We start from the raw sequence: 573,073 nt of genomic DNA on the forward strand, positions 1-573,073 counted from the left end.
GGGGAGGATCCAGGTAGGAGGAAGGTGAGGAGGGTGAGGATCCAGGAGGGGAGGAAGGTAAGGAAGCAGAGGATCCAGGTGGGAGGAAGATGAGGAGGGAGAGGATTCAGGAGGGGAGGAAGGTGAGGAGGGGAGGATCCAGGTGGGAGGAAGGTGAGGAGGCAGAGGACTGTGGAACCCTCGTGCATAATGATGCTCGTGAGGGCTGGGGTAAAGCAGGTGAGGATACTGGTACCCACACAGTGGATGAGAGAAGGATGTAGGGGAAGATACTGGTGAGGACCCAGAGGAGGAGGCAGAGGACACACAGGTCACTACGCAGGTGGAAAGAAAGCAAGTAGGTGAGCACTTGGCGCAAACGCAGGCTCACTTCAGACTACGTGCAGGTGCAGTGCAGGTGCATGTGGGCACGGGCTCCCCGGGGGAGGAAGCAAACGTGCAGGTGATCCACAGGGAGGAAGGAGTTGCAGGGGAGGAAGCAGGGGATCACAGCTGCCTCTTCCTCCCTCTCCGAGACCTTCTGACTTTGGGAGACACATGAACTCTCAGTGAAGCTTTATTGTGGGGACTGTGGGCAGGGGTCAGTTGGGACAGCCAAAGACAACCATGTTCTCAGTGAAGTTGGCCAGGTCTTGACACAGCTTCTCATTCTCCTCATCCTGGCATTCATCAGCCTCTGGCCACTGTTCCAGCCAGGTGTCCTTCCCGATGACATACTTGATGCTGGGGGATGGCAACAGGTCAGGATCAGGGCAGGGAAAGCATGGGAAGGGGCGACCCACTGTGGGGGGTGGGGCATGCACAGGGCTGACACTCACTTGGGTTTCTCTCCCCACAGGTCGGCGGACATGCCCCACATGAGGTAGTGTTTCCCCTCCTGCAGCTTCAGGGCTTCTCTGCACTTGATGTGGCTGATGAACCTGCGCTCCTGTCCAACCTGCACCTCATCAGAGCCTGGAAGGGACGGACAGGGACGCTGAGTGGGGGAGGGCAGGGAACCAGCAAGAAGGAAGTGGAAAGACAGAACACAGACTGCAGGGCTGACCTGATTTGATGATCTGCTCGACGACCATTACGTAATCATCAAAGTCTGACGACAGCTCCTTCTTGAGAAGCCTGGTCTTGTACACTGATGGGGGAGGAGGGGAAGGACGGTGGGGTCACGGGCAAGGGGGGCTGCGGGGACCCTCAGCTGCAGGCGCACCTGGGCATATGGCGTCCCCAAGCAGACACGTGCAGGGTCACAGCCACACGTGCAACAGTCCCTGCCCCCTAGTAACACACCTGCCACATGTCTTCCCACAACCACCACGTCACACAGCCACACACGGCCATGTGCACAATTACACTCACCACAGTGGAGTCCTATGCATAACACCCATCCACTATCCCCCACAAGCACTGTCTCTCATCTCCATGGCTTGGCACGACTACAATGTCACACACAAAACGGGCAGACGACCATATCCGCTCTCACACTGGCTGCACACCCGGCCGACACATTAGCATGGCTCCCCGTGCACTCATGGCCCCTCATAACACATTTACACACACACACACATCGGCTGCAACCACAGGCTGACGTATAGCCATATGCAGCCAGGGGCACTCACAGCCGGTCACACGCACAGCCATGGCCACACAGTGTCGCTCACCCAGGCACCCACGTGCACGTGCCCACTCACCATAGTCTACTCCTGGTTCACAGGCCTTGTCCAGACGGTCGTCCAGGGTGATCTTTTCATCCGTCGGGTGCATGAAGCAGTTCTCTGTGTGGTGGATGAGTGGGGGACATGGTTACATCACACATGTTGTCCAGGGCCCCCCACCCCTGGGTCCGTGTGGGTGTCCACTGGGTGTGGGCTTTCAGAGCCCCCTTGGGCCACCCCCATGGAAGGAGGATCCGGGGGTGTGTGTCCACCCTTCCGGGCTTCTCTGCACCCACCCTCGGCACAGCGGCACATGTCTTTGTGACAGAGCTTGCTCAACAACCCGTCTTCTTTGTCTGGGTGGTAGAACCGGATGCAATTCTCATCTGTGGGCAGAGTGGCAGGGAGGTGTCAGAGGGCTAGGGCCTCCAGCCCAGAGACCCAGGGGCTGGGATTCCCAACTCCAGTCCCTCAGACCTGGAGAGGCCAACTCCAGTCCCTCAGACCTGGAGAGGCCAGGTCCTCAACCCTGGGACCCTCCGGCGCCCGCCTTGCATGGATCCCTTGGACCCCCAGGCACCCCAGACCCTAGGTGGGCTGCTCACCCAGGTTGTAATAGGAGTACACCTTGACCGACCCGGGCTGGATAAGCCCCACGTTGAAGTACTGGTGCACTTTGAAGGTCAGACAGTCCTCCTGGTCATGTGAGATCTGGGGGGAAGGAGAAGGCTGGTTAGTGGGGCGACAGGTCGTGTGAGATCTGGGTGGGGAGGAGGAGGGTGGTCAGTGGGGCGACAGGTCATGTGAGATCTGGGGGGAAGGAGGAGGCTGGTTAGTGGGGCGACAGGTCGTGTGAGATCTGGGTGGGGAGGAGGAGGGTGGTCAGTGGGGCGACAGGTCGTGTGAGATCTGGGTGGGGAGGAGGAGGCTGGTCAGTGGGGCCACACGGAACGGAGCCCAGCATAGGGTCCTGGGGGTTGAGACAGTGGTGGAGAAAGTGAGGGAGCAGGAGTCTCCACCAAAAGACTGATGAGCACTTCAACACAGCCATTTCCACTTCGCCAAGGCTTGAAGCTACATTATCCCTGCCAGCTTCCTTTCCTAGTTCAGTGTGGCCATGTGATTGAGTTCTGGCCACCAGGCTGCTGTCTCTGCCCATGAAAACATCAACGGTTAATGGTACTGAATGCTATATTTAAAAGTTGTTATGGGATGGCACCAGGAGGGCATAGTCGGTTAAATAAATGACTCTTTATCTCAGGTCAGGTCATGATCTCATGGGTTTGACTTTGAGCCCCACATTGGGCTCTGCTCTGACAGCACAGAGCCTTCTTGGGATTCTGTCTTTACTTCTCTCTGCCCCTCCCCTGCTTGTGTTCTCTGTCTCTCTCAAAATAAATAAACATTAGAAAACTGAAAAGAAAAACTTATTGAGAGGGTAGATCTTAAAAGTTCTCATCACACACACACACACACACACACGCACACGCGCACGCATGCATTAAAGCTATGTGAAGTAATAAATGTGTTAAGTAAACTTATGGTGGTGATCATTTCCCAATATACACATACATCAAATCATTATGTTATGCACCTTAAACTTACACAATTTTATATGTCAATGATGCCCCATTCAAGCTGAAAAAATAAAGACAAAGAAAGGGAGAGAGAGAGAAACAGAAATAGATATGCATAGACAGGTGTACTTGGAGGAACAGGCTAGCACTTAATGAAGTTGGGTAGAGAGTATATGGAACTGTGTTTTACTGCTCTGCAATTTCCCTGTAAGGTTGGAATCCTATAAAAATTTAAGTGCACAAAAACTCCAGTACAAGAAAACGTCAACCACTAGCTCATGCACAATCCTCTTTTCTTCCAGGGAGGAGGGGTCCAGCAGAGAACTGTAAGATCCTAGGGATTGCAGAGCCCCAAGAAGGAATGTGAGCAGATCCCTGACTTAATGTGTGGAGCAGAAAACCCTTCCCTTAGCCTCACAACTGGACTTTACCTGAGTGAGAGGCACAAGACTCTTGTGTGGGACCCTCATATTCTTGAGAGGCTTATTACAGCAGCTAGTGTTACTTATGCTGACAAGTATGGGGTGAGGGGACTTTGGGAATTTTGGAAGTTAGCAGGGGGCATGTGAAGATAGGGAAACGGGAAGATGTAAGTAGGGGAGAGGAGGAAGCTCAAGTCAATGTTAGAGAGGAAGGCAGTGGCAGAAAGTCCGATGGAGAGCAAACACGGAGAGAGAAAACCCAGGGGGTGCGGAGCAAGGGGAATGCTTTTTAGCACTGAGCACTTTATTTTTTAAACCCAAGTGGCTCCTTTCAAAAGTTGTTTAGGACTACGATGAGAAGTTGGAGGAAGCAAGTATAAAATGAGGTTGAAATGAGACTGGTCAGAAGGTAAGCTGCTTAGAAAAGATGAGATGACCTGGGTTGTCCACCTTCTTTTTATGCCCCTTCCCTCCATCACCCAGCAGCACAGACCCCTCACTTCCTATACTGAGCCTGGTGTGGCCCAGAAGGAGGCCTGCCTGGTAGACGTCAGATCCCCATTGGAAGCCTTACCTTGTCCAGGTAGATGGTGACGGTGTTCTTATTTGAGAAGGCCTTGTTCAGCTCGTACATAGAGATGTATCTGTCAATGCCGTTGCTCAACTGGGGAAGGGTAAGACTTATGAATATCCTCCTGAGGCCTCTGCCCTCTGACCCAGCCCCCAAGCCCAAGCCCTTCATACCAGGTCAAGGTCACCAGTGTCAGGAGAAAAGCCAGTCATCATGGATATATCCAGGATCGACATGGTAGCATCCTGGTCTCCCAGGTACCTGAATAGGGCAGGGAGAGGGCACTTGGGTCCCAGGGTAGGGTCAGCCCTGGGGCACAGTGTCTGCACAAGGGGGTCTGGTCAGAGACTGGGGTTACTGGTTCCCACACAGCAGCACAGAAGGATATTAGATTGTGGGAAACACTCCCCAAATGGAATAAAGGAAAGGCAGTGTCATGGTCAAGGTGACTAAAAGCTCAGGCTCTGGAGCCCCTTTGCACGGGTTCAAATCCCAGCTCCATATGACATTTGATGAGTCACTTGACCTCTCCATGCCTCAATTCGTCCAGAAAATGCAGACGAGAAAATGTTACCATGGTCTAGCCCAATAACGCCAGGCCCCCAGCACCAGGGTACATTAGTCGTAATTGCATAAAGTACGAGTACAAATCTTGTCTCTGGATCTCGAGTCCACCAATCATTGTGGAAATCACAGACACGCATCACGGTCAGTGACCAATCACGTCATTCCTTTCAAAGTCTGTCTGTGATGGGTCACTGAGCAGTTCATGCCCAGACAGCAAGGCCTGTGGTTGTGGTACTTCCTTATCTCCCAGGGATAAACCGCATGACGTTTCACAAAACTGGTCAACTGGCAGAGGGATCTGCCAGCCAAGATGAAAGGCAGCAGAGAAATGAAGACACTGGAGGGAAAATTTGAAAGCACAGAAACGGAGTTAGAGAAGGAACAGCAGACTGTGCGAATGTCACCCTTGCTGCCATTGGAGGGACCGACCGGCTGTCTTGTGACATCGGCCGCTCAAAAGATAGGATGTTGGAAGCTGACCTAACTTAGCAGGGAGCGTGACAGCTCACTATGTCATAGGAAAGATGCCTGCTCAATCCCTACCCCAAGTGACACCACAGAAGGAAGACCCACAGCACTTTTGGTAAGTGTTTTACAAAGGAGAACAAGAATTGCTTGTTATCTCCGTGTTCTAATGTTGTAGTTTACAGCATGCTAAACAAATTCTCATGTTACTGTAATTTCCATTTCTCTGTACCTTCCTAACTGGCAGTTTGAGAGTTCTGAAGCTGTGATAAAACGCTTTAAAGGTCATGCAACAATGGCAACTTCCCCCACTGATTTGTTGACACTGCTTGAATAATTTCAGGTTATGGGGCCATCGCTCGTGTTGGACTGCCAATGCAAAGTGAGGACTGCCTGGGGTACCCACCTCCTGGCAGGTACTTCAGACAATACCAGATGCACAATATGCTCTTAGAAAGGATTAGGTCATGGAAAGGAGAAGTCTTGCTATAGACAGAGGAATGGCCAAGATGACCCCCAGTGACCCATCACTTACCTGGTACAGATGTCAAGGATCATGGTGTCCAGGGATTCCTGAGGCCTCCTGACTAGAAACACAGAAAAATGGGAGGGAGGTGTCCCTGGGTCCCAACTCAGGAAGGAGGCAGACATTAGAATGAGGGCGGGGGAAGGGTAACAGGTAGGGTCTTAACTCTTTTACCATCTTCAGGAGCTCGTCGTATATCAACCCTGAGGTCAAACTTCTTGCAGGTGTGGTTGCTTTTGAGCTTGGCATGGTACATTGTCACCACCTGGTGAGATCACAGGGCAATGCAGTGTCAGCCCACTTGAGTTGAGAAGAGCGTCCCTCGGGGCCAGAGGGGCTGAGAGAAGGCGGGCCAAGCTGGTGTGTGTTCCTGTTCCTTACCGACAAGGTGCCTTGTCCTTTCCCTTTAGCTGTTACTACAAAATCCTCATTTTTCTTGGTCTGCAGGGAGCAGAGAGAGAAGAGAGAGGATTTGGGATCCAAGCCTTCCCCTGGTTGCTACAGTCATATGCCCTATTTCTTGCCTGTGGCAAACACTGGTTGTTGTGGAGGGGGACGGCAAGCGTTTGGCTAGGCAGTTGTACCTCTGCTGACCGCTGGAGGCTAGCAGATTCCCAGAGGATGGTGTGCCTGATCGCAGAGCTGCGGCTGGGCAGTTCAATGGATACTTCCAGGTTCAGGTCCTTGTGGTCAGGGACATCCTTCTGGAATTGGGCCAAGGCTTGGAACACCATGAAGGTGGCCTAGAGCCCATGAGAAAGAATGAAGGTGAGCCAGGAGACTGAGAAAGTGGTTAGAATCCACTGGGGAGGGAAGAGACTCAGATCAGAGGGAAGGATGTACTGGGACTATAGCTTAGGACCCCTGCCCAGAGAAGGTGAGGATAAGATTAGGGGTTGTTAGACACTGAGGACTTGTTCTTGATTCTCCAAGGGACAGTGGCTTAGACAAGAGCTTGGACACACTGAGAACAGGTCGAGAATCCAGCAGAAATTGTAGGTATAGGACTGAAACTCTAGCACCATTGAAAATACGGCACAACCCATCCAGGGCAGAGTCTAGGACAAAGGCTCGGAGCCACTGAGAATGTGTTTAGAACCCATTTGTGTAAAAGGAATGAAGTTGGAGGGGCGCCTGGGTCGCTCAGTCGGTGAAGCGTCCGACTCCAGCTCAGGTCATGATCTCGTGGTCCATGGGTTTGAGCCCCGCGTTGGGCTCTGTGCTGGCAGCTCAGAGCCTGGAGCCTGTTTCGGATTCTGTGTCGCCCTCTCTCTCTGCCCCTCCCCTGCTCATGCTCTGTCTCCCTCTGTCTCAAAAGTAAATAAACGTTAAAATAAAAAAATTAAAAAAAAAAAGGAATGAATTTGGATCTTGGGGATACTGATCATATGCTCTAGATTTCAAATGGACAGAGAATGGCAGCTTTCCAGGAAGAAAGGGGTCAACTGGAGACTGAGGCTATTGAAACCGTGTCCTAGAACCCACTCTCCTGGGTCAGAGAGGCTTATATGATGTCCTAGATGATGTCCAAGAACATGATCTAGAACCCACAGTAAGATGAACTAACACTGGGAGCTGGTGGAACTGAGATCCTGGTCTAGATATCAGGAGGCTCAGAACACAGCTTGGGCATCCAGAATGTAGTCTGGACTCCACCACTGGGTTCACAACTAAAAAATCCTGACCTCTCAATTCCATTACAGCCACTGTGGCTTGTGGGACAGAAGGACTGCCCCTCTTGGTTAACATGTTCTCTGGGAGACCAGTGGGAAGCCAGAGGAGGTAGGCATGCAGGTGCCTGGGGGATATGGGGTCACTTGCCTGGGTGGAGCCATAGCCACCTTCGTAGTATCTCTGCTCATTGAGCCAGCTGGCGATGGGACGTACAGAGTCAAAGTCTTTGAGCACCAGCAGGGCCAAGAGGGCATAGGATGTGGCCTCCACGTTGTAGAGGTGCTTGCCAGGCTCCTCCCAACTTGTCTTCTCTGCAAAGAGATGCACCCCCCCCATCCCGTTCCCCATGCTCACTGCACAGTCCAGCCTGAGATGGCTCAAGAAAACTCAGAAAAAGACTCACAATAGACTCCTTGGTGTTCAGGTGTCCTGACTGACATCCAAGGCCCTCAATCTGCTGGCTCCTGCCTCACTCTCTTCTTTCATTAACCTTTACTCTTCCATTTCAATTCTCAACTGCAGCCCCACTGATCTACAGGAGATTCCCTAAACTTTCCATGGTCATTCTTACTTCCTGGGCCTTTTCACATTCTGTACCCTCTATGTATTCCTGGTTAAACCCATCCTGCACAATTCAGCTTCAATGGCACCCGAAGAGTTTGTGAGGCCCTCCCTCTGTCTCTTAAAACATCATGTGCTGTCCTGTCCTAACACTGTGATGCTCTATAGCAATCTATTTACTCATTTGTTTCCTCAACTGGAGTGTGAACCATGTTGGCAGGGGCTGTGCTGTATTCACTGCGATGTCCCAAGTGCCCACGAAAGCACTTGTGGCAGAGATCGTCATTAAAAAGCATTCCCTCCTCAGGGACACCTGGGTGGCTCAGTCGGTGGAGCTTCCAACTTTGGTTCAGATCATGATCTCACAGTTCAGGAGTTCCAGGCCCACATCAGGATGTCTGCTGTCAGCACGGAGCCAGCTTTGCACTCTCTGTCTCCCACTGTCTCTGCCTTTCCCCTGCTCATGCCCTCTCTTTCAAAATAAATGAACATTAAAAAAAAAAAAAACACTGCTCCCTCCTCCTGGGCACACAGTTGCAATGCATCTCCCATATGTCTTTGCAGGCAGGTGCAGCCACATGACTGAACTCTGGATGATGGAATGGACACTGGCAATGTTAGGGGCCCCTTCCATGCCTGTTCTACCTCCCTTGAATGATCCACCTGACCGTTTCCCCTTCTGCTTAGATGGAGTGGATCCCAAGCACCCCGTGGTGGCATAGTCATGAAAAGATAGAGGCCCAGATCTCCACATGACTGTCTGGAAGAGAGCTGTCCACCAACAACAAGCTTCCATTGTGCTAAACCACCTCAGTATATGTACTGACATATGTTACATCAGTGAGTGCAAACCTGATGCAGTATATTACCTGAGCCAATGATTAAGTGCTCACTGTGTGCTGGGCACTGTGCTAAATTCCCTATGGCATCATCTTATCTAATCCTAATTACCCTTGAGATAATGATGACAACACATCGGAATAGAGCTCTCACTGTATGCTAGACCTTCTACCTACATTACTCCTTCAATCTTGTCAACCACCTATGATGTAAGTATCTTCTTCAGATGAGGTCCAGGGAGGGTCAGTGACTTTTACAAAGTCGCACAGTGAGAATGTGGCAGAGGGGGATTTGAATTTGGGTCTGTCTGATGTCGGAGCCCACGTCCTTGTTCCTGTGTCATAGCAAGTGCTCAAAACATAGCTGTTGAGTGAATGATGCTACCTTCTTGTGTAGCTTACAGTGAGGATTCTGACACCTCAGACCCATTCAGCCAGCAGGGCTTAGCACCATCCACTCCAGCTCAACCTGAAGCTGCCCATTGTAGGATAGCTTAGAGCCACACATGCCAGCTCAAGATGACCACCCCCAAACCATGGCCATGCATTCCTCTGTTCTTCACCAGGCTGCCACTCACCTTTGGCTGTGCTCAGAAATTTTTCGAGGAGATCTTCCTTCAGCCTGCCTAATCGGGCCAGGGCGTAGCCTGCAATGGCCACAGAATATGGTCTCCGCAGGTTCCTATAGTGGAATTCAATATAATCTCCTGCCTTATTGATGTTCTTTTCCAGGCTCTGTGAGAAAAAGGATTGGTTCTCTGGTAAGTTGGACATTGCAACCACAGAGAGGTGGTAAGCATCACACAAATGCCAATTCTTGGGTATGAGGAAGGATTCTGTCCTTGGGACATATTTGTTTAGAATCTTTTTTTTTTTCTTTTTTGGGTTTTCCAGACATTTTAGTATCCGTGAACTGCCTCGTTGCTGAGTAACTCTGATGTGCCTGGGACAGTTTATATACCCAGTGGTGTTTTGGTAACAGTTTAAGCACCAGCTCTCCGGAGTGTGTATGGGGGCCAGGGGTCTGTTTTATCGCCTGCCAATTACTGTGGTGTAAATGCTCCCACTGTGGGCAATTTCAAGCTATCAACGTAATGGCCCTGAACATAAAGGGGAGAATATGTGTCGTAGACAGACACTCATGACCTAGTATGACCCAGCTTCAGCACCCCACTGGGAAACCTCTTCTCTAATCATCAGCTTCACAGCTAACACTTACTATATGGCAGTCACACAGGCAATCGCTGAACTTCAGGATCCTATGGGGTTGCCATTATTTTCATCATCATCTCTACTGCACGAATGACAAGATTGAGACCCAGAGAGATGATCGAAGGAGGAAGACATGATGTGCAGCGTTCGCCAACTTTCTTGGTGTAAATATTACTGTGGCCAATTTCAAACTATGTGGAGTCAGTGAATGCAGAGTTGGGGGGAAGGGGGCAGTAGCACAGAAGTAGATAGCATTTCCACCTTATAGGTACATAACCTCGAGATGGATAGATTTGTCATAGATAATGAGGGAAAGTAATAAAACAATCAGGAAGTGATGAGTTTTGAGTGTTTCTTACCTTTGCTTTTAATGCTTAGTGTTTAGTCTAAAGTCAGTTTACATAATTTGCTTGAAAAGAATGATTGTGTTTAACAACTAGCTTGTGAAAGTGCTGGAAGTTTAACGGTTGGCTTTCACAGACTGATCCCAGCACACTCTTCATCTGCATCCCAGTAATCTGGGTCTACAGCCTATGCTATACTCAGGCATAGTGTTGCCATTTTGTAGAAGAAAATGTTGGTGCCTTGCAGAAGAAACTAATCCTTTCTCTGCCAGCTGCCTGTCCTCCATCTACTCTTGACTTTTGCAGAAACTTCGGTCTTTCATTCACTCGGCCACAGTGGAAGCAGCCATATTTGCCCAGTAAGACCTACTTCCTGGCCTCAGCTGATTGGCCCAGGTATGACCACCTGACCCCGGGTGGGCCAATCAGAATTTCCCCTATGGGTATCTGAAAGCTCTAGGTTTGGTCTGGCTATTTTCCCAAGGAAGGCAGCCAAGTTCTGCTGGGCAGGCTGGGTGGCAGGGAGAGAGGAATTATTGGGCCCAGAACGGCCTGGGTCCCTCTGAGGCCCTCAAGTCAACAGCCCTGTCCCCTCTAGCTTGAGTCCGATGAAGGGAGGGGCAGCTGCCTGAGGTAAAATCCTGGGCTCTCCACCTTGGCAAGCTAAGGTCAAACAAACCACTCTCAAACCCCAGGACAAAGCAGAGGGAGTAATTGCAGAGACTCTCGGGAGTCCATCTTTCTAAGCTTCTCTGCTTCAGAACCAAAACCAGAGGAAAAAGAGACAGCCATGAGCCAATACTTGTAATCATTTCCTTTTTGGGGTCATGGGCCCCTTGGAAAATTTCCTAAAAGATCTCCTGAACTAAGAGAGTAGCCTTGATGTGTTCTTGGGTCTGGGTTGTGCCTTTTCTTCAGGGAAGCAGCAAGGTATGCTGCACTGATCATGTAGCAGTGATGGGGAAAGCAGGCTGAGGGGGCTTTTGTTGAAATTGGCTGACACTCTCTGGACAGGGTAAAGCAGGCAGAAAGGACCCATTCTTTGATCTCTTTCTGTCTTAGTTTTCTCCTCTGTAACCTGGGGATAAGAAGAGTAGCCTATGTCTCGGACTCTTAGAAGGATTACAGGACTTAGCATGTGCAGCACTTAGATGAGCATCTTAGTTAAATGCTCAAAAAATGCTGGAATTATTATGGTTTTATGGGCATTATGGCTGCTGTGGTGGCTGCTATTGCACTGGGAGGACCAGGAATCACCCTAAGGCAACACCTCACCCTCCAAGGTGGATGTGCCGTGGGTAGGGAGGCGAGAAAGACAGTGGCAGACACTTACATTGACCCTTTGCGTGCAAATATCTTTAGCCTCTTCCAATGCAATGAGAACAAAGGCTGTGAGGGACACATCCTTCTCTTCATTCTCCTGGTAGCCACCCTAGAATGGGAAGCAAGAAACAAGGATAGTATGGCCACTGTGTCCCCACATGCTGACCAAACCTCTTGTAGGGTCAGCAGGTCAAGGCAGGGGTGAGTCTCTCAGCAGTATCTCCCTAGGTGGGCCACACTTTTCAGTATTCATTGATTCAGCAATTGTTGCTGGTGCTGTGGATAAGATGGTGGGCAAGAACTAGACACCAGCCCCAACCCCCACAGCGCTCCCCATCTAGTAGGGGAGACAGACATGAACCAATTGGCTCACCAGTAGACATATCATTACAAACTGATGAGTGCTGTGCAGGAGGAGAAGTGGATGTGACATTGAGATTGGAAAGTGGCAGTGTGACTCAGTTGTGGAGATCAGGAAAGATTTCCCTGTGGGATGACCAGGGTTGGCATGCCAGACAGGGAGAACAGCATGTGCAAAGGCCCCGTGGCTGGATAGAGCAAAGCTCCTTGCAGTACAGATGGCATGTGATGGGGGTAGGGGGGTGGTGTGAGATTGGAAATCTGAAAAGTCAGGCTAAGGCAGTTTCTCCCCCTTATGCATGCATCAGCACCTCATGGCAGGGGGAGGGGGGGTTGTAGTAACTGTGATTCCTAGGCCCTACTCCTGAAGTTTCTGATTCCTGCATCTCAAGTCTATATTGAGATCATACTTTTGTAACAAGTTTGAAGGTGATTATGCAGCTACTGGCCTGGGGACCACATTTGGAGAACCACAGCTGGGAGGGGTTCTATATTTTCAGAGTGAAGGGGGAGGGACTTCGGTGTTGCAGTAGCCTCTGAAGGTCTCTGGTCTTTGCATTGGGAAAGTGACACTCTCAGCTGAAGGGGTAGCCTTTCTCCTCTCTATCCTGTGACTCCAGTCGTCCCTCCCCCAGCTTGCCCGAAACCCATGCATCTTACAGTCATTGCTTGGGACATTACGGGCGCATCTTCCCGGAAGACCCCGTCGGGATTCTGCCTGTGAAGAATCAGCCATTTGACCGCCCCGCAGATGACATCGGCCTGAATGGCAATGAGGTTGGAAGCCAGAGAGAAGACCTTGACCACGTAGGCTGTCAGCCTGTGGGCGGCACAAAGCGTCAGCCAATCGCCTCCGGGATCCAGAGACTGCCATTCCAGGAAACCAATGAGCAGAGAGGGGCGGGGCCTACAGGCTGGCCCAGCTTCCCCACCCAAGTTAGGCGTCAGCCTAGCCACAGGGGGCGCTTGATGTCCACAGGCCACGTGGCAGCTCAAGGTGGGCGGCTCATCTCTGTGGGCTGAGGGTCCATAGCACAGGATGTTCGGGCGACACCTGGCTGGAACACCCCAGACAGGCCTGCTCAGTGGGGTGCCAGAACCGCTCACCAGGTGCTGGGCTTCCTGTCCAGGTAGGCCGCATAGGCCGAATTGTCCTGTCTGTAGGCCAGCTGCTGGGAGTACCCTGCAGGGAAGCCAGAAGTGTCTCCAGAGGAGCAGGGGCTGAGTGGAGGGGCTCAGGGGACAAGGATTCTCTGAGGGGCGAGACAGGGGTCCAGGGAGGAATGAGGGGGCTCAGGGCTGAGCAGGGAAGTCTGCTGGGAGAGCAGAAGGGACTTCTAAAAGGGGAAGGAGTTCTCAGAGGAGAGGGGTAGAGAGGCGAAGGATCTCAAGGGGGTTCAGGGCAAGGGGGCCTCAGGGAGAGAGGGAGTTCTAGAGGGTTCAGAGGGGCCCAGGGTCTCAGAGAGGGCAATGGTCAGGGAGGTCTTTGAAAAGAAGGGATCCTGAAAGGGGAGGAGCTTAGAGGAAGGGCGTGGCCTGGAAAGGGGCCTGGGTCTCAGGGAGGACCCTGCTCTGGAGGTGGCGGGAACAGAGAAGGTCTCCCAGGCAGACCCACCCTTTTCGATGAGCTGCAAGGCTTCCTTTCGCTTTGTGGGTCCCAACTTGTCCCACTGCTCCGTTTGGTCCAGGTAATGGACGGCAATGACCGTGGGCGTCATGCTTTTCATGTTCTGCTCCCCACAGCCCGAGGGGATCACGATGAGGTTTTTCAGTCGCTCCGCATCAATGGCATCCTCAGTCAACTGAGCCACCGGGGTCCCTGCAACCGGGCGGGAGGACAGGGCTCAAGCAACTCACCCACCATGGGGTGGGGTGAGAAGGGGCAGGGCTCTCCCCAGGGATCCCAGGCTCCAGGCAGCCAGTGCCAAAGAGGTCAGGGGCTGTTGTGGGCTGAGGGGACGTGATGGTAGGAGGTACGAGGCGGGGGTAGGGGAGTGGGGAGGGTGTCTACATTTGTAGGGAAGGGAGTCTTATGCTTCACAGAAATCTGTTCCCTGGGCCTCTTGGTACAAGTGGCAAATTAATTCCAGAACAATCGTCATCAATACTTAGATCATACTTCATGCTGTTGCCAGGCGCTGTTCTAGAGAAACATCATACAGTATCTCATTTAATCCTCTCAACAAGCCTTTGATATAGGTACTATTATTCACCCCATCACAGATGAGAAAACCAAGGGTCTCTCCCCAAAACCTTACAGCTTACAGGTTACAAGGTGCTTTTCCAGGAACTTCTTTTCCCTTCTGGCTCCAGTCGTCCAACTCAGGCAATTAGTTCCAGAATTTCCTGCTCTTGAACTATACTGTTTCTCATTTAAGCTTCTCTATCAGCAAAGGCTATTTGCTGAACTAAATACTGCCTGGAACCCTCTATAAAACAGATCAGGGAGGTGGCCTGCTGTTCTAGCTGTAGTGGAGGCAGGGGACGCACGGTAGTATACATGCCCAGAATTAGGAGAAATTAGGTCCCCTTCTCCAGAGCTGTGCCTTCCTGGGCGAGGGTCAGTGGCAGCTCACCTTGCAGGAGGATCCTGGTCTCTGAATCTGTGTCTGGTACCTGGTCACTGAGGTCTATGGCATGGACCTCCTCTCGCTGCACTCCGTCTGCCAGTGGAATGGGAGGGACCCGTGGCGTCACCCTCTCCCACAAGGCCCTGCCTCACCCCCTACCCCCGACCCCCCAGGTCTCAACCCTTCTGCTGTGGCTGACTCACTTTGGCCCCGGTTTTCTGGATCCAGTGTGTGAACGGCCACAGTTTTGTTGACTCTGATCCCTTCAGGCTGAACAGTGTTGGGATGGGATGGGGAAGGGGGAAGTCAGGTGAATGAAAGAACAGACACAGCTGATCAGCAGGGCATGGGCACGATGGCATCACCCATCCTAGTTCTGTGACTGGGAGTCAGTTTACCCCCACTGCCTCTCAAATGTCCTTAAAATAAAAGAATGTGCATAAAGTGCTGAGTACAATGCCTGGCACTTAGTAAGCGCTCAGTTAAACTAGGGGCTATCTTATTATCAATGTCCCAAGTGAAGCTCTCCTTCCATGCTGGACTGCTGCTGTTTGTGCCCTTCCATCACACATTCTCCTTGAAGCTGGTACTAATGCACACATTTTCCTTTGGAGACCCAGTCTCCTCCATGGCATGCTGGTAAACATTTGATAGCCATCTCTCCAGGAAGAAAAGATCCTGATTTGTGGCACTGGCAGTTTCCATCCTGCGAACATCCCTGCCACGGTAGATTTCAAGCTACCGGCATCAGAGGGTGCAGAATTGGGAGTTGTGGACACACTGGCTCTGGGGAGCGCCGTGCAGGCTCCAGCGCCCTCTTGGGTTTCTTCCCATGTTGCCACACTGAGCCACACTGGGACCCCTGATAAAAGGGATAATTAAGATTGTGCTCCTGGGGGCTCCTGTCTGCCTGGATGGAAGAGCATGGGATTCTTGACCTTGGGTTGTAAGTTCGAGTCCCACATCGGGCGTGGGGATTACTTAAAAATAAAATCTAAAAGAAAAAAAAAAGAGTTTGGTTCCATTAAGGAAAGAAATATTATAATAAAATCTAGTTTGGGTATAAATAAGATATTTCACTGTAAAATAACACTGTCAATTTTAAATCATTTTCTTTCTTTTTTTTGAGTTAGGTTCTGTTATCCTTTATTTTTGTTTTTTTTTTGTTTCAATATATGAAATTTATTGTCAAATTGGTTTCCATACAACAGCCAGTGCTCATCCCAAAAGGTGCCCTCCTCAATACCCATCATTCACCCTCCCCTCCCTCCCACCCCCCATCTACCATCAGTTTGTTCTCAGTTTTTAAGAGTCTCTTATGCTTTGGCTCTCTCCCACTCTAACCTCTTTTTTTTTTTCCTACCCCTCCCCCATGGGTTTCTGTTAAGTTTCTCAGGATCCACATAAGAGTGAAAACGTATGGTATCTGTCTTTCTCTGTCTGACTTCTTTCACTTAGCATCACACTCTCCAGTTCCATCCACGTTGCTACAAAGGGCCATATTTCATTCTTTCTTATTGCCACGTAGTACTCCATTGTATATATAAACCACAATTTCTTTATCCATTCATCAGTTGATGGACATTTAGGCTCTTTCCATAATTTGGCTATTGTTGAGAGTGCTGCTATAAACATTGGGGTACAAGGGCCCCTATGCATCAGCACTCCTGTATCCCTTGGGTAAATTCCTAGCAGTGCTATTGCTGGGTCATAGGGTAGGTCTATTTTTAATTTTCTGAGGAACCTCCACACTAAATCACTTGCTTTTTAATGTTTCATTGTTATTTCAATGACTTTAACATTATGGGGGGAAAATTAACCACTAAACAATTTCAACCATTAAAAAAGACACGTAGATGGGGGCCTTCATTTGTCCTTTAGCTTCAGGCTCCTATTGTGGTTTGACTTGGCACTGTCTCTATTTAAAATTTTGATCTTTTGTGTATCATGGATTTTTTGGCATTAATTTGGTTTCCTTACAATATTGCATTAAAACACTGTTGCTCTTATGATCTCACATTTTGCTTGAAAATATTAAGGAAAGATGATATGAGGCTTTTATTTTTATTGAAGACTTGATCTCCTATTATATTTGAGAATGTTCATCACTAGGAAAGAGTGAAAATGTAAGTGTTTCGCACTTACCCTAATCCTGGCCTTGCTTCCGAACTTGTAGGACTCCCAAGCATCCTAAGCTGGACACTGGACACTCTTGGTGTCTCAGAGTCAGTGTCTCCAACCTGGGTTGACAGCATGGGGAGACAGGAGCCTCTCCCAAAGGACAAGGGACTGCAGGTGCCCCAAGGACTCACCACGACCTTCAAGGGTTTCTTGACACCATCCATGAGGAAACGATTGTAGACCGCAGCCTTGACCTCCACCTCATGTAGACCGACCTTCAGAGGCACGAGGAGAAAGGGCACGGCTATTGAGGACTTGGCTGGGATTTCCAGAATCTGCTGATAGGGTTTCCTTGCGGTGGCCTGGCTGCAGAAGGCTGGGTTGTAGAGCAGGGTCACCCGCACCTGCCAGGGAGAGAGTATCAGTCAGGGGGGCAGGTGCCACGGCCACCTCCCCCAACCATCCAAGCTCTCCACCATACCTCTGCCCCCACCCCCCCGGGAACCCACCTTGAGCTCCCCAACATCCTGGTAATTGTAGAGCACGGCTCGGATCTCCACTTGCTCATTGCGCACGACAGAGTAGGGTAGCCGCAGGTCGATGAAGAAGTCTTGCATCACCGTGACCTCATAGGGGTCAGCCACGCAGATCCCTGCCCAGGAGTGGAGTGTCAAGGGAAGGAGGTGGACAGGCTCTCAGTGCTTACCCCTCACTGCGGGAGCTGTGTCAAGCTCAGCCTGTGTTTGTGCAAGCCCAGGGGCTAAACAATTGCACAGGTGACACATTACCGATCGTGGTGGCAGCTGGGAGTCACTGTCATGTACGGTTTCCATTTTCTTCTTGTAGTTTTACTCATAGGTAGGTGTGCAGGGGGAAGGGCTCGAGCACACCCGAAGGGTCCATACCTGGGCTCTCCAAAATGGTAGCCTGAGCTCTCTCTGGTCCCTGGGCACTTGGAATGTGGCTAGCTCAGAAAACTTTTTAACACATGTTTGGAACAATTTGCATATGCCAACCTACCTTTTCAGCTGTACATTTTGCAAATCCTACAATACAGATCAAAGTATTTCCAATGAAAGGCTAGGGGCGCCTTTCCACTGACTGGCTCAGTCAGTGGTGGGTGTGATTCTTGATCTGGGGCCATGAGTTCAAGCTCACATGGGATGTGGAGATGACTTACAAATAAAATTAAAATCTTAAAAAAAAAAAGATGAGCACGCTCCTTGAGATGCTCTGCAGACATAAAATATGTACTAGATTTCAAAGGCTTAGTACAAACAAAAGCAAAATGCATCTTTCACAATTTCGAGATATTAATAGGTTACTCTTAAATATCAATAGATGATTATTATAACATTATCATTAGCATGATGGTGGGTTTTTTTAAACATATTTTTCAGCATATTTTTTCAACGTATTTACCACAAGTTGCAAGAATAACATTGTGGAGATATTTGGTTACAGAAAATGTATGATAAAATGGATGTCACCTCCTCTTTTTATATGGGGCTACCAGAAGATTTAAAATGACATGCACCGTATTTCTGGTGGACAGTGCTGATCTACAGGCAGTGAAAATGACTGCAAAACCGATGGTTAATTTGTGATCCAACAGCTACTAGGTTATATTCAAGCACTGGGTTGATGCAAGCAAAGTGTGCAAAAGCTTTATCATATTGAAATGTTACACTAAAAAAATAAATAAAAGTAATGTTGCACCAAAGGTGTATTAAAATTTGGGGCGCCTGGGTGGCTCAGTCGGTTAAGCGTCCGACTTCAGCCAGGTCACGATCTCGCGGTCCGTGAGTTCGAGCCCCGCGTCAGGCTCTGGGCTGATGGCTTGGAGCCTTGGAGCCTGGAGCCTGTTTCAGATTCTGTGTCTCCCTCTCTCTCTGCCCTTCCCCCGTTCATGCTCTGTCTCTCTCTGTCTCAAACATAAATAAACGTTAAAAAAAATGTTACACTAAAAAAATAAATAAAAATAATGTTGCACCAAAGGTGTATTAAAATTTGGGGCACCTGGGCGGCTCAGTCGGTTAAGCATCTGACTCTTGATTTTCTCTTGGGTCATGATTTCTGGGTGCCTGAGTTAGAGTCTGGTGTAAGGTTCTGAGCTGATGGCGTGGAGACTGCTAGGGATTCTCTTTCTCTCTGCCCGCGTGCTCTTCCTCTCTCCCACTCTCTCAAAATAAACATTTTAAAAAGACAGTTAAGGAAAAGAAATACATAAAAATTTAGTATATATATATATATATACCTTATTTTTCAGCAATGGAAAAAAATAGAGGCTTGAACCTTGAGCCTTGCAAATCCTTATTTCCTAACCTACGGTCATTATTTCTCATTCTCGCAGGGGTCTGTTATAGTCATGGGAGGTAGTTACCATTTCTTATCTACCATTCATTTTTACATTTTTAAAAAAGTTTATTTATCTTTGGCCATCTCTACACCCAATGTGGGGCTTGAACTCACAATCCCAAGATCAGGAGTCACAGGCTTTTCCAACTGAGCCAGCCAGCAGCCCCTGTTTTCACATTCTTAAAGCCAGATTTAATTTACTCTGGTGGGTGAAAAACCAGCTTTTGCACCACAAACAGGAGGCTACCTCCAGGGAAACAAAACGGTTTTGTTTTGTTAAATACTGGCCAGCTCCGTTGTGCCTGCAGAAAGCAGACCTGCTCTCTCCTTGCTAATCCAACTCAGTCAAGACCTACAGAGGAGATGAGGACATCCTTGCACCAGACTTCGCTTTTCCCTTGAACGAGCTGGAAGGAGGGAGGGAGAACAACACACAGAGTGACTTCTGACACACCATCCGTGTTATGTTTGAGGCAGAGAAACGCCTACTCTCCGTGACCCTGGAAGGACAGCTACATGTCACCGCATGTTGGTCCAAACCCATGGAAGGTACATCACTGAAAAGGAACCCTAGCTTTTGACTGCAGTTGATGATAATGTATCAGTGTTGTCCCAGAGATTTTGGCAAAGGTACCGCCTAATGCAAAAAAGGGTTACAGATGGGAATTGGGGGGAATTGAGGAGTGAGTGGTAACTCTCAGTTGTTTCTGTAAACCTAAATTGTTTAAGAAAACCCATAAATTAGGGGCCCCTGGGTGGCTCAGTCGGTTGGGCGTCCGACTTCGGCTCAGGTCATGATCTCACAGTTTGTGGGTTTGAGCCCCACGTCGGGCTCTGTGCTGACAGCTCAGAGCCTGGAGCCTGCTTCAGGTTTTGTGTCTCCTTCTCTCTGCCCCTCGCCACCCCCGCTTGCACTCTGTCTCTGTCTCAAAAACAAATAAATATTAAATAAAATTAAGAAAACCCATTAATTAAAAAAATATCAACCAGGGCACCTGAGTGGTTCAGTCAGTTACACATCTGACTCTTGTTCTCAGCTCAAGGTCATGATCTCATGGTTCATGAGTTCGAGCCCTGCATTGGGCCCTGTACAGCCGACAATGCACAGCCTGCTTGGGATTCTCTCTCTCTGCCTCTATCTTCCCCTCCCTCAAACATACTGCCTCTCTCTCTCTCTCAAAATAAATAAATAAGCTTAAAAATATAATCGTACCTGGTAAGACAACAGTATTGAGAAGATGTCACAAGGGTACAGAGAGCAGAATAGAAAAACCATAGGGCCCTTTAAGATGCTGCCCCCATCACTCCCAGGGGGCATTGGGCAACTTCTGGGGATATTTTGGGGACATGTTACAACTGGGGGTGGGGGTGCTCCTGGAGTCTTTAGGTAGAGGCCACGAATGCTGCTCAACATCCGATATTGCACAGAGAACCTTCCACAGAGAACCACCCAGCCCTGAACAACATCAGTGATGAGGTACAGAGACCCTGGTGCAGGACAGGCCTTCCCCAACCTCCAGACACACACAACCCCCCACTCCCCGCCCCGTGGGTCATGTTAAATGCAGGTTCTGATTCAGCAGGTCAGGAGTGGGGTCCAAGATTCTGAATTTCTACAACCCCCAGGGAAAGCACCTTTGCCAGATTGCTAGTGGTTCAGGGAGCAGGCTTTCAGAAGCAGGGATCTAAACTGTGCCTTTCAACTTTCTCTTTTCAAGCTGCAAGAACCTTTCTTATTTCAAGGAAACCTCACGCAGGCCCTCCGTATGGAAACAGGGACAACGAGGAGATAGGAAGATGCTCTGATCTGAAACGCGGGCGGGGGCCACCAACCAGAAGTGTGCTGAGCTGTTACTGGAGCTCCAGACGAAAGGAAAAGTATGTGCCCCATGAATGCATGCACCACCCTCCCTCGGTCAGGAGAAACTGCCAGTTTCAGTTCCCTCAGTTAAAACAAGACAAGCAAAGATGCAGGTTTTGAACATCTTGAAGCCAGGAAAGGGAAGTGATAATAATGTGTAATGTATTATAAATGGTAACAAAACAAAATTATTAAACACGTTGGTTTCGCATGAAAGAGATATTCATGCCTCCCGTCCTGAGTCTTCACATGTCCTTTTTAATGTTTCAATATTTTTTTCAACTACTTTAATGCTCAGGGAAAAAATTAAACTTTACAATGTACCTAAATCATGGGGCACCTCATTGGCCCAGTCACTTAAGCCTCTGACTTTGGCTCAGGTCGTGACCTCACAGGTTTGTGGGTTCGAGCCCTGCATTGGGCTCTGTGCTGACAGCTTAGCGCCTGGAGCCTGCTTTGGATTCTGTGTCTCCCTCTCTCTGCCCCTCCTCCACTCGTGCTCTCTCTGTCTCTCAAAAATAAATAAATAAATAAATAAATATTAAAACCCTCCACAAAATGTGCCTAAATCAAGTACAGGGGGCAGGGGGCACACATTTTCCCTCTTGCCTCAAACTCCAATATGGTTCGGAGTGGTGCTGGCTTCTATTTACAATGGAGATATTTTGTTCATCATTGATTTTTTTTTGATTCACATTGATTTTTTCAAAATCATCACATGAAAATATTACTCATCTGGTCTTAAAGTCATTGCCTCTCTCTCCTCATCCTGCTCTCAGGCCTGCCTGAGATCATCACATTAGACCAGGGCTTGCCAGCTCCCTGTGGTGGATCCCCCACCCCCTGGGATACCTTTTACCCAAGATTCACAATCTGACTGTCTATGTTCCAATCATGCATTTCATCCTGCTTCCTCTTTTATATTTTCTTAATCACTTTACCCATTATCCTGTCAACATGTCAACATCACCCCTTAAGGGTGTTTTTTGTTGCAAATTATTCTAGAGACTGTGCATGTCAACATGGGGGAGATTGTATGTCAGGGGTGGGTGGAATGGAGGTATGTGGGAACTCTTTGTATCTTCCCCTCAATTTTGCTGTGAACCTAAAACTTTTCTCAAAAGAAAATTTATTTACAAAAAGCACTGTGTTCCCACAGAATAGGATCTGACACTCCTCTAGTCACCTGGGAGCAGAGTGTCAGACACCAAGAAACAGGGGATCCCTCTGGATGGGATGAGAAAATGCCCAGTGTCCCTGGGGTCTCTGCCTGCTGAGCATGGGGGCACCAACTTCACTCACCTTTCTTGTCTGACAAGCTCACGGCCAGAATCTCCCAGGTGGTGATGGAGTCTTTCAAAAATATATTTATGGTTTTTGTGGAGATTCTGGATGGAGGAGAAGTGGGGGTATTAAAAAGAGGCAGGTGTCAGGGGTACAGGGGAAGCTGGTGTGGATGGGTCCCAAGGGGCAATTTGGAGGGATGGGTGGAGGCTGGGCACATGGAGGGGGCCTGACTCTTGATTTTCTTTCTAGGCTGGGTTGTGGAGTTGCACAGTGATTCCAGAAAAGAGGTGCATAGAGTACATACAAATGAAGTGGTCCAGTCTGGGGTGCCATAGGAGCTGGCCTGGGGCTGGGTTAAGGTGGGGGGTGTCTCAGCCTTACCCATCTTTCGCAGGTTCATTGAGATCCTCCATGCGCCATAGCCAGCTCTCAGGGAACTGGCTTCGGGAAATGATGTCTTCTTCCGGGATTATATCCTCATCCAAGTCACCTGGGAGGCACGGGTGAGGAGAGGGCATTATGGGTTTAGAACACACCCATTCTCCACTGTCCCCAGAGATACTTATCTCTACACATCTCTGGATTAACTTTATAGTTAATAAACTTTATAGTTTATTTGATTTTCTTCCTTATCTTTTTTTTATGCCCCTTTCATTTTTCTTTTTGTATGGGAATCAGGCTCCTGTCACCTTTCCTTTTTCCAGGGTTCCTTCAACGAACAAATGAAAACACACCTGGTGGAAGGTCCAAACCATCACCACCATGAGCAGTGTGATAGAATAGACAAATATGCAACAGAGTGCATGATCACACTCCACAAGCACTCTGGAAGTCCCAGGACCTGGGCAGTGTATGACCTATTCTTAATAGAGTAGGACTCACAGGTGCAAGACACATAACAACCTATTAAAATATGTAAAAATCAGAAACCTAGCCAAAATGATGAAATGGAAGAATTCTCCTTAAAAGAAATTCCAGGATGAAATGACAGCCAGAGAACTTCTCAAAACAGATCTAAACAATATATCTGGACAATAATTTAGAAAAACCATCATAAGACTGATAGCTGGGCTTGAAAAAAGTATAGAAGACAGCGAAGAATCTATTGCTGAAGAGATCAAAGACCTATGAAATAATCAAGAAGAATTAAGAAATGTTGTAAATGAGATGCAAAATAACCCAGCTGCAGTGACAGCAAGGATGGAAGAAGTCGAAGAGAGAATAAGTGAAATAGAAGATAAAATTATGGAAAATGATGAAACTAAAAACAGGAGGGCAAGGATATTATTAGACCATGAGGGGAGAATTAGAGACCTAAGTGATTCCTTGAAATGAAATAAATCTGTATCATAGGTGTTCCAGAAGAAGAAGAGAGAGAAAGGGTCAGAAGGTTTATTTGAACAAATTATAGCTGAGAACTTCCCTCATCTGGGGAAGGAAACAGGCATCCAAGTGCAAGAGGTACAGAGAACTCCCTTCAAAATCAAGATAAACAGGCCAATACCATGACATATCGTAGTGAAAGTGGAAAAATACAAAGATAAAGAGAGAATTCTGAAAGCAGCTAGGGAAAAAATAGGTCTTAACCTACAAGGATAGACACAGAAAGGTAGTAGCAGACCTGTCCACTGAAACTTGGCAGGCCAGAAGGGAGTGGCAGGAAATATCCAATGTGCTGAATAGGAAAAATATGCAGCCAAGAATCCTTTATCTGGCAAGGCTGTCATTAAGAATAAAAGGAGAGATAAAGGCTTTCCCAAACAAAAACTGAAGGAGTTTGTGACATCTAAGCCAGCCCTGCAGGAGAGCCTAAGTGGGACTCTGTGAGTGGAAAGCAGCAAAGACTACAAGGGACTAAGACATCACCATAAGTGCGAAACCTGTAGATAACACAATGACACTAAATCCATCTCCTTCAATAATCACTCTGAATGTAAATGGACTAAACACCTCAATCAAAAGACATAGGGTATCAGAATGGATAAAGAAACAAGATCCATCTATATGTTGCCTACAAGAGATTCATTTTAGACCTGAGGACACCTGTAGATTGAAAGTGAGGTGATGGAGAACCATCTGTCATGCTATGGGACATCAAAAGAAAGCTGGAGTAGCCATACTTGTATCAGACAAACTATATTTTAAAACAAACACTGTAGCAAGAGATGAAGTAGGCCATTATATCATAAACGAGGGGTCCATTATCAAGAAGAGCTAACCATTGTAAATATTTATGTCCCCAACATGGTACACCCAGGTCAATTAATCACAAACATAAATAAACATGTAGATAATACTGTTGTTCTGGAGGGGACTTTAATACTCCACTTGCAGCAATGGAAAGATCATCTAGGCAGAAAATCAATAAGGAAACAATGGCTCTGAACAACACATTGGACCAGATGGACTTAACATATATTCAGAACTTTTCATTCAAAAGCAGAATACACATTCTTCTTGAAGGCACATGGAACATTCTTGAAAATAGATTACATACTGGGTCACAAAACAGCTCTCAACAAGTACAAAAGGATTGTAATCATACCATGCACATTTTCAGATCACAACACTGTGAAACTTGAAATCAACCACAATAAAAAATTTGGAAAGCCCCCAAATGCATCGACGTTAAAGAACATCCTACTAGGGGCGCCTGGGTGGCTCGGTCGGTTGAGCGTCCGACTTCGGCTCAGGTCATGATCTCACGGTCCGTGAGTTCAAGCCCCACGTCGGGCTCTGTGCTGACAGCTCGGAGCCTGGAGTCTGTTTCAGATTCTGTGTCTCCCTCTCTCTCTGCCCCTCCCCGGTTCATGCTCTGTCTCTCTCTGTCTCAAAAATAAATAAGCGTTAAAAAAAAAAAAAAGAACATCCTACTAAAACATAAAGGGGTAAACTGGGATATTAAAGAAGAAATTAAAAAATGTATGGAAGCAGATGAAAATGAAAACATGACAGTCCAAACCCTTTGGGATGCAGCAAAGGCAGTTCTAAGAGGACAACACATTGCAATTCACACCAATCTCAAGAAGCAAGAAAGGTCCCACATACATAACCTAACATCACATCTAAAGGAACTAGAAAGACAGCAGCAAAGAAAGCCCAAGGCCAGCAGCAGGAGAGAAATAATAAAGATAAGAGCAGAAGTAAACAATATAGAATCCAAAAAAACAAAAACAAAACAGAACAGATCAATGAATCTAAGAGTTGGTTTTGTGAAAGAATAAATAAAATTGATAACCTCTTAGCCAGGGTTCTTAAAAATAAAAGCGACAGGACCCCAACAGATAAAATCATGAATGAAAGAGGAGAGATCACAACCAGCGCCACAGAAATACAAACAATTATTCAAGAATACAATGAAAAATGATATGCCAACAAACTGGAAAATTTTGAAGAAATGGACAAATTCCTAGACACCCACACACTACCAAACTGAAAATGGAATAAATAGAAAATTTGAATGGACCCATAACCAGTGAAGGAATTGAATTGTTTTTGAAAAATCTACCAACAAATAGGAGTCCTGGGCCAGATAGTTTTCCAGGGTAATTCTACAAGACATTTAAAGCAAGAGTTCATACCTATTCTTCTGAGGCTGTTCCAAAAACGGAAATGGAAGGAAAGCTTCCAGACTCATTCTATGAAGCCAACATTACCTTGATTGCCAAACCAAACAAAGACCCCACTATAAAGGAGAATTACAGGGCAATATCCCTGATGAACATGGATGCAAATATTCTCAACAAACTGAGATACTAGCAAATCGAATTCAACAGTATATTAAAGGAATCCTTCGCCATGATCAATTGGGATTCATTCCTGGGCTACAGTGCTGGGTCAATATTGGTAAATCAATCAATGTGATACACCACATTAATAGAAGAAAAGATAAGAACCATATGATCCTGTCAATAAATGTAGAAAAAAGCATTTAACAAAGTACAGCATCCATTCTTAATAAAAACAATCAAGATCATTGGGGTAGAAGGAACATACCTTATCATCAAAGCCATATGAAAGGCCCACAGATAATATCATCCTCAATGGGGAAAAACAGAGCTTTCCCCCTGAGATCATGAACATGACAGGGGTGTGCACTCTTACCACTGTTGTTAAATGTGGTGTTGGGTGTCGTAGACTCAGCAATCAGACAACAAAATGAAATAGAACTCATCCAAATTGGCAAAGAAGAAGTCAGACTTTCACTCTTCACAGATGACACGATACTCTACTTGGAAAACCCGAAAGACTCCACCAAAAATTGCTAGAACTGATCCATGAATTCAGTAAGGTCGCAGGATACAAAATAAATGTACCAAAATAGGTTACATTTCTCTACACCAATAAGGGAGCAACAGAAAGAGATATTAAGGAATAAATACCATTTACAATAAAATACCTAGAAATAAACCCAACCAAATAGGTAAAAGATCTGTATGCTGAAACCTACACAAAGCTTATGAATGAAATTGAAGACACAAAGAAATGGAAAAACATTCCATGCTCAAGGATTTGAAGAACAAATATTGTTAAAAGGTTGATACTACCTAAAGCAATGTACACATTCAATGCAATCCCAATGAAAATAGCACCAGCATTCTTCACAGAGCTAGAACAAACAATCCTAAATTTTTTATGAAACCACAAAAGACTCTGAATAGCCAAAGTAACGTTGAAAAAGAAAACCAGGGGCACCTGGGTGTCTCAGTTCAGTTAAGCTTTTGACTTCGGCTCAGGTCATGATCTCGCGGTCCGTGAGTTTGAGCCCCACGTTGGTCTCTGTGCTGACACCTCAGAGCCTGGAGCCTGTTTCAGATTCTGTGTCTCCCTCTCTCTCTGACCCTCCCCCGTTCATGCTCTGTCTCTCTCTGTCTCAAAAATAAATAAACGTTAAAAAAAAAAAAAAGAAAACCAATGGCAGAGGCATCACCATCCTGGATTTTAGCCTATATTACAAAGCTGTAATCATCAAGACAGTATGGTATTGACACAAAAGCAGACACATAGACCAGTGGAATAGAACAGAGAATCCAGAAATTGACCCACAAATGTATGGCCAACTAATCTTCAACAAAGCAGGAAAGAGTATCCAATGGAAAAAAGACAGTCTCTTTAGCAAATGGTGCTGGGAGAACTGGACAGCAACATGCAGAAGAATGAACCTGGACCACTTTCTTACACCATACACAAAAATAAATTGAAAATGGATGAAAGACCTAAGTGTGAGACAGGAAACCATAAAGATCCTACAGGAGAAAACAGGCAACAACCTCTTTGTCTTCACCCGCAGGAACTTCTTACTTAACATGTCTCCGAAGGCAAGGGAAATAAAGGAAAAATGAACTGTTTGGGACCTCATCAGGATAAAAAGCTCCTGCATAGCATAAGAAACAATCGACAAAACTAAAAGGCAACTGACGGACTGGGAGAAGATATTTGCAAATGACACATCAGATAATGGGTTAGTATCTGAAATCTATAAAGAACTTACCAAACTCAACACCCAAAAAACAAGTAATCCAGTGAAGAAATGGGCAGAAGACATAAATAGACACTTTTCCAAAGAAGACATACAGATGGCAAACAGACACATGGAAAGGTGCTCAACATCGCTCATCATCAGGGAAATACAAATCAAAACCACATTGAGATACCACCTCACATGGGTCAGAATGGTTAACAGTAACAACTTAGGAAACAACAGATGTTGTTGAGGATGTGAAGAAAGGGGAACCCTCTTGCAGTGTTGGTGGGGATGCAAACTCTGGAAAACAGTGTGGAGATTCCTCAAAAAATTAGAAATAGAATTACCCTACGACTGAGCAATAGCACTACTAGGAATTTATCTAAAGGATAAAGAGTGCTGATTCATAGGGGCACTTGTACCCCAATGTTTATAGCAGCGCCTTCAACAATAGCCAAATTATGGAAAGAGCCCAAACACACACACACATACATACACTCGAATACTACTCGTCAATGAAAAAGAATGAAATCTTGCCATTTGCAACAATGTGGATGGAACTGGAAGGTATTATGCTAAGCGAAATAAGTCAGTCAGAGAAAGACATATATCATATGACTTCATTCATATGTGGAATTTGAGAAACTTAACACCAAAGGGGAAAGGAAGGAAATTAAGATAGAAACAGAGAGGGAGGCAAACCATAATAGACTCTTAAATACAGAGAACAGACTGGGGATTTGTGGGGGCAGGGCTAGGAGGGGGGAGGAAATGGGTGATGGGCATTGAGGAAGGCACTTTGGGGATGACAACGAGGGGTTGTAAGTGATGAATCATGGGAATCTATTCATGAAGCCAAGATTACACTGTATATTAGCTAATTTGACAATAGGAAAAAAAAAAGAAGTTACATAAGGCTGGGGGAGAAAACATCTGAGCATGTGTAAGCCACATCCCATTGGATACTTTTGTCTAGTTTTCCTCTTTGAGAAAGAAAGTCTGTAGGTCGCTGGAGCAGAAGGCAGCAAGCCTAGATTAGAATAATTTGCACAGACTGAAGATACAGCTCTTTGCTCATGTGTGTAGGGAATCTTTTTGTCTTTTTTTGGGGGGTGGTGGTGGAGGGAGTGCTAGCCTTCCAGCTAAAATAATACAAAAATATGTGTCCCCTTTGGCAATGTCTGCCTTTAAGAGGTGACTGCATATTTCTAAGCCAAAAAGTAAAAAACTAAAAAATAAAAATATAGGTGTGCATGAAAGGTATGTGTTACCATATAAGGATCCATACCTACTGTCATACAGGCTACATAAAAATTGATTTGGGGGAAATTTTCCCTTGGCTTTAATTTTGCCCTGATCTGATAGCAGAAAGAGGTTTAGAAATGGACTATCCAGGACTAAGGAGGAACTTTACAGTGGAGAGACCCAGCAGACAGCGCCTTAATCACGTGATCAAGACTCACAGCACCAACAATGGGACAAATCAATGTCTTTGGGCTCCCGACATGATGCACTGAGCATCCATAGTGTCTCTCCTGTGACAGTGCTGCCCCCAAATGCAAAACCTGGATGTCATTGCGAGGAAGCATGGAGCCAACCCAAACCGTGGGACAGGCCCCCAAATAGCCGGACGTGAAAGTCACTCAAGACGGCTGTGCTACCAGGGGTTGAGCAGATCCAAGGACACTAAGGAGACCCCACCAGTAAATACGACGTCTGTTCCTGCACAGATCCTTTTCCTATAAAGGATCCAGACCAAACCAAAGGGAAACCACTGGCCAGTCTGAACGGGGTTGGAGGTTTTGGTGGTGGTAACAAGTCAACATTAATGTCCTCATTCTGATGCCTGTGCTGTGGTTTTGTGGGAGAATATCTTTGCTTCTAGAAATTCCACACGGAGCTAATTAGGGGCCTCAATGGTGCGGCCTCAAATGATTCAGAGGGATAAAAGGTTTTTATGCCCATTTCTCCTTTTTCTGCTTGAGAATCTAAAGATTAAAAAAAAAATGATTATGTTTGCTTGGACAGGGCAGCCTGCCGCTTATGGCATTTCCCCATCTTCCTTAGTTTTTAAGCAAAGGGGTTCTGTTTTGTGACTTTTCATCCTGTGGTTGATAAGGTAACTTCCCTCGGTTTCAAGAGCCGCTCACACTGGCCCTTGTTCTCAGAGCCCAATTTGGATGACACAGTTTCTGGTCCCCCATGAAAACGATGGGATGTGCAAAAGATTGCTCTTTTTAGAGCAATCTGGACAGGGTGGGCCGAGAGGGAATCTGCCAGGGGGACCCTCACGACAGGGGCCATGCTGCCCATGGTGCGGGGGGCTCTCTGTGGGCTTGGTTTCCACTGCACCCATCCTAGCAGAAAGGCCTTTCTCTACCTAAGACACATCAAAAAGCATTTTTAAAAAGCAGACGTCAGGCCTCACTGGGCTCAAAGGCTCTGAGCAAATGGCAGGTAGGATTCCCACCAGTTCTGTCAGGGCCGCCTTGTGGTGGGGACCACTCTGGTTCTGCTTTCAATGGGCTTCTTGGAAGAGAAATTTCTCTTGGCTTAACATTTATTTGGCCTGAGATGTAAAGTTTCAAGTGTGCACATGTTTTGTCTCATCTAGAACTGAATGAATGAATGAGTGAATGAATGAATGAGTGAGTGAATGAATGAGGGAGGGAATGAATGAATGAAAACAAATCAACAGATGTTGTTAGGCGTTGAGTTAGGCACCTCTTTGGAAAGCAACATAAATGAGTTTTCTTTGGTAAAGGCCGGCTAAAAACTCATCTCAGACAGAAACAACTTCCCCCCTCAGACAGTCCCTCCTTCCTCCACAGAAGGGTACACATGCCCCTCTCAGACAGGTGGACCCTCTCCCCTCAGATAGGCCCTCCCCTTCAGACAGGCCCTCCTCCCCCCTCAGACACAAGCATCCTTCCACCCAAACAGGCCCCTTCCCTTCTCACATAGGTCCTCCTTCCCCAGACAGGTCCTGCCCCCTCAGACCAAGCCCTCCCCCATCAGACTGGTCCTCCCTCCTCTAGCAAGCCCCCTCCCCCCCACTCTGGCTGGGTCTCCTCCCTCTGACAGGGCCTCCCCACCCAGACAGGTCCTATCCTCTCCCACCAGGCCCTCCTCCATCAGACCAGGCCTCCCCTCCTTAACAGAGCATCCCCACTCTAGCTAGGCCTCCTCCCTCAGACCACAACCTTCCCCATCAGACCAGGTCTCCCCTCTCTCACTGAGCCTCCCAACTCTGGCTGAATGTATTCCCCACTACTGGGCCTTCCCGCTCAGACAGGTCCTACCCCCTCACACCAGGCCCTCCCCCTTCTGATCCAGCCACACCACTCTAGCTGGCCTCCTCCCTCAAACCAGGCCCTCCCCCCTCTCACAGAGCCTGCCCCTTAGACCAGCCCCTCCACCCTCAGAACAGGCCCCCCCCCTCTGACCCAGCCTCCCCACTCTGGCCAGCCCACAGGCAAGTGGACTCACTCCGGGCCAATCCCAGGTGGGCACTACGGGTGTGGTTGAGCCTCAGCTGGGTGATGTAGTTGCAACAGTCCAGGAAGGCCTTCACGCACGAGGCCTCATGCTGGATGAACCGGGCCCTGCGCTCGCACGAGAACTTCATGGGGTTCTCCCGCATGCCATGTTCACAGCACTTCCGCAGCTCCTTCGGGTACTGACCCGCTGCGTGGACACGACACCGGTCAGGGCCTCAGCCGGGACCTCAAAGCAGGAGGAGCTCGGGCGGACCAGGGGTAGGACGTCCCCAGGGCCCAGCCCTGTCCTCCTCCCTCCTGGGCTGGATCCCAGATGGGCAGGGTTTGGGGGGAGGGCGGGGCCCCCACCTTTGTCCATCCTCTTCTCTGTGAGCATCACCGAGCGGCGGCGCCGGGTAGCTGGTTTGGGGCACTCGGGATCTGAGGGGAGGGCACACGCGAACAAGATGGGTTAAGCGTCAACTGAGGGTCCCCGATGTACTGTTAGTAGCCGTGAGGGAGCCATGAGTTGTTGTTCCCATTTGACAGATGAGGAAACTGAGGCTCAGTAGGCAGTGATTCACTAGGTGGGGGCTGGGGCAGGACTTGAACCCAGGGCCCCCACCTGCTCTCAGCATCTGAGGACCTCAGAACAGTGCCCTCCACCTGCTCTCAGTATCTGGGGTGGAGGCCCCGGCCCTCACCTGTCCTATCCGGGGTCTGCAGGTTTGTGTTGGTCTGGAAGGCCAGCCCTGCGTCCGTGAAGACGCCGGCATAGTCCTTCCCGCTGCCTGGAGTGCAACCGATGTCAGCCTTCTCCACCACGTTCCAGATCTGCAGGAGGGCAGGGGTCGCGGGCAGGCCTCCACCACCAGACTGACATGTCCGACCGCCCCTGTGTTCTGGTCCCAGGCCCCTCTCAGAGGTGTGTGCACAGCCCCGCCAACCACCCCCAGCGCAGACTCCTCCAGCTACGCTCCCACCCGCGGCCTTCAGTTCCGCGCCACGTCTGTGTCCATCCCAGCCTCCGTCCCGCCCACGCCTAACCCCACTTCCGGTTCCCTTCTGAGCGCCACCCGCGCCTCAGCCCCACACCACCCCTTTGCTTCCGCCACACCCCAGCGGTACGGGGCGCACCTTGCTTTGAGTTAACTTATTCTTCTTGTTCAGCACGAACACGCCCTTGTCCACCGCCACAAGCCCTACTCGGGCTCCTCTGTTACCCTCAATCTTGAGGGTCATCTGCTGGCCAGGTATGTACACCCTCTCTTCCTTCCTGCCACCTTTCACCACCAGCTGTTGGGGGGGGGGTGTGCACAGAGGTAGGAGTGAGGGGTCAGCCCTGCCAGGCTGGGTCTCCATCAGCAGTCAGCCCAGGGCAGTGTCCGTGCTGTGCTGGTCAGGAAGGGGCAACGGTGGAGACAGACAGACTGAAGGCGGAAAGGCCAGCAGGGAGGGAGATACTGAGGCTGAAACAGAGGTGGGGAGAGAAGGAGCTGGAAAAGGAGAAGATGGGCCTCGGTTGGGGACCCCACCCAGAAGGCTGGAGAGAGGCAGAGACGGAGCGAGCACTGGCCACGCGGGGAGTGCCAAGATGGGTGCAGAGGAAGGCTCCCGAAGCTTACCTTGCCCACACAGGAGTCCTTGACATCCACCCACACGGAATCGGCCACCACCTCCCTCTGGCCCTTGTTGTTAATGAAGGTGTAATAAGCCACCAGGCGGAAGGAAGGAATGAAGTCCTCAGTGATGGTCAGGGGCAGCGCGTACATGTCCTGGCCAGGCTCCCGCGTCTGACGCTCCACCTTCAACAGCTTCCCTTTGTTCATGATCTGGGGGAGACAGGTTGGCGTAAGGAAGAATCAGCAAGGTGGAGGGGGGTGGCCCTGGACTGGGGGTGCTGCAGAAGTAAGGAGGAGGGGTCTGGGGATCCTAGGAGGGCACGGACCAGGTAGGTGAAGTAGCGGATGTTGTTCTCCTGGGTGGTGGTGGGGTCAATTCGCAGGTGGAAGTTGACGTTGAGATCTTCCCCTGGCTTGAGCTCCACGCGAGGCACAGAGATGTGCAGGTAGTTATTACTCATGGTGCTGTAGGGTTGGGCGTTCATAGTCCTGTTGGTCTGTCGTGACTCTGGGATACCATCCTTCCTAGTGCTTACCTGGGTGAGGAAAGGGGGATGAATTCTGGCCCCCCAAAGATGTCCACATCCTAATCCCTGGGGCCTGGGAATACGGTACCTTCCCTGGCCAGAGGGACTGTGCAAATGGGATTAAGGGTCTGAGGATGGGGAGTCTGTTTTGGATTATCCAGGTGGGTCAAATGTAATCACAGGGTCCTTATAACATACCTATGCAGATGGCCAGACTGCTGGTGCAGATAAGATCCCCTCTATGCAGATGAAAACCCTCTATGTGAATGGCAGGATGCCCTGATACAATAAAAGGACCCCACTCCTCACGTGGCAGGATGACTGTGGCAGAGGACAGATTCCCTCCATGCAAATACAGTCCCCTATCTCCCAGAAGTGGGGCTAGAGGTGGGCGAGAACTCACGGTGATGGGCAGGGACCTAAAGGTTTTGTGTGTGTTGATGATCAGCTTGGCCACGCCGTCTTCCTGGGTGAAGGAGCGTGATTTGGAGTACTGGGTCACCACGGGGACGTTGCGTGCTGGGGAGCCATCAGGGTTCGTCACAAACACCTGCGGGTGCAGTGCAGGGGCAGGTGGAGGGCGTTCAGGTCGACCCAGAGGCGTGGCTGATGCTCAGGGGAAGGGTGGGGGAGGCAGCCCCACCCCGGGTCTCACCATGAGGTCAAAGGGCATGCCTGGTTTGAAGAACTTGGACGTCTTGGTGAAGTGGATCTGGTAGGGGGAGGTCACGATGGGGATCCCGCTGCGCTCCGCCTCCACCATGTCGCTGCCTGAGGGGGCCAGCCGTGAGGGCAGGTTCCTGGGCCACTCCTCCAGGTTGGACCACACCTTACACTGGGCCTCCCTCAGACTGGGCCTCCTCCATCAGACTGTCTGGAACCTTCATTCTGTTACTCCCCCATCAGCCTGGGTCTCCTCTGTCAGACAGCTTCCCACCTTCATACTGGGCCTCCCCTGTCAGACTGGGCCTCCTCTACAGACTGGATCTCACTTTCATTCTGGACCTCCCCACCTCAGAATGGGCCACCTCTATCAGAATGGATCCCACCTTTATTCTTGGCTCCCCCCTCACTGGGCCTCCTTTGACTGACTGGATCTCACCTTCATACTGGCCTCCCTCATCAGACTGGGCTTCACTATCAGACTGGATCCCACCTTCATTCTGGCCTCAACCCATCAGATTGGGCCTCCGCTATTAGACTGGGTCCCACATTCATACTGGGCCTCCCCTGTCAGACTGGGCCTCCTCTACAGACGGGATCTCACTTTCATTCTGGACCTCCCCCACTCAGAATGGGCCACCTCTATCAGACTGGATCCCACATTTATTCTGGGGCTCCTTCCCCCCTCAGACTGGGCCTCCTCTATCAGACTGGATCCCACCTTCATTCTGGGCTCCCCCACACTGGGCCTCCTCTGTCAGACTGGATCCCACCTTCATACTGGCCTCCCCCATCAGACTGGGATTCTCTATCAGACTGGATCCCACCTTCATTCTGGCCTCACCCCATCAGATTGGGCCTCCACTATCAGACTGGATCCCATATCCATACTGGGCCTCCCCCCTCAGACTGGGCCTCCTCTACAGGCTGGATCTCTCTTTCATTCTGGACCTCCCTTCCTCGAAATAGGCCACCTCTATCAGAATGGATCCCACATTCATTCTGGACTCCCCCCCCTCAGACTGGGCCTCCTCTATCAGACTGGATCCCACATTCATACTGGGCCTCCCCCTCAGACTGGGTCTTCCCTGTTAGACTGGATCCCACTTTCATACTGGGCCTCCCCCGCACACTAGGCCTCCCCCCCTCAGACTGGATCCCACCTTCATAGTGGGCTTACCCCTCAGATTGGCCCTCCTCTATCAGACTGGATCCCACATTCATTCTGGGGCTCCCTCCCCCCCTCAGATTGGCCCTCCTCTATCAGACTGGATCCCACTGTCATTCTGGGGCTCCCCCCACCCTCAGAATGGGCCTCCTTTGTCTCACTGGGTATCACTTTCCTCTGGATATCCTCTCTGACACTTGGCCTCTGCCTTCAGACTGGTTCTCCCCTGTCACACTGCATTCCACATCCATTCTGGGCCTCTGCCCGCACACTGGGCCTCCCCCCTCATTTGGGTCCCTTTCCTCAGACCAGGCCTCACCTGAGTGCAGGATAACGGTGACAGACACGTACAACGACTTCCCCACCAGGGCACCTGCTCCGGAGGGTTCCACCCCGCTCAGCAGGACCTTTCGTTCCAGCCTGGCCTCCCCACTGCCATCATCGATCTGGGGGAGGAAGGAAGGCTCAGAGAGGGGGAGGGGCACAGGTGAGGGAGGGGGAAGTCCAAAGTGGAGGAGGCTCAGAGGGGCAGAGCACCTGAACACGGGTGAGGGACTGGGGCAGCGAAATCCTCTGGTCACCATCCTGGACCCCAAAGATGACGAAGGCTATTCCATCCACATTCTTCCCATACAAGAACCTGAGAGGCAAGAGGGTCTCAGATGCTCCTCTGCTGAAGGGCGAGGCTGCCTGCAAACTTCCACGGACCCCTGGTCCCTCGCCTGGTGCTTACCTGGCCAGTATCTGGTTCTTCACTCAGCGCCCACCTGGTCCCACACCTGGCCACACCGCACCCGGGTTCCCTTACCCGGCCCCTACCTGGCTCCACCCCTAGCTGCCAACCTGGCCCGTCATCTAGCCCTCACCTGGCCCCCTCCCCTCCCCTCCCACCTGGCCCCATTCCTAGCCCCTCACCTGGCCGTGATGGTGACCTCCAGGCCCTGTGGGTCATCAATGTAGTAGAATTTCTCTGTAGGCTCCACTTGGACCTCAAAACTGGGCAGCACTGGGGGCGAGACGGCACCAGTAGGCTGTCAGCACTGGGCCTGGCACTTGGGGCCCCCACCCTGACTCCTTCCTCCTCTTACCGTACTCCTTCACCTCGAACTCAGCAGAGAATACCTGCTGTGGGGCATCTTCATAGTGGGCTTCTATCTTCCACTGCCCTGTACTGTGGGGAAGGCAGGTGAGTGAGCCAGCCAGACGCCCTCCCTTGGCATAGGGAACCCCCTCTAGGAGGGCCTGACATACTTGACCAGCTCCGGGATGTTCCAAGACAGGGACAAGATGCCAACCTGGTTCTGAGAAGATAGGGAGTCCTTCTTGATGAGAACATTGTCGGGGGTCTGTGGAGACAGGGAGGGCGTGTCTCTTCAGAGACCTGGCTTAGCCCCTAGGCTCTCTTCCTCCTCTCTGTGTCTGGACACTCTCTGTGTCATGACTACTGGGGCAGTGCTTATGAACATGGACTTGAGTCAGTCAGCCTGGGTTCAAATGCCCACCTCCCATTTACGCGCTGTGTCACCTTGGGCAAATTACTTGATGTCTCTGTGCTCAATGTGCCCAGCTAGAAGAAGGAGAGGAACATAGCCCCTACCTCACTGGCTTGGCACATGATTCATGTAAGCTGGAGCTCACTCTCGTCGGCGGCTGTCTGAATACCGATAGTAACTAGCATTTATCACCTACTTTGTGTGGGACCCTGTGGTAAGCATCCTATGGGCGCTAAGTCACACAGCATTGCCTACCTCGACTCTTTGACCTACAAGAATACAAAGTCGTGTGGTTCAACCTAACACACAGTATGTCATTCGTAGCAAATAACTAAACATCAGGAGACATCATGTAAAAATCTGGCTTTCTGGCTCCTCTTGGAAATTGGGATAACCGTGGATACGGGTTCCTGTTGGCACATAGCGACATTTGACTGGAACTGGGCAGAGGCTCTACCGTTAGAGGTGTGTGTTCTCCGTTCCCCACAAATCCCACTGATCCCCACAGTCGGCTTGTGGCTGTCAGGACCTGGTCCCTGTTACCTTTGCATGATTGCAAGAAATACTCATGATGATCCTCTGAGAACGACCTGCCTCTTCCCTCTTTCCTTCACTTCTTCCTTCCATTCCCCCACCCCTTTCCTGCCTTAGCCCAGTAAATTGTAATGAAATTACTGTATGCCAAGCACCCATCCTGTCTGGAATTTAGGTTCTGTGGAGGTCTAGGGAGCGGGCAATTAGCAAATGAATACATTCAATTTATAGGGTGCCTAAAGGAGATGACAGGAAGGGAGACCAGTGGAGTGTGTGTGTGTGTGTGTGCGTGGGTGTGTGAGTTGGGAGAGGGTGTCTGCAATTTTACAGGTCCTCAGAGAGGCTCCCCTGTAAAATTGTGCCATCGGTGACATTTGAACAGAGACTTGAATGACGTGATGGGGCAAGCTATGTGGGTATTTGGAGAAAGAGCATTTTGTGAGTAGTGGGGGAACAGCCTGTGCAGAGGTCCTAGGGCTGGCTCTTTATGGCAGTTGGAGGGACAGCAATAAGGCCCATGTGGCTGGAGCAGAGTGAGTGAGGGGAGGAGGGGGAGGAGAGGAGGAGAGGAGGACAGGTAGGGGACTGGGCAAGTCTTGCAGGGCCTTGGGGAGTGCTGGGAGGCCTTAGGCTTTTACCCCAAGGAGGTGGGAGCTCCTGGAGGGCTCTGGGTGGAGGAGGGTGGGACAGGAGTTGGGTGCTCGAGGCTGCCCCCTGGCAGCAGGAGGCGGATTGGGCTACAGAGAGTGTTTATCTGTCATCTCAATCTTCAGCTGAGAAAACCAAGGCCCAGGAGGGTGAAGTGACCTGTCCAGAGTGACACGGTCCCCAGAGGTTTGTCTGGAGCCGGAATCCACGGGCAGAAGCATCACTGTGCCTGGTATCCCCGGATCTCTGCCCTGTGTCCAGGGCTCTTTCTGTGTTCAAGGCTCTACACATTTCTTTGCCTTTCGGCCTCTGCAGTCTTGCCCTTTCCAGAGTCTCTTTCTCTGTCTCAATCTCTTTGTCTCTCCCTGAGTCTTGCCTGGGGTGTGTCTGGGTCCCCAGCTGGCTGGTACCTGGATGCTGATGACAACGGCCCGGCCCACAGGCAGTAGGTCATTGTTGACCGTGAAGATCCGATAGAGGACTGGAAGATGGTGGGAAAGAAAGGAGGTGGTGAGTGAGGCCACGCCCCTCCCCACAATCTGGCCCCTGGGTCCTGAGCTGCTGCCCAGCCCCTTACCCGTGGAGCCTGGGGTGTAGATGGGCTTGTCCGTCTGGATGAAGATGTACCCACTCTGAGAGCTGACCAGCACCACCTTCTCCACCACGGTGCCCCCAAAGTCCGCCTGGATAGTCACGAATTTTTTCTCCTTCCCTGATGTTAATTCCTGGTTGGCTGGGATCTAGGCATAGCCAGAGAATAATTGAGATGTTGCCTCCCGGCCCCTTGCCCGCATTCAGCCCCAGACTTTCACCTGCCTGCCCTTTCTGCCAATAGCACCTGTCCACCACTCCGGGTCTCCCTGGTGTGCCCAGGTTGGGAGCGGAGGGGTAGGAGGGGAGGGAGCAAGGGTCCAAGATGGGTAGGGATCAGAAAGGGGGATGAGTAGGGGGAATTAGACACGGGGCTCAGAGGAAGTCACTTAGGAGAGGGGATCAAAGCTAGGGGCTCAGGATAGAAGAAGCTAATTGAAGGAGAATTCTCAGAGAGGGGAGGGGCTCCAAAGTGGGAACTGCTCAAAACAGGGAGGAGACTCAGACAGGTGGGAGGGGCTCCAGCAGGTGCACACACATTGATGTTGACTGTGCCCATGTGGTCGGTCTCCCTGATCAGAGCAATGGTCTCGCTGAACATCCTTTGCTTCTTGGCAGGGAAATCGTAGACGTTGACTGTGACTGCAAGGTTCCCTCCATAGTCATGGGCCTCAAGCAGCACCTTCTCCTCGTTTCCCAGCCGCAGGATGTTGGGGGTGATCATGGAGAACCTGCAGGCCGGGTTGGAACACGGGATGGAGCTGCCGTTCTAGGGACCACGGTTCCAACCCTCACCCACATATCACGAAGCCCCCAAATCCTGTGAGGTCAGATCTCGAGGCCTCCAAGTGATTCCGCAGCCACGGAATCAGTGAACACACCGCAGGCACCCAAACCTGCAGACCCCTGTTCTAGAAACATCCGCCTCCCATTGTAACCCGAGTGCCATGAACCCCCAGCTCATGAAATCATGAGCTCGCAGGCAGCCCAAGTCCATTCACATCCCAACCCGCTGACCCCTGCCTCCACAGACACCCACGTGCGCCCTGGATTCTACTAGGACCTGAACCCCACCCCCACCTCACAAGTAGCCCGGTTTGGAGAAGGGTCATGACCACTCACATGGGGTCCCCTGGTGCCAGGGGCAGGATGGTAAGCAGCAGCAGCAGCAGCAGGCTGGGGCCTGAGGCAGGCCCCATGGTGCAGGGACGGTGGAGGGACAGAGGGACGGAGGAAGCGGACTGGGAGGGAATGAGCAGAGGCTGCTGGAGGCTGCCTTTTATCTGGCTCCCGCCTCCCCCATGCAACCTCAGCCCAGCCCGCAGCTCCCGTGGCTTCCCCCTTCCTGGAGCTGCCCCAGATTTCTCAATACCATTTCCTAAGTTTTTCAATCCCTGGGGCCAGTGTGTCCTGGGGTAACTAACCCAAGGGCATGTCCTCCAGCAAGATGGACACACCTTCCCCCTGCCAAGGTCTCCCTCAGGGTCAAGGTCAGTTGGTAAACAGGGACCTTTCCCTGTTGCACCTACTTAGCGGTGGAGGAACACTGAGGGCCAGAGAGCTCCCCACCCCAGATATTTGGGCCTGGCGCCCAGTCTTCTTTTGGCCATGCGTTTGTTAACCAATGCCTTCCTATGGGTCTATCTCTATGCTGGGGGCTGGAGTCCCTCTTCTATGCTGGGGTCAGACTGAGGGATGAGGTCCAGCACAGACACTCCCGGCCCCACGGTGTGTCTTCTCAGTGGAGAAGAACCCTGCTTTGTAGAGGGTCAGGTAAAAATTCTCAGAGGAGGGGACATTTCAGCTGGGCTTTGCAGTGAGCATATATTTTAATATAAGTGGAACCTGGAGCTCCCTTCATGTACCCTTGTCAGGATTCCTGAGAGACTATAATGGTTAAAAAGAAAAACTTTCCTCATCAGTGAGGCAATTTCCTATTGCTACCTTTTTTTTTCTGTCTTAATGTTAGAATAGTATCATTAATATTATTAAAATTATTATTATTCCATCTGTATTTAATTTTTTATGAATAGCTAATATCTTCATATGGTTCAACACCTAAAGGGTCCACGTAGATGTACAGGGAAAAGGCAATTTGCCTCCTGTTCCCGTTCCCAACCATTCAGGTCTCAGATGCCACAGTGAAACCAAATCCCTGGTTTCCTTCCAGAGATATGCACTTTGAATGCTCGCAAGTTTTAAAAACAAATGACCAGTCTTCTCTGCCTGCTATTCTTCCTGGTCTCCCTGGGTTACGCCTTGCCTTTTTCACAAACAGTATCCCTCAGAGATCGTTTAATATCAGTGCCCAGAGAGCTTCCTTGTTGTTAGAGGCAACTGCCTCCTTTGACATTGTGTGAACGCGACCAGCCTCTTCCGCGTGGACAGACTTCCCTGGATACAGTGAGTGGTCTTGACCTGCGTCACTTTCCAGCTCTGACACTTAGAGGTATACTTTGGCGCTTCATTAATAGCCACGCTGAGCCTCAGTTTCCCCCATCAGATGAGGTTGTAATGGCACTCACGTCACAGTTGTCATTGCCATGAAAGGACATGACCCTGGACCAAGAGCTACTTGCATTAATAATCCCGCAAGAAATGGCTGTATTTCCCTCCGTGATTGTATTGATTTACATACTTGCTGGCCTTGCAGGAAATTGCTGGATTTCCCCACTGTCTCACCACGACAGCATGTTGGCAAAGCTTTGCGTTTTTGCCTCAGTGTCATTTGATGTGTGCCTGTTGGATTCCCAGCAAGGTTGTGCATCTGGGGGAAGGGGTGTGTGAAGTCCAGGGCACAGGAGGCAACAGGTATGTGGGTGGGGGATCCTGATCTCTGAAGGCCTGGTTTCCAAAGTCCCAAGGAAGGGGTTAATGGGGAACCCAGCTCTGATTTCCTGGAATCCATGTGCCTTTCCTGGCCTAGGCTGCATGCCTGGAGTTGGGGGAGGTGTGCAGACCCAGAACAAACCTGGACCCTGTCTGCTTGATTGCGTCACCCCTTCTTTGGGAGAGGGAGGGTGCAAGCACCTGCTTACTACCCAGAACTGAGATTCAACTTCTGAAACAGGGGTTGGGGTACCTCCTAGGACCCCCCAAATCTCAATTACTCCCATTTTCCTCCCCCACCCCATTTCCTGGTTGCATTACAGCCCTAAACATTCAGGGTTTCTGCTTTGACGGTCTTGGGAAGGTATTCCTGCTGGCCTGTACCTCCCAGCAAGGCTTGGTTCTGGCTTTCTCAGAGCCTCAGTTAATCCATCTGAACAATGGGATTGATGATAGTTGCTGCTGTTTCGACAAAGGTGCTGAGATGCTTCAGATTAAGAGGTCTGCGGAGGGTCCTGGCCCCGACCTCCAGGAAGTGACCAGAGGGGTGAAGGCAGAAGCAGAGGTGGGCCTGGGAGAAGGAAGGGATTCTTGGAAGCTTCATCCTGGGGAATGTGCATTTGTGCCCAGAAGTGTGGGAGAGGGATGGCAGGCAAGATAAGCCAGCAGGGGAGAGAGAGGAGGAGGCCTGGAGGATGGGATTCCCGTTAGCTGGCGTGCCCTGCCCAACATTCCAGCTATGGACAGCCGGAGAGCCAGGCTGCCTGGGTTGAGGCTAAGTGGGGTCTCTGGAAGGCACTTAACCCTAACACAGTATTGGCTATGTGTCCCCGATTCCAGTTGAACTGGGGTCCTGAGTTTCGTCTGGCACCCCAGCTGGAGGAAGGAGAAGGGGAAGGAAGGGGGAGGCTTTCTGGGTGGGGGGAGCCCAGGCACCCCTCTCCCCCCACCCCCTTGAGTGCAGTGATTTCCCTGCTGCACCCCCCACCCTCACCCTTGAGTCGGTGCCAGGCCTGGGAACAGCAGGGACTGCCCCTCCCCTCCTGGCCCCCCACTTCCAGGATGGGGTCCTTGCTACACTGCTTTCTGAGATTTTCCCTCCAGGACCCACGGCCTGGGCACCTCCCCCACCATGCAGCCCAGGCCTCCCCTTCTCCCCCTATTCGTTACTCATTAACTAGAAGGTAAACTTGGCCCGGCTGGATCTGATCTGCCCCACGGCTGCTTCCCCCGCTCCCCTGCACCCCTGACTCAAGCTCAGGAGAGGCCTGAGCATCAGGGACCCCCACCCTGGAGGGTGCAGGGGCAGGCTGGACATTCACAGCCATGAATGTCCCTCTGAGCATTGGGTGACAAGCCAGTGGCATGGGGCAGGCAGAGGCTCATCCTGGTGCCTCGCACGTGGTGAGGCCCCACTGCACATGGACTGTATGTTTATTGTTTCCAACACCTGCTTCTCTTCCTCACCTTGTTTCGCTGACAGCCCTGCCCGTCCTCCAAGCCGTCCCCCATCGTCCTCCCTCTCCCCTGCACTCACTGTCCCAGTCCATCTGTCTGTTGTCTGCACCCCTGTGGTCTGTGGCCTCCCTGCTGCAGAATCACTCCTTTCAGCTCATCTACTCTACAGCAACTGGGGACTTTGTGTAATAACACAGCTTTGTGACCCTGCAAAATTATGGTGTAGAATACGTGAATGCACGCTAGTGGGTTGGTCTCCATGAGACTCAGACGCAGCACTTTATTTCATGAAACTTGTTTCTTCTGCATCCCTGGTTTACAGACCAAGAGACTGAGGGCTTTGAACACTTGCCCAAGATCCTCTAGGTGGGAGGAGCTGGGATTTGAACCCAGGCAGCCGGGGTCCAGACTTCAGGCTCCTAAGCTGTAGGAATCTCTGACTGCTGTTGTAACAAATGACCACACACTTGGTGGCTTAAAATAATACCTATGTATTATCTTACAGGGCTGGAGGGCTGAAGTCTGAAATCAAGGTGTGGGCAGGGCTGTGTTCCTTAGGGAGGCTTCAACGGGGGGAACTGGAAATCCACTTCCTGCCCTTTTGGGCTTCTAGAGCCCATTGCACCCCTTGGCTCAGGGGGCCAGCTACACCTCACAGCACATCCCTTATACGTGTTTCCTTGTGGCTCTCCTTGTCTGACTGGGACCCTGATGCCTCCCTCTCATAAGGACCCTGGTGATGACATTGGGTCATCCAGGATCACCTCCCCTCTCAGGGCCTTTAGCTCAATCACATCTGCAAAGTGCCCTTTGCCGCTTCATGTGACATCCTCGCAGGTTCTGGGGATCAGGACGGGGACTTCTTTGGGAGCCTGGATTCTGCGCAGCCCTGCACGCACATGGAGTAAAGCACCGACTTCGATGGTCACGTCCTTCCCTGCTGTAACCTTCTTGGCTCCCACAGGCATTAGCACGAAGTCCAACTGTTGTCTTGAGGCTTCTGCCAGCTGCTCCCCCACCCTCCCTGCCCCCCTCTCGGCCTCAGCCAGCCCTGCAGGGGGACTGGCAGGCTATTCTGGGCTTGTCCGCTTGCTCACATAACTTGCTCAGTCTCCAATGCCTCCTAAGTTCTTATTCTGGCTGGGCTATTTATTCATCTGGGCCCCGTTATACTTGTTTCTGTTTGCAGGAAGCCTTGACCCCTGCCCGATTCTCTACCTGTCATCCCATGCCTGTGGGGTGGGGTGTGGCCCCCACTGAGAACTGTCTGCTAAGCTCCAAAAGGGGCTGTAGGCACTCTGGCTGAAAGTGGTTTGGGACAAGGGAGACAATGACATCTCTGGAGCTGCCCACGTGTGTGCAAAGGTGCAGTGCCCTCTTCAAGGTTCAGGGCAGCCCATGAAAGGTTAGGCTGTGCTGAGCCACTCACACCGTTATCACATGTGTGATACTCAGTGGCCTCATGGGAACCTCATTTGACATGTTAGGATACAGAGGTGAAACTGCATACCCAACATCCAGAGTGGGGGGAAGTTGGAAGCTGGTCACAGGGAGCCCAGGTGCAGAGGGGCAGTGGACATGATGAGGGAGCATAAGGCTAGTGGAGGGCAAAGTACAAGCTAGAACACCTACATCCATCCCAGGTGGGATATGTGTGACATTCCTCGGACACTCCTGGCTGCCCATGAACCAATGAATGAAAACTAAAGGCTGACTGATAGAGATCACAGTCATGCAGTAAAGGAGTCTTCTTCAGTTTACAGATAATTTAGTAAACTGCAAGAAAAAAGCAATCTCATCCATAGCCTAATCTCTAGAAACCTATAGACTCCATTTCCTGGAGCCCTAATATCACCCTCATCAAGATGTAAGGGCATTTAAGTGCTTGCCGTGGTGATGTGGGAAACAAAGAGAAATGAAAAATTAAATTCCCTTACTGCCTACAGTCCATTGGTAAGTCCTTGAAACCGGCAGAGTGACCTCCCTCTAGGAGCTCAGCTGCCTTGATGGTGACACTTTGCTAAGGGCAAAAGGGTATCTTGGCTTAACCTTATCCTGAACCCCCAGGTTCCTGTAAGTCTTCTTAAACACATAAAAATTAATTTGCAAACCTCCTTTATCTTGAACCCCTAAGTATATATAGGCAATTTTACTCCAAGCATTTGGCCCTCAATATACATCTGAAGGGTCTCTTGACTGATGTTTTACTAAATGGTAATAAGTGAATTTTCCTAACAGCAGCTAGCCCCTCAATTTTGGCTTCCAAAATTCCTTAGAGACTTATGCTGTCCCTAACCCCCTCCCAATCTGAAGGTATATAATTCTGTCACTCTTCACAATCCCAGTGCAGCTCTTTCTGTCCACGGTTCCTGTCCCTGTGTTTTAGTAAAATCACATTTTCTTTTTGCACCGAAGACGTCTTCAAGAATTCTTTCTTGGCCATTGGCTCCAAATCCCCACCACAACTCCAACATACCATCATTTGGTGCCCATTGTGGGGCTTCGAGTCTTTTCATCTGGACTTTGAGCTGGTGTAACCTTGATGAGTACTTTCTCTCTTCTTCTTTTCTCTCATTTCAGGGGCTTTTCGAGAAGTATGGTCTTACTGGAACAATTTGAAGTCGATTGATCAGGTTGCAATCCTCTAGCCTGTGGCTACTCTATGGAGAAGAGAAACCTCCTTCTGGCTAATAAGACTCAGAAACTTGATGTCCTCTCTTTATTCCTGTCCTTATACAAAGTTGTCTATCTGGGCACAGGACAGCCACCTAAGTCCCCAGGATGGGTGCAAAACTTAAGATTACATGTGAGGTTTCCTCCTCATTGGTCTAATGTGATCCACTCCACATATCTGGTCTAGCCGCTTCTAGCCATGAGACCTCCACTGGAAGCTGACTGAAACCACTACGATGGAATTAAAAGCCAGTTGGGGATGGTTTCCTAGGAAATTGGCTGTAAAGACTATAAATGTTGGAATGTCCCTTAGGTCATGAAGAATTTACTGTTTTCAGTCAATGTCCTCTACGAACTAAATTACAAAATTGGGTAATGCCCCTTGTAAAAATTTTCCAGTATTTTCCATGGACTAAAAATGGTGGTTTCTCTGCAGCCTTCTCAGCAAGGCAAACTTGGTCCATATGCCAGCACCCATTTGTAGACTAGGATATAATGGGGAATTGGGGGGACTTTAGCATCCCTCCTACAGTGGCTCTTAGCAGCTTGCCCATAACAATTTCATTGGAGGGACACCTCAGGTCACTTTGACACCTCTGGAACCTCTGACATATCTTGGGCGTGGGATGCCAAGCTGGAATTGGTGGGGATTTTCGTGGTAATGGACCTTGTATCTCTCTCTAGGAGGAACCTGGGAGCTTCTCTTCAGTCTCCAAGGACCCTCCCTTGGGATGCCTTTTTAACCAACTGGAAACAATTTGGATTGCAAAATTTAGAAATGGACTGATCTGCTGTGACACTGCATGGCCTTGGTAAACAGGACAATTGGACAGAGGTATCCTAGGTCCAGGCCTTCATGGCTCTAAATCAGGACCTGGACCAAAAGACCTCTTTCAGAACGTGTTTGCCCAAATGTGTTTTCCCCAATAAACTCCCTCCTAACATACTAGATGCCTAAATAGGCCTCCTCTGAATAAATCCAGGACACTGGAGGAAACCCAGGCCATCCCTGACAAAGGGGACGACGACTCTTTCTCTCTGTTCCTCCTCCTAATAGATGTGAAGGCTTCTCCCTCATTTATTTTTCAGGTTAATGGCTATGATAGTTGAAACCAACTGTGGTTAGTCTACCTCAGGACAGAGACTTTAAGGAGTATTCCCAAGCAGCAGCTGATACTCTCTTTGTTTCAGGGAAATTCCATGTCTTCTCTGGCCTGACATAGACTCCATATTTCCACTTTGGTGGAAAACAAACAAACAAATACACATGGCGTCTGTTCCTCTGTCCAAATTGACAAGGTTCAGGTTCCTTCTCTGCCTTCTGGCACCTCACCTCTTCTGCCTTCCCCTCTCCCCCCCCCACCCTGTTTCTGCACCACCTTGAGTGAGACCTACCTAACTGGGGTGTCTACCCCGTCTTGGGTGCTCCCAGGCGCTGTTGGCTCCTCCTGTCACCCTGAACAACAAGGAGTGAAGAGCACCCACTTGCGCCCCCCCCCCCCCCCCACTTCAGATTTCCCCACTGGTGTCCCAGGTAAAAACTGAAAATGGGGAACAGATTGTCTTTTAAGTGGACCCAAGTGGAACATATTTGCTTAAACTAATTTAAGTTTTTTGGTTTAATTAAGATAGACATGTCTTTAGAGTTAGCATTAAATGTAAAATTTTTTCTACTTAGGTTTACTAAAGGTCAAATAAGCTCATGTTAGCTCTGTTGCAATTTTTCAGCAAAAAGGTGAGTTGAAGCGATAGTTCATTTTGTCTGGCTCAAAGTTTTCATGGGTATTTGTTAAGGTAGCTTTAAGGGTAACATACAGCTTTAAGGTTTTGCTTGGATGATAAGCTGGATTAAATTCATGGGACATTTAGGCCTTTTCCAAATAGGTTGCAATGTTGAAGCATTAGTTTCTAAACATAGGTTCGTGCTTTTGACTTACTGCAGAAAAACTAAGGATATTTGGGTCTGTTAGAAAACATGTTTTGTGCTTAACTGATTCATAAGTTTGCCATCTAAGGAATTCTGATGTAATAGACAGTTCACAGTTGGTTACTACTTAGTTTTCACTGGTTTCTAAGAGTTAAAATTCTATAAGTGTAGTTAAAACTGTTGGAAATAAGGAAAGCAGTTTTGTAAGCAGAAAAGTAGGAGATATGTGAGAAAGATATAGGGAATGGAAATACATTTTTGTTGGAGGTAAAAGAAAGTAATTTTGTCCTAAATGAGACTGGTTGTTTGGAGAGAGATGGCTTGGGACAAAATCTGAATGAAAAGGAAATATGTAGAAAGTTTGTGAAGGGAAACCTTTGGAAAGGAATTTTATGTGTGTTCAGGGTAGACTAGGTTTGAAATGAATGGATTTTAAAAGTATGCTAGTATAAGATTAAAATTCTGCTTTTCTCTCTGTTCAAAAGGCAAAGTTTTCTTGGATTGTTGGTCTGCTCTTGATAAGAAAATGTAAACAAAGGTTATTTTCTCTTTTGTCTACCAGGAAAACCAATATCCATATCAATCCATATTTGTCCATATCAAATCTTTGATGACATAAAGTTAAATCTTCTCCATGTTAAAGGAGCTAAGTTTTGCTAACAACTAGAGAACGCTACATAAGTGCCTTTGGAATCTCTTATTGCCACCTTGGTTAAATAAATAATTTAAAGTTTTAAGATTTATAATGACCTGTAATCCTATTTAGGATGTGCTTTACAACTTTCTAAGGTTTTTACAAACTTTCCAAAATTTAAATTGTAAATGAAGTCTTTTTGACCATTTAGGCCTTTTCATTTGGTATAGTAAGTTACTTGGAAAGAACTGTCAAATAATGGTAAACCTTAGGTTGTATTGGGTAAATCCTATAACTGGTCAAATACATATATAATTCCTAAAGTTTTAATATGTTTTGGTAATAAGGTCATGACTTAATATTCTGATTGTTGAAGTGTTATGTGTCACAGAAATAACACAATTTCTTTGTCAAGTGCATCGTAATGAACTCTCAACATATCTTTAACAATGTCCATTTCTGAGATTTTGTCATTTATAGTTATTGTTCTGATGCTTTTACAAAATGTGTTTCTTCTTCAATGAGAGTTATAAAAAGGAGTTTTAGGGAAAATACAGGTATTTGACATCTTTAAGATTAATACTAAAATAGGTAAGAATTTCCAGAACTAAAAAGCTAATTCAAGCTGACCAAGAATTAGTAATATGGGATTAAATGAACTGAAGAAGATGGTTATAGGTTTGTAACTGTTGTTTTGAAGTATTGCTGGTTTTGTAATGTTGGCTTTTCCAGATTAAGGGAACTTTCTTTTTTTTTTTTTTAATTTTTTTTTCAACGTTTATTTATTTTTGGGACAGAGAGAGACAGAGCATGAACGGGAGAGGGGCAGAGAGAGGGAGACACAGAATCTGAAACAGGCTCCAGGCTCTGAGCCATCAGCCCAGAGCCCGACGCGGGGCTCGAACTCACAGACCGCGAGATCGCGACCTGGCTGAAGTCAGACACTTAACCGACTGCGCCACCCAGGCGCCCCGGGAACTTTCTTTTTTAAAAAATATTATTTATTGTCAAATTGGTTTCCATACAACACCCAGTGCTCATCCCAAGTGCCCTACTCAATGCCTATCACCCATTTTCCCCTCTCCCCCGCCCCCCCAACCCTCAGTTTGTTCTCTGTATTTAAGACTCTATCATGGTTTGCCTCCCTTCCTCTCTGTTTGTAACTATTTTTCCCCTCCCCCTCCCTCATGGATTTCTGTTAAGTTTCTCAAGATCCACATATGAGTGAAAACATGATATCTGTCCTTCTCTGACTGACTTATTTCAGTCAGCATAATACCTTCCAGTTCTGTCCACATTGCTGCAAATGGCATGATTTCATTCTTTCTTATTGCCAAGTAGTATTTCATTGTATATATAAACCACATCTTCTTTATCCATTCATCAGTCGATGGACATTTAGGCTGTTTCCATCATTTGGCTATTGTTGAAAGCGCTGCTATAAACATTGGGGTACATGTGCCCCTATGCATTACACTCCAGTATCCCTTGGGTAAATTCCTAGCAGTGCTATTGCTGGGTTGTGGGGTAGTTCTATTTTTAATTTTCTGAGGAACCTCCACACTGTTTTCCAGAGTGGCTGTGAGGGAACTTTCTTTTAAGATATCTATGACATACAGAAATGTGATAAAGTATTCATTTGTAAACAAACTGGGGCATTTCACTTTTCTATTTACTGATACCCTCTGAAATTAAAAACTCTCAATGAGTATTCTTTCTTTCATGGCAATTTCGGTTATTTGCATAAGTTCAATAAGAATCTGCTCTCTTTGTGACAGGACACCATTGGAAATACTGGTCATTTTACCAAGGCTTTGACTAAAATGTCATATTTGAGACTGACATACATAGACTCTGATATGACTGTATACAGCTTTAAGGAACTAAATTGACCTTATGAAACATGGAGTCATAAAGCCCCCTAGAAATATTGGCCCGATACCTTGCTTACTAAGTTCCCAGCAGCCTTACCAGGCAAGTAAAGACTGTCACTTCTTGGCAGGTACAGGAACCTCAGGATATCTTGGGGACCTTGTGAATAGGAATTCAACCACTTCTACAGGCATTGCAGGTATGTCTGATGGCAAGTATTTGGCTTGACTTCTGGCCTGGAGAAGCTACTAAAAGTTCAATCTAGAGATTCCTCATAAAAAGTTCCAGCAAAGCAAATTTAAAAGATATATATATATATATATATATATAACCAATCGCTGTTCTTGCTGAACTTATGTAAATAGTCCAGGTTTATTAAAATTAGACTTGTTTTACAAGGGAGCTAGTCTTCATTTGGCTATCTCTGAAAATAAGGGTTTTTAGAGAGAAAAACTATGTTTCAATAATGCACCTTTATGGATGTTAAATTCTGATTGTTGTTAAATGTTGTTTGGCTAAAGTAGACAACTTGAGGTAAACGGCAGAAAAATTGTCACAATAGCACAGGTATGAACAATCTTTTTGCTTCTTATTCTGTTGGGAATAATAATAAGACCCCATGGCATATGATTATTTAAACAGTTGGAAAATGGGATGGATTCCCCCAACAATGGTATATAAAAAAGCCTTTTCTCACTCTAGACCTATCAATAGATAAAGACTATAGTACTTTATTAAATTATTCCCTTGAGTCCAGGTTAATTCATAAATCTCTAAATATGCAAACCATATCCTTCCTAAACCTGATCTGACAGTTACTAGAAACCCACCCCATATAAATCCAGGTGACCTGGTTTATTTAAAGGATGAAAAGTCAAAAACAACAGGGGATTTAACTCTAAAATGGAAGGGGTCCATATCGGGTCATATGACATACTACCCTGCAGTAAAATTAGAGGGGCACTCTTCATGGGCTCATATCTAGAATCAATCCTTTTCGTTGTTCACAGGAAACCAATGAGCAAACTAATGTACCTTCTTATTCCTATAAACCTGTAGAAGACCTCAAACTTCTCTTCAAATGAAAATAATAGTTGTGTCTTTCTTTTTCATTCTCCTTTTTCCAATTTATACTAACAATTTCTTCTTAGAATGGGGCATTCAAAAAGATAACCACAGGGGCGCCTGGGTGGCGCAGTCGGTTAAGCGTCCGACTTCGGCCAGGTCATGATCTCGCGGTCCGTGAGTTCGAGCCCCGCGTCAGGCTCTGTGCTGACAGCTCAGAGCCTGGAGCCTGCTTCAGATTCTGTGTCTCCCTCTCTCTCTGCCCCTCCCCCGTTCATGCTCTGTCTCTCTCTGTCCCAAAAAATAAATTAAAAAAAAAAGGTTGGAAAAAAAAAACTTTAAAAAAAAAAAAAGATAACCACAGACATTTGAATTATAAACCAGAAAAAATCCGTGTGATTCCTGCCTGTTCCTACTCTATCGGAGGATGGCTCAAGCCTGACATCTAAGAATCTTCTCAACGGTAGACACTGCGTTTATAATTTGCTGTAACCATTAACCTATCTTTTTCTTGTTTCTATAAGAGTACCTCTTGGGGCACCGGAGTGGCTCAGCCAGTTAAGTGTTTGACTTTGGTTCAGGTCATGATCTCGTGTTTGATGGGTTCCATCCCTGCGTTGGGCTCTGTGCTGACAGCTCAGAGCCTGGAGCCTGCTTTGGATTCAGTGTGTGTCTCTCTTTTTGCCCCTCCCCCACTCACACTCTGTCTCTGTCTCTCTCAAAAAATAAACATTAAAAACCTTTTTAAGGGTCACCTGGGTGGCTCAGTCGGTTAAGCGTGCGACTTTAGCTCAGGAAGTGATCTCACTGTTTGTGAGTTCGAGCCTCATATCAGGCTCTGTGCTGACAGCTCAGAGCCTGGAGCCTGCTTCAGATTCTGTGTGTCTCTCTCTGCCCCTCCCCTGCTCGCACTGCGTCTCTCTCAAAAATAAATAAATAAATAAAATTTTTTTTAAGTTTTAAAAAGTACCTCTTATTAATTATCTGATTGTTTACTAAATAAAAGAGTCTATATGATGGCTAAACGCCACGTGTTACCCAGTTACGGCCTTAAATGACTCTCATAAAAATAAAATCCGGAGTGTACATTCCAGGTTACCCCCAAAACATTTCTGGGTTTCTAACTGACATGAATACTCCAATTGTTGCCTTAAATAATCTCTGTCTTTCCTTAATGGTGGTTGAATATCTAGACTGGAGGATTTTTGTCAGTTACCAAAGACATTCATTTGGACTTTGCTTTCTTATTATTCTAATTGCGTTTTGCTGTTTTCTCCTCTGTCTCTGCCTGGTGCCAAGACTCCATTACTACAGTAACTTCATGCCAACAGATGATCCTTTCTACTCAAGAAGGTTCATATACGTTGTCCACCTTAGATTCAGCTGCCTCCACCTTAACTCTCTTATATGTTCCCTAACCAATATTGACCTATAGGTAGGGAAGTCTCTACACCCTACTCAGCAGGAAGAAGCTATAGAAGATGAGACCATCCACTTTCAACAACCTTAAAGGTTTAAGGGTCAAAATTGTTCGGCAGGGCGGGGGGGGGGGGGGGGGCGCCTGTGTGGCTCAGTTGGTTGGGCGTCTGACTTCAGCTCAGGTCATGATCTTGTGGTTCGTGACTTCGAGCCCCGCGTCGGGTTCTGTGCTGACAGCTCAGAGCCTGGAGCCTGCTTTGGATTCTGTGTCTCCCTCTCTCTCTGCCCCTTCCCTGCTCACACTTTGTCTCTTTCTCTCTCTCAAAAATAAAAATAAAAACATTAAAAAAATTGTCCAAGGGGCATATGATGAGGGAGCATAAAGCAAGCTGAGGGCAAAGGACAAGCTAACTCCACTCCCTCCCCCCAGGTGGGATATGTGTGATATACCTTGGACACTCCTGGCTGCCCAAGAACAAAGGAAAGGAAAAAATCAAATGGTTGATTGGTAGACCTCATAGTCATGCAGGACAGGAGTCCCCTTCAGTTTATGGATGACTTAGTAAACTGCAAGGAAAAAGCAATCTTATCCATAGCCTCATCTCCAGAAGACTATAGACTCCGTTTTCCTAGAGCTCTAATATCACCCTCTTCAAGATGTAAAGGCATTTAGGTGTTTGTCATGGTGATGTGAGAAACAAAGGGAAATGAAAAATGAAATTTCCTTATTGCTTACATTGACAAGTCCTTGAAACAGGCAGAGTGACCTCCCTCTAGGAGCTCAGCTGTCTCCATTATGACACTTTGCTAGGGGCAAAAGAGAATCTTGGCTTAACCTTATCTTGACCCCCCCACCTGCACCCCAGGATCCTGTGAGTCTCCTTAAACACCTAAACATTCCTTTGCAAACCTTCTTTATCTTTAACTCTGAAGTATATGCTGGAAATTATACTCCAAACATATGGCCCTTGACATACATCTGAAGGGTCTCATGACTGAGGTTTGACGAAACGGTAATAAATGACGTTTCCTAACAGCAGCTAGCCCTTCAAGGTCCTGGAAACCTTGCATCCAAAATTCTTTAGAGACTTACACTGTCCCTAACCCTTTCCAACCTGAAGGTATATAATCAGTCACTCTTTACAACCTCAGTGCAGCCCTTTCTGCCCATGGTTTCTGACTCCATGCTTTAATATAATCATCTCTTTTGTACCAAAGACGTCTTCAAGAATAGTTTCTTGGCCATCAGTTCCAAACCCCCACCACCAATCCACAACATCATCAAACTCAGTGGTAAAGTGCAGCTCTGAAGCCAGACTCCTGGCATTTTGAGTCCTGAGTCTCCCATCAGCTGTGTAACATTGGGAAAGTTACTTAGCCTCTCTGTGTCTCACAGTCTTCTTAATAGGAGTCAGGGTCAATGGAAGCCTTCGAAGAGGGTGTGGCATTCAGCGTTAGCCACAGTTAGACACTTCAGTGCCCACTACTTGTGGGCCTACCAACCAGCAAGTTTTCCTGACCTCCAGCCTCTGTACATGCTGTCCCTCCCCTGGGTCTGCCGTCCTTCCCTTGCTTCTCTGATCACCTTCCCCCAGCTTCCCAGGCTGGGTCAGGGCCCTGTGATGGAAGTGTCTTGTGACTCATCCTTGTCCCTGCCTGCCCTCCACACCCAACTGATCCCCTTGAGGGTTGAGCCTGGGTAGTTCTTGGTCACTGCTCTGTCCTCAGCACCGGGTTCAGGGCCTGACATGTAGCAGTTGCTCGAATGACATTTACTGAATGTGGGGGGCAACAGATACTGAAACTTCCCCCACCCCCCATGAATACAGGTTTCTCAACTGTAAGCACAACCTCTGTGTTAGATCTCAACACCCAGAAAGGCAAGAAACCAGGCTAGCAAAACAGATCGGTCATTATTGTGCAGCTGCAAGTGGCAAATGGCTCCAGGGCGGGGACAGGATTGCCCAATACTTGGGGGGAAGAGGGGGGCTCAAGGCTCAGGGAGCTGGGTGTGGCATGCACCCCAGGCACCCTCCTCCTCCCCCTACTGGCGCTTTGGGAGCCTGCCAGAGTGAAGAATGTGTGTGTGGAGGGGGTGGGAGCAGGCGGGAATGGAGGACATCCCAGATGCTGGGATGATCACAATAGTTCCCACCCACTGGCTGTTTTGTTGATTTTGGACAGGCCTTTTGGGAACCCAGAATTGGTCATTCTAGAGGCAGATAACAAGGAGCTGACTCAGGAGTTGAGGGGGACTAGGCTCCGGCCCCCCTGGTGCCTATCAAATACATCCCTAGAACTGCCTGACCCCGCCCCAGAGCCCTGGTCCTGCCCACCCTACCTCCAGACCTCCCGCACTTAACACTAACAAAATATTTGCCATTTATCTGCAATTCAAATTGAACTGGGTGTCCGGTGTTTTGTCTGGTTACCCTGGCTGGAGGGAAAGATGAGAAGGGGAAGGAAGTGGGGATGATTTCTGGGTGGGGGGAGCCGAGGCACCCCCTCTCCCACCACACACCCTCTTGAGTGTGAGAAGTAAGGGAGATGATTCATTTTCAAAAGTACCAAATAAAAGCTGTGCTGTGTAGTTAACAATAGCTTTACAACACATTGGAAATATGTTCGAACCCTCCTCCCCCCCACCACATACACAATGGAGTCCCAAACCCTTAGACGCTTCACTTCCTGGTTCTTCTCTCCCTCTCCATTTTGTGGGCTTATTTTGGTGGGCGTTACAATGAGCATGCACCAAAGAACTGATGTTTCTGTGGCACCTCAAAGAATGTTTATTTGTTCCAGTCAGACTACTTTTTGCCTTACGTGGGCATAGGCGACATCTGGATAAGACTGTAACATCTGTAGTACTTAGCCAATGAGGAACCAGGGGAGGGACTTGCATGCTAGGAGATAAATTGCCTGCTGTAACTGCCCCGAGTGTGCCTGTCTATCAGACACCTGCTCTTGCAAGAACGTTGATTAAAACCTCGCTTCACTGTGCTCCAAGTCTCTGCATCCCTCCTTTGATTGGATCAGTGAACTTATTGGTCACATTTGGGGGCTCGTCCGGGATTGATCTTGACCTGTGGGGTCCAGATCCTATGAGATGGGAGACACATCCCACTCCAGTTTGTGTGGCCTTTCCATGGGAGGGCCCCTGCGGGATCTGTGGAGTTCCAGACTTTTTCCTTTGAAGACAGAAGAAGTGACGCTGGGGAAAGAGTAAAAGAGAGGCACCATGGAGACCTGATAACTTTGTGCAAGGACCAAGGTAGGAAAATTGGACTCTAAGTACTGCCTTGGGGATTGGGAAATCCTCAGAACCTGAGTATGTGTGACTAAGACGTATCCTAGACATGAAGCGAATGGGGAGACTTGATCCGTTGTCCTGTTCTCCTGCAAGGAAATAGCTAGAGACAGATGAAGTGGGTTCTGGAGAGTGCAAGAAACCTCCATTAAGGGAGGTTGAGCGCCCCAGGGAAACTCAGGAGCAGAAAGTAGCCTGGTCAAGGATGGGAAACAAAAATTCTAGCCCTAGGGGTAAGGGAAGAGACACCTAGAAAGAGGTGGGGTCTCTGCAGATTCCCCCAGATAGTCCGTTGGGGCAAATGTTAGGGCACTGGGAGGATGCTCCTTGTACAAGGAATAAGGACAAACATAAAATTATCAAATTCTGTTGTTTTGTTTGTACTAATGACTCGATTAGAAGGCCATCTGTTTTCTGTCTAAGAGGAAGACTGGGTCTATCAGGCCCTAATTTTTTATGTGGATGACAAAAGTTCTAGTGCACTGGAGGAAAGGGATTATACTCTTTAAGACTGAGGAAACATGAGATCTTCTTCAGTCGCCAAGGACTCCCCCTTGGGATGCCTTTTAACCACTGGAATCAAGTCAGATTGCAAGATCTAAAAACAAAACAAAACCTGATCTGTTTTGTAATACTGGGCTCAATGCTCCTTAGGAGATGAGGAAAATGGCTCATTAATGGGACACTAAAGTTTAATACAGAACTCTTCTGTAAGAAACAGGGCAAATGGACTGAAGTACCCTGTGTCCGGGCTTTTCCAGGCTTTCATGGGCCTAAACCAGGCTCCAGAACTGAAGGTCCCTTGCAGAATGTGTTTGCCCAACTGAATTTTGGCTAGTAACCTCCCTCTTGATATATTGGATATGTAAACAGGCCTCTTCAAGATAAACCCAGGTTTCTGGAAAAGCTGTATGTGGGGGCTTCTCCATCATTCATTTCCTGGATTAATAACTATGATAATTGGTGCCAATTGTCTGTGGTTAGTCTACCTCAGGAGGGAGACTTTAAGGAATATTCCCAAGCAGCTGCCAAAATGTCTTTCTTTTGTTTCAGGGAAATTCCCTGTGTTCTCTGGCCTGACACAGACTTCATATTTCCACTTTGGTGGTGGTGGGAGGGAACAAAGATCAAAACCATGGCGTCTGCTCCTCTCTCTGAGCTGACAAGGTTTAGAACCATGAATCTTCTTTCTCTGCCTTCTGAGAGCACCTTACCTCTTCTGCCTTCTTCTCTCCCTCCTGTTTCTGCACCACGTAGGGCGTGGCCTGCATGACTGATTCCATACCCTCCTCAGTGCCTCCAGCACCATTGGCTCCTCCCCACCACCTTTGATGTCAAGAAGCAAAGAGCACCCACTTGGACACCCACTTCAGATTCCCCCACTGGTGTCCCAGGTGAAAACTGACAACTGGGAACAAGTGATTCACTTTTAAGTGGACACAGGCGGAACACATTCAATGTTTAAACTGATTTAAGTTTGTTGTTTTAATTAAGATAGGTATGTATTTAGACTTATCAGCATTAAATATGAAAATTATTCTCATGGCCAAGGTGTTCAGCCAGTTGAACAAAATTTTCCCAATGTAGACCCTGATTAGGACAATAATGATCCTGGTAACAGGGTTAAGATGCAGGATTTAAGAGAGCTAATGATCAAAGCAATCAGGGAATCAGCTCCAAGATATCAGAATGCCAGGAAGGCTTTTGGGATGCAAGAAGAGAAGGAGGAAAACCCCAAGTGCTTTCTTAAGAGACTTAGGGATCAAATGAGGAAATATTCAGGCCTAGATCCAGAAGACCCAATGTGGCAGGGTCTCCTGAAGGTTAATTTTTCACTAGCAGTTGGCCTGGTATTGACAGAAATTTATAGAAGGTGGATGGAGGGAATGAGAAGTAGATAGAAGAACTGCACAGGGAGGCACAAAAGATATTTATCTGTAAAGAGGAATGCAGAGAGACAAAAACAGAAAGCAAAGATTATGGTAACTACTGTGGAGAAGATGTTTGAAAGGAAAGGGGGAAACAGAGGACCCCTGGGATGGAAATGATGAGGAATCAAAGGCAAGAGGAATATAGCTTAAATAAATCTCCTTACAGCTTTCAGCCCACTGACAGACACCTGAAACATGCAGGACATGACGTTCCTCCAACTCATGGCTGCCTTAATGCCTTAATGTTTTTGTTTTATTACGTAGGTTTACTGAAGGTCAAATAAGCTTGTGTTATCCCTGTTGCAATTGGTTAGCAAAAATAACACTTAAAATGATGGCTAATTCTGTCTCAAAAGTTTCGTGGGTAGATAATTGTTAAGACAGCTTTCAAAGTCTTTGATAGCCTGAAACCTTAAAGTTTTGCTTGCACAATAAATGGGATTAAATTCATTGGATATCTAATGAGATAAAATGCTAAAGCATTGATTACTAAACATAGGTTTGTTTTTAATTTCTTATTGTAGAGAAACGAAGGCTATTTGGGTTTGTTGGTAACATGCTTTGTACTTAATAAACTCATAAATTTGCCATCTAAAGAATTCTAATGTAACAGTTCACAACTGGTAACTACTTAGTTTTCACTGAAGACAAAGGTTTCTAAGAGATAAAATTCTTCTAAGAGTTAAAATTCTGCTGAATGTCATTAAGATTGATGGAAATAAGGAAAGCAACTCTGTATGTAAAAGTAGATGTGTAAAAAGTATTTTCAAAAATGGAAATGGGAGTGCCTGGGTGGCTCAGTTGGTTGAGAGTTTGACTCTTGATTTGGGCTCAGGTAATGATCTCACGGTTCGTGAGTTCGAGCCCCGCATTGGGCAATGCACTGACAGTGTGGAGCCTTCTTGAGATTCTCTCTCCCCACCCCCCTGCCTCCTCCCTCCTTCGTGTGTTCTCACTCTCTGAAAATAAATAATAAATAAAATTTTATAAATAAATTAAAATTAAAATTAAAAACTTCAAATACATTTTTTTTGGAGGTAAAAGAAAATAATTTGTCCTAAATGAGACTGGTAGTTTGGAGAGGAATGGCTTGGGACAAAGTCTAAATGCAAAGGAATGTTTTAGAACGTTTGTGAAGGGAAATCTTTGGAAAGGAATTTTATGTGTGGTCAGGATGGACTAAGGCTAAAATGAATGGATTTTAAAAGTACACTGGTGAGTCATTTTGCTACACTTAGCCCAGTGGATGCTGACTTGTACGAATCTAGTGACCTTAAAATGGACACCCCACACGGCTGGAACATACTTGTGTTTGCATTGCTGGAAAAAAAAAAAGGCAAGGGAATAGACCTCAGCTTTGACCCTTTTGCCCCCTTAAAGGCTGATTTTATCCTTGGTGGGGGTGGGAAATGTTTTTCACTGGCCTTTTAAGGTTTATTTGTAGGGGCACCTGGGTGGCTCAGTTCGTTCAGCCTCCGGCTCTTGGTTTTGGTTCAGGTCATGATCTCATGGTCTGTGAGCTCGAGCCCCACATTGGGCTTGGGATTCTCTCTCCCCATCCTTTCTGCCCCTTCCCCTCTTTCTTTCCCTTTCTCCCTCTCTCAAAATAAATAAACTTTTAAAAAATGATAAAATATATTTGTAAAGAGGAACAGTTTTATTATATTCAATACATAAATTACTGTTGGGCCAACATAAAATTAATGCATCCCTTGACAAAAAGAAAAGCAGTCTTGGTTGGTGACAGTCAATAACTCCAAAGTCCAGCAGGCAGGAAACAGAGGGGTAGGAGAAACCGGGGAAGACAGGTCAGCTCTCAGCCTGGGTGAGAGCAACTACACCCAGCACCTCGCAAGACTGACAGGGCTTTTGGCTGCTGGTCTCATAGCCAGCCAAAACACGGGGCCAAGAGATGTGGCTTCTGCTGGCCAACAATCAGCACCCAGAGATAAGGTTTCTCCTGGCCAGCTATAGGAAATTGAGAAGGATGCCTTTCCCTCCTTTTTCCTATAGATGGCCAATTCCCCACGCAAGGCTAATATTTCTTTGGGATGCATTCTGAAAAACTGGGATGATTCTGATCCACAAACCATAAAGAAAAAGCGACTCATTTTCTTTTGCACCAAGGCCTGGCCCCAATAGGAATTGGAGGAGGAAACCTGACCGCCAGAGGGAAATACCAATTATAATGCTATCCTACAGTTTGACTTGTTTTGTAAACGTGAGGGGAAACGGGGAGAAATCCCCTGTATTCACTGTTTTGGAGCCTTAAGAGAAAATCAAGATATGTGTAAGGTTGATCCTGGCCTATTGGCAACCCTTTCCAAGTGTTCACAATGATGAAGGGAGGGAACTAAGAGCCCCTTGCTGTACCCAAAGCAGACCTAGAGAAGGAGGAAGGGGTCTTTAACCTCAACAGCCTCCTCCTTGGGTCCTGGATCTAAATATCCAGACTTAAAAACGTGCAGTTCTGCTCCCCACTGCCCACCTTATCCAGACCCTCCCCGTAATGCAGCAGGCGTGTTTCCCCTACAAGAAGCTAGAGTGCTGGAAAGAGAAACGCAGGGAGGAACCACCATGATAAGACTTCAAGTACCCTTTTCATTGCAAGATTTAAGACAGGTAAAAGAATTAGGTAAATTTAAGACAGGTAAAAGCATAGGTAAATTATCTGGATCATCAGAAAATTTAGAGGCTTTTCAGAATTTTAGGTATGTTTTTGATACAATGCTTTTGTTGAATCAGACTCTTAATGAGACAGAAACCTGGTGTTCTGGCAGTGGCTGAAAGATAGGGGAATGAACAGCTCCTTAATTATCATGGGACTGGAGGTCCTATAAGGATCTCCCAGTTCCCTACTGGGATTTGGGCAGTCCCGCCCCAAGATCCTAGTTGGGACTATGATAATCCCATTGGGGAATGGTGTCGCTGCCACTTTCAAGCTTGTGTTTTGGAGAAATGAAGGAGGTATAAGGTTAAGCCCTTAAATTATGCTAAATTAGTCACTATTTGACAGACACAGGATGAGAGCCTGGTGGCCTTCCTGGAAAGGTTAAGGTTAAATACACGGCTATCTCCCCGGATACTCCCTGAACTTAAGGTGATTCTAAAGGACAAGCTTGTCACTCAATTGGTCCCAGATATTCAAAGGAAGCTGCAAAGATTGGCTGTCAGCCTGGAGGGACCCTAGAGGAGCTCTTATGAGCTGCCAGTTGGGTATATTATGACTGAGATCAAGAGGAAAGTAGGGAACAGGAAAGGAGTCTTTAAAAAAAAATCTAAGGCCTTAGTCACAGCCTTACAATGTCATAACAGACTTCTGCAGGTCCTGGCACCAAGTGCCATTTATGCGGCCGTTCAGGGCACAGAAGATGAGAATGTCCTCAGAGGGGACAACAGAAGTCAAAACCCCATAAGCCATGCCCCTTGTGTGGAGACAGTCACTGGAAAGTCTGAACGCTCTTGGGGACCTCAAAGACTAGTGTCCCTGAAAGGAATGGATGGGACCTGTGGCTCTTCATGTTGTCTCCCCTGAACCAACTGAAAATTGGAAACCCAGAGCCTCAGGTAACTGGAAACAGAAGGAAAATGAGTTGAGTTCCTTCTTGACGCTGGAGCCACCTTTTCTGCCCTCTTCCCACTCCCGGCCAACCATCCAAATGCAGCGTGACAATTAGAGACGTCTCCAGAAAACTTAGGATGAAATTTTTCTCTGAGCCAATGGGGTGCATATGGGGAGATTTTTTTTTTCACGTTCTTTTCTGATGATGCCAGAGAGCCCCACTCCCTTGCGAGAAGGAGACATTATGACTGAATTAGGTATTATAGTGCTACAAGCTCCAGGACAGATTAACAATGACCTAAATTTATAGTAATCTGGATATCCAAGATCAGTTTTTCCTTGAGGTAAAATTAAGAACACCTCATGAAGTTGTTCCTAAGGAAATTGGATGGCCAAAGGAAGATTTGAGGATTGAGAACCACAAGCTAGTTCAAATGCTTAATTCTTCTAACTGACAATAACACAAGATCGAAATAAATTTGGAAGTAGGAGGAAAAACTATAAATTTTAAAAAATGAGTAGACATGTCAGGGATTTTGGATGGGTACAATGCCTCTTTACTTCCCATGGTGTGACCTCCTTCCTAGGAAGCATTGCATTTGGAATGTGAATGCCTGTTGGTCTAATATTCTTTCTATAGGTCATTTGTAGAAGCTGTCGCATATGCCAGAAAAATAAGGCATCCAAGAAAATTTTGCTAGCCCAGATGTTCCAAATACCCTCCCATTGTTTCAGACCTCTGGATCGACCTCTGAACTGCCCTCACTGCCATACCCCATCATCACCCCCTTTCAGCAGGAAGCAGTTAAGATCAGTCATTATCCCAATTCCAAATGGCAGGAGTCACGTGTTCAAAGAGGGGTGTGTGATAGGAAAAGACAGGATTCAATAGGCAGAGAAGGAAATGTTAGGACCTGAGCTCCCTGGGTGGAAAAAAAAATCCCACACGTAGTTTGGAACAATGCTGGGAGTGTCTGACCACAGCAAACCTCCTAGGGTGTAAGGTTCCTCTTAAGAAACAAATGTCTGTGTCTTAGGCCAAAAATAACCTATTATTATTGAAAGATAAATCTGACTGTGAAGATGAGGGCCAACATTTGCTGAATATGTTTGCGAGACCTCAAAAATTAAGGACATATAAATGAAAATGGAATCAGCTTAGAAGAGAAGGGATTGTGAGAAGTAAGGGAGATGATTCATGTTCAGAAATACTAATAAAAGCTGTGCTATCTAACTAACAACAGGTTTGCAACCTATTAGAAATATGTACGCACCTCTCCCCCTCCCCAGTGGAGTCCCAAACCATTAAACACTTCACTTCCTGGATCTTCCCCTCCGTTTTGCGGGCTTATTTTCACAGTCTTTGCAAACAGCATGTGCCAAAGAACAAAGGAGGGGACTGGAAGTTTCTGCGTCACCACAGGAAATGTACGTTTGTTCCAACAGACTACTTTTTGCCTTAGGTGGACATAGGTGACTTCTGGGTAAGAGTGTAACCTCTGCGGTATTCAGCCAATGAGGAATCAGGGGAGGGACCAGCACGCTGGGAGATAAATTGTCTGCTGCACACCTGCTCTTGCAAGAACGTTGGTTAAAACCTTGCCTCACTGTGCTCTGAGTCTCTGTGTGCCTCCTTTGATTGGCTCAGTGGGCTTAGTTCTCACACTGACTGCAGTGATTTCCCTGCTGCACCCCCCACCCTCACCCTTCAGAGTCAGTGTCAGGCCTGGGAACAGCAGGGACTGCCCCTCCCCTCCTGGCCCCCACTTCCAGGATGGGGTCCTTGCTACACTGCTTTCTGAGATTTTCCCTCCAGGACCCACGGCCAGGGCACCTCCCCCACCATGCAGCCCAGGCCTCCCCTTCTCCCCCTACTCATTACTCATTAACTGGAAGGAAAACTTGGCCCTGTTGGGTCTGATCTGCCCCATGGCTCCTTCCCCCGCTCCCCTGCACCCCTGACTCAAGCTCAGGAGAGGCCTGAGCATCAGGGACCCCCACCCTGGAGGATGCAGGGGCAGACTGGACATTCACAGCCATGAATGTCCCTCTGAGCATTGGGTGACAAGCCAGTGGCATGGGGCAGGCAGAAGGCTCAGGCTGGTGCCCTGCACGTGGTGAGGCTTCACTGCACATGGACTGTATGTTTATTGTTTCCAACACCTACTCCTCCTCCTCCTTACCTTGTTTTGGTGACTGTCCCACTAGGCCTCCAAGCCAGGGTCCCCCATTTTCTACCTCTCCTGTGCACTCACCATCCCAGTCTGTCTGTCTGTTGTCTGAACCCCTGTGGTCTGTGGCCTCCCTGCTGCAGAATCACTTCTTCCAGCCCATGTACACACACAATATTGTATTTCATTCCCTGTGAGGTAGGTACTTGTATTATCACACCCATTTTACAGATGAGGAAACTGAGGTTCAGAGAAGTGAATTGACTTGCACTGGGCTACACTTAATCTGTCTCCTGTCCTGCACACACGTGCACAGAGACATGCACAGTGACACAGGAGACCCACCTGCCACAAGCCATGAGCCCCTACTCACCAGCAGGGGTGTGGCCATCTCCCCCAGCAGCCAGCAGCAGCAGCAGGAGGCCCAGGCCCAGCTGGCACGCACTGCAGGGCTATCTTCATCTGTGGCTGCGCCCCAGCCTCATGAATGGGATGTCTGTCCATCCTCCATGAACACAGAGGACCGCAAACCATCTCCTCCAGGCCTGAGCAGACAAGGTCCTGAGACACTTCAGGGCTGGGTTGCACGCTTGGGTCCCTGAGGGCAGGGAGGAAATCACAATTGCCCAATAGTCCTGGACTTCACATGCTGCAGACAGGCACCCATGGGTCCCGGGGTTCGCCCCTCTCCTTTCCCCACTGGCCCTCCTCTTCTTCCTGTCCTCTCACCCCCAGGCTGGCTCTATCTCAGTCTCAGTCACACAGACTCTCACTCTTTCCAGGGGCATCTAAAGATGTGACTCAGGTAGGGATGGAGGAGAGAGGCCACAGCTTTTCCCTGTGGCTGCTTCATTCCCTCGTGACCAAATATTTATAGAGCATCTCCTGTGTGCCGGGTATTGTTCGAAGTTTGAGGGCACAACATGAAAAAGAGAGACAAAAGTTCCTGGTGTTAAGGAGCTCCCATTGTTGGGGTGAGAGACAATGAGCCTCGTAAAGAAGAAAATACTATAGAGTGAGATGGTGGTTAGGGAAGTGCAAAATACAAGAGTGGTTTGTGTGTGTGTGTGTGCGCGTGTGTGTGTGTGTGTGCATGGAAATGAGTGCAGGTGCAGGCATGCATGTTGGTGCATCTATGCACACATGCGGGCGTGTGTAGGTGTGTGCATGTAGGTGCATGTGTGTGTCCGATGTGCATGAGTGTTCACGTGCACGGGTGTGTGCAGGAGCAGACACACATACGCCTGCATGTGTGGATGTGTGTACATGTGCATGAGTGTGCCTGTGAGTGTGTGTGTGTGCATGCGTGCATGCATGGATGCAAGTTCAAATTGGAACTCACGGACAGGTGGTGTAACCACCAGCCGCTAGGTTAACTAGGCTGAATCCAAGGCCTGGAAGTCGTCCCGGGGGCACCTCGAACTGGCCTGAGTAGCCCTCTTTCTCTTCTCCCCCACATCCCACCTTTTCGCAAGCCCTGGCCAGTCTCAACGTCTGATCTGAACCCAGCCGCCCGTTTCCAGACCCACTGCTACTGCCTTTGCTAAGTGCTGTGGGCTGAGTGTCTGTGCCCCTCCCCCGTTCATTTGGTGATGTCCTGATCACCTACCTGATGGCCTCTGTAGGTGGGGCCCTGGGGAGGCGGTTAGGTCAGGAGGGTGGAGTCTTCCTGAATGGGATGAGTGCCCCTGGCGGGAGACTCTCTCCCTCCCTCTCTCCCTCTTCCTCTCCGTCTCTGCCATTTGAAGACATTTGAGGACCCGGTGAGAGGGCCACCGTCTACAAGCCAGGAACAGAGCCCTCACCAGAGCCCGGCCAAGCTGGCACCTGTGTCTCAGACTTCCAGCCTCCGGAACCCTGAGAGATGCATGTCTGCCATTTGAGGCGCCCGGTGTAGGGCATCTTGTTACAGCCGCCAGACTGCACTAACACACTAGGGCATCTGTCATTTCTGGCCTGATTCTTGCAGTGGTTTCCAGCTGGACGTTCTCTCTGCCTCTTGCCACCTCATAATTCATTCTCTGCCCTCTACAAGTGTGAACTTGTGTATTTGTTTCCTTTAATTTATATGGTTTCATTTAATTTACTATTTTCTTTTATTTTAGAGGTGAAATTCACATAACATAAAAGCAACCATTTTAAAGTGAGCAGTTCAGCGGTATTTAGGGCATTTCCACAGTTGGACAACTCTGGTCCCCAGATGTTTTCAGCACCTCGAAAGGTAAGCCCATACCCATAAAGCAGTCCCCATTCCCCAGGCCTCTCAGCCCCTGCGAACCACTAGTCAGCTTTCCTGCTCTATGGAGTTACCTGTCCTGAATAGTTCAGGTATTTCATAAAAGTGGAAATACACAACTTGTGGTCTTTTGTGTCTGCCTTCCTTCACTGAGTATAATGTTTTCAAGTCTCAGCCAGGTCCTTCCTTGTTAGGGCTGAGGAGTGTTCTAGTGTATGGACACATCCCAGTTTGCTTGCCCATTCACGCGCTGAGGGATGCTTCAGTCGTTTCCACCTTTGGGCTACTGGGCAAAGTGCTGCTATGAGCATGCTCGCACGTGTATTTGTCTGGGTACCAGCTTCCAAGTCTTTGGGCAGATAGCTAGGATTGGAATTGCTACCATCAGCTTTCCAAACACATAAGTCAGCCTTCATGTCTTCCCTGCTTAAAATATTGCAGTGGCTTCCCACGGAGCCCTCAAGGGCTAGCACATTACGCCTCGTGGCCCAAATCCGGCCATCCCCCTCTGTGTGTACGGGAGCGGCTCACTTTAGTGAGCTGCAGATACCCACCAGGGGCTTCCCTCTCTGCCTGTTCCCCACTCTGCTCCCAGTGCCCACCTCCCTGACTCACAGCCAGCATCTCACCACGTCCATGCCCTGTGCTGGTCATACTGGCCGCCACCTACATGTTGGAGAATCCTGTGTTGGTAACTACAGAGCACTGAGTGAATGAATCTCATCCTGGGGGTTGATGGCTCAGCGAGTTGCCTTGCCTTTGACAAGCTCATCCAGGAGAGAAAGTAGACCTTGGGATGGAAAGGTTGGCTGGGATCTGGGTATCACTGGATCAGAGAGAAACAGACCTTGGGGTCACCTCCTACTGCTTCCACCTTTCTGGATCTCCAAACTGCTCCTCCTTGGGTGAATCACTTATCATGGAGAGAACAGCTCTGGCTGCTGGGCATAGAGGATGCCCCCCATCTGGGATGGCCCATCTCATGTGAAGACAGCATGGCGGGACACAAGTTTCCTCTCTTGTTTTACAAGTACCTTCATGATCTCCTTGATTTTATCTTGGCCCTCAAACCTTAAGATATTTACTATCTGGCCCTTTATAGAAAAAGCTTGGCCTTCCCCTGAGCTTAGAGTAGACACAAAGTGATCTTCACTATCTTGAAGTCCATACCCTGTGCTCACTTGGCCTCAGGCATCTTGAGGACTTTGTACATACTGTTTCCTTCATCTGGAATGTTCTTTTCCAGATCCTCCATGCCTGGCTCCTCCTTGTCATCTCTGTCTTGACTCAAGAATTCTCTCCTCACAGGAGATATCCCTGTCTTCCCTGACCATCTGCATTAGTCAGGGCTCTCCAGAGAAAGAACCAGTAATATCTCTATCTGTCCATCCATCCATCCACCCATCCATCCATTCATCCATCCATCCATCCATCCATCTGACCATCTATCCATAAATCCACCCATCCATCCATCCATTCATCTGTCCATCCGTCCATTTATCCATCCATCCATGCAACCACCCATTTTGCAATCCACCCACCCATCCATCCATCCATTCATCCATCCATTTGTCTGATCATCCATGCATCCATCCATCTACCTGCCCAACCATAAATCCATCCATCTGTTCATCCTTCCATCCATCCATCCATCCATCCATCCACCTATTCATCCATTTATATATTTATTCATCCCTTCACCAACTAACCATACATCCATTCATCTATTGCCTACTATCTATCATCTATCTATCTCTATCTCTATCATTTAACTATTTATATGTATTATCTATGTATGTATGTATGTATGTATGCATGTATCTATCTATCTATCAATGATCTGTGTGCACACGTGCATACACACACACACACACACACACAATTTATTTTGAAGAATTGGCTCATGTGACTATCAGGTTCAGCAAGTCCAATACTGATGGGACACATCAACTCCACGCTATCTTTAGAATGTGAGTTTCAAAGATCATGTCAGTGTTGTCACAGTCTGGAACCACAGGTGCTCAAACAAAAAAATATCAATGTATTAAAAACAAAAGGAAGGAAATTAATCCCAGGGCAGAAGAAAGGGAGAAATTGGCATGAAAAACATGACAAGAAGGACATAAAGGCGGGTGGGCAGGCGTCTGGTCAGAGGTCACCTAGTGAGGCTGGGACACCTAGTGAGTGGTGGGAATTTTTGAGTCTCCCATTGACAGAGGTGCCTGAGATGCTGGAAGGAGCAGGGGTGCTGTGAATCTATTTCCCCTATATTCAGGGAATGGGGAGGTGGGGATCACAGGACCTGGGGTCTTAGGGGAAATGGGCTGAGAAGGGGTGACTGCCAGGCTCAGGGATTTTCCCATGATGACCTCATCTAGAGTCAGGAACTGGATCCCACCCTCTATAGACCAAGACTTACTAGTGGTGTTATTAATCAGAAGAGGCATCCAGGGGCCCAGTTCCGATCAGCAGACAGTGAAACCATTTGCCTCTGGCTGCTGCCTCCCATGCAGCTCAGGTGATGCTGCGACCACAATACCCCCTGAACCAACCCCCCCTTCAGCCTTTGATTGCTGACTCATGCCTTCCCCTCCCTGGCTCACTGATCGACAGTGGAAACTCGCCTGTTCTGCCTTGTATCATCACCTCCTGGGCAAAGCCATGTAGAATGCACACAAAGTAGTGAATGGAGTTGTAAGCGAGCTGCAGATGAGGGGCAAGTGGGGAGAAGGTGAGTACAGGTGGGGAGAAAGGTGAGGAGGCAGAGGATCCAGGTGGGAGGAAAGTGAGGAGGCGGAGGGTCCATGTGGGGAGGCAGGTGAGGAGACAGGATCCAGGTGGGGATGAAGGTGAGGAGGTGGAGGACGAGGTGGGAAGAAGGTGAGGAGGGGGAAGATCCAGGTGGGAGGACGGTGAGGAGGCAGAGGATCCAGGTGGAAGGAAGGTGAGGAGGCAGAGGGTCCAGGTGGGAGGAAGGTGAGGAGGCAGAGAATCCAGGTGGGAGGAAAGTGAGGAAGGGAAGGATCCAGGTGGGGATGAAGATGAGGAGGGGGAGGATCCAGGTGGGGATGAAGGTGAGGAGGCAGAGGACTGTGGAGCCCTTATGTGTAATGATGCTGATGAGGGCTGGGGTAAAGCAGGTGAGGATACTGGTACCCACACAGTGGATGAGAGAAGGATGTAGGGGAAGATACTGGTGAGGACCCTGAAAAACAGGCAGAGGACACACAGGTCACGACGCAGGTGGAAAGAAAGCAAGTAGGTGAGCACTTGGCGCAAACGCAGGCTCACTTCAGACTACGTGCAGGTGCAGTGCAGGTGCATGTGGGCACGGGCTCCCCGGGGGAGGAAGCAAACGTGCAGGTGATCCACAGGGAGGAAGGAGTTGCAGGGGAGGAAGCAGGGGATCACAGCTGCCTCTTCCTCCCTCTCCGAGACCTTCTGACTTTGGGAGACACATGAACTCTCAGTGAAGCTTTATTGTGGGGACTGGGGGCAGGGGTCAGTTGGGACAGCCAAAGACAACCATGTTCTCAGCGAAGTTGGCCAGGTCTTGACACAGCTTCTCATTCTCCTCATCCTGGCATTCATCAGACTCTGGCCACAGCTCCACCCAGGTGTCCTTCCTGATGATGTAGCTGATGCTGGGGGGAGGATGGCAGGTCAGGATCAGGGCAGGGAAAGCATGGGAAGGGGCGACCCACTGTGGGGGGTGGGGCATGCACAGGGCTGACACTCACTTGGGTTTCTCTCCCCACAGGTCGGCGGACATGCCCCACATGAGGTAGTGTTTCCCCTCCTGCAGCTTCAGGGCTTCTCTGCACTTGATGTGGCTGATGAACCTGCGCTCCTGTCCAACCTGCACCTTATCAGAGCCTGGAAGGGACGGACAGGGACGCTGAGTCGGGGAGGGCAGGGAACCAGCAAGAAGGAAGTGGAAAGACAGAACACAGACTCCAGGGCTGACCTGATTTGATGATCTGCTCGACGACCATTACGTAATCATCAAAGTCTTCTGACAGCTCCTTCTTGAGAAGCCTGGTCTTGTACACTGATGGGGGAGGAGGGGAAGAACGGTGGGGTCACGGGCAGGGGGGGCTGCGGGGACCCTCAGCTGCAGGCGCACCTGGGCATATGGCGTCCCCAAGCAGACACGTGCAGGGTCACAGCCACACGTGCAACAGTCCCTGCCCCCCAGTAACACACCTGCCACATGTCTTCCCACAACCACCACGTCACACAGCCACACACGGCCATGTGCACAATTACACTCACCACAGTGGAGTCCTATGCATAACACCCATCCACTATCCCCCACAAGCACTGTCTCTCATCTCCATGGCTTGGCACGACTACAATGTCACACACACAACGGGCAGACGACCATATCCGCTCTCACACTGGCTGCACACCCGGCCGACACATTAGCATGGCTCCCCGTGCACTCATGGCCCCTCATAACACATTTACACACACACACACATCGGCTGCAACCACAGGCTGACGTATAGCCATATGCAGCCAGGGGCACTCACAGCCGGTCACACACACAGCCATGGCCACACAGTGTCGCTCACCCAGGCACCCACGTGCACGTGCCCACTCACCGTAGTCTACTCCTGGTTCACAGGCCTTGTCCAGACGGTCGTCCAGGGTGATCTTTTCATCCGCCGGGTGCATGAAGCAGTTCTCTGTGTGGTGGATGAGTGGGGGACATGGTTACATCACACGTGTTGTCCAGGGCCCCCCGCCCCTGGTCCGTGTGGGTGTCCACTGGGTGTGGGGCCAACACTTCCTGGCAATTTTGTGTCCACCCTCACCACATCGGCACACGTCTGTGTGACAGTGCTTGCTCTGCAATCCATCTTTTTTGTCTGGGTGGTAGAACCGGATGCAATTCTCATCTGTGGGCAGAGTGGCAGGGAGGTGTCAGAGGGCCTCCAGCCCAGAGACCCAGGGGCTGGGATTCCCAACTCCAGTCCCTCAGACCTGGAGAGGCCAACTCCAGTCCCTCAGACCTGGAGAGGCCAGGTCCCCAACCCTGGGACCGTCAGGCCCCTGCCTTGCACGGATCCCTTGGACCCTCAGGCTCCCCAGGCCCCCAGGCTGTAGGTGGGCTGCTCACCCAGGTTGTAATAGGAGTACACCTTGACCGACCCGGGCTGGATAAGCCCCACGTTGAAGTACTGGTGCACTTTGAAGGTCAGACAGTCCTCCTGGTCATGTGAGATCTGGAGGGAAGGAGGAGGCTGGTCAGTGGGGTGACAGGTCGTGTGAGATCTGGGTGGGGAGGAGGAGGCTGGTCAGTGGGGCCACACGGAACGGAGCCCAGCATAGGGTCCTGGGGGTTGAGACAGTGGTGGAGAAAGTGAGGGAGCAGGAGTCTCCACCAAAAGACTGATGAGCACTTCAACACAGCCATTTCTACTTCTCCAAGGCTTGAAGCTACATTATCCCTGCCAGCTTCCTTTCCTAGTTCAGTGTGGCCATGTGATTGAGTTCTGGCCACCAGACTGCTGTCTCTGCCCATGAAAACATCCACGGTTAATGGTACTGAATGTGATATTTAAAAGTAGTTGTTGGGGCGTCTGGGTGGCGCAGTCAGTTAAGCGTCCGACTTCAGCCAGGTCACGATCTCGCGGTCCGTGGGTTCGAGCCCCGCGTCGGGCTCTGGGCTGACAGCTCGGAGCCTGGAACCTGCTTCCGATTCTGTGTCTCCCTCTCTCTCTGCCCCTCCCCCGTTCATGCTCTGTCTCTCTCTGTCTCAAAAATAAATAAACGTTTAAAAAATATTTAACTCGAAGCGTCTGGGTGGTGCAATCGGTTAAGCGTCCGACATCAGCCAGGTCACGATCTCGCGGTCCGTGGGTTCGAGCCCCGCGTCGGGCTCTGGGCTGATGGCTCAGAGCCTGGAGCCTGTTTCTGATTCTGTGTCTCCCTCTCTCTCTGCCCCTCCCCCATTCATGCTCTCTCTCTGTCCCAAAAATAAATAAAAAACGTTGAAAAAATAAATAAATAAATAAAAGTTGTTATGGGATGGCACCAGGAGGGCATAGTCGGTTAAATATCTGACTCTTTATCTCAGGTCAGGTCATGATCTCATGGGTTTGTGACTTTGAGCCCCACATTGGGCTCTGCTCTGACAGCACAGAGCCTTCTTGGGATTCTGTCTTTACTTCTCTCTGCCCCTCCCCTGCTTGTGTTCTCTGTCTCTCTCAAAATAAATAAACATTAGAAAACTGAAAAGAAAAACTTATTGAGAGGGTAGATCTTAAAAGTTCTCATCACACACACACACACAAACACACATGCGCATGCATTAAAACTATGTGAAGTAATAAATGTGTTAAGTAAACTTATGGTGGTGATCATTTCCCAATATACACATGCATCAAATCATTATGTTATGCACCTTAAACTTACACAATTTTATATGTCAATGATACCCCATTCAAGCTGAAAAAATAAAGACAAAGAAAGGGAGAGAGAGAGAAACAGAAATAGATATGCATAGACAGGTGTACTTGGAGGAACAGGCTAGCACTTAATGAAGTTGGGTAGAGAGTATATGGAACTGTGTTTTACTGCTCTGCAATTTCCCTGTAAGGTTGGAATCCTATAAAAATTTAAGTGCACAAAAACTCCAGTACAAGAAAACGTCAACCACTAGCTCATGCACAATCCTCTTTTCTTCCAGGGAGGAGGGGTCCAGCAGAGAACTGTAAGATCCTAGGGATTGCAGAGCCCCAAGAAGGAATGTGAGCAGATCCCTGACTTAATGTGTGGAGCAGAAAACCCTTCCCTTAGCCTCACAACTGGACTTTACCTGAGTGGGAGGCACAAGACTCTTGTGTTCGGACTCTCATATTCTTGAGAGGCTTATTACAGCAGCTAGTGTTACTTATGCTGACTAGTATGGGGTGAGGGGACTTTGGGAATTTTGGAAGTTAGCAGGGGGCATGTGAAGATAGGGAAACGGGAAGATGTAAGTAGGGGAGAGGAGGAAGCTCAAGTCAATGTTAGAGAGGAAGGCAGTGGCAGAAAGTCCGATGGAGAGCAAACACGGAGAGAGAAAACCCAGGGGGTGCGGAGCAAGGGGAATGCTTTTTAGCACTGAGCACTTTATTTTTTAAACCCAAGTGGCTCCTTTCAAAAGTTGTTTAGGACTACGATGAGAAGTTGGAGGAAGCAAGTATAAAATGAGGTTGAAATGAGACTGGTCAGAAGGTAAGCTGCTTAGAAAAGATGAGATGACCTGGGTTGTCCACCTTCTTTTTATGCCCCTTCCCTCCATCACCCAGCAGCACAGACCCCTCACTTCCTATACTGAGCCTGGTGTGGCCCAGAAGGAGGCCTGCCTGGTAGATGTCAGATCCTCATTGGAAGCCTTACCTTGTCCAGGTAGATGGTGAGGGTGTTCTTATTGTTCATGTCACACAAAGAGAGGTATCTTCCAATGACGTTGCTCAACTGGGGAAAGGTAAGATTTGTGAAATCGTCCTCAAACCCCTGCCCACTGATGCCAGCCCCCAAGCCCAAGCCCTTCACACCTGGTGGAGATCACCAGTGTCAGGAGAAAAGCCAGTCATCATGGATATATCCAGGATCGACATGGTAGCATCCTGGTCTCCCAGGTACCTGAATAGGGCAGGGAGAGGGCACTTGGGTCCCAGGGTAGGGTCAGCCCTGGGGCACAGTGTCTGCACAAGGGGGTCTGGTCAGAGACTGGGGTTACTGGTTCCCACACAGCAGCACAGAAGGATATTAGATTGTGGGAAACACTCCCCAAATGGAATAAAGGAAAGGCAGTGTCATGGTCAAGGTGACTAAAAGCTCAGGCTCTGGAGCCCCTTTGCACGGGTTCAAATCCCAGCTCCATATGACATTTGATGAGTCACTTGACCTCTCCATGCCTCAATTCGTCCAGAAAATGCAGACGAGAAAATGTTACCATGGTCTAGCCCAATAACGCCAGGCCCCCAGCACCAGGGTACAGCAGTCGTAATTGCATAAAGTACGAGTACAAATCTTGTCTCTGGATCTCGAGTCCACCAATCATTGTGGAAATCACAGACACGCATCACGGTCAGTGACCAATCACGTCATTTCTTTCAAAGTCTGTCTGTGATGGGTCACTGAGCAGTTCATGCCCAGACAGCAAGGCCTGTGGTTGTGGTACTTCCTTATCTCCCAGGGATAAACCGCATGACGTTTCACAAAACTGGTCAACTGGCAGAGGGATCTGCCAGCCAAGATGAAAGGCAGCAGAGAAATGAAGACACTGGAGGGAAAATTTGAAAGCACAGAAACGGAGTTAGAGAAGGAACAGCAGACTGTGCGAATGTCACCCTTGCTGCCATTGGAGGGACCGACCGGCTGTCTTGTGACATCGGCCGCTCAAAAGATAGGATGTTGGAAGCTGACCTAACTTAGCAGGGAGCGTGACAGCTCACTATGTCATAGGAAAGATGCCTGCTCAATCCCTACCCCAAGTGACACCACAGAAGGAAGACCCACAGCACTTTTGGTAAGTGTTTTACAAAGGAGAACAAGAATTGCTTGTTATCTCCATGTTCTAATGTTGTAGTTTACAGCATGCTAAACAAATTCTCATGTTACTGTAATTTCCATTTCTCTGTACCTTCCTAACTGGCAGTTTGAGAGTTCTGAAGCTGTGATAAAACGCTTTAAAGGTCATGCAACAATGGCAACTTCCCCCACTGATTTGTTGACACTGCTTGAATAATTTCAGGTTATGGGGCCATCGCTCGTGTTGGACTGCCAATGCAAAGTGAGGACTGCCTGGGGTACCCACCTCCTGGCAGGTACTTCAGACAATACCAGATGCGCAATATGCTCTTAGAAAGGATTAGGTCATGGAAAGGAGAAATCTTGCTATAGACAGAGGAATGGCCAAGATGACCCCCAGTGACCCATCACTTACCTGGTACAGATGTCAAGGATCATGGTGTCCAGGGATTCCTGAGGCCTCTTGACTAGAAACACAGACAGAAAAATGGGAGGGAGGTTTCCCTGGGTCCCAACTCAGGAAGTAGGCAGACATTAGAATGAGGGCGGGGGAAGGGTAACAGGTAGGGTCTTAACTCTTTTACCATCTTCAGGAGCTCGTCGTATATCAACCCTGAGGTCAAACTTCTTGCAGGTGTGGTTGCTTTTGAGCTTGGCATGGTACGTTGTCACCACCTGGTGAGATCACAGGGCAATGCAGTGTCAGCCCACTTGAGTTGAGAAGAGCGTCCCTCGGGGCCAGAGGGGCTGAGAGAAGGCGGGCCAAGCTGGTGTGTGTTCCTGTTCCTTACCGACAAGGTGCCTTGTCCTTTCCCTTTAGCTGTTACTACAAAATCCTCATTTTTCTTGGTCTGCAGGGAGAAAGGAGAGAGGAGAGAGGGTGTTGGTACCAAGCCTTCCCCTGGTTGCTACAGTCATATGCTCTATTTCTTGCCTGTGGCAAATACTGGTTGTTGTGGAGGAGGACGGCAAGCGTTTGGCTAGGCAGTTGTACCTCTGCTGACCGCTGGAGGCTAGCAGATTCCCACAAGATTCTGTACTTGATGACAGAGCTGTGGCTGGGCAGTTGGATGGACACATCCAGATTCAGATCCTTGTGGTCAGGTACATCCTTCTGGAATTGGGCCAAGGCTTGGAACACCATGTAGGTGGCCTAGAACCCATGAGAAAGAAAGAGGGTGAGCCAGGAGACTGAGAAAGTGGTTAGAACCCACTGGGGAAGAAAGAGACTCAGATCAGAGGGAGGGGGCTACTGGGACTATAGCTTAGGACCCCTGCCCCAGAGAAGGTGAGGATAAGATTAGGGGTTGTTAGACACTGAGGACATGTTCTTGATTCTCCAAGGGACAGGGGTTTAGACAAGAGCCTGGAAACACTGAGAACAAGTCTAGAATCCACCATAAATTGCAGGCATAAGACTGAAGTTGAAACTGAGAGTGTGTCCAGGCCCATCCAGAGGAGAGTCTAACACAAGGGTTTGGAGTCACTGAGAATGTATATAGAATCTGTTTGTGACAGAAGAATCAAGTTGGAGCCTGGGGACACTGAACATATGATCTAGAATCCAAAAGGGATACTGAGAATGTGACTGATAGCCTTCCAGAAAGAAAGAGGTTCAAACTGGAGCTGGAAGCCCATGTCCTAGAACCCACCTTCCAAATGGAGAGATTGGATGATGTGCTAGAATAGCCAAGAACATGGGCTAGAATCCAGAATAAGACGAATTAACACTGGGAGCTAGGTACAACTGAGATCCTTGTCTAGAAGCCACAGGAAGATATGGGCTAACCCTAGGAGCCTGTTGGAACTGAGAACCTGGTCTAGAACCCACAGGAAGATATGGGCTAACACTGGAACATCCTGGATCTGACAACATGATCTTGAACACATAGGAAGATATGAGCTAACACTTGGAGCCAGTTGGAACTGAGAACCTGGTCTAGAACCCATGAGCTAATACTGGGAGACTGGTAGACTGGAGAAGCTGGTCTACAACCCACAGGAAGATGTGCACTAACACTGAGAGCCTGGTAGGACTGAGAAACTGGTCTAGAACACACAGGAAGATATGGGCTAACACTTGGAGCCTTGTCGAACTGAGAACATAGTCTAGAACACACAGGAAGTTAGGAGGTAACACTGGGAGCCTGGTGAAACTGAGAACATGGTCAGGATATGAGGAGCCTCAGATCACAGCTTGGACCTTCAGAGTGTAGTCTAGAATATGCCAGTGGGATCACAATGAAAAAAGCCTGATCTCTCAAATCCATTCCAGCCACTATGGTTTCGGGACAGAAGGACGGCCCCTCTTGGTCTTAACATCTTCTCTGAGAGGCCATTGGAAATCAGAGGAAGTAGGCATTCAGGTGCATGGGGGATATGAGGTCACTTGCCTGGGTGGAGCCATATCTGTGGAGAATACCTCCGTATTCTCTCTGCTCTTTGAGCCAGTTTGCGACGGGAAGCACAGAGTCAAATTCTTTGAGCACCAGCAGGGCCAAGAGGGCATAGGATGTGGCCTCCATGCTGTAGAGCTTCTTGTCAGGCTCCTCCCACTGTGTCTTGTCTGCAGAGAAACCCCCCCAGTCCCCCATGCTCACTGCGCTGTCCAGTCTTGGGATGGCTCAAAGAAAACTCAGAAAAAGACTCACAATAGACTCCTTGGTGTTCAGGTGTCCTGACTGACATCCAAGGCCCTCAATCTGCTGGCTCCTGCCTCACTCTCTTCTTTCATTAACCTTCACTCTTCCATTTCAATTCTCAACTGCAGCCCCACTGATCTACAGGAGATTCCCTAAACTTTCCATGGTCATTCTTACTTCCTGGGCCTTTTCACATGCTGTACCCTCTATGTATTCCCGGTTAATCCCATCCTGCACAATTCAGCTTCAATGGCACCCCAAGAGTTTGTGAGGCCCTCCCTCTGTCTCTTAAAACATCATGTGCTGTCCTGTCCTAACACTGTGATGCTCTATAGCAATCTATTTACTCATTTGTTTCCTCAACTGGAGTGTGAACCATGTTGGCAGGGGCTGTGCTGTATTCACTGCGATGTCCCAAGTGCCCACGAAAGCACTTGTGGCAGAGATCGTCATTAAAAAGCATTCCCTCGGGGCGCCTGGGTGGCGCAGTTGGTTAAGCGTCCGACTTCAGCCAGGTCACGATCTCGCGGTCCGTGAGTTCGAGCCCCGCGTCGGGCTCTGGGCTGATGGCTCAGAGCCTGGAGCCTGTTTCCAATTCTGTGTCTCCCTCTCTCTCTGCCCCTCCCCCGTTCATGCTCTGTCTCTCTCTGTCCCCAAAATAAATAAAAAACGTTGAAAAAAAAAATAAAAAATAAAAAGCATTCCCTCCTCAGGGACACCTGGGTGGCTCAGTCGGTGGAGCTTCCAACTTTGGTTCAGGTCATGATCTCAAGGTTCATGAGTTTGAGCGCCTCATCAGGCTGTCTGCTGTCAGCACAGAGCCAGCTTTGCACTCTCTGTCTCCTTCTCTCTCTGCCCCTCCCATGCTTGCACTCTCTTGTTCAAAAATAAATGAACATTAAAAAAAAAACCTGTTCCCTCATTTCCTGGGCAGAGAGTTGGACTACATCTCCCAAAAGTCTTTGTAGGCAGGTATGGACACACGACCGAGCTCTGTATGATGGAATGGACACTGGCAATGTTAGGGGCCCCTTCCATGCCTGGTCTACCTCCCTTGAATGATCCACCTGACCGTTTCCCCTTCTGCTTAGATGGAGTGGATCCCAAGCACCCCGTGGTGGCATAGTCATGAAAAGATAGAGGCCCAGATCTCCACATGACTGTCTGGAAGAGAGCTGTCCACCAACAACAAGCTTCCATTGTGCTAAACCACCTCAGTATATGTACTGACATATGTTACATCAGTGAGTGCAAACCTGATGCAGTATATTACCTGAGCCAATGATTAAGTGCTCACTGTGTGCTGGGCACTGTGCTAAATTCCCTATGGCATTATCTTATCTAATCCTAATTACCCTTGAGATAATGACGACAACAACATCGGAATAGAGCTCTCACTGTATGCTAGACCTTCTACCTACATTACTCCTTCAATCTTGTCAACCGCCTATGATGTAAGTATCTTCTTCAGATGAGGTCCAGGGAGGTTCAGTGACTTTTACAAAGTCACACAGTGAGAATGTGGCAGAGGGGGATTTGAATTTGCGTCTGTCTGACGTCGGAGCCCACGTCCTTGTTCCTGTGTCATAGCAAGTGCTCAAAACATAGCTGTTGAATGAATGATGCTACCTTCTTGTGTAGCTTACAGTGAGGATTCTGACACCTCAGACCCATTCAGCCAGCAGGGCTTAGCACCATCTGCTCCAGCTCAACCTGAAGCTGCCCATTGTAGGATAGCTTAGAGCCACACATGCCAGCTCAAGATGACCACCCCCAAACCATGGCCACGCATTCCTCTGTTCTTCACCAGGCTGCCACTCACCTTTGGCTGTGCTCAGAAATTTTTTGAGGAGGTCTTTCTCCAGTCTTCCCAATTGGGCCAAGGCATAGCCTGCAATGGCCACAGAATATGGTCTCCGCAGGCTCCTGTAGTGGGCTTCAAGATAATCTCCTGCTTTATCCATGCTGCGCTCCAGGCTCTATAAGAAACAGGATTGGTTTCTCTGGTAAGGTGGATATTGCTGCCACAAAGAGCTGGTAAGGATCACACAAATGTCAATTTCTGGGTGCGAAGATGGTTTCTGTCCCTGGTACATATTTGTTTAGGATGTTTTTTTTCCTTTTTTTGGGGGGGGGGCAGGTTTCCAGACATTTTAGTATGCATGAACTGCCTTGTTTCTGAGTAACTCTGATGTGCCTGGGACAGTTTATATATCCAGTGGTGTTTTGGTAACAGTTAAGCACCAGCTCTCCGGAGAGTGTATGGGGGTCAGGGGTCTGTTTTATCGCCTGCCAATTACTGTGGTGTAAATGCTCCCACTGTGGGCAATTTCAAGCTACCAACGTAATGGCCCTGAACACAAAGGGGAGAATATGTGTGCAGATAGACACTCATGACCTAGCATGACCCAGCTTCAGCACCCCACTGGGAAACCTCTTCTCTAATCATCAGCTTCACAGCTAACACTTACTATATGGCAGTCACACAGGCAATCGCTGAACTTCAGGATCCTATGGGGTTGGCATTATTTTCATCATCATCTCTACTGCACGAATGACAAGATTGAGACCCAGAGAGATGATCGAAGGAGGAAGACATGATGTGCAGCGTTCGCCAACTTTCTTGGCGTAAATATTACCGTGGCCAATTTCAAACTATGTGGAGTCAGTGAATGCAGAGTTGGGGGGAGGGGGGCAGTAGCACAGAAGTAGATAGCATTTCCACCTTATAGGTACATAACCTCGAGATGGATACATTTGTCATAGATAATGAGGGAAAGTAATAAAACAATCAGGAAGTGATGAGTTTTGAGTGTTTCTTACCTTTGCTTTTAATGCTTAGTGTTTAGTCTAAAGTCAGTTTACATAATTTGCTTGAAAAGAATGATTGTGTTTAACAACTAGCTTGTGAAAGTGCTGGAAGTTTAACGGTTGGCTTTCACAGACTGATCCCAGCACCCTTTTTTTTTTTTAATGTTTATTGGTATTTGAGAGAGAGAGAGAGGACAGCGGCAGATAGACAGAGACAGAATAGAAGCAGTCTCCAGGCTCCAAGCTGCAAGATGTCAGCGCAGAGCCCATACCAGGCTGGAACTCTCTAACAGGGAGATCATGACCTGAGCTGACATCAGAGGCTCAACCGACCAAGCCACCCAGGCACCCTAGTTCCAGCACACTCCTGATCTGCACCCCAGCAATCTGCTTCTATAGCCTATGCTATGCTCAGTTATACTGTTGTGGTAGGGCCCCTCCCTAAGGAAAAAAAACAAAATCTCAGGCAACCTGGCTATAAGAGTACTTGTCATCCCTCATGACCCTGTAACATGAGATCGCTTGATCAGACTGCATGTTTGTGTGTTACCATATATGGGAGACAAAGGGGTAAAAGATATGTAAAACACTATGCCACCTGGAGTTAGGGGCTCAGTTCTTAGGGTATAAACCCAACTGAGCCTGCTGGCACGAATAAAGTTGCTTCCTGGAAAATAAGCCTCTATGTCACGACTCTCTCTGCAAGAATCTTGCTACAGTGTTGCCATTTTGTAGAAGAAAATGTTGGTGCCTTGCAGCAGAAACTAATCCTTTCCCAGCTGCCCAGCTTCCCTGCCCAGCTGCCTGTTCTCCAACTACTCTTGACTTTTGCAGAAACTTCGGTCTTTCATTCACTCGGCCACAGTGGAAGCAGCCATATTTGCTCAGTAAGACCTACTTCCTGGCCTGAGCTGATTGGTCCAGGTATGACCACCTGACCCCGGGTGGGCCAATCAGAATTTCCCCTATGGGTATCTGAAAGCTCTAGGTTTGGTCTGGCTATTTCCCCAAGGAAGGCAGCCAAGTTCTTCTGGGCAGGCTGGGTGGCAGGGAGAGAGGAATTATTGGGCCCAGAACGGCCTGGGTCCCTCTGAAGCCCTCAAGTCAACAGCCCTGTCCCCTCTATCTTGAGTCCGATGAAGGGAGGGGCAGCTGCCTGAGGTAAAATCCTGGGCTCTCCACCTTGGCAAGTTAAGGTCAAACAAACCACTCTCAAACCCCAGGACAAAGCAGAGGGAGTAATTGCAGAGACTCTCGGGAGTCCATCTTTCTAAGCTTCTCTGCTTCAGAACCAAAACCAGAGGAAAAAGAGACAGCCATGAGCCAATACTTGTAATCATTTCCTTTTTGGGGTCATGGGCCCCTTGGAAAATTTCCTAAAAGATCTCCTGAACTAAGAGAGTAGCCTTGATGTGTTCTTGGGTCTGGGTTGTGCCTTTTCTTCAGGGAAGCAGCAAGGTATGCTGCACTGATCATGTAGCAGTGATGGGGAAAGCAGGCTGAGGGGGCTTTTGTTGAAATTGGCTGACACTCTCTGGACAGGGTAAAGCAGGCAGAAAGGACCCATTCTTTGATCTCTTTCTGTCTTAGTTTTCTCCTCTGTAACCTGGGGATAAGAAGAGTAGCCTATGTCTCGGACTCTTAGAAGGATTACAGGACTTAGCATGTGCAGCACTTAGATGAGCATCTTAGTTAAATGCTCAAAAAATGCTGGGAATTATTATGGTTTTATGGGCATTATGGCTGCTGTGGTAGCTGATATTGCACTGGGAGGACTGGGAATCACCTGAATGTAACACCTCACCCACCAAGGTGATGTGCCCTGGGTAGGGAGGTGAGAAGGAGAGGGTGGGTGGACACTTACGTTGAACTGATCATTGCAAATATATTTAGCCTCTTCCAATGCAATGAGAACAAAGGCTGTGAGGGCCACATCCTTCTCCTCGTTCTCCCGGAAGCCACCCTAGAATGGGAAGCGGGAAATAAGGATAGGGTCACCACTATGTCCCCACATGCTGACCAAACCTCTTGTAGGGTCAGCAGGTCAAGGCAGGGGTGAGAATCTCTTCAGTGTCTCTCCCTAGGTGGGCCACACTCTTCAATATTCACTCATTCAGCAATTGTTGCTCATGCTGTGGAAAAGATGGTGGGTAAGAACCCAACACCAGTCCCACCCCCATAGTGCTCCCCATCTAGTAGGGGAGACAGACATGAACCAATTGGCTCACCAGTAGACATATCGTAACAAATTGGTGAGTGCAGTGCAGGAGACGTGGATGTGGCAGTGAGATTGGAAAGTGGGAGTGTGACTCAGTTAGGGAGATCAGGAAAGATTTCCCTGTGGGATGACCAGGGTTGGCATGCCAGACAGGGAGAACAGCATGTGCAAAGGCCCCGTGGCTGGATAGAGCAAAGCTCCTTGCAGTACAGATGGCATGTGGATGGGGGTAGGGGGACGGTGTGAGACTGGAAGTCTGAAAAGTCAGGCTAAGGCAGTGATTCTCCACCTTATGCATGCATCAGCATCATATGGTGGGGGGTGGGGAGCTTGTAGCAAGGGCCTGATTCCTAGGCCCTCCTCCTGAAGTGTCTGATTCCTGAATCTCGAGTCCAGCTTTGAGAAAATACATTTCTAACTAGTTTGAAGGTGATGCTGATACTGCTGCCCTGGAGACCACATTTAGAGAACCACAGCTGTGAGTTGTTCTATATTTTCTGAATGAAGGAGGAGGGACTTCTGTATTGCACTAGATTCTGAAGGCCTCTAGTCTTTCAGATGGAATAGTGACACTCTCAGCCAAAGGGCTAGCCTTTCTCCTGTCTATCCTGTGACTACAGCCACCCCTCCCCCCAGCCTGCCCTAAACCCTTGCCTCTTACAGTCATTTCCTGGTGAATTACGGGCGAATCTTCCTGGAAGACCCCGTCGGGTTTCTGCCTCTGCAGGATCAGCCATCTGACAGCTCCGCAGATGACATCGGCCTGAATGACAATGAGATTGGCTGCCAGAGAGAAGACCTTGACCACGTAGGCTGTCAGCCTGTGGGCGGCACAAAGCGTCAGCCAATCGCCTTCGGGATCCAGAGACTGCCATTCCAGGAAACCAATGAGCAGAGAGGGGCGGGGCCTACAGGCTGGCACAGCTTCCCCACCCAAGTTAGGCGTCAGCCTAGCCACAGGGGGCACTTGATGTTCGCAGGCGACGTGGCAGCTCAAGGTGGGCGGCTCATCGGTGTGGGCTGAGGGTCCATAGCATAGGGCCCTTCGAGCGAGACCTGCGGGGCCCACCCAAGGCCGCCTTGCTCAGTGGGGTGCCAGACCACTCACCAGGTGCTGGCTTTCCGGTTCTGGAAGGCCGCAAAAGCCGAGTTGTCTTGTCTGAAGGCCAGCTGCTGGGAGTACCCTGCAGGGAAGCCAGAAGTGTCTCCAGAGGAGCAGGGGCTGAGTGGAGGGGCTCAGGGGACAAGGATTCTCTGAGGGGCGAGACAGGGGTTCAGGGAGGAATGAGGGGGCTCAGGGCTGAGCAGGGAAGTCTGCTGGGAGAGCAGAAGGGACTTCTAAAAGGGGAAGGAGTTCTCAGAGGAGAGGGGTTCAGAGAGGCAAGGGGCCTCAGGGAGAGAGGGAGTTCTAGAGGGCTCAGAGGGGCCCAGGGTCTCAGAGAGGGCAAAGGTCAAGGGAGGTCTTTGAAAAGAAGGGATCCTGAAAGGGGAGGAGCTTAGAGGAAGGGCGTGGCCTGGAAAGGGGCCTGGGTCTCAGGGAGGACCCTGCTCTGGAGGTGGCGGGAGCAGAGAGGGTCTCCCAGGCAGACCCACCCTTTCTGATGAGCTGTAAGGCTTCCTTTCGCTTTGTGGGTCCCAACTTGTCCCACTGCTCCGTTTGGTCCAGGTAATGGACGGCAATGACCGTGGGCGTCATGCTTTTCATGTTCTGCTCCCCAGAGCCCGAGGGGGTCACGATGAGGTGATTCAGTCGCTCCGCGTTGATGGCATCCTCAGTCAACTGAGCCACCGGGGTCCCTGCAACCGGGCGGGAGGACAGGGCTCAAGCAACTCACCCACCATGAGGTGGGGTGAGAAGGGTCAGGGCTCCAGGCAGCCAGTGCCAAAGAGGTCAGGGGCTGTTGTGGGCTGAGGGGACGTGATGGTAGGAGGTACGAGGCGGGGGTAGGGGAGTGGGGAGGGTGTCTACATTTGTAGGGAAGGGAGTCTTATGCTTCACAGAAATCTGCTCCCTGAGCCTCTTGGTACAAGTGGCAAATTAATTCCAGAACAATTGTCACCAATACTTAGATCATGCTTCATGCTGTTGCCAGGGGCTGTTCTAGAGAAACATCATACAGTATCTCATTTAATCCTCTCAACAAGCCTTTGATATAGGTACTATTATTCACCCCATCACAGATGAGAAAACCAAGGGTCTCTCCCCAAAACCTTACAGCTTACAGGTTACAAGGTGCTTTTCCAGGAACTTCTTTTCCCTTCTGGCTCCAGTCGTCCAACTCAGGCAATTAGTTCCAGAATTTCCTGCTCTTGAACTATACTGTTTCTCATTTAAGCTTCTCTATCAGCAAAGGCTATTTGCTGAACTAAATACTGCCTGGAACCCTCTATAAAACAGATCAGGGAGGTGGCCTGCTGTTCTAGCTGTAGTGGAGGCAGGGGACGCACGGTAGTATACATGCCCAGAATTAGGAGAAATTAGGTCCCCTTCTCCAGAGCTGTGCCTTCCTGGGCGAGGGTCAGTGGCAGCTCACCTTGCAGGAGGATCCTGGTCTCTGAATCTGTGTCTGGTACCTGGTCACGGAGGTTTGTGGCGTGGATCTCTGCTCGCTGCACTCCGTCTGCCAGTGGAATGGGAGGGACCAATGGCGTCACCCTCTCCCACAAGGCCCTGCCTCACCCCCTACCCCCGACCCCCCAGGTCTCAACCCTTCTGCTGTGGCTGACTCACTTCTGCCCCGGTTTTCTGGATCCAGTGTGTGAACGGCCACAATTTTTTTGACTTTGACTCCTTCAGGCTGAACAGTGTTGGGATGGGATGGGGAAGGGGGAAGTCAGGTGAATGAAAGAACAGACACAGCTGATCAGCAGGGCATGGGCACGATGGCATCACCCATCCTAGTTCTGTGACTGGGAGTCAGTTTACCCCCACTGCCTCTCAAATGTCCTTAAAATAAAAGAATGTGCATAAAGTGCTGAGTACAATGCCTGGCACTTAGTAAGCGCTCAGTTAAACTAGGGGCTATCTTATTATCAATGTCCCAAGTGAAGCTCTCCTTCCATGCTGGACTGCTGCTGTTTGTGCCCTTCCATCACACATTCTCCTTGAAGCTGGTACTAATGCACACATTTTCCTTTGGAGACCCAGTCTCCTCCATGGCATGCTGGTAAACATTTGATAGCCATCTCTCCAGGAAGAAAAGATCCTGATTTGTGGCACTGGCAGTTTCCATCCTGTGAACATCCCTGCCATGGTAGATTTCAAGCTACCGGCATCAGAGGGTGCAGAATTGGGAGTTGTGGACACACTGGCTCTGGGGAGCGCCGTGCAGGCTCCAGCGCCCTCTTGGGTTTCTTCCCATGTTGCCACACTGAGCCACACTGGGACCCCTGATAAAAGGGATAATTAAGATTGTGCTCCTGGGGGTGCCTGTGCGGCTTGGTGGAAAAGTTGGGACTCTTGATCTTGGGGCTGTAAGTTCAAGTCCCACATCGGGTGTGGGGATTACTTAAAAATAAAATCTTGGGTCGCCTGGGTGGCTTAGTTAAGCGTCTGATTTCAGCTCAGGTTATGATCTCACAGTTCATCAGTTTGAGCCTCATGTCGGGCTCTGTGATGACAGCTCAGAGCTTAGAGCCTGGAGCCTGCTTCAGATTCTCTGTCTCCTTCTCTCTTAGCCCCTTCCCTGCTTGCACTCTGTTGTCTGTTTCAAAATATATAAATATTTTTTAAAATAGAAAAAAATAGGGGCGCCTGTGTGGGTCAGTCGGTTGAGCATCCGACTTTGGTTCAGGTCATGATCTTGCAGTTTGTGGGTTCAAGCCCCGCATCAGGTTCTGTGCTGACAGCTTGGAGCCTGGTGCCTGCTTCCGATTCTGTGTCCCTCTCTCTGCCCCTTCCCCACTCATGCTCTGTGTGTCTCTCTGTCTTTCAAAGATGAATAATCGTTAAAAAATAAATAAATAAATAAAATCTTTTTAAAAAATTCGAGTTTGGTTCTATTAAAGTCAGGAAGGAAATATTATGGTAAATTCTGGTTTGAGTATAAATAAGACATTTCACTGTAAAATAACACTGTGAGTTTTAAGGCATTTGCTTTTCCGTGTTTCAATATTTTTTCAATTACTTTAAGTTTCGGGGGGAAATTAACCACCAAACAATTTCAACCATTAAAAAAAAGACACGTGGATGGGAGCCTTCATTTTTCCATTAGCTTCAGGCTCCAATTATGGTTTGACTTGGCACTGTCTCTATTTAAAATTTGATCTTTTGTTCATCACAGGTTTTTTGGCATTAATTTTGATTCCTTACAATATTGCGTTAAAAGATTGTTGCCCTCATGACCTCACGTTTTGCTTGAAAATGTTAATAAAGATGATAGGAGGCTTTTATTTTTTATTTTTTTAAAAAAATTTTCATGTTTATTTTTGAGAGAGAAAGAGACAGAGTGTGAGTGGGGGCAGGGGACGGGCACAGAGGGAGGGAGACACAGAACCCAAAGCAGGCTCTGCGCTCCCCACCCAGTGCAGAGCCCAACACAGGGCTCAAACTCATGAGCTGTGAGACCATGACCTGAAGTCAGACGCTTAACTGACTGAGCCACCCAGGCACCCCAGTCACCCGCAGGCTTTATTTTTATTTATGACTTGATCTAGTATTATTTTTGAGAATGTTCATCACTAAGAAAGTGTAGAAATGTAACTGTTCCTCACTTACTCACCCTAATCCTGGCCTTGCTTCCAATCTTGCAGGACTCCCAAACATCCTAAGCTGGACACTGGACACTCTTGGTGTCTCAGAGTCAGTGTCTCCAACCTGGGTTGACAGCATGGGGAGACAGGAGCCTCTCCCAAAGGACAAGGCACTGCAGATGCCCCAAGGACTCACCACGACCTTCAAGAGTTTCTTGACACCATCCATGAGGAAACGATTGTCATCAGCAGCCTTGACCTCCACGTTATGTAGGCCAACTTTCAGAGGCACGATGAGAAAAGGCACGGCTATTGAGGACTTGGCTGGGATGTTCAGAATCTGCTGGTAGCGCTTCTTGGCGGTGGCCTGGCTGCAGAAGGCTGGGTTGTAGAGCAATTCCACCCGCACCTGCCAGGGAGAGAGTATCAGTCAGGGGGGCAGGTGCCACGGCCACCTCCCCCAACCATCCAAGCTCTCCATCATACCTCTGCCCCCACCCCCCCGGGAACCCACCTTGAGCTCCCCAACATCCTGGTAATTGTAGAGCACGGCTCGGATCTCCACTTGCTCATTGCGCACGACAGAGTAGGGTAGCCACAGGTCGATGAAGAAGTCTTGCATCACCGTGACCTCATAGGGGTCAGCCACGCAGATCCCTGCCCAGGAGTGGAGTGTCAAGGGAAGGAGGTGGACAGGCTCTCAGTGCTTACCCCTCACTGCGGGAGCTGTGTGAGGCTCAGCCTGTGTTTGTGCAAGCCCAGGGGCTAAACAATTGCACAGGTGACACATTACCGATAGTGGTGGCAGCTGGGAGTCACTGTCATGTACGGTTTCCATTTTCTTCTTGTAGTTTTACTCATAGTAGGTGTGCAGGAGGAAGGGCTCGAGCACACCCGAAGGGTCCATACCTGGGCTCTCCAAAATGGTAGCCTGAGCTCTCTCTGGTCCCTGGGCACTTGGAATGTGGCTAGCTCAGAAAACTTTTTAACACATGTTTGGAACAATTTGCATATGCCAACCTACCTTTTCAGCTGTACATTTTGCAAATCCTACAATACAGATCAAAGTATTTCCAATGAAAGGCTAGGGGCGCCTTTCCACTGACTGGCTCAGTCAGTGGTGGGTGTGATTCTTGATCTGGGGCCATGAGTTCAAGCTCACATGGGATGTGGAGATGACTTACAAATAAAATTAAAATCTTAAAAAAGAAAAATGGTAGCCCCCTCATTGAAACGTTCTGCAAGTATAAAATATATGATACATCAAAGGCTTAGATGATCAAGTAAATGTATCTTTCATAATTTTGAGGTATTAACAGGTTATTCTCAAATATGAACAGATGGTTATAACATTATTATGAGTCTGATGATGCTTTTTTCAACATATTTTTTAACATATTTATCACATGTTGAAAGAATAATGTTTTGGAGACATCTGGTTAAAAAAATGTACAATAAAATTGATGTCACCTCCTCTTTTTATATGGGGCTACCAGAAGATTTAAAATGACATGCACCGTATTTCTGGTGGACAGTGCTGATCTACAGGCAGTGAAAATGACTGCAAAAGCGATGGTTAATTTGTGATCCAACAGCTACTAGGCTATATTCAAGCACTGGGTTGATGCAAGCAAAGTGTGCAAAAGCTTTATCATATTGAAATGTTACACTAAAAAAATAAATAAAAATAATGTTGCACCAAAGGTGTATTAAAATTCGGGGCGCCTGGGTGGCTCAGTCGGTTAAGTGTCCGACTTCAGCTCAGGTCACGATCTCGCGGTCCGTGAGTTCGAGCTCCACGTCGGGCTCTGGGCTGACAGCTCAGAGCCTGGAGCCCGTTTCAGATTCTGTGTCTCCCTCTCTCTCTGCCCCTCCCCCGTTCATGCTCTGTCTCTCTCTGTCTCAAACATAAATAAACGTTAAAAAAAAATGTTACACTAAAAAAATAAATAAAAATAGTGTTGCGCCAAGAAGCGTATTAAAATTTGGAGCACCCGGTTGGCTCAGGTGGTTAAGCATCTGACTCCTGATTTCAGCTCAGGTCATGATCTCCAGGTTCCTGAGTCGGAGCCTGGCCTCAGGCTCTGAGGTGATGGTGTGGAGACTGCTTTGGATTCTCTTTCTCCCTCTCTCTCTGCGCCCCCCACTCTCTCCCAGTCTCTCAAAAATAAGTAAATATTTTTAAAATGCAGTTAAAAAAGAAATATATTATAATTTAATAATTTTTGTGTGTCTATTCTTCAGTGTTGAAAAAAATAGACTTGAACAAAATCCTTATTTGCTAACCTACAGTCATTATTCATCATTCTCGGGGGGTCTGTTATAGTCACGGGAGGTAGTTATCATTTCTGATCTACTATTCATTTTTACATTTTTTTAATGTTTATTTATTTTTGAGAGGTGGAGCTGGAACGGGGGAGGGGCAGAGAGAGGGGGACACAGAATCTGAAGCAGGCTCCAGGGTCTAAGCTGTCAGCACAGAGCCCGACGCAGGGCTCGAACCCATGGACCATGAGATCATGACCTGAGCCAAAGTCAGACACTTAACCAACTGAGCCACCCAGACGCCCTCCGCTCCCTGTTTTCACATTATATATATATATATATATATATATATATATATATATATATATGTTTATATATATATATATAATGTTTATTTATTTTTGAGACAGAGAGAAACAGAGCATGAATGGGGGAAGGTCAGAGAGAGAGGGAGACACGGAATCTGAAGCGAATCCAGGGTCCGAGCTGTCAGCACAGAGCCCGACACGGGGCTCGAACTCACAAACCATGAGATCATGACCTGAGCTGAAGTTGGATGCTCAACTGACTGAGCCACCCAGGCGCCCCTCTGTTTTCACATTCTTTTTTTTTTTTTTAATTTTTTTTAATGTTTATTTATTTTTGAGACAGAGCCAGAGCATGAACGGGGGAGGGGCAGAGAGAGAGGGAGACACAGAATCGGAAGCAGGCTCCAGGCTCTGAGCCATCAGCCCAGAGCCCGATGCGGGGCTCGAACTCACGGACCGCGAGATCGTGACCTGAGCTGAAGTCCGAGGCTTAACTGACTGAGCCACCCAGGCGCCCCTGTTTTCACATTCTTAAAGCCAGATTTAATTTACTCTGGTGGGTGAAAAACCAGCTTTTGCACCACAAACAGGAGGCTACCTCCAGGGAAACAAAACGGTTTTGTTTTGTTAAATACTGGCCAGCTCACGTTGTGCCTGCAGAAAGCAGACCTGCTCTCTCCTTGCTAATCCAACTCAGTCAAGACCTACAGAGGAGATGAGGACATCCTTGCACCAGACTTCGCTTTTCCCTTGAACGAGCTGGAAGGAGGGAGGGAGAACAACACACAGAGTGACTTCTGACACACCATCCGTGTTATGTTTGAGGCAGAGAAACGCCTACTCTCCGTGACCCTGGAAGGACAGCTACATGTCACCGCATGTTGGTCCAAACCCATGGAAGGTACATCACTGAAAGGGAACCCTAGCTTTTGACTGCAGTTGATGATAATGTATCAGTGTTGTCCCAGAGATTTTGGCAAAGGTACCGCCTAATGCAAAAAAGGGTTACAGATGGGAATTGGGGGGAATTGAGGAGTGAGTGGTAACTCTCAGTTGTTTCTGTAAACCTAAATTGTTTAAGAAAACCCATAAATTAGGGGCCCCTGGGTGGCTCAGTCGGTTGGGCGTCCAACTTCGGCTCAGGTCATGATCTCACAGTTCCTGAGTTTGAGTCCCGCGTCAGGCTCTGTGCTGACAGCTTGGAGCCTGGAGCCTGCTTCAGATTCTGTGTCTCCCTCTCCCTGCCTCTCCCTGCTCATGCTCTGTCTCTGTCTCCCTCAAAAATAAACATTAAAAAATTTTTTAAGAAAACCCATTAATTAAAAAAAAAAAATCAACCAGGGCGCCTGGGTGGTTCAGTCGGTTAAGCATCCAACTTCAGCTCATGTCTGATCTTATGTTTTGTGAGTTCGAGCCCCACATCTGGCTCTGTGCTGACAGCTCAGAGCCTGGAGCCTGCTTCAGGTTCTGTGTTTCCCTCTCTCTTTCCCTCACCTGCTCGAGATCTCTCTCTCTCTCTCTCTCTCAAAAAAAAAAAAAACATTTACAAAAATAAAATATGTTTGGCTTCAATAATGACTCACACTCATCGAACATCTGTAATGTGCCAGGCACCATTTTAAGGGCTCCCCACGTATTAACTCAAAAAACTCTCTGCACAACACTTTGAGTGGCTACTATTTGCATTATACCTGTTTTATGGATGCACACAGAGAGGGTGAGTAACTTGACTCAGGCCACACAGCTGCCTAGCGGACGACCTGGGATTTGAATCCAGACATTTAAGCTTGAGGAGCTCCCTGCTTGTAACTCTGCTGACTCTTTGCATTCATGGTATCTCAGGAGTCTAAACTTTCCAAGTTCCACTGGCAACCATCCTAAAATATAAATTCTGAACCTCTAAGATGGCGTTCCGGAAAGGTTCATCCCTTGGTGATCTTGGGCAAGTGACCTGCCTTCCCTAGCTTCAGTATCCTCATTTGTCGGAGAATAAATGTACCAACCTCAGAGGGTTCTTGTGAGCACCGAATGAGATAATGTGTTGGGAGTTAAAAATGGTAGCAGGTAAAGGGCGTCTGGGTGGCTCAGTCAATAAGCATCTGACTCTTAGTTTTGGCTCAGGTCATGATCTCGGGGTCTCATGAGTTCAAGCCCTGCATTGGCCAGTAGCTCAGAGCCTACTTGGGATTCTCTCTCTCTCCCCGTCTCTCTGCCCCTTCCCTATTCACCCTGTAGCTCTCTCTTTCTCTCTCTCAAAATAAATACATAAACTTTAAAAAAAAATTGTACCTGGTAACACACAGTGTCCAACATGAGGCTCAAACTCATGAACCGTGAGATCATGATTGGAGCCTAGTTCAGACACTTAACAGACAGAGCAACTCCAGTCCCCTAACATACCTCCCTTTTAATGTTCCAATATTTTTTCACCTACTTTAATGCTCAGCGAAAAAGTTAACCTTTAAAATGTACCTAAATCAGGCATGGGGGTGGGGGGCGGCGGGGCACACTCGTTTTCCCTCTTGCCTCAAACTCCGTGATGGTTCAGTTCAGTGCTGGCTTCTATTGACGATGGAGATATTTTGTTCATCATGGGTTTTTTGTTTTTTTTTGTTTTTTTGCATTCACGTTGATTTTTTCAAAATGATCACATGAAAGTATCACACATCTGCCTTAAAATTAGTGCCTCCCTCTCCTCACCCTGCTCCGAGGCCTGCCTGAGACCACCCCCATTAGACCAGGTCTCCTCAGCTCCCTGTGGTGGGCCCCCTACCCCCTGGTTACCTTTTTTTTTTTTTTCTGCCAAGTTTCACAATCTGGCCGCCAATGTGCCAATCATACATTTCATCCTGCTACCTCCTTCATATTTTCTTAAATTTTTTTTTCAACGTTTATTTATTTTTGGGACAGAGAGAGACAGAGCATGAACGGGGGAAGGGCAGAGAGAGAGGGAGACACAGAATCGGAAACGGGCTCCAGGCTCTGAGCCATCAGCCCAGAGCCTGACGCGGGGCTCGAACTCCTGGACCGCGAGATCGTGACCTGAGCTGAAGTCGGACGCTTAACCAACTGCGCCACCCAGGCGCCCCACCTCCTTCATATTTTCTTAATGGATTTACCCATCACCCTGTCAACACCACCCCTTAAGCGTGTTTGTTGTTGCAAATTATTCTGTATGATAGTACAATGGTAGACATATGTCCTTATATCTGTGTCCAAATCTGTAGATCGCACAACACTGAGAGTGAACGCTCATGTCAATGATGAACTTGGGGTGACGATAGGCGTGTCAGTGTCACGAATACGCCATGCTGGTGAGGGATGCTGATAGTGCATGTCTGCGCGGGGCAGAGTGTGTGCATCGGGGGTGGATAGACTGGGTGTATGTGGGAACTCTCTGTACCTTCCCCTCAATTTTGCTGTCAACCTAAAACTGCTCTCGAAAGAAAATCTATTTACAAAAGGCGCTGACTCGTCACCCACAGAGCAGGATCTGACACCCCCACTTGTCACCTGGGAGCAGTGTGTCAGCCACCAAGAAACAGGGGATCTCTCTGGATGGGATGAGAAAACGCCCAATGGCCCTGGGATCCCTGACTCGTGAGCATGGGGCCACCACCTTCTCTCACCTTTCTTGTTCGACAAGCTCACCGCCAGAATCTCCCAGGTGGTGATGGAGTCTTTCAAAAATATATTCATGGTCTTTGTGGAGATTCTGGATGGAGGAGAAGTGGGGGTATTAAAAAGAGGCAGGTGTCAGGGGCCTGGGGGGAGAGCTGGTGTGGAGGGGCCCCGAGGGGCAGGTTGGAGGGAGGAGTGGGGGCTGGGCACACGGAGGGAGCCTGACTCTTGATTTTTTTTCTAGGCTGGGTTGTGGGGTTGCCCAGTGATTCCAGAAAAGAGAGGCATGGGTGCATGCAAACGAAGTGGTCCAGATGGGGCCGCTATAGCAGCTGGCCTGGGGGTGGGGGGGTTAAGGTGGGGGGGGTGTCTCAGCCTTACCCATCTTTCTCAGGTTCACTGAGTTCCTCTATGCGCCACAGCCAGCTCTCAGGGAACTGGCTTCGGGAAATGATTTCCTCTTCCGGGATTATATCCTCATCCAAGTCACCTGGGAGGCACGGGTGAGGAGGAGACAAATCTGGGTTGAGGACAGACCCATTTCTCCACTGTCCCCAGAGATACTTATCTCTAAATGGCTGAAGAGGTTCCTACCAGAAAAACACACCCATAGTTCCATGATGGCCTGGGGAGGGGGGCAGTCATGTTTGTCTTTATTGCTCCTTTCTCCCCAAAAATACCATTAAAAATGACATTTTACAACTGTGTCGGTATAGGGGCAGAAATAGTCCAGGCTAGGACTATTTCCCCCTGCTCTGATTTTCATAGAAATGAAGCATTTGTGTGAGCATCTAAGCATAGTGGCTCCCAGGCTCCATGCCTGCTACATCTGATGGTTATGGCCCCCAAGCAAACAGGTGGCTCGAGAGACTCCCCAGACCTGTTGGTGACCCCGGGCGATGGGGTGGCCTTTTGAGCAAGCCTGACGCCATCAACAAGTAGACCAAATGGGGCCAGAATATGGTTCAACCCTGTCTGGGCTTTGCTCAAAACATGTGGGGCAGGTTGTAACGTGGCTTTGGGTCTGCTTAATAACAAAGTAGGTGAAATCGACTGATGCCTAAATCCACCCATATTCTGGAATAATCCAACAAAGTACATGTCAGATACAAACATGCAAGCAGCTCTCTGTCTCACCCCCAATCGGCTAAAGAAATTACACAATTTGGGGCACCTGGGTGGCTCAGTCAGTTGAGTGTGCGACTTCTGCTCTGGTCATGATCTCATGGTTGGTGAGTTTGAGACTTTCACCAGGCTTGCTGCTGTCACTATGAGCCTGCTTGGGATCCTCTGTCCCCCTCTCTCTGCCCCTTCCCTGCTTGCGTGCACACACACTCTCTCTCGAAAAAAAAAACAAAACACATTAAAACAGAAAAGACTGGGGTCAAGATGGCAGAGAAGTAGTGGGACAAGGATTTTCCTGGTCCGTCAAACACAGCTGTATTGAGGTCAGAACACTTGGAACACCCAGGAAATAGGTCTGGGGAGTGATAGAAACATCTCCACAGGTGGAAAGAGACAGCTTGGCGGGACTGAGGTGCATGTATGTGGATTGGGAGAGATAAAACGGGCAGCATAGGCATGGAGGGGAGGGGCCCCCTTCTGTGGAGACACAAAAGGGAGAGAAAGAGGCTGTCGGAGTATGGCATTGTGTTCGGACGAGAGAAAAACATCTTTGGACCATGGAGGGGGAATGAGAAATATGGAGAGTGCCAGTTTGTACTTTGCAAAGTCTCAGGAGTTGAAGATTAGAGTTTTCAGGGATGCAAGACTTTCTCTTGCAGCTTGCAGTGTGCACATGCCTCGTGGAGAGGGAGCCAGCCCTGGGGCCCAGTAGCGATCTCAGGGGTGACTGGGAGAGAGCAGTCCCCACCCTGGAGTACTGTGGGAAGAGGGTTTAGTGCCACCCCAAGGAAAAAAGACCCTGCAGGCATCAGCCGTGTAGGCTGGGCAGAATGGTGCTACCCCAGAACCAAGTCGGTGAGGTGTGGGATTTTTTTTTTAATTTTTTTTTCAACGTTTATTTATTTTTGGGACAGAGAGAGACAGAGCATGAACGGGGGAGGGGCAGAGAGAGAAGGAGACACAGAATCGGAAACAGGCTCCAGGCTCTGAGCCATCACCCCAGAGCCCGATGCGGGGCTCGAACTCACGGACCACGAGATCGTGACCTGGCTGAAGTCGGACGCTTAACCGACTGCGCCACCCAGGCGCCCCAGGTGTGGGATTTTTTAAGGCATCTTGTTTTCAATCCCATCTGAGCATCTAGGAGGTGCAGGAGACTGTGGAACAGGACAAGCTGGCCCCCACTCTCCCTGCACTCCTCTATGAGGACAGTCTGAACAGCATGGTTTGAGACACTTTTCTCCCCATCACCAACATGGTGGGGCTTCAGGGAACAGGACAGCAGCCCCCAGTGGAGGCAGGACCGGTTTACAACAAACCCCGCCCCTCCATGCCTCGTAACAGCTTAAATACTGGAGCAGGACTGACCCTGACCAGGCCAGACAGCCTCTCTTCCAGACCAGCACAGCCAGCGGTCCTGAGCACCAACAGGTAGCTGTCCTGCAGTTTTCTATGTTAGTCCATTTTGTTTTGTTTTGTTTTTTTCTCTTTTCTTTTCTTTCATTTTTTCTCTTTTCCCTTCTTTTTACCTTCCTCTTTTTATTTCCTTTGGAATCACGATCACAGTTTCTGATTTGACTTTTGGTCAAGTCTCTCTCCCTCTCTCTCTCTCTCTCTCTATATATATATATATATACACCCCACCTGGTTTCATTCTCCATTCTGTTTGTTTGTTTGTTTGTTTGTTTAGTCAGGCATTTTTCTCTATTGTTTTTACACCTTTTCTGTATCTCCTTATTAATTTCCCCCCTCTCTCTCTGGGTTAAGCCTTATAGTTTCTTTATTCTCTGCCTGGTCTTTTTTTTTTCTGACCCTTTCATTTTTTATTTGTATGGGAATTAGGCTTCCCTCACCTTTCCTTTTTCCAGGGCTCCTTCAGTGAACAAATGAAAACACACCTGGTGGAAGGCCCAAACCATCACCACTATGAGCAGTGTGACAGAACAGCCAAATATGTAACATGATCACACTCCACAAACACTTCCTGAAGTCCCAGGACCTATTATTAATATGGTAGGACTTGCAGGTGCAGGACACATAACAAGCTATTAAAACGTGTAAAAACCAGAAACCTAGCCAAAATGATGAAATGGAAGACCTCTCCTCATGAGAAATTCCAGGAATAAATGACAGGCAGATAACTGCTCAAAAAAGATATAAACAATATATCTGAACAAGAATTTAGAATAACACTCATGAGACTGAGAGCTGGGCTTGAAAAAAGCATAGGAGACACCAGGGAATCTATTGTTGCAGAGATCAAAGACCTATGAAATAATCAAGAAGAATTAAGAAATGTTGTAAATGAGATGCAAAATAACCCAGCTGCAGTGACAGCAAGGATGGAAGAAGTCGAAGAGAGAATAAGTGAAATAGAAGACAAAATTATGGAAAATGATGAAGCTGAAAAAAAGGAGGGCAAGGAAATTACTAGATCATAAGGGGAGATTTAGAGACCTAAGTGATTCTGTGAAATGAAATAATAACCGTATCATAGGAGTTCTGGAAGAAGAAGAGAGAAGGAAAGGGGCAGAAGGTTTATGTGAACAAATTATAGCTGAGAACTACCCTCATCTGGGGAAGGAAACAGGCATCCAAGTGCTAGAGGCACAGAGAACTCCCTTCAAAATCAACAAAAAATGACATATCATAGTGAAACTGCAAAATACAAAGATAAAGAGAGAATTATGAAAGCAGCTAGGGAAAAACGGGCCTTAACCTACAAGGGTAGACACATAAGGGTAGTAGCAGACCTGTCCACTGAAACTTGGCAGGCCAGAAGCGAGTGGCAGGAAACATTCAATGTGCTGAAGAGCAAAACTAGGCAGCCAAGAATCCTTCATCCAGGAAGGCTGCCATTCAGAATAGAAGGAGAGATAAAGGCTTTCCCAGACAAACAAAAACTGAAGGAGTTTGTGACCACTAAACCAGCCCTGCAGGAGAGCGTAAGGGGGACTCTGTGAGTGGAAAGCAGCAATGACTACAAGGGACCAGAGACATCACCATAAGCACAAAACCTGCAGATAACACAATGGCAGTAAATCCACACCTTTCAATAATCACTCTGAATGTAAATGGACTAAATGCCCCAATCAAAAGACACAGGGTATCAGAATGGATAAAAAAAAAATAAGATCCATCTATATGTTGCCTACAAGAAACTCATTTTAGACCTGAGAACACCTGCAGATTGAGAGTGAGGGGATGGAGAACCATCTATCATGCTATTGGACATCAAAAGATAGCTGGAGTAGCCATATTTATACCAGACGAACTAGATTTTAACACAAAGACTGTAACAAGAGATGAAGAAGGCCATTATATCATAACTGAGGGGTCCATCATCAAGAAGAGCTAACAATTGTAAATATTTATGCCCCCAACATGAGAGCACCCAAATATGTAAATCAATTAATCACAAATATAAATAAATGTATAGATAATAATACTGTGATTGTAGGGGACTTTAATACTCCACTTGCTGCAATGGACAGACCATCTAGTCAGAAAATCAATTAGGACACAATGGCTCTGAATGACACATAGGACCAGATGGACTTAACGTATATTCAGAAGTTTTCATCCAAAACAGCAGAATATACATTCTTCTCGAGGGCATATGGAACATTCTTGAAAATAGATCACTACTGGGTCACAAAACAGCCCTAAACAAGTATAAAAGGATTGAGATCATACCATGCCTATTTTCAGATCACAACACTATGAAACTTGGTATCAACCACAATAAAAAATTTGGAAATCCCCTTAATACATGCATATTAAAGAACATCCAACTAAAGTATGAATGGGTCAACCATGAAATTAAAGAAGAAATCAAAACATGTATGGAAGCAAATGAAAATGAACACACAGCAGTCCAAACCTTTGGGATTCAGGAAAGGCAGTTCTAAAAGGACAATACATTGCAATTCAGGCCTGTCTCAAGAAGCAAGAAAGGTCCCCAATACATAACCTAACCTCACATCTAAAGGAACTAGAAGGGCAGCATCAAAGAAAGCCCAAGGTCAGGGGCACCTGGGTGGCACAGTTGGTTGAGCGTCCGACTTCAGCCAGGTCATGATCTCGCGGTCCAGGAGTTCAAGCCCCGCGTCAGGCTCTGGGCTGATGGCTCAGAGCCTGGAGCCTGTTTCCGATTCTGTGTCTCCCTCTCTCTCTGCCCCTCCCCCGTTCATGCTCTGTCTCTCTCTGTCCCAAAAATAAACGTTGAAAAAAAATTAAAAAAACAAAAAACAAAAGGGAAGAAATAGAAAATTTGAATGGACCCATAACCAATGAAGAAATGGAATCAGTTATCAAAAATCTCCCAACAAGTAAGAGTCCTGGGCCAGATGCCTTCCCAGGGGAATTCTACCAGACATTTAAAGTAGCATTCATACCTATTATTCTCAGGATGTTCCAAAAAATATAAACGGAAGGAAAGTTTCCAGACTCGTTCTATGAAGCCAAAATTACCTTGATTACAAAACCAGACAAAGACCCCACTAAAAAAGAGAATTACAGGCAACCATCCTTGATGAACATGGATGCAAAAATGCTCAACCAGATACTAACAAATCGAATTCAATAGTATATTAATACTATTAATATAGTGATCAAGTGGAATTCATTCCTGGGCTGCAGGGCTGGCTCAATATTTGCAAATCAATCAATGTGATATATCACATTAATAGAAGAAAGGATAAGAACCATAGGATCCTGTCAGTAGGTGCAGAAAAAAACATTTGACAAAATACAACATCCTTTCTTTTTTTAAAAATTTTTTTTCAACGTTTATTTATTTTTGGGACAGAGAGAGACAGAGCATGAACAGGGGAGGGGCAGAGAGAGAGGGAGACACAGAATCGGAAACAGGCTCCAGGCTCTGAGCCATTAGCCCAGAGCCCGATGTGGGGCTCGAACTCACGGACTGCGAGATCGTGACCTGGCTGAAGTCGGACGCTTAGCCGAGTGCGCCACCCAGGCGCCCCTTACAACATCCTTTCTTAATAAAAACCCTCAAGAAAGTCGGGATATTAGGAATATACCTTAACATCATAAAAGCCATAAATGAAAAGCCCACAGCTAATATCATTCTCAATGGGGAAAAACAGAACTTTCCCTCTGAGATAAGGAACATGACAGGGCTGTCCACTCTCACACTGTTATTTAACATAGTGTTGGAAGTCCGAGCCTCAGCAATCAGGCAACAAAACGAAATAAAAGGCATCCAAACTGACAAGAAGAAGTCAAACTTTCACTCTTCACAAATGACAGGAAACTCTACCGAAGAGTCCACCTAAAACTGCTGGAACTGATACATGAATTCAGGAAAGTCACAGGATACAAAATCAACTTATAGAAATCGGTTGCATTTCTAGACACAAATAATGAAGTAACAGAAAGAAGTATCAAGGAATATATTCCATTTACAATTGCACCAAGAATTATAAAATACATAGAAACAAACCTAACCAAAGATGTAAAAGATCTGCACACTGAAAACCATAGAAATCTTATGAAAGAACTAGAAAAAGACACAAAGAAATGGAAAAACATTCCATGCTCATGGATTGGAAGAGTAAGTATTGTTAAAACGTCGATACTACCCAAAGTAATCTACACATTCACTGCAATCCCAATGAAAATAGCACCAGCATTCTTCACAGAGCTAGAACAAACAATCCTAAAATTTAAAAAAAAAATATTTTTTTAACGTTTATTTATGAGACAGAGAGAGACAGAGCATGAACAGGGGAGGGGCAGAGAGAGAGGGAGACACAGAATCTGAAACAGGCTCCAGGCTCTGAGCTGTCAGCACAGAGCCCGATGCGGGGCTCGAACTCATGGACTGTGAGATCATGACCTGAGCCGAAGTCGGACGCTTAACCGACCAAGCCACCCAGGCGCCCCTAAAATTTTTGTGAAACCACAAAAGACCCCCGATAGCCAAAGTAATGTTGAAAAGAAAACCAAAGCTGGAGGCATCACAATCCCGGACTTTAGTCTGTATTACAAAGCTGTAATCATCAAGACAGTATGGTATTGGCACAAAAACAGACACATAGACCAATGGAACAGAATAAAGAACCCAAAAATGGACCCACAAATGTATGGCCAATTAATCTTCAACAAAGCAGGAAAGAGTATCCAATGGAAAAAAAGACAGTGTCTTTAGCAAATGGTGCTGGGAGAACTGGACAGCAACATGCAGAAGAATGAACCTGGACCACTTTCTTACACCATACACAAAAATAAATTGAAAATGGATGAAAGACCTAAGTGTGAGACAGGAAACCATCAAGATCCTACAGGAGAAAACTGGCAGCAACCTCTTTGACCTCGGCCGCAGCAACTTCTTACTTGATGTGTCTCTGAAGGCAAGGGAAATAAAAGCAAAAGCGGACTATTTGGGACCTCATCAAGGTAAAAAGTTTCTGCACAGCACAGGAAACAATCAACAAAACTAAAAGGTAACCGATGGAATGAGAAGATATTTGCAAATGGCATAACGGATAAAGGGTTAGTTATTATACAAAATCTATAAACAACTTACCAAACTCAACACCCAGAAAACAAATAATCCAGTGAAGAAATGGGCAGAAAACATGAATAGACACTTTTCCAAAGAAGACATCCAGATGGTAAACAGGCACATGACAAGATGCTCGACATCACTCATCATCAGGGAAATACAAACCAAAAACACATTGAGATACCCCCTCACAGTGGTCAGAGTGGCTAAAAGTAACAACTCAGGAAACAACAGATGTTGGTGAGGATGTGGAGAAAGGGGAACCCTCTTGCACTGTTGGTGGGAATACAAACTGGTGTAGCCACTCTGGAAAACAGTGTGGAGGTCCCTCAAAAAATCAAAATTAGATTTACCCTATGGCCCAGCAATAGCACTACTAGAAATTTATCCTAAAGGGCACACGGGTGCTGATTCGTAGGGGCACATGTACTCCAGTGGTTATAGTAGCATTTCAACAATAGCCAAATTATGGAAAGAGCTCAAATGTCCATCAACTGATGAATGGCTATATATACAGAGAATGGAGTACTACTTGGTGATGGAAAAGAAGGAAAGCTGACCATTTGCAACAACGTGGATGGATCTGGAGGGTATTATGCTAAGTGAAATAAGTCAGTCAGAGAAAAGCAGATATATGATGTCACTCATATGTGGAATTTGAGAAACTTAACAGAAGACCATAGTGGGAGGAAAGGAAAAATTAGATACAAAGAGAGAGGGAGACAAACCGTAAGAGACTCTTAAACATAGAGAACAGACTGAGGGTTGATGGGAATAGGATATGGGGGAGTGGGGAAAATGAGTGATGGGCATTGAGGAGGACACTTGGGATGAGCACTGGGGTTGTATGTAAGTGATGAATCATAGGAATGTGCTCCAGAAGCCAAGACTACACTGCATTGGCAATAAATTTTAAAAAAAATAAAGAAAGAAATTACACAAGGCTGGGGGAGAAAACACCTGAGTGTGTGTAAGCCATATCCCAGTAGATCGGATATTTTGTCTAATTTTCCTCTTTGAGAAAGAAAGTCTGTAGGTCATTGGAGCAGAAGGCAGCAAGCCTAGGTTAGAATAATTTGCATAGACTGAAGATTCAGCCCTTGGCTCATGTGTGTTGGGAATCTTTGTTGTTTTTTGGGGGGTGGTGGTGGAGGGCGTGCTAGCCTTCCAGCTAAAAGAATTTAGAAATATATGTTCCCTTTGGCGATGTCTGCCTTTAATAGGTGACTGCACATTTCTAAGCAAAAAATAAATTAAATTAAATTAAATTAAATTAAATAAATAAAATAAAAAATAAAAAATAAAAATATGAGTGTACATGAAAAGTATGTGTTACCATATAAGGATCCATACCTGCTGTCATACAGGCTACATGAAAATTGATTTGGAGGAAATTTTCCCTTGGCTTAAATTTTGCACTGATCTGATAGCAGAAAGAGGTTTAGAAATGGAGTATCCAGGAATAAGGAGGAACTTTACAGTAGAGAGACCCAGCAGACAGTGCCTTAATCACGTGATCAAGACTCACAGCACCAACAATGGGACAAATCAATGTCTTTGGGCTCCCGACATGATGCACTGAGCATCCATAGTGTCTCTCTCTCCTGTGACAGTGCTGCCCCCAAATGCAAAACCTGGATGTCATTACGAGGAAGCATGGAGCCAACCCAAACCGTGGGACAGGCCCCCAAATAGCCGGACGTGAAAGTCACTCAAGACGGCTGTGCTGCCAGGGGTTGAGCAGATCCAAGGACACTAAGGAGACCCCACCAGTAAATACAACGTCTGTTCCTCCACAGATCCTTTTCCTATAAAGGATCCAAGCCAAACCAGACCAGACCAAACCAAAGGGAAACCACTGGCCAGCCTGAACGGGGCTGGAGGTTTTGGTGGTGGTAACAAGTCAACATTAATGTCCTCATTCTGATGCCTGTGCTGTGGTTTTGTGGCAGAATATCTTTGCTTCTAGAAATTCCACACGGAGCTAATTAGGAGCCTCAATGGTGCGGTCTCAAATGATTCAGAGGGATAAAAGGTTATTATGCCCATTTCTCCTTTTTCTGCTTGAGTCTAAAGATTTAAAAAAAAATGATTATGTTTGCTTGGATCGGGCAGCCTGCCGCTTATGGCGTTTCCCCATCTTCCTTAGTTTTTAAGCAAAGGGGTTCTGTTTTGTGACTTTTCATCCTGTGATTGATAAGATAACTTCCCTCGGTTTCAAGAGCCACTCACACTGGCCTTTGTTCTCAGAACCCAATTTGGACGACACAGTTTCTGGTCCCCCATGAAAACGATGGGATGTGCAAAAGAAGTGTTCAAAGGGCCAGTGAGAAGGGTCAGTGCAGCAACCACCACTCTGCACACAGTGGTTAAAAAGAGCAATGGAGTGACAGAAAGAGAAATCAAGGAATCAATCCCATTTACAGTTGCACCAAAAACCAGAAAATACCTAGGAATAAATCCAACCAAAGAGGTGAAAAATCTATACACTGAAAACTATAGAAAGCTTATGAAAGAAATTGAAGAAGGCACAAAAAAATGGAAAAAGATTTCATGCTCCTGGATAGAAAGAATAAATATTGTTAAAATGTCAATACTACCCAAAGCAATCTTCATATTCAATGCAGTCCCTATCAAAATAACACCAGCATTTTTCACAGAGCTAGAACAAATAATCCTAAAATTTGTATGGAACCAGAAAAGACCCCGAATAGCCAAAGCGATCTTGAAAAAGAAAACCAAAGCAGGAGGCATCACAATCCCAGACTTCAAGCTATACTACAAAGCTGTAATCATTAAGACAGTATGGTACTGGCACAAGAACAGACACTCAGATCAATGGAACAGAATAGAGAAGCCAGAAATGGACCCATAAACATATGGTCAACTAATCTTTGACAAAGCAGGAAAGAATATCCAATGGAATAAAGATAATCTCTTCAGCAAGTGGTGCTGGGAAAAGTGGACAGCAACATGCAGAAGAATGAACCTGGACCACTTTCTTACACCACACACAAAAATAAACTCAAAATGGGTGAAAGACCTAAATAAGACAGGAAGGCATCAAATCCTAGAGGAGAAAGCAGGCAAAAACCTCTTTGACCTCAGCTGCAGCAACTTCTTACTCAACACGTCTCTAGAGGCAAGGGAAACAAAAGCAAAAATGAACTACTATTATAAAAAGCTTCTGCACAGTGAAGGAAACAATCAGCAAAACTAAAAGGCAACCAACAGAATGGGAGAAGATATTTGCACATGACATATCAGATAAAGGGTTAGTATCCAAAATCTACAAAGAACTTCTCAAACTCAATATCCAAAAAACAAATAATCCAGTGAAGAAATGGGCAAAAGACATGAATAGACACTTCTCCAAAGAAGACAGATGACCAACCCACCCATGAAAAGATGCTCAACATCACTCATCATCAGGGAAATACAAATCAAAAACCACAATGAGATACCACCTTACACCTGTCAGAACGGCTAACATTAACAACTCTGGCAACAACAGATGTTGGCAAGGATGCGGAGAAAGAGGATCTCTTTTGCATTGTTGGTGGGATTGCAAGCTGGTGCAGCCACTCTGGAAAACAGTATGGAGGTTCCTCAAAAAACTAAAAACAGAACTACCCTATAACCCAGCAATTGCACTACTAGGCATTTATCCAAGGGATAGAGGTGTGCTGTTTCGAAGGGACACGTGCACCCCAATGTTTATAGCAGCACTGTCAACAATAGCCAAAATATGGAAACAGCCCAAATGTCCATCGATGGATGAATGGATAAAGAAAACCTGGTATACATGTATATACATATATATATGTATATATATATGTATATGTATATTTATGTATATATATGTGTATATATATGTATATGTATGTGTGTGTGTGTATATATATATATATATATATATATATATATATATATAATGGAGTATTACTCGGCAATCAAAAGTATGAAATCTTGCCATTTGCAACTATGTGGAGGGAACTAAAGGGTATTATGCTAAGCGAAGTTAGAGAAAAACAAATATAACTTCATGCACATGAAGACTTTAGACACAGAACAGATGAACATAAGGGAAGGGAAGAAAAATAATATAAAACCAGGGAGGGGGACAAACCATAGAGACTCTTAAATCTGGAGAACAAACTGAGAGTTACTGGAGGGGTTGTGGGAGGGGGGATGGGCTAAATGGGTAAGGGGCGTTAAGGAATCTACTCCTGAAATCATTGTTGCGCTATACGCTAATTTGGATGTAAATTTTAAAAAATAATAAAATAAGAAGAAAGAAAGAAAGAAAGAAAGAAAGAGAGCAATCTGGACAGGGCGGGCCGAGAGGGAATCTGCCAGGGGGACCCTCACGACAGGGGCCATGCTGCCCGTGGTGCGGGGGCTCTCTGTGCGCTTGGTTTCCACTGCACCCATCCTAGCAGAAAGGCCTTTCTCTACCTAAGACACATCAAAAAGCATTTTTAAAAAGCAGACGTCAGGCCTCACTGGGCTGAAAGGCTCTGAGCAAATGGCAGGTAGGATTCCCACCAGTTCTGTCAGGGCCGCCTTGTGGTGGGGACCACTCGGGTTCTGCTTTCAATGGGCTTCTTGGAAGAGAAATTTCTCTTGGCTTAACATTTATTTGGCCTGAGATGTAAAGTTTCAAGTGTGCACATGTTTTGTCTTATCCAGAACTGAATGAATGAATGAGTGAATGAATGAATGAGTGAATGAATGAATGAATGAATGAGGGAGGGAATGAATGAATGAAAACAAATCAACAGATGTTGTTAGGCGTTGAGTTAGGCACCTCTTTGGAAAGCAACATAAATGAGTTTTCTTTGGTAAAGGCCGGCTAAAAACTCATCTCAGACAGAAACAACTTCCCCCCTCAGACAGTCCCTCCTTCCTCCACAGAAGGGTACACATGCCCCTCTCAGACAGGTGGACCCTCTCCCCTCAGATAGGCCCTCCCCTTCAGACAGGCTCTCCTCTCCGCTCAGACAGAGGCATCCTTCCTCCCAGACTGGCCCCTTCCCCCCTCAGATAGGTTCTCCTCCCTCAAACAGGCCCTCCTCCTTCTCACTGAGCCTCAACACTCTGACCTGGGCCTCCTCCCTCAGACCAGGCCCTCTCCCCTTTAAGGGAGCCTCCCCACTCAGACCATCCCCTCACCCCTCAAGCCTGATCGAGGCTTGATTGAGCCTCCCCATTCTGGCCAGCCTCCCTGCTCAGACCATGCCCTCCTCCCTCGGAGCAAGCCCTCTCCCATCAGACCAGGCCCTCCTCGCTCTGACCAAGCTTCCCCCCTCTGGCTGGCCCACAGGCAGGTGGACTCACTCTGGGTCAGGCCCAGGGGGGCACTGTGGGTACTGCCGATGCGGTTGCAACAGTCCAGGAAGGCCTTCACGCACGAGGCCTCGTGCTGGATGAACCCGGCCCTGCGCTGGCACGAGAACTTCATGGGGTTCTCCCGCATGCCATGTTCACAGCACTTCCGCAGCTCCTTCGGGTACTGACCCGCTGCGTGGACACGACACCGGTCAGGGCCTCAGCCGGGACCTCAAAGCAGGAGGAGCTCGGGCGGACCAGGGGTAGGACGTCCTCAGGGCCGGGCCCTGCCCTGCTCCCTCCTGGGCTGGATCCCGGATGGGCAGGGTTTGGGGGGAGGGTGGGGGCCCCCACCTTTGTCCATCCTCTTCTCTGTGAGCATCACCGAGCGGCGGCGCCAGGCATCTGGTTTGGGGCACTCGGGATCTGAGGGGAGGGCACACGCGAACAAGATGGGTTAAGCGTCAACTGAGGGTCCCCGATGTACTCCTCTCAGTAGCCGTGAGGGAGGGGTGTTGCTGCTCCCATTTGACAGATGAGGAAACTGAGGCTCAGCAGGCAGTGATTCACTAGGTGGGGGCTGGGGCAGGACTTGAACCCAGGGCCCCCACCTGCTCTCAGCATCTGAGGACCTCAGAACAGTGCCCTCCACCTGCTCTCAGCATCTGGGGTGCAGGCCCCACCCCTCCCGGGCCCTCACCTGTCCTATCCGGGGTCTGCAGGTTTGTGTTGGTCTGGAAGGCCAGCCCTGCGTCCGTGAAGACGCCGGCATAGTCCTTCCCGCTGGCTGGAGTGCAACCGATGTCAGCCTTCTCCACCACGTTCCAGATCTGCAGGAGGGCAGGGTTCGCGGGCAGGCCTCCACCACCAGACTGACATGTCCGACCGCCCCTCCGTTCTGGTCCCAGGCCCCTCTCAGAGGTGTGTGCACAGCCCCGCCAACCACCCCCAGCGCAGACTCCTCCAGCTACGCTCCCACCCGCGGCCTTCAGTTCCGCGTCTGTGTCCATCCGAGCCTCCGTCCCGCCCACGCCTAACCCCACTTCCGGTTCCCTTCTGAGCGCCACCCGCGCCTCAGCCCCACACCACCCCTTTGCTTCCGCCACACCCCAGCGGTACGGGGCGCACCTTGCTCTGAATTAACCTATTCCTGTTTAACACGAACGCGCCCTTGTCCACTGCCACAAGCCCCACTCGGGACCCCGGGTCACCCTCGATCTTGATGGTCAAAAGCTGCCCAGGTGGGTACACCTTCTCTTCCTTCTTGCCACCTTTCACCACCAGCTGTTGGCAGGGATGGGGGATACACAGAGGTAGGAGTGAGGGGTCAGCCCTGCCAGGCTGGGTCTCCATCAGCAGTCAGCCCAGGGCAGTGTCCGTGCTGTGCTGGTCAGGAAGGGGCAACGGTGGAGACAGACAGACTGAAGGCGGAAAGGCCAGCGGGGGGGGGAGATACTGAGGCTGAAACAGAGGTGGGGAGAGAAGGAGCTGGAAAAGGAGAAGATGGGCCTCGGTTGGGGACCCCACCCAGAAGGCTGGAGAGAGGCAGAGACGGAGCGAGCACTGGCCACGCGGGGAGTGCCAAGATGGGTGCAGAGGAAGGCTCCGGAAGCTTACCTTGCCCACACAGGAGTCCTTGACATCCACCCACACGGAATCGGCCACCACCTCCCTCTGGCCCTTGTTGTTAATGAAGGTGTAATAAGCCACCAGGCGGAAGGAAGGAATGAAGTCCTCAGTGATGGTCAGGGGCAGCGCGTACATGTCCTGGCCAGGCTCCCGCGTCTGACGCTCCACCTTCAACAGCTTCCCTTTGTTCATGATCTGGGGGAGACGGGTTGGCGTAAGGAAGAATCAGCAAGGTGGAGGGGGGTGGCCCTGGACTGGGGGTGCTGCAGAAGTAAGGAGGAGGGGTCTGGGGATCCTAGGAGGGCACGGACCAGGTAGGTGAAGTAGCGGATGTTGTTCTCCTGGGTGGTGGTGGGGTCAATTCGCAGGTGGAAGTTGACGTTGAGATCTTCCCCTGGCTTGAGCTCCACGCGAGGCACAGAGATGTGCAGGTAGTTATTACTCATGGTGCTGTAGGGTTGGGCGTTCATAGTCCTGTTGGTCTGTCGTGACTCTGGGATACCATCCTTCCTAGTGCTTACCTGGGTGAGGAAAGGGGGATGAATTCTGGCCCCCCAAAGATGTCCACATCCTAATCCCTGGGGCCTGGGAATACGGTACCTTCCCTGGCCAGAGGGACTGTGCAAATGGGATTAAGGGTCTGAGGATGGGGAGTCTGTTTTGGATTATCCAGGTGGGTCAAATGTAATCACAGGACCCTTAGACGGTAGCTACGCAGATGGCTAGACCTGTCTGTGCAGATGAAAACCCTCTATGTGAATGGCAGGATGCCCTGATACAATAAAACCCCACTCCTCACATGGCAGGATGACTGTGGCAGAGGACAGATTCCCTCCATGCAAATACAGTCCCCTATCTCCCAGAAGTGGGGCTAGAGGTGGGCGAGAACTCACGGTGATGGGCAGGGACCTAAAGGTTTTGTGTGTGTTGATGATCAGCTTGGCCACGCCGTCTTCCTGGGTGAAGGAGGACCCTTTGGAGTACTGGGTCACCACGGGGACGTTGGGCGCTGGGGAGCCGTCGGGGTTCGTCACAAACACCTGCGGGTGCAGTGCAGGGGCAGGTGGAGGGCGTTCAGGTCGACCCAGAGGCGTGGCTGATGCTCAGGGGAAGGGTGGGGGAGGCAGCCCCACCCTGGGTCTCACCATGAGGTCAAAGGGCATGCCTGGTTTGAAGAACTTGGACGTCTTGGTGAAGTGGATCTGGTAGGGGGAGGTCACGATGGGGATCCTGCTGCGCTCCGCCTCCACCATGTCGCTGCCTGAGGGGGCCAGCCGTGAGGGCAGGTTCCTGGGCCACCCCTCCAGGTTGGACCACACCTTACACTGGGCCTCCCTCAGACTGGGCCTCCTCCATCAGACTGGCTGGAACCTTCATTCTGTTCCTCCCCCATCAGACTGGCTAGAACCTTCATTCTGTTCCTCCCCCATCACTGGGACTCCTCTGTCAGACTGGATCCCACCTTCATGCTGGGCCTCCCTCCTCAGACTGGACATCATCCATCAGACAGGATCCAACCTTCATACTAGCTCCTGTGCTCAGACTTCCTCTGTCAGACTGTTGCCCACCTTCATTCTGGCCTCCCCACTAGGATGGGACCTCCTCTGTCACACTGGCCCCCAATCTCAATGGGCCTATTTTCAGACTGGGCCCACTCTGTGAGACTGGATCCCAATTTCATTTTGGGCCGCCCTCCTGAGACTGGGCCTCCTCTATCAGACTGGATCCCACTTTTATTCTGGACCTCTCCCCTCAGGCCAGGCCTCCTCTGTCAGACAGCTTCCCATCTTCATAGTGGGCCTCCCTCAGACCAGGCCTCCTCTGACAAACTGGCAGGCACCTTCATTCCTCAGACTATGGCTACCCTGTCACTGGCTGCCACCCTCAGACTTGGCCTCTTTTGTCAGACTGGATCACGCATTCATACTGGGCCTCCCCCCTCAGACTGGGCCTCCTGTGTCAGACTGGATCCCACCTTCATTCTGGCCTCCCCCCATCAGACTTGGCCTCTTTTGTCAGACTGGATCACGCATTCATACTGGGCCTCCCCCCTCAGACTGGGCCTCCTATATCAGACTGGATCCCCCCTTCATTCTGGAGCTCCCCCGCTCAGAATGGGCCTCCTCTATCAGACTGGTTCCCATATTCATACTGGGCCTCCCCTCTCAGACTTGGCCTCACCTGACAGACTACATCCCAATTTCATTCTGGGCCTCCCCCTCAGATTCAGCCACCTCTATCAGACTGCATCCCACCTTCATTCTGGCCTCCCCCCTTCAGACTGGGCCTCCTCTATCAGACTGGATTTCACCTTCATTCTGAGCTCCCCCCTCACTGGGCCTCCTCTGTTGGACAGGATCACACCTTCATTCTGGCCTCCCCTCTCAGACTGGGCTTCTCTATCAGACTGGATCCCACTTTCATACTGGGCCTCCCCACTCAGACTGGCCCTTGTCTATCAGACTGGATCCCACCTTCATAGTGGGCATCCCCCCTCAGACTGGGCTTCCTCTATCAGACTGGATCCCACCTTCATACTGGGCCTCAGCCCTCAGTTGGGCCTCCTCTGTCAGACTGGATCCCACCTTCATTCTGGCCTGCACCCTCACTGGGCCTCCTGTATCAGACTGGATCTCACTTTCATTCTGGACCTCCCCCCCTCAGAATGGGCCTCCTGTATCAGACTGGATCCCACCTTTATTCTGGGCTCCCCCCTCACTGGGCCTCCTCTGTCTGACTGGATCCCACCTTCATACTGGCCTCCCCCATCAGACTGGGATTCTCTATCAGACTGGATCCCACCTTCATTCTGGCCTCACCCCATCAGATTGGGCCTCTGCTATCAGACTGGATCCCACAATCATACTGGGCCTCCCCCCTCAGACTGTGCCTCTTCTACAGACGGGATCTCACTTTCATTCTGGACCTCCCCCACTCAGAATGGGCCACCTCTATCAGACTGGATCCCACATTTATTCTGGGGCTCCCTCCCCCCTCAGATTGGCCCTCCTCTATCAGACTGGATCCCACTTTGATTCTGGACCTCCCCCACTCAGACTGGGCCTCCTCTATCAGACTGGATCCCACATTCATACTGGGCCTCCCCCGCACACTAGGCCTCCCCCCCTCAGACTGGATCCCACCTTCATAGTGGGCCTACCCCTCAGATTGGACCTCCTCTATGAGACTGGATCCCACTTTCATTCTGGACCTCCCCCCCTCAGAATGGGCCACATCTATCAGAATGGATCCCACATTCATTCTGGGCCTCCCCACCTCAGATGGGGCCTCTTGTATCAGACTGGATCCCACTTTTATTCTGGGCTCCCCCTCACTGGGCCTCCTCTGTCTGACTGGATCCCACCTTCATACTGGCCTCCCCCATCAGACTGGGATTCTCTATCAGACTGGATCCCACCTTCATTCTGGCCTCACCCCATCAGATTGGGCCTCTGCTATCAGACTGGATCCCACAATCATACTGGGCCTCCCCCCTCAGACTGTGCCTCCTCTACAGACGGGATCTCACTTTCATTCTGGACCTCCCCCACTCAGAATGGGCCACCTCTATCAGACTGGGTCCCACTTTCATTCTGGGGCTCCCCCCACCCTCAGAATGGGCCTCCTTTGTCTCACTGGGTATCACTTTCCTCTGGATATCCTCTCTGACACTTGGCCTCTGCCCTCAGACTGGTTCTCCCCTGTCACACTGCATTCCACATCCATTCTGGGCCTCTGCCCGCACACTGGGCCTCCCCCCTCATTTGGGTCCCTTTCCTCAGACCAGGCCTCACCTGAGTGCAGGATAACGGTGACAGACACGTACAACGACTTCCCCACCAGGGCATCTGCTCCGGAGGGTTCCACCCCGCTCAGCAGGACCTTTCGTTCCAGCCTGGCCTCCCCACTGCCATCATCGATCTGGGGGAGGAAGGAAGGCTCAGAGAGGGGGAGGGGCGCAGGTGAGGGAGGGGGAGGTCCAAAGTGGAGGAGGCTCAGAGGGGCAGAGCACCTGAACACGGGTGAGGGACTGGGGCAGCGAAATCCTCTGGTCACCATCCTGGACCCCAAAGATGACGAAGGCTATTCCATCCACATTCTTCCCATACAAGAACCTGAGAGGCAAGAGGGTCTCAGATGCTCCTCTGCTGAAGGGTGAGGCTGCCTGCAAACTTCCACGGACCCCTGGTCCCTCGCCTGGTGCTTACCTGGCCAGTATCTGGTTCTTCACTCAGCGCCCACCTGGTCCCACACCTGGCCACACCGCACCCGGGTTCCCTTACCCGGCCCCTACCTGGCTCCACCCCTAGCTGCCAACCTGGCCCGTCATCTAGCCCTCACCTGGCCCCCTCCCCTCCCCTCCCACCTGGCCCCATTCCTAGCCCCTCACCTGGCCGTGATGGTGACCTCCAGGCCCTGTGGGTCATCAATGTAGTAGAATTTCTCTGTAGGCTCCACTTGGACCTCAAAACTGGGCAGCACTGGGGGCGAGACGGCACCAGTAGGCTGTCGGCACTGGGCCTGGCACTTGGGGCCCCCACCCTGACTCCTTCCTCCTCTTACCGTACTCCTTCACCTCGAACTCAGCAGAGAATACCTGCTGTGGGGCATCTTCATAGTGGGCTTCTATCTTCCACTGCCCTGTACTGTGGGGAAGGCAGGTGAGTGAGCCAGCCAGACGCCCTCCCTTGGCATAGGGAACCCCCTCTAGGAGGGCCTGACATACTTGACCAGCTCCGGGATGTTCCAAGACAGGGACAAGATGCCAAACAGCCTCCGAGAAGACAAGGAGTCCCTCTTGATGGGAACACCGTCAGGGGTCTGAGACAGGGAGGGCATGTCTCTTCAGAGACCTGGCTTAGCCCCTAGGCTCTCTTCCTCCTCTCTGTGTCTGGACACTCTCTGTGTCATGACTACTGGGGCAGTGCTTATGAACATGGACTTGAGTCAGTCAGCCTGGGTTCAAATGCCCACTCTCCCATTTACGTGCTGTGTCACCTTGGGCAAATTACTTGATGTCTCTGTGCTCAATGTGCCCAGCTAGAAAAAGGAGAGGAGGGGCGCCTGGGTGGCATAGTCGGTTAAGCGTCCGACTTCAGCCAGGTCACAATCTCGCAGTCCGGGAGTTCGAGCCCCGCGTCAGGCTCTGGGCTGATGGCTCAGAGCCTGGAGCCTGTTTCCGATTCTGTGTCTCCCTCTCTCTCTGCCCCTCCCCCGTTCATGCTCTGTCTTTCTCTGTCCCAAAAATAAATAAACGTTGAAAAAAAAAAGAAAAACAAAAGTTTAAAAAAAAAAAAAAGAAAGAAAAAGGAGAGGAACATAGCCCCTACCTCACTGGCTTGGCACATGATTCATGTAAGCTGGAGCTCACTCTTGTCAGCGGCTGTCTGAATACCGATAGTAACTAGCATTTATCACCTACATTTGCGGGACCCTGTGGTAAGCATCCTATGGGCGCTAAGTCACACAGCATTGCCTACCTTCGACTCTTTGACCTACAAGAATACAAAGTCGTGTGGTTCAACCTAACACACAGTATGTCATTCGTTGCAAATAACTAAACATCAGGAGACATCATGTAAAAATCTGGCTTTCTGGCTCCTCTTGGAAATTGGGATAACCCTGGATACGGGTTCCTGTTGGCACATAGTGACATTTGACTGGAACTGGGCAGAGGCTCTACCGTTAGAGGTGTGTGTTCTCCGTTCCCCACAAATCCCACTGATCCCCACAGTCAGCTTGTGGCTGTCAGGACCTGGTCCCTGTTACCTTTGCATGATTGCAAGAAATACTCATGATGATCCTCTGAGAACGACCTGCCTCTTCCCTCTTTCCTTCACTTCTTCCTTCCATTCCCCCACCCCTTTCCTGCCTTAGCCCAGTAAATTGTAATGAAATTACTGTATGCCAAGCACCCATCCTGTCTGGAATTTAGGTTCTGTGGAGGTCTAGGGAGCGGGCAATTAGCAAATGAATACATTCAATTTATAGGGTGCCTAAAGGAGATGACAGGAAGGGAGACCAGTGGAGTGTGTGTGTGTGTGTGTGGGTGTGTGAGTTGGGAGAGGGTGTCTGCAATTTTACAGGTCCTCAGAGAGGCTCCCCTGTAAAATTGTGCCATCGGTGACATTTGAACAGAGACTTGAATGACGTGATGGGGCAAGCTATGTGGGTATTTGGAGAAAGAGCATTTTGTGAGTAGTGGGGGAACAGCCTGTGCAGAGGTCCTAGGGCTGGCTCTTTATGGCAGTTGGAGGGACAGCAATAAGGCCCATGTGGCTGGAGCAGAGTGAGTGAGGGGAGGAGGGGGAGGAGAGGAGGAGAGGAGGACAGGTAGGGGACTGGGCAAGTCTTGCAGGGCCTTGGGGAGTGCTGGGAGGCCTTAGGCTTTTACCCCAAGGAGGTGGGAGCTCCTGGAGGGCTCTGGGTGGAGGAGGGTGGGGCACGAGTTGGGTGCTCGAGGCTGCCCCCTGGCAGCAGGAGGCGGATTGGGCTACAGAGAGTGTTTATCTGTCATCTCAATCTTCAGCTGAGAAAACCAAGGCCCAGGAGGGTGAAGTGACCTGTCCAGAGTGACACGGTCCCCAGAGGTTTGTCTGGAGCCGGAATCCACGGGCAGAAGCATCACTGTGCCTGGTATCCCTGGATCTCTGCCCTGTGTCCAGGACTCTTTGTGTGTTCGTGGCTCTACAGGTCTCTTTGCCTTTAGGCCTCTGTAGTCCTGCCTTTTCCGGAGTCTCCTCTCTGTCTCTCTCTATCTCTTTGTCTCTCCCCGAGTCTCTGCCCAGGGGGAGTCATTGTCTGGGTTCCCCACTGCTGGTACCTGGATGCTGACAATAACGATCCGGCCCACGGGCAGTAGGTCGTTGTCCACGGTAAAGATCCGATAGAGGACTGGGAGATGATGTTAGAGAAAGGGGGCGGTGAGTGAGGCCCTGGCCCTCCCCACAGTCCCCCCCAGCCTTCTCTCCAGCCACCGCCCAGCCCCTTACCCGTGGATCCGGGGGTATAGATAGGCTTGTCCGTCTGGATGAAGAGGTACCCGCTCTGAAAGCTGACCAGCACCACCTTCTCCACCACGGTGCCCCCGAAGTCCGCCTGGACAGTCACGAATTTTTTCCCCTTCCCTGATGTTAATTCCTTGCTGGCTGGGATCTAGGCATAGCCAGAGAATCGTTGAGATGTTGCCTCCCGGCCCCTTGCCCGCATTCAGCCCCAGGCTTTCAGTGGGGTCCACACCTGCCTGCCCTTCCTGCCAATAGCACCTGTCCACCACTCCGGGTCTCCCTGGTGTGCCCAGGTTGGGAGCGGAGGGGTAGTAGGGGAGGGAGCAAGGGTCTAAGATGGGTAGGGATCAGAAAGGGGGATGAGTAGGGGAATCAGACACGGGCCTCAGAGGACCTCTCTTAGGAGAGGGGCTCAAAGCTAGGGGCTCAGGATAGGAGAAGCTAATTGAAGGAGGAGTCTCAGAGAGGGGAGGGGCTTCCAAGTGGCACCTGGTCATAATGGGGAGGGGCTTCCAAGTGGGATGGGTTCAAAACATGGAGGAGACTCAGAGCCGGGAGGGGCGCCAGCAGGTACACGCACCTTGATGTTGACTGTGCTCATGTGGTCATTATCCTTGGTCAGATCAGTGTTTCCACTGGACAAACTTAGCTTCCTGTCTGGAAAGTCGTAGACGCTGACTGTGACTGCAATGTTGCCTCCATAGTCATGGGCCTCCAGCAGCACCTTCTCCTCATTCTCCAGCCGCAGGATGTTGGGGGTGATCATGGAGAACCTGCAGGTCGGGTTGGAACACGGGATGGAGCTGCCATTCTAGGGACCAGGGTTCCAATCCTCACCCACATATCACGAAGCCCCCAAGTCCTGTGAAGTCAGATCTCGAGGCCTCCAAGTGATTCCGCAGCCACGGAATCACTGAACACACCGCAGGCACCCAAACCTGCAGACCCCTGTTCTAGAAACACCCGCCTCCCATTGTAACCCGAGTGCCATGAACCCCCAGCTCATGAAATCATGAGCTCTCAGGCAGCCCAAGTCCATTCACATCCCAACCCGCTGACCCCTGCCTCCACAGACACCCACGTGCACCCTGGATTCTACTAGGACCTGAACCCCACCCCCACCTCACAAGTAGCCCGGTTTGGAGAAGGGTCATGACCACTCACATGGGGTCCCCCGGTGCCAGGGGCAGGATGGTAAGCAGCAGCAGCAGCAGCAGCAGGCTGGGGCCTGAGGCAGGCCCCATGGTGCAGGGACGGTGGAGGGACAGAGGGACGGAGGAAGCGGACTGGGAGGGAATGAGCAGAGGCTGCTGGAGGCTGCCTTTTATCTGGCTCCCGCCTCCCCCCTGCAACCTCAGCCCAGCCCGCAGCTCCCGTGGCTTCCCCCTTCCTGGAGCTGCCCCAGATTTCTCAATACCATTTCCTAAGTTTTTCAATCCCTGGGGCCAGTGTGTCCTGGGGTAACTAACCCAAGGGCATGTCCTCCAGCAAGATGGACACACCTTCCCCCTGCCAAGGTCTCCCTCAGGGTCAAGGTCAGTTGGTAAACAGGGACCTTTCCCTGTTGCACCTGCTTAGCGGTGGAGGAACACTGAGGGCCAGAGAGCTCCCCACCCCAGGTATCTGGGCCTGGCGCCCAGTCTTCTTTTGGCCATGCATTTGTTAACCAGTGCCTTCCTATGGGTTCATCTCTATGCCCATTGTGCCCGGAAGTGTGGGAGAGGGAAGGCAGGCAAGATAAGCCAGCAGGGGAGAGAGAGGAGGAGGCCTGGAGGATGGGATTCCCGTTAGCTGGCGTGCCCTGCCCAACATTCCAGCTATGGACAGCCGGAGGGCCAGGCTGCCTGGGTTGAGGCTAAGTGGGGTCTCTGGAAGGCACTTAACCCTAACACAGTATTGGCTATGTGTCCCCGATTCCAGTTGAACTGGGGTCCTGAGTTTCGTCTGGCACCCCAGCTGGAGGAAGGAGAAGGGGAAGGAAGGGGGAGGCTTTCTGGGTGGGGGGAGCCCAGGCACCCCTCTCCCCCCCCACCCCCTTGAGTGCAGTGATTTCCCTGCTGCACCCCCCACCCTCACCCTTGAGTCGGTGCCAGGCCTGGGAACAGCAGGGACTGCCCCTCCCCTCCTGGCCCCCCACTTCCAGGGTGGGGTCCTTGCTACACTGCTTTCTGAGATTTTCCCTCCAGGACCCACGGCCAGGGCACCTCCCCCACCATGCAGCCCAGGCCTCCCTTTCTCCCCCTACTCGTTACTCATTAACTAGAAGGTAAACTTGGCCCGGCTGGATTTGATCTGCCCCACGGCTGCTTCCCCCGCTCCCCTGCACCCCTGACTCAAGCTCAGGAGAGGCCTGAGCATCAGGGACCCCCACCCTGGAGGGTGCAGGGGCAGGCTGGACATTCACAGCCATGAATGTCCCTCTGAGCATTGGGTGACAAGCCAGTGGCATGGGGCAGGCAGAGGCTCAGCCTGGTGCCCCGCACGTGGTGAGGCCCCACTGCACATGGACTGTATGTTTATTGTTTCCAACACCTGCTTCTCTTCCTCACCTTGTTTCGCTGACAGCCCTGCCTGTCCTCCAAGCCGTCCCCCATCGTCCTCCCTCTCCCCTGCACTCACTGTCCCAGTCCATCTGTCTGTTGTCTGCACCCCTGTGGTCTGTGGCCTCCCTGCTGCAGAATCACTTCTTCCAGCCCATGTACACACACAATATCGTATTTCATTCCCTGTTAAGTGGGCACGCTTATTATCACACCCATTTTACAGATGAGGGAACTGAGGTTCAGAGAAGTGAATTGACTTGCACTGGGCTACACTTAATCTGTCTCCTGTCCTGCACACACGTGCACAGAGACATGCACAGTGACACAGGAGACCCACCTGCCACAAGCCATGAGCCCCTACTCACCAGCAGGGGTGTGGCCATCTCCCCCAGTAGCCAGCAGCAGCAGCAGGAGGCCCAGGGCCAGCTGGCACGCACTGCAGGGCTATCTTCACCTGTGGCTGAAGCCCAGCCTCATGAATGGGATGTCTGTCTGTCCATCCACCATATACACTGAGGGCCATAGAACTGTCTCCCCATGCCTGAGCAGATGAGGTCCTGAGTCACCTCAGGGCAGGGCTAGCATGGCTGGGTCCCTGAGGGCAGGGAAGAAACCACAATTGCCCAATGGTCCTGGGCTTCACACGCTGCAGACAGGCGCCTATGGGTACCTGGGTTCAGCCTTTGGTCACTCCGCGATCAAATATTTATAGATACGTGTGTGCCAGGCACTGTTCTAGGTTTGAGGCCACAGCTGTGAACAAGACAGACAAAAGCCCCTGGTGTTAAGGAGCTCCCATTGTTGGGGTGAGAGACAATGAGCCTCGTAAAGAAGAAAATACTATAGAGTGTTTGAGATGGTGGTTAGGGAAGTGCAAAATACAAGAGTGGTTTGTGTGTGTGTGTGTGTGTGTGCATGGAGATGAGTGCAGGTGCAGGCATGCATGTTGGTGCATCTATGCACACATGCGGGTGTGTGTAGGTGTGTGCATGTAGGTGCATGTGTGTGTCCGATGTGCATGAGTGTTCACGTGCACGGGTGTGTGCAGGAGCAGACACACATACGCCTGCATGTGTGGATGTGTGTACATGTGCATGAGTGTGCCTGTGAGTGTGTGTGTGTGCATGCGTGCATGCATGGATGCAAGTTCAAATTGGAACTCACGGACAGGTGGTGTAACCACCAGCCGCTAGGTTAACTAGGCTGAATCCAAGGCCTGGGAGTCGTCCCGGGGCACCTCGAACTGGCCTGAGTAGCCCTCTTTCTCTTCTCCCCCACATCCCACCTTTTCGCAAGCCCTGGCCATTCAGTCTCAACGTCTGATCTGAACCCAGCCGCCCGTTTCCAGACCCACTGCTACTGCCTTTGCTAAGTGCTGTGGGCTGAGTGTCTGTGCCCCTCCCCCGTTCATTTGGTGATGTCCTGATCACCTACCTGATGGCCTCTGTAGGTGGGGCCCTGGGGAGGCGGTTAGGTCAGGAGGGTGGAGTCTTCCTGAATGGGATGAGTGCCCCTGATGGGAGACTCTCTCCCTCCCTCTCTCCCTCTTCCTCTCCGTCTCTGCCATTTGAAGACGTTTGAGGACCCGGTGAGAGGGCCACCGTCTACAAGCCAGGAACAGAGCCCTCACCAGAGCCCGGCCAAGCTGGCACCTGTGTCTCAGACTTCCAGCCTCCGGAACCCTGAGAGATGCATGTCTGCCGTTTGAGGCGCCCGGTGTAGGGCATCTTGTTACAGCCGCCAGACTGCACTAACACACTAGGGCATCTGTCATTTCTGGCCTGATTCTTGCAGTGGTTTCCAGCTGGACGTTCTCTCTGCCTCTTGCCACCTCATAATTCATTCTCTGCCCTCTACAAGTGTGAACTTGTGTATTTGTTTCCTTTAATTTATATGGTTTCATTTAATTTACTATTTTCTTTTATTTTAGAGGTGAAATTCACATAACGTAAAAGCAACCATTTTAAAGCGAGCAGTTCAGCAGTATTTAGGGCATTTCCACAGTCGGACAACTCTGTCTGGCCCCCAGATGTTTTCAGCGCCTCGAAAGGTAAGCCCATACCCATAAAGCAGTCCCCATCCCCCAGGCCTCCCAGCCCCTGCCAACCACTAGTCAGCTTTCCTGCTCTATGGAGTTACCTGTCCTGAATAGTTCAGGTATTTCATAAAAGTGGAAATACACAACCTGTGGTCTTTTGTGTCTGGCTTCCTTCACTGAGTATAATGTTTTCAAGTCTCAGCCAGGTCCTTCCTTGTTAGGGCTGAGGAATGTTCTAGTGTATGGACACATCCCAGTTTGCTTGCCCATTCACGCGCTGAGGGATGCTTCAGTCGTTTCCACCTTTGGGCTACTGGGCAAAGTGCTGCTATGAGCATGCTCACACGTGTGTTTGTCTGGGTACCAGCTTCCAAGTCTTTGGGCAGATAGCTAGGATTGGAATTGCTACCATCAGCTTTCCAAACACATAAGTCAGCCTTCATGTCTTCCCTGCTTAAAATATTGCAGTGGCTTCCCACGGAGCCCTCAGGGGCTAGCACATTACGCCTCGTGGCCCAAATCCGGCCATCCCCCTCTGTGTGTACGGGAGCGGCTCACTTTAGTGAGCTGCAGATACCCACCAGGGGCTTCCCTCTCTGCCTGTTCCCCACTCTGCTCCCAGTGCCCACCTCCCTGACTCACAGCCAGCATCTCACCACGTCCATGCCCTGTGCTGGTCATACTGGCCGCCACCTACATGTTGGAGAATCCTGTGTTGGTAACTACAGAGCACTGAGTGAATGAATCTCATCCTGGGGGTTGGTGGCTCAGCGAGTTGCCTTGCCTTTGACAAGCTCATCCAGGAGAGAAAGTAGACCTTGGGATGGAAAGGTTGGCTGGGATCTGGGTATCACTGGATCAGAGAGAAACGGACCTTGGGGTCACCTCCTACTGCTTCCACCTTTCTGGATCTCCAAACTGCTCCCCCTTGGGTGAATCCCTTATCATGGAGAGAACAGCTCTGGCTGCTGGGCATAGAGGATGCCCCCCATCTGGGATGGCCCATCTCATGTGAAGACAGCATGGCGGGACACAAGTTTCCTCTCTTGTTTTATAAGCACCTTCATGATCTCCTTGATTTTATCTTGGCCCTCAAACCTTAAGATATTTACTATCTGGCCCTTTATAGAAAAAGCTTGGCCTTCCCCTGAGCTTAGAGTAGACACAAAGTGATCTTCACTATCTTGAAGTCCATACCCTGTGCTCACTTGGCCTCAGGCATCTTGAGGACTTTGTACATACTGTTTCCTTCATCTGGAATGTTCTTTTCCAGATCCTCCATGCCTGGCTCCTCCTTGTCATCTGTGTGTTGGCTCAAGAATTCCCTCCTGACAGAAGCTATCCCTGTATTCCCTGACAATCTACATTAGTCAGGGCTCTCCAGAGAAAGAACCAGTAATATCTCTATCTGTCCATCCACCCACCCACCCATCCATCCATCCATCTGTCCTTCCATCCATCCATCCATCCATCCGTCTGACCATCCATCCCTAAATCCATCCATCCATCCATCCATCCATCCATCTGTCCCTCCGTCCATTTATCCATCCATCTATCCAACCACCCATTTTGCAATACACCCATCCATCCATCCATTCATCTATTCATCCATTTGTCTGATCATCCATGCATCCATCCATCTACCTGCCCAACCATAAATCCATCCATCTGTTCATCCTTCCATCCATCCATCCATCCATCCATCCAACCACCCATTTGTCCATCCATCCATCTGTCCATCCGCCCATTTATCCATCCATCCATCCATCCATCCATCCATTTGACCATGCATTCATCCATCCATCCATCCATCCATCCATTTATATATTCATTCATCTCTTCATCCACCCATCCATACATCCATTCATCTATTGCCTACTATCTATCATCTATCTATGTTTTCTACCCACCACTTAACGATTTATATGTATTATCTATGTATGTATGTATGCATGTATGTATCTATGTATCTATCGATGATCTGCATGCACACACGCATACACACACACACACAATTTATTTTGAGGAATTGGCTCATGTGACTACCGGGTTCATCAAGTGAGTATCGATGGAACACATCAACTCCACGCTGTCTTTAGAATGTGAGTTTCAAAGATCATATCTGTGTTGTCACAGTGTGGAACCACAGGTGCTCAAACAAAAAAATACCAATGTATTAAAAAAAAGGAAGAAAATTAATCCTAGGGCAGAAGAAAGGGAGAAATTGGCATGAAAAACATGACAAGAAGGACATAAAGGCGGGTGGGCAGACGTCTGGTCAGATGTCACCTAGTGAGGCTGGGACACCTAGTGAGTGGTGAGAATTTTTGAGTCTCCCCTTGACAGGGGTGCCTGACAACCAGGAATGGAAGTAGCAGGGTGAATGCGAATATATTTCTCCCATTTTCCTGGAATTGGGAGGTGGGGCTTACAGGCACTCGAGGTCTTAGGGGAAATGGGTGACTGCCAGTCTCAGGACTTTTCTCATGATGACCTCATCTACAGCCAGGAACTGGATCCCACCATCCAAAGCCAAGACTTACTAGTGGTGTTATTAATCAGAAGAGGCATCCAGGGGCCCAGGTTCCAACATCAGCCAGTGAAATGATTTGCCTGTGACTGCTGCCCCCCGCGCAGCTCAGGTGATGCTGTGACCACAATGCCCACCTCCCCCCCACCCCTGCAATCTGCTCTTGAAAATGGACTCATGCCTTCCCCTCCCTGGGTCACTCAAATATCCGGTGAAAACCTTGCCAGCCCTGCCCCTTATTGCCGCCGCCTGGGAACAGCCAGGAGGAATGCAGGCAAAGTAGTGAATGGAGTTGCACACACCCTAGAGATGATGGGCAAATGGAAAGAAGGTGAGAACAGGTGGGGAAGAAGGTGAGGAGGTGGAGGATCTGGGTGGGGAGGAAGGTGAGGAGGCAGAGGATCCAGGTAGGAGGAAGGAGAGGAGCAGGAGGATCCCGGTTGGGTGGAAGGTGAGGAGGCGGAGGGTCCAGGTTGGAGGAAGGTGAGGAGGGGAGGATCCAGGTGTGAGGAAGGTGAGGAGGTGGAGGATGCAGGTGGGAGGACGGTGAATAGGGGGAGGATCCAGGTGGGGAGGACACTGAGGAGGCGGAGGATCCAGGGGGGAGGAAGGTGAGGAGGCGGAGGATCCAGGTGGGAGGAAGGTGAGGAGGTGGAGGATGCAGGTGGGAGGATGGTGAATAGGGGGAGGATCCAGGTGGGGAGGACAGTGAGGACGCAGAGGATCCAGGGGGGAGGAAGGTGAGGAGGCGGAGGATCCAGGTGGGAGGAAGGTGAGGAGGGTGAGGATACAGGTGGGGAGGAAGGTGAGGAGGGTGAGGATAAGGGTGGGGAGGACGCTGAGGAGGCGGAGGATCCAAGTGAGAGGAAGGTGAGGAGGGGGAGGATCCAGGTGGGGAGGATGATGAGGAGGGGGAGGTTCCAGGTGGGAGGATGGTGAGGAGGCAGAGGATCCAGGTGGGAGGAAGGTGAGGAGGCGGATGATCCAGGTTGGGAGGATGGGAGGATGAGGAGGAGGGGGAGGACTCAGGTGGGAGGAAGGTGAGGAGGTAGAGGATCCAGGTGGGAAGGTGAGGAGGTGGAGGATCCAGGAGGGGAGGAAGGTGAGGAGAGGCAGAATCTAGTTGGGAGGAAGGTGAGGAGGGGGAGGATCCAGGTGGGAGGAAGATGAGGAGGCGGAGGATCCAGGTAGGGGGAAGGTGAGGAGGCGGAGGATCCAGGTGGGGATGATGGTGAGGAGGCGGAGGATCCAGGTGGGGAGGAAGGTGAGGAGGCAGAGGGTCCAGAAGGGAGGAAGGTGAGGAGACAGGATCCAGGTGGGGATGAAGGTGAGGAGGTGGAGGACGAGGTGGGAAGAAGGTGAGGAGGTGTTGGATCCAGGTGGGAGGAAGGTGAGACGGAGGATCCAGGTGGGAGGAAGATGAGGAGGCAGAGGGTCCAGGTGGGAGGAAGGTGAGGAGACAGGATCCAGGTGGGGATGAAGGTGAGGAGTCAGAGGATCCAGGTGGGAGGAAGGTGAGGAGGCGGAGAATCCAGGTGGGAGGAAAGTGAGGAAGGGAAGGATCCAGGTGGGGATGAAGGTGAGGAGGCAGAGGACTGTGGAGCCTTCGTTCATAATGATGCTCGTGAGGGCTGGGGTAAAGCAGGTGAGGATACTGGTACCCACACAGTGGATGAGAGAAGGATGTAGGGGAAGATACTGGTGAGGACCCAGAGGAGGAGGCAGAGGACACACAGGTCACTACGCAGGTGGAAAGAAAGCAAGTAGGTGAGCACTTGGCGCAAACGCAGGCTCACTTCAGACTACGTGCAGGTGCAGTGCAGGTGCATGTGGGCACGGGCTCCCCGGGGGAGGAAGCAAACGTGCAGGTGATCCACAGGGAGGAAGGAGTTGCAGGGGAGGAAGCAGGGGATCACAGCTGCCTCTTCCTCCCTCTCCGAGACCTTCCGACTTTGGGAGACACATGAACTCTCAGTGAAGCTTTATTGTGGGGACTGTGGGCAGGGGTCAGTTGGGACAGCCAAAGACAACCATGTTCTCAGTGAAGTTGGCCAGGTCTTGACACAGCTTCTCATTCTCCTCATCCTGGCATTCATCAGCCTCTGGCCACTGTTCCACCCAGGTGTCCTTCCCAATGATGTAGCTGATGCTGGGGGGAGGACGGCAGGTCAGGATCAGGGCAAGGAAAGCATGGGAAGGGGCGACCCACTGCGGGGGGTGGGGCATGCACAGGGCTGACACTCACTTGGGTTTCTCTCCCCACAGGTCGGCGGACATGCCCCACATGAGGTAGTGTTTCCCCTCCTGCAGCTTCAGGGCTTCTCTGCACTTGATGTGGCTGATGAACCTGCGCTCCTGTCCAACCTGCACCTCATCAGAGCCTGGAAGGGACGGACAGGGATGCTGAGTGGGGGAGGGCAGGGAACCAGCAAGAAGGAAGTGGAAAGACAGAACACAGACTCCAGGGCTGACCTGATTTGATGATCTGCTCGACGACCATTACGTAATCATCAAAGTCTTCTGACAGCTCCTTCTTGAGAAGCCTGGTCTTGTACACTGATGGGGGAGGAGGGGAAGGACGGTGGGGTCACGGGCAAGGGGGGCTGCGGGGACCCTCAGCTGCAGGCGCACCTGGGCATATGGCGTCCCCAAGCAGACATGTGCAGGGTCACAGCCACACGTGCAACAGTCCCTGCCCCCCAGTAACACACTTGCCACATGTCTTCCCACAACCACCACGTCACACAGCCACACACGGCCATGTGCACAATTACACTCACCACAGTGGAGTCCTATGCATAACACCCATCCACTATCCCCCACAAGCACTGTCTCTCATCTTCATGGCTTGGCACGACTACAATGTCACACACAAAACGGGCAGATGACCATATCCACTCTCACACTGGCTGCACACCCGGCCGACTCATTAGCATGGCTCCCCGTGCACTCATGGCCCCTCATAACACATTTACACCCACACACACATCGGCTGCAACCACAGGCTGACGTATAGCCATATGCAGCCAGGGGCACTCACAGCCAGTCACACGCACAGCCATGGCCACACAGTGTCGCTCACCCAGGCACCCACGTGCACGTGCCCACTCACCATAGTCTACTCCTGGTTCACAGGCCTTGTCCAGACGCTCGTCCAGGGTGATCTTTTCATCCATCGGGTGCATGAAGCAGTTCTCTGTGTGGTGGATGAGTGGGGGACATGGTTACATCACACATGTTGTCCAGGGCCCCCCACCCCTGGGTCCGTGTGGGTGTCCACTGGGTGTGGGCTTTCAGAGCCCCCTTGGGCCACCCCCATGGAAGGAGGATCCGGGGGTGTGTGTCCACCCTTCCAGGCTTCTCTGCACCCACCCTCGGCACAGCGGCACATGTCTTTGTGACAGAGCTTGCTCAACAACCCGTCTTCTTTGTCTGGGTGGTAGAACCGGATGCAATTCTCATCTGTGGGCAGAGTGGCAGGGAGGTGTCAGAGGGCCTCCAGCCCAGAGACCCAGGGGCTGGGATTCCCAACTCCAGTCCCTCAGACCTGGAGAGGCCAACTCCAGTCCCTCAGACCTGGAGAGGCCAGGTCCTCAACCCTGGGACCCTCCGGCGCCCGCCTTGCATGGATCCCTTGGACCCCCAGGCACCCCAGACCCTAGGTGGGCTGCTCACCCAGGTTGTAATAGGAGTACACCTTGACCGACCCGGGCTGGATAAGCCCCACGTTGAAGTACTGGTGCACTTTGAAGGTCAGACAGTCCTCCTGGTCATGTGAGATCTGGAGGGAAGGAGGAGGCTGGTCAGTGGGGTGACAGGTCGTGTGAGATCTGGGTGGGGAGGAGGAGGCTGGTCAGTGGGGCCACACGGAACGGAGCCCAGCATAGGGTCCTGGGGGTTGAGACAGTGGTGGAGAAAGTGAGGGAGCAGGAGTCTCCACCAAAAGACTGATGAGCACTTCAACACAGCCATTTCCACTTCGCCAAGGCTTGAAGCTACATTATCCCTGCCAGCTTCCTTTCCTAGTTCAGTGTGGCCATGTGATTGAGTTCTGGCCACCAGGCTGCTGTCTCTGCCCATGAAAACATCAACGGTTAATGGTACTGAATGCTATATTTAAAAGTTGTTATGGGATGGCACCAGGAGGGCATAGTCGGTTAAATAAATGACTCTTTATCTCAGGTCAGGTCATGATCTCATGGGTTTGACTTTGAGCCCCACATTGGGCTCTGCTCTGACAGCACAGAGCCTTCTTGGGATTCTGTCTTTACGTCTCTCTGCCCTTCCCCTTCTTGTGTTCTCTCTCTGTCTCTCTCAAAATAAATAAACATTAGAAAACTGAAAAGAAAAACTTATTGAGAGGGTAGATCTTAAAAGTTCTCATCACACACACACACACACACACACACGCATTAAAACTATGTGAAGTAATAGATGTGTTAAGTAAACTTATGGTGGTGATCATTTCCCAATATACACATACATCAAATCATTATGTTATGCACCTTAAACTTACACAATTTTATATGTCAGTGACCTCTCATTCAAGCTGAAAAAATAAAGACAGAGAGAGAGACAGAAACAGAAATAGATATGCATAGGTACGTATATGTGACAGGTGTATTTGGAGGAACAGGCTAACAGTTAGTGAATTTGCATAGAGTGTATATGGAACTGTATTTTACTGCTCTGCAATTTCCCTGTAAGGTTGGAATCCTATAAAAATTTAAGTGCACAAAAACTCCAGTACAAGAAAACGTCAACCACTAGCTCATGCACAATCCTCTTTTCTTCCAGGGAGGAGGGGTCCAGCAGAGGACTCTAAGATCCTAGGGATTGCAGAGCCCCAAGAAGGAATGTGAGCAGATCCCTGACTTAATGTGTGGAGCAGAAAACCCTTCCCTTAGCCTCACAACTGGACTTTACCTGAGTGGGAGGCACAAGACTCTTGTGTTGGGACCCTCATATTCTTGAGAGGCTTATTACAGCAGCTAGTGTTACTTATGCTGACTAATATGGGGTGAGGGGACTTTGGGAATTTTGGAAGTTAGCAGGGGGCATGTGAGGATAGGGAAATGGAAGATGTAAGTAGGGGAGAGGAGGAAGCTCAAGTCAATGTTAGAGAGGAAGGCAGTGACAGAAAGTCCGATGGAGAGCAAACACGGAGAGAGAAAACCCAGGGGGAGCGGAGCAAGGGGAATGCTTTTTAGCACTGAGCAATTTATTTTTTAAACCCAAGTGGCTCCTTTCAAAAGTTGTTTAGGACTACGATGAGAAATTGGAGGAAGCAAGTATAAAATGAGGTTGAAATGAGACTGGTCAGAAGGTAAGCTGCTTAGAAAAGATGAGATGACCTGGGTTGTCCACCTTACTTTATATGCCCCTTCCCTCCACCACCTAGCAGCAGCAGTCTGTGCTTGGGCCCCTGCTTGGGCCTCATGTGACCCAGATGCAGGCCAGTCTGTTGGAGGTCAGATCCCCATCGGAAGCCTTACCTTGTCCAGGTAGATGATGAGGGTGTTCTTATTGGAGAAGGCCTTGTTAAGCTCATACTTAGAGATGTATCTGTCAACGCCGTTGCTCAGCTGCGGAAGGGTAAGACTTGTGAAAATTGCCCTCAAGCCTTTGTCCACTGATGCCATCCCCCAAGCCCAAGCCCTTCATACCAGGTCAAGGTCACCAGTGTCAGGAGAAAAGCCAGTCATCATGGATATATCCAGGATCGACATGGTAGCATCCTGGTCTCCCAGGTACCTGAATAGGGCAGGGAGAGGGCACTTGGGTCCCAGGGTAGGGTCAGCCCTGGGGCACAGTGTCTGCACAAGGGGGTCTGGTCAGAGACTGGGGTTACTGGTTCCCACACAGCAGCACAGAAGGATATTAGATTGTGGGAAACACTCCCCAAATGGAATAAAGGAAAGGCAGTGTCATGGTCAAGGTGACTAAAAGCTCAGGCTCTGGAGCCCCTTTGCACGGGTTCAAATCCCAGCTCCATATGACATTTGATGAGTCACTTGACCTCTCCATGCCTCAATTCGTCCAGAAAATGCAGACGAGAAAATGTTACCATGGTCTAGCCCAATAACGCCAGGCCCCCAGCACCAGGGTACAGCAGTCGTAATTGCATAAAGTACGAGTACAAATCTTGTCTCTGGATCTCGAGTCCACCAATCATTGTGCAAATCACAGACACGCATCACGGTCAGTGACCAATCACGTCATTCCTTTCAAAGTCTGTCTGTGATGGGTCACTGAGCAGTTCATGCCCAGACAGCAAGGCCTGTGGTTGTGGTACTTCCTTATCTCCCAGGGATAAACCGCATGACGTTTCACAAAACTGGTCAACTGGCAGAGGGATCTGCCAGCCAAGATGAAAGGCAGCAGAGAAATGAAGACACTGGAGGGAAAATTTGAAAGCACAGAAACGGAGTTAGAGAAGGAACAGCAGACTGTGCGAATGTCACCCTTGCTGCCATTGGAGGGACCGACCGGCTGTCTTGTGACATCGGCTGCTCAAAAGATTAGAGTTGGAAGTTGACCTAACTTAGAAGGGAGCGTGACAGCTCACTATGTCATAGGAAAGATGCCTGCTCAATCCCTACCCACAGAAGGAAGACCCACAGCACTTTTGGTAAGTGTTTTACAAAGGAGAACAAGAATTGCTTGTTATCTCCGTGTTCTAATGTTGTAGTTTACAGCATGCTAAACAAATTCTCATGTTACTGTAATTTCCATTTCTCTGTACCTTCCTAACTGGCAGTTTGAGAGTTCTGAAGCTGTGATAAAACGCTTTAAAGGTCATGCAACAATGGCAACTTCCCCCACTGATTTGTTGACACTGCTTGAATAATTTCAGGTTATGGGGCCATCGCTCGTGTTGGACTGCCAATGCAAAGTGAGGACTGCCTGGGGTACCCACCTCCTGGCAGGTACTTCAGACAATACCAGATGCACAATATGCTCTTAGAAAGGATTAGGTCATGGAAAGGAGAAGTCTTGCTATAGACAGAGGAATGGCCAAGATGACCCCCAGTGACCCATCACTTACTTGGTACAGATGTCAAGGATCATGGTGTTCAGGGCTTCCTGAGGCCTCCTGACTAGAAACACAGACAGAAAAATGGGAGGGAGGTGTCCCTGGGTCCCAACTCAGGAAGGAGGCAGACATTAGAATGAGGGCGGGGGAAGGGTAACAGGTAGGGTCTTAACTCTTTTACCATCTTCAGGAGCTCGTCGTATATCAACCCTGAGGTCAAACTTCTTGCAGGTGTGTTTGCTTTTGAGCTTGGCATGGTACATTGTCACCACCTGGTGAGATCACAGGGCAATGCAGTGTCAGCCCACTTGAGTTGAGAAGAGCGTCCCTCGGGGCCAGAGGGGCTGAGAGAAGGTGGGCCAAGCTGGTGTGTGTTCCTGTTCCTTACCGACAAGGTGCCTTGTCCTTTCCCTTTAGCTGTTACTACGAAATCCTCATTTTTCTTGGTCTGCAGGGAGAAAGGAGAGAGGAGAGAGGAGAGAGGGTGTTGGTACCAAGCCTTCCCCTAGCTGCAACTGCCCTATCTCTTGCCTCTGTCAAACCCTGGCTGGTATGGAGGGGGACAGCAAGGGTTTGGCTAAGCAGCTGTACCTCTTCTGACCGCAGGAGGCTAGCAGATTCCCAGAGGATGGTGTGCTTGATGAGAGAGTTGCGGCTGGGCAGTTCAATGGATACTTCCAGGTTCAGGTCCTTGTGGTCAGGGACATCCTTCTGGTATTGGGCCAAGGCTTGGAACACCATGAAGGTGGCCTAGAGCCCATGAGAAAGAACGAGGGTGAGCCAGGAGACTGATAAAGGGGTTAAAACCCACTGGAGAAGGAAGAGAGTCATGTCAGAGGGTGGGGGATACTGACACTTTAGCCTAGGAACCCCTGCCCTAGAGAAAGTGAGGATAAGATTAGGGGTTATTATACACTGAAGACATGTCCTAGATTCTCCAAGAGACAGAGATTTAGACAAGAACTTGGCAGACTGAGAAGGGGTCTAGAATTCACCAGAAATTGCAGGCATCAAAGTGAAACTCTAGCAACACTGAGAATACGGCCTAGCCCCATCCACAGGAGAGTCTAAGACAAGGGTTTGGAGTCACTGAGAATGTGTTTAGAACTTAGTTGTAAAAAAAAAAAAATGAAGTTGAGTCTGGAGATACTGACCATATGACCTAGAATCCAAAAGGGACACTGAGAATGTGACTTACAGCTCACCAGAAAGAAAGGGGGTCAAACTGGAGCCCGAAGTTATTAAAAACCATGTTCTAGATCCCACCAACCAGGGTCAGAGAGGCTTGGATGATGTCCTAGAATAGCCGAGAACATAGTCTGGAACCCACAGTAAGATGAACTAACACTGGGAGCCTAGTAGAACTGAAACATGGTCTAGAGCCCACAGGAAGATATGAGCTAACACTGGGAACCTGGCGGAACTGAGAACACGGTCTAGATCTTAGGAGGTTTGGAACAGAGTTTGGGCATTCAGCATGTAGTGTAGACTCCACCAGTGCATTCACAGCTAAAAATCCACTCCAGCCACTCTGGCTTGTGGACAGAAGGGCTGCCCCTCTGAGTCTTAACATCTTCTCTGGGAGGCCAGTGGGAAGCCAGAGGAGGTAGGCATGTAGGTGCCTGGGGGATATGGGGTCACTTGCCTGGGTGGAGCCGTAGCCCCCTCCGTAGTATCTCTGCTCATTGAGCCAGGTTGCGACGGGGCGTACAAAGTCAAAGTCTTTGAGCACCAGCAGGGCCAAGAGGGCATAGGATGTGGCCTCCACGCTGTAGAGCTTCTTGCCAGGCTCCTCCCACCTTGTCCTCTCTGTAGAGAGAACCCCCACCCCCATGCTGATTGCACTGTCCAGCGAGGAGATGGCTCAGACAAAAGTCGGAAAAGACTCACGCTAGACTCACACTAGAACTTCTTGTTCACATGTCCTGACTGACACCCAAGGCACTCACTAGCTGGCTCCTGCCTACTCTTTTCCTTCATTAACCTTCACTCCTCCATTGAAATTCTCATCTGCAGCCCCACTGATTTACAGATTCCCTAAATTTTCCATGCTCATTCTTACTTCCTGGGCCTTTTCGTATTCTGTACCCTCTATTGGAGCACCTTTTCTCCACCCATTCCTGCTTAATCCCATCCTGCACAATTCAGCTTCAATGGCACCCCAAGAGTAGGTGAGGTCCTCCCTTCTGTCTCTCAAAACACCCTGTGCTGTCCTGTCCCAGAACTATGATGTTCTATATCAATCTATTACTCATTTCTTTCCTCAACTGGAGTGCGAGCCATGATGGCAGGAGCTGTGCTTTATTCACTGTGATGTCCCAAGTGCCCAAGAAAGCACTTGTGGCAGAGATTGTCAGTAAGAAGCATTCACTCCTGTGGGGTGCCTGGATGGCTCAGTTGGTTGAGTGTCCAACTTTGGCTCAGGTCACAATCTCAAGGTTCATGAGTTTGAGCGCCTCATCAGGCTGTCTGCTGTCAGCACAGAGCCAGCTTTGCACTCTCTGTCTCCTTCTCTCTCTGCCCCTCCCATGCTTGCACTCTCTTGTTCAAAAATAAATGAACATTAAAAAAAAAACCTGTTCCCTCATTTCCTGGGCAGAGAGTTGGACTACATCTCCCAAAAGTCTTTGCAGGCAGGTGCAGCCACATGACTGAACTCTGGATGATGGAATGGACACTGGCAATGTTAGGGGCCCCTTCCATGCCTGGTCTACCTCCCTTGAATGATCCACCTGACCGTTTCCCCTTCTGCTTAGATGGAGTGGATCCCAAGCACCCCGTGGTGGCATAGTCATGAAAAGATAGAGGCCCAGATCTCCACATGACTGTCTGGAAGAGAGCTGTCCACCAACAACAAGCTTCCATTGTGCTAAACCACCTCAGTATATGTACTGACATATGTTACATCAGTGAGTGCAAACCTGATGCAGTATATTACCTGAGCCAATGATTAAGTGCTCACTGTGTGCTGGGCACTGTGCTAAATTCCCTATGGCATTATCTTATCTAATCCTAATTACCCTTGAGATAATGACGACAACAACATCGGAATAGAGCTCTCACTGTATGCTAGACCTTCTACCTACATTACTCCTTCAATCTTGTCAACCGCCTATGATGTAAGTATCTTCTTCAGATGAGGTCCAGGGAGGGTCAGTGACTTTTACAAAGTCGCACAGTGAGAATGTGGCAGAGGGGGATTTGAATTTGGGTCTGTCTGACCTCAGAGCCCACATCTTTTCTCCTGTGTCATAGCAAGTGCTCAACACACACTTGTTGAATGAATGATGCCACGTTCTTGTGTAGCTTACAGTGAGGATTTCTCACACCTCAGAGCCCTTCACCAAGCAGGACTTAGCACCATCCACTCCAGCTCAACTTGAAGCTGCCCATTGTAGGATAGCTTAGAGCCACACATGCCAGCTCAAGATGACCACCCCCAAACCATGGCCATGCATGCCTCTTTACCTCACCAGGCTGCCACTCACCTTTGGCTGTGCTCAGAAATTTTTCAAAGAGGTCTTTCTCCAGCCTGCCTGACTGGGCCAGGGCGTAGCCTGCAATGGCCACAGAATATGGTCTCCGCAGGTTCCTATAGTGGAATTCAATATAATCTCCAGCCTTAGTGATGCTGCGCTCCAGGCTCTGTGAGAAAGAGGATTGGTTCTCTGGTAAGGTGCATACTGCTGCCACAAAGAGCTGGTAAGGATCACACAAGTGCCACTTCCTGGGTACCAGGATGGTTTCTGTCCTTGGGACATATTTGTTTTGGATCTTTTATTTCTTTTTTCTTTTTTGGATTTTCCAGACATTTTAGTCACCGTGAACTTGATGTGCCTGGGAGAGTTTATATACCCAGTGGTGTTTTGGTAACAGTTTAAGCACCAGCTCTCCGGAATGTGTATGGGGGCCAGGGGTCTGTTTTATCGCCTGCCAATTACTGTGGTGTAAATGCTCCCACTGTGGGCAATTTCAAGCTACCAACGTAATGGCCCTGAACATAAAGGGGAGAATATGTGTCGCAGATAGACACTCATGACCTAGCATGACCCAGCTTCAGCACCCCACTGGGAAACCTCTTCTCTAATCATCAGCTTCACAGCTAACACTTACTATATGGCAGTCACACAGGCAATCGCTGAACTTCAGGATCCTATGGGGTTGGCATTATTTTCATCATCATCTCTACTGCACGAATGACAAGATTGAGACCCAGAGAGATGATCGAAGGAGGAAGACATGATGTGCAGCGTTCGCCAACTTTCTTGGCGTAAATATTACCGTGGCCAATTTCAAACTATGTGGAGTCAGTGAATGCAGAGTTGGGGGGAGGGGGGCAGTAGCACAGAAGTAGATAGCATTTCCACCTTATAGGTACATAACCTCGAGATGGATACATTTGTCATAGATAATGAGGGAAAGTAATAAAACAATCAGGAAGTGATGAGTTTTGAGTGTTTCTTACCTTTGCTTTTAATGCTTAGTGTTTAGTCTAAAGTCAGTTTACATAATTTGCTTGAAAAGAATGATTGTGTTTAACAACTAGCTTGTGAAAGTGCTGGAAGTTTAACGGTTGGCTTTCACAGACTGATCCCAGCACACTCTTCATCTGCATCCCAGTAATCTGGGTCTACAGCCTATGCTATACTCAGGCATAGTGTTGCCATTTTGTAGAAGAAAATGTTGGTGCCTTGCAGAAGAAACTAATCCTTTCTCTGCCAGCTGCCTGTCCTCCAACTACTCTTGACTTTTGCAGAAACTTCGGTCTTTCATTCACTCGGCCACAGTGGAAGCAGCCATATTTGCCCAGTAAGACCTACTTCCTGGCCTCAGCTGATTGGCCCAGGTATGACCACCTGACCCCGGGTGGGCCAATCAGAATTTCCCCTATGGGTATCTGAAAGCTCTAGGTTTGGTCTGGCTATTTTCCCAAGGAAGGCAGCCAAGTTCTGCTGGGCAGGCTGGGTGGCAGGGAGAGAGGAATTATTGGGCCCAGAACGGCCTGGGTCCCTCTGAGGCCCTCAAGTCAACAGCCCTGTCCCCTCTATCTTGAGTCCGATGAAGGGAGGGGCAGCTGCCTGAGGTAAAATCCTGGGCTCTCCACCTTGGCAAGCTAAGGTCAAACAAACCACTCTCAAACCCCAGGACAAAGCAGAGGGAGTAATTGCAGAGACTCTCGGGAGTCCATCTTTCTAAGCTTCTCTGCTTCAGAACCAAAACCAGAGGAAAAAGAGACAGCCATGAGCCAATACTTGTAATCATTTCCTTTTTGGGGTCATGGGCCCCTTGGAAAATTTCCTAAAAGATCTCCTGAACTAAGAGAGTAGCCTTGATGTGTTCTTGGGTCTGGGTTGTGCCTTTTCTTCAGGGAAGCAGCAAGGTATGCTGCACTGATCATGTAGCAGTGATGGGGAAAGCAGGCTGAGGGGGCTTTTGTTGAAATTGGCTGACACTCTCTGGACAGGGTAAAGCAGGCAGAAAGGACCCATTCTTTGATCTCTTTCTGTCTTAGTTTTCTCCTCTGTAACCTGGGGATAAGAAGAGTAGCCTACGTCTCGGACTCTTAGAAGGATTACAGGACTTAGCATGTGCAGCACTTAGATGAGCATCTTAGTTAATGCTCAAAAAATGCTGGAATTATTATGGTTTTATGGGCATTATGGCTGCTGTGGTGGCTGCTATTGCACTGAGAGGACTGGGAATCACCTGAATGCAAGAGCCCACCCTCCAAGGTGGATGTGCCCTGGGTAGGTGAGTGGAGGAGAGGGTGGGCGGACACTTACGTTGACCTGATCATTGCAAAACTCTTTAGCCTCTTGCAGCGCAATGAGAACAAAAGCTGTGAGGGCCACATCCTTCTCCTCGTTCTCCCGGAAGCCACCCTAGAATGGGAAGCGGGAAATAAGGATAGGGTCACCACTATGTCCCCACATGCTGACCAAACCTCTTGTAGGGTCAGCAGGTCAAGGCAGGGGTGAGAATCTCTCTCAGTGTCTCTCCCTAGGTGGGCCACACTCTTCAATATTCACTCATTCAGCAATTGTTGCTCATGCTGTGGAAAAGATGGTGGGTAAGAACCCAACACCAGTCCCACCCCCACAGTGCTCCCCATCTAGTAGGGGAGACAGACATGAACCAATTGGCTCACCAGTAGACATATCGTAACAAATTGGTGAGTGCAGTGCAGGAGACGTGGATGTGGCAGTGGGATTGGAAAGTGGGAGTGTGACTCAGTTGGGGAGATCAGGAAAGATTTCCCTGTGGGATGACCAGGGTTGGCATGCCAGACAGGGAGAACAGCATGTGCAAAGGCACCGTGACTGGAGAGAGCAAGGCTCCTTTCAGTGCAAATGGCATGTGGATGGGGGTACGGGGACGGTGTGAGACTGGAAGTCTGAAAAGTCAGGCTAAGGCAGTGATTCTCCACCTTATGCATGCATAGGCAACTCATGGCAGGGGAAGTGGAGGTTGTAGCAACTGTGAATCCTAGGCCCTCCTCCTGAATTTTCTGATTCCTGCATCTCAAGTCTAGATTGAGAACATATTTTATAACAAGTTTGAAGGTGATTATGCAGCTACTGGCCTGGGGACCACATTTGGAGAACCACAGCTGGGAGGGGTTCTATATTTTCAGAGCAAAGGGGGGGGGGGGGACTTCGGTGTTGCACTAGCCTCTGAAGGTCTCTGGTCTTCGCAATGGGGAAGTGATACTCTCAGCTGAAGGGGTAGCCTTTCATGTCTATCCTGTTACTCCTGGCGCCCTTCCCCCAGCATGCCCATAAGTCCTGCTTCTTACAGTCATTTCTTGATGAATTACGGGCCCATCTTCCTGGAAGACCCCGTCAGGCTTCTGCTTCTCCAGGATCAGCCATTTGACAGCCCCACAGAGGACCTGGGAGTTGATGGCAATGAGATTGGCTGCCAGAGAGAAGACCTTGACCACGTAGGCTGTCAGCCTGTGGGCGGCACAAAGCGTCAGCCAATCGCCTCCGGGATCCAGAGACTGCCATTCCAGGAAACCAATGAGCAGAGAGGGGCGGGGCCTACAGGCTGGCCCAGCTTCCCCACCCAAGTTAGGCGTCAGCCTAGCCACAGGGGGCGCTTGATGTTCGCAGGCCACGTGGCAGCTCAACGTGGGCCATTCATCTGTGTGGGCTGAGGGTCCATAGCATAGGGCCCCTCGGGCGAGACCTGGGGTGCCCACCCAAGGCCACCTTGCTCAGTGGGGTGCCAGACCACTCACCAGGTGCTGGCTTTCCGGTTCTGGAAGGCCGCAAAAGCCGAGTTGTCTTGTCTGAAGGCCAGCTGCTGGGAGTACCCTGCAGGGAAGCCAGAAGTGTCTCCAGAGGAGCAGGGGCTGAGTGGAGGGGCTCAGGGGACAAGGATTCTCTGAGGGGCGAGACAGGGGTTCAGGGAGGAATGAGGGGGCTCAGGGCTGAGCAGGGAAGTCTGCTAGAAGAGCGGAAGGGGCTTCTAAAAGGGGAAGGAGTTCTCAGAGGAGAGGGGTTCAGAGAGGCAAGGGGCCTCAGGGAGAGAGGGAGTTCTAGAGGGCTCAGAGGGGCCCAGGGTCTCAGAGAGGGCAAAGGTCAAGGAGGTCTTTGAAAAGAAGGGATCCTGAAAGGGGAGGAGCTTAGAGGAAGGGCGTGTCACTGCTCTGGAGGTGGCTGGAGCAGAGAGGGTCTCCCAGGCAGACCCACCCTTTTCGATGAGCTGCAAGGAATCCTGCCTCTTTTCCAGGCCGAACTTCTCCCACTGCTCCGTTTGGTCCAGGTAATGGACGGCAATGACCGTGGGTGTCATTCCTATCATGTTCTGCTCCCCACAGCCCGAGGGGGTCACGATGAGGTGCTTCAGTCGCTCTGCGTCAATGGCATCCTCAGTCAACTGAGCCACTGGGGTCCCTGCAACCGGGCGGGAGGACAGGGCTCAAGCAACTCACCCACCATGGGGTGGGGTGAGAAGGGCCAGGGCTGTCCCCAGCGATCCCAGGCTCCAGGCAGCCAGTGCCAAAGAGGTCAGGGGCCAGTTGGGGGCTGAGGGGACGTGATGGTAGGAGGTACGAGGCGGGGGTAGGGGAGTGGGGAGGGTGTCTACATTTGTAGGGAAGGGAGTCTTATGCTTCACAGAAATCTGTTCCCTGGGCCTCTTGGTACAAGTGGCAAATTAATTCCAGAACAATCGTCACCAATACTTAGATCATGCTTCATGCTGTTGCCAGGCGCTGTTCTAGAGAAACATCATACAGTATCTCATTTAATCCTCTCAACAAGCCTTTGATATAGGTACTATTATTCACCCCATCACAGATGAGAAAACCAAGGGTCTCTCCCCAAAACCTTACAGCTTACAGGTTACAAGGTGCTTTTCCAGGAACTTCTTTTCCCTTCTGGCTCCAGTCGTCCAACTCAGGCAATTAGTTCCAGAATTTCCTGCTCTTGAACTATACTGTTTCTCATTTAAGCTTCTCTATCAGCAAAGGCTATTTGCTGAACTAAATACTGCCTGGAACCCTCTATAAAACAGATCAGGGAGGTGGCCTGCTGTTCTAGCTGTAGTGGAGGCAGGGGACGCACGGTAGTATACATGCCCAGAATTAGGAGAAATTAGGTCCCCTTCTCCAGAGCTGTGCCTTCCTGGGCGAGGGTCAGTGGCAGCTCACCTTGCAGGAGGATCCTGGTCTCTGAATCTGTGTCTGGTACCTGGTCACTGAGGTCTATGGCATGGACCTCCTCTCGCTGCACTCCGTCTGCCAGTGGAATGGGAGGGACCCGTGGCGTCACCCTCTCCCACAAGGCCCTGCCTCACCCCCTACCCCCGACCCCCCAGGTCTCAACCCTTCTGCTGTGGCTGACTCACTTTGGCCCCGGTTTTCTGGATCCAGTGTGTGAACGGCCACAGTTTTGTTGACTCTGATCCCTTCAGGCTGAACAGTGTTGGGATGGGATGGGGAAGGGGGAAGTCAGGTGAATGAAAGAACAGACACAGCTGATCAGCAGGGCATGGGCACGATGGCATCACCCATCCTAGTTCTGTGACTGGGAGTCAGTTTACCCCCACTGCCTCTCAAATGTCCTTAAAATAAAAGAATGTGCATAAAGTGCTGAGTACAATGCCTGGCACTTAGTAAGCGCTCAGTTAAACTAGGGGCTATCTTATTATCAATGTCCCAAGTGAAGCTCTCCTTCCATGCTGGACTGCTGCTGTTTGTGCCCTTCCATCACACATTCTCCTTGAAGCTGGTACTAATGCACACATTTTCCTTTGGAGACCCAGTCTCCTCCATGGCATGCTGGTAAACATTTGATAGCCATCTCTCCAGGAAGAAAAGATCCTGATTTGTGGCACTGGCAGTTTCCATCCTGCGAACATCCCTGCCATGGTAGATTTCAAGCTACCGGCATCAGAGGGTGCAGAATTGGGAGTTGTGGACACACTGGCTCTGGGGAGCGCCGTGCAGGCTCCAGCGCCCTCTTGGGTTTCTTCCCATGTTGCCACACTGAGCCACACTGGGACCCCTGATAAAAGGGATAATTAAGATTGTGCTCCTGGGGGTGCCTGTGCGGCTTGGTGGAAAAGTTGGGACTCTTGATCTTGGGGCTGTAAGTTCAAGTCCCACATCGGGTGTGGGGATTACTTAAAAATAAAATCTTGGGTCGCCTGGGTGGCTTAGTTGGTTAAGTCTCTGCCTTCAGATCATGATTTCATGGTTGGTGAGTCTGAACCTTGCATCGGGCTCAGTGGTGACAGCTCAGAGCTTAGAGCCTGGATCTTGCTTCAGATCCTTTGTCTCCTTCTCTTTCTCCCCCTCTCCTGCTCATGCTCTGTCTTTCTCAAAAATAAATAAGCATAAACAAATTTTTTTTAAGAAAATAGACTCTAAACAATATGAGTTGGTTCCATTAAAGTCAGGAAAGAAAAATATAATAAATTCTGGCTTGGGTATAAATAAGACGTGTCACTGTAAAAAAACAATGTCAGTTTTAAAGCATTTGATTTTCAGTGTTTCAATATTTTTTCAATGACTTTAACATTTCGGGGGAAAATTAACCACTAAACAATTTCAACCATTAAATAAAGACACGTAGATGGGGGCCTTCATTTGTCCTTTAGCTTCAGGCTCCAATTATGGTTTGACTTGGCACTGTCTCTATTTAAAATTTTGATCTTTTGTGTATCATGGATTTTTTGGCATTAATTTGGTTTCCTTACAATATTGCATTAAAACACTGTTGCTCTTATGATCTCACATTTTGCTTGAAAATATTAAGGAAAGATGATATGAGGCTTTTCTTTTTATTGAAGACTTGATCTCCTATTATATTTGAGAATGTTCATCACTAGGAAAGAGTGAAAATGTAAGTGTTTCGCACTTACTCACCCTAATCCTGGCCTTGCTTCCGAACTTGTAGGACTCCCAAGCATCCTAAGCTGGACACTGGACACTCTTGGTGTCTCAGAGTCAGTGTCTCCAACCTGGGTTGACAGCATGGGGAGACAGGAGCCTCTCCCAAAGGACAAGGGACTGCAGGTGCCCCAAGGACTCACCACGACCTTCAAGGGTTTCTTGACACCATCCATGAGGAAACGATTGTAGACCGCAGCCTTGACCTCCACCTCATGTAGACCGACCTTCAGAGGCACGACAACAAAAGGCACAGCCATTGAGGACTTGGCTGGGATTTCCAGAATCTGCTGGTAGCGCTTCTTGGCGGTGGCCAGGCTGCAGAAGGCTGGGTTGTAGAGCAGGGTCACCCGCACCTGCCAGGGAGAGAGTATCAGTCAGGGGGGCAGGTGCCACGGCCACCTCCCCCAACCATCCAAGCTCTCCACCATACCTCTGCCCCCACCCCCCCGGGAACCCACCTTGAGCTCCCCAACATCCTGGTAATTGTAGAGCACGGCTCGGATCTCCACTTGCTCATTGCGCACGACAGAGTAGGGTAGCCGCAGGTCGATGAAGAAGTCTTGCATCACCGTGACCTCATAGGGGTCAGCCACGCAGATCCCTGCCCAGGAGTGGAGTGTCAAGGGAAGGAGGTGGACAGGCTCTCAGTGCTTACCCCTCACTGCGGGAGCTGTGTCAAGCTCAGCCTGTGTTTGTGCAAGCCCAGGGGCTAAACAATTGCACAGGTGACACATTACCGATCGTGGTGGCAGCTGGGAGTCACTGTCATGTACGGTTTCCATTTTCTTCTTGTAGTTTTACTCATAGGTAGGTGTGCAGGGGGAAGGGCTCGAGCACACCCGAAGGGTCCATACCTGGGCTCTCCAAAATGGTAGCCTGAGCTCTCTCTGGTCCCTGGGCACTTGGAATGTGGCTAGCTCAGAAAACTTTTTAACACATGTTTGGAACAATTTGCATATGCCAACCTACCTTTTCAGCTGTACATTTTGCAAATCCTACAATACAGATCAAAGTATTTCCAATGAAAGGCTAGGGGCGCCTTTCCACTGACTGGCTCAGTCAGTGGTGGGTGTGATTCTTGATCTGGGGCCATGAGTTCAAGCTCACATGGGATGTGGAGATGACTTACAAATAAAATTAAAATCTTAAAAAAAAAAAGATGAGCACGCTCCTTGAGATGCTCTGCAGACATAAAATATGTACTAGATTTCAAAGGCTTAGTACAAACAAAAGCAAAATGCATCTTTCACAATTTTGAGATATTAATAGGTTACTCTTAAATATCAATAGATGATTATAATATTATCATTAGCATGATGGTGGGTTTTTTTAAACATATTTTTCAGCATATTTTTTCAACGTATTTACCACAAGTTGCAAGAATAACATTGTGGAGATATTTGGTTACAGAAAATGTATGATAAAATTGATTTCACCTCCAATGGGGCTACCAGAAGATTTAAAATGACATGCACCGTATTTCTGGTGGACAGTGCTGATCTACAGGCAGTGAAAATGACTGCAAAACCGATGGTATATTTGTGATCCAACAGCTACTAGGTTATATTCAAGCAAAGGGTTGATGCAAACAGAATTTGCAAAAGCATTATCATATTAAAAATGTTACAATAAAAAAATAAATAAAAATAATGTTACACCAAGAAATGATTAAAATTTGGGGAACTGTGTGTCTCAGTCAGTTAATTGTCTGATGCTTGATATCTGCTTGGGTCATAATCTCTCAGTTCCTGAATTTGAGCCTGGTGTCAGGCTCTGAGCTGATGGCAGGGATTGTGCTTGGGATTCTCTTTCTCCCTGTCTCTCTCGCTCTCTCTTTCTCTAAAGTAAGTAAACAATTGAACAGAGTTAATTAAAAAAAGAAATCTTAAAATTTAATATATATATCTTTTGGTTATTTTTCAGAAGTGAGGAACAATAGAGGCTTGAACAAAATCATTATTTCCTAACCTTGGGTCGTTATTAATCATCCTTAACCCACCATCCTCGGGGGATCTGTTATACTCATGGGAGCTATTTACCATTTCTTATCTACTATTCGTTTTTACTTTTTTTTTTTAAGTTTATTTTTGAGAGACAGAGACAGAGTGCAAGCGGGGGAGGGGCAGAGAGAGGGGGAGACACAGAATCTGAAGCAGCTTCCAGGCTCTGAGTTGTCGGCACAGAGCCCGATGCAGAGCCTGAACTCATGAACCACAAGATCATGACCTGAGCCGAAGTCAGACATTTAACCGACTGAACCGCCCAGGTGCCCCTTGTTTTCACATTTTTATTATTTATCTTTGGCCATCTCTACACCCAATGTGGGGCTTGAACTCACAATCCCAAGATCAGGAGTCACAGGCTTTTCCAACTGAGCCAGCCAGCAGCCCCTGTTTTCACATTCTTAAAGCCAGATTTAATTTACTCTGGTGGGTGAAAAACCAGCTTTTGCACCACAAACAGGAGGCTACCTCCAGGGAAACAAAACGGTTTTGTTTTGTTAAATACTGGCCAGCTCCGTTGTGCCTGCAGAAAGCAGACCTGCTCTCTCCTTGCTAATCCAACTCAGTCAAGACCTACAGAGGAGATGAGGACATCCTTGCACCAGACTTCGCTTTTCCCTTGAACGAGCTGGAAGGAGGGAGGGAGAACAACACACAGAGTGACTTCTGACACACCATCCGTGTTATGTTTGAGGCAGAGAAACGCCTACTCTCCGTGACCCTGGAAGGACAGCTACATGTCACCGCATGTTGGTCCAAACCCATGGAAGGTACATCACTGAAAAGGAACCCTAGCTTTTGACTGCAGTTGATGATAATGTATCAGTGTTGTCCCAGAGATTTTGGCAAAGGTACCGCCTAATGCAAAAAAGGGTTACAGATGGGAATTGGGGGGAATTGAGGAGTGAGTGGTAACTCTCAGTTGTTTCTGTAAACCTAAATTGTTTAACAAAACTCATTAATTAGGAGCCCCTAAGGGCTGGGGGGGAGCCTGACCCACCCAGTCGGTTGGGCGTCCGACTTCGGCTCAGGTCATGATCTCACAGTTTGTGGGTTTGAGCCCCACGTCGGGCTCTGTGCTGACAGCTCAGAGCCTGGAGCCTGCTTCAGGTTCTGTGTCTCCTTCTCTCTGCCCCTCGCCACCCCCGCTTGCACTCTGTCTCTGTCTCAAAAACAAATAAATATTAAATAAAATTAAGAAAACCCATTAATTAAAAAAATATCAACCAGGGCACCTGAGTGGTTCAGTCAGTTACACATCTGACTCTTGTTCTCAGCTCAAGGTCATGATCTCATGGTTCATGAGTTCGAGCCCTGCATTGGGCCCTGTACAGCCGACAATGCACAGCCTGCTTGGGATTCTCTCTCTCTGCCTCTATCTTCCCCTCCCTCAAACATACTGCCTCTCTCTCTCTCTCTCTCAAAATAAATAAATAAGCTTAAAAATATAATCGTACCTGGTAAGACAACAGTATTGAGAAGATGTCACAAGGGTACAGAGAGCAGAATAGAAAAACCATAGGGCCCTTTAAGATGCTGCCCCCATCACTCCCAGGGGGCATTGGGCAACTTCTGGGGATATTTTGGGGACATGTTACAACTGGGGGTGGGGGTGCTCCTGGAGTCTTTAGGTAGAGGCCACGAATGCTGCTCAACATCCGATATTGCACAGAGAACCTTCCACAGAGAACCACCCAGCCCTGAACAACATCAGTGATGAGGTGCAGAGACCCTGGTGCAGGACAGGCCTTCCCCAACCTCCAGACACACACAACCCCCCACTCCCCGCCCCGTGGGTCATGTTAAATGCAGGTTCTGATTCAGCAGGTCAGGAGTGGGGTCCAAGATTCTGAATTTCTACAACCCCCAGGGAAAGCACCTTTGCCAGATTGCTAGTGGTTCAGGGAGCAGGCTTTCAGAAGCAGGGATCTAAACTGTGCCTTTCAACTTTCTCTTTTCAAGCTGCAAGAACCTTTCTTATTTCAAGGAAACCTCACGCAGGCCCTCCGTATGGAAACAGGGACAACGAGGAGATAGGAAGATGCTCTGATCTGAAACGCGGGCGGGGGCCACCAACCAGAAGTGTGCTGAGCTGTTACTGGAGCTCCAGACGAAAGGAAAAGTATGTGCCCCATGAATGCATGCACCACCCTCCCTCGGTCAGAAGAAACTGCCAGTTTCAGTTCCCTCAGTTAAAAAAGACAAGCAAAGATGCAGGTTTTGAAGATTTTGAAGCCAGGAAAGGGAAGTGATAATAATGTGTAATGTATTATAAATGGTAACAAAACAAAATTATTAAACACGTGGGTGTGGCATGAAAGAGATATTCATACTTCCCTTCGTGAGTTTTAACATACCTCCTTTGTATTTTTACCTTATGGTTTTAATTTTTGTTTTAGTGTTTATTTATTTTTGAGAGAGAGAGAGAGAGAGAGAGAGAGAGAGAGAGAGAGAGACCAAGCGCGAACAGGGGAGGGGCAGAGTGAGAGGAAGACACAGACTCTGAAACACGCTCCAGGCTCTGAGCTGTCAGCAGAGAGCCCGATGCAGGGCTTAAATTCACAAACTGCAAGATCACGACCTGAGCCAAAGTCAGACACTTAACCCACGTAAGCCACCCAGGCGCCCCAGTGGCTTCTATTTACAATGGAGACATTTTGTTCATCATGGATTATTATATATATATATTTTTTTGCATTCACATTTTGTTTTCAAAATGATCGCAAGAACATATTACTCATCTGGGCTTAAAGTTATCGCCTCCCTCTCCTCACCCTGCTCCCAGGCCTGCCCGAGACCACCCCTATTAGGCCAGGGCCTCCCAGCTTCCTGTGTCAGGTCCCCAGCCTCCTGGTTACCTTTCTTTTTTTCTTTTTTCTTTTTTTTTGCCAGGTTTCACAATCCGACCACCGATGTTCCAATCATACATTTCATCCTGCTTCCTCTTTTATATTTTCTTAATTGCTTTACCCATCACCCTGTCAACACCACCCCTTAAGCGTGTTTGTTGTTGCAAATTATTCTGTATGATAGTACAATGGTAGACATATGTCCTTATATCTGTGTCCAAACCTATAGATCATACAACACTGAGAGTGAACGCTCATGTCAATGATGAACTTGGGGTGACGATAGGCGTGTCAGTGTCACGAATACGCCATGCTGGTGAGGGATGCTGATAGTGCATGTCTGCGCGGGGCAGACTGTGTGCGTCGGGGGTGGATAGACTGGGTGTATGTGGGAACTCTCTGTACCTTCCCCTCAATTTTGCTGTCAACCTAAAACTGCTCTCGAAAGAAAATCTATTTACAAAAGGCGCTGACTCGTCACCCACAGAGCAGGATCTGACACCCCCACTTGTCACCTGGGAGCAGTGTGTCAGCCACCAAGAAACAGGGGATCCCTCTGGATGGGATGAGAAAACGCCCAATGGCCCTGGGATCCCTGACTCGTGAGCATGGGGCCACCACCTTCTCTCACCTTTCTTGTTCGACAAGCTCACGGCCAGAATCTCCCAGGTGGTGATGGAGTCTTTCAAAAATATATTCATGGTCTTTGTGGAGATTCTGGATGGAGGAGAAGTGGGGGTATTAAAAAGAGGCAGGTGTCAGGGGCCTGGGGGGAGAGCTGGTGTGGAGGGGCCCCAAGGGGCAGGTTGGAGGGAGGAGTGGGGGCTGGGCACATGGAGGGAGCCTGACTCTTGATTTTTTTTCTAGGCTGGGTTGTGGGGTTGCCCAGTGATTCCAGAAAAGAGAGGCATGGGTGCATGCAAACAAAGTGGTCCAGATGGGGCCGCTATAGCAGCTGGCCTGGGGGTGGGGGGTTAAGGTGAGGGGGTGTCTCAGCCTTACCCATCTTTCTCAGGTTCACTGAGTTCCTCTATGCGCCATAGCCAGCTCTCAGGGAACTGGCTTCGGGAAATGATTTCCTCTTCCGGGATTATATCCTCATCCAAGTCACCTGGGAGGCACGGGTGAGGAGGAGACAAATCTGGGTTGAGAACAGACCCATTTCTCCACTGTCCCCAGAGATACTTATCTCTACACATCTCTGGATTAACTTTATAGTTAATAAACTTTATAGTTTATTTGATTTTCTTCCTGACCTCTTTTTAATGCCCCTTTCATTTTTCTCTTTGTATGGGAATCAGGCTCCTGTCACCTTTCCTTTTTCCAGGGTTCCTTCAATGAACAAATGAAAACACACCTGGTGGAAGGTCCAAACCATCACCACTATGAGCAGTTGGATAGAACAGCCAAATATGCAACAGAGTGCATGATCACACTCCACAAGCACTTCTGGAAGTCCCAGGACCTGGGCAGTGTATGACCTATTCTTAATATAGTAGGACTCACAGGTGCAGGACACATAACAAGCTATTAAAATGTATAAAAATCAGAAACCTAGCCAAAATGATGAAAGGGAAGAATTCTCCTCAAAAGAAATTCCAGGATAAAATGACAGCCAGACAACTTCTCAAAATAGATCTAAACAATATATCTGAACAATAATTTAGAAAAACTGTCATAAGACTGATAGCTGGGCTTGAAAAAAGTATAGAAGACAGAAAAGAATCTATTGCTGAAGAGATCAAAGACCTATGAAATAATCAAGAAGAATTAAGAAATGTTGTAAATGAGATGCAAAATAACCCAGCTGCAGTGACAGCAAGGATGGAAGAAGTCGAAGAGAGAATAAGTGAAATAGAAGACAAAATTATGGAAAATGATGAAGCTGAAAAAAAGGAGGGCAAGGAAATTACTAGACCATGAGGGGAGATTTAGAGACCTAAGTGATTCTGTGAAATGAAATAATAACCGTATCATACGAGTTCTGGAAGAAGAAGAGAGAAGGAAAGGGGCAGAAGGTTTATGTGAACAAATTATAGCTGAGAACTACCCTCATCTGGGGAAGGAAACAGGCATCCAAGTGCTAGAGGCACAGAGAACTCCCTTCAAAATCAACAAAAAATGACATATCATAGTGAAACTGCAAAATACAAAGATAAAGAGAGAATTATGAAAGCAGCTAGGGAAAAACGGGCCTTAACCTACAAGGGTAGACACATAAGGGTAGTAGCAGACCTGTCCACTGAAACTTGGCAGGCCAGAAGCGAGTGGCAGGAAACATTCAATGTGCTGAAGAGCAAAACTAGGCAGCCAAGAATCCTTCATCCAGGAAGGCTGCCATTCAGAATAGAAGGAGAGATAAAGGCTTTCCCAGACAAACAAAAACTGAAGGAGTTTGTGACCACTAAACCAGCCCTGCAGGAGAGCGTAAGGGGGACTCTGTGAGTGGAAAGCAGCAATGACTACAAGGGACCAGAGACATCACCATAAACACAAAACCTGCAGATAACACAATGGCAGTAAATCCACACCTTTCAATAATCACTCTGAATGTAAATGGACTAAATGCCCCAATCAAAAGACACAGGGTATCAGAATGGATAAAAAAAAAAAATAAGATCCATCTATATGTTGCCTACAAGAAACTCATTTTAGACCTGAGAACACCTGCAGATTGAGAGTGAGGGGATGGAGAACCATCTATCATGCTATTGGACATCAAAAGATAGCTGGAGTAGCCATATTTATACCAGACGAACTAGATTTTAAAACAAAGTCTATAACAAGAGATGAAGAAGGGCATTATATCATAATTGAGAGGCGTATCCATCAAGAAGAGTTAATAATTATAAATGTTTAAGCCCCCAGTGTGTACCACCCAAATATATAAATCAATCACAAACATAAATGAATGTATACACAATAATACTGTGATTGTAGGGTACTTTAATACTCCATTTACCGCAATGGACAGATCATATAATCAGAAAATCAATAAGGAAACAATGGCTCAGAATGACTGATGGACTTAACAGATGTATTCAGAACTTTTCATCCAAAAGTAGCAGAATACACATTCTTCTTGAGGGCACATGGAACTTTCTCCAGAAGAGATCACTTACTGGGACACAAATCAGCCCTCAACAAGTATAAAGAGATTGAAATCACACCATGCATATTTTCAGATCACAATGCTATGAAACTTGAAATCAACCGCAAGAAAATTTTGGAAAGCCCCCAAATACATGGAGGTTAAATAAAACCCTACTAAAGAATGAATGGGTAATTCAGGAAATTAAAGGAGGAATTTAAAAACATATGGAAGGGAATGAAAATGAAAACATGAAAGTCAAAACCCTTTGAGGTGCAGCAAAGGTAGTTCTAAGAGGACAATACATTGGATTTCAGGCCTTTCTCAAGAAGCAAGAAAGATTCCAAATACAGAATCTACCCTCACAACCAAAGGAACTAGAAAGACAGCAGCAAAAAGAAAAAGAAAAAAAAAAAAAAAACAAAAACATGCCCAAAGCCAGAAGAAGAGAATTAATAAAGATTAGAGCAGAAATAAACAATATAGAATCCAAAAAACAGAACAGATAAATGAATCTAAGAGCTGGTATTTTGAAAGAATAAACAAAATTGATAACCTCCTAGCCAGATTTCTCAAAGAGAAAATCTGGTTGGGAACAGATAAAATCACAAAGGAAAGAGGAGAGATCACAACAAACACCGCTGAAATACAAAAATTATTTGAGAATACAATGAAAAATTATATGCCAACAACTGGACAACCTGTAAGAAATGGACATATTCCTAGACACCCATGTACTACCAAAACTCCAAAGGGAAGAAATAGAAAATTTGAACGGACTCATAACCAGTGAAAAAATTGAATCAGTTATCAAAAATCTCCCAACAAATAAGAGTCCTGGGCCAGATGACTTCCCAGGAGAATTCTACCAGACATTTAAAGCAGAGTTAATACCTATCATTCACAAGCTGCTCCAAAAAGATAGAAATGGAAGGAAAGCTTCCACGCTCATTCGTTTTGTTTTTTTTTTAACGTTTATTTATTTTTGGGACAGAGAGAGAGCATGAACGGGGGAGGGGCAGAGAGAGAGGGAGACACAGAATCCGAAGCAGGCTCCAGGCTCTGAGCCATCAGCCCAGAGCCCGACGCAGGGCTCGAACTCACGGACCGTGAGATCGTGACCTGAGTTGAAGTCGGACGCTCAACCGACTGAGCCACCCAGGCGCCCCACACACTCATTCTTTGAAGCCAGCATTACCTTGATCACAAACGAAAGACCCCACTAAAAAGGACAATTACAGGCCAATATACCTGATGAAAATGGATGTAAAAATTCTCAACAAGATACTAGCAAATCGAATTCAACAGTATATTAAAAGAATTCCTCAACATGATCAAGTGGGATTCATTCCTGGACTGCAGGGCTGGTTCAATATTTGCAAATCAATCAACATGATACATCACATTAATAGAAGAACGGATAAAAACCATAGGATCCTGTCAATAGATGCAGAAAAAGCATTTGACAAAAACAGCACCCTTTCTTTAAAAAACCCTCAAGAAAGTCAGGATAGAAGGGACATGCCTTAACATCATCAAAGCCATATATGAAAGGCCACAACTAATATCATCATCAATGGGGGAAAACCGAGAGCTTTGCCACTGAGATCAGGAACACGACAGGGTTGTCCCCTTTTACCACTGGTGTCACTGGAAGTACTAACCTCAGCAATCAGACAACAAAACAAAATAAAAGGCACCAAAATTGAGAGAAGTGTCAAACTTTCACTCTTCACAGATGACACGATACTCTACTTGGAAACCCAAAAGACTCCACCAAAAACTGCTGGAATTGATCCATGAATTCAGCAAGGTCGCAGGATACAAAATCATTGTACAGAAGTCGGTTGCATTTCTAGACACAAATAATGAAGAAACAGAAAACTATATCAAGTAATCAATCCCATTTATAATTGCACAAAGAACCACCAAATACCTAGGAATAAACCTAACCAAGGAGGTAAAAGATCTGTACATTGAAAACTATAGAAAGTTTATGAAAGAGAAGAAGACACAAAGAAATGGAAAAACATTCCATGCTCATGGATTGGAAGAATAAGTATTGTTAAAACGTTGATACTACCCAAAGTGATCTCCACATTCACTGCAATCCCAATGAAAACAGCACCAGCATTCTTCACAGAGCTAGAACAAACAATCCTAAGATTTTTATGAAACCACAAAGACCCCCGATAGCCAAAGTAATGTTGAAAAGAAAACCAAAGCTGGAGGCATCACAATCCCGGACTTTAGTCTGTATTACAAAGCTGTAATCATCAAGACAGTATGGTATTGGCACAAAAACAGACACATAGACCAATGGAACAGAATAAAGAACCCAAAAATGGACCCACAAATGTATGGCCAACTAATCTTCAACAAAGCAGGAAAGAGTATCCAATGGAAAAAAGACAGTCTCTTTAGCAAATGGTGCTGGGAGAACTGGACAGCAACATGCAGAAGAATGAACCTGGACCACTTTCTTACACCATACACAAAAATAAATTGAAAATGGATGAAAGACCTAAGTGTGAGACAGGAAACCATCAAGATCCTACAGGAGAAAACTGGCAGCAACCTCTTTGACCTCGGCCGCAGCAACTTCTTACTTGATGTGTCTCTGAAGGCAAGGGAAATAAAAGCAAAAGCGGACTATTTGGGACCTCATCAAGGTAAAAAGTTTCTGCACAGCACAGGAAACAATCAACAAAACTAAAAGGTAACCGATGGAATGGGAGAAGATATTTGCAACTGACATAATGGATAAAGGGTTAGTTAGTATACAAAATCTATAAACAACTTACTAAACTCAATACCCAGAAAACAAATAATCCAGTGAAGAAATGGGCAGAAAACATGAATAGACACTTTTCCAAAGAAGACATCCAGATGGTAAACAGACACATGACAAGATGCTCGACATCACTCATCATCAGGGAAATACAAACCAAAAGCACATTGAGATACCCCCTCACACTGGTCAGAGTGGCTAAAAGTAACAACTCAGGAAACAACAGATGTTGGTGAGGATGTGGAGAAAGGGGAACCCTCTTGCACTGTTGGTGGGAATACAAACTGGTGTAGCCACTCTGGAAAACAGTGTGGAGGTCCCTCAAAAAATCAAAATTAGATTTACCCTATGGCCCAGCAATAGCACTACTAGAAATTTATCCTAAAGGGCACACGGGTGCTGATTCGTAGTGGCACATGTACTCCAGTGGTTATAGTAGCATTTCAACAATAGCCAAATTATGGAAAGAGCTCAAATGTCCATCAACTGATGAATGGCTATATATACAGAGAATGGAGTACTACTTGGTGATGGAAAAGAAGGAAAGCTGACCATTTGCAACAACGTGGATGGATCTGGAGGGTATTATGCTAAGCGAAATAAGTCAGTCAGAGAAAGGCAGATATCGTATTTTTTCACTCATATGTGGAATTTGAGAAACTTAACAGAAGACCATAGTGGGAGGAAAGGAAAAATTAGATACAAAGAGAGAGGGAGACAAACCGTAAGAGACTCTTAAACACAGAGAACAGACTGAGCGTTGATGGGAATAGGATATGGGGGAGTGGGGAAAATGGGTGATGGGCATTGAAGAGGACACTTGGGATGAGCACTGGGGTTGTATGTAAGTGATGAATCATAGGAATGTGCTCCTGAAGCCAAGACTACACTGCATTGGCAATAAATTTTAAAAAAAAATAAAGAAAGAAATTACACAAGGCTGGGGGAGAAAACACCTGAGTGTGTGTAAGCCATATCCCAGTAGATCGGATATTTTGTCTAATTTTCCTCTTTGAGAAAGAAAGTCTGTAGGTCGCTGGAGCAGAAGGCAGCAAGCCTAGGTTAGAATAATTTGCATAGACTGAAGATTCAGCCCTTGGCTCATGTGTGTTGGGAATCTTTATTGTTTTTTGGGGGGTGGTGGTGGAGGGCGTGCTAGCCTTCCAGCTAAAAGAATTTAGAAATATGTGTCCCCTTTGGCGATGTCTGCCTTTAAGAGGTGACTGCACATTTCTAAGCAAAAATAAATAAATAAAATAAATAAATAAATATAAATAAAATAAATAAATAAATAAATAATAAAAATATGAGTGTACATGAAAAGTATGTGTTACCATATAAGGATCCATACCTACTGTCATACAGGCTACATAAAAATTGATTTGGGGGAAATTTTCCCTTGGCTTTAATTTTGCCCTGATCTGATAGCAGAAAGAGGTTTAGAAATGGACTATCCAGGACTAAGGAGGAACTTTACAGTAGAGAGACCCAGCAGACAGTGCCTTAATCACGTGATCAAGACTCACAGCACCAACAATGGGACAAATCAATGTCTTTGGGCTCCCGACATGATGCACTGAGCATCCATAGTGCCTCTCCTGTGACAGTGCTGCCCCCAAATGCAAAACCTGGATGTCATTGCGAGGAAGCATGGAGCCAACCCAAACCGTGGGACAGGCCCCCAAATAGCCGGACGTGAAAGTCACTCAAGACGGCTGTGCTGCCAGGGGTTGAGCAGATCCAAGGACACTAAGGAGACCCCACCAGTAAATACGACGTCTGTTCCTGCACAGATCCTTTTCCTATAAAGGATCCAGACCAAACCAAAGGGAAACCACTGGCCAGTCTGAACGGGGTTGGAGGTTTTGGTGGTGGTAACAAGTCAACATTAATGTCCTCATTCTGATGCCTGTGCTGTGGTTTTGTGGGAGAATATCTTTGCTTCTAGAAATTCCACACGGAGCTAATTAGGGGCCTCAATGGTGCGGCCTCAAATGATTCAGAGGGATAAAAGGTTTTTATGCCCATTTCTCCTTTTTCTGCTTGAGAATCTAAAGATTAAAAAAAAAATGATTATGTTTGCTTGGACAGGGCAGCCTGCCGCTTATGGCATTTCCCCATCTTCCTTAGTTTTTAAGCAAAGGGGTTCTGTTTTGTGACTTTTCATCCTGTGGTTGATAAGGTAACTTCCCTCGGTTTCAAGAGCCGCTCACACTGGCCCTTGTTCTCAGAGCCCAATTTGGATGACACAGTTTCTGGTCCCCCATGAAAACGATGGGATGTGCAAAAGATTGCTCTTTTTAGAGCAATCTGGACAGGGTGGGCCGAGAGGGAATCTGCCAGGGGGACCCTCACGACAGGGGCCATGCTGCCCATGGTGCGGGGGGCTCTCTGTGGGCTTGGTTTCCACTGCACCCATCCTAGCAGAAAGGCCTTTCTCTACCTAAGACACATCAAAAAGCATTTTTAAAAAGCAGACGTCAGGCCTCACTGGGCTCAAAGGCTCTGAGCAAATGGCAGGTAGGATTCCCACCAGTTCTGTCAGGGCCGCCTTGTGGTGGGGACCACTCTGGTTCTGCTTTCAATGGGCTTCTTGGAAGAGAAATTTCTCTTGGCTTAACATTTATTTGGCCTGAGATGTAAAGTTTCAAGTGTGCACATGTTTTGTCTCATCTAGAACTGAATGAATGAATGAGTGAATGAATGAATGAGTGAATGAATGAATGAATGAATGAGGGAGGGAGGGAATGAATGAATGAAAACAAATCAACAGATGTTGTTAGGCGTTGAGTTAGGCACCTCTTTGGAAAGCAACATAAATGAGTTTTCTTTGGTAAAGGCAGGCTAAAAACGCATCTCAGACAGAAGCATCCTCCCCCTTCAGACAGGCCCTCCTCCCCCCTCAGACACAGGCATCCTTCCACCCAAACAGGCACCTTCCCCCATTCAGATAGGTTCTTCTCCCTCAGACAGGTCCTGGCTGCTCTCACCCAGTCTCCCCACTCTGGCTGCCCTCCTCCCTCAGATCAGGCCCTACCCCCTCTGATCAAGCTTTCCCACTCTGGCCTGGGCCTCTTCCCTCAGACCAGGCCATCCCCACTCTCACAGACCTTCCCCACTCTGGCTGGCCTCCTCCTTCAAACCAGGCCTGCCTCCCTCTGACCGAGCCTACTCCCTTCAGTCCAGGCCCTCCCCGCTCTGGCCAGCCACAGGCAAGTGGACTCACTCCGGGCCAATCCCAGGTGGGCACTACGGGTGTGGTTGAGCCTCAGCTGGGTGATGTAGTTGCAACAGTCCAGGAAGGCCTTCACGCACGAGGCCTCATGCTGGATGAACCGGGCCCTGCGCTCGCACGAGAACTTCATGGGGTTCTCCCGCATGCCATGTTCACAGCACTTCCGCAGCTGCCTTCGGGTACTGACCCACTGTGGGGACATGACACCGGTCAGGGCCTCAGCCGGGACCTCAAAGCAGGAGGAGCTCGGGCGGACCAGGGGTAGGACGTCCCCAGGGCCGGGCCCTGCCCTGCTCCCTCCTGGGCTGGATCCCAGATGGGCAGGGTTTGGGGGGAGGGCGGGGCCCCCACCTTTGTCCATCCTCTTCTCTGTGAGCATCACCGAGCGGCGGCGCCGGGTAGCTGGTTTGGGGCACTCGGGATCTGAGGGGAGGGCACACGCGAACAAGATGGGTTAAGCGTCAACTGAGGGTCCCCGATGTACTGTTAGTAGCCGTGAGGGAGCCATGAGTTGTTGTTCCCATTTGACAGATGAGGAAACTGAGGCTCAGTAGGCAGTGATTCACTAGGTGGGGGCTGGGGCAGGACTTGAACCCAGGGCCCCCACCTGCTCTCAGCATCTGAGGACCTCAGAACAGTGCCCTCCACCTGCTCTCAGTATCTGGGGTGGAGGCCCCGGCCCTCACCTGTCCTATCCGGGGTCTGCAGGTTTGTGTTGGTCTGGAAGGCCAGCCCTGCGTCCGTGAAGACGCCGGCATAGTCCTTCCCGCTGCCTGGAGTGCAACCGATGTCAGCCTTCTCCACCACGTTCCAGATCTGCGGGAGGGCAGGGGTCACCAGGCTGACATGTCCGACCGCGCCTCCGTTCTGGTCCCAGGCCCCTCTCAGAGCTGTGTGCACAGCCCCGCCAACCACCCCCAGCGCAGACTCCTCCAGCTACGCTCCCACCCTCGGCCTTCAGTTCCGCGCCACGTCTGTGTCCATCCCAGCCTCCGTCCCGCCCACGCCTAACCCCACTTCCGGTTCCCTTCTGAGCGCCACCCGCGCCTCAGCCCCACACCACCCCTTTGCTTCCGCCACACCCCAGCGGTACGGGGCGCACCTTGCTTTGAGTTAACTTATTCTTCTTGTTCAGCACGAACACGCCCTTGTCCACCACCACGAGCCCCACTCGGGCCCCGTGGTCCCCCTCGATCTTGAGGGTCATCTGCTGGCCAGGTATGTACACCCTCTCTTCCTTCCTGCCACCTTTCACCACCAGCTGTTGGGGGGGGGGTGTGCACAGAGGTAGGAGTGAGGGGTCAGCCCTGCCAGGCTGGGTCTCCATCAGCAGTCAGCCCAGGGCAGTGTCCGTGCTGTGCTGGTCAGGAAGGGGCAACGGTGGAGACAGACAGACTGAAGGCGGAAAGGCCAGCAGGGAGGGAGATACTGAGGCTGAAACAGAGGTGGGGAGAGAAGGAGCTGGAAAAGGAGAAGATGGGCCTCGGTTGGGGACCCCACCCAGAAGGCTGGAGAGAGGCAGAGACGGAGCGAGCACTGGCCACGCGGGGAGTGCCAAGATGGGTGCAGAGGAAGGCTCCCGAAGCTTACCTTGCCCACACAGGAGTCCTTGACATCCACCCACACGGAATCGGCCACCACCTCCCTCTGGCCCATTGCTGTTAAGGCAGGTGTAGTAAACCACCAGGCGGAAGGAAGGAATGAAGTCCTCAGTGATGGTCAGGGGCAATGCGACCACATCCTGGCCGAGCTCACGCTTCTGTCGACCCACCTTCAACAGCTTCCCTTTGTTCATGATCTGGGGGAGACAGGTTGGCGTAAGGAAGAATCAGGAAGGTCGGGCGGGGGTGTGGCCCCGGACTGGGGGTGCTGTAGAAGTAAGGAGGAGGGGTCTGGGGATCCTAGGAGGGCACGGACCAGGTAGGTGTAGTAGTAGATATCTTTCTGCTTGGTGGTGGTGGGGTCAATTCGCAGGTGGAAGTTGACGTTGAGATCTTCCCCTGGCTTGAGCTCCACGCGAGGCACAGACAGATGGAGGTAGTTACTGCAGCTGCCCATGATTTTGTAGGGTTGGGCGAGCATACTGCTTGTGGCCTGTCGTGACTCTGGGATACCATCCTTCCTAGTGCTTACCTGGGTGAGGAAAGGGGGATGAATTCTGGCCCCCCAAAGATGTCCACATCCTAATCCCTGGGGCCTGGGAATACGGTACCTTCCCTGGCCAGAGGGACTGTGCAAATGGGATTAAGGGTCTGAGGATGGGGAGTCTGTTTTGGATTATCCAGGTGGGTCAAATGTAATCACAGGGTCCTTATAATATACCTATGCAGATGGCCAGACTGCTGGTGCAGATAAGATCCCCTCTATGCAGATGAAAACCCTCTATGTGAATGGCAGGATGCCCTGATACAATAAAAGGACCCCACTCCTCACGTGGCAGGATGACTGTGGCAGAGGACAGATTCCCTCCATGCAAATACAGTCCCCTATCGCCTGAGTGTAGGGCTACAGGTGGGCGAGGACTCACGGTGATGGGCAGGGGCACCGGTTTGTTGGGTGTGTTGATGATCAGCTTGGCCACGCCGTCGGCCTGGGTCAAGGACCGTGCACTGGAGTCCTGGGTCTCCACAGGGATGTTGCGTGCCGGGGAGCCGTCGGGGTTCGTCACAAACACCTGCGGGTGCAGTGCAGGGGCAGGTGGAGGGCGTTCAGGTCGACCCAGAGGCGTGGCTGATGCTCAGGGGAAGGGTGGGGGAGGCAGCCCCACCCCGGGTCTCACCATGAGGTCAAAGGGCATGCCTGGTTTGAAGAACTTGGACGTCTTGGTGAAGTGGATCTGGTAGGGGGAGGTCACGATGGGGATCCCGCTGCGCTCCGCCTCCACCATGTCGCTGCCTGAGGGGGCCAGCCGTGAGGGCAGGTTCCTGGGCCACCCCTCCAGGTTGGACCACACCTTACACTGGGCCTCCCTCAGACTGGGCCTCCTCCATCAGACTGGCTGGAACCTTCATTCTGTTACTCCCCCATCAGACTGGGTCTCCTCTGTCAGACAGCTTCCCACCTTCATACTGGGCCTCCCCTGTCAGACTGGGCCTCCTCTATCAGATTGGATCCCACTTTCATACTGGGCCTCCCCCATCAGACTGGGCCTCGTCTACAGACTGGATCCTACCTTCATAGTGGGCCTCCCCCCTCAGACTGTGCCTCCTCTATCAGACTGGATCCCACCTTCATACTGGCCTCCCCCCTCAGACTGGGCCTCCTCTATCAGATGGATCCCACTTTCATACTGGGCCTCCCCCTCGGACTGGGCCTCCCCTGTCAGACTGGATCCCACAATCATACTGGGCCTCCCCCCTCGGACTGGGCCTCCCCTGTCAGACTGGATCCCACAATCATACTGGGCCTCCCCCCTCAGACTGTGCCTCCTCTATCAGACTGGATCCCACCTTCATACTGAGCCTCTCCCCTCAGACTGGGCCTCCTCTACACACTGGACCTCACTTTCATTCTGGGGCTCCCTCCCCCCTCAGATTGGCCCTCCTCTATCAGACTGGATCCCACATTCATTCTGGGGCTCCCTCCCCCCCTCAGATTGGCCCTCCTCTATCAGACTGGATCCCACTTTCATTCTGGGGCTCCCCCCACCCTCAGAATGGGCCTCCTTTGTCTCACTGGGTATCACTTTCCTCTGGATATCCTCTCTGACACTTGGCCTCTGCCCTCAGACTGGTTCTCCCCTGTCACACTGCATTCCACATCCATTCTGGGCCTCTGCCCGCACACTGGGCCTCCCCCCTCATTTGGGTCCCTTTCCTCAGACCAGGCCTCACCTGAGTGCAGGATAACGGTGACAGACACGTACAACGACTTCCCCACCAGGGCACCTGCTCCGGAGGGTTCCACCCCGCTCAGCAGGACCTTTCGTTCCAGCCTGGCCTCCCCACTGCCATCATCGATCTGGGGGAGGAAGGAAGGCTCAGAGAGGGGGAGGGGCGCAGGTGAGGGAGGGGGAGGTCCAAAGTGGAGGAGGCTCAGAGGGGCAGAGCACCTGAACACGGGTGAGGGACTGGGGCAGCGAAATCCTCTGGTCACCATCCTGGACCCCAAAGATGACGAAGGCTATTCCATCCACATTCTTCCCATACAAGAACCTGAGAGGCAAGAGGGTCTCAGATGCTCCTCTCCTGAAGGGTGAGGCTGTCTGCAAACTTCCACGGACCCCTGGTCCCTCGCCTGGTGCTTACCTGGCCAGTATCTGGTTCTTCACTCAGCGCCCACCTGGTCCCACACCTGGCCACACCGCACCCGGGTTCCCTTACCCGGCCCCTACCTGGCTCCACCCCTAGCTGCCAACCTGGCCCCCTCCCCTCCCCTCCCACCTGGCCCCATTCCTAGCCCCTCACCTGGCCGTGATGGTGACCTCCAGGCCCTGTGGGTCATCAATGTAGTAGAATTTCTCTGTAGGCTCCACTTGGACCTCAAAACTGGGCAGCACTGGGGGCGAGACGGCACCAGTAGGCTGTCGGCACTGGGCCTGGCACTTGGGGCCCCCACCCTGACTCCTTCCTCCTCTTACCGTACTCCTTCACCTCGAACTCAGCAGAGAATACCTGCTGTGGGGCATCTTCATAGTGGGCTTCTATCTTCCACTGCCCTGTACTGTGGGGAAGGCAGGTGAGTGAGCCAGCCAGACGCCCTCCCTTGGCATAGGGAACCCCCTCTAGGAGGGCCTGACATACTTGACCAGCTCCGGGATGTTCCAAGACAGGGACAAGATGCCAACCTGGTTCTGAGAAGATAGGGAGTCCTTCTTGATGAGAACATTGTCGGGGGTCTGTGGAGACAGGGAGGGCGTGTCTCTTCAGAGACCTGGCTTAGCCCCTAGGCTCTCTTCCTCCTCTCTGTGTCTGGACACTCTCTGTGTCATGACTACTGGGGCAGTGCTTATGAACATGGACTTGAGTCAGTCAGCCTGGGTTCAAATGCCCACTCTCCCATTTACGCGCTGTGTCACCTTGGGCAAATTACTTGATGTCTCTGTGCTCAATGTGCCCAGCTAGAAGAAGGAGAGGAACATAGCCCCTACCTCACTGGCTTGGCACATGATTCATGTAAGCTGGAGCTCACTCTCGTCGGCGGCTGTCTGAATACCGATAGTAACTAGCATTTATCACCTACTTTGTGTGGGACCCTGTGGTAAGCATCCTATGGGCGCTAAGTCACACAGCATTGCCTACCTTCGACTCTTTGACCTACAAGAATACAAAGTCGTGTGGTTCAACCTAACACACAGTATGTCATTCGTTGCCAATAACTAAACATCAGGAGACATCATGTAAAAATCTGGCTTTCTGGCTCCTCTTGGAAATTGGGATAACCCTGGATACGGGTTCCTGTTGGCACATAGTGACATTTGACTGGAACTGGGCAGAGGCTCTACCGTTAGAGGTGTGTGTTCTCCGTTCCCCACAAATCCCACTGATCCCCACAGTCAGCTTGTGGCTGTCAGGACCTGGTCCCTGTTACCTTTGCATGATTGCAAGAAATACTCATGATGATCCTCTGAGAACGACCTGCCTCTTCCCTCTTTCCTTCACTTCCTCCTTCCATTCCCCCTCCCCCCCCTACCCCTTTCCTGCCTTAGCCCAGTAAATTGTAATGAAATTACTGTATGCCAAGCACCCATCCTGTCTGGAATTTAGGTTCTGTGGAGGTCTAGGGAGCGGGCAATTAGCAAATGAATACATTCAATTTATAGGGTGCCTAAAGGAGATGACAGGAAGGGAGACCAGTGGAGTGTGTGTGTGTGTGTGTGTGTGTGTGTGAGTTGGGAGAGGGTGTCTGCAATTTTACAGGTCCTCAGAGAGGCTCCCCTGTAAAATTGTGCCATCGGTGACATTTGAACAGAGACTTGAATGACGTGATGGGGCAAGCTATGTGGGTATTTGGAGAAAGAGCATTTTGTGAGTAGTGGGGGAACAGCCTGTGCAGAGGTCCTAGGGCTGGCTCTTTATGGCAGTTGGAGGGACAGCAATAAGGCCCATGTGGCTGGAGCAGAGTGAGTGAGGGGAGGAGGGGGAGGAGAGGAGGAGAGGAGGACAGGTAGGGGACTGGGCAAGTCTTGCAGGGCCTTGGGGAGTGCTGGGAGGCCTTAGGCTTTTACCCCAAGGAGGTGGGAGCTCCTGGAGGGCTCTGGGTGGAGGAGGGTGGGACAGGAGTTGGGTGCTCGAGGCTGCCCCCTGGCAGCAGGAGGCGGATTGGGCTACAGAGAGTGTTTATCTGTCATCTCAATCTTCAGCTGAGAAAACCAAGGCCCAGGAGGGTGAAGTGACCTGTCCAGAGTGACACGGTCCCCAGAGGTTTGTCTGGAGCCGGAATCCACGGGCAGAAGCATCACTGTGCCTGGTATCCCCGGATCTCTGCCCTGTGTCCAGGGCTCTTTCTGTGTTCGTGGCTCTACAGGTCTCTTTGCCTTTCGGCCTCTGCAGTCTTGCCCTTTCCAGAGTCTCTTTCTCTGTCTCTATCTCTTTGTCTCTCCCCGAGTCTCTGCCCAGGGGGAGTCATCGTCTGGGTTCCCCGCTGCTGGTACCTGGATGCTGACGATAATGGTCCGGCCCACGGGCAGTAGGTCGTTGTCCACGGTAAAGATCCGATAGAGGACTGGGAGATGATGTTAGAGAAAGGGGGTGGTGAGTGAGGCCCTGGCCCTCCCCACAGTCCCCCCCAGCCCTCTCTCCAGCCACCGCCCAGCCCCTTACCTGTGGAGCCTGGGGTATAGATGGGCTTGTCCGTCTGGATGAAGAGGTACCCGCTCTGAAAGCTGACCAGCACCACCTTCTCCACCACGGTGCCCCCAAAGTCCGCCTGGATAGTCACGAATTTTTTCCCCTTCCCTGATGTTAATTCCTTGCTGGCTGGGATCTAGGCATAGCCAGAGAATCATTGAGATGCTGCCTCCCGGCCCCTTGCCCGCATTCAGCCCCAGATTTTCACCTGCCTGCCCTTCCTGCCAATAGCACCTGTCCACCACTCCGGGTCTCCCTGGTGTGCCCAGGTTGGGAGCAGAGGGGTAGTGGCGGGGGGCGGGGGGAGCAAGGGTCTAAGATGGGTAGGGATCAGAAAGGGGGATGAGTAGGGGGAATCAGACACGGGGCTCAGAGGACCTCATTTAGGAGAGCGGCTCAAATCTAGAGGCTCAGGATAGGAGAAGCTAATTGAAGGAGGAGTCTCAGAGAGGGGAGAGGGGCATCAGCGGGTACATCCACCTTGATTTTGACCGTGCTCATGTGGTTGTTGTCTTTGGTCAGAGCGCTGTTCTCACTGGATAGCACTTGCTTTTTCACTGGGAAGTCGTGGACAGTGACCGCGACAGCAATGTTATTTTCCAAGTCATGGGCCTCCAGCAGCACCGTCTCCTCATTCTCCAGCCGCAGGATGTTGGGGGTGATCATGGAAAACCTGCAGGCCGGGTTGGAACACGGGATGGAGCTGCCGTTCTAGGGACCAGGGTTCCAACCCTCACCCACATATCACGAAGCCCCCAAATCCTGTGAGGTCAGATCTCGAGGCCTCCAAGTGATTCCGCAGCCATGGAATCACTGATCATACCACAGGCACCCAAACCTGCAGACCCCTGTTCTAGAAACATCCGCCTCCCATTGTAACCCGAGTGCCATGAACCCCCAGCTCATGAAATCATGAGCTCGCAGGCAGCCCAAGTCCATTCACATCCCAACCCGCTGACCCCTGCCTCCACAGACACCCACGTGCGCCCTGGATTCTACTAGGACCTGAACCCCACCCCCACCTCACAAGTAGCCCGGTTTGGAGAAGGGTCATGACCACTCACATGGGGTCCCCCGGTGCCAGGGGCAGGATGGTAAGCAGCAGCAGCAGCAGCAGCAGGCTGGGGCCTGAGGCAGGCCCCATGGTGCAGGGACGGTGGAGGGACAGAGGGACGGAGGAAGCGGACTGGGAGGGAATGAGCAGAGGCTGCTGGAGGCTGCCTTTTATCTGGCTCCCGCCTCCCCCCTGCAACCTCAGCCCAGCCCGCAGCTCCCGTGGCTTCCCCCTTCCTGGAGCTGCCCCAGATTTCTCAATACCATTTCCTAAGTTTTTCAATCCCTGGGGCCAGTGTGTCCTGGGGTAACTAACCCAAGGGCATGTCCTCCAGCAAGATGGACACACCTTCCCCCTGCCAAGGTCTCCCTCAGGGTCAAGGCCAGTTGGTAAACAGGGACCTTTCCCTGTTGCACCTACTTAGCGGTGGAGGAACACTGAGGGCCAGAGAGCTCCCCACCCCAGGTATCTGGGCCTGGCGCCCAGTCTTCTTTTGGCCATGCGTTTGTTAACCAGTGCCTTCCTACGGGTCTGTCTCTATGCTGGTGGCTGGAGTCCCTCTTCTATGCTCAGACTGAGGAATAAGGTCCAACACACACACACTCCTGGCCCCATGGTGTGTCTTCCCAGTGGAGAAGAACCCTGCTTTGTAGAGGGTCAGGTAAAAATTCTCAGAGGAGGGGACATTTCAGCTGGGCTTTGAAGTATGTGTAGAAGTTCACTCTCCCAGTGAGCATGTATTTTTTAAAATATTTGTTTATTTTTGCGTGACAGAGACAGAGCAGGGGGAGGGGCAGAGAGAGACCAAGACACAGAATCTGAAGCTCAGGCTCCAGGCTCTCAGCTGTCAGCACAGAGCCCAATGCAGGGCTCGAACTCACAAACCACTAGATCATGACCCGAGCTGAAGTCGGAGGCTTAACTGAACCAACTGAGCCACCCCGGCACCCTGCAATTAGCATGTATTTTAATACAGGTGGAACCTGGAGCTCCCTTCATGTACCCTTGTCAGGATTCCTGAGAGACTATAATGGTTAAAAAGAAAAACTTTCCTCATCAGTGAGGCAATTTCCCGTTGCTAGCTTTTTTTATTCTGTCTTAACGTTACAATATTATCATTAATATTCTTAATTACTATTATGCCATCTGTATTTAATTTTTTATGAATAGCTAATATCTTCATATGGTTCAACACCTAAAGGGTCCACGTAGATGTACAGGGAAAAGGCAATTTGCCTCCTGTTCCCGTTCCCAACCATTCAGGTCTCAGATGCCACAGTGAAACCAAATCCCTGGTTTCCTTCCAGAGATATGCATTTTGAATGCTCGCAAGTTTTAAAAGCAAATGACCAGTCTTCTCTGCCTGCTATTCTTCCTGGTCTCCCTGGGTTACGCCTTGCCTTTTTCGCAAACAGTATCCCTCAGAGATCGTTTAATATCAGTGCCCAGAGAGCTTCCTTGTTGTTAGAGGCAACTGCCTCCTTTGACATTGTGTGAAAGCGACCAGCCTCTTCTGCGTGGACAGACTTCCCTGGATACAGTGAGTGGTCTTGACCTGCGTCACTTTCCAGCTCTGACACTTAGAGGTATACTTTGGCGCTTCATTAATAGCCACGCTGAGCCTCAGTTTCCCCCGTCAGATGAGGTTGTAATGGCACTCACGTCACAGTTGTCATTGCCATGAAAGGACATGACCCTGGACCAAGAGCTACTTGCATTAATAATCCCGCAAGAAATGGCTGTATTTCCCTCCGTGATTGTATTGATTTACATACTTGCTGGCCTTGCAGGAAATTGCTGGATTTCCCCACTGTCTCACCACGACAGCATGTTGGCAAAGCTTTGCGTTTTTGCCTCAGTGTCATTTGATGTGTGCCTGTTGGATTCCCAGCAAGGTTGTGCATCTGGGGGAAGGGGTGTGTGAAGTCCAGGGCACAGGAGGCAACAGGTATGTGGGTGGGGGATCCTGATCTCTGAAGGCCTGGTTTCCAAAGTCCCAAGGAAGGGGTTAATGGGGAACCCAGCTCTGATTTCCTGGAATCCATGTGCCTTTCCTGGCCTAGGCTGCATGCCTGGAGTTGGGGGAGGTGTGCAGACCCAGAACAAACCTGGACCCTGTCTGCTTGATTGCGTCACCCCTTCTTTGGGAGAGGGAGGGTGCAAGCACCTGCTTACTACCCAGAACTGAGATTCAACTTCTGAAACAGGGGTTGGGGTACCTCCTAGGACCCCCCAAATCTCAATTACTCCCATTTTCCTCCCCCACCCCATTTCCTGGTTGCATTACAGCCCTAAACATTCAGGGTTTCTGCTTTGACGGTCTTGGGAAGGTATTCCTGCTGGCCTGTGCCTCCCAGCAAGGCTTGGTTCTGGCTTTCTCAGAGCCTCAGTTAATCCATCTGAACAATGGGATTGATGATAGTTGCTGCTGTTTCGACAAAGGTGCTGAGATGCTTCAGATTAAGAGGTCTGCGGAGGGTCCTGGCCCCGACCTCCAGGAAGTGACCAGAGGGGTGAAGGCAGAAGCAGAGGTGGGCCTGGGAGAAGGAAGGGATTCTTGGAAGCTTCATCCTGGGGAATGTGCATTTGTGCCCGGAAGTGTGGGAGAGGGAAGGCAGGCAAGATAAGCCAGCAGGGGAGAGAGAGGAGGAGGCCTGGAGGATGGGATTCCCGTTAGCTGGCGTGCCCTGCCCAACATTCCAGCTATGGACAGCCGGAGGGCCAGGCTGCCTGGGTTGAGGCTAAGTGGGGTCTCTGGAAGGCACTTAACCCTAACACAGTATTGGCTATGTGTCCCCGATTCCAGTTGAACTGGGGTCCTGAGTTTCGTCTGGCACCCCAGCTGGAGGAAGGAGAAGGGGAAGGAAGGGGGAGGCTTTCTGGGTGGGGGGAGCCCAGGCACCCCTCTCCCCCCCACCCCCTTGAGTGCAGTGATTTCCCTGCTGCACCCCCCACCCTCACCCTTGAGTCGGTGCCAGGCCTGGGAACAGCAGGGACTGCCCCTCCCCTCCTGGCCCCCCACTTCCAGGATGGGGTCCTTGCTACACTGCTTTCTGAGATTTTCCCTCCAGGACCCACGGCCTGGGCACCTCCCCCACCATGCAGCCCAGGCCTCCCTTTCTCCCCCTACTCGTTACTCATTAACTAGAAGGTAAACTTGGCCCGGGTGGATTTGATCTGCCCCACGGCTGCTTCCCCCGCTCCCCTGCACCCCTGACTCAAGCTCAGGAGGGGCCTGAGCATCAGGGACCCCCACCCTGGAAGGTGCAGGGGCAGGCTGGACATTCACAGCCATGAATGTCCCTCTGAGCATTGGGTGACAAGCCAGTGGCATGGGGCAGGCAGAGGCTCAGCCTGGTGCCCCGCACGTGGTGAGGCCCCACTGCACATGGACTGTATGTTTATTGTTTCCAACACCTGCTTCTCTTCCTCACCTTGTTTCGCTGACAGCCCTGCCCGTCCTCCAAGCCGTCCCCCATCGTCCTCCCTCTCCCCTGCACTCACTGTCCCAGTCCATCTGTCTGTTGTCTGCACCCCTGTGGTCTGTGGCCTCCCTGCTGCAGAATCACTCCTTTCAGCTCATCTACTCTACAGCAACTGGGGACTTTGTGTAATAACACAGCTTTGTGACCCTGCAAAATTATGGTGTAGAATACGTGAATGCATGCTAATGAGTTCGTCTCCATGAGACTCAGACGCAGCACTTTATTTCATGAAACTTGTTTCTTCTGCATCCCTGGTTTGCAGACCAAGAGACTGAGGGCTTTGAACACTTGCCCAAGATCCTCTAGGTGGGAAGAGCTGGGATTTGAACCCAGGCAGCCGGGGTCCAGACTTCAGGCTCCTAAGCTGTAGGAATCTCTGACTGCTGTTGTAACAAATGACCACACACTTGGTGGCTTAAAATAATACCTATGTATTATCTTACAGGGCTGGAGGGCTGAAGTCTGAAATCAAGGTGTGGGCAGGGCTGTGTTCCTTAGGGAGGCTTCAACGGGGGGAACTGGAATCCACTTCCTGCCCTTTTGGGCTTCTAGAGCCCATTGCACCCCTTGGCTCAGGGGGCCAGCTACACCTCACAGCACATCCCTTATACGTGTTTCCTTGTGGCTCTCCTTGTCTGACTGGGACCCTGATGCCTCCCTCTCATAAGGACCCTGGTGATGACATTGGGTCATCCAGGATCACCTCCCCTCTCAGGGCCTTTAGCTCAATCACATCTGCAAAGTGCCCTTTGCCGCTTCATGTGACATCCTCGCAGGTTCTGGGGATCAGGACAGGGACTTCTTTGGGAGCCTGGATTCTGCGCAGCCCTGCACGCACATGGAGTAAAGCACCGACTTCGATGGTCACGTCCTTCCCTGCTGTAACCTTCTTGGCTCCCACAGGCATTAGCACGAAGTCCAACTGTTGTCTTGAGGCTTCTGCCAGCTGCTCCCCCACCCTCCCTGCCCCCCTCTCGGCCTCAGCCAGCCCTGCAGGGGGACTGGCAGGCTATTCTGGGCTTGTCCGCTTGCTCACATAACTTGCTCAGTCTGCAGTGCCTCCTCACTTCCTTGTCTGGCTGGGCTATTTATTCATCTGGGCCCCGTTATACTTGTTTCTGTTTGCAGGAAGCCTTGACCCCTTCCTGATTCTCTACCCATCATCCCATGCCTGTGGCCCCCACTGAGAACTGTCTGCTGAGCTCCAAAAGGGGCTGTGGGCACTCTGGCTGAAAGGGGGTTTGGGACAGGGGAGACAATGACATCTCTGGAGCTGCCCACGTGGGTGCACAGGTGCAGTGCCCTCTTCAAGGTTCAGGGCAGCCCACGAAAGGTTAGGCTGTGCTGAGCCACTCACACCATTATCACATGTGTGATACTCAGTGGCCTCATGGGGACCCCAGTTTACATGTTAGGACACAAGAGGCGAAACCAGCTACCCAGGGGCACACAACAAAGGGCGCGGTGGGTTGGGGGAGGCCGGAGGTTTGGTCGCAGGGAGTCTAGGTGCCGAAGGGCAGTGTGGTCCGTGGTAAAGTGCAGCTCTGAAACCAGACTGCTAGTGTTTTGAGCCCCGAGTCTCTCAACTCATCAGCTGTGTGACCCTGGGCAAGCTACTTAGCCTGTCTGTGTCTCACAGGGTTGATAGGAGTCAGGGTCAATGGAAGCCTTCGAAGAGGGTGTGGCGTTCAGCGTTAGCCACAGTTAGACATTTCAGTGCCCACTACTTGTGGGCCTACCAACCAGCAAGTTTTCCTGACCTCCAGCCTCTGCACACGCTGTCCCTCCCCTGGGCCTGCCGTCCTTCCCCTGCTTCTCTGATCACCTCCCCCCAGCTTCCCAGGCTGGGTCAGGGCCCTGTGATGGTCTCATCCTTATCTCTGCCTGGCCCCTGCCCCCAACCGTGAGCCCCTTGAGGGTCGAGCCTGGGTCCCTGCTCTGTCCTCAGCACCGGGTTCAGGGCCTGACGTGTAGCAGTTGCTCGAATGACATTTACTGAATGTGGAGGGCAACGGAGACTGAAACCTCCCCCCCCCCCCCATGAATACAGGTTTCTCAACTGTAAGCACAACCTCCGTGTTAGACCTCAACACCCAGAAAAGCAAGAAACCAGGCTAGCAAAACAGATCGGTCATTATTGTGCAACTGCAAGCGGCAGATGGCTCCAGGGCGGGGACAGGATTGCCCAATACTTGGGGGAAGAGGGGGGGCTCTCTTCTGAATGGGCTCTGGGGACTCAGGGCTCAGGGAGCTAGGCGCAGCATGCGCCCCGGGCGCCCTCCTCCTCCTGCTCCTGGCGCTTTGGGAGCCCGCAGGAGTGAGGAATGTGTGTGTGGAGCGGGTGGGAGCAGGCGGGGGACGGAGGACTGGTCCCAGATGCCGGGATGATCACAATAGCTCCCGCCCGCTGGCTGTTTTGTTGACTTTGGACAGGCCTTCCCGGAACCCAGAATTGGTCATTCTAGAGACAGATAACCAGGAGGCGGCTCAGGAGTTGAGAGGGACTAGGCCCCGCCCCCGATGGCCATCAAATCCACTCCTGGAGCTCCCCGGCCCCGCCCCCCGAGCGCTGGCCCCGCCCACCCCGCCTCCAGGACTCCTGTGCCCGTGCCCCCCACCAGCCCCTGAGGCCCGGGGCTCACAGTTGCTCCATTTGCACGTCCTCCTCGTCCTCCTGGGGCAGCTGCAGGTATGGGTTGTTGCCTGCAGGCTGGAACTTGTAGCCAGTGAGCACGAAGAAGGCCAGAGTGGAGCCTTCCACCAAGAGCTGCAGGGCAAGGGCAGGAGGAGTGTCAGGCACGCCCCCTGCACCCCCGCCCCCAAAGCTGTCTGGCCCACCCCCTCCCATCTGCCTATGGCCCCCGTGTCCACCTGGTACAGCCACTGCCACTGGAAGGGCACGGCCACCCGCAGCAGGATGGCGATGATCCTCGTGAAATAGACGTAACAGATGATCTGCCGGGACAGAGACGGGGGGGGGGGGGGGGGGGGGGGGGGGGGGGGGGGGGGGCAGGGCGTTGGGGCTGAGTGATGGCTGGCTGATGGCAGACGGAGGGGTTAGAGTGGGTATGCCAACGGGCTGGTTGTAACCCCCGGAAAAAAAAAAATCCCCCCGAAGACCACAAAACTCCGCCGAGTGAGAATGGGGCTCCTACCATGACATAGTAATGCCGAAACAGCTTCAGCTTGGCCAGGTTCACTGCCGCTGAGGGTGTACACAGAGAGGGGGGTTAGGGGAAGGAGGCTGGGGGCATGGGGAAAGGGAGACGTGTGGAGGAGGTCTGGGGACTGGGAGAACATCTTGGGGAGGGGCCAAGGGGCAGGAAACCTGGAGGGGGATGTCTGGGGTGGGGAGCGCTGGACGAGAAGCAAGGTAGAGAGGCAGGAAGGCAGTAGCGGCAGGGAGGGAAGGGACATCCAGGGATCAGAAAGAGGGTCCTGGAGCGGGACAGGGGCTGGGGGCCCAGGAGGTCCTGGGACCAGGGCCTCACCCTTTCCATCAGTGCCCGATGCATCCTGGAGATGCCGGATAGACCTGGAATGGGGCAGGGGACACAGGAAGCTGTCAGCACTACCTCTGGCCATGTTTGTGGTGGCCTGGGGGGGGGGGGGTCCTCAGCCTCCAGCGGGGGTCACGTGTCGGATCCTCACCAGACCACAGGGAAGAGAATGGCGCCACAGCAGATGAGGTCCACCAGGAAGAGGGTCTCCTTCCAGAGCCTGTAGTCGCTGGCGCCCTCCTCACGGGACTCAATGACGATGTAGGCCACGTTGGCCAGGACCTGGGGGCGGTGTAGGCTGGGTAGGTGTGCCCCAAGGGCCAAGGTGTGCCTGGCCCCATCCCCACCCACCGGCCTGGGGCCTCCTGTGCACCTGCAGGGGAATCACGATCCCAAAGATTTTCTTTTCCTTGTCTGACAGGACGTATTTGACAAAGGCCCAGCCAGAGCCGATCAAGGCGATGGTGATGAAGAGGAGAGCGCCCTTCAGCCTGGGGAGGGTGTGTGGTAAGAGGGGGTGCCCGACCCTCCCCAGCCCACCCCCCAACCTGCCGCAGAGAAGGGCACTCACAGGTGTGTGATGTAGTGCATGACAGCGAGGCCTTCGAGGGGGTGACCCTGGCTGTTGATGAAGTAATAGTTGATCTGGAGGTGGACGGATGGACAGTCAGACAGATGGACGGATGGGTGGGTGGACAGTGACAACTGGGAGGCTAGCGATGGCTTAGGAACATGGACGATCACTGTTGCATGGTGGTCAGAAAGTGGACAGAGCTGACGGTTATGACCAGGATGGCAGGTAGACTCAGAAAAGGCTGTGACAACATAGGGGTGGACGGCTGGGATGACGGATGGGCAATCACAGCCGTGACAAAGGCAGGGAAGTCACAGCTGGATGGATGGACAATGAGATAGTGAGACAATCAGTCAGAGGGAGAGTCAGAGCTGGGCCAGTGGACAGCCACAGCCAGACAGAAGGACAGGCAGACAGCTGGGCTGGGTGGACAGTTGGAGGCCACAGTGCAAAAATGGCTGGACATGTGGACAGTAGGACAAATGAACTCCCAAGCCCAGGGTCTGCACAGATTTGGGGAGTGGGCTGCTTGGGCTTCTTCCTGGACCCAGAGACCCCAGCCCACCCCCTTCTGCTCTGGGCCCAAGCTCTCACACTGTGGAAAAGGAGGGAGATGCTCTTGGTGAAAGCCAGGGCCGCCATCAGCCAATGGATCTTGAAGACGTTGTACCTGGTGGGGGGTGGGGAAGGTCACGGACAGAAGGAGGTGGAGGGCATTAGTTAGGGGCAGGGATGGGAGGGTATGAAGAGAGGAGGTGGGGGACCCCCCCCCCAACCAGGCATTACGTGTTCCTGCAGAGAAGGGACACCCAGAAGATGCCAGCAGCCAGGAAGCAGGCAGACATGACCATATACAGCTTGAAAAGGGGAATTTCTGCCGCTGACAGGAAGCCCTCAGGGTTCTTCTCCCGGATCATGACCTGGGGTGGGGGCAGCGGTGGGGATGGCATACCAGCTCTGGACGTGCAGAGCCATGAGTGTGAGTCTCACTCTCCCACTCTCAAGCTCCCCCTCTCCGTGCCTCGGTCTTCCCATCTCCCAGGTGGGTACATCGGTCTACCGGTCCACAGCATGGCCTCAGGGAGGATGTGGCGAAGCCGCCCTGCATCTGCTCACCGTGATGTCAAACGGCTGCTCCTGGCCCGGCCTGGAGTTGTAACAGTTGTGGAAATTGAGGTTGTACTGGCCTTCCTCCGCCTGAGAGCCGATCACGACGTGGAACTGGGGGGTGGGGGGCAGACAGGGGGAGTGGAGGCCTCAGCCTGGGAGTCCCCACTCTGGGAGGAGGTGGGGCCACAGGCGCTCACAGACACTCACGCTGAAGTTGTAGGAGTTGTTGAGATGCCCGAGACCCAGGATCAGTTCCTTGTCCTTCCCACTGGGGCCCTGAGGGGACAGAGTGCTGCATGGAGCATTAGCTGGCCCCCGGCCTGGGTCGCCAAATGCCCCCGAAGAGACCTTCCCCGAACCTGCTGATCTCCCTGGGACACTGTGTGTTTCGACTTGGCCTTGTCAAGCGTAGTGGTGGCCCCTGTAGGGGACAAGTGAATGAGTTTAGAGATGGATGGACAAATGGACAGCAGAAAAACGGGAGGCGGCCCAGAACAGCCCTAGCCATCTACACTCTCCCCGCTCACATGGCCAGCCTCACTCACCGCTGTCCACATTAGGGGTGACTGTGTGCACTGGATTTGAGGGCCCTGGTTCAGAAGGTGCTTCGGGGAGGAGCCCAGGAGAGATGAACAGCTTCTTCTGCTCTCCATACTTCCTCACCTGGACCCTGGGGTGAGGGTGGGGACCGTGAGGGTGAGGCTGAAGGCTTGGGTCATGTGCATGACCTGTGCAGAGGAACTCAGTGGCCCCTTGGGCCCTTGGGATCTCCTTTCTGAGGGCGGCACCAGGCTGAATCAGTGGTCACACAATTCCAGCACTGGCCACCACCCATCAAGACGACTGCCACATCTATGAACTGCCTGCACCCGTGACTGTCACTTCCCGTGACAGTGACTTACTCATTCTACTTCAGCGCATTGTTTTAAATGAAAATGTGTCTACAGACAGGCTACATGGTATTGTGGGACTCTGGTGCCAGGCTGCCTGGGTCCAAATCCCAGTTCTTGGGCTCAGTTTCCTCTTCTTTAGAATGGGGATAATAATAGTATAAAGAATTGATGAGTTCACACCTGTAAACGCTTGCAGGATGCTGCCTGGCACACAGGAAGCATTCAACAAGCATTAACTATCGCTGTCAATTCTCACAACACTCCTCTGTGTCCGTGTCTTCTGCCCTGAGACCCCAACACTCTCTGGGTACCCTGCCCCTCTCCCTCCTTCCCGTGACCAGAAGGCTGGAAGGCAAAATTGAAAAGCACGTGGCTTTCTTCCTAAGAGCACAGAGTTCTTTCCGGCTGGCTTCTCACTGCACCTGATCAGCTCACGTGGGTATCACACCCAGGGAAACACAAATGATGCAGCCCCTGGCCCATCAACTTACCGCAGATCCTTGGTGTTGATGAGGAAGAGAACCAGGAGGTTGCTACTGTTTTTCCAGAGAGGACAGTCGTGGGGGTCCCGGGTCTGGGGAGTGGGTAAGAGGGCACCTTGGTTACCAACTCCCACTAACCCACCCCCACCCTGCCTCCTCCCCGTGTACCCCGCAAGGGAGGGTCACTTCTTGCTCCCCTCTCTGGGAAAGAAGGAGGGCCTCTGGGCTCCAGATGTAAAGGACAGACATCCCAGGCCCTCCTCACCCCCTCCCTACCTCCCCCTCCACTCACTGAGTAGGATCGAACACTGCCAGATCGAACCCGAGTCAGACTGAACCCCACCTGGCAGGTGGAAAGAAAAAGGGACAAAATGAGGGATTGCGCAGAGACCTCGCCAAGGCACCTCTTTTAGTAGCAATAGAAATGTAACCTCAAATTTACTGAACACCTACTATGTACTAGGTCCCACATTCACTCATGGAATTTTCCAACACACCATCCTGCCCCTGGCTTCTCATACTCTTTAACTCCTAACCATCTCGAGCCACTCTACGTGGATGTCACTTCCGTAGGGAGACCCTCGCTGGTCCTCTGGACCTAGCCCATCCTGTTTTCACCCAATTAAAATGTTGATGTAATAATGCCCTCCCTCCACCAACCCAAGCTCAGGGTCTAGCATACATGGCACGAGATTTTGTTTTTCCCATGTTACAGATGAGGAGCCTCAGAGGGGCCAATGCACTTGCCCAAGATCACACGGATGAGGGGCAGAGCTACAAACTGAGGACAGGGGGCTTGGAAACTTGTGCTCTTCGCCCTGCTCCAGCAAACTCCTCAAAGCCCCTCACCAGCGGGGCCTTCTCTTCTGTCTCCTGGAGGCCCAGACGCAGGAGGCTCAGGTCCACCTCCAGGGAGCCATTGGTGTAGAAGCCGAAGCTATTCAGCTGGATGTCTGCTCGCTTCTCCCCCTGCCGGAGACCAAGGAGGAAGAGGCAGCGGCAGCTCAGACTTCTTTCCAACTCAGCCCCGCGGCTCTGGCGCGAGGCCCCCTAAGAGCGCGGCCCCCTCCTGGTACCCCTAGATTGAGGACAGGTCCAAAGAGTAATGGGAGAGGCTGAGAGGGCCTTCCCGGAGGCCATGTCCCCAGACCAATCCCCCGGGGAGGAACAGGGTAGCCCCACATCCTCCAGCCACCATTCTGAGAGTCCAGCAAAAGAAAGCCTGGGGCATTTGCAAGTCTCCGCACTTGGTGAACACCACCCCAAGAGCAGAGTTATTTATCTTGGTGCGCCGAGCTCTGACCTCCCAGTTTGTAGATTCCAAATGAGTCCCCAAGATCCCAGTGAGTGCCCAGAGAACCCAATCCTAGAAACCCCAGGGACTCCCCTGGGCGGCGCCAAAGGTGCCAGCGCCCCCAGAGCAATCTCAAGAATTTAGAGGACTAAGGGGCGGGCGGGAGGGGGTGGGGTGTTCCCTGGAGCTGAAGACCCACCCCCCCAACGGGCGGGGCACAGTCCTAACACTGCCAGCCAGGCTGCGCCACCAGAGGACTGAAGGGACTCCTCGGACGAGACCACTCCGGGCCTGGAGGCGGGGGGCGCCGGACCGCTCCATCCCACGTAAGACGAGGGGGAGGTAGGACGAGACCACTCCAAACCAGGGGCTTCTTCGAGACAACACTGCGCCCCCCCGCCCCAGTCCGCCGCGCGGCGGGACTCACCGTCAGCGCCAGTCGGTGGATACGCCCAGAGCAGCCACCCAAGAGCAGCAGCAGAAGTAGCAGCTGCCCCCACTCCGGGGGGCTCCGGCGGGCGAGCCCCCTCCTCTCGCTCACTGCCATCTCTAGAGCCACCACCTCCCCTGATACCGCCTCTGACGCCCCCACCGCCAACGGGTGAGCCAATCGCCGCACGGTGAGGGCCGACCTTCCGGCAGTACCAGCCCGCCCAGCCAATCAGCGACTCTTTCCTAGAAAATCCACATCCCCACCCCCGCACGACACCAAACAGACAACACCGGCTCCGAATGGGTGCTGATAATGCTTAACCCCACCTCCGCTCTCACCAATCATTAGAAAGATTGTCCCGATGTAATTTGACAAACAGTCCACCTAACCAATTGTGATGGGTCTGATATCCCGCCCTTGAAGCGGAACTCCTTCATCCACGCCCAACTGAAGGTCTGTCCAGGACTACGTTACCCAGAATGCAGTGAGAGCAGACAGTGCAACAGGGCATTCAATAAACTACATATCCCAATATCCCCAAGGACGGACTTCCCCTTTTCACCCCGGGGAAGTGGCTCCTAGCCAGAGCACAGATTTTTGGTAAACACACGCATCTGCCGAGGCCTGTCCGGTTCTAATCTTCCTGATCCTAGGAGGCCTAAACCTAGCCCCAGGCTAAATCTTGGCCCTAGGATGACCTATGACCCTGGGCTGAATCCCAGCCTTAGGCGGAGCCTCCCTCCCTCGAGCGAGGCAACTAGAAGCCCATGCACAGATGCCAGGCTGAACTTGTCAATGGACTGAACACCAACCCTCGGCTGAGTCCCCCTACCTGCAGCTGAGCGCCGACATCAGCCTGAAACCCAGACTTCCCCACTCCCTTCTGACCCTCAACCTACACTGAGCCTTAATCTCTGGTTGAGCCCTCCATTTGGAGCACTGACCCCAGACTAGGCCTGACCTCTGGACCCTAGTTTGAGTCCCAGACCCCCTATTGGGTTGCTGACCCCTCGGCGAAGCTTCTGACCCCAGTCTGAGATCCCATCCCAACTGTGGTGCTGACCTGGAATGAATCCCAATTCCAATTTGAATTTGAGACTCTAATACCAGGCTGAGCCACTGATTCATCTGGTCCCCCAGCCCCTGGAGCACAGCCCACTTCGCAACTTGAGGTTTTCTAGCTCAGAAGCCACCAGCAGGTGGGGCCAGGTCCCCACAGGGCCATCTGTGCCTGTGTGGGCTCCTGGGGCTATCCTCCTGGGCTCCCCGGTGTGTGTACTGGGAATCTGGGAGCTTAGAGCCTAACTTGTGCCTGGGGGCTCTGGGGCGTCTGTCACCTCTGTAGACACTAAGCACCAAAGGCTGGAGACAGGAGGGTGGGAGCCGCAGGATTCTCTCTCCTTTCATCCTAGTGCCTTAAAGAGATTAATGAGGTGCGAACAGACTTTTATGAAAGAGGTGACAGACTTCCAGCCCCCAGGGCCCGAGTTTCTGGAGGGAGAGGAGGAGTCGGAACCTGGGTCAGTACAGACTAGGAAACCTGATTGGGTCTTAATGGATGCGACTGGAAAATGGGCAGGTGGAAGCGCGAACTGGATGAGGACCGAGGAAAGACCTGGGCCCGGTGCCCCAAGGACGGCCCGTCCTCAGTTTCCCGGCGCAGACTTCGGGGGGAGGGGGAAGGCAGGATGCGGTGGGGGCGCTAATGGACCGGGCCTTGGCGGAGACGCGTTCTGGGCCGGATCGAAGTCCTCCCATCCGCCCTGTGGCCGGAGAGAACCAGACCATTAGTGGGACGAGCAGAGATGTCTGGAGCCCGGCCGGCCCACAAGAGCGGGGTGACCTCAGGTTCTTCCACAGAAGGGGTGGGGGAAGGACCTGTCGGGTTGGGGTTTTAATGTCTTGGCCCTTTAAGGAATGGTTGGTTGAAGGAAAAGAGAAAAGTAAGAACAGCCCCAGGCAGGGCAGGGGTGGAGAGGATCAGAGGGGCCGGATTTGGAAAATGGGTGGGGGTCCTTTAAGGGGTCGGCCCAGTGGCATCGGGTGGCAACTTTCCTTTAAGAAGGGGCGGGGCGTCCGTTGGGCCCCGCCTCCTTGGGGGTCCCGCCTTCTGGGCGCAGTTCAGGGGCTCCGCGCAGATGGGGGCGTGGCAGGGCCCGCGGGGGCGGGGCCGAGCCTGGAGTGGGCGGGCCCAGGCGGGCGGGGCCGGGCGCGCCGCCCCGAGCTGAGTCTCCCGGCGGCGGGCGGCGGGGACCGGGCGCGGCGGCGGCTTCGGCGGGAGCAGCATGGATTGGGGCACCGAGTTGTGGGTGAGTCCGATCGGCCCTGCCCCACGTTCCTCTCTTTCTGGAGTCCAGACCCCCTCCCTCTTTGCTCCTGCAACACCTTAGCGGGGGCTCGGAGCTCTCCCCTTCAGCGACCCCTGGAGTTCCAGCTTTCCGCCCTCTCTCGGAGTTTCCCAGGGCGTTTCTGGACGCCCGGGGCGGAGGGCGACCGTGCTGGAGCGGAGTGGGGAAACTGAGCGCGGGGTTCGGAATGAGGAGGGCAGAAGTCCTAGGACAAGGCCGGGGCGGCCGGGCGAGGTCACCTATTTTGAGCACCCTGGCTGGGCCGGCGGCTTATCTTACGGCCCCTGGGTCCCTGCCCGCCGCCCGCCTGTCCCGCTCGGGCGGGGGAGGGGACCCTCTGGCCACTTTCAACCCCACGTGGGACCTAGAAGTTCTGACCGCCCTTCCGGCGCCGCCAATCAACACCTAGGGGCTTGGGACCCTCTGGGGAGGGAGGGGGCTACGAGGCGGAGCCTCGCCTCGCAGTCCCTTCCCCCAACCTGCCCCAGGCACAGGGAGGGGCTGCCCCCAGGCCACCTCTAATCTCTACTCTGGAAGCCCCAGAAATCCCCCCGTATCCTAACCCATACCTCTGACCCCTCCTTTTTATGGGGGCGGTGGCATCCCTGGGTTCCTGGGTGCAGCGGGATAGCTAGATTCCTTCCCCCACAACTCGGTGTGGCGTTTCTTTTGGAGGTGCAGTGGACTCAGTGGGGGAGACGGAGTCATATATCGGGAGGGTACCCCGGGAAGCTTGGCGAACCGGGGAACATGGGGCCTGTCCCCTGGACATTCTTGGGCCCCCCAAGCTACAGGGAACCCTGCCCCTCTGGCCTGACTCACGCCGGGCCGGCCGGATTTTCCGGAATCTTGTAGGGGGGGGGATTAGGGGAGCCAGGGCAGGGGGGAGTGGCTCTGCCCCATTCCACACCCCTCTTGGCGGTCAGGCGACGGGGACCCTGTAGTCCGGCTGGGGCCCCGCCCCTGTTCCCTGGCCCTTCCCGGGAAGGGGAGGGGGTTCCCGCCCGTTTCCTGCCTCCCCCCGCGCCGCGCCGGGGCGGGGCCGGGAAGCCACTCCTTCTCCGAGCCCAGAGCCTTCAGGCCTCTCCCGCGCCTGGTCGGCCGGCAGTGGGGTCCCAACGTCTTGTTCCGGATCCCCACACCTCCTTCCAGGATCAGTTTGAGGTGCTCGAGCGGCACACGCAGTGGGGGCTGGACCTGTTGGACAGATATGTGAAGTTCGTGAAAGAGCGGACCGAGGTGGAGCAGGCTTATGCAAAGCAACTGAGGTGAGACCTTACGGTGGACCCGCCCTGGGGCTTGGGGGAGTTGTTGGAGGGCCAGGGGCTCAGCCTTTCTGCCTCCCTCCGTTAGGAGCCTGGTGAAAAAATACCTGCCCAAGAGACCTGCCAAAGATGACCCGGAATCCAAGTAAGGACGGAGAGGGATTGCAGGGCTAGATTTGGGGGCCCCGGGGGTGTGGGTCTCACTTCCTCTCCCTCACTAGGCTACCCCAAGCAAGTCCCTTACTTCTTGCTTCAGATCCCACCTAGAGGGATGGGCATGGTTGCAACATCCAGATTACCTGGGTCAGAATCCTAAATCCACTCTTTTCTAGCCCACCTGCTTTGGGCAACTGACTCAAGTTTTCCATTTTATTCTCCTATTAAGTGAGAGAGAGGCTCTAACAGTTACTAAATGAGTGAGTCTGGGCAATTGACTTCTGTTTTGTGCCTCTGTTCTCCTCACCTGTGACATGGGGATGATGATGGTGACCTTGTAGGGCGCATGCGAAGATTAACTGAGATAATGCATTGAAACGGTGCCTAGGCAATAGTAAGTGTCATAGGAGCATTTCGCTTTACCCCAGGTCCCCAGTTCCAGAATCCAAAAAGCTCCAGAAATCAAGATTGTGTGGGTAACTTGTCTGGCAACAACCCCTGACCTAAACTGACTTGATATTGATCACGTCCTTGGTCTTTATCCCACTTAGTGTGAATATTAATGCCTCTGGCTGCAAAAATACTGTGTTTGATGCTGCTCTGACCCCACTGGGGTGATGCATAAAAGACATCAGCATTATATCCCCTTTCTAAACCTGAACAATTCTGAGTTCCAACATGTATCCCACTGAAGGGTTTGGGGTAAGGGATACGGACCAGAATTTAAGGTTGCTTACGGGAGGAATGTGTTGGGGCTTTTTTTCCCTTTTCTATATGGAGGTGGGTCCGGGGGGGGACCTGACTTTGGCTCGCTGCCCCCTCCCATCCTGCCCCAGGTTCAGCCAGCAACAGTCCTTCGTGCAGATTCTCCAGGAGGTGAATGACTTTGCGGGCCAGCGGGAGCTGGTGGCCGAGAACCTCAGCGTCCGTGTGTGTCTTGAGCTGGCCAAGTACTCACAGGAGATGAAACACGAGAGGAAGATGGTGAGCGATTCCCCCTCCCTGGGTCTTCTCAGGGGCCGCTTACTGCAACCTAGGTGAGCCTAACCGCTTCTGTTGGTACAGCACTTTCAGGAAGGCCGTCGGGCCCAGCAGCAGCTGGAAAGTGGCTTCAAACAACTGGAGAATGTGAGTCTGTGGGTGTGGAGAAGGGTGGCTCTGTCCCTGAGGGCCAGGGGAGGGTTACTGATCCAAGGAGCTGTCTGCATTGTCTGGCCTGCAGCCCCTCTCCCCTGGGGGCTTCTGCCGTGCCCCTTATCCCCCGTTTGCTGGGTCACTTTCCGCCAGTCCCTGAAACCTTGCTGTCTCAACCTACTACCTCCTTCTGGTTCTGCCCCCAACAGAGTAAGCGCAAATTTGAGCGTGACTGTCGAGAGGCTGAAAAGGCAGCCCAGACTGCTGAGCGACTCGATCAGGATATCAATGCCACCAAGGCTGATGTGGAGAAGGTACTTGCAGGGTCTGGGACGGGCTTGGTGAGGGGAGATGGGGGCGGGAGGCAGAGGGGGGGGGATGTCTGGCCGGGATGCGGCCAGGACCTGGCAGCAACTTCTACCTCCATGCTCCTCAGGCCAAGCAACAAGCCCACCTTCGAAGTCACATGGCAGAAGAAAGCAAAAATGAGTACGCAGCCCAACTACAGCGCTTCAACCGCGACCAGGCCCACTTCTATTTTTCCCAGATGCCCCAGATATTCGACGTGAGTGTCCCAGGCCCCCAGCCCCATCCTTCTGAAAACCCCCCCAGAGTGAATCGACTCTTAACACACGTGTCGGAACCTCAGCAGCAATGTCCCGATGTCTCAGCTGAAAAGCGGTTAGAAAAACAACCAGGGTCTGCGAGCTCTGTCTTTACTCAAGCTGTTCTTTCTGCCAGGGACGCCTTCCTTTCTCCTTTTGGAACGCTCTGTCCATTCTTCTAAGCTCCAGCTCTAACCTGCCCTCTGAAAGGTCTCGCATTTCCCCTCTTCTTCTTCAGCCTTCTGGTCTACTCTTTGTCCCAACCCTGGGACTGGCTGTGTCTGTGCGAGGTCTGCTCTTTGAGCACGGTCACCCACTTTGAGAAGCCTTTCCTGACTCCCCTGGCAAGGCGGGAGCTCCTCAAAGTCCTCTCTGAAATCTCCCCTGTCCCATGTCTCCTCCCATGACCACCCTGGGGTGGGGTCTGTTTGATTCTGTGTCTCCCCCACCAGACGGCTCGGGGCTGGGCCAGGGTGGAGCCCCATCACGATTGTGAGCTGGATCACTGCTGCTGGCCCCTCGTTAGTGCCCCTGTCTCTGTCCCCGCAGAAGCTTCAGGACATGGATGAGCGTCGGGCCACCCACCTGGGGGCTGGGTATGGGCTCCTGTCAGAGGCCGAGCTGCAGGTGGTACCCATCATTGCCAAGTGTCTAGAGGGCATGAAGGTGGCTGCGGATGCCGTAGACGCCAAGAATGTGGGTGTCTGGTCCCGGGCGAGGGGGCTGACAGGTGGGCAGTAGGAGGACCCCAAAGGCTGAGCATCTCGTCTTGCCCCTGACTGCCCCCCCTCCCACCACCCCCCACAGGACTCCCAGGTCCTAATTGAGCTGCACAAGTCAGGCTTTGCCCGGCCGGGTGACGTGGAATTCGAAGACTTCAGCCAGCCCATGAACCGCGTGCCCTCAGACAGCAGCCTGGGCACCCCCTCTGATGGACGGCCTGAGCTCCGAGGCCCGGGCCGTAGCCGTGCCAAGCGCTGGCCCTTCAGCAAGAAGAACAAGGTGGGGGCCGGGGCCCTTGGGACGGGGAATGTGAGTAGGGACAGGGGGGCCCCCACTGACTCAGCCCCAGCCGCCAGGACGCTGAGTCCCAGGCAGGAATTTTCCTCTTGGCTGCTGGCCCGGGCTGGAGGGAAGGGAGGCGGCCGGGTGATTGGCCTGGGAGTCCCCCAAGGCTGAGTGGGGTGCAGGGAGGGGGCCTGTGGTGTCTGTGTGCTGCTTCTCAGGATGCTAGGAGAAGACCTGCTTCTGGGGTTCAGGGCTGGATGAGGGCTCGAGACGCTGGCCCTGGGGACTCCCCTGGAGTCTCTCCATCCTGCCAATGTGACTCCAGGCCTGTGACCCTCAGGCTGTTTTTTCTTGGGGTTTTTGGCTTTTAATATCAAGCACATACCTGGACACTCCTGTTTTATAACTTAGACACCCCCCACCACGGTTATATCTTCAGACACTGTCCCCCGGCCCCACGGTTATATCTCATGACCCCTGTTTTATATTTTTGATCCCTCTTGACATATAATTTGATACCCCTTTTCAGTTTGTACATGAGACTCTCCCAGCTTAAACCCCACCTGTAACCCTTCTGATCCATCGTGACTTCTATCCTTCCCTTAGCTTGCCTTTGACCTCTGTGGCCACGTACCTGTCTGAGACCTTGATTCCTGCATGTATCTCCCTCTACCTTCTAGACTGTGAGCCCAGAAAGCTGGGTGCACGGAAACCTGGGCCTCCCTGCCTCCCACCCCCCGGCCCCATTCTTAGGTACTGGATATGGGATTCAACGGTGGTGCAACATAGGGGGTTAGGGAGGGGTCCAGCCTTCTGGCTCACAGTCTAATGTCCTCCCCACCACACCCCAGATTTTTATGTTGCTCTTTGCATGCATTTTCTGTGTGTGATTGTGCATCTTGAGTTCTGGTTTTCTTACCGTTTTTTGTTTTTTTTTTTTCCTTTTCTTTTCTCCATTTTGTTTTTTCTCTTTTCTTTATTATGTCCATCGTCCATCCTCGTTCTCTACATCCTCCCACCCCTCCTGACCCAATCCCCTCCCCTGCCCCCGCCGGTAGCCACGCCCTCCACCCTTCTCCCCCCTGGGGGGCCCCCTGCCCTCGGCATTGCCTAATGGACCCCCATCCCCCCGCTCCGGCCTCGACCCCTTGGCCATACTGAGTGAGATCAGTAAGTCGGTCAAACCGCGGCTAGCATCCTTCCGCAGCCTTCGAGGCAGCCGTGGGGTAAGTGAGGCCTCGGGGGAGGAGGAGGAGGAGGAGGGGGCGGCCCCAGCCCGCCCAGCAGCTGGGTGGCGGGACCCTGGGCTCGCTTCCTGCCGCCAGCTGGGCCCGCTCCTCCGGTTGCCAGACCTGGACCTGCTTTGCTCTGTGCATGGCCTTGCCCCCCAAGAACCTTGGGTGGGGAGGAAGGTGGACTTGGTGTGTCTTAGCAATGTAGAAGAGCCTGGAAGCTTAGCATTCCTGATCCCAAACGCAGTGTCTTCCTACCTTGCAGACAGTGGTGACAGAGGACTTCAGCCACTTGCCCCCAGAGCAGCAAAGAAAGCGACTTCAGCAACAGCTTGAAGAACGGAGCCGTGAACTACAGAAGGAGGTTGACCAGAGGTAAGGTTGGGGGCAGGCAGGCAATGACCGAAATACAATAATAAGTGAACTGTACCGGAGTGGTGTTCGAAGATCTTGCCAATAAACCCCAGGCCTCGGTGGTTTTATAGGTGATTCCTACCACACTGAAAAGGAAAGCGTTACTTCCCCTCTTAAGTCATGCCAGCAAACAGAAAAAGTGAAAGCTGCCAGCTCCTTTAGGAGGCTGGTGGAATCCATTCCCGTATCGGTTAGCAAGAATTCAAGGAATTGAAATTTCCCTTATGATCTTAGATGCAGAATCCCAGCCAAACAGATCCAATGATGTATTTTAAAAATGATGTGTCATGTGATGGCAATGATTGCACACAGCGTGGATGTCATTTAATGCAACGGAACTGGACTGGATGCTTCAAGATGGTTCCAGTGGGGAATTTTGTGTTCTGTGTATTTTACCATAATGGAAAAAAAAAAATTTTTTTTTTTGAAGTGTTATTAAAGAGAGAGAGAGAAACTACGTGCGAGTTCACGAGCAGGGAAGGGGCGGAGAGAATTCCAAGCAGGCTCCAGGCTGTCAGCGCAGAGCCCAACGTGGGGCGTGAATTCACAATCCGTGAGATCATGACCCGAGCCCAAGTAGGACGCTTAGCCAGCTGAACCACCCAGGCGCCCAAAGAAACGACCTTCTTAAAAGACGAGTCATAATCAATTGGGTGTTATCCCAGTAATGCAAAGATGGTTCAATATAAAAACGTCTATTAGTCTCATTTACTACATTAATTGGCTAAAAGAAAAAAACCATATGGTTACCTATTTAATACTTCAAACGCTTAAAATATTAACAATAGAAAATCTGCCAGATTGAAAAAAAGAAAATCTTTGCTCACTTCTTCCAAGCAACAAGATTCTCTTCCCAGTCCCCTTACATAATAGGAATGACGTTTGCCACTGTGGACAGGCAGCCAAATTCTGTTTTGCCGTTTGCACAGAACCTCTTGTACAAAAACTTTTATTGGTGTAGGGTTCCATATGGAACTTTGTCGTCCCTGGGTTTTTATGGTATAGGGGTTAAGGGGGCAGCTTTGGAGCCAAGACAGACCGGCCTTGAATTCCAGCTGGCCCACCTCTCTGTGCCTCAGTGTTCTCATCTGTAACATGGATCCCGTATTAGGACGGGGAAGAAGTTGAAACCAGGATTGCCATACTCCAGAGCTCTATGCTTGTTACTACTACTGCCTGTGTATATAGTCCTGGAGGAGACAGGAACCGGAGGGAGGCTAATGATAATGATAGTTAGCATGTATAGAGTGCTTACCCTATGCCATACACCGTCTCAAACCCTTTATGTAGATTCACTGGAATCCCCACGTTTTCCTGAGACTGAGCAGAGGCAGGACCCTGATTAGGGCTTGTTTAGGGCTATTATTTCAGATGCCTGGAACGGCGCCTGGTATGTGATAGATACTCAGTATGTATTTGGATAAATAAAGGCACTGTTATAGTCTTGAGCTCCCATGAGCTGTACGTATCGTCATCCCCAATGTTCCAGATTTGCATCCTGAGACAGAGGTTCAGTAACCTAGTCCAGACTCGCTAGGATATGTGCCCAGACTGGGATTCAAACCCAGGCAGTGAAGCACTAACGTTTGAGATTTAACCACTGTCTTGTCTTGCTATTTGTTCCTTGAAGCAAAGCACATGTTTTGGTTTTGGTGTTTTTGTTGTTTTTTTTTTTTTTTTTTGCTTGTTGAGTCCCATGGGACTGTTGTTTCCGATCTGTCTGTGTCATCCTAGAGAAGCCCTGAAGAAAATGAAGGATGTATATGAGAAGACACCCCAGATGGGGGACCCTGCCAGCTTGGAGCCCCGGATCACGGAAACCCTGAACAACATCGAGCGGCTCAAATTGGAAGTGCAGAAGTATGAGGTCAGGGAAGACCCTGGGGAGGGGTGGGGGCCAGCGGGCCTGGCTGAGTCACTTCCGGGGGGGGGGGGGGGGACAGGGAGGTGTTGGTGGGAGGGGGGGTGCTCCAGCTGTGTCTCATCACAGCCTTGGGTGTGCATGGGTGATCTCAGGGAACCTCCAGGCCCGGAGTGGGCCGACCCCGGAGGAGCCCTGCCCTGGGATTGACTTCGTGGCTCCCTCCTCTCAGGCTTGGCTGGCAGAGGCAGAGAGCCGAGTCCTGAGCAATCGGGGAGACAGCTTGGGCCGCCACACCCGGCCTCCAGACCCCCCAGCCAGCGCCCCACCAGACAGCAGCAACAGCAACAACAGTAGATCACAGGATAACAAGGAGAGGTGAGCGGGGGGGACAGAGTGGGTCTGCCCCCAGGACCCAGGAGGCCCATCCTTACCCGCTTCGCTGTCCCCAACCAGCTCTGAAGAGCCCCTCTCAGAGGAGGGTCAGGATGCCCCCATCTACACGGAATTTGATGAGGATTTTGAGGAGGAACCAGCATCCCCCATAGGTCACTGTGTGGCCATCTACCACTTTGAAGGTGAGGACGGCTTGTGTGTCGCAGCTGATGGGGTGGGTTGGGCAGGGGGTGGTGTTTTTGGCTCGGTTCTGTTTCAAGGCACGTGACGCACATCCGAGCCCACTGCTACTCCATGACAGGGTCCAGTGAGGGCACCATCTCCATGGCCGAGGGTGAAGACCTCAGTCTCATGGAGGAGGACAAAGGCGACGGCTGGACCCGGGTCAGGCGGAAACAGGGAGGTGAGGGCTACGTGCCCACCTCCTACCTCCGCGTCACGCTCAACTGAACCCTGCCACAGGCGGGAAGAAGGGGGCTGTTGGCTGCTGCTTCTGGGCCACGGGGCGCCCCAGGACCTACGCACTTTATTTCTGCCCCCGTGGCTTCAGCTGAGACCCGTGTAACCTGCTGCCCCACCCCCCACCCCTTCCGAACGGACCCGCTGTGCCTTCCACTGTTGATGTACATACTCGTGTTTCAGATCTTGTCTTCCTGCCGCTGGGCTAGGGCCATTTTGTTTTATATAAAAAATTACCTAAAGCTTTTGGAGTCTGAGCCTTATTGGTAGATTTAGATCCCGAGGCTGGATAAGCAGATGGCACCCTCCTTCCTGGCCACAGAGGGCATGAAGAAAGGGAAGTAAACTTGGGCAAACCTTGGACAAAACTTCCCCAGAGCTGGGTGCTTGTCTGTGACTTCAGTGTAGGGGGTAAAGCACCAAACGTCCTTGCCATGTTTGTTCGTGGCAGCTTTACTGAGAAAAGGCAGTGTTGAACACCCACCGCGTGCCAGGCGTTCTCCACCCGTGATCCCTAAACTCCCGAGCTTTAATCCCCATGACAACCCCCAGAAAGTACACGGCCTCACTTTTACATTGAAGGCAGGCACAGAGAGGCTGAGCCATTTGCTAGAAGTCACACAGCTTTTAAAAAGCATTTGAACTCTGGCTTCGGACTAAGAGCTCTGCAAGTTCTCGTCCTATCAGAAGCCTCATGTTCACCATTTGTAGGTTACGTGTGGGGAGGTGGGGGCTGGGATAGAGGGTCCAGAGCCTCCAGACACCTGGGTCTTCTAGTGGGGGGGGGGGTGGCGGGGGAAGGAGGCCGTCCCTCACGCTAGGATTCATGTACACTTTTAGGGAGCAGGATGGGTTCTTGCAAATCTGGCCCCCACTTTCTGTGAGGCAGAATGGGTTTCCACTGCGATTGGCTGCGTGAGCAGCGTGGGGCAACTGCATGGGTGTCCCCGTGCGAAGAAGGGGGTCTGTGCTTTCAACCATCCGGCTCCAGGCGCTGTGAAAGGACACTGAGGACGCGCTGGAACTTCTCAAGACGTGCAGCTTGCGGTGCCCCCACGCCTCGGCTTCCCCAGAGCAGCCTTTGCACGAAGCCTGTGGTCAGGGCCTCCCTCAGCTGCGGGTTCGGACGGAATCCTGGGGGCGGGGCCAGGAGGGCTGGGGGCAGGGCCCAGGCTCCAGCCTTGCCCCTCCCTGCACCTGCCTTCTCCCAGGGGAACTTTCTCCCAGCAGGGACCTGGAGGGACTCTGTCCAGAAGCTCTGGGCGACTGGGCGGGGTTGGCGGGGAGGGGGCTCTCAGAGTCGCTGCAGGAATCGGGGTAGGGTGGCTAAGGAGCTCGGTGGAAACAAACTGCGCCAGGGTGCATGGGAGCAGTCTGTTCCAGGTGCGTGATGCTGGGGTGAGGGCTGGGAGGGGGCCTCGGGGCTGTGCCTGGAGGTGGAGCCGCCTGGGGGGGTGGGGGGGACAAGATTTGGAGTCTGGGCCACCCAGCACGGCACATTTTGGGGGAGGTTGAGCCTTTTTGGAGAGAAGAGAGCTAAGGTGGCCAGCGAAAGCGGGAGTAACTCAGGTGGGGATTCTGGAGGCTGGGCCTCCCCCAGCACGGGAGGAATGGCTCTGAGCGCAGTGGGGGCGCTGTTCTACCAGACCAAAGGAAATGACTCATTTTGGAGAGGGCTAGGCATTACTGGGGGGATCGAGATCCTCTGGGGGCAGGGCCATCTCAGGGGGGAGCCGGGGACTGGGACTCCGTGGACGTGGCTCCGGGGCCTCTCTTGGGGTGGACAGCAATATTCCTGTCAACACTGTTGGCTCGGACGCGCGCGGCCTTGGGGCGAGAACTCCCTGGGGGCCGGGTCGGCCCGGTCTGGGTGGGACTCCGGGAGGCGTGGCGGAAGGCTCTGGTCCCTGGCCGGGTAGGCTCTGGGGCACGCAGTTAGAGCATGCGGGGTGCTCGGAAAGTCCGGACGCGCTGGCATCCGGGAACAGAGGGGGAGCTCACCTCGCAGGCGCCGGGCCGCCGCTTCGCGGAACTTGGGCGCGTCCTGAGCCATCTGACGCGCCCGGTGCAGGGTACGCAGCAGCCGCTCGCAGCTTTCGTCTAGCGGCCCCGGGAGTTCCTCGCCCTCCAGCAGGCGCACCGCGGGCACCACGTGCGGCAGCGCCACCTCGCCGGGGTCGCAGGGTCCTATGCGGGAAGGGCTCTGGGCTAGGCTTGGGACAGAAGTGGGGTCTAGGGTGAAGAGGGTGGACCCTAGAGTCGAGGGACCCTAGAGTCTAGGTCCTCCTAGAGTCGAGGAGGACCCTCAGAAGCGCAGGAACACGGGTTCGAGCCTAACACAGAGCAACCGGGCCAGGGGCGTGGCCTAGGACTGGGGGCGGAGCCTAGGACAGAAACAGGGGCGGGGCCTAAGGCTGGATTGGGATTGCGATTAAGGGTTGGTGTGGACCTCCGAGTGATGCCACTCACCGGCGCCCTCATCCAGCGCCCTCATCAGAGGCTTCAGCTCCTGCTCGAAGGCCAGCGCGGCCTCTGTGTGGCTCCTTCGGAGCTGGCGCCACGTGCGTTCCAACCGGGACACCTGGGGGAGGAGCCCTGAATATGCTTCCTCTTCCCTCTTCCCTGCACTCAGGCTTCCTCATTTCCGCTCCCCACGCACCTGGGGCATGAGCAGGGCGCCCATGACCGCGGCCAGTCCAGGCAGGTCCCCCGCCGCCCCTGGCCCCAGAGCCAGTGCCAACTCCACCAGGCCCCGAAGGGTGGCCGCGCGCTCCTCCAGCGGGCCTGCGCAGCCCAGCACAGCCAGAGCCCCAGCCAGCGCCAGCGCCTCATGTCTGCGGGGGTGGAGGGCAAGGGTCTGGGGGCAGTGGGAGGTTTGTAACTCGGAGCTGAGGCGTGGGGGGGGGGGCGGGGGGGGAGGGGGGAGGCATGTCCACCCATCTCACCTCCTCCCTGAGGGACTGTAAATGGGGCGAGGTTTGAAGACCTTGGGGATTCCAGGCGGCTGGCTCACCTCTCCAGAAGTTCCAACCTCAAGCGATGCCCATGGGGAAGCGTGAGCAGCTCCAGGCCAGAGGCAACCCCCATGGCACCCCGCTGAGCCTTGGTCACTCCTAGAAGTCCTGTAGCCTGGGCAGCGGGAGTTAGTGGGGATGTCAACTGAGCAGAATGAGTATACGGGTTTGAGGTGCCGTTCGGCCTTGGCCTGGCTTCAGCCCCTGTCTAAGGAGGAGGGACCTGGTAGGTGACCCACCTGACAGTCCACCAATAATAGGTGGAGGGCAGTGCTCCCAGGATGGTGCTCCAGGAAAAGGCCACGGAGAGTACTCAGGACTCTGGGTTCCAGGGGCCGATTCTGGGGGCCCAGCAGGCAGGAGGGGTTGTTAGGGGGGCAGAAAGAGACCTCAGCCTGTGGTCTTGCAAAACTTCTACTCTCTTCCTCCTCTTCCTCTTCAGCTTCCCACCATGGGGCCTCTGTCTCCGGGCTGCTGTGGCCAGGGGGTGTTCCTTGGGCACTGGGCACTCGGGGCACCAGCTCACAGTACGTTGGGGGGCGTCCAGACGCATCACGCAGCACCAGCGAGGGTGTTCGAGGTGGCTTGGTTGGTGCCTTGGCATGAAGCTGCCCATCGGAGGCCCGGAGGCTGTCAGCAACGGACCCCAGGGGAGCTGGGGTCTTTAGCAACACGGGGTCACTACCCATCCGAGGGAGGGCACACATGGGCATGGCTGAGGCTTCTAGGGGTCAAACAAGAGGGAGTGAAGGGGGTACACAGAGAAGATAGCTGGGGCCCTCTTGGTTCATGTAGTCAATAACTAGGTATCTTGGGGTGGGTTTGAACTTAAAAACTTCATTGGTCTAAATGCGATACACTTACCAATGGTTTGAAAATGAACTCTCTTTGACACTTATGTATGAATTCTGAATACTATGGTTTAAACTTGACTTGAATTCTTTTGGTTTTGGCCCTCTGGTTAAAGATGGGAAGCACATACAAAACTAAAACAGAAACAATTCTTCAAAATTCACAAAATGACAAAAGCACCAAAGACACAGAGTTGATCAAACTTTCAAATGATGTCTTTTGTTAAGCTTCTGTCATGTCTACTTCTGAGGTTATTAGAACTTAAAGCTGCACCCAGACTTTTGGGAGGCTCTGTATTTGCCAAGCATATACGTAGACCCTCTTATAGGGGCCCAAAACCTTCCCATGGTTCTAGCTCACTCTGAGTAAAGGCCAAAGTTCTCACAGTAGCCAAAAATGGCCCCTGATATCTGAATCTCAGATGGTTCAGCTATACTCACCTCCTTTTGGCTGAATCAACAGTTCAAACTCTTGTTTTGGCCCCAGGACCTTTGCACTGGCTCTTCCTACCTTTTTTTTTTTTTAAGTTTATTTATTTATTTTGAGAGACAGAGGGAGAGCGAGAATCCCAAGCAGGCTCCATGCTGTCAGCCCAGAGCCCGATGAAGGGCTTGAACTCACAAACCATGAGATCATGATCTGAACCGAAATCAAGAGTCGGATGCTTAACCGACTGAGACACCCAGACACCCCACTGGCTGTTCCTTCTCCCTGGGCCACTCTTACCTCCAGATAGTCACATCATTTCTTCCTTCACCACCTTCAAATCTTTCTCCACGGGGCCTGTCCGGACTACTACTTAAAACTGTAATACTCTCATCCCTCTCCTCCCAATCTCCCTGTTTCACTGTTAAGTTTACCCCAACTTGACTCATTTTTGTTGTCAATGTCCATCTTCCTTTAATGGGATGCTGGCACCACCTGTGCAGAGATCTCTGTCTTTCTTGTTGAGTGATATATCTCAGCATTTAGCCCAGTGGCTGGCATGCAGTGAGGGCTCATGTTGAATGGGGGGAGGCAGGACAGATGGGACAGACAAGCCGCAAGGAGAATTGTAGGTTGGACGGTTAGGGTCAGCTGCTTCGAGAAACCAAGTTAAATGAGAAGTCAGTCAGGAAAAGATTAGGGGGATGGGCTTTCCAGTGGTGAGGATAGCAAGTGCAAAGATCCTGAGGCAGCAACAAGACGGTGTGCCTGGAGTGAGGAAGGGGTGTGGCAGGAGTTATTAGAGAGGTCAGCCACGGTCAGAGCGCACAGAGCTTCTGGGAATAATCATAAACCCACATTTTAAAGCCCTCACAAAGTTCCTGTGTATTTGTTAATCACCATGACAATTTTGAAAGCATTATTGTCCCCATTTTCCAAGAGGTTAAGTCACTTGCCCAATATCATTCAGGCAGTGAGTGGCACAGCCATCTCTGAGCCATGTGCTGTCCTGGTGGACCCTTACCTGGTCCACAGTGATCTTCTCTTGACCGCCCCATGTGCTCCAGCCCTGCAGGCTGACTGTCACTCCACTTTCTAGTCCTGGGGGACAGAGATGAGGGAGACGTGTAATCCCACCCTGAGCAGGGCAGCCCCCACTGATGCCCAGAAAACCCTATATCCACTCATTCAGGATCAGTGGACCTCAACCAGGATATCCTACCCACAGGGGACACTTCACAGGGTCAGGAGACATTTTTTTTCATTGTGGCAACTAGGGGGTGGGGTGGAGAAGATTCCACGGGCACCCCGTAGACAGAGGCCAGGGATGCTGTTCAACATCCTACGATGCACAGGACAACCCCCCACAGGCAAGAGTGATCCGGCCCTAAATGTCAATAGCGGTTAGTGCCCAGGTAGAGGAACTCTGGGGGGAACTGGATGTCATCTGAGAAGTAGGGAGCCTGTGATTACCTGGGCAACTCTTCCAGAGCTGGGCTGCCGCGGAGGGTGTCCTCACTAAAGCTGCGTCGAATAGGTCCTTGACGTATCACGGGCCTGGAGGCCACAGCCCCGGTGGCCTGGGAGAGCGGACGTTGCCCGGTCACATAGCTGAGAACCAGGGAGGTCAGGCTTGGGAAACGCTCATCCTCCAGCTGAAAGAGGGCTGTGGGTCGGCCTGGTCGGGGACGCAGGGCCACACGGAGCACCTCAAAGTGCAGGGCTGAGCCCTGCCAGCGGCAGGAGATCACTGGGTGGCCCCCACGGGACCCGGAGGCACGAACCAAGAAGTCTCCATCTTGCTGAAGGAGGGCCTCAGCCTTCTGGGGAAGGAGGACAGGGGGCAGGGGGCTTAGGCATGAGCCCAGATCAGCAATTAATGGTGATGCCTCACCCCCAGCCCCCACCCAAGAAAAGCCACCCCAGGGATGGGGTAGTTTTACACCAAACCATCCCCCCCTGTTCTCAGGGGCACCCCTCTGGAGTACATTTCCCAGGCTCCTTTGCAGCTTGTCATCATTCGATATGATCTGGCCAATAGGAGGAGGGCAGAAGTGCAGCTGGGAACGTCCAGACCTGGCTCACAAGCCCCTCCTGCACAATCCTGCAGGTTCTGGCCCCTACGTGTCAGGGAATGTCCCCAAAGCCCTGGTGGAAGGAGGAGCCACAAGATGGAAAGAGCCCGGATCCTGACCGATTTCTGGAGCTCCGCACTCCCCACTCCTCAACCACCTCGTAGTGCTGGCTGACATTGACCAAAGCAGCTTTCAACCTGAGTAAATGCACTAGGCTTGGTACGCAAACGTGGCTTCAAACAAAAATGCCATTAGCTGGATCCTTCCAAACTGACTGTGGCCTGGAAATCCTCCTTTATTAAAAGTTTTAAGCGGTCTCATGCCAGCCATGGTGGCTGGTACCACAATAGGGGCTGGGGGCCATGACACCAGAGGGGGAGGCAAAGCAGAGTTGGGGACAGGGGCTGGGGACTGAACGATAAATACAGTGGACGCACATATAGCCCTTACTATGGATCAGGCTACATGCTGTAGGCATATGAACTCATTTAAGCCTTTACCAAGGTTCAGCAGTAGATACCATTACTCCCATTTCATATATGGGGAAACTGAGGCCCAGACAGGTCAAATACCTTGCTCAAGGTCACACAGCTGGGGTTTGAATCCAGGAGGTCTGGCTCCAGGGTGTGGCATTTTAACCACTAAGCGATACTGACTCTCACAATTTGACTGGATGCCCAGGGTCCCAGGACTCCCAAGGGTGACAAATGAGTTGGGGATGAGGGTTGGGGAGACTTGGGTTGAGAGGGAGATGCTGTGACTGCTCAATACTGATTGAGCACTCACCGTGTGCCAGGACCTGTCCTAGACCCTGGAGACACAGGGATGAGTGAGACCAAGGCCCTGCCCTGCGCCGTCTGGTGGGCAAGATACACGAGAGGCAAGCACACGCGAATTGTCCAAGAGTAATCAGTGAAGGTAATAAAAGAGGGAAATAGGGTCTTGGTGGCCACAGGTACTCGGGACCCAGAGGGAAAGACAAGCAAAAAGCCAAGGAGTCGGACTGGGGGCGGGGGGAGGAGCATTAGGACCCACTTAATCTCTGTCACCCTTGTCCATATCATCCCAGAGAAAATGGTCATTTATGTAGTAAGGAGTGGCATGATACCAACCAAACTTCAAGACAGTCCCCAGACCCTCAGCCACCTCTTCCCATAGACCTTGACCATAAGTCCCTCATCCAGGACCCAGGAATCCCCAGCAAGTCAGGGCGGGAGAAGCTCCCCATCAGACGGTCCTGAGGCTCTACAGGAAGCAGAGGTACCTGACGGGACAGGGGGCCGTGGTACCAGGGCTGGCTGGCGAAGTCTTCTCCATCCTGTGGCACCTGCATGGAGCTCTTGGGGGCAGAGGGTACAAGGGCTGAACTCTGTACTTGCAACTGTCCTCAGTCTTCCACATCTGTAAAATGGGAATAATTATTCCTTCCTCCTAAACTTCCTTAGTGGCCAGGTCAGCCCTTCCATGGTCCTCAAACCTTACAATGCAACTCTCTCTCTCTCTCTGTATATATATAATATAGCCATATTCTAAAGTAAACAAGTTATTCAGTCAAAATATATATATATACACACAGCAGATTTTGTTTATATATGTGTGTACTTATATGTATACCTATATATATGGTAGATACATATAATTGGGCTATGATTAAGATTAACTTAGAATTGGCTGTGATCTCATGCAAACAGTTGTGCATTCACTGGTGTTCTTGCAAAGGGAGAAGACCTAGACATTGCCTTCAAATGTGATGCAATTTTTAAAGAATGTTTGTTTGTTTGTTTGTTTGTTTTGAGAGAGACAGTGCGTGGCTCGATCCAGGAACTGAACCGTGAGATCATGACCTGAGCCGAAACCAAGAATCTGACGCTTAACTGACTGAGCCATCCAGGAGCCCCTGTAATGCGATTTTCATGCAGATGACATTTTACAGAAATGCCATTAACTATTTCACTCAAACTAATATCTATGGGGCACTCACTGTGTGCCAGGTACATACTCTAGGCACTAGAGGCCCAGCAGGAACTAGACAGGGGCATCCTTGGGGAGTTGCTGTTCTAGTGGGGCAGAGAGCAACTAAGAAAATAAGTAAGTAGGGCACCTGGGTGGCTCAGTCGGTTAGGCGTCCGACTTCGGCTCAGGGCATGATCTCGCGGTTCGTGAGTTCGAGCCCCACGTCGGGCTCTGGGCTGATGGCTCAGAGCCTGGAGCTTGCTTCGGATTCTGTGTCTTCCTCTCTTTCTGCCCCTCCCCGACATGCATTCTCTCTCTCTCTCTCTCTCTCTCTCAAAAATAAATAAACATTAAAAAAATATTTTAAAGAAAATAAATAAGTAGATGACGGAGTAGATAGATTACAAAGAGATAAGCAGAAAAATAAAGCCAGGGATGGGATATGAAGTTACAAGGGGTGGAGATAAGGTTTTCCATAGGGTGGCCCGGGAGGGTCTCAATTAGTACCAACTGGGAGGATTTTGAGGGAGCGAGCCAGGTGAAAGAACATTCCAGGCCAGAGGGAATCTATGTTGTTAATCTATAGCTTCTTAGCCATCTATGTGCACACTCAAGAATTCTTAGGATGTAGGAACATCTGACCCATACATGGCTTTCCCATGTCACACCATTTTTAAAAACTTTATGTATGCATTCTTGTATTCTGCAAGAGAGAGAGAGAGAGTGAATGTGAGCGGGAGAGGGGCAGAGGGAGAGAGAGAAACTTAAGCAGGCTCCACACCCAACAGGGAGCTGGACGCAGGGCTCAATCTCATGACTGTGAGATCATGACCTGAGCTGAAATCAAGAGTCACCCACTAAGCCACCCAGGTGCCCCTTAAATTTTATTATTATTATTGTTGTTGTCATTATTATTATCTTTACACCCAATGTGGGGCTCGAACTCACGACCCTGAGATCAAGAATTGCACACTCCTCTGACTGAGCTGGCCAGGCCCCTCTCCAACATAATACCATTTTCAAGGACAATAAAACGTCACATTTTGTAGAAATGTCAGCAAACAGCAATTTTGCCTTTGCAGATTCTTACATTTTGGAGCCCATACGCTTTGTTATTCTTGTGGCCAAATTTAGGTCTCTGACATTTTGGGGCTCCCTTGATATTGTGCAGGCCTCAGGCTCTGTGTGTCTGGAGTCTGGTGGAGAAAACCTGCTCTGGGTGGGAGGGAAGCAGGCGGTCTGCTTCTCACTGCCTCCACCCCTAAGGTCTCCTGCGCCTGGCTGTGCAGGAAAGTAGCACCAGGATTCTCGTTTCCTGAGTCAGCAAGGCTGAGGGCCAGAACCGGGCAGGAAGTTCCCAGACCTGCCCCAGGTGGCTTTAGGGGTGGGGAGCTGGGCAGGGAGCTGGCTCCAGGTGCTGCATACCTGAACCGCCAGGTGTGCCTCCTGGATGCCTGTGTACTTCCTGTTTGTCAGCTGGGCCAGGCCAGCCTCTGTCTCGACTCCCCTAGCCTCAGCTCCCTCTATCTTGTGCCCTCTTTAGTGGGCATGCAGGTTGGTCACCGACAAAGCTCTGGCTAGTTTGGTGGAGGGGAGCTGGGATGAGGGAGGAGCTCAGGGTGGGCACAGGTCAGACTCAGGGCAACTAAGTCATCCTCCTGCCCTTCATCCTTTGGAATAATTTCTGGATATTTGGGCAGGGGAGAGAAGGGAGCAGAATCAGGAAGAGGGTGGGGTAGGGTCAACCATGGGGAAGGGAAGAGGGCTATTCATGCCCTACAGACCACGCCCGTGTGCACACATATGCAGGGGGGCAGCCCCCTACACACAGACACATGGACACAGATAGACATGGGTACTCAAACTTGACATGGAGCAAACGCTGATTGGCTGAGCACTTACTGTGTTCAGGACCTGTTCTAGACCCGGGAGATACAGTGATGAATGTGCCTAAGGCCCTGCCCGGTGCTGCCTCGTGGGCAAGTCACACAGCAAACAGCACACAAATGAATGAAGAAGACAATGTCTAAGAATAATCACTGAAGACGATAAAACAGGAGAGTGGGATAAAGAAGGTTGGAGGAGGCAGCTACTGTAAATAGTGTATAGTCAGGCAGCTTTCTCCCTCCACGGAGGGACTTTGGAGCTGAGATCTCAGTAAAGGGAAGGAGACAGTTACACAAAGGTTTGGAAAAAGGGCAGTCAAGGTGGCGGGGGGGGGGGGGGGGGGGGGGGGGGGCGGAGGGGGGGCCGGGAGAGCGGGTGCAAAGGCCTGGGGGTAGATGGAGCTTACTTCTAACATTTTACACCATCAAGAGGCCACTGTGGCTGAAATGCACTGAGCAACCAGCTAAGTGGAGAGCGGCGAGGTCGACAGGCGTGAGACCGTTCTGGTGGACCCGGAGTTTTCATCTTAGTGGGATGCAATGGGGGTTAAAGAAGGGTTTTAAATGAGAGAGGGCGCGATCTGGTTTGTGCTTTAAAAAGATTGCTCAGGCAAAGTGGCAGCCTGGAGGCTTTCCGTGTTCCACAGGTAACACGCTTAGAGGAGCACTTTCAGGTACGTCCAGGTACACGGTCGTGCGTGACGCACAGCGACCCAATCAGGCACTCGGCGACCCCTTCTATGTCCTCGGCTGCTCGGGGACCGACACCCCGACCTTCCCTTCCGGCCGGGGGCCCCACCTGGAAAAGAGAGGACTCTTCCACCCCAATAATCCCCTGATTCCGGATGTACCTGCGTCCCCTCACTCACCTGGGCCGGGACCCGCGGAGCTGGCGAGAGGCTGGGGCCGGGGCGAAGCCTAAAGCTCTGCGGCTCCGGGCCCCTCCCTCCCCGCCCCAGCGGGCCCAACCTTCTCCGGCCGCGCCCGGCGGGAACCGAGCCCATTCACCTGGCCCCGCCCCCGAGGACCCCGCCTCCAACGGTAGCCTTCCAGGCTCTGGCCCCGCCCCCGCGCCCCGTCCCACCCCTTCAGAGGCGTTCTTGGCGCTAACCACGCCCCCTTCGGAGAGACCCTCGCTCCCATAAACCACGCCCCCTTGGGAACGCCGTCCACCGCTTCCAGGAGGCCCCGCCGCCTGGGGCGTCGCTCCGCCCCCAGGAGCTGGCCACGCCCACACGCTCATTTTCCCTCTCTCAGTCCCGCCCCTTAGAGCTCCGCTCCTCTCTTCCCCGCAGGCTGGTCCCAAGTATCCCTGACCCCTAGGGACGTGGTAAGGGGTGTCTCTCTCCTCGCCTCCCAGGGGCCCGCGGGGGGACAGGCCGGCCCTTTACGGGCTCACTCTAAGCGCGGGGGCGACGGCTGCTGTGACGTAGAGAGAGGTGCGCTTCCTCCAGACCGTCCCCCTGGGTTTCCCGGAAGGGAACTCCAGTGGGTGTCGGGCTTTGTGGAGACAGATGCGGGAAAACACGACAGCCTCCACCAGTAACAGCACGAGGGGAGAGGAGCTCGACTCTGGGGGCTCATGGGGGGGAGACGTTCAGGTGGTTTCCCTGGTGGGAGGAAGGAGGTGGGAGGGGGGCTTCCATCGTGATGCTTGGAGCAAGCACGGAAAGATTTGGAACAAGAGGAAGGACGCTCTAGCCACGTTTATTGAGAGCTCACAATAATAGCAGTTTTGAAAGCACTAGCCGCAACTAACACTTACTGAGCGCTTACTGTATGCCAGGACTGTTCTGCTTGCCTGACCTGCTTCAACGCATTTAATTTTCACATAGACCTGTCAGTGAAGGAGGTACTAATTTTCATCACCCCCATTTTCCAGATGCAGAAACTGAGGCGCGAGGCAGCCAAGCCATTTGCCCAGGTTGACCCGGCTTGCGAGTGGCGGAGGTGGGATTCATACCCCGAGCCCTGGAGCGCCAACCTGTCCTCCTCGCTTTCATCCGTGCAGCCCAGCCCCACCATCTCTGATCCCTACCATAATTCTCAACGGTGAAGGTTACCATCACCCATTTTACAGATGAGGAAATTAAGTCGTAGAGCGCCAAGGACGCTTGGGGATGAAAAGTTTCGGTGCCTGCGGGATCGTCAAGCTGGTGATTTCCAGGCTTGGCTTCCCCCTCAGCGAAATGTGGAAGAGACTCGAGGCTGCGGAGGAGGAGCTGAGGGGAGCGTTTTTTGCCTTGACCCCCTCCCGCCTAGTTTCGGTGCAGAGAGTAGAGCGGGGCGGGGGGTGGTTGTCCAGTGTGGGAGTCTAGCGCCCCCTAGTGGTTGGAAGAATTAAAAAAAGAAAATCTGAGGGGCGTGCCTGTGAGATGGGCGGGAGAGGGGAGTCGAGTTTACTCAGAGAGACCTTGTAGACGAGATGTTTTCAGGTGGAGATAAAGGCTATGAAGATGGTAAGTGTTTGGTAAACGAATAGACTAACGAACAACACCATCGATGTCTACAAGGAAAAAGATGGTGGGGGCCGGGGCCATGGCAGTATATGCACGAGCTTGGGATAAACGTCAGAGGTGGAGCCAAAAAAAAAAAAGAAAAGAAAAAAAGCTTCCGTGGGAACAAATGAGACACATTTCTAAATAGGCAACAAAGAAACAAGTGTATAAAATGTCAGGTTTGTCGGATGGTGGTCAGGGCTTAACGGCGGGGAAGTGGGAAAGAAAGGCTGTGCTTTAAAATGGAGAGATTTGGGAAGATTTCCTAAGAGGGTGACATGGAGTCAAGAACTGCTGGAGGCGAGGGAGCTAGCCATGAAGTTGCTTGCCTCAGGCAGGGGGAGCAGCATGTGCAAAGGCCCCGTGGCAGGATTTGGAGGCAAAATTCTGCGGTGGCCTCATGTGTTGGAGAAACAGTGAGGAGGCCTGTGTGGCCGGGGCAGGCTGACTGAGGGAAGGTGGTGAGTGGGAGACATGAGAGCAAGGAGGGGTACAGGGATGTGTCATGTGGGGCCTCGTTGGCTGCAGGGAGGTGGGCTGTAAGAACGGGGGCATCACGACTTGACCCGGGTGCTCACAGGTGTGCTCCTCTGTGGGGAGGATAGACTGTGTGTGTGTGTGGGGGGGGGGGGCAGGTGGGGAGCCTGGGGACCAGGGTGGAGGGGGAATGTGTTGATTCAAGCTAGGATGTTGGGGGGGCCAAGCCAGAGTGGAGGCAGAAGAGAGAGGGTTCAGAAGAGAGCAGATTTTGAGTATTTTGCCCCGGGGGGGTACTGCTCGTGGGTTGGATGTGGCGGAAGGCATCAGGCCTCAGGAGCTCCAGCAGCAGCCCCCCACTCCTAGGTGCGCTGTGTTGAGCGGGAAAAGAGTCCTGTGCAGGGGAGGCCCGACTGCTGATGCTCCCGCCTCTCCCCGCCCCGCCCCCCCCCATGGCTCCTCCTCCTCTACCCCCTCCGGGGCGACAGTTACAGGCAAAGAGGAAGTGGTAGCCGGCTAGCATAGGCAGGCAGGCAGGTGGTGGAGGCCGCGAGGGCGCGGGCCGCCCGGCGAGGCAGCAACCATGGAGCTGTGGCGCCAGTGCACCCACTGGCTGATCCAGTGCCGGGTGCTGCCCCCCAGCCACCGCGTGACCTGGGATGGGGCCCAGGTGTGCGAGCTGGCACAGGCCCTGCGGGATGGCGTCCTTCTGTGCCAGCTGCTCAACAACCTGCTGCCCCACGCCATCAACCTGCGTGAGGTCAACCTGCGCCCCCAGATGTCTCAGGTGAGCCAAGGGCTGGGAGTGGGGGGGGGGGGTGCACCCTGGGCTGGCACCGGGAGGGGTAAGGCACTGAAACTCTGGGCTTGTGACGTGGAAGGGAATATACTCCCAGCTCTGGGGCTGGCGTGGAGGGGAGGATGGGGGGCGGCTGGAGGGGGCGGTAAACTCTGAGATTCTGGGGTATTTCACCCAAGGTTAACAGGAGTGGGTTAACAGGCTCTGAGTTAGTGCACGTCCAGGCTGAGAACTAGCAAACTCGGGGGTAACGCTCTCGGGTCCCGGACTGAGTCCACTGAGGTTCAAGCCCAGGTGGGGCTGTGTGGGGGTTATCGAGGGACACCTGGGAACTCCCAGGTGTCCAATGGGGTGCCTGAGGTTTTGGCCTCCTTTGACATCCCCCCCACTTCTGCCTATGGGGGAGGGGCCTCCACCAACTTCTTCCCCCACATGTGTCTCCTCCTCCCGGGCCTGGGCCCCTTCCTTCCCCTCACATCTTCTTCCCCTTCGCTTCCTGCCTGGGCCTGGGGCGTGTGGGGCGCATGGGGTGGGTGGGGGGCTGTGGGCCCCTGGGCTCTGGTCTTCCTAGCTCTCTCCATCCCTAGGTGGCATTGAGAAAAGCCCCTGGTCCTGAGCCCGAGAGTGGATCCTGGGGTCTTGGAGCCTAGAAACAGCTGCCCTTTCTCTGTAGGGCTTTCTGCAAGGGCCCAGGTCCGGGGAGGGTGGATGGACTGAGCTGGCCCTGCCAGGCTCAGGAAACGTATTCAAATCCCTATTTGAATGTGGTGGGGGTGGAGGAGATAACGTGACTGGGGCCACTGTCTGTAGCACCTTCTCTGGGCCGCTGTGGTCTCCTGGGTGCAGGGTGGAGGCCGTGCGTGCTGGGGTCTGGGGGCTCTGGTTGCCTCACCTGCCCTGGGAGTCTGAGGGGACCCTGGCCTCTGGCCCTCAGGCTCCACTCTGGAATGAAAGCTTTGTGCTGGGATCTGTGCATTGTTTCATTGTTCTGGGGCCTTTTCTCTGGTCCGAGAGGCCATGTGCATGTGCTAGGGGACTGGGCCCATGGGGGGGGGTGGGGGGGGAGGATCCCAGGGGGCATTCCCCAGGGACAGGGCCATGGGGTGGGAGAGGTGGGTGGCCCACCCTCCTTAGCCTAGGCAGGGCTTCCTGTAAGGGTGAGGGAACTCCTGAGGCCCAGCCCCTCTGGCCACAGGCCATCCCAGATTTGCCTATATTTGCTTACCTCCCAGCTTCCAGCCAAACGTTGTCCCGTCTGGCCCCAGGCTGGCAGGCAGTCAGGGTCCCCAGTGAGGCTCTAACAACAGCTAATCAGGAAGTGGGTAGACTTGAGCATGAACTTCCACCCCTGCCTGCATCTAGCCTACAGCTGGTTCCCCAAGGAAGGGCACGGGGACGTGGAGTTACTATCTAGGAGGGAGGCTGTGGGGGGCTGCAGGGATACAGCTTCTGTCTTTGTGCCGGGCCGTGCGGAGGACCCAGGCGTGGCCTTCCGGGTGCTCCCAGGCTGGGAGACACAGACACCCCTAGCCCTGTGTTGTCAGGACTGGGACAGAGGGAGAAACCTCTGGGCTGGGGGCCCTTGAGGCAAAGGCAAGACATTGCCTGGTGATGTCAGGCTTTATACAAGAGGGGACATTTGTGTGATGTTTTACAGCATGAGTAGGAGTTCTCTCATTGCTCTGGCTTCCTGTGCCCAGCTGTGTCAGGCCCCAGGCTGCACAAGGGGGTCCCCCAATCCTCCCCATCTGGAGCTCTGTGCCTTCCTGCCCCTGCTCGTCTCGTCTCCCCTCGAAGCTCAGCCCCGGGCGCTGTTCCTAGCAGGGATGTGTGCAGGAAGCTAAAAGTGGCTCCAGTAAGGTGGAGGGAGGTGAGGTGCCACATGAATAGAGCAGGGCCCCGTCTGTCAACTGATATAAGCTGGGGATGTGGACTGTCTGTGGGATGTGGCAGTGGCATTTGGGATACAGAAGGGCGAAGGGCAGAGGGAGAAACGGGGAGGGGTGGGGATGCTCCTGGGCTGAGCGGCTGGCTGGAATTTGGATACTTCTCCGTTTCTCTCTTTTCCTCTTCACGGTTACTCTGCTTTTTCTCGGTTGTTTCCAGGGAAGAGGGCTGGAAGAGGGCATTCACTCATCACCAGTTACGATGTATGTCAAGCCTCTTCTTGGTGCTGAGACAGTGGGAAGGACACACACACAGAGCCCTGTCGCTGAGGAGCCCGAATTGCAGTGGGCGAGACCGACAATGTCTAACTTGTGGGGAGGGGAGGGACAAAACAAAGCAGCGGAGGGAGCGTGGGAGTGTGCGGGTCACGCTTTTGAATAGGGGGTCCCGGAAGCCTCGCTGGTAAGGTGACATTTGAGCAGAGCCCTGGGGAAAGTGAGGGAATGAGCCTTGTGAATTCAGGGACACAGTGCTCCTGGCAGGGGGTGCGGCCAGTGCAAAGGCCCTGAGGTGAGAGCTTGTGGGTGCCCACAGAGTCTGGTGGGAGTGGTTCGTGACTGAGGTCGGACCAGGGGGAGTCTCTAAGCTGGATGGTCCCTCTGAGACCTGAGATCTGAGGCTGGATGGTCCCTCTGAGATCTGATATCCTCACAGACGGCACACTGAGCTGCAGACAGCCTAACTCAGCTCCTTCCTCTGGGAGTCTGAGTGGCAGAGATGAAAGTTTAAGGCCAAGGGACTGGGGAGGGAGGGATGAATGTGACAGTCATTGTGGGAAAGACCCGCCAGGGTGTGGGAGCTGATTAGACCTGGCAGGGACAGGCGCTGGGCCCTGGATGATGTCAAGGTCCCCAGCCTGTGAATGCCCCGGTTACTGGCAAGGCAGTGGAGAGGGCAGGAGAGTTAGAACAGGGCCTCAGCTCGAGGGAGGTGGCTCTGAGGGGCCAGAGTTCAAATTCTGACGCACCACTTCCTGGCTTCACCTCTCTGAGCCTCAGTTTCCCCATCTGTGAAACATGGGTACAAATGGCACCTTTATTTGGGAGGATGGTTGTACTATTTCAGCACTGCTTAGCACGGTCTGTGACACCTGAAAACGCCTGATAAACTGTCTGTTTAGGAAGGACGGGGGGTAGCCGGAGGGTGGGTAGCATAATGCCAAGCAGGAATTTGGGTTGGAGTAGTATTTCTCAGCTGGGGTGATTTTGCGCCCCCGGGGCATTTGGCAATGTCTGGACACGTTTTTGGCCCATCATATCTGGGAGATGCTACTGAAATGTAGTGGGTAGGTATCAGGGATGCCGCTCAGTAGCCGACACAGCAGAGAATGATCTCCCCAAACATCAATAGTGCTGAGGTTGAGGGGCGCCTGGGTGGCTCAGTCGGTTGAGCATCCGACTTTTGATTTCGGCTCAGGTCATGATTCCAGGGTTGTGGGATCGAGCCCCGCGTCCACTCAGTGTGGAGCCTGCTTGAGATTCTCTCTTTCTCTCTTTTTCTCTCTCCCCCTCTGCCCCTCTTCTGCTCATTCTCTCTCTCTCTCTCTCTCTCTCTCTCTCTCTCTCTCTCTCAAATTAAAAAACAATTGAAAATAGTACCAAGGTTGAGAAATCCTATGCTAGGGGACAGAGAGCCTGCAAAAGGCTTTAAAATATTTGGTTAAATAATACATTCATATGGTTCGAATATTAAAACACATAAAAAGGTGCACAGGGAAAAGTTTAACTTCTAGTCCTGTCCCTCAGATACCCAGCGCCTTCCTTTCCTCATAAGTAACTTTTTTCTAAGTTGACTGTGTATCCTTCCAGAATTTATTGCAAACATAGGCAACTAGAAATGTAGGTTCTTATTTCCTACCCTACTCCCTTAACTTGAAACATGGTTCCTTTATATCTTGCTCTCCTCGCTTTGATAATCGTCTTGGGAATCTTTCCAAATCAATATAGAGAGAGTGTCCTCATTCAAAAAAAAAAATGTATGATATGCCGGATAATCCATTTGTTAAACAAATTACTTCTGCTGAGCTAACTATGTGCCAAGCATGAGTCCAAACCAGGGGCCAGCAAACTACAGTCCAACAGCGGAATCTGGACCACAGCATGTTTTTATAAATAAAGTTTTACTGGCACCCAGCCATCCCCACTGATGCATTGCATATATCGTCTATGGCTGCTTTCCAGCTGCAGCTACAGAGTTGAGCAGTCGCCCCAGAGACTGTCCTCCCTGTGGAGCTGGAAATATTTACTATACAGAACTTTGTAGAAACAGTTTGCAGATCCCTGTTCTAAGCACTTTTTACATTTGTTTAATTCTCACAACACCTCTGTTAGGTGTAATTATCCTCATTTTTCACATGAGTGATGGAGGCACAGAGATGTTGAGTAACCTGCTTCAGGGCACCCAGCTTGGAAGCGGCAGCCTTGGGGACTGGAACCGTGGGCAGCCCGGTCCTGGGGTTCTTGCTGTCCGCAGTCACCCTAAAATGCCTCTGTCCCACTGCTCAGCTGGGTGATCATTTATTGTATCATCCTTTCTCTCAGCGGACACTTGGGTGGTACCAACCAGGCTTTTGTTATGATACATTTACTGCAGCCATTAACCTTGTCCACGAATCACTTTTTGCTGACTCCACCCTGTGACCTTGGGCATGTTACCTAACCTGTCTGTGCCTCAGTTTCCTCATCTGCAAAATGGGGATAATAAATCCCTATCTTTAAGCATCGTTGTGACAGGTAATGGATTACTCTAAAGAACGTAGAAAAGTCCCTGGCTACATAGAAATCTTACTATTCCTGCCATACACATGAGCAAGTGTATTCATGGCAGGCGTTCTCAGAAGGACTTGCTGGCCCAAAGTGTGTGAGCCTTAGTGTTTCTGGCAGATGTGGCCAAGTTGTTCTCCACATGGGATTGGTCCCCTGTGGACTGTTCTAATTACATTACCACTAGCAAAGCATAAGAGTGCTTACTGTCCTTCATCTTGCCACAGACAGTTCTCTTGTCAAGCTTTTGGAGCTTTGCCAACTTAATGGGTGATAAAGCTCACTATAGATCAATTTACATTTCTCTTATTCTGAGTGAGGTTGAACCTCTTCCTTTGTCTAAGAGCTATTTCTATTTTCTCTCGGCAAAGTAATATCTGTTCATTTCATTTGCCCATTATTTTTTTTTTTCCCTTTCTGGGACCGTTTGCCTTTTTTTCTTATTGATTTTTAGAAACTCTTTACATATTAGGCTGGCTTGAATTTCAAGTCAGGTACTTACTACCTTTGTGATCTTGAAGGAAAAAAAAAAATGTTGCTTAACCTGTCTGAGCCCTGGTTGTCTTATCTATAAAGTGGGATGTGAATAGCACCTTTAAGGCTTGGGTGAGCCTTAAATGTGATGGGTTAAGTTAAATTCCTTTTTAATGTGATTGATGTGCTGAATTTAGCAAATGCTAAAATGGTGGAGGCACTCTTTTGGTTAATTTGATTTCAGTCAGTCTGAGTTGGCTGTACGATGTGGTGTAAGTCAGCTGTAACAAACTATTCACTTGGGTGGCAATAACAGTTTACTTCTTGCTCACATCACAATCCAGTTTGGGTCAACTGGGAGCTTAAGAGGGTGGCACTTCTTTACAAAGTCCCTGTAGCACCTGGGCTCTCCCCATCCCATGGCCCTTCTCTCCCTAAAGCCCTTGGAGCCATCTCTATCCCAGAAGGTAGGGGAGAGGAGTGTGAGGAGGGAACCCATGAGAGGCTGTCATGGGCCAGGCCCAGAAGTGGTGCTGTCGTCTCCATTCTTGTTCCATTGGCCAGAACTCCATCACATGGCCCCCTCCAACTGCAAGAGAGGCTGAAAATGGTCTGGCTGGGAGCCAGGGAGGATAGGAAATGGGTTGGGTGGACATAGAAAAGTCAATGTCGTAGAACCCCGGAGTGATGCCTCGCTGCCTTCAGAGATGCAGGTCTGGAGGGGTTGGCTTGGAGGAGTCCATGGTGGGAAAAGGAATAAGGAGGGCCTGAACCAAAGCCACAGGGGAGGGATCCAGCTAGGGATGGGGAAGCCTGGGTGGGAGAAAATTGCAGCAAAGTAGGTTGGGTTGGGTTGACCAGAAGATCTTCTCTGAAAATATCTACTACGGCTGATGGGGCTGGAAGTCTGGGAGCGTCAACATTTGGTATTGTGCCTTCTCTTCTAACGTGTTATTCTGTGTACTGACCTCCTTCTGGGTCTAGTACTGGGAAATGTCACCCTTCATGACTTTCTTTCCTCACTCTATTCCAGCCACAAGAGCCTCCTTGCTGTTCCCAGAACCCACCAAGCCCCATCCAGTCTCAGGGCCTTTGCATGTCTGTTTTTTCTCTTGTTTTATTTTTTTCCATAGCACTTACCGCCCTCTGACTTACATAGATTTTACTTGTTTGTTTATTATCCACTTCCCCCCACTGGATGTCAGGGAAAGGCTTTTTGTCTGTTTGGTTCACAGCTGTGTCCCTGTGCCTAGAACAGCACCTGGCACGTAGTAGGTGCTCAGTAAATATTTACTGACTATTCACTTCATCCATCTATTCATTGTCCCTTTAATACAGGAACAACAAACTATCACTTATCAGGTGGCTGCCTCATTTCAGAAACAAAATTTAATTGACACAACAAATCACACATCTATGGACGTTTTGTCTGGGGCTGATTTCATGATATGACTAGTCATGACAAAGACACGAAGCCAAAAAAAAATTTACTATCTGTCTCTTTACAGAGTTTTCCAATTGATCCCTGATATAATGGGCATTTGTTGAGTGCTTACTTATTATTGGTTAGTGGTAGTGGTTTAGCAGTGGTTAAGTATGGATTGCTTGGGATCAGTCCAGCTTCTACTAGTTCCTAGTTATGTGACTTTGGGCAAGTGTCAAGGCCTCTTCTGCCTTTGGTTTTCTCATCTATAAAATGGGAAAAATGATGATGATGCTGGTAATAATAACGATGACACCACCCACGTCATAGACATTTCCTTTTATTAGGCCATGTGCAGGACGATAGAGAATTCCATGATGAACGAGACACAGACCCTCATGCAGCTCTTTGAAGTAGACCAGGCAATGGGCAGTTACAAAGGAGCGGAGCACAGTCCATGATGGGTGGGTGGAGCCCAGGGCATTGTGGGTGCAGAGAGGAGGAAACCCCCGGAAGCAATCAGGGTAAGCCTCCTGGAAGAGGAGACATGCTGATTGAGTGTGGGAGGTTGGGGCATATTTGAGGAGCCAAAATGAGTTCTGTTTGTCTCCCTTGTTAACACTAATGGCCAGGAAGTGGGCAGAACCTGAGGCTGTGTTGGGTGGGCATAGCTGAGCTCCTAAAGACCTCACCACAATGCAGAGATGAACTGTCGACCTTTGATAGCAGGGATGGTGTTCTGAGACCTGGACTTTAGGAGGAACTTGGGGGTCAGGTCCCCTGGGGAAGAAATAAGGGATGTTCAGTCAGAGAAGTTTGAAATTTGAGGAAATTCTGAGCTCAGTCTGCAGAAATTTTAACCAAGAGTTTTAGACCTTGTGACAGAAAACCCCACTGAAACTGGCTTAGTAAAACATCGGATTCATTAGCTCCCATAAGTGAAAAGCTTGGGAGAAAACGTCTTCAGGTCCAGCTTGATCCAGAGGCTCTGACAGTCTCAGGAACCCCTCCCCGCCCCCATCTCTTGGCTCTGCTGTCTTTTGAGTGTTTTCCTGCATTCTCGGCCATTCTTTCCCCTCATCGTGGTGGGCAAGGATGCCCAGCTGCTCCAAGCGTATTGCCTGCAGTTCTGTGTGCAGTGGAAAATGGCCACTGAAGCCCAGTCTATGCTTCATTGGATGTGATTTCTTTGCGGGGGCGGGGGTGTGTGTGTCACGTGTCTGTTCCAAACCAATTGTTGCAGTTGGTAGAATACAGTGTTCTGATTGGCTGGGTTGAAGTCACACACCCATTCCAGCAGCTGGGGAGGAGGGGTCCCCACCCAAAGGAGCAAGATTAGGAGGAGGGGGCATGGTTCCACAGGGGACACCGAGGGTCCGCTGGCAGAGGAAGTGGGGAGTAGATGTCAGGAGGCCCCCCACGTTTATATTGGCTTCAAGTACTAACTTCAGCACAGATCTTCACCGTTGACATTGGAAGCTGCATCTTTCTGTGTCCTGAGGGCTGCCTTGTGCATTGCAGGATGTTTGGAGGCATCCCTGACCTCCACCCACCCCATGTAGCACCCTCTCCCCTGCAGTTGTGACAACAAAGTGTCTGCAGACAATGTGCAATGTCAAAGTGTCCAAAACAGAAACTCTGTTTTGGAGGGAGTGAGCTTCCTGTCTTGGGGAGGGTCCAAAGAGAGGTGCATGAACAATTACTGTCTGAGGACAGTAAAGAAGAGATTGTGAGCTTCTTTGAGTTAGAATAATCATTTATTTTAGTATCAGCCACAGGCGTTGTGCTGAGCGCAGGGCTTATGGGACAGGACACAACAGACACACTCACTGCTCTCCGGAGTTCATGGCCTTGTGGGGGAGAAGGGTAGTGTACTTGTTTCCTGTGGCTGCCCTAATAAAGGATCACAAACTGGGTGGGTTAAAATAACAGAAAAATATTGTCTCATGGTTCTGGAGATTAAGAGGTCTGAAATCAAGGTGTGGGCAGGGTCAAGCTCCTTCTGGAGCCTCTTGGGGGCAAACAGTTCCTTGCCTCTTCCAGCTTCTGGTGGCTCCAGGCGTTGCTTGGCTCCTGGCTGTGTCACTCTGTCTTCACAAGGTTGTCTCCCCTGCATCTGTGTATCTGTGGGTCTCCTCTGTGTGTCTTGTGTATGGACACTTGTTGGAGGATTTAGTGCCCCCCTCCCCAGTAATCCAGGATGATCTCATGATCTCAAGATCCTTAACTACATTTTGCAAAGTCCTTTTATTATTATTTTTTTCCTGGATAATGTCACATTCATAGGTTCTACGCATCTGATGTCACATCTTTTGGGGAGGGCCACCATTCAACCCACTATAGACAGTAAACAAGAAAATCAACAAAATATGACAGTAAGTGCTGCAGACAAAATAGGCCAGGGGTCAAGTTGGAGAAGAGGAAAGGGTCATGCTTCTGGAGGGTGGTCAAGACAAGCTGAAAGCTGTAGGATAAGGAGCTAGTTCTGGGAAGAATGGGGGGAGGGGGGGGCAAATGCTGTGCAAAGGCCCTGTCGCGAGGAGGGTCTGAAGGAAGGTGAACAATGAAGGGAGAGAGCTGGGAATAAGATTGGGGAGGAAGGCACTTCACTCGCCTGGCTGTGGGTACGTGTGCAAAATTAAACGTGATGGGAAGTCCTTGGAGGGTTTAAGCAGACTGGTAGGTTGACGGGGTCCTACTAGCTGCTCTGTGGGGGACCAGGCTGTAAGGGTGATAGAAATGGAAGTGAGGGGACATGGGCAGAGGGAGTCGATGGAGGTGTCCCACAGGGATGTGATGGTGCCATGGACTAGGACTTGGGACTAATGGATGGGCTCCCATTTTGGTGGTTGTGCCAATCAGAGTTTCTGATGGTCCAGATGGGGGAGGCGTAGAAGTGAACGAAAGGAGGTAAGATATTGTCTAAGCTTATAACTTAGGAACCTGCCCAAATGGGGACATTGTCTGCTAAGATTGGAAGGCTGGGGAGAGCCAGGTTCTGAGGAGTTCTGATGGGGCTGAGTTACCATGGAGAAGGAAGGCGGCATAGCCTAATGGTTAGTGCGGTGGGGAGTAGCTCTGTCCTCCCAGGGGACATTTGGCAATGCCTGAAGATATTTTTGGTTGTCACTACTGGAGGGAGTTGTGTGCTCCTGGCATCTAGTGGGTAAAGAACAAGGGTGCTGCTGATATCCTAACTGTCCTATAATCCCAGGACAGACACTGAAATATCAATCATGCTGAGGCTGAGAAACCCAGTTTGAGGGGCAAGGACTCTAGCTGCATGGGGGTCTGAGTTCCAGTCCTGACTGTGGGATCTTGGATGACCTACTGAAACTTTCCGTGACTCAGTCTCCCCACTTTTCAAATGGGGGTCATGATAGCCCATGCCTTATAGGTCTGTCACAAGAATTAAGTGAGCATAATGGTTGTAAAGTTGTCACATGCCTCAAGCAGAACCTATTGTGATTGGTAAACAAACTCATTCGGGTGGATGAGATCATCTGGAGAGGGAGGAGGGGGAGAGAGAGAGAGAGAGAAGGAAAGGGGTCTGAGTCCCAGGGTGCAGCAGCATGGAGAGGTCAGGGAGAGGAGGAAGAAGCAGCCAAGGAGTCAGAAGAGAGCCAGTGACTCAGGAGGGAGGAAAGCCAGAAGGATGTAGTATCCAGAGGCCAAAAGAGGAAAGTGTACTCAGAATGATCCCCACCTGAGTACAGTGAGGTGTTGGTACTTGGAAAAGAACAGTTTTACTGAAGTGGACGGGAATAGTGTTGGAAAGTATAATAAATAACAACAATAGAAACAGGTCCGATGCATGGAGCCCTTACTATGTGCAAGTGTTGTCCAAAGTACGTAAAACTTATTGCCTCCTTTGGTTTTCACAGCAAACCCATGGAGTAGGTGCCATTACGTTCAGGTTACCTCTTCTGTGAATCGGAGCACCCCAAACTTGATGACGTAGGACAACTATTTTAGAATTCCCACAGATTCTGTGAGTCAGGAATTCAAATGGAGTGTGGAGATGATGGTTTGTCAGCCCCACGATGAGAAGCCTTGAATGTCTGAGGGCTGGAATCAGCTGGAGTACCCTTCACTCACAGTCTGGGCTGGGGTGACTCAAGGCTGAGCTCAGCTGGGGCTGGTGCCTGGAGCACTGGCATGCGGGCTCTCTGTGTGGCTTGGGCTCCCTCACAACATGGTGACTGGGTTTTGAGAAGGAGTGCGGAGAGACCAAGTGTTTCACAAGGTGGAAGCCGCTGACCTACTTGGAGACCACGTAGTGTCGCTTTGCTGCAGTCACCAAAACCTGCCTGGATTCCAGGGCCGGGGAATCAGACTCCACCCCCTGAGGGTGGTGTGACAAATCACACTGCAGAAGAGCTTGCTGCATGGGTGATAATGTTTGTGGCCATCTTGGGAAAGCACAATCTGTTACTGATTATTAACCCTAGTCTCACAGATGAGGACATGGAAACATGGAAAGTTTAAGTGAGTTGCCCAAGTTAACAAGTGGCTATGTTGGGATTTGAAACCCCAAACCTGTGACCACCATAAGCACTCTATGAATATTGCCTCTTTGAAGGGACATATGAACCTTAGAAGATAGTCTTGGCTTCACATTTCTGGTTTTCTCAGTCAGGGTTTAGTCAGGAAAGCAGAAATCATCTTAGATCTTTCAGAGAGGATTTAATTCAGGGAATGGCTCATGGATGATGGGGGAGCTGAGCAGACAGATGGGGAATACTGAGGCAACCCAGAGAGTGGCCACTAGGCTAGAGAAACAGTAGAAGAGGTGACGTGACTAGGATCCAGAGGCCAGAACCATGCAGGGGATCCAGGACGTTGCTCAAGAGCTATTATCATCAGGGAGCTGAGACCAGGAAGGAGACATATTTGTTGCCGTGAAGAGGCACAGCAAGAGAGGGAGAAATAACCTGGTTTCTCTTTCTCCCGCCCTCTGACTTCCTGCCTGGGCATCCCATTGGCTAAGCCTACCTGGAAGCCAGGGTGCAAAGGAGCCTGGGAAATGTAGTTCCCTTTGCTACAGAGTAGAGCAAATGGCAGGCAGGGAATGGCTCTGAGAGCAAGCAGGCCAACGGTCCTCATAGTGACTGCCTCTTTGAGCTCAGTGTATTATCTCAACGGGAGCAGCTGCTACTGCTATTTGCCTGAGAACAGGCGAAACGCAGCGGTTTTAATTTGCAAGGCAGGGTCCTTTTTAGCTCTAATGGCTCTGGTGGTTTTGGAGTTCAGCTCAATCGTAGATCAAACCCAGATCTCCTTTCTTAGGATTCTCCACCAGCACACAGCTCATCAGCCTTCCTCTAGACAACCCATCAGAGATCTTCCTGCCGTCATTATGTCCCCGGCTTCCTCCAAGTCACCTCCAGGCCTGGTGGAACACCACAGCACCTTCATGGCTACTCAGCGGATAGTGTGTTGCCAGAAATCCACCTGGGGTTGTCTGTCTTGTGCCTGTTTGTCCTGGGGGCTCGGAATGATCCCCACCTGAGGACAGCATCCAGCACCCCAAGAGATGTGCGGCTGTTCCCTTCAGTGTGCTCTATGTTGGGGCATGGGACTGGGGGAATTGGGGGAAAGGCATCAATCATTTGTGCTTCCCTCTCAAGGACTCAGAGATATGGCCAAAGGGTGGGGTGCTTGGGGGACAAGCACCTGCCCCATTTTGATGGCACAGTTTTGCTCTCCAGTTTTGGCAGATCAGCACCTGATACTGCCCTTTGTTCACTCCCTCCCACTCCCCCTTTCTCATTCTGCTCCAGCCGTAGTGGCCTCTGACCTCTTCTTCCTATGCACCAGGCAGCATCCTGCCTCAGGGCTTTCGTCCTGGCTTGTCCCTCTGCAGGCAGGCACCCACCTGGATCATTCCATCCTTCAAGGCTTTGCACCGACATCACATTCTCAGCGAAGCCTCCCAGACCTCCTTATTTAAAACTGCACCCCCTCCTGGCATTTTCCATCCCTTTAATCCCACTTAGTTTTCTTCCTTAATACCTCCCCCCCTCCACATATGTATTCGTGTAACACTCTGGTTGTGTGTGTTTCCTTCTACCAGAGCGTCAGCCTCGCACGGGCAGGGGTGTGTGTCCCTTTTGTTCACAGCTGTATCCCCAGCACTGGAATCAGTACCTGGGGCCTAGGTGATGCCCAATAAATATTTGTTGAATCAATGAAGGGGTGGTTGCAAAATTAGAGTGTTCTCTCCTGTGACGTCATCTGATCATATGTTATGTACCCTTTTGGTTTACTTCTTTTTTTTTAAAATATATTTATATATTATTGTATATATTTTATAAATTCTATAAATTAAATGCAGTTTATATATGTATTTAGAGGGAGAGAGAGAGAGCATGAGCAGGCAAGGGGCAGGGAGAGGGAGAGAGAGGATCCCAAGCACGTTCCGTGCTGTTAGTGTGGAGCCCGACGTGGGGCTTGAACTCACAAACCGTGAGATCCCGACCTGAGCAGAAATCAAGAGTCTGAGAGTTCACTGGCTGAGCCACCTGGGGCGGGGGGGGGGGGGGGGGGGGGGGGGGGGGGGGGTAGTCTGCTTCTTTCACTCGGCACCTTCTTTTGCGATTTATCGTAGTGCTGTGTGCATCAGTCCTTCCTGCCTTATTCCTGAGTAGTATTCCAGCACACAGACGCCCCCCCACTTTGCTAATCCTTTCTCCCGTCGATGGACACTTTGGGGGGCCATGTTTTGGCTACCACTGGTATGGTTGCTGTGAACGTTTGCTTTCATTTCTCTGTGTAGACGCCGGGGGGGTGGGGAGAATGCATCGCGTAGTAGGTGCAATGTCCAACCTTTTAAGAAACTGCCAAGCCATCCTTCCAACTTGGTGGCACCGTTTGACATCCCAGCCCCCGGGGTGTGAGGGTCGCCTGGAGCTCTGCTCCTCCCTCTTGGCCACCCCTCGGTCCTTGGCTTTATCAGACACCTCTGCCGTTTCACCAGATCCCTCCCGTGGCTCCCTGTGCTGGTTCCCGTGCTCACTCACCACCGCTGTTAACGGTGTCATGTCGCTGTCTGTTCAGTGTCTGTCTCCCCACTAGACTGTGAGCTCTGTAGAGACGGGGTTCGGTCTGTGTTGGCCACCACCGGGTCCCAGGCCTTGGCACACAGTAGGCACTCAGTACATGCTTGCTGAATGGATGAATGAATGAATGAGCCTGGCTGTTGGGCCAGGTGCTGGAGTGGAGATTCAGTTGGTATTTTCATGCCCAGAGTGAAGATGAGGACCCCCCCAAGTTGGTGCAGTGACCCACCCAAGTTTCTTCAGCGGGCAGCCGCCAGGCTGGGAGTCGAACCATGTCTCTCTGACCCCCTTGACAGGCACTGAGAAGCTGAGTGTGTGCTGGGGTGAGAGGGGAGGAGAGAGAAGAGAGACAGGCTGGCGTGGGGGGTAGGTTTTGAAGGCCAGGATGAGGAGGTGATGCTCTGCACCCCTGCTTCCAGGCTTCAAAAAAGAGTGCACAGCATGCCTAGCCTCTCTGGTCTGCAAGATGAAGTCTTGCAGTCCCAAGATTAAGGGGCTTCAGGGCTGAACATGGAGGCCCCCCCCCCCCCCTCCTCTGTCTCCCTGAGCAAGCCCTGGTAACAGGCATTTCCTGTTTCCGGTGGCTCCCTGGGCTGGGCTGGGGGTGGGGGAGCGGATTGCGGCATTTGTGCTCAGCTGTGGGTCCCTCTCCTGCTCCCTGCCCCCAGCCACCAAATGGGGCCTCCGTCCCTGCACACTGGTTCCCTGGAGGAGGGTGGCAAGCTAACCAAACTCTGTGGCTCTTTCTTTGTCTTGGGCACGGGTGGTGAGGGGCCCGCAGGCAAAGGGGAAGTGTCTGGGTGCTGATTTGCATATGGGCAAGATGCCAGCCCAGCTCTCCGATATTCTGGTGGAAGGGGGAGGGGGGCTGAGGGGTTCGCCTCACCAACGGGGAGGAAATGTATTCACACGCCCCTCCTACCTTTGGTTAAAAGGCCTCCTGTCCTTTGCCACCTTCTCCCACGCTTTGGGTTACCGAAAAGTCCTTGTGGTGGTCTAACCTCAGTCATTCCTGCTGTCTGAGGGAGCCCCCCGTTTTTCAGCTGGGCCTACCCCATCCAGGAGGGCCGATGAGTCATAGCCCCTTTCGCCCCTTGAGATGTCACATGACTGGGGGGAAGAAGTCTCAAGGCTCAGCTGATCTCCCTGAGGTCAGGAGGGAACTTCCTCCCTCTGGCCAGATGAGGCCAAGTGCTCTGTTGCCCCTGGTGACTTGAGAGCCCTGTCTGGAGTCAGCCTACCGCCGTGCAAAGGCTGCTGGGCAGGAGAGTGTTACATGTGGTTCCTGTCATGTGCCGAACCTCTTTCGTGGCATCAGGAGGCAGCCTGGTGTGGTTCAAAGAGGTGCAGTGGTACAGTGGTTAGGGGCATGGCCTCTGGGCTCCGAGAACTTGTATCTGGCTTTTCATTCCTTCCTGTGTGGCCTCAGGCAAGTGATACATCCTCACTGAGGCTCAGGTGTCCCATCTATAAAATATGGATTCACGCATTCCCCAACTTTTGTTGAGCATCTCCCGGGTACCAGGCGTTGTACTAGGTGTTGAGGCCACAGCAGTGAACAAACTATACTGAGAATCCTCTCCTAGTGGATGTTCTAGTGTGTGAAGGGGGACAGACTGACAATAACAAAATAAATAAGAGAAATACACCGTGCCCCAGAAAAAACACAAGGCAGAGGAGAAGATGGAGAGTGCTAGGTGTGTGTGTGTGTGGGGGGGGGTGCAGTTTTAAGTAGAGTGACTGGGAAGGTCTCATTGAGAAGTGACATTTCATCAAAGGCCTGAAAGAGACAGGGAAGGGAGGCACTGTGTTAACTGGAGATGGACATTCTGATCAGAGGGAACAGCCTGTGCAAAGGTCCTGGGGCACTACTGTGCACGGCATGTTGGAGGGACAGCAAGGAGGCCTGTATGGCTGGAGCAGAGAGAGTGAGGAGGAGGGAGGGAGGAGGGGAAGGTGGGGAGGGGATGGGGCAGGTCGTGTGGGGCCTTGTGGTTGGCATCTGGGTAGGGTGGGAGTCTTGGGAAGATTGTGACAATATTTGAAAATAAATGATATGGGTCCAAGGGCAGAAGCAAGGATACAATAAGGAGGCCATTGCAATAAAGCAGGCGAACGATAATGGTGGTTTGGGCCAGGCAGGTGCAGAGAAGGGGCGGGATTCTGGCTGTATTTGGAAGGCGGAACCAACAGGATTTGCTGATGGATTGGAAGTGGATGAGAGAGAAACAGCGGAGCCAAGGTGACCCCAACATTTTGGGCTCGAACAACCGGAAGGACAGATGGGGTTAGAGCATGCCTCCTAGACCTCAGTAGCAACATTGTCGGGAGGATCGAACAAACCTATGCGTGCCAAACTCTTCATCCCAGCTTTGGAAGAGGCTACTTTCTCAATCCAGGGTGCCTCCCTGGAAGGGCTGGGGGCTCCAGGAGGCAGGGACTGCCTCACACAGGCAGTGCTGTTTCACCGAGGCACGTGTGTGGGTTTCTCATGAGGCTGCAGTCATCTGAAGGCTCAACTGTGGCTGCAGGGTCTGCTTCCTAGGTGATTCAGCCACACGGAACCTCCAAGTTCCTCTCCCCTGGGACCCCTCCATAGGGCTGACTGAGTGGTCTCAACATGGCGGCCGGTCCGTGATCCAAGAGGCCAAAGTGGGAGCTGTAATGCCTTTTGTTACCCAGCCTTGAAAAGTCACGTATTGTTACTTCCAGCATACTTTGTTAGTCACACAGGGCTAATCGTGAGAGAGGCAGTTACAAAAATGACACAAGTCCTGGGATCTGTGGGCCATTTGGGGGCCATCTTGGAGGCTGACTGCTGTTGTTACATTGTCTTAATTACTGTAGCTGTATGCTGAGTCTTGATGTGAGTAGTCGCAGTTTATTTCTCCCCTCGGCTTGACTTGTCTTGGCTATTTGTGACTGTGCTTTTCCATATGCATTTTAGGATTCCTGCACCAAGCTCCATGAAAAAGCAGCTTGAGATTTTAACTGACACTGCATTGGGTCTATGGCTCAATTTTTGAGAAGGCTGAACAATTTTAAATGTTGAGTCTCTCTGGACAAGGATTAGTATATATTTCACTCTACTTGTACAGATCTTCCTTCATATTTTTCAATACAATTTTAATTTTCTTCATAAAAGAGTTTTTCACTTCTTTTTGTTAGATTTGTTACTCATCACTAGCTTTTTTGTATGTTTGTTTCACAATTTTTAGGCTACGGTAAATGGTATCCTTTTAAAATCGAAGTGCCATTTTCACACAGTGAAATCTCAGTTCTTCAAGTTTACCATTCAATCAGTTCTAGCAAATGTATACACTTGTGCAACCCACACCCTTATCAGGACACTGAGCATTTCCATCCCTTGTGGCCTTTCTGAGTCAATCTCCGCCACCCTCCCCACCCCAGAAGCAACCACTGATCTGATTTCTATCACCGTAGATTAGTTTTGCTTATTCTAGAATTTTGTGAATGTTTTCTTAAAAAAATAACATTTTATGATTAATTTTTGCTAATGTACCATCACACAGTAAACTTTGTGTGTTGATTGTGTATTCACTAGCATTGTTAAGTTACTGTATTGATTCTGGTTATTTATCTGTATTCTTTTGGGCTTTCTGTATTGGTGGCACCTTCAGCAGAATGCCCTTCCTTCCTTCCTTCCTTCTTCCCATCCTTCCCTTCCTCCCTCCTTCCTTCCTTCCTCCCATCCTTCCCTTCCTCCCTCCTTCCCTCCCCCTTCCCTCCTTCCTTCTTCCCATCCTTCCCTTCCTCCCTCCTTCCTTCCTTCCTCCCATCCTTCCCTTCCTCCCTCCTCCCCTCCCTCCTTCCTTCCTTCCTTCCTTCCTTCCTTCCTTCCTTCCTTCCTTCCTTCCTTCCCTTCCTCCCTCCCTGGCTTCCTTCCTTTTTTTCTTTAGCTTTGTCTTGTAGTGCAGGCTAAGATCTTCAACGCAGTGTTGCCTAGAAATGGTAATGGGAACAGCCCTGATTAGTTTTGATTTCAAATGCCAGGGAATCTTTTCAACATTTCCACCATTAAATACAATGTTTTGCTTTTTATTTAAAACAGAGGTTTAAGATTAAAAAAAAAATTTTTTTTAATGTTTTTATTTATTTTTGAGACAGAGAGAGACAGAGCATGAGCGGGGGAGGGGCAGAGAGAGAGGGAGACACAGAATCCAAAGCAGGTTCCAGGCTCTGAGCTGTCAGCACAGAGCCCGACAGGGGGCTGGAACCCACAGACCGCAAGATCATGACCTGAGCCAAAGTCGGTTGCTCAACCAACTGAGCCACCCAGGCGCCCTGGTTTAAGATTTTTTGAAGATGCTCTCTTTATCAGGTTACAGAAATTCCTTTCCATTCCTACTTCACCAAGAGTCATTTTTTCCCCTTTTCTCTCTCTCTTTATCACAAATGGATGTTGAATTGCTGTTTTTTTAGGCATCTCTTACTGTTGCTAATCTCTTTTGAACAGAGAGAGAACAAGCCTTGGGTAGGCAACAGAATATCCAGCTGGCACTTAGTAACATTGTTTACATCACATTGATTTTACACTGGCTTCTTTTCATAGCAAATGATCCTAGGGTTGTTTTTTTTTTTTTGGTTTTTTTTTTTGTTTGTTTTTTTGATAGTAGGGTGTAAGGTTCTCTTCTTAAATACATTTATTTCAGTTAAGGTTTATTTAAAGTTCATGTTACATAGATAATGGGTTGGGTATACTGTGGATGCAGCAATTATGTTGCTCTGGCAGAATGCTTGCAGTGACACTGCCTGGGTTTGCTTTCTGGCTGGCTGGCCGTGCCTCAGTGTCCTTCTCTATAAAATGAGGCTATAACATTACTTGCAGGATTGTTGCAAGAATTCCGAGAGAGAGAGAGAGAGAAAGAATATGAGAGAGGGGAAGAGGGAGGGGTGAAAGGAGGAAGAGAGAGAGAGAGAGAAAGTCAAACTCATAGAAGCAGAGAGTAGAAGCTTAGTAGGCACTGGGTGGGGGGGATGAGAAAAATGGGGAGACGGTGGTCCAAGCATCCAAAATCGCAGTTAGGTAGGATGAGTCGGTCTAGGGATCTAATGTATGGGCATGATGTAGCTGCCGTCCTGAATAATACTGTCTCGAGCACTGGAAAAATGCTAAGAGAGTAGATTTCAGGTGTGCTGAGCCACACACAACGGTGACTGTGTGAGGAGATGCGATGTTAATTTGCTGGACTGTAGCAATCATTTCACTATGAATATGCATATCATATCATCACATAGTATACCTTTAATGTATACAATACTATATATACATATTAAATATATATGTATAGAGAGAGAGCTGGGATTGGGCACATGGTAGGTGCTCCTGCAAGGCAGTGAGATAAAACCGTGGTCAAGAAATTTGGTTCGGACTCTGTAGGATCTAGGGACCTTAGAGCCCATTGGGGCATCTGGGTGAGTTGACATAAGGCAACAAAAGAACCAAATTCCCCAAACCCAGAGGGACATCCTGTAGGTCTGACTGCTACATCAGTTTATATCTTCTGGTTACAAGTCACTACAACCCAACCCAGACTGATTTAAACAGGAAAGGAACGTGTTGACTCATGAAATTGCAACCTTCAGAGATGTTTCCTATAAATGGGGCCATACAACATGTGACCTTTTGTGCCTGGCCACTTTCACTGGGCATCACAGTTTTGAGGGTTATCCATTTTGTAGCATGTATCAGTACTTTGCTACTTTGTATGGCTTTATAATATTCCATTGTATGGATATGCCTCCTTTTGTTTATCCACTTATCAGTTATGGACATAGGTGAATACGTAGGGACAGAAAACAGACACTGGTTCCCAGCGAGAAGGAAGAGAGTGCAGAATGACAGGTGACTGCTTAATGGGCACAGGGTTTCTTTGTGGGCTGAGAAAAGTGTCTTGGAACTAGATGAATTGATCATTGCATGACATTGCAAATATGCTAACTGTCACCGAAGTGTACATTTTAATATGGCTAATGGTTGGGGGGCGCCTGGGTGGCTCAGTTGGTTAAGCATCCAGCTTCGGCTCAGGTCATGATCTCGTGGTTTGTGAGTTTGAGCCCCACTTTGGGCTCTGTGCTCACAGTGTGGAGCCTGCTTGGGATTTTCTCTCCCCTTCTCTCTCTGCCCCTGCCCTCCCCCCCCAAAAAATAAATAAACTTCAAAAAATTAAAGTGGTTAATGGTTAGGTTTTTTTATTATGGTAAAAGATACACAATATTATATACATAAATAGAGTGATACAAATATATTTGATAACTATAAATACAAATTTATATAAACTGGAGAATATATAAATAAAAGAATACTTATCATTTTAACCATTTGTAAGCGTACAATTCAGTAGCATTAAACCCATTCACAGTGCTGTGTAAGCATTACCACGGTACCCAAAACTGTTCCTCTTCCCCAACAGAAACTCTGTCCCCATTAAACACTAACCCCCCATTCCCTCCTCCAACCCTGGCTCCCACCGTCTACCTTTTGTCTCTATTAATTTGCCTACTCTAGGGACCTCATGTAAGTGGAATCATATAATCACTGTTCTGGCTTATCCTTCTGTGTCTGGCTTATTTCACTGAGCATAGTGTTTTCCAAATTCATCCATGTTGTAGCATAAATCAAAATTTCCCTCCTTTTTCTGGCTGTGTAATATTCCACTGTAGGTACGGAATACATTTTGTTATCAGTTAATGGTTACCTTTATGTTATGTGAATTTGGCCTCAATAAAAAAAGATTTCAGGGGTAGATCAAGCTTCAGGTACACTTATCTTTATCAGAAGAGGGTGTGAGAGGGAGGCTGTGCCTTCTTTTCCCCCTTCCATGCCCGTTCCCAAGTCAGACTGCCTAGGGTTCAGCGTCTCCCCTGTCCTGTTATGTTCCCTCCACCCCCATTTCTGTCTCTCCTCACAGTTCCTGTGCCTTAAGAACATACGTACCTTCTTGTCTACCTGCTGTGAGAAGTTTGGCCTCAAGCGGAGTGAACTCTTCGAGGCCTTTGACCTCTTTGATGTCCAGGATTTTGGGAAGGTAAGCTGGTGCTGAACGTCCCGCGAGCTGGGCACAGAGAGGTGGAAGATTGGATTTCCGTTCGTTTCCATGAATATTTATTTACACTGGGAAATCTAAGTGCTGTTGGGGGGAAGGACAGAGAAGTCAGGCCAGGCCATACACCAGATGCAAAGGGGTTGGCTTGGGGTATGCACAACTGGGTTCTAGTCCCTGCTTTGCTAACTGGTTGTATGACCTCAGATCTGTGGCCATGCCTCTCTGAGCCCTAGGTGCCTCCTTTGTAACACAGGAATAATATCATCCTATCCTTTCTGAGTGGTTATGACGATTGCATAGAGTTAGGGGATCGAGTGGTGGGTGCTCAGTTAAGGGAACCCTGATCTGCTCGCCCAGAGGAGTGGGAAGGGGGAGAAAACCCTGAATTAGCTCCCAGGGGCATGGAGTCTAACTGTGATCGTCTAGCCTCGGGGGTTGGAGCCTGAGCCTGTGTTCTGGCACGTGGGTGGGCAAGGGGCTTACTGAGTGGCCCATGGCCCTTGTCACAGGTCATCTACACCCTGTCTGCTCTGTCCTGGACCCCGATTGCCCAGAATAAGGGGATCATGTGAGTAACCATTTGAGCCGGCATCCTTGGGCTGACCCAGTCCTACCCCTCCTGCAAGTCCCCGTCCCTGGCCCCCAGGCCTCTGGCTCACCCATCCTGGCTCCGTCAGGCCCTTCCCCACTGAGGAGGAGACCGTGGGTGATGAAGACATCTACAGTGGCCTGTCTGACCAGATCGAGTGAGTGTCTGGGACCACCACCCTGTCCTGGGGGGTCGGAGGGGACATGGCCCTGCCCTGGGGGGTCAGAGGGGACATGGCCCTGCCCTGGAGGGGTCGGAGGGGACATGGCCCTGCCCTGGAGGGGTCGGAGGGGACATGGCCCTGCCCTGGGGGGGTCAGAGGGGACATGGCCCTGCCTTGGGGGGTCGGAGGGGACATGGCCCTGCCTTGGGGGGCCTGAGGGGACACGAGTTTGATCTGGGAGGGGTCTGAGGGGACATGGTCCTGCCCTGGGGTTCTGAGGGGACATGGCCCTGCCCTGGGGGGTCTGAGGGGACATGGTTCTGCCCTGGGGGTCTGAGGGGACGTGGCCCTGCCCTGGGGGGTCTGAGGGGCACGAGTTTGATCTGGGAGGAGTCTGAGGGGATATGGTTCTGCCCTGGGGGTCTGAGGGGATGTGGCCCTGCCCTGGGGGGTCGGAGGGGACATGGCCCTGCCCTGGGGGGTCTGAGGGGACATGGCCCTGCCCTGGGGGGGGGGTCTGAGGGGACATGGCCCTGCCCTGGGGGTTGGAGGGGACATGGCCCTGCCCTGGGGGGTCTGAGGGGACAGGGTTCTGCCCTGGGGGGGCGGGTCTGAGGGGACATGGCCCTGCCCTGGGGGGGGGGGTCTGAGGGGACATGGCCCTGCCCTGGGGGTCGGAGGGGACATGGCCCTGTCCTGGGGGGTCTGAGGGGACATGGCCCTGCCCTGGAGGGGTCGGAGGGGACATGGCCCTGCCCTGGGGGGTCGGAGGGGACATGGCCCTGCCCTGGGGGGTCGGAGGGGACATGGCCCTGCCTTGGGGGGCCTAAGGGGACACAAGTTTGATCTGGGAGGGGTCTGAGGGGACATGGCCCTGCCTTGGGGGGCCTGAGGGGACACGAGTTTGATCTGGGAGGGGTCTGAGGGGATATGGTCCTGCCCTGGGGTTCTGAGGGGACATGGCCCTGCCCTGGAGGGGTCGGAGGGGACATGGCCCTGCCCTGGGGGGGTCTGAGGGGACATGGCCCTGCCCTGGGGTTCTGAGGGGACATGGCCCTGTCCTGGGGGGTTGGAGGGAAGATGACCCTGCCCTGGGGGGCCTGAGGGGACACGAGTTTGATCTGGGAGGAGTCTGAGGGGTCCCTGGCCTGGGGGCTCCGGTGGCCCTAGCTGACCCCACACCCCGCAGCGACACGGTGGAAGAGGATGAGGACCTGTATGACTGTGTGGAGAACGAGGAGGCGGAGGGTGATGAGATCTACGAAGACCTCATGCGCTCCGCGGAGCCGGTGCCCATGCCGGTGCGTGGGGCGGAGCGTGGCGTCTGGGAGGCCTCATGGGGGGGGGGGAGGGGGGCGCGCAGCCCCGGGCCCCCCAACACCGACCTGTGCTCCCCACTCTCAGCCCAAGATGACAGAGTATGACAAGCGGTGTTGCTGCCTGCGGGAGATCCAGCAGACGGAGGAGAAGTACACGGACACGCTGGGATCCATCCAACAGGTGCGGGGCTCCCACCCAGCCCCGGGGGCGCATGCGCGGGAGCTGGGCGGGCAGGTGCGCGTCCCCCGGCGCGAGCGGCGGCCTCTGGGCCGTGCGAAGAAGCCCGTGTGTCCCAAGCGGGCCTCTGTGTCCCCATTGTTTTGTTTCTTCTCTCTCTCTGCCGCTGGTTTTCTCTTTCATGCCATCTCCTGTCTTGATCGGTCTCTCCTTCCTTCTTCCTCGGTCTCCCTTTCCCTGGGTGTCCCTCTATCCCTGTCTGTATCTTTTCCTGTGTCCTCACCTCTGTCCACCTGTGTCTATTACTGTCTCTCCGACCTTCTATTTTCTTCCCTTTGGCCATTGCTTTTTCAACAGCTTTATCGAGATGAGCTCAACATACCATACAATTCACCCCTTTACATAGACAATTCAGTGGTTTTTGGTGTAGTCACAAGGTTGTGCGACCGTCGCCACTGTTTAATTTTAGAACGTTTTCGTCATCCCCCCCAAAGAAACCCCGTACCCCTTAGCCATCACCCCTACGCCCCCGTCCTTCTGCAGCCCCTGGAAACCGCTAACCTACTTTCTGTCTCCGTGGATGTGTCTGTTCTGGGCATTTCACACACGTGGCATCCCACACGACATGGCCCTCTGTGTCCGGTTCTCTCACCGAGCATCGTGTGTTCGGGGTCCGTCCACGTGTGCCAGTGTCACTCCTCTTCGTGGCTGAGCGACATTCTGGTGGGTGGGTGGACCCCATCTTGTTATCCGTTCACCCATCGCTGGACGTTCGGGTTCGTCCCTCCTTTTCGACCGTTGCGAATAACGCTGGCGTGAACAGCCGTGAACAGGTGTTTGGGTGGCCGTTGTGCATCTCTGTCTCTCAGCCTCTCTTTCTGTTGGTCTCTGACTCTGTCTCCTTGTCCCCGGCTCCCTGGGCCTGGGCTGGACGGAGGGGTCCTGCCCCCTTCATCCTGCTCTCCCCGCTCCTGCAGCATTTCATGAAGCCCCTGCAACGGTTCCTCAAACCCCAAGACATTGAGATTATCTTCATCAACATCGAGGTGAGCTGGCCGGTCCCCAGCCCTCCCGGGCGTCTGTCCAGTGGGGACGACCTGCTGGCTCCACCTGTGCCTGGAGGGTGGGGGCTGGGAGTTGAGCACTGCAGGGTGGGCCTCCTGAACCCCAGCCCCCACTCCTTCCTCCGAGTAGGACCTGCTTCGTGTGCACACTCTCTTCCTAAAGGAGATGAAGGAAGTCCTGGGCACCCCAGGTGCGCCCACCCTCTACCAGGTGTTCATCAAATACAAGGAGAGGTGAGACCCAGCCGGCCAGCCCAGACCCCCGGAAGTCACCCCGTCCTGCCCGCGCCGGGCATTTGGACGACCTTGCCCTCAGAGGCTACCGGACAGGCAGGGCTGTTCCCTCTCTGCTCACGGGCAAGGGAAGGGACTGCCCACTTGTAGGTCAGTTCCCAGCTCTGCCTCTGCCGGGCTGTGTGGCACTGTAGACTCACTGAACCTCTCTGAGCATCTGCTGCCACATCTGTAAAATCAGCGTGGCGCAGAATGTACCTCCCAGGGTGAGGATGAAATAAACGGATGCCTAAAGAGCTTGGCACAGGGCCTGGCACACAGTAGGTGCTCCGTAAGTGCTTGTTAGATGAGTGAACATTGAGGAGACAATATACCGAGTGCTAAGCGTGTCTTATGCATCATCTCCCTCCGATGCTTCAGTGGCTCCATGTGGGAGGTGCCATTGTCATGACCATTTTACAGATGGGGAGACCGAGGCTCAGACCATCTGGGAAGAGGCGGGCCTGGACTGACACCCAGATTTGCCTGACCATGGTGCGGGCCACCATTACCCGGCCACCTGTCCTTCCCTCAGGTTCCTCGTCTACGGCCGCTACTGCAGCCAGGTGGAGTCAGCCAGCAAGCACCTGGACCATGTGGCCGCCGCCCGGGAGGATGTGCAAATGAAGCTGGAGGTGGGGCCCGGGCGCCATCTGGGGGGCTCTCTTACCCCTTCCCAGGCCCCAGGGGCAGTGGGGAGGAGACAGAGCTGGTGGTGCTACTTTCCACCGCAGCCCAGCCAGGGTTTGGGGTGGGAGGTACTGACCAGCTGAGTGGGAGAAAGGGAGCAGGAAGAGGTGGGCGGGAGCCCTGAGCCCTGACCCCCGCTGAACCCCGACTCTGGACTCAGTCCTGACCCCGAACTCAGCTCTGACTCCAGGCTAACCCCCAGTCCAGCCTGCGCTGAGTCCCAGCCTTGGCTGTGCCCCACGTCTGGGCTGAGCCCCACCTCACCCCGAGCCCCGATCCTGGGCTGAGCACCCCCCCTCCCCTGCCCCGGAACCAGTGTATCTACAGGGCAGAAATGAGGACGGGCCACCTGCATGCACCGTCCATCCGGCCTCGTCGGTCTCCACTGTGGGGACCCTGCAGTCCTGTCCCCCGCTCCCTCCCCAGCTCCACTCAGCTCCTGGAATCCTGCCTCAGGCAGTGTTTGCCAGCCTTCCAGGAAATTCTTCCTTCACTATTTCCCCGATGATGCTTCAGGTTCTAGAAAAATCCACACCTGTCTCCACCTCATCGTGCTCATCTCTTTCTCTGACCCCCCCAGGAATGTTCTCAGCGAGCAAACAACGGGAGGTTCACCTTGCGGGACCTGCTGATGGTGCCCATGCAGCGGGTGCTCAAGTATCACCTCCTTCTCCAGGTGCACAAGTGGGGGCCCCCAGGCAAGGGCTTGGTTTGTCTCCCTCTTTGTGTCATAGGCGTGGGGGCAGAGCTGTCTTCCCAGGGCTGGGGCCTGGCACTCTCTGGGAGGAAGGAGGAAGCTGGCAGGCCAGGCTTGTCTGGAGGGTCCCCAAGAGGAGAGGGCAGGCCCAGGTGATGTCTGTCTCCATGGGCTGTGCAGGAGCTGGTCAAACACACGCAGGACGTGATGGAGAAGGAGAACTTGAGGCAGGCCCTGGACGCCATGAGGGTGAGTGGTCACACACAGGCGGTTACACGTTGGAGGCAGTGCAGCCCGGGGAACGCGGTCACACCCATGGGCAACCCCTCCTCTCATCAATGACCACACGCCCATGTGACCAGTGAGTGATTCCTAGCGTCTCGCTTGGGGACAGTACATGCGGGGATGCCCTTTTTACGCCTCCTGCCAGCCCCTGGTGGGGGCTGACCCCCTACACCCAACCAGAGAGGGGATTGGCCAGGGTGGGGGGCCCAGGCTCACCCCTGCCCCACCCCCAGGACCTGGCACAGTGTGTGAATGAGGTCAAGCGGGACAACGAGACGTTACGGCAGATCACCAATTTCCAACTGTCCATCGAGAACCTGGTGAGGGGGCAGGGCAGGACGGGCCAGGGGTGTGGCCGCGGGGGTGGGGTGGGAGGGTGTTTGGCCTCCCCCTGGGCGGCCCCTTGCCAGACCCCCTTCCTGCTGCGTAGGACCAGTCTCTGGCCCACTATGGCCGGCCCAAGATCGATGGGGAGCTCAAGATCACCTCAGTGGAGAGGCGCTCCAAGATGGACCGGTAAGCAGAGCCAACAGATGCAGGAAAGCGCCGGAGCAGAGGCGGGAAGGGATTTCCAGTTACACCAGGGGGTGGGGCCTAGGTGGGCGGGCGGGGCGGGACCAGCGTGGACGTGTGGGTGGAGCCAAGACCAGCAGGTGCTGGGACCCGGAAGGACCTTATGGCCGAGGTCAGGATGGGTAGGCCAGTCCTGCCAAGCTGGCCACAGAGGAGGAGAAGGGCGGGAGTCCTAGACGGACAGCCGGGTGGGGCCAGGAAGGTGGAGCTGGTGGGGAGGAGCTGGCCGAGGGGAGGCAGACGGAGGCCCCTGACCCAAGTTGCTCTCAGGTACGCCTTCCTGCTCGACAAAGCTCTGCTCATCTGCAAGCGCCGAGGGGACTCCTACGACCTCAAGAATGTTGTGGATCTGCAAAGCTTCCAGGTTCGAGATGATTCCTCTGGAGAGCGAGAAAACAAGAAGGTGGGGCTCCGAAGCCAGAGCTGGGGTCCCCAATGCTGGGAGAGCTGAGGCTCTGCACTCGAGCTTTAGAATGCCCGTGTGTGTGTGTGTGTGTGTGTGTGTGTGTGTGTGTAAGACACGCGTGGTCTTAGATTTGTGCACGTATGTTTGGTTCTCCCAGGCAGACCCTCACAAGGGTGCCCGCGCCCAGTTTCTCCGAGGGGCAGAGAGGCTGTTACGAGGCTGACCCTTTCCTCCCCACAGGGGTAGGGGTGAAGAGGGTGTGTGGTCCCATCCTCTGCAGACTGGGTGTCTTCATTCTGAACCCTGTTCCCTGCAGTGGACTCACATGTTTCTCCTGATCGAGGACCAAGGTTCCCAGGGCTATGAGCTGTTCTTTAAGACACGAGAACTGAAGAAGAAGTGGCTGGAGCAGTTCGAGATGGCCATGTGAGACCCCCCTCCTCCCCCACCCCCTGTCCTCAGAGGACTCTGCAGTGGACAGGGGCTGAGAGGCAATTGTGCTCTGTTGCGTAGGGCCACTCTGAACCTCAGCTTCCCCATCTGCGAAATGGGAAGCATAGGCTTTTAATGCTGTCTGCATCCTCAGAATGTCAGTGTTCTGTGTGTGAGCTTCAGCCGCCAGCCTGAACTCCTTTTTCTTCTTTTTCTTCTCCTCCTCCCCTTCCTCCCTCTCCCCCTCCTCCCACTCCTCTCCCTCCTTCCCCTTCCCTTTCCTCTCCTCCTCCTTCCTCTTTTTCTTCTTATTGTTTGTTTTATTTATTTTGAGAGAGAGAGAGAGCAAGAGTGTGTGTGTGTGTGTGTGTGTGTGTGTGTGTGTGTGTGTGAGGGAGGGGCAGAGAGAGAGAGAAGGAGAGAGAGAATCCCAAGCAGGCTCTGCACTGTCAGCACAGAGCCCGAAGAGGGGCTCAGTCTCACAAACGGTGAGATCGTGACCTGAGCCGAAATCAAGAGTCGGATGCTAACCTGACTGAGCCCCCCAGGCTCCCTTTCTTCGTCTTCTTGAGATGAAGCTCACGTAACAAAAATTTTGCTATTTAATTTTATTTTTAAAAAAATTTTTTTTTCAACGTTTATTTATTTTTGGGACAGAGAGAGACAGAGCATGAACGGGGGAGGGGCAGAGAGAGAGGGAGACACAGAATTGGAAACAGGCTCCAGGCTCTGAGCCATCAGCCCAGAGCCCGACGCGGGGCTCGAACTCACGGACCGCGAGATCGTGACCTGGCTGAAGTCGGACGCTTAACCGACTGCGCCACCCAGGCGCCCCAAAATTTCGCTATTTTAAAGTGTATGATTCAATGGCATTTAGTGCCTCACGATATTGTGTAACCACCACCTCTAAGTTCCAAAACATTTTCATCCCCCCAAAAGGAAACCCTGCACCCATGTAGTACTCAGTCCCCAGTTCCCCTGCTCCCAGCCCCTGGCAACCACCGGTCTGCTCTCTGTCTCCACCCACATGCCCAGCAGTGGAGGGCTGGAGACATGGCTTCTGGTTTATGTATGGCTGCCCCGATACGTCCAAAGGGCAGCACGTGTTGGTCCTTCATTCCCTTGTGTGGCTGAATGCTGTTCCGTCACGGGGAATTCTCTCCCCTCTCCAGCTCCAACATCTACCCTGAGAACGCTACTGCCAATGGGCACGACTTCCAAATGTTCTCCTTTGAGGAGACCACGTCGTGCAAGGCTTGCCAGATGCTGCTGAGGTAGGGGTCTGGGGGGATGGGCCTGGGGCCTGGGTGCGGTCAGCTCGTCCCCCTCAGAGGGGCTTCTCTGGCTGTCTGTCCCCTGGGTTGGGAGGTGGGAGGCTCTCCCTTGGGCTTCCGCTTCTGCATCTCTCTCTTGCCCTGAAGAGAACCCAAGGGCACCCTTCACGTTGTTGGCAAAATGATCGGCTGTGTCCAGTCAACATCACTGACGTCCCTTAATCTCCCCTTGGCATCCCAGAGGCACTTTCTATCAGGGTTACCGTTGTCATCGGTGCCGGGCACCTGCACACAAGGAGTGTCTGGGAAGGGTCCCTCCATGTGGCCGACATGGGCAAGGTACCAGTGGGAGAGACTGGGGCAGGTGGGCTTGGTCCTGTGGGGGGGATTTCCATGCTAACTATTTCCTTCCCCCCCGCCCCCATAGATTTTTCAGGAACTATGAAGAAGGTAAGACCCCCATTCTCCTTTCTCTGTATGAGACATCATGGGGGATAAGGAAGGGTGACCCAGGAGACCCCAGCAGTGGGCATGGCCCTTTGCTGGGTGCTCACATAGGAGCTGAGGGGGCCCCAGGCTGGGCCTGGGGAGCCACACTTGCAGTTTCGCTGTCTCCCTCCAGGATAAGCCACATCGCCGACCTCAGGACAAAAAGCGGAATGACCTGGGTGAGTCTGGGGGGGGGGGTGGGGGTGGGCGTCGTGTGGGGCAGGAGGAAGCCTGGTCTCTGCCCCAGATCTCAACAGTTATATTAACGATCACATAAGGGCCTGCTTGTAAAGCTGTGAGCCATTGGTTGCAGTCCTAGAAACCCGAAAGGAATTTAAAGATAACCAACTGGGGGCCCCCCGGGTGGCTCAGTCGGTTGAGCGTCCGACTTCGGCTCAGGTCATGATCTCGCGGTTGGTGGGTTCGAGCCCCGCGTTGGGCTCTGTGCCGACAGCTCGGAGGCTCCGCAGAATCTTATCATGATCTATAGTTTCAGCAGAGTGCCCTCCACTCGAGGATGGGGAAGTGGAGGGCACAGATTCATTTTAGCCCAATGGCAGGGGTGGGGGAAAGGCTGGACTCATTCCTATGTTGACGAATTTTGTGGCATCACAGCAGTGATGGGTGTCTTGTGTTCAATATCTACTGTATACGGGGTCACATCTGGGGCCTCTCATCCTCCAGAAGCTCTGAGACCAGTGATGAGGGAGAGAATTTTAAGACATTACCTTGTAGTGGGCGGACTAGAAGGTTCTCTGGAACATAGAACCTGGGGGACTTGACAGATCTGAGCCCTCAGGGAAGCCTTCTCAGAGGAGGAGACATTTAGGCAGACATTTGATGGATGAGAGGGTTAGGCAGGTGAGGAGGAGGGCAGGGGTGTTCCAGGCAGAGGGAATGGCATGCGCAAAGGCTGGGAGGCAGGGAAGCCAGGCAGCATTAAACATGTGAGAACAGTTTGGTGTGGCTGAGGAAGTAAAACCTTTGCTCATAATAATACAGAGTCAGTGTGAAGGCTCAGATTTCATATCTATCTATCCGTGTCTATGTATATTCATATATAGATGTCAATGTACAAAGATCTATAGATATCTATAATCTGTGTCTATAGATAGCTATAGATATATCAGCTTTATTTGAAATAATAAAAAATTAGAAACAAATGATTCAATAAGAAGAACGTATATATAATTATACGTAGATTTATGTGTGTTGTATAATCCGTTTTATACAAAAGTGTATGTCAGCTTTATTTGTCAAAAACCAGAAACAACCCAGATGTCCTCAATAGAGGGAAATATTTATGTGTGTGTGTGTGTGTGTGTGTGTGTGTGTGTGTAGGGGTGCCTGGGTGGCTTAGTTGGTTAAGTGTCCGACTCTTGATTTTGGCTCAGGACATGATCTCACAGTTTGTGAGTTCAAGCCCCACGTCAGGTTCTGCACTGCCTGCTTGGGATTGTCTCTCCCTCTCTCTCTGCCCCTCCTCTGCACTCTCTCTCTGTCAAAAATAGATGCACATTTAGAAAAGTAAGTGTGTGTATCTATTATATGTATTTATATCTATGCATATTGTATATATATATTACTATATTATATTAATATAATTAATTATATTTAATATATAATTATATTAATTAATATTAATATATTATATACACTTATATTAATACACACACTTGTACATATCCATCATATATATGCATACGTGTGTGTGTACAAGTGTGTGTATTAATATAAGTGTATATAATAGATTAATATTAATTAATATTAATTAATACACACACACTGTGTACAATTAAGTACACACACACACACACACTGTTTATTGAGATAGAAAATACATACTGTAATGTGTATAAGTGAGCAAATCTTAACTGCATGGCGCCATGAATTTCTACCCCTGTAACCACCACACAGATCAAGATATGGAACGTTTCACCGAATTCTAGAACTACACTGTCCAATGCAAATTGAAACTAATTTAAATAACCTTAAAACTCCCGTACTCAGCCACACTAGCCACATTGTGAGCTCTCGCTCACCACCTCTGACTAATGACTGCCCTGCTGGACAGGAGAGATTATTCAACTCCTCCACACAGAAGGCTTTACCAGACTGCTATTCAGTCCCCCCACCCCAGCCTGGCTCTCCGAGGGGACCACTCTTAGACCCCTACCACCGTAGGTCAGTTTTGCCTTTCCTTGAACTTCGTAAAAATGAAATCATGTGGTATGTCCTCCTCCTGCGTCGTGTTGGTGAGACTCATTGACGTGGTTGCTTGTGACAGTAATTTGTTCATTGCTGTGTCACATTCTGTTGTGTGCTTCTGTCACTCTCAGTTTATGCATTCCATTGAGGCCGTTGGGTTGTTTCCAGTTTGGGGCTCTTGTGAAGACAGCCCGTCTCAGACTTTTGGCACACACGAGGGTGTGTTTCTCTTGGTCTCTAATTTTCGCCATCCTGGAGGGCGGTGAGGCTCAGGTCTGAAAATCCGTGGCCGCCAACCGCACTGAGCCACCGCCTTCCCTTCCCTCCAGGCCTGCCCAAGATGGAGGTGTGCCAGGAATACTATGGGCTTCCCCCACCACCTGGAGCCATTGGTCCTTTCCTGCGGCTCAACCCTGGAGACATCGTGGAGCTCACCAAGGCTGAGGCCGAACAGAACTGGTGGGAGGTACAGGCTGGGCGGTGGGAGTGATGGAGAAGGATCTGAGTGTGGGGTCATGGGCGTAGGCGGTCCCGGGAAGGCTTTGGCAAGGGGAGGCTGGTCTGGAGGAGGCATCTGGGGAGGGTGTTATACATGGGGATTTCTAGGGCTGGCCTGGCCCTTCTGAGCTGGCCGTCTTGCCAGGTGGTTGATACTGGCTAGAACTCCATGGGTCATGCGGGCCACAGAGGGATGGATGGGTGGGCAGATGGCCAGTGGGTAGAAAGATGGGCACACACACATACACGCACGTGAATGCAAGTAACTTCTGCGTCCGTGTCTTTCCCTCCCGGATTTTTAGGGCAGGAATACGGCTACCAATGAAGTTGGCTGGTTTCCCTGTAACAGGGTCAAGCCCTACGTGCATGTAAGTGCCTCAAATCTGGATGGAGAGAGGGCAAGGGGGGTCTGGAGAGGGTCCTGCGAGGGCAGGAAGCCTTGAATTAACACCCCGGAGATAGAGAGGGGCTGCCCATCACGGTAAGTCATTCCCAAACTCCGTGCTCTGCCTAACGTGTCGACCGAGCCCAGAGTGGAGGTGGGGGGGCGGGGGGCACATGGACAATGATGACCAATCCTTTCTCTCCTGATTCTTCCCGTATGAAGGTCCTCTCCCTTGTGCTGCAGAAAATCAGGGGTGGCCAGAAGGCTGGCCAGTCGCTGGCTTCCTTTCAGAGGCAGCGAGTGCTATCCCATCGGGTGCTGGGGCTACCCAGGCCTCTCGGCCCAGCTCCTGTGGACGCACCTGCCCGCACTGTGCCCAGTCTCTGCTCACCCAGCCCCCTCGCTCTACGATGACCTCAGGTCTTTCCCATCTCCCCAGACCTCTCTCCCTCACTGCAGACTCCCCTCTGCCTGCTTCACAGCCCAAATAGGAACCCGCAGTCTGTCGCTTGAACTTTGTATCATTTCAGACTTCCAGAAAGGTGGCTACAATAATGCAAGCAACGCCAAATAGCCTTTCCCGGATTCACCAGCTGTCCACATTTGTTCTTTCTCTGCACACTTTATTTTATTTAAAAATTTCATATTATTGTTTTCCTGAGACATTTAAAAGTAAGTTTACAGCTGTACTTTCCCTTCACCCTTAAACACCTCCTGAGAACAAGAACCTTTTCTTACATAACCATAGCGTGATTTTAACAACCATGAATTTAACACTTGACATTGACATTATACTACTATTTAACCTGTAGTCCATATTTAAATTTTGACAATTTTCCCTAAATTGTCTTTTAGAGAATTTTTTTTTTTCTTTTTTTGGCCTGAGGTCTCCCAGGTTTCTCCACTGTGGAGTTATGCATTTCCAACGTCATTGTTCTGTCCAAGTTTATTAGCAGATGTAAGGATGAGCTGCCTCCCTTTCTGTCAGTCAGTCAATCAATCAGTCACTCAACCTACCTATCAATCAGGCATCTGTATATCTAATGATCAGCCATATATCTATCTGTGTCTCTGTGTGTCTATCAATTATGTATCAATCTACATACCTATATGTGTATCGAACATCTATAATTCTATGTAGGCAGGTGTCTATCCAATTACTAATCAATCAGGTATGTATCTCAGGAAATGCCTGTGGATTCTTATTCTAAAAATGGTCCCAGCTTTGGCCAGCGGGAGCCCCATCAGGCTGGCTCATCTGTCCTTTTTTTTTTTTAAATTTTTTTTTTTCAACGTTCATTTATTTTTGGGACAGAGAGAGACAGACCATGAACGGGGGAGAGGCAGAGAGAGAGGGAGACACAGAATCGGAAACAGGCTCCAGGCTCCGAGCCATCAGCCCAGAGCCCGACGCGGGGCTCGAACTCACGGACCGCGAGATCGTGACCTGAGCTGAAGTCGGACGCTTAACCGACTGCGCCACCCAGGCGCCCCTCATCTGTCCTTTTGATATGTCCCCATCATTCTCTGAGCTGTTCCTTATTTTCTGGCACAAAACCAGACCCACCTTGTACTTCCCATGCCTCGGTCTTGGAATCAACTGTTTTTCCAAGGAGACCTGGTCCTTTCAGTGGGACACGGCATTCAGAAGCCAAGATCTGGGCATCTCTCCAATTTCTGCCTCCAGATGTACTGCCTTCTTAAAACTACACCTGTCCTAGCCTCCTTCTCTCTCATTACAATGAAGTCTCTGAGAAAAGATAGAAAAAATGGCAATTGTCCTTTCTACTGAAGGATTCCATCCTCCTGGTCCCACCTACCTTACAAGATAGCTACTATTGTATTTGTTTTATGAGCGTCTGTCTGGAGTTTCTTAATATACACACTAAGTCGATACGAATAGCAATTCTCATTTGCCCCATGATTTATTCAGAAGATTTAATACTATTTTGCAGCCCCCTGCTTGCCTTTTAATATATCTTGGGATCTTTTCATATTGTGCACAGAATATTTCATTCTTTTTTCTTCCCCTTTAAAAAAAATTGAGGTGAAATTTGAAAAACATAAAAACCATTTTAAAGTGCACGTTTCAGTGGTATAGCACATTTTGCAATCATTTCATTTATGTGAAATATCTCAGATAGGTACATCCACAGGAACAGAGAGCAGATTGGTGGTTCCCAGATGCTGGAGGTGGGGGGCTTTGGGACCGACTGTTTAATGGGTGATGTGTTTGGGTTTTCTTTTGGGGTGATGTTTCAGAAGTAGATACAGGTGGTAGTTCCACATTCTTTCCATTACTGTTTTTATTTTTGTTGTTTTTTTCTAAGTTTATTTTTTTATTTTGAGAAAGAGGGCAAGTCGAGGAGGGACAGAGAGAAGGGGAGGGAGAGAGAGAATCCCAAGCGGGCTCCAGGCTCTGAGCTGTCAGCACAGAGCCCGACACGGGGCTCGAACCCACAGACTGTGAGATCATGACCTGAGCTGAAGTCTGACGCTCAACTGACTGAGGCCCCCAGGCGCCCCATATTATTACTATTTTTAAATTATGGTCAAACACAAATTGTATAAAATTTACCATTTTAGCCATTTTTGGGTATACAGTTCAGTGGCATTAGGTACATTCGTACGTTTGTGCAACCACCACCACTGTCCATTTCCAGAACTCTCCATCCTGCAGAGCTGAAACACTAAGTCCCCACCCCGTCCCCCAGCCCCTGGCTCCCACCATCTACTTCCTGTCTCTGTGAATTTGACTCCTCTTAGGGACCTCGGATGAGTGGTACATGTGTCCCTTTGAGACCAGCTTTTGCAGTGAGCATAACATTTTCAGAGTTCATCCGTGTCGTAACAGATGTCAGAATGTCCGTCTTCTTATGGCTAATAATCCATTGTGTGTGCGTGCCACATTTGGTTCATCTGTCCATCTGTTGATGGAGACCTAACCCTCTGGCAATCGTGGGTAACGTCGCTAGGAACACGGATGTGTAAATATCTCTTCGAATCCCTGCTTTTAATTCTTTCGGGTAGATACCCAGAAGACGAATCGCTGGGCCATATGGTAATTCTATTTTTAGGTTTTCAGGAACCACCGTCTGTTTTCAGTAGTAGCTGTGTCATTTCACATTTCTGCCAGTAACGCAACAAGGTTTCCAATTTCCCTATATCCTTCCCAACACTTGTTATTTTTCTGTTCTTGTTTTGTTTGTTTTTTGTTATTTTACACTAGCCGTCCTGATGTGGTGAAAGTGTGCACTTTTACATGAATTCAGACCAGGGGTTGGGCTTTCTGGAAATAGATAATATAGAGTTTCATCTTTGTAGGTCAGATGATCTCTTTTGTGATTTCTCACCTCTGCCAAAATAGTACAAAAGCAGCACAGACGATGTGCAAATGAGTGAGCCTGACCATTGTCCCAATAAAACTGAATTTCTGGACCTTGGCATGTGAATTTCACCCCATCTTCACATGCCGAGCAATATTATTCTTCCTTTGATTTTTTTTTTTCAACATTTATTTATTTTTGGGACAGAGAGAGACAGAGCATGAACGGGGAGGGGCAGAGAGAGAGGGAGACACAGAATCAGAAACAGGCTCCAGGCTCTGAGCCATCAGCCCAGAGCCCGACGCGGGGCTCGAACTCACGGGCCGCGAGATCATGACCTGGCTGAAGTCGGACGCTTAACCGACTGTGCCACCCAGGCGCCCCTCTTCCTTTGATTTTTGTCAACCATTTAAAAGTGTAAAATCCATTCTTTTTTTTTAAATTTTTTTTAACGTTTATTTATTTTTGAGACAGAGAGAGACAGAGCGTGAATGGGGGAGGAGCAGAGAGAGAGAGAGAGAGACACAGAATCCGAAACAGCCTCCAGGCTCTGAGCCGTCAGCCCAGAGCCTGACGGCGGGGCTCGAACTCACAGACCGTGAGATCGTGACCTGGCTGAAGTCGGCCGCTTAACCGACTGAGCCACCCAGGCGCCCCGTAAAATCCATTCTTAACTTGAGGGTCATGCTACAACAGTGGCTGGACAACCCCTGACTGGAAGTGGACCAGTCTCTCCCATTAGATTCTGAGGCTGTGTCTTCAATGAATAGCACAGTGCCTGGCATATAATAAACACTCAATAAATGATGGCAGAGTGAATGACTATATGAGTGATGCACCCTGCACTCTGCTGCTAACCTTGGCTCTTTACCCTAAGTCTCGGTCTCTGTGTCCCCAGGGTCCCCCTCAGGACCTGACTGTTCATCTCTGGTGAGTGGAACTACCTTTCTTATTTTCAACTTGGGCCCCCTGGGGTGGGTTCCCTGGCTGGGCACAGAAGGCGACTCCAAACCAGTATCTCATTCATTTTTTGAACTCTGGGCATCGACTGCTGGATGGAGCCCTGGGCCCAGGGCTGCTGAGGCGCGAGCAAACAAAAGAAGGTCCCTGACTTTGGGCGATTAGGGCCTCGCTGGAAGGAAAATGATGGTGGTGGTGTTACCAGCAGCCCCTCGCCCCTGTTTTTTGAGCACCTGTTGAATGTAGAGCAGTGAGGGGCGGGTGTTTATAGTGTTGCTTCTGGAGCCCACTGACAGGGTTCAAATCCCGAGTCCAGTATTTCCCGGCTGTGTGACCTTGGGCCAGTAACTCAACCTCTCTGTGCTTCAGCTTTCCTTTCCGGAAAATAGACTAATACCGACTTATGCTTCCTAGGGCTGTTGTAAGGCTTTGATGGGCTGTTAGTCCTGTGCCTGGCACACAGTAAGCACTTTTTATTTTTCATGTTTTTAACATCTCTGACATTGCAATCACTCTTAAAATCGACGGAGTATCAGTCTTCTGCCTACTTTTATGGGTAGTGGTTTTTATTTCATAATGGCCCATGAAGGAACAGTGCCTTTTATGATCACTGGCCTCTTAGATGATGTAACACGGGACTGTTTTTATGGCTGCTGTGTCCGTGCTTTAGGGAGCGCGTTGAATTTTCATACCAACCCTTTGCCGCTCTCCTTTCCTTTTGGGAAAGAAGGAGGCAACCGAGGCTCAGAGAGGGGAAGTGACTTGTCCGATGTCACACAGTGAGGAAGGGAACGGAGATGGGATGGAGCCCATCTGCCTGACTCCAGAGCCTGACCTTAGTGCCTCTGGAAAGTCATGATGCTGACAGACCACGTGTTAGGCGCCTCAGCCTCGTCTGGTCAGAAATGTCCTCTCCAGAGGGTAGTTTTATCTTCCTTTTTTTTAGAAGAGAAAACTGGGGCTCAGAGTGTGGCAAAATCAGCTCCCAAGGTCACAGAGCAGCCAAGTAGCAGAGCCAGGATTCAGACCTGGTGTCTGCCCTCCCCTGCTGGGATGTGGTCACCAGGCGTGGAGTTGTATCAGGAGAGCGAGACCCTCACTTTAGGTGCAGAATTGGAGGAGGCAGCCAAACACTCAGGCATTGAGATCCGTGATGGCTCAATGAGGCATTTAAAATAATCAAAAGCAAGGCAAACTAAATCCATGATAAGCAAAACATCAAACTGTAAATAAAGACAGGACCTGACAGGGCTGGGGGTAGAAAGAGTTGAACCCAAGAGTATGGAGGTCGATCTTGTCTTTATTTAAAGCCTTGGCATTTTGTTCACCATGGATTTTCTTTTGCATTCGTTTCAAAACCTGAGGTGAAATCCACATAACGTACAACTAACCGTTTAAAGTGGCGTTTATGTTAGTATTTATGTTTATATTACATATTTACATGCACATATCATATACAGTTATATATTACCTCAAGTTAATGGTATATTATTTGTTATACATTTACATTTGCAGCATAAATATATTCATATCCACATTTATATATCATCTGTAATTACATATCATTCAAAACTAGTAAATAGTATGTATGTTACGTATTTACAGTTATAACATAATACACTCATATTCACATTTATGTGTCATGCATAATTGTATATTATCTATAATATATATTAATATATTATACGATATATTAATTATAATATAATTAATATATATTATAGTATAGTATATATTATATAATATACTATATAACTATACATTATAATTATAATATAGTATATAATATATAGTCATATAATTAATTATATATAATTAATATATATAATATATTAATATATATTCTTTATGTTATATATTTACATTATGGCACAAATATATTTATATCCAGTGGCATTTACTACGTTCACAAGGTTGGGTGGCCATCATCACTATAAGTCTAGAACATTCCATCCCCCCAAAGGAAACCCTGCCCCCGTGTGTGGTCACCCCCCTGCCTCCCCAGCCCCCAGCACCTTCCTCTGACCCCTTCCTGTCTGTGGATGTGCCTTTTCTGGACATTCCACACACGGCTCTCTTTTCTGAGCATCCTATGTTCGGGATCCGTCCACGAAGCGGTACATGTCAGAGCCTTGCTCCCTTTCTGGCTGCTTTGGCAATCATTTTGACTTTTAAAAGTATTGCATTAAAATACTCCTCCCTTCATTTGCTATCTTTTACCTTGCTGGTGGAGTATTTTGGCTCCCTCTTCGCAGTTGGTCTCCGAGGCTAGTGTCTCACCCCTCTCATCCAGCTTCTGTCCTGGTGGCCACAGAGACGGGCAAGGAGTGTGGATGCGGTAAATGCCCGTCCCAGTAATGCCAAATTCCAGAGTAGAGGGGAAAACGTCTGCTTTTCTATACTCACAGTCTCAGCCGAGCGTGTGGGTTTTTCCCCACATCTACGCAGTTCTGCAGCTCTCCCCTCTCAGCTGGCTGTCATGCAGTTCAGTTCATTTCTGACACTGCCCACCTAGAGATGACTGCAGTCCCCACCGGTTAGGGGTCGGTTCCCAGGAGACTGCCAATGTCCGGTCCAGGCTTCCAGGACTTCCCACCGACCGGCTGTAAATTAGAGGTTCCCACAACGTCGTCCCCAGTTTGCTAACACAAACTCCCAGAATGCAGGAAAATGGTTTACTTAGGAGATTACCAGTTCATTATAAAAGGGTGTGTCAGGGAGCCAGAATTCCCGTCCCCTTCTAGGTCCTTCTAGGGGAACTAAGAATCAGATTGACACGACACAGAGTGAGAGGAGAAAAGTCAAATTGAATTTTGTGTGTGTGGGGACGCCACCCAGACGCTGAAATCCCAAGACAGTCGGGCAAACGGAGGCATGTACGTCATTCTGAACCAAGGAGAAGGGAGCAGCGGTGTGGGACTTGGAAGGCAAGCAAGGCACTTGTCTGGAAGATGAAGAAGAGGAAATCTTTGGTACTCCTATGTTTGCTGGGCCACTCAAAAGCCGTGGGTCACAGAGGATTTGGTCAAACAGGACTTGCTAGGCTCCTCTGTGTCCGTGGTACTTCGTTCGTAGACTAATGGATGTGTCTGTGCTGACAGCTCTTTGCCCCCAGTAGGTGCTCTGTCCGGATCCGTTTGGGGCAGTTTCTTTTTTTTTTTTTTTTTTTTGGTCGGGTGGGGCGGGGGGGGGAAGATAAAGAGTTTTGATTGCTTTTTAACCCAAAATAGTCTTGACACCAAAGTGGCCCATTTTGGAGCAGCCCGCCCTGGGACTGTCACCTGCTGAAAAGTCACAGGATGGGGGAAAGAGTGGCCTCAGTATGACCACGTGGGGGCTCAAGCATAGGGGCCGTGTGGACCTCTCTCCCTGATGTATCCTGACAGGTACGCTGGCCCCATGGAGCGCGCCGGGGCAGAAAGTATCCTCACCAACCGCTCGGATGGGACGTTCTTGGTGCGGCAGCGGGTGAAGGACTCAGCAGAATTTGCCATCAGCATTAAGTAACTCCTCCCACCCCTGACTCCCTGTGATTTGGGTGCTGCAGGAAGGAGCCTGGGAGGAAGGGAATGAACTATCCTGACAGCCATCTCTCACTGAGCCCTGTGGCGTCCTGGGTGTTTTTATCCGTCTTATTCCTTTTGCTTGACTAACACCTACACGAAAACGATATGCCTCCCAGACAGTCTCCAAAAGGCATTTAGCTCATCCTAGCGAGAGGCAGAAATGCCACCTGGACCCAAGGCTAGTGGGTCCCTTCACTCGTGTCTGTCTGTTGTGTGAGCTTCTCACTCACGGTGACTTGTTTCCTGGTTGGTTTTGTAATTTTGTCTTTTTTTCCTTAAGTTTATTTATTTAGAGAGAGAGAGTGGGGGAGGGGCTGAGCAAGAGGGAGAGAGAGAATCCCACGCAGGCTCTGCACTGTCAGCACAGAGCCCGACACGGGGCTCTATCCCACGAACCGTGAGATCGTGACCTGAGCCAGAATCAAGAGTCGGATGCTTAACCAACTGAGCTGCCCAGGCGCCCCTGAAATTTCGTCTTGTGATCTCGGGTGGGGCTTTCCTGGTGGCAGTCTTCTGCTGCTTGGGTCTCCAGAGATTTTGCATTTGTTTTCATTGGGGTCACCAACAGGTGGATTTGTTTTTAGGTTAATTCTTTAGCTTCCCAGGCTGTACATGTGGTTTAAGTTCAAACACCAAAACCTGCATGAGGGCAGGTCTGAGGTTCTGAATTCACAAGGGTGACTTTTCTGTGTTGAGTCTGAGACAGACCTTTTTTATTGGCCATCTGTGCGATGGGTGGTTTTTCTAGAGGATGTAGCATTTGACCGTCCAGGCTTATGGGGTGTAGGCAGGTCTCACTGCTATCTCCACCTCCATGGACCCAGTAACTCATCCCATGTCTCTGTGGGGTCATCAAGGCATAAGATACTTGGTGACCAAGATAAACAAGCCCTGTAGGGTAGCAGTTCATGCAATAAGCTTGGTTTTTAGTTTCAGCCTCATTTCTGGCCACTGAGAATTTCCCTTGCGTTTTTGAGAGCTCAGCATTTTTTTTTTTTTCTCATCATTTCTAGTTTTCTGGAGTCAGATTTTTGTTGTTGTTGTTATCTAGGTTTCCTTGTTGGCAGATGTGAATATCTCTTCCATGCCCTTACTGACCTGTGGTCTGGCATCTTGGTGGAAATGGGTCTCTTTTCCCATCCTATAGATTCTAGGTCCTTCATCTTGGGGGAAGGATAGACCTCATCTTCTCTGTTATAGAACGTGTCTTTCTTTACAAGATCTTTGTGACTTCTTAACAACCCTCTGAATCAGGGAAGGTGATTCAGTGGTCTCGCCCTCCCTGAATTTGTCAAGATTGTGCCTTCCATGGTTGGGGGTGTATAGACTGGGGCTGACACCTGGCAGGGGACAGATGAGCTTGGGTCCCCAGCCTCAGGGCCCAGTGACCATCCGGGCCTCTCTCTCACTGCTTCTAGGTATAATGTTGAGGTCAAACACATTAAAATCATGACAGCAGAAGGATTGTACCGGATTACCGAGAAGAAGGCTTTCCGGGGGCTTACGGTAAGGGCCAATCTACCCCGTCCCCAGTCTCCCAGCATCGAGGCAGGGCCCTCCCTGAAGCTCCATCTTGGGACACCCCCCCCCCCCTCACCTTCACACACTCAGAGAAGCCTCTCAAAGAACACTGTGAAACCATTGGCTTTCAACTTATTCCCCTGATGGCTGGTGATGAATGGCAATGAGCATTTACTGAGCACTTAGTGAGTGCCAGACATGCTGTAGAAAGAACTCCAGTGTTCCCTTAAGTCACTGTGGGACATCCCATTTCACATGCAGGTGAAATCGATGTTTTGTCCTTACCTTGTGTCACAGAAGAGCATTGGTCTTGTTTCAAGACCTCATCTGTTCAATGATCTTTTCACTGAGAATTCAAATGCCTGTTTGGAGCCTTGTAATTTTGGGCAATCTTTTAGACATTTTAAGCCCATGGGTCTAAGACACACGGATGTTACCTACGGTCTGTGGACCCCTGCCGAGCTTTGGGTCCTCTGGTAGAACATCCAGAATTTTGTACATACCTGAGTGTATTTTTTCTTGGAGGCGAGGGTCTCAGATTTCACTCGATCCTCCAACGGATCCTTGGCTTCCTAAAAGGTTAGGGACTGTTAATTTATTCTACAATTTTTTTTCCTCCCCCAAACTTGTTTCTGAAAATTTTGCTCCTCATTTTTTTTTTTTATTTCTGAAAAATTTCCAAAAAGTTACTGGAATAGTGAGAGGAACATTCATGAATCTTTCATGTACATTTACTAATTGTTACCTCTTTTGTGCCCTCTGTTAATCCCTCCCCGCCCCACACACATTTAATCTGCTGTATATAAGGGTAAGTTGCAGGCGTCAAGACCCTTCTTCAAAAAATACTTTAGCATGAATATCCATAAGAGCCAAGACATTCTTGTACCTCATCACAGTATCATTATTATACCCAGGAAGTTGAGCATTGCTGCAAAATTTATGTAATATGCAGTCCAATTTCCAAACTCTCTGATGGCCCCATATATATCTTTTATAGCTCTATTTTTCCTCCAGGATATAATTAAGGATCACACATTGCATTTAGCTTTTGTCTCCTTAGTCTCTTTTCATTTGTAATAGTTTGTCAGTCTTTCTAAAATGTCTCTCTCTCTCTCTCTCTTTTTTCTTTTTTCTTTTTTTTTTTTGGTCTTTCATAATACTGGCATTTTTGAAATATAGAACTCCAAACCATGAGACATTTTGTTTTGTCTTAGCCACTACATTCCATTGCCCCTTTCCTCCAGGGGACTGTATTCTGGATCTGCCCTTTTCCAGATATGAGACCCTGGACAAGGAACTTGGCTTCTCCGTGACTCAGTTTCTCCATTTTTAAAATGGGGGAATCATGAATGTATTCCTTTCACGGTTATTAGGACATTCTGATGATGTGTGATTGCACACTGACCAGCACATAGTAGGTGTCCAATAAACAGAATTATTCTTCTTATTATAATAATTAATTATAAAAATAAGGTTCTTGATCTCCATGGCGGGGGGTTGATTCTGGTGAGCTGGGTATCAGGCAAGTTGATTATTTGTTAAATTTATTATCAAGTGAGTTGGCTGTTAAGAGAACCAGCTTTAGGCAATGTGATCTCTTCCCCATAAAACAGTCCTGGCTGCTCAGGAAGGGAATGAGCCCCCCGTCGTGGGGAACAGTCCAGGAGTCACTTGCCAGGGAGGTCAGAAGAGGGATCTGCTGCGCCCGAGGAGTTAGCTGGAACCCCTTCCAGCCCTGGCCCCTCATGGGCTGGTCCACTGGCAGAGCTTCCGTCCCTCTGTCCCTCCAGGAGCTGGTGGAGTTTTACCAGCAGAATTCCCTGAAGGACTGCTTCAAGTCTCTGGACACCTGCCTGCAGTTCCCCTTCAAGGAGCCTGAGAGGAGGGCCATCAGCAAACCACCAGGTAGAGGTCAATATCAAGCGCTAATGAGTATCTATAACCTGCTCCCACAAAAAGGCAAAATTGCCTCTCTCACCCATGGGTTCACTGACATTATCTGGGATGTTGGATGCAGTGTGCTGTGAACTAAAATCATTACAACGTATGCTTAAGGGACTTTTTCTTAACGATTGCATTTGACTTCTCAAATACGATATCAAGAATTATTTTAGCCAGTGTCTGTATTTCTTGTTTTCCGTATTTTTCTTTATTTTTTAAATTCCTTACTCTGATCCACATTTCATTTTGCCGGAGTGCATCCTGAAGTTTCTGAATTCTTATACATCAGAATTTTTTTTTAAAGGAGGGATTTAAAAATTAATTGTTGTGGGGTGCCTGGGTGGCTCAGTCAGTTGAGCATCCGACTTCGGCTCAGGTCATGATCTCACGGTCTGTGGGTTCGAGCCCCGCGGCGGGCTGTGTGCTGACAGCTCGGAGCCTGGAGCCTGCTTCCGATCCTGTGTCTCCTTCTCTCTCTGCCCCTCCCCCACTCTCACTTTGTCTCACTCTGTCTCTCAAAAATAAATAAATGTACAAAAATTTTTTTTAAATTAATTATTGTTAAAATGTTACGTTTTTGAAAAAGCAGCAGCAACATAACATCAGGACTCCAATCCTTAACGGAGGATCCCCATCACCCAGTGAAATAAATGTATCTGTCTGCACATTGCTGATTTGCCCTGATGTATACACGGATCTCAGCACATTTGCAGAAATACTACAAAGTAGTTTTACATTCCACAGTGTTGCTTAATATTTTACTATGAAAAGTTTTCTGTGTCTTCCCCCCCCCCCCCGTTCATCTTTCTTTTTAAAAATTTTTTTTTCAACGTTTATTTATTTTCGGGACAGAGAGAGACAGAGCATGAACGGGGGAGGGGCAGAGAGAGAGGGAGACACAGAATCGGAAGCAGGCTCCAGGCTCCGAGCCGTCAGCCCAGAGCCCGACGCGGGGCTCGAACTCCCGGACCGCGAGATCGTGACCTGGCTGAAGTCGGACGCTTAACCGACTGCGCCACCCAGGCGCCCCTGTTCATCTTTCTTTTAGTCCTCTTTTTCTACCCTTGGTCCTCTTGAGGATAATTAATATTAACAGCGTAAAATGAATTTTTCCATAGCTTTCCTCTGTTTCTTTCATTATAAGTGTAGAGAAACCATTAAAAAAAATACATAAATGGCATTATTTTCTAAATTTGGATACTGGTTGGGCTGGAAAGATGATTCCAGAAGGACAGTCGTGTCCTCCCAGGGCATCTAACCCTCTGCACAAAGAAGCACTGAGGGACTTTCCATCCTCCTGTTACCTTCCTGAAAGCAGACTGTCCCCAGATGGGGGGTGGCTATCTGCTCCAAGCCCTTTGCCCACTTCTGCTCTCCCCTACACAGCAGGAAGCACGAAGTATTTTGGTACAGCCAAAGCACGCTATGACTTCTGTGCCCGGGACCGATCAGAGCTGTCCCTCAAGGAGGGTGACATCATCAAGATCCTTAACAAGAAGGGTCAACAAGGCTGGTGGCGAGGGGAGATCTATGGCCGGGTGAGTGGGGGTGAATCTTGGCAGCCTGGGGAAAGGGCATGGGGGTGACCTGGCTAGAGTGGAGGCGTGCTGGAATTGTGGAAGGGAGCAGGTGGGGAGGTCTTCCCTGGTCAGAGGGGAGGAAAGGACATGAAGATTTCATTCCTTCACATAACTTGCATTTATTTCCTGAAAGCCTGCTATGTGTCGAGCATTCTTCTGGGTGCTGAGGAGACAAAGATGAGGGCTGTTCAGGCACTGTCCTCATGAAACTCATAGTCTAGTGAAGACAATAGACTTGTAACCAAGCAGGTACAATGCTGAGTGGTCAGGGTTGAGATGGGGAGTCACAGGGCAGGATGGGAGCAGGTCAGAAGCACATCAGAGAGGCCAAGGTTTTCCCTGAGGGATGAGGGAAGTTAGCCAGGTGAGAAGATCATAGAGGGGGTGGTGGGAAGTATTCCAGGCAGAGACCAGCATGTGCAAAGGCCCTGAGGTGAGAGAGTGGTTGGCATGTTTGGGGGACACGGAGGGAGAGATTTTTGTCTATCTTGTTAACTGCGGGGTCACCAGTGCCTGGAACAGTGTGTGACACATAAATATTGAATGCATGAAGAGGCATAATTGGAACTGACCACTCTTGCCTTTTGTGCTTTTTTGCCTGCTTGAATTCGGACTGTCAGGAGGAACCTCTAACACACGAAGTTCGTTTCTACCTGGTTCTTATTTTTGTCTCACAAAGGCAGGGAGTCTTCTTTATTTAACCCATGAATTAATTCCTAGTCTCTAGAACACTGCCTCGCTTGTAATGGTTTCTCAAAAATATTTGTTGAATGATGATAAGGACACTGGTCAGGAGCTTATGTTCTACTGGGGGGGACATACATGAAAAAACAGCCTGGATAATCGCTTAGGTGAACATTTTTTTTTTAAGAATTGTGGAAGGTAAGTTCAGTATGCAGTGGAGGACAGTTGGGGTTTGAGAGAGACTTTTGGGGGTATATGGGAAGGTCTGGGCTATGATGAATTCACCCATCATTGTATCCATCCACCCATCCGTGCACCATCCATCCATTCACCCATCCATCCACCCATCAATCCATCCATCCATCCCACTACCCCTCTACTCATCCATCCATCCATCCATCCATGCGTCTGTCCATCCATCCATCCATCCATCCATCCTTTTAAGAAATATTTATTAATCTCTTGTGTGCCAGAACTATTCTAGGCTCTTGGGAATCTAATGAATAATACAGACAGGAATCCCTGCCCTTGGGGAGCTCATGGGGTAGCGGGGGTATGGAGACAGACAACAAGCTAATAAATAAGTAACGTATGTAATGAACAAGATGCTGACAATTGCTATGGAGAAAAATAAAGCCAAGAATAGGGATAAGGGGTGTTGAGGTGGGTGGGGTTTGCAGTTTTAAATGAGGTCAGGAAGACCTTATGAATAGGGTGACATATGATAGAGAGCTCTCTGGAAGGCGGGGTGAGGGGGGTCAGCCATGTATACCTCTGGGGGATGTACTTTCTGAGGTAGAAGGTGTGGCAGGTGCAAAGGTCCTGAGGTGTGAGGGAACCTGCCCGGTGTGTTGGGGAACAACGGGGAACATGCAGAGGCTGTCCTAACCACTTCCTCTTCTCTCTCCAGGTTGGCTGGTTCCCCTCCAACTATGTGGAGGAAGATTACTCTGAATACTGCTGAGCTTGGCGCACTGGCCAAGAGACGAGAAACTCCAGGCTCTGAGCCCAGGATGAGCAGGCAGCAGGGCCAGGGGGCTGTGACAGGTCCCAGCGGGCTGAGCACCGGTATGGATGGTGGAGGGCCAGCGTCCAGCTGGCAGGGCTCCTGGGATGATGCTCTGCCACGGTTAATTTATAACACACCGATTTCCTCCTGGGGCCCCTCGAGAAGGCGGGGCTCGAGGCAACAGCTTTTAATAAAATGTCGAAAGGAAGGACTGTAGTCGTTCAGGACGACGGGGAAGGGCGGGAGAGGACATGGGGACACCGATGAAAGCCCTCTCCCCGATCCCTACCTCCCAGCTTTATCTTACCGTGCCATTTAAAATAAGACCCGACGAAGGAAATGGGGCCCCCATGAGGCAGGGAAGAATTTTACCCTCACAGATTCCAGATCACAAAAAGTGTTAACTCTGCTTTGTTTTTGTCTGTGCTGGACCTTCACTACTCTCCGATTCTGCTAAGAGGTGGAGACTTCATGTTAGTCCGTTTCCCCCCAAGATTCCAGGGCCTTTGGCACTGGGGTGTTGGGCAGACAGCTGGTACGTGGAGGTTCCCTATCTCACTGCCATCTGCAGACAGATGTCATTGCTTTTGTTTCACCTCTGTTTCCTCTACGTCTTCCGTGTCTCTCTTGGCACACGCAAGACATCTGGCCGTTTGTCCGGAAATGCCGAGTGGAACCACTGTACTTCTTGGTTTATCTGCAACAGTCCTGGTGTAGTTATTAATCACGACCCTTTTCACTCTTCAAAGGGTCCTGGTTTGGGTGACAGATTGTACGGTCACTGTCTTAGGTTGGGCTTTTCCAGAAGCAGAGCCTGAGACAAGGATTTGGGTGCGCAAAGTTAATCCGGCAGGTGATCCCAGGAAGTAGCCAGAAGGGAGAGAGAAGGGAGAAGGGAAGAGGAAGGAGGCAGTACAGGGAGCCTTGATGGGCAGGTGACAACTGTGGGCTTTGGGGGCTTACTCTTGTTGGGGATCCCTGGAGGTCTGCGTAGGACATGCCTTGCAATTGAAGGACAAAGAGCTGGGGTGTGTGTTCGCCAACGTCTATCAGTCATTGATCGAGAACAGCTTGTATCTGGGCGGTGCGTGTGCTGATGGCTGGAGGACCGCGGGTGTTTCTGGAGCTGCTGACCTGTTGGATGTTGTCAGTACTGAGGAACTGTGGGTGGGGTGCTCACAGTGCCTGCGTGCAGCCATCCCTACCCAGCAGGTGCCATGTGCAGGGTGCGGGGGAACGTCTGCAGGGCTTGCTAAACCCTGGGTTCCACAGGGCTCCAGGGAACCTTCTTCCTCCCGTATCACCCTGAAGCCACCTAAACAGGGGTGTGCGGATAGGATACAGGGATGCTTCTCTGGACCTGTTTCTTCTCCCCCACCTTGGGGAGCCACGAACTATCTTGTTGCAGGAAAAGTAGCTTCAGCGTGGTGAATGCTCTTCCACATACATGGCCAGATTTTTTTTTTCTTTTAATTTTTACTTACTTAAAAAAAATTGTGGCAACATTTACATCACATAAAATTAACCACCCTAAGCAGTTTTACGTGCACCATCCAGTACTGTGGTGTATATTAATTGTGCAAGCAATCTCCAGAATTTTTCATCTTGCAAAATGAAAACCCTGTCTCCTTTAAGCAACAACTCCCCAGTCCTTCCTCCCTCCAGCCCCTAGAACCCGCTATGGCCAGACTTTTATCAGGACTCCTTTGGGGCTTAGATTTTTTTTTTTATATATATAATCTCTAAGTTTTATTTATTTATTTATTTATTTATTTATTTATTTTCAATAGATGAAGTTTATTGTCAAATTGGTTTCCATACAACACCCACTGCTCATCCCAAAAGGTGCCCTCCTCAATGCCCATCACCCACCCTCCCCTCCCTCCCACCCCCCATCAACCCTCAGTTTGTTCTCAGTTTTTAAGAGTCTCTTATGCTTCGGCTCTCTTCCACGCTAGCCTCTTTTTTTCCTTCCCCTCCCCTGTGGCTTAGATTTTTGAGGCTCAAAAGCCAAGATGCAAAATCTCTAAAAAAGGCTTTTGAAGTTTTTTTTAATGTTTTATTATTTATTTTTTTTTAATTTATTTTTTTTTTCAACGTTTTTTTTATTTATTTTTGGGACAGAGAGAGACAGAGCATGAACGGGGGAGGGGCAGAGAGAGAGGGAGACACAGAATCGGAAGCAGGCTCCAGGCTCCGGGCCATCAGCCCAGAGCCCGACGCGGGGCTCGAACTCACGGACCGCGAGATCGTGACCTGGCTGAAGTCGGACGCTTAACCGACTGCGCCACCCAGGTGCCCCTATTATTTATTTTTGAGAGAGAGACAGAGCATGAGTGGAGGAGGGGCAGAGAGAGAGGGAGACACAGAATGAGAAGCAGGCTCCAGGCTCTGAGCTGTCAGCACAGAGCCCGACGTGGGGCTTGAACCCATGAACCTCGAGATCATGACCTGAGCCGAAGCTGGATGCTCAACCAACTGAGCCACCCAGGCACCCCACTAAAAGAGGCTTTTGAAACTCAAAAGCCAAAAAGCTGTTTGGGTTTTTTTGTAACTCTCCTGAAGGTTGCAGAAATAACCCTTTGGAGGCTGGGGAAGGGCCATGGGCTATATGTTGATTTGGGGGGAAATAGTTAATACTTCTGACTGTTACCCGCTGCACACCAATAACAGAGGCAGCCCTCCTGTCAAACATGCAACGTGGCCTGATGCCACAACCAGCTCTGGGGACAGTGGAGCTGCATGGCCAGGACTCCGGGGAGATCCTCAGGTCAGTTTTGGTCCTGGAAGATTAGCTGTAACACTTTGGGAAAGTGACTTCACTTCTCTGAACTAGAGGAAGATGAGAAGTCACCTGTCCGAGGGTGTAGACTTGTCCAGCGATGAAGTGCAAAGCCACCCTCTTACCCATCACTCCAGCGGCTGGTGGGAACCGTAGATTTCCTAGTTCAGTCTTCAAGCAGAGGAAACCAGGGCCCAGACACCTGTGCACACCTGGCCAGGTGCGGGATCTGGACACCAGAGTCTGGAAGCATCTTCTGTGTTTGAAGAACCATGTAGCTGGAAAGGGGGTATTGGAGTCACAGAGGTCAGGACCATGTGGGGGTTTTCTGCCCTCCCCCATGACTCACCCCCTGAGCCATGCCATGAATTTGCTTAAGGTGGTTACCTGGGCTAATTCAATGGTGTTGATGAGGTTGAGGTTATGAACTTGTTCTTGGAGGTCCTAAGCATCACCGTCCTCCAGCCACAGGCTGAGCTTCGACCCCCAGTGATGCCTTGGGCTCTCACCCCAGACCTGGGGGTCTTTACGGTACAAGCTGTAAAGTCAGTCACTTTAGGCCATGTGTTCTGCAGTAACGAGTGACTTTCCAATCTCCGTGTCTTACAAACAACTCCTTGATGTATTCGCTTCGACTGTGCTGAAGAAGTTTCCGGAAGGAGAAGACACGGTTTGAGACATACCAGGCTCAGGATACACGAGGCTCATGGCAGAAAGAAAGGAGAGATGTCAGGACCACTCAGTGGCTCTCACAGTTTCTTCTGGAGAATGGAAGAACCACTTCCTTGTGCACTGCGCTGGCTAAAGCAGGTTGAACAACTAAGAGTGACGTTAACAGGGCAGGAATGTTTAATCCTCACACAGAGAGAGGTGTGAGTATTTGGAGCAAAGCGAGAATCGACCAGAGAGACCTTTAAATCATTCATTCATGATTCATTCACTTGTGTTTGTGATAAGCAGTTAATGACACCTGCTGTTATGGGGTAACCTACATCCCCTCCCAAATCAGGAGCTGACGTCCTAAGCAGGACCTCAGAATGTGACTGTATTTGGAGATAAAGTGTTTATAGTGGTGACTGAATCAAAACAAAGTCGTTAGGGTGGGCCCTAATCCAATGTGACCTGTGTCCTTGGAAGTATGGGGACACAGACATTCACGGGTCATCGGTGAACCAAAGAGAGCAACCCCCAGAAAGAACCAAGCCGGCTGACACTTGATCTTGGACTTCTGGCCTCTGTGAGACAACACGCCCCCGTTGCATAAGCTGGCCTGTCTGTGGCACTTTGTTACGGCAGCCTGAGCAAACGCATACACCAGCTTTGTGCCCTGTGGCCGAATCGGGCACAGACCTGCCTGCAAAGTGCATACGATCTAACGGGGACTCTTCATCAGCTAGGTGATCAGAACACACAGTGACACACGTGTTTCATACGGAGGGACGTGAGGGGTTATGGGAAAAGAGACAGACATAGCTCATCCAGTTTTGGGGTGAGGGGATGGTCAGGGAGGGCTTCCTGGAGGAGGGAACATCTAGGGTAGTACCTGAACAATGAGCTGGAGTATTTAAGAAAAATGCAGGGACATTTCTTAAGGGAGAGGTGCAAGTGAGGGTGTGCTTTGTGGATTCTGGGAACTGGTTTGCTTTTCTTAGGAGGGAAGGGAGAGAGCGGGGCTGGAGTTAAGTGTCAAACTGAGCCCAGGTCAGGCCCGGTGTAGGACCTATCTTCTTACGTGTCGCCCAGAGGGGCCAGGAAAGGAGAGCCTGTGGCTGGCTTCCTGAAGACACGTGCCGGAGGAGGTGGTGAGGATGAGGGGCCTCAGGTGAGCCCCGGAGGGGCCTGCTGATGGTTGGGGAGCTGGGTTCGAGGGCACAGCTCTCATCCCCTCTGCTGGTGCAGAAAGGTTACACACAGCAGCCCCCCAATGTCCTGGTTCTGTAATGCTGGCAATCAATTGCGTCTGGCTGCCTGGGGATGCATACACACACTTGTGCATGAGTGCACACACACACACACACACACACTCTATCAGCTTGTTTGGGCTGCTGTAACAAAGGACACAGACGGGGTGGCTTAAACAACAGAAATTTACTGTCTCAGTTCTGGAGGCCGGAAGTCCAAGATCAAGGGGGTGCTCGGTCCGGAGATGCCCGAGGATTTGTTCCAGGCGCCTCTCTGAGCTTCTGGAAGCTTCTTGGCTCACGGCCGCACAACCCAGTGTTCACATGCCATCCTGCCTGTGTGCATGTCTGTGCCCAAAGTTCTTTTTCTTATGGGGACACCAGTCAGGCTGGATTAGGGGCCCACCCTGCCTCCAGAAGGACCTCAACTTAACTCGTTATATCCGCAAAGACCCTATTTCCACATAAGGTCATGTTCTGGGGGGGGGGCTGAGGGCTTCACCATGTGGATTTGGGGGAGGATGTAATTCCGGCCGTATCACAGACGTGTCGTGTACACGAAGGGCCTCACAAAGAAACCCCGCAGCATCGGGACAAACGCACATACAGATGGTCGGGAAGAAACACAGCCCCCAAATACACACAAGCGGCCGGTTATACGCGGACGCACAGGTGGACACAGCCAGACACAAAGCTTTTGCCCGCGTGCAACTGCAGACAGACTGGTCCAGACACACGGAGGCGCAGTGATGCTCCCCACACCGCAGCAGGCCAGCAGACCCCAGACCCAAATGCTCCTGCAAACTCGTCAAACACAGACTGAAAACTAGGACCACACACGGATACAACACTACCACCACGCTGTGTCCACAGGCAATCCCGCGCGCGCACACACACGGGCATATGTAAGGCTGCTGTATACAGACGTGGAGACACCTCTCGGAGGCTCAGCCAGACACCCTCACAAGCCCAACCCTGGAAATCCACACCCTCAAGTAGACTCGTTCGTGCGCCCTCTCCTGGGCACTCACAGACTCAGATGGAGACATCCGTACGTGAAGTTGGTGGCGGCAGACCTCAGACACAGGCGGGCAGCCCCTGGATCGGGCAGAAACATCTAGAAAGGCAAGACCCACGACCTGGAGGCATTTCCGCAGCAGAAGGCTGCAAAGTAAGGCCAAGCTTGCCCCCTGGTGGACGGTGGCAGTACTGTCCCGACCTGCTCTGCCGACCTGGGTGCCTGCTTGGGGAAGGGAGGAGAGAGCAGGGAAAGAATGTGTGTGTGAGTGTGTCTGTGTGTGTACCTGCACATGTGTGCTTGTCCACAAGCCCGTCTGTATGAGCCCAGATTTGGGCACCACCAGGGGCTCCTGATGCTTTTGGCTTCACAGCTGATCAGCCTCGTCATGCTGCCTAATGACACCCCTATTCCTTCCCCGGAAGCCACAGGGAAGGACATGTCCCGAGGGACGCCCGGAGGTCTTAATATCAGCGTCTTCCTGGATACAAGCGCTCCCAGCCTCCAGAGGCCAGAATGGGGCCAGAGCGAGAAATACAGATGGAAGGGCCTAGAGGGGCAAGGATTTTCCCAGAAGGGGAGGTTGGATCTGGGGTCTTTGAGGGGTATGTTCATGTTTGTACTGTTAAGAAGGTGGTGAAGTGTCTTGTAGGTGGAAGGGACTCTATCCAGAACCTTTTACTGTGGTCTCAAGGCCCTTCCCATTTCTCTAATCCCTTCCAGGGGCTTCCACTTGGGCTGTTGAGTCAGTACCTTGTTATCTTCTGGAAGAGACATGCTTAATCTAAAGGAATGACTCTCTAATGGTGGAAGTTCAGTGAAGTCAGGTTTGGGGCAGATTTCCCTTTCTTCTTTTTAAAACTAGTTTACTGAGGTATGATCAATACCTAAAAAGCTGTGCGTGTTGAATGTATGCATCACAGTGAGTTTGGGGATACTGTTTCTACCTGTGAAACCATCACCAATATCAAGGACAAAAACATATCGGTCACCTCCCAAAGTTTCTTCCTGCGGCAGATTTTCATGGAGGGCCCCATCATATTGCATGGGGAGTATTTACTCGAGGACAGCCTTTCCTCAGGGACCCCAAATGCTGTGTTTCCTTGGTGTTGAAGACTGAGGTCTCAGGTCACCTAAACTCTATCTCTGCCGGGTCCTCAGGCACTAATCTGAAGCTATGTGCTGCCCTCTAGTGGCCATCTTTTTCTTCGGAAATGTTTATTCGTTTATTTTGAGAGACAGAGAGTGTGTGTGAGAGCAGGGAAGGGGCAGAGAGAGAGACAGACAGGGAGAAAGAGAATCCTAAGCAGGCTCCACACTGTCAGTGCAAAGCCTGATGCAGGGTTGGATCCCATGAACCGTGAGATCATGACCTGAGCTGAAATCAAGAGTCAGACGCTTAACCGACTGAGCCCCCCGGGCGCCCCAAGTACCAGTCTCCCCCACTTCTGATCCACTTGGGAAAAGCACAGAGAGACATCAGACAGGCCAGGCATCAGGCTGGATCCATAGGATGACCCATAGGGCCTTATAATCCGCATCTCCCTTCCTGCCCAGGGCATAGTGGCCTCTGAAAGCAGAAAGGGTCAGCGGCGGGGGGAGGGGTGGGGGAAGCTGAGTCACCAGCCCTGGGGTTGCGGGGGGGGGGGGGGGGGGGGGGCGGGATTAGTCCTGATTGGGTGGCCAGGGAATGCCTCCCTCACGTCTGTGCTGAGGCCGGAATTCATGGAGAAAGTGCACCATGGAAAAGTGGGGAGGAAATTTGTGTTTCGGGCAGAGGAATCATCAAGCCTGGCAAGGCTCTCAGGAGCCTGTTATGTCAATGCCCTGAGTTTTCTGGAAGAGAAATGCTTTTGTCCAAAGGAATGACTGATAGTGGAATTTCAGGAAACCAAGTCAAGCATGGGACAGGTTTTTTCTCTCTCTCTTTAGTTTTTATTTTATTTTTTTTAAAAATTCAATATTTCTTTATTTTTGAGAGAGAGAGACAGAGAGAGAGAGAGAGAGAGAGCATAAGCAGGGGAGGGACAGAGAGAGAGGGAGACACAGGATCCAAAGCAGCTCCAGGCTACGAGCTGTCAGCACAGAGCCTGATGCGGGGCTTGAACCCACGAACTGCGAGATCATGACCTGAGCCAAAGCAGGACGCCTAACCGACTAAGCCACCCAGGTGCCCCCTCTCTCTTTAGTTTTTTAGACCACTCTGTTGAGGTCTGAAGAATGAGCTTGATGAGATCAAGAATTTAAAAAAATTAGTAAAAGGGGCGCCTGGGTGGCGCAGTCGGTTAAGCGTCCGACTTCAGCCAGGTCACGATCTCGCGGTCCGGGAGTTCGAGCCCCACGTCGGGCTCTGGGCTGACAGCTCGGAGCCTGGAACCTGCTTCCGATTCTGTGTCTCCCTCTCTCTCTGCCCCTCCCCTGTTCATGCTCTGTCTCTCTCTGTCCCAAAAATAAATAAATGTTGAAAAAAAAAAATTCTCTCTTAAAAAAATTAGTAAAAATTAACCCCCCCCCCCCCACGCAAGAGCTTCCTATGGTGGCCCCTGCTGGCCTGCTCCAAGTCTTTGTGAAGATTAGAAGGTGCCCCTGCTAGGAATTTATCCAAGGGATACAGGAGCACTGATGCATAGGGCCACTTGTACCCCAATGTTCATAGCAGCACTCTCAACAATAGCCAAATTATGGAAAGAGCCTAAATGTCCATCAACTGATGAATGGATAAAGAAATTGTGGTTTATATACACAATGGAATATTACGTGGCAATGAGAAAAAATGAAATATGGCCTTTTGTAGCAACGTGGATGGAACTGGAGAGTGTGATGCTAAGTGAAATAAGCCATACAGAGAAAGACAGATACCATATGGTTTCACTCTTATGTGGACCCTGAGAAACTGAACAGGAACCCATGGGGGACGGGAAGGAAAAAAAAAAAAAGAGGTTAGAGTGGGAGAGAGCCAAAGCATAAGAGACTGTTAAAAACTGAGAACAAACTGAGGGTTGATGGGGGGTGGGAGGGAGGGGAGGGTGGGTGATGGGTTTGAGGAGGGCACCTTTTGGGATGAGCACTGGGTGTTGTATGGAAACCAATTTGTCAATAAATTTCATAAAAAAAAAAAAAGATTAGAAGGTGCCCCCCACCTCGGCAGGTGCAGGTGCGCTCCCAGGGTGCCCCACTTAGCCCATGATGAACTTTGGTGTCCCCCTCGGCCAGGCACCTTGCACGGGACTCACGGGAGTCCTGTGAGGGATGGGGAAAAAAAAATCCTGTTTTCACCACAGTCTTCTTAGACCACCACTTCTTACATTCTTGGAGTTTCACTTCCCTCAGATTCTGCCCTCTGTTTGCCCCGTGTTTGGGGAACAAATATGATGGCTTATTACTGCCTTCTCAAAGCTTCTGCACGTCCACACCCTACTTCTGGCAGCGTCTGGATGAGATCGGGGGGAACAATCCCTCGGGCTGTGGCTTCTGCCCTCGTGAGACGCAGTGCTCACAGAAACCATCCAGGGCGCTGAGTTTCTGCAGAAATTGGGAGAGTGAGAGTAGGGGGGCGGGTAGGAACTCTGGCGATCGCCAGGTATCCGCTCCAAAGGAATTAGCAAGTCCCCACGCATTCCCACGATGGCATCCAGTGTTGGTTCCAAACGCGGTGACCGAGTCTGTCCACAAGGATGGATGCCCAAGGAATACTGCTTCTCGGGTCAGAGTGCAGTTAGGAAACAGAAGCCGTAGGTATTTGGATGTCTCATGGTTAACTTTTGAGGAAGTATAGATTTGGAATGTTTTATAGTTTTCTAGGGCAAATGTGTTCATCGCTGTGAAATGAGATCAGCTTCTACAGGAAAACAAATGTCAGAGGCCACACCCCACCACAGAAACTCACACCCCGTGTCTTTCGGTCGCTTTGTATAGCATAAACTAATTGGGTTCCTCTCCGTCGATGCACAATGAAACACTTCGGTGGAATCGTGGGCACTCTTTATTTTGGGGTCAATTCTAAGTCTATCAGGCAGTGATTTATGTACAAGAAACTGCTTCGTTTCACAACGTAAAATTCGATGAGTTTTGAAAGCCTCTGCTGGAGATACAGAACTTTCCATCATCTCCCTAACTTTCTTTAAGCCCCCTGTTCTCCCTCCTTCTCCCTCTGCCTCCAGTCCCCACCCCAGGATTCGTCCCCCTCCCCTCCACCAACAATATATGGTTTGCATTTTCTAGAATATCCTGTTGTTGGACTTTGTGATGGTTAATTTTATGTCTGCTTGGCTAGAGTATGGTGATCAGTTGTGTGGTCAAACACCAGTCTAGATGCTGCTGTAAAGGTATTTATTTGTTTGTTTATGAGAGAGAAAGAGAGAGAGAGAGAGAGAGAGAGAGAGGGAGGGAGAGAGAATCCTGGTGCAGGGCTCGATCTCAGCACCCTGAGATCATGACCTGAGCCAAAAGTCAAGAATCAGACACTTAACCAACTGAGCCACCCAGGTGCCCCTGAAGGCATTTGAAAGATGTGATTAACATTGAGATAGGTCAACTTTGAGAAAAGCAGCTGACCCTCCATAATGCGGATGGGTCTTGTTTAACCAGTTGAAGGCCTTAAGAACAAAGAAGTTTTCCAAGAAAGAAGGAATTCTGCTTCCAGACTGCAACATAGAAATCTAGAAATTCTGCCTGAGTTTCCAACCTTCAGACTCAAGGCAGAAGCATCAGCTCTTACCTGGGTCCCCAGCCTGATGGTTTGACCTACAGATTTCTGACGTGACAGTCCCCACAATCACAAGAGCTAATTCCTTGGAATCCCTCTGTCCTTTTGCTTTGGCTTCTCTGGGGAGCCCTAATACAGAATTCTTAAGTGTTTGCTGTTTTGTGTCTTTAAAAAATTTTTTTAATGTTTATTTATTTTTGAGAGAGAGGGAGAGAGACAGAGCAGGGGAGGGGCAGCGAGAGAGGAAGACACAGAAACTGAAGCAGGCTCCGGGCTCCGAGCTGTCAGCACAGAGCCTGACATGGGGCTCAAACCCACGAACCGTGAGATTATGACATGAGCCAAAGTTGATGCTTAACTGACTAAGCCACCCAGGCACCTCACTCTTTTGTGTCCTTTCTGTCTGGCTTCTTTTCCTGAGTATAAGGTCTTTGAGCTTCATCTACGTTGTTGAGGGGCTCAGTAGTTCTGTTTTCATTGCATAGATACATCACCCGTCAATGGACGTTGGAACTCTGTCCAGAGTTCGGCAATTGTGACTAAAGCAGCTGCGAACATCTGTGGGGGGAATCCTTCTGTGGATATATGCTTTTATTTCTCTTGGACAAGCACTATATTGTCCAGTGAGCCCACTTCTGGGAATATAGCCATAGGAAATCAAAACCCGATATCAAAAAGATAATCTGTATGTCCATGTTCATTTCAGGATTGCTCACAAATATAGCCAAGACATGGAAACAATTTAAGTGTCCATCAACGGATGAATGGATAAGAACATGTCACACACACACACACACACACACACACAGAGGAATATTATTTAGACAGGAGAAAAAAAAAAAAAAAGAAAACCCTGCCATTTGCAGCACCAAGGACAGAACTCGAGGGCATTATATTAAGTGAAATAAGTCCAACAGAGAAAGATAAATACTGTTATGATCTCACTTGTATGTGGAATCTAAAAAAGTGGAATGTGTAGAAATAGAATAAAGTCATCACTACCAGGGCCACCTGGGTGGCTCAGTCAGTTAAGCATCTGACTTCGGCTCAGGTCATGATCTTGTGGTTCACCAGTACGAGCCCCACATCGGAGTCTGTGCTGACAGCTCAGAGCCTGGATCCAGCTTCAGATTCTGTGTCTGCCTCTCTCTCTGCCCCTCCCCTGCTCATGCTCTGTCTCTCTCTCTCTCTCTCAAAAATAAATAAACATTAAAAAAATTTTTTTAAAGAATGGTCATTACCAGGAGTGGGGGTGAGGTGGGGGAAATGGGGAGACATTGGCTGAAAGGCACAAACTTTAAGTTAGAAGACGAATAAGTATAACTTCTGGGGATCCCTGCACAGCAGTGTGATTATAGTTAACAAAGTTGCAAAGACACTAGGTCTTACTTGTTCTCATCAGAAAAAAGAAACGGTAATTATGTGACGGGATAGAGACGGAGGTGTTAGGTAATGCCCTGGCAGCCGTCAGATGGCCATATGGAAACATATCAAATGAAACATTGTATACCTTAAACCCAAAAAGACATGGAAATATTTCCATTCTATCTGGTACGGAGTCATGACTCCAAGCCAACCGCATAGAGCTGACTTTACCGTCAGATATCCCGTGACCCAGCTGCTGATGCATTAGTGGCTGGCCCCAGAGGCGGCCCATGGATCTTGTCTTAGGCTCACAGCCAGTGCCCATTCTGAGCGGTCAGTGTCCTGCTTAGACCAGGTATCTGATTCTTTGGATAACCTGCTAGGAGCGCTGACGGGACTGACTCCATCTCTGGCCCCCGCCAGGTGCAATGACCTCGCTGGGGGTTGCGAATCCTAGGCCTGTGGGTGCTCTGATCTTCCCTAAAGTGATGCACAGAAGGCTCCACTTTAGGTAATGACCCCGTGACCCCACCACCATGCCCCTTGCTCCATAAAAGCTGGGGATTATGTCAGGACTGGGCAGAGAGTAGTTGTGGAGGATGCGGGGGTCGCCTACCCGATCCCCCTGTCCGTAAGACACCCTGAACACAACTTTGTCGGCTCTATGCAGTGGCTTGCTTTGCTTTTCGGTCTTAAAGTGACTTCTTGGTCTGGAGGAGATATTACTGACCCTCCTCCATTTTCTTTTCTTTCTTTTTTTTTTTTAAACTTTATTTATTTTTGGGACAGAGAGAGACAGAGCATGAACGGGGGAGGGGCAGAGAGAGAGGGAGACACAGAATCGGAAACTGGCTCCAGGCTCCGAGCCATCAGCCCAGAGCCTGACGCGGGGCTCGAACTCACGGACCGCGAGATCGTGACCTGAGCCGAAGTCGGATGCTTAACCGACGGAGCCACCCAGGCGCCCCCCCTCCTCCATTTTCTAATGCACCTGTTCAGCAAAATGTTCACATGGTTGGCCCTTGTTTGGAGTCTGGGAGCTTGGGCCCTCCCATGAGGACTCTCAGGCATGGGGGGTTTGCTGGGGAGGATGTTGAGCGGAGGTGAGGGAGAGTAGCCTGGTAGGAGGGAGAGAAAGAGCTGAGCAAGTGTAACCGTTGTTTTGTTTGTTTGTTTTGGTTTTTTTAAACCCAGGATGGTGTTCTGACGGAGCTGAAGAGTGGAACCGAGAAACAAGGTTAAGGGCAGCACAGGTACCAAGTGTATTAGGGCAAGAATGAAACAGAAGGAAAAGACTCCTGTGACCTGGGGCCAGGGGGAGGGGCTCCTTAAGGAGGAGGCCTGTTTAGATAATCATCCAATATATCAGGAGGGAGTTTATCAGCCTGACTAGTGGCCAAACACACTTCTACACGAGGCCCCTAGATTGGGGTCCTGATTTAGGGCAATTCAGGGGTGGACCTGTTTATTCTGTTTCCTGCAGAAGAGAGAACTTCCGTAGTCAGGGGACACTGATGAAAAAGAGTAAAGATAGAAATCCATCATGGTCTAAGCAACGTTCCTACACGTGTAGTGCTTACAGCTGACTTCCCTAGGAGGTGGGTTCTAATTCAATCAGGTACTGGTTTCCCCTGGCTCTGAGCAGAGGTCTCACAGCCAGAAGCAGCTGGACCAGAGATGTGGAGGGGATCGCATTAGACCAATGAGGAGGAAACCTCCCATGGGAGTCTCAGGTTTGGAAGCCGTCCTGGGGACTTAGGTGGCTGTCCTGTGCCCAAGACAGACAACTTTGTACAGGGACAGGAATAAAGAGAGGGCATCAGGTTTCTGGATCTTATTACCATTCTGGCCAGGGTACTAACTTCCTGCCTTTTCTCCTCCCCATAGAGTAGCCACGGGCTAGAGGCTTGCAGCGTGAGCAGTCGGCATGGCATGAAAGTGTTCCAAGAAGACCATACTCCTCGAAAGGCCCCTGAGATGAGAGTAAAGGAGGAGAAGAGAACATACTCACCAAGTTTGCACGAGGCTCAGAGTCCAGACGCAAAGACTCTCAGCCCCACGTAAGGGCACCAAAATGATAAAATTATGAAGCGGGGCACGTGAACAAATGGCTAAGAAAGAATTCTTGAGACATTTTTGGTGCAAAAAGGTGATTTAATTATAGCATAGGGACAGGACCTGCGGGCAGAAAGAGCAGTAGTGGGGTTGTGAGAGGTGACTGATTATACACTTCTAAGTTAGTGGGGCTTAAGGATAGCTTAAGTCTCTAAGGAATTTGGAAGCAAGGCTTCTAGGACCTCGCTGCTGTTGAGATAAGCTTATTTTAGTCTTTAATAAAACAAAAGCATGAAGGCAGTAAGGCAGCCATGAGTTCCTCTAGGGAGGTCCCACTCTACATGTTTCAGGTGCAGGCTGATGAGCTTTAAGGGCATTTAATTTAAGCTACATTTCTCCTGCCTTTTTTTTTTTTTTTTTTTTTTTTTTTTTGCCTCATTATAAGGAGGTGGTCTCCGCTGGAATCTAACCTCAGCCTGATCCCATGGGGAATCTGGAGCCTAAGGAATGCCCTGTGTTGATCTCACCATGGGGCTGGGCTTTTGAAACTCTGTCGACCAGCTGGGCTGCGTCTGAGGCTTTGGGTAGACACCGGGGAAGGGGAAGCAGTGAGCTATTAACAGGCAATGCTCACAGCAGCTGGGGGATGGGTGTTTCAGCTGCTAAAGGGAGGTTTTAGAGCATCAACAGCGTCCACTATGAGGGCTTTTGTTGGTCTAGGATGACTAGGTTTTGGAGGGAAACGGAGAAATGAGGCTGGTGGGGGATACCAGTGTAGGACTAGGTAGGGTCTTGGGTGCCATATTAGTGAGCTTGGAGTTCATCCTGAAGATCATAGGGAGCCCTGGGAGGATTTAGACTATAGGAGGAACAAGGACAAGTTGGGTGGGGCTATCCTAGAGTAGCCCCACCACATCCAGAAGGTAACACATTCCATGTTAGCAGGAGTGATGCCTCTGGGCATCACCAGGCTGATTTCTTCAGTCTTCAATGTCCCTTCTTTTCCCCTTTGCTGGGAAAGACCTATGGGGTCAGGCTTACACAAGTCATGTGGCTAGAAACTGTATTTCCTCTACCCCATCCTTCCTCTTCTCCCTCTATGGCTGTCCCCAGACCTGTAGGATCTCTGAAGTGCAGATTTTATAGCCTCAGTCAACTGTTTGGGGTTTAATAAAGGGTGACTGGCATCCTGTGTTCTTCTGTCCCTGACCAGGATCCCAGACCCCATCTGTTGGCAGAATAACAAGGCTCCCCCACCATCTCCTTCCCACCTGCCAATTTGTCCACATCCAAATCCTTTGACTCTATGAATCTGTGACCTTACACAGTTGGGCTTTGCAGTTGGGATTGAGGATCTTGAGATGGGGGAAATTATTCTGGATCGTCTGAGTGGGTATAATGTAATCACAGGGGCCCTTTTAAGAGGGAGGCAGGAGTGTCAGAGAATGAAAGAGGGAGTTTGAGGGAGAGAGGGAGGGAGGTTGGAAGATGTCATACTGCTGGCTGTGAAGACAGAGGAAGGGACCATGAGCCAAGGAATGTGGGCAGGCTCCAGAAGCTGGAAAGGAGAGGGAATAGACTTCCTCCAGAAGCCATATGCAGCTCTGGTTACATCTTGATTTCTTTTTAAAAAAAAAATTTTTTTTTCAACGTTTATTTATTTTTGGGACAGAGAGAGACAGAGCATGAACGGGGGAGGGGCAGAGAGAGAGGGAGACACAGAGTCGGAAACAGGCTCCAGGCTCTGAGCCATCAGCCCAGAGCCCGACGCGGGGCTCGAACTCACGGACCGCGAGATCGTGACCTGGCTGAAGTCGGACGCTCAACCGACTGCGCCACCCAGGCGCCCCTACATCTTGATTTCTGTCCCCTAAGACTCCCTTGGGACTCTGGCTTCCAGACCTGTAATGTAATTTATCTGTGTCATTTCGAACGGCTGTTTGTGGTGCTTTGCTATGGTGGGGATGGGGGCGGGGCAGGGAAGTCACATGGCCTCGTCCCTGCCCATCCTCATTCTCAATGTCAACTGTTCCTTTTTCAGACTCCCCCGATTACCAGACATTTCCCCCGTTCTGCTGTTCCTGCTTCTTAAATTCCTCTCTGTCTCCACAGCCCCTGCCCTAGACCAGACCACCTCACTTTTCTCTCCCCGGGGATGCAGCCCCAGCCTTCCCAGGGGAGGGCGCTCCTGCCTGGGTCCAGGGCATGGCTGTTGCAAAACCCCAGTCTGCCCTTCACTACCTTGCTGAAATTCCTTCTGATGCCCCGAGGATCAAGTCCAAACTCACCCACATTAGAAAGCTTTGCATGAAATGATCTTTGCTGACTTCTCCTGTTCAGACATTTGCTGGTATTAGTGCTCCTATGAGCAGCCACAACAATCTAGTATAGCAAGAGAATAATAATGGTAACAACAGAGAGTTTTACTGAGCATTTAATCTGTGCCAAGCAGGAGTTTGTGATTTTACTGCATTAAACCTCAAACCCTGGGAAATTGGTATTGTCCTCATTTTGCTGATGGAGAAAATTGCTTCTAGGTAGACCAGTTGTCTCTTGCTGCATGACCCACCCCCCCCCCCCTCCAAAATTGGAAGTTTTAGACAACAAGGTTGTATTTTCTTATAGTTCCTGAGGCTCAGGGAATCTGGAGGTGGCTCAGCTGGGTGGTTCTGGATCAGGGTCCCCCCCATGAGGTCACAGTCAGGCCGTTGGCCACAAACCTCATTTCCTCCTCCTGTGAGCTTCTCCACAGTGCTGTGGGGTGTCCTCACAACACGGCGACTGGCTTCCCCTTGGGGGATGATCCCAGGAGAGAGCGAGCAGGAAGCCGCAGTGACCCTCTCACCTCAGATGCCTCACGTGCCAGTGTCACATGCTGTTTTTCCTGTTGACTAAATTCAGCGCACACCCAAGGAGAGCGCTCCCTCTTGAAGGGAAGAGTGAGCAAGGATTTGTGAATGCAAGGTAAAGCCACTGCATTTGTCTGTCTGCCTCTAGTGTCCACACTCTGGATGCCCTGGACAAGGATTACAGAAGAACGTGCAAGTCCCGGAAATTGTTCCCAGCTGGTCGTATTACCCTACGTTACGGCATGCCCCCCACAGCGATCCTTTGGGACACGGCCTCTCGTCACCCTCGTTCTCCACACGAGAAACCTGAGACCCAGAGAGGCAAGCCACTTGCCAAGGGCACTTTGAGAACACACTGGAGTCAGGATTGGATCCTAGGTCTGATTCTCTATCACAACCAACACTGGGAGTTTTTCCCGCGTGCCAGGCTTTGTTGTAGACATGTCAGGAGTGCCCGCTCCTCGGATACACATCAGCCCCACGAAGTGGAGCCTATCATCGTTGGGCCCATTTTACACACGGGAATGTCGAGGCACAGAGAGATTAAGAACATGACTAGCATGCAGGGGAGACGGGATTCGGACTCCTGGGGATCTGGTTCTAGAGTCTGCTTGTCCTCGAGCGCTTCTCCGTGACAGACACAGTGGTTGTTTTCCTCTTGCTTGGTGGCATTTGCTGTGTTTCTGTGCTGCTCCTAAGTGCAGCCTCGCTGGGCAGGGCCCCCTGATGCGCACACAGGGGGCCACTGATGTATCTTCTTCAGTGACCATAACTCCAAGGTAGGTATTTTGCTGTGCGTGGAGCAAAAGGGAGAATGCAGAAGCACGGGGCGGCTTTTCTTCCCAGGAACTTGGGGTTGGCTTTTGTGCCTCATTTTTAGCCTGTGGTAGGTGCTTTGGGTGCCTACCCACACCCATGACCCTGAGCCCCTCAGGGCACACAAGGCTCATATTTGTCAGTCCACAGGGTTGCACTCGGGTTATGCCCATTCTGTGTTTGGAGGCCAGGCAGGCCCAAGGTGTTGTGGGTAGACACCAGCCTCAATCTGTGCCTGGCAGTAGCCAGTGGATAAATACCCCAGCTCCCTTGCCTCTCGGTTGGGGTAACTGAAGACTGCTCTGGGCTGCCTTTCAGAGGTCCTTGTGGAATCAAGCTCAGTTTCTCACTGTACAACTTGCCAGAATGCACGGCCACTGGGGACCCTTTCCTGTCCCCATCTCCCAGCTCCCCTCCCCAGCTGGCGTTTCCTGGGGTCACCTCCCTGATAAACTACTTTCACTAGAATCCCAGTCTCAGCATCTGCTTCTGGGGACCCTGGCTGAGGCATTGTTAGCCCTCTGTGTGTGTGAGCTCGTGCACGCAGGTGTGTTAGGGCTGCGAATGGGGTAGGGGTGCTGCTGTGCTGGGGTAAAACGTAGGAGAGCTAGAGGCATATGGAGTGGTTCGAGAGCTAGGGCTTGGAGCCAGAGGATCCTGGATTCAAATCTTGACTCTAAGTAACCTTGGACAAGTCGCAATGCCTCTCCATGCCTCGCTTTCCTTTTTAATTTTAATTTTTGTTGTTGTTGTCAAATGGATGGGGCGTCAGAATCTCTGCTCGATGATGTGGATGTGAGGATGAAAGTGAATTTCGCTGGCGATGTGTCTAGAGTGGCACCTGGTCCACGATGCCCGTCATGGCTGTCTGCGTGGGGCCTGCTGGGAAGAGATCTTTGAGTCTGGGCTTCGCTTCCCTGTGGACAGGTGGTGGTGGCTCACTTATAGGTGCAGTGGAAGAAGGCTGAGAGGTAGGCGCTGGTGGGGAAGGAAAAGCAAGAGTTGGGGGGAAGGAGAGAGAACACGGCAACACACCAGCTAGTACAACTTCTCTTCACTGTGGCGGAAAGAAAATTAAGGGGGTTGCCACACTGTCCTCATCTAGCAGCAATTCAGCAAAAAGGGCTGTCTTGCTCTGGCAGCGTTGAGCAATTCTGGCTCCACCCCTCCTCTCTCCCCATAGCCTCTGTTACTGAAAACGCAGAGAACGAAGGCAAGGTTCCCTTCTTTAATGACAGAAACACGGGACCATGTGGAGCTTCAGCTTGCTCCTCTTCTGGGGTGAGTGTGGGGCTGAATGGTGGTGGGAGGGCTGGGGGAAGGCTGCGTTGGAAATAGAGCCAGGGGAAAGGGAAGGCCATGGGGCATCCAGCCAGAGACCCCAATTCTAGGCTGAACACTATCAGCACCTTCTTTGTAGGAAAAAAATCACTCAGCGTAGGAAATTCCCTCTCTCCAGGTAGACTTTCTTTATAGTCATTCATTTGACATGTATTTCTTGCGGTCGTGAGTCTGATATCATAGTAGGAAGGGCAGGCAGAAAAGCTACTTACAGTAACAGCAACCACCCGCCTAGCAGCATTGTAAGCTCATCAAATGTCTTCACCAAACTCCTCCAATATTGGGTCCCCAATAGCCCCATTTTTACAAAGGAGGAAACTGAGGTAAAAGAGGTTACGTGACTTTCCCAGGACTACTTAGCCAATAAGTACTACACTTTATCCCTTATCACTATGCTATGCTGTCCCAAATAATAACTACACAAAAGCATTTCAGGCAGTGATAGTGCTATGCAAGAAGAGAGTGACTGGGGGTTATGTTGAAGGGGGAAGTCAGGGAAGGCCTCTCGGAGGGGGTGATTTTTGTGCTGAGCCCTGAGACATGAGGTGGAGCCTTCCTGTCTCTTATTTCCCTTTCTTCAGGCGTCAGTTTGTATTGGTCTTGTTTATTGTCTCTGTTGTGTTTGTTTGTTTGTTTTCCTGTCTTTCAAGTGTTGGTCACTGGTTCAAATCTATGAATGCGGGACAGTGTTTTGAACAACAGGTGTGGGCTTCCTCAGCTGGGGTCCCGTGCATCTATTTGCAGAAGAGAAAACTCAGGCCCAAAGAGACTAAACAACTTTTCTAAGGCCATGCAGTCAGTAACCAGTGAAGCCAGATTGTTAAGCCCAAGTATTTTAACTCCAGAGTTTGCATGCTGAAAAATGATGCTCTGTTGCCTCTAAAATAATTAACAAGCAAGAGAATTTCGGCTGGTGATAACGAATGGGACAGTTGGGATTTGGGGGCTGTGGGACCTGTTGACTGACAGGCTTCATTAGAAGGAGCAGGTAACTCGTGGGCCCCAAATGCAGGAATGCCAAGTTGTTGCTATGGCCTGTCGGCCCTTGTATTAGCTCTGGTGCCTGTTATTCGGCACTGAAGTTAATCAGCAAAAGTGGTGATGACGTCATTGGTGGTGGGGTTAGTGGTAGTGGGTTGAGAGACTGATGGTCGTGGGGGTTGTAATGTTGGAAAAGAGCTAAGTGCTGGGGGGCTGCACTGCCTTTTAGCTAATTTTTTTAAGTTTATTTATTTTTGAGAGAGAGAGAGCACAGGGGAGGGGCAGAGAGAGAGAGAGAGAGAGAGAGAATCCTAAGCAGGCTCTACACTGTCAGCACAGAGCCCGACACAGGGCTCAAACTCACAAACCTTGAGATCATGACCTGAGCTGAAATCGAGAGTCGGACGTTCAACTGACTGAGCTATCCAGGTGCCTCCAGGTAATTTTTAAAAAACTAACCACCTGACCACCCATGCCATTTTAATGCTACAGATATACTGTACATATATTTATGTATTATATGTATCATTTCTACATATGTCTTATGCCAAAAAGTAAGATTTTTTTCCCCATCTCTCCCCAAGAACCAAGTTTTGCCTACTTGGTGGGGGGTGGGGGGGAAGAGATGTCATTTTTTTTGTTTGAGAATACATATCTTAGTGTATGTTTTTGAAAATCAGCTGGAACTTTTCTTGTCATTGATAAGAAAATTAAGGGGTTCCTGGGTGGCTCAGTCAGTTGAGCACCTGACTTTGGTTCAGGTCATGATCTCACGGTTTGTGAGTTCAAGCCCCACATCGGGCTCTGTGCTGACAGCTCAGAGCCTGGAGCCTGCCTCAGATTATGTGTCTTCCTCTCTCTCCGTCCCTCCCCCGCTTGTGCTCTGTCTCTCTCTGTCTCTCAAAAATAAATAAATGTAAAATTTTCTTAAAAAAGAAAAGAAAATTAAGACGATACAAACAAAATAAAAACCATAAAGTGCAAAAAAGCAGGAATTGCTTCTGTGAACGTTATATGAAATATTGTATGTTTGTCACGCAGGTGGATCTCTCATCTAGGCTCATCAAACCTGTAGTACTTTTTCAGGTTGAGCCTACATTGTTTCTTGATGGTTCATGGTATTCTTCTTTTCTTTGTTTATAGGGTGTTGTGGTTTATACAGCTCACGTATTCTCTCAACAAGATCCGCGACAATTGGTGAGTTGGTCAAAGAGAATCCATATGCTCAATGTGTGGGAGGGTGTTTTCTGGGGAGGAGACCCTTCTGTCGCAGGAGTTTGAGCTGCAGCTAACACTTGCTGGGAGCTACTTAGTGGTGGATAAACAGGTAAATAATACCCAGGTCTCCTGGATCCTGCTCTAGGCTCTTACCTATGTGGCCTTGCATTCACTGTGTGACTTCAGATAACACACAAAACCTCTCTGATTGTCATGTTCCTCAGCTGTGAAATACAGATAGCAAGGGTTCCCGTCTACAGGGATATTGTGAAGCTTAAATCAAAAGTGAAGCTTAAATCACTTTTAAGCTTTAAATTAAGTGAAGCTTAGTTAACCACCTGGTACGTGTGACAAGAGCTTCATAAATGGTGGTGTGGTGGGAATGCATTTTTTAAATAATTTTTTTGAATGTTTATTTATTTTTGAGAGAGAAAGAGAGACAGAGCATGAGCGAGGGAGGGGCAGAGAGAGAGGGAGACACAGAATCCGGAGCAGGTTCCAGGCTCCAAGCTGTCAGCACAGAACCTGATGTGGGGCTTGAACCCATGAACCGCGAGATCATGACCTGAACCGAAGTCAGACGCTCAACAGACTGAGCCACCCGGGCACCCTGAGAATGCATTTTTAAAATGTGTTAAGTCTCCCCTTCTTCCACCTAAGCTCCTGCTGGATGCAGAGGACAAATATCGCCAGGTCGTAGCGTCCTCAGTGTCTCAGTTTCCTGGCTCCGCCTTATTTGGGAGACTCAGTCTATGCTGTACAAATAGCTAATCTTGCGAATGTCCTACCCTTCTCTTGGTCCTCCCAACATGGCGGCTGGGCGTTGGTATAGGGGCAACTTGTAGGACCTTGTGGCTGTCAAGGGTGGACTCCGGACGGGGTGTTCTGTCTACTGGTAGAGCATGGCCCCATCTTGCTTGCCTACTAGCCCTCTCAACAGCTTTGCATTCCCCAGGGGTCCGTGCAAGAGCTGCTGCCTTCTGTGTTCAGGCTACAGGACCCAAGATTTTCCTTAGAACAACCTACCACCTACTTCCCTCTGCAGCTTCTAATCTTTGGCTCTCATGCCTTGTGGGATGTGACAGCCGCAGAAAGCGAGCTTCTCTTCTAGACTGGGAAACTCCACCCAGCTCTTGTTGGGAGAAGTCAGCCCCTAGCCTCGATAGTCCTAAATCCACCCATTCCTATGTAGAATCTTCTGAGGTGAGGTGGCAAGAGGAGAAGGGCTCCTGGTGGGTCCTTCTCATCTCCTCTCTTTATGAGTTTCCCATAGTTTTTTTTCTCTTCCCTTGCGATAGGTATCTGCCTTACACCGCGGCTTAACGAAAGCGCTACCTTCCAGCCCTCCAAACCCGACTGCTGCCAAATATTTTTATTGAGTTATGATCGACATATAGCAATCTGTGCGAGCTTAAGGTGCACATGTGTTGACTTGATAACCACATATATTGAGAAGTGATTACCGCCATAGTATCCAGTAACATCTTTGCACCTCACATGATTACCATTCCTTTTTGTGTGAAGGTATTTAAGATGTACTCATAGCAGCTAACCAAGCATGGTTGGTATTGTTTTGTTTTTTTTTTGTTTTTTGGTTTTTTTTAGTTTATTTATTTTTGAGACAGAGAGAGACAGAGCATGAACGGGGGAGGGGCAGAGAGAGAGGGAGACACAGAATCGGAAGCAGGCTCCAGGCTCTGAGCCGTCAGCCCAGAGCCCGACGCGGGGCTCGAACTCACGGACCGTGAGATCATGCATGACCTGAGCTGAAGTCGGACGCTTAACCGACCAAGCCACCCAGGCACCCCGGTATTGTTTTGTTTTTAAATGCTCATTTATTTTTGGGAGAGCGTGGACACGTGTGTGTGAGCAGGGGAGGGGCAGAGAGAGAGGATCCAAGGTGGGCTCTGTGCTGTCAGCAGAGAGATGGAGACGGGGCTCTGACTCAGACTCACAAACCGACATCTGAGCTGAAGCTGGACACTTGCTTAACTGACGGAATCACCCAGGTGCCCCTGTAATACAGTATTATTACCTAGAGTCACCAGACTACATAGTAGATTCCCAAACTCATTCGTCTTATACGGTTTTCTTCCAAGACTATCGTCTTGTGGGGAACCCAAACATCCAGTTTGGTAATTAAAATGAACATTACAGTTTTGCTTTCATTGTGTGTCTGCTGCTAAGACACCTTAACTTTTTCCTGAACAAGATGAAATCCTGTGGCAGAATGTGTTGGGGGAGTGGGTTCACATCCGTGTAAGTGGAAATATATTTCCAAAAGGGTCACATTAATTAAAAAAAAAATCATCATTGGGGCGCCTGGGTGGCTCAGTCGGTTGGGCGTCCGACTTCGGCTCAGATCATGATCTCGCAGTCTGTGAGTTCGAGCCCCACGTTGGGCTCTGTGCTGACAGCTCAGAGCCTGGAGCCTGTTTCAGATTCTGTGTCTCCCTCTCTCTCTGCCCCTCCCCCATTCATGCTCTGTCTCTCTGTCTCAAAAATAAATAAAGGTAAAAAAAAAATCATCATTATTATTGATTCCAGAAAGCCCTTGGCTAGTGAGGAAGTCATTGTATTAATCTCCACAGCTTGGGGACCTAGCCCAGGCCCGATACAGTGCAGGCAAGTTGGGTAGATAAATAAAAGAATGAATGTGTGCCCCGCATAGAGAATGTGAGAGATGTTATAGTCGAGGCATGTACAAGGAATTTGTAAGTGGGAATTCAAAAGGCTTAATATTTGAGAAAACTAGGCACTATTGGGATTAAAAATGCATAAACACAGGGATGTTAACTTTGCGATAGTTCGTCAGACTTATGATATTTGTGCTTTTCTCCTATCATACTTGATAAAACATTATAAAAATGCATATACACTTTGGGGTGCCTGGGTGGCTCAGTTGGTTAAACGTCTGACTTTGGCTCAGGTCATGATCTCACGGTTTGGGAGTTCAAGCTCCACATCGGGCTCCGTGCTGGCAGCTCAGAGCCTGGAGCCTACTTCAGATTCTGTGTCTCCCTCTCTCTCTGCCCCTCACTCACTCACATTCATTCTCTCTCTCTCTCTCTCTCTCTCTCTCTCTGTGTGTCTCAAAAATAAACATTAAAAAACTTCAAATGCATATACACTTTGACACAGCAATTCCTAATCCAGAAATTTATTCCAAAGAGATATTCATACAACGTACAGAGATACCTCACCATAGACTCTGGGATGTGCACTTATGCTATTCTGGTAACAACTTGGAATAAACAATGTTTACACAAGGGGACTAGTTGGATAAAATGTTGTGTTTGTTACAGTAACCCTAGCTACTGTAACAAACCCAAAACTGTCTGTGGCTTAATACAAAGAAATTTAATTTTTGTTTGTTTAAGAATCCAATATGGGGCACCTGGGTGGCTCAGTGGGTTAAGCCTCCGACTCTGGCTCAGGTCATGATCTCGTGGTTTGTGGGTTCAAGCCCCGCATCAGGCTCTGTGCTGACAGCTCAGAGCCTGGAGTCTGCTTTGGATTCTGTGTCTCCCTCTCTCTGCCCCTCCCCTACTCATGCTCTGTCTCTCTCTCCTTCAAAAATAAGTAAACATAAATTTTTTTTTTTAAAAGAATCCAGTGCAAATATTTCTGGTCCATGGGTGGCTTTCCTCCAAGCTGTAATTCAGAGACCCAGACTCCTTCTGCCTTGTAGCTCAGCCACGCTGAGGTCTTAGAGTCTTTTGCAGACTGTGGAAGGAGCGAAAAGGAACAACGGAAATGCACACCCACTTTATAAAAACCCAGCTCTGGCAATGATGCATACTATATTTGTTCACGGTCATATGACGATGCCTGGACACGAGGTGAGCTGGGAAATGTAGTTGGTGGTTGGGCCACTGTCACTGCAGTGACAGTTCCGTACCTTGGAAAGGAGAGTGTGGAGCATCTGGTTGATGTTTAGCCACCAAGCCACCTGTGGCACAGTTACAGCCCAGGGACACAGTGCAAAATACACAGCTGTTCAAAAGCATGAGTCGGGTCTGTATGGACTGACTTGGAAAGCTGCCCCCAACATATTCTTCTCCCAATTTTTATTATAGAAACATTTAAAGCTTCAAAGGTAGGTAGGGGAAGTAGTAAAACAAACCCCCACATACCCATCACCCAGCTCCCATACGTGACAAATCTTGCTTCTCTTGGTTTGAAAGACCTACCCTAAGTGAAAAAGCAAGTAATAATACAACAGCATTGTCCCCATGAACCGTGAGATGATCATGACCTGAGCTGAGGTTGGATGCTTAACTGACTGAGCCACCCAGGCGCCCCAAGGTTTTCCTTTGCAAGCAATTATTGCCTTCTTAGAAAAAAGAGGTAAACAAAACAAAAATGTACCAAAATTAGGGTTGCCGTCTCTTTTGGCCCGTGTCTGTGGAAGCAGAGCCTGATGAGAGGATTCTTGTGTGAGTGATTTCTTGAGGGAGGGCTGTCTGGAGACACTTGCAGGGCAGCGAGGGAAGCAGGACAGAGCAGAGACAGAGCCACACGGAAGGTGTTTTGGGAGTGCCTCAGCCACAGCCTGCTCCCACAGGCAGCCCTGCAGGGTGAAGTGCACCCCAGAGGGTCACCTGCTCGGAGGCACAGGGGAGGCTTGCTGTCACACTCCAGCATCTGTCTGCCGGTCATTGCCTCCGAGCCAGTGAAACAGCTGGGGGATAGGTATGCCCACCCAGTAACGCAGATGGGGGGGGGGTTCCAAGAGCGGCCACTGTCCTACCCCCTCCTGACCTGGCAAGATAGGAAGAAGTCACGCGCTGATGTAGGTGAATGCCCGGGAAGAGACTGGGTTTTCCCCTTCACGTACCTACTGCTGCTTTCGTAACTTGCCTCTGAATCACTGTCATTCACAGAAATACAGACACTGGCTGGCTCACGGCCACTTTCAAAGGGAGCCGATGGCCTCTCGTTCCTCTGCCTGCAGGCTGGGTGGCAGGGTACGCGTGTTGTAAGAGACTCCCCCAGACGGAAGGCAATTAGACCTTGGGCAAGCACCGCCAGGTCTCAGTTTTGTCATCTGATGAATGGGTGTGGCGACGACCCTCACCCAATGTAATGGGATGGTTGTGAGGGTTCAGCTCCATGCGCGATCGTTAAGAGGTGGGCTCTGGGGTCACGTTTCCTGGGATCGAGTCTTGGTTCCGGCACTCGGGTATCGCAGTAAATCCCCTGAGACTTCAGTTTCCATGAAAACGGGGCTGGAGGGGGGGGGTGAATACGACTGGGTTTCGATGAGTGTTAATTGATACCTGGAACATAGCAGGTGCTCAACTATGTCAGCCCTCCCTCTTCTCAGGGAAACACGAATTATCTGGTTCTGACTGGCTGGGCCAAAGCTGGTACAGTGAGCAGAGGCACAGTCAGGGCAACGACCAGGATCCCTGGACACACTGTCAAACTTCTTTCATTCTATTTGTTCTGCTTATTTGCCTTCTGTGACCCAGGGGAGGCTACACAAATTCTCTTGGGCATCAGTGTGCACATCTGTAGAATGGAGTCCTAATGTTTACCTTCAAGTAGGATGACCAACTGTCCTGGCTTGCCTCAGACCAGGAGGGGGGTGCCTGGGACTCTGGGCTTTGAGTGCTAACACCAGGAAAGTTCCCCCACCTGGAAGGAGCAGAAAGTGCACGGGAGGGGCCTGGTGCTCGGGAGGCACCAAGGAAACGGAAGCTCTAGTTATATTTTTGGAAGTCTTTTTGCCGCTTGGAGTCTCATTTCACGCTCGGGTCGATTAAGTGATCGTCTGTTAAGTCATTGTGTTCGTGACTGAGGAGCACGTATCTGTCTCAGGTGGATTTTTGGAGGGGCCTCTTCTCTGGTCTCCTGGCTTCTTGGCTTTGCAGAGGCCAGCAGAGGACCCGAGTCAGTTCCTGCCCTCCTCTGCCCACAGCCCTCCAGGGCTCCCACCTCCCTGGAATAAAAGCCCAAGTCCTCCCTGAGGCCCCCAAGTCACTATAGGACCTGCCTCGTTCCCACCCTGCCCTGCCCTCGTCCCTCACTCCCCCTCACTCACTCCCCTCCAGCCATACACACCTCCTTACTGTTCCTCCAATAGCCCAGGCCCAGTCCTGCCCCAGGACCTTTGCATGAGCTGTGCCCTCTGTTTGGGATGTTCTTGCCCTACATAAACACATGGTTCCCTCCCTCCCTTCTCTATTTTCAGCTCATGTGTCATCTTCTCAGTGACTACCCTAGTTTTGACATCGTATCCCTTGCCCTCACCTCTCCAGATGATCAGCTCAGTGGCAGGTGAGGAATTTTGTGCGTCTTGTCCCACACAAGGGCTCAACACATAGTGCCTAGAATAGTGCCTGACATACAGCAGGTGGTTTGCATTTGCCAGAGTTGTCCAGAGAAGCAGAAACAATACGATGGATGCAGACAAGTAAAGATCCATTATAAGGAATTGGTTCACGCGACTAGGGAGGCTGGCAAGTCCCACAACCTTCGGGGTGATGTGCACAAGTCCCGAGCCCGGAGAGCATTTGGGAAGCTGAGCAAAGGTGAGCACGGCTGACGGGACAAGGCAGGAGATGAGCTGGGGAGGCTGCCAGGTGCCCAGTCACCTGGGCTGTGGTTCTGGTTTAGGGCGGGTTTGAGTTGTGAGCAATTGAGCCAGAGGAAGAGGCTAATGGGAAGTTCAGATGAGAGACCGCAAGTGATAATGCGCCGGAAGTCTGCAAAGGACAATGCTGCCTCTACAGATGAAAGAGGAAGCTGTTAGTAAGAAAAGAGATACAATTGAGGGGCCGTGCAGGGAAGGGACGTAAACAAGGCACGTTGTAGGAAGTGAAGAGCCTGACTGAACCATCCCTCGAAGTTGGGGGGGCCCTTTATAAAGCGTTTCCCCACCCTACAGATCAACCGGTGTTGGCATTACCTTCCACTCCTCTCTTTCACATCCTGCATCCAACGCGCTGGCAAGTCCTGCTGACGTCACCTCTGAGCAAACCCCAAATCTCATGCTGCTTCTGCTCTCAGCCGGGTGGCACCCACCATCCTCGCTCACCTGGACGGGCACGGTGCCTCCTCCCTGGTCATCCTGCCTCTGCCCCTCTACCGTCCATCTTCCGACCAGAGGATCCTGTTAAAACCTCAGTCCTGCCGTGTGCTGTCTGTGCTCAGACTCCGCCATGGCTCCCGTCGCTCTCTGATAGAAAGCTGGGGCGTGACAGTCGTCTAGCCGATCTTAGCCGACCTGGCCATGTCCACGCCTCCCCTTTCCCCCTGTGCACTCTGCTCCAACCACATGACCTCCCTGCAATTCCACAAAGTCACCAGCTGTGGTCCTGCCCCTGGGTCCTTCATGCATTTGTGGTTTCCTCTGCCCTAAGCACCTTCGTACGTATCTTACTCACCTCCCCCTGGCCTTTGTTCCAGTGTTACTTTCTCAGTGAGGTCTTCGTTGTTGAGCACCGACTGTGTGCCAGGCGCTGTTGTAGGCACTCAGCAGTGAATGAGACAGACATAAATCCCTGCCCTTCCAGGAGCTCAAAGTCCATCAGGGAAATGGATTTAAAAGAACCAATTACAAAGGTTTTTTTTAAAGAATGGTCGTAGAAATTGCCTGAACGTTGATTCCATTTCCAGCCAGATCTACCTCTTCTTGGGTGGCAGCAGTGAAAATCACTCACTTCAGGTTTTGACAGGCCCAGGGATGCCAGTCACCAGCGGTGTGTCCTTGAACAAGTTACTTAACCCCACTGAGACTCAGTTTTCCACATTTGTATAATGGGAATTGTACTAGTTTCGTATGGCGGCTATAACAAATTACCACAAACTTTACCTTACAGATCTGGAGATCAGAAGTCCAAAATGGGTCCCAGTTGGCTAACATCAAGGTGTGAGCAGGGATGAGTTCCATTCTGGGGGTTCTAGAGGAGACTGTGTCTTTTTGCCTTTTCCAGCTTCTAGAGGCCACTTGGATTCCTTGGCTTGGGTCCCTCTTCCTCCATCTTCAAAGCTGGCAGTGACTGGCCAAGTCTTTCTCATATTGTGTCACTTTGCCTCTCTTGGCTTCATGTTTCCGTTTTAAGGACCTTTGTGATTACATTGACCCCATCTGGATAATCCAGTTTCCTCTTCATCTCAGGATCAGCTAATTCCATTGGAATCCTTAGTTCTCTCTTGCCACATAGCATAGGTTCTGGGGATTAAGACGTGGTCATCTCTGAGGGCGCCTGTGTGACCAACTGTGTGAGTTGGTTGGATGTCCAACTTCAGCTTAGGTCATGATGTCACGGTTCATTAGTTCGAGCCCCACATCAGGCTCTCTGCTGTCAGTGTCGAGCCCGCTTCAGATCCTCTGTCTCCCTCTCTCTATACCCTTCCTCTGCTCTCACTCTCTCTCTCTCTCTCTCTCTCAAAAATAGTAAATAAATGTTAAGGTCAGGCGTAGGGCAGGGTAAAGATATGAGTCAGAAGCTAAAAAATTTTAGCAGTCAAAGGCTTTATTTGGGAACTAAGGTCTTGGGCGAGGTTCTGTGACTCAGGGAGAGAGAGAGAGGAGTCAGGGAAGTCGCGCCCGGGTGTGGTGGGGTAGGGTTTTTAAGCTGCAGCAGTTCTGGGTTTAGGTCCCGGTGGGCCTTTTTCACACCAGGTTGTGCTGCCACTCGGTGACTGGTTGACCTTCAATTCATTCTGGCGCGCTGCTCGAGGCTTTCTGTTGGTAATTTTCCACTGGCAAGATGGCCGTGCCCTCCACTGTGGTTCCAGGGACATCCTGACAATAACCATTTAAAAAAAGGATGTGGTCAGGGCACATGCACCCCAATATTGATAGCAGCACTATCAATAATAGTCAAATTATGGAAAGAGCCCAAATGTCCATTGACAGATGAATGGATAAAGTAGGTGTGGTATATATACGCAATGGAGTATTACTCGGCAATCAAAAAGAATAAAATCTTGCCATTTGCAACTATATGGATGGAACTAGAGGGTATTATGCTAAGCAACATTAGTCAGAGAAAGACAAATATCATAGGACTTCACTCATGAGGACTTAAAGATACAAAACAGATGAACATAAGGGAAGGGAAGCAAGAATAACATAAAAACAGGGAGGGGGCCAAAACATAAGAGACTTAAATATGGAGAACAAACAGAGGGTTGCTGGAGGGGTTGTGGGAGGGGATATGGGTTAAATAGGTAAAGGGCATTAAGGAATCTACTCCTGAAATCATTGTTGCACTAGATGCTAGCTAACTTGGATGTACATTAAAAAAAATTAAATTAAATTAAATTTAAAAAAAGGGATGTGGTCATCTTTAGAGGGGCCATTATTCTGCTGACCACAGGAATGACACTATCGAATAAGTTTCTTCACAATCTCCTAGAAGCCTGCCTCCACCTCTGGCTTGTTGTTCTGGAGCTCACAGTGTGGTGGGGGACATGACTACTAGAAAACTAACCATACAAATAAGCAACTATAATTATGCCGTGTGTCATAAAGAAGCACGAGAAGCTATGTGGGAGCACAGAGCACAGTGGAGGCTTTTTTGGGGGAAATGACACTTAAGCAAGACATGAAGAATGAGTAGGAGCTGGCCAGGCAAAGCAGAGGCAAAGGGCATAGGATGTGTAAAGGCCCTGTGGTGGGAAGTCTAGAAATGGAGAGTAACACGAGATGTGGTTTAAAGATGTGGTTGGGTGTGGTCACTGGGGCTCTGTGGGTCCTGTTTAAGTGATTTGGATTTTAATTCTGAGTGCAACAGGGAGCACTGTAGGCAGAGGTGGGGGTAGACAATCAAATCTGCATTCAGAGGTGACTACTATGTGGAGAAGAGATTGCAGGGGACAACAGAGGACAAAGGGACGTAGAAGCCGGAGGAGGATCTGTACCGAGAACAGCTGTGGCGATGGAGAAAAGTGGGTACATATGAAATGCTATTTGGATAGAGAACCAACAGGGCTTGGGGACCCACTGAAAGTGAGGGTGAGGGCTAAACAGGTAAACTGAGATACAGAGAGGTGCAATCACTTGTCCCAGAGCTGGACTGGCTAGGATGTAGTTTTGACTGCTTCCATAGTAACCAAACAACAACTTAGACATTTATTTCTTAGAAGTTCATTCTTCTTGTAGATCTCTAACTTATAGATGGGACGGAGTGACCAGGCTGCCTGGTCTAGGAGATCATTCCACCTTGTTGCCTCTCCATTCCTTGGCGTGGTGGTTTCCCAAGCCATCATCCTCAGGGTTAAGGGCAGATCAGCCCACTCTGCCCATGTTCCTGCCCAAGAGGAAGGGGACAGCCTGCTTATTCTTTTTTTTTTTATGTTTATTTTCGAGAGAGAGAGAGACAAAGAAGCAGAGCACAAGCAGGGGAGGGGCAGAGAGAGGGAGACACAGAATCTGAAGCAGGCTCCAGGCTCTGAACTGTTAGCACAGAGCTTTAAGATCATGATCTGAGCTGAAGTTGGACCCTCAACCGACTGAGCCACCAAGGCGCCCCGATGTGTTTATTCTTCTCAAGAACATGGCCAAATGATGCACATATCACTTCCACGCACATGCCCATGGGCAGAACTGAGTCACATGAGCGGCAGGAGACCCTGGGAATGCAATCTGTAACAGGATGGTTGTGTTACTAAAAGCTCTGGGACGACAGCTGCCATTCTCCACTTGGAGGTTCACTGCTGGAGCTTTACCCAGGTCTTCTGTGCTCCAAAGGCTGAAATTTTGACTCTCAAACACTTCTGTCTAGAGCCCTGATGCTCCTGGTGCTGCTGGTCCAAGGACCAGCAGCATCAGCATCATTCAGGGGCTTGTGAAAAGTACAGACTCTCGGGCTCCTTCCTAGACCTGCAGAATCAGCATCTTCTTTTTCCAGATCCAGGATGCAGGTGAGGCAGCTGCTCTTGGTCCAAGGACCACACCTGGAGTAGCCAAGTGTCAACATCGGTGCTTCTCACACTCTCACATGCACCCAGATGGCCCAGGGGTCTTGCTAAAATGCAGGTTCTGGTTCATCAGTTTTGGGGCAGGGGCCCGAGATGCTGCGTTTCCATCAAACTCCCAGGCAGTGTTGATGCTCCTGGCCCGGGAACTGCACTTGGAACAGGAGGAGTCTAGGGTCTACAAGGTCCTTGACATGCTGAGCAGTTTCTCAGGACTGCTGTAACAGATTACCACAAACCAGGGGGCTCAAAACAACAGAAATCTATTGTCTCACCATTCTGGGGGCCAGAAGTCTGAATCAAGGTGTCCATGGAGCCATGCTTTCTCTGAAGGCTCTAAGGGAGAGTTTGTTCTGTGCCTCTTTCCCAGCTTCTGGGATGGCTGGCAATCCTTGGTATTGCTTAGTTTGAAGGCAGATCACTCCAGTGTCTGCCTCTGTTGCCACGTCGTGTTTTCCCTGAGCCTGTCTGTGCCTCTCTTCTCCTCTTCTTGTAAGTACACCAATCCTATCAGATTACAGACCACCCAACTCCAAGAGGATCTCACGCTCTCTTGGGTCTTAATTACATTTTCAGAGACCCTATCTCCAAATCAGGTCACATTCTCAGGGACCAGGATTTAGGGCTTCAGCACATTTTTTGGGGTACATGTCAGCCCACAACAGTCCCCTTCACCCTTTCATGCTGGCTGTCCCTGATGACCGCCCCAGGGCTCTAACCCACACCCTTCCTTCTGCGCTGCCCAGGTGTGAATGAATGTGAAGATACCACCGTGTGCCCAGCTTATGCAACCTGCACCAACACTTTGGACAGCTACTACTGCACTTGCAAAGGAGGCTTTCTGTCGAGCAATGGACTGACGCGGTTCCGGGGCCCAGAAGTAACATGCAAAGGTGAGCACCCCTCCTTAAAACCCTCCGCCATTTTGCAGGATAGTCAGGTGGAAGCTGGCTGGGCAGTGGATGTAGGCACTTTTTCTGTGTCCCAAACGTTATTTCCCCCCTCTCTCCCGCCCTGACCCTTTTTGTCTTTCTTTTCTATGATGATGAGGATTCCTGCTCACTAAAAATCCCAACCGTTTGAAACGAGCATAAGGATGAAAATAAAAGTAAACATCGTGCCATTTGTCAATATCCAGAAATTACCACTGATTTCATTTTGGGAAAGCTTTTGCTTGTCTCTCCATGAAGGAAACAAGAACTTTTAACATTCGCTGAGCACCAGGCCCCCAATGAAGGGATTTATATGCATTTTTACATTAAATTGAGTGTAGGCATCCTGATGATCTCCACTGTACAGATGAGGACACTGAGGCTTGGAGTGCTGGAATGACCTGTTCACGGCTGTGTGGTTGGACTGGTCTCCAAACCCAGTCTTTCCAACTCTCACAGCAGTTTCTGAACCAAGTCAGGTCTTTGTCACACTCTAGTTGTGCCATGTTGGGGAAACGTATTTACCCTCTCTAGGCCTCAATGTTTCCATCTGCAGAACGAGCGTATAAGAGTACTGACCTCCAAGGATAGCTGGGAAAATTAAGTGCAATGAAGTACGTAGTGTGTTAGGCACATGTATGCTCCCAAGAGCTACTACTTACATATGTAATGTAAATTGAAATAATCCCCAGAGTGAGTGACATTCTTTGTCTGTATTTCTTGTGTTTAATCCCAATTCTCCCCTTGACAGTCAAGATCTGGTTGTGCCTCTGCCTAAGACCAGGGGTCATTGAACTTTTTAATGCAAAGGGCGAAATAGTAAATATTTTGGAGGTTGCAAGCTGTGTGATCTCTGTCATGACCACTCAGTACTCCAGTTGTAGTGTGAAAGCAGCCAAAGATGATACACAAATGAATGAATGTGTTTGTTGCAATAAAACTTTATTTATACCAACACGTGGTGGGCTGGATTTGGCCCATGAGCTCCAGTTCACTGGGTGCTGAATAAGGTTATTCATTTCTATTGTTATGGTATCAGGGAGCCCTCAAATCCTTCTTTATCTTTGAGTTATGGCTCATGGGTCACTTGGCAAGCTACAGTAGTCCTGATAGATCCCGGTTTTTCATTTTGGGTTGAAATCAATATTCCCCATCTAGAGAATAATGGATACTACAGCAAGGATTTCATCCCCTTTAGGCCTTTGTCTCCGGTTTGGTGCCTAAGACATTGTGAGTATTCAATAGATATTTGTTGAATGAAGGAGCATATTACCTTATTCTTTATGTCAACTCCAGTTTTCATCATCAGTTATCAGTTGTTTCTAATGTTTTACTACCTCAAAGAAAGGTGGAGTGGACATTCCTGTGATCTGATCTTGATGTCCAGGAGCAGCTCCAGATTTCTGTCTAGAAGTACAGTTTTCTGGGAGGAGCTGTAAGAGACGTGCCTTGAGGTTGTGTTTGCATGACAAGTACATAGCAAGGGTTTAGGCGACGTGACCAGGGCTGGAGGAGACTTGAGCTGGGCCTCCCCATGGCACCACGACAACTCAATTTTATGGGTCCCTCAACTCCTTTGCAAGTAATTCTTCATTATCTAGTCCTGGGGAGATACTTCACTACATCCAACTTAGACATCAAAACTGAATGTCTCAAAAACAATGACAGTCATTTATTTTGTTCATAAAAGTATCTGCCATTTGAGTTGAGTTCAGTGAGTATGGCTGGTCTCTGTTCCGTGCAGTCTCAGCTGAGTTGGCTTAAGTGGGGGCTAGAGGATCCACTTTAAAGGCAGCATACGCACAAGGCTGGCATCTGCTGCTGGCCGTGGGCTGGCTGCTCCACCAGGGCTGTGGGCTGGAGGTCTTGGTTCTTCCCCAGGTCAGCTGCTTTTTCATGGCTGGTTGGGCTTCCTCACATATGGCAGCTAAGCGCCAAGAATGAGCATCTCAAGAGAACAGGGAGGGGGTGCATGGTATCTTTATGACCTAGTACCACTCCCAGAGTCCCAGCAGGCTCAGATTCTAGAGAAGGGAACATAGGTACCACTGCTTGCTGGAAGGAGTACAAATTCATAAAATGAAGGGTATATAGCATGGAAGACATTGTTTCCACCATCTTTGAAAATACAATCGGCTACACAAGATGAAGCAAATTAGTGACTCCAACTCTTTCTGTATCCAGATGTAGATGAATGTTCTCAAAGCCCCCAACCATGTGGTGCCAACTCAGTCTGCAAAAACCTGCAGGGGAGATACAAGTGCAGCTGCTTGCCTGGATTCTCTTCTCCCACTGGAAATGACTGGACCTCGGGAAAGCCAGGTCATTTCTCATGCACAGGTAATGTTCTCAGGCATGGGTCTTGGGTGGACAGCGACCACTAGTGGGCAGTGTCTCTCACCTGAGCCACAGTCTTTGGTCTGCTCACTCTCCTCAACTGATCCTCAGACATCAATGAATGCCTCTCCAATCGGGTCTGCCCAGAGCATGCTGAGTGTATCAACTCCTTGGGAAGCTACAATTGCAGCTGCCAGGTTGGATTCATCTCTCACAACTCGATCTGTGAAGGTATAGAGGACCTGCTTTTCTTTATGTAGCTACTCAATTAATTAACAACCACCTCACTTGATGATCCTGTGAGATTAGAGACTATATTCTTCACTTTGAGGGTGAGAAGATTTAGGCTCAGACCATTGAAGTAACTTCCCCCAAAAGACACAGCTATTAAGTAGAAGAGCCAGGATTGGAACTCCAGTCAAGGGTCTACTCTGAGTGCAGCAGTGGGTCAGACAATACTTGAGAGCAATGGCATTGGGGGGGGGGGTGGTGCTGTGTCCCATGAGCAATAACTTCAAGGGGGATGCTGGCAATGCCTGGAAACATTTTTGATTGTCACAACTGGTGGTGGTGACGGGCTCCTCTTGTCTAGTGAGGAGAAGCCACAGATGCTGCTAAACACCTTACAATGCACAGAACAGCTTCCCTACAACCAAAAATAATCTGGCCCCGGATGTCTTTAGTTCTGAGACAGAGAAACTGTGTGATAGGGTGAGATCAGACTCAAACTTCAGAACTATTTCCTATAATGTATTTGGTTCAAGACCTCAGGGTTACCCTCAACCCCTACCCCATGCCTTACATACTAAATCAGTCACCATAGCTTGGGGAATTTACCTGCTAAGTATGTCTTGAATCTCTCCATTCTTCCTCATGCTTGGTTCGGGCTTCATCATTAGTTTAGCAGCGTCCTCCCTGGGCTTGTCCTTCCTCCATTCTTGTCCCCTCGAATCCATCCTTCCAAACTGCAGCCAGAATTTCCTCACAAGAAGCGAGGGCTCCACCTCCCTGCATCTGGTTCAGAACTATTGTTCTCCATGCTCGTTTGTAGGGAAGGTGACTCCATCAAGCAAGGCATGGAGTGATCCAGCACTTATCACATCCCCTGGGCTTGGAGTCGGAGATATTTGAGGTCCTCTCTGATTTTTCTGATACATTTGTAGCAGTAGCTATTGCTGAAAAACAGATCACCCTGAAAGTCAGTGGCTAGAGACAAGCACCATATACGTGGTTTGTGTTCTGTACATTGGAAGTTTAGGTTGGGCTCTGCTGGCCACTTGCTTGCATCTGTACTGGGCTTGTTCGTGTGTCTGTGGTCAGCTGTGAGCCAGCTTGCTCATCTTGGCTGGGCTGCCTCACGTGTCGGGGGCTCCTGTGGGATGACCCATCTCTCTTCCACCTTGTCTCTCATTCTTCATTAGGTGAGTCTAGGGCTTGTTCATGTGGCAGAAGCAAGGGGCTAAAAGAATGAGCAGAAGCAAATAAGTCTCTAGAAATCTAAGACTTGGAACTGGCACGACATCATTTCTGCTGTGTTCTTTTGGCCAGTGAAAGTCATAGGCCAGATTCAAGCTGGATTCGAGGTGTGGGGAAACAAGCTCCCATCATAGAGGAGGAGTGGCAAAGTCACACTGCACCGCGCCATCTGCACCCCATGGTGTGGGTGCAGGGAGGAGTAAAGGAACACAGCCATTCTATGTTCATCTGTCTTGGAGCTATTCACCACCCTCCACTTACATATTTTGGGTCAGAATTTATTCTCGTGGCCAAGCCTAAGAGTAAGGGAGATGAGGAGTAAGGGGAGAACATGCACAGTGAATCTCTGTTTGCAGTCTCCTATTCTCATTTCTTCATCTGCTTTGTCTTGGGTTCTCATCTCCACTGACCAGACGTGGATGAATGTGCCGACCCCGCAACTTGCCCGGAGCACGCAACTTGTCACAACAGTCCTGGAAGCTACTCTTGTGTCTGCAACCTAGGATTTGTATCCAGCAGTGGAAACAGGAGCTTGCAGGGCCCAGGAGACACATGTGAAGGTCGGTGGGAAGGGTTTGTTGGGGAACCAGGTCCAAGTCTGCATGCAAAGACAGCAGTGGTGGGTGAGGGGTCAGGATGAGTCTGGGCTGAGCTCAAGGACCTCATCTGCTAAGCTGATGCCAAAAATTGCTCATCCATGCACTCATGCACTCATTCAACAAATACTTCCTGAGCACCTACTATATGCCAGGCACTCTTCTAGAGCTGGTGGATACAGCACCAAATAACATAGGCAAAACGATTTGTTCTCCTAGAACTCATCATCTAGGGTTAAGGGAGATAGGTAGCAAAATAAACGCATGGCCATATGTGTGCCAGGAGTATCTGAAAGAAATAAAGATAAATAAGGCAGGAAAGGTGCATAGGCAGCACTGGGAGTAGGGGGTCAACCTTTAATAGAGTGAGTGGTAAGGAAAGGCCACACTGAAAAGTTGATACTTGAGAAAAGATGTGAAGGATATGAGGAAGTGAGATATTGGGTATCTGGAGAAGGGTGTTCCAGGAGGAGGGAACCGCAGATACAAAGGTTTGGAGGCAGGATCCCAGCCAAGGTGCTAAGCTCTTCCGGACATGTACTCATTGTCTGCCCAACAACCTGAGGGTATTAGTGGTGTTTTATGCCCATTTCATAGATGAGGAACCTGAGTCTCCATCGTGGTAAAACAACTCTTCCACGGTCAAATAGCTAGGAAGTAGGGGAGTCAGGATCTGAACTGGCCATCATTGACTTGAGTCCACATTTCCAGACTCTGACTCAAGACCACCTGGGAAGCTGTCATCTAAGAAGTCCAGAACCAGACTGAACCTCATTTTAAAACCTGGTGTGCCTTTCACAGGCTGTGTGACTCTGCACAATTGTGATGCCTCAGTTTCCTCATCAGAAAAATGGAAGCAATGTTAGTGTGCAGCTGACAGGGCTGCCGTGAGCATTCCTCGAGCAGGTGCATGTAAGGGATGTTCCTCACTGTCTGTCACAAAAATCTCAACATATTAGCAGTTAATTGTTTATTTTAGCTAACAAGTACTTACCTCATACTTGTTATTCTCCAGACTCTGCTCTGAGTGCTTCACAGATGACACCTTATTCAATGCTCAAACAACCCTAGGGGGAAGTAGTATTATTATCCCTGTCTGACAGATGAGAGCACTGAGACACACAGAGGTGAACTATCTTGCCCAGTGCATTGTCAGCTCAGGGCCACCAGAACAAAACACTGCAGAGAGGGTGGTTTCAACATTGAGATCTATTTTCCCTCCATTGTGGAGGCTGGAAGTCTGAGACCACAGCTGGGTTCTGGAGAGGGCTATCCTCCTTGCTTCCAGATGACTGCCTTCATTCTGGGTCCCCAGGGACAGTGAGCTCTGGTGTCTCTTTCTTTGTTTTAAGGGTACCAGGCCCATTTATATATGTTTATTTATTTATTTTTGAGAGGGAGAGAGAGAGAGAGAGAGAGAGAGAGAATCCCAAGGAGGCTCTGTAGACTGCGTATACAGAGCTGGATGCAGGGCTCGAACTCACCAGCTGTGAGATCATGACCTGAACAGAAACCTAGAGTTGTATGCTCAATTGACTGAGCCACCTAGGTGCTCCAGGGCACTAATCCCATCTTAAGACCTCATCAACCTAATCATCTTGTGAATGCCTTTTGTCCAGATACCATCTCACCGAGTTTGGGGATGTAATGTATCAATCTGTGGCAGGTATTTCAGTCCATAGCACCCAGTAACACACAGTCTATAGGGACAGAGCCAAGCTTTGAGTCCAGGCTGTCCATGCTTTGCTCCCCTCCACTTGGATGCCTCTCAGTCATTATTATTATTACTGATAACATAGTATTTCTTAAGGGGAGGAATTGAGATTTATCAAGGAACGGGGTCCAGGGAGTTCAAGGCTGAGGGAGCAACCAGTGAGCCTTCCTGGACCTACAGGTAATCAGTGAATCTGGATCAGGAATTACTAAGGGGTTAGCAAGGAAAGTTGAGTTAGGTGAGCTTAGGTGGGTCCAAACTCTCAGAGTCTCATGTGTTCTAAAGAGGAGTTTAGATTTTATCCCTAAGTGTGGAGAGTCTCATCAAATGAATTGTGTGGGTCACATCCTGGCTCTTTACACTTCCTTTCAGCAGTGATTAAGAGGATGCAAGCAGAGCCAGGGAGACCCGCTGGCTTCAGTCAGGATGGGGCTGTGCCATGCCATGGCCTCAGCATCCTTTATCGTTTTGACTCAGCCTAGTTTTCTGCTTAGATGTGGACGAATGTGCCAGGAACTCAACTCTTTGTGGCCTCAGCTCAGTGTGTACCAACACCCCGGGGGAATACCACTGCTCCTGCCTGCCTGGGTTCTTTTCACCTGTTGATTGGACCCCTGAGAAACCAGAGGATTTCAGATGTACAGGTAATGCTCCCAGCCATGCTGAGGACTTTTAATGGATGTCAACGTACCCTGAAGAGAGTGGCTTACAAGCAACCCTTTCTGCTTACTCACGATCCTGTGGGTTGACTGCATGGTTTTTGAAGGTGGGGGTGGGCAATAACGTGGCACGAGGTCTAAAATGGCCTCACTTATATGGCTTGTAGTTGGTGCTTGGCTCTGGGTGGGAGCTCAGATAGGCCCTTCAGTTTTCCTCATGGGCCTGTCCACACCAAAATTTTGAATGGTTACTACTGCACTTGCAATCGAGGCTTTCTGGCCAACAATGGACCGATGCAGTTCAGGAACCCAGGAGTGACATGAAAAGTTGAGTACGCACCCCTCAAAACCCTCCACCATTTTGTAGGATAATTAGTTGGAAGCTGGCTGGGCAGTGGATGTAGGTACTTTTTTTTGTCCCAAACGCTATTTTCTCTCCCTCTCCTTCCCTGCCCTCTTTTCATTCTTTTTCCATAGTGACAATGATTCCTGTTCACTGAAAATCCTAACCATTTGGAGGTGACATTAAGATGAAAATAGAAGTGAAAATCAATATCCAGAGATAAACCACTGATTTCATTTTGGGAAAGCTTTTGCTTGTCTCTCCATGAAGGAAACAAGAACTTTTAACATTCGCTGAGCACCAGGACCCCAATGAAGGGAAATATGTGCATTTTCACATTAAATTGAGTGTAGGCATCCTGATTATCTCCACTGTACAGATGAGGACACTGAGGCTTGGAGTGCTGGAATGACCTGTTCACGGCTGTGTGGTTGGACTGGTCTCCAAACCCAGTCTTTCCAACTCTCACAGCAGTTTCTGAACCAAGTCAGGTCTTTGCCACACTCTAGTTGTGCCATGTTGGGGAAACGTATTTACCCTCTCTAGGCCTCAATGTTTCCATCTGCAGAATGAGCGTATAAGAGTACTGACCTCCAAGGATAGCTGGGAAAATTAAGTGCAATGAAGTACGTAGTGTGCTAGGCACATGTATGCTCCCAAGAGCTACTACTTACATATGTAATGTAAATTGAAATAATCCCCAGAATGAATGACATTCTGTGTCTCTAGTTCTTGTGTTTAATTCCAATTCTCCCCTTAACAGTCAAGATCTGGTTGTGCCTCTGCCTAAGACCAGGGGTCATTGAACTTTTTAATGCAAAGGGCGAAATAGTAAATATTTTGGAGGTTGCAAGCTGTGTGATCTCTGTCATGACCACTCAATATTCCAGTTGTAGTGTGAAAGCAGCCAAAGATGATACACAAATGAACGAATGTGTTTGTTGCAATAAAACTTTATTTATACCAACACGTGGTGGGCTGGATTTGGCCCATGAGCTCTGGTTCACTGGGTTCTGAATAAGGTTATTCATTTCTATTGTTATGGTATCCAGGGAGCCACTAATTTGCTTCATCTTGTGTAGCAGATTGTATTTTCAAAGATGGTGGAAACAATGTCTTCCATGCTATATACCCTTCATTTTATGAATTTGTACTCCTTCCAGCAAGCAGTGGTACCTATGTTCCCTTCTCTAGAATCTGAGCCTGCTGGGACTCTGGGAGTGGTACTAGGTCATAAAGATACCATGCACCCCCTCCCTGTTCTCTTGAGATGCTCATTCTTGGCGCTTAGCTGCCATATGTGAGGAAGCCCAACCAGCCATGAAAAAGCAGCTGACCTGGGGAAGAACCAAGACCTCCAGCCCACAGCCCTGGTGGAGCAGCCAGCCCACGGCCAGCAGCAGATGCCAGCCTTGTGCGTATGCTGCCTTTAAAGTGGATCCTCTAGCCCCCGCTTAAGCCAACTCAGCTGAGACTGCACGGAACAGAGACCAGCCATACTCACTGAACTCAACTCAAATGGCAGATACTTTTATGAACAAAATAAATGACTGTCATTGTTTTTGAGACATTCAGTTTTGATGTCTAAGTTGGATGTAGTGAAGTATCTCCCCAGGACTAGATAATGAAGAATTACTTGCAAAGGAGTTGAGGGACCCATAAAATTGAGTTGTCGTGGTGCCATGGGGAGGCCCAGCTCAAGTCTCCTCCAGCCCTGGTCACGTCGCCTAAACCCTTGCTATGTACTTGTCATGCAAACACAACCTCAAGGCACGTCTCTTACAGCTCCTCCCAGAAAACTGTACTTCTAGACAGAAATCTGGAGCTGCTCCTGGACATCAAGATCAGATCACAGGAATGTCTGCTCCACCTTTCTTTGAGGTAGTAAAACATTAGAAACAACTGATAACTGATGATGAAAACTGGAGTTGACATAAAGAATAAGGTAATATGCTCCTTCATTCAACAAATATCTATTGAATACTCACAATGTCTTAGGCACCAAACCGGAGACAAAGGCCTAAAGGGGATGAAATCCTTGCTGTAGTATCCATTATTCTCTAGATGGGGAATATTGATTTCAACCCAAAATGAAAAACCGGGGTCTATCAGGACTACTGTAGCTTGCCAAGTGACCCATGAGCCATAACTCAAAGATAAAGAAGGATTTGAGGGCTCCCTGATACCATAACAACAGAAATGAATAACCTTATTCAGCACCCAGTGAACTGGAGCTCATGGGCCAAATCCAGCCCACCACGTGTTGGTATAAATAAAGTTTTATTGCAACAAACACATTCATTCATTTGTGTATCATCTTTAGCTGCTTTCGCACTACAACTGGAGTATTGAGTGGTCATGACAGAGATCACACAGCTTGCAACCTCCAAAATATTTACTATTTGGAGTCGTTTCTGCTTCCATACAAATTTTAGAATAGCTTGTTCTAGCTCTGTGAAGAATACTCATGCTATTTTGACAGGGATTGCATTGCATGTGTAGATTGCTTTGGATAGCATCAACATTTTAATAATATCTGTTCTTCCTATCCTTGGGCATGGAATGCTTTTCCATTTCTTTGTGTCTTCATTTTCTTTCATATGCTGTCTATACTCTTCAACGTACAGATCTTTTAGCTATTTGGTTACGTTTATTCCTAGGTAGCTTATGATTTTTGGTGCAATTGCAAATGGGATTGATTCATTGATTTCTCTTTCTGCTGCTACATTATCAGTGTGTTGAAATGCTAATGATTTCTGTATGCTGATCTCAACTTCTGTGAATTTGCTGAGTTCCTGTATCAGCTGTAGCAGTTTTTTGGTGGTGTCTTTTGGGTTTTCCACATAGAGTATCATGTCATGTGTGAAGAATGAAAGTTTGACCTCCTCCTTGCCAATTTGTATCCTTTTGATTTCTTTGTACTGTCTGATTGCTGAGGCTAGGATTTCCAGTGCTATGTTTAACAACAATGGTGAGAGTGGACATCCCTGTCATATTCCTGACCTTAGGTAGAAAGCTCTCAGTTTTTCCCCATTGAAAATGAGGGAAATGAGCTGCGGGTCATTTGTATATAGCCTGTATGATGTTGAGGTATGTTCCTCCTATCCTGACTTTCTGGAGGGTTTTTATCAAAAAAGGATGCTGTATTTTCTCAAATGCTTTGTCTGCATCTCTTGAGAGGATCCTGTGGCTCTTATCCTTTCTTTTATTAACGTGATGTATCAAGTTGAATGATTTTCAGATATTGAACCAGCCCTGCAGCCCAGGGTAAATCCTACTTTATCGCAGTGTATAATTCTTTTAATGTATTGTTGGATTTGATCTGCCAGTATCTTGTTGAGAATGTTTACATCCATGTTCATCAGGGGAACTGGTCTGTAATTCTCTTTTTCAGTGGGTCTTTACCTGGTTTGGGAATCAAGGAAATGCTGGTCTCCTAGAATGAGTTTGGAAGTTTTCTTCCATTTCTATTTTTTTGAATAGCTTCAAAAGAATAGATTTGACTCTTCTTTACATGTTTGATAGAATCCTCCTGGGAAGCCATCTGGCCCTGGAACCTTGTTTATTGGGGGATTTTTGACTACTGATTCAGTTTCTTTACTGACTATGGGTCTGTTCAAATTTTCTGTTTCCTCCTGTTTCAGTTTTGGTAGTTTATATGTTTCTAGGAATTTATCCATTTCTTCTAGGTTGCCCAATGTGTTGGCATACACTATCTCATAATATTCTCTTATTATGGTTTGTATTTCGGTGGTGTTGGTTGTGGTCTCTCTTCTTTCATTTGTGATTTTATTATTTGGGTCCTTTCCTTTTTCTTTTTGATGAGTCTGGCTAGGGGTTTATCAGTTTTGTTAACTGTTTCAAAAAACCAGCTCCTAGTTTCATTAATCTGTTCTACTGGCTTTTTCAATTTCAATATAATTGATTTCTGCTCTAATCTTCATTATTTTCCTTCTTCTGCTGGTTTTGGGCTTTATTTACTGTTCTTTTTCTAGCCCCCTTAGGTGTGAGATTAGATTGTGTATTTGAGACCTTTCTTCCTTCTTTGGAAGGCCTGGGTTGCTATATACTTCTGTCTTATGACCACCTTTACTGCATCCCGGACATTTTAGACTGTTGTGTTTTCATTTGCACTGGCTTCCATATACTTTTTAATTTCTTTTTTAATTTCTTGGTTAACCCATTCATTCTTTAATAGGATGTTCTTTAACCTCCAAGTATTTGTAGTTTTTCCACATTTTTTCTTATGGTTGATTTCAGGTTTCATAGCATTCTGGTCTGAAACTACACATGGTATGATCTCGATCTTTTCATACTTGTAGATGGCTGACTTGTGGTCCATTCTGGAGAATGTACCATGTACACTTGAGAAGAATGTATATTCTACCTTTAGGATAAAATGTGCTAAATACGTCTGTTAAGTCCATCTGGTCCAGCGTGTCATTCAAAGCCATTGTTTCCTTGCTAATTTTCTGCTTAGATGATGTGTCCATTGCCATAAGTGGGGTGTTAAAGTCCCCAGCTATTATGGTATTATTATCAATGAGTTTCTTTATATGTGTGATTAATTGATTTACGTGTCTGGCTGCTGTCAAGTTGGGGGCATAAATATTCACAATTGTTAGATCTTATTGGTAGATAGACCCCTTCATTGTGATATAATGCCCTTCTTCATCTCTTGTTACAGTCTTTATTTTAAAATCTAGTTTGTATGATGTAAGTATGGCTACTCCAGCTTTCTTTTGACATCTATCAGCTTGATAGATGGTTACCCATCCCCTCACTTTCAATCTGCACGTGCTCTTGGGTCTAAAATGAATCTCTTGTAGGCAGCATATAGGTGGATGTTGTTTTTCTTATCCATTCTGATACTGTCTTTTCATTGGAGCATTTAGACCATTACGTTCAGAGGGATTATTGAAAGATATGAATTTAGTGCCATTGTGTTGCCTACGGTTGGTGTTTCGGGTGATACTCTCTTTCTAGTCTTTGTTACTTTTGGTCTTTTTGTTTTGTTTTTCTCCCCTCAGAGAGTACCTCTTAAAATTTCTTGCAGGGCTGGCTCAGTAGTCACAAACTCTTTTAGTTTATGGTTGTCTGGGAAAGTCTTTATCTCTCCTTCTATTCTGAATGACAGCCTTGCTGGATAAAGAATTCTTAGCTGCATATTTTTCCCACATTGAATATATCCTGCCACTGCTTTCTGGCCTGCCAAATTGTTGTGAACAGATCTGCTGTGAACCTCATCTGTCTTCCCCTGTAGGTTAAGGACTTTTGTACTCTTGCTAGTTCCATGATTCTTTCCTTGTCTGTGTATTTTGTGAATTTGACTGTGACATGACTTAGTGATGGTTGGGTTTTGTTGAATCTAATGGGAGTTCTCTGTGCTTCTTGGACTTCGATGGCTGTGTCCTTCCCCAGGTTAGGGAAGTTTTAAGCTATAATTTGCTCACATAAACCTTCTGCCCCTTTTCCTCTTTCTTCATCTTCTGGGACTCCTTGTTACAAATGTTATTCCTCTTTAGTAAGTTGCTGAGTTTTCTAAGTCTTGAATTGCAATCTTTTGCCTTTGTTTCCCTTTCTTTTTTTCTTTTATTATTTTTATTTTTAAAATTTGCATCCAAGTTAGTAGCATATAGTGCCACAATGATTTCAGGACTAGATTTCTTAATGCCTGTACATTGTGTCCATCCTCCCTCCTACAACCCCTCCAGTAACCCACTGTTTGTTCTCCATATTTAAGAGTCTCTTACGTTTTGTCTCCCTCTCTGTTTTTATATTATTTTTGCTTCCCTTCCCTTATGTTCATCTGTTTTGTATCTTAAAGTCCTCATATGAATGAAGTCATATGATATTTGTGTTTCTCTGACTAATTTCGCTTAGCATAATACCCTCTAGTTCCATCCACATAGTTGCAAATGGCAAGATTTCATTCTTTTTGATTGTCGAGAAATACTCCATTGTGTGTGTGTGTATATGTGTGTGTGTGTGTGTGTGTGTGTGTGTGTATATACCACATCTTCTTTATCCATTCATCCATTGATGGACACTTGGGCTCTTTCCACTCTTTGGCTATTATTCATAGTGCTGCTATCAACATTGGGGTGAATGTGCCCCTACGAAACAGCATACCTGTATCCCTTGGATAAATACCTACTAGTGCGATTTCTGGGCCATAGGGTAGTTCTATTTTTAATTGTTTTCCAGAGTGGCTGCACCAGTTTGCGTTCCCACCAGCAGTTTAAAAGAGATCCTCTCTCTCTGCATCCTTGCCAACACCTGTTGTTGCCAGAGTTGTTAATGTTAGCCATTCTGGCAGGTGTGAGGTGGTATCTCATTGTGGTTTTGATTTGTATTTCCTTGATGATGAGTGATGTTGAGCATGTTTTCATGTGTCGGTTGGCCATCTGGATGTGTTCTCTGGAGAAGTGTCTATTCATGTGTTTTGCCCATTTCTTCACTGGATTATTTGTTTGGGGGATGTTGAGTTTGATCAGTTCTCTATAGATTTTGGATACTAACCCTTTATCTGATATGTCATTTGCAAATATCTTCTCCCATTCCGTCGGTTGCCTTTTAGTTTTGCTGATTGTTTCCTTCACTGCACAGAAGTTTTTTTATTTTGATGAGGTCCCAATAGCTCATTTTTGCTTTTGTTTCCCTTGCCTCCAGAGTTGTGTTGAGTAAGAAATTGCTGTGGCCGAGGTCAAAGAGGTTTTTGCCTGCTTTCTCCTCGAGGTTTTTTCTCCTCGAGGATTTTGATGGCTTCTTGTCTTACATTTAGGTCTTTCATCCATTTTGAGTTTATTTTTGTGCATGGTGTAACAAAGTGGTCCAGGTTCATTCTTCTGCATGTCGCTGTCCAGTTTTCCCAGCACCACTTACTGAAGAGATGTCTTTATTCCATTGGATATTCTTTCCTGCTTTGTCAAAGGTTAGTTAGCCATACGTTTGTGGGTCCATTTTTGGGTTCTCTATTCTGTTCCATTGATCTGAGTGTCTGTTTTTGTGCCAGTACCATACCGTGTTGATGATTAAAGCTTTGTGATACAGCTTGAAGTCCAGGATTGTGATGCCTCCTGCTTTGGTTTTCTTTTTCAGCATTGCTTTAGCTATTCGGGGTCCTTTCTGGTTCCATACAAATTTTAGGATTGTTTTTCCTAGCTCTGTGAAGAATGCTGGTGTTATTTTGATAGGGATTGCATCGAATACGTAGATTGCTTTGGGTAGTAATGATTTTTAACAATATTTGTTCTTCCAATCCAGGAGCATGGAATATTTTCCCATTTTTTTCTGTCTTCTTTAATTTCTTTCATACATTTTCTATAGTTCAGTGTATATATTTTTCACCTCTTGGTTACATTTATTCCTAGATATTTTATGGGTTTGGGTGCAATCGTAAATGGAATCGATTCCTTGATTTCTCTTTGTGTTGCCTCATTGTTGGTAAATAGGAATGCCACCGATTTCTGTGCAGGTTAGGAAAGTTGTCTTCTATGATTTGTTCACAAACTCTTCTACCCAAGTTTCTCTCTCTTCACATTCTGGGACCCCTATGATTCTGATGTTGTTCCTTTTTAGTGAGTCACTGATTTCTCTAATTCTTAAATTGTACCCTTTTGCCTTAGTCTCTCTCTCTTTTTTTCTGCTTCATTGTTCTCCATAAGTTTCTCCTCTATATTGCTGGTTTGGTGCTCTGCTTCATCCATCCTTGTTGCTGTGGCATGCATGGAGATTGCAGCTCAGTTATAGCATTTTTTAATTATTCCTGACTAGATTTACTTCTTTTATCTCCGCAGAAAGGAATTCTAATCTATTTTTGACTCCAGCTAGTATTATTATCGTGATTCTAAATTCTTGTTCTGACATCTTGCTTGTATCTGCGTTGGTTAAGTCCCTGGCTGTCATTTCTTCCTGCTCTTTCTGTTGGGGTGAATTCCTTCATTGTCATTTTGAAGATAGAAAAGAAATTAATGAGGTAAACAAAATTTAAAATTAAGAAAATTAACTTAAAACAAATTAAAAACAACACACACACATACATAAAAATCAAATAAATGATGCAAGATCTAGGTGTCTTTTGGTCTGGGTATTGAAAGGGGCTTGATAGATTAGAGAGAAAAAAGGGAAAAAGAAAGGGAAACGTTTGAAAATTTGAGAAAATGAAAACAATGAAATAGAATAAAATGAAATGATGAAAGTAAAATAGAATTTGAAAAATTTATACAAAACTAACAAATAGAGTAGACAACATTAAAGAAAAATATTTTTAATAAAATTGAAAATAAAAAGAAATGTTTTCTCTTCCTATATTCAAGAAAAAGACAAAAAGAAAAGAAAATTGAATAGATGGACCAGCAAACAGACTGTAATACGATTGAAATTACATCGTGTTCCCCTAGAAGTCAAACTATGAAGCACTTTATAGTTTGTAAACTAAGCAGGTGGAGAGACTTGTGGTTCCTAAAGAGTGAGGTTGACCCATTTGGGTGGGGCTTGGTGTAATGGATCTGTTCTCCACTAGGTGGCGCTGCTTAGCTTACTGGTGTGGATTGTTGTGGCGCTTGTAGGTGTGTATGCGCACGCACAGCAGGGGTGAAAATGGCATAACCCAGGTACCCAGTCTCTAGTATCAGAACTCTTTTCTCCCCAGTCAGCAATCATGCCTTTGTCTCTGGCTTCCATCTGCTCCTTGCTTTTACATTGTCTGTGACCAAGCCATCAGGCTGCAGGTGGCACCTCCCTCCTGAGTTTTACCTCAGATGCAGCTGTTTTTTCCTGACCCCTTACTTCTGATGGACTGTGGCCTAGTCCTGCTCAGACTTTCTGTGGGAGGTACTCATTGAGCAATGGCCTGGTGCTGGCCACAGCCAGGAACGTTCTTGGGACCATGCTGCTGTTGATGCCCAGAGACTGACTGGGTGCCAACCTGCCCCAGAAAATGATCACGTGATCGTGTACCAGCAGCCATTCAGGGATTATGGAAAATCACAGCACACATCCAGCACCAGGCTTCACCCTTATAGACCTTGGTCTAGCGCCAGGAATGTGGTTGTTCTCTGGGGTCTGCTGGGTCTCTGGAGTATGCTGGGGTGGCCACATGGACTCTACCAAATATTCTCCCAGCAGGGGAACCCCCTCTCCTTGTGTGGCATGGGGACTTCACTCTGCTCCTGAAGATTCGCCCATCCCACTAGAGTACCCAGGTATTGAGCTGCAGAGTTTCACACTATGCCCCTGCTGTTTATAGAATCTCAATGGGATTTAAACCCTCTCCTTTCTCCTTTCTGCCTTTTTTGTTCAGTCCCTGTGGTTGTTTCCCCTTTTCCGGTTTCTCTCCAGTTATTTTGGGGGGGGGGGGTGGTTCTGTTCCCATACTATCCACGCGTCTCTGTCCTCTCTCTGCAAGAAAAAACGGCACCCTACTCTCCAAGGCTTCTCTCTCCCCCAGTTCACCCCTCCGAGCCATGTACCTGTTAAGTTGTGTGGTCCAGGTTGTGCAGATTGTTGTGTTAATCCTCAAGTAAGATTTCTAGGTGTGCAGGATGGTTTAGTGATGATCTGGCTGTATTTCATGGATGTGAGACACAAAACATTCCATGCTGTTCCACCATCTTGGATCCTCCTCTGATTCCCTCTTTTTTGTGCTTCATGAGTTTCCATAATTTTATCTTCTGTATCCATGATTCACTGTTCTGCTTCATCCATCCTCACCATCATAGCATCCATTTGAAATTGCATCTCAGTTATAGCATTTTTCATTTTGAACTAACTAGATATAAGTTATTTCATCTGTGCAGAAAGGGATTCTCTGGTGTCTTCTATGCTTTCTTCAACCCTAGCTACTATTCTTATAATCGTGGTTTTAAATTCTAACTCAGATTTCTTACTTATGTCTGTATTGATTAAATCCTTGCGTGTCCTTCCTTTTACCTTTTGGGGTGAATTCCTCCATCTTGTCATTTTGGAGGAAGAAACAAAGTAATAAAATAAAGAATAAAAATTTGAAAATTAAAAACAAAAGAAAAAATCAAATCAAGGAAGCTAGATTCTAAGTGTGTTTTGATCTGCTTGTTGAGAGAATCTTGATAGAAAAGGAAAAAAAGTTAAAATTTTGTTTAAATTTAAATAATAAAATAGAATAAAGTAGAATAGAATAGAATAAAAAAATTTGCTCTTTCTGTATTCAAGAAAGACAACGTAAAGAATGATAAAAGAAAATAACATAACGTAAAACAGAAGCAGAGACAAAAACAGATAAACAAGGAAACAAAATGAAACCCAAGTGAAGCTAGATCAGGTTTCCCTCAGAACTAAAACTTTGAAGCACACCATCCTGTGTAGAGTAAGTGGGTGGAAAGGATTTGTACTGGCCTTCTAGGGGATATGCCTGGAGGGCGCAGGTGGGTAATGGTTTGTGTAACAGTTCCATTTTTCACTTGGTGGCACTGCTTGGCTCACTGGACTGAATCAGTGTGAGTGTGCTAGAGGTGAAAATGGCTTCACCCTGCTCTCTTGTCTCTGGCGTGGGAATTTTGCACCATCACAGATGTGTGATCAAGCACAACTTCCTTTGTTGCAGGCCTCTGTCCACTCCCCACCTCTACCCTGTACATGCCCAGGCTGTCTGCCTGCCAGGTGACACCTCCCTCCTTATCTCCAATGGGTCTGTTTTTCAAACCCCACAACTCAGAGACCCCAGGTCTGGGACCTGTGCTGATTTTATGGGGGAGGGTCTTGCAGAGCAATGGCCAGGTATCAAATTGTCCCAGAAAATGTGTGCATGATAGCGAAGTGACAGAGGCTCAGAGTTTACGGTAAATCACAACACACAACTGGCGCCAGGTTTTGCTGCAATCAGCTGTTATCTTTGGCCCAATATCAGGAAACATGGCAGCTCTCTGGGACCCGCTGAGACGTTTGCCCATGGGAGGCTGATTGCCACTATGATACCCACTCCAACCAGGGAAACTGCTTCTCCCCATGTGGCACACAGGTCCCTCAGACCATGATGCCTTCTCTCAGGGATGGACTTTGCTTCCTCCCTGGAGCACCACCAGGCACTGAGCACTGAAACATCAGTTTCTGCACTAGACTGTTTATAGAAAACTGGAAGTCCTGCAACCCTCTGCCTTTTTCCCATCAATGGTTTTGAGGAACAGATTTCTTATCCAGTCCACCGTGAGTGGTTTCGTTCTTTCTCACATTCTCTCCAGCTACTTTCAGGGGGAGTACTTTTCTTGCATGACTCTAATGTGCGAAACTCCCTTTTCTTTTTCTTTCTCTATCCTCTGTCTATAAAATCATCTCCCTACCCTCCGCACAACCTTGGCTTTTCTCACCCCCAAGGCAGCTCTCCACACCATATTCCTTTCAGGTTCTCTTGCTCAAATTGTGCAGATTTTCGTGTTAATCGTCAGATCAATTTCCTAGGTGTTCAAATGGTTTGATGCTGAGCTAGCTGTGTTTCAGGGACAAGACAGGCTCAGGGTCCCCATACTACTGCACCATCTGAACTCCACTCTTGAGAGAGAGAATCCCAAGCAGACTCCACACCCAGAAAGCACCCAAGGTGGGGCTTGATCTCACAAATGTGAGATCATGACCAGAGCTGAAGTTAAATGCAGTCACTTAACTGACTGAGCCAACAAGGCACCCCTAGAGATCCACATGAAAGAGAGCCTACACACAATGCTGGCAAGATGCTGTTGGCCATGGGCTGATTGCTGCACCAGGGATTCAGCCTGGAGGTGTTGGTTCTTCCCCAGGTCAGCTGCTTTTTCATGGCTGGTTGGGCTTCCTCACATATGGCAGCTAAGCGCCAAGAATGAGCATCTCAAGAGAACAGGGAGGGGGTGCATGGTATCTTTATGACCTAGTACCACTCCCAGAGTCCCAGCAGGCTCAGATTCTAGAGAAGGGAACATAGGTACCACTGCTTGCTAGAAGGAGTACAAATTCATAAAATGAAGGGTATATAGCATGGAAGACATTGTTTCCACCATCTTTGAAAATACAATCTGCTACACAAGATGAAGCAAATTAGTGACTCCAACTCTTTCTGTGTCCAGATGTAGATGAATGTTCTCAAAGCCCCCAACCGTGTGGTGCCAACTCAGCCTGCAAAAACCTGCAGGGGAGATACAAGTGCAGCTGCTTGCCTGGATTCTCTTCTCCCACTGGAAATGACTGGACCCCGGGAAAGCCGGGTCATTTCTCATGCACAGGTAATGCTCTCAGGCATGGGTCTTGGGTGGACAGTGACCACTAGTGGACGGTGTCTCTCACCTGAGCCACACAGTCTTTGGTCTGCTCACTCTCCTCAACTGCTCCTCAGACATCAATGAATGCCTCTCCAATGAGGTCTGCCCAGAGCATTCTGAGTGTATCAACTCCTTGGGAAGCTACAATTGCAGCTGCCAGGTTGGATTCATCTCTCACAACTCGATCTGTGAAAGTATAGAGGACCTGCTTTTCTTTATGTAGCTACTCAATTAATTAACAACCACCTCACTTGATGATCCTGTGAGATTAGAGACTATATTCTTCATTTTGAGGGTGAGAAGATTTAGGCTCAGACCATTGAAGTGACTTCCTCCAAAAGACGCAGCTATTAAGTAGAAGAGCCAGGATTGGAACTCCAGTCAAGGGTCTACTCTGAGTGCAGCAGTGGGTCAGACAATACTTGAGAGCAATGGCATTGGGGGGGGGGGGGGTAGTGCTGTGTCCCATGAGCAATAACTTTCAAGGGGGATGCTGGCAATGCCTGGAAACATTTTTGATTGTCACAACTGGTGGTGGTGATGGGCTCCTCTTGTCTAGTGAGGAGAAGCCACAGATGCTGCTAAACACCTTACAATGCACAGAACAGCTTCCCTACAACCAAAAATAATCTGGCCCCGGATGTCTTTAGTTCTGAGACAGAGAAACTGCGTGATAGGGTGAGCTCAGACTCAAACTTCAGAACTATTTCCTATAATGTATTTGGTTCAAGACCTCAGGGTTACCCTCAACCCCTACCCCATGCCTTACATACTAAATCAGTCACCATAGCTTGGGGGATTTACCTGCTAAATATGTCTTGAATCTCTCCATTCTTCCTCATGCTTGGTTCGGGCTTCATCATTAGTTTAGCAGCGTCCTCCCTGGGCTTGTCCTTCCTCCATTCTTGTCCCCTCGAATCCATCCTTCCAAACTGCAGCCAGAATTTCCTCACAAGAAGCGAGGGCTCCACCTCCCTGCATCTGGTTCAGAACTATTGTTCTCCATGCTCGTTTGTAGGGAAGGTGACTCCATCAAGCAAGGCATGGAGTGATCCAGCCCTTATCACATCCCCTGGGCTTGGAGTTGGAGATATTTGAGGTCCTCTCTGATTTTTCTGATACATTTGTAGCAGTAGCTATTGCTGAAAAACAGATCACCCTGAAAGTCAGTGGCTAGAGACAAGCACCATATACGTGGTTTGTGTTCTGTACATTGGAAGTTTAGGTTGGGCTCTGCTGGCCACTTGCTTGCATCTGTACTGGGCTTGTTCGTGTGTCTGTGGTCAGCTGTGAGCCAGCTTGCTCATCTTGGCTGGGCTGCCTCACGTGTCGGGGGCTCCTGTGGGATGACCCATCTCTCTTCCACCTTGTCTCTCATTCTTCATTAGGTGAGTCTAGGGCTTGTTCATGTGGCAGAAGCAAGGGGCTAAAAGAATGAGCAGAAGCAAATAAGTCTCTAGAAATCTAAGACTTGGAACTGGCACGACATCATTTCTGCTGTGTTCTTTTGGCCAGTGAAAGTCATAGGCCAGATTCAAGCTGGATTCGAGGTGTGGGGAAACAAGCTCCCATCATAGAGGAGGAGTGGCAAAGTCACACTGCACCGCACCATCTGCATCCCATGGTGTGGGTGCAGGGAGGAGTAAAGGAACACAGCCATTCTATGTTCATCTGTCTTGGAGCTATTCACCACCCTCCACTTACATATTTTGGGTCAGAATTTATTCTCGTGGCCAAGCCTAAGTGTAAGGGAGATGAGGAATAAGGGGAGAACATGCACAGTGAATCTCTGTTTGCAGTCTCCTATTCTCATTTCTTCATCTGCTTTGTCTTGGGTTTTCATCTCCACTGACCAGACATGGATGAATGTGCCGACCCCGCAACTTGCCCGGAGCACGCAACTTGTCACAACAGTCCTGGAAGCTACTCTTGTGTCTGCAACCTAGGATTTGCATCCAGCAGTGGAAACAGGAGCTTGCAGGGCCCAGGAGACACATGTGAAGGTCGGTGGGAAGGGTTTGTTGGGGAACCAGGTCCAAGTCTGCATGCAAAGACAGCAGTGGTGGGTGAGGGGTCAGGATGAGTCTGGGCTGAGCTCAAGGACCTCATCTGCTAAGCTGATGCCAAAAATTGCTCATCCATGCACTCATGCACTCATTCAACAAATACTTCCTGAGCACCTACTATATGCCAGGCACTCTTCTAGAGCTGGTGGATACAGTACCAAATAACATAGGTAAAAAGATTTGTTCTCCTAGAACTCATCATCTAGGGTTAAGGGAGATAGGTAGCAAAATAAACGCACGGCCATATGTGTGCCAGGAGTATCTGAAAGAAATAAAGATAAATAAGGCAGAAAAGGTGCATAGGCAGCACTGGGAGTAGGGGGTCAACTTTTAATAGAGTGAGTGGTAAGTAAAGGCCACACTGAAAAGTTGATACTTGAGAAGAGATGTGAAGGATATGAGGAAGTGAGATATTGGGTATCTGGGGAAGGGTGTTCCAGGAGGAGGGAACCGCAGATACAAAGGTCTGGAGGCAGGATCCCAGCCAAGGTGCTAAGCTCTTCCGGACATGTACTCATTGTCTGCCCAACAACCTGATGGTATTAGTGGTGTTTTATGCCCATTTCATAGATGAGGAACCTGAGCCTCCATCGTGGTAAAACAACTCTTCCACGGTCAAATAGCTAGGAAGTAGGGGAGTCAGGATCTGAACTGGCCATCATTGACTTGAGTCCACATTTCCAGACTCTGACTCAAGACCACCTGGGAAGCTGTCATCTAAGAAGTCCAGAACCAGACAACCTGATTTTAAAACCTGGTGTGCCTTTCACAGGCTGTGTGACTCTGCACAATAGTGATGTCTCAGTTTCCTCATCAGAAAAATGGAAGCAATGTTAGTGTGCAGCTCACAGGGCTGCCGTGAGCATTCCTCGAGCAGGTGCATGTAAGGGATGTTCCTCAGTGTCCGTCACAAAAATGTCAACATATTAGCAGTTAATTGTTTATTTTAGCTAACAAGTACTTACCTCATACTTGTTATTCTCCAGACTCTGCTCTGAGTCCTTCACAGATGACACCTTATTCAATGCTCAAACAACCCTATGGGGGAAGTAGTATTATTATCCCTGTCTGACAGATGAGAGCACTGAGACACACAGAGGTGAACTATCTTGCCCAGTGCATTGTCAGCTCAGGGCCACCAGAACAAAACACTGCAGACAGGGTGGTTTCAACATTGAGATCTATTTTCCCTCCGTTGTGGAGGCTGGAAGTCTGAGACCACAGCTGAGTTCTGGAGAGGGCTGTCCTCCTTGCTTCCAGATGACTGCCTTCATTCTGGGTCCCCAGGGACAGTGAGCTCTGGTGTCTCTTTCTTTGTTTGAAGGGTACCAGGCCCATTTATATATGTTTATTTATTTATTTTTGAGAGAGAGAGAGAGAGAGAGAGAGAGAGAGATTCCATGCAGAAGACGTAGAGAGATAGGGAGAGAGAGAGAAAGAGAGTGGGAGGGAGAGAATCCCAAGGAGGCTCCGCACTGCGTATACAGAGCTGGATGCAGGGCTCGAACTCACCAGCTGTGAGATCATGACCTGAACAGAAACCTAGAGTTGTATGCTCAATTGACTGAGCCACCCAGATGCTCCAGGCCACGAATCCCATCTTAAGACCTCATCAACTTAATCATCTTGTGAACGCCTTTTGTCCAGATACGGTCTCACCATGTGGGGGATGTAACGTATCAATCTGGGGGCACATATTTCAGTCCACAGCACCCAGTAACACACAGTCTATAGGGACAGAGCCAAGCGTTGAGTCCAAGCTGTCCATGCTTTGCACCCCTCCACTTGGATGCCTCTCAGTCATTATTATTATTACTGATAACATAGTATTTCTTAAGGGGAGGAATTGAGATTTATCAAGGAACGGGGTCCAGGGAGTTCAAGGCTGAGGGAGCAAACAGTGAGCCTTCCTAGACCTACAGGTAATCAGTGAATCTGGATCAGGAATTACTAAGGGATTATCAAAGAAAGATGAGGTAGGTGAGCTTAGGTGGGTCCAAACTCTCAGAGTCTCATGTGTTCTAAAGAGGAGTTTGGGTTTTATCCCGAAGTGTGGAGAGCCTCATCAAAAGATTTGTGTGGGTCACATCCTGGCTCTTTGCACTTCCTTTCAGCAGTGTTTAAGAGGATGCGAGCAGAGCTAGGGAGACCCGCTGGCTTCAGTCAGGATGGGGCTGTGCACTGCCATGGCCTCAGCATCCTTTATCGTTTTGACTCAGCCTAGTTTTCTGCTTAGATGTGGACGAATGTGCCAGGAACTCAACTCTTTGTGGCCTCAGCTCAGTGTGTACCAACACCCCGGGGGAATACCACTGCTCCTGCCTGCCTGGGTTCTTTTCACCTGTTGATTGGACCCCTGAGAAACCAGAGGATTTCAGATGTACAGGTAATGCTCCCAGCCATGCTGAGGACTTTTAATGGATGTCAACGTACCCTGAAGAGAGTGACTTACAAGCAACCCTTTCTGCTTGCTCATGATCCTGTGGGTTGACTGCATGGATTTTGAAGGTAGGGGTGGGCACTAAGGTGGCACGAGGTCTAAAATGGCCTCACTTATATGGCTTGTAGTTGGTGCTTGGCTCTGGGTGGGAGCTCAGATAGGTCCTTCAGTTTTCCTCATGGGCCTGTCCACACCAAAATTTTGAATGGTTACTACTGCACTTGCAATCGAGGCTTTCTGGCCAACAATGGACCGATGCAGTTCAGGAACCCAGGAGTGACATGAAAAGTTGAGTACCCACCCCTCAAAACCCTCCGCCATTTTGTAGGATAATCAGGTGGAAGCTGGCTGGGCAGTGGATGTAGGTACTTTTTTTTGTCCAAAATGCTATTTTCTCTCTCTCTCCTTCCCTGCCCTCTTTTCATTCTTTTTCCATAGTGACAATGATTCCTGTTCACTGAAAATCCTAACCATTTGGAGGTGACATTAAGATGAAAATAGAAGTGAAAATCAATATCCAGAGATAAACCACTGATTTCATTTTGGGAAAGCTTTTGCTTGTCTCTCCATGAAGGAAACAAGAACTTTTAACATTCGCTGAGCACCAGGCCCCCAATGAAGGGATTTATGTGCATTTTCACATTAAATTGAGTGTAGGCATCCTGATGATCTCCACTGTACAGATGAGGACACTGAGGCTTGGAGTGCTGGAATGACCTGTTCACGGCTGTGTGGTTGGACTGGTCTCCAAACCCAGTCTTTCCAACTCTCACAGCAGTTTCTGAACCAAGTCAGGTCTTTGCCACACTCTAGTTGTGCCATGTTGGGGAAACGTATTTACCCTCTCTAGGCCTCAATGTTTCCATCTGCAGAATGAGCGTATAAGAGTACTGACCTCCAAGGATAGCTGGGAAAATTCAGTGAAATGAAGTACGTAGTGTACTAGGCACATGTATGCTCCCAAGAGCTACTACTTACATATGTAATGTAAATTGAAATGATCCCCAGAATGAATGACATTCTGTGTCTCTATTTCTTGTGTTTAATTCCAATTCTCCCCTTAACAGTCAAGATCTGGTTGTGCCTCTGCCTAAGACCAGGGATCATTGAACTTTTTAATGCAAAGGGCGAAATAGTAAATATTTTGGAGGTTGCAAGCTGTGTGATCTCTGTCATGACTACTCAATGCTCCAGTTGTAGTGTGAAAGCAGCCAAAGATGATACACAAATGAATGAATGTGTTTGTTGCAATAAAACTTTATTTATACCAACACGTGGTGGGCTGGATTTGGCCCATGAGCTCCGGTTCACTGGGTTCTGAATAAGGTTATTCATTTCTATTGTTATGGTATCCAGGGAGCCACTAATTTGCTTCATCTTGTGTAGCAGATTGTATTTTCAAAGATGGTGGAAACAATGTCTTCCATGCTATATACCCTTCATTTTATGAATTTGTACTCCTTCCAGCAAGCAGTGGTACCTATGTTCCCTTGTCTAGAATCTGAGCCTGCTGGGACTCTGGGAGTGGTACTAGGTCATAAAGATACCATGCACCCCCTCCCTGTTCTCTTGAGATGCTCATTCTTGGGGCTTAGCTGCCATATGTGAGGAAGCCCAACCAGCCATGAAAAAGCAGCTGACCTGGGGAAGAACCAAGACCTCCAGCCCACAGCCCTGGTGGAGCAGCCAGCCCACGGCCAGCAGCAGATGCTAGCCTTGTGCGTATGCTGCCTTTAAAGTGGATCCTCTAGCCCCCGCTTAAGCCAACTCAGCTGAGACTGCACGGAACAGAGACCAGCCATACTCACTGAACTCAACTCAAATGGCAGATACTTTTATGAACAAAATAAATGACTGTCATTGTTTTTGAGACATTCAGTTTTGATGTCTAAGTTGGATGTAGTGAAGTATCTCCCCAGGACTAGATAATGAAGAATTACTTGCAAAGGAGTTGAGGGACCCATAAAATTGAGTTGTCGTGGTGCCATGGGGAGGCCCAGCTCAAGTCTCCTCCAGCCCTGGTCACGTCGCCTAAACCCTTGCTATGTACTTGTCATGCAAACACAACCTCAAGGCACGTCTCTTACAGCTCCTCCCAGAAAACTGTACTTCTAGACAGAAATCTGGAGCTGCTCCTGGACATCAAGATCAGATCACAGGAATGTCCGCTCCACCTTTCTTTGAGGTAGTAAAACATTAGAAACAACTGATAACTGATGATGAAAACTGGAGTTGACATAAAGAATAAGGTAATATGCTCCTTCATTCAACAAATATCTATTGAATACTCACAATGTCTTAGGCACCAAACCGGAGACAAAGGCCTAAAGGGGATGAAATCCTTGCTGTAGTATCCATTATTCTCTAGATGGGGAATATTGATTTCAACCCAAAATGAAAAACCGGGGTCTATCAGGACTACTGTAGCTTGCCAAGTGACCCATGAGCCATAACTCAAAGATAAAGAAGGATTTGAGGGCTCCCTGATACCATAACAACAGAAATGAATAACCTTATTCAGCACCCAGTGAACTGGAGCTCATGGGCCAAATCCAGCCCACCACGTGTTGGTATAAATAAAGTTTTATTGCAACAAACACATTCATTCATTTGTGTATCATCTTTAGCTGCTTTCGCACTACAACTGGAGTATTGAGTGGTCATGACAGAGATCACACAGCTTGCAACCTCCAAAATATTTACTATTTGGAGTGTTTCTGCTTCCATACAAAGTTTAGAATAGCTTGTTCTAGCTCTGTGAAGAATACTCATGCTATTTTGACAGGGATTGCATTGCATGTGTAGATTGCTTTGGATAGCATCAACATTTTAATAATATCTGTTCTTCCTATCCTTGGGCATGGAATGCTTTTCCATTTCTTTGTGTCTTCTTCATTTTCTTTCATGTGCTGTCTATACTCTTCAACGTACAGATCTTTTAGCTATTTGGTTACGTTTATTCCTAGGTATCTTATGATTTTTGGTGCAATTGCAAATGGGATTGATTCATTGATTTCTCTTTCTGCTGCTTCATTATCAGTGTATTGAAATGCTAATGATTTCTGTATGCTGATCTCAACTTCTGTGAATTTGCTGAGTTCCTGTATCAGCTGTAGCAGTTTTTTGGTGGTGTCTTTTGGGTTTTCCACATAGAGTATCATGTCATGTGTGAAGAATGAAAGTTTGACCTCCTCCTTGCCAATTTGTATCCTTTTGATTTCTTTGTACTGTCTGATTGCTGAGGCTAGGATTTCCAGTGCTATGTTTAACAACAATGGTGAGAGTGGACATCCCTGTCATATTCCTGACCTTAGGCAGAAAGCTCTCAGTTTTTCCCCATTGAAAATGAGGGAAATGAGCCGTGGGTCATTTGTATATACCCTTTAGGGTGTTGAGGTATGTTCCTTCAATCCTGACTTTCTGGAGGGTTTTTACAGAAAAGGATGCTGTATTTTCTCAAATGCTTTGTCTGCATCTCTTGAGAGGATCCTGTGGCTCTTATCCTTTCTTTTATTAACGTGATGTATCAAGTTGAGTGATTTTCAGATATTGAACCAGCCCTGCAGCCCAGGGTAAATCCTACTTTATCGCAGTGTATAATTCTTTTAATGTATTGTTGGATTTGATCTGCCAGTATCTTGTTGAGAATGTTTACATCCATGTTCATCAGGGGAACTGGTCTGTAATTCTCTTTTTCAGTGGGTCTTTACCTGGTTTGGGAATCAAGGAAATGCTGGTCTCCTAGAATGAGTTTGGAAGTTTTCTTCCATTTCTATTTTTTTGAATAGCTTCAAAAGAATAGATTTGACTCTTCTTTACATGTTTGATAGAATCCTCCTGGGAAGCCATCTGGCCCTGGAACCTTGTTTATTGGGGGATTTTTGACTACTGATTCAGTTTCTTTACTGACTATGGGTCTGTTCAAATTTTCTGTTTCCTCCTGTTTCAGTTTTGGTAGTTTATATGTTTCTAGGAATTTATCCATTTCTTCTAGGTTGCCCAATGTGTTGGCATACACTATCTCATAATATTCTCTTATTATGGTTTGTATTTCGGTGGTGTTGGTTGTGGTCTCTCTTCTTTCATTTGTGATTTTATTATTTGGGTCCTTTCCTTTTTCTTTTTGATGAGTCTGGCTAGGGGTTTATCAGTTTTGTTAACTGTTTCAAAAAACCAGCTCCTAGTTTCATTAATCTGTTCTACTGGCTTTTTCAATTTCAATATAATTGATTTCTGCTCTAATCTTCATTATTTTCCTTCTTCTGCTGGTTTTGGGCTTTATTTACTGTTCTTTTTCTAGCCCCCTTAGGTGTGAGATTAGATTGTGTATTTGAGACCTTTCTTCCTTCTTTGGAAGGCCTGGGTTGCTATATACTTCTGTCTTATGACCACCTTTACTGCATCCCGGACATTTTAGACTGTTGTGTTTTCATTTGCACTGGCTTCCATATACTTTTTAATTTCTTTTTTAATTTCTTGGTTAACCCATTCATTCTTTAATAGGATGTTCTTTAACCTCCAAGTATTTGTAGTTTTTCCACATTTTTTCTTATGGTTGATTTCAGGTTTCATAGCATTCTGGTCTGAAACTACACATGGTATGATCTCGATCTTTTCATACTTGTAGATGGCTGACTTGTGGTCCATTCTGGAGAATGTACCATGTACACTTGAGAAGAATGTATATTCTACCTTTAGGATAAAATGTGCTAAATACGTCTGTTAAGTCCATCTGGTCCAGCGTGTCATTCAAAGCCATTGTTTCCTTGCTAATTTTCTGCTTAGATGATGTGTCCATTGCCATAAGTGGGGTGTTAAAGTCCCCAGCTATTATGGTATTATTATCAATGAGTTTCTTTATATGTGTGATTAATTGATTTACGTGTCTGGCTGCTGTCAAGTTGGGGGCATAAATATTCACAATTGTTAGATCTTATTGGTAGATAGACCCCTTCATTGTGATATAATGCCCTTCTTCATCTCTTGTTACAGTCTTTATTTTAAAATCTAGTTTGTATGATGTAAGTATGGCTACTCCAGCTTTCTTTTGACATCTATCAGCTTGATAGATGGTTACCCATCCCCTCACTTTCAATCTGCACGTGCTCTTGGGTCTAAAATGAATCTCTTGTAGGCAGCATATAGGTGGATGTTGTTTTTCTTATCCATTCTGATACTGTCTTTTCATTGGAGCATTTAGACCATTACGTTCAGAGGGATTATTGAAAGATATGAATTTAGTGCCATTGTGTTGCCTACGGTTGGTGTTTCGGGTGATACTCTCTTTCTAGTCTTTGTTACTTTTGGTCTTTTTGTTTTGTTTTTCTCCCCTCAGAGAGTACCTCTTAAAATTTCTTGCAGGGCTGGCTCAGTAGTCACAAACTCTTTTAGTTTATGGTTGTCTGGGAAAGTCTTTATCTCTCCTTCTATTCTGAATGACAGCCTTGCTGGATAAAGAATTCTTAGCTGCATATTTTTCCCACATTGAATATATCCTGCCACTGCTTTCTGGCCTGCCAAATTGTTGTGAACAGATCTGCTGTGAACCTCATCTGTCTTCCCCTGTAGGTTAAGGACTTTTGTACTCTTGCTAGTTCCATGATTCTTTCCTTGTCTGTGTATTTTGTGAATTTGACTGTGACATGACTTAGTGATGGTTGGGTTTTGTTGAATCTAATGGGAGTTCTCTGTGCTTCTTGGACTTCGATGGCTGTGTCCTTCCCCAGGTTAGGGAAGTTTTAAGTTATAATTTGCTCACATAAACCTTCTGCCCCTTTTCCTCTTTCTTCATCTTCTGGGACTCCTTGTTACAAATGTTATTCCTCTTTAGTAAGTTGCTGAGTTTTCTAAGTCTTGAATTGCAATCTTTTGCCTTTGTTTCCCTTTCTTTTTTTCTTTTATTATTTTTATTTTTAAAATTTGCATCCAAGTTAGTAGCATATAGTGCCACAATGATTTCAGGACTAGATTTCTTAATGCCTGTACATTGTGTCCATCCTCCCTCCTACAACCCCTCCAGTAACCCACTGTTTGTTCTCCATATTTAAGAGTCTCTTACGTTTTGTCTCCCTCTCTGTTTTTATATTATTTTTGCTTCCCTTCCCTTATGTTCATCTGTTTTGTATCTTAAAGTCCTCATATGAATGAAGTCATATGATATTTGTGTTTCTCTGACTAATTTCGCTTAGCATAATACCCTCTAGTTCCATCCACATAGTTGCAAATGGCAAGATTTCATTCTTTTTGATTGTCGAGAAATACTCCATTGTGTGTGTGTGTATATGTGTGTGTGTGTGTGTGTGTGTGTGTGTGTGTGTATATACCACATCTTCTTTATCCATTCATCCATTGATGGACACTTGGGCTCTTTCCACTCTTTGGCTATTATTCATAGTGCTGCTATCAACATTGGGGTGAATGTGCCCCTACGAAACAGCATACCTGTATCCCTTGGATAAATACCTACTAGTGCGATTTCTGGGCCATAGGGTAGTTCTATTTTTAATTGTTTTCCAGAGTGGCTGCACCAGTTTGCGTTCCCACCAGCAGTTTAAAAGAGATCCTCTCTCTCTGCATCCTTGCCAACACCTGTTGTTGCCAGAGTTGTTAATGTTAGCCATTCTGGCAGGTGTGAGGTGGTATCTCATTGTGGTTTTGATTTGTATTTCCTTGATGATGAGTGATGTTGAGCATGTTTTCATGTGTCGGTTGGCCATCTGGATGTGTTCTCTGGAGAAGTGTCTATTCATGTGTTTTGCCCATTTCTTCACTGGATTATTTGTTTGGGGGATGTTGAGTTTGATCAGTTCTCTATAGATTTTGGATACTAACCCTTTATCTGATATGTCATTTGCAAATATCTTCTCCCATTCCGTCGGTTGCCTTTTAGTTTTGCTGATTGTTTCCTTCACTGCACAGAAGTTTTTTTATTTTGATGAGGTCCCAATAGCTCATTTTTGCTTTTGTTTCCCTTGCCTCCAGAGTTGTGTTGAGTAAGAAATTGCTGTGGCCGAGGTCAAAGAGGTTTTTGCCTGCTTTCTCCTCGAGGTTTTTTCTCCTCGAGGATTTTGATGGCTTCTTGTCTTACATTTAGGTCTTTCATCCATTTTGAGTTTATTTTTGTGCATGGTGTAACAAAGTGGTCCAGGTTCATTCTTCTGCATGTCGCTGTCCAGTTTTCCCAGCACCACTTACTGAAGAGATGTCTTTATTCCATTGGATATTCTTTCCTGCTTTGTCAAAGGTTAGTTAGCCATACGTTTGTGGGTCCATTTTTGGGTTCTCTATTCTGTTCCATTGATCTGAGTGTCTGTTTTTGTGCCAGTACCATACCGTGTTGATGATTAAAGCTTTGTGATACAGCTTGAAGTCCAGGATTGTGATGCCTCCTGCTTTGGTTTTCTTTTTCAGCATTGCTTTAGCTATTCGGGGTCCTTTCTGGTTCCATACAAATTTTAGGATTGTTTTTCCTAGCTCTGTGAAGAATGCTGGTGTTATTTTGATAGGGATTGCATCGAATACGTAGATTGCTTTGGGTAGTAATGATTTTTAACAATATTTGTTCTTCCAATCCAGGAGCATGGAATATTTTCCCATTTTTTTCTGTCTTCTTTAATTTCTTTCATACATTTTCTATAGTTCAGTGTATATATTTTTCACCTCTTGGTTACATTTATTCCTAGATATTTTATGGGTTTGGGTGCAATCGTAAATGGAATCGATTCCTTGATTTCTCTTTGTGTTGCCTCATTGTTGGTAAATAGGAATGCCACCGATTTCTGTGCAGGTTAGGAAAGTTGTCTTCTATGATTTGTTCACAAACTCTTCTACCCAAGTTTCTCTCTCTTCACATTCTGGGACCCCTATGATTCTGATGTTGTTCCTTTTTAGTGAGTCACTGATTTCTCTAATTCTTAAATTGTACCCTTTTGCCTTAGTCTCTCTCTCTTTTTTTCTGCTTCATTGTTCTCCATAAGTTTCTCCTCTATATTGCTGGTTTGGTGCTCTGCTTCATCCATCCTTGTTGCTGTGGCATGCATGGAGATTGCAGCTCAGTTATAGCATTTTTTAATTATTCCTGACTAGATTTACTTCTTTTATCTCCGCAGAAAGGAATTCTAATCTATTTTTGACTCCAGCTAGTATTATTATCGTGATTCTAAATTCTTGTTCTGACATCTTGCTTGTATCTGCGTTGGTTAAGTCCCTGGCTGTCATTTCTTCCTGCTCTTTCTGTTGGGGTGAATTCCTTCATTGTCATTTTGAAGATAGAAAAGAAATTAATGAGGTAAACAAAATTTAAAATTAAGAAAATTAACTTAAAACAAATTAAAAACAACACACACACATACATAAAAATCAAATAAATGATGCAAGATCTAGGTGTGTTTTGGTCTGGGTATTGAAAGGGCCTTGATAGATCAGAGAGAAAAAAGAGATAAAGAAAAAAAGGGAAACGTTTGAAAATTTGAGAAAATGAAAACAATGAAATAGAATAAAATGAAATGATGAAAGTAAAATAGAATTTGAAAAATTTATACAAAACTAACAAATAGAGTAGACAACATTAAAGAAAAATATTTTTAATAAAATTGAAAATAAAAAGAAATGTTTTCTCTTCCTATATTCAAGAAAAAGACAAAAAGAAAAGAAAATTGAATAGATGGACCAGCAAACAGACTGTAATACGATTGAAATTACATCGTGTTCCCCTAGAAGTCAAACTATGAAGCACTTTATAGTTTGTAAACTAAGCAGGTGGAGAGACTTGTGGTTCCTAAAGAGTGAGGTTGACCCATTTGGGTGGGGCTTGGTGTAATGGATCTGTTCTCCACTAGGTGGCGCTGCTTAGCTTACTGGTGTGGATTGTTGTGGCGCTTGTAGGTGTGTATGCGCACGCACAGCAGGGGTGAAAATGGCATAACCCAGGTACCCAGTCTCTAGTATCAGAACTCTTTTCTCCCCAGTCAGCAATCATGCCTTTGTCTCTGGCTTCCATCTGCTCCTTGCTTTTACATTGTCTGTGACCAAGCCATCAGGCTGCAGGTGGCACCTCCCTCCTGAGTTTTACCTCAGATGCAGCTGTTTTTTCCTGACCCCTTACTTCTGATGGACTGTGGCCTAGTCCTGCTCAGACTTTCTGTGGGAGGTACTCATTGAGCAATGGCCTGGTGCTGGCCACAGCCAGGAACGTTCTTGGGACCATGCTGCTGTTGATGCCCAGAGACTGACTGGGTGCCAACCTGCCCCAGAAAATGATCACGTGATCGTGTACCAGCAGCCATTCAGGGATTATGGAAAATCACAGCACACATCCAGCACCAGGCTTCACCCTTATAGACCTTGGTCTAGCGCCAGGAATGTGGTTGTTCTCTGGGGTCTGCTGGGTCTCTGGAGTATGCTGGGGTGGCCACATGGACTCTACCAAATATTCTCCCAGCAGGGGAACCCCCTCTCCTTGTGTGGCATGGGGACTTCACTCTGCTCCTGAAGATTCGCCCATCCCACTAGAGTACCCAGGTATTGAGCTGCAGAGTTTCACACTATGCCCCTGCTGTTTATAGAATCTCAATGGGATTTAAACCCTCTCCTTTCTCCTTTCTGCCTTTTTTGTTCAGTCCCTGTGGTTGTTTCCCCTTTTCCGGTTTCTCTCCAGTTATTTTGGGGGGGGGGGTGGTTCTGTTCCCATACTATCCACGCGTCTCTGTCCTCTCTCTGCAAGAAAAAACGGCACCCTACTCTCCAAGGCTTCTCTCTCCCCCAGTTCACCCCTCCGAGCCATGTACCTGTTAAGTTGTGTGGTCCAGGTTGTGCAGATTGTTGTGTTAATCCTCAAGTAAGATTTCTAGGTGTGCAGGATGGTTTAGTGATGATCTGGCTGTATTTCATGGATGTGAGACACAAAACATTCCATGCTGTTCCACCATCTTGGATCCTCCTCTGATTCCCTCTTTTTTGTGCTTCATGAGTTTCCATAATTTTATCTTCTGTATCCATGATTCACTGTTCTGCTTCATCCATCCTCACCATCATAGCATCCATTTGAAATTGCATCTCAGTTATAGCATTTTTCATTTTGAACTAACTAGATATAAGTTATTTCATCTGTGCAGAAAGGGATTCTCTGGTGTCTTCTATGCTTTCTTCAACCCTAGCTACTATTCTTATAATCGTGGTTTTAAATTCTAACTCAGATTTCTTACTTATGTCTGTATTGATTAAATCCTTGCGTGTCCTTCCTTCTACCTTTTGGGGTGAATTCCTCCATCTTGTCATTTTGGAGGAAGAAACAAAGTAATAAAATAAAGAATAAAAATTTGAAAATTAAAAACAAAAGAAAAAATCAAATCAAGGAAGCTAGATTCTAAGTGTGTTTTGATCTGCTTGTTGAGAGAATCTTGATAGAAAAGGAAAAAAAGTTAAAATTTTGTTTAAATTTAAATAATAAAATAGAATAAAGTAGAATAGAATAGAATAAAAAAATTTGCTCTTTCTGTATTCAAGAAAGACAACGTAAAGAATGATAAAAGAAAATAACATAACGTAAAACAGAAGCAGAGACAAAAACAGATAAACAAGGAAACAAAATGAAACCCAAGTGAAGCTAGATCAGGTTTCCCTCAGAACTAAAACTTTGAAGCACACCATAGTGTGTAGAGTAAGTGGGTGGAAAGGATTTGTACTGGCCTTCTAGGGGATATGCCTGGAGGGCGCAGGTGGGTAATGGTTTGTGTAACAGTTCCATTTTTCACTTGGTGGCACTGCTTGGCTCACTGGACTGAATCAGTGTGAGTGTGCTAGAGGTGAAAATGGCTTCACCCTGCTCTCTTGTCTCTGGCGTGGGAATTTTGCACCATCACAGATGTGTGATCAAGCACAACTTCCTTTGTTGCAGGCCTCTGTCCACTCCCCACCTCTACCCTGTACATGCCCAGGCTGTCTGCCTGCCAGGTGGCACCTCCCTCCTTATCTCCAATGGGTCTGTTTTTCAGAACCCCACAACTCAGAGACCCCAGGTCTGGGAGCTGTGCTGATTTTATGGGGGAGGGTCTTGCAGAGCAATGGCCAGGTATCAACTTGTCCCAGAAAATGTGTGCATGATAGCGAAGTGACAGAGGCTCAGAGTTTATGGTAAATCACAACACGCAACTGGCGCCAGGTTTTGCTGCAATCAGCTGTTATCTTTGGCCCAATATCAGGAAACGTGGCAGCTCTCTGGGACCCGCTGGGACGTTTGCCCATGGGAGGCTGATTGCCACTATGATACCCACTCCAACCAGGGAAACTGCTTCTCCCCATATGGCACACAGGTCCCTCAGACCATGATGCCTTCTCTCAGGGATGGACTTTGCTTCCTCCCTGGAGCACCACCAGGCACTGAGCACTGAAACATCAGTTTCTGCACTAGACTGTTTATAGAAAACCGGAAGTCCTGCAACCCTCTGCCTTTTTCCCATCAATGGTTTTGAGGAACAGATTTCTTATCCAGTCCACCGTGAGTGGTTTCGTTCTTTCTCACATTCTCTCCAGCTACTTTCAGGGGGAGTACTTTTCTTGCATGACTCTAATGTGCGAAACTCCCTTTTCTTTTTCTTTCTCTATCCTCTGTCTATAAAATCATCTCCCTACCCTCCGCACAACCTTGGCTTTTCTCACCCCCAAGGCAGCTCTCCACACCATATTCCTTTCAGGTTCTCTTGCTCAAATTGTGCAGATTTTCGTGTTAATCGTCAGATCAATTTCCTAGGTGTTCAAATGGTTTGATGCTGAGCTAGCTGTGTTTCAGGGACAAGACAGGCTCAGGGTCCCCATACTACTGCACCATCTGAACTCCACTCTTGAGAGAGAGAATCCCAAGCAGACTCCACACCCAGAAAGCACCCAAGGTGGGGCTTGATCTCACAAATGTGAGATCATGACCAGAGCTGAAGTTAAATGCAGTCACTTAACTGACTGAGCCAACAAGGCACCCCTAGAGATCCACATGAAAGAGAGCCTACACACAATGCTGGCAAGATGCTGTTGGCCATGGGCTGATTGCTGCACCAGGGATTCAGCCTGGAGGTGTTGGTTCTTCCCCAGGTCAGCTGCTTTTTCATGGCTGGTTGGGCTTCCTCACATATGGCAGCTAAGCCCCAAGAATGAGCATCTCAAGAGAACAGGGAGGGGGTGCATGGTATCTTTATGACCTAGTACCACTCCCAGAGTCCCAGCAGGCTCAGATTCTAGAGAAGGGAACATAGGTACCACTGCTTGCTGGAAGGAGCACAAGTTCACATAAAATGCAGGTCATATGGCATGGAAGACGTTGTTTCCACCATCTTTGAAAATACAATCTGCTACACAAGATGAAGCAAATTAGTGACTCCAACTCTTTCTGTGTCCAGATGTAGATGAATGTTCTCAAAGCCCCCAACCGTGTGGTGCCAACTCAGTCTGCAAAAACCTGCAGGGGAGATACAAGTGCAGCTGCTTGCCTGGATTCTCTTCTCCCACTGGAAATGACTGGACCCCGGGAAAGCCGGGTCATTTCTCATGCACAGGTAATGCTCTCAGGCATGGGTCTTGGGTGGACAGTGACCACTAGTGGACGGTGTCTCTCACCTGAGCCACACAGTCTTTGGTCTGCTCACTCTCCTCAACTGATCCTCAGACATCGATGAATGCCTCTCCAATGAGGTCTGCCCAGAGCATTCTGAGTGTATCAACTCCTTGGGAAGCTACAATTGCAGCTGCCAGGTTGGATTCATCTCTCACAACTCGATCTGTGAAGGTATAGAGGACCTGCTTTTCTTTATGTAGCTACTCAATTAATTAACAACCACCTCACTTGATGATCCTGTGAGATTAGAGACTATATTCTTCATTTTGAGGGTGAGAAAATTTAGGCTGAGACCATTGAAGTGACTTCCCCCAAAAGACACAGCTATTAAGTAGAAGAGCCAGGATTGGAACTCCAGTCAAGGGTCTACTCTGAGTGCAGCAGTGGGTCAGACAATACTTGAGAGCAATGGCATTGGGGGGGTGGTGGTGCTGTGTCCCATGAGCAATAACTTTCAAGGGGGATGCTGGCAATGCCTGGAAACATTTTTGATGGTCACAACTGGTGGTGGTGACGGGCTTCTCTTGTCTAGTGAGGAGAAGCCACAGATGCTGCTAAACACCTTACAATGCACAGAACAGCTTCCCTACAACCAAAAATAATCTGGCCCCGGATGTCTTTAGTTCTGAGACAGAGAAACTGCGTGATAGGGTGAGCTCAGACTCAAACTTCAGAACTATTTCCTATAATGTATTTGGTTCAAGACCTCAGGGTTACCCTCAACCCCTACCCCATACCTTACATACTAAATCAGTCACCATAGCTTGGGGGATTTACCTGCTAAATATGTCTTGAATCTCTCCATTCTTCCTCATGCTTGGTTCGGGCTTCATCATTAGTTTAGCAGCGTCCTCCCTGGGCTTGTCCTTCCTCCATTCTTGTCCCCTCGAATCCATCCTTCCAAACTGCAGCCAGAATTTCCTCACAAGAAGCGAGGGCTCCATCTCCCTGCATCTGGTTCAGAACTATTGTTCTCCATGCTCGTTTGTAGGGAAGGTGACTCCATCAAGCAAGGCATGGAGTGATCCAGCCCTTATCACATCCCCTGGGCTTGGAGTCGGAGATATTTGAGGTCCTGTCTGATTTTTCTGATACATTTGTAGCAGTAGCTATTGCTGAAAAACAGATCACCCTGAAAGTCAGTGGCTAGAGACAAGCACCATATACGTGGTTTGTGTTCTGTGCATTGGAAATTTAGGTTGGGGGGAACCTGGGTGGCTCAGTCGGTTAAGTGTCCGACTTCGGCTCAGGTCATGATCTCACAGTCCGTGAGTTCAAGCCCCGGGATGGGCTCTGTGCTGACAGCTCAGAGCCTGGAGCCCATTTCAAATTCTGTGTCTCCCTCTCTCTCTGCCCGTCCCCTGTTCATACTCTGTCTCTCTCTGTCTCAAAAATAAATATACGTTAAAAAAATTTTTAAAAGAAAGGAAATATAAGTTGGGCTCTGCTGGCCACTTGCTTGCGTCTGTACTGGGCTTGTTCGTGTGTCTGTGGTCAGCTGTGAGTCACCTTGCTCATCTCGGCTGGGCTGCCTCACGTGTCGGGGGCTCCTGTGGGATGACCCATCTCTCTTCCACCTTGTCTCTCCTTCTTCATTAGGTGAGTCTAGGGCTTCTTCATGTGGCAGAAGCAAGGGGCTAAAAGAATGAGCAGAAGCAAATAAGTCTCTAGAAATCTAAGACTTGGAACTGGCATGACATCATTTCTGCTGTGTTCTTTTGACCAGTGAAAGTCATAGGCCAGATTCAAGCTGGATTCGAGGTGTGGGGAAACAAGCTCCCATCATAGAGGAGGAGTGGCAAAGTCACACTGCACCGCACCATCTGCATCCCATGGTGTGGGTGCAGGGAGGAGTAAAGGAGCACAACCATTCTATGTTCATCTGTTTTGGAGCTATTTGCCGCCCTCCACTTATATATATTGGGTCAGAATTTATTCTCGTGGCCAAGCTTCAGTGTAAAGGAGATGAGGAGAAAGGGGAGAACATGCACAGTGAATCTCTGCTTGCAGTCTCCTATTCTCATTTCTTCATCTGCTTTGTCTTCGGTTTTCATCTCCACTGACCAGACGTGGATGAATGTGCCGACCCCGCAACTTGCCCGGAGCACGCAACTTGTCACAACAGTCCTGGAAGCTACTCTTGTGTCTGCAACCTAGGATTTGAATCCAGCAGTGGAAACAGGAGCTTGCAGGGCCCAGGAGACACATGTGAAGGTTGGTGGGAAGGGTTTGTTGGGGAACCAGGTCCAAGTCTGCATGCAAAGACAACAGTAGTGGGTGAGGGGTCAGGATGAGTCTGGGCTGAGCTCAAGGACCTCATCTGCTAAGCTGATGCCAAAAATTGCTCATCCATGCACTCATGCACTCATTCAACAAATACTTCCTGAGCACCTACTATATGCCAGGCACTCTTCTAGAGCTGGTGGATACAGCACCAAATAACATAGGCAAAACGATTTGTTCTCCTAGAACTCATCATCTAGGGTTAAGGGAGATAGATAGGAAAATAAACGCATGGCCATATGTGTGCCAGGAGTATCTGAAAGAAATAAAGATAAATAAGGCAGAAAAGGTGCATAGGCAGCACTGGGAGTAGGGGGTCAACTTTTAATAGAGTGAGTGGTAGGAAAGGCCACACTGAAAAGTTGATATTTGAGAAGAGATGTGAAGGATATGAGGAAGTGAGATATTGGGTATCTGGGGAAGGGTGTTCCAGGAGGAGGGAACTGCAGATAGAAAGGGCTGGAGGCAGGATCCCAGCCAAGGTGCTAGGCTCTTCCAGACATGTACTCATTGTCTGCCCAACAACCTGATGGTATTAGTGGTGTTTTATGCCCATTTCATAGATGAGGAACCTGAGCCTCCATCGTGGCAAAACAACTCTTCCACAGTCAAATAGCTAGGAAGTAGGGGAGTCAGGATCTGAACTGGCCATCATTGACTTGAGTCCACATTTCCAGACTCTGACTCAAGACCACCTGGGAAGCTGTCATCTAAGAAGTCCAGAACCAGACAACCTGATTTTAAAACCTGGTGTGCCTTTCACAGGCTGTGTGACTCTGCACAATTGTGATGCCTCAGTTTCCTCATCAGAAAAATGGAAGCAATGTTAGTGTGCAGCTCACAGGGCTGCCGTGAGCATTCCTCGAGCAGGTGCATGTAAGGGATGTTCCTCACTGTCTGTCACAAAAATCTCAACATAATAGCAGTTGTTTATTTTAGCTAACAAGTACTTACCTCATACTTGTTATTCTCCAGACTCTGCTCTGAGTCCTTCACAGATGACACCTTATTCAATTATCAAACAACCCTATGGGGGAAGTAGTATTATTATCCCTGTCTGACAGAGGAGAGCACTGAGACACACAGAGGTGAACTATCTTGCCCAGTGCATTGTCAGCTCAGGGCCACCAGAACAAAACACTGCAGACAGGGTGGTTTCAACATTGAGATCTATTTTCCCTCCGTTGTGGAGGCTGGAAGTCTGAGACCACAGCTGGGTTCTGGAGAGGGCTGTCCTCCTTGCTTCCAGATGACTGCCTTCATTCTGGGTCCCCAGGGACAGTGAGCTCTGGTGTCTCTTTCTTTGTTTTAAGGGTACCAGGCCCATTTATATATGTTTATTTATTTTTGAGAGAGAGAGATCGAGAGTGCATGCAGAAGACGTAGAGAGATAGGGAGAGAGAGAGGAAGAGAGTGGGAGAGAGAGAATCCCAAGGAGGCTCCGCACTGACTATACAGAGCCGGATGCAGGGCTCGAACTCACCAGCTGTGAGATCATGACCTGAACAGAAATAAAGAGTTGTATGTTCAATTTACTGAGCCACCCAGGTGCTCCAGGCCACGAATCCCATCTTAGACCTCATCAACTTAATCATCTTGTGAACGCCTTTTGTCCAGATACGGTCTCACCATGTGGGGGATGTAACGTATCAATCTGGGGGCACATATTTCAGTCCACAGCACCCAGTAACACACAGTCTATAGGGACAGAGCCAAGCGTTGAGCCCAGGCTATCCATGCTTTGCACCCCTCCACTTGGATGCCTCTCAGTCATTATTATTATTACTGATAACATAGTATTTCTTAAGGGGAGGAATTGAGATTTATCAAGGAACGGGGTCCAGGGAGTTCAAGGCTGAGGGAGCAAACAGTGAGCCTTCCTGGACCTACAGGTAATCAGTGAATCTGGGTCAGGAATTACTAAGGGGTTAGCAAGGAAAGTTGAGGTAGGTGAGCTTAGGTGGGTCCAAACTCTCGGAGTCTCATGTGTTCTAAAGAGGAGTTTTGGTTTTATCCCGAAGTGTGGAGAGTCTCATCAAATGATTTGTGTGGGTCACATCCTGGCTCTTTGCACTTCCTTTCAGCAGTGGTTAAGAGGGTGCAAACAGAGCTAGGGAGACCCGCTGGCTTCAGTCAGGATGGGGCTGTGCACTGCCATGGCCTCAGCATCCTTTATCCTTTTGGCTCAGCCTAGTTTTCTGCTTAGATGTGGACGAATGTGCCAGGAACTCAACTCTTTGTGGCCTCAGCTCAGTGTGTACCAACACCCCGGGGGAATACCACTGCTTCTGCCTGCCTGGGTTCTTTTCACCTTTCTGCTTGTTCATGACTCTGTGGGTTGACTGCATGGTTTGGGGGGGGGGTGCAATAGGATGGCTGGGAGGTCCAAAATGGCCGCACTTACATGGCTGGTAGTTGGTGCTGGTCTCTGGGTGGGAGCTCAGCTGGGCCCCTCGGTTTCCCTCATGGGCCCTTCCTGGGCTTCCTGGGAACATGGCAGCTGGTTTGCAGGAAGGGAAGCTGCAAGCAGAAGAAAGCAGAAACTGTGGGTTCTTGTAAGGCATGGGCTTGGAAGTGCCAGAATGTTCCTTCTGTTCTATTCTCCTGGTCACAGTCATGGGGCCAGCCGACAGGCAAAGGAAGGGGAAATCGACTCCCCAAATCGCTGGGCAAGCAACAAGTACACGCAGGAAATGAAAGAATTGGTGGGGGTCATCTTTGGAGGATCTAACATACTGCAGAGCACATTTTATATTCTTCAACCCCCTGGGGAAACGCACGCTTCTCGTCATTACACATGTTGTATTTCTTTTCACCTTGATGTTCACCAGCTACTGACATTCTTCTAGGCAGAACAACAGTGAGGCAAATTTGAAAGGGACCTTAGAGGTAGATCAATACAGCACTGTGGGTTCTTAGGAATCTCTTCAGAGCCCCTATTTCAGTCAGATTATCATCTCTCTTATTTGTCTTACCTCCTAAATAGGTTTCACTTTGTAGGAAGTGAAAGCTTTCTTCAGCCAAAAAGTTTTGAAAATCATATGCCTAGTCCAGTTCCATTTGCAAAATATAAATTCCATTTATGCTGTTTTTAAGAAGCATTCATTCATTCCTTTAAAGTTTATTTATTTTAGAGAAAGAGGGAGACAGAGAGAGAGAGAGAGAGAGAGAGAGAGAGAGAAAGCATGAGTGGGGGAAGGGCAGAGAGGGAGAGAGAGAATCCCAAGCAGGCTCTGCACTGTCAGCGTAGAGCCCCATGTGGGGCTCTAACTCAGAAACTGTGAGATCATGACCTGACCTGAAATCAAGAGTTGGATGCTTATCCAACTGAGCCACCCAGACGCCCCACTGTTTGTGTCGTTTCTGACAAGAGTTCACCTACCTGATGCTTTAGTGTGTCTACAAGTGGAAGCCCGCTCCTTGGTCAGAGACGTTTCTGTGATACCAGGAGGAGAATCACATCCCCATACCTCCCAACCATGGGTCATTTTCCTGTCCTTCGAGACCTCCAAGTTAGTCTGCATTCATCCCACAAGGACCTCCCATTCCAGCGCTCCATGGTAGCGCCCAGTGCAACAACCATGTACCTGTGCAAGCCACTAGTGGATGCTGCCTGTTTCCCCCTCCTGTTTTGTGAACTGACATAGGAATATGAGAAGTTTTGACTTTACCTCCCTCCTGACTATTTTTTTTTCCCAGGACATTCTATTCCATAGATCCTCAGAAATCCCCAGAAGGAGAGGTAATCCCATGTTGCCACAGTAAGCTGGCCAGGGTTCCTCAATGTTGCCACTATTGACATTCTGGGCCAGATGGCTCTTTGTGGTGGAGGGCTGTCCTGTGCACTAGATCATAGTAGTACATCCCCCTCCCCCAGCCCAGTCATGACAACCAAACATGTCTCCAGACATTGTCCAATGTCCCCTGGAGGGGGTCGGGGTGCAAACTGCCCTCAGTTGAGAACCACTAGCTAAATATAATAGCAATTTCTGACTTTCATAACCATCCAATATAGACGCACCTGGCCAGTGGGCAGATTTTCTCCACGTGGTGATATAGGGATCCATTTCCTTACATCCGTTGGTCCTTATATGCCTTGTGGCTTTGGAATCCCTGGTTCAGCCAGTGGTGGGGAAAGAGAGAGAAGGCACACCCACTTTGTAACCATCTCAGCTCAGAAGTGGCAAATGTACTTGCTCACATTCCATAAGTGAAAACTAGTCCCATGGCCCCAACCTAGATGCAGAAGGTTCTGGGAAATGTTGTCCCTGGTTGGGTCACCATTTTTTTTTTTTTTTTTGGTGACAACTCTATGCTTTGTAAGCATAACTTTTGCAGGATTTCTAGCCAGCTCTGCCTCATGCCCATTCTCAACCCTATAGATATTGATGAGTGCCTTTACATCAGCCTTTCCAACGCGACATGCACCAACACCCCTGGGAGCTACTTCTGCACCTGCTCTCCTGGCTTTGCACCAAGCAACGGACAGCTGAACTTCACAGGCCAAGACGTGGAATGCAGAGGTGAGAAGAGGGGTTGCTGGCTCTCCCCCGGAAAGAAGTATGTCCTCGTTCTTCTGGGTTGTTTGACACTCTTGAGTCCTTTGCAGATATCGATGAGTGCTCCCAGGACCCATCACCATGTGGCCCCAGTTCTGTCTGCACCAATGCCCCGGGCTCCTACAGCTGTAGCTGCATTGAGGGCTTTCGCCCCCATCCAGAAGGCTCCTTCAACTTCAACTGCAAAAGTAATTGTCCCTTGTGCCTCTCAGCAGTGGAATCTGCATCCCGGTTTGGTTGTAAACCCCTCCATCCACCCAACCTCTGGATCTTCCTTTTACCTTTGCTTCATCCTCAATCCTCTCTTTCTCATTTATTCATTCACTCACAGATTGATTCACTCATTCGATAAATTATTTGGGGGGGGGGGCATCTATTAATTAGTCAAACAGGCCCCTGCACTAGGTCCTGAGAATTCAATCCTGAATGCGATGATGTATGTAGAGCACACACACATAATCACGTAATAACCACAATCAGCGTGGCAATTGAACAATCATAGTGTACTTTGGAATGAGTAATGAGATATTTAATATGCTGTGGGCAAGTGATATTTAAGCTGAAGCTTGAAGCAAGAGTAGGAATTATCCAGATGATGAGTGGAGATCTGAGTGGTCCAGGTTGTGGCATGTGCAAAGGCCCTGAAGCATTAGGTATACCTAAGGAGGTGGGCAGAGTTCATGTCCTGCAGGAACTGGTGAGCCATGTGAAGAATTTTGAAGGTTTGGGGGGTTTTCTGTTTGTTTGTTTTCTTTCTTTTCTTTCTTTTTTTTTCTTTTTCTTTTTTTGCTGAGAACAATGGGAAACTGAACAGCTTGATTTTTTTATTGAAAAAATATGTTTTAATGTTTATTTTTTTTTAATTTTTTTAACGTTTATTTATTTTTGAGACAGAGAGAGACAGAGCATGAATGGGGGAGGGACAGAGAGAGAGGGAGACACAGAATGGGAAGCAGGCTCCAGGCTCTGAGCCATCAGCCCAGAGCCCGATGCAGGGCTCGAACTCACGGACCGTGAGATTGTGACCTGAGCTGAAGTCAGACGCTTAACCGACTGAGCCACCCAGGCGCCCCTGTTTATTTTTGACAGAGAGAGAGCACTCACATGAATGGGGGAGGGGCAGAGAGAGAGGGAGACACAGAATACGAAGCAGGCTCCAGGCTCTGAGCTGTCAGCACAGAGACCGACGCGGGGCTCAAATTCACAGACCGTGAGTTCATGACCCGAGCCGAAGTTGGACACTCAACCAACTGAGCCACCCAGGCGCCCCAACAGCTTAATTTTTTTAATTGTAGATTACTTGATACATTAAAGATAGAGGTAGTTTATATGGAGGCAATGAAGTATAATATGTATAATATTATACAATAATAGTGTGTCAACATGAGAGCTAGGATCTCATCAATTTCGTGTGTTTCATGCATGTTCCTTCCCTATTTCATCTTCCCCACTCCTCCCCAGAGAGGACTACTTGGAACTTTGTATTCATAATTCCCCTACTTTAAAAAAAAATGACCTCCGTGTACATATCCCTAAACAATACTTTGTTTAGTTTTGTTTGCTTTGGAGCTCTATAAAGGTGGCATCATGCTCTGTGTCGTCTTTTCCGACTTGCTCTTTTCACTCAGTATCCTGCTTCTCAGAGTCCGTGGTGTTTCTGCCTGTAGCTGTGGTTTGCTCATTTCCATTGTCATGTAATATGGTGATGAATAGATTTTAGGCAGGGGGATAATGAAATCAGACTTGTCTGTTAATCACAGCTTGCTGTGGTTGAGCTTTGACTTGGTAGCTTTCGTTTCCTTCCTAGGGATTCCCTTCAAGTGCAAAGAAGATGTGATACCCAACAACGAGTGGGTCCAGCAATGCCAAGTGGGAGAGGCAGTGATGGCTGAATATGTAAGTATTTTTGAAGCTTCCTAGCTCTTGAGGTTCCTAGAAGAGCTTCTAGCCTAGAAGTCACTCAAGTAGGATGTTGTTTTGCAGCTTTCACAAAGGCCAAAATAACAGTGGCCTAAATCGTATAGCAGTTTACTTCTCTGTCTGTAACAATCTGGGTGTCAGCTGTGGAGAGTTGATATGATGGTTCTGCAAATGCTCTGCCATCAGCAACACCAGCCCTCCCACTTTGTGGTCCAAGATGGCTGCTCCAGCCCCTGCCATCACGTCTGCATTCCAGCTGGTGGGCAGGGGGGAAGGTGAGGTGAAAGGCATAGTTCTTCTCTTTAAGGGTATAACCCAGTATCACTTCTGCTTACACCTACCTTCAAGGAAAGCTGAGAAGGGAGGGCATTTGTCTATCTAAAACTTGGGAATTCTTTTCCAAATAGAAGAAGGGATGTTGGAGTCTCGTTACCAGTGAAGGTGCTGGTGCTGTGTCTGTGTGATATGGGAGGGGAGATGCACAACCCCTGGGCCAGGCGTAAAGGAATTTGGATATCCTGATTCTCTAACGAAGTTGTTCCAGTGGTCAAAGCCTCCATGAACATCTTCAGGAATTGACGTGACAATTTTCAATATGAGCTTATAAATTAGCTTTCAAATTTCCCTGCACTTTTTAACATTTTTTTAAATGTTTATTTATTTTTGAGAGAGAGAGAGAGAGAGAGAGAGAGAGAACACGAGCAGGGGAGGGGCAGAAAGAGAGGGAGCCACAGAATCCGAAGCAGGCTCCAGGCTCCGAGCTGTCAGCACAGAGCCCGACGCGGGGCTCAAACCCAGAAACCGCAAGATCATGACCTGAGCCAAAGTCGACACTTAACCTACTGAGCCACTCAGGTGCCCCAAAATTCCCATGCACTTTGGACCAATGTTATTTTTTGGAAGAATTTAGGTGATTTAGAAATTTAGGTGAAATACACCTAAAAATTGGCCATTCTACCCACTTTTAAGTGTACAAGTCAGTGGCATTCAGTATATTCACAATGGTGTGCAACCACCAGTACCGTCTCTCAGACATTTTTATCCCCTCAAAAGAAACCTGTCCCCAGCAACATTGCTCTCCAGCTCCCCCTGTGCCCAGGTCTTGGTAAAAAGTAATCTGCTCTCTGTGTCCATCAGTTTCTGCATCCTGGATATTTCCTATAAATGTAATCACAGAATACGTGCGGTTTTGTGTGCGGCTTCCCTCACTGAGCGCGATGTTTTCAAGGTTTGTCCACATTGTAGCAGATGCCAATGCTTCACTCCTTTTTGTGGCTGAATAATACTCCTTTGGGACCACTGGGGTTTACTCACACATTTCCCCCATCTTTGACCCCACGAAGTAGTTTTGCTGTTTCTTTCCATTTGCTCCTTTTATTCACAGAAGAAAAAGGTACTGTGGTCCCAGTTCTGCTGAAAAGGCGAGTTTCTATTTTCCTGAGAATTCTAAACCTGCTTCCAGCAGCTCTTAAACTTGGGAGTTTAAGACCACCCCTATGGTGGGCTAGATGGCCAATTTGTACTTTACACACTGAAGGATGGATTGATCAGTGCTCACACATGTTCTTCTTCTGGGGCACAGGGTTCCTTCTGCACACTAATGAATGCCACCTTCAGTGTTCTGGACAATGCCTGTGAAAACAAAACCACTGTGGTTTCTCTGAAGGTAACAGCAAAGTCTTCATAATTGTGTTTTGAGCTTCAAACATCTTGGTGGGGGGACACTTTGGGCACAGAAAGTCCTCTTTAAATGGATTAACATTTAATTTATTACAGGATTAATAAATTCTGTATTTTTACAGAATTTGAAACCTGTTTCAAAATTTACCACACAGTAAATTTCAAAATTTACCATACAGTAAAATTCCCTTCTCTGTCTAGTGAGGTTTTTTATTTTTATTTTACTTGTGGGGAGAGGGGCAGAGGGAGAGGGAGAGAATCTCCGGCAGGCTCCACACTTAGCGCAGAGCCTGATGCAGGGCTTAATCCCACAACCCTGAGTTGGACACTCAACCAACTGAGCCACCCAGAGACACCCAGTTTTATGAGTCTTATCAGCTGAGTGGATTTGGGTAGCTACCACCACAATCAGAATATAGAACCGTTCCTTTTCCTCCTGAAACATTCCCTTGGGGTTCCCCCGAACATTGTTAGATGTTCTCTCCACCACCGGCTCCTGTATATCCCTGTCTCTTCTCTATCATTGGAGTTTTGTCTTTTCAAGAATGTTATATAAACGGAATCACACAGCATGTGGCTTCTCTCACTCAGCATAAAGCCTTTGAGATTCATGAAGGTTGTGATCAGTAGTCTCAATTCTTGTTTTTTTCTGCTATAAACATTCACATACAGTTTGTGTGTGTGTGTGTGTGTGTCCCTGATTTTTTGTTTCTCTGGGGTAAATACTTAGAGGTGGGATTACTCAGTCCTTACAATGATAGACTTTAAAAGATTTTCTTAAGATTTTAGTTTTTCTTAAGATTTTATGTTGCTTATGGCTTATGATTAAGATTTTATGTTGCTTATGGCTTTTTCTTAAGATTTTATGTTGCTTATGGCTTATGACTTATGGCCGTTGTTTTATTTAAAAATTCAGTTGCTTTTGTACAAAAACAAGAATGATACTTTCCTTTGCAATTTGATTGATTTAAAATTAATTTATTGGGTATAATATAGTTGTCCATTAAGTGTGCATTCATTCATAAGGTTTTCAGACTGAATTTCCATAAGCAACAAACCTTCTGGCAAACTAGGTTAAATTCTCTCATTTTATACTGTGTTTATGAATATTCTTATCCCCCCCCCACCAAATTTTGAATACCTAATGAGGAATATTTACAGAGCTAAGAAGCAAAGTCATTATGCCCTCGAGGGATTTATAAATCCAATCAACCAAATGTATAAATATAATAATTCATATTTTTAAATTTTTTTTAACATTTATTTATTTTTGAGACAGAGAGAGACAGAGCATGCACGGGGGAGGGGCAGAGAGAGAGGGAGACACAGAACCGGAAGCAGGCTCCAGGCTCTGAGCCATCAGCCCAGAGCCTGACGCGGGGCTCGAACCCACGGACCACGAGATCGTGACCTGAGCTGAAGTCGGACGCTTAACCGACTGCGCCACCCAGGCGCCCCAATAATTCATATTTTTAAATGTTCAAAACCATTTATCAACAGCCACATTCTCTGAAATTGTTCATATGAAACAGATATTCATCTCACATCTAAATGCTTTAGGCAGCAAACTCTCGTGGTTAATCAGTTAGTTTCTCTAACATAAGGAACTGCTCCAAACCCCTTCAACACCCCCTTCTCAGAGTATGACAAACATGGAAAAACTTTGTAAATAAAGCACAGAAGTGATAATCCTGTGGAGTTTTAGTTTGCCTACTAATTTTTTGCTTTCCCAAGGAAATGAAATCACCTTCCCAGCCAACAATAGATTTCACATTTTGAAGGGAGGGTTTAAAAAAAATTTTTTTTACATTTATTTATTTATTTTTGAGAGACAGAGACAGAGCATGAGCAGGGGAGGGGCAGAGAGAGAGGGAGACACAGAATTTGAAGCAGGCTCCAGGCTCTGAGCTGTCAGCACAGAGCACGACGCAGGGCTTGAACCCACAAACCATGAGATCATGACCTGAGCCGAAGTTGGACACTTAAGCTTAACTGACTGAGCCACCCGGGCCCCCCTCGAACGGAGTTTTAAGATCTCCTCAGCCGTAGAATTGAAGACCACATTTTCCCAGGATGATTCTACCTGACACTTTTCTGTATGTCGGTGGGGACGGACCCCAAACTCACCTGGCATATGGTTACGTCCTGTTTCTCCAGAACAAACATCTCAAGTTATACCGTCATCCATGTTTAACTGAAATTCTTTTCATGTTTTTATTGTCCAATTTGGATAAATAGAAATTGTTATTCCTACTCAGATTTCAGTTAATTTCCTTCCCCATATGACCGGAGTCCATTACTTTCTTCCTTGTATATATTAGGTTGTGAATCCTTTTCATATTTTTTTGTTGTTGGGGTCAAAGTCATTGCATAAGCCAGTTTATTGACAATAATCAATAAAAGGAATTGTATTGACATTAATGTCAATATTATTATTGCTATTTCTTTAACTCTATTCCTCTGACATAATCAATGTTAACATTTGGATGTATAACCATATCCTTTCACTTTGTGAATGTATGTCTGACACACACACACACACACACACACACACACACTGAAGCCATTTAGTGAGCACTTACTAGAGGGATTCCGCCTCTGCTGCTAGATAACAAAAGGTTCAAATCTTGCTTCTCCCACCTCCTATACATGTTCTGTTTCCCCACACAAAAAATGGAAATCATAGTTTCTACTTCATAGATTTCTTTCTAAAATGAAGTTAACATACATAAGATACTTAATACTTGGCTCACAAGAAAGTATTATTTTTATCTCTGTGTGCCAGAAATATTACTATCATAAATACAAAAATGTTAATGAAAGTACTTGTTTTTTAAGAGAAATGAGGTCATATCTGTGTTATCCTGTAATTTGCTTAACTTAACAACAGCTCACTGACCTTTTTGCTTGTTAGTGTGTGTGTGTGTGTGTGTGTGTGTGATCACTGTTTTATTAACAGCTGTGTACTATTCTGTGATTTGATTTAGTCATTTATTTAGCCAATCTGTCGGACATTCAGACTTTCCAACTTCATGTCAGAAACCATACTGAAATAAACATCACTGGACAAGATCCTTGCACAGTTTTTAAGCATTTCTGGAAGGATTAATTCCAGGAAGGGAAACCTCTGGGTCAGAGCTAGGTGTAAGCGGGGCTATTCCAGGTGCTGACTTAAAGGCTACACCAATTTGAGAGGGAAAGGAGGAGAAGGGGAGAGAGAGAGAGAGAGAGAGACAGAGGGAGGGAGGGAGAGAAAGAGGGAGACAAGGGGGAGAAGGAGGGAGAGAGAGAGAAGAGCTGCTGTCTCAGGGGCAGGGGAAGAGGGAGAGAGTGCACATGCACAGACACACCTTTCCTTGCAGAGTGCGGCTGAGAGCCTTACCTCTGTGCTCGAACAAACATCCACATGGTCCAACTTCTCCCAAGAGGAGACCTCTGCCCTGGCCACTGTCATACTGGAGAGTGTGAAAAGCAGCACCCTGGCAGCTTTCCTGGAACCCTCAGCCAATGTCACTCAGACTGTTCAGACGGAACACTTGGGTAAGGTGGCAAGGTTACATCTGGGTGCTGCTTTTGAGGGGGGCCGTGGGCAATGCTATGCCCCATGGCTTTCCCGTACACTACTTCCTCCAACTGTTTCAAACCTCAGAGCTCACAGAAAAGCAAGTCCCAGGATAGTAACAGCATCTCCCATTTACTGAGTGCCTGGCCTTGAGCTAAGGGTGTGTGTCATTGATTCATTCAACAACTGTCTGAGCCCCACAGTAAACAAAGATCTAGTAAATGAAACAGAGATAGTGCCACTGATTACCTGGCTTACATTTTAAAGGGCTACCTCCAGTTCCATTGCCTATTTTGTTGTCCTGGGGACCCCTGCAATTAGTGCCATGTCACAGGTGAGAGACCTGAGGCTCAGAGAGGTTAAGTCATTGGTTGTGTTTGCACAGCTGGTGAGTGGCAGAAGCCAATGCAGCCTCTGAGCCCTTGTCTACTCTGCTGGGTTAGTCCAACCCCTTCCTACTTCCTCTGGCTTTGGAAAACTCGTCTACATTTAGAGCAGCCAGAGGGTCCGGACTCTGTTGCCTTCCATCACTGTTGGCCTCAACCCCAGCTTTCCCTGAGGCACCCCCTAAGGTGTGAGCGCTCACCCCTGCAGCCCCACCTGGGTTTCTCTCATTTGTTTGTGGCTATCATCCTCCCGTCACTCACTCACCACGGGGCTCGAGGTCTTTCCCATGATGAACTGGCCTTTTTTACTCTTTGCAACTAGGTAGGTGTAACTTTGTGGGGCAGGAAACCGAATTTAGGACCCACTTTCTGGGGGACCTCGGGCAAAGTCTCCCTATCTCCTTTTAGAAATTGAAAGCAAGATCATCCAGGGAGAATGTGCTGAAGAGAACATGATCCTTCACTTCAAAGCCAAAGGGAATGAGATGAAAATTCAGTGCTCTACAATCAAGGAATCTGAATCCATAGGTACAGAGCTGCTCCTGAGAACCGGGGAGGGGGGCTGCGGTGTATCCGATTGGCAAACATTTACCAGTCAACTCTTGGGTTCCAAGACCAGTGAGGTAAGGCCCCTGCCCTCAGGGAGCCAGATATTAAATACATAAACACTCCCAATAATGGACTTACCAAGACCTTGGCTGGCTGGTATGGCAGCCACCAGCCATGTTTTGTGATTGAGCACGTGAAATGTGGCCAGGCTGTACTTTACGACCTGGTAAAGTACACACCGGAATCCAAAGGCTTGATACAAAAAAATGGTGGAGAAAATCTCATGCATACTTCTTATATGGATTCTAGGCTGAAATGATGATATTTTGCATGTGTTACAAAATTAATTATTAAAGTTTATTTTACCTGTTTTTGACTTTTGTAAAATCTGGCTACCTGAAAATTTTAAACTACCTGTGTGGTTCATGTTATAATTCTAGCAGACAGCGCTGATCTGTATCAGGGATCGGCAGGCTTGTCCTATAGAGGGCGGATTAGTAAGTATTTCAGGCATGGAGGGCAAAAGAGTCTCAAAATAGACGTTCATACACGATATGTAAATGAATGGACGTAGCTGTGCTACAGTAAGTTTCATTTACACGAAACAGGCAGTGACCAGATTGGCCTATGGGCTGCTGTTTCCCACTCTCTGGTGTGCAGGGCTCAGGGAGCAGGCCTGGGACATCCCTGAAGGCCACCAACATGGAGAGGGGAAGCCTACCAAACAGATGAACGAGACTGACCATCAGTGTGGGAGGGGACTTGTATCCCACTGCTCAGTTTGATTATCCCTTAAAGACATAAATTCATATTTGTTTTTAAAAATTTTAATGTTTATTCATTTTTGAGAGGAGGGGGGAGAGAGAATGAGCGGAGGAGGGGCAGAGAGAGAGAGGAAGACACAGAATCTGAGCTGTCGGCACAGAGCCTGACATGGGACTCGAACCCACGCACAGTGAGACCATGACCTGAGCCAAAGTTGGATGCTTAACTGGCTGAGCCACCCAGGTGCCCCTGTATTAATTTTAAATGTAGCCAAATGTTGCCATGCTCAGAGCAGGCCCCTGCTCTGAGGTCCGGAGGTGCGTGGGGTATTAGAGTCTGAATATGTGTGTTCTTTTTGGGTCATTGATAATCACTACTGAACAAATTATTCCTTTTTCTTTTTCTTTTTCTGTTTGCATTTAGGGAATATCACAGGGACCATCGGGGTAGCTTTTGTCTCCTTTTCGGGGATGGAGTTGTTTTTAGATGAGAGTTTCTTCCAAGACCCTCAGAACCCCTTGGCCAATTCCCAGAGGAGGCTAAGGATGAATTCTCACGTTGTGCAGGGCATCATGACTGGGGAGAAGCAAGATGGGTTCTCTAACCCAGTCATTTACACGCTGGAGAACATCGAGGTTTGTGAAGTGGTCCCTGTCGAACCCCCATCTACCTACTGAGAACACTTCACCCCACAGTGAGCTTAACTTTCCCTTCTGATAGAGACCCACGAAGGCATCAACCTTCTAGCAAGTCAAGCCCGTCCCCCAAATCTACCTCCAGAGGAGTGGGCTCTCGTGTATATATATTATATGTATATAGTATATATAAGCAGTATATAGTATATTTAATATATATAGCATATATTTAAAAAAATTTTAACGTGTATTTATTTTTGAGACAAAGAGCATGAACAAGGGAGGGGCAGAGAGAGAGGGAGACACAGAATCTGAAGCAGGCTCCAGGCTCCGAGCTGTCAGCACAGAGCCCGACGCAGGGCTCGAACTCACAGACCATAAGATCATGACCTGAGCCTCAATTCCACCAACTGAGCCACCCAGGAGCCCCTATATAGCATATATTATATACAGTACCTATAGTCACCCACTCATCACTGGGCAAGATTGGGCTCAGATTGAGGAATGTTGATGCAGGAACATTTACAGGGACTTTATTACATTGGCCATGACCAAGTCAGTTGTAGAGGCATCTCTGGTATCCAAGACCTTTCTCTCCATCCTCGCACATTGAAATATTACATCACCCTCCATTCCCTCCCAGACATACCCGCATCTTCTTGCGGGTCATCTTGAGATGACTCTTCAAGTTGGTCATACTGAACCCGTTTGACCAGAGCCTTTACGTTTTCAGCCAAGGCAGACGTTTGAGAATCCTATCTGTGTTTCCTGGAACACAGATATGGAGGGTGGCAGGTGGATACCCTCTGGCTGTAAGATCCATGAAGTTTCTGAGATGTATACTACGTGCAGCTGTCATCACATGATGAACCTGGCCGTCATCATGGCTTCTGGGGAGCTCACGGTCAGTACCGATTCTCTGTGTTCTAGCTCTCCAAATCCAAGGGGAAAATCTTGAACAAACACCCGTTGTGTGTCTCCCATGGCCTTGGGTGTTGTGGGACGGCGTCATGGGGGACAGGCAGGGTGTGCAATGCCTCTGCCCTTGGAGAATTCACAGTTTGGCTGGGAAGCTGTGACATTCACATAGGAAAGGAGAAATGACCCTGAACAGGTTAATAATGACAGATCCCATTTATATAGCCTATCCTGTGTTGGACCCTTTATTTTCAGTTAAATGTTTTCAGGCCATTTTACAGGATGGAGGCTGAGGTTCCTTAGCCCACTTACTCAGAAATCTAAGTGGCTGGGGATGAGACCTGAACCCAGGACAGTCTCCTTCCACAAAACCAAGTAAATGGTGCGAGAAGTTGTGCTATAGGAATCCAGAAGTGTGTCCGTGAGAGCTGGTGATGGGTCAGGGTGGGGATGGGTGAAGTGAGCCTTGGTGAGTGGGCAGACGCAGTGGAGGGGGAGGACATAGAGGGCATTTGTGTGCTCCCTGCATAGCTGTGAGCACTTGAAGTATTTTCATTTAGTATCGCTTAGCATATTCATCGGTATCCTCTCTTAACAGATGAGGGAGCTGAGGCACAGAGTAGCTACATGTCTTTCCCAAGCTGGTACAACTAGCAGCTTCCAAAAGTACAGTCCATTCTCTTAACCACCACAAAACAAAGTAACAAAGTAACAAAGTCATAAGGACTAGCTCGGGAGATGGTGTGCTTTGGCACATGTTTAACACAGAAGGAACTCAGCATTTTAAAATCAGTCATGCGTAATGGCACAGGGGAAGGATCCGGCTTGCCCTGTCTACTCGCAGAAATTGGGGCATCTCAGAACGCCTGTATGGCAGGCCTGGTTCAGTGCAGGAAACAGTAATCGCTCTAGCTATTTCAAATACGGAACAGGATGCCCACAAAATCACAGGGAGGGTTGGAGGCGTTGAAGTCAGGGGTTGCCACTTGGGGTTTAGCTTCAAGATCAGCCCTCTGCAGCTGTAATCCAGAGGTCAGAAATTGCTGCTGTCGGATCACCCCACCTCCACACAATCGAAGAAGGGACAGCTAGAACGTGGAGTCCAGCCATAGCTTGCTCCTGTCTAGAAGGCTGGTGTCTGCCTCCATTCTGCCTTCCAAAATTTTCATGCATACACCTCATTGGAAAACCTAAAAAACATCCAGGACCCTACCCCCAGGACATTATGGGAAATGTAGTTTATAGACATCCTGCCCTAATGTGACAGGGGGTGGGGCACAGGACAGGAGTGGGAATGGGTGTTGATGGATGCCAAAGGGTGACGATGGACAATATCTCGGTCACTCTGAGTGTCAGAAGGAGAAAAGGTCCCCGAGCCCTTTCTGCCCTGGTCAGGAGTCTGGATAATTCTTTTTTTCTGCCTGGAGGGATGTCGACCCTTCTGTGAATGATGTATCTGCTTCCTGACAGACGGAGTTACCCTTGTACATCATTAGCCACGTGGGTTTGATCATCTCCCTGGTGTGTCTCGTCTTGGCCATCGCCACCTTCCTGCTGTGTCGTGCCATTCACAACCACAACACCTACCTCCACCTGCACCTCTGCGTGTGCCTCTTCTTGGCCAAGACTCTCTTCCTCACCGGCGTAGACAAGACTGACAACCAGGTCTCACATCCCTCAGGCTGTGTCCTCGCCCAGCCCTACCATCTCCATATCTGCCCCTGCTCATCCTACCCAATAATCTCTATGCTAGGTCCCACCTCAGGACATTTGCACGTGCTATACCCTCTTTTGATAATGCTTGTTCCCCAATTCTTTACCTGGTTTACTCATTCTTGTGATAGGTGTCAGTTTAAAATCATTTCCCTGGTCATGTTATATATTGTGGTTGTCTCTCCTATTATTCTTTAAACTGGTTATTACCTTGGATGATTCTTACTCCTAGGGGACACTCAGCAATATCTAGAGACATTATCGGTGGTTATCCCTGGGAGAGGGTGTTACTGACATCCAGTGGAGACTAGGGATGCTTCCAAACACCCTACAGTCCACAGAACAGCCCCCATGAAAGAAAATAATCTGGCAACAGTGTTACAAATGTCAACAATACCGCAGCTGAGAAACTCTATCCCTTATCAGTCTATTTTTCTCTCTTTCCCAGCTTTTATTTGAAACCATATTATTTGTTGATTTACTTTCTGTATATTCCTCCCCCCCCCAAACACACACACAGTAGACTGTGAACCCCATGAGAGCAAGACCTTTGGCCAATTTACTCCTTATAGCTATACCAGAAACATAGTAGGTTCTTAGGGTTTTTCCAGAAGGAGCACTATTGACATTTTGGCTGGGGTGATCATTCTTTGTGCAGTTTACTGTCACATGTTTAGCGTCCCAGACCCCTTGAGAACTCAATGCTAGTACCACACGTCCCTCCCATCATTTGACCAGGAGCGAGTAAACTTTTTCTGTTTAAGAAGCAGGCATAAATATTTTTTGCTTTGCAGATCCTAGGGTCTCTGTCACAGCCACTCAACTTTGCTGTTTTAGCATGAAAACTGCCATGGAAAATACAGAAATGGATATGGCTTTGTGCCAGTGAAACATTATTTACAAAACAGGCAGCCAGCCTGATGGCTACCGTGTGCTGACCCCTGCACTCAATATCTTCAAACATCCTCTGAAGTAGGGTGATCAGCCAGCTCTCTGTTCTCAAAACTCTCCCGGTTTTAACACTGAAAAGTCCCATGTCCTGGGAGACACCAGTCCCGGGCGAACCCTACCAAAGGGATGAATGAGTGGGCTGTACTTGGGAATTCCAATCAAAGTAGCACCCCCGCCCTGTCATCTGGACCTGCTCCTTGGAGGGGGCGGGGGTCCTGAGTGGGTGTGCCTCTCTTCTCCAGACGGGCTGTGCCATCACTGCAGGCTTCCTGCACTACCTTTTCCTCGCCTGCTTCTTCTGGATGCTGGTGGAGGCTGTGATGCTCTTTCTTATGGTCAGGAACCTGAAGGTGATGAATTACTTCAGCTCTCGCAACATCAAGATGTGGTACCTCTGTGCCTTTGGCTACGGGCTCCCAGGGCTGGTGGTGGCTGTCTCAGCCGGTGTGCAACCACAGGGTTACGGGATGCGTAATCGGTAAGTCATATCCTTCTCTCTCCCTGAAGACCCTGCTGTCATGGTTCACGATGATGATTACACGAACAACAAGAAAAGCAGTAACATTAGTGGTAGTTGTGTCTACCATTTATTGGGCTCTTTATGCTTTGTGGGTCTCAGGGCTGCCGTGTCCAGTAGCACAACTTGCACACTGCACAAATCCAGGAGCCACTGTTTGCACTATAGAACAGGTGAACGGTGGTGGTGTAAACAATGAAACTCGGTTGTACAGTTTAAAAATCATGGATTCTGGAGCCAACCTGCTTGGGTTTGAATCCTGGTTCCACCACCTTCTAGCTGGGCTACCCTGGGCAAGTTACTTAACCTCCGTAGGCTTCCATTTCCTCATCCATAAAATAGAAGCCAACAGCAGCGCCTACATCATAGTGTTGTGAGGGTTAAATGAGTTATTATCTGCAAAACATTTAGAACGGTGTTTGTCACAGGGCTGCGTGCGAGATGATTTGGGGTAGTATGCTGGTAAGTATAATTTAAAAAATATTTTTGTATTTATCTTATGGGGCATCAGGGGGAAAAAAATGCCAGCATACCAGCCACGCTCATGATATAGACATGAGTCCATTTGTAAGTTTTAAAAAAATGAACCAACTTTTAAAATCAGGTGAATGACACGATAAGCGGTATGTGGCTAGGGCAGAGACTAAGTCATTGCGTCATATGACAGACCCTTGAGATAGCGGTGCTGTTCTAATTTACAGTTGAGGAAAGTGAAGCTTTCTTGCCATTACGCTGATAAAGGGCAGTGTGAGGACATAAATCTAGGTCTTTGCAATCCCAGGGCCCGCGCTCATCACCCTGTGTTATAGGCATTGCTGAATTGTGGTTAGGGGACTAAATATTCAGCTTTCCTCCCTGCCTATCACTGATGGTTTATAGGTGAGGCCATGAGATAAGGGGTGAGGGAAAGGAATTCATAGTAAGTGAGCACTCATCAAATCTAAATCCTGTAAGCTTTACAAACATGTATTATCTCTGGTACTTCTCAACAGAAATCCTATGTGCGAGGACTAAGAGTCTCCATTGCATACAGTGTAAATAATGTCCCCCATATTTGTGCAGTGTGCAACCTGTGCTGCTGCACATGGTGGTACATAAAGTAACAGCTTAATAAATGGTAGCTTCCGAGGAAATAGAGGCTCAGCGCAGTTGCCCAGGGTCACACAGCTAGTAAATGTCCAAGCTGAGTTCGGATCTGACTGCCTTGTCAGGGGATGGTGGTGACAGTGCAAGGCCACCATGACGAAGTGCCTGATGTTGATGTGGGTAATATAAGCCCTGACACAGACCAGAGAAGGATGATAGTATATGGGAGTGGGAAGGTTCATGGAAGGCTTCCTGGAGGATGTGGAATTTGAATGAGCCTTAAGCTCTATTGAAATGTACGTAGGCAAAGAGGAAAGGTCGTGGCAACATAGGTGAGGGCAAGGGAGGGCTTAAGGTGTGTTTGGAGAGCAGATGGATAGGACTGAAAGATGGGGGGGAGAGGGGGAGGGGCATGGAATTTGGAGAATACCTTCTAGCTGGTGGGAACCACAGAACGTTTTGGAAGACAGGAGTAGTATTGAGAAGGATTTGAGATGACCTTAGGAAGAAGCACTGGGGAGTGGGGCGAGAGAAGGAGCCAACATGGGGTGCATTCTGAGCAGGTGCAGCTGTGGGTAACAGGCTCCATCCCAGTGGGTATCCCTGGGAAACTGTGTAGGGCATGTGCCTCCAAAATCCCACCCAGGGGGCATATTTATACATCTCTGTCGCAGCAGCCATTGGTCGAGGGCTGCTCCCAGGAGAACTAATTCTCCAGGGTTTTCAGTCTGATGCCTCCAGGAGGAGTTGCAGAAGCTTATAAGGGAATTGGCTGTTATTTTTTTTTTTAATTTTTTTTTTCAACGTTTATTTATTTTTGGGACAGAGAGAGACAGAGCATGAACGGGGGAGGGGCAGAGAGAGAGGGAGACACAGAATCGGAAACAGGCTCCAGGCTCTGAGCCATCAGCCCAGAGCCTGACGCGGGGCTCGAACTCACGGACCGCGAGATCGTGACCTGGCTGAAGTCGGACGCTTAACCGACTGTGCCACCCAGGCGCCCCGGGAATTGGCTGTTATTTATTGAAGCTGTTGTTCCTGAAACAGCAGAGACAGCTTCTTCTGTGCAATCTCCACCTTTTTTATTGCTACGACTTGGAGACTCACGTTCCAGGGAGAGAACATCTGGTTGGCCAACCTTGATTATTTTCCTTCTCTTGTGGGGGCGAGGCACACTTCCACTGAAGGAATATTGGGGTGTGGTTCCTGAACGCGGGTGGAATGGTTGTCAGATGGTAAAAACAGCAAAAATCTACCAGAGGCCTGAAGGAAAGAGGCAATGCCTTCTCTCCCTCCTAGTCCTTCCTCCCTTCATTTAAGAAATAATTATGGAATGCCTCATCCATGCCAGGCTTTGCACTGAGTGCTGGGTATTTGGAGACAAACAAAAGCTCGAGGTCCAGATTCTCATACAGCTCATAGTCTGGAAAGGCGGAGAAGGACAATTTTCAAGGAAACAAACACCACCATGATTTATGATACCGAGAGATGCTATAAAAAAAGAAAAGCAGGGGCGCCTGGGTGGCGCAGTCGGTTAAGCGTCCGACTTCAGCCAGGTCACGATCTCGCGGTCCGTGAGTTCGAGCCCCACGTCAGGCTCTGGGCTGATGGCTCAGAGCCTGGAGCCTGTTTCCAATTCTGTGTCTCCCTCTCTCTCTGCCCCTCCCCCGTTCATGCTCTGTCTCTCTCTGTCCCAAAAATAAATAAACGTTGAAAAAAAAATAAAAAAAAAAAAGAAAGAAAAGCATTATGCTCTGCTAGAAAAAGACGAGGGGTAGGGAGGGTCCCTAGGGGCTTTTCAGAGGAGGTGACATTAGAGCTGAGATTTGAACAACCAGGTGTGCCAGTAAAGAGGTCTCAACAGAAGGGAAGAGGTTGCAAAGGTGACGGGCTGAGGGCGAGCTCTACTCTGGACACCGCGTGAACACTTCAGGAACGTTTGCACAGGAAGAAGGTCTGACAGCAGACGTGGGCCAAAGAAAACTGAACTGTCACCCGCCCCATCATGAGAGCATCTCAGGGTCGGCTGCCTATAATATCCTCCATTAGTGGATTGGTTGGGGCCTGAGTAACTGTAGGGTCAAGAACTAAACAGTCACCGATTCCTGTTTCTCTTGGTAGCTGTTGGCTGAACACAGAGAGAGGGTTCGTCTGGAGCTTCCTGGGACCAGTCTGTGCCATCATCCTGGTAAGCAAATTGCTTGGTGCAGGGTGTTCGGGAGCAGAAACAAGGAGACCCGAGGAACCAAGAAGTGCCAGTGAATGTTGCCTATAGCTGAGGTCAAACATTCTCCCTTCTGATCCCTGGTTCTTGAGATTTCCAAATTAGAGTGCAATTTCTTTGACTTGTGATTTTTTTTTTCTTTCCTCTGCCAACACGCAAATCCCCTGGAGGGGAACACAATCTTATCTGTCTGTTGTGTTTCAGTAAGAATGGGTCTATTGATGTCTTCTGGGGATAGATGTTGAATGAGAGAAAAGGAAGGAAGGAAATGGAGAGAAATTGGTTGGGGGGGGGGGATGGTGAGAAGAAAACAGTGGGATGGAAGAAAGGGAAGCCTAGAGATTTTTTTTCAGCTTTTTTCAGCTTTATTGAGATATAACTGACAAATAAAAATTGTGTATCACAAACATAGTATCCACAGTATCACAACTGGGTGGCTTAGAACAACAGAATTTGGCATCCTCCAGGAAGACTTCCATGAACGTTCCCACTCCAGTTTTGGAGGCTGGAAGTGTAAAATCAATGGGTTGGAAGGGCTATGTCCCCTCTGGAAGCCCAGGAGAAGGATATGTTCCAGTCTTATTTTCTCTATTTTTTATTTTGTGTGACACAGGGAGCAGGGGGAGAGGCAAAGGGCAGGGGGTGGAGAGAGACAGAGGGAGAGAGAATCCCAAGCAGGCTCCACACTCAACATAGAGCCTGATGTGGGGCTCAATCCCACGACCCCGGGATCACGACCTCAGCCTAAATCAAGAGTCAGTAGCTCAACCAACTGAGCCACCCAGGTGCCCCTCCGTTCCAGTCTTCTAACCAAGAGACTGGTAGACTCAGGAGTCCCTTGGCTTATCGATGTTTGGCTTTCTCTGTGCATGTCTGCCTCTGTGTCCAAATCTGCCTGTTTTATAAGGTTATGTGGGATTAGGGTCTGCTCTAATGATTTATTTTAATTTGATCACCTCTGGTAAAGACCCTATCTCCAAATAAGATCACATTCTGAGCTCCTGGGGATTAGGTCTTCAACGGTTCAACCCAAACAAGGCACTGATCTTGATTCTAACTTCCCATTTGCCTCCATATGGGATGGAAACCAGAGGAGAGCACCCAAATGAGAACAAGTAAAGGCTCCCTATTGCTATAGTAAGGGAGTTGGCCACCATCACTTGCAGTGAGTAGAGACTCAGAAGCAGGGAGAGGAGCAGGGAGGCTTTTTTGGGGGGAAAAAAGAAGGCTTCCGGTGTGCCTGGTTGGAGGCTGGAGGCCTTGGGACTCTATAGGCAGGCTAACTCAAAGCAAGACATCCTATGCGAATGCTTAGGGGGAGCATATTGGCTTTTTCCTTTGGGTCCTATGTTGGAAATGAGGGCAGAAGTTAGGGAGGCTGTGAGCCCACAATCAACAGCTGGCTGTTTAGGGTTGATTGCTGTAGGGCTTATTACTTGGCTTCCTGGAGTGATAGCCACACACTATGGGTTTTTGACGGGTGGTCTGGCCATTGCCCATTTGTACACACCCAACATCTCAGTCCTTTCTGCTTGACTCTGTAGATCAATTCCATCCTCCTGACTTGCACGTTGTGTATCCTGAGGCAGAAGCTTTCCAGTGTCAATGCTGAAGTCTCCACGCTCAAAGACACCAGGTACAGTCCTTCCTTCCCCTCCTCTCTCTCGGTCTCCTTCATTCTTCCCACAAACATTCCCTGAGTACCTTTTGTGTGCTTAGTCCTGTGCCCAGGACAGAACAGCACAGTTTCTAGATCTGGGGTCTCAGACACCAGGTCTGCCACTTACAAGCTGTGTGACCTTAGGCAAGTTACACAACCTCTCTGAAACTGTTTCCTCATCTGTATACTGGGGATATTAACATTGCCCACTTAATGTGGCTTATGAACCATTAATACAGTTACTAGGAAGGGTGAGTATTTCATATATTGTAACCATTAATACATTTTCTAATTCATTTACTGCACATAACTATATGTGTATATTTACAAAAATAGAAGCATACTATCTACTCAATTTTTAGGGCCATTTTTTCTCTTAATGTCATGAATATTTTTTCTATTTAGAAATTCTTTGACAACATCTTTCTCATTTTTTGTAAAGCATTTCAATATAATAATGCAGCACAACTTATTTAAATCATGCCTTATTCATGGACATTCAAGTTGTTACTGTTTTTTTTTTGAGGGGGGAAGGGGAGGGCTATTATAAATGGTGTGGTCTCAAATACCCTTGTAGATAGATCTTTTTCCACATCTGTGGTTATTTGATCATAACAGTAGGCATGAAATTGCCTGAGTTAAAGGGCAGGTTGGATTGTCATACTTTTAGTATATATTGCAAGTTGTTTTCTAGAAAATTTGTTTCCATTTGCAGGAGTGCTTGCTTACCTACAGCTTAGCCAACACTGGGGTTTATCATTTTTGTTGTGATGTTTTGCTGATATAATAGTGAAATATACTATCCTATTATTTTAGTTCTGTCTATATTACAGATGTGGGACATTTTCATAATCTTATAGACTATTTGTGTTTGTAACTTCATCACTCAACTAATCTTCACCAAAGTCAGACATCGTCTAGGTTTTATTTCAGGAACCATATGATGTCCTTTGCTTGTTTTCCTATCAGTGTCCAGTCCCTCATCCATCTTAAAATTTGAATATTTAAATATTTTTAAATTTTAAATTTTAAATATTTAAAAGTTGATACAGAAAGTTGAAAACAAAGTTAATACATGCAATGGTAAGAAAAATTAATCAGTACAAAAAAGAATACATGGGAAATAATTCTCTCTTCCCAGATCTCTCCCACGCTAAGCAGCCATTATCACTTGAATTGAGCTTCCTTCTAGAATATTCTATACTTACACATCCACATTCTGATTACATAAATGATAGGATATTATACATATCATTCTGAACTTCTTTTTCCCCTACATAATAGGTAGCTGATTTCATCTCAATACTTGTGGTTAAAAACTAACAAAAATGGTTCTTTGCCAGACACTGCTGTAAGCATCCTTAGAGACTTATCATCTCATTTAATCTGTAGAACAATTAATACCACCCTGTAGGTATTGTATTATTATCTCTATACCACCTTGAAGAAACTGAGGCACAAATCCACAGGTGTTCAGAGCCTGTACCCTTACCCCCTATAGTATATGGTCACTCTCATCTCATTTAAAAAAATGATTTTATAATTTGCTTTTAGTCTCTATAGATTTGCCTAGTCTGGATATTTCCTACAAGTGGAAGCATATACTCTGTGTTCTTCTACGTCTGACTTCTTTCACTGAGCATAATGTCTTCAAGTTTCGTCCACATTGTAGCAGGTTATCAGCCGTCATTCCTTCTTATGGCTAATACTGAACTGTATGGACGGACCATGTTTTGCTTTATCCATTCATCAACAGATGAACCTTTGGGTTGCTTTAGTTGGGGGAAGAGTGGGGTGGGGAACGAATGCTTCATAGGTGTAGGTTTCTTTTCGGGGCGATAAAACTGTCTTAGAACTGGGCGGTGATGATGTTTGTACAGCATTGTGAATGTGCCGAATCCCACTGAATCGCACACTTTAAATGGTTAAAATAGTGCATTTTATGTTATGTGAGTTTTTCTCCAAGAAAAATGTCATCGTATTTCATACTTATGGCGTCACCATTCCCCAGCTCTTGGACCTGCAGGTCCTCCAAGCATTCAATCGCTCTAAACAATATTGTATTATATATACATCTGCACATCTTTGTGCATTGTGTATCTGTAGGCCAGCTGCCTTTTAAATACCAATAGGATTCGATTTCCCTGCCTCTGGGCTTGCAGACTCTACCCCATGTTTCTTCCCCCCCAGGTGGCTGGTGATATGGTGGCAGCCTGGTCCATGAGGACAACAGCCACTTCCAGGAACCTTATCCTCTGTAAATCTCTCCCCCCAGGTTACTGACATTCAAGGCGTTTGCCCAGCTCTTCATCCTGGGTTGCTCCTGGGTGTTGGGCATTTTCCAGATTGGATCCATGGCCAGTATCATGGCCTACCTGTTCACCATCATCAACAGCCTGCAGGGGACCTTTATCTTCATCATTCACTGTCTGCTCAACCGCCAGGTACAGCACTGCCCTTCCTGAGCCCGTCCTTCTGGGGAACACACCTGTGTCAGCCACGTGCCTGCATCTAGGAATAACTCATCTCCTTGTGACCTGTCTCTTCCTCCAGGTGCGGGAAGAATACAGGAAGTGCATTACCAGGAAGACGAAACGTAGCCCTGAGTCCCAGACCTCAGGGATGTTACTGTCCTCTGTCCCCTCCACCTCTAAATCGGTGAGAGACAGTGTGCTTTATGCAGCTTCCGTTCGAATGGAATCGCCACTTCTTAGCAATACCGTTACTGTGCACGGAGAACCTGCTGTGAGCTGTGTGTCCACGTATATCTGCACATTCGATAAAGTGTGGGGTTCAAGAGTTGGGGTCCAGGAGCCAGGCAGCCTGGGCTCAAATCCCAGCTTTGCCCCATGGTAGCTGTGTGAACTGAAGAAGATAAAATGACTTATATAGATAAAAGATGAGAATACATTAAGGATTTTATTCTACTCATTAATCAGTGAGGAAGTGAGGCAGATGTTAAACTGGCTCAAAAGAAAATTCACAGAACATACATACATATGATGTAATGTATATTATCTATTATGTAATAGTATCATATATATCTCATATATTGTATACATTATAGATAGTATACATTATATATATATTTATGTAATACATATATGTATATATTGTATTATATATATATATACACACATATATATATATAAGATTTACATAAAACAGACATAGGTCTGTTCCTTGCATTCTTTTTTGAGCCAGTTATAACATCTTGTTGATAATTTTATATATAATCACATATATAAATAGAATTATACATATAATTAGTTATATATTATATAACTATACAGTTATATACAATATATAAAATTTCATATTATATAGTATGAAAGTGAATTATTTAAATGTATGGATTACATGACTTGCACTACACATATTTAATTTCAGAAACATTGCAATGAATGTGCAAATGGAAGCAAGACTGATTTTTACACATAATTCCACATGATTTTGCATTGCTATCATTGATTTAAAATCTAGAGTTGTAAAATTGCACTTTACACAATAGCTCTCCTATCCCCCACTACAATTTTTTATTTTTTCACTGATTTATTCCAAGAACAAGTAACTAAGATTCAGTGGCTTAATTAAATAGGAAAAAAACTCTTTTTTTTTTTTTTTGCAAGAATAGAAGCCCAGAGTTAGGTGTTGCTGATATTGGTTATGTTGCTCAGGGGTGTTGGAAAGGATCTAGGTTTTCTCTACTTTTGCATTCCACTATGAGCTTGTTGACTTTTCATCAAAGGATTTTCATGGTTGTAAGATGGTTGCCATAGCTCCGGACATCACGACCATGTTGAAGGCAAGAAGAGGGGTAGGGAGAAGCCACAAACTCTCCTTCCACAGGAAGTAAAACCTTTCCCAGAAACCCCTAATTGGACTTCCCTTCTACTAATTGGTCAGAACTGTATCACCTGACCATACATACTTACAAAGAAATTTGACAAAGCAAGTGTTTGGCTTTCTTGCTTCTCGAGTGGAAGCTATTAATGGTGAAGAGGTTGAGAATAGCTTTAGAGTTTGCCATCAGTGCCTGCCACACCAGAGACTGCCCTGTTAAAGTTTTAATGTTTATCTTTCTAGTGTTTGTTTCCATATTTCTCTCTCTGTATTTATAAGACCCAAGTATTTCTAAAACCCTTAGACTCACACTGTACTCGTCCTGCTGCTGATTCTAATTCTGATTTCTCTCTCACAGGGCTAAAGATCTTTCTTACTGCCAGTATGCTATGAAGCAACATTTGAGGAAAGCAGATACCTACGGGAGCCTTCTCTGAAATCTCTTCCAGGCTTAATGTGCAGATGTGGGATCCTGCCAGCCCCAGAACTCTCTGGGAAGCAAGAATTTCTGTTTCAGATTATCAGTTCTGCTCTTTGAGTTCCCAGAGTTTTGTGGAAGCAACAGATCCCAGTGCAATGGCATGACCAAGATTATCGGGCTACCATTTTGGTTTCTCCTAAATTCATTGTTGTATGGCTCCAAGTGTACTTCTCCCGCACCCATCATGTGTCTGACACAGAGCAGCCCTCAATAAATTATTTGTCATATGACTGACCGACTTAGCCTTTGACAAAGATTCCTGCTGCTCTTAAAGAAACAGTCAGTGTCACGGTAATGGTGGCCCCAGGGTATGAATAAAACACTTAGACCTATAGACTACTTTTGTACAAACACTTCCAAGAGCCCTATTGGTGAGTAGGAGCTCTGGATGGGGCAGGACCTCAGTGTTTCATGGAGGGTTGCAGTGCTTGATGGCAACACCCTTTGGAAAGTGTTTTGGTTTCCTGGAACCTTTCAGGGAACCAACATCTCTCTTCCTTCCAGGAACTTTCTTGGAACTCGTCTAGGATTCACACTGCTCACAAAGTTATCACCATCCCACCTTGCCCTCCATCCTCCGTAAAGCCCTGATTGCCAGAGGGAGAAGAGGAAGATAAAAGTTTTAATAATTTTTTTTTGGAGACAGAGAGAGACAGAGCATGAATGGGGGAGGGTCAGAGAGAGGGAGACACAGAATCTGAAACAGGCTCCAGGCTCTGAGCTGTCAGCACAGAGCCCGACACGGGGCTCGAACTCACGGACCGCAAGATCATGACCTGAGCCGAAGTCAGACGCTCAACCGACTGAGCCACCCAGGCGCCCCAGGAGATGAAAGTTTTAAATGTAGGTGTCCTCTGTGCTCGCTTTGGCTGCACATATACTAAAATTGGACCCATGAAATGTAGAGTCCCCCCTTCCATGACCACTCTAATACCTCCCGACTCAAAGTGTGGTCTGTGGACCAGATACATCAGCATCACCTTGTTAGAAAAGTAGGATCTCAGGACCCACCTCATATTGGCTGAACCAGAACTTGCATTTTAATGAACGCCCCAGGGGATTTGTGTGGTACACACGAATGAATGAATGTTCTAGAATATTCTGGAATATTCTTCAGTTTGCCATAATGATAGCAGAGCTTGTCCTTAGAACCAGAAAGGGAAGTATCTTCTTGGCTTTTGGACTTTGCATCTGCCATTCCTTCTTCCTAGGACACCTTTCCTCAAAATCTGGCTAATTTCTACCTTTTCTTGAGCCTCGGTCATCACCTCCATGAAGGAGCATTCTATGAATCTTCTGAAGTAGGATTAGATGTGCCTCTCTGTGTGTCCTGAGGGCTTCATGCTTCCTAGCCCTGTATTAAAATTTCTCTTTCTCTCCAGCATCTCCAGCTTAAAGTGAGCTCTATAATTACAGGGAATTATTCTAGTAGATTCTCCTTAAGTATGTTGAATGAATGAGCAAATGAATGATTACTCTCTATTTTGAGGGTAAGGAAACTGAGGTTCAGAGAGGTTAAATAACTTTCTCAACATCACACAGCCTCAGGTGGCTGAGCTAGGCTGTGAGCTCTTGACCACAGAGCTCCTCTTCCAGACTCCTTGTTCCTCTCCTTCTCTTCCTTTGACCCCAGAAATTTTTAGTTTGAGGATACAGAGGAAAGGCTAGATATCTACTTTGAGTCAAGTTACCACCTAAGATTCAGTTAACTTAGTAATGATCATGTGTTGGGCAATTTGATAACATTAAACTTGGAGTCTCAGTCTTTTTTTTAAATGTTTATTTTGGGACGCCTGGGTGGCTCAGTCGGTTGAGCATCCGACTTTGGCTCAGGTCATGATCTTGCAGTCCGTGAGTTCCGGCCATGTGTCGGGCTCTGTGCTGACAGCGCAGAGCCTGGAACCTGCTTCGAATTCTGGGTCTCCCTCTCTCTCTCTCCCACTCATGCTCTGTCTCTCTCTCTCTCTCTGTCAAAAATAAACAAACATTAAAAAATTTTAATGTTTGTTTTTATTTTTTTTTAATTTTTTAACGTTTATTTTATTTTTGAGACAGAGACAGAGTGCTATTGGGAGTGGGGCAGAGAGAGAGGGAGACACAGAATCCGAAGCAGGCTCCAGGCTCCAAGCCATCAGCACAGAGCCCGACGCAGGGCTCGAACTCATGAACCGTGAGCTCATCACCTGAGCCAAAGTCAGATGTTCAACCGACTGAGCCACCCAGGTGCCGGAGGCTCAGTCTTTATTATTTATGGCAGTCACAGTTTGAGAAGGAAGCTGACACATGAGTTCATCTAAGGTAGCTTGGCTTGTCCATAGTGTTCAATACAGAGGCGACAGTTCTAAGGGGTATTGAAGCAAGAGACGGCAGGACTCCTACCCATCACCACTTGCAGTAGGTTGATCGCACCCATGGCCTCAAGAGGTGGCCTGTATCTCTTCACACCCCTTCCCCGTTACTTTGTAACCTCTTTCTGCTCTCACTCTGGCTTGGCCTTAACACCTGCTTCGGTCAAGAGAATGATCAAAGATAGAGGGTTTTGAAATTGGGTGTGCATTCCTTCTTGCTCTCGACATGATTAGTTTTCCTTGTTCTTGCGTCCCTGCCTCCGCCCTGAGAACATACCCCACTCACCTGCTGGAGGGGTGTGAGAGACATGGAGGAGAGCTACATCATCCCGTTATACCAGCTGGGGCTGTCCTCCGTCAGCCAGCTGGCTGGCTTGTAGCCACGTGAGTGAGCCCAGCTAAGATTAGCAGAGCTGTTCAGCCAACCCATAGACTCAGGAGTAGCAAGCAAGTATTGCTTTAAGGCATGGAGTTTCACAAGTGGTTTGCTCTGAAGTGTTATTTGTAGAAATCACACTTCAAATACAGTAACCAATGGATCATCAACATTTTGTATTTAACTGCAACAATTTGGAACCTACAAGAAGAAGGATTTGGGTCTTCATTTCCTCTTCGCTATCAGGACCTATATATTTGTGATGCTTAAAGTTCTTTCTGATACAAGACTTGCACAAAGCTTTGTCATTACGACCATGTTACATGTGGCTCTAAAATACAGTCACCTTAAGGAACCCTATATTTCTAAAGTAAAAGCTGTGGCTTTCACGGGAAGAATTTTTCTTCCGTATCAAGCTACATTTGGTACAATCCTTTGCCCCCTGCAACTTCATGTACCTCCACTGGAGGGACAAAAGGGACTCAAAACCTGCACAGTCCTCAGATCCCATAAATATAAAATCCAATCATTCAAGAAATATTTGTTGACCATCTACAGTGTGCTCCCCCAAGAACATTAAAGTAGGTGAAAAACGATTGAAAAACTGAAAAGTTAAGGGTATTAGAGCTGAAAACAGTTTCAACATTTTAATTTTGCCCAAACCAGAATTTATTAAAATTTTACTTTCTTAGTTTTAAGGGAAGTAAACTCAATAATATTTCCAAAAATCAAGGTACACTAAAGGGGGGGGGTAGGTGGCTCAGTCGGTTGAGTCTCTGACTTCGGCCCAGGTTATGCTCTCACGGTTCGTGGGTTCGAGCCCCGTATCAGCACAGAGCCTGCTTCAGATTAGCTGTCTCTCTCTCTCGCTCTCTCTGCCCCTCCCCCACTCACATTTTTTCTCTCTCTCTCTCAAAAATAAAATAAAACATTTGAAGAAAAATTTTAAATAAGTAAATAGAAAGTACATTAAGGAAGTGTATGTAAGGGCACATATTTTTCTCTTTGGCCTCTGGTTCCATTATGACCAGGCACAGTACTGGGTATTCTGGATGCTCATCATGGGTTTTCTTGTACTGACTCTTGTTTTCAAATGTTGCGCTGTAGTATTTCTCTTGATTCCTGAAGGAATGCCCTTCTTTAAAACTGCGCTGAGATGAGTGCTGTCTTCTCCTCACGTTTGTGCTGCCCCTGACTGTGACCGGACCATGTGGGGGCCAGATTTATAGCTAGTTTCTCAAGAAATGGGATATCTTTGGCACGTTTTGCTTAAAAACACTTGATTATTAATAATACTCTGTTAGTCACACCTGCCTGTATGTAAAGGGAAGCCATAATGTGACCTTGACAGCTGTCTCATGCCTACCCCAGGGTGACCTAGAACAGGTATGCCTATGCTATTGTGAAATATTTATTTATTATTTATTTTGCACTTGTCACATTGTTAACATCTTTTCAGCTCATCGAGCCTTTTTAAAAAAAAATTTTTTTTCAACGTTTATTTATTTTTGGGACAGAGAGAGACAGAGCATGAACGGGGGAGGGTCAGAGAGAGAGGGAGACACAGAATCGGAAACAGGCTCCAGGCTCTGAGCCATCAGCCCAGAGCCCGACGTGGGGCTCGAACTCACGGACTGCGAGATCGTGACCTGGCTGAAGTCGGACGCCCAACCGACTGCGCCACCCAGGCGCCCCTCATCAAGCCTTTTTAAAAGCCTTTTGTTTTGTGTTGATGGTTGTATGGTTATCTGTGGTATACATGTGTCATCATGTATTTGATCTGAGCTCTGTCATCTCCAAGTTTTCAGTATAAACAATGCTGTAAGGAAGGTCTTTGAGCTAAATTTAAAATGGTCTACTATTTAAGTGCTTTTAAGGGTTACTAGCAGGTTGTGCGTGGAAAGAAGCTTGTATGTCTTCCTTAATGTCTGGTTGAAAAAAAAAAAACAAACATAACTGTCCCAAAGCCATCAAAACTTTCCCAAACCATCAAAAAAGCCATTAGAAACACAGTAATTTGAAGTTTACTTAGGGTGTACCCATAGAGAAGCTTTCCGTCATCACTTCTGAGTCATCTGGTCACCTCCCTGCCTTAACCTTTCCATTCTATTGTGCTAAGGCTATCAACTTTGGTCTGTTATAATCAGATGTTCACGTGTTTTGTCTCTGACTATCCTATGAGTCCCTTGTCTGATTTATCTCTGTATGCCTATGACCCAGCAGAAGATTGGGCTCACAGATCAAATCTACAATGTTTGTTGAGTGAATGCACCAAGAGAGTGTTGCGTCTGCTCCACAGTAACAGGACAGTGTTCTGATATTCTGGCCTCTGAAGGACAAGTTCTCTGGGTTTTCCAAATCATTTCCTGCTCTTGCCCAACAACTAAAACAGGACCCTTCTATGCTTCCAGTAACAATTCTATGCTAATTCCATTACAAGCACTATTTCTAAAATGACAATAGGTGACTTAGGGAAGGTTTCCTAAAAGCAGAGCCTGAGACAAGGATTTTGGTGTCCATGATTTATTGAGGGAGTGCTCTGAGAAGAGAGAAAGGGAGGGAAGCAGGATGTGGTAGGAGAGGGACCTGGGTTCAGCCCAATCCCACATTGAGCTCTGATGCCTGTATTGCACCTCAGGGTTGGCCCCCCTTTGAGGCAAGTTGCCCAGCCTTTCATGCCCCTGTGTCTGTCAGTCACTGGCTGTGTGCTGCTCTCCTGGTGGGGGGAAGGTGCGTTATAGCTCCTGTTTGGCTCAGGCCAATGTGGAGAAAGGACAGCTGGCCTAAAAAAGGAGATTAAGGACAGACATCAACAATATCGACTACTTCCCCCCAACCCCATGACCATCAAATATAAAAAAGAAAGTTGGATTAATCACTTCGATACTTGCTCAAAGCTCATTTTAATGAGATTTTGAACTGCATTTCAAAAGGTTTGTTTCAAATGATGCTGCAGCTCCTTAGACTTTCTGGTAAAACCTTCCACTTACTAAAAGATCTTAGGGATTGCTTATTTTACCATTGTCATTTGGCTTTATTGAGCCTAGAATTTAATCGTGTCTACATTTCCAAATATGCCAAAACATATTAAGTGCTTTCATCTTTAAAAAAAATAAAAGCTTTAGAAGGAGACATTTCTACTGCTTATCTGGGGAGGGGGGGACGCTTTCTCTCTGAAATCCTGTAACGTACAGCATGAGAGACTTTCCTCCCTGAATATTACCTCACTTTATAATCAGTACCCAGTCTAGGTTATGTCTCATTTCCATGACCTTATTTCATAAGTAATTTCCAACTGTGATAAAACTGTCTGTGCGGTTTGAAATTCTCAAGCAGCATCTGCCTGTACTATAAACATGGGCTGGCTCGGTTTACATATCTAGATTTTTGACCACAGATCGTCTTTCTTCCTCTTCCCCATTTCTCAGAAAATTCCTCCTCGGGAGTTTTTGGGTGCTGCTAAAGTGACTTCTGGTCTCTGCTCAGGATGTTTTTCTCCCATCTTTCTCTACTTTGACCTCCTCGTCCAAGTTCCTCATAGGCTTTACCCAAGTATCTGTTCTGCCTGTCACAGCGATCCACCCCCATGCCAAGTGCAGTCCACAGAATGCTGAGATTCATCCTGACCTGTGCTGTAGGAAGCATATATTCTTTCCCCGGCTTGGGGCTGTCATTGTCTCCTGGGCCCCAGAGCTGTTCTACTTGGGCACAGAGTCACTTCTGACCCATAAACATGGCACCATCTAGCTGCCTCATTCTATCTCTTCACTTAAAGGATCTCCAAGTACCCACATAGGTCTGCTGGACACACAGTACTCTCCACCTTTGTGTCTTCTCTCTTTTTGCCTCCTAGAGGATTCTTCTCAAAACCCCCATGCATATCCATTCGCACAGGTAGGTGTTGTGGAGGTATTATTATGGTATATCCCAATTGTTTGCCAAAAGCATCTAAATTCTACGTCTCGTCCAGCCCAAACACCCAAGAAGTCATAGATAAGAAAACTCAGGAGTCTTGGAGATGTTAAAGAATTTGTGCAATGTCATTTATTCATCTTACAAATATTTATTAAGTCTCCACTCTCTAGAGACTGGGGCTATGATACTAAGCAAGACGTACATTGCCTTTCCTTTCATGGAATTTACATCCTGATGGCAGGGAGAGATTCAACAAATGAGAAAGTGAAATATTTGAAATCTTTATTTTTTCTCTTGTCACACTGCAGACATCTTTTCAATGCATCAAATATTTTAGTTTTTATTTTTCTGAGTGGGCTGGATGTCTTCTGTTGATCCCTCCAAATGCATCCAGTAGTCTGCCTAGAATGCTGACGCCTTTGGAGAATGATGATAAACTTCCTTGGCTACTGGCTTCCTGTTGGTTTTAGCCAATGGGAAACACCAACAGATATCAGGAAAAGGGAGGAGAGTGAGGTCAGAGTATTTGTTCTCTTAGCTCTTTTCCTGCAGGTCACCATGGGCTGTCTGTCCCTTGAATGAAGAACAGAGCTCCATGAGCCGGTACACTAAGTCTCATCAATCACAATTTCTTCCTCCATGTCCGTGCTTAAATTTTCTCAAAAGCTTTACATGTGTAATTCTGAAGCCTCCGAAGCCTATCCTGTGATTTTATTTGCACATAAAATAATTCAGTTATGAAACTTATTTGTGATTTATGTGATTTTATTTGCACATAAATTTCAGTTATGAAATTTAGGGAATTAATATTCATCGTTGTTTGCACATCCTGCTTTCCCCACACACTGTGATCACCACATGATCACCATAAAGATACGACAAAAGGCCAGTGTTGTCTGGATTTTATGGAAAATGAGGCCCAACAAATCCATGGGTAGGAATATGATTTTGCCAGAAGCCAAACACGTTCAACCAGGTTCCCTGTTTAAACTTGAATGGGACCAGTAATTTCTTCTTTTCTTCATTTTTTATTGAGATTAAAATCACATAACATGAAATTCACATTTCAACTGTTTTTTTAAAGCGTATAGTTCAAGGGCTTTTACGACAGTCAAAATGTGTCACTGCCACCCTGCAGGGCCACGTTAAACCATCTCTGGTGGCAAGCACATTTGGCACGACAGGTTTGTTTGAAACAAAAGTAACAGTACTTTCGACACAGGGTTTAGGGGCACCGACTCCCATGCAGTCGAAAATCTGTGTATATCTTCTGACTCCTCAAAATCATGACTATTAACAGCCTATTGTTGACTGGAAGCCTTCCTGATAACATAAATAATCGATTACCACATATTCTGTATGGTATATACATTATAGACCACATTCCTACCATAAAGTAAGCTAGAGAAAAGAAAACATTAAGAAAATCATCAGGAAAATACATTTACAGTATTGTACTGTATTTATATCTAGAAAAAAAATCTGCGTGTAAATGGACCCACGCAGTTCAAAGCTATGTTGTTTCCAAGGTCAACTGCATATTCCAAGGGCAAGGTTCGGTTGCTTTCCAGGGAACCAGGTGCTGACCAGGACTGTTTCATCGTTAGGTCCAGGCTGCTGTTCTGATGCGGCACAAACACTGGGCTCTGCTTGGTTCTTGCGTCCTGTTCCTGCAGGGTGGAGGGCCTCACCTGTTTTGTATTTCCAGTCAACGCTCCTATGGACTACCGCCATTTCAAAGTATGGGAAGTTTGCAGAGAAACAACTGTTTTAAAATGACAGGCACAGGGGCGCCTGGGTGGCTTGGTCCGTTGGGCGTCCGACTTCGGCTCAGGTCATGATCTCACGGTCCGTGAGTTCAAGCCCCGCGTCGGGCTCTGTGCTGACAGCTCAGAGCCTGGAGCCTGCTTCAGATTCTGTGTCTCCCTCTCTCTGACCCTCCCCCATTCACGCTCTGTCTCTCTGTCTCAAAAATAAACAAACGTTAAAAAAATTAAAAATAAAATTAAATAAAATGACAGGCACAAAGGGGTGCCTGGCTAGCTCAGTCAGAAGAACATGTGACTCTTAATCTCAGGGTCATGAGTTCAAGCCCCACCTGGGGCATGGAGCATACTTAAAAAAAAAAAAAATTAAACAGCACTGGTTGGTATATATAAGTGATGAATTACTGAATTCTACTCCTAAAACCAATATTGCACTGTATGTTAGCTAATTAAACTTTAAATTGAAAAAAAAAAAAACCAGGGTGCCTGGGTGGCTCAGCCAGTTAAGGGTCCAACTCTTGATTTCTGCTCAGGTCATGATATCACGGGTTAGTGGGTTTGAGCCCCACATCAGGCTCTGTGCTGACAGTGTGGAGCCTGCTGAGGTTCTCTCTCTCTCCCTCTCTCTCTGCCCCTCCCCTGCTTGCTCTCTCTCTCTCCTCAAAAATAAATAAACTTTTAAAAACTGCTTAAATTTAAAAAAAAATTAAAAAAAATAAACAAAGACTTTAAAAAACTAGCAGTGGTTAAACGGCAGCAAAAGGGGAAGTGGCATTAATGTTTTGTGCTTCAGGTCTACATGTTGGTAAAGGATGATGTTTCCTTCTTCTCTTGAAATGTGGCTTCCCCTTGCAAGACAGTTAATAAGAAACACTTGGCTTCTGGTTACAATGAGTAGAGCCATTGTATTTGCTAGATCACCAGCTCATTATGAGAGGATATGGGGGCCCCTGGGTGGCTCAGTTGGTTAAGCATCCGACTTCTGCTCAGGTCATAGTCTCATGGTCCATGAGTTCAAGCCCCCCCACCCTCCCCTGCATCAGGCTCTGTACTGACATCTCAGAGCCTGGAGCCTGCTCCAGATTCTGTGTCTCCCTCGCTCTGCCCCTCCCTTGCCTTGCTCACACTGTTAATTTCTATCAAAAATAAACATTAAAAAAATTTTTTAAAGAAAGGATATAACTCAGGAGCATCTGGACGGAAGAGACGCACAGGGTGAGGTGTGGGGAAGGGATACAGTGTTTCCCCACCCTCTGCAGGTGCACCACCAAGCTCCCCAAATCCCCACGTGTTCACCAACTTGGAAGCTCCCTGTACCCCATCCTTTTGGGTTTTTATAAGGGCTTCATTACACAAGCATGCTCGATCAAATTGTTGCGGGCTGGTGGTTGAATGCAATCTCCAGCCCCTCTCTCCTCCCAATAGGTTGGGGGATGGGACTGAAAATTCCAACCCTCTATTTTGGTGGGTTCCCCCTGGCAACCAGCCCCCATCCTTAGGTGCTTTTCAAAAGTCACCTCATTAGCTTAAACCCAGTTGTCGTGACAAGGTTCTTGCATGAATAACAAGACACCCATTTCAGTGTCTACGAATATAACAAAAGATGTTCCCATTGCTTTTACTGCTCAGGAAATTCCAAGGGTTTTAGGAGCTCTGTGCCAGAAACAGGAGGAAGCCCAAATATATATTTCTTATCACAAATCACAATGTCACAGCAGAGCTAAAGGAAACCAACAAAGGATTGGGGGGAGAAGTTGCTAGCAATAGGAGGGAAGTCTTCTCAGTCCTTGGCTTAAATGGGCAAGGGGATGGAGAATCTGGAAAATGCCTCACCCTGTGACAGAAGAATCTAATCATTGCCCTAATGAGCAATCTCTGCAGGAGAGGAGGAGCTTGAAAATAAAGATTCCTATCTCTCTCTCTTCCAGCCTTATTCTCTCCTTCCACTGCTACCATTGGTCAAACTGGGTTGGAGACAGAGCACAAGAGAAGCCTAGTAATTCAGTCCCTGCAGGACAACCTCTCAGGGCACAGAGCAGGGTGAAGAAGGATAGAGAACAGATTCTTTCACAATCACCCAGAATGAATTGTTATGAGCTTGTTAAAGTTTGAGAAGCAGCCATACCCTGCCAAACTCTTCCCTAGACCGGGTATTTCCTTCTTTGGATTGGATTGTGGAACAGACTGGGATTCTGTTGTGGTGACAACCTACTGTTCCATCAAGGAAATCTGAGATATCCTAAATAGGGATTAAAGAAGTTCATCGATGGATTCTTGTGTCTGATGGCTTCTGCTTTTGTTGTTTCCCAGCTTGTTCATCACCTCATGGGCCACTCTACCGTTTGTCTGTATCCCTCTCTGGGGCTTCACATTCAAACTCTCCAAGAGAGAAGCTGAATGTATTGGCCAGTCAGCATCCAAAATGGAGAAATACTCTAAGGTAGATTTCTCTGCTTGGGCTACCTCATAGGTTGTTGGTGCTGAATGGTCCCATCAATTGTGGTTAGAAGGTGAAGTCACACAGTACCATGCCTGACAACGTGTGTAAAAACTTCTTTCAGTCCACTTTGTGAAGTGTATCAGTTAGCCTTGGCTGTGTAACAAACCACCCCCAAATTTAATTTGCTTCAAATAACAACCATATTGTTTTGTTCATGATTTTGTAGGTTGGTTAGACATTTCTTCTGGTCTAGTCTAGCCTGACTGGTCTCTGATGAGCTCTTTCATGCATTTGTGGTCAGTTGATGGGTCAGCTGGCTGCTGGATGATCTAGCATAGCCCTACTCCCACTTCTGTCACTGGCACATTGACAACCAGAGTGGTGGATTGCTAACTAATGAGCCTTCACTCTCTTCCTCATGGCCTCTCATCCTCTAGTAGACTAGCTTGGGCTCCTTCACATGAAGATTTTGGGAATCAAGTGCAGCAACAGAGGGCAAGCCCCACTAGGCAAGAACTTTTCAAATCTCTGTTTCCATCCTGTTGGCTGTTGTTCCAGTGGCTAAAGCCAGCCACATGGTCAAGTCTAGAGTCAGCATAGGAGGACCATGCACAAAGATGGAGTATTCTTGCATATGTTTGTGCAAATAGTCTGTCATATGCAGAATCAGGCTGCAAGCACTTAAAATGCTCAGAATTTCAGGGACTTCTCTTGGGGTCAGGCATTTCAGGTTAACGTTCAGATACTTTTCATGTTAGCTCAGCTGACAGTGATAAACCTAAGCTCTCTTTCATTTGTCATTCAAAAGAAACATTCTCAGCATCACATGGTGCAAATATTTTGAGTCTTGCATGGAGGGGCTAACTGCCTGTGGACCATATCTAAGTGATTATTTGAATATTTTACTGCATTGACTCTAATTAATTTACAAAATAAATGTCAGGGATAATAAGGTAGATACTTGATAAATGCAACAAAATCAAGATAAGGAGTAAATCACTAGATAAGGATTTACTCCTTGTGTGTATTTGGACTTGTTAAACTAGGGTTTTTGTTTTTGTTTTTTGCTGTACCTGTGCTGGCTCTTAGAAAGATTCTTCTAATATGAACTAGAAGAAAATTTCAGGACACCATGTTAGTGGGACCAATCAAGACTTTCATCAGCCTAGTAGATGAGTATAATCGGGTAGAGTGACCCTATCTCAAAGTCCAAGAATATGGGTATGTCATTTTCCCAAGATGGTAAACTGAGAATTGACACCATAATAAGGAACTGGATGGTACATAGATACACTGGCACAGTGGGATACACTCTCCCACAGCCTGGCCTTCTCTCTCTTGCTAAGAAGTTCACCAAATTAAAGAAGCCTCTCCAAAGTTGGATCCATTTTCTTGGTGTGAATGGAAGTTGATGCCACTCTCCATTACCTGATTTTCCACACGGAACACCATCATCATTTCCAAACTCATTTTCTGAGACACTTCAATATGACCCACCCTAACGTAACGCACTATTTAAATTACCCAAATGAAAAGAGAACTAAGGGAACCTGCATTATGCAAGCTGCCCAACCAACACCCCCAGCCTTCTCATCCACCCACGAGACTCCTTGAGAAATTGGAGTTCCAGATAAGAAGCGATGTACTTCCTTCTTCATTAGCTCTGATAAGCTGCCAGGGTAAGAAGCAAGAACTTTTCATCTTGTGGGTAAGAACAGATTAGTGTCTTTCCATAGAAAATAGAAAATGTTTCACAGTTGATGTTGGGTCTAGGAAAATGTCTGGTACTGGAGAAATGTTCAAGGGGACCTCATTCTATGTCCTGTTGCTTTGTTTATTGAAAGCTGCTATTGTAGGGATCGTTTTCTAGCTTCTGGTCGTGCAACATGTGGTAATGCAGAACATACTGAAATGCCTTGGTGCTCTCGACAGATGATGAATTATATATTAAGGGGCTTCAGGTGAATTAAAATCCAGGCATACCTTATTTTACTGCACTTTGCTTAATTGCACTTTGCAAATACAGCATTGTTTTTTTTTTTACAACTTGTAGGTTTGTATCAAGCAATCTATTGGCACTATTTGTTGGACAGCATTTGCTCACTTTGTGTCTCTGTATCACACTTTGGTAATTCCAGCAGTGTTTAAAATTTTTCATTATTATTATGTTTGTTTGGTGATTTGTGACCACTAATATGACTCTTGAAAGCTCAGATGGTGGTTAGCATTTTTCAGCAATAAAGCGATGTTTCTGTAACGGATGTACATTTTATATGGATATAATGCTATTGCATTATGTAACAGGTTACAGTATAATGTACACATATTTTTATATGCACTGGGAAACCAAAACATTTATTTGACTCACTATATTGAGGGGGTCTGGAACCCACTCTGCAATATCTCTGAGGTATGTCTGTAATAAAGTTTCAAGAAATGAGCCTGAAGCAGACGTAGCATATAACCAATTTGTTACTGAAAATGAAGAAAACAAGACCTAGCAAGACGAATATGTTTACTGAGGTCACATAGTGAATTAACAAGCTTTGTCACTCCCCACGCCTCACCTCCACGATAAACACATCAGCACAATTAAATGCAAGGCTCACTGTCAAAGGATTGTCTATTTCGTTCATGGCCAAAGTGACTCACTGTACAGGTCAGTGTTTTTCCAGCTGTTTGTGACCCACTGGAGGGGGACAGAGTCATGAAACCAACTTAGTGGGTATTATAACCAGCATTTTAAAAGGAATGCAAGGGACTATAATTATAAAATATCAAATGTAGCATGTTAATTTGTGAAACTTGGTTCAGTTTGCCCTCTCTCTCTCTCTCTCTCTAATGAAAATGTATTTCTTATAGTGGGTCATGGTCAAAAATCTCACCGAGTTAGCATTCTAGGTACGTAAAAAAAAAAAAAAGCCAGCCACAGAAAGACAAATACTGTATGATCTCCGTTATATGTCAGAGTTACAATACTCAAATCCATAGAAGCAGAGGGTAGAATGGTGGTTGCCAGGGGTTAGGGGATGGGGTAAATGAGAAGTGATGGTCAATGGGTACAAAATTTCAGTTACACAAGATGATAAGTTCTGGAGATATACTATGCAACATGGCGCCCATAGCTAACAACACTGTATTATATACTTACAATATGCTGAGGGGATAGATCTTATGTTAAGTGTTTGTATCACACATGTATGTGTGCATACACATAAACACACACAAATAACCGCAAAGGGGCAGGAGGAAACTCTGGGAGGTGATGGATATCTTTATGGCCTTGATGGTGGTAATGGTTTCATGGATATATACTTAAGCCCAAACTCATTGAGTTGCACACATTAAACATGTACAGCTGTTCACATGCCAATCATACCTCAGTAAAGTGATCTTAAAAAACCCAAAAGAGGGGCCCCTGCATGGCTCAGTTGTTTGAGCATCTGACTTCAGCGCAGGTCATAATCTCATGGTTTATGAGTTCGAGCTCCACATTGCGCTTACTGCTGTGAATGCAGAGCCTGCTTTGAATCCTCTCTTCCCCCTCTCGCTCTGTCCCTCCCTGGCTCATGTTTTCTTTCTCTCAAAAATAAATACACATTTAAAAGAAGACCCAAAAGACCAAATCAGCATTGCTAAAGGTTTCAGTGGTTCTGAAAAACATGATCACCTCTTTCACATAAAATGCTCACGTTAGTTAAACCAGTTTCAAAAGAGGCCTCAGAAAAGAATTATCCTCATCTAGACATGATTTTTTTTTTAGTTTTTTAAAAAGTAAGCTCTATGCCCAACATGGGGCTTGAACTCATAACCCTGACATCAAGAGTCACATGCTCTACTAACTGAACCTGCTAGGTGCCCGTAGACATAATTTCTTCACACAAAGAGTTTCCACAGTATATTTTGGAAGTAGGTTTTTGGAAGGGAAGAGAGCCATGAATCAAATAAAGGAAATGGATGTTGAGAGAAGGGAAAGCATCCAGGAGATTACAAGTATAAGTCCTCCAAGATTCCCAGGTACAGAATTTGACTTGCAATTATATGATTTGTCCATTGCAGATATTAAAAGCTGGTGGCCCACTGGTTCTGCAATTAGGGAAAAAGTAGAATTGAATGTCTTTAGATAGAGCCCAGAATCTTCAGTTCTCCACACTCCTCCTTGCTTCCCCAAAATGGCCTTGCTTATTTATATTACATGTTTTGCACCTAGGAAACGCTGAGGCTTAGTATCTCATTGCACTTTATATGTGGGTTTTGGACTCAGCCTGACTTTTCCAAGTCTTAGCTTTGCATTGTGCTAGCAGTGCCACCTGGAGCAGGTGACAGACTCTCTTCAAGCCTCAATTTCATCACTGGAAGAGTGGGAAGATATTATATGATCTACATCACAAGGTGGTTGTGAGCTTTCAATGAAACAATAGTGTCAAAACACTTAGTAAGGGACTTAGCCCACCACAGAAGTTCCATAAATGTTTTTGGGACGTGAGAATAAAAGGCTAACAGAAGTATGTGCTGCAAAATTTGACTTGCATGCTAGATGCCAGCACATAATGTGTGACTAGCCTGTTCAGGCCATCGGGACTAAGAGTTTTTTCTGAAAGGGGCCTTCTGAGGCCACTACTTTGTTCCTGGGGGAGGTTCACAGGACCCTGTGAATTCTCAACGCCTCTTGATAATGGATCAATCCTTAACACACAAAGTCGTGGTTATAATTGGTGTCAGGAAAGAGACATGGGAGACCTCCATCACTACCATTGTCATCACCACCACCATCATCACCATAACCACTACCACAGCCCAGTAATTGCACTACGAGGTATTTACCCAAAGGACACCAAGTACAGATTTGAAGGGGAACATGCACCCTGATGTTTATGGCAGCACCGTCAACAATAGCCCAATGATGGAAAGAGCCCAAGGCCCATTGACTGATGAATGGATAAAGAAGATATAGTGTAAATATATACATCAAAAAGAATGAAAGCTTGCCATTTGCAGCAACACACACGGAGCTAGAATGTATTATGCTAAGTGAAATAAGTCAATCAGAGAAAGACAAATACCATAGGATTTCAGTTATATGTGGAATTTAAGAAACAAAACAGATGAACATATGGGAAGGGGAGGTGGGGAAGAGGAGAGAGGGAAACAAACCATAATTGACTCTTACCAATAGAGAACAAACTGAGGGTTGATGGAAGGAGGTAGGTGGGGGATGGGCTAGATAGGTGATGGGGATTAAGGAGGGCACTTGTTGGGATGAGCACTGGGTGTTGTATGTAAGTGATGAATCGCTGAGTTCTACTCCTGAAACCAATATTGAAGTATATGTTAACTAATTAAAATTTCAAAAAAGAAAAAAAAAGGCAGAAATCAAAATGTTTTGAGAAGCATTGGCCACCTGGCCCCTGAAGTCTGTGACCATCCGAAATTGACTTTCATGGGGTTTATTCATTCCAGGAACCCTTGGCACGTCCTGTTTGAGAGTGCTTCTCAATTGTTGCTTCTGATATCTCAGTGCTATGGGAAGCAGGTGTCTGCCCCTGCTCTCAGGTGAGTGCAACAAAGAATTCTCTCTTCTCCCCATGACCCTGATATCCCAGTTTGGGTTGCTCCCCCAAATTTGGCACTTTGTGCAGAAATGACTGTGTGAGCCAGTCCTATTAGAAACTCTCACACTGAGTCTCTTAGTTGCTCTCCCCAAGCATAACTAAGAAAGACTTGGATGTAAGTAATTCACTTGGGAAGGGATCCCAGGAGGCACACAGGAGGGAGTGGAGGATGCCAGATGGGACAGAGACAAGAGCAGATGAAGGATGTGTGAACAGTGAGTTACCTCTGTGGGTAACTGCCATTCAACACTGCTGGGGAGCCCCCAAGAGGGAATACCTAACGTGCCTTAGCAGGGCAAGGAGACTGGGCTATACACCCTTGGTCCTCATCTCTCACAGCTAGATAGCCACTCCAGCATAACTTCTGAACATTTCGGGCTTGTCCCCCACAGGCTGCAGAAAATGCTCTCCTACTGAAAGACAAAGTTATCTGTATGGATAGGAGCCTTTTCAGGGGAAGACTATAGGGGGACACTTCAAGGGTCTGCTATAGTGATCAACCACCAAGAGGGTCCAGGGTTGGACCACTGTAGTTTAGTACAATGACCTGGGCCTATACCTACCCTTCTGCTCTGGGATTTTGAATCTGCAAGGTATGGGTTAAACCAGGCTTGTTAGACGATCTTATTAGCAAGCATGTGATGCCCAGTATATGTCAGGAGTGGGCAAACTTTTTCTATCAAGGGCCAGATAATTACTGTTCTCAGCTTTGTGGGCCATGTGGTCTCCCTCTGAACTCCTCAACTCTGCACTGCCATATAAGAGTACCCCCAAGCCTTCCTCCAACTGATGGGCATGGCTGTGTTCCAATAAAACTTGATTTATATTGACCATGTAAGAACTGTAAAAAACCATTCCTAGCTCACAGGCCATGCAAAAACAAGCAGTGGTCTGAATTTGACCTGTGGGCCATAGTCTGCTGACCCCTGCCCCATAGGGACCAAGTAATATTTCTTTTTTGTGAAGAAAGCATTCACAAGGATATGGCTGGTATTTGGGCTTTTTTTTTTTTTTTTTTACAGAAATGGCCATGTCATATGATTCAGCCTGTTATCATGAATCCTTAAAGGTCATGTTTTTGTCAGTACCCATAATATGAAGCATAGTAAATATTACAGAGGAGGCAGAAAAAGCCTTATCTTGTCCAAGGGATCTGTCTCATTCTGTGATCATCCAAACGGGCCACGGGCAGATTTCTTACTCTTCCCCCTTCCGTGTGGTACAAATTCAAATTACTTCCATCTTACTTGTCATACTTAAACCACCTGGGGGCTGGTGTTAGCTGTGAAAGCCAACGCCTCCAGATTTTAGCAAAGGATCCCAACACAGCCTGCTTGTGAGGAAAGAGAAAAAAATCCAAGAAAAAACATTTTTCAAGTGCCTGGTTATTTGCCACCTATATGTACCTTGAGGGAGTGATATTAGGAAACATGTGGAAAGCTTTCTGCATTTCTAAATTCATCCCCAACTTAAAAAAAATTTTTTTTAACGTTTATTTATTTTTGAGAGAGAGAAAGAGACAGAGCATGAGTAAGGGAGGGCCAGAGAGAGAGGGAGACACAGTCTGAAGCAGGCTCCAGGCTCTGAGCTGTCAGCACAGAGCCCGATGCAGGGCTCGAACCCACAAGCCACGAGATCATGACCTGAGCCTGAAGTCGGTTGCTTAACTGACTGAGCCACCCCAACTTTCATATAAAGCTTCATCTAAAAATGTGGGAGATATTTTTAAGTCATCCTCAAAATGGACCATGCCCCAAACATGCTCATCCATTCCAAATTTCCCACAGTCTTGGACTTTGAGGCTTCTTATGGTCTGTGCTATTCAGATCCCCTTACTCCAGAGAAAGCACTGGTTACTAGGAGTTAGACCTGGGCTATGTTCTGCCATAGCCACCAGGCACGCGTTGGTCTTGAGCACTAGAGAACAGGCCAGCCTGAGTGGAGACTGGCCCCACATGCGAAATGCATCCTTGGTCTCAAAGACTATCTTACACGCAGGAAAGAATGCAAAACACTTTATGAATAATTTGTCACATCTGGATTGCGGGTTGAAATGATCACATCTTGACTCTATTGGGTCAAACACAATAATAAAATTAATTTCACCTGTTTTTCTCAGCCTTTAAAAACGCAGCTACTAGCAAATTTAAAAGGACCCACGTGGCTCACATTATATCTCCCTCGGACAGTGTGGGGCGAGAGGTCTAGACAGGTCTAGGTGCACTGTTGCATGTGGAAAGAAGTTTGGCAGTTGGCCTTTCGGTGCTACGCTTGGAGAAAAGCTTTATGAGCCGCTGACTTTTCAGAAATCGGGACGCACAGCTAATGATATTGTGATTTATAATGAGATATACGTCTTTGGGCTTTGTCCCAATTTGGGAATTTCCCTGAGGAACGTGATGAAAAACGTGTCTTCTGTTATGGTAATAAGGTGATTTGGGTAACTCACGGCAGGGCGGGGCTAGGGCTGGGGGCGGGGCAGGGGCGGGGGGAGGGGCGGGGCCGGGGAGGGTTGGGCGGGACCGGGGCCGGGGAGCCAATCACGTAATCAGCAGGCTAGCCCCTTTCAGCCCCACCCCCTGATTTTCGGGGAGGGGCGAAGAGCTGGAGGGCGGGTAGCCAGCCGAGGGTCAAGGGTCTAATCAATCTTGCCTGTGTGAGGAAGTCTCCCTAAGACCCGAGAGGCTGCTGGGGCTGGTGAAGCTGGTCTGCGGAGAGTGGCCTCCCGGAGAGGGCAAGGAGGCTCTGCGTCCTTCCCCTGTATCTTGCCCCATCCCTCCTCCATCCAGTGTTCCTGCGTGATACCTTTTCCTAACAGGTCAGCAATCTAGTAACTGCAATGTTTCTCTGAGCTGCTCCAGCGCATTAATGCAGCAGGAGAGGGAGGTGACAACTTAGGCTTTCTATGGCTTCTGAAGGGGGGGGCGGACAGGCTTGTGGGAGCAAGCCCTTAACCTGTGGGATCTGATGCTGTCTCTGGGTAGATGGTGCAGAAGTTGAGCTGAATTGTAGGACACCTAGCTGGTGTCAGAGCACTGATTGCTGGTGTGGGAAACACCCCCCACCCCCCACACAAACTTTCGCACATTGAAACTGGGTGTAGACCCTCTTACAGCTGCAATCAGATGGCCCTGGCCCGCTTCACTAGTATATGATGCCCTCCCTGACCCTCACCTTTGTAATCTGCCTGGAAGAATCTGCAATGAAGTCAGCAGGGTATGCCCGGCCCTATCCCCATTGGGCTTCAGCCAAGCTGAACTATCCCCCTCTCTCTGTTCCAGGGCTCACTGTCCTGCTGGCTCTGTCAGGATCACATGTCAAAAATTCTGAAGGTGAGCTTACTCATTGCCAAATTCCAGGGAACGGAAATTAGGGTCTGCGACCTGCCTCAAGGAGGGGGAAGGAGCCCTTTTCAAGGGAGACCACATAAATCCCTGCCGCCTTCTTCCTATTGCCTGCAGCTCCCAAGGACTGCTCCCCCCCCCCCCCCCGCTTTGCATCATCATCATTGCCATTTATGTAACTCTTGCTTTGCACCAGGCTCAATGCTAAACAAATTGCACACTGATCCCATGCAATCCTGACATTCCTACAGAGAAGGTCCTGACCGTATCCTCACTTGACCAGTGGCCCTCTGGAGAAGTAGCTGGCTCAAGGTCGCACAGCTGGTGGATGGTGGACTGTGCCCTTTCTTTCCCAGAGCCTGTGTCCAAGTCATGGCAGGAGATACTTTTGCTTTTCCCCATGTCCTGGGTTGCGTCCCTCCAGAAGCACACCCTGAGAAAAGGACCTGAGAACAAGTCATTTATCTGGGAGGTTGATGAGTTTGGGGGGTGATAGTTCATGGGGTCTGGAGCCTACGACCAAGAAAGAATTCTTGAAGACATCTTTGTTGCAAAAAGGTGATTTTATTGAAGCATGGGGACAGGACCCCTGGGCAGGAAGAGCTGCCCCGGGACCATGAGGAGAAACTGGTTATATACGATGGGGTTGTAGGAGGTCTAATCCAGGGGAAGTTTCTAGTGAGAGTTTCATATTTCCTAAGAAGACTCCCAGGATACTGGAGGCCTAGCTATTGTCAGGCTAGGGTTGTTTTTCCCTCTAGCAAAGCATTAGCATTAAGACAGTAAGGAGTTCCTGTAGAAACATTTTACTCTGCCCGCCTCCTCAAGTATTTGTCAATGGGCTGCAGATTATAAGGAAATTGAGTTGTATCTGCCATTTCCTTCTGCCTTTGTTTCCCACATCACTATGGAGGGGTGATGGAGACTTAGGTCCTGCAGGACTATGGTCTCTATTAGTTAACCCTGTGTTTTTCCCCTTCCCTTTGTTCTTGGGCAGCCAGGAGAGCCAGAGGAATATCACACATATATTGCACCTGGTGGGGAGGCGGTGGTTGCGGCCTGTCAGCTTGCCATATGTTCCCTCATCAGGTGATTCTAGGAAGTACCAGGTGGGAGTGGGAAATTGGAGCCATAAGGGTCCATTGTCAAGCAGGTTACATGTAACAATGGGAGCTGGGATGTACTAAGGAGTGTGCACCCCAGCGTTATTACCCTTGATGAGCAGGGAAGCTGTTATCTTCTTAAACTTGTGGTACAATATACATAACATAAAATTCACCATCATGATCATTTTAAAGTGTGCAGCTCAGTGACATCAAACACATTTACACTGTTGTGTAACCATCCCCACCAACCACCTCGAGAACATTTTTCCTCTTCTGAAACTCTTCCCCATTGAACAATTCCCCTTTTGCCTTCCCACCAGCCCCAGGATCCACCATGTGCTTTCTGTCTTTAGGAATTCGACTCCTCTAGGGACCTCGTGTATGTAGCATCAAACAGTAGTCATCCTTTGATGACTGCTTTATTTACCCACCGTAATGTCTTCAGAGCTCACTCAAGTTGTTGTAGCAGGTGTTGGAATTTCCTTCTTTCTTAAAGCTGAATAACATTCCATTGTACGGATGGGCCACATGGTGTTTATTCATCTGTCAGTGGACTCGTGGGGTGTTTCCACCTTTTGGCTACTGTGAATAATGCAGCTATGAACACAAGTGTGCAAATATCTCTTCAAACCCCTTCTTTCAGTTCTTTGGGATATATACCTAAAAACAGAATTGCTGTATCATATGGTAATTCTATAAATTTTATAATTATTATTTTTGAGAGAGAGAGAGAGCATGAGCAGGGGAGGGGCAGAGAGGGAGGGAGAGAGAGAGAGAGAGAGAATCCCAAGCAGGCTCTGTGCCATCAGCATGAAGCCTGATGCGGGGCTTGAACTCACGAACTGTGAGATCATGACCTGAGCCAAAATTGGATGCTCAACAGACTAAGCCACCCAGGCACCCCCCCCCCCCTTTTTTTAAACACCCTGACTCATGTCAGTCATTGATTGAGGGATCTGCTCCATTGCTAACCTGCCTTGTGAGCACAGAGGACTCTGGTGGCCAGAGAAAGCCCTCAGGTAGAGAAACTCAGGTGCTGACAGTGGGAAGTTCTGTTGAGCATAAGTGGTGCTGGTGGCTGAGGCTGGATGTGTGTGGGGCAGACACTGCAAGCATCTGTGTTCAGCAGCAGTAGGAGGGGTGGGCAGTGGAGGCTAACAGCGCTATTCTGCTGACCACAGCATCTGAGACATCGTAAGGGCTTAAGGAATATTTCTTGAATGAATGAGTACATGAATGGAATGATCCTTTGTTCTCTGCAGGTCTCTGTCCCAAGTGCCCTGAAAATGCCAGCTGCTCCAACAGTACCCACTGTGCTTGTAAAGATGGATTTCAGTCCGTGTCTGGGAGGAAGTACATTGAGCCCCATGAGAAGTGTGAAGGTAATGATGGAATCCACATCATCCTGGAATCCCTGGACGAGGCAGGGGCATGTGTTCTATGGGTGTGCCAGTGACGTAAAGATGAAGTCGTGCTACAGGATGGAAATGTCGGGGCTGTCTCAGTGCCCCTAGAGAAGTCCCTACCCTTTGTGTCCCCCTCACTCTCTCTGAGGCTGGCTTCATGTTTTTCTTTAGAGGAAGGTAGAGTTCCCAGGACCGTTGACGTTTCAAGCACTGGTTTTTGTTTGTTTGTCTGAGAATCCACAGGGGTGGGGACTGTGTCTGTTTTGTTCATTGCTGTATGCTGAGGACAGAGAATAATGTCACATAACAGAGACCCAATAAAAATGTGTAGTCCAAGAGAACAAATGAATAACTTACCATCTTGACAATATCTTCCACGATCTGGCCCCAGCTTAGTATTTCAGTTTCCCTTTTCACTACTCCCTTCTGCTCCAGCCTAAATAAGCCTTTCTCATTTCCACAAATTCTAAAGGTCTATTTGAGTACACCAAAGACAAAAACCACTCCTGAATATCTGACCGGTAGAGATGGATAACGGCTTGGTGGAGTTGTATAAATTCAGAAGGCAAAGCAAACCATGGTAGACTACTTAGGATTTACTCTATTTTATTGTGGCAAAATATATGCAATGTAAAATATACCATTTTAACCTTTTGGGGTATATCTTTCAGAAGCATTAAATACATGCATATTGTTGTGCAACCATCCCCACTGTCCATCCCTAGAACCTGTTCATCTTCCCAAACCGAGATTCCGTTCCCATGAAACACAGACTCCCCACCCCCTCCCCCACCCCTGGCTCCCACCATCTACTCTCTGTCTCTGTGGATGGGACTCCTCTAGGGACCTCCTGTGAGTGAAATCAGACAATACTGGATTTATTTATTTAAATTAATTTTTTTAATTGTAAAATATACACAACAAAATTTATCATGGTAACTATTTTTTTTTTACTTGTGAAACATTTTTTGTTTTTGTTTTTGTTTTGGTATGTTTTTTTCTTTACTTCAAATTTGTATGTAAATTCCAGTTAGTTGGCATATAGTATAATATCAGTTTCAGGTGTAGGATTTAGTGATTGATCACTTACATACAAAACCCAGGGCTCATCCCAACAAGTACCCTCCTTAATCCCTATCACCCATTTAGCCCATCCCCCAACCCCCCTCCCTCCACCAACACTCAATTTATTCTCTGTCATTAAGAGTGTGTTTTATGGTTTGCCTCTCCTTTTTTCCCCTATGTTCACCTGTTTTGTTTCTTAAATTATACATATGACTGAAATCATACGGTATTTGTCTTTCTCTTTTTTCACTTAGCATAATTATATATATATATCATATAGATAGATATGATATAGATATAGATATCACATCTTCTTTATCCCTCCATCAGCTGAGGACATTTGGGCTCTTTCCCTAGCTTGGCTATTATAGATAATGCTGTTACAAATATCAGGATGCGTGGGCCCCTTTGAATCAGCACTTTTGTTTCCTTTGGGTAAATAGTAGTGTAATTGCTGGTTCATAGGGTGATTCTACTTTTAACTTTTTGAGGAACCTCCACAGTGTTTTCCAGAGTGGCTGCACCAGTTTGAGTTCCCACCAACAGTGTAAGGGTGTTCCCCTTTCCGCATCCTTGCCAACATCTGTTGTTTCCTTTGTTGTTAATTTTAGCCATTCTGACAGGTGAGAGTCACTATAACTATTCTTAAGTGTACAGTTCACTGAAATTAAGTATATTCACAATGTTGTGCAACGATCCCTACCCTCCATCTCCAGCACTTTTTTCATCTTGCAAAACTGAAACTCTGTCCCCACTGAACATTAACTTCCCGTTCTCCTTCCCCAGGCTCCCATGATCATACTTTCTGTCTCCATTAATTTGACTCCACTAGGGACCTCCTATAAGTGGAATCATAAAACATTGGATGTATCTATTTTTAAAGCTTTTTAAAACAGCTCAGGGAATTCTGTGTTACCCTTTGCCCAATTCCCCTAAGGTTAGCTAACAATATGACCATTCTACAATGATAAAAACCAGGGAATTAATACTGGTCTAATCGTGTTAAATAAACCACAGACTTTTTTTTTTTTACCAGTTTCACCAATTTTTCTCTCATTGTCCTTTTTTCCTGCTTCAAGAACCATTTCAGGATCCTATTTAGTTGCCATGCTCCTGAGACAGCAATCTATGACAGATATTTGGCCTTTTCTCATCTTCCATGACTTTGACACGTTTGGTAGGACACCAGAGATGCCCTTTTGCACTTTGCTTTTTTTTCTCGATTAACAGTATATCCTAGAAATTACTCCAATTCATGTAGAGATATTCCCCACTCTTTTACGTAGCTGTGTGGGTAAACCACTTCTGTGTGTGAGGGCATTTTAGTTGAACACTTAGGCTCTTTCCAATATTTGTGGGAGATGTGTCTTCAGGGTAGAGTCCTGGAGGTGAGGTGGCTTAGTTAAGAGGTAAGTCCATATGTACCTTGATTATCTACCCCAAATTTAATTCCAGGAGAGTTGTACCAATTGACATTCCCATCACCATTGCATGAAAGCACCTGTCTCCCCACCATCTTGCCGACAGAACATGTTTTCAGAATGCATTGCCAGTATGCTAGGTGAGAAATGGTATCTCAGTAGATTTTTCATGGTCATCTCTAATTATGAAACAATTTTTAAAGTCATCTCTATGCTCAGTGTAGGGCTTGAACTCACAGCCCTGAGATCAAGAGCCAGCCAGGTGCCCCTAATTATGAACAACCTTGAACATTTTATGTTAGAGGATCATTTTTGTATCTTCTTTCTGAATTTCTGTTCACGTCTTTCCCCTATATTTTTTACTGAGTGTTTCTTTTTCTCCCAATTTTTTATTTCTTTATAGGTTAGAGATCTGGGTCCCTTGTCAGTAGTATACATGGAGAATATTTTCTCTGTGTTTGTCAATTGTCTTTAGACTTTGTTTATGTATTTTATTTAGCCATGCAACGAATTTAAAAAAATTATATAGGCAAGTTTACTAAGGCACTTAAGTCTTCGTTAAAGTGTTTTCCCCTACACTGAGATCAAAGAATTCACCTCTGTTTAATTCTAGTACTTGTATGGCTCCATTTTTACATTTGAATCTCTGATCCACGTAGAGTTTATTCTTAAGAATTGTATGAGACCCAGGTCTCATTTTATCTTATTTTTTAATAAGACCCAGAACCAGGATGAAGGGGAACCCCGTTTAAAGAAGGGAAATGTACAAAGGTAAAATGTGCACTTGTTAGACTGTTTGAGACTATCTGGTTCTGCGGCAGAAGACAGAAAAAAATCCAATGGGATATGTGAAATGCATAAGATGTGTTAAAATAGGTATAAGTAGTGGGGTGCCTGGGTGGGTCAGTTGGTTGAACATCTGACTTTGGCTCAGGTCATGATCTCATGGTTCGTGGGTTCGAACCCCACGTCAGGCTCTCTGTTGTCAGTGCTGAGTGAGCTTTGGATCCTCTGTCTCCATCTCTCTGCCCCTTCCCCACTCATGCTCTCTCTCTCAAAAATAAATAAAAACACTTAAAAAATAGCTGTAAGTAGTTAGTGGGTAGAACGTGTGTGTTAAACATAGAATGGAATGGAGAGAACAACAGTATTCATGAAATAATAAATATACTCAAAGAATGTAGGTGCTAAATGTTCATAGCACATAAAAGGCATTTGATGCCCAAGATGTACAATATAAACAAAATATGCACAAGCACTTAATATTTATGAGGTCTTAACTCAGTTACTCATTAGTGATAACCATTCTGGCCCATGTACCTTCTACCCAACACACACACCCCTAGACCAATAAAACCCATAATAGACTAATAGGCAAGTTGCAGCTTTTGGCTAAGTGTGCTTGTCCTGAGTCCTTCCCACAGAGGGAGCAAGTGTGAGTCATTGATTGGCTCAGGGCACCTTCCGTCTGTGAGTCCCTTTGCTTGAGTCGCAACTCTGGTCCGTCAGATAGGTGTGTCAGATAGATGCAGGATGTCTGAATATTGCACGTGCCAGGACTTAGGTAGCAAAAGGTGAGCCTTATGCTTCACTTGTACCATTTCTTAAAGGCATGTGCACCTGCCCTATCTCTTTCCCCTTGCTCCTTGCTGTGTGTTTTAAGTTGATATAGCAAACTGTGTGATCCAAGCATTGAAAGAACCACTCATCCTTCCTTCAGTGTTTTGACATACCACCATCATCAAAGCTCCATATGCACTAGTGTCTGTTGCTGGACTTTTGTCCATTCCACTAGCCTACTTCTTGGTTCATGCACCAGCACTTGTTTTATTGAGGCTTTAAAGTGTATTTTAGCATCTAGTAGGGCAAATCCTCACTGCAGAGTTTTTCTGGCTATTCTTGCATGATTGTATCCACTGCCTTACTCCTTAAAGTCCGGCTAGATGTTTTTCACTAGTTAATTTATAAATCAACTTGAGAAGAACTATCACCTCTATGATACTGAGTCATCTTATCCAAGAACAGGTGTTGTTTATAAACGATGCTGGGTAGTTGAGACTCCATGTACAAGGGAGGATGGTATAGTTTGAGAACAAAAAAGTGATGTTTCCTCTTGATTTGCAGATATCGATGAGTGTGAGACTGGTCTGGCAAAGTGCAAGAAGAAATCCTACTGCAGAAATGAAATTGGAAGTTACTACTGCAGCTGTATCCCAAATTCTGTCTTCAACTTTGTGGCTGGCTTATTTAAATTAGATTATAAAGAGTGTTATGGTAAGGATTTCCAAATACTCTTTCCACTGTGAAAAAGGAGGGGTGAGGGAAGACTTTGAAAGCTCCATTCATTTCAGGCCAGGGTAAGAGAACAGATATGTCCTGGCCCTCATCCTGCATCCCCCCTGTTGTCCCTGGTAATCTTTTCCCAGAAGGCACCACCCAAGCCCCCAGCACCAATCGTCATCCCTGTGTAGCTGCCTTGTAAGAGTAAGTCTCCTGTCTGGGTCTCTTTCCTGGGCTTCCAAAATGACATCTCTGATTTTCTGCTGGACTTCCCTACTTGTTTCTCCTCTGCTTTACTTTATTTTTTTAAATTTTTTAATGTTTATTGTTTTTGAGAGCAAGAGAGACACAGAGCAAGCAGGGAAGGGGTATAGAGAGAGGGAGACACAGAATCTGAAACAGGCTCCAGGCTCAGAGGTGTCAGCACAGAGCCCAACGCAGGGCTCGAACTCCTGAACCGCGAGATCATGATCTGAGTCAAAGTCAGATGCTCAACTGATTGAGCCACACAGACGCCCCTCTCCTCTGCTTACTTTAAATTCAATTTCTATATTTATCTGTCTACATACTAAACCCTGCAAGTTCACATGGACACCTCCAATTCCCATCCATCAGGGCTTGCTCTAGCCTTCCCTCTGTCCTTTGTTGTAACTTTCTCTGACACAAGAACCTGGCTCTCGCTCACCAGAATATGCTCATTCTTGTTTTGAGTTCAATACATTGGACTTCGGACTCTACCACTTAACCAGATGACTTTTGCGTAATGCCCTAACTTCTATATGCCTCACCTGTAAATGGGAATAACAATAACACCTACTGTACGAGTGATGTGTTGCTGCATAGTAAATTACCCCAGTGGTCATGGCTTAAAAGAACACCTATTTTTCTACAGTGTATGTAGGCCAGGAATCTGGACATAACTCCCTTGGGTCCTCTGTTCCAAGGTTTCTCACAGCTACGAAGTGTTAGGCAGGGATGCAGTCTCATCTGAAGGCTCATCTGGGGGCGAATCTGCTTTCAAGCTCACTCACGTGGCTGCTGGCAGGATTCAGTTTTTTAAAGGCTACTGGGTTAAAGGCCTCAGTCCCTTTCTGGTGGCTGGTGAGAAGCTGTCAGCCTCTCTGGCTTGCTTTGCTATAGCAAGCACATAAGAATAGCTGGAAAGAGAGTGCAAATGAAAGAGAAGTTGAAGTCTTTTATGACCCAGTCTCAGCAGTGACATCCTATCACTTTTGCTGAGTTCTATTCATTAGCAGGGGTCTGATCAGGGGAGGAGGGATCCAAATGGCAGAGATCACTGAGAGTCCCTTCAGACACCTGCTTATCTCATGTAGTGGGTGGAACAGAATTTCTCAAATTTATGCCTATCTGGAACCTAGAGACATGATCTTATTTGGAAAGAAAGTCTCTACATATCTAATAAAATCAAAATGAGGTCATACCAGATGAGGGTGGGCCCTTAATCCAATATGACTGCTATCCTTATAAGAAGAGGGAAATTTGGGGGTGCCTGGGCGGCTCAGTCAGTTAAGCACCTGACTCTTCATTTTGACTCCTGTCATGATTTTGTGGTTCATGAGAGCAAGCCCTGCACTGGGCTCCATGCTGACAGCACAAAGACTGCTTGGGATTCTCTCTCTCCTCCTCCCTCTGTCCCTCCCCCACTCACACATTTTCTCTCTCTCTCAAAAACAGATAAACTTTAAAAAAAAAAGAAAGAGGGAAATTGGATGTAGAGACACATACACTCAGACATGCAAAGACAGACACAGAGGCTGGGGTTCTGCTGCCACGAGCCAAGGAACAGAGAAGATTGCAAACACCAGAAGCTAGAAGCAAAGAAGGACCCTCCTTAGAACCTTCAGAGAGAGTGTGGCCCTGCCAATAACCCTTGATTTTGGACTTTTAGCCTCCAGAACCATGAAAAAGCACGTTTCTGTTGTTTTATTTTTTTTTTAATTTTTTTTCAACGTTTATTTATTTTTTTAAGACAGAGAGAGACAGCATGAACCGGGGAGGGGCAGAGAGAGAAGGAGACACAGAATCGGAAGCAAGCTCCAGGCTCTGAGCCATCAGCCCAGAGCCTGACGCGGGGCTCGAACTCACGGACTGCGAGATCGTGACCTGGCTGAAGTCGGACACTTAACCGACTGCGCCACCCAGGCGCCCCGACATTTCTGTTGTTTTAAGCCACCCAGTTTGTCGTACTTTATCACAGCAGCCTTAGGAAACTAACACACCTCGCCTACCCATTTTGATTATTAAGGTGTGTAAAATACTCAGTGTAGTGCTAGGTACCTAGGAAGGCTCAATAAATATTAAGTCACATGACCCTGTTCTGGAACCTTCTGTGTTTCTTTACACGAAATAGTGTGTATTAAGGCACTTTATATACCATGTTGTGTATACAACTGCCGGTACTATTATTGCTTCTATAATATTAACCCAGTTAATACCCATTCCTTCAGGAAGGAAGCGTTCTCTGCACCCCACATGTGCTGGAGCTTCTCTGTGCACTCCCAAGATATCTCATCCTATTAAGAACATGCTGGTACCTTGCGATGACTTACTCATTTTTTTTCATCATTAACCTAGTGACTTTCCCACCAGACTTCAAACTCCTTTGTCTCCTTATCAACTTCTACCCATAAGGTTCAATACTGTTCTTGGCTTTTAGTAGCTGTGCAAAAAATACTATTGACTGAATTACTGAACTGGAGGCCCCACCCTAATTCTCTTTTAAATTCTACTGTAGAAGATACTTGGGACTTCTTAGAGGGGACTTGGGCAAGGATGGGAAGCATCAGAGAAAGACCCAACTTGAGAGTGTTTGGAAGAGAGATGTGAGCTAGGCATGTTATCTCCCACATCCCACTCAATGGCTACTTTTCTTTTCAGAGGCCACTGGTGAGGAGATACAGATCTCAAGGGACATTCAGGTGAGTGAGGTGAAGCCTAGGTCTGGGAGACATCTGGCCAATCTTTCCATGTTATTCTCTCATTTAAATAACTACCATGGTTCCCTCTGCCATTTAGGACACACCAGCTGTCACATAGGAACGATTTTGTCCTCTCTCCCAGGGTACATCAGAAAACGTCTGGGGACATTTCTGATTGTCACAACTAGGGTGCTACTGGCATTGAGTGGGTAGAGACCAGGCATGCTGTTATGCTACATTATCTGGTCCCAAATGTTAATAGAAATTGAGAAACCATGGGAAAGGCTTTTAGTGCCTCAGCTGTTGTTCAAAGACCAGCACCAGACATCTCGAGTTTCATTCCACCCCTATCATCACTTCCATCCCTGTCTTCCTCTGTAAAGTACTCTTCATGAGTTTCAGACACCTCACCCTTTAGGCCCTTATGCTCCCATAAATACAATGGAGTGAATGATTCTCCCTTCACAGGGCTGTGCATGATAAATGAGAAGACAAGCTCCAGGTTGAAAGCACAGAGCTTTGCCTTCTAGGCTCACCCAACCACACTCAAGTAAATTCCTGCTTTCTTAAGTTCTAGTACAAGTCTACCTAATTAGCTTTATTTCTTTGCAAGGAACTTCTGATGAACAATAGAAGCAAAAATCATATTGCAAAAGTGGCGACCCAAGTACTTCAAGACATGGAACTGATCGTATGGACTGAGACTTTAGCTTTTCCAGGAAAGTATGAGAGTTCTACGCTTGGTATAGGTAAGAAACAGAGCATTTTCCTTATGACCAAAAAAATTTTATGAGCGTGATCTTTTGTCAGACTTTGTGTTTATGTGTTTATGTGACGTGGAGAATTCATTCAAGGGATTTTTCCCAAATGCAGACCTGCTCCAAAGTGACTTTTCTGGGAAAACTTTTAAATGTTTAGCTTCTCTTGCTTAAAAAAAGTAAGTACCCCCCCCCATTACCAGGTACTCCAGTATAAGATGATTTAAAATTTTTGATCTTTAAATATTTTTTTTCAATATATGAACTTTATTGTCAAATTGGTTTCCGTACAACACCCTGATCTTTAAATATTGTATGTAAAGTCTGAGCTTGCTCACCCTAGTTCCAGCTTCAAGAAGCATGGCCATCTCCTCTCTTCCCCTGGGTGGCTGTGGCCAGTGCGTGCTGCTTAGGTCATTTTGACCATCTCATCCCTATCAGCCAGAGATGTGGAAGGGAGTGCCATCTGGTCTACCTTGCATACAGAAAAGGAAATCACCAATAGGGTGCCTTTCAAAGAAGGGAGTTAGTTCTTCAACAAATTTCATATGTGTGAGAAGTGAACAAAGCAGGACTCTCTTAATGTTTCCAGTTTATGAAACCAAGAGGTGCAATGACACAAGTGAGAAGACTCTTCTGGAGGCTGGAAATAACACTATGGATATCAACTGTACTGATGCTTTCAAAGGAACCATAGGAGGTACTGTGTTCAAGTTGGATTCTCCTGACCTCCAAATTCTAGGCACTGTTGTCTCATTTCCAGGTGGCTGGGGCAGGAGGTGGGGACTTAAAGTTTCTGAGGCAGGGGGGACTCTACATAGTGATCACTAACCAGGCAATTTGAGGGACACACTTGGGTGTGTACTTTATGACACACTGAGGTTCATACAGGTGTCCTTGACATGCTTCCTTAAAAGGGACAGGCTGATGTATGCTTGATTTCCATATGATGGTCTGAAAAGACAGCACTTGCGGGTGGCAGATGATTGTTGCCTTGAATGCTCTTTCCCTTGAGAAGTACTTTATAATCACCCTATTTTAAATCGTCCCCCAGTCTTCCTCTGTACTACGAGTTGGCAAACTTTTTCTGTGAAAGGACCAGGTAGTAAATTTTTTTTTCTCAAGTTTTTGTTTAAATTCCAGTTAGTTAACATATAGTGTAATATTAATTTCAGATGTAGAATTCAGTGACTCATCACACACATGCCCAGTGCTTATCACAAGTTCCCTTCTTAATCCCCATCACCCATTTAACCCATCCCCCTGCCCACCTTCCTCCATCAGCCCTCAGTTTGTTTTTCATAGTTGAGTCTGTTTTATGGTTTGCCCCTCTTTTTTCTTTTTTCCCCTGTATTCATCTATTTTGTTTCTTAAATTCCACATATGAGCAAAATCATACGGTATTTTTCTTATTCTGGCTGACTTATTTCTCTTAGCGTAATACACTGTAGCTCCATTCACGTCTTTCCAAATGTCAAGATTCCATTCTTCATTCTTATAACTAATATTCCATTATATATATATATATATATATATATATATATATATATACACACACACACACACACATACATACATACATACACACCACATCTTCTTTATCCATTCATCAGTCAGTGGGTATTTGGGCTCTTTTTGTGATTTAACTATTATGTACCCCTTCAAATCAGTATTTTTGTATCCTGTGGGTAAATACCTAATAGTGCAATTGCTGGATTATAGGGTAATTCTACTTTGAACTTTTGGAGGAACCTCCATACTGTTTTCCAGAGTGGCTACACCAATTTGCATTCCCACCAGCAGTGCAAAAGAGATCCTCTTTCTCCACATCCTCACCAACATCTGCTGTTGCCTGAGTTGTTCATTTTAGCCATTCTGACAGGTGTGAGGTGGTATCTCATTGTGGTTTTGATTTGTATTTCCCTGATGGTGAGTGATGTGGAGCATCTTTTCATGTGTTTGTTGGTCATCTGTATATCTTCTTTGCAAAAATGTCTGTTCGTGTTTTCTGCCCATTTTTTAACTGAATTTTATTTTCTGGGTGTTGAGTTTGATAAGTTCTTTATAGATTTTGGATACTAACCCTTTATCTGATATGTCATTTGCAAATATCTTCTCCCACTCTGTAGGTTGCCTTTTAGTTTTGTTGATTGTTTCCTTCACTGTGCAGAGATTTTTTATTTTGTGAAATCCCAATAGTTTATTTTTGCTTTTGTTTCCCTGGCCTTGCTTAGGCAAGGTGATCTCTGTTATAACTACTCAAGCCTGACGTTGTAGTGGGAGAGCAGCGATAGATGATATGTAAATAAAAGGGCATGATAGTGTGCTAATAAAACTTTATGTACAACAACCAGTAGTAGGCTGGATTTGACTCTCAGGTCATAGTTTGTCACCCCTCCTTTATTCCATCATCTTATTTAAATTTCCACACAGAATCCACACTATGTAATATTTTCTTAATTAGTTTGTTGCTCATCTCCTGCTATGATATCAGCTCTCTGATGGCAAGAACTCAGCCTCTTTTCTTCATTGTTGTATCATAATGCCTAAAACACTATCTGGCACACACTAGATGCTCAATAAATATTTGAATGAACGAATGAATAAATGAATGAATGAATGCATGAAAAAATATTTCAAAGAGAAAGACCTGGTTCTCTGGAGAGAGTGAAATACCAGCTGCATTTTCTTCAGAAAGCCCCCAGCTTTCCACAGTGATTAATCTTCACTCCTTATTATGAGCTGTTTGATGGAGAAGGGAGAGGGAAAAGATCTTAAAATGAGTTGATTTTTTAATGGAGTAAATAATAATATAGGTGGTAAGTGGATTTGACTACAACTGGGATGGTGGCTGATGAATAATTGCAGTTTAAGAAATGTTACATCATGTGGGGTACCTGGGTGGCTCAGTTAGTTAAGCGTCCAACTCTTGATTTCAGCTCAGGTCAAGATCTCATGGTTCATGGGATCAAGCTCTGCATCAGGCTCTGTGATGGCAGCATGGAGCCTGCTTGGCATTCTCTGTCTCCTCTCTGCCCCTCCCCGACTCATGCTCACATGCACTCTTTCTCAACATAAATAAATAAACCTTAAAAAAATAAATACTACATCATGCTACAGAGCATCATATGTGCATTTACCTTCTGTGAATTAAATTCTTTTTGCATGAAAAAAAGGAGGGGAAGAGGATGGGAGGGAGAGAAAGAGAAACAGAAAGAGGGAAGAATGAGAGAATGAATTAAATAGAATGCATCATCCTGCATATCTTCCCATACTTTTCTAAATTGGATATCCCAGAGTGAGCTTGAGATGGATAATGGGAAGGTGTATTTTCCTCATCCTACCTGAGTGCCACCTGCCTTTCTGAGGACAAACATCTGGCCTCATGGCTCTGATTTTGATATCTAAGTGCGCATGTATATTTTTACAATACATCACTGGATATGTTGCATGTATATCTCTTGTGTGTGGTGCATTATAATATGTATTAATTATGTATGCATGTGTATTAATATGTACTACATATACAAAGTGCTATACCCGAAACCACACATAATGTATTGATGGGGCAACATAAGAGCTTTCCAAGGGCAATTTTGACTGTATGTAACGTTTGCCTTATGACTCTCACGCAAGATACTAGTGTACCAATTTCCCATAGTATGGATGCTTTCTAAAGCGATTTCTCTTCTGTTTTCTCAGATAGAAGTGCAGTTGCACTTATCACTTATCAATCTCTTGGGGATATTCTGAATGGATCTTTTTTTAATGATGGAAGAGGGACACAGGAAGTGAAACTGAACTCTCGTGTCACAAGTGGCACCATTGGTATGAAGGAAAAAGTATATCTCTCTGAACCTGTGTTCCTGACCTTCCAAAATATACAGGTGAGCAAACTCCAGGGCTGGATCTCTGTGCATTACCTCAAACAGGTATGTTATTAGGGTTCTGGCAAGAAACTGAATCCAACTCTGGTTATTCAGAGTTAAGAGAACCAACAAGAAATGTTAAGGAACCCAGAGATTGCCACCAAGAGAAGTTATTATCATATTTAAGCCTAAAAAGGCAATGGAAGGGTGAGCATTATTGAGCCCAAGGAAAGCTGAAGGGTTGCCCTGCTGGAGATGGAGGCATCCTGGAACAGAAGAAGCATCTAGCAAAACACCTGACCTCCTCCTCCTTTCATCTAAGGACTTCTCACTGGTACCTCTCACTGGTTGTCCCAATGACAAAGAACGTGGGTAAAGCAGTTCATAAGGGTCAGTCCCTGGGGCTCTGAGATGACCAGAGAATGGCAGAATAAATGAAGAATAAACCCCAGAGTAAATGTGGTCATATGAAAGTCTTCCCCACGAGTGTTCTCCACAATAGGATTTTCTCTGATTCCAGTTTCCAAAGCAATGCATCCATGACTAACCTATAAAATTGAGATAATCAAACCAGAAAGAGCTCTACTCTCATGCTATTCTCTTTCCAGCCTGGTGGTGCAAGAGCAAAATATTTCTGTGTCTCCTGGGATGCATCAGAGGAGGGGGGCGCCTGGTCAATGGAGGGCTGCTCTCATGTGGGCAGCAACGATTCACACACCCGATGCAAATGCTTCCACCTTTCCAGCTTTGCTGTTCTCATGGCTCTTGTTCCCAAGGTACCAAGATTCGTGGCCCCCTCCTGGAGTCTGTGTCCTACAAAGGGTGAGGTCGTCCTCTCCATGTCTTAGAGACTCTAAGATAAGGAATCAAGTGGCAGTGGCTCCCTTGAGAGGTAATTCCAGGAAGCACCAGTAAAGGGACGGGGGAAGTGAAATGAGAAAAGAAAAAAAATCAAGCTAATGTGGACAGCATTATCAAGCCAGTCACCACCATGGGCATCTGGAACTTAATTCCTTCTGGAGTATTCTGGGAATCAGTGTAGGAGACACACCTGAGTCATCCTAACTGAACAGCGGGAGAGCAGGGGTATTTATACACCACCTCCTCTCAGGCATTGGTTGAAAGCTGCACCCAGGGGGTGTTAATTTTGGCATTTCCATGGGCATGAGCAGAGTAAGCTCAAGCTATCAGATAAATCCTTCAAACATTGGACAGTTGGGTTGTCAGCCCCTGTCAAACATTGGACAGTTGGGTGGAATCTAAGGTGATCTGGAATCAAACATCCATTATTCTGCAAGCAGTGGTTACAGCTGGTGAGATGGGAAGGAAAGCCACTGACTATCACTAACGAAAAAGCATAGCTCCTTCAACTTCCCAGGTCCCAACTACAGCTACGATAAGCCACGTTTAAAGAAATTTGCCTAATTTCTTCCCCTATTTCTTTTTAGCTCTCATTTATTGAATAGTTACTGTATGACAAAACATTTTTTAGCTCTCATTTATTGAACAGTTACTGTATGACTGCATGATAAAATGAGGTCATGCATTATATTGCACATTTAAATGCATGACCTCATTTTATTCGCTGAAAAAATTCGTGTATGACTGCTTACTATATACTAGATGCTGTTCTGGGCATTGAGGATACAGCAAAGAACAAAACAGATAAATCCCAACCTTCACAGAGATGGCTTTGGAGAGCCCTGTTGTCCAATAGGATCAGCAGCCACATGTGACTATTGGGCACTTGAAACGTGGCTAATGTCACTGAAGAACCAAATTTTTTTTTAATGTTTATTTTTGAGAATAAGAAACAGTGTGAGCAGGGGAGGGGCAGAGAGAGAGAGAGGGAGACCCAGAATCTGAAGTAGGCTCCAGTCTCTGAGCTGTCAGCACAGAGCCTGACATGGGGCTTGAACCCACAAACTGTGAGATCATGACCTGAGCTGAAGTGAGCTTAACCGACTGAACCACCCAGGTGCCCCCCAAATTTTTAATTAAAAAAAATTATTTTAGAGAGTGTGTGAGCAAGGGAGAGGGGCAGAGAGAGAGAGACAGAGACAGAGAGAGAGAGAGAATCTTAAGCAGGCTCTGTGCTGAGCATGGGTCAGGGCTTGATCCCATGACCCTGGGGTCATGACCTGAGCCAAAATCAAGAGTCGGATATTCAACTGACTGAGCCACCCAGGTGCCCCTCCCTAAATTTTAAATTTTATTTAATTTTAATTTATTTAAATTAAGCAGTGTGAAATGTTTTTCCATTAAACACAACTTCATTGGCAGGACTTCATTTCACTTCTATCATCAAAAATAATAGGATCTGGGGGTGTCTGGGTGCCCCAGTTAAGCGTCTGACTTCCCTTCAGGTCATGATCTCATGGTTCATGGGTTTGAGCCCCGCATCAGGCTTTGTGCTGACAGCTCGGAGCCTGGAGCCTGTTTTGATTCTGTGTCTCCCTCTCTCTCTGCATGAAATACACACTGGATTTTGAAGACTTAATGTGGAAAAAAAGTACCAGAGATCTCATTAATAATTTATTTACATTGATTGTAATTTAAACTGATTACACTTTTGATATACTGATCATATTATATATAGTACATTGGACTGATAATATTTTGAACACACACTATTAAATTAATTTGAGCAAAATTCTTTGCACATTAAACACTTTTTTAATGTTTATTCATTTTTTGAGGGGGGTAGAGGGGCAGAGAGAGGAGACACAGAATCCAAAGCAGTCTCTAGGCTCTGATCTGTCAACACAGAACCCAATGCAGGTCTCAAACTACACAAACTGAGATCATGACCTGAGCTGAAGTCAACCTTCAACTGACTGAGCCACCCAGGTGCCCTCTTTTCACATTTTAAAATATATGGCTACTAAAAAATTTTAAATTCCACATGTGGCTCACATATTTCTGTTGAACAGCACAAGGCTAGTCGTTTTGGGTTTTCAATAACCTTGTGTGGTAAATGCACCCATTTTGAAGATGGGAATATCAACTCTTAGATTAAGTCAGTTGTTGGAGAGACTGAACTGGGACACCCATATAACTCTCCATCAGGCACGTAAGCACGAGAGCTGGAAACTATAACAGATTCTTCACTTTGGCTCATAGGTGGATCCTGTGCTGACTATGATCACCTATGTGGGGCTGAGCCTCTCTCTACTGTGCCTCCTCCTGGCAGCCCTCACCTTCCTCCTGTGCCGACCCATCCAGAACACCAGCACCTTCCTCCACCTGCAGCTTTCCATTTGTCTCTTCCTGGCCCATCTGCTCTTCCTAACAGGGATTGACCAAACTAAGCCTGAGGTAGGTGCTATTTTGTCTGTTGTCATAGTCAAATCTAGCCATTTTGTCTTGAGGAAGGATGGGGAGAGAGACAAGAGTCAGCAGTGATAGTATTGGGGGAAAAAACAACTTTCCATTTCAATTCTCCTCATCTGTAACTCTGAATAAGACTGGTACTTTCTGATAAGCCATTTAGCAAGCTGATAGAGAGCCAGACTGATAGCATTAACCAAGGTAACAGTAGCTGCTGTAACAAAGAAACTCCAAAATGTTTGTGGCTTAGCACAAGAGTGGTTAATTTCCCACTTATGTATCCACAGAGGGTGAGAAAACTGGTTTGAAGGGTGTCTATCCTCCAACCTCAGGCTGATGGAGCCTTCTTTATCTACCATACACAACTTTCAAGGTCATCCAAGAGTCCCTTCCATTTTAGCCAAATGGAAAGAGAAAAGAACAAGGCAGAGTCCCGTGAGGGAAGTTTATATGGGCCATCTTGGAAAATGGTGCACATCACTTCCCTTCACATCCTATTGGCTAGAAATCAGTGATGTGGTCACACCCAACTACAAAGGGTGTTGGGAAATGTAGTCTCTGGCTGGGAAGTCCCATCCCAGTGACATGTCTATAGTCTGGAATCAGGAGTGGAGTGAGTCTTGAATTTTGGGTGGACATTGGCTTTGCCACTGTTAGCTTTTGTCTTCATCATGATTACATTCATCATCATATTCAGGAAGAATTGGAGCTAAATGTTTTCCAAAGCTCCTTTTAACCCTAAAAGACTATGATCTCACAGCTAGACGGTTATGGAAGCACTATTTCCCCCCTTCCTGGGGAGGCAGTATATTATTACAGTTAAGAGTAAGTATAGCCTTGGTGGAGGAGCCAAGATGGCAGAACAGCATGGGAGCTTTTTGTGTGTCTCGCGTCCACGAAATACAGCCAGACCAACACTAAACCATCCTGCACACCTAGAACACTGATCTGAAGATTAATACAACAATCTGCACAATATGAACCACAGAATTCAGCAGGATGCAGCACGGAGAGGTGAACCAGGGGAGAGAGAAGCCACAGAGGACAGGCAATCACTTTTGCGTGTGGAGAGAGGATGGAGATGGGGGGAGAATATGGGGAAAACGCCCCTCCCCAAAAGCAGCTGGAGAGAAGGTGGAAAGTTGGGAACAGCCTCAGGGACTGAACTAAAAAGAGAGAAAGAATAAAGGAGAGGATTTAAATTCCATTAAGATTGTAAACAGGGGGAGCGCAGAGTCTGAAACTCTGCAGCTCAATACCCGGCGGTGCTCTGGTGGGAAGGGCGAATCCCCAGGAGAAGAGTGGGGCCCAGGAGGCTCTCAGGCCACACAGGGAGAAGTGGCTTCACTGCTGGAAGGACATTTGATAGAGGCTGTGAGGCCACCTGGGCCCAGCAGACCCCGGAGAACGGCCACATTCACTGGTGCTAGAACAAGGTCATTAAGGGTGAAGGCTGGTGCCAGATGTGTGTTGTGATTTTCCATAATCCCTGAGGCGCTGCTGCTACACTGTCTTGTAAACTTTCTCTGGGGTGGGCTGGCACCTGGCCGCAGTCTCTGGGAATCAGCAGCAGCATGGTCCCACAAGCGTTCCTGGATGTGGCCAGCACCCGGCCATTGCTTGGTGAGGGGTGGAGGGGGTCAAAGCCGCAGTCCCTCAGAAGTGGGAGGCCATGGAAGACAGCTGCATCTGAGACAAAACTTGGGAGGGAGGTGCTGCCTGGGGCTTGGTCATGGACAATGTAAAAGTGGGGAGTGGACAGAAGCCTAGACAAAGGATGGGTGTGCGATTGCTGACTGGGGATAACAGAGTTCCGATACTAGAGACTGGGTAGCTGGGTGACGCCATTTTCACCGCTCCTGCGCATGCACATACACACCTACAAGCCCCACAACAATCCACCCCAGTAAGCTAAGCAGTGCCAACTAGTGGAGAACAGAGCCATTACACTAAGCCCCGCCCAACTTGGCCAACCTCACTCTTCAAGAACACAAGTCTCACCTCCTGCTTAGCTGATAGACTATATAAAGTGCTTCATAGTTTGACTTTTAGGGGAAATGAAGTAATTTCAGTCATATTTCAGTCTGTTAGTCAGTACAACTATTCAATTTTCTTCCTTTCTTTTCTCCTTTTTGTTTCTTTTTCTTGAATACAGAAAGAAAAAGTTCATTTTTATTTTCCATTTTTATTAAAAATATTTTTCTTTAATTTTTTTCTACTATATTTTTTACTTTTGTGTAATTTTTTCAAATTCTATTTTACTTCCATCATTTCATTTTAGTCTACTTCACTGTATTCATTTTTTCAAATTTTCAAATGATTTCCTTTTTCCCCCTCCTTTTTTCACTAATATATCAAGCCACTTTCAACACCCAGACCAAATACACCTAGCATCTAGCATCATTTATTCGATTGTGTGTGTGTGTGTTTGCTTTTAATTTTTTAATTTTAATATTTTCTTACTTTTTCATTTTAATTTTTTCTACCTCATTAATTCCTTTTCTCCCTTCAAAATGATGAAACAAAGGAATTGACCCCAAAAGAAAGAGCAGGAAGAAATGACAGCCAGGGACTTAACCAACACAGATACAAGCAAGATGCCTGAACCAGAATTTAGAATCACGATAATAAGAATACTAGCTGGAGTCAAAAATAGATTAGAGTCCCTTTCTGCAGAGATAAAAGAAGTAAAAGTTAGGATGAAATAAAAAGTGCTATAACTGAGCTGTAATCTTGTACAGATGCTGCGGCGGCAAGGATGGATGAGGCAGAACAGAGAATCAGCGTTATAGAGGACAAACTTATAGAGAATGATAAAGCAGAAAAAAGAGGGAGACTGGGGCAAAAGAGCACGATTTAAGAATCAGAGAAATCAGTGACTCATTTAAAAGGAACAACATCAAAATCATAGGGGTCCCAGAAATGGAAGAGAGAGAAATAGGGGTAGAAGGGTTATGTGAGCAAATCATAGCAGAAAACTTTCCTAACCTGGGGAAAGACACATCAAAATCCAGGAAGCACAGAGAGCTTCCATTAGATTCAACAAAAACCGACCATCAATAAGGTATATCATAGTCAAATTCACAAAATAGACAAGGAGAAAATCATGAAAGCAGCAAGGGAAAAAAAAAATCCTTAACCTACAAGGGAAGACAGATCAGGTTTGTAGCAGACCTATCCACAGAAACTTGGCAGGCCAGAAAGGAGTGGGAAGATATGTTCAATGTGCTGACTCAGAAAAATATGTAGCCAAGAATTCTTTATCCAGCAAGGCTATCACTCAAAATAGAAGGAGAGACAAAAAGTTTCCCAGATGGACAAAAATTAAAGGAGTTTGTGAGCACTAAACCAGCCCTGCAAGAAATTTGAAGGGGGACTCTCTGAGGGGAGAAAAGATGAAAATACATACATACATACATACATACATACATACATACATACATACCAAAAGCAACAAATATTAGAAAGGACCAGAGAACACCACCAGAAACTCCAACTCTACAAGCATCGTAATGACAATAAACTGATACCTTTCAGTACTCACTCTAAATGTCAACGGACTAAATGCTTCAATCAAAAGACTTAGAGTAACATAATGGATAAGAAAACAAGATCCATCTATATGCTGTTTACAAGAGACCCACTTTAGACATAAAGACACCTTCAGATTGAAAGTAAGGGGATGGAGAACCATCTATCATGCTAATGGTCAACAAAAGAAAGCCCGAGTAGCCATACTTATATCAGACAATCTAGACTTTAAAATAAAGACTGTATCAAGAGATGAAGAAGGTCCTTATGTCACAATTAAGGGGTCTATCCACCAAGAAGACATAACAATTATAAATATTTATGCACCAAATGTGGAACACCCGAATATATAAATCAATCACAAACATAAAGTAACTCATTGACAATAATACCATAATAGTAGGAGACTTCAACACCCCACTCACAGCAATGGACACATCATCTAATCAAAAAATCAACAAGGATGGGGAGCCTGGGTGGCTCAGTTGGTTAAGCGTCCAACTTCAGCTCAGGTCATGATCTCGCGGTTCGTGAGTTTGAGCCCCGCATCAGGCTCTGGGCTGATGGCTCAGAGCCTGGAGCCTGCTTCCCATTCTGTGTCTCCCTCTCTCTCTGCCCCTCCCCCATTCATGCTGTCTCTCTCTGTCTCAAAATAAATAAATAAATAAACAAACAAACAAATGTTTAAAAAATCAACAAGGAAACAATGGCTTTGAATGACACACTGGACCAGATGGACTTAACAGATATATTCAGAACATTTCATCCTAAAGAAGCAGAGTATACATTTTTCTCCAGTGCACATGGAATGTTCTCCAGAATAGACCACATACTGGGACACAAATCAGCCCTCAGCAAGTGCAAAAAGATCGAGATCATACCATGCATATTTTCAGACCACAATGCTATGAAACTTGAAATCAGCCACAGGAAAAAATTTGGAAAGGTAACAAATACTTGAAGACTAAAGAACATCCTACTAAGGAATGAATGGCTAACCAAGTAGTTGAAGAGGAAATTAAAAAGTATATGGAAGCCAATGAAAATGGTAACACCACAGCCAAACCTCTGAGACGCAGCAAAGACAGTCATAAGAGGGAAGTACATAGCAATCCAGGCCTTCCTAAAGAAGGAAAAAAGGTCTCAGATGCACCTTACACCTTAAGGAGCTGGAAAAAGAACAGCAAATAAAACCCAAAACCAGCAGAAGACAAGAAATAATAAAGATGAGAGCAGAAATTAATGCTATCAAAACCAAAAAAAAGTAGAACAGGTCAATGAAACCAGAAGCTGGTTCTTTGAAAGAATTAAGAAAATTGATAAGCCACTGGCCAGTTGGAACAAAAAAAAAAAGAAAAAGGAAAGGACCCAAATAAATAAAATCAAGAATGAAAGAGGAGAGATCATAACCAACACAACAGAAATAAAAACTATAATAAGAGAATATTATGTGCAATTATATGCCAATACAATGGGCATTCTGAAAGAAATGGAAAAATTCCTAGAAACATATACACTACCAAAACTGAAACAGGAAGAAATAGAAAATTTGAACAGACCCATAACCAGTAAGGAAATCGATTTAGTAATAAAAAATCTGGCAAAAAAACAAGATTCCAGGGCCAGATGGCTTTCCAGGGGAATTCTACCAAACATTTAAGGAAGAGTTAACACCTATTCTCTTGAAGCTGTTCCAAAAAATAGAAATGGAAGGAGAACTTCCAAACTCTTTCTATGAGGCCAGCATTACCTTGATTCCAAAACCAGACAGAGACCCCACTAAAAAGGAGAACCATAGACCAATTTCCCTGATGAACATGGATGCAAAATTCCTCAACAAGATATTAGCCAACTGGATCCAACAACACATTAAAAAAAACTATTCACCACGGCCAAGTGGGATTTATACCTGTGATGCAGGGCTGGTTCAATATCTGCAAAATAATTAACGTGATTCATCACATCAATAAAAGAAAGGACAAGGGGCGCCTGGGTGGCGCAGTCGGTTAAGCGTCCGACTTCAGCCAGGTCACGATCTCGCGGTCCGTGAGTTCGAGCCCCGCGTCGGGCTCTGGGCTGATGGCTCAGAGCCTGGAGCCTGTTTCCGATTCTGTGTCTCCCTCTCTCTCTGCCCCTCCCCCGTTCATGCTCTGTCTCTCTCTGTCCCAAAAATAAATAAACGTTGAAAAAAAAATTAAAAAAAAAAGAAGACATCCAGATGGCCAACCGACACATGAAAAAATGCTCAACTCACTCATCATCAGAGAAATACAAATCAAAACCACAATGAGATACCACCTTACACCTGTCAGAATGGCTAAAATGAACAACTCAGGCAACAACAGATTTTGGCGAGGATGCGGAGAGAGAGGAGTTCTTTGGCACTGATGGTGGGAATGCAAACTGGTGCAGCCACTCTGGAAAACAGTATGGAGATTCCTCAAAAAATTAAAACTATAACTACACTATGGCCCAGAAATTGCACTACTAGGTATTTATCCAAGGGATACAGGTGTGCTGTTTCAAAGGGGCACATGCACCCGAATGTTTGTAGCAGCACTATCAACAATAGCCAAAGAATGGAAAGAGGCCAAATGTCCCTCGATGGATGAAGGGATAAAGTAGATGTGGTATATACACACAATGGAGTATTACTTGGCAATCAAAAAGAATAAAATCTTGCCATTTGCAACTATGTGGATGGAACTGGAGGGTGTTATGCTAAGCAAAATCAGTCAGAGAAAGACAAATATATGACTTCACTCATATGAGGACTTTAAGAGACAAAACAACATAAGGGAAGGGAAACAAAAATAATATAAAAATAGGGAGGGGGACAAAACAGAAGAGACTCTTAAATATGGAGAACAAACAGAGGGTTACTGGAGGGGTTGTGGGAGGGGGGATGGGCTAAATGGGTAAGAAGCACAGATTCAAGGAATCTACCCTTGAAATCATTGTTGCACTATATGCTAACTAACTTGGATGTAAATTTTTTTAAAAAGAGTAAGTATAGTCTTGGGGTGCCTGGGTGGCTCAGTCAGTTAAAGCATCCGACTCCAGCTCAGGTCACGATCTCACAGTTCATGAGTTCAAGCCCCGCATTGGGCTCTGTGCTGACATGTCAGAGCCTGGAACCTGCTTCAGATTCTGTGTTTTCTCTCCCTGCCCCTTCCTGCTCTCACTCTGCCTCTCTGTCTCAAAAATAAATAAGCAATAGGAAAATTTTTAAAAAATTAAGTATTGTCTTTAAAGATGGTTTGCGTTTCAAATCCCTTTTTATTTTTTAGTTGTATGATCTTGGGTGAGATTTTAATCTCTTTGGGCTTTAGTTTCCTCATTAGAAAATGGGCAGAGATTGGCAAATGACAGTGCTGAGGCTGAGTCAGGCCTACCTTCTGTTTTTGTAAAAAAAAAAAAAATCTGTTTCGTAAAATAGTCTTTTTTTTATTGGAACCATAACTACCAACGTCTGAGGGCTTGAGAAGAGAGATGTCCCAATTCAGATAGAGCAAATTCTCTCTTCCTCCATAAAAATTTAATTTAGGCTCTCCATTGATTGGATGATGCCCACCCTCATTGGTTAGGGTGATCTTCTTTGTTCAGTTTACTGATTCAAATGGTAATATATACCTGAAACACCCTCACAGACACACCCAGAAATAATGTTTTACCAGTTATCTTGGCATTTTCCTTAGCTCAGTTGAGTTAACACAAAAAAATTAAGCATCTCACCTACCCAAAGGATAAGGGCCATGGAATATTCATCTACCAACTCTGATCCATCATGGATCTGAGGACTGTTTGTGTGGTATTTATTCCTCAGCACTTCTGGCCTGCCCCATCCATGGGGTAAGCATGGGCCAGTGAGAGCTCCCCACAATGTGTTGCCCGTAGGCAAAATGTCATAGGTGTTAGGATTGAAAATGCAGGGGGCATCTGGGTGGCTCAGTCGGTTAAGCCTCCGACTTTGGCTCAGGTCACAATCTCGCAGTTCATGGGTTTGAGCCCATGTCGGGCTCTGTGCTGACAGCTCAGAGCCTGAAGCCTGTTTCAGGTTCTGTGTCTCCCTCTCTCTGCCCCTCTCCCACTCATGCTCTGTCTGTCTTTCTCTCTCTTGAAAGCAAATAAACATTAAATAAAAAGAAAATGCAGGTCAACATCCAGGAAATGTCAACTGCTGAGGATTGGATCAGGTGGAGACAACACTCCTAACTCTTGTCTCCCCTGCAGGTGCTGTGTTCCATCATCGCTGGTGTGCTGCACTACCTCTACCTGGCCTCCTTCACCTGGATGCTCCTTGAAGGGCTACAGCTTTTCCTAACCGTCAGAAACCTCAAGGTGGCCAATTACACCAGTGCAGGCAAATTCAAGAAGAGGTTCATGTGCCCTTTTGGCTATGGGGTTCCAGCTCTGATTGTGGCTGTGTCTGCAATAGTAGGACCCCAAAATTATGGAACATATGATCGGTAAGAATGATGTGTGCCTTTAGGGTAGAAGTTGTGTCCATGGCTGATGCGAGATCTGAAATCAAAAAACATTTCAGCACATTTGCTGTTGTGAGTTATACATCAAACCAGTCCTTTTTTTTTTTTTTTTTGAGCCAGAATTCTATTTTCTCTTCAAAATTCCTAGAGGAATGGTTCTCAGCATCTTTGGGGTTGGATCCTCTTAAGAACTTTTTGGTAAAACCTAGAGCCTATTTCCCCAAATAGGGAAATGTACCTTTCAGACAAATGTACTTACACATAAAATTTTGAATTCAGTTTAGGAAATTAGGGAGAAAAAAAAGCACATTTGGGAAACTCAGGAACATAAAAGCCCACCTGTGGCCTCTATGTTCTGTATGATTCTGAAAGAGTAGGTTGAATACGTTGAGGTTAATCCCCCAAATGTAAAGAGTAACAACAATAGAAATAAATCTAGAGGTCCTGTTCTGTATCAGAGATAACACAGTATTTTCTTATTCTCCCCATGACCCTGTGGAATCAGCACTGTTCGTTACTTCATACACAGGACACCTGGTACTTAGTCCATCTAAGAAACTTTCTCAAGGTCACAGCTAAAAAGAGAGTAAGTTCAGAATTCCCAAGGCAGCATTTTTAGCCTGACTAAAGAAGTTTAGAAAGCTCCATAAAGTTAGTTGAAGAAGCTGGTATATTGGCAATGGGGCTTAGGTTAGGAAGTAGGTATACATGTACTAAGGTATCATGTACAAAGGTGTCCCTCTTGAAAAAAAGAAGCCCCATCTCCAGCTTGAACCATACATCCTGCCAGAATGATTCTGGAGATACAGTGGCAGGGTAGATCAGGGGTTGGTAAACTTTATAAAAGGCCAAATTGTGCCTGTTTTTGTCTCTATGGGCCGTATGGTCTTTGTGGCAATTACCCAGTGTTGTCCTTGTAGTGAGAGAGAAGCCAAGTCATAGACCATATGTTAATGGATGAGTGTGGCTGTGTTTCAATAAAACTTTATCTATAAAAACATGGGGTGAACTGGATTTGCCCTGTGGGCTATTGTTTACAACCCTTAGAATAGAACTTAAGTCTGGGAGCTTTTCTGCCCACTCAGTGTTGGCAATTGCTTGTTAAATTGACCAGTTTTATGCTGTGAGGTCTCTGTTTAGAATAAATTATGCTAACTTTGCCAACATAAGCCATGACATAATAAAAGGTATTTGGGCAGCTGAGTATTTGGTATATGGAACATATTTAATTTGTGTTGGTAGTTTTTCTTGCTGTAGCTGTTACTATTTTTACTCTCTTATAGCAATCATTATTAGGGTACTGTTTATTGAGCCTTACCTCTTTGCCAGGAACTGTACTCAAATTTGTATACACATTATCTCATTTTAATCTTTCCTACAAGATCTATATTAGGAAAACTGCAAAATCCTGATGAAAGAAATAAAAGAAGTTTCAAATAAATGGAGAGATAGTCCATGTTCATGGATAGGAAAACTCAATATTGTCAAGAAGTCAGTCTGTCAGTTCTTTCCAACTTGATCTGTAGATTGAATGCATTCTCAACCACATTCTCAGAAAATTATTTTGTAGATATTGATAAAATTATTCTAATGTTCGTACAGAGAAGAAAAAGACCCTAAATAGCTAACACAATATTGAAGGAGAACAAAGTCATAGGAGTGACCCTACCTGACTTCAAGACTTTGCATATAACCACAGTAATTATTTAATCTTTTAATACTTCTGTTTGCCCCCACTCTACACTTGGGGAAACTGAGGCTTAGAGCACACAGCTTATGTCAGGTGAGGACCCATGTCTGATTCCACCTAAAGTCCAGGCTCTGAATTAAATGATTCCTGGCACTGGTTGGATCTTGCTATAGGAGTCTGAATTCAAGACCTTTGCCTTCTGAGAAATAGCTAATTCACACCTTTCTCTCAACAGCTGCTGGCTCAAGCATGACAAAGCGTTCATCTGGAGTTTTATGGGACCAGTGGCAGTCATTATCTTGGTGGGTGACTAGTGATAGTTATTGATGTGCCTGCCCTGGGTTTGCCAAGCATAGTGTGTTTCTTTCTGTTAAAGCAGAAGTGAGGTGAAGATAAGGAAAATATAGTCTAATGTGATTTACCCCTCTTCCTGAAAACACAGTCTTCATATCTCTTTCCAAGGCTCCCTCCTGGTTCACTTGTTACTCTGATGTAATATAACCCTCTGCTGGAGATTCTTCTAAAAATCCCACATTTGTTCATTCAAAAACTATTTAGTGGGGCATCTGTGTGGTTCAGTCGGTTAAACATCCAACTTTGCTCAGGTCATGATCTCGTAGTTTGTGAGTTTGAGCCCCGCATCGGGCTCTGTGCTGACAGCTCAGAGCCTGGAACCTGATTCAGATTCTGTTTCTCCCTCTCTCTATGGCCTTCCCCCACTCACACTCTCTTTCCCTCTCTTTAAAAAAATAAGTAAACATTTTTAAAAATTTTTAACAAATATTCAGCAAATATCTACTCTTCATAGAGTGATATGTTTTCCTGTTTGTCAGCAACTTCCTGATCACATCATTGTCCTGCTATAGCTATCAAGAGTACTCTTTTGGGGCGCCTGGGTGGCGCAGTCGGTTAAGCGTCTGACTTCAGCCAGGTCACGATCTCGCGGTCTGTGAGTTTGAGCCCCGCGTCAGGCTCTGGGCTGATGGCTCGGAGCCTGGAGCCTGTTTCCGATTCTGTGTCTCCCTCTCTCTCTGCCCCTCCCCCGTTCATGCTCTGTCTCTCTCTGTCCCAAAAATAAATAAAAACGTTGAAAAAAAATTTTTAAAAAAAGAGTACTCTTTCACTTTCTAGGTGTCTTGGTTTGAATGATAAACTATATAGTCACCCTAATCAAGCACCAAGTGCCACAAGTTCATATATACACAATGTGCTGTATAAAAGACCAGACCATAGCATAGCATCCAACGAGGCCTGTATCTTTTGGGGAAAGATTCTTAGGTCTAACTCAAACTAGGTTGCATGACCTGGACTCCAGAGAAAATTCCAAGTCAACTTTTAGTTCTGTGTCCACAGATAAACTTGGTGCTCTACTTTCAAATCCTGTGGATTTTGAGAAGTAAACTTTCCTCCCTCAACAAAGAAGTTTCTACCATTCAGGATACCAGGTAAGAAGGCCCTAGAATCCGTGGTATCCACAGATTTTTTTTCCTACAGGACTACTTTTCTTTCTGACTGGGAATGAATAACCCATATAAAAAGCTAATATAAAATATCCTGGTACTTGGTAAAGGGTAAGGGGGGTACAATTTCTAGAAGTAAAAACTATAATTTTCAGGTAGCTTAATGTACTCCTTGATCTCTTTCCTCAACAAATATTCATTGGGTGCTCCTGTGTGTAGCATACTGTTCATATGAAATTCATGCCAAGAGTATCAATATTATCTCTCCCCAACCTCGTGAGTCCACCCACTTCTGGGGGCTCCATTATCCTTGGGTGTAGACACTCAGTTCTTACTGGCACTGATCTAAGTAATTGGAAATAATAAGAACAACTAATATTAACTAGGAACTTGATAGATGATGGGAATTTACCAATATTGTTTCACTGAATGCCTATAACTCTAATCTATGAGGTGGGCATGACTACTAACCCCCATTGATATGAGGAGCAGGTACTCATGTTACCCAAAAGTGGGCAAGAGTCAGGTGCGTTGGTGAGTCAGATGAACAAAACTTAAGGGGCATCTTTCCAACTTCAGACCCTGGCTTTGATCTCCTCTACGTATCATACAAACCGACATCTCCTAGCCTTGGTGTTTTCTGCCCTAGAGGGTCAGAGTGTCCCCCTTCTTAGTGTTTCCTCATCCTTCTACACATGTGTGGATGAGTGTAGGCTCACACACCATGTGCATGCACACACACACACTCACACACGTCAGCTGTCCCAGACAGTTGCCATCAACAACCCTTCTATTTGACAAAACACAATTTTCTTGAAGAAGCCCAACAGCATGCTATGATCTGAAGTCATGCTATCATCATCAGTACACATTTTCAGTACAACTTTCTAGAAGGCACTTTCCACACATCTTCCAATAGGTTCAGATAAATCATTTCCAAGAATAGGAGAAAGGATTATTCTCAGAAGCAGTGATTGAAAGCATGGGTTCTGCCTCATCTTCGAGTTGTATGACTTTGCATGAGTCACTTAAGCACATGAGGTGATGCGAAGTTTAAATCAGGTAATGCGTGCAAAGCATTTAGCACAGTGCCCAACATATAATGATCAGTGATAGTTATTATTACTCCTGTTCCTTCCCAGAGTCATGACATTTAAAGCCATTGCTCAGCTATTTATACTGGGCTGTTCTTGGGGCCTTGGCTATTTTATGGTTGAAGAGTTCGGGAAGATGATCGGATCAATCATTGCCTACACATTCACCATCATCAATGTCCTGCAGGGGGTTTTGCTCTTTGTGGTACACTGTCTCCTTAATCGCCAGGTAAGGCTAATTGTTTTATTTATCACCAGCTGAGTCTCACCATCTTATTGAATGGCTATTCACATTCTCACCCTTTTCTGATCTTTTATATTTGTATCTTGTGGTTGCCTTGATTCTGGGGAAAAGGTTTAGGGGCTGCTTGGGTATGCTGTGTGTTCTGGGTGCATCTGACTAAATTTCACATTCCAATCTCTATCTTAAGAGTGTGCTTTTGTCAGCTGGAGATGACAGAACAAAATATCATAGATCATGTGGCTTGGACAACAGAAATATCTCTTATAATTCTGGAGGCTGGAAATCTGAGGTCAGGGTGACTGTGCAGTTGGGTTCTGGTGAGAATGCTATTTTTTTTTCCAGAAGTCCACCTTCTTGCTGTGTCCTTCCATAGGAGACACAAGGAGAGAGGGCTTTTATGTTTCTTTTTAACAGGACACTAATCCTATTGTATCAGGGCTCTACCATTTATTCTTAGTCACTCCTATAAAGGTCATATCTTCAAATACAATCATCCTGGAAGGTTAAGCCTTTAACATATGAATTTTGAGGAGACACAACTTAGTCCATAGCAGAGAATTTATCAGTCAGGATAAGGGAGATTATGCTGCAGTAACAAATAGCCACCACCCCCTAATTTCAGTGGGTGACAACAATAAAGTTTATTTCTTGCTCATGCTACATAACTGTGTCTTGATCTACATTGTCTTCACTCTGGGATACAGGCTGAAGGGGCAGCCCTTATTTGGAATATTGGTATTCTTGTGGCAAAGGGAAAAGAGATCCTGGCCAACTGTACCTGAATTAGTTCTCTTTCATTGGCTGGAGCTAGTCATGTGGCCATACCTGAGTTCACCAGAAAGAGGACACATAATCCTCTTACAGTGTAGTGCACTTTAGGGAGGGGCACTGGAAAATTTGGCATAATATGCCAAAAACAGAGAGACTTCAGCTCTAGTGTTAGGTTTTACACTGAGTAGGCTGCTGTGTGGGCAGCTTTCTTACCCTCTCTGAGCCTCAATCTTCTCATCTGTGTATATGGCAATACGTGCCTCACAGGGTTGAGAATTAAATGAGATAATGCAATATGAATCTCCTCGTGCAGTTCTTGTGAGGGTCATTATTATAATTTTACTCCTCATAGAATATTGGAAACAATTTTCCTGACTTCCCCACCCTCCCTTTGCTATTGAGTGGAACTACCATCAATTAAGATGCTTGTGGCAAAAAGACCATCGTAACACTTTACTAATTTCTCTTTCGTCTTCTAGTGCCTTCTCAATGCTTGGTACTCCTCACACCCAAAAATGAAGTACAACTTAAGTGTCTTGGTAAAATAATGTCGAGTATTAAGTATTTAAATATCTTTTTCAGACATGTTAAGCAGGTTACATGAAAGGAATCCATGTAATCACAGGGGGTGTTTGTATGTAATGGTTAGTTTGGGGTCCTGAGTAAGAATCATGAGGTGTTGAATTCTGTCTGTATGACCTTGGGCAAGTCCATGTACTTCCACAAGCTGCAGATTCTTTACCTTCAATTGCTGATAAGGGAAGAGCCTTTCTCCTTTGGTTTATGGAAGATGACATTGCATATGGTGCAAAGTGTATTGAACATAGCTTCATCCTTATAATCACCACCAGCAGCATCACCATCATCACCTTCACCATCCTCCTCCTCCTTGTTCTCAGCATCATCATCACCACCACCTCTCTGTAGAGACTTTGTAGTGCCCAACGTCTAGTAAATGCCTTTTCTACAATGAGAAAGTTGAATTTCAGAATGAATTAACAAGAGGACTATACAGAAAAGTAATGAAAAGGCAGTCATAGGGCTTGGCATCTATATCTTTGGCCTCCTATTTGGGTCCTTTCTCTCTAACCAAGCTCTGGACATGACACAAACCTCTATATTCCTCAGGTGCGAATGGAATACAAGAAGTGGTTTAGTGGGATCTGGAAAGCGATTGAGACTGAAAGCTTTGACGTATCTCGCTCTACGATCCAAACCAAAATGGTAAGTAAGACCAGCTTCTCTGCAGTGATGTGTACTTGCTAAACCCAACGTCTCCTACAACCAAGAGCTTCCTGGTCCTTGATCTAAAAGAAAAGAGAAATTTCATTAGCTTCCTGCATTATGCTGCTGGTTTCTGGTTTTTGAGACCAAAACCAGTGGAGTTCTGCTTGCTTGCTTGCTTGCTTGCTTGCTTTCTCTCTCTCTTTTTCTCTCTCTCCCTTTCTCCCTCCTTCCCTCCCTCCCTTCCTTCTCCCCTCCTTCCCTTTCTTTCTTCCTGCATCCCTCCTTCCCTCCTTCATCCTTCCTTCCCTATCCTCAATCCCTCCTTTATCATCCCTCCTTCCCTCCCTCCTCCTTCCCTCCTTCATTCATTCATTTATTCCTTCCTTCCATCCCTGTCTTTCTCTCTCTCTCTTTCTTTCATCCTCTCTCTCTTTCTCTCCCTCTCCCCAGTCTTTCCACAAATATCCAAATGATAATTTAACAACATTCATTTAACAAATATTTATTGATTATCCAGTACCTGCTAGATACTGTATTAGGTGTTGGGGAAACAGCAGTGGACACATTGACAAAAATCCTTGCGCTCACAGGACTGATGTTGGAGTGGGGTGGGGGTGGGGGGCTGACAATAAACCCCCAAGTGTAGATTATACAGTATGTCACAAAGTGATGTGTGCTATAGAAAAATACAGAGCAGTGAAGAGAAATCAGGATGCATGGGGTGAGGGGAGTTTGGTTTTCAGTAAGGTGGTCACGGTGACAGCCCTTCACAGTCTCTGTCACTACATTCTATTTTAATTCTCTGTATGATGTGCCTCTCTGTATAATATTTGTCTTAGTCTTAAAAACATTGAAGTATTTGATTTTGGTCAGCCTCTGCTCCCCTGTAAGTTTCACTGTTGTGGTCACTATTGTTTTCCTTCTACCTAGAGCAATGCCTGGCCCACAAAAGATGTTGAGTGTCTAAATTCCTTGCTTACAGATGAGCAAACAGACTGGGAGAGTCCACATGATTTGCTCAAAGCTACTCAGCTGGGTAGAGGGTTCCAACTTGGGTCTGTTTTTCTCTGAAAGTTGACAGCTTTCCTTAGTTGTCACCAGAGTTGTCACCCCAGATTGTCAACAATATTGGGACCAGCTTGATAGGACATGCACTCTCATATTAAGGACAATTCTGCTTAGTGGCTGCTGATTATGTCCTATCAGTGTATGCCACAGGTTCACCTCTTGGCTAGAATCAGCAGCGGCCAAAGGATATGTCAACCTGAACTGTGTAAAAGAACTTTCCCAATGCTTGTAGTCCCCCAAAACATGTCACATAGTAGAATCCATAGTGTGGATTCTGGGGTTTGCCAGATTTGAGTTCGTATTTTGACTCTTTCAGATTTTAGGTGGTAGATGATGGGCAAATAATTTAACTTCTCTGAGCCTCAATTCATTCATCGTTGAAATGCCCAATTGATTGAGGAACCAAACAATGTACATGAAAGCACTTTGCTCTACTCTGAACCATGTCAACGCTGCTTTTTATTAATACCAAATTATCAAAAGTCAGCTACATAGAAGGCCCCAAACAGTAATGTTGTCCCCTTATCTTTGGACAACACTTTTCTCTGTAAAAAGTGCATATCCATCCTTACAGTCATTATTGATCCTCTGTAGCATTTAAGTGATTCGTCACTGTTTGAATGGAGCCAACATGCCTGGGTTCAAGATACAACTCCACCAGTTGCAGGCTGCATCAGCTTACGCTAGCCACTTAATGTCTCTGTGCCTCAGTTTCTTCATCTGTAAATGAGGATGATAATAGTATCTATCTCATCATGAGAAGTAAGTGAGGTCATATGTGCTAAGAGCTCAGGACGCTGCCTGGTCCACAGTAAACACCCTGTAAATGTTTGTGAAAAGATAAAACAAATAAAAAGACCATTGCAGATGGTGTTTGGGGACGGAAGAGGCTGTAAGCCATATATTAGGACCTCTTTACTGAGCTTTGGACCTTAAAGAAATTCTTGCTTGTTCTATCTAGGCACTGCTGGAAGTCCTAGGTAATTTCTGAGGTGTTAATTTCTCTTCAGCTTTTTCTACACATTATTTCCCCCCAAATAGGAGGAACCAACAACATCATCAGAATTCTATCGCAGAAGAGACGCTGCGTCTGTTCAACCACAGCCTCAGACTCTGATCTCTGCTCTTTGGCTAAAACCAGCAAACTGAGCTGCTGTGGACAGCGCCCCCTGTGGTGACACATGGATGGGACAAATGCCACCATCTGTCTTTCTCCTGAAAGCAGTCTGTGACTCTTTTCCCTATTTTGGCTTCTGTCTCCGTAGAAAGAAAGGGGTGTCGAGAGACTACTGAGACCCCCAAACCCAGAATTGCATATCGTGTGCCATTAAATGCTCAGAGAATTCTTTTTAACAACGAGGGAAATAAAGGGATTTTCATCTTCCAGCTAATACTACCTTGCCCAGGATTTATTGGCCAACATCTGGATTCAGCTTGCAGATTTCTCTCTCTGAATTTTTGGCTCCACTTTATACTCCTGAAGATCTTGCATCACTCAACATTTTCATAGTTCAATAACTCCCATATGAATAAATATTAAAAACAGGGTTGTATTCTTGTGTTGTAAAAATACACCTCCATCCCACTCAGGAGGGCGTCCTAAGGAAATGTCTAGTGGTCAGGAGACCAGCACTGTCTTCTTTGCTTGATGACTTTCAAACCTACTCATATACTCAGGTTAATTTTAGTGTGATCTCAAGCACTCGCTTTAGTAGCACATATACTTAATGTCACATCATGTCCTCATGGAAATGCTCCCAAACCAATAGCAGCGGGGGGGGGGGGGGTCACAGCAGTCCTTTGGCCTTATGTATTTAGTTTTAACATTTCTAATTTTGTTTTCAAAGTCATTGGATTTAGTGTGTTTTTCAGCACCAAAATAAATGTATGGCTAACTTTGTTACCAGACAGTATTTTAAAAGCAACTTTAAATAATAACAGCAGGAAATGTAAAAATAGCAGCTGAGACTCACCGTGATTCATTTGAAGAGATTTCTTGTGCAGTTTTTAAGGCATGAAACAAAGACTGTCCCTTTTTCTGCTTAATCAGCTTAAGTGTCTCTTCCACATGGTGGTGATGCAAACAGAATGCATGATTCACTCCATTTGCCGGCTTTAAAATTATGTGATTCGTCTCAGGGAGACAAATTGGGGAGATTCACGTGGTTTCAAAATGCATGCCTGCGGTGTGACTTTTTATATCCTGCAATTTCAAATATACACGAATAGAACTCGCATGAAATGCAACCTTCCTGGGCAGTTGACAAATCCTTGTGCTTAAGCCCCACTAATGTCGCTGCTGTTTTTGCATCCAAAACAGTTGCAAAAAGTGAATAAACAAGCCAAATGTTCTAGGCGCTTCGGGTTTGGACCTCTCTATTCAATATTTTCACTTCCTCCCAACATCAGGTCGGCTTTCTTTCTCTTATCTGCCTTGCTCACCCCCTTCGCTTTAAGAACTACTGTCTTCATCCTTTGAGAGCCCTTTATTCTAGACCTCAGTGAAATTCCTTACTCTATTACCATCAGTATGACGTGACTTACCCTATTTTGTGTGCTATTTTGTGTGCTAGCATATTTTGTGTGCTATTGCACGCATATGTGTGTGCTTGTAAATCATTCCTGCCTGGACTATAAACTTCTGGAAGGCAAGAATGATAGATGTTTTAATGATCAATTGCAAGGTGGTAAGTGATAGTTTCCCTGCCTCCACCTAGAACATTAATTCTCAAGCTCCGCACTGTTAACATTTTGGCCTGGATAATTCTTTTTGCGGGCAGAAGCTGCTGTGCATTGCAGGATTTGCAGCAGCATCCCTGGCCTCTACCCGCTAGATACCTGTAACCTCCCCCATCCCACACACACCCACTGTGACCATCAGAAATGTCTCCAGACATTGCCACCTGGGAACAGAAGTGATCTTATTGAGAATTACTGGCTTAGGCATTAGTTCATAGTGAAAAAGTCCTTTGTGGTCACCCAGCTGTTCCAGGAAATGAATACTCAATCAGAATGTGGTTATTACGCACATGCTCTGCACTCCAAGGGGGTGGTACGTCTGGGGAACACCTCTTGTCCGGCCAGCTTTCTTTTCTGGGAACTGCCCACCTCGCTGTGGCAGAGACTATTCATCAAAACCCACATCTGCTTCTTTGCAACATGTACTTTTGCTGAGAAGCGTCCCCTGCTTGGGTTTGTGCTGCAGAGGAGAGGAAATAAAATTAGGAGACTCCAAGCCGGGGGCTCTTAAGATTTTCTTTTATTGCATCACAGAATACTTTGAGAGTCAGATTTTTAAAAAGTGAGTCTTTTCCCTGCAAAAATACGTATAGGCAGTGCATGAATCATTGATGTTGTCAGTTGCAACTGATAGAAATCTAGCTGCTCTGTCTTGCTGCCCAAATGTGGCCTGAAAATCAGCAGCATAGTGACATGCAAATCACTTGGAAATTTGGTACAAATGCAGAATCTTAGGCTCCATCCCAGATCCAGTGAATAGGACCCTTCTTTTTAACATGATCTCCAGGAGATTCTATGCAAGTCAAAGTTTGAGAAACTGGTGGTCTACGGATCTGCATCATCAGCATGGCCTGGGATATTGTTAAAAATGCAAATCTCAGATGTCACCTGAAAATCACCACCAGACACAGAATCCCTACAGTTGGGGGCCCAGGAATCCATGGCTTAACAAACTCTACAGGGGATTCTTTTTTTATGTTTTGAGTTTTTATTTAAATTCTCGTTAGTTAACATGTGGTATAATATTGGGTTCAAGAGTACAACTGAGTGATTCATCACTTACATACTACACCCAGTGCTCATTACAAGTGCCCTCCTTAACACCCACCACTCATTTAGCCCATCTTCCGACCTTACCTCCAGCAACCCCCAGTTTGTTCTCTCAGGGGTTGTCTCCCCTTTTTCCCCTTCCCCTATGTTCATCTGTTTTGTATCTTAAATTCCACATATGAGTGAGATCTTCTGGTATTTGTCTTCCTCTGACTGACTTATGTCACTAAGCATAATACACTCTAGCTCCATCCATGCTGTTGCAAATGGCAATATTCCATTCTTTTTATGGCTGAGTAATATTCCAGTGTATGTGTGTGTGCACGTGCACATCTTTTTTATCCATTCATCAGTCGATAGACATTTGGGCTCTTTCCATAATTTGACTATGCCTTTTTTTAAATTTATTTAAATCCAAGTTAGTCAACATCTAGTGTAGCAATGATTTCAGGAATAGAATTGAGTGACTCTTCATTTACGTGTAAGACCCAGTGCTCATCCCAACAAGTGTCCTCCTTAATGCCCCTTGCCCATTTAGCCCATCCCCTCACCCAGCACCCCTGCAGCAACCCTCCATTCTCTGTATTTAAGAGTCTTTTACGGTTTGTCTCCCTCCCTGTTTTGATATTACTTTTGTTTCCCTTCCCTTATGTTCATCTGTTTTGTATTTTAACTTCCACATTTGTGATATTTGTCTTTCTCTAATTTCACTTAGCATAATACCCTCTGGTTCCATCCATGTTTTTGCAATTGCCAAAATTTCACTCTTTTCGATTACCAACTAGTACTCCGTGTGTACCCACACACACACACCACCACCACCGCCACAGCCACATCTTCTTTATCCATTCATCACTCAATGGATTTGGGCTCTTTCCATACTTTGGCTATCTATTGTTGATAGTGCTGCTATAAACACTGGGGTGCATGTGCCCCTTTGAAACAGCATACCTATATCCTATGAATAAATACTTAGTAGTACAATTGCTGGGTCATAAGGTAGTTCTATTTTTAACTTTTTGAGGAACCTCGACACTGTTTCCCAGAGTGGCTGCACCAGTTTGCATTCCCACCAACAATACAAAAGGGTTCCTCTTTCTCTGCATTCTCACCAACATCTGTTGTTGCCTGAGTTGTTCACATTAGCCATTCTGACAGGTGTGAGGTGGTGTCTCATTGTGATTTTGATTTGTATTTCCCTGATGATGAGTGATGTTGAGCATTTTTTCATGTGTCTGTTGGCCATCTGGATGTCTTCTTTGGAAAAGTGTCTAACCGTGTCTTTTTCCCATTTCATCCTGGATTGTTTTTTGAGTGTTGAGTTTGATAAGTTGTTTATAAATTTTGGATACTAACCCTTCATCAGATATGTCGTTTGTGAATATCTTCTCCCATTCTATCGGTTGTCTTTTAGTTTTGCTGATTGTTTCCTTCACTGTGCAGAACTTTTTATCTTGATGAAATCCCAATAGTTCATTTTTACTTTTGTTTCCCTTGCCTCTGGAGTCATGTCAAGTAAGAAGTTGCTGCAACTGAGATCATAAAAGGTTGCTGCCTGTTTTCCCCTCTAGGATTTTGATGGCTTCCTGTCTTACGTTTAGGTCTTTCATCCATTTCATTTTTGTGGTATAAGAAAGTGGTCTAGTTTCATTCTGCATGTTGCTGTCCAATTTTCCCAACACCATTCTCTGAAGAGACTGTCTTTTTTTCCACTGGATATTCTTTTCTGCTTTGTCACAGATTAGTTGGCCATATGTTTGTGGGTCCATTTCTGGGTTCTCTATTCTGTTCCACTGATCTGAGTGTCTGTTTTTGTGCCAGTACCATACTGTCTTCATGATTACAGCTTTGTAATACAGCTTTAAGTCTGGGATTGTGAGGCCTCCAGCTTTGGTTTGCTTTTTCAGGATTGCTTTGGCTATCCAGTGTCTTTTCTGGTTCCATACAGATTTTAGGATTGTTTGTTCTAGCTCTGTGAAAAATGCTGGTGTTATTTTGATAGGAATTGCATTGAATATGTAGATTGCTTTGGGTAGTATCGACATTTTAACGATATTTGTTCTTCCAACCCAGGAGCATGGAATATTTTTTCAATTTTTTTGTATCTTCTTCAATTTCTTTCATAAGCTTTCTATAGTTTTCAGCATATAGGTTTTTCACCTCTTTGGTTAGATTTATTCCTAGGTATTTTATGGTTCTTGGTGCAATGGTAAATGGGATTGATTCCTTGATTTCTCTTTCTGTTCCTTCATTCCTAGTGTATAGAAATGCAACCAGTTTTGGGGCGCCTGGGTGGCTCAGTCGGTTAAGTGTCCGACTTCAGCTCAGGTCACGATGTTGCAGCCCATGAGTTTGAGCCCTGCGTTGAGCTCTGTGCTGACAGCTCAGAGCCTGGAGCCTGCTTCCGATTCTGTATCTCCCTCTCTCTCTGACCCACCCCCGTTCATGCTCTGTCTCTCTCTGTTTCAAAAATAAGTAAACTTAAAAAAAATTAAAAAAAAAAAGAAATGCAACCAGTTTTTGTACATTGATTTTATATCCTGTAACTTTGCTGAATTCATGGATCAGTTCTAGCAGTTTTCTGATGGAGTCCTCGGATTTTCCACACAGCGTATCATGTCATCTGCAAACAGTGAAAGTTTGGCTTCCTCCTTGCTGATTTGTATCCTTTCATTTTTTTGTGTTGTCTGACTGCTGAAGCTAGGACTTTCAACACTATGTTGAATAACCAGTGATGAGAATGGACATCCTTGTTGTGTTCCTGACCTTAGGGGGAAAACAGATGATATTAGCAAATATTATTCCTGTATCTCAGGCATAAATCCCTCTTGATCATGGTGAATAATTCTTTCAATGTATTGTTGGATATGGTTGCTAGTATCTTGTTGAGGATTTTTGCTTCCATGTTCATCATGGAAATTGGTCTGTAGTTCTCTTTTTTAGTGGGGTCTTTGTCTGGTTTTATTTATTTTTTTTTTTAATTTTTTTTTCAACGTTTATTTATTTTTGGGACAGAGAGAGACAGAGCATGAACGGGGGAGGGGCAGAGAGAGAGGGAGACACAGAATCGGAAACAGGCTCCAGGCTCTGAGCCATCAGCCCAGAGCCTGACGCGGGGCTCGAACTCACGGACCGCGAGTTCGTGACCTGGCTGAAGTCGGACGCTTAACCGACTGCGCCACCCAGGCGCCCCTCTTTGTCTGGTTTTAGAATCAAGGTAATGCTGGCCTCATGGAATGAGTTTGGAAGTTTTCCTCCTATTTCTATTTTTTGGAACAGCCTCAAAAGAATAGGAGTTAACTCTTCTTTAAATGTTTGATAGAATTCCCCTGGAAAGCTATCCAGCCCTAGACTCTTGTTTGTTGGGAGATTTTTTAAATTACTGATTCCATTTCTTTGCTGGTTATGGGTCTGTTCAAAAATTTTTAATGTTTTTTTTTTTAATGTTTGTTTATTCTTGAGAGAGACAGACAGAAGGTGAGCAGGGGAGGGGCAGACACACACACACACACACACACACACACACACACACACACAGAATCCAAAGCAGGCTCCAGACTCTGAGCTGTCAGCACAGAGCCCTATGCGGGGCTTGAACTCATGAACTGCAAGATCATGACCTGAGCCGAAGTCAGAAGCCCAACTGACTGAGCCACCCAGGCGCCCCTCTGTTCAAATTTTTTATTTCTTCCTGTTTCAGTTTTGGTAGTCTATATGTTTCTAGGAATTTGTCCATTTCTTCCAGATTGCCTAATTTATTGGCATATAATTGCTCATAACATTCTCTTATTGTTCGTATTTCTGTGGTGTTGGTTGTGATCTCTCCTCTTTCATTTGTGATTTATTTATTTGGGTCTTTTTCTTTTTGATCAATCTGGCTAGGGGTTTATTAATTTTGTTAATTCCTTCAAGGAACCAGCTCCTGCTCATTTATTTGTTCTACTGTTTGGGTTGTTTTTTTTTTTAATTTCGATAGCATTGATTTCTGCTCTAATCTTTATTATTTCCTGTCTTCTGGTTTTGGGCTTTATTTGCTGTTCTTTTTCCAGTTCTTTTAGGTGTAAGGTTAGTTTGTGTATCTGAGGCCTTTCTTCCTTGTTTAGGAAGACCTGGATTGCTGTATACTTTCCGCTTATGACCGCCTTTGCTGCATCCCAGAGGTTTTGGGCTGTCGTGTTTTCATTTTCATTGGCTTCCATGTACTTTTTAATTTCCTCTTTAGTTTCTTGGTTAACCCATTCATTCTTTAGTAGGATGCTCTTTAATCTCCATTTATTCATGGTCTTCCCAAATTTTTTCCTTTTTTTAATATGAAATTTATTGTCAAATTGGTTTTCATACAACACCCAGTGCTCATCCCAACAGGTGCCCACCTCAATGCCCATCATCCACTTTCCCCTCTCCCCCACCCCCCCATCAACCCTCAGTTTGTTCTCAGTTTTTAAAAGTCTCTTATGGTTTGGCTCCTTCCCTCTCTAACCTTTTTTTTTCCTTCCCCTCCCCCATGGTCTTCTGTTAAGTTTCTCAGGAAACACATAAGAGTGAAAACATATGGTACCTGTCTTTCTCTGTATGATTTACTTCACTTAGCATAACACTCTCCAGTTCCATCCACATTGCTACAAAAGCCTTTCATTCTTTCTCATTGCCATGTAGTATTCCATTGTGAATATAAACTACAATTTCTTTATCCATTCATCAGTTGATGGACATTTAGGCTCTTTCCATCATTTGGCTATTGTTGAAAGTGCTGCTATAAATGTTGGGGTACAAGTGCCCCTATGTATCAGCACTCCTGTGTCCCTTGGGTCAGTTCCTAGCAGTGCAATTGCTGGGTCATAGGGTAGATCTAGTTTTACTTTTTTGAGGAAACTCCACACTGTTTTCCCAAGTGGCTGCACCAGTTTGCATTCCCACCAACAGTGCAAGAAAGTTCCCATTTCTCCACATCCTCGCCAGCCTCTATAGTCTCCTGATTTGTTCATTTTAGCCACTCTGACTGGTGTGAGGTGGTATTTCAGAGTGGTTTGGATTTGTATTTCCCTGATGAGGAGTAACGTTGAGCATCTTTTCATGTGCCTATTGGCCATCTGGATGTCTTCTTTAGAGAAGTGTCTATTCATGTTTTCTGCCCATTTCTTCACTGGATTATTTGTTTTTTGGGTGTGGAGTTTGGTGAGTTCTTTACAGATTTTGGATACTAGCCCTTTATCTGATATGTCATTTGCAAATATCTTTTCCCATTCCATTCGTTGCCTTTTAGTTTTGTTGATTGTTTCCTTTGCAGTACAGAAGCTTTTTATCTTCATGAGGTCCCAATAGTTCACTTTTGCTTTTAATTCTCTTGCCTTTGGAGATGTGTCAAGTAAGAAATTGCTGCAGCTGAGGTCAGAGAGGTTTTTTTCCTGCTTTCTCCTCTAGGGTTTTGATGGTTTCCTGTCTCACATTCAGGTCCTTCATCCATTTTGAGTTTATTTTTGTGAATGGTGTAAGAAAGTGGTCTATTTTCATTCTGCTGCATGTTGCTGTCCAGTTCTCCCAGCACCATTTGTTCAAGAGACTGTCTTTTTTCCATTGGATATTCTTTCCTGCTTTGTCAAAGATTAGTTGGCCATACTTTTGTGGGTCCAATTCTGGAGTCTCTATTCCATTGGTCTATGTGTCTGGTTTTGTGCCAGTACCATGCTGTCTTGATGATTACAGCTTTATAGTAGAGGCTAAAGTCTGGGATTGTGATGCCTCCCACTTTGGTCTTCTTCAACATTACTTTGGCTCTTCGGGGTCTTTTGTGGTTCCATACAAATTTTAGGATTGCTTGTTCCAGTTTCAAGAAGAATGCTGGTGCAATTTTGATTGGGATTGCATTGACTGTGTAGATAGCTTTGGGTAGTTGTGACATTTTAGCAATATTTATTCTCTGAATCCATGAGCATGGAACGTTTTTCCATTTCTTTGTAACTTCTTCAATTTCCTTCATAAGCTTTCTATAGTTTTCAGCATACAGATCTTTTACATCTCTGATTAGGTTTATTCCTATGTATTTTATGATTCTTGGTGGAATTGCGAATGGGATAAGTTTCTTTATTTGTCTTTCTGTTGCTTCATTGTTAGTGTATAAGAATGCAACTGATTTCTGTACATTGATTTTGTATCCTGCAACTTTGCTGAATTCATGTATCAGTTCTAGCAGACTTTTGGTGGAGTCTATCGGATTTTCCATGTATAATATAATGTCATCTGCAAAAAGCAAAAGCTTGACTTCATCTTTGCCAATTTTGATGCCTTTGATTTCCTTTTGTTGTCTGATTGCTGATGCTAGAACTTCCAACACTATGTTAAACAACAGTGGTGAGAGTGGACATCCCTGTCGTGTTCCTGATCTCAGGGAAATCTCTCAGTTTTTCCCCATTGAGGATGATATTAGCTGTGGGCTTTTCATAAATGGCTTTTATGTTTAAGTATGTTCCTTCTATCCCGACTTTCTCAAGGGTTTTTATTAAGAAAGAATGCTGAATTTTGTCAAATGCTTTTTCTGCATCAATTGACAGGATCATATGGTTCTTATCTTTTCTTTTATTAATGTGATGTATCACATTAATTGATTTGCAAATGTTGAACCAGCTCTGCAGCCCAGGAATGAATCCCACTTGATCGTGGTGAATAATTCTTTTTATATGCCATTGAATTCGATTTGCTAGTATCTTGTTGAGAATTTTTGCATCCATATTCATCAGGGATATTGGCCTGTAGTTCTCTTTTTTTTCTGGGTCTCTGTCTGGTTTGGGAATCAAAGTAATGCTGGCTTCATAGAATGAGTCTGGGAGTTTTCCTTTCCTTTCTATTTTTTGGAACAGCTTGAGAAGGATAGGTATTATCTCTGCTTTAAATGTCTGGTAGAATTACCCAGGGAAGCCATCTGGTCCTGGACTCTTATTTGTTGGGAGATTTTTTGGTAACTGATTCAATTTCTTCGCTGGTTATGGGTCTGTTCAAGTTTTCTATTTCTTCCTGTTTGAGTTTTGGAAGTGTGTGGGTGCTTAGGAATTTGTCCATTTCTTTCAGGTTGTCCAGTGTGTTGGCATATAATTTTTCATAGTATTCCCTGGTAATTGCTTGTATTTCTGAGGGATTGGTTGTAATAATTCCATTTTCATTCATGATTTTATCTATTTGGGTCATCTCCCTTTTCCTTTTTAGAAGCCAGGCTAGAAGTTTATCAATTTTGTTTATTTTTAAAAAAAACCAACTTTTGGTTTCATTGATCTGCTCTACAGTTTTTTTTAGATTCTATATTGTTTATTTCTGCTCTGATATTTATTATTTCTCTTCTTCTGGATTTGGGGCATCTTTGCTGTTCTGGTTCTATTTCCTTTAGGTGTGCTGTTAGATTTTGTATTTGGGATTTTTCTTGTTTCTTGAGATAGGCCTGGATTGCAATGTATTTTCCTCTCAGGACTGCGTTCGCTGCATCCCAAAGCATTTGGATTGTTGTATTTTCATTTTCATTTGTTTCCATATATTTTTTTAATTCTTCTCTAATTGCCTGGTTAACCCATTCATTCTTTAGTAGGCTGTTCTTTAACCTCCATGCTTTTGAAGGTTTTCCAGACTTCTTCCTGTGGTTGATTTCTAGTTTCATAGCATTGTGGTCTGAAAGTGTGCATGGTATGATCTCAATTCTTTTATACTTATTAAGGTCTGTTTCGTGACCCAGTATGTGATCTATCCTGGAGAATGTTCCATGTGTACCTGAGAAGAAAGTATATTGTGTTGCTTTGGGATGCAGAGTTCTAAATATATCTGTCAAGTCCATCTGATCCAATGTATCATTCAGGGCCCTTGTTTCTTTATTGGTCTTGTGTCTAGATGATCTATCCATTGTTGTAAGTGGGGTATTAAAGTCCCCTGCAATTACCACATTCTTATCAATAAGGTTGCTTATGTTTGTGATTGTTTTATATATTTGGGGGCTGCCGTATTCGGTGCATAGACATTTATAATTGTTAGCTCTTCCTGATGGATAGACCCTATAATTATTATATAATTCCCTTCTTCATCTCTTGTTACAGCCTTTAATTTAAAGTCTAGTTTGTCTGATATAAGTATGGCTACTCCAGCTCTCTTTTGACTTCCAGTAGCATGATAGATAGTTCTCCATCCCCTCACTCTCAATCTGAAGGTGTCCTCAGGTCTAAAATGAATCTCTTATAGACAGCAAATAGATGGGTCTTGTTTTTTTATCAATTCTGTTACCTTATGTCTTTTGGTTGGAGCATTTAGTCCATTTACATTCAGTGTTATTATTGACAGATATGGGTTTAGAGTCATTGTGATGTCTGTACGTTTCATGCTAGTAGTGATGTCTCTGGTACGTTGTGGTCTTTGCAACATTTCACTCACAGAGTCCCCCTTAGGACCTCTTATAGGGCTGGCTTAGTGGTGATTAATTCCTTCAGTTTTTGTTTGTTTGGGAAGACCTTTATCTGTCCTTTATTCTGAATGACAGGCTTGCTGGATAAAGGATTCTTGGCTGCATATTTTTCCTGTTCATCACATTGAAGATTTCCTGCCATTCCTTTCTGGCCTGCCAAGTTTCAGTAGGTAGGTATGCCACTAGTCTTATGGGTCTCCCTTTGTAAGTTAGAGCCTGTTTATCCCTAGCTGCTTTCAGAATTTTCTCTTTATCCTTTTATTTTGCCAGTTCACTATGATATGTCGTGCAGATGATCAATTCAAGTTACGTCTGAAGAGATTTCCCTGTGCCTCTTGGATTTTAATGCCTGTTTCCTTCCCCAAATCAGGGAAGTTCTCTGCTATGATTTGTTCAAGTATACCTTCGGCCCCTTTCTCTCTCTCTTCCTCTTCTGGAACTCCTATTATACAGATATTGTTCCGTTTGATTGCATCACTTAGTTCTCTAATTCTCCCCTCATACTCCTGGATTTTTTTTACCTCTTTTTCTCCGCTTCCTCTTTTTCCATAATTTTATCTTCTAATTCACCTATTCTCTCCTCTGCCTCTTCAATCCGTGCTATGGCTGCCTCCATTTTATTTTGCACCTCATTTATAGCATTTTTTAGTTCCTCATGACTATTTCTTAGTCCCTTGATCTCTATAGCAATAGATTCTCTGCTGTCCTCTATCCTTTTTTCAAGCCCAGCGATTAGTTTTATGACTATTATTCTAAATTCTTGTTCTGTTATATTGCTTAAATTGTTTTTGATCAATTCATTAGCTGTCGCTACTTCCTGGAGTTTCTTTTCAGAATTCTTCCATTTCATCATGGTGGATAGTCCCTGGAGTGGTGTGGAACTGCAGGGCACTTCCCCTGTGCTGTCTGGAGTAACTTGTGCTGTGGGCGGGGCCACAGTCAGCCCCGATGTCTGCCCCCAGCCCACGCTGGGGCCACAGTCAGACTGGTGTGTACCTTATCTTCCCCTCTCCCAGGGGCAGGACTCACTGTGGAATGGTGTGGCCTCCGTCTGGGCTACTTGCACACTGCCAGGTTTGTGGTGCTGCTTCGATGGGATCTGGCATATTAGCCAGGGTGGATCCGCAAGGTGCAGAGGCAGGAATGGCAGACTTAGCTCACTTTGCCATGGGTGATCCCCTGCAGGAGGGGCCATGCAGCACCAGGAGGGAGGCCGATCCGTTGGAGTGATGGATCCACAGAAGCACAGCGTTGGGCATTTGCTCAGTGCAAGCAAATTCGGTGATGGGAATTGGTTCCCTTTGGAATTTCGGCTGGTGGATGGGAGAGGGAGATGGTGCTTGCCAGTGCCTTTGTTCCCCGCCAAGCTGAGCTCTGTCTTCCAGGGCTCAACAACCCTCCCTCCCAGTGTCCTCTCGCCCTCCCTGCTCTCGGAGAGCAGAGCTGTTGACTTTTAAGATTCCAGATGTTAAGTCCCACTGGCTGTCAGAACTCACGGAGTCCAGCCCCTCCACTTTTGCAAGCCAGACTTGGGGGCTATGCCTTGCCCAGTGGGCTGCCCCTCCATGGCCCCAGCTCCCTCCTGCCAGTCCGTGTAGCACACACTGCCTCTCTGCCCTTCCTACCCTCTTCTGCGGGCCTCTTGTCTATGCTTGGCTCCATAGAGTCCGTTCTGCTAGTCTTCCGGTGGTTTTCTGGGTTATTCAGGCAGGTGTGGGTGGAATCTAAGTGATCAGCAGGACAAGGTGAGCCCAGAGTCCTCCTACACTGCCATCTTCTATCCTCCGAAATTTTTTCTTGTGGTTGATTTCGAGTTTCATACTGTTGTCGTCTGAAAATATGCAAGGTATTATCTCTATTTTTTGTATTTGTTGAGGGCTGATTTGTCCCAGTATGTGGTCTATTCTGGAGAATGTTCCATGTGCACTCAAGAAGAATGTGTATTCTTCTTGATGAAATGTTTTCAATATATCTGTTAAGTCCATCAGTCCAGTGTGTCACGCAAAGCCATTGTTTCTTGGTTGATTTTCTGCTTAGATGATCTGTCCATTGCTGTAGGTGGGGTGTTGAAGTCCCCTACTATTATGGTATTATTATCAATGAGTTTCTTTATGATTAATTGATTTATATATTTGGGTGTTTTCACACTGAGGGCATAAATATTTACAATTGATAGATCTTCTTGGTGGATAGTCCCCTTAATTATAATATAATATCCTTCTTCATCTCTTGTTAAAGTCTTTATTTTAAAGTCTATTAAGAAAGGGTGCTGGATTTTGTCGAAGGCCTTTTCTGCATCGATTGACAGGATCATATGGTTCTTCTCTTTTTTTTTGTTAATGTGATGTATCACGTTGATTGATTTGCGAATGTTGAACCAGCCCTGCATCCCAGGAATGAATCCCACTTGATCATGGTGAATAATTCTTTTTATATGCCGTTGAATTCGATTTGCTAGTACCTTATTGAGAATTTTTGCATCCATATTCATCAGGGATATTGGCCTGTAGTTCTCTTTTTTTACTGGGTCTCTGTCTGGTTTAGGAATCAAAGTGATACTGGCTTCATAGAATGGAAGTTTTCCTTCCCTTTCTATTTCTTGGAATAGCTTGAGAAGGATAGGTATTATCTCTGCTTTAAACGTCTGGTAGAACTCCCCTGGGAAGCCATCTGGTCCTGGACTCTTATTTGTTGGGAGATTTTTGATAACCGATTCAATTTCTTCACTGGTTATGGGTCTGTTCAAGCTTTCTATTTCCTCCTGATTGAGTTTTGGAAGAGTGTGGGTGTTCAGGAATTTGTCCATTTCTTCCAGGTTGTCCAATTTGTTGGCATATAATTTTTCATAGTATTCCCTGATAATTGTTTGTGTCTCTGAGGGATTGGTTGTAATAATTCCATTTTCATTCATGATTTTATCTATTTGGGTCATCTCCCTTTTCTTTTTGAGAAGCCTGGCTAGAGGTTTGTCAATTTTGTTTATTTTTTCAAAAAACCAACTCTTGGTTTCGTTGATATGCTCTACAGTTTTTTTAGTTTCTATATTGTTTATTTCTGCTCTGATCTTTATTATTTCTCTTCTTCTGCTGGGCTTAGGCTGCCTTTGCTGTTCTGCTTCTAGTTCCTTTAGGTGTGCTGTTAGATTTTGTATTTGGGATTTTTCTTGTTTCTTGAGATAGGCCTGGATTGCAATGTATTTTCCTTTCAGGACTGCCTTTTCTGCGTCCCAAAGCGTTTGGATTGTTGTATTTTCATTTTCGTTTGTTTCCATATATTTTTTAATTTCTTGTCTAATTGTCTGGTTGACCCACTCATTCGTTAGTAGGGTGTTCTTTAACCTCCATGCTTTTGGAGGTTTTCCAGACTTTTTTCTGTAGTTGATTTCAAGCTTCATAGCATTGTGGTCTGAAAGTAAGCATGGTATAATTTCAATTCTTGTAAACTTATGAAGGGCTGTTTTGTGACCCAGTATATGATCTATCTTGGAGAATGTTCCATGTGCACTCGAGAAGAAAGTATATTGTGTTGCTTTGGGATGCAGAGTTCTAAATATATCTGTCAAGTCCATCTGATCCAGTGTCTCATTCAGGGCCCTTGTTTCTTTATTGACCGTGTGTCTAGATGATCTACTTCTGTAAGTGGTGTATTAAAGTCCCCTGCAATTACCACATTCTTATCAATAAGGTTGCTTATGTTTATGAGTAATTGTTTTATATATTTGGGGGCTCCGGTATTCGGTGCATAGACATTTATAATTGTTAGCTCTTCCTGATGGATAGACCCTGTAACTATTATATAATGTCCTTCTTCATCTCTTGTTACAGCCTTTAATTTAAAGTCTAGATTGTCTGATATAGTATGGCTACTCCAGCTTTCTTTTGATCACCATTAGTATACTAGATGGTTCTCCATCCACTTTGTTTCAATCTGCGTGTGTTTTTAGGTCTAAAATGGGTCTCTAATAAGCAGTATATAGATGAGTCTTATTTTCTTATCCATTCTGATACCATATGTCTTTTGATTGGAGTGTTTAGTCCATTGACATTGAGAGCGAGTACTGAAAGATATTAATTTAGTGCCACTGTGTTGCCTATAGAGTTGGTGTTTCTGGAGATGTTCTCTGGTCCTTTCTAGTCTTTGTTGCTTTTGGTCTTTCTTGTTTTGTCTTTTCTCACTCAGAGTCCCCCTTATAATTTCTTGCAGGGCTGGTTTAGTGGTTATGAACTCCTTAGTTTTTGTTTGTCTAGGAAATTCTTTAACTCTCCTTCTGTTTTGAATGACAGGCTTTCTGTATAAAGAATTCTTGGCTGCATATTTTTCTGATTCAGCACTTGAATATATCCTGCAATCCTTTATGGCATAGGAGATTCTTATGTATATTTAAGTTTGAGAAACACTGTCCTACTCAAAGCATGGTCCTTGTGCCAGCAGCACAAGCATGGACTGCACTTGTTAGAGATTCAGTATTGCAGCCTTCACTCTAGACCTACTGAATCAAACCTGCATTGTAACAAGACTCTCAGTAGTTATGAATATTCATTCACATTTGGGAGGCACTGCCTCAAGCATAAAGACATTTAATGATCTCGTATGACAAGGAGTCCAAGTGTGAACAATTGAAGTCTGGTGAAGCATCCTGATGAGGTCATCAAAGACACAATCTCCATGCCTTTTCCATTACATTAAAATGTTCATTACAAGCAGCTGGAGAATATCCTGGCAACTAGTCTACATTCAAAGAGTAAAGAAGGAGCTACTGCAGTAGCCATTTTACTGGTTCCTCGACATCTGCTCTCTTGTCTCTTATCAATGTGGCATCCAGCTGGGGTGACCAGCTGTCCCATTTTTCCCAGGACTGAAGAGTTTCCCCAGATGTGGGAAGTTTGGTGCTAAAATTGGGACAGCGCAAGGAAAACTGGGATGGTTGGTCACCTGAACTCGCTTCAATACAGAAGTCAGATCAGGTTACTCCTCTTTTCAAAATCTGAGTTTCTATAATCAAAATCCAGAGTGGTCATGGAGCATCTCCACGAATCAGGCACTTGACCACCCTTACTTCTGGGAGTCAGCATCCTATTTTCCTCCTAGTTTCCTTGTAGTTCTCTTTCCAGCTGAACTGCTCTTCTCACTCCTTCTCAAACAGAGCAGACTCACTCCTGCCTCAGGAATGGCAGAGGGCTTTCTGTTCCCTCCCAGAATATTCTAATGTCTTCTAATTCTAATTCAGAATATCCCTAATGTCTTCATGATTCATGTGCATTGCAAATCTCTCTCCAAACACCACCTTCACAATGAAGCTGTCCCTGATCGTTTGATGGTTAATGGTCCCAGATTTCTCTATCACCTTTCCTTGCTTGACAGTACTCAGCACTGCTAAACATACATTTACTTATTTGGTTTACTTCTTCTGTTACTCTACCAGAGTGTCCATGCCATGAGGACAGGGGTTTTGTTTGTTTGTTTGTTTCATTCACTGCTGTATACTCAGTGCTTACAACAGTATCTAGCACGTGGTACGTGCTCAATAAATATTCTTGTGTATGATGAACTTGCTGATTGGTCCATTCTGTTCCTGGTTTAGTTCTTACACTTTCTGCTACCATCTGTCTTGATCATCATTTCTCATCCCCATGCCTCCTTTTATTTATGTTATATTTATGCTTACACACCGATATTTACCTGATAGAAAAGACAGAAATCTTGTTGATGGCTACATTTAGAAGACAACATTGCTAGTGTGTCAGCTTTCTTCCATGATACCTGTCCCTTTGGCACAGAAAGTGCACCCCACGTGCCATATAACTTTATCCCCACTGGCCATTGCCAGGTGCAATAGTGTGGCCACCCAGGAGGGGTCAAGTCATTGACTTTTTGTCTAACCAATCAGATTTCCTCTCTTAAACATTTGAACAAAGAGACCAGAATGGACCTGGTGGGTGTTCAAAAAACAATATTATTCTAACTATTAAAGAGAAAGTCATTTAAAGGCACTTGCTAGAGAACAGTGAGGCAGACTTTTTTCAAGAGGGGGAACTTTGCAATGGGTGTAGGGACCAGTGCAATAGGGTCTTGTAGTGGGGAAGAAGATTGGACTCAGTTCTGATTCCATCAGAGATAAGTGGAGATTTATATACAAGGATCAGGGTCAGGGAATGGAAAATTACCAAGAGAAAACATCAGGGGTCAGAGGCATTCTTACCCAGGGCAAGTGAGGATAGTAAGATAAGGAGGGTGTTCAGACACCAAGGGTGGGGGATGTCTGCTGAATTGATTTAGGAAGACTCTTGTTCAAACTGGATTCTATAAGGGCAGAGAGGAAAGCCCGGATTGAACCTAGTCTAGCTGAGGTCTGGAAGACGGTCTCTGAAGTCCCATTGAGTTGGCCATCAGGGACCCTGTTCACCATCTGGAGAAAGTTAGTCTTCAGAGTGAAGACGACTGAACCAAGTTGTAGGGAAAAGGAACAGTAAACATATGACTCTATAGCACAGCAGTTAATGGCTGGAGCTGACGGTCAGAGGTACCCAAGTGGGGAATTCCATTTTCAACATACCCTGGTGAAAGTCGCTCAACCCTCCTGACCCCTCTCTCCCCGTCTCCTGCCACAATGTATGAAATCTCTAAGTTCTCAGTGCTCCTCTTGGAATAGCACAGTATTCCCTCAATATTGATGTCAACTCCAGATTTCACTACCTAGGACATAGACAAGATGTTTAATTTAGCTTACTTACTAGAAAAATCATCCACTCTTCAGCAAGAAGTGGAGGCTGGCAGCAGGTATCTCTAATGGGGATCTGGGCTACCCGGCGGGTGAGATCAGACAGAGGGAAGTTCTAAGAGGTGAGCCCTTTGAGGGTAAGGAACTAGGAAATAGGACAAGTCTTATTTGTATGTCTGCTTGCAACAGTCAGGGTCAGGGTCAGGGCTAGGGAGAAGATAAGAAAACCCATTTCAATGTAATTTCTGCATGGCAAAAATACCATGAAAAGCAGGAAGAAAAGTCACTTCTCTACTTCACAGATCATATCCTATAAGTCTGAATTATAGAACTGAAATGTTCCTATTTTACTATTATTTGTTAACTCATTCTCGCATTTACTTACACTAAATTTCACACGTTAATATTTTATATCTAGTTCTGTGGTTTTTATTCAGTTCATTTTTTTTTTTCTCTCCCTGCCGAGCTTTACTGAGGTATGGTCAACCAATAAAATTGTATATAATGAAAATGTACCACGTGATGTTTTGATATACATAGACACTGGGAAACAATCACCACAGTCAAGCTAATTAACACACCCATCCCCTCACATGGTTACCATTTTTTGTTTTTGACGAGGACACGGATGATGCCCTGCCAGTATTGTTAGCGCTAGTCTCCATGCCCCCAGAATTCATTCATCTTGCACAACTGAAACTTTACATGCTTTGACCAGTATCTCCCCATTTCTCCCTGCCCCCAGCTCCTGGACCTGTCCTACCCTCTGCTGTTAGGTACTTTACTTTCTTAGATTCCACATATAAGTGAGATCATGCCATATGTGTCCTTCTGTGACTGGCTTATTTTACTTAGTATAACATCCTCCAGATTGATTTGTGTTGTTGCAAATGACAACATTTCCTTCTCTTTTCAGGCTAACGTGTGTGTGTGTGTGTGTGTGTGTGTGTGTGTGTGTGTGTGTGTGTGTGTATGGCACATCTTCTGTATCCACTCATTCCTTGATAGACCTCAGGTTGTTTCCATATCTTGGCTATTGTAAATAATGCTGCAATGCACATAGGAGTGCAGGTATGTTTTATATGTTGCCAAGCATGCAGCTTTGGCATGGTGGGTGCTGCCTTGGCTCACTAGTGCCCCAACATCAGCAATGCTCTACTTGCCTAGTCCTTATTTCTGGGTCCCACGAATGATTAAGTGACCAGAGAATTCTGCGGTGAGCATTATGTGGATACCCATGGTGTATAGAAATTTGTATTTGTGATGTTGCCTTTAATTAGACTTTGACCTGACCTGTGGAAATTACACCAACAAATTGTGGTCCTCTTGAAACCTCCAAGACTCCTTGAGAAATAGGAAATAAGATTCTACAGTTCCCTCTCTGTTGTCAGTTAGAAGGTGGGGGAGCTATGACCAAGAGGAGAAACTTTCTCCTTTGTGGTGAGTGTTAAACATCTTATTTTCTTTGGTTCTAGAACAGCTATAGTATTCAATTGGATCTGATGGAGGGCTGGCCTGAGGGGCAGTTCCTGAGAGGGGCATGTCCAACTTTCTAAGACTGTGTTAACATAGGCACAGTTTTTAAATTGTTTTTATTTGCTTGCAGATACAAAGTCCAATGTCCTTAGAGGTACAAAGAATATCAAAAGTAGTGGTCAACTGGGGACAATTTGGCACCCCCACAGCAGACAGTAATGTTTGCACACAGTTTTGGTGGTCATGATCTGGGGTGACAGTGTGCCTGTCACTTAGTGGGTGGAGGCCAAGGGTGTTACCTAACACCTTCCAGTGCAGCCCAGCTCCTGCAATGAGGAATTATCCAGCCCAAAATGTCAATAGTGCTAAGGCTGAAACACCTTACCTTAAAGGAAGGCATGAGAATTAAAAAAAAAAAAAAAAGAAAGTTTAATGGTATGAGCTAAAACAATAACAACAAAAACCTCCCAAATGGGGGCGGGAAGCTTCATAGAAAAATTTATTGGCAAAAAAGTCAAAATCTCCATGAAATTTTGACCACTAATATGGCTGACCTTTTTTTTTTAAGTTTCAGTATAGCATATCTTGCTTCTCTGGACTTGTCAGCATGTCTATATGAAAATCAGAAGGTGACAGAGGACTTGGAATTTGGAGACAGCTTCAGCCAGTGCACGAGGCTCTTCAGGGAGCCCCAAGTCATTTAAATGGAGTTGGAAGAGAATTGAATTCTCTGTGTAGTGTTAAAAGAATCTGTTCCAAATGGGCAGTGAGGGAATCTTACCATTCTCTTTCTCTCCTCTCTCTATGGCACAAAACAGGACACTTTTTGGTCCCCGGGACAGTTGGTGTAGTAATCACAGTGTTAATAAAAGGGGAAAGATCTCAGAAACTAAGGTTGTGAAGGAGCGCTTAACAAAAAAGCCTGGTGGGGGTGTAGCACTGTGACAGGCTGGGCTCTGTTGCTTACCTGCTGTGGTATCTTGGGCAAGTTCCTGAACCACTATGACCCTCTGATTCCTTTGCTGTAAAATGGGGCAGATAAGAGGCTCTGCTTCTTGAGAATGTCCGGGGGGAATCCATGAGATAGTCTACCTGGAAGGTGCTTATCAGAGGTAAATGGTTACTTCGCCCTGGCTATCACTGTTGGTCAGACTCCTTCCCTGTGTACCTGCTCGATCTGTTGTAGCTGTCCACATCAAAACCACTATTTTTAAATTTAATTTTTTAAAACTTCTTGAGACATAATTGGCACATAACATTGTATAACTTTAAGGTGTATACCATGTTGGTTTCATATGCTTATATATGGCAATGGAATAACCACCTTAGCTTTAACTAAACTCCCATGGCATCACATAATTACCATTTCTATTTTGTTGCAGGAACAAATGAGATGTGGTCTGTCAACTATATATTACCATATATTAAGGTATATAATACGGTGCTGTTGTCTATCATCACTATGGTGTGCATTAGATCACAGACCTTACCTGTGTCCTAGTTCCAAGTTTGTGCCCATAAACATCTCCCCATTTCCACCCCACCCCCCCCCCCATCCCTGGTAGCCACCATTCAACTGTCTGGTTTTATGAGGTCAATTTCAGCACCACTATTGAATTGGATTGGTAGGAGATAGACTTAAACAGAGAGGTAGAATTACAGGACTCCACGGTCTTACATTCAGGAGAGGACATGTTGCTTCTTCAGCGTTTAAGGAGCCTCACCCTGGCTGATGGGTCCAAATGGTCCCCCTTCCCCTCTGCTCCCCTATTGTGTCTTCTCTTCTTTCCCCTTCCCCCTGGTAAAATCTAAGCCAGAGTTACAGGGCAAGGTGAGCAGGGATGAAAGTGTTAGGGAGTGGTCAAGCTGTTTTAGTTCCTTCTGGGGAAGGCACTTGAGGTCTGCAGTAACCACATCCATAACTGACCACCTGGGTCCTGCTACCTCTCAGGATCTTTGAGCTGGCCCCTAGTTTCTGGGGTATAGGGGAGGGGGCTGTTCCCCTTAAGCTGACCTTGGAGTTGATGTTGGTTCACAACCCACTTGGGAAGTTCCCAGGTGTGATCTGAAACCAGCTCCCTTGCTCGAGGGCAGGGAGACACTGCAGAAAGAGGCAGGCCCCTTCAGGTATGGAGGTCACAGTTTTAACAAGCAAAGGGAGCTTACATATGATGTTTGTCTTGGACAGGAGCAAGACAAATGGATCCCAACATTCATCTGCCAAATCTTGTAAGTTTATAGAAAGAGAGGAGGCCTTAACTGGGTTCAGTCACACATAGACCACATCAATATCCTAAGGCTATGTCCTTAGAACACCCTCTGGAAGCAGGAAAGGCAAGAGGAACCCATATTCCAAGGAAAGGGGTCGGAATAAGGAGGCTCTGAGTGCCTGGTTTCTGCTCATGGGTCAATCTGTGGTCACGTCTTTTCGATGACCTTCCCCAACAGTTGAGCTGGCAGGTTTAAGAAATAGAAGCAAAGTCTGGGTCCTAGTGGTTTCGTCAAACAACCAGAACTGACTCATACAAAAAAAGCCAAGGTGGGGTTTGTTTAACTGCTAAGGCAATCAAACTTTTTGCTTAAAAAGCAGAACTTTGTTCATTAGTAAATGGACATTTGGGCTCTCTCCATAATTTGGCTATTGTTGATAATATTGCTGTAAACATTGGGGTGCATGTACCACTTCAAGTCAGAATTTTTGTATCCTTTGGGTAAATAGTAGTGCAACTTCTGGATCTTAGGGTAGTTATATTTTTTAACTTTTTGAGGAACCTCCAATGCTGTTACCCAGAGTGGCTGCACCAATTTGCATTCCCACCAACACTGTTCCTCTTTGTCCGCATCCTCGCCAACATCTGTTGTTGCCTGAGTTGTTAATGTGAGCCATTCTGACAGGTGTGAGGTGGTACTCAGTGTGGTTTTGATTTGTATCTCCCTGATGATGAGCGACGTTGGGGATCTTTTCATGTGTCCATTTGCAATGTGGATGTCTTCTTTGGAAAAGTGTCTATCCATGTCTTCTGCCCATTTCTTCACTGTATTATTTTTGGGGAGGTATTGAGTTTGATAAGTTCTTTGTAGATTTTGGATGCTAACTCTTTATCAGATATGTCATTTGCAAATATTCTGTAGGCTGTCTTTTAGTTTTGTTGATTGTTTCCTTCCCTGTGCAGAAGCTTTTTATCTTGGTGAGGTCCCAATAGCTCAATTTTGCTTTTGTTTCCCTGGTCTGTGGCAGTGTGTCTACTAAGAAGTTGCTGTGGCCAGAGTCAAGAAGGTTGCTGCCTGTGTTCTCCAGGATTTCGATGGTTTCCTGTCTCACATTTAGGTCTTTCATCCATTTTAAATTTATTTTTGTGTTTGGTGTAAGAAAGTAGTCCAGTTTCATTCTTCTGCATGTCACCATCCAGTTTTCCCAACATTTGTTGAAGAGACTGTCTTTTTTTTCCCCACTGGATATTCTTCCTGCTTTGTCAAAGATTAATTGACCCTATCGTTGTGGGTCCACTTCTGGGTTCTCTATTCTGTTCCATTGATCTATGCACCTGTTTTTGTGCCAGCACCCTACTGTCTTGATGACTATAGCTTTATACCTTAGTTTGAAATCTGGAATCATGATGCCTCCAGTTTTGTTTTTCTTTTTCAGGACTGCTTGGTTATTCATGGTCTTCTGTGGTTCTACACAAATTATGCTAAGTGAAATAAGTCAATCAGAGAAAGATAAATACCATGTGATTTCAGTCATATGTGGAATTTAAGAAACAAAACAGAAGAACATATGGTAGGGGAGGGAAGAGAGAGAGAAACAAACCATGAGAGAATCTTAAAGATAGAGAACAAACTGGGGGTTTATGGAGGTGGGGGTGATGGACTAGATTTGTGATGGATATTAAGAGGGAGCAGTTCCCAAAAAACAGCAGACAGATTTGTGCCCATTTGTCAAGGCTGTCCCCCAGCTGTGGAGAGGGAAACACCACTCTGTCCTTGCAGGTCTGAGCTCTTTCCTTTGGCTCTAGTTGCAAATGGATGCTTTCCCCACCAACATCCCCACACACCACCTTTTAAGTAGACTTTGTTGTGTTTTTTTAAGAGTTTTTTAAAATTTGCTTTTTAAATATTTATTTATTTTTGAGAGACAGAGAGAGAGAGAGCACAAGCAAGGAAGGCACAGAGACAGAGAGGGAAACCCAGAATTCAAAGCAGGCTCTAGGCTCTGAGCCAACAGCACAGAGCCCAACGCAGGGCTCAAACTCACAAACTGCGAGATCATGACCTGAGCAGAAGTCAGATGCTCTAACGACTGAGCCCCCCAGGCGCCCCAAGTAGACTTTGTTTTTTAGAGCGGTATTGGATTCACAACAAAGGTTAGCAGGAATAGAGAATTTTTATATACCCCCACCCCCTCCTTGCACAGCCTCACCCACTATCAACATCTGGCACCAGATGGTCCTTTTGTGAACCTACAATGTCATGTCAATATCACCCAAAGTCCATAGTTGACATTAGGGGTCACTCTTGATGCTGTACCTTCTATGAGTTTTGTCAAATGTATGATGACATGTATCCACTGTTATAGTAACAAACAATAGTTTCACCACCCTAAAATTACACTAAAAAACTCATCTATAAAGGGTGCCTGGGTGGCTCAGTCAGTTGAGTGTCCGACTTAGGCTCAGCTCATGATCTCACAGTTCATGAGTTCAAGCCCTGCATCAGGCTCTGTGCTGACAGCTCAGAGCCTGGAGCCTGCTTCGAATTCTGTGTCTCCCTCTCTTTCTGTCCCTCTCCCGGTCACATTCTGTCTCTCTCAAAAATAAATAAACATTAAAAATTTTTTAAAAACTCATCCATATGGGTTGTTTAAAATGTCCTTTTATTTTTTTGAGGTGGGGCATGGAAGAGCACAGGGGGAGGGAGGGAGGGAGGGAAGGAGACAGAGACAGAGACAGAGAGAGAGAATATCTTAAGCAGGCTCCCTGCCCAACACAGAACCCTACACAGAGCTCAATCCCGCAACCCTGGGATCATGACCTGAGCTGAAATCAAAATGTTGGATGTTTAATTGACTGAGCCACCCAGGCACCCCTAAAATGTCTTTTAACAACAATTTTATATATCTAGGGAGTACATCATGATAGTTTGATATACATATACATAATGAAATGATTACCATATTCAAGCTAATTAACATATCCATTTCCTCACATTTACCTGTGTGTGTGTGTGCACACACATGCGAATGTGCCTGAAATCTTTTAGCAAATGTCCAATATATATTACAGTATTATTAACTAAAGTGATCATGCTGTACATTAGGTGTCAAGACTTATTCATCCTACATAACTACAACTTTGGAATATTTGACCAGTGTAGATGGATACTTAACCGAATAAAAACCAAAAACTACTATAAAACTGGAAAGTATTGAAAGACAGACATGCTAAGGAACTGAGTCTACTGAGACTTCCCTTCTTAGGATATGAATCAAGTGAAGATTCTCAGAATTGGTCTCAAGTGGGGTTTGCAAATTCAGGGGAATCTTATTTCACAGAGATACTTCGGAGCTCATACATAGGGGGGTGTGGGACAGCCCCAGAAAAGCTTTAAGCCCTCTCAAACCTCTGTCAATGAGAGGAAGTACCTCCTCTTTCGTGGTTCATCTCAAATTTTCTTTATCACATGGCTTAATGTTGGGGAAAGGCAATGAAAAGCAAAAATCTTAACCCAGAAAGATGTGCCACAAAAGTCTAAGAGGAGCAAACCGGTTTTATTATGGAATAAGTGTTAACCAAGCATGCTTTTGCTTTTCCAGTGCCTGATACTGGGCTTCCGGGCTATTGGTAGATTTATCCTGCCAAAATGCAAGCTCAAATTTGTTTGAGTAAAGGACGTTGACCTTGCAAAGGCTTCTTCCCTTCATATAACAAGCCTTGTTTCTGACAGGGCATCAGGGATTCCTACCTTGTTCTCACAAACCTCACTTCCAGTTAACCGCTGGAAGGCACAAAGAGAAAGCAGTGCTAGTTATGCTCTACCTGCAGAGTGTGGAGGAGGGCTGTCCTTGCAGCTGCATCCAGAGATGTGGAAGAAACACGGAAGGTGAGTAAGGAATCACAACGCTGGTAAGCACATCTCCCCTTGCCCATTGCCAGGTCTGTTCTAACGAGTTTGTACATCACCCCACAAAATCCTCCTGGCTGTGCTGGAGTATAGATGTTCCCACCTCTATTTCAGAAAAAAGTGTATAAGGTCTTGGCCTCCTAAATGTTGGAAGAGCCAGGAATTGGACTCTCCAACTTGGTCCAAATGTGCATTCTTCTCTCAACCAGTACACAAACAGCTGGTCATTCTGGAATTTCATTGATGTTATTGTTTTCTTCATGGACCCACAGTCCAAAGTTTGGAGCTAGCCAATTTCATTAGGTACTACGATGTCAGAAGAAATAGAGAGGATGTGGCTTTAATTTTAGATTAGAGACATCTCTTTATGTCTTAAAAATTTTCGAGGAAATACAGGTCAGCAAGAAGATAATATAAACCATCTATGATTCTGGAGAGTCAGAGAAAGCTACTCTAGCTTAGTGTATTAGTTAGGGATTGTTGCATAACAAGGGACCACAAACATCACACTTATAATTCATAGTTTCCATGAGTCAGGAGTCAGGGCATGGCTTTTCTGGGTGTCTCACAAGACTGAAATAAAGTGTTGACCAGGTCTGGAGTCTCATCTGAAGGCATGAACAAGGGAGAATTTGTTTCCAAGCTCACACGGTTTGTTGGCAGGATTCAGTTCCTTGTGGGATGTCTTGGGCCTTGGTTTTTTGCTGACCGGAGACTGGAGGCCTCCCCCAGGCCCACGCGGGCCTCTTTCTAGGACAGCTTTTTTGATCAAAGTCAGTAAGAAAGTGTCTGCTAGCAAGGTGGGAGTAATAGCCTTACGTAGCATAATCGTGAACATGATACCCCATCACTTTCACCATATTCTATTGGTTAGAAGCAAGTTGCCAGACCAGCCCAAATATAAAGGGAAGCACTTCCACCAAGGTGTGGATACCAGGAGACTGGGGAGTGGGTCATGGAGTGCCATCTTAGTTTTCCACCATGCTCAGTGAGGTGGTTCCTGCATTGGACGCTCATTAGGATCATGTGGGACATTAAAAAAAGGAAAATACTAGTGGAAGACCCACTTGGGGATGGAGCCTGAGCATCAGTAAATTTAAAGCTCCCCAAGTGATTCTGATATACTGCCTGGGTTGAGAAGTACTCGGTATACTGCTTAAGGGCCAGACCTAGTTGACTGACCTGGGTTTAAAAGAACACCTGGTAGATGCATGGCCTTGGGTTAGTATCTTTATCTCACTGAGTCTGTTTCTATACCTAGAAATCTTGTATATATAAATGTTATATAATATATAATTATCCATTATATAAAATACATATAAGTTACATATGCTCCTATATGTGTATATGTTATACTTGTATATTATTGCATTATATACACACACACACACACACACACACACATATATACAGGTGAAGATATCCTAACCTCCTCTTCAAAAAAAATAAATTTGCAGTGATACCATTCATATGATCTTTATTTTGTGTGTGTTTGTGTGTGTATGTGTGTAAAATATGCTATTCCTATTTTAAATATACTAATGTTGCCAAGAATGTGACTTTACTCTTAATGTTAAGGATGGAAGGGTTTTTTTTTATTCTTTTTATTTTTTTAATGTTTATTTATTATTGAGAGACAGAGAGACACAGAGCATGAGCAGAGAGAGGGGGAGACACAGAATCAGAAGCTGTCAGCACAGAGTCCGACGCGGGGCTCCAACCCACAAAGTCAGTCACCTAACCAACTGAGCCACCCAGGCGCCCCTTTAAATTCTTTTTAATGTTTATATATGTTTGAGAGAGAGAAAGAGAGACAGAGTGAGAGCAGGGGAGGGGCAGAGAGAGAGAGGGAGACAGAATCTGAAGCAGGTTCCAGCCTCCCAGCTGTCAGCACAGAGCCCGATGCGGGGCTCGAACCCACAAACTGGGAGATCATGACCTGAGCCAAAGTCAGGCACTTAACTGACTGAGCCACCCAGGTGCCCCTGGGAAGGTTGATTTTTGATACGAAAGTGTGCAGATGCTGGTATTTCATTCCATGGTGGTATATTGAGTCCTTTGTGGTTCCTCATGGCTCTAGGCTCAGACAGCAGAGGGCATAGGGAAACTTCAGTTACCTACAGCTGGGTGGGAAGGTTCTCTCAGAGCTTGATACTGACATTAATCAAGGTGTGCATAAAGGAAGCACTGAGTACACTCTTTCCCTTTTCATGGAGTGTATGCTGATAAAAAAAAAAAAAACGCAAGGGAGCTAAACCAGAGTGCATATTTTCTGCAATCCATGAGGCTAAGGGACCTCACCAGTCTCATTCACTGCTATGGCTTGGCTCATAATAGGTGCCCAAAGGGTATGTGCATTAATGATTTCCTGTAATCATATGGTAACTCCTTAAGGCAGTCGCTATTATTATCCCAATCTTGTAGATGAGGAAATTGGCGATAGGGAAGATTAAGCCACTGGCCCAAGGTCACCCATAGCACCTCACACAGAGCAATCTGAATCCCAAACACCATGGTTCTTGCCAACATTGTTTTGAATGCACTGCCTCTCTTGGTGATTTGGAAATTGTTCGGTCTGCTCTGCCTTCCCTTCCTGGCCTGTGATTCAGTGCTGGGTTGAAGAGCAGAGGGCAACAGCCCACACCCACTTGGAAGGCTAGTATCAGAAAACAGAAAATAACAAACATTGGTGAGGATGTGGAGAAATTGCAGCCCTTATGCATTGCTGGTGGGAATGTAAAATTACCATACGACCCGTAAATTCCACTTCTGGGTATACACTCCAAGGAACTGAAAGCAGGAACTAAAAGAGATATTTATACATCCATGTTCACAGCAACATTATTCACAGTAGCCAATAGGTGGGAACAACCCAAGTGACCATGGACAGATGAATGGAGAAACAAAATGTGGTCCATCCAGACAATGCAATATTATTCAGTCTTAAAAAGAAAGGGCGTTCTGACATCTGCTACAATACAGATGGCCCTTGGGGACATTATGCCCAGTGAAACAAGCCAGACACAAAAGAAAAAGTGTTGTACTATCCCACTCATACTTGGTCCCCAAGGGAGACCCATCCATAGAGACAGAAAGTAGATGGTGGGATCCAGAGGCTGGGGGAGGGGAGTTAGTGTTTGCTGGGAACAGAGTTTCCATTTGGGAAGATGAACAGGTTCTGGAGATGGATGGTGAGGATGTGAATGTGCTTAATGCCACTGAAGTGTGTGCTTACCCATGGTTAAAATGGTAAATTTCGTGTTATGTGTATTTTATCACGATAGTAATAAAGAGTGAAGGTGGCTGGTTAATTCCTAGTTTACTTTTTGAACTTGGCTAAATGCCCAGGGGGGTTGGCCTTTTTTCTCCACACTAATCAGGAGCAGTCAGTCCATGAGCATTCAGGCTTTTCTTTTTGGTGTTTGGTGCAGAAGATTATCATATTGGAGCAGGCGGGCAAGTGGATGTTGCTGTTGACCAAACATTCTCTGTGTTTTAGCCATTGAAACAGGGACGCTTAACAAGTGCACACTGAAGAAGACATTCAGGCTGAAGGCGGAAAAACAGACCATGGATGTTCACTGAACCACCATTGAGCAGGAAAGCTTGGGAGGTAGAGTAAATGGTGGCCCTAGAATTTAGACAGTAGTCCAAGAATCTTCCCAATGGAATTTCATGTTGCTCCTATAAAGCAGTTTCTAGAAGCCCTTTATTGTTACTTAGTAAGTTCTGCGACGACAATATAAAGCCAGAGTCTGGGAGATTCGCATTGGGCTTTCATAGCCAGAAAAGAAAAGCATCCAATTTCCTATTCTGTTTACTTGGGATGTGTTGGAGCGAGACTAGAGGGGATATTAATGATTTCCCAGGTTGGTTCCTGGCTTAACTTGCCTCTACCCTGGTCAAGGCTGGTTTTCTTAAACGTGAATGTCTTTTCCTTGCACCTGAACAGTGAATGGCTCCCAATTTCCTAGAGAAAGCTGACAGACCTTTTAGGACTCTCTTATTTTAACTTCTGAATATCTGTGTTTATATTTTATGCATTTATTTTTTTATTTAAGTTTTACAATTTTTAAAAATTTTGGGGGTGCCTGGGTGGCTGAGTAGGTTAAATGTCTGGCTCTATTTCAGCTCAAGTCATGATATTACTGTTGGTGGGGTCGAGCCCCACTTTGGGCTCCATGCTGACAGGAGGGAGTCTGCTTGGGCTCTCTCTCTCTTTCTCTGCCCCCCCTCTCTTTGTCTCAAAATAAATAAATAAACTTAAAAAATACATAGAAATAAAAACATAATTTTTAAAAATTTTTACTTGAGGTACAATTGACATAGAACATTATATTAGTTTCAAGTGTACATCATAATGATTTTATATTTGTCTAACTCATTTTTAAAACTGTGCATAGTCTATCTTTCATTACCTTTACGATTTTTCTTTGATTACTTTTCGTAAGACCTTACTCTCCTGTGAATTTACCTGCTAGCAGTCTTTTCCTCCTCATTCACTTCCTTGCTCCCTCCTTCATTTCTTCCCTGTATCCCCTTCTTTCTCTCTCCCTTCCTTCCTTCTTTCTTCCTCTTTTTCTCTCCCTTCCCTTTCCTTCCTTCTCTCCATCCACCCATTCATCCACCCATCCATTCTTCCCTGCATCCATCCATCCACCCATGCCTCTATCCATTTTCTGCCATCCATCTACTTACCCACTCATCTATCTACTAACCTTCCTGCTTTCTCGCCTTCCTTCCTTTTTTCCTTCCCCTCTCCCTTCATTCCTTCCATTGATTCATTGACTTAGGTCGAAAATTTTCAGGAATATAATAATGACGTCACCTTTTCCTAGCTCCAACATAAAGTTAGTTATTTGATATCTTTAATCTTTTCCTTGACTGTAAAATGCCAAAGAAAATTATGCCTATGCTTATCTTAAGAGTGGGAGTAAGGATGAAATTATCATTTAAAACAAAAAATACATTAAACATTAAATAATTATGACTTATGTGAATGGCTCGACAAATTGTCCCAAAAGGCTAAATAAATGGGAGCAAAAATTATTTTTTTCCAATGGTCTAGCATCCTATTCAAAAATGAGCATTAACACAGATGATCCCTTACATCATTTATTTTGCCATCAAATGGGCATCATTGAAACTAGGTGCAGTTTTCTTCTTTATCCCAAGTGCTGTTGCATTTATATCTTATGCTTCTATTGGTCCCCATAATTGATGAGAGCTTTGCATCTGAGGAAAACCTAATGATGAAGGAAAAGTTGCATAATTTCTACCTGAACTCCAAGGTAGTAAGTGGTACAACAGGATCCAGGAAGAACACCTCACTCTCCATATCCATTAATTTCGCATTTTACCATGAAAATGTGTGTGACAACCAGGTGACTCTATTACATCCGGAGGCATTTTGTAATTAAATGAGAATATTTCCATGCCGAAGAATTCACCGGTGAGAAGTCTTTAAAAATGAGGTAGATTCTCACTTGGGGCACCTGAGAAGCTCAGTGAATTAGATGTCTGACTCTTGAATTCAGCTCAGGTCATGATCTCACAGTTTGTGAGATGAAGCCCCAAATCAGGCTCCAAGCTGAGAGGGAGGAGACTCCTTGGGATTCTCTCTCTCCCTCTCTGTCTCTGCCTCTACCCTGCTCATTTGCACTCTTGTGCTCTTTCTAAATAAATAAATAAACTTTTTTTTTAAAAAGAGTGTCACTCATCTATGAGACATGGTGTTGCAAAATCCAAAATGAGCCAAAGGTGATGTGGTTGCCTTGGAAATTGGGGTACCCATGAGCTCTACTGGGGAGATAACTTCAGAATCAGCCCCTCAACTGTCCTCGAAGGCTCTGGACCGATCTGACTGGTCAAATTGGTCCAAATAAAAGTGGTCAGGTTTTAAGAAGGCACCAATCCAGAGCTAGCACAGGAGATGAGTGACAGTCCTTAGGTATTTTTGAGTTGCTTCTTAAGTGCCACAAGCAGGCATCGTACCAGGCACATTTCAATAGAGTTTCTAGGTTTCAGAACTTTGCCAAAATTAAAAATGATTCTGCTTTCTTCAAAGGGGTTCTACTTGCTGTGTAACTAATTACCCCAGAACTTGGCGACTTAAAATGATATGCATTTATTATCTCACTCGGTTCTGGGAGTGAGGAATCCAGAATGGCTTCTTTGGATGGTTCTGGCTCAAGGATTTTCACCAGGTTGCAGTAAAGATGTTGTCTGGGGCTTGTCACCTGAAAGCTTCACTGAGGCTGAAGGCTTTGTTTTCAAGGTCGTTCCCCCATGTGGCTGTTGGCTTGAGGCCTCTTTCTCGCCACCTGGGGCTCTCTGAGAGCTGCCTCAATGTCCTCATGGCATGGCAGCTGGCTTCTGTGAGTGCTCCGTGAGAGACTGTACTTAAGGGAGTGGAATTAGGCTTGGCATTTTGATGGGAGTGCCAAAGAATTGATGGACATTTTTTCTTTTTTTTTAAATGTTCATTTATTTATTATTTTGGAGGTGGGAGGGGCAGAGAGAGAGAGAGTGAGAGAAAGAGAGAGAGAGAGAGAGAGAGAGAGAGAGAGAATTCCAAGCAGGCTCCACACTGTCAGCATAGAGCATGACGTAGGGCTCAATCGCACAAACCATAAGATCATGACCTGAGCTGAAATCAAGAGTCAGATGCTTGGGGCGCCTGGGTGGCGCAGTCGGTTAAGCATCCGACTTCAGCCAGGTCACGATCTCGCGGTCCGGGAGTTCGAGCCCCGCGTCGGGCTCTGGGCTGATGGCTCAGAGCCTGGAGCCTGTTTCTGATTCTGTGTCTCCCTCTCTCTCTGCCCCTCCCCCGTTCATGCTCTGTCTCTCTCTGTCCCAAAAATAAATAAACGTTGAAAAAAAAATTAAAAAAAAAAAAAAGAGTCAGATGCTTAACCAGCTGAGCCACACAGGTGCCCCAAGAATTGATGGACATTTTTTAAACCACTAAAGGGAGATTATAGCTTCTGGAGCTGAACAGTATGCATTCAAGTCCCACCTCCCTTCCCACTCACTTCTTAGGAAAGTTACCAGCCTTCCATGCTGAGTTCAGCCCAGAATGCTGCAGTTCTGCTACTGATAATAGCAACATGCATTGTTGACATGTGGGACAAATAAGTCAATATATATAAAGCCCTTAAAATACTAACCAACCTCAGCAAATGGGACTGGGAGTATTGGATATCTGCATGCCAAAGAGTGAAGTTGGACACCTACCATATACAACATGAACACAAGATGGATCAAAGACATAATGTAAGACCTAAAACTATAAAACTCCTAGAAGAAACATGGCAGCAGTGCTTGATGGCATTGGATTCCACAAGTGTTTCTGGGTATGACCCCAAAAGAACAGGAAACAAAAGTAGAAATAGACAAATGGAGTATATCAAACTAAAAACTTCTGCATGTGAAAGGATAGAGTCAATGGAGTGAAAAGGTATCCCAGGGAATGGGAGAAAATACCTGATAATGGATTAGTATCCAGCATACATAGAGAATGTCTACAATTCAACAAGAACAAAATAACCCAATTAAAAAAAAAAAGGGCAAAGAATCTGAATAGACATTTCTCCAAAGATGCTATACAGATGACCAAGAAGCACATGAAAAGATGCTGAATGTTACTAACCATTAGGTAAATGTAAATCAAAACCACAATGAGATATCACCTCACACCCATTAGTATAGATATTATATAAAAAAAAAAAGTGTGAGGACATAGAGAAACTGGAACCACTGTGTAGTGCTGGTTAGGAATATAAAATAGCACAGCCACTATGAAAATAGTATGATGGCTCTTCAAAACCTTGAACCTAGTACTACCATATGAAATAATACATAATAGTATTTCACTTTAAAAAGAAACACAATTTTGATATATGCAACAACATGGATGAACCTTAAGGACACTACGCTAAATGAAATATGCCAAACAGTATTTTTGACTGTTTTTTGAAACAAAACAGTATTTTGAAAGACAGTATTTCCTTACTGTAATATTCCACCTGCATGAGGTCCCCAGGGTAGTCAAAGTCATAGAAACAGAAAGTATAAGGGTGTGTGCCAGGTGGTACAGGAAGAGAAATGAAGAGTTGTGTTTTAATGGGTATAGAGTTTCAGTTTTACAGAATGGAAAAATTCTAGAGATGGGTTACACAACAATGTGAATATACTTAACATTACTGCACTGTCCACTGAAAAATGGTTGAGATGGTAAGTTTTATGTTATGCTTTTTTTTTTACCATAATAGAAGCTTTTTTAAAAAAGTCTGACACATGCTAAGCATCCCCAAACTTTAGATACTGTTACTTTTTAGGCTTGACCTTTGATTTTTTTTAAAAAATGCAATTAGATGGGAATTTCAGGACACAAGCAGTGGTGAGCACTTAGAATATATTTTTGCTGCCCTTTTATTTCCTATCAAAGATATTCCTGGGGCGCCTGGGTGGCACAGTCGGTTAAGCATCCGACTTCAGCCAGGTCATGATCTTGCGGTCTGTGAGTTCGAGCCCCGCGTCGGGCTCTGGGCTGATGGCTCAGAGCCTGGAGCCTGTTTCTGATTCTGTGTCTCCCTCTCTCTCTGCCCTTCCCCCGTTCATGCTCTGTCTCTCTCTGTCCCAAAAATAAATAAACGTCGAAAAAAAAAAAAAAAGATATTCCTAAGCAGTATTCAGACACCATTCCCTCTTTTCCAGCTCCTGGCTGAACATAGGATATTTTTTTTTCTTAGAAACACCCTTAGACCTAGATTAAGGAGAGAAACAGACTTTGTCTCCAGCATGTAATCAAACTTTGTGGGCATGATTGAATGACTGTGTGAAAGTATTTTGGCCCCGTTTATACCTCCCAGTGGGGCCCATTATAGTAAAGTTGTTCATTATAGTAAAGTTCAGTATAGTATGGCAAATCTTTTTATGTGTCATTCAAAGAACAGTCAGCCAACATTTTTGTGTACATACTATATTTGGGGGGGGGTGTTACTTAACCTCTTTGTTTCTCTGTCCCCTAACACATAAATCTGGGACAGTAACACAACTTACACCACAGATTGCTGTGGGGGTTAACCGAGTTATTCTATGTTGAGTCTGTACAATGGTGCCTGCAAATGTAGATATCTGTCAACGTTATCTGTGATGGTGATGAGGACAATTACAAGGGACAAAAGAACTATTAGTTGGGAATTCAACAGATATAGTCTCTTCTGCAGGAAATCACATTGCCTTGACATCAAAAATGATCTTTTTCCTTCCTCTTCTCATTTACCTTACAAGTGAGACACGCAGTCAGGTAGGGTGGTTAAGATTCATAAGCATCCACTGGACTGAGAACCATCTGCTCAAAAATGGTTAAGATGGTAAATTTTGTGTTGTGTTCTGTATGTTTTACCACGTTAAAAAAAAAAAGCTGCCAGCATTTAAAAACTGAGATTTTGCACGACAATCCAGATTTCCAGGTTTTTGTATTTTGATTTTTTTTTTTTTTTTAAGAATGGAAGCACTGGCGATATTGAGCTCACATTCTTGTGTGGAAACCATTGCTGGGGCTGAAAGTAATGTGGCTTTCCAGATGGGTCACGTGGCACAGTTCCAACCCCTGTTTATTCATTCCCTAACGGTGGCCTGTTTGACAGATACATGCTGCCTGCCTGACCCTCCACAGGCATTTGAGTTTGCCACCATGAGCTGACGCAGAGAAGTATCAGGAGTCAACCCAAGCATCCTGCTCTGCTCAACTGTGTTCTGTTTACCTCGCATCCCCCTTTCCCCAGGGAATGGTGGACATTGTTCTCCGTGCACCCATCAGATTCTCCCAACCCTTGTCTCCCCTGCAGGTGCTGTGTTCCATCATCGCTGGTGTGCTGCACTACCTCTACCTGGCCTCCTTCACCTGGATGCTCCTTGAAGGGCTACAGCTTTTTCTAACTGTCAGAAACCTCAAGGTGGCCAACTACATCATTACGGGGAAGCTCAAGAAGTTCCTGTATCCTTTTGGCTACAGGGTCCCAGCTCTGATTGTAGCTGTGTCTACATGTGTTGGACACAGCAGTTATGGGATACATACTAAGTAACCACGGTGTCTTTGTCATGAGGAAGTAATAATATATGTATGAACTCCCATGTATTGAACATCTACTACCTGCTCTGTTGTAGGTGCTGTGGGCACCCCAGGAAACAAAGCAGACAATAAGCAAATAGACATGGAACATGATGTTGGGCTACAATAGGTGCCACCACAGAGAGGCAAACTAGGGAAATGGGAATATATGTGAGCTGATAATTTTAAATAGTGTGGTCAGGGAAACCACTGAGAGGTAAACTTCATATGTCATATGTTATTTGGCTTTTTAGATGTCTTACTGTATTAATTTCCTATTGCTGTGCTAACAAGTTAGCTCAAACTTGGTGACTTAAAACAATGCAAGTTTATTACCTTATTTTGAATTCTGTAGGTCAGAAGTCCAACCAGGTATCACTTAGCTAAAATCAAGGTGCCAGCAAAGTGCATTCCTTCTTGAGGTTCTAGGGGCTTTTCCAGCTTCTGGGGGCCACCCACATTCTTCAGCTTATGTCCCCCATCCTCTATCTTCAGGGCCAGCAACATTGCACGTCTCTGACCATCCTTCACATCTCTTTCTGACTTTCTTCTGTCTCCCCTTTCCCGTTGTAAGAACACTTGTGATTACATTGGATCCACTCAGGTAACCCAGGATAATCTCCCCCATTCCAAAATCCTTATGTTCAATCATATCTGCAGAGTCCCTTTTGTTTCACAAAGTAGAAATTCACAAGTTCTGAGCATGAGAACATGGATATTTTGGGGGTGGAGAGAGGCTCACATTATCCTATCACACCTACAAATTGACCTTCTTTTTTAATTTCTTCTATCTTGCAAGATTAAATTTAGTAACAAGTGGGCAATCCTGGGTTTAAGGTGTTGATAACTTTTGGAAAAGGAATAACGCACAAGAGTATCCATTGAACTAAGCAGTGAACAACTTCCTTTTGAAATACAACTTGAGGAAAAGGCACTGTCATTTATGGATAAAAATCGGAGTTGAAACTAAATATTTTTGTTACCGAAAGCCAAATATACATTTATCCTATTTTTGGTCCATTCCAGTGGTTTTCAACTAGGGGTGATTTCATGTCCCACAGGGGACATTCAGCAGTGTCTGGAGACCTTTTTGGTTGTCACAACTTGAGGGAGGGGGTGGCCAGAGATGCTGCTAAATGTTTTGTGATGCACAGGCCAACCGCACAGTGAAGAACCACGGGCCCAAAATGCCAGTAGAGCCAAGGCAGGGGAGCTCTGGTCTATTCAAAGCCCCTGCTCTGAGTTTGTAACTGAATTCTGATAGTGGAAGGACATGGTGGCATTCATTGAGTCCTCTATGCTTAACTGAATGTCCGGGGTTACAATGCCCAGAAGGTAAGTCTTCCATGAATGCTAATCATTGTTAATTTTTTCTCAGTGTTAATGGTTGTCACCTATTATATTATTTGTTTCCCCCTGACCCAGTTGCTGTACCCATTTTCCCCCCAATGTTTTAGTTTAGGGAAAGGTTTTTTAAGTGCATTTTCTTCTTTTTATGAAGAGCTGGAAAGTTGTTTATTCTCTTTTTCAGCTGCTGGGTCAGCTTCCTTTGAGTCTCATGGGGCCTGTTTTTGTTATTATTTTGGTGGGTTTATAATTTTTGTCATGACTTTGAATGTAGAAAATATGTTTCACTGATGTGACAAAGGGATAATTTGATAATGACCTATTTAAATTTTCTCTAGAGTCCTTGAACTTAAGGCAGAACATGCCAAGAGATTGTAGACCCTTTTCTTGTGGAAAGAGTCACATCTGAGTTGAAACTGAGACATCACATGAAATAAAGTTTCTGATGTTTATCTTGCCTGCACCACTGATGATGTGGCTTTTTAAAAAATATTTGGCCAAGTCAGTTGGAGAAAGACAGATATCATATGTTTTCACTCATGTGGATCTTGAGAAACTTAACAAGACTATGGTGGAAGGGAAGGGGAAAAAAATAGTTACAGAGAGGGAGGGAGGCAAACCATAAGAGACTCTTAAATACGGAGAACAAACCGAGGGTTGAGGAGGGATGGGGGAGAGGGGAAAGTGGGTGATGGGCATTGAGGAGGGCACTTGTTGGGATGAGCACTGGGTATTGTATGTAAGCATGGTAATCTACCCCAAAAATCAAGAGCACATTTTACCCACTATATGTTAGCCAATTTGACAATAATTATATTTACAAAAATAAAAATAAATATTTTTTTAAAGTTCAAAACCAAAAGAAATAATTTTGGCCAAGGTCAATCACCTTTTTGAAATTGTAATGAGAATATTGAACATGAGCTCTATTCCTGTTAGTAAAAGTTTAGGTGTAAAATGCAGTGTTGTCGGCCATAGGCATGATGTCATACAGCAGAGGTCTAGAACATAATCACCTTGCATGACCCAAACTTTATACCTCCTGAATCATAGCTCCTGATAGCCTCTCTCCCCCTCACCATCTCCTGAGACCACCATCCTACCTTCCACTTCTATGAATTTGACTTGAGTTTGACTGTTTTAGGTACCTCATGTAAGTGGAATCATACCATATTTGTCCTTCTGTGACTGGCTTAGTTCACTTAGTGTAACGTCCTCAAGGTTCATCCATGTGGTCACATATTGTAGGGTTTCCCTCTCTTTAGGGCTAAATAATATTCCACTATGTCCATCTGATTATCCAACTGGCTATTTCTCTCATAAATTATTTATCCATTCATCTGTTAACGGACACTTAGATTGTTTGCACATCTTGGCTATTGTGAATAGTGCTGCAATGAATATAGGAGTGCCGTAGACTCTGGGTCTGGAGTTCTCTCCTGTCCAGCAATGCAGGATTGAAATGCAAGAGAGGCTAATGTCTGGGAGGAGACAAGAGCCCTGAGTAAGTGTCCTTGCTCCATTTTTATTAGGATCAGAAGGCTTATAAGCACAAAGAGACAATGAAACCGTGAACATTAACTCATGGGCATGGGGGAAAGGGGATTTTGAAGATATGTGGTGTTAGGGGGTTGGGTTAATACAGAACAAACTCCTGGCCCCGGGTGGATGGTTGTTTACAGCAGACATGAGGCCCCACCTCTGTTTACCTAAACTTGCCTAGGGGATAAGAAAGAGCATGCTACCTCAGGGTCAACAAGGCATCTTTCTTTTGTTAATTAGCTCAGGCTCTGGGGGACTTTGCTGCTGATCTAAAGTCCCTTTTTCCCATTTTCGTCCTTCCTTCCTGTAAAAGCAGCTTTCTGCTATTGTACTAAGCTGGGGGGCGTTTCTGCCCTGAATACCTAATCTTGTTTACTCATTTTGGATGCTTCCATCCTGAGATTTCTTATTCCTGTACCTTTGTGTCCTATACTGGGGGCCTTTGCCCTGTTTACCTAACCTTGTTTACCTGATCTTGGATGCATGCATCCTGTGACTTTCTATTTCTTTATGCCTTGTTAACCCATCAGTGCAAGTTCAGGGAATTCCTGTTATTCCCCACATAGGAGTATGTGTATCTCTTTGAGATTCAGATTTCGATTCTTTAGGATAAGTACCCAGAAGTGGGATTGTTGGATCATATGTCAGTTATATTCTTAGTATGTTGAAGAAGCTCCATATTGTTTTCCACAGCAGCTACACCAACGTATTTCTACCAACAGCACACAGCATTCCAATTTCTCCACATGCTTCCCAACACTTGTTATCTTTTTCATTTTCAAATAACTTAAAAATCACAAGAAGTTGTAAAAATAGTACAGAGTCCCACATACCCTTCACTCAGCTTTCCCTAAAGATATTAGGTTTTTTTTAAGTTTATTTATTTTTGGGAGAGAGAGAGAGAGAGACAGAGAGCAAGTGGGGAGGGGCAGAGAGAGAAGGAGACACAGAACTCAAAGCAAGCTCCAGGCTCTGACCTGTCCACACAGAGCCCGATGTGGGGCTCCCAATCCATGAACTGGGAGATCATGACCTGAGCTGATGTTGAATGTTTAACTGACTGAGCCACCCACATGCCCCAAGATGTTGGAAAACATTTAATACATGATTTTAAAATACGATTATACAAAAGGCATGCCAATGGGGGAGGAAACAAAACCCTCAAAACCTTAGAGAAGATAAGCACCAAAATGGAAATAGTGCTTATCTCTGTGTGTGAATTTCTTCTCTGGAATTTCAGATAAGTTCTGTTTGTTTTTCTGCATTTTCCTAATTTTGGATAATGACCATATGTTGCTTCTCTGATCAGAAAAAAAAATGGAAGCTAATTTTTAAAAAATCACGGTGTACACTGAGTTTTAGGAATCCTAAACATATTTTACAAGTTTTGAGAATGAATACCTGTCACTTCCTATTTAATTAAAAATATTGGGTATTAGCCTACTTTAAGCTCTGCCCTTCATGTCACTTCACAGATCAACTTGTCCTTCTATTTGACCACCCTGTGGATTTTAAAAGACCAACTTAAGTCCCTCAATAATGAAGTATCTGGGATGCAGAACACAAGGTAGGTAGGCGCAGAGCTGGAAAACCGGAGGGGGGGGGGTGTTTTTTTTCACTGCCTAAAGTGAGGGCAGTGATTCTAACCTGGGGGCTATTTTCTGAAGACGATTTTGGTTATGGCAATATGGGATGGGGGGGGTGAAGAGGGGAAGGTTGCTACTGGCATCTAGATGGTACAGACCAACGATAGTGCTAAATATCCTACAACACACAGGACAGCCCCCACCACAAAGATGACCCCCCCCCCCAGGGGTGTCTGGGTGGCTCAGTCGGTTAAGCATCCAACTTCTGCTCAGGTCATGATTTCCTGGTTTGTGTGTTCTAGTCCCACGTTGGGCTCTGTGCTGACAGCTCAGAGCCTGGAGCTTGCCTCAGATTTTGTGTCTCCCTCTCTCTGCCCCTCCCCTGCTCGTGCTATGTCTCTCTCTGTCTCTCAAAAATAAACATTAAAATTTTTTTTTAAAAAGGTGACCCACCCCCAATGTCAGGAATGCCAAGGCTAAGAAACCCTGAGTTAGGAGAATAATGCTTTTTCAGTTTTGCCATTTTTATAATTTGGGGAATTTATATGGTCCAGGTGAAAACGAAAATTTATCCAGTATATGAACCTCTAAGGATGTATTTCTGCTAGGAATCATTTTCAGTACTTAATAGTATGAAATATATATTGTACTTAATATTGTATTAACTTATTGTTTTACACAGGTGTCATTTAGGTATGTAGGAAGAACAATAGATCGGGAGATAGCTGCCATTGAAAAGATAATGTTATAATCACAGACCCCAAAAGGAAGGGAATGCTGTGTCAGGAGTGGGGAGATATCCTGGGGGAAACACCGGAGTTGGCTAGCAGGCAGAAGCACAGGGGAAATTGTAGGCAAGCGCCTTTATTATGGGGTGTGTGGAAAGGAGGTGAGGCAGGGTACACAGGTTTAGGATGGACTAGTTTGAATAGCCAGTGGGCTCCTGGGTATAGGGGCTGTCCTGGGTTGTCTGGTACCTGGTCCTGGGGTAGTTAAGACAGGTGGATAGTGGCCTAGAGTGTGAGAGCCCCATAAAGGAGGTGGTTGAGGGTGTGGGCCCTGGGTTGGTTGGTTTGCATTTGAAAGGTACACTCTACGAATTGACTAACCCTATAAGGGGCAGTCCCTCCACAGGGTCAGTAGGATTCCAGTTGTGACAGCAACTGAATACAGAAAATAAAAAAACATAGTTAATACACTCATAGTATATGATTATAATAAATGCCATTATGTTAATATTATGAATGTTGGAACATTTCCCATTTCATTATACCAAACATAAATTACTTTTTGTGTATATGTATTACTTTCTATAAATAATTACATGGCATAAATTATATCACAGTCACATTATACGATGCTAGCATTACATATCAGTGATCCCTTTAACACTCCTGCCAGTTTAACGGTCTGACATTCTTAGTCCCAAGCCTTGAAGCAAGAGTAAATATGTGATAGAAAGCGTTGCCGTGAGCCATAGAGCTGACGTTGTTCTGCTTCTTGGTTTTGGCAGGATGCTGACGTTCAAAGCCGTTGCTCAGGTTTTCATTCTGGGCTCTTCTTGGGGCCTTGGCTTCTTTCTGGTGGAAGGAGTGCTGGACCCTGTCAGGTTGGTGATGACCTTCACCATCATCAGCATCCTCCAGGGCGTCCATGTCTACTTGGTCCACTGCCTTCTGAATCACAAGGTAAACCAGTGTCTCCTCCCCATGTTCCATGGCCCCTTGGTGTCTCATGTTTTACTATTTTCTGTCTCCTGGGCTTCTCCATTGCTTGCATGGTGGTGTATGTGTGTATGCATGGGGCTCTTTCTTCCATATCATAATGTTTGTCCCAGAGACCACCTTTTCAGGATTTATCTTTCTTGCTTCCAATCATTTGAATTTGCACTGAAGCAGCAGAAACTGGATAGAGCCATACAAAGTCCACAAATGAGGAAAACATACTAAATTCTGGGGCAGGGTAGGGGGAGCCTTGCTTAGGACTTAACTAGGCAAAATCCCTATGCTATGAAAACAAGTCTGAGTTGTTATATTTGAAACTGAGTTTATAATTGTAAATGCGGGCTACTTCTTAGAATGAAAAAAGAATCAAATGTTGGTTTTTAGAGGGGCATTATTTTATGCGTTATGATGTGGTAGCTACAATATAATGATTTTTATGTGATGCTCGACTTTTGCAAACTGCAGCTTCACATAAATTATCTGGGTATTTATTAATTTCCCAAGGATCTCTGAATCTTTTTTTTATTTAACTTTATTTTTTATTTTTTAAAATTTGCATCCAAATCAGTTAGTATATAGTGAAGCAATGATTTCAGTAGATTCCTTAATGCCCCTTACCCATTTAGTCCATCCCCCCTCCCACAACCCCTCCAGTAACCCTCAGTTTGTTCTCCATATTTATGAGTCTCTTTTGTCCTCCTCCCTGTTTTTATATTATTTTTGTTTCCCTTTCCCTTATGTTCATCTGTTTTGTCTCTTAAAGTCCTCATATGAGTGAAGTCATATGATTTTTGTCTTTCTCTGACTTATTTCACTTAGCATAATCCCCTCCAGTTCCACCCACGTAGTTGCAAATGGCAAGATTTCATTCTTTTTGATTGCCGAGTAATACTCCATTGTGTATGTATATATATATATATATATATATATATATATATACACACACAACAACTTCTTTTTTTTTTTTAACATTTTATTTATTTTTGAGAGAGAGAGAGAGAGAGCATGAACAGGGGAGGGTCAGAGAAAGAGGGAGACACAGAATCCGAAACAGGCTCCAGGCTCTGAGCTGTCAGCACAGAGCCCGACGCGGGGCTCGAACTCACGGACCCTGAGATCATGACCTGAGCCTAAGTCGGACGCTCAACCGACTGAGCCACAGGCGCCCCTACACACCATAACTTCTTTATCCATTCATCCATTGATGGACATTTGGGCTCTTTCCATACTTTGGCTATTGTTGATAGTGCTGCTATAAACTTGGGGTGCATGTGTCCCTTCAAAACAGCACACCCGTATCCCTTGGATAAATGCCTAGTAGTGCAATTGCTGGGTCGTAGGGTAGTTCTATTTTTAGTTTTTTGAGGAACCTCCATACTGTTTTCCAGAGTGGCTGCATCAGCTTGCATTCCCACCAACAATGCAAAAGAGATCCTCTTTCTCCACATCCTCACCAACATCTGTTGTTGCCTGAGTTGTTAATGTTAGCCATTCTGGCAGGTGTAAGGTGGTATCTCATTGTGGTTTTGATTTGTATTTCCCTGATGATGAGTGATGTTGAGCATTTTTTCATGTGTCGGTTGGCCATCTGGATGTCTTCTTTGGAGAAGTGTCTATTCATGTCTTTTGCCCATTTCTTCACTGGATTATTTGTGTTTTGGGTGTTGAGTTTGAGAAGTTCTTTGTAGATTTTGGATACTAACCCTTTATCTGATATGTCATTTGCAAATATCTTCTCCCATTCTGTTGGTTGCCTTTTAGTTTTGTTGATTGTTTCCTATGCTGTGCAGAAGGTTTTTATTTTGATGAGGTCCCAGTAGTTCATTTTTGCTTTTGTTTCCCTTGCCTCCAGAGACGTGTTGAGTAAGAAATTGCTGCACGCAAGGTCAAAGAGGTTTTTGCCTGCTTTCTCCTCGAGGATTTTGATGGCTTCCTTTCTTACATTGAGGTCTTTCATCCATTTTGAGTTTATTTTTGTTATGATGTAAGAAAGTGGTCCAGGTTCATTCTTCTGCATGTCGCTGTCCAGTTTTCCCAGCACCACTTGCTAAAGAGACTGTCTTTGTTCCATTGGATATTCTTTCCTGCTTTGTCAAAGATTAGTTGCCCATACGTTTGAGGGTCCATTTCTGGCTTCTCTATTCTGTTCCATTGATCTGAGTGTCTGTTCTTGTGCCAGTACCATACTGTCTTGATGATTACACCTTTGTAGTATAGCTTGAAGTCTGGGATTGTGATGCCTCCAGCTTTGGTTTTCTTTTTCAAGATTGCTTTCGCTATTCAGGGTCTTTTCTGGTTCCATACAAATTTTAGAATTATTTGTTCTAGCTCTGTGAAGAATGCTGGTGTTACTTTGATAGGGATCACGTTAAATATGTAGATTGCTTTAGGTAGTATTGACATTTTAACAATATTTGTTCTTCCTATCCAGGAGCATGGAATCTTTTTCCATTTGTGTCTTCTTCAATTTCTTTCATAAGCTTTCTATAGTTTTCAGTGTATAAATTTTTCACCTCTTTGGTTAGATTTATTCCTAGGTATTTTATGGGTTTTGGTGCAACTGTAAATGGGATTGATTCCTTGATTTCTCTTTCTGTCGCTTCATTGTTGGTGTATAGGAATGCAACTGATTTCTCTGCATTGATTTTATATCCTGCGACTTTGCTGAATTCATGAATCAGTTCTAGCAGTTTTTGGTGGAATCTTTTGGGTTTTCCATATAGAGTATCATGTCATCTGCAAAGGGTGAAAGTTTGACCTCCTCCTGGCTGATTTGGATGCCTCTTATTTCTTCATGTTGTCTGATTACTGAGGTTAAGACTTCCAATACTATTTTGAATAACAGTGGCTAGAATGGACATTCCTGTCTTGTTCTGACCTTAGGGGGAAAATTCTCAGTTTTTCCCCATTGAGGATGATATTAGCATTGGGCCATTCATATATGGCTTTTATGATCTGGAGGTATGGTCCTTCTATCCCTACTTTCTTGAGGGTTTTTATCAAGAAAGCATGCTGTATTTTGTCAAATGCTTTCTCTGCTCTATTGAGAGGATCATATGGTTCTTGTCCTTTCTTTTACTGATGTGATGAATCACGTAATTGTTTTGCAGATATTGAACCACGCTGCATCCCAGTATAAATCCCACTTGGTCGTGGTGAATAATTCTTTTAATGTATTGTTGGATCCAGTTGGCTAGTATCTTGTTGAGGATTTTTGCATCCATGTTCATCAGGGAAATTGGTCTATGGTTCTCCTTTTTAGTGGGGTCTCTGGTTTTGGAATCAAGGTAATGCTGGCCTCATAGAGTTTGGAAGTTCTCCTTACATTTCTATTTTTTTGGAACAGTTTCAAGAGAATAGGTGTTAAATCTTCCTTAAATGTTTGGTAGAATTCCTCTGGAAAGCCATCTGGCCCTGGACTCTTGTTTTTTGGCAGATTTTTTTATTACTAATTCGATTTCCTTTTCATTATGGGTCTGTTCAAATTTTCTATTTCTTTCTGCTTCAGTTTTGGGTAGTGTATATGTTCCAGGAATTTGTCCATTTCTTCCAGGTTGCCCATTTTATTGGCATATAATTGCTCATAATATTCTTATTATTGTTTTTATTTCTGTTGTGTTGGTTGTGATTTCTCCTCTTTCATTCTTGATTTTACTTATTTGGGTCCTTTCCTTTTTCTTCTTGGTCAAACTGGCTAGTGGTTTATCAATTTTCTTAATTCTTTCAAAGAACCAGCTTCTGGTTTCATTGATCTGTTCTACTTTTTTTTGTTTGTTTGTTTCGATAGCATTAATTTCTGCTCTCATCTTTATTATTTCCTGTCTTCTGCTGGTTTTGGGTTTTATTTGCTGTTCTTTTTCCAGCTCCTTAAGGTGTAAGGTTAGGTTGTGTATCTGAGATCTTTCTTCCTTCTTTAGGATGACCTGGATTGCTATATACTTTCCTCTTATGACTGCCTTTGCTGCGTCCCAGAGGTTTTGGGTTGTGGTGCTATCATTTTCATTGACTTCCATAAACTTGTTAATTTCTTCTTTAACTGGTTGGTTAGCCCATTCATTCTTTAGTAGGACGTTCTTCAGTCTCCAAGTATTTGTTACCTTTCCAAAATTTCTCTTGTTGTTGATTTCAAGTTTCCTAGCCTTGTGGTCTGAAAATATGCATGGTATGACCTTGATCTTTTTGTACTTGTTGAGGGTTGATTTGTGTCCCAGTATGTGATCTATGCTGGAGAACATTCCATGTGCACTGGAGAAGCATGTATATTCTGCTTTAGGATGAAATGTTCTGAATATATCCGTTAAGTCCATTTGGTCCAGTGTGTCATTCAAAACTATGTTCCCTTGTTGATTTCTCTTTAGATGACCTGTCCATTGCTGTGAGTGGGGTGTTGAAGTCCCCTACTATTATGGTATTATTATCAATGAGTTTCTTTATGTTTATGATTAATTGATTTATATATTTGGGTTTTCCACATTTGGAGCATAAATGTTTACAATTGTTATGTCTTCTTGATGGATAGCCCCTTAATTATGATATAATTCCCTTCTTCACCTCTTGTTACAGTCTTTATTTTCAAGTCTAGATTGTCTGATGTAAGTATGGCTACTCTGGCTTTCTTTCGTTGACCATTAGCATGATAGATGGTTCTCCATCCCCTTACTTTCAATCTGAAGGTGTCTTTAGGTCTAAACTGGGTCTCTTGTAAACAGCATATAGATGGATCTTGTTTTCTTTTATTTTTAAATATTTTTTAATGTTTTATTTTTTTGATAGAAAGAGGGAGAATGAGTGGGGGAGGAGCAGAGAGAGAGAGGGAGACACAGAATCTGAAGCAGGCTCCTGGTTCTGAGCTGTCAGCACAGAGCCCTATGTGGGGCTTGAACTTATGAACCATGAGATCATGACCTGAGCCAAAGTTAGAAGCTTAACCAACTGAGCCACCCAGGCACCCAGATGGATCTTGTTTTCTTATCCATTCTATTATCCTATTCTTTTGATTGGAATATTTAGTCCATTGATGTTTAGAGTGAGTACTGAAAAGAAATGAATGTATTGCCATTATGTTGCCTGTAGAGTTGGAGTTTCTGATAGTGTTCTCTGGTCCTTTCTAATCTTTGTTGCTTTTGGTCTTTTTTTTTTTTTCCATCTTTTCTCCCTCAGAGAGTCCCCCTTAAAATTTCTTGCAGGGCTGGTTTAATGGTCATGAACTCCTTTAATTTTTGTTTGGGAAACTTTTTATCTCTCCTATTTTGAATGACAGCCTTGCTGGATAAAGAATTCTTGGCTGCATATTTTTCTGAGTCAGCACACTGAATATATCTTGTCACTGCTTTCTGGCCTGCCAATTTTCTGTGGATAGGTCTGCTGCAAACCTGATCTGTCTTCCCTTGTAGGTTAGGGACTTTTTTCCCTTGCTGTTTTCATCATTCTCTCCTTGCCTGAGTATTTTGTGAATTTGACTATGATCTGCCTTGTTGATGGTCAATTTTTGTTGAATCTAATGGGAGTCCTCTGTGCTTCCTGGATTTTGATGTCTGTGTCTTTCCCCAGGTTAGGAAAATTTTCCACTATGATTTGCTCACATAACCCTTCTACCCCTATTTCTCTCTCTTCCTCTTCTGGGACCCCTATGATTCTGATGTTGTTCCTTTTTCATGAATCACTGATTTATCTAATTCTTAAATCGTGCTCTTTTGCCTTAGTCTCCCTCTTTTTTTCTGCTTCATTATTCTCCATAAGTTTGTCCTCCAGGTCACTAATTCTCTGCTCTACCTCATCCATCCTTGCTGCCGTGGCATTCATTCAAGATTTCAACTTAGTTATACCATTTTTTATTTCATCCTGACTAGCTTTTATCTCCACAGAAAGGGATTTTAATCTGTTTTCAACCCCAGCTAGTATTCTTATTATCATGATTCTAAATTCTGGTTCAGACATCTTGCTTTTAGCTGTATTGATTAAGTCCCTGGCTGTCGTTTCTTCCTGTTCTTTCTTTTGGGGTGAATTTCTTCGTTTCATCATTTTTAAGGAAGAAACAGAAAAAAATTAAAATTAAAAAATTAAAAACAACACGAAAAAGTCAAATAAAGGATGCTAGATCCTAGGTGTGTTCTGGTCTGTTTTTGAAAGGAGGTTGATAGATTAGAGAAAAAAAGAGAAAGATAAAAAAGAAAAAAGGAAACTGTTGTAAATTTGAAAAAATGAATACAATGAAATAGAATAAAATGAAATAATGGAAGTAAAAAAATAGCATTTGAAAAACTTACAAAAAAATAAAAAATATAGCAGAAAAAATTAAAGACATATATTTAATAGAAATGAAAAATAGAGATAATTTGTTTCTGTTTCTGTATTCAAGAATCAGAAAAAAAAGTGAATAGATGGACCAGCAAACAGACTGAAGTACGATTGAAATCACATCGTTTTCCCCTAGAAGTTGGACTATGTAGCACTTTATAGTCCATAAACTATGCAGGCAGAGAGACTTGTGTTCCTGAAGAGCGAGGTTGGCCCAGTTGGGCGGGCTTAGTGTAACAGCTATTCTCCACTAGATGGCGCTGCTTAGCTTACTGGGTGAACTGTTGTAGCGTGTGTAGGTGTGTATGTGCATGCGTGGGAGGAGTGAAAATGGCATCACCCAGCTACCCAGTCTCTAGTATCGGAACTCTGGTCTCCCTGATCAGCTATCATGCACCCCTCCTTTGTCTCCAGCTTCCATCCACTCCCCACTTCTGCACTGTCCGTGACCAAGCCAGCAGGCTGCAGGTGGCACCTCCCTACTGAGTTTTATCTCAGATGCAGCTGTTTCCCAACCCTTCACTTCTGAGGGACTGTGGTGTTGACCTGTTCTGACCCCCGCAGGAGGATCTCACCAAGCAATGGCCGGGTGTCGGCCACACCCAGGAACATTCGCAGGACCATGCTTCTCTCGATGCCCAGAGACCGTGGCTGGGTGCCAGCCTGCCCCCCCCCCAAAAGTTCATGCAATCTTGTAGCAGCATTTCAGGGATTATGGAAAATCACGACATCTGGGACCAGGCTTCAGCCTTAACATCCTTGTTCCAGCACCAGCAAATGTGGCTGTTCTCCGGGGTCTGCTGGGACCTTTGCCTGTGGGGTGGCCACACAGCCTCTACCAAATTTCCCCCCTGTAGGGGGACTGCCTCTTCCCATGTGGCCTAAGGACCTCACTCTCTCCTCCTGGGGATTCGCCCTTCCCACCCAAGCACTGCCAGGTAAAGAGCTGCAGAGTTTCAGATTCTGTGCTCCCCCTGTTTGTAGAGTCTTCATGGAATTTAAAACCTCTCCTTTCTGCCTTTTTTGTTCAGTCCCTTGCATACTTTTTCTTTTCTCTCCAGCTGCTTTGGGGGGGGGGGATGCTTTCCATTCTCTCCTCCTGTCTCCATCCTCTCTCCAAGCAAAAACAGCTCCCTGCCCTCTGCAGCTTTCTCCCCCAGTTCACCTCTCCATGCTATGTACCTGCTGAGTCCTCTGGTTTGGGTTGTTAATCCTCAAATCAGTTTACTAGGTGTGCAGGATGGTTTAGGGTTGATCTGGCTGCATTTCAGGGACGCGAGACACACACACACAATGCTGTTCTACTATCTTGGTCCCTCCCTGTGTTTTCTTTTATCTCATTAATTTTCCTTAAAGCAGCTATTTTGAATTCTTCCCCAGGTAAATCCCTTGAGAATAGTATTGGTTGTTGGAATATTATTGGTAGGATTTGGTGGAGTCATGTTTCCTTATTGTTTTCGTGTTTCTTTGAAGTTTTTCCTTGCTGTCTTTGCATATGAAGTGTAGTTACCTCCTGTGGTTTTTACTAACTGCCTCCAGGGAGAAATACCTCCTGTCAGCCCAGCTAGAGATCGAGGCTTCCTCAGATCTTCTGGGGTCATGCCAGTTCCATGCCTCTTGCTCCCTCTTGTCGCACAATTCTTATATTTGTGTGCTTTGTCCCTACCCTGCCAGGCACCAGACCAGGTGCTAACAGACTCTGGTCTTGCTTTTCCCAAAGGTAACACTACCTGCTGCTGCTAAAGTTGTAGTCTCTCCCTGTCTGCCAGAGATTACTCTCACTGCTCTCTTCAGAAGCAGGCAAAGGGAGCTGACCACGGAATGGGGCAGTGAGGGTGAGGAATACAGAATACTGGTCGTGTCTGTGGGCCACCCAGTGACTCCTGAGCGGACTTCTTGATGGTTTCCACAACACAGTGAGTAGGAGCTGTCCCCCTCATGTATTCTGAGATTCCTTTCTGCCATTCTGTCAAGCTCTTCCAACCCCCTTACCCCCTATCCCAATCCTGGAACTCCTGATTTGGTACCCTCAGTACTTTTTCTTTTCTCTCTAATGGGGCACTTGTAGAAATCTGGACTTCCATGAAGGCTCTCTCATACATGGGTGATTGTCTAAGTCCGTGTTTTCCAAGGTCTCCTGGACTATGGCTAAAAGGGACTGCAGCAAGTTAATGGGCCACTGCAAGGACCACAGCTGGGACCACGGTATGTCTCTCTGTTACCCGATGCAAAGGTGACTGAGATGCCACACAGATCCCCTGACATATGGTGCTGGACCCCCCAGCTCCTACAAGCTGCTTTTGTTAATGAATGGATGCTGGATTTGTGTTGGGGGAGGGGGCTGGGGTGCAGGAAGAGGAGAAAAAACAAGGGTGTCTTACAGCAACAAGGGTGCTGTCTTACAGCAGTTTATTTCTTTTTATTTAAAAAAAATTTTTTTGGGGGTGCCTGGGTGGCGCAGTCGGTTAAGCATCCGACTTCAGCCAGGTCACGATCTCGCAGTCCGTGAGTTCGAGCCCCGCATCGGGCTCTGGGCTGATGGCTCAGAGCCTGGAGCCTGTTTCCAATTCCTTGTCTCCCTCTCTCTCTGCCCCTCCCCCATTCATGCTCTGTCTCTCTCTGTCCCAAAAATAAATAAACGTTGAAAAAAAAAATTTTTTTTTTTAATTTTTTAATGTTTATTTTTGAGACAGACACAGAGCGTGAGCAGGGGAGGGGCAGAGAGAGAGGAAGACACAGAATCCAAAGAAGGTTCCAGTCTCTGAGCTGTCAGCACAGAGCCCGATGTGGGGCTCAAACTCACGGACCACCAGATCACGACCTGAGCTGAAGTCAGACGCTCAACTGACTGAGCCACCCAGGCGCCCCTGGTTAGTACAGACATTTTAACAAGATTTTTTCTTCTAATCTATGAACATGGAGTGTTTTTCCATTTCTTTGTGTCCTCTTCAATTTCTTTTATTTTTTTAATGTTTATTTATTTTTGACAGAGCATGAGTGGGGGAGGGACAGAGAGACAGGGAGACACAGAATCCAACGCAGGCTCCAGACTCTGAGCTGTCAGCACAGAGCCCAACGTGGGGCTCAAACTCACAAACTGTGAGATCATGACCTGAGCCGAAGTCTGTCGCTCAACTGACTGAGCCACTCAGATGCCCCATACAGTTTATTTCTTAAAATAAGCTTTCTGCTTCTGTCTTCCTCTTTTCTCCTTTGGGACTCCAGTGAGGTGTAGATGGTTTTTTGTTTTGTTTTTTAGTTGTGTCCCATAGATCCTGAAGGCTTCCTTTATTACGCATTCTTTTCTCTTTTTTACTCCTCTGATTGAATATTTCAAATGATCTGTCCTCAAGATCTGCCGTTCTTCTGCTTTGTGTAGTCTACTGTTGAAGATTTCTGTTGAATTCTTCAACCATTGTATTCTTCAGCTCCAAAACTTCTGTATAGTTCTTTATGCTTTCTCTTTGTTGAATTTCTCACTTTGTCCTTTTGTTTTCCTGATTTCAGTAACTTGTGTTCACTTGTAGCTTTCGGAGCATCTTTTTTTTTAAGTTTTTATTTTAATTCCAGTTAACATACAGTGTTATATTAGTTTCAGGTGTACAATATAGTGATTCAACAATTCTGTACATCACCCAGTGCTCATAACAAGGGCACTCCTTAATCCCCATCACCCATTTCACCCCAGCCACCTCCCCTCTGGTAACCATCATTTCTGAGTATCTTTCAAACAATTACTTTGAATTCTTCTTAAGGAAATGTACGTATCTCCATTTCTTTGGGGTCAGTTATTAGAAGTTTCCTGTGTTCCTTTGGTGGGGGCATGTTTCGCTCATTCTTTTTGATCCCTGTAGCCTTGCATCAGTGTCTGCGCATTTGAATGAGCAATAACCTCTTCTAGACTTGATGGACAAACTGCAGTAAATGGGGAAGACCTTCAAGCAGGAGCGTGTGCTAGCTTTGGATCAGGGGGCGTGAGGCAGGCACATGATGTGTCATCAGCTCAAGCTGCTGAGATCCACACCATCAATAGCTGTGTGGCCCTTGGAAAGTAATGCAGGGGGTTCACAGTGGCTGTAAGGGCTGTAGAGGACTTCAATGGCCCCTCCTGGTCCAGCAGCTTGGGTCAGGGAGCAGTGGTGGCAGGGTCCGGGGCATGCACACGCTCCACAGGAGGGTCCAGCTGCACAGGCCTGTGTAGTGCCCAGGAGTGGTTGCAGACACCCATGCAGTGATGGAAGTCTGGCCAGCCATAGGTGCACTGGTAGCTGTAGGAGTTCTGGCTGTCAGCATACACTCTTGAGGCTGTAGGGGGTCTTTCCAGGGGTGTATACAGGGCACTGGAGGCAGTGAAAACAGCTGGGCTAGGGGCATGCAGGTGAATAGCTGGAAAGGCCAGCCACAGGTAAGCACAGGGGTACAAGTCAGTGACAAGAGGCAGGGACAAAGCTGAGCCCACTAGTAGCTAAGGGGGTCCTGGCTGTCTGGTACACAGCAGTGGATGCGGGTAGTAGGAGTCAGGCTAGCGGGGTGCAGGTACACAGCTGGAGGGGCTAGTTATAGGTGAGCACAGAGGTGCAAGCTAGTGACTGGAGATAGGGCTGAATCTGGGTCACAAGCAGCTATAGGGGTCTGGCTGTGGCCTGCACTTGGGTGGCTACAGGCTATCACCAGGGGCATGCAAATGGCAGTAGAGGCCTGGGACAAGCATCAGGCCAGCAGCACGAGGGACACGGCTGGAGCTAGCACCTGTGTGTTGGGGGGGTCAGCTGCAGGGATCTAGGCAGGTGTCATGCACTCAGCAGCTGCAGAGAGAGGCCTGAGCTGGGCTCCAACATGCATCCCAGGCTCCAGCAGGTACACGGAGGAGGGCATGGGAGGTATCCTGGTGGCTGGTGTCCAAGTAGGTCAGAGAACAAGAAGCCGGAGGCACCATAAGAATGTCCTGAAGGAGAGGGACAGAGCAGCAAGGAAGCGAAAGCAGTTACATCCCCAGGACAGAAAGCTGCCAGGACTGCTCACTCCCTCCAGAAGGACATCATACGGGTGCCAGGCCTGGAGATGAAAATGTTTTGTCTGGTGCCAGATGTACTCATGACCCAGTATGGAAAACACTGCAGGTACACGACCTGTCAAGATGCCACAGGTATGTGCTTGCTGTTATCAGACAATTTGCAAAAATAAAAGAGGCTTGAGCCAGGAGACCGGTGCTTTGGCTCCTGGAGAGTCTCACCTTTAGGACCTCTCTTCAGCTGGTGCCTGAACAGGGAACCTGAAGGGGGACGTGTGCAGCACCACTGAAGAAGGGCCCAGGGAACCGAAGGAAACTTTGGAGCCGGGGAAGCTCATCCTTCAGGATTTCTGCAGGGTAAGTACGGGCGATTCCACCCCATCTAGTTATGACTTACATATTCAGCTCTTGCAGACTTTATTAAAGAGCTCAGGGGTAAAAGTGAAACCATCGGCGTTTCAGGATTTATTATACTTAGTAAAGAAACATTGTTACCGGTTTATGCCTCTGGTAGAGACGCTTTGAATCAGAAACAATGGAACTTGGTTTTATGTGCTTTGTGCCAGCTTATCAGCAAGCAGCCGTCCCTCTCCCCCTATGGTCTTTATGTAATTTAAGTTCCCTGGCTTTGCAGCCCTTGCAGTCAGAATCAGGGGAAGAAGGGGACATTGGTCATCACAACCCCTCACTGGCTGAAAGTGATCATGAGCTTGTAGATAGTGACTCAGGGCCCGAGCCTGTATCCCACCACCAGAAGAATAGAAACCTACAGGTCCCAGGTTCATGGCCCAGAGATAGTCACAGCTCAGACTTCCGTACTCCTGCCTCCCTCATTGCCCCACGGCCCCGAACCCATCCATCCCTTCGAGGAAACTAAATGTTCCACTTATTCAAAAAACCCATTTCTTGGTATCTCCACTCATAGTATCACAGTTCGTTCCCCCTTAATGCAGGTGCTTCAACAAACTAAGGCTGCGGGGGACACTGAATTAACACCTAGTATGCCTGCAGCTTATCTTGTCAACATTACCCAAATTCCTCCTAGTCAGAAATATCCTCAGGGAGGGCAATGATTTTATCTGGTTCCTTTTGGTTTTAAGGTAACTAATGACTTGAAACAGACTTGCACGCAATACAGTGTTAATTCCTCTTATACGTTGGGATTGGTGTCTGGTTTAGCCAATTCAGAGCGACTCATTCCATGGGACTGGGCGGTCCTAAGTCGCACTATCCTAAGCGCTTCTGAATTTTTGCAGTTTAGGACTTGGTGGGAGGAAGAAGCACAGATACAGGCCCGGGATGATGCCTCCATGAATCCTCCTGTGCCCATTACCGGAAAACAACTTACCAGGAGCAGACGAGGGTTTGGCATACAGGTTCAGCTTCAGTATGATGTTCAAGCGGTGATACAAGTTAGATTGTGCTGCCTGAATGCCTGGGAGAAAATAGCTACCCCTGGACAGGCTACACCCTCTTTTGTTCGAGTCAAACAGAGTCCTAACGAGCCCTATGTAGATTTTACTGCTGGGCTAAAGGATGTTGTTATAAAAAGCATCTCTCTCCTCTTACAGCTGCTGGCTTTTGGTAATGCTAATAAGGAATGCCAACAAGCTTTATACCCAGTGAAGTCTCAAGGAGGTGATTTAACTGATTATTTAAAGGCCTGTCAAGATATCAGCTCAGAGGTCTATAAAATGTGCCTTGAATAGCCACTGCCAGCAGCCCCTGGACTTTACGAACAGTCCAAGCGTTTTCGCTGTGGCAAATTGGGACATTATAAGAGGGATTGCTGACAGCTGAGTTGTAACAACTCCCGTGATCTACCTCGCCCCCAGAATGAAATTCTAAGCCTCCTGGGTTATGCCCTGGATGCAATAAAGACTATCATTTTGCAAATCAATGTAGATCTAAATTCCATAAGAATGGAGCTCCCCTGCCATCTTGGTGGGGGAGACAGGGATAACACCCCCCCCCCCACCACCAGGGCCCAAATGTAAAGAATATGGGGAATCAGATTCCACATTATTACCCTGTGAGCTATGGGACTTACCATGCAAATCTATCCATGACCTTCTCCATGCCACATGAGGGAGTGCTGCATTAGATATTCCTGCCCCAGAGTCTCTGGTCCTCAAACTCTCCGTGGGAATTTATAAGGTTAAAACTGGGATTTACGGGCCTCTTTAGGGTCCATTGGCCTTCTTATTGGATGAAGTAGTTTTACGTCCAAGGGAGTTCATGTCTACTTAGGAATTATAGGAGCTGATTTTAAGGATGAAGTTTTAGTAATGATTAGTACTTCAGTTCCTTATCATGTCTTGGCAGGAGATCGCATTGCCCAACTACCGTGTTGCCTTACATTGCTTTAATCTCCACACCAATAGACTGGCAGGGAGGGTTTGGATCTACGGGCAAACAGATATCTTGGCAAACATTTCTAAAGGACAAAGGCCTGAGACGGCCTTACAAATTAATGGAACATCATCTACTGGCCTGGTAGACTCAGGAGCTGATGATGTCACCATCATTGCTTCTAAGTTTTGCCCTAAGAATTGGCCACTCCGACCTATATCCACAGTCTTTACAGGTGTAGGAAAAGCTACTGACATCCAACAGTGTTGAAACTTTTCTATGTGAAGGGCCTGAAGGCCAGGCTGCTACTATCCAGACTTATGTTACTGATACAGCCATTAATCCATGGGGAAGAGACCTACTAAGTCAATGGGGAGCATGTATTAGTATTCCTTATGTTTCCCCTGCTGCAACCAATATGGTGTCCAAAGTGAGTTATAATCCATTAAAAGGGCTTGGACGACAAGAAAATGGGTGTATGGGAACAATTACTGCCCAAATGTGGCCACCTTGTGTGGGACTGGGATAGCCTGTACAGAATTCAGGTTTAGTGTAAGAGCCACTGTTCCTGAACAATGTTATGCCTTAGTATTAGAATGGTTAACAACTGCCCTGGTGTGGGTGGAACTGTGGCCCCTTCCCAAAGAGAAATTAGAGGCTCTAGAACAATTAGTGCAAGAACAATTGGATGCAGGTCATGTAGAAATGCCCACCAGTCCATGGAATTCCTGTGTGTGTGTGATAAAGAAAAAATCTGGGAAATGGAGAATGTTGACTGACTTAAGGAAGGTAAACGAGGTTATACGGTCTATGAGACCTTTGCTTTGCAACCTGGGCTCCCGTCTCCTACTATGATTCCTCAGAACTGGTCATTAATTATAGTAGATTTAAAAGATTGTTTTTCACAGTTCTTCTGCCAGATGATAGAGAAAAATTTGCCTGTTCTGTACCTTCAGACAATCATATGGTTCCTGTGTGATGCCATCCATGGAAAGGGCTTCTGCAAGGTATGCTTAATAGCCCTACTATGTGTCAGCATTTTGTTAATCAGCCACTTTCACAATTACGTATTCAGGTCCCACAGGTGTTGATTATCCATTACATGGACGATATTCTTTTTGCTGCAGAAACACCTACACAGATAAAAGATCTTTATCAGACCGCTGGGTTATTGTACCCAAATACAGCCTAATAGTAACAACAACAATAAAAAAGTGCAAACCCAAGATCCTTTTCTTTATCTTGATGCAAAAATTCACAAGGCAACCATCATTCCCCAAAAAGTACAGATTGGCTGAGATAATTTGAAAACTTTAAATGATTTCCAGAGGTTACTAGGAGATATAAATTGGTTGCGACCTGCTTTGGGAATCCCGACTTACACCTTATCTCATCCTTTCCAAACATAAGCCAGTGATCCCAACCTTAACAGCCCTAGGGTCCTCACAAAAGAGGCAGAAGCTGAATTACAGTGGATTGAAAATCATATTCAAAATTGTCAGCTCACTCGTGTTTGACGTAATGTTCCTCTTCAATTATTGATTTTTCCTACTCCACATTCTCCAACTGCGGTCGTAGGCAGGATGGGGGAATCATTGAATGGCTGTTTTTACCAAGGAAGGACTCTAAAATTCTTACCATGTATCTGGATAAAATTGGGAATGTAATTTGGAGAAGCCGATCCCGATTACGTGTGCTTAATGGTAGCGATCCGTCTTCTATAATTATTCCCTTATCATATCAACAAACTGATATGGCTTACCAAATTAATATACAATGACAAATAGCTTTGCCTGATTACGTAGGGAAATTAGACAATCACTGTCCGAGGGACAAAAATTTTGTCATTTCTCAAGGTTACATCATGGATTTGGCCAAAGATAATTCGAGAGTGGCCTTTAGCAGATGCTGACACATATTTTACAGATGGAAATGGTCATGGTAGAGCTTCTATACATGGTCCTATCTCTAAGGCCTGGAAGACACCCTATACATCTACCCAAAAAGCTGAATTAGCAGCCATTATAGGATTGTTGCATCTTGTACCTGCCTCCCTCGATATTGTGACAGATTCACAATGTGCATGGTTCACAGTCCTAAATATTGAAACTGTACATATTGTGCCACAAAATGAATTACATCATCTGTTTTTGCATTTATAAGAATTAATATGGCATAGGCAACGCCCTTTATGTATCACTCATACTCACAGTCATTCTAACCTTCCTGGCCTGTTATCCTTAGGAAATTCCATTGCTGATGACTTATTTACAAGGCACCTTACAAATGGCACAACAGGAGCATATGCTTCACCATACTAATGCTCAAGGACTTGCCCATAGACACTATAACACATGCTGAGTCAAAAGACATCGTTAGTGCCTGTCCTTGTTGCAACCCCCTCACTGTGGCTCCACATACCTCTGGAGTGAATCCTTGTGGACTACAGGCAAATGAACTTTGGCAATCTGATGTTATTCATATTCCTGGTTTCGGTAAGCTCTCTTATGTGCATGTTACTGTGGATACCTTCTCCAGATAGATCTGGGCCACGGCATATACCGGAGAAAGGGCTAGGCATGTTAGTGCTCATTTTCTTGAAACCTTTGCAATTCTAGGTATCCCACAACACATGAAAACTGTTAATGGCCCTGCATATGTATCTCATAAGTAGCCCACTTCTTTGCAGCCTGACAAATTACTCATCTTACTGGCACTCCCTATAACTCTCACAGTCAAGGGATCACAGAACATACTCATCAGGTGCTTAAAAACATGCTAATTAAACAAAGAGGGGGAGAAGAAGAAGGACTTAGACCTACGCCACGGGAACAATTACATCCGGCCTTATATACTTTAAGTTTCTTGGACATATGAGGACCCCATACATGTCCTTCTGCTGAGATACACTGGTACAAGAAAAAGGTCACCCCTGTTTACCAGCCAGTATATTGGAAAGATGAGAAGGGACATGGGGAAAAGGGAGAAGTTGTTGTGTGGGGCAAAGGGTATGCTTATGTCTTTACAGATCAAGGCTACCAGTGGTTACCCAGTCACCGGTTGAAACCCAGGCATGAGCTGATCCAAGCAACTGCAGTTCGACATGACCCCACCAAAGAGTTTCACAGAATGTCCATTGAGAAACCAATAATTGCGCCCAATGCACCACACCCTCTCCTGAGGAGCACTAGGACCTCTTAGCCTCCTACTCGGGGACAAGTTAAGAGGTTGATGCATGCTGCTGAAAAAATCTTGATTCAGACTCGCAGCCCACAAACTCCTGCTCACCTTTTCCTTGCGATGCTCATGGTTATCACTACTACGGTAAGCGCTGATAACTATATTTACTGGGCTTATATCCCTCATCCACCTCTCAATCAGCATAAATTGGTACAACTCCCCGTGCCGGTATATACAAATGACACTGAATGGACACCTGGGCCATTTGACAGCAGAGAAACACATAGGCCCAATGAAGAAGGTACTGTTATGGATAATTATGCTATAGGGACTGAAGGTCCTCCTATATGTTTTGGTTACAGGAAACACTGCCTCAAAAGTAAGCCTCAAGCATGGCGATCTATTATTAAAAACGGGGCCCAGCACAAGCCTATTTTCTTACTCTCAGCCCATTCTCTGATTGGCTCCAATCTTAATGACACTCCTCCAATGCTTCTTCTGCCTTGTGCTAGCGGTACATTGTCAGAATGGGGTGGATGGGTGACTTGGGAAGCATGTAGAGGGGAGATAGGGTGAGTTCTTTTAAATACTTCCTATGGAAGCATCGTTGATTGGAGCCCTCTGGGCTCAGTTCCCCTTAAAAACTCATCACAAAATCTACGATGGTGTGTTCATAATCATACTATCAGCACCACTGCTAATGGCTCAGTCTTTTGGCATGGTGGGGGATTTTCTGCGCCCAGCCCTCGTTTACGACAAGGACCATTACAAAAGCATATATGGAAGTGAACTGCTGCCCTCCACCCTTTACATACCTGCAAGGGCACATATTATAAAAACAGCCCCAGCACTATTTCTACTCTATCCTTCACGGTCAATAGTACCTGGTACATACGGGCTTGTGTCCGTTTGCCATACGTACTATTAAAAGCACAGATAGTTTGGAATGATGCTGAGGCCCTTCTAACTTGTGTTAACTGCTCATTATACACCTGTCTTAATTCTATACCCTTTACTATGTCATCCAAAAGCTTATATTTACTTAGAGCACGCACTGGCCTGTGGCTGCTGGTTTGCATGTCTCAACCATGACAACATTCTCCAGAAATGTATCCGATGGACCAGGCTCTACAGCAAGTTCTTCACTGATCCAAAGGTTTGCTGGAATACTTGTTGCAGCTCTCATAGGCATTATTGGTGTGACTGCCACCATAGCCACTGCAGCTGTCTCGTTGCACCAATCTGTGCAGATGGTACAATTTGTGCAACAATGGCATGAGAAATTGCACCACCTTGGAAGACACAGCAGGACATTGACAGTAGATGGTCCAGTGAAATTGCAGACCTACAACAGGCTGTGATATTGCTGGGGGATCAATTAGTGCGCCTACAAAGGCAAAGATCATTAAAATGTTATTGGAACACTACACTAGTGTGTAACCCCATTACCATTTAATAACACTAAATTTCCATGGAATGGTGTTAAGAGACACTTGCTCAGACAATCTAATGTGTCCATGGACATTTAACATCTGCAAGCAGGGATATAGGAGACTTCCAAAACAAATCTGGACATGTTATCTGGTTCTAAGATCTTAGAAAGTATATCAGAGGGATTGGGAAAATTAAATGCTATAGGGCATATTGGGGTTTTTAGTTTATCTACTGCTATTCTGTTTGTATTAATATGCAGTGTATTTATCTTTGCCTGGGTGCCAGGGACAATGAGCCTGTCAACGGACCGACAGCTTGAGTTATACAATGTCCTCCTACAGCCCATTGTATACAAACAAAAAGGGGGAGATGTTGGAGAACAAGAAGCCGGAGGCACATAAGTATGTCTTGAAGGAAAGGGACGGAGCAGCGAGGAACCGAAAGCAGTTTTATCCCCAGGACGGAAGGCCGCCGGGACTGCTCATTTTCTCCAGAAGGACATCATATGGGTGGCCAGTACTGGGGATAAGAATGTTTTGTCTGGCACCAGATGTACTCATGACCCAGTATGGAATACACTGCAGGTGCACAACCTGTCAAGATGCCACATACTATGTTGTAATGGCTTGCTGTTATCAGACAATTTGCAAAAATAAAAGAGGCTCGAGCCAGGAGACCAATGCTTTGGCTCCTGGAGAGTCTCACCCCCCTGCTTTGTAATTCTCTCATCACCACACCTTCAGGACCTGTGTCTCTACACAAGTATGTGAATATCTTTGGGTTTCCAGATACTGTGCTGGCCAGTTGTTTGAGAGAGCTGCCGGGGTCCTCTTCAGAGCAAATCACTCGGAACCAATGTCGCTCCTGCTGTGTGCCTGTTACTGGCAGCCAAGGCTCTTCTTTTTTTGTTCCTAGCCTTCTCTGCACATCTCAGGTTTGCTAGTGTCTGAATGAAGTGCAACAGAAGTAGGTCCCTTGTGTGGTGCCCCAAAAGCCTGGAGAAACTGGTTGGTCACCCTGCTCTCCCTTTTCCAGTTAGGGAAATGCTTTCTGGGCAGAGTGTTCCTGCTTGGCACTGAGCAGTACCCAACTGGAAGACCAGTGATGCAAGCAAAATTAAGATATTTTTCCTTCCCTTTGTGTGCACTTATGCTCAGGGTTTTCTTCCCCACTGTGTTGCTGTTATTTCCTAAGTGGACCCCTGAGCTATCCCAGAGAGCTTTTTGTTTGTGGGTAGATGGCTAATCGTAGATCTCTGTGGGAAAACAGAAGCTAGGGCCTCCTACTTCACCATCTTGGTGATGCCACTTCAGCTGTCTTAGTATGCTAAATGAGTTGAAATCATGGGGAAAAAATTAAAATCAGGAAGATGTGAATGAATATGGAATATCAATTAAATTACAGAAATTATTCACACACACACACACAAATAGAAATTCTAGAGCTGGAAGTACAATAGCTGAAATGGCAAAAATTCACTAGGGGGATTCAGCAGCAGGTTTGAGCAGGCAGAAGAAAGAATTCATGAACTTAAAACAATTGGAAAATTAATCTGAAGAACAGAAAGAGAAAGTGCACAGAGGGAAATTTGAAGATATAAATGCTTATGTTTAGAAAAAGGACAGATCTCAGATCAGTACAATAATCTCCCATTTTATGATCCTAGAAAAAGAGCAAACTATAAGCAAAGGTAGACGGGAGAAGTAGAAAACCAAAGATTAGAGTCAAGGTAGATGAAAGAGAATGGAAAACAATACAGAAGTCAATGGAGGCAAAAGTCAGTTTTGGGGAAGGATCCGCAAAATTGACAAGCTTTTAACTAAATGTACTAAGAAAATCCAATGCAAATAACTAAAATCATAAATGAAAATGGATACATAATTACCAACAGTACAAGAAACAAAAAGTATCATTAGAGAATATTCTGACCAAAGTATATAACCTCCGTGAGATGGATGAATTTCGAGAAACACAGAGTTCCAGAACTGACTCTAGAAGAAATAAAAAATCTGAATAGACCTATTACAAGTAAAGAGATTAAATCAGTAACCAAAAATCTCCCAACAATGCAAAGTTCAGCACAAGCTGTATTATTGACAAATTGAAGAGTTACCAACCCTTCTAAAATTCTTCCAAAAAAATGACAGGAGGAAATACCTCTTAAATAATTCTATGAGGCCAATATTCAATATCAAAGCCAGAAAAGAACAAGAAACTATAGACCACTATCTCTTATGAATAGAAATGAAAATCCTCAATAAAACAATAGCAAACAAAATCCAACAGCACATTATAAAGAAAATAAATACTGCAAACAACCTTCTGCCCATATGTTTTACACACATCTTAGGTGAAATTTACTGTTGTAAAACACAAACTATAAATATTCACTAAAGAAAAATTATAGCCTGAATAGTCCTCTATCAATGAGAAAATTGAATGTGTAGTCAAAACATTCCAAGAAAGAAAATCTCAGTCCCAATTGCTTTTACTGTTGAACTCTACCAAACACTTATGAAGGAAACAATACCAATTCTACACAATATATTCCAGAATACAGAGGATGAGTCAACACTTATCAACTCATTACATGAGGGCAGTGTTACACTGCCACCAAAACCAGGAAGAAGGCATCACAATGAAACTACAACCCAATATCCCTTACAGACATAGATCCAAATATCATAAACAAAATGTCAGCAAACAAAATCCATCAATACATAACAGGTGTAATAAATCACAACCAAATTGGGTTTATTCTCATAACACAAGGTTGATTCAACACAAACTATCAACTTAATTCACCTTAAAATCAAAAGAGGGGGTGTCTGGGTGGCTCAGTCAGGTAAGCGCCCAACTTCAGCTCAGGTCATGATCTCACAGGTCACGAGTTTGAGCCCCATGTTGGGCTCTGTGCTGACAGCTCAGAGCCTACCTGCTTCAGATTCTGTGTCTCCCTCTCTCTCTCTCTCTCTGCCCCTCTCCTGCTCATGCTGTCTCTCTCTCAAAAATAAATAAACATTTAAAAAATTTAAGAGATCAAAAGAGAAAAAATACACAACCATCTTCAAACTTAATATTTTTTTATGTTTATTTTTGAGAGACAGAGAGACCCAGTAGGGGAAGGGCAGAGAGAGAGAGTAAGACACAGAATCTGAAGCAAGCTCCAGGAGCTAAGCTGTCAGCACAGAGCCAGATGCAGGGCTCGAACTCATTAAGCTGAATTCAGACGCTTAACCAACTAAGCCACCCAGGTGCCCCAAACTTAGTATTTTTAAGATGCCAATTTTCCACAAATTTATAGATTCAATATCTCAATAAAAATATACAATATTTTTGTGTAGAAATTGATAAATTGATTCTAAATTTCACATGCAAATGGAAAGGAACCAGCATAGACAAACAACCTTGAAAAATAACAAAGTTGGAATATTTATAATACATAATTTCAAATCTTATTATAAGGCTACAGTGCCAAAATTCTGTGGTATTGGTATAAAAATAGGCACACACAAAGGGGTGTCTGGGTGGCTCAGTGGCTAAGCATCCAGCTCTTGGTTTCAGCTCAGGTCATGATCTCCTGGTTCATGAGTTTGAGCCCCACATCGGGCTCTGTGCAGAGCCTGCTTAGAATTCTCTCTCTCCCTCTGTCTCTATCCCTCCCCTGCTTGCTCTCTCAAAATAAATAAACTTTTAAAAATGGGTACATACATCAAGGGAGTAAAAGTGGGTCCAGAAACAGACCCATGTAAAATTAAAAAAAAAAAATCCCTTTCCAGAAAGCACCCGACTAGAAACTTATTTTATTAAATTTGTATTGAGAGGAGCCAACATGGTGGAGAAGTAGGGGTATCCATACTTCCCACTTCTCTCAAACAAAGAAGGACTGAAGCCAAAGGACTTCGAACCCCAAGAGTCTGGAGGAAAAGAGACTGAGTCTACCAGGGAGAAACTGGTACAACCTGATGGGCCATAGGTGGGTGATTGCAAACTGGGGGAGATAAAAGGGGCTATGTAGGCATGGAGGGGAGGGATCCTCTTTTGCAGAGAGACAAAGGCATGTGAAAGAGCAGCTGGGGAAGTGTAGGACTGTATCTGGACAAGAGATAAACCTCAGACAAGGATGGAGAGGGATCCCATCTCTAAGTGCAGGTTAAAGGATCTCTAACTGCAGATCCCATCCTCAGACTGGAGCCGGCTGCCCTGTTCACACACCTGGGGAGGAAAGGAGCCACTCCAGGGTTCAGTGGGAGATCAGGGGCACAGTCTACAGGAGAAACCAGTCCCCTCCTCTGAAGTGTTGTGGCACAGGACAAAACCAGCTGGGACCTCATATCAGGAGGTGCTTCCCCAATACCAGGGTACACAGAGTGGGAGTTTAAATCCCAGCCAAGCACAGGGGCAAAGGAGTTGGCAGAGCGAGACAGCCAGCCTTGTCTGTGCCCTCAGCACAGTGAGGACGGCTCCAAAGGAGCCCAAAGGAATTCCCAAAGGAATGATTTGGGACACCGGGTTGTGGAGAAGAGACTGAGGGGTCACCATTTTTCTCCCCACCACCACCAACACGGGGCCTCAGGGATCGGTCCACGGGGCCCACAGTGGAGGCGGGGCCAGCCTACACCAAACCACACCCCTCCATGCTGGGTAATTGCATATCTACTGGAACGGGATAGATGTTGTGGAACCAGAGAGACCCCCCCACCCTTCCTGGCCAGTGCTGCTGCATTGCCTGGATTAATTCAAGGACAATTTTTGTCATATAGATATATTCTCCCATCCATTTCTCCTTCTTATCAATTCCCTCCTCTAGGCTGGTTACTCCAGTTATTGGTTTGTTTAAACAGAGATATTTAATCCATTCTCTTGATACATGTTCTACACCCCCTTCTTTACATTCCATTCTCTCTCTCTGGAATAATCAACCAGTATAGTTTCTCTGTCTGCATAACTTTATCTTTGTTTCTTTTTCCCCCACCTCCTTCCTTATTTTCCTTTCTGTCTCTCTGGATTAAGACTTTTAGTCTCTCTGCCTGGTCAATGTTTATTTTTTCTTCTTCCCCACCCCTGTCATTTCTTCTTCTTTACTTGTAGCTAGTGTTTCTGATTTTTTGCTTTTGGATTGTCTTTAGTTTTTCATTTTTTCTTTTTGTTTGTTTGTGTGTCTTTGTTTCCTGTTTGTCTGTATGTTTTCCTTTCCAGGGCTACTCCAGGGAACAAACCAAAGCAAACCTGGTGGAGAGTCCAAAACATCACTATGAGTAGGAAAATAAAATAACCAAAGTCACAACAACAGAGAGCAAGTAACACTTTCCAAAAAACACCTCTTGAATGGCCAGGCCCTGGACAGTGTAGGACCATCCCCCCTTTAATATAGCAGTGCTCACAGGTGCAGAGCACACAACATAAGGGACAGAAAACTAGCCAAAATGATCAAACAGAAGAATTTTCCTCAAAAGAAATTCCAGGAAGTAGCGACAGCTAAAGAATTAATCAAAACAGATATAAGCAACATAACTGAACAATAATTTAGAAGAATCATAAAATTAATCACTGGGCTTGAAAAAAGCATAGAAGACAGCAGAGAATCTATTGCTACAGAGATCAAGGGACTAAAATATATCATGATGAATTAAGAAATGCTGGGGCGCCTGGGTGGCACAGTCGGTTAAGCATCCGACTTCAGCCAGGTCACGATCTCACAGTCCGGGAGTTCGAGCCCCACGTCAGGCTCTGGGCTGATGGCTCAGAGCCTGGAGCCAGTTTCCGATTCTGTGTCTCCCTCTCTCTCTGCCCCTCCCCTGTTCATGCTCTGTCTCTCTCTGTCCCAAAAATAAAATAAAACGTTGAAAAAAAAAAAAGAAATGCTATAAATGAGGTGCAAAATAAAATGGAGGCAGCCACTGCACAGATTGAAGAGGTGGAGGGGAGAATAGGGGAATTAGAAGATAAAAGTATGGAAAAAGAGGAAGCTGAGAAGAGAGAGAAAAAATCCAGGAGTATGAGGGAAGAATTAGAGAACTAAGTGATGCAATCACATGGAACAATATCCATATCATAGGAATTCCAGAAGAGGGAGAGAGAGAGAGAGAGGGGCCGAAGGTGTACTTGAACATATCGTAGCTGAGAATTTCCTTCCTGATCTGGGGAAGGAAACAGGCATTGAAATCCAAGTGGCACAGAGAACTCCCTTCAGACATAACTTGAATTGGTCTTCTGCATGACATATCATAGTGAAACTGGAAAAACACAAGGATAAAGAGAGAATTCTGAAAGCAGCTAGGGATAAACAGGCTCTAACATACAAAGGTAGACAGACACATAAGGGTAGTAGCACACCTATCTACTGAAACTTGGCAAGCCAGAAAGGATTGGCAGGAAATCTTCAATGTGATGAACAGAAAAAATATGCAACCAAGAATCCTTTATCCAGCAAGTCTGTCATTCAGAATAGAAGGAGAGATAAAGGTTTTCCCCAACAAACAAAAACTGAAGGAATTCATCACCACTAAACCAGCCCTATAAGAGATCCTAAGGGGGACTCTGTGAGTGAAATGTTGCAAGGACCACAAAATACCAGAGACACCGCTACAAGCATGAAGCCTACAGATAAAACAATGACTCTAAACCCATATCTTTCAATAACAACACAATGTAAATGGACTAAATGCTCCAACCAAAAGACATAGGGTATCAGAATGGATAAAAAATGACAACCATCTATTTGCTGTCTACAAGAGACTCATTTTAGACCTGAGGACACCTTCAGATTGAAAGTGAGGGGATGGAGAACTATCTATCATGCTACTGGAACTCAAAAGAAAGCTGGAGTAGCTATACTTATATCAGACAAACTAGACTTTAATGTAAAGGCTGTAACAAGAAATGAAGAAGGGAATTACATGATAATTACAGGGTCTATCCAACAGGAAGAGCTAAAAATTATAAATGTCTATGCACTGAATTTGGAGGCACCCAAATATATAAAACAATTCATCGCAAACATAAGCAACCTAATAGATAAGAATGTGGTAATTGCAGGGGACTTTAATACCCACTTACAAAAATGGGCAGATCACCTAGACAGAGAATCAGTAAAGAAAGAATGGCCCTGAATGATACATTGGACCAGATGGACTTGAGAGATATATTTAGAACTCTGCATCCCAAAGCAATGGAATATGCTTTCTTCTTGAGTGCACATGGAACATTCTCCAAGATAGATCATATACTGGGTCACAATACAGCCCTCAATAAATATAAAAGAATTGAGATCATACCATGCACACTTTCAGATCACAAGGCTATGAAACTTGAAATCAACCACAGGAAAAAGTCTGGAAAACCTCCAAAAGCATGGAGGTTAATGAACATCCTACTGAAGAATGAATGGGTCAACCAGGCAATTAGAGAAGAAATAAATATGAAAATGAAAATACAACAATCCAAATGCTTTGGGATGCAGCAAAGGCAGTCCTAAGAGGAAAATACATTGCAATCCAGGCCTGTCTCAAGAAACAAGAAAAATCCCCAATACAAAATCTAACAACAAACCTAAATGAAATAGAAGCAGAACAGCAAAGACACCCCAAACCCAGCAGAAGAAAACAAATAATAAAGATCAGAGCAGAAATAAACAATATAGAATCCAAAAAAGCAGTAGAGCAGATCAATGAAACCAAGAGTTGGTTTTTTGAAAAAATAAACAAAACTGATAAACCTCTAGCCTGGCTTCTCAAAAAGAAAAGAGAAAGGACCCAAAAAGTAAAATCACAAAGGAAATGATTTATTACAAACAATCCCTCAGAAATACAAGCAATTATCAGGGAATACTATGAAAAATTATATGCCAACAAACTGGACAACCTGAAAGAAATGGACAAATTCCTAAACACCCACACAATACCAAAACAACTGGGAATAGAAAATTTGAACAGACCCATAACTAGTGATGAAATTGAATCAGTCATTAAAAATCTCCCAACAAATAAGAGTCCAGGACCAGATGGCTTCCCAGGGTAATTCTACCAGATATTTAAAGCAGAGTTAATACGTATCCTTCTCAAGCTGTTCCAAGAAATAGAAAGGGAAGGACAACTTCCAGACTCATTCTATGAAGCCAGCATTACTTTGATTCCTAAACCAGACAGAGACCCAGTAAAAAAAGAGAACTACAGGCCAATATTCCTGATGAATATGGATGCAAAAATTCTCAACAAGATACTAGCAAATCGAATTCAACAACATATAAAAAGAATTATTCATGATCAAGTGGTATTCATTCCTGGGCTGCAGAGCTGGTTCAACATTCACAAATCAATCAATGTGATACATCACATTAATAAAAGAAAAGATAAGAACCATATGATCCTCTCAATCGATGCAGAAAAAGCATTTGACAAAATTCAGCATCCTTTCTTAATAAAAACCCTTGAGAAAGCTGGGATAGAAGGAACATACTTAACATCATAAAAGCCATTTATGAAAAGCCCACAGCTAACATCATCAACAGGGAAAAACTGAGAGCTCTCTCCCTGAGATCAGAAACACGACAGGAATGTCCACTCTCACCGCTGTTGTTTAACATAATGTTGGAAGTTCTAGCATCAGCAATCAGACAACAAAATGAAACAAGAGGCATCAAAATTGTCAAAAATGAAGTCAAACTTTCACTTTTTGCAGACAACATGATACTCTACATGGAAAACCAAACCGACTCCACCAAAAGTCTGCTAGAACTGATACATGAATTCAGCAAAGTCGCAATATACAAAAATCAATATACAGAAATCAGTTGCATTCTTATACACCAATAATGAAGCAACAGAAAGAGAAATAAAGAAACTGATCCCATTCACAATGGTACCAAGAACCATAAAATACCTAGAAATAAATATAACCAAAGATGTAAAAGATCTGTATGCTGAAAACTATAGAAAGCTTATGAAGGAAATTGAAGAAGTTACAAAGAAATGGAAAAACATTCCATGATCATGGATTGGAAGAATAAATATTGTTAAAATGTCAATACTACCCAAAGCTATCTACACATTCAATGCAATCCCAATCAAAATTGCACCAGCATTCTTCTCAAAGCTAGAACAAGCAATCCTAAAATTCATATGGAACCACAAAAGGCCCCAAATAGCCAAAGTAATGTTGAAGAAGACCAAAGCAGGAGGCATCACAATCCCAGACTTTAGCCTCTACTACAAAGCTGTAATCACCAGGACAGCATGGTATTGGCACAAAAACAGACACATAGACCAATGGAATAGAGACTCCAGAATTGAACCCACAAAAGTATGACCAACTAATCTTTGACAAAGCAGGAAAGAATATCCAATCGAAAAAAGACAGTCTCTTGAACAAATGGTGCTGGGAGAACTGGACAGCAACATGCAGCAGAATGAAACTAGATCACTTTCTTACACCATTCACAAAAATAAACTCAAAATGGATGAAGGACCTGAATGTGAGACAGGAAACCATCAAAACCCTAGAGGAGAAAGCAGGAAGAAACCTCTTTGACCTCAGCCTCAGCAATTTCTTACTTGACACATCTCCAAAGGCAAGGGAATTAAAAGCAAAAACGAACTATTGGGACCTCATGAAGACGAAAAGCTTCTGTACTGCAAAGGAAACAATCAACAAAACTAAAAGGCAACTGATGGAATAGGAAAAGTTATTTGCACATGACATATCACATAAATGGCTAGTATCCAAAATTTATAAAGAGCTCACCAAACTCTACACCCAAAAAACAAATAATCCAGTGAATAAATGGGCAGAAGACATGAATAGACACTTTTCCAAAGAAGGCATCTAGATGGCCCACAGACACATGAAAAGATGCTCAACATCACTCCTCACCAGGGAAATACAAATCAAAACCACACTGAGATACCACCTCACTCTGGTCAGAGTGGCTAAAATGAACAAATCAGGAGGCTATAGATGCTGGCAAGGATGTAGAGAAATGGGAACCCTCTTGCACTGTTGGTGGGAACGCAAACTCATGCAGCCACTCTGGAAAACAGTGTGGAGGTTCCTCAAAAAATTAAAAATAGATCTACCCTATGACCCAGCGATAGCACTGCTAGGAATTTATCCAAAGGATACAGGAGTGCTGATGCAGAGGAGCACCTATACCCCAATGTTTATAGCAGCACTTTCAACAATAGCCAAATTATGGAAAGAGCCTAAATGTCCATCAGCTGATGAATGGATAAAGAAGATGTGGGTTATATATACAATGGAATACTACTTGGCAATGAGAGAGAATGAAATCTGGGCATTTGCAGCAACGTAGATGGAACTGGAGGGTATTATGCTAAGTGAAATAAGTCAGGCAGAGAAAGCCAGATACCATATGTTTTCATTCTTATGTGGATCTTGAGAAACTTAACAGAAGACCTTGGGGGAGGGGAAGAGGAAAGAAAAGTTAGAGAGAGGGAGGGAGGCAAACCATAGGAGACTCTTAAATACTGAGAACAAACTGAGGGTTGATGAGGGTTCGGGGAGAGGGGAAAGTGGGTGATGGGCATTGAGGAGGGCACTTGTTGGGATGAGCACTGGGCGTTGTATGGAAACTAACTTGACAATAAATCATATTTTAAAAAATAAATAAATGAATAAAATAAAACAACAAACCCACCACTAACAAAAATTAAGTCAAAATGGATTAAAGAATTGAGTATCAGTACCAAATTATAAAACTCTTAGCAGAAAATGGAAATTTACAATAGCCAAGACATGGAAAGCAATCTAGTCCATGGATGGATGAATGGATAGAGAAAATGTGGCATAGATCCATCAACTGGTCAAGAGATAACAGACTATTTTTCAGCCATTTCAAAAAGGAAATGTTGTGGCACCTGGGTGGCTCAGCCAGTTTGGCATCCAGCTCTTGACTTTGGCTTAAGTCATGATCTCACAGTCTGTGGGTTCAATCAAGCCCCAGGTCCAGGTCTGTGAGAACAGTGCAGATCCTGCGTGGGATTCTTTCTCTCCCTCCTCTCTGCCCCTCCCCTGCTCAAGTTCTCACTCAAAAATAAACCTAAAGACATAAACAAAAGAAAATCTTGCCACTTGTGACAACATAGATGGACTTTGAGTACATTATGCTAAATGAAATAAGTCAGACGGAGAAAGTGAAATACCATATGGCCTCAGGAGGGGGAGGGAAACGAATACTGGTGGTCAAAAGGTACAAACTTCCAGTTATAAAATAAGTCACAGGATGAAATGTTCAGCATGGTGACTATAGTTAACAATACTATATTGTGTATTTGAAAGCTGCTAAGAAGAAATCTCACCACAAGAAAAAAAGTGTAACTTTGTGGTATTCGACTTTTTTAAGTTTATTTAAAAACAGAGAGATTCTTTCTGCCCCTCCCCCGCTCATGCTCTGTCTCAAAAATAAACAAACATTTAAAAAAAAAATTTTTTTTTAAAGATAAAGACAGAGATATAGGGTGCCTGAGTAGCTCAGTCGATTAAGCATCGGACTTCGACTCAGGTCATGATCCCCTGGTTTGTGGGTTTGAGCCCCGCGTTAAGCTCTGTGCTGACAGCTCAGAGCCTGGAGCCTGCTTCAGATTCTGGGTCTCCCTCTCTCTCAGCCCCTTGCCCCACTCGTGTGTGCGCTTTCTCTCTCTGAGAAATAAGCATTAAAAAAAAATTTTTAAGAGGAAGTGTGAGTGGGGGGAGGGGCAGAGAGAGAGGAAGAGACAAAATCCCAAGCAGGCTCCAGCTGTCAGCCCAGAGCCTGAGGGCAGGAACCATGAGATCGAGTCAGATGCTTATGGGGCACCTAGGTGGCTCAGCCGGTTGAGCTCAGGTCGTGATCTCCCAGTTTGTGAGCTCCAGCCCCACCCCGCGTTGGGCTCTGTGCTGATAGCTCGGAGCCTGGAGCCTGGTTCAGATTCTGTGTCCCCCTCTCTCTCTGCCCCTCCCCCACTCATGCTCTGTCTTTCTCTGTCTCAGAAATAAATAAACATTAAAATTTTTTTTTTTTAAAGAGTCAGATGCTTAACCCACAGAGCCACCCAGGTGCCCCAATATTAGATGTTAACTAGACTTATTGGGGTGATCATTTTGCAATGTATATAAATATTGTATCATGGAGTACACCTAAAACTAATATGTGTCAATTATATCTCAATAAAAACTTTTTAAAAAAGAAAACAGAAAATTTTCCTTGACATTGGTTTTGTCAATGACATTTTGGAAAGGACGTCAAAGCTCAGGCAACAAAAGCAAAACCTGACTTCAACCTGGGGACCCAAATATCCACCTGCCCATTCATTCACCCCATCAGTGTCCATGACATTCAATTCAGTGACCAGGTTCCAAGTTGAATGAACACCTTCCTGGGTAACTCAGTTCTCCCCCATTGTTTCCAAATTCACTTGTTGGTACTGATCCCCTGTCTAAATGTGAGCATCCTTCTCGACACCCAGCCACCTCACATTCATACCGATGAGCCATTCACCATCCTGAATTCACCAAAAGATTCTCACTGTCCCATAATTGCTTATCATCTCTCAGATCTCAGAGAAGATATTATTTCCACAGGGTGTCCTTTCTTGACCCAACAATCAAAATTATAATACTACATTTTCCCCTGATTTTTGTGCATTTTTTTTACTTATATGTATATGATGATCTCTTTCACACTTTTTCTCACTAAATTAGATGCACCTTGAAGAGAAGACTAGTGTGGGCTTTAAATGTTTTACATAGAGGTATTCAAATATTGCTTTGTATTAGTAGGTGCTCACGTGATTTATTGAAGCATAAATGATTCCAACTCTACAGTTAATTACAAAACATTTCAAAGAAAGTCACTTACCTCTAATTACACAACGATATAATCTTCAGAGTGGTCTACTGCCCTGTATTAATTAACTGCTAAGATTTAATCCAATGTCCCTTCCCTGTAATCCAATTATGTTTCTAGCCACAATAATCCATTTAAAATGCAAATCTAATCAGAGCACTTTCTTTTTAAGCCCTTAATTTCTGCCTTCCTCAGATTATTTTCAGAAAGGCAGCCCTAAATCTCATCTCATTCCAGTTGTCCTGACATAATTATTAACACAATTTCATTACCCAAGATATCCCAATAGCTGATAGTGCTTTTTAAACTGATTTACAACATTTTCACTCTTGAGGTGCCATTATGTATTCTGAGTGACATTTTTAAGGTTGTAGCCATTTTTCATATATTAAATGTAAATTTAGATTTTTAAAACAATAAAGAGTTATTAGCAAGTATTCCATAGAAACTGTTATTTGACCTTTACAGACCCCTAAATTCAGCAGTATGAGTAAGCCTAGTCTGTGGATCCCGGAACAATTGCCAATGGTTCCAACCTCTCCCCTGGCTCACACATGGACCATCCTTCCCACACTGACCCAGCACTGACCTCGTGGGTCTCTCCACCTCCAGCCGGTACTAATCACGCTGCGTGATGCAAACCGGTTTCCTTAAAGATGCAAACAAAAGCACCAACACTGTGACCATCCCCTTCTCAACTTCAGATACGCTGATTACCACTTAATACCAAAGGCAAAAATGAAACTCCTTTCTGTAACAAGCACAGATCTGGCTCGCCTTGTCAGCTTTACCAAACAGCATTGGGAAGCAGTTCCTCATGGGGCCATCCCAAGATGTAACAGGTTGCAAAGGCTGTCTTCAACCAGGAAGAATGGAAGTGAAGAGAGACTTCCTCTCTCTGACCTCAGGCAGCTTGAAGGGGGAGGGAGCACGGGAGGAGCCACCCTGTGAGAGACTCTCCACTTTGACCTGAGACAAAAGAGCCCACAGGCGGGTGGGAATTCTTAGACAGCATTTCTGCTGGTCAGGATAATCCAGAGAATTTGGCCTCAAGGCAGTGAGTATCCTGGGGCAGTGAGTGGCCAGTGGAAACATAACTAGAGTGGAGAGCCCCAGGAACCCACCTACCTCGGAGATTTTCTCAGAGATCCCTTTACTCTCTCTTCACGAAGGGGACTATCTACCGTGCCCCGCCCTCACAGCACTTACTTTCTGATGGCTGAGCCTGTTATCCAAAATTGTTCTTCCTTCCAAAAGCTGGCCCCAAACCTGGGTATACGTCCTCTCACGCTTAGAGTCCACTGCTGTTACCAGTACCTCAGAGGAAATGGAGGGATCCGAAGTCATCATGTGGCATCACCACATTTTAATTGTGATTAACATCAGACGATCTGCTTTAATTGTTCTCAGCCTGGATGTTCATTGGAAGCACCTGGAGAGTTTACAACTACTGATGGCTGGGTCCGGTCCCAGCACTTCTCTGATGATGTGGGATGCAGCCTGGTCCACGGGAGATTTACAAATCCCCAAGGGTCTAAAGGGTGAGAAACCACTCCTCTAGCTGTGTTGGGGGAATGTGGTCCGGGACCTTGACTTACGTGAAACACACCTGGGGTGCTTGTAATGCTATGAGTCCCTGGACACATTCCAGACCAAGTGTATCACCATGGCTGTGGGAGGGGCCAGGACAGCAGAATTTATTTTGTAAGAACTCCAAGTGTTTTTTAACCGCAAGATTAAGGACTTTTCTCTCATTTCAGGGTTGCTCAGACTTTGCAGCACCTTAGAATTACCTGGTAAAATTGGAAAGGACTGGTGTCTGGACCCCAGGCAGGATCAGTTGTATCTGTAGATTAAGGGAAGGGGGTGTGGAAGGCAACAGCACTTTGAAATTTACCTAGGCGACATAAATATGCAACTAATTGTGACAGCCACAGCATTAAGGTTGGAGAACAGCGAATTCATGGCAATCCGTGAAGAAAGAACTGATTAAATTACTTTCTGGATCACCTGGTGTGAGTAGCTCCTTGAGATGGGTGACTTCAGGGGTGGGCGGCACGAGGAATTCAAGAATGTGAAATGGGGTGATTGACTCTTAAGAGTAGGAGGCAGCTTAAGGAAGAGAATAACAATTCTGGATAGACATTATCTCTCCGTGCACTGTGAGAGGAAAAAGGGGTATCAGGAAAAAATGCTCTGAGCGACTCATTTATATTTGTGATGTTTAATGTTTTTTTAAGTTGCAGTTTATTTATTTAAAGAGAGAGAAGGAGAAAGCAAGTGGGGAAGGGGCACAGAGTGGGGGTGGGGAGAATCCCAAGCAGGTTCCACACCACCAGCGCAAAGCCCGATGTGGGGCTTGAACTCACAAACTGCGAGATCAAGCCCTGAGCCAAAGTCAGACGCCTAACCGACGGAGCCACCCAGGTGCCCCTGTGATGTTTAATATTTTAAACACTGTGATGTGAACAGCGAACCAAGCTGTAATGCTTGCTCCCACGAGGCTGTCCATTGTTGCAAGATGCACCACGGATTAATTTTACCGATTTATATGTTTATTTACAGGCAAGGGCACAGCATAGACTCTCCAGTGCGTGATTCAACACTAGATTTCTAAGATCCCCCCCTACTGTTCTGGCAGTTATATTTGTAGATTCCTGTGGCTGTGTGGAGGCATGTTGGCTGCAGAAACCACAGTATCTATTCATTCTCCAACTGGTGACTAGGTATGAGGGGGGGTCTGATAATGATAATTTGATATACATCTACATTGTGAAATTATTACCCCAGTAATTAATATGTCCATCACCTCACTTAGCGATCATGTTCTTGGTAACACTTGAGATCTACTCTCTAAGTGAATTTCAAGTGCACAATACATAATTATTAGTTATAATCACCTTGGTGTACATTAGGTCTCCAGAATGTATTCATCTTATGACTGAAAGATTGTACCTTTTAATCAAATCTTCCCTTTCCCCCCCACCACCCAGCCTCTGATAAACTCGACTGTATTCTGTGTTACTGTATGTTTGACTCTTTTTTTTTGAGATTCCGTATAAAAGTGAGATCTTGTAGCATCTGTCTTTCTGTGTCAATAGAATTGCTTTTTGTGTCAAAAGCAATACCGCGTGCTTTTAAGGCTGTGAAGCAATCCGATCATGTACAACTAGTGGGTGGGACAGCTTGGCAAGGTCTCTTGAAGTTGTGCATGTGATGACCCTTTCTTTATATTTCACTTAATATAATATCCTCCAGGTTTATCCATGTTGTTGCAAATATTTCTTTCTCATGGGTGAATAATACTCACAAATATGTATATATACATAGGTTATATAATAATCACATTTTCTTTATTCATCTGTTAATGGACATTTATTTTGTTTGCATACCTTGGCTACTGGGAAAATAATGCTGCAGTGAATATGGGAGTTCAGATATCACTCCAGATAGTTATTTCAAGGGCCGCTGGGTGGCTCAGTCAGTTAAGCATCCGACTTTTGATTTCAGCTCAGGTCATGGTCTCACAACTCATGAGATCAAGCCCTGCATCAGGCTCTGCACTGACAGCACAGAGCCTGCTTGGGATTCTCTCTCTCCCTCTTTCTCTGCCCCTCCCCTGCGCTCTCTCTCTCTCTCTCTCTAATTTTTTTTTAAAAAGAAAAGACAAGACCATCTTTTCCCCACTGTGCATTCTTACTTTGTTGAAAATTAGTTGACTCTATGTATGGGTTGATTTGGGGACTCTCTGTTCTATTGGTGTATCTGTTTTTATGCCAGTACCATAATGCTTTGAACACTATAGTTTTTTTTTTTTAATACAATTTGAAATCAGAAAGTGTGATGCCTCCAGCTTTTTTTTTTTTTCTCTTTGCTCAGAATTGCTTTAGCTATTTGGGATATTTTGTAGTTCCATATGAATTTTAAAGTTGTTTTTTCTATCTGTGAAAAATGCCATTGGGATTTGGATAGAAATTGCATTGAATCTGTAGATGGCTTTGGGCAGAACGGGCTCTTTAATAACTATCTCATAATCTATGAACACAGGATATCTTTCGGTTTATGTATGTCTTCTTCCATTTCCTTCTGTGTTTTATACTTTTCAGTATTACAGATCCTTCACCTCTTTGAAATAAGAAAAAAATGAAACGCAACAAACCAAAATGGTATGAGCCATGCCTGTGGTGTGGCAGAATGAGACAGAGAGGGTTGAACCAAAGCAGTGAAAACTCAGAGAGAAACTGTGGCCGTACAGAGTCCAGAAGTGACAAGGAGAGAAAGAGGGAGCTGAGGTCAGGGAGGAGAGAGCCAAGGAAGGAGAAAAGAAGCCTAGCCTGGCCAAAAAGCTTCCAGAAGTGGCAGATAGCACGTTGCACCCAGGCTGGATTTAGAGTGGGCCCTATATGCAATGACTGGTGTTCTTCTAGGAAGAGAAGACACAGAGACATAGAGGAACAGAGACCCTGTGAGAGATTCAGGCAGAGATTGGAGTGATACTATCGCCAGAAGCTGGAGACTGTAGGCACCGCCAGGAGCTGGGAGAGGCAAGGAATGATTCTCTGCTGTTGATAAACCATGAATCGACTGTAGGACTCCCCCATTTACGCCCACTCAAACTATCAAAAGCTGATAGTACGTTGTCTTTAAAATCCTAATTATCACCTGGCTTATCACACGGATGTCCTGGAGATCAGTGACCATGCCCGATGCCATCATGTAAACTTTCCAGGTCCCCAGTTATCAATCTGAACACTTTTTTTTTTTTTTTGCAGTTTTACACCTTTATTTGACAATCACTGACTAACCATCATCCATATTAACTGTCTGGAGATTTTTGTGAGTGGTGACAGGTACACAGGTAACCAACATCTATATAGAGCTGGTCTGGTGAATCTTCATCCTCGTTATGTATTCCGGACCGCCACACACAGATACAGGATGGAACAGTCCTTCTTCCTTTGGCCCAGGCAGCTTTGTTCAGCTCACATCTGGGGTTTCCATCTCCTTCGTGGCAAATGTCCAGATCTCTTTGAGTGCCAGAGGGGCACACTTCTGGAAACCCACTCCACGAACGTGCTTGTGAATGTTGCTGTGTTCTCTGGACCCTGCCTCTTTGATGGCAGAATGGCCCTTCTCGCTACCCTTCTTTGTGAGAGCCATTCTGCCAGGTCCGGGTTAAATGGAACACCTTCATTTTTCAGTATAACTCCCTGGAATCATAGCCTACATCTGGGAACCGGCTGGGAATGATTTAAATGCATGGAGGAGAAAACCCAACTAAAATCAAGATAAAACAATTTAACAGAATTTACAAATGGGAAGATTCAGTGAGGGAAGAAATCAGCTGTTGATGGGACTAGAGTAGATTATGTCCAGACACAGACACATGCAGAATACAAATGAGGGGGGGCAGTTAATTAATACAAATTAAGTGTCCGACTTCGGCCCAGGTCATGATCTCACGGTTCGTGAGTTCAAGCCCCGCGTTGGGCTCTGTGCTGACAGCTCAGAGCCTGGACCCTGCTTCGGATTGTGTCTCCCTCTCTCTGCCTTCCCCCGCTCTCACTTTGTTTCTATCTCAAAAAAAATAAACATTAAAAAAAAATTTTTAATGAGTGGGGGAAGGTCTTTCCCTGCCAACCCCCACACCCACCCCTACTGTGCTTTCCTCCCAGGTGGACTCAAACCCAGGCAGGCACTCCTCCTCTGTGAACTCACTCAACTCTGACTCCCAGAACTCCATATCTGGCAGGTAAGACCCTGTGTACTCCAGCTCCAACTCCTGTGCCATAAAGGGCCCTGTGCCTGGATCCTACTGGGCTAGGGTGGGGCCATGAGATGTCCTCCTACCCCAGGACATTGGATAAGAAGATTAGCTCATCCTGAAGAGTCAGATCTGCCCCAGTCCTGTGCCAGAATGAGCCTCTACCACAAAGCTGCTGGCTCTGGGAGGGAACTTTCACTAAGTTAAATCCAGAGCCCGTGGTAGGAGGCACAAGACATACCTGTCCGCCTCCTCTCACTCTCTATCCTTTTGTGTTCCTGTCCTTGGCCCTCTGAAATCAGCCTTCCTCCCCCGCCTCTGCCAAAACTACTCTATCAAAAGTGTAAGGAAGTCCAGAAAATGCCGGACCCTTCTTTTCCTTCCTGACCCTAGTGAGAAGGTCTCCCCCTCTGACTTCTGTAATATTCCACCAAGTATTTGTTCGGCACAAATAATTACAACGTTTGTTGACCGAATGAATTGTCCATAAATAAAATGAAGTGTTTATTGGATCATTCCAGCATGTCGTATGCTGTGAAGCAGACAAGTTTCATCCAGAGCAAAGGCACTGAGCCTGCTGGCAAAGCTTTGTCTTCTCTCTTATCACATGAAATCCAATCTCTTACCCACCAAACCACCCACTATTTCATGTCTTTGTGTCCCAAAAGAGTTTAATAAAGAGCCATCTTACTATAACAAAGCACCGTGGTAGGGAGCGAGAAACAGGGTTGACAATGCCACAGAAAGTGGAACGTGCCTCACTGGCGAGTACCCTCCCCAGGGCCACCCCACTCGACCCGTTCACACAATCTTCTCCTACTTTTCCTCTAGTTGTCAGAACGTCCCTCTTGGCTTCTGGCTCTCTCTGCCTCCCTGGCAAGCCTGTCTGCCCCCAAGGCCTCAGCCAGCCTGTCTCTTGCTTTTCTCACTTTCTGAGTCTGTCTCCAGATATCTCCGAGTGTTACCGGTTGTCTGTAGACGGGTGGTGGGGGACAGAAACCCACCCCGGGGACCGTCCCTGCCCAACCTGAAGATGGCGCTGTGCAGAACTCAGGTCTGCCAGGTAGAGACCCAGCACCACCCACACCACCCAGCGCAACTACCTGTAAGGTATTTGTAAAGTCCAAAGTACTTAACATCTCCCCATCGCTGCTGCAGGCCTGGAGGCCCTGCAGTCTCCTGTATGCACAGATTTGCTGGGGCTTCTCCAAGGTTCTGTCCCATTGATTGCACCTGGTCTCACTGCCAGGATGAGAAGTTATCCTTGTGACCGGCCTCTCAAAAATGCAGCTGGTCTGCCTTACAGGAAGTGCAGCCCTTTCACGACACCTCTGCTTGGACTCAGCTAAATGGACTTGTCTTTTCTTCTCTGAAGTCCCGGCCATCATGTTTCTTTTGAGCTTCCCCTTTGAAAACAAAATGAAACAGGAAATTTGAAGATGGGGGATGAAGGCCACCAGCCACAAAGAATGGTCTCCACTCATCTGTGTCTTCCACCCTCCTTTATCCACAGAGAAAGGTGTCTCGAATGGCACCGTTGTATCACCATCATCTGGAGGGTGGTTAGCACTCAAGATTTCTGGACCTCAAGCCAAGTAGGTCTGGGGTGGGGCCAAGAATCTGCATTTCTAAGGGTTCCCAGGTGATGGTGATGCTGGTGCGAGAACAGTTCCTGGGATGATATCAAAGAGATGTGAGTCAAGGACAGAAAGCTTGAGGTCATTACCCAGTGCCAACTCCAGACCCTTTCTCCTCCACCACCTTCCCTGTAGGATGTGCCCATCTTACCACACTTGTCAATGTCAACCACACTCATGCTGGCTCCCCTCAACCCACCGTCATTTGGACACAGGGATCACAGGTTTCTTAGTATCCCAAGGCTTCAGGCTTGCAGTATCTCTTAACTGGGGTCTAGGACACACAACAACCTGGTTCTCCTACCTCTAATGCCTCATCCTCAGTGAAGTCTTGTCCCTCCCAACCCTTAGATACTCACTCACTCTCACTTGCACACTCAAACCCCATTGTCACTCAACTATCCTCCTGTTCATGAATAAATAACCAGAAACACCATATTCCCATCATATGTTTTTTGTTTGTTTGTTTGTTTGTTTGCACAAAGACCTCCATTGTAAAACCATTTTTCAAGGTTCTGGCAAGAACATTCTCCGTGTTCCTCCCTGTTAATGTCAGCTGCTCTTTCTGACTTAACACAACAATCGATGCTTCTTAGAAGTCAATCCTGCTCTCACATTTGTTATACATCCGCACCCCTGTCTAGGCCATTCATCCATTTCCCTGGCTTCCAAATATCATTAATGGAACTAGAAATGCCCAGAGAGTCAGTGCAGATCTGACTCTGACCCTGATACCCAATACCCACTCTCCCACTCACCTCATCAATAATGACACTGATGACTCCACGAACAGTGACCAGCTCCGAAGTTGAACCAACCAATTCCCCCCCAAAATTCACTGCTATCTCAGTGTCCCCAAACCCACTTGCTAGTACTAATGTCCTGTGTAAACCTGAGTGTCATTGTGGCCACACCACACACTTTTAACAATAAACCATACATCCGCCCTCCTGAATTTACCTAAAGACTCAACTTCCGAATAATTCTTGAGCACTTTCAGTTTCCTATAAAATCCCACAACCTCGGTGACCTTTCCTGATCCAGCAACCAAAATTACATTTTCTGTGTTGATTTTTTTCAGTGTTTACTTCTATCTGTATTACTATTTCTTTCATATTGCTTTTCTACAAACTGGATACTCGGCAAAGAGATGTGCACTTTAATGTTTAATTACACATGTGCAGTGGTTACATCCATGACCACTTACTGTTTCGCCATTGAAGGCACTTGGATTTATTTACGGAAATAAATTATTCAAACTCAAAAAAATACTTTCTACACTTCTTAAATAAATTCACTCCACCACAAGTGCAATGACGTATCTCTCTTGTGGCACACTGCACTAAATCATCACTGTCCGAGATTTTTTAATCCTTTCTCTCTGGAATTTATTATAGCAATTCCCCTTAGCCACCGTCTCAGGTTTCAGTTACCTGAGGTCAACTGTGGTCCGAGGTCCAGAAGGAACGGTCTTCCTTCTGATGCGTCAGTTGTAGTCTCAGACTACATCACAGTGCCTACCAGCACTCATCTCACTCCACCTCATCACCTAGGCATTTGATCAATCTCACATCATCACAATAAGGTGAGTACGATACAGTTACGTATTCTGAGAGAGACTACATTCACACAACTTTATGACAGTCTATTGTTATAATTACTCTATTTTATTATTGTTGTTAATCTCTTACTGTGTCTACTTTATAAATTAAACTTTACCATAAGTATGCATAGGAAAAAAAACATATATAGGATTCAATGCTATCCATGGTTTCAGGTATCCACTGAGGGTCTTGGAACGTGTCCCCTGGGGACATGGGAGGAGTACTATATAAGACTCTAATCACAATAATCTGTTTAAACTGCAAACCTAATCAGTATGCCTTTCCTTTTAAACCTCTCATTTATTTTTAAAGGGAAGCCACAAATCTCATTTCATTCCTTTTGTCCTGCCATAATTATTATTATACCACCCCTTTCAATACTCAAGAGGTCCCAGTTTAGAGGAAAAATTGTTTGATCTTCCCATTTATAGAGCACCTAATATATGCCAAGTTGTGCACTAAAACCAGAATTTAACTTAACAAAAATCACTGCCCACCCCACCCCCATTTATTTTAATCTCAGTAAGAGGAAAGAGTTAATACACAGAATAATGAGTATCTAATATCATGTCAGGTATAATTAACTACTGTGGTAAACAGGCTGATACAGACGTAGAGAAAGAGAGGGGTGGAGGAGGAAAGTAGGGAGGGATAACAGGACAAAGAAATTAACTACAATTATTTTTTTAATTTTTTAATGTTTATTTACTTTTGAGAGAGAGACACACACAGAATGTGAGTGGGGGAGGGACAGACAGAGAGGGAGACACAGAAGCCCAAGCAGGCTCCGGGCTCTGAGCTGTCAGCACAGAGCCTGACGCAGGGCTCGAACCCACGAACCTTAAGATCATGACCTGAGCCGAAGTCGGGCGCTTAACCCACTGAGCCACCCAGGCACCCGAGAAATTAACTACAATTATTTATGAAGAGATTAAGGTGGGACTAACTGAGGACATATTTGAGCAAAGAATTGAATTAAAAAGAAAAAAAAAAAGACCAAGCACATGTGGGTAAAGAGTTTTCCAGAGAGGGGAACAATGTAAACAGTGGAGGACAGAAGGCTACTTCCACTTCCTGGTGATATTGTTGGTTAAAACAAAACCACCGAACAAACACATCTAAGCCTATTTTCCCAAGAAAACTTCATATACTAAATAGTAATAGTGCAACACCTTGAACATTACTCAAAAAACATTAACATCTGAGGGATGCCTAGGTGGCTCAGTTGGTTAAGCCTCTGACTCTTGGTTTCAACTCAGGTCATGATCTCATGGTTTGTGGGATCGAGCCCCAAATCAAGCCCCAAGCTGGCTCTATGCTCACTGCACAGAGCCTGCTTAGGATTCTCTCTCTTTCTCTCTCTGCCCCCGCTCCCCAACTTTAAAATAAATAAATAAACTTTTAAAAAATGAACACCTAAGAAACAGCTTTCAATTAAGATATCTTCTTCCTTTAAAATCTCCTGTCAGCTCACTTAAAGAGGTTTCACGGAAGGAGAAGTGTACCAGGGCTCCTGGATGGCTCAGTTGGTTGAGCGTAGGACTCCAGCTCAGGTCATGATCTCACGGTGTGTGAGTTCGAGCCCCGCGTCGGGCTCTGTGCTGACAGCTCAGAGCCTGGAGCCTGCTTTGGATTCTGTGTCTCCCTCTTTCTCTGCCCCATCCCCCACTCACAATCTGTCTCTCTTTCTCAAAAATAAATAAACATTAAAAAAAAAAAAAAGGATTGGTATACCAATGGGCACTCATGTCAACAATATGGACTCCACACTCACCAGAACGGGCTGGTCTGGAGAACAGGTGGGTACAGTTTCCTCCATGGCTGCCAAGTTGTCCTGATGCCTCCACTCCTGATGTGAGAACCCGTGGCTTGCTGGAAAATGTGTGACTTCTGCCTCTGAGCCTGAGGCCCGTTTTATGGAGGAAGGGAGTAGATAATCCAATGAGTGGATAATGGAGAAGCGACATCCTGTCTCCTATCAACTAGAGTTGAGCAGTTGCAAAATCTTTTTATACAAAGACACAAATATTGGGTTTCCCAGCTGGCCCAATTGGAGGGGCATTTGACTCTTGATCTTGGGGTTGTGAGTTTGAGCCCCACATTGGGTGCAGAGATTACTTACATAATAAATAAACCTTAAACACACACATACACATACACACAGATGTGGGGCTATTGACATTGTCAGCTGTTGTAGATGAAATCATTAAATACATTTGTGTGTGAGGTACATTTGTATCTTGTGGTTTCTGTCCACTTTTTAATGTTTCCTGTTTCCTCCCACTATGGATACAGTCCATAAAAACAGAAATGGAAGTTTCTATGTATAAAAATTTTCATACAACTTATGTTTTATTAGGAAAAAATTAGAAACTGTTTAAATGTTTCTCGGTAAAGGTATGTCCAAAATATTTATTAACAACTCTATGGAATATATCACAAAGACATTAAAAATAAATTAATAATTTGTGCATTTATAATTCATTTTATTGCCAGTAAATTTGAGAGTATTTCAACCACCTTACACTTTCCCTACCCTTTGACCTAAATAGTTAATGTTCCTTCACCCTCTCCATTTTACTGAGTTTGACTTAACTCTTTTATTGTTATATTGTTCCCTTAATAAACTTACCAGTTGCAATCATATATAAATCTTTATGTGCTTAATGATTAATTACGATTCCTTTATTTAATATAGTCTAATATAATTACTTCTTCCACCTTCCCCAAATGCTAATACCTTCCAACCCTTCCCATTACATTTTTAAGCTTTCTGACTCTGTTTTGCTGTTCTCAGGCACCTTAATCCTGCATTGTGGTTAGGGTCCCCTCCCTAAGGAAAGAAAAACAAGCAAACAAACACCTCAAGGCAACCTGGTTATATGTGTAAGTAACAACATCCCTCATGACCTTGTAACATGAGACCACTTAATCAGACTACATGTTTGTGTCTTACCATCTATGGGAGACACAGAAGTAAAAAACGTAGAACAAAATTATGCCATGACCATGTGGTGTTTGGAGCTCAGTTCTTTGGGTACGAACCCAACTGAGTTGTTCTGGCACGAATAAAGCTGCTTCCTGGAAAGAAAAGACTTGGGATCACGACTCTGTGTGAGAATCCCACTACAGTATATATTTTAGTCTCCAAGAGAGATTTCCAGAATTGCCTCATAAAGCAAAGTTCATTTGGGGGTGCCTGGGTGACTCAGTCGGTTAAGCATTCGACTTGGACTCAGGTCATGATCTCTCTCTCTCTCTCTCTCTCTCTCTCTCAAAAGTAAATAAACATTAAAAAAATTTTTAGGGGCGCCTGGGTGGCGCAGTCGGTTAAGCGTCCGACTTCAGCCAGGTCACGATCTCGCGGTGAGTTTGAGCCCCGCGTCGGGCTCTGGGCTGATGGCTCAGAGCCTGGAGCCTGTTTCCGATTCTGTGTCTCCCTCTCTCTCTGCCCCTCCCCCGTTCATGCTCTGTCTCGCTCTGTCCCAAAAATAAATAAAAAACGTTGAAAAAAAAATTTTTTTTTAATTTTTTTAATTTATTTGTAATTATAAATTATCCTTTCCTTCTCCTTGTTCCTTCCTCCAATCCTGGTTTTCAATCTGCGATTCCACTTGTTTGGATTAAAGAACTCACTCTAGTATTTTTTTCTAATTCAAGTGTGCTAACAATGAAATGTTTCATTTTTTAAAGGTTTTCTTAAGACATCTTAAAAAAATTTTTAATGTTTATTTATTTTTAAGAGAGAGAGACAGAGAGCACGAGCGGGGGAGGGGAAGAAAGAGAGGGAGACACAGAATCCCAAGCAGGCTCCAGGCTCTGAGCTGTCAGTACAGAGCCTGATGAGGGGCTCAGACCCACAAGCTGTGAGATCATGACCTGAGCTGAAGTCGGACACTTAACCGACTGAGCCACCCGGGCGCCCCTTTTAAGACATCTTTATTGTGGGCAATATTGCTGCTGGGTATAGAATCCTGGTTTTGATATGACATTTCTTTTAGCATTTTACTTTTTTTAATGTTTATTTATTTTTGTTAGAGAGAGAGACAGAGTGCAAGCAGGGGAGGGGCAGAGAGAGAGGGAGACACAGAATCCGAAGCAGGCTCCAGGCTGTGAGCTGTTAGCACAGAGCCCGATGCGGGGCTCAAACCCACAAACCATGAGATCATGACCTGGGCTGAAGTCGGACACCTAACAGACTGAGCCACCCAAACACCCCTAAACTAATTAAAAAAAATTGTTTTTGATGTTTATCTATTATTGAAAGTCAGAGAGAGTCAGAGTGTGAGCAGGGGAGGGGCAGAAGGAGAGGGAGACACAGAATCGGAAGCAGGCTCCAGGCTTTGAGCTGGCAGCACAGAGCCCGACGCGGGACTCGAACCCACCAACCATGAGATCATGACCTAAGGAGAAGTTGGACACTTAACCCACTGAGCCACCCATGCTCCCTTCTTTAGCATTTTTAAAATGGTACTCTGTTGATATCGATCTTAAGTTTTGTTTCAATACTACCAGTTAGCCTTTTTCTTGTTTATTTGGCCTCTGCCTTCTCTAAAATCTGTTTTTAGACAGTGGCATCTCCTGTGTAATTGACTTTGCTTATGTGATGTTGACTTAATTACATCTGTGGGGTGATACCTTTCATCAACGTGGAACAGACTGTGGGTCCTCGCTTCTGACATCATCCTTCCCCATGATCTCTCTGCTCTCCTGATCTCGCTTTTTTTTTTTTTAACTCTGTCCTGAGCTTACTAATATCATTCACCCTGTAGTTTTGTTGGGATATTTGCTCTTGAACCGTCTTCCGGTTTAGTAATCTTGCGTTTTGCTAGAAGGAATCAATTCCTTCTTAATTATTTAAATCCTTCATTTTTGTTCTACCATAAACATAACACATAACTTTGAAAAGAGAGCAGAGGAGCGCCTGGGTGGCTCAGTCGGTTAAGCGTCCGACTTCGGCTCAGTTCATGATCTCACGGTCCCTGAGTTGGAGCCCCGCGTCGGGATCTGTGCTGACAGCTCAGAGCCTGGAGCCTGTTTCAGATTCTGAGTCTCCCTCTCTCTCTGACCCTCCCCTGTTCATGCTCTGTCTCTCTCTGTGTCAAAAATAAATAAACGTTAAAAAAATTTAAAAATAAAAAAATAAAACATAAAAAGAGAGCAGAGCAGTTTCACAATGAGGAGAAATGTTTTCATTTTGAAGCGGAAAAATACAACTTGAATCATAAGCTTAAATAAGTTCATCAAAATTCACCAGTAAGACGGGGGGCGGGGGACGGGTAGTGGACAACCTGGGCGAGAGAAGAAATTGGCATTATGCACATCTGGTAAAGTACATCAAGCCGAATTATGTAAATAATTCTGTCCAATAAAAAATAAAACTGAACACCCACTAGAAAAACGGCTCAGAAATCCTAGACTAGGAACCCCATCAAAAAAGGATAAACAAATACAGAGTTAACATTTAAAAAAAAAAAAACCTGTTTAGTTTCAAGGAAATGCTAATAAAAGTCACAATGAGACCCACATTCACTGAAATGAAAAACCGTAATCCTACAAGCTGCCCGGGTTTATCGGGGACAGTCGGATCATTCCTGCAGGGAGAGTGAGAATCTAAATTAGCAGAACCGCTTTGGAAAACCAGCAGCACCCAGTGAAGCCATACACACACCTGTGCTGTTTCAGGTGCACACACGTCCCCAGCACTGCGTCCGCAACCCACAAGCTCTGGTTGGGTCCCAGCGGCTGGAGTCTGAGCAGCGCCCGGCTAGAAACTAACCCAACGTGCGTCCGCGGGGACGGACATTTCTCCCAGGCGTCTGCACCCACCCAACTCCAGCCATAAGAACGCACGAATTACTGGGATTGAAGAGTAAGAACGATCTCAGAAGTGCGACGCTGAGCCACAGCCCCTCGGGAACAGCCCCAGGACCGCGGGTCCCAGGTGGGGATTGACGGCTGCTCCAGGACCACGCAGCCTGTGTGGGCCCCACATCCAGGCCCCAGGGATTTCCAGGAGCCGTGGCTCCAGGTGGCTGTGGGAGTTACTGCAGCGCGCAGGTGCTCGCTCCCAGGGCTGCTGGGGGAGGGTGGCTTGGCTGGCAGCGCCTTCCCCAGCCACCACCCCTTTGAGCCTCCCCTGGAGGCCGAGGACTCAGCTTTTCGCCCCAGGGGAACGGGTAGGGGGCGGGGGGTGCCTAGGGGCTCTGTCAGGTCAATACGGGCGGGGAATCAATATTGGAGAGGGATCCGTCTCAGCCCAGAAAGCAGTGCAGAAGAGGAGTGCGAGGCTCCCCGAGGCCACCAGCCCCTCCCCTCCACGTGTTCAAGGTCTCTCATGATGCAGGATGGAGACAGAGGTAGAAAGAAAGGGGCTGGTGTGGGTCAAGTCTCCCTGTGCCAATACATTCTGGTATACTTGCTGGGGAATCTAGAATTCTGTTTGTTTGTTTGTTTGTTTGTTTGTTTGTTTGTTTGTTTTTGAGAGAGAGAGACCGAGAGGCAGAGTATGAGTGGGGGAGGAGTACAGAGAGAGGGAGACCCAGAATCCGAAGCAGGCTCCAGGCTCTGAGCTGTCAGCACAGAGCCTGATGCGGGGCTCGAACTCATGGGCCGCGAGATCATGACCTGAGCCGAAGTCGGATGCTTAACCCACTGAGCCACCCTGGCGCCCCTGTAGAATCTAGAATTCTAAGTCTAAACCTGGTCTTCCAGGCTGTGACGAAGATACATTTGCAAAGTAGGACAAGGGGAGTCCTTGACTTGGGAGTGTGTTTGCTATGAACATCTAGGTATGTGAGTGGTACTGGCACCACTTGTAACCTTGCTCAAAAACCTGACAATCTCATAGGAAAGAGCACAAGGGGAAATAAAAGAAGTAGAACACAGGATTCTACTTCTTGTAGAATAATAGGATAGTATTTTAAAATATTGTGCACATGTATACTTTCCAAAGATAAAGGTTGAGTTTCCAAAGTCAAGCCAGTCGTTCCAAGAATGAGAGCCCAGGGTCTTCCAAATAGGAGACCCAGTTAGTGAAATGAACACCCAATGTCTCCTCTTCTTTGACTGTTGCATCTGAGCAACAGTATCTCCTTGCCTTGTCTTCTAACACTTGGACTCATGCAGGTTCTGTCTTCAGCCCAGAGCTCCTCCCCTTGCTCCAGAAAAGGCTCAGCCAAGCCTGACAACCATCTCCACTCCCACCCCAAAAGTCCCCTCCCTCCCCCCCTGGAAGAACTTAGAAATCCTAAGCTTTGGCCTCAAAACACTGAAAAGGCTCCTGCCAACCTAAATAAGTTGGTCTGAGATGCATGGTTAGGCGCAGATTAGAATATTTGCAATACGTGCAACAACATAGTCCCATCTGTTTACTCATCACTGTTATGGAATCTCTCTACACATGTGCTCATGCAGAGTGCCAGTCACATGTTTCAGGAGCTTAAAGTGTAGGAAGAATATATGTATTTAATTTATTTGTGATACATGGGTACAGACCTTGTGATATGTCATGTGTCCCGAGCATTTTCAAACATCAATTCCTTTAATACCCTAAATAACCTTACACTCCATCTACTCTTAAGATCACCATTTGACAGGGGCGCCTGGGTGGCTCAGTTGGTTAAGCATTGGAATTTGGCTCAAGTCATGATCTCTAGGTTCGTGGGTTCACAGATTGGAGCCCCATATCAGGTTCTCTGCTGTCAGCATGGAGCCCACCTTGGATCCTCTGTTCCCTTCTGCCCCTCCCCCCCATGCCCATGCGTTTTCATTCTCTCTTTCCCTCTCTCTCTCTTTCTCTCTCTACTCTCTCTCTCAAAAATAAATAAACATTAAAAAAAAATACCAGGGGCACCTGGGTGACTCAGTTGGTTAAGCCTCTGACTTCAGCTCAGATCGTGATCTCGGGGTGCATGAGTTCGAGTCCTGCGTCGGGCTCTGTGCTGACCGCTGGGAGCCTGGAGCCTGCTTCAGATTCTGTGTCTCCCTCTCTCTCTGCCCCTCCAATGCTCACAATCTCTCTCTCTCTCTCTCAAAAATAAATAAACATTTTTTTAAATTTTAAATCACCAATTAATTGACAGAGGGAGAATCAAGGCAAAAACAAGGTATGTAACTGACCCAAAGTCCCATACCTACTAAGGGGTGGAGCTAAAATTTGAATAGAAGCCATTTAGTTAGCTCTTTATTCCGTGCTCATATATATGACATTTTCTTCCCAAGTCTTCACACTATAAAAAACTTTCATGTGAAGCAGTTATGTATTTCTTATCCAATAATGTCATTATTTTATATGTAAGTGAAAAACAAAACACCCAGAGAGTAAACATTCTCACACATACACAGTGAAGTTTAATTCTACTAAAATCTCTTGTTCCTGATACTTAATACAGAAAACATTTCAAAATGTTTCTTCCCAGCCTGAGAGGGTCCCCCAGGAAATCCCATTGGCACCCTCTAATAAACAAAGGATGGGCTGAGAATGGGTCTCGGGGAAAAAGGTGACCTCAGGAGTTACCACTGAATCACACTATTGGTGTGAGAGCCTAAGCAAGTGGGATTTAGGCTCCATAGTGTTTCAGCCTAGGTGCTAATTTTCTAGATGTGTTTTGGAGGCTAGTGTTGAAGTACAGGAAAAAAGGATGGGTCCCTGTATCTTTGGGGAAATGGGAAGAGAGAGACAGAGATAGAAAGGAAATGACCATTTACCTCCACAGCATTTTGGGGTGGGGGAAATCCAGCCTAAAACACACAGTCTTGTGCCTGGAGTAACTCAAGGGGTTGCATCTTCTTTGATCAAAACATACAGCCCATCTTCATGGACCTGCTTCATCTAAAAAGGATAAAGGAAGGAGGAAACACTTTAGTGGTCTTGCTTGACAGTGGTATTGGTGAGGGTAGTGACTGTGACTGGCTCATCTTTGCAGCCCCAGCAAATAGACTCTGGAACAAAATAAGCTGAACGAAGTCAATGGGTGGTTGGGCTTTCACAGTCTAGAATAAAGTGCAGAAAGAGAAGATTTGCAGGAAACACTGGCCACTCTGGGGGATGGCCATGCTCCTTTTGTCCCTACATACTTGTTTGGGAATGTACAGAATCCAAGGTGAAGTCCGTCCCTTGGATAAGCAGAATTTCAAGGAGGTAGGAGTGTGGTCCCTGGTGCTCAATAAAGTGAAACTTTGTCCAGTGTCTGGACATGTTGTCAATGAGAAGTTAAATTCTATCTGCCCCAAAATCATTAACTAGGCCTTAACAGAATTGAAATAAATATCTTGAAAAGTTATTCTGTTCATTGAAGTCTTATTCACAATAGCCAAGATATGGAGATAACCTAAAAGTCCTCCTATGGATGAATGGATATAGAGGATGTGGTGTGAATATATATACATATAATGGAACATTACTTAGCCATTAAAAAATGTAATCCTGCCATTTGTGACAGCATGGATGAACCTGGAGGGCATTTTGCTAAGGGAAATAAGGCAGACAGAGGAGGATAAATACTGAATGGTATTACTTATACGTGAAACCTTTTTTTAAGTCAATTTCATAGAAACAGGATGGAATGGTGGTTCCCAGGGGTTGAGAGTGGGGAAATGACTCCTCATTGTACCCTTTGGGCCAAAGGGTACAAACTTTGGGAAGGATGAATAACTTCTGGGAATCTAACGTAGAGCATGGAGACTACAGTTAACAATACTGTGTTATATACTTTGAAGTTGCTGAGAGAGTGACTCTCTAATATCATCACAACATACCAGAAAAAATAATTATATGAGTTGATGGAGCTGTTCACTAACCTTATTTTGGTCATCATTTTGCAGTATATATGTGTATCGAATCAACATACTGTATACCTTATACTTACACACTGCTGTGTGTCAATTTCATCTCAATAAAGCTGTAAAAAAAACAAAAGGTACTAACACAACTGGATATCTACATTTAAAAGGATGAAGTGAGAGGAGACTGAGTGGCTCGGTCAGTTGAGCTTCCAACTCTTGATTCCAGCTCAGGTCATGATCCCAGGGTCATGGGATCAAGCCCCGCATCAGGCTCTGCACTGAGCATGGAGTCTGCTTAAGATTCTTTGTTTCGCTCTCTCTCCCTCTGCCCCCTCCCCCGCTTGCGCTCTCTTTCTCTCTCTAAAATAAAATTTAAAAAACAAAAATAAAAATAAGTAATAAAAAGATGAAGTTAGACCCCCTCCTTCACACCTTATACAAATATTTGCTTATGTCTTAGATATGACAACAAAAGGACAAGCAACAACAACAAACAATAGATAACTAGGACTTCATCAAAATTGAGAACTTTTGTGCAAACGACACTATCAAGAGTGTGAAAAGACCACCTATAAAATTGAAGGAACTATCTGTAGAGCATAAAAGGGTCTAGTATCAGAGTATAATAAGAATTCTTACAACTCAACCACAAAAATCAGACAACCCAATTTAAAAATGGGAAAAAGCCAAGAACCATAAAATACCTAGGAATAAACCTAACCAAAGAGGTAAAAACTATGCTGAAAACTATAGAAAACTTATGAAAGAAATTGAAGAAGACACAAAGAAATGGGAAAAAAATCCATGCTCATGGATTGGAAGAACAAATATTGTTAAAATGTCGATACTCCCCAAAGCAATCTACACGCTCAATGCAATCCCTATCAAAATAACACCAGCATTCTTCACAGAGCTAGAACAAACAATCCGAAAATTTATATGGAACCAGAAAAGACCCTGAATAGCCAAAGTAATGTTGAAAAAGAAAACCAAAGCAGGAGCCATCACAATCCCAGACTTTAGTCTGTATTACAAAGCTGTAATCATCAAGACACTATGGTATTGGCACAAAAACAGACACATAGACCACATAGATAAACCAGAATTGGACCCACAAATGTATGGCCAACTAATCTTTGACAAAGCAGAAAAGAATATTCAATGGAATAAGGACAGTCCTTTCAGCAAGTGATGCTGGGAAAACTGGACAGCAACATGCAGAAGAATGAACCTGGACCACTTTCTTACACCATACACAAAAGAAACTCGAAATAGATGAAAAACCGAAATGTGAGACAGGAAACCATCTCCTCTAGGAAATCCTAGAGGAGAAAACAGGCAACAACCTCTCTGACCTCAGCCTCAGCAATTTTTTACTCAACACATCTCCAGAGGCAAGGAAAACAAAAGCAAAAATGAACTATGGGGACCTCATCAAGATAAAAAGCTTCTGCACAGCAAAGGAAACAATCAACAAAACTAAAAGGCAACCAACGGAATGGGAGAAGATATTTGCAAATGATATGTCGGATAAAGGGTTAGTATCCAAAATATATAAAGAATTTCCCAAACTCAACACCCAAAAAAACAAGTAATCCAGTGAAGAAATGGGCAGAAGACATGAATAGACCACTTTTCCAAAGAAGACATCCAGATGGCTAACAGACACATGAAAAAATGCTCAACATCACTCATCATCAGGGAAATATAAATCAAAACCCCAATGAGATACTACCTCATACTGGTTGGAGTGGCTAAAATTAACAACTCAGGCAACAACACATGTTGGCGAGGATGTGGAGAAAGGGGAACCCTCTTGCACTGTTGGTAGGAATGCAAACTGGTACAATCACTCTGGAAAACAGTGTGGAGGTTCCTCAAAAAATTAAAAATAGAATTATCCTACAACCCAGCAATAGCACTACTAGGAATTTATCCAAAAGATACAGGAGTGCTGATTCATAGGGGCACATGTATCCCAGTGTTTATGGCAGCACTATCAACAATAGCGAAATTACGTAATGAGCCCAAATGTCCAACTGATGAATGGATAAAGAAGATGTGGTTTATATATACAACAGAATACAGAATGCAGTGAAAAAGAATGAAGTCTTGCCATTTGCAGCAACATGGATGGAACTGGAAGATACTATGCTAAATGAAATAAGTCATCCAGAGAAAGACAGATATCATATGTTTTTACTTATATGTGGAATGTGAGAAACTTAACAGAAGACCATAGGGGAAGGGAAGGGAAAAAAAATAGTTACGGAGAGCAAGGCAAACCATAAGAGACTCTTAAATATAGAGAACAAACTGAGGGCTGATGGGGGGATCTGTGGGGGGAGGGGAAAATGGGTAATGAGCTTTGAGGAGGGCACTTGTTGGGATGGGCACTGGGTGTTGTATGTAAGTGATGAACCATGGGAATCTACTCCTGAAGCCAAGAGCACACCGTATACACTATATATTAGCTAACTAGATGATAGATAGATAGATAGATAGATAGATAGATAGATAGATAGATATAGATGTTTAAAATGGGCAAAAGACTTGAGAGGTGCCTGGGTGGCTCAGTCAGTTAAGTGTCCAACTTTGGCTCAGGTCATGATCTCACAGTTCATGGGATTGAGCCCCACATTGGACTCTGTGCTGACAGTGTGGAGCCTACTTGGGATTCGCACTCTCTCCTCTCTGTCTCCCCCACCCCGCCACCGCTCATAGTCTTGCTCTCTCTCAAAATAAATAATAAACATTTTTTTTTAATGGGCAAAATGGGGCGCCTGGGTGACGCAGTCGGTTAAGCATCCGACTTCAGCCAGGTCACGATCTCGCGGTCCGTGAGTTCAAGCCCCATGTCGAGCTCTGGGCTGATGGCTCAGAGCCTGGAGCCTGCTTCTGATTCTGTGTCTCCCTCTCTCTCTGCCCCTCCCCCGTTCATGCTCTGTCTCTCTCTGTCCCAAAAATTAATAAACTTTAAAAAAATAATAATAAAATAAAATAAAATGGGCAAAAGACTTGAACAGACATTTCTTCAAAGAAGAGGTGTGTGTGTGTGTGTGGCCAACAAGCACATGAAAAAATGTTCAACATCATTAGTCATTAAGGGAATGCAAATTAAAATTACAATAACATACACTCATACCCTCTAGGATGGCTATAATTTTAAAATGAAAAATAAAGGGGTGCCTGGCTGGCCCAGTTGGTAAGCATATGGCTCTTGATCTCAGGGTTGTGAGTTTGATCCCATGTTGGGTGTAGAGATTACTTAAAAATAAATCTTTTTTGGGACACCTGTGTGGCTCAGTCAGTTAAGCATCCAACTTCAGCTCAGGTCATCATCTCAAAGTTTGTGAGTTTGAGCCCCTCATCAGGCTCTGTGCTGACAGTTCGGAGCTTGGAGCCTGCTTCAGATTCTGTGTCTCCCTCTCTCCCTGCTCATGCTCTCTCTCTCAAAAATAAATAAACATTAAAAAAATTAAAAATAAAATATTTTTAATGGAAAATAAGTGTTGGTTAGGGTGTAAATAAATTGGAATCCTTGTGGAAACATACAATGGTGCAACCACTTTCACAACGGTGAAAAATTGTTCGGTGGTTCATCAAAAAGTTAAATGCAAAATTACCATATAACCCAGCAATTCAATCCCTAAGTATACACCAAAAAGGGTTAAAAACAGATATTTAAACAAAAGCATGTACATGAATGTTCATAGCAGCACTATTCATACTCACCAAAAGGTGGAAATAGCCCAAATATCTATCAGTGGGTGAATGAACAAATCAAATATGGTATATCTATACAGTGGAGTATTATTCAGCCATAGAAATGCAGTGCTGATACATACTACAACATGGATGAATCTTGAAAGCATTATACCAAGTAAAAGAATTTAGACACAAAAGGTTATATAGGGACACCTGGGGGGCTCAGTGGGTTAAATATCTAACTTTGGTTCAGGTCATGATACAGCTCGTGAGTTCGAGCCCTGTGTGGGGCTCTCTGCTGTCAGCACAGAGCCCACTTCATATTGCATTATTTCATTTATGTGAAACATTTAAAATAGGTAAATGAATAGAGACAGAAAGCAGATTAGTGCTTGCCAGAGTATGGGGGGAATGGGCATGCTTAATGGGCATGGAGTCCCCTTTTGGGATGATGAAAATGTTTTGGAAATAGATAGAGGCAATGGTTGTGCAACATTGTGAATGTATTAAACACCATTGAATTGTACAGTTTAAAATGGCTAATTTTATATTATGTGAAATCTACTTGAATAAAAAAGTCAGATTGTCAGATTGAATAAAAAAGCAAGACCCAGTTCTATGTTGCTGCCTACAATAAATGTACTTTAATGTTTACTTATTTTTGATGGGAGGGTGTAGAAAGAGAGGGAGACACAGAATCCAAAGCAGGCTCCAGGCTCTAAGCTGTCAGCACAGAGCCCGATGCAGGGCTCGAACTCACAGACCGTGAGATCACGACCCTGAGCCAAAGTCGGACACTTCACCGACTAAGCAACCCAGGCACCTCAAATGCACTTTAAATACAATGACATAAGCAGGTAAAATTATGGAACAAAATATGCCATGCTAATACCAGTCAAAAGAAAGCTTAAAGCTGCATCAATAAAGGAGAAAGTATATTTAAGAACAAATATGATGCATCCCTACAGTAAAATACTGCTTGATATCTATGATAAACTTGATAAACTAAGAGTACATGCAACAAGAATGAATCTCAGAATAACAATGTTGAGTGAAAGAAGCTATACAAAAACAAAAACAGAGTATATACTCTGCAATTCCATTTATATGAAACTCCAGAAAATGCAAACTGATCTATGGTGACAAAGCGTATCAGTGACTGCTTGGAAAAGATGGGATAAAGGAGTGACAAAGAAGCAGAAGGAAACTATTGGGAGTGATGTGTACTTTCACTGCCTCAATAGTGGTAATTGTTGTACACACATATACATAAGTCAAAACTCATCAGATTTTACACTTTAAATCTGTAACCACCTTGTTGTATGTTGATTTTACCTCAATAAAGCTGTTAAAATATTTTTTGACTATTGCCTAACAGCTGGATATTTATCCACAAGAAGTTAAAATAAGCACTCCTCCCCCCCCCAAAAAAAAAATATTAAGTGTTTGTTGATAAAATAACCAGACCCTGGTCAAGAGCGGGCATCTTCATAAGACTCAAAGTTAACAAATATTTTATAAATACTGTTAAATTTCACATACATACCCCTTACCGTTCAAAGGAGCAACTCATATTTTCAAGAATCTGGTGGTCTTCCATATATTCTCTGGCCCAACCACCATCCCAGCACACATACACACACACTAAACCTATAAAAATGAGGAGGTCACTGCTTCATATAGTCACACAGTGTCTTGGGGGCTGTCTTTGGCCTCAGAGAACCATGGGTTCAAGTCACAGCTCTACCACTTTCTGGAAGTGTGACCACCTGTAAGTTATTTTCCCTCTTGAGTCTTGTTTGTCTTACACATAAACATCACGAAATTCCTACATCTCAAAAGCCATTGTTAAGGACAGAATCACATTCATTTAGCAGGTAAAACGGTCAACAAGTGCTCATTAGTACTAATATAATTATCAACAGGGGGATCTCAACTTTACAAAGCAGGGCCCTCCATTCATGTAAATAGTGCTAAAGAATAGAGGCAGAATCTACTATAAGTGATTGGGACAGCTACCTTTGCTTTCCACAAATCCATGGAAGAAAACATGAACCCAACAAGTCATAGGATGGGAAGAAGCTGGACAGGCCCTTAGCCTTGACTATAAGGCCCTGGCAGCTGGACCACAAATTGGTGCTTTGGGGAAATGGGAGCGGGGGAATGAAGAACCGCTGGGATCACGCCAGCAACCCCCTGGGTGGTCATCACTTTGGCCTGAGCCCAGCTCTGCTGAGCATTTTGACCAAAGCCATCCGCACCTCCCGATTTCTCAGACTGTAGATAAGGGGGTTGAGTGTGGGAGTGACAAGGCTGTAGAATAGGGAGACCACGTTGTCCTGGTGTGGGCTGTGGTAGGCACCCGGCACCATGTACATGAACACAGCAGCACCATAAAAGAGTCCCACTACCGTGATGTGCGAGGAGCAGGTGGTGAAGGCCTTGTTTCTGGCCTCCTCAGACCGCATGCGTATAACGGCGCCCAACACGTGGCCATAGGAGATGGCGATGAGGGAAAGGGGAAGGACAAGGATCAGCACCCCGGAGGTGGACAGCGCCAACTCGTAGGCCGAGGTGTCTGCACAGGAGAGCTTCAGCAGGGCTGGCACCTCGCAGAAGAAGTGGTCCACGATGCGGGAGGCACAGTAGGGGAAGTGCAGAGTGATGGAGGTCTGGATGGAGGCATTGAGCACACCTGCCATCCAGGAGGAGCCCACCATGAGCAGGCACACCTGACGCCTCATGAGCACAGAATACTGTAGAGGGTGACACACAGCAACATAACGGTCATAGGACATGAGGGCCAACAGGATGCCCTCAGCCACACCCAACAGGGTCAGGAAGAATATTTGAGCTGCACAACCCTCAAAGGAGATGGAACCTTCTCCCTGCAGGAAGTGGGATGCCATCTTGGGGATGGCGACCAGGGGAAAGCCAACATCAAACACAGAGAGCTGACTGAGAAGAAAGTACATGGGTGTGTGGAGCCGGGAGTCCATGCGGATCAGGAAGAGCAGAATGGTATTGCCCAGGAGGCCCACGGTAAACGTGGCAGCCACCAGGGAGAAGAGTAGCTGACGTGAACCTGAGTGACTGAAGAGGCCCACTAGAATGAAGTCAGAGTTCACTGACTGATTCACATCCCCCATGTTTCACACAACGTACTTTTGCTGTAGGAAGGATACCAATGGCAAGATGCCTGGGTGGGGATAGCAAATAAGTTTCTACCCACATGCCAACCGCCTCCACTTGGTAGTGGCTGCCTGGAGAAGTATTACAAGGTCACAGCTAGAATCAGCAGTTGGAAATGCCATAATCAGTGAATGACGTCTGTCACAGGCATGGGATGGGACAACAACAACTTGCATCTCCGAACAAGATACTTGGCCACACCCTAGTAAAGAACGACACACTGATTCTTGGGTCCAAACATTGAAGTCCAAGTCAAAGACGGTAACTCAGCTCCAGTAGAATGTTTCAATACCTCTCCTTCCAATGGTCCTGGGGCCAAAGCAGAGGTGAGATTCCAAAAAGGCTGGGTGGTGAAATGGAGGGTGATGGAGCCAAAGCAATAAACCAAGGAAGAAAACAGAGAAAGGTCTAGGTCCAAGAGCCTGGATGAGAATATGGGGGAAAGAGAAATCAATGATGAGTCTGTACTGGGCCAAACTGAGGGTATGAATTTCCAGAGGGTGTGAGCCACAGAGGGTGGCTATGGGTGACAGCAGGTTGGGGAACCAAACAGCCTGGAGTTGGGTGGGGAGAGGAATGGTCAGTCAGCTCAGCTGTTATTGGTGATTTTGTTGCACTGGGTGAAGAGTAGTGACCTGTGGACAGTCTGGCTCAATTTCAAGTAAGGTACCAGGCCTAGAAGGTTGTGTCTAAATCACCTGGGCGAATGAGGCAGACAAAAAAGAGGACCACGGATTAGAGGGAGCTACACACTTAAACTGGGAATACTTAATTCTCCTGGCACCCTCCAAGCCTCCGGGCAAACCGAGCTTGCCCTGGAATCCCATGCACCACCCACAACTCCAACAGTGGACAGTGCGAGACCAAAAGAACATCTATTCCCAACTGCAGGTAATTAGAGAATCAACGAGACTGGCCATTTAAGGGCAAGTGGATTTTCAGAGGGCCTCACTGGAGCTCTTTTTCCTAAGGCTGCCATCCTCACTCAGAAGGCCTTAAAGGCTGTTTAATTATCCATCATCCTGATTTTCCCATCACATCCAAGCTCCCAACCTACCATTCACCCATGCATTCAATAAAATTGGGCCTAAGATAAGCTGGGCATAAGATATCCAGAGGCGAAGCACCTTAGGCAAGGTCCCTCTACCTGCACCCCACACACTCCATCAGGATACTGATGACAAACAAGGAGATAAACGGACAAGATCTTTGTGATAGAGGGAAAGTACATCATTGAGGGAAGTGAATAGGATGTTCTGTAGGAAATGACTGCTAACAACCACAGGGCACAGTCAGAGAAGTGTCTTGGGACAGATGCCCTCAGTATCTGAAGAGCTTCTAGAGAGGGATGCTGTGCCAGGGAACCAACTGCCTCCTGATACTGGGAGGTGAAAGTTAGTGAAGCCAGATGGGTGCTTCACCCTAACAAAGAACTTTCTGACTGTGAAATCCAACCAAAAATGGAATGGGCTGCCTCACTGGCAGCATTTTCCAAAGTCAGTTGATGATGTTAGGAAGTTAAGATAACAGTCCTGTGGTTATAAAAGTTAGAGTTTGAGAAGGAAAGTGAGCACTGATCAAATCATTTCAGGATAGTCTAATCAACAACATAATGGAGACACATGCGTGAGGCTTTGGGTACCAAGGGGATGAAATTCTGCCTGGGGTGGGGTCAGAGAGGACTTCACAGAGGAGGCATTGGAGTTGGGTTTTGAAGATCAGGTAGGAGTTTTACAGGCAGCCAGAAGAAGGAAAGTTGTTCCAGGCAGGAGAAATAGAGCACACAGAATTAGTGCTTAGGAGAGTGTACCCAAGGGTCGGATTAAAATGAGCTTGGATCCCAGCTCAACTAGTTAGTGGCGGCTCGACCTTGGGTATCTACTTAACCTCAGTTTATTCATCCATCAAATAGGTGACAGTAATCTATGTTAAAGCACAGTTGTAAAGATTAAAGGATGAATGTTCAGAGCTCAGTGCCTGACAGGTGGCAAGTGCTCAATAAATATATATAAATTGATATAATTTACATAAATATAATTATACATAAAATCTACAAATTATATAATTGTTATAGAATTATTACTAATTCTCTAGAGAGGAAATTCATTAGAGATTGCTAATTGATGCGTGCTTAGCACAAGGCCAGGCACATAAAACCTTCTCAGTGCTGGCTGATTGTTATTATTACTCAACATTGTGGCTCCTTCCATGGTCTGACCCTGTCCAGCTCCGTCAATCTCTTTAGTGCTTCTCTGTGATGCGTCCTGTGTAGAAACCCACCTGCCCCTTCTCTGGCCTCTAAGATCCCTTAGCAGCGTCTCCCAAACTCCACTCAACTCCAGATCCATTAGCCTACAGCAAGGTTTTTCCACCGTGGCGTTATCTGGGGACAGATAATTTTTTGTGGTGGGAAACTGTTCTGTGCATTGTATGAAGTTTAGCAGCATCCCTGGATCTCAACCCACGAGATGCCAAGAGCATCCCCCACCACTGCCTCTCATCATGAAAACCAAAACTGGCTCCATATGTCCCCAGGGAGGCAGAATCACCCCTTGTTGAGAACCTCTGGCTTAAAGACAGGATAATTGTAACCTGTACATTTTCCTCGATTCCTCTTCCAGATGTTTATTCTTAAATTGGATTAAGCTCAGACTCCGCATAAATCCTGGGAATATCTTACTATTTCCATGACTCCATACAGAAAAAAAATTAATTCTTGCAATTTTTCTGCCATCTTATAGCTATCCAGCCCCCCACCACCACCACCACCACCACCCAAACACCAAGTATCCCAGCCAGTGAAATAGCTTTTACTACAGGCTCCTGTCAAGGGCTATTTAAATGTCCAAATGAACCTGATCTCACTCTATCACTCACATAGACTCGCCCTAAAAGAAACTGACACCAATTAAGGACTGACTGACACCAATTAAGGACTGTCCAATTCAGGACTCACTTAGCAAGCATCTGGCTAAGTGTTTTGTGTGCTTAACACTTTAATCTTCGAGTCTTAGAGATCGTTGCACAACAATATAAATGTACTTAATGCTGTGAATGGTACACTTAAAAGTGGTTAAAACTGTAAATTTGTTACATGTATTTTATCACAATTTGACCCCTGCCTGTAGGCATTGTTTTATCTGCATTTTTTTTTCAACGTTTATTTATTTTTGGGACAGAGAGAGACAGAGCATGAACCGGGGAGGGGCAGAGAGAGAGGGAGACACAGAATCGGAAGCAGGCTCCAGGCTCCGAGCCATCAGCCCAGAGCCCGACGCGGGGCTCGAACTCACGGACCGCGAGATGGTGACCTGGCTGAAGTCGGACGCTTAACCGACTGCGCCACCCAGGCGCCCCTATCTGCATTTTTTTTTTTACAAGAAGACATATATGGGTTCAGAGAAGTGTAGGGAGTTGCCCAGCACCACCCAGCAAAGAAGTAACAGCTAAAATCTGAACAGAATAGGAATCGGATTCCAAAGTCCCTGTTTTCCCCTTTGCATACTGCACACTCCCCCAAGCACCATAATACACATTTCAGAATTTGTTACACATATTTACATACTCAGTCCTGTGTGCCCCCAAACGAGCCTTTCCTTCGAGGGTGCCCAGGTGTTCCCCCCTGTTATGCCAACAATTCCTGGGTTTTTGGTATCTTGGTGGCCGGAGATTCTGGTTGTGATCCCCTTGTGTCCTGAGCTTTTGACAAACTCTTTCCCCTCAAGACCTCTTCCTGAAGAAGATTGCCATCCACCCAACCTCTGCCCTGCAAGTGAGACAGGCAGGGGTGGGCAGAGGTAGCCACCAGTTACTCAAATCTGGGCTGGATCACCTGGGACTCTTAAATCAGTACTTTTCTTCTGGCTTGAAGAGAAGCCCTTTGGGCAAGTTTCCAAGATGCTCCTTCACCACTTCCTTTCCCCACTGTCCTCAGTAATGCCAAAATGTGGGGCTGGGGCTGGGGGGGGTCTCTTTGCTGACGCCAAGAGACCAAGGAAAAGACACTGGCATTATTCACCTTCCTGTTGCCCATACAACTTCCCATCTCTCCACCATGACTAGACATGATCTGGGCCCTTGGTAACCTAGCTACTCAAATGACAGTTTGCAGGACCCTGCCATTTACATTGTCTGTCTATCCTCACATTCGATTACACCAGCTCAAGGATCCACAGCAGAGCTCGCTCAATAAATACTTGTTGAGTGTATCCATCCTGTAAGGGAAGCGATATTTTTGTTGGAACTAATGTTACCGATACATGGGCTGAGGAAGGGGACGTGACTTACCGAAAGTCACACAGCTACCGAGAGGGCAGGCTAGGATTTGGAATCAGCACATCCCTGGAAGTAAGTGGTTTCTTTCTTGCAGTCGATGCTCAGCTCTTGCGTCCAGGAAGTCAGAACTGAGAACTCCTTTGGGGAGGATCCCTGCTGTGGATGGCCAGTCCTCAGGAGGGAAGCTGAGGGTGCCCCCAACCCATGCCAGATGGGTGGTTCTGACCAAGGTCAGGGGCCCATGTCTGGCTGCTTCCAACAGCTTTTATGGAAAGTCAACATGAGATGACCTTCAACATGGCGTGAACATCCACATGGATCACCTTCTGCCATCTAGAGGCCTGGCCACCTTGGGTTCATAGCAGTGAAGACAGACAAGGAGAGAATAAACACTCAGTATAACAACTTCCTGCAGGTTGGCAAAAGTCAAAGACGTGGACAAGAACTCATCCTTCCATCCAATACCCGCCAACCCAACATGTCTACGGAAAACAATATCAGCAGCTCTTCAGATCGATCCTGCCACCAATGTCTAATCTCTAAACCATGCCTGGAGCTTCAACATCCCCACAAGCCTGGGCTCCAGGTTCTTGCCCCCCACCCAGCAGGGTCTGCATGTGGCATGAAGGACCTTTCTCAATACCCCATAAGCATGTCAACACCTCTCATTCTAGGATAGCCCCCGATAAAATCTCCCTCAATTCCAGCATCAACCAGTGCTGCCTGTCTATGCAGAAACAGACATCATCATCTGGGGAATAGATGTCATTATCTGGGGGTGGGGACTCCATGGAGACCCGTCGCATCAGAAATCCCTATCTGCGAGAGAGGAAATTAGTTGCAGTGGGAGCCTAGAGCCCTTGATATTTTGTCCCTGGAGGCTGTGGAAAAATACTCATCTCTCAACTACAGGAAGGATGGGCAGCACTGATGTCGGTAAATGGATGTAACAGATGTCCAAGTGTTTTTGTTTGGGTCTAACCAGGAGGAGTAGATGAGGAATCCATTGCTGCAAATGGATGCCATGCTCTAAAAAAAAAAAATTTCTTTTTCATGTCCAGGAGGTTTCTTCTGAGTTGAATAATGAGGCAGCTATTGTGGTAAAACGCCCAAGAGGCAACTTCCCTGGGCAGAGGCATTTCCTCCTAGGGGCCTCCAAGACCCAGGAGATGCAATGATCCAAAGACAGATGGTTCTAGTGCCTGTGAGCTTATTGTGTATCCACAGCTGAGCCAAGAGAAAGGGGAGAGCCCAGAGAGCCAAGCTACCTTAGGCAGGGATGCCCAGTGCAGGAAGCCACAGACAAGCCTCCCGAGGCCAAGTGAGTGACCGGGAGTGTTGCTCAAACCAAAGCTGAGTCAGAAAGATGGAAACTAGTGGAATCAGGCTAGAAGCAGGAATGAGAGACCTGGGTTGAGGACTTGATATATAGTAGAGGCAACTACCAGCCAATTCCTTGTGCCGTGCCACCTGCCGTACATCCAAGCCCAAGGCAGGCATTAGCAATTGGCCTCGTGGCTTTCTCCTTCTGAGCCTGGATGGAGCTTCCCAACTCGGCACGCCAAACAGTCAGCCCTTACAAATTGGATTTGACGTTCGCCATGAAATTTTTCCAAGCAGATACTAGACCAGTACTCAAAGCAGTTGTGACAGTCTGCATGGAGACAAGGAGTTTGCACCAGAAAGTTATTCAACACACTGCTCCCTTAACTGAGAACATCTTCCTCTGGAAGAAATGCCAGCTGAACTAAATCATAGTTATATTGTTCATTTACAGTCTGTTTCAAGCTCCTGTTTTCCTCAAGGGCCACTATCAGTTCATGGGCTACGCTTGGAGTAACACTGCCACAGACCGTGAGTTCCTTGACAGCAAGACTCCTGCGATTACTCATTTCTGTGTCACTGGTACCCAAAGCACATGGACCCATGGATGTTTATGGAACAGGAAGGGCTGGAACAGACAGGATTTTGGGAAGAGAAATCAAGATATGGAGTAGTGGGGAGTGGGTCTTGAATCCTCAACGCCTAGCATGTTGAACTGCATCAAGAGTGGATGGAAGGAAGGAAGGAGGGAGGGAGGGAGGGAGGGAGAGAGAGAAGGAGGGAGGGAGGGAGGAAGGAAGGAGGGAGGGAGGGAGGGAGGCAGGGAGGGAGGAAGGAAGGAAGGAAGGAAGGAGGGAGGGAGGGAAAGAGAGAAGGAGGGAGGGAAGGGAGGAAGGAAGGAAGACGGAAGGAAGGAGGGAAGGAGGGAGAGAGAGGAGGGAAGGAAGGAAGGAGGGAGGGAAGGAAGGAATAAAGGAAGGAAGGAGGGAGGGAGGGAGAGAGAGAAGGAGGGAAGGAAGGAAGGAGGGAGGGAAGGAAGGAGGGAAGGAAGGAAGGAAGCAAAGATGGAAGGAAGGAGGGAGGGAAGGAAGGAGGAAGGAGGGAGGGAGGGAGAGAGAGAAGGAGGGAAGGAAGGAGGGAAGGAAGGAAGGAAGGAAGGAAGGAAGGAAGGAAGGAAAGATGGAAGGAAGGAGGGAGGGAAGGAAGGAGGAAGGAAGGAGAGAAGGAGGGAAAGAAGGAAGGAGGGAAGGAAGGAGGGAGGGAAGGAAGGAGGGAGGGAGGAAGGAAGGAGCCATGCTTAAAGTAATTTGCCCTTTTATGTTGACAAGCCATCGTCCCCTTTTTCTTTGGAGGAGATAAGCCTAAGATTATGGAAATCGCTAGAAAATAATTATGAAACAGCAAGTCTTTTCTCAGTTTTTCTAACTTTTTACCTGAAAATTTTTAAACGTGCAGAAAAGCACATCCATATATCTCTCACCATTTCTTCTCTCTTTATATGCACATAAACACACAAACACACACTTCTTTTATTGAGATGAAACTCACATAAGCACACAATTAATACTTTTAAAGAGTACAATTCGGTGGGACTTAGTACATCCACAGTGCTGTGCACCCATCACCTTGATCTAGTTCCAAAACATTTTTGTCCTCCCAAGGAGACCCCATGCTCACGAAACAGTCACTCCCATTAACCCCAGACTGCTGTCTGTATCTACAGATTTTACCTATTGTGGATATTCCATATTAATAGAATCATACAATCGGTGACCTTTTGCATCTGAATTCTTTTGCTCAGCATAATATTTTTGAGGCCCATCCATGTTGTAGCATTGTTACAGGCTGAATCATATCCCCTTAAAATTCATATGTGGAAATTCTAAACCACCCCCCCTCCAGGACATCGGAACATGATTGTCTTTAGAGATAAGGTCTTTAAATGACTAATTAAATTGAAATGAGATCATTAGGGCAGGCCCTAATTCAATAAGACCTGGGTCCTTATACCAGAGGAGATTCGCTAGAACATCAGCAAGATGGCAGGCAGAATGGGGAGCCTCAGACTTCCTTTCCCACGGGGACACACCAATTCAACCACACATGGATTGAGTCCCTTTGTGAAAAGTTCAGACACTACTTGAGGGGCTCCTGCACCCCCTCAAGCATGAGACCGGTTGCATCGAAGCCAGCAGGAAAGTACCTGGCACCTTCTCACCATAATCTCTCCCCAACCACAGCACCACACAATCAGGAGGAAGCCCCCCAACCGCCCTCTGATCCTTGAGGAGGGAAGGAAAGAACCGGGCTGTAATCTAAAATTTGAAGGGGGCTGCCTGAGGGACTGATTTCTGTTATGCCTGAGTCTGAGCACTGGTGGGAAGGTGGCCTAGATCCAGAGCCACTGAGAACAAAGGGGAGGATTTGGACAAGTATGTCCTCACTGGCTGCAGACCTTGACCTACGTCAACACAGAGCAAGTGGAACACACAACCCAAGTCCTAGCTGCCTGTGCAGGGAAAGAATTGGAGCATTCACCCAACATTCGGGGTAGCTACCCAAAGAACTGGCTTCTGTGAGAGAGTCTTTTCTGGGAATCAACCAGTCCAAAAACAAAACAAAAAACAAAAAAACAAAAAAACACAAACACCTAACAACAACAACAACACATCTACCATTAAGGAAGCTTCAAGGAAATAACCCACCCAGAGCACCCTGAATAGAGAAACAAAGTAAATGAGACTAACTCGTGTGAACAGAGCTTGCAAACACTTTTTTACCCAATTAACCAAACAGTATCAAGGGACAGAGACCACACAACAGTCATACTGAAACTGAAAGCACTTTAGAGGAAACAGACTGAGGGAAGAAATCAAAAAGAAACTCTTAGTAACATTAGAGCTATAACTGGCTAGAACCCAGAGGTATAACGAAAAAGACTGTATATGTGAAAAAAAAATTTTTTTCTCTAAAGAAAAAGATCTGTTAGAATTTTTTTAATGATATGAGAAATGAAAAAATTCAATAGGAGGATTAAAATACAAAATGGGGGCGGAGGGGGGGGGCGCCTGGGAGGGGCTCAGTCTATTGAACATCCAACTCAGCTCAGGTCATGATCCCAGGGTCACAGGATGGAACCCCACGTGGGATCTCTGTGCTGAGCATGATGCCTGCTTGGAATTCTCTCTCTACCCCTGTTCTCTCTCTCTCTCTCTCTCTCTCTCACAAAATTATTAAAAAAAAAAAAAAAATATATATATATATATATATATAGTGTGTGTGTGTGTATATATATATATATATACTATATATATAGTATAGTATAGGAAAACACCACAAAAGAACAAAAAAAAAACCCACAAAAGAACAAAAAGACGCAGAGAAAAACAGTAAAGAAATAGTAAATCAGAGAATCAATCTAGATGGCCCAACATCAAAACAGTAGGCATTTCAGAAGTATGGAAATACGGGACAAGAAGTGTTTCCTAAATGAAACTTTTGAATTTCAAGATTCAAAATTGCTCACTCGTATGTGGAATTTAAGAAACAAAACATAGGGGAAGGGAAGGAAAAATAAGATAAAAACAGAGGGGGAGGCAAACCACAAGGGACTCTTAACTATAGAGAACAAACTGAGGGTTGCTGGAGGGCAGGTGGATTAAATGGCTGATGGGCATTGAGGAGGGCACTTGTGATGCGCACTGGGTGTTGTATGTAAGCGATGAACCACTGAATTCTACTCCTGAAACCAATACAACGCTATATATTAACTAACTTGAATTTAAATAAAATTTTGTAAAGAAAAAGAAAATTGCTCAGCAGAATAAACAAAAAGAATGTACCGTATGGGATGCCCGGGTGGCTCAGTCGGTTAAGCATCCAACTTCAGCTCAGGTCATGATCTCACAGTCCGGGAGTTCGAGCCCCGCGTCAGGCTCTGTGCTGATGGCTCGGAGCCTGGAGCCTGCTTCAGATTCTGTCTCTCTCTCTCTCTCTCTCTCCGCCCCTCCCCTGCTCGTGCTCTGTCTCCCTCTCAAAACTAAATATTCTTTTAAAGAAAGTTTTGAGACATTTACATAAATGGGAAAGCTTCAGACTAAAAAACAAAACCATAAACAGAAAAAGGCTGTTTCTTGCCAGCACACCTGGCCAAAACTCATCTGCCAACACCAGCAACACCTGCGTAAAAGCTCTGCGCGAAGAACCACAGATGGCAGAACCGGTCCCATCATCCCTGGAGAGACTGTGTCACTAAAAACCACACGGTGTGATGGACCTCACCCAGAAAGATGACGTGAAACGTCCCGATGTTCTGTCCGCAGGCTGGTGAAATGAGACCTGCCCCTACGTAGCGTCATGCGTCCTGTTTGCAAGGGACAAAGGTGAAAGGCAAGTCTCCTGCTGGTTCCTTCCGTACCTCGCTCTGCAGTCCAATGAGCTGGGGCCGGGAGCAGACCCATCTCACAGAGATTCCTGATAACACCTCCCTGGAATGCGTCACCCCCCACTGGGCCCACCAGCTCCTCCTCCATCCAAGCAGTGAGGAACAACCCGTCAAGGGGCCGAAGGCATTGCATCAAAAGCCCCTTCTGGCTTCTCCTTCCCACTGCAGAGAACGTTGATTACAGCGGAGTCAGGTGCCGCACATCTAAAATTTGTCCCAGCAGAACATGAGAAAACAATGGCACTCAGCCCTTAATGGGCCACAGGAATGGTGGAGAGAGCACGGGCATGGGTGACCAAGGGGTGCTGGGCAGGGCCCTCCAAACACCACAGAGCATTCTGAGCAGAAGGCTGAGGGGAGGAGTCTGTTTTAAGATAGAGGTTTATTATGATCCGGGCATGTGAGGCCAATGGGTTAGGAGAGCACTGCCATTGAAAGGCTGCCTTGTTACTCACAGTTCCCAAGGGGAGGGGTTGTGGCACAGCATCGGGGTCCCCTCAGAGAAGCACCAGGGTCAGGCAGGAGACAGGCTTAGGACCCCCTAGTTTGAATAATTTCAGGGGCTGTCCCTTGTCGTCTGGTACCTGGCTCTGGGGTGGTCAGTGGAGGAGGACAGTGACCCTGAGTGTGAAAGCCCCGCAGAGGAGGGGGAAGGGAACATGGGCTCTAGATTGGATGCTTTGCCCGCGAAAGGTACACTGGGAAGCAAGGTGTGTGCCATCTCTAGGAATTAGCTAGCCCTGGGCAGAGAGTCTCCCCCAGGTTAGCAAGGCCCCAAGGTGTCCAAGCACCAAAAATATAGAATGAAAAGGCATGATCGATACAATGTTTCCATTTGTTCTCTGAGGTTTATGGCAAGATTGCTCGGCTAATCAGTGGTTCTCAGTACGGGTTACATAGTAGATTCACCTGGAAGTTTTTGACGATGTGACGCTTGGTTCCCACTGCACGTCAAGTGGGTCAGCAGTGCTGGGAGTGGTACCTCCAAACTGAAGAATGGTCGGAACTGCTCACTCAACAGAGCTAGAGAGGGGAGCCTGGGTCCCAGCAAAAGCGGCATTTCCCCCATGTGAACAACACGCTCAACTCAGCAACCTGATCCTCTCTGGGGAGAGATCCACAGACGGCTTCCGTTGTGTTTGTTGTGGTGTTGTTGCCTGTGTTGGGTGCATCCACACAGGCACTTGAATGTGTGTGTGGAGTGTAGATGTGTGTGTGTGTGTAGATATGTGTATATGTATACGTGTGTGTGTTCAGTCAAGCCTCATTATTCAGAGTCCACATTTGAGAACCCGCCTGATTTTTTTGTAGTTTATTTATTTTGAGAAAGAGAGAAATACAAGACAGGCAGAGAGAGAGAGAGAGGGAGGGAGAGAGAGAGGTTCCCAAGCAGGTTCCCCACTGGTAGGGCAGAGCCTGATGCAGGGCTCAAACTCACGCACCGTGAGATCATGACCCAAGCCAAAACCAAGAGTCCACTGCTCCACCGACTGAGCCCCCCAGGAGCCCTACTTGAATTTATTTGTAATCGCAAACTCAGTACTTCTGGGACTTTCACGGTCATTTGCAGACACACACAGAGCAACGAAAAATCTGAGTTGCCTACATGCTTCTTTCCCACCGAGATCCAACAAGGCAAATGGTGTGCCTTCTTGTTCTGCTCTCAGACCACACACAAGCGCCCTTTTCACGGTCTGTTTAGTGCCCCAGGTTTCACATTTTTGTACTTTCCATCCATGGTTTCACTGTTTAAATTGGCCCAAAGCATAGTGCTGCCTAGAGCTCCCTCGTGCAAAAAGCCTGCGCTGTGCCTTGCAGAGAAAATGCATGTGGTAGACAAGCTTCATTCAGGCTTCAGGTATAGTGAGTGATGTTGGCTGTGAGTTCAGTGTTACTAAGGTCAATAATGTATATCGAATGTATCTTTAAACAGAAACACACAGGGGCACCTGGGTGGTTCAGTTAAGCGTCCAACTTCAGCTCAGGTCATGTTCTCACGGTTCGTGGGTTCGAGCCCCGCGTCCGGCTCTGTGCTGAGCGCTCAGAGCCTGGAACCTGCTTCGGATTCTGTGTCTCCCTCTCTCTCTCTCTCTCTGCCCCTTCCCTGTTCTCCCTCTCTCTTGCTCTCAAAAATAAGTAAACATTAAAAAAAATTAAATAAAAACAGAAGCATGCCTTCTAATTTAAACAGATCAGTTGACTAGTTGATGAAAAGGTAACCAGAGTTCAGTAGTCACTCACTCCGTGTGAGTCGTGACGTTGTAGAACATTAACCACCACAATAAACAAACACAAGCAGCCTGAGCAGTCTTGCTATAAACCCTGGAGAACAAATAGGAACACTATATCAATCATGTCTTTTATTCTGTACTTTTTCGGCTCTATCGAGAGATAACTGACAGGCAATGCTGTGTAAAGCCTTAGGCATAGAATGACGGATACACTTACCAATTGCAAAACTGTTACCACCAGGTGTTTTACGTCATCACTGTTTTTGTGGTGAGAACAGGTGCACTGGCTTTTCAGCTTTCAAGTATGTAACACAGTATTGTTAACTACAGTGACTACCATACATTAGAGCCTCAGAACTTACTCATAACTAGAAGTTTGTACCCTTTGACCAACATCACCCTTTCCCCCACCCCCCAGCCCCTGGTAACCACCATTCAACTCTGTTTCTACAGATTCAGCTTTGTTCGAGTCCACATATAAGCCAGATCACGCAGCGTCTGTCTTTCTCTGACTTGCTTACGTCGCGTAATGCCCTCAAGTGTCCTCCAAGCTGTGCAAACGGCAGGGGTTCCTTTTTTCTCGTGGCTACATAACATTCATATCTCTATATAAAGCTTTCTTGTGAGCAGTTTTCCTTTCGTCTCCCAGATGTCCGCAAGGCTCCAGACAAGTCTTCTCAAAGTCCAGCCGGCCAACCAGGAGCATCAGAATTACTTGGAAGTTTCTTAGGAATGCAGATTCGGGGGCGGGGGCTGGACCTGCTGAATCAGAATCTCTGGGCAGGATCAGAACTCTGTGTTTTAACAAGCCCGCCTGAAGATGCTCATACACATTGAAGCATGAGAAGCGCTGATCCAAGAGAACTTTCCCGGTCCATCCTTTCTGATGGTCAGGAGAAATTAAGAATTTGAGAATGTTTAAAAAAAAAAAAAGGAGGGGAAGGGGGACAGGACGGGAGGATGGGGAGGGGAGGGGGCAGGAGGAGGAGAAGCAGAATTTCAAAATGCTGAATGAACATCCAAATCACCTGATCTCCACTGGCTTCACATTAAGATCTCCTGGGAGCTTTAAGCAATCACGGATGCTTGGTCCCCATCTGCAGAACTCTGATGCAGTCGGTCGGGGACGGGGGGCAGCCAGAACACGGAGATTTTTTTTTTTTTTTTTAATTCATCTGGCGACCCTAATTTGCAACCAAGGCTGTGAACTGGACGAAGGACTCGGCTGCAGGAAAGAAAAAGAAGCTGGTGGTCTTGGGCGCCCCCTGTTGGCAGGAAGCTATACAACTCGACTCCCCGCGACTGCAGACGCAGGTGGAAAGCCTCGCGGCCCACGCAGGTGTCAGATACGCCCGCGGCCCGGATCTGAAGCCGGGAGGGCGCAAAAAAAAAAAAAAAAAAAGCTTTTTCAAGAGACATGCCCATCTTAATCCCTAATTCCCCTGCAGAGCTGTTGCTCAGATGTTTCCACCTCTTGGTTACTCACACGCACAAGACGTGTAATTTGTGTAACCGTCAGTAGCGCTTACGATGTACCAGCCACGGACCCAAACACTTCACAAATAATAACTCGTCCATCTACATCGCTGCCCTTGGAAGTCAGTACCATTATTACCTCCAACCTTATTACCTTCTTACCTTAAACCCCAGCAGCTGGCTCCAGATCGGTGGTCTTGACCACATCGTCGCCTTGTTGCCTCTCATCACGATGCTCGCTGTCCTGTTTGCCGTGGTATCCACGAATCTGGCGTCTATTATGTGGCAGACGCAATAGGGGAAACTGAGGCCAATGCGTTCCAGCCTCCATTTCCACTGTTTCAGATGAATCTTAGACCTCACACTTTTCCAGGATACTTTTCGGTCACTGCAGTAGCTCAGAGATCTGGGTTCAAAAAGATTTGAAGCAATCTGCGCCATCCCAGCTGTGTGACTTTGGGCAAATTACTTCACCTTTCTGAGCCTTTATTCCCCCATCAGAAAACAATGAACCCAGCACCCTCAAGATTCAGTTACAATTGACCTGACCCCCATTCCAAGCTATCACTCAACACCCCTTTCACTCACCGTGATGATTCTTTAAGGGGGGGAATGTTTATTTTTGTCTTCAATGGCTGTAACCTAAATTCACCAAAGTGTGTTTTAAGGGCTCAAGGGTCCATCCTGCAGGTCTGTTGAGTGATGCGGGAAAACGGAAAGTAGCTCCCCTTCTGCACACACCTGTATCACCATGGATACCAAAGGCTGGGCTCTGAACATGGGCTATTCAGTTCTTTATGTAACAGTCTGTCTGAACTAAACATGTCTTTCTAACATGCCGATGCTTACAACACTATTACAACCTCACACATTACGGTAGCTATAATTAAAAAGCAAAAAGCAAAAAAAAAAAAAAAGACAAACACAAGTGTTAAGGATGTGGAGAGATTGGCACCCCCACATTGCCAGTGGGAATGGAAAATGGTGTGGCCCCTATGGAAAATAATATCATGGTCTCTCAAAATATTCTGACACATGCTTCAACATAGCAGAACTCTGAGGACATTGTGCTCTGTGAAATAAGCAAGTCACAGGAGGACAGATACAGTAGGCGTTCACTCATAGGAGGTCCCTAGAAGAGTCCCATCCGCAGGGACCAGAAAGTAGGTGGTGGCAGCCAGGGGTGGGAGGGGGGCTGGGGAGTTGGCATTTAATGCGGACAGCGTTCATTTCTTGCACATACGTTATCCAGAAGGGGGTGCATTGGGGAAGAAGGAATTGTCTCAAATAAGGACAGCTGGCTCCAAAACGGATCAGGAGGGTTGCCTCAAAACCCACTTCTGGTGGTGCTAAGTATCATCTGTTAGTTAAAACAAATCAATTATGTGTGTGTGTGTGTGTGCATGTGTGTGTGTGTGTGCGTGTGTGCGTGTAATGCTAGAAATTGCCAGCACAAGAGCTGAATAAGTCACAGGAAGATAGAAGTAAGAAGGCCTCATCTCCTAGTTGTGTCCAGGTTTAGTCCTGGCCCAAGAGTGAGGTCGAGTTTTTAATTTTGTTTGTGGTCTGATCCGTGTTTTTGGAAATGTTCATTTACTTAGCAATTTACTGAGGGTCTGGGTCCTTCCCCACCTCCAGCTCTGTTGAGATGTAACTGACCTATAACATTGCAGTGAGTTTAAGTTGTACAAGGCGCTGATTTGATACATCTGTACATTGTAAAATACTTACCATTAAAAATAGAATTACCTTATGATCCAGCAATCCCAATTCTGGGTATACACCCCAGAGAACTGAAAGTAGGGACTTAAAGAGATATTTGCACAACTAGGTTCAGAGCAGCATTAATCACGATAACTAAAGCATGGACGCAATCCAAATGCATCAACAGATGAACGGATAAGCAAAATGGGGTGTATACACACAATGGAATATTATTCAGCCTTTAAAAAGGAAATAAATTCCCTGATTCTGCCCTGTCCAGTTTATCTTCCTGAGAGCTCCCTTTTTGGATCCCACAGAGACCCCTCCCACTGAGGGGAAGCAGAAGTCGCCCCTGGAGAGAAGACAGACACCTCTTCATCACCATCACCATGTGGTAGAGAGAGGGAAGGGAAGTCAGGGCAGGCTTCCAAGGGGAGGTGGCATCTTGCTACGATTCCAAGAGGCAAATTCCCGGTCTACAGGAATGGGGCAAGGAAACTGTGCCAGGTGTAGAAAAGAGCAGAAGAATCAAAGAACAGTACGGGGGTGTCTGTGCCCCTCCTTGCACCCCACCCCAGGCAGGCTTTTGTTTCCTTTAGGAAACCAGAAGGACAAACCAGCTAGCCAATCACCTTCTGATTAATATTCTAAGAGGTAATATTTTTTTAATGTTTATTTATTTTTGAGAGAGAGACAGAGACAGAGCATGAGCGGGGAGGGGCAGGGAGAGGAGGGGACACAGCATCCGAAGCAGCTCCAGGCTCCCAGCTGTCAGCACAGCTCGAACCCACGCACCGAGAGATCATGACCTGAGCCGGAGCTGGATGCTTAACCGACCGAGCCACCCAGGCGCCCCACAAGGGTTACTATTTTTAATTAAATTAATTTTAAGATGAAATTCTAAGGAAGCACCAAGAGAAGGGATTCTTGGGTCTTCCTGGGCTCTGGATCAGGGAGCTGGTCTCTCCTTGGGCACCCTCTAGCCTGCTTCTCCAAACTTGCCGCTTTGGAGGGGCATCCAGAATAGAGGAGTATCCTGGCAGCTTTCTGGGATAGGCTCATCCCCTTCCCCTTCCCTTCCCCTGCATTGTGAAGTCTTTTGAAGGGGGCAGCCAGCAGGGTGATGATATGAGGGTGACAGGGTGATATGAGGGTGATGTCATAGACCATTGGTCCGTCCCCTCCCTCCGCATGTGCCTGCCCTGCTCGCGTCTCAGCCTTTTCTCCTCACACCCCTGCCCCCCCCCCACCCCCAGAGGAAAGCGGCCAGCCTTGCCAAGCAGCCCACCCAGCCACCTGCAGCCATGGACGCCAACCACTCCGGGTGCACGAAGCCCCAGCCCTCCCCAGAGGCCCCCAGGCCTGACGCGAACCCCAGCTCAATCCTGGCGAACGAGACCCTGCGGCAGGAGCCCCCCAGCATGGTGGGCGACAGGTTGCCACCAAAGACCGGCGCGGTGGTCATCGACATGGGCACAGGCACCTGTAAGGTGGGCTTCGCGGGCCAGGCCCGGCCCGCCTACACCGTGGCCACCATCGTGGGCTGCCAGCCCAAGAAGCCGTCCTCCCCTCGGCAGGCGGCGCTGGAGACTTTCATCGGCGAGGCCGCCCGCAGGCGCCCGGAGCTGACGCTGGTGCAGCCGGTGCGTAACGGCATCGTGGTGGACTGGGACGCCGCCGAGCTCATCTGGCGCCACCTGCTGGAGCACGACCTCCGCGCGGCCCCTCGGGACCACCCGCTGCTGTTCTCCGACCCGCCCTTCAGCCCCAGCACCAACCGCGAGAAGCTGGTGGAGGTGGCCTTCGAGTCGCTGCGCTGCCCCGCCACGTACGTGGCCTCGCAGGCCGTGCTGTCCGTCTACGCGCACGGGCGGGTCAGCGGGCTGGTGGTGGACGCCGGCCACGGCGTCACCTGCGCGGCGGCGGTTTTCCAGGGCTACAACCTGCCGCACGCCACCGAGCGCCTGGACCTGGCGGGCACCCACCTGACCGCCTTCCTGGCGGAGACGCTCCTCGGCCCGGGCCTGCCGCCGGGCCAGCACGACCTGGACACGGTCGAGGCCATCAAGCATCGCTACTGCTACGTGGCCCCCGACTTCCTCCAGGCGCAGGCGCGACCCGAGCGGGAATGCCGCCAGACCCTGAGGCTGCCCGACGGGCGGACGCTCACGCTGGGCAAGGAGCTGTTCCAGTGCCCCGAGCTGCTGTTCAGCCCCCCGGAGATGCCGGGGCTGTCGCCCGCGGGCGTCCCCGCCATGGCCGGACGGAGCCTTCACAAGGTGCCCCCGGAGGCGCGCGCGGACGTGGCCCAGAACGTGCTGCTCTGCGGGGGCTCCTCGCTCTTCCCGGGGTTCGAGGGCCGCTTCAGGGCGGAGCTTTTGCGCCGCCAGCCCCGGGAGGCCCACGTGGTGGTGGCGGCGCAGCCTACCAGAAACTTCTCGGTGTGGAGGGGGGGCTCTATCCTGGCCTCGCTGCGCGCCTTCCAGGCCTGCTGGGTCCTGCGGGAGCAGTACGAAGAGCAGGGACCGCACATCGTCTACCGCAAATGCTACTGACCCCCGGCGGCGCGGTGGGGGCGGGGCGGGGGGGCCACTAAAGCTTCCAATACCCAGCCGGCTCTGTCCTGCCTTGACCCAGGGCCCAGCCCGGTCCACTCCCGGGCCCGCCCACCCTGGCTCACCTCGGGTTCTGACCCCACCAAGATCTGCCTCCCGGACATCCTGCTTCTTTCCTGCCCTAACTCACCTCCCATGATGCAACCCCAGAAGCACCCAGTTCGGACTCCCTGAAACCCGCCCCTCCACGATCAAGCCCCAACGCGCCACCTTTTGTCCTAACCCTGTCACACCCACCTCCCATGATCCCTCCCCCATCCCAAGGCACTCTCAGGCTGGGACCCCTCACCAAGCCCACCCCCAAGACATCCCCAGATTCTCACCCCCTAATCTCACCCCCATGATCTATTGCTTTTGATATAGACCTCCCCCCGCCAAGTTTCTCCTAGGCTCTAAGCCCCCAGTCCACTCCCTACTATATCCCTCAAGGACCCCCCAACCCATCTCCATAACCTGCTCCTCCCCAAGGAACCTGCACCAGGTGCTCCAGCCCCCCCCCCAGAACCCTCATGATGGAATAGAAGCACCCTCAGAATCTTGCCCCACTTCTAATCCCCCAAACACATCCCACCAAGACACCCCTAGTTCAAGCACCCCAAATCCACCCCTTCATTGGTTTCCCCCGTCTTATTATCCCAAGTTCTCCCATGCCCTGGTATTCCGAGCATCCCCCCGACAGGTGCTGAAACTCCGCACCCACCACAAAGACCCATGTTCTGATCTTGAAGGGTCTCCCCTGCACCAAAGCATCCTCCGGTGTCCAAAGCCCTTTCCCCAAATGTATCCTCCCCCGTAACTCTGTCCTCGCTGCATGATTTGTTCTCCCAGACTCCTTTCTTCCATCTCACACCCACCCCCCACCTGTGCCCCCCAAAGAACACTATGTTCTGAACCCCCAGACCCCCCCCCCGGATAGCCCCACTGCTCTCAGCTCTGTGCCTCCCCCAGAAATATTCCCACATGGCCTGCCTTACAGCGCACCTCCTGACCCCACTCCTCAGCCCTTCACATCTTCTCAGGAAGGTTCCAGTCCCCAGGACCATCCCATGATCACCCTCACTAATGCCCTAGGCCCTCCCCTGTGTTCTGAGCCCCCTGACTTTCTCCCCAAAGACACTCTCCTAGGGTCACCCCGTGATGAACCCCTAGGACATTCTACCCCAGGATTTTCAGACTCCCTAGAACCCCACCCCCTACATCCAGCCCCCCTCCACACCCCACGCCATTAGTTGAGACACCCAACAGCCAGCGATATTCCTGAGGGTTGCCCAGCCCACCTGGGCTCCACCTGGACACTGGCTCCCTCCTGCCCCATACACAGGTCCCCAGGAGCCAAATGTCCTGAGCTGTCCCTCCACAGAGGCTGGGCATTCTCCCCAGAAGCCACCCTGGGTCCCCTCTCCTCCCTCCAACCTCATCCTTGGCCACACTGAGTCCCTGCTGGAGGCAAGACCCTCTGCCTTCACACCATCCAGCACAGCCTAAACCTCAGGAACCCCAGCCTGCAGCCTGGGTGCGTCCTCCCAGCTTGATCAACAAAATAAGTACAAGCTGTCAGAGCTTGTCTGTGTCCACGATGGGTCCTCTTCCAAGGAGACATTGATTCATCCATCCAATTAGTCAGTATCTACTGAGCCTCTCTGTCTCTGTCTCCCTGAGGCTATTTTTGGTTTTTATTTGCTCACTTGGATATCTCTCTCTCCCTCTCCTCCCTCCTTCTCTTTCCTCTCTCTTTCTCTTCCTCCCTCACTTGTTTCCTCCTTCCTCAATCTGACTCACCTGCCAGCACTGTTCTTATGCAGGAATTTTCACGAGTGGAACCTCATTTATTTATGGAGCCCTGAGACCATCACCCCATCCCCACCCCCACATCTGCCATCAGACAATGGGGGTGATTAAGGGCCCTGGTTATCCCCACCGGCCCTGTCCCACTGTCTTGGGGACTAGGCAGGGGCTCCGGTCCCATTCCTGGCCAGTAGGTGGTCCTTAGCTGCGGGGACAGTCCCCTAGTCAGGCCAGGATCTCCAGATCACCTTCAGAGTTGGACCCCCTTGTCTCACCGCGTCACCAGGCGGGCGGCCTCAATCTTGCAAAACGCGCAGGCCAGGGGGTCGCAGGGTCCTGAGGCGAAACTTCCCATTCTTCCCGCTAGGGGGCACCACCTCCAAGCTCAAGGCACTGCGAAGAGGCATCACTTTGAGAGCCACACAGACTGCAGCAAACTGGTCCTCCCAGACCTCAAGTGAGACCCACCCCGACAACGATGTCAGGGCACTGCCAGTCACACACACACACACAAGGGATGTGGCACAGGCTGGGTCCCGATGCTACAGGCAGTGAGGAGAAGCAGAAACCCCCACCACCCCTGGGCTGCTAAGTCAACTCTCATTTAGACCAGACTGAGGTCTCCCCAACTCCAAACCTCCCCTGATGCAGGAATTTTCTCTACAGCTCTCCTAACATGTGCCCCCACCTTGGCACACCCCCAACGTGTAGAGAGCACCTCAAGTCTACTGTTAGGAAATTCACCTCCTCCCAGGAGTTGTGGGTAAACCTCTGCACTCCGCCTGCCACCTGCCCCCCCCCCACACACACACACCCATGCAGAGCCTGAGCCTCCTCACAGGCTGTGTGCATTCCTGTCCTAAGTCCTGGGAGATCAGAACAAGGAGCAGGGACTCTGTATCGTGTACTGCAAAAGTAGGGCTTACGGAGATGTGTGCCAACTTGACAAGAAGTGGTCGATTTTGTGTGTCACGTTCACTAGGCTGTGGTGCAGATATTGGACCAAACGCCTTGATCAAACACCATTCTAGACGTTGCCGTGAAGGTATTTTTTAGGTGAGATTCACACTAAAATCACAGACTTTGAGTAACACAGTTTACCCCCTCGTGGGGTGGTGGGTGGGCCTCGTCTAATCAGTTGAAGGCCTTCAGAGAACAAAAACTAACCCTCCCCCAAGAAAGAAGGAATTTTGCCAGACGACTACCTTCGGATTCAAACTGCAGCTCTTCCTGGGTCTCCAGCCTCCCAGCCTACTCTGCAGATTTTGGGTCGACCTCCACAATCACGTGACCAGTTCCTTAAAATACATCTGTCTTTCGCTACATGTGCATCTTCTTGGTTCGCCTTGTCTGGAGAACCCTGACTAAGACACATGCCAAGCCCCCTTCCTACCTCAGGGCTTTTGCACTGAGAATGCTCCCTCCACCTCCCACCTTCTCAAAGGTAGCCCCTTTCTCAGTATGATAACAAAGCTCAGATGCCATAAAAGGAAGGACTAAAGCAGTTGACTTTACGTAAACATCACCAAAAAAAAATCTGCAAAGTAAAACTCACCCTGAACAAAATCAAGACAAATGACATTTTAAAAAACAAATTAAATAATAGTTTTATTTTATTTGTTTGTGTTTTTTATTTTTTATTTTTAAGTAGCCTTCACATCCAGCATGGAGCCCAACGCAGGGCTTGAACTCACAACCCTGGGATCAAGGACCTGAGCTGACATCAAGAGTTGGACGCTCAGTCGACTGAGCCACCCAGGGGCCCCGATAATAAATAATTTTCAAACGATGAGTGGAGAAAATGACAACTCATAACACAAAGGGAAAATGTCCGTAATATGTAAAGAGCTCTTGGAAAGAATCAAGAAAAAAAAAAAACCCTACAACAGTGCATGGAAAAGTTAGCAAAGGCTGTGAAACTTGAGCTCACAGAGAGAGACAGTTCTCTCACCCAGGAGAAGACGCTAGTCTCATAAGGGAAATGAACATGAACGCTATACCGTGATACCATTTTTAGCCCATCAGATTGGCAGAGATCAAAAGGCTCGATAACACTCCACATTGGCGAGGCTGTGAGGAAACTGGCATTCTCTTACCTTGGTGATGAGGAAGGACGCTGGCACCACCCCTAGTGGGACAAGTCATCATCACTACCTAAATGACACATGCACACACCTGTGGCCGAGCTACGGCACGTCCAGGAATTTCTCCTTCAGATACAATCGCTCATGTGCAAAATGATGTGAATGCAGTTATCCGCGTACCCTGCGGGGCTTTGTAGCAGCAGAACATTGGAAACATTTTGTGCTTCTGATGTTGTGGGACCTCCAGGAGAAGAGGTTAATGCGATTGCCCTCCAACATAGAGAAACACTTCACGACTGTACAAAGGGAACACCAGCCAGCTGCATTCACTGACATGAGTTTATCGCCAAGATATATTTTGAGTGAAAAAAAAAAAAGGAAAAAGAAAAAGAAAGCCCCAAAGGCTATGTTAGCGTTTATGGGGAAAAAAAAAAACAGGAATAAATGAGTTTTGCTTGAAAATACACAGAACAGGGGTGCCTGGGTGGCTCAGTCGGTTGGGCATCCGACTTCAGCTCAGGTCATGATCTCGCGGTTGGTGAGTTTGAGCCCCTCATCGGGCTCTGTGCTGACAGCTCAGAGCCTGGAGCCCGTTTCAGATTCTGTGTCTCCCTCTCTCTCTGCCCCTCCCCCACTCATGCTCTGTCTCTCTCTTTGTCTCTCAATAATAAATAAACATTAAAAAAAATTTTTTTAATAAAAGAAAATACACTGCACGTCTCTGGAAGATTTCACAAGGGGCTGTTTTGGCTGTTCTAGAAAAGAGTTTCCCAAAATCCCATCCAAAGGCACAGCCATTATTAGACATTTTTTTCCTAATCGTCCCCCATGAAAGTTTAACAGCGCTGATCGACTGTGTATCTGTTTATATTTCTATGTGTATCTGTGCTTTATACATGAAAATGCATTTTCCCCACCCCCCTCCAGAACTAATTTTCACCCCCTTGGGGGCAATATCACCTCCATTGATGGATGATGCTCTTGGAGGGTAACCTGGGCAGCAAGATGAGAAGGGGATTTCTCACTGCCTGCCCGTTTGAAGCAAATTTTGAATCATGAGATTATGCTTTTTTTTTTTTTTAACATGGATGTTTCCTTTACGTTCCTGTGGCATCCACCCGGGCAGATCCATTTTCTGTCCTCTCGCTCCAGCGGTGATCATCTGACTTGTTTGATGCTTCGTTAGTGGTGTCATCACCCACCAGGACGCTGCGTGTGTCACACACCCAGTGCTCAATCGAGTCCAGAAGGTGTTTGTTGAATGACTGAATGAGTGAACCAGGATTTCAGCGGAGCTTAGAGGAATCCTCCTGTGGAAGGGCTTTTCCCTCTCCTTTGCTGGCTTTGGAGTCGGACAGGCCTGAATTCAAGTCACACCTCCTCACATGCTCTATGACTTTGGACAAGTGACCTGACCTCTCTGAGCCTCACTCAATGCACCTGTAGACTGAGGGTGATATCAGTGCTCACTTCAGGGGGGAGCTTTATAAGGATTGAGCACAACACAGGTGCTCTGGGAGGTGTGGAAGGACACATCAGAAGCTGCCGTTGTCTTTGGGGCTGCGGGGGTGGGGCGGAGGTGGGCTTTCACACTTACTCTGGGTATTAATGTATTGGAATGTTCTACAATGCAAATGCTTCCATAAAAATAATTTCTTAAAACAATTTCTAGAAATGCATAAGAACTTAACAGGCTCGGTACACAGTTGGGGCCAAATAGTGATGGGGCTGCTGTTTCAGCTACAGTGTGCCCAAAATAGACCCCAAGCCCTCCGGCCAGCCAGTCAACTGGCCGCCAAAGGCCTGGAGACTGTCCTTCAAGGGCTTGAACAAAGAGGGTCCCCCAAGTCACTGCCAGGGTCTCGACCCAGGTCCAGACCTTCTGTTCTTTGGGGGGCCCAGGGGTGGATGTATTTGGAGGAGGTGGGATCATCCCACCAGGCAAAGCACAGACTGGGTAGGATTAGGGTGAGGCAGGCGAGGGACACAAGGACAAAGGGCAGCATCAATGCTCGTCTGTGTTTTAAAATGTGACAGCTTAGGGACACCTGGGTGGCTCAGTCGGTTAGGCGTCCAACTTCAGCCAGGTCACGATCTCGCGGTCAGTGAGTTTGAGTCCTGCGTTGGGCTCTGGGCTGATGCCTCGGAGCCTGGAGCCTGTTTCCGATTCTGTGTCTCCCTCTCTCTCTGCCCCTCCCCCGTTCATGCTCTGTCTCTCTCTGTCCCAAAAATAAATAAACGTTGAAAAAAAATTTTTAATGTGACAGCTTAGGGACACCTGGGTGGCTCAGTCGGCTGAGCTTCCGACGTCGGCTCAGGTCCTGATCTCACGGTTCGTGAGTTTGAGCTCCACATCGGGCTCACTGCTATCAGCACAGAGCCCGCTTTGGATCCTCTGTCTCCCTCTCTCCCTGCCCCTCCCCTGCTTGTGCTCTCTCAAAAAATAAATAAAACATTTTCTCAAAGTTTAAATAAATAAATAAAAATAAAATGTGACAGCTTTGTTCATTTTTGCATTCATTTTGTTTTTTTTTTTAAATACTGCACGGATGCCAGGGGCTGGGGAGTGACTCGGGGGTACGTTTTCTTTTGGGGTGATAGCCATGTTCTGGAACTAGATGGTGGTGATGGTTGCACAGCCCTGGGAATGGACTAAGGGTGAATTTTGCAGTTTGGGAGGCGATCTCGATGTCAAACACTGCACTGAAGTATGATTTGCCTTATGAGCCTTCAGGATCTAACGCTCAGCATCGCGAACGGACAGCAATAGTGTATTATAAGCAGCAAACTTGCTAAGAGACTAGAGCTTAATTACTCCAACCACCGAGAAGAAATGACAATTATGTGAACCTAATAGGTGGGGGTTACGGCTGCATCCCAATATGGCAGTATAACATCTAAATGTATGTGGCACCTTAAATTCACACAATGCTACCTATCAGGCATATGCCCATTTATTTTCTTTACTTACTTATTCATTTATTTTGAGAGAAAGCACGCAAGCATGAGCAAGGGAAGGACAGAGAGAGAGAGAGAGAGAGAATCCCAAGCAGGATCTGTGGTATCAGCACAGAGCCCAACGCGGGTCTTGAACTCAGGAATCTCGTGGGATCATGACCTGAGCTGAAATCAAGAGTCTGACGCTTGACCAGCAGCTGAGCCACCCAGGTGCCCCCAAACGTATGTCAATGTAAAAAGGAAACATTGTTTATTTTGATTACTGAGATTTGGGGTACCCCTTAAATTTTGCTCAGAGGAGAGCCTCACCTACCTTGCCCCCATCCCAGCCTCCGAACAGAGACACTAGGGATGTGTCGGGGCGGGGGCTGAGACTGCCTGTTTGCGTGAGGCTGGCCCAGGAAGGAGAGACCGGAAGATCAGGCTCCTCGAGACCACTGGTGGCCGCAGGGCCTGCTTCCCACGGAAACCAGGAAATCACCCACACCGCTGCCCCCACCCACGGTGGGGCAGCTGCAGCTGGGCCCACACTCACCCCAGCACAGGGGAAGGAAAAGCATAATCCCCAAGAGGCAGGGAATCCTGGCTTTAGCAGAGCCTTTCAAACACACACACACACACACACACCCTTACCTTCAGCCTCACCTGGGCCTCCTGACACTGCATGGACAGAGGGGGCCGCCGGATGTGGAGAAGAGTAGGGAAGGAGGGCTGGGCTGATTGACGGGGCTCAAGATAAGGAGCTGACTGATTTCCCCCAAGCCCAGCTGATGCCTGGCTGACCAAGCCCCTGGGCAGTGCGTGGGAAAAGTGGAGCTGGCCCAGCTGGTCGGCAGCTACCCCACAGGGGGCTCATCTTACCCCCTGGGCCTTGCTCTGCACCCCCTTCTCTCCAGCCCATGCCTGCTACATAGGTCAGGTTGCCACCCTCTTCTTCCCACGGGCTCCCAGTATCCCCACCTTCCCCTTCCAGCCTTCCCCCCTACCTCAAACCGCAGGAAATTTCTTCTGCACGAAGCAAATCTAACCAGGCTTCCCCCCTACTCAATACCCTTTGTTGGTTCCCCATAGCCCTGGGGCTGAAGGATTTTCTCAGCATCCTACTGACAGCCGGACCAAAGCCCTGCTAACCCCTCACAAGCTCCTCATTGCCCTCCCCGACATATTCTATTCCTGCATGCCTTAGCACTTTCCCACCCACCTCAGGACCTTTGCACAAGCTCTCCCCACCGCCCAGAACACTTTCTTTCCTCCTCTTTCCATAGTTGATGCCTATCCCCACTTCAGATCTCACCTCTGGGAAGCCCTGAATGACCACCCAGGTGGGTCAGGCCCACCAGCACCAGGCCTCAGTCCAACCTCACTTCAGGATTGTACATTCTGTCTGCATGTGTGACCCAATCCGTGATGACTTCCAAGAAGGAGCCGGAACCGGCATGTAATAGGTTCTCAGCCGACACTTGCCTGTTGGAGATTTCAAAACTTTCTGCCCAGTAGAAGAAAGACAATAAATGCAAAAAATAAATAAGCATTTCGGATCGTGAAAAAATGCCCTGGAGAAAATGCAACAGGGCGATGTGCCTGGTGGTCACAGAGGACCTGAGGAGATGAGGGAAGGGCATTCTAGGCAGAAGGAACCACAAGGCTAAGAACCAGCCTGCAGTGTTTGAGAAACACAGCAGAGGCAGTGAGGGAGAGAAAGGAGGAGGTGAGAGCAGGGAGGGGACAGGACAGGTGGTGATGGCCTTCCAGGCTATGACAATATTGAACTTTACCCGAGCTTTGCGATCTTAGAAAACAGAGAAGGTTAGGGAATCCCCCACCCTTTGTGTTCTGGGAAACTGCTTAGTGCAAGGAACAGCCTCCCATATGACTTAACTTAGACTCCCGGCAGACCCCTGTGATGGTTAGTTTTATGTGTCACCTTGACTGGATATTTGGTCAAACATTATTCCAGGTGTATCTGCGAGGGTGAGGGTGTTTGGGGATGAGATCATCATTTAAATCAGCAGACTGAGTAAAGCAGATTGCCCTCCCAAACATGGGTGGGCCTCATCCAATCAGTTGAGGGCCTCAACCAAAAAATCGACCCTCCTCAGAATAAGAGAGAATTCTACCTTCTTGATAACCCTCAGACTGACTCAATGGCTTTCCCCGCACCCCCTCTGGACTTGAACTGAGACATCAGCTCTTTCTGGGTCTCGAGCCTGCTGACTCACCCCACAGATCTTACAGCTTGACAGTCCCCATAATCCCATGAGCCAATTCCTTATAATAAAGATATATGCCAAGCTATAGGTATACCTCTAGATAGATGGATATAGGTATAGATGTTTATCTGGCTATAGATGTGTCTATCTAGATAGACATCTGCAGCCTGGCATATAGATAAATAGATATAGAGATAGGGATTTATAAATATCTAATATTTAACACACAGACATTATAGACATATAATATATAGAGCTATCTATAAATATCTATAGATCTAAATATATCTGTGTAGATATACAGACATATGTACCATATAGATACTGTATAGATTATAGATACATGGAGAGATATATGGAGAAATAGAATGATAGAATCACAGACAGATACATACACACATCACCGTATGGCACCCTATCATTCTGTCTCTCTGGAGAATCCCAATGCAGATTTCCTTGTTCATCTAGGACAAGGCCAGATGTAGACCATCCAAATTCCTACTTTGCCTCAAAAGCGGGCCGCCAAACTGCTTGTCCCAACTGATCCATCAGAACACAACCCTTGTGTGTGTGTGTAAGTTTGTTTATCTATTTTGAGACAGAGAGGGAGCATGGTGGGTGAGGGGGCAGAGAGAGAGGGAGAGAGAGAATCTCAAGCAGGCACCACTCAGCGCAGAGCCCAACATGGGGCTCAATCCCACGACTCCGAGATCACAACCTGAGCCGACACCAAGAGTCACTCAACCGACCGAGCCACCAGGCGTCCCTGGAGCACAATGCTTCTTAACCAAACTTTGGTTAAGCTCCTTGCCTTCCCCAGGGGCCCTGAACTTAGATGCCCCTCACCTGAGCCAACAGACAGCCCCCTCCAGAGAACAGGCCAGCCCCAGGGGGACATCCCACCTCCCCACACCTGGCTCTTGCTGTGTTTATTCAGTCCTCTCTATAAAAGAAGACCACTTTGTGCCTCTTTTTTTTTTTTTTAATCTTCCCACAAAGAGATCTTTATTTTTTTTTTTTAATTTTTTTTCAACGTTTTTTATTTATTTTGGGGACAGAGAGAGACAGAGCATGAACGGGGGAGGGGCAGAGAGAGAGGGAGACACAGAATCGGAAACAGGCTCCAGGCTCCGAGCCATCAGCCCAGAGCCCGACGCGGGGCTCGAACTCACGGACCGCGAGATCGTGACCTGAGCTGAAGTCGGACGCTTAACCGACTGCGCCACCCAGGCGCCCCCGTGTGCCTAACTCTTGAGAGGCTTGCAGACCTCGTGGTCAGAGTGCTCACTCCCTTTCTCTCCTTTGTCCTTTTGAATGAAAGCTCTCCTGACCAAATCCAGATTCGTGTTTCACTCACGGCTGTGGGGAAGGCTTTGGATTTTTTTTTTTCTAGGAGCAATAGGGAGCCATGGAAGGACTGAGAGCAGGCACAGGACACATCAGGGCAACCAACTGGATTCAAGAAAACTCTGGGGCGATGCAAGCTGGTGGCCGAGTTGGGAAGTAGGCAGATTCAAGCTGTGTTTTAGGAGACGAGTGGGCACAGCATGAGTTAGAGGCAGGTCTCTGGAGGTCCCAGAACCTCCTGCACCATAAATTCTAAGAGCATCGCAGTTTGTGGCTGGAACAGCCAAGGAAGGCGGCCCAGCGTCTGGAGAAGTAGAGTAAGCTGGGGGTGGAGGGTGCCAGAAGGTGGTTTATCAGGGAGGCTTAGAACCACAAAGCATCAGACTGGGGAAACTGAGGCAGCAGGCCCCACGGCAACCCTTCGGAGGCCGGCCGGCATGTCCGTGGCAGAGCCAGGATTCAGACCCAGGTTCCCTGCCTCCCAGCCCCCGCTGGGGCCACTGCTCTCTCTGTTCCCGGAAGAACTGGGATTTGAATGACACCTGGGCTTGAATCGGGGGACAGGAGTGAGGGCACTCTGGGTTGGGGAACAGAGGGGACAAAGGTGTGGAGGCTGAGCAGGGAAAGTCAGAGGCCGGAAGTGCATAATAATAGCAGCTAGACTGTGTCAGGCCCTCCCTATTGCCTCCTCCACTCCTCCCTCTGAGGCACGAAATGCTTATTATCTCCGGTCCACAGAAGGGGAAACTGAGGCCCAGGGAGGTGACATGAGGCCTCAGAAGCAGTGGAGAGCCCTGGGTCTCGGCACCCAGGCTGGGGGGGGGGGGGCAGTTCCTAGCCTTTGATCCCTTCACAGCCCCCACCCAGGCCCCAAGACAGGAAGACAGTGGCCAGGAGAGCCCTGATAGAGGGAGGGGGAGGGGCAAGGCCAAACCACGGACAGGATTTCTCAGAATTTACAGTAGAAAGAGGGGAGGGGAGGCTGGGGGAGCCCCCAGGGCCCGCAGCAACGGGGAGAGAGTGGGCGATGGGGGGCCCACACCTGTGGCCTTAGGGGTGGGGGCCCCCGCTCCCCTTCATCCTCCCACATCTTTGAGCCTTCAGCCCACCCCAATCCCTGGCAGGGGGTGGGGGCCGCATATGGGGAGACCCCTGCACAGCCGGGCTTTGGCACAAGTGTGCATGCACGTGCTACACTCAGTGTGACACGTGTCCATGCGTGGCTCGTGACACACGCACGCACACTCAGGCTAGGCTGCGTGAGTGTGCACATGCATGTGTGTGACCCCCACCCGGGCAGGCCCAGGCATGTCGCCCGGCCACCCAGGCACCCCACAAAGCCAGGGGGCGGGATTGCCTCCCCCCACCCCCTGAGGGCCGGGTGTCCAGGCTGGGGTCCATCGGGGGCCTGTCGGGGGCGTCTCCTCCTGCACCCCCCTATATCTGCTACACAGGTCCCTGGTCTCTCTCTCCTTCCCGCTTCCCAGAGGCCCGTGTGTCCTCTGTCCTCGGGCATGGCAGGTCACTGGCATTGCTTTAAGTTGAGGTGATATTCTCACAACATAAAATTCACCGTTTTAGGGGCACCTGGCTGGCTCCATCAGAGCCGCGTGCAACTCTTGATCTCGGGGCTGTAAGCTCGAGCCCCGCGTCGGGTGTAGGGAATACTTAAGAAAAGCAAAATCTTAAAAAAATTATTTTTAAAAAGTTTACCATTCTACGGCAAACAATTCAGCAGCGTCTGGCACCTTTAGAGGGCTGGGCAGTCACCTAACACTGTCATCCTCCCCAGAGGAAACGCCATCCCCAGAGGAAACGTACACAGCCCCTTCCAACTCCCCACTCCCAGCCCCCTCAGCCACCAACTGTCTCTACGGATTTGCGTATTCTGGAAATTTCCTATAAAGGAGATCACACAACACGTGGCCGTTGGGGGCCCCATGTTTTTCTTTTCATGCATGTTTGCCGGGACTCAGTCCAGAGGTCCTCCGAGGGGAGCTTCCCCGACCACCACCACCGCCCCCCGATCCCTGACTGCCCCCACGTCCTCGTCAGCTCACAGCCCTCAGCAGCATCTGACATAACCTGTCCGTCTACCCGTTCACCCAGAGTCTGTCCAGCTCCTTCCTGAAAGGGCAGGGGCCAACAGGTAGGGAGGGATTCGCTTCATGCTCTCTGGAAAGTTGCGAATGAGGGGCGCCTGGGTGGCGCAGTCGGTTAAGCGTCCGACTTCAGCCAGGTCACGATCTCGCGGTCCGTGAGTTTGAGCCCCGCGTCAGGCTCTGGGCTGATGGCCCAGAGCCTGGAGCCTGTTTCCCATTCTGTGTCTCCCTCTCGCTCTGCCCCTCCCCCGTTCATGCTCTGTCTCTCTCTGTCCCAAAAATAAATAAACGTTGAAAAAAAAAATTAAAAAAAAAAAGTTGCGAATGAATGAATAAATGAATGAATGAGTGAGTGAATGAATGAATGGATGGATGAACCGTCCATGTAACATTGTCCTGCTTCCTTGTCAAGCCTCGATTCAATTGGAGAGTACTTATCATCCACCTACTGTGTGACAGGCCCCACAAAGCATCCCAAACACCAAGGGCACGGCACTGAACACAACAGAGAGGCCATGCCTTTGTCCTCCAGGCAGGGACAGACCATCACACCTGGTGACACAGGATTTCACGGCAGTCCAAGCTGTCCCCAGGAGAATCAACTGTTCCTTTCCGCTAGGTTTGCTCACTCAACAAATATGCATTGAGCACCTACTATGTATAGGGGTCAATGCGAATCATCAGAGGTGTGTTAGAGTGGGTGTTCAGGGAAAGCCTTTGCTGGGACCGTAGCGTGTGAGCCAAGACCTGAAGAAGGAAAAAGAGAGTCGCGCTTACTCAATGCAGGGAAAAGCATTGCATCAGAGGGAAGGGCAAATACCAAGATCTGAGGCAGAGATCTTGGGAGAGAAAGCTGGCCGTGATGCGGGCACAGTGAGGCGGGGCAGGACACGAGGCAAGGAGCGTACCTCTCTAAGCCTCAGTCTCCCCATCTGTCAATGAGGATAATAATAACAAAGTCTTTCGCAAAGAGCAAGTGAGACAAAATTCAAGGGACTGGCTCAAGCCAGGCGGCCAGAAAACAAGCCCTTTTGTCCTGGACGACAGACCCCTGGGATCATGGTCATTATGGGGCAGGTGTAAGCCTCTGCCTCCTTCACACCTCCTGGCCTTGCAGGGCCGTCCTCCCCACTGTCGCCAGCCAGAGCCACCTATCTCCAGATGATTCCCAGCTCTTCTGGTTCACCTGAACACCTCTCTCAACCTCAGCTGTCCCTGGTCCCCTCCTCGCTGACCTCCCCCACCTCAGCGGACGTTGGGCTTTCCGGTGACCCCCATACACACCTGACAGCCCGTCCCCACATGTTTGTCTCAAGTGGTTTTTAGTGGAAGGTGGCATGAACCCCCCGCACACACACACCCATGGAGCAGCCCTCCTGCCCACCCCTCAGATCTCAGAAAGACTCAGAAACAGGGATGGAAGGGACACCTTGGTTCCGAGGGTAGGCGGCACGTGACTGCCTGTGGGGAGATGAGCCACACTGACAATGTGGTCAGTCACCCCTTTCTCAGACACTGAGCCAGTTCCCCTGCACCGATGTGGTGGGTTTATTTATTTTCACTCAGCTTCACACACCACAGGATGGAGGGGTGGGGGGAGGTGGGACAGTTACAGCAGAAACACTCAGAAACTCCCCGGCACCCCCATCTCACTTACAGAAAAAGCCACGACCCACAGTTTCTGCATGACCTTCCCCATCACCTCCCTGTCCTCACCTCCTCCCTCTCTCCCCCTCGCTCACTCTTGCCTCACCCCCACGGGCCTCCTCCCTGTTTCTCACAAGGCACAGCCCTGCCCCAGGGCCTTATCATGGACTGCTCTCTCTTGCCTGGGCAGTGATCTTCCTCCAATACATACACGGGTCCATCAAGCCTCTGCTCAAATATCACCTTCTCAGCGAGAAAAGGGACCCCCACCTCCCTGTTTCAATTAACACATCCACCTGCCACCCCTCCCAAGCTCCCCCATCCCGCCTCTTTTTTCTCCATGACACTTACCAGCATGGATCCTACTTTTTGTGTTTATTTGTCTCCCCAACTAGGCTGCCAGCACCACGGAGGCAGAAACCACATCTATTCTGTGTACTGCTCTTTCCCGCACCTTGAACATGGTAGGTGATCAATAAATATTTGCTACGTGAGTAAACTAATCTTTCAGATGAATGAATGAATGAATGAATGGTTGTTCTGGTTGAGCCATAAGCTTAGCCCCGAAACCCCTGGTGACCAAAACAAAAGCAGAAATAGGATTAGTTAGAGTCTCCATGGGGATAAACAATCCAGTTCCCAGGGGAAAGCCCTGTGCCAAGCCATATACGGACTGCCTCTCACTTAATTTCACAAGAAGCCTTTGGAATCCCTGTTTACTGGTAAGCAAGGGAGGCCCCCTGCTATGTATGAGACCACCCAGCCAGGATGGGGTGCTGCCCAGCTCCCAAACCCATTGGCTCACCACTGCAGCATCATTTCCCTATTAGAAGAATCACCTCAATGCTAGTAAAAGGTACAGATCCCAAAGCCTGTCTCCTGGAAAGTCTGATTCAAGAGGTCTATAACCTAAACGAGCACCTCTAGGTGATTCTTCTGATCAAGGAAGTTTGAATAATGGCACTTCATGCAACAGAATGAGAGAGACAGAAAGAGGCTGGGCTAAATGCATGTGAAATGTAAAACTTGGAAACATTTACAGGAACACTTAAGAGACTATTTCTATGACCTTGAGACATGAAAGGATCCATAAACAAGACAAAAATGTACAAACCAGAAAAAAAGATGGATAAATTTGCCTACATCCCATTTTCCAACTTTTGCTGAAATAAAACACACCAGGAATAAGATGAAAAGGTAAGCCAGATGAAAAGTCTGTGATGTTCATATGTGACAACAGAAACATATCTGGAATATATAAAGAGCTCTGAGAAATCAACAAGAAAAAGGTAACTATCCCGACAGAACAGGCAATTCATGGAAGAGGAAATCCAAGAGGCCAACCAATTTCGGCAAAGATGTTTAACAGAGGAACACAGGTTAAACCATTTTACGTCCCCCCCCCCATAGGCAAAAATCAAACAGCCCATCAAAAACCAAGCGTTGGCAGAAAACAAAGCTCATTTATATGCAAGGGATTGCAAATGGGCAATGCCACTCTGCAGAACAGTTTGGCAATATCAAGGTTGACGACAAGCATCCCTAAGATCCTAGGTTCTACTCCTGGGGATACGCCATCAGCAAAGTACAGTCAACAGGCCAGATCTGACCACATCTGTTTGGGGAAATAAAGTTTTATTAGAACACAGCTACACCCACTCATTTACATATTTTCTGTGGCTGCTTTCCCGCTACAAAGAGCACAGTAGACACAGCAGTGCAGTGGCTGTTGACTCACAAAGCCAAAAGCATTTACTCTCCAGTCCCATAAAGAAAATCTGCCAACCTCTGCTCTGAACCAGTGTTTCTCAAACTCTCATGTGTGCGTGAGTCTCCTGGGGAATCTCATGAAAATGCAGGTTCTGATTCGGCAGTTCTGGGAGGTGCCTGAGAGTCTGCATTTCCAGAGGGCTCCCAGGTGATGCTGGGCTGCTGGTCTCTGGACCACGATTTGAGTATCCAGGATCCAGGCAACACAGAGTTCAGCCAGGATGTTGTCTGTGAATCCTTAATAGACAAGATAGAGAAACATGGCCTCATCAGCATCTTCAACTCCTTTTATCTCTTCCCTCCCCACCCCACCCCCCCACCCCCGGGAATCACCAACCAAGCGGGCAGAAACTCATTCCGTGGATATTGCACACACTCGCCGTGGGTCAGACATACCTGAAGCAGGAAGGGAATCTCAAGCATTCGTAGATCTCACTAGCCTCCAAGGATGGGCAGAAGAGGAAACACAACATACAGTTGTACAGAGCCCTAAACTTTGGCCCCCAAGTTACCCTTGAGCATGACAGACATAACCCGAGGGGCCCATGGAGACCCCAGGGGGGAGGTGGCACTAAAGTTCTTGTAGCCACAGCTCCCTGGAGCCCCACGGAAGTCTGCCAGCTGCCCATCGGCTCGCAGAGGGCAGAGGCCACACCTGTGGTCCCAGAGCCCAGCACGGGAGCGTGATCGACATGACTCGGGTGAATGTTCTAGATGTTTGTGCAAGGTTCCCCTGGCAAACTCTTCAGTCTGGAGCACCGTTTCTCTCCTCTGGTTCCTACTGGACACATAGTGGGAGCTCAAAAATATATTTCTTGGAAAAAAATATGTATTTGATGAAGAAATGATTCAGAGTCAGTTCCAAGAGTCATCATATATAAATAGCATTGGCCAAAAAAAAAAAAAAAAAAAAAGAGGCGGGGGAGGGAGGGGCAGACCAGGACAAAGGGAAGGAATTTTAAAGGCCAAGAGGACATTTTCCCTGAGGAAAGCACTACTCTGGGGCTGGGAACATGAGAGCTTTCTAAAAAAGAAAGGAAGGGAGGGAAGTTAACATTTGTTGAACACGTGCTGCCTATAAAGTGCTAGGCACACGATAAGTGAGATGTAATCTTCTCAAGCTATCTTCTACCGCGCCAGCTACCTCCAAGCCGAGGGAGGGAAGCAGGAGGGCGGGAGGGGCTTCCGAGCAGCTCCCCCAGGGGTAAGAGCAAGGTCAGAGGTCGAAGGTGTGCAAGAAGCAGGTTTGACTCTAGAGAAGTAGGGATGAGCTTTAGAGGAAGTGAGTTCTCCATCCCTGGAGGTATTCAAATAGACACTGGATGAGCAGCCATCAAGAGACTCCAGGGGTCCCTCCTGATAGGGCAATTCTATGAGTTGCATTAGGAAGATTCTTCTCTGGGCTTTTCCAGCTGGGGCTGGAAGGTTAAAGGGGGCCTGAGTGACCCAAGAGTGGCCAGCCCCCGCTCCCCTGAGTCCATAGGGCCTGGGCGAGCTGGTCCCAGATACCTCAGACACCAACCAGGTGGCCCTGTCAGGAGGAAGCACCAAGCCACCTACATCTCCCAGCAGTGGGGTGCCACACAGCCACCCCCATTCCTTCTTCCCTCTCCCTTAAGCTTTTTAAAATATCCCTCTGGTTAGTCAGGACCAGAGTTTCACTAAAGGCCTTTGTGCAGGATTAGCCACAGCTTGTGTGGTCCCTTTGCGTTGGACGTTGGCTCCTGTGCACGCTCAGGCTCCACCGTCCCAGCTGTGGGCACTGGCTGGGGAGAGACAGGCTGGTGCCGCTTCCTCCAGGCAGCCCTCCTTCCTGCCTCCCCAGGACACTCTTGGGAGATGTGAGTCTCTGAGCCAAGACCAAAGGCATTGTTGGGTGTCTCCCACCTGTCTGTGCCCAAGGGCAGTGGCTGAGCCAGCAGCACATTCCTCGGAGGGGCAGTGCTGGCCAAGCTGTGCCCAGCAGGATGGGAGGCTCGCCGGGCCCTTGTTCTCTGCTCCCACTGGAAGGCGGAGCACAGGGCAGGGGTGGGCTGACCCTGCCCAGTCCTGGCCTGGAAGCAGAACCAAGGAGGCAGCAGGTAGAGAGGGGCTGGGCAGTGACGGGCGAGTCCCCCACACTGCCCAGTATAGGAGCAGTGCTCTCGGCTGGCACACATTTGTGACCGTGACAAACCCAGGGTGGCCAAGAAGGGCCCAGCCCCTGAGGCTTCTGGGGAGAGGGGTGGGGTGCCTGAGGCCCAATGACCCAGAGCTAGCTGGCCAAGGGCATGCAGGACTCAGAGACCGCATCCGCCCAGAGGAGGGCCCCCCCCCACCCAGTTGTCCCCACAGTCGAAGTTGGGGGCTTTTTATCCAACTGAGTGAGAAACTGAGGCGGGAAGGTTTCATGAGCTGTGGGGCTCCAGGGTCCCTGGGAGACCTTCCCCGCAGAATGGTCCCTTCTCCTGTCCAGCTGGGAGTGTGCGTGCTCAGCGGCCATGGGCAGCCAGGGAGAGAGAAGAAATGGACTCCCACCCCACCCCCCCACCCCCGCCAATATTGCTGACGTGTTCCGGTGCTTCAAGACCCTGGCCCAAGACACAAGAGGAAGCCATCTGAACTGGGTAAATCTGGCTCCCAAACTAGCTGGTAAGTAAGCCCCCAAGGAGAACCCAAGACACAAGGCTTCAGACATCCTGAGACATTACCTCCTTCTTGAGCATGGCCCTCAGTATGTCCAACCCCAAACCCCCACCACTACCTCCGGAATCGGAATCCCAAAGCCGGGAGGGTGTCCTCACACCGGCCACTAAGCTGAGCACAGAGGGAGGGTTCAAAGATCATGAGTGGGCGGGTGAGGGGGCGGGGAAATTGTGAGAGTTAATGTGTAAGAGAATGAATGAATGAATGAATGAATGGTGGATGGAAGTCAGGGAGGGGGGAGGGAGGAAGGGAAGGAAGGAAGGAAGGAAGGAAGGAAGGAAGGAAGGAAGGAAGGAAGGAAAAAGAAAGGAAGGAAGGAAGGAAGGAGGAAGGAAGGAAGAAAGGAAGGAGGGAGGAAGGAAGGAAGAAAGGAAGAAAGGAAGGAAGGAGGGAGGGAGGGAAAGGGACTACCCAAAGCACATACTTTAGGCAGGATGGGAACCACGTATGATCCGAGTTGAAACCCTGTCCCCTCCTCCAGACCTGGACACTGAGAAGTGGACCCCCTCCGTGGCCTCGCCCAGTGCTGGGAGCTGAGTCAGGGGCAAGCCACTCATCTTCCCCCGCACAAACCCATGCTCAGTCCCAAAATCCCCTCACAGGCCAGCCCTGCCCCCGGGGAGCCCTCAGAGGGGGCCCCGGCCATCCGCCCACCCTGGAGGCACTGTGCCCGAGGCTTGGGACTTGATGCGCAGTTTGTGGGGCAGGGAGGGCTGACCCTCAGAGTCGTTCCCTGGGACAGGATAGGCCACCCCGGGAGGCAGCTCCATCGGGTCAGCAGAGGGTGTGAGCAACACATCTGAGGGCCCCGAAGCCTGGTAACCAGTGGGCATGGGTGACCACAGCCTCCAGAAGGGCCTGAGCTCCGGTCTGGTCCCCCCATGCCCATCCAGGAGGTGACAACTGAATAAGGCAGCTGGGAGGGCAGCCTGCAAGGCCATGTCCATTCTCTTGGGGGCAGGGGGCGCAGGGTCCTGCGGGCACCTGGGGGAGGTGGCCAGACCAGTCCACCTGTGAGCCACCAGACAGCCCCCGCATCCCGGAACCCCAGTGTCCAGGGCGCATGGCCTCAAAAAGCAGCCACGGGAGCCAGAGAGGGAGGGGAGGGGTTCGGCCCTAGAGCAGGGGTCCCCAGTCCAGGGGGCCTCCCATAGCATGGCCTGCAGGGGCAGGGCCCGGGAGCCAGCGACGGAGGGCAGAAGGCCAAAGCGATGCCTCAGTGTCCACAGCTCAGCCCTGAGCAGAGCGTTTTCCTCCAGCAGCACGGCTAGCCTGCCCTCGAGGGCCGCGTCATTGAGACGCCGCTTTTCCCGGGACCTCTTGGCGGCTTCGTTGTTCTTCCTCCGCTTCTCCCAGTAAACTGTGTCCTTCTTCTCTTCCGGCATGAACTCCCGCTGCCTCCGGATGGCCGGACCCCTGCCGTGTGCTCCCCGCAGGGTCTTGCTGCAACCCTGAGATACAACTGGCAGGCTGGAGAGACCCACGTCCATGGCTGCCTGGGGCACCTGGAACACAAGAGAGGGGTCTCGGACAGGAGGCAGGAGGCTGACCAGGATGGCCCTCCCTCTAATTTATCCTGTGACCCCACCATCACAGACAGGTAAGGGCGCAGGTGGAGTGGGAGCGGGGAGGGTGGGGGGTGACCCGGATGGAGGCAGAGAGGGATGTAATGGAGAGGAAGAGGAGAGAAGCTGGTGGGACCATTGGGTGTCTGGCAGAGCAGCGGGGGAGGCTTCCAGAGAGGCCGCTTGGCCGGGAAAAGCTTAGGAGCAGACCACAGTCTTCACGGAGAGCCGGAGGGGCAGGGACCGTGTCCTTAGAGGATGCAGGCTCTTTCCCCGGGGTTCTTACCGCTGAGAAGTCAGCTGATAAGCCTAGAGCTCAGTCTGGTCTGAGCTCCAGGTTAAGGTCCTTGGAGACCCAGAGGGAGAATGAAAGAGGGCTGAACCTGGAAAGAAAGAATGTGTGTCCATGGAGTTAAACTGAGTCAAGCTGGGTTCAGAAAATAAGCCAGTAGTCATCTGAATTGTGCCTAGGTTATGTCCCAAGACCTCCTCGATACGTGGCCAGAATTTCGCATCTGCCCATCCATCCATCCGCCTACCCACACATTCATAAGATGATCGATTCATCTATGCACTCACTCAACTGTCCATTTGTCCATCCCTCTGCTCAAACATTCCATCTATCCCCCATCCGACTACAGAACCATCTACGCATCTGCCACTCACACACCCACCCATCCACCTCCCTGTCCATTCATTCACCGATAGAGTCATTTTTGTATAATATTGTACCTACAGGTAACAATAGAAAAAAAAATTGGACTCTATAAAAATGTTTACATTTTGTGCATCAAAAGATACCACCCGCAAAGTAAAAAGATAACTCACAGAATGGGAGGAAATATTTGCAAATCATAGATCTGATAAGGGATTAATATCCCAGAACATACAGAGAACTCCTACAACTTAGCAACAACAACAACAACAACAACAAGATAGAAATAAAAATAACCCAATTCAGAAATGGTCACAGGGCTTGAACAGACATTTCTCAAAAGAAGATACGCTGCTGGTCCACAAGCACGTGAAAAGAGGCTCAACAGCGCTAATCATTAAAGGAAAGTCAAATCAAAACTACAGCGAGATATCGCCTCACATCCACCCGGACGGCTACCATTAAAACAAACCAAAACAGAAAATAGCAAGTGTTGACCGGGAGGTAAAGAAAGTACAACTCTCGCGAACTGTGGGCAGGAATGTAAAACGGTGCAGCCGCTGTGGAAAACAGTATGGCGTCTCCTCCAAAAAAATTAAAAACAGAGTTACCCTGTGATCGAGCAACTCCACTTCTGGGCATACACCCAGAAAAATTGGAAGCAGGGTCTCAAAGAGATAGCCACACACCTATGTTCACAGCAGCAGCATTCACGATGGCTAAGAAGCGGAAACAGCCCAAGTGTCCATGAACAGATGAACAGAGGAGCAAAATGTGGTCCAGCCATACAATGGAAAATGATCCAGCCTTTAAAAGGGAGGAGAGGGGCGCCTGGGTGGCGCAGTCGGTTGGGCGTCCGACTTCGCCCAGGTCACGATCTCGCGGTCCGTGAGTTCGAGCCCCGCGTCGGGCTCTGGGCTGACGGCTCGGAGCCTGGAGCCTGTTTCCGATTCTGTGTCTCCCTCTCTCTCTGCCCCTCCCCCGTTCATGCTCTGTCTCTCTCTGTCCCAAAAATAAATAAACGTTGAAAAAAAAAATTAAAATAAATAAATAAATAAATAAATAAATAAAAGGGAGGAGAGTCTAACACCTGCTGCAACACGGATGAGCTTTGAAGGCGTGAGGCTCAGCGAAATAAGCCAGTCACAAAAAGACAAATGGTCTACGATGCCCTCATAAGAGGTACTTACAAGAGTCAAAATTTCAAAGACAGAAAATAGCATGGTGGGTGCCGGGGGCCAAGGGGAGAGGAAAATGCAGAGTTATGCTTTAATGTTATGTAAAAAGAGAGTTATCTTCTCTTTTACAAGATGAAAACAGTATGGGGACGAGTGGTGCGGGACGTAGCATGACAGTGTGAGTGTATTTAATATTCTTGAACCATACACTTAAAAATGATTAAGACAGGGGCGCCTGGGCGGCTCAGTCAGGTGAGTGTCTGACTCCTGATTTCGGCTCAGGTCAGGATCCCAGGGTCGTGGGATCGAGCCCCACTGTGGGTTCCGCACTGAGTGTGGGGCCTGCTTGGGATTCTCTCTCTGTCTCTGAAATTTTTTTTTAAATGGTTAAAACAATAAATGTTATTTTACGTGTATTTTTAATTTATTAATAATAAATTTTTTTTAATAATACTAATGTAACTTTACTGAACGCCAGCCATCTTGCCATCCACATATCCATTCGCCGGTCCCCCTTCGTCCACCTGCAATGCGGCCGTTCCCTCAACCATCCAGTAAGCATCCCACAAATCCATTCATTCATCTGTGTGCCCAAGACACGGGGTTTCTGCCTGAGAAGTCAAAGCAGGCTCCAAGAAAGCGTGGGCATTGAGAGCTGGCATCATTGTCCAGAGAACCCATGACTAACCTTCATGAGGGCGGGTATGTGTCTTTTTTTTGTCTACAATTGTAACCCTGGTACCTAATGTTGTGCTTGTAGACTGTAAGTGGTAAATAAACATGAATGAATGAATGAATGAATGAATGAATGAACGAATGAACGAACAGGTGAATCAAAACAGAACTTTGTTCACAGGAAATATTTGGCCCTCCCTCCTGCTGAACTGCCAGCCCCAAATCATGAAGCCAACCACATTTCCCTTTTTGCTTTGGCCACCAGGAAACTCAGCATTCAGTTTGAAGATAAGCTATAATAGCCTTCTTGATTGGGAAAGCCGTTTTCTTCTGCAGTGTTATTATTTGAATTTAGTCTTTTGCTCTGTGCTAACAGCTCTTGGCCTTAGTGTCTTGGCTGCATAAGATCATTGAGATCAAAAGACAACACTCTTCAAAACTCTGACCATGATTCTACGTCCACGTTTCCCAAAGTATGTTGTCAGGAACCCCAGTGCCGAGGGTGCACTGCCCAAAAAAAGAGAAAAAAATACAATACATTTGAGAAATACTGTATATCCTACACCCTACCTGAGAATCTTAATGATTCTCAGGAGCACCTGGGTGGCTCAATCAGTTAAGCGCCCAACTTCGGCTCAGCTCATGATCTTGTGGTTCATGAGTTTGAGACCCACATTGGGCTCTGTGCTGACAGCTCAGAGCCTGGAGCCTCTTTCGGATTCTGTGTCTCCCTCTCTCTCTGCCCCTCCCCTGCTCACACTCTGTCTCTCTTTCTCTCCAAAATAGATAAACATTTAAAAGATTGTTAAAGGCTCTGAGAAGTCCTGCAAAAAAAAAATTTTTTTTTTTAACTTTGTTTGACTTAGAGGTTCTCAAACTCACAAAATATCTACTTTGCAAAACACCTTGGGATGCAAATTCATTCATTCATTCATTCATTCATTCATACAGCACTGTGCCAGGTCCTAAGCTGGTTACCAGAGGAAAATCAAACAGCCCTGTGCCTTCACAAAGCCCCCAGCCACATGGTAAAGGTAAGTGAGATATAATGGAAAACACAGGCCCAGAGAGGGTCTGCTATCTGCCCAAGTCACACAGTAAGTTAGCAGCAGGATGAGGATTTGAATGCCATCTGTCTAATGCGTGGGTCCGTTCTGCTTACAGGTCTGAGGGGCTGCTATGTCTGCAGTCATGGCTGGGCTTGGAACAAAAGGCTTTGCGGGGCCCTGCAGTCACCTGAGTCGGCAAGAACCCCTAGTCACCAGAGGGACTCCAGTACCACTGCCTGGGACCCCCTCTGAGAACTGGTTACGAGGGGGACACCAGCACCGAGGCCCCAGACCTCCTGTGAGGCCCAACAGGCATCTGGGGCCACCTGGCCACCGGCCCACCTGCTGCAGCAGGTGGCCCATGCTGGCCCGTGTCGCACAGGCTGGAGAAGCGCCTGCAAACCGCGGACCCTGCTGCGCAGGACCCGGGTGGGGGGCCCTGGGTTTGCACCTGCCTAGTCCTCACGTCTGCTCCTGGCGGTCAGACCACCTATCACATCCTTGTCCAGGAGGCCACGTTCCCTGGCCCCTTTCAGCCGTCTGAGGCCAGCACACCCTCTGGCAGGAGTGCATCGTCCTGCTTACAGAGAAGGAAACCGAGGCTCAGGAGCTCCCGCGGCTGGCCTGGGGGTGTCGGCAATTTCACAAGTCGGCCTGATTTTCCCTCCCATCCTTTCCTCCCAGCATGGTGACTGCCGCCACCACCACCCCCCCAGCCCCACAGCCACTGCTGACACCCCTGCCCCCTCACCCCACCCCCCACCACTTCCCTGTCCACACGTGCACGCACCCCCTCCACTCTCCTCGCAGCGCCGGCCGCAGCCCAGGCGTCTCCTATCCCCCCTGGGTCCACACCCGCCTGCACCCCGGTCCCTCCAAACCCACCAGCAGCCCAGAGGAGTCTTTTTCAAAACCCCACTGACCCTCAGGTTAGAAACCTCTGGGGTGTGCTTATGAAAGCACACAAAATGGTCCCTGAAAACAGTGCTCATGTGCAGCTCAGGTTCCCCCCCCTTCTCCACCCTGGGGCCGGGGAGCGAACGGAGGCAGACGCTGCACGAATGGGTTTTGGAATGAACCAGTGAATGCGTGAGTATTTGAACCAGGTAATGAGTGACCTGGAAATGTATGAGTGAGCAAGCAGACGGAGAAATACCCCAGGGGCAGGGCCCTGAGAGTGGGGTACAGTAAGCCTCAGTGAATCCTCTCTCCCCCCCAGAGGGCTGGGCCTGGGCCTTCCACTGCCCAGACGGCTCATCTGAGACCCAACCAACGTGAGCCCCCAGACAGGCTCTCGCTCAGGGTCCTTTGTCCCACCAGCCAGAGCATCCTGCCGCCACCGACCTGGCCCTGTCGGGGGCAGGGGGTGGGGGGGCCTCAGAGGGGGTCCTGAGCACCATTCCAACTTCAAGGATACTCACAGGAGCCCAGGAGTTGATGTGCGCCAGCATGGAGCACATCCCAAGGCCCTGGGGCCAGCGCCCGTGGGCACCATCCCGGTTCAGGGAGAGAGGACGGAACCGGTGGGGGGGGGGGGGGTGGCGGGCAGGCAAACCCAGGGATGACTGGAGCAGGGGCCAGACAGGCTGGAAAGGAAGCAGACGAAGACCGGGGATCCTCCAAGGAAAAGTCAAAACCAGCCGATGTCCAAGAAAGAAGACAGCGTGGGCTGGCAGTCAGAGCCAGCCAGTGGGGTACGAGAGGGCAAGTGCCACCATGCAGCTCCCTTCCTGAGTCCCCCCTCCTCCCTGTGGCTTGGCCTGAGCTCCCCCTGACCACCGACCCCCACCTCCACAGGAACCCAAAGGGAGATGGGGCAGCAGATAGCTCAGCTGCCTGAATTTATTTAGAGAAGACGCAGCGAGGGCTGGGCTGAACCTTCCTGTGGTCACCGGGGAAGCACTAATGGAAGGCAGTGAGTCAGGGGCACTCGTGCGCAACAGCCTGAGGCAGCGGCGAGCAAGGAAACAGGAAAGGGGTCTCCCCCAGAGATGGCCCAGGCCAGTTCCACCCCAGCCCCAGCAGCCTGCACAGCTTCCCTGACAGCGGCCGTCAAAGCCCGGCTTGGTTTTCTGGAGTGACGGGGAGCTCATTCACTGTTAACTTAAGCTGCTGTCAGGCCGGGTGAGCTCTCACCATCCGGGTTTCCCTGCAACAGAACCAACACCCACCTTTACTAGACCTTTTCCCTTAGAATTCATTCTCTCTGTTGGTGAAACACCCCTCCTCCCTTTGGCCCCTAGATTCTCTGAGAATTGGACAGATCGATGTTCACATCCCCCTAGCCCCTCCTCGGGTCTGCTTTCCACGGAAAGCAGTCGTGTTTGGTGAGTGCCTACGAGGTGCCAGGCGCAAAGAATGCCTCGCCTTGTACTTACCGCCGTTCCAAGCTCCAAGAAGAAAGTTCGGTCATTACCCTCACTTGACGGATGAAAAGAGGCCCTGAGGAGTCAGGTGACTGACGACCTGCCTGAGTCAGCACGGCCAGAATGCAGGCAATGGCCTCCGGGCCCACGCCTTCTGAACACAGCAGGGTAGCCTTCCTGGCCTTTCCCGCTCTTTCCACTGAGGACACATTTTTTAGTTCATTCAGCACCTCTGACGGGTAGAGATCAGTACCCACAGAGGAAAAAAGGGTCCAGAAACTGCACAGCTAACAACGGGGCGGGACTTAGATGAGCGTACAAGCCACCAGGATCGTACAAAGGACGGACAGAGCTAAGACCTTAAACCCACTTGAACTGGGTTCAAACCCTCCTTCTTAGCTAAGCATGTTTGGGCAAGTCACATCACCTCTATGAGCTTCCGATGCCTCAACTAAAATGAGGATAATAGGGGTGCCTGGGGGGCTCAGTCGGTTAAGCATCCGACTTCAGCTCAGGTCATGATCTCACAGTTTGTGGGTTTGAGCCCCACATCGGGCTCCGTGCTGACAGCTCAGAGCCTGGAGCCTGCTTTTGATTCTGTGTCTTCTCCCCTTCTCTGCCTCTCCTCTGCTCATGATCTGTGTCTCTTTCTCTCAAAAATAAACATTAAAGGGGCGCCTGGGTGGCGCAGTCGGTTAAGCGTCCGACTTCAGCCAGGTCACGATCTCGCGGTCCGTGAGTTCGAGCCCCGCGTCAGGCTCTGGGCTGATGGCTCGGAGCCTGGAGCCTGTTTCCGATTCTGTGTCTCCCTCTCTCTCTCTGCCCCTCCCCCATTCATGCTCCGTCTCTCTCTGTCCCAAAAATAAATTTAAAAAACATTGAAAGAAAAAAAAAATTAAAAAAAAAAAGAATAAATCCCAGAGATCCTGGTGTTAAAAGCCGATACGTAATAATAGTTAACAATCCACGCAGCCACTTTTTATTTGATGGTGGTATTAGAACCCTCTCCCACTAGGTTTCTGCCACCCTGCTCCCACGATTATTTGTGTCGAAAATACCTCTGAGAACCATCAGAGACCACTCAACACCCTGTATCAGTTTACAGATGACAAAATTGGACTTCCTTTCAAGATGGTGCACCAAGTACACATTGAGACCTTCCCATTCCTCCCCTAAACACTTACAAATGACAGGAAAATGTTAACTTGAATGAGGGACCAAAGAAGAAGTGCCCTATGACAAGGGTGTGCCCACCCTTGTACGTACAGGGCTGCCTAATATAGGAGATCAAGAGCGGACATTCTCAAAAGACTCTGAGCAAGGAGAAATATCCTGAAGAGATGAGTTCACAACCACTTCATGAAGTTCTCACATACTCTCCCACTGGAAGAATTTACATCAGAGGAAATAGAGATTACTGGTGCAATGTGAAAGGAGTTGTGCAATGAATAGATTGAGGAACTCCGAAAGACAAAGGATGGAATGATAGCCATTAGACAAGAACAGGAGGTTATAGAACAAAAACAGGCTGATTTCTTTTTAATCTTTATTTATTTTTGAGAGACAGAGAGAGAGAGAGAGAGAGAGCATGAGTGGGATAGGGGCAGAGTGAGAGAGGGATACAGAATCTGAAGCAGGCTCCAGGCTCTGAGCTGTCAGCACAGAGCCCAACATGGGGCTCGAACCCATGAGCCGTGAGATCATGACCTGAGCCGAAGTCAGAGGCTCAACAGACTGAGCCACCCAGGCACCCCAAAACAGGTTGATTTTTTAAAAGAACCAATCAGAGCTCTGATATGAAAAATATAGTTGCTAGGGACGCCTGGGTGGCTCAGCCGGTTGAGCGTCCGACTTCGGCTCAGGTCATGATCTCGTGATTTGTGAGTTTGAGCCCCGTGTCGGGCTCTGTGCTGACAGCTCAGAGCCTGGAGCCTGCTTCAGATTCTCTCTCTCTCTCTCTCTCTCTCTCTCTCTCTCTCTCTCTCTCTCTCAAAACTGAATAAACTTAGAAAAAATTTTTAAATAAAAAGAAAAATATAGTTGCTAAAACACTTCAGAAATGAGTTGCCTGATTGAAGGAGAAAACAAGACCCAGAACTGGGAAGGGACTCACCAAGGTCACATGGGATTTTAAAGGCAAATGGTACCAGAACACAGAACCCAGATTTTAGAAGATCAGAACTAAGGTCAAACTCATGAGCTGAGTCCTGGGGCCATTTGTGGAACCTCTTTTTGAGGGTGTTCTGCGATTCCTTCCCCCACTTTCTTTTTTCTTTTTTCCCCTGTATCATAATACTACTGCTGAGCTGAACTCCGCAGCTCCCCCCTAATGAAGAACAGAGTTTCCATCCCCTGACTGGTCTGGGTGGGACCATGGGTATGGAGAAATGGCCAGCTTTCTCCTCCAAAATTAGAATTTAATTAAACAGAATCTGAATGTGAAGAAAAGAGTTGACTAAAACTGAGAGTAAAGCTCCAATACTGGCCATGGGATGCTGGACTGGTGACTTCACATCTCTGAGCCTCAGATTCCTCATCTATAAAATGGCTTTGATGGGTCCTGTCACATGCTGATGTTTTGAGAATAGAAAGTTGTATGCACAAGACATCTGGCGTTCCAAGGTCTCCCATGGAACACCTTTCTGGGGCTCAACAACCCTCTTTTATGAGCCCAAAGAAACCCCAGATGAGGACAAAGCTACAGTCACTTAGGCCACCAACATAGGAGAGAAATTTAAAACCTTGAAAGGACAGGGGCGCCTGGGTGGCGCAGTCGGTTAAGTGTCTGACTTCAACCAGGTCACGATCTCGCGGTCCGTGAGTTCGAGCCCCGCGTCGGGCTCTGGGCTGATGGCTCAGAGCCTGGAGCCTGTTTCCGATTCTGTGTCTCCCTCTCTCTCTGCCCCTCCCCCGTTCATGCTCTGTCTCTCTCTGTCCCAAAAATAAATAAACGTTGAAAAAAAAATTTTTTTTACCTTGAAAGGACAAAAAAAAAAGGTGATAAAAAAAGATGAATCAAAGGAGAGAGGGTAGGCTGACTTACAAATCCCCCACCTACATGGTCAGATGGCAGCCCACAATTTTTCCCTTTACACCGTGTTATGGGGGGAACTAAAAATGACCACAAACTCTCCGGTGGGTATAAGCCTTCTTAACACTCACAGGCAAGAAGTGACATCTGTGTGGCCAATTCACATCTGGAAAAATTGTTCATTTCCTTCCCTTAACAAGAAAAATACTCATTCGTTTTCATCTACACAATGAGATACCATTTTTTTCTGGCTGAAATGGGCAAAGATTTAAAAACGATAAAACCCAATGCTAGCAAGGATGTGGTGAGATGGGCACTTGAGTACCTAGAAAGAGAAGGTATAACCTGCTTCCTGGCAGGGCAACTAAACAATCTGAAGCAGAGTTGGACTCCTACCCTGTTTGAGGGATAAAGATGTCACTTCTCTCCCACCTGGATCCCTGCTCCAAGCATCTCCCTATTCTGGCCTTAGCAGCCCCAATATCCCTCCTCCAACACACCATTCCAGCCACTTAGAACCTCTTTTGTTTCCCAGAAAGCTGTTCTTTCCTTCATGCACGCTGTGCCTTCTGCCCAAAACATCTTCCACCTTCTCTCACCTCTTCCCCAGCCAAATCTGACTCATCCTTCAGGACTTAGCTTACGTGTTACCTCCTGCAGGAAGCCCACCACACTGACCCCTCTCCACTAGGCCAGGAGTCTCTCCTGGGATCCCAGGGTCCTGTGGATTTCCACCACCACCACAGTGATGACCCTGGGTGTGTCCCCCCCCCCCCCGCCACAACCGATCTGCAGATATTCACAAGTACTTGACAAATATAGAAGTGAAATATTTGGAGAAGAGGGTGTGCTCTGTGTGGTCTCAGAAGGTTGAGCCAAGACCACAGATTGGGGTGGGAGGGAGGGGGGTAGAGGTTCAGGCTGGAGCCAGTGTCTGAAATAATTTTCTAAGAAGTCCAGCTCACTAACGCAGAAGAAGCTGCCTCGATAGGTGATGAGCTGCCCATCACAGGAGGTGTGCAAGCAGGGGGTTGGAAACCACTTATCTTTCTTTGTGACTTCCCCATCCTTACCTGGCCAGAATTGGGGGGGGGGGGCTTGAAGGAGATGCCCTCTTCCCCAAGCGGTTCCATGGGGCTTTCTTGTGACTCAGAAAACTGCCCAGGGAGGACTATGGACCCGCAGAGACTATTCCCACGGAGCTGATACAGCCCAGCCCATTCCTCAGAAAGGCCACAGAGTCCCAAGATGCTACACTCTCACGGGGTTCAGGGAGCCCGATGGAGCCCCAGGGCCCTCTCACTCTGAGCAAACCCACGCCTCATAAAAGCCCCAGTGAAACCGACCTCTAAAACCGAGAGCCCTCTGTGGGAACTCAGATTTCAAGGGGAAAATGCAAGGCACTGTGGGATTGTGGCGAGCCCTACCCCTCCCCTGCGCCCCCTCCCAAGGTCCGGGAAGAGGCCGGAAGCCGTTGGTACCTCTGTGCCCAACCCACAAGCCCAGCTAGAGTCCCAGAGCAGGGACCAGACTGATAGGCAGGAAGGGGGTGGGCCAGGGGACAGGGTGTCTGCCATCCCTCCTGTGCTGGTGACACACAGTGTGGCCTTAGACAAGGGCCAGCTGCTCTCTGAGCCTCAGTGTTTCACTGTCAAATGGGTACAAGATTGGTGCCCGGGTTGGTTAAGTAACATTGGTTACGTGCTTAGTCCCAAAACATAGTAGGTGTTTTGTTCTTCAACTCCATGAGCTTCAGGGAGGTCCCTGGGGCTCATGGGGGTCTGATCCGATGGCAGGACAGTGTCACATGAGTGTCAGCTCAGTGGAAATTGACCTCCTAAAACTGACGAGGCACAAAATTCATCTCGGCCCTGGGCCAGACGGATCCCTCAGGCTCTATCTCCCCACTCTATCCAGCCCAAACCCCCAAAATGCTTCAGATCCTTGGGGCCCAGGCAGGCCAGGGCCCCACTGCCTGGTGGAGATTTGAGGCCCCCTAATCAGCCTGGGGGTGGTGTCACCAGGAAGGGGTGAGGGCACCTGGCCCCAGTCACCACCCAGACCCAAGGGAAGGCACCCCAGAGGTGCCCTGTGTCCAGCCAAGCCCAGGACCCACCCAGCCCCTGCTTCCACTCAGGCCCCGGCCAGAAGGGTCTCTCTTCTGGGCACCTGTGTGCCCAAATCCACCCCCCCCACACACACACACACAGGGGTCTAGACACCATCCAAGCCCACCAGGCCTTACCCACACATCCCATCAACCCTGCTCCAAGTCTCAAGGCTGTGGCTGCTCTCACTCACTCTGCTCCAGCCACACGGGGTCTCCTCACTGCTCTCCCAACACTGCAAGCATGGTCCTGCCTCAGGGCCTTTGCACGGGCTGTTCCCTCTACCTAGAATGCTGTTCCCCCAGATACTCACATATGGTACCTCCCTCACCATCTTTAGGTCTCTCCTCCCCTGCAAGGTCCGTCCTGACCCCTAGGCTAAATCACCACCCACCCACACACCCGACCCGTCTTCTCTCCTTCTCATCGGGCCTCGTGCTTATAGGGGGCGCTTACCACACTCCTTACTTTTTCAATAGTGACAATTGACTTGCTCCGTGTCCATCTGCCACCAGAATGCTAGCCCCTGATGACAGGGCCCACTCCCCTCTGTGTACAAGGAGCTCCAGGGCCACAGACTCCCTTCTGTGAAATGGGCCCAGGGGTGCCCTGAGAGAGTTTCCGGCTCTGCGAGCCCTGCCCTCCACCCCAGGGGTGGCTCTCCCTCCTCCATCTGCGGAACTGCACTCAAAGAAACACCCCACTTTCCCTGCCCCCACCCCATGGTTCCCGGAGACAGGCTGTGTCCCTGGGGCCTTCAGGGGGCAGGGCCTGGACCCTGTGACTTCTCTGCGTTCCCGAAACACCCACTGGCCTCATCCAAGCCCTTTCTGGGTGCCCAGCTCTGCCTGTGCTAAGCACTTTACAGACACTATCTGCCAAAGGGATCTCCTCACCACACAATCACATTATGCCACTTACCAGCTCAACATCCTCGGCAGATCAAGACCACACTCCCTTGCCCTACCCACAGGGCCTCCCACACAGTCCGGATGGGGCTGGTCCCCTCCATGCTCCAACCACTGGGACTCACCACAGGGCCTTTGCACCTGCAGGCCTGCTGCCTGGACCGCTCCGTCTCCCCTCTCCCAGTGTCCTCATTCTCATCCTTTGATTGCCAACTTCTCCGAGAAGCCCTCCCTGACTTGCCAGGAAAGAAGTCAGGGAGAAACAGTAGGTGTTTCTGCTTCTTAGCATTTATTATCCAAGTAAGTTTTAAAGTTTATTTATTTATTTTGAGAAGCGGGGAAGAGACAGAGAGGTAGAGGGGCAGAGCGGGGGGAAAGAGAGAATCCCAAGCAGGCTCCGCACGGTCAGTGCAGAGCCCCACATGGGGCTTGGGGTTCCCCCAAACAACTTTACATTCATTTGTGTAACTTATTCACTAACATCTCTCTTTCTTGGGGCACCTGGCTGGCTCAGTCGGTTAAGCGTTCGACTCTTGATGTCGGCTCACGGTTCGTGGGTCCAAGCCCCACACTGGGCTCTGCACTCACTGTGCCAAACCTGCTTGGGATTCTCTGTCTCCCTCTCTCTCTGCCCCTCCCCCCACTCGCTCTCTATTTCTCTCTCCCCAAAAATACATAAATGTTAAAAAAAATAATACCATCTCTCTTTCTCCAATGAGACCAAGGCCTGTTTCTTCCCCCAAGATATATCCCCACTCCAGGGCCTGGCACATAGTAGATGCTTGATAAATACTCATGAATGAGTGTTGGGCCGAATCCCACTATCCCCCCAGGCTCCCATTCTACAGGTGAGGAGACTGAGGCTCGCTCCTGACTTCTCTTCTGCACAGCCTGCCCCCCACAGCCCCCCAGGCAGCCTCCTAACCCCCTCCTCCAGCTTTAGGGCAGTGGTCCTAAAGGGGTCCAAGGGGACATTTGTCAAAGTTTGGGGACACATTTGGCTGTCACAACTAGGGGGTGAATGCTACCGGCATCTCGTGGGTAGAGGCCAAGGATGCTGCTCACACCCTACAGTGACCAGCACAAAGGATTATCCAGCCTCAAATGTCAATGAGAAAGTCTGCTTCGGGAGAAGTGGCCACATCCTAGCCTGACTGATAAAGACTGGCCAGGCCTGGGCCCGGGGGCCATCTGATGAGAACCAGTGATAGATGTTAACAGTAGCTCCCCGGACAGATTTCACCTGGACCCAGCTGCCACTGTTTCAGCTGAAAGAAAAAGAGAGAGGAGGGGAGGGGAGGGGAGGGGAGGGGAGGGGAGGGGAGGGGAAGGGAAGGGAAGGGAAGGGAAGGGAAGGGAAGGGAAGGGAAGGGAAGGGAAGGGAAGAGAGAAGAGAAGAGGAAAAGGAAAGAAAGGAAAGGAAAGGAGGACATAAAGGAAGAAGCAAAAAAAAGTCACCATCAAAAGACACAAGCCACAGAGCAAGAAGGCAACCCACGGAATGGAAGAAAATATCTCCAAATCATAGATTAATATCCAAAACATATAGAGAACTCCTATAGCTCAGCAATAATGACAAAAAAAAAAAGAGCCCTCAATTAAAAATTGAGCAAAGGGCTTGAACAGACATTTCTCCAAAGAAGATGCCTAAGTGGCCAGTAAGCCCATGAGGAGAGGCTCAGCATCACTGATCATTCAGGAAACGCACAGGAAAACAGGAGCGGGCCCTCGCACGGCGCGGGTTAGGACTGTGTGGTTCCACTGAATTGCTTATAAATTGCTTATAAATACCATCCAGGACCGTAAACGTATTTTCTCTTCCTTATGACTTCCTTAACAACACTGTCTTTTCTCTCACAATGACTTCATGATGAGAACACGGCACCTAACACCTGAACATACAAAATACGTACATGGAACATGCAAAACATGCATTCATGGACCGTCCACGTTATCACTAAGGTTTCCGGCCAACAGTAGGCTGACTGCAGTTAGGTTTCAGAGAGCCGAAAGCTGTATGTGGGCTTTCGGCTTGTGGGATGTGGTCGGTGCCCCTAATTCCTGTCTTCAAGTATCAACTGTACGAGATACGGCCTTACACACCTGAGGACAGCTGCTGTTAAAACACACACACACACACACACACACACACAGAAAATAAGTGTTGGCGATGATGTTGTGAAACTAGAACCTTCAGGCACTGTTGGTGGGAATATAAAACGGCACGGCTGTTCGTTGCGGAAAACAGTGCGGGGGTTCTTCAAAAACTTAAAAATAGAACTCCCATATGATCCAGCAGTTGCATTTATGGGGTCAACACCCAAGAGAATTGAACGCAGGGATTTGGGGCGCCTGGGTGGCTCAGTCAGTTGAGCATCCGACTCTTGATTTCAGTTCAGGTCATGATCCCAGGGTCGTGGGATCCAGCCCCTGGATGGGCTTGGTACTGGGCATGGAGCCTACTTAAGGCTCGCTCTCTCTCTCTCTCTCTCTCTCTCTCAAAAGAAAGTAAGCAGGAACTCTAAGAAATATTTGCACACCTATGTTCAGTGCACAGGGCATGATTCACAATACCTAAAACGTGGAAGCAACCCAGCGCCCATCGACACATGAATGCACAAACAAGACGCAGTCCATCCACACAATGGAACATTTAGCCTAAAAAGAAAGGATAATCTGACACCTGCCACAACATGGAAGAACCCAGAAGACACTAGGCCCCGTGACATAAGCCAGACACAAAAAGACAAATACTGTATAAATCCACTGAAATGAGGTCCCCGGAGTAGCCAGAGATGTAGACAGAAGGGGGATGGTGGGAGCCAGGGGTGGGGGAGGGGAAGAGGAGTCAGCGTTTCACGGGGACCGAGATTCAGTTCGGAAAGATGAGAAAGTTCTGGAGGCGGATGGTGGTGATGGTTGCACAACACTAGGGACGTATTTAATACCACTGACTTCTATGCCTATAAGATGGTTAAGATGGCAAATTTTATGTTATGTGTATTTTACCAAAATATTTAAAAACTGGGGGGGGGGGGGGGAGAGGGAGGGACACAGACCAAGCGGTCATGTCTGAAGCATGGGCTGGCATGTCTGTAGAACCCCAGACATGTCCAGCCCTCCAGGGCTCCCACCTCCCATAGGATAAAAGCCCAAGTCCTCCAGAGGCCCAGAAGGCACTGTACCACCTGCCCCTCTCCCTGCCTGCCCTTGTTCCTCCCCATCTCCCCCCTTGCTCACTCCACTCGGGCCACGAAGGCCTCCTTCCTGTTCCTCTGACATGCCAGGCCTGGTCCCACCCCAGGGCCTTTGCACAGTATATGCCTTCTACCTGGAATGCCCTCCCACTTCAATATCTATATGGCTGATCCCCTCTCTCAATGCCCGCAACCCTCTGTGCAGGACAGAGTGCTTGCGCCCACCTAATCCCCTCTATGTCAGACTTGAAGTTTGGGGAACAAGGCCCGACCCAGCAGCGCGTGGTCTCAGAGACACAACATCCAGGTGGTTTGCGCTAAGTGACTCCACCCTCAGGGCCAACTGTGGGTCGTCGCGGCATGTCTCGCCTCCTCTTCCCATCTGAGCAGGGCCCAGAACCCCCCAGGCACCTGCTACTGCCATACGGTGGGCACAAAACAATTGCTCAATAAACACGTGGATGAAAATGCATTATGGAGGGACAGAGAAGAGAGACAGAGAGAGGAAGAGAAAGAGATACAGAAACAGAAAAGGCAGGAAGGGCAGAAAAGGAAGGAGAGACGGAGGCCAGCAAAGAAAGAGAAAGAGAGAGCACAGATGGCCACTAAGCCACGAACGACGTCCCACACACGCAGCAGACCCCAGCAGACAACAGCCAGAGGTCTGTGACCACGAACTCGGCAGCAAATGCTCGGTCCCATCCCCACGGCCACTGGACCCCAACTCCCCCAAGTCCCTAGCATACGTGCATCTCCCCATGACAGTCAGACCCCACAACAGACACATCCTGAGGACACACACACGCACACACACGGGTCTGCATGGCTGCCGGACCCACCTAACCACCAGATCCCGGAACACGTGGGACCCCCCTCACCCCGTGACAAACCCCACCCTCTCCTACAGCCAGATCCCTAGACGACCACACCACAGCAGACCCTCCCAGGTCCCCAGACATCCTCTTCTGGGACCTTGACCTCCCACTCAGCGCCCCCTACACACACACACCCCGACAGGCGTAGCCACCCATGGGGACCAGCACTATCCGGTCCTTTTCAGGGTTACACGAAGCTGGTACTTTTTCATCCCATAAGTGCCGACAAGGCGAAAACAGCTGTCGTCAGCCTCCTGAGGTGGGGAACAGGGCTCGGGTGTGGGGGCCACACGAGTGGAGGGAGCAGAGAGGAGGGCGGGAGCCGGGAGGCGGAAGGGAAAGGACACAAGCCAGCAGGAGCTGGGGCACAGAGAGGAGGTGGCCGCAGGAGGCCCCCCAAAATGGAGGCGGCATTGGGGTCTGAAGCCAGATGGTCCCGCACACGGCTGGCCCTGGCCCCCACCCCGCCGGCCAGCCTGCCCTGTCCCTTCCCCAGGGCCCTGCCGGGTCTCCCTCAGGGCAGGAGGAGGACAGGTCCCTCCGACTTGGAGAAAGGCCTGTTCTTCCTCAGCCAGCCCTGAGCCCGGCTCAGATGAGGCAACAGAGATGTGGCCGACAGAGACAGAGAGATACACAGGTAGGGAGACACGCAGAGAGAATCCCAAAGAGAGCCAGAGACCCAGAGAGACAGGGAGAGACACAGAAAGAGAGAAAGCTGGGGCAGGAAAGCTGGAGGGGGGCAGAAAAAGAGAAAGGGACTGAGATGGGCAGCAGGAGGTGGCCTGGGGGTGGGGGGGTTGTTCCCGGGGTTCCCCCAGTGCCCTGGATGTCGGCCAGCCCAGGGGGACCTCTACCTGCACACGGGGCTCACTTCCCGGGTCGCTGTTTCCCCAGCCGGTCCTGCGCGAGCCACGAGCCACATCAGCCGCGTGGGGCCTCCAAACTCCTCCGCGGTGGAGGGAGTCACCAGCGCTTCCGTAAAGGTGACACCCCGGCCCCCAGCCTGTAGCTCGTGGCTTTCCCTGCAGAGCGGTCCCCCCCCCCCCACCTGGTGTCTGCCCGGGGAGCAGCTGTTTGTGGGCTGGCTTCAACTCGGGGTGGGGGTGGGGGTGGGGGGTCACTGGGGAGCAAACCTCACCACCAGGCGTGCGCCAAGGGAGGGGGGGGGGTCCTGCTGGTCTGCCCCCTGGGGGCCCAGCAAGCGGGTGGTCTGGCTGGCCAAAGCTCCAGAATGTCATTCCACCCCCCTAAGACCCTTCTGGAAAGATCAGAGGAGCAAAAGCAAAGGTCCCTTTCTCTTCCAAGTGAGGACACTCCCCTGCTCAAACACCCTCTGTGGCTCCTCCTTGCCTTTCAGATTTCCTAATCCTTCTCCCCAAAGACATACGCCCTCTGCCCAGTCTACCCACCAGAGGAGGCAAGCACACAGCAATTTAGTAACGTGCCCCCCGGGGGAACGTGAAGCCCGATCTTTCACTTCAGTATGAATTTCCTGAGCGGACAAGAGTGAATGCGGACGGCAGGTATTCCAGGCAGAGGGAACAGCACAGGCAAAGGCTTAGAGGTAAGGATCCGCATGGACGTGTTTCCGAGGGATCCTGGGAGAGGTGGTCAGAGCTGCTGGTAGGAAAGCCCTCGCACGTGGCCCCCGCGGCGGGTGAACCGGATGGGGCGGGGGGCGGGCTGCAGGTGCGGAGAAGCCCGAGGCACGCTCCCACCCCCAGACCCCGCTGGTTTTGAGGATTGACGCCCAGGTGGGATCGAGCGGGCCTCGACTTGGGGACAGCGCCGCCTGGTGGGCACGGTGTGGGACTGCACCCTCCTTCGCGGGTTCACTCCGCAGACGTTCACCGCCGCCCCAGCCGCGTTCCCGGAGCACGTGACCCCCCCAATGGGGTTATTTTTTAATTGCCCGCTCCTATAAAACAAATTCACCTTCGGCAGTAATCCTGAAGTGAAAAAATGATAATAGCCAGGAAATAAATGCAGATGGTGAAAAGTTCATTAGTGTCTGATATAAAAATGTTTTTATGTTGGGGCGCCTGGGTGGCTCAGTCCGTTGAGCGGTCAGTCGACTTCGGCTCAGGTCTTGATCTCACGGCTGGTGGGTTCGAGCCCGGCGTGGGGCTCTGTGCTGACAGCTCAGGGCCTGGAGCCTGCTTCGGGTTCTGCGTCTCCCTTTCTCTGCCCCTCCCCCAGCCTGGCTCTGGCTCGCGCTCTCTCTCTCTCTCTCTCTCTCTCTCTCAAAAATAAATAAACGTTTAAGAAAAAATTTTTAATAAATAAAATAAAAATAGTTTACGTAACAAGTGGCCAGTCACTAAGTGAATTTTAATATCCACACGCCGTACAGGTTTGGCAGGCACCAAGTCGTAGCACTGATGTAACATTTTATTTTCTTGATTCATTCATTAGTGTTACAAGGAAGAATTTCTTGAAAAGAAGTTTTGTACACTTCACACACCTTACAATTTTATTTGTCAACTACACCTCGATAAAGCTGAAGAAGTAGAATTAAAGGAATACAAAGAATAACTTTCCATGTTTAAGATATTACTCAAACTCCTCAGCACTATCGTTCACGTATGAAATAATATTTACACTTGTCAATGAAAAATATCTCATGGTCTCCCACACTTTGCTGTTTTAATAAACACAAATATAATCTCCAAGTGGTCGCAGAAAAATACAAAATAATAATATGAATAATAATATCATTATTAGTATATTAGTATATAATATATATCTTAATTAGTATTATATCATTATTATTATGTGCTGCCTGCATGATTGCTAAGCGTCCCATGCTATTCTTTTTTTTTCATTTTTATATTATTTTTTTTATTTTTAACTTGTTTTATTATTATTTTTTTAATTTACATCCAAATTAGTTAGCATATAGTGCAACAATGACTTCAGGAGTAGATTCCTTAATGCCCCTGACCCATTTAGCCCATCCCCCCTCCCGCAGCCCCTCCTGTAACCCTCAGTTTGTTCTCCATATTTATGAGTCTCTTCTGTTTTGTCCCCCTCCCTGTTTTTGTATTATTTTTATTTCCCTTCCCTTGTGTTCATCTGTTCTGTGTCGTAAAGTCCTCATATGAGTGAAGTCATATGATATTTGTCTTTCTCTGACTGATTTCGCTTAGCATAATCCCCTCCAGTTCCATCCAGGTAGTTGCGAATGGCAAGATTTCATTCTTTTTGATAGATGAATACTACTCCATTGTATATATATACCACAGCTTCTTTATCCATTCATCCATCGATGAACATTTGGGCTCTTTCCATACTTTGGCTATTGTCAACGGTGCCGCTTTAAACATGGGGGTGCATGTGTCCTTTTGAAACAGCACACCTGTATCCCTTGGGTAAATGCCTAGTAGTGCAATTGCTGGGTCGCAGGGTAGTTCATTTTTAGTTTTTTGAGAAACCTCCAGACTGTCTTCCAGAGTGGCTGCACCAGATGGCATTCCCAATGTCCCACACTATTCTAATCACTTTACACATTGTAACCTTATTCCTCATCCAAACCTGTGAGGCAGAGTACTATTATTACCCCATCTTACAGATGAGGAAGCTGAGGCACAAGGGGACCAAGGTAATGGCTCAAGGTCACACAACTAGGAAGGGACGGAACTGGCTGTGACCCCACAGGGCATGTGTTCTTGACCTCCGGGCTCTATTGGCCTAGATTGAGGTCAGGGGAAAGGTGGTCGAGGACCACTGCCCTGAGGACATGGCTGGGTTAACCAGGAGGAGAAGAGGGCATGTCAGGCAGAGGGGACAGCAGCAGTTGAGGGCAGAGTCCCTGAGGCGGGAGTACATTCAGGGATTTGGAGGAACAGGGAGGAGGCCTATGGGGCTGGAACTGAGTGACGTAAGGACAGCGGTGGGGACGCGAGATAGAGGTGGTGGCAGGGGCCACCTCCTGTAGGGCCTCGGGGACCCCATGCAAGAGAGAAGTGACTCTGGCATCACCTGGAATCAGTCAGGACCCCTTTGGGTGTAAATGACAGAAGAGGCTGGATCTCACACAGAATGGGGGGCCCAGGCATCATGGCCCTGCCCACCCCAGCTATGGGGCCTTGGGAGAATTGCTTTCCCCCTCCCCGTGCCTCAGTTTCCTCATCTGTACAAGGGGGATAATAACGGTACCTAACTTGGAGGGTTGTTGGGAGAATTAAGTAGGTTAATACATGCCAAATGGTTGGAATGAAGGTCCGGATGTAGTAAGGGCTACATAATGTCATGTATCATTATCTTCATTATCACAATAAAGATGAGAGCCCGACAGCGGCAGGTGAGGTTTGATCCAGGCGCTCACATGATATCACCAAGGCTCTGGTGTCTTCCCTCTGCTATCTGAGGCTGCCTGGGCTTTACATTCTGGCTTCACACTGCAGCGAAAGCCACGGTCCCAACCCTGTGGTCCACAATAGGGCCACTGCCGTTTCTTCCATCCTCAACCCACACTATCTAGGGCCACCCTGAAGGTCTCTTCCAGTTGCCCCAAAGAAAGAAAAAAAGGAAGGAGAGGGAGACACGCATCCCCAGAATCCCCAGCAAGTTTCCTCGCCTCTCACTGGCTCTGAGTGAGTTACAAGCCCGCTCCTGAGCCGAGGAAGGGCTGTGGCCAGAAAGAGGAGATAGTGGCTAGGAGCTGGGGCTGCAGCCAATCACAGCCGAGGATGGGCGGTGCATGGTCACAAGAGAAAGTCAGGGTCCTAGCTCTATTTCACCTGCCCTCATGGGTTCCATGCTGGAGTCTTGGAGAGTCCCCCACCTTGCCTCAGTTTCCCTACTCTACTCCAGCCCCCACATTTCACATCAAGTTGATTCCAGAGCAGAGACGTGGGGAAACCAGCCTCACCCTCCCAGGGGTCACTTTTGGGTATTTATTCTCATTGATATCATCCCCCCCCCCCAGCAAGGCCCACCCTCTTTCCCAGCTTCCCTCCCTCATCGCCCTGCCCCACGGAGGAATGAGGCAGCTCACACAAGACAGAAGTTGAATTTATTTTTGGCATTGTGAGTGGTTGTCTGGGGACTCCTAAGAGTCCTCTTCCTTCGGTGGCCAGAGGAAGAGCATTCCTCAGTAGAAGGAACACCCCCTCAGCTCCAGAGGGACCCGAAAACACCAGGGTGGGACCAGGCTACACAGCCTGGGTGAGTCTAAGAGGACCCATCTACCCCAGATCTTCCTCCCCTCGCATCCCTCCTGCCCCAGACAGAGAGGAGGGATGTGAAGGGTAGTATTGTGCCAACCTGGCTAGGCTAAAGCCCCCGGTTATTCAATCCATCAAATGCTAATCTACGAGTTGCTGTAAAGGCATTTCGTAGCTGTGGCGCTACGCCTTCAATCTGCTGCCTTTAAGTAAAGCAGATTACCTTCACTATATGGGTGGGCCTCGTCGAATCAGTTGAAGGTGTTAAGAGCCCAAATTGTGGTTTCCCAGAGAATAAGGAATTCTGCTTCAGGACTGCAGCGTCCACTCCTGCCTGAGTCTCCAGCCTGCCCTGCAAACGTCGGACTTGCCAGCCCCCACAATTGCTGCGGCCAATTGCTTAAAATAAATATCTTAATATATACACTATTGGTTCTATCTCCCTGGAGAGCCCTGACAGGCCATCCCCCTTACTGCTGCCGAGCTTGGGGGAGGGGAGGAGTTGAGCTGGCCCCAGCCAAAGTGAAGTCCTGGGTGTTGAGGGGAGGCAGAGAAGGTTAAGCTGGGGCACGAGGGTCTCCATCCCCAGAGAGGCAGATCAGACACAGGTATTCTTGGCCCCCTGTCCGAGGGGGCCACTTGGCCTCACCAGCCAAATTATACTGCTCCCCCCGTCAGGAAATCTGAACGATCCCCGCCCCCGGGGACAGCAGGACCAAGTAGAGTCGGGCCACAGCCCACACCCTGGAACCTGGCCATAATCAGGGCGTGAACAAAGCACGGCCCTCAGGGAGTCAAACGCTCCAGTGGTGGCATGCCGGGGTACTGGGTGACAAAGGGAGTCTCGGGTGTGAGAGCACTGGACGTCAGCCTAGTGGGGAGTTCAGCCACGGCTGTGTCAACTTAGCACAGGTGGAGCTTTTGACATGGATGGTGGGGCCACCCTATACTGAGGGTTGGCCGGTGAGGACGGGGGGACAGAACTCACCGGGTGTCAGGCGACAGAGCACCGGGAGCCGGCTGCTGAGTGCTGGAGAAACGAAAAGAGGGGCGCCTGGGGGGCTCAGCCCGTTAAGCGTCCGACGCTTGATTTTGGCCCAGGTCAGGATCTCATGGTTCAAGGCTTCGAGCCCCGCATCGGGCTCTGTGCTGACAGCGCTGAGCCCGCGTGGGATCCTCGGTCTCCCTCTCTGCTTCGCCCTCTCCCTCTCTCTCTCTCTCTCTCTCTGTCACAAATAAAGAAATAACCATTAAAAAAAAAAAAAAGGAATACACACCAAGGGCCAGGTGCCGGTCTGCATCGTCCCATATCCAGAGGAAGGTTGGTGCGTGGGGCCAGTGGGAAAATGGCGATTAGAGAAACGGCTGTAGATACCCATGCACCGTGCGGGGTGCTGGAGGCAGGCCTCTCGGCTGCTGGGGGGAGCTGGGTGCTTTCTGATTGAGGCTGGTTAACAGACGGGACATACGGCCCAGCAGGGCGTCCGTGTGCCGGACCATTTATTTCAGTGTTTGGCTGTCAGCACCTTAGAGGACGGCCAGGATCTGGGACACGAAAGGGACCCGAGTGTCGGGACGCCCACGTGTCACATGGCCAGATAGAGCACAGCAGCCGGTTTGGGTGAGCGCCTCGCCTACTGCCTGATGAGAAGGGGTGAGAGTTGGGGTTCCCCCAGCCCAGCGGTGGGGAGTCTGCGTGCCCGGGATGTTGGCGTCTTCAGAACTGGCCTGAGTATCGAGGCGTTGGCACTGGCTGACGGGAAAGCGGGAGTCTCGAGGCTAGAAGATTCTCCTATGCCCTGAGAGTCTGGACCACGTGAGGGGATGCTGGCTTTGGTGCAAGTGTTGCAGGATCAACGTGTTGGATGCCAGCTGCTGGGAGACAGATTGCAGATGCTGGCTCACAAAGGTTCTGGAAGCGTCCGCAGACGGAGTGTGTGGGTCCGGGCCCACCGGGCAGTGCGCTGGGGAGTACAGACCTAAGAGAGCCCGAGGTGCGGAGCTGAGAAGGCCACACACTGGGTGAGGGCCTCTGGATGTGGCTGCATTGGCCAGAGTCATGCTGGGAAGCAGCTAACGGGGCACCAGGCATCGGGGAGAGCTGGCTTGGGCCTCTCTCCGCCCCAGGTCCGGCGGGGGACTCAGCGGGTCCCCTTCCCCGGCCTGTAGACCCAGCAGCCACTCGTGAGCGTGCCCGTCTGGGCCAGACCCCCTCACCGACCCTTCCCACCCAGCCCTTGCTTGCCTTGTAGGGCATCCAGCCATAAACGGAGGCCTCACGGATGGCGACTCGGTAACTCCAAATGTCACAAAGGCTGGAGAATGGGGGACTGTCCACGCACTCTGGTGCACACCAATATACCCCACTCTCTGGGGATGGGGGGGGGCTGCTAGGATGGGACACAGGTGTAGTCAGCACGTCAGCACTCAGGGCCTTGGAGAGGCCAGAGTGACCTTGGCATTGCCTGGTTAACAAGCAGGACGCTTGCTAGGAGAGTAAGTCTTAAATGTTCTCCCCACAAGTAAGAAATGATAATTGGGGGGGAGGGGGGCGGCGCCTGGGTGGCTCAGTCTGTTGAGCATCTGACTCTTGCTTTCAGCTCAGGTCATGATCCCAGAGTCAGGAGATCGGGCCCCAAGTTGGGCTCCATGCTGGGTGGGAACCTGCTTAAGGTTCTCCCTGCCTGTACCACTCACACACTCTCTCGCTCTCAAAAAAAAAAGATAATTATGTGAGGTGATGGAGGTAGGAGGGGGGAGCTAACACAATGGGGGTAATCATGGTAATTATCCTGCAATATCCACGTGTATGAAATCACTTCATTGCACACCTTAAACTCACACAACATCATATGTCAATTACATCTCAAAAAGAGATATCCCTTGGGGAAAATAGAACGGGTACGGGTGAAACTCAGAGAAAAGCAAAGGCGAATGCATCACAATCGCTGATGGGTGAAATACACTGAATCCTCCCTCCAAACACAATTTTTTTTTAAGTAAAAACGTAATTTCTTACTCCCAGAATCTCCTATTTGCCTATCTGTGTGAAGAAATCTGGCTAAGCATTCCTGGGAAGCAGTGCCCGGGTCCCTTTTGGAGAAACAGATGATAAGGTCTCTGGGTAGCGCATCCGTGTTCACTCTGACCCACAAGATGCGGTTCTTACGGTTAATTGCCACGACGCAGCTTCAAACTCGGCTGTGATTCAGTCCAGAGCTTCACAGAACACCAATTTCAGGAACTTGCGTGAACAGTGACAACCAGGGAGGGACCACATTCTGATATCTAAACGATTTTATGTTGGTGTGAGATCTTTTCAGATACTTCTCCTTCGGTTTGTCACGTGCCACCAACAGACTGCGAAAGGGACACTGACGGTCATGACCTTGGCATTGCGTTAATGGTTGGCAGGGGTTGCCTTTGATGCAAAAAGAACAAAACTCAGTGCGCTGGCTATTGAAACACACTCTTTCCAGCTTGGAACCATTTGCACATCCAGAGGAACGAGAGAAATCTGACCAAGGAATTATGAAAACCAAGTTGAAAGTTTTTAAAAACTCACCGCATGCCATCCCAGACTGACACCTCTGTTTGCAGCCTCGGTGGGGGGTCCCTGGCAACATCTCAAAGGTCACGTGACCCGGTTGGCTTCCCCGGCTCAGTGTCAGACACATCCGTTCTTCGCTCACTCAGACCAGGAGCACTGGGGGACCCCCAGCTCCTCTCTCTACCCCCCATAGCCAACCCCCCAGCAAACTCTAGAAGCTCCGGTTCAAAAGCTAGCCAGGATCAACCCACTTTCCCCCTCCTTAGCCCCACCTGGTCCATCCTGTCATGCCCTACCTGGACCCGTCCTGGTCCCCAGTCCCACCCTGGCCCTCACAGTCCGTCCTCCCGGCAGCAGCCAGAGGGCGCCCATGAGCCCCTGAGACAGGTCTGCAGCTCTCGGGGACTCCCAGTTTCCTCAGGGTAAAAGCCCAAATTCTACCCTCCACCCCTCCTCCCTCTTCCCGCCTTCACTCACTCTGCTCCAGCCACGTGGACCTCCGCGTTGTTCCTCCAACTGCCAGGCCCAGTCCTGCCCCAGGGCCTTTGCATGGGCTGTTTCCCTGCCTGTACCAGCTATCCCTCCCTCACATCCTTCAGGTCTCCTCAAAAGTCACCTCCGCAGAAAGGCCTCCTCTGACCCCTAAGCTAAATAACCACACCCCTTCTCTGATTCACACTCTCCCCTTTTTATCCTGCTTTGTGTTAAATTCAGGGCCGTTATCACTGTCTCTATCACTTACTCATTTGCGTAGTGTCTGTCTCTGCCATTATAATGCCAGCCCTTGGAGGGAGGGGACGGCTCCTCTCTATGTATCCAGTGTCTACAACAAACCCACCTGCCTGGGGTCAGATACCAACTTCACCCCTGCCGGGCAGGTGGGAGCTAAACCAAGTTGCTTGCCCTCCCAGGGCCTCAGTTTTCTCATCTGTAAAGTGGAGATCATTACAGGCAATGAGCTCACACAGCGGTGGGCGTGGGCAGTGATTGGCATACAATAGGTGTTCGATATGTGCACGTCTATGCTGGGTGTCCTTCCCGATGCATCAGCTTCTATCCGAATGCGTGTGTGCACAGGCAGGCACGTGGCTCCACTCCTGTGTGTCTACCTGCGGGCAGGGCATGCACGCAGAGGGAAACTGAGTCCACCGCCACAGGCCAGGCCCAGCCCCCTGCTCCTCCCCATCCAGACCCAGTGCCCGGGGACCCCACTCCCGTCCTGGCACTCGCCCCACCACCCTCCACCTCCACCAGCTCGCCTGATTCAGGAGTGGACCTTCCATCTGAGTTCGAGGTGTCCATCTATCTCTGAGGCTAAAGGTCATGGGCCAAAAGGGCCCCAGCTGGGGGGTGCCCCCCCTCCACGTTCTTGGGAGGATTCCACAGGGACCGTGCTGGGAGAGCACCCTCTTCAGCTCCACCCCGGTCTCTGCTGGGGTCCAGATTCATCTCTCACCTGCCCAGCTCCATCCCCGAGCCTCCACCTCTGAGATGGCCACCTGGCCCGTGGGGACCACTGAGGACGGATGGGCCAGGCATCTGAGGGGAGCGGCCCTGGGGGAGGCGAAAGGGACAGTGACCGGTATGGGGAACAGGGTCTCCCCCACCTGACCCCGACCCTTACCAGCTGGGGGCTAGGGGAGTCCGGGCAGGGACTCCTGGGCTCCTGTCCTCCCCCCACAGCACGCCCCTCTCCCAACGCTGGACAGATGAGGGAGCATCTAGCTTGGCCTCTAGGGACACAGTGTGTGCCCACCTGGCCCTGGTTGATGAGGTTCCCCCATAGATCAGGGGCAGCTCAGGCACGTCCTGCTGTTTCTGGGGGTGGCACAGTGAGGGAGGAGTTGTCACCCCTGCAGCCACCTGGACTCCCTCCTGTGGTGCCTCCTTCTAGGCCTCACTTTCCCAAGCACACCTGCGGGCTCCACACCCCAGAGCTTCATGGCCAAGCAGCGGGGACGGGGGAAGACAGGGCAGGCTCCACTCAACCTCCAGATCTCCAAGTAACAGGTGGAGGAGGGGAGGAGGGGACAGGGGACCGACACCATTCTTAGAGAAAGAGAGAGAGTCATTTCCGTACTATCAGCTTCCTGGGACCGCCATGACAAATGACTACAAACTTTGTAGCTTAAATGACACGAATGTATTGCCTTACTATTCTCGAGGCCAGAGGTCCCTCTTGGAGGTCACCAGGCTAAAAAAGGTGTCCAGTCCTTTCTGGAGCCTCGAGGGAAGGATCTGTCTCCTTACTCATTAAGATTGTTGGCAGATTTCAGCTCCTTATGGTTGTAGGACTCGGGTTCTGTTTCCTTGCGGACCGTCAGCTGAGGGCTGTGCCCAGCTTCTAGAAACACCCGCGTTTCTAGAAGCCTTCAGCTCATAGCCCCTTCCTCGGCTTCAAAGCCCCCACCCAGCAGGCCAAATCCCTGTCACCCTTCACCCTTCTTCTGTGTCACCTCTGTCCCAGCCAGGAAGGCTTCTCTGATTTTAAGGGCCCACGTGGTTGGATTGAGCCCACCCAGGCCATCTGGGATCACCTCCTCCTCTCAAAACGCCTAATTTGGATCACAAGTACAGAATTCCTTCCGCTGTGAACAGGGAGGGGAACACACCCAAGGTTCCAGGAATTAGGACGCGCACGGTTTGGGGGCTTTTCGGCTGCCACACGCACATGCACACCATACAGGCAGACCGGGGTCCGTGGCTAGCTCACAGGGCACCTCCATGCAAAGTAGAACAAAGCACCCTGTCATTGCAGGGTCGTTGCCATAGACCCGACCGAGAATGAGGCCCTTGACTGCCCTCTGCTGGAAGGTAGTCAAAATGAATGTCCAAATCCACCCAGTCTCTGAGGTGAAGGGAGCCCCTCAAAGATGGCGGGGGGAACCCCCTAGTGCAGAGAAAATCTGTGCCCTCACCCAAAACAGACACACACAGACCAACTCAGATGCATGCCTACTCCCTCACATCCCACAGCGAAACCTGTTGCCATCTCCCACCAAACAGTTTTGTTCTGAGTCGTGGGTGCAAGGGTTGAGTCCGGGGCTCAGTGAAGATTTCTCGCAGAGGACCGGGGGAGTCTGTGGACTTTGTGGGCAGCTGATCACACTCACTAAGGGGCGGCACTGAGGGTTACAGAGGGCTGGTGGACGGGGGGCAACAGGAAGTAGCCACTGGGATGGCATACAACTGGGTACCCTCGCAGGTGTAAACCCTCGGACGGGGGCTTGGACCCTGAGTGTAAACAGTCATTCACTGCACTAATATTTACTGAGTGTTAGCCCCGTGCCAGGCGCTGTTCTAAGGCAGGTGGGAGACAAGACAGATCAGAGCCCACCTTGCCTGTGGGCCCTTCGTAAGCCAAGGAACAGAGAAATATCCTCAAGATTGCCATGGCAGGCGACAAGAGGTTGGCTGTGACCATCCCACCCATCCCTGGACCGCATGGTCCACTGAGAACGATGCAGGGGTAAAGACTATATAGAGTTCCCAGGCTAGCCCACAATAGTCTGTTCAACCCTTCAGGCAGGTGAAAAGTGGTAAGGTATGGAATGGGGGAGGGAAAGACAGCACGAGGCAGGTGGATGAGGAAGAGAACCCCACAACAAAGACGTGCAAAGGGCCCCGACAGAAGAGGTCACTTTCCATAACTGGCCTGGAGGTTACAGTTTCTGCTTATAAGTTCTCCTCTTCGGAAAAGTAGGAACACCCATTAAGGTCAAAACTCTCTAAGTTGTAAGCTGGTAACTCACTACCCAGCCACTCACCAGCAAACGTGTGTGGGACACTGAGAGGAAGACACAACAAAACAAAACAAACAAACAAACAAACAAAGCCGCCACATTTGGCTGCGTCTCCTCCAACATACAGATTCTGAGTCTCTGCTTCCAGAAGCTGGGCTTGACCATGTGACCTGTTTTGGCCAATGAAACCTTAGGAAACACGCCGCCAGGGGGCGCCTGAGAGGCGCTTGCGCGCGACGCTTGCACTCTCTGCTTTTCCTGTAAGCTCTGCAACCACCGCGAGCTCAGCTCAGGTCCTGAGTCAGGACCTGACTTCAGCTCAGGTCATGATCTCACAGTTGGTGAGTTCGAGACCCACAACGGGCTCTCTGCTGTCGGCACGGAGTAGCTTCAGATCCTCTGTCCCCCCTCTCTCTGCCCCTTCTCTGTTCATGCTCTCTCTCTCAAAAATGAATAAACGTTTAAAAAAAAAACATTATTATCTCGATTTTGCAGATGGGGAAACTGAGGCACAGGGAGATTTGACTCTGTTGCTAGTAAGGGGTGGAGCCAGGGTTTGCATCCAGTTCTGACTGTGATTAATTGCTCCGTTGGCCTGACACCTAGCCCTTCACTAATGATCTGTGTAATTCTGAGCAAGGTGCTACGGTCTTGTGATTATTTCCTCTCATATCAAATGAGAGAAGCAGAGTAAAATCAGAGGTTCTTAAGCGGGTTTGGGCAACCATGATACCATACAACTGTCCAAAAAATTATCTGGGTAAATATATTGGGAGGGAGGGGAGGGTATTTAAGGGAGGGGGGGGACAGGCAGCGAGCAAGTCAGGTGGTCTGTAGGTTTGGTGAGATTCCCAAATGAGTCTTGATCCAGAAAAGATTAAGAAATACCAGATGATACGCCATGGAAGGCCCTTGCCAAGGTCAAGTTTATATTCCAGCTGACCCCAAATGCTGCAATTACAGTTATGCAGAAGCCAAATGAGCCTCCCAAGGATAGTCCTGGGTGCAATTCAGTCCACATCACAGCAGCCCTGAATTGCGGCCAAGGTCAACATGACCCTGGTCTCAGTTCCAGGCTTGAGCAGAATGCATCTTTCTGACACACCCCACACCCCTGTCTTGGAACCTGACCAGTTCCGGGCTTTTCTCGCCTGTCGTGACCCGCCCAGGGAGGTTGCTCTCCACCCCTGCCCCACGTGAGGTTCCGTTGCTACAGCTTTGACCGCCGAGCCCTGACTAGCCACGCCCTGAGAAAGCAGTTAATATTACAGGAACTTCCAGAAGAATCTACAGCAGATTTCTGTCTGAAGCAACCCTTGCCTCATTTTCCAGAAGTCTGGCTCATCACGGTAACGGTTTCTGAGCTGCATGTCTCCCCAGGGACGCGGTGCTGTCTTTCACAACTGCTCACCGCCAGCTCCCGCCGCCATCGGTTCTGTGCCCGCTCCTATCTTCCTCTGCCTCGACTTTCTGCAGCCAATCCTCGCCTTTCTACCTTGACATCAAGCCCACTTGACATCAAAAGCACCTATAGCTGCTCACAGCCATGGCCTCGGGTGTCCTGGGTGAGATTCCTCCTCATACAACAGCCCAGTGCACTTTAAGCTGGTGATAAACTCTGCCGGGTTGTCCAAGAAGCATGCAAAGTGTTCCTCTGGGCAGTGGAATTTTTGTCAAGCCCCATCTTACGGAAGCTTGTCGCGGAGGCTCGGACAATATTAAAAAACCGTCCGGATGGCAGCATCTTAGGGAGAACACGGGGCCACGGGGTCCGTATGCAAAGATCACACACGGGTGGTCCGGAGAAATCAAGAAAACAGGACTGTTTCCCCTACAGGGTTGGCCCCAGATAGGTGAGTGAGAGCAAGGGTTCAGCGGGCAGGAACTCAGGCCAAGAAGGAACCATGGGAACAGAGGCCCTGGGAATTTGCAGACATCTCGGGGAGGGCACTGGACTTCCCGCAGGTCGTGGGAGAGAGGCAGGCGCCAAATCTCCGAGGCCCGAGTGACCCCAGCTGACATCTGGATAACATCTGTTATACAAAAGAGCCCGTCCAAGCCAGAAAGCAGTAACCCATCAGAGCTTTCAAACACCCAGCAGAGTTGGTGTGTGTGTGTGTGTGTTTTTTTTTTTTAATAGCTTTAGAGAGATTCTTTCACAACAGCAAACTCACTAACAGCCACCCAGCTCAGCTGCGGTTCAGACACACCCTAGGACACACATGTCCACCACACATAATAATAACCTAATATTTAATGCACGCTTAGTATGCGCCCGGCACTGTATTATCGCTTTACACATATTAATTCACATAATTCTTATAAGAAAGTTTTGGGGTAAATGCTGTCATCATTCACATGCAAGCCAGAAGAAGCTGCTTCAACACCCTTCCGTGGGGAAAGGCCAAGCCCCTCCCACAACCCACAAGGCCCTGCAGGACCTGCCCCTGTCCCCTCCCTGCCCTCACCTCCTCCCTTTCTTCCCCTGGCTCATTCTGCTCTAGCCCCACAGGCCTCCGCCCTGTTCCTCCAACAAGCCAAGCCTGATCCTGCCCCAGGACCTTTGCACGGGCTCTTTGCTCTGCCAGAGAGGCTCTTCCTCCACTGAAGCAACTACACAGCTCACTCCTCACCCCCAAGAACTCTATCCACATATCACCTTCTCAGGAAGGCTTCTCAATCTAAAACTACAAGCCTCTCCCCATGTACACACACACAGCACTCACCACCATCCGGCACACCGTATACTGAATTCATTATCTTTATTGTTGGCCTGGCCCACCAGAGCAGGGATCTGTGTCTGTTTTGCTCACGGCTATGACCTCCAGGGCCCCGAGTAGTGCCTAGCACACCGCAGGTGCTCAGTAAATATTTGAGAGATGAATGAATCCACAATGAAAAAGGGTATCAAGGCAGGAAGAATCTGGGCCATGGCCCAAGGTCCAGGGTGTCTAAGTAGCAGAAGCCAGACTCCAACCCAGGCAGCCCAGCTCCTCAGTCTTATTAGCCCTAAACACGTCCGTCTACACCTCCCACAAACGCACACAACGGCTAGCACACGTGAACTCTCACAAACACACAAAACCCCCTGCAGCCAGGACCAGCCGCGCGGACTTAGCCACAGGCACATCCCTCACTCAGCCCCACACTCAGCCGCCGGGCTCCGGCCCGCACCTCCTCAGGCCCCCAAACCCCGACGCGGTCTAGGCCTTGGTCTTCACCCTGGGGTAACGTGAACTCATCCTCCTGCGTCGGGCTGTTGAGGGCGTCGGCTCGTGGGCCGCTACAGCAATGGAGACGTTCACCTGGGGTCCACCTGGGGTCCGGGCTGATGATGGCCGGGTCCAGTGCCTCGCCCTGGGAACGGAAGGCCAGGGAGAGTTGCTGGTGTGGCCAAGGACGCGACCACGCGAACCCCCTCCCCGTCTCCTGGGCCCTCTCAATCGGCAGCGTCCCCTAGGGTGCGTGGTGCAGGCTGTTCAGGACAGTCCCCGCCGTCCCCTTGGCCCTACCCTCACCCAGGCCTGCACCCCAGCGCCGCCCCGCGCTTCTCCAGCTCCCAGGTCTGACACAGGTGGCCGCGCACGGTGGCACAGTTCAGGCTGCCGAAGAGCACAGCCTCCCCTTCCCGCCCCCCGCCCTCTGCCTCCCATCCCCCTTGAGCCCCGGGGACCCTCAGGCTCCTCCCTCAGCCCGAGCCCCGCCCCCTCCTGGTTTCTGGCGCACCTCCAGCTTCCGCGGGGAAGCAGAGTCAGCGCCCGGGACCCCCACGTCTGGAGCGCACGCTCCCTAAGGCCTCCTCCCAGGCCCCGCCTCCACGGAGGGCGGGCCGCTGCCCCCTCTGCCTCCACGGCCCCTCCCCACGCCAGCCCAGGCCCCGCCCTCTGGTCCCGCCCCCACCCCTCTGGCTGCCGACTGCGACGCACGTGGTGGCTCTCTACAGCGTGGCGCGGGCTGGCGAAGACGCCGGGTTCCCCCCTCCATCACGATCCCGGCAGCCCCCATGGGTCTCTTCTGCTCCTCGGCCGCCCCCCCCGACCCTCCCAGACCCCGCCCCAGCCAAGTTCTGCCCCTCAGAGGGCCTCCCCAGAAGCTGTAAGCGCCCGGGGCGCACGCATTGCGCCCACCGCTTGCGCGTGGTGCTGGCACCGGTCGGGTGGCTCCAGGAGAAATCGGCGGACTGGCGCTGGACGAGGAATCCGTGGAAGCGCACGTCGTGCAAACCCGAGAGCACCTCCTTGGCCCGGCGACTGGAGGGCCCAGCGCATGAGAAGGGCGCCCCGGTCTTACCTGCCAGCGCAGGTGCTCCTAGGCCTCCACGCGTGTGAGATGCCACCGAGGAAGAAGAGCAGGTGCGAGGCGCCGCGTCCCCGCCGCCCCCCCCCCACCTGCACCCACTACGTGCCCCTGAGCCTCACTGGACTCTGAGGAGACAGAGGAGGCTTTGGGGGATGTGAGGCCCTCTGTTTCCCTTCCCAAGAGCCTGCTTTAAGCCGGAGTCAGTTTGGAGAGGAGCCCCAGGCTGCTGGGCTCAGATCCAGGCCCCCCAATCCCCTCCCTGACTTTTCAGAGAGCTTGTAGGGAGCCCCCACTGGTCCCCACTCCCCAGCACCAGGAACCCCTTGTTCCTTGCACAGACATGAGTTGACCTCTGTGTTTTAGACCTGGTGGGGGGAGGGGGAGGGGGGAGAAGGCGTTCCTAACCTCTGCCCTCTTGAAGCTAACAATTCAGGGGGAGAAACGAGTGTGATGAACAAGTTAGAGCCCAAAAATGCTGACATCCTGAGGTCTGTGCAATAAAGGAAATAAACAGGAAACAGTGAGAGAGAAACAGGCGGCTGTGGCTGGGATGGTCATCTTCTCTGCAGAGGTGACATTTGAGCTCAGATCTGAAGGGCGGCGGAGCTGGCCATTCAAACAGCCAGAGGAGAGCCCAGCAGTCGGGGGACACGTCAGGTGCATAGGCCCCTGGGGCTGGAACAGGCTTCTTCCATCAGTGGGCTTCGCTCTACGGCCTTCCTCTCTTTCTCTCCACCGATCTTCCCCTCAGCCTTAGAGATTCCCTATCCTGAACACCCTTTCCTTGCCCCACTTCTCCTCCATGATGGCCAAGGTTCTAGAAGGCTTGAGCTAACCTGAATTTCCACGAACGGAGCGCACGGAACGAGACATGCGATTGAGGGTTGCCATGGAAATAGGTCCACATCCACTTGTGGATGTTATGGATAGTATGCTCCTATTCAAGGTGGACGTGATCAAAGACCCTTGGATATCTAAAATTATTTTTCATGTTATTTATTTTTGAGAGAAGGGGGGAGAGAGAGAGAGAGGGAGAGAATATGAGTGGGGGAGGGGCAGAGAGAGGGAGACAGATTCAAAGCAGGCTCCAGGCTCTGAGCTGTCAGCACAGAGCCCGACGTGGGGCTCAAACTCACAAACCTCGAGATCATGACCTGAGCTGAATTCAGACGCTTAACCGACTGAGCCACCCAGGCGCCCCTGAATTGTGCACTTTTAATGGGTGAACTGCATGGTACATGAACTGTATCCCAAAGCTGTGTGTGTGTGTGTGTGTGTGTGTGTGTGTGTGTGTGTGTGTGATAGAGAGAGAGAGAGGGAATGTCAGGACTGCTAGGTATTCATCCAGAGGACATGACAACTTTTTGCTTACACAGAAACCTGCACATAGATGTTTACAGCGATATATGTATAATTTCCAAAATGTGGAAAGAACTCAAATGTCCCTCAACAGACGGACCGGTTGAAGGTGGTACATCCACATCCCAGAACACTCCCCAGCAGTAACGGGAAAGAAATAATTGGCACACTGACATCGGGGGTCAGTCTGCCGTGCGTTCTGCTGAATGAAAGTTGCCACACTCCAAAGGCTCATATGGTATGACTCCACTGACACTTTTCTTCTGGAAAAGACAAACTAGTGATTGGGAACACATCAGTGGTTGCCAGAGGCTGGGGAGGGGGGCACACGCCTATCCTGATTGAGGCTGTGTCTGTAGGGCGGTATGCATTTGTCAAATAGCATAGACTTGTACCCTAAAATGCGTAGGTTTTACTGGGTGCAAATTACACCTTAATTGTTTTTTAAGGAAAGCAAAAGATCTGGAAGGAAAAGATACACCGTGCGGTAAAAATCAGAGCTGAATAGGAAAGAAGGGGCTATCCGTGCTCCCCAGATCCACTTCTGTCCTCCCATCCCCTCCTCCAGCCTTGAAGACCCTGCTCCCTTGGCCGGCAAATGGCTGAGGAACCCCCCCATCCTCACCCCGTTCACCTCCCTGGCCCTTCTGGTTGCTAAGTCCCAAGGGCAGGGGGCGCTGGTCAACACTCCAACATTCTTCGCTGCTTGAGACCCAACAGCTGTCACTTGGGTCCTTATGTCACATCACCAGTTTGCCCCTGCATCTCTGATGACTCTGTCTCAGAGTCATCTGAGTCTCTGACTCAGCTCTGTCTCCTACCCAGATTTTCATCCTCCTCCCTGGGCTATCCCTTCTGTGGCGTCACGGGCAGCCGACATGTGAACCACATCCACCTCCAGGTCTCTTTCTAGAACTCACCTCCTTGGATCTCCACCAACTATTTCTACTAATATGACCTGGGTCCAGTCCCGGCTCTTACTGTTCCTGTGGCTGGACGAACCCCTAGTCTGTTTCCCACGTGGCCTGTGCTCTGGGGTCTCAAGGTACCGCCCGGCAAGTCCTCCCCGGGATGTCCCTTGCTCAAGAACCTACCGTGGGATTAAAGATGTAAACTTGGGGCGCCTAGGTGACGCAGTCGGTTAAGCGTCCGACTTCAGCCAGGTCACGATCTCGCGGTCCGTGAGTTCGAGCCCCGCGTCAGGCTCTGGGCTGATGGCTCGGAGCCTGGAGCCTGCTTCTGATTCTGGGTCTCCCTCTCTCTCTGCCCCTTGCCTGTTCATGCTCTGTCTCTCTCTGTCCCAAAAATAAATAAACGTTGAAAAAAAATTAAAAAAAAAAAGATGTAAACTTGAGGGGCGCCTGGGTGGCTCAGTCGGTCAAGTGTCCGACTTGCACTCAGGACGTGGTCTCGAAGTTCATGGATTCGAGCCCCACATCAGGTTCTGCGCTGACACTGCAGAGCCTGCTTGGGGTTCTCTCTCTCTCCCTCTCTCTCCGTCCCTCCTCCACTCATGCTTCCTCTCGCTCTCAAAATAAATAAATAAACTTAAAAAACAAAAAAGCAAAGAGAGGGGCACCCATTTGGCTCCATTGGTGAAGCTTGCAACTCTCGATCTTAGGGTTGTGAGTTCAAGCCCCGCATAGAGCTTACTTTAAATTGATTGATTGATTGATTGATTGAAATAAATAAAAAAGAATTCTGCCTTTAATTCTCCTGGAACATGACCATTAATGTCAAAAAAAAAAAAAAAAAAAAAAAAGAACATACCAGGCGCTGGCCAAGATGTGGAGAGACCGGAGCCCCGTGCTCGGCTGGTGAGACGGTGAATTAGAGCAGCTGCTGTGGAAAACCGTTCAGCAGCCCTTCAGAAAATCACACCGGAGCCACCATCAGGCCCAGCAGTTCCACTGGTGGGTATCCATCTACCCAAAGGGGTTGAAAGCAGGGATCTCTGTACACGACAGGTGACCGAACAGATACTCGTACACAGCAGTTCACGACAGCAGCGTTCACACCGGCCAAAAGGTCCATCGACGGATCCACGGACAGACACAGTGTGGTCCGTCGATACCAGGGGACGTTATGCAGCCTTAAAAATTGTCACGTGCTTATCCATGCTACAACGTGGCTGAGCTTTGGAGACACAGAAAGCAAGAGAAGCCAGACATAAAAGGACAGATACTGCACGATTCCTCCCTTACATGAGGTCCCCAGAGGGGTCCCGTCCACAGAGACAGAGAGTAGTGCGAACCAGGGGTGGGGAGTCAGCGTTTCGGGGGCACGGAGTCTCAGTTTGGGGAGATGAGAAAGTTCTGGAGATGGATGGGGCGGACGGCTGCACGATATTGTGAATTGCTTAATGCCACCGAGCTGCACACTTAGGAACGGTTAAAATGTGGGGCACCTGGGGCACTGGGGCGCTCAGTCAGTTAAGCGTCTGACTCTTGACAGGGGCTCGGGTTATGATCTCATGGTTCGTGAGTTCGAGCCCCTTGTGGGGCTCTGCACTGTCAGGGCGGATTCTCTCTTTCCCTCTGTCTCTGCCCCCTCCCTCCCTCTCTCTTTCCCTCTCAAAAGTAAATAAACATTTTTTAAAATGTGGGGAGCCTGCGTGGCTCAGTCCGTTAAGCATCTGACTCTTGATTTCGGCTCAGGTCTTGATCTCACGGTTCATGGGATCGAGCCCCGCGTCGGGCTCTGTGCTGACAGCATGGAGCCTGCTTGGGATCCTCTCTCTCCCTCTCTCTCTGCCTCAAAAATAAGCATTTTTTTTTAAAGAAAAGAAGGGTTAAAATGGTAAATTTCATGTTACCATTTTACCACAACTGGAAACAAAGCAGGAATCTGTCATCGTTCCCTCTTGCCGGCCTGACTGCAGCTACTGCACTCCTGAGCCCTCGGCTGCAGCCAGCCTGGCCTCCCCACCTCTGTCCTGCTGCGCCCTCCCCACTCCTCTCCTTCCTCCCAAACCCACCAGCCCCACCCTGCCGATTCGGAGAGCGGCTTAGGCTTGGGGAGAACCAGGGCAGCGGTGGGGGCTCGTCAGGGACACCGGGGAGATAAGAGTGGCTCAGCCGCTCCCCAGGGCAGGCAGCCGAGGCAGGGAACCGTCCTCAGCAGTGTGGAAAGCTTTTCCCCGGGGAACCAGCAGGTGCAGCCAGAGCAGCCAGAGGAGGAAGAGAAGAGACGGTGGCCGGGGGCCGAGGTCAAGGTGCCCCGGAGACCACGCGTCTCCTCTTTCTCCATTTCGTCCCGGTTTCCCTGTCCCCCACTGGCAATACCAACTGACAGCAGTCGTGATAACAAGCACACAGCAGGAGAGGCCGGCCCAGCTCGCATCTGCCTCCACTTCCCCGGGCCTTGGTGGCCTGTGCCCATCAGGGACACGCGGGGCCGAGGCCTGGAGTGGCCAAGTCCCCAGGGTGCTCACAACCAGAGGCAGCGGGAGAGGCCGGAGTGGGTGGCCAGAGGAGGAGGAAGAGGAAAGATCGGCGGGTCTGACACGCTGGGGCAGGGCTGTGGCAGGAGGGGGCTGGGCGGAGAGGCCCGGCAGCTAGACGGAGGGGAAGCCAGGCCAGCAGCACATGTTAGTTTCGGAAGAAGGGGGCCAATCTTCAGCTTCTCACTGTGACCCTGGACTTGGGCCCCAGGGGTGATCAGATGTTTCTCCCCTGAGCTAAACTCTGGGCTTCGTCCCAGGGGACTCCGCGAGCCTTCCCAGAAGACACGCCCCCTCCTCGAGAACCCCCCAGAGCGCGAGGGGAGGGACGTTTTCCAGTCCAAGAACCCGCCCCCCCCCCCCCCCCCCGCCTAGCCCCCATCAGCCAACCCGGGCTGACCCCCAACCAGCCTCATCCTGAGCTCCTAATTTGGCTGCCCAGAGTTTGCTACCCCACTGGGCCACCCCAGAGAGAGCCATGGTCCTGGGAAGAGGAGGAGGAGGAAACCTTTGAGGCTTGGCCAGGAGCCTCAGCCTGAAATTGCACCATTCAAGTTTCCCCTTAGGGTTAAGGCAGCGTTTCCTTTATCTGTTCCAGGAACCCCTAGCACCCCAAAAAGTGCTCCAGAGGGCAAGAAACGTCAAGGGGGCAGATGCATTCCAGAAAGCTGCGCAAAACACGTGAGCAAATGAAAACCTCTGGGAAGGCCTGCAAGGAACAACCCCATTTAGCTTTGCTTAATCCCCGGTTTGGCCAGGGTTCCACAGAGCATGCCCTGAACATCCAAGGCCCCAATTAAATGCCCACTGTGAGA

At 47.8% G+C, this 573,073-nt stretch overlaps 12 protein-coding genes, 1 long non-coding RNA gene and 1 pseudogene across 28 annotated transcripts; 6 read left to right on the forward strand and 8 right to left on the reverse strand.

Moving 5' to 3' along the window:
• Positions 1–540: 540 nt before the first annotated feature.
• LOC122486798 (complement C3-like) lies at positions 541–39,740 on the reverse strand. The gene is made up of 41 exons (XM_043586373.1): positions 39,599–39,740; positions 39,015–39,207; positions 38,463–38,625; positions 38,296–38,366; positions 36,462–36,556; positions 36,299–36,381; positions 36,126–36,216; positions 35,748–35,850; positions 35,530–35,656; positions 34,035–34,150; positions 33,783–33,929; positions 33,179–33,388; positions 32,856–33,062; positions 32,368–32,526; positions 31,935–32,064; positions 31,600–31,671; positions 31,241–31,438; positions 22,669–22,777; positions 22,303–22,388; positions 17,291–17,433; positions 16,973–17,185; positions 14,864–14,930; positions 14,667–14,753; positions 13,706–13,909; positions 13,198–13,273; positions 12,751–12,910; positions 11,741–11,839; positions 9,430–9,586; positions 7,599–7,762; positions 6,362–6,520; positions 6,159–6,218; positions 5,952–6,042; positions 5,787–5,838; positions 4,393–4,480; positions 4,223–4,312; positions 2,255–2,360; positions 1,946–2,035; positions 1,686–1,769; positions 1,046–1,129; positions 819–954; positions 541–723 (listed from the first exon to the last, which is right to left on the reverse strand). The coding sequence occupies exons 1-41, from the start codon at positions 39,673–39,675 to the stop codon at positions 582–584; spliced, it is 4,989 nt and encodes a 1,662-aa protein (XP_043442308.1). The 5' UTR covers positions 39,676–39,740; the 3' UTR covers positions 541–581.
• A 29,281-nt stretch (positions 39,741–69,021) lies between these two features.
• Positions 69,022–115,583, reverse strand: LOC122486799 (complement C3-like). The gene is made up of 41 exons (XM_043586374.1): positions 115,435–115,583; positions 114,851–115,043; positions 114,256–114,418; positions 114,087–114,157; positions 111,990–112,084; positions 111,827–111,909; positions 111,654–111,744; positions 111,276–111,378; positions 111,058–111,184; positions 108,409–108,524; positions 108,157–108,303; positions 107,575–107,784; positions 107,252–107,458; positions 106,763–106,918; positions 106,335–106,464; positions 105,989–106,060; positions 105,644–105,826; positions 93,028–93,136; positions 92,655–92,740; positions 86,967–87,109; positions 86,649–86,861; positions 84,492–84,558; positions 84,295–84,381; positions 83,354–83,557; positions 82,869–82,944; positions 82,422–82,581; positions 81,407–81,505; positions 78,554–78,710; positions 76,483–76,655; positions 75,084–75,242; positions 74,881–74,940; positions 74,674–74,764; positions 74,505–74,556; positions 73,111–73,198; positions 72,953–73,030; positions 70,686–70,791; positions 70,381–70,464; positions 70,168–70,251; positions 69,528–69,611; positions 69,301–69,436; positions 69,022–69,204 (listed from the first exon to the last, which is right to left on the reverse strand). Exons 1-41 carry the CDS (start codon positions 115,512–115,514, stop codon positions 69,063–69,065), a joined length of 4,965 nt encoding a protein of 1,654 aa, XP_043442309.1. The 5' UTR covers positions 115,515–115,583; the 3' UTR covers positions 69,022–69,062.
• A 7,764-nt stretch (positions 115,584–123,347) lies between these two features.
• Positions 123,348–160,783, reverse strand: LOC122486797 (complement C3-like). Its single transcript, XM_043586372.1, is given in 43 exon segments — positions 123,348–123,530; positions 123,627–123,762; positions 123,854–123,937; positions 124,494–124,577; positions 124,754–124,843; positions 125,057–125,162; positions 126,877–126,966; positions 127,048–127,135; positions 128,430–128,481; positions 128,599–128,689; positions 128,806–128,865; positions 129,009–129,167; positions 130,063–130,226; positions 131,906–132,062; positions 134,201–134,299; positions 135,214–135,373; positions 135,661–135,736; positions 136,115–136,318; positions 137,077–137,163; positions 137,274–137,340; positions 138,963–139,175; positions 139,281–139,423; positions 144,306–144,391; positions 144,677–144,785; positions 152,783–152,963; positions 152,965–152,981; positions 153,143–153,214; positions 153,478–153,607; positions 153,894–154,052; positions 154,382–154,450; positions 154,452–154,589; positions 154,709–154,924; positions 155,319–155,465; positions 155,571–155,686; positions 156,625–156,751; positions 156,843–156,945; positions 157,198–157,288; positions 157,371–157,453; positions 157,534–157,628; positions 159,384–159,454; positions 159,553–159,715; positions 160,060–160,252; positions 160,644–160,783. Coding segments are annotated over 43 exon segments (4,998 nt in total). The 5' UTR covers positions 160,724–160,783; the 3' UTR covers positions 123,348–123,388.
• A 5,450-nt stretch (positions 160,784–166,233) lies between these two features.
• Positions 166,234–172,570, reverse strand: GPR108 (G protein-coupled receptor 108). Of its 3 annotated transcripts, none has more exons than XM_043586375.1 (18): positions 172,399–172,570; positions 171,527–171,646; positions 170,970–171,020; positions 170,687–170,769; positions 169,848–169,972; positions 169,662–169,723; positions 169,510–169,578; positions 169,309–169,413; positions 168,979–169,112; positions 168,787–168,862; positions 168,190–168,263; positions 167,992–168,109; positions 167,770–167,900; positions 167,610–167,653; positions 167,274–167,323; positions 166,990–167,073; positions 166,761–166,885; positions 166,234–166,579 (listed from the first exon to the last, which is right to left on the reverse strand). In XM_043586375.1, the coding sequence occupies exons 1-18, from the start codon at positions 172,516–172,518 to the stop codon at positions 166,507–166,509; spliced, it is 1,644 nt and encodes a 547-aa protein (XP_043442310.1). In that variant the 5' UTR covers positions 172,519–172,570; the 3' UTR covers positions 166,234–166,506. The 3 variants fall into 3 exon arrangements, with proteins under 3 accessions (XP_043442310.1, XP_043442312.1, XP_043442311.1); XM_043586377.1 differs by having other exon boundaries at positions 171,527–171,755; positions 172,399–172,509; XM_043586376.1 differs by lacking the exons at positions 171,527–171,646; positions 172,399–172,570 and having other exon boundaries at positions 169,510–169,594; positions 170,970–171,000.
• Positions 172,571–174,601: 2,031 nt separating this feature from the next.
• TRIP10 (thyroid hormone receptor interactor 10) lies at positions 174,602–183,524 on the forward strand. Of its 4 annotated transcripts, none has more exons than XM_043586379.1 (15): positions 174,604–174,713; positions 175,905–176,020; positions 176,106–176,162; positions 177,010–177,157; positions 177,239–177,301; positions 177,517–177,621; positions 177,744–177,872; positions 178,462–178,608; positions 178,720–178,914; positions 179,979–180,146; positions 180,418–180,527; positions 182,301–182,433; positions 182,660–182,805; positions 182,884–183,005; positions 183,083–183,395. In XM_043586379.1, exons 1-15 carry the CDS (start codon positions 174,690–174,692, stop codon positions 183,271–183,273), a joined length of 1,854 nt encoding a protein of 617 aa, XP_043442314.1. In that variant the 5' UTR covers positions 174,604–174,689; the 3' UTR covers positions 183,274–183,395. The 4 variants fall into 4 exon arrangements, with proteins under 4 accessions (XP_043442317.1, XP_043442314.1, XP_043442315.1 ...); XM_043586380.1 differs by having other exon boundaries at positions 174,631–174,713; positions 183,125–183,524; XM_043586382.1 differs by lacking the exon at positions 179,979–180,146 and having other exon boundaries at positions 174,602–174,713; positions 183,125–183,524.
• Positions 183,525–183,717: 193 nt separating this feature from the next.
• Positions 183,718–194,482, reverse strand: SH2D3A (SH2 domain containing 3A). Of its 3 annotated transcripts, XM_043586385.1 has the most exons (10): positions 194,358–194,482; positions 190,914–191,050; positions 189,048–189,397; positions 188,599–188,675; positions 186,536–187,020; positions 186,296–186,411; positions 185,942–186,116; positions 185,752–185,863; positions 185,284–185,469; positions 183,718–184,416 (listed from the first exon to the last, which is right to left on the reverse strand). In XM_043586385.1, the coding sequence occupies exons 2-10, from the start codon at positions 190,980–190,982 to the stop codon at positions 184,256–184,258; spliced, it is 1,731 nt and encodes a 576-aa protein (XP_043442320.1). In that variant the 5' UTR covers positions 190,983–191,050; positions 194,358–194,482; the 3' UTR covers positions 183,718–184,255. The 3 variants fall into 3 exon arrangements, with proteins under 3 accessions (XP_043442320.1, XP_043442321.1, XP_043442319.1); XM_043586384.1 differs by having other exon boundaries at positions 184,299–185,469; XM_043586386.1 differs by lacking the exons at positions 189,048–189,397; positions 194,358–194,482 and having other exon boundaries at positions 190,914–190,966.
• A 238-nt stretch (positions 194,483–194,720) lies between these two features.
• VAV1 (vav guanine nucleotide exchange factor 1) lies at positions 194,721–244,314 on the forward strand. Of its 9 annotated transcripts, XM_043586389.1 has the most exons (28): positions 194,721–194,818; positions 195,371–197,250; positions 217,862–217,978; positions 218,506–218,564; positions 218,674–218,742; positions 219,938–220,049; positions 220,153–220,248; positions 221,223–221,291; positions 221,440–221,543; positions 222,118–222,217; positions 222,853–222,948; positions 223,150–223,218; positions 223,488–223,574; positions 223,685–223,770; positions 224,098–224,230; positions 224,550–224,659; positions 225,838–225,939; positions 226,181–226,278; positions 226,367–226,389; positions 226,562–226,607; positions 228,966–229,102; positions 229,437–229,502; positions 233,744–233,775; positions 237,192–237,308; positions 238,790–238,877; positions 240,683–240,803; positions 242,223–242,371; positions 244,008–244,314. In XM_043586389.1, the coding sequence occupies exons 2-28, from the start codon at positions 197,047–197,049 to the stop codon at positions 244,059–244,061; spliced, it is 2,544 nt and encodes an 847-aa protein (XP_043442324.1). In that variant the 5' UTR covers positions 194,721–194,818; positions 195,371–197,046; the 3' UTR covers positions 244,062–244,314. The 9 variants fall into 9 exon arrangements, with proteins under 9 accessions (XP_043442324.1, XP_043442325.1, XP_043442326.1 ...); XM_043586390.1 differs by lacking the exon at positions 194,721–194,818 and having other exon boundaries at positions 196,936–197,250; positions 240,683–240,797; positions 242,220–242,371; XM_043586391.1 differs by lacking the exon at positions 194,721–194,818 and having other exon boundaries at positions 196,947–197,250; positions 240,683–240,797.
• An 18,470-nt stretch (positions 244,315–262,784) lies between these two features.
• ADGRE1 (adhesion G protein-coupled receptor E1) lies at positions 262,785–343,565 on the forward strand. Its single transcript, XM_043586397.1, has 29 exons — positions 262,785–262,878; positions 265,063–265,116; positions 276,819–276,965; positions 279,189–279,344; positions 279,453–279,572; positions 281,231–281,377; positions 283,622–283,771; positions 296,201–296,356; positions 296,467–296,586; positions 298,249–298,395; positions 300,695–300,844; positions 313,285–313,440; positions 313,551–313,670; positions 315,567–315,713; positions 320,165–320,305; positions 320,392–320,529; positions 322,149–322,237; positions 323,844–323,927; positions 327,304–327,481; positions 328,298–328,417; positions 329,627–329,838; positions 330,572–330,742; positions 332,227–332,421; positions 333,663–333,898; positions 337,145–337,211; positions 338,792–338,883; positions 341,183–341,351; positions 341,461–341,565; positions 343,109–343,565. Exons 1-29 carry the CDS (start codon positions 262,848–262,850, stop codon positions 343,112–343,114), a joined length of 3,804 nt encoding a protein of 1,267 aa, XP_043442332.1. The 5' UTR covers positions 262,785–262,847; the 3' UTR covers positions 343,115–343,565.
• Positions 343,566–359,536: 15,971 nt separating this feature from the next.
• LOC122486805 (adhesion G protein-coupled receptor E4-like) lies at positions 359,537–448,664 on the forward strand. The gene is given in 22 exon segments (XM_043586399.1): positions 359,537–359,629; positions 362,970–363,020; positions 365,401–365,520; positions 370,155–370,304; positions 373,209–373,249; positions 373,863–373,998; positions 374,600–374,707; positions 377,710–377,894; positions 378,485–378,652; positions 381,000–381,194; positions 388,971–389,206; positions 391,150–391,216; positions 392,268–392,359; positions 393,517–393,697; positions 395,612–395,707; positions 433,167–433,236; positions 433,239–435,014; positions 437,794–437,885; positions 439,418–439,592; positions 447,720–447,841; positions 448,058–448,158; positions 448,619–448,664. Coding segments are annotated over 17 exon segments (2,088 nt in total). The 5' UTR covers positions 359,537–359,598; the 3' UTR covers positions 433,400–435,014; positions 437,794–437,885; positions 439,418–439,592; positions 447,720–447,841; positions 448,058–448,158; positions 448,619–448,664.
• A 2,485-nt stretch (positions 448,665–451,149) lies between these two features.
• LOC122486806 lies at positions 451,150–456,606 on the forward strand. The gene is made up of 4 exons (XR_006298229.1): positions 451,150–451,293; positions 451,870–451,872; positions 454,197–454,295; positions 456,317–456,606. It is a non-coding gene; the product is annotated as an uncharacterized LOC122486806 (long non-coding RNA).
• Positions 456,607–475,506: 18,900 nt separating this feature from the next.
• LOC122486352 lies at positions 475,507–475,903 on the reverse strand (annotated as a pseudogene).
• Positions 475,904–495,449: 19,546 nt separating this feature from the next.
• LOC122486353 (olfactory receptor 2Z1) lies at positions 495,450–496,391 on the reverse strand. Its single transcript, XM_043585792.1, has one exon. The coding sequence runs from the start codon at positions 496,389–496,391 to the stop codon at positions 495,450–495,452; it is 942 nt and encodes a 313-aa protein (XP_043441727.1).
• A 16,715-nt stretch (positions 496,392–513,106) lies between these two features.
• Positions 513,107–514,460, forward strand: ACTL9 (actin like 9). The gene has a single exon (XM_043585793.1). It carries the CDS (start codon positions 513,192–513,194, stop codon positions 514,440–514,442), a length of 1,251 nt encoding a protein of 416 aa, XP_043441728.1. The 5' UTR covers positions 513,107–513,191; the 3' UTR covers positions 514,443–514,460.
• Positions 514,461–533,716: 19,256 nt separating this feature from the next.
• NFILZ (NFIL3 like basic leucine zipper) lies at positions 533,717–534,580 on the reverse strand. Its single transcript, XM_043585794.1, has one exon. It carries the CDS (start codon positions 534,578–534,580, stop codon positions 533,717–533,719), a length of 864 nt encoding a protein of 287 aa, XP_043441729.1.
• Positions 534,581–573,073: the final 38,493 nt, after the last annotated feature.

The sequence above is a fragment of the Prionailurus bengalensis genome, chromosome A2 (assembly GCF_016509475.1).
Source record: "Prionailurus bengalensis isolate Pbe53 chromosome A2, Fcat_Pben_1.1_paternal_pri, whole genome shotgun sequence".
NCBI classification, from domain to species: domain Eukaryota; kingdom Metazoa; phylum Chordata; class Mammalia; order Carnivora; family Felidae; genus Prionailurus; species Prionailurus bengalensis.

Bases quoted from the DNA above. Each gene is read 5' to 3' on its own strand.
- LOC122486798 (XM_043586373.1), bottom strand. From the start codon at position 39,675: ATGGGGCCTGCCTCAGGCCCCAGCCTGCTGCTGCTGCTGCTGCTTACC. The intron at 33,389-33,782 runs GTGAGTTCTCGC...TTCCTCACCCAG, and splicing joins TTAGGTCCCTGCCCATCACC to GTAAGCACTAGGAAGGATGG. The intron at 14,754-14,863 runs GTGAGTCAGCCA...TTCCACTGGCAG, and splicing joins TCCAGAAAACCGGGGCCAAA to ACGGAGTGCAGCGAGAGGAG.
- LOC122486799 (XM_043586374.1), bottom strand. From the start codon at position 115,514: ATGGGGCCTGCCTCAGGCCCCAGCCTGCTGCTGCTGCTGCTGCTGCTT. The intron at 111,745-111,826 runs GTAAGAGGAGGA...TCTCGCCCCCAG, and splicing joins GTTCGAGGTGAAGGAGTACG to TGCTGCCCAGTTTTGAGGTC. The intron at 84,559-86,648 runs GTGAGTCCTTGG...AACACTGTTCAG, and splicing joins AGAAACTCTTGAAGGTCGTG to CCTGAAGGAGTCAAAGTCAA.
- GPR108 (XM_043586375.1), bottom strand. From the start codon at position 172,518: ATGGCAGTGAGCGAGAGGAGGGGGCTCGCCCGCCGGAGCCCCCCGGAG. The intron at 169,414-169,509 runs GTGAGTGTCTGT...CCCACCCCCCAG, and splicing joins ACAACTCCTACAACTTCAGC to TTCCACGTCGTGATCGGCTC. The intron at 167,901-167,991 runs GTGCACAGGAGG...CACCGCCCCCAG, and splicing joins GGATCGTGATTCCCCTGCAG to GTCCTGGCCAACGTGGCCTA.
- TRIP10 (XM_043586379.1), top strand. From the start codon at position 174,690: ATGGATTGGGGCACCGAGTTGTGG. The intron at 177,158-177,238 runs GTGAGCGATTCC...CTGTTGGTACAG, and splicing joins TGAAACACGAGAGGAAGATG to CACTTTCAGGAAGGCCGTCG. The intron at 177,622-177,743 runs GTACTTGCAGGG...CATGCTCCTCAG, and splicing joins CCAAGGCTGATGTGGAGAAG to GCCAAGCAACAAGCCCACCT.
- SH2D3A (XM_043586384.1), bottom strand. From the start codon at position 190,982: ATGCAGGTGCCACAGGATGGAGAAGACTTCGCCAGCCAGCCCTGGTAC. The intron at 189,398-190,913 runs GTACCTCTGCTT...CTCCTTCCCCAG, and splicing joins ACGGCCCCCTGTCCCGTCAG to AAGGCTGAGGCCCTCCTTCA. The intron at 187,021-188,598 runs GTAAGGGTCCAC...TTTGACCCCTAG, and splicing joins AGAAGATCACTGTGGACCAG to AAGCCTCAGCCATGCCCATG.
- VAV1 (XM_043586392.1), top strand. From the start codon at position 197,123: ATGGGGCCCAGGTGTGCGAGCTGGCACAGGCCCTGCGGGATGGCGTCC. The intron at 226,390-226,561 runs GTAAGACCCCCA...GTCTCCCTCCAG, and splicing joins TTTCAGGAACTATGAAGAAG to GATAAGCCACATCGCCGACC. The intron at 238,878-240,682 runs GTAAGGGCCAAT...CTGTCCCTCCAG, and splicing joins AGGCTTTCCGGGGGCTTACG to GAGCTGGTGGAGTTTTACCA.
- ADGRE1 (XM_043586397.1), top strand. From the start codon at position 262,848: ATGTGGAGCTTCAGCTTGCTCCTCTTCTGGG. The intron at 283,772-296,200 runs GTAATGCTCCCA...TTCTGTGTCCAG, and splicing joins AGAGGATTTCAGATGTACAG to ATGTAGATGAATGTTCTCAA. The intron at 327,482-328,297 runs GTAAGGTGGCAA...ATCTCCTTTTAG, and splicing joins TGTTCAGACGGAACACTTGG to AAATTGAAAGCAAGATCATC.
- LOC122486353 (XM_043585792.1), bottom strand. From the start codon at position 496,391: ATGGGGGATGTGAATCAGTCAGTGAACTCTGACTTCATTCTAGTGGGC.
- ACTL9 (XM_043585793.1), top strand. From the start codon at position 513,192: ATGGACGCCAACCACTCCGGGTGCACGAAGCCCCAGCCCTCCCCAGAG.
- NFILZ (XM_043585794.1), bottom strand. From the start codon at position 534,580: ATGGACGTGGGTCTCTCCAGCCTGCCAGTTGTATCTCAGGGTTGCAGC.